This window comes from Aquarana catesbeiana, linkage group LG02 (genome assembly GCF_042186555.1).
Source record: "Aquarana catesbeiana isolate 2022-GZ linkage group LG02, ASM4218655v1, whole genome shotgun sequence".
In the NCBI taxonomy this organism is placed as follows: Eukaryota; Metazoa; Chordata; class Amphibia; order Anura; family Ranidae; genus Aquarana; species Aquarana catesbeiana.
Genome location: NC_133325.1, coordinates 358349940 through 358884939, shown reverse-complemented (window position 1 = coordinate 358884939; position 535000 = coordinate 358349940). Strand labels below are relative to the sequence as shown.

At 43.0% G+C, this 535000-nt stretch overlaps 4 protein-coding genes and 1 long non-coding RNA gene across 11 annotated transcripts in view; 3 read left to right on the top strand and 2 right to left on the bottom strand.

Moving 5' to 3' along the window:
- The window catches only part of EIF4H (eukaryotic translation initiation factor 4H), a 65206-nt gene extending 52931 nt beyond the window's left edge, over nt 1-12275 (top strand). For both annotated transcript variants that reach the window (XM_073615042.1, XM_073615041.1), the window contains 2 exons: nt 4738-4893; nt 9752-12275. In XM_073615042.1, the coding sequence (XP_073471143.1) occupies nt 4738-4893; nt 9752-9891 (296 nt within the window). In that variant the 3' untranslated portion in view covers nt 9892-12275. The remainder of the gene's footprint in view (nt 1-4737; nt 4894-9751) is intronic.
- A 137448-nt stretch (nt 12276-149723) lies between these two features.
- On the bottom strand, nt 149724-180654 carry RFC2 (replication factor C subunit 2). The gene is made up of 11 exons (XM_073615040.1): nt 180293-180654; nt 178149-178218; nt 173226-173267; nt 169709-169815; nt 159782-159883; nt 159484-159584; nt 159223-159380; nt 158857-158922; nt 158695-158775; nt 155859-155972; nt 149724-149917 (listed from the first exon to the last, which is right to left on the bottom strand). Exons 1-11 carry the CDS (start codon nt 180391-180393, stop codon nt 149810-149812), a joined length of 1050 nt encoding a protein of 349 aa, XP_073471141.1. The 5' UTR covers nt 180394-180654; the 3' UTR covers nt 149724-149809.
- Nucleotides 180655-234565: 53911 nt separating this feature from the next.
- On the top strand, nt 234566-446134 carry CLIP2 (CAP-Gly domain containing linker protein 2). Of its 2 annotated transcripts, XM_073615038.1 has the most exons (17): nt 234566-235225; nt 305999-306222; nt 342226-342764; nt 368017-368141; nt 383106-383319; nt 386415-386612; nt 390030-390133; nt 394308-394368; nt 398091-398195; nt 400712-401656; nt 404885-404942; nt 416024-416107; nt 417728-417884; nt 420331-420490; nt 433351-433536; nt 440103-440165; nt 445135-446134. In XM_073615038.1, the coding sequence occupies exons 2-17, from the start codon at nt 306111-306113 to the stop codon at nt 445144-445146; spliced, it is 3123 nt and encodes a 1040-aa protein (XP_073471139.1). In that variant the 5' UTR covers nt 234566-235225; nt 305999-306110; the 3' UTR covers nt 445147-446134. The 2 variants fall into 2 exon arrangements, with proteins under 2 accessions (XP_073471139.1, XP_073471140.1); XM_073615039.1 differs by lacking the exon at nt 398091-398195.
- A 22050-nt stretch (nt 446135-468184) lies between these two features.
- Nucleotides 468185-496504, bottom strand: LOC141129916 (uncharacterized). The gene is made up of 3 exons (XR_012241906.1): nt 496383-496504; nt 478802-478895; nt 468185-468333 (listed from the first exon to the last, which is right to left on the bottom strand). It is a non-coding gene; the product is annotated as an uncharacterized lncRNA (long non-coding RNA).
- Nucleotides 496505-519200: 22696 nt separating this feature from the next.
- Nucleotides 519201-535000, top strand: part of GTF2IRD1 (GTF2I repeat domain containing 1) — a 161609-nt gene continuing 145809 nt past the window's right edge. For 2 of the 5 annotated variants that reach the window (XM_073615034.1, XM_073615033.1), the window contains exon 1: nt 520158-520592. In XM_073615034.1, the coding sequence (XP_073471135.1) occupies nt 520569-520592 (24 nt within the window). In that variant the 5' untranslated portion in view covers nt 520158-520568. Of the gene's footprint in view, nt 519674-520155; nt 520593-535000 lie in introns of those variants that run through there. The other 3 variants (XM_073615035.1, XM_073615036.1, XM_073615032.1) reach the window with 3 other exon arrangements.

Below are 535000 nucleotides of genomic sequence, written 5' to 3'. Positions count from 1 at the left end.
AAAGCATTCCTTTTTTTTCTTTGGCAATTTCAGCCAGCTGTTGCAGCAATTGGTATTTGCCAGTCTGTAAAGGATCAAGTCAAATGGCTGTATAGGCCTAACCAGGAGGATGATCTGCCTTAAAGTAGGACAGATATTCCTCGAGTGCTGTTGCTGCTTTAAAGGGTTCAGTACAGCAGGTTTCTCGTCTGACTCTCTTGTCTGTACATATGTGCAGACTTTTATGGCTTAAGAACTGGCCAGCCGGGCTTCGTTGTAAAAAGTTATTGCCAGGTTTCCCGTTTCATGGGGAACGTTTATTCGGTGATCACTTGGACAAGTGTATCCAAAAGATTTCCTGTGAAGAAAAGCACCAAATGTCCCTCGTTTAAAAATCCAGGGACTGCTTCCTCAAATGTCTTAGTGTCGGGACGGTTCCGCTACCAACAGGGTGCTAGGGCCAGGGGCAAGGCCAGGGCCAGAAAAGGCCCTGGGTTCAAAATTCTTCTAAGCCCAGCACCAAGCCCTCCTTTTGAGGGGACGCCCCCACTCCATCAGATGGGGGGGAGGGCTGCTGCACTTTGCAGACATTTGGAAAACAGCAATTCAGGATGAGTGGGTTGCCTCGATTATATCTCGTGGTTACAAGCTGGAGTTACTGGGGGGGTTTGCCCCCTCAGGTTTCTAAGATCCAGCGTTCCCTCGGACCCTCCAAAAAGAGAAACTTATTGCTTCAGTCACTACATCATCTAGTGCATCAAGGAGTGCTTGTACAGGTTGCGGTATCTGAAAGGGGCACAGGGTTTTACTCAAACCTGTTTATGGTTCAGAAACCAAACGGGGACAAAAGGCTCATTTTGGACCTAAGGTCCCTGAACAAGTATCTATTGATACAATCCTTTCAGATGGAGTCTGTCCGCTCAGTAGTAACCTCACTCCAGAGGGGAGACTTTTTAGCCTCCATCGATATAAAGGACACGTACTTACACGTACCTATCTTTTAGCCTCATCAGGTTCTTACGTTTTGCAGTAGAGGAACGTCATTTTCAATTTGTGGCTCTACCCTTCAGGCTTGCTACAGCTCCCCGGGTGTTCACAAAGGTCCTAGCACCAGTACTGGGTCTTTTAAGGGCCCAAGGGATCCTGGTGCTTGGGTACCTGGATGACCTCCTGCTCAGAGATCACTCAGTACAGGCACTAGAACAGAGCATAATATACACAGTGAAGTATTTGAAAAGCTTAGGCTTGATCATAAATACCGAAAAGTCAGCCTTGAGATCAGCTCAAAGTCTAAAATATATAGGTCTGATTCTAAACATGGTCCAAGCAAGAGTTTTCTTGCCACCCGTAAGGATCTGTGCCCTGAAGGATCCGGTGCGTCAGATAAGGGGCACCAGACAACCCTCCATTCAGCTCTGTATGAGTCTTCTAGGGAGTATGGTATCCTTTGAGGCAGTGCCCTATGCCCAGTTCCCTTCCAGGCCCTTACAACAAGAAATCTTGTTGGCTTGGAACAGAGGAAGAAAAGCCCTGGATTATCCAATGTGCTTATTTCCTCAGGCATACTTAAAGGGGTTGTAAAGGTAAAAGTTTTTTCACCTTAATGCATTCTATGCATTAAGGTGAAAAAACTTTTGACAATACCGCCGCCCCCAGCCCCCCCGTTTTACTTACCTGACGCCTCGAATCTTCGCTGCTCGTTCTCGTCATCTTCATTGCAGCTCAGCCTGGTCGCTGATTGGCTGCAGTGGATGGATTGAAAGCAGCGCAGCCATTGGCTCGCGCTGCTGTCAATCACATCCGATGACGCGGTGCGCCGGGGGGCGGGGCCGAGTGATACAGCGAGCGGCTATAGCCGCCGGCTGTATCACGGGAGCACGCCCGCAAGCACTCACCACCATGCGAGGGAGCTCGCATTAAGGTGGTTAATGCTTGCGGGGAGGAGCTGAAACAGCCGCCGAGGGACCCCAGAAGACCAGGTTCGGGGCCACTCTGTGCAGAACGAGCTGCACAGTGAAGGTAAGTATAACATGTTTGTTATTTAAAAAAAAAAAAAAATCTTACCTTTACAACCCCTTTAAGATTAAAATGATGGTTGCAGGATCAGAACCTGCGAAAGGGAAAATACTTTCTCCCAGTAACTTGGAGAGTACTGACTACAGATGCCAGTCTCGCAGGCTGGGGAGCGACCCTAGACTGGCTCACAGCTCAGGGGAAATGGTTGGGGACAGAGCAGACCCTGCCCATCAACGTCCTAGAATTACGGGCAGTACATCTGGCCCTATGAACCTGGACAGTGGAGCTTCAGGACTGCCCCATCAGGGTTCAGTCTGACAATGCTACGGCATTGGCCTACATAAACAACCAGGGCGGTACCAGGAGTCGTTCAGCTCTGAAGGAGGTGAACTACATACTAGCCTGGGGAGAGGGACATGTGCCAATAATATTGGTAGTCTATATCCTGGGAGTAGAGAACTGGAAGGCAGATTATCTCAGCCGCCAGCAGATCTGCCCGGGGGAATGGTCCCTACACCCAGAGGTGTTCCAGGAAATTTGCCAACGTTGGGGATGGCCAGAGGTCGACCTACTGGCATTCAGGTTCAGCAACAAGCTACAGCAGTTTGTGTCTCGAACAAGAGATCCTCTGGCAGTTGGAGCAGATGCTCTGATAGTTCCATGGAGCCAGTACTCCTTGGTTTATGCTTTCCCTCTGATCCCTCTCCTTCCACATTTGTTACGCAGGATTCGGAGAGGGGGTGATTCCCTTCATTCTGGTGGCACCAGCTGGTTCCCGGAGATTTTGAGACTGACAATAGACGGGCCATGTACGCTTCCACGTCGCTCCAATCTACTGTCTCAAGGTCCTATATTCCACCCAATTTTAAATTTGACAGCATGGCTATTGAAGCCAGGGTGTTAGAGGACCGTGGCATCTCGTGGTGTCTACTCTAGTGAATGCTAGAAAAGCTATCACTAGGAAGATTTATCATAAAGTCTGGAAGACTTGTATTGCTTGGTGTGAAGCCAGAAAATGGCATCCTCGAAATATGTGATTGGGAGAATTCTCTTTTCTACAGTCAGCTGTAGAAATCAAATTGGCTTGGAGTACAATCAGAGGTCAAGTTTTGGGCCTATCAGTATTCTTCCAAAGGCCTTTAGCCTCCCATTCTCTGATCCAAACCTTTTATGCAAGGGGCAACTCGCTTGCTTCCCCCCATTAGGTCACCTATATGTCCTTGGGACTTTAACTAACTGGGTGCTGTGTTGCAGAAACAACCATTTGAACCTGTTAAAGAAAATTCCATTAGACTTGCTGTCACGCAAGCTAGCCTTCCTGATGGCTATCACCTCGGCTAGAAGGGTGTCGGAGTTGGCAGCCCTTTCATGCAGGGAACCATACTTGATCCTTCACCATGACAGTCCTGTTACGACCTGTTCCATCCTTTTTGCCAAAAGTGGTCTTGGCCTTTAATTTAAATCAGGACATTATTTTGCCTTCTTTTTTCTCTCCGACTTGTTCGGCGGAAGAGAGACAACTGCATTCCTTGGACGTTGTCCATGCAGTCAAGGTTTATTTGTCTAGATCTGCGATGATCCAAAAGGACCCAAGAAGGGGCAGGCAGCTTCTATTACTAATTGGGTCCGTCAATTGGTCATTCAGGCCTACGGAAACGTAAAGCTCCTCCCTTTTTAGGGTGCGAGCTCGTTCTACCAGGGGCGTAGAAACTTCCTGGGCTTTTCGCCATCAGATATCTGTGGCTCAAATTTGTAAGGCTGCTACCTGGTCTTCAGTGCATAGGTTCACAAAATTTTTTCAAGTGGATGTTCGAGCAGCCGAGGATTCGACTTTCGGCCGCACTGTACTGCGGCCTGCCAAATAAGTTCTGATGGCTATTTGGCAGGGTGTCTCCCTCCCCTCAAGGCTATTGCTCTGGGACGTCCCAGCAGGTAATGAATATTAGCCTGACTCTTCGTCCCATGATGTATGAAAAAGAAAATACGATTTTTACATCATACTTGTAAAATCCTTTTCTTTTAGTACATCATGGGACACAGAGATCCCTCCCCTCTCTTTTAAGGATTTAATGCTTGCTACAAAACTGAAGTACTTCCTGTATGGGAGGGGTTATATAGGGGATCACTTCACTTCCTGTCTGAAGACCTTTTGGTCTACCAGTATCCATTCACCTAATGATGGAGTATAACCCAGCCGATAATGAATATTAGCCTGACTCTGTGTCCCATGATGTACTCAAAAGGATTTTACATGTGAGTATGACGTAAAAATCCTATTTTATTTTTTTTTTAACCCTGAAACTGCATTTTTTTTTTTTTTTTTTTTTTTTTTTTTGTCCTCCTCCTAGACTTCAACGTTAAACTGGTGGTGGTATCTACCTGTTTTTTGTTTTATCGTCCCTACTACCTTGAGGTTATGTTTAGTGCATTTTGAACCATTCTTTGATGAAAGCTTGCTAGTTTTCAGCTTGGGTTTTTCCTTTTTTTTTTTTTTTTTTTTTTTTCTCTTTTTTTGTACTTGCTGTCATTACTGATTGTAGAAAATAATACAACATGCCTTTATTCTGGAAATGTGAATAGAAAAGTCTTGTATGTTTTTTGAAAAGCTAATCTTACTGAGGTTTTATTTTTCTCTGAGAGCAGTAGCTTAGTATGTATTCTACAAGCTGGTGTCCACATTGACTTTTGAAGCTTCAACAAGCTAGAATTGACTTCTTTCGTGTGTTCTTATTTTTGGTTTAGGCTTTAAGGATGATGACTTTTTAGGAGGCAGAGGTAGAGGAGGTCGCGGTGGGCCTGGTGACAGACGAGGGCCTCCACCTGCAGCTGCTGGCCGTTACAGAGATGCACCACCACCACCACGTGGTGGTTCCATGGACTTCAGAGAACCTACAGAAGGTTGGAAAGATATCTCTATTTTAACAACTGTGTGTTGCTAATAAGAGGCCCATTTTATAAAGCAACAAACAATATGGTCTTACTGCTTTTTGTTTTTTAAGTAAGCAAAGCAGCTGCAAAGCCCCATTTAAATTGATGAAACGAAAAACGAAGCTGGCAAAAGAGCCCAGTTAATGAACTGTTGGTCACGTGACCAGTCTCTTTTTACTGATCACAAATTATCTGCTGTGTTGCAAAGAGAATACTCTTGACAGGCACCACAGACTCCTCACTGCATCCTGCGTTTTATGGATTGTACAGAACATATGCATGAGTGAAAAACTTATCTGCTGCATTGTGCAGAGAATACTCTGATACCATGGCCTGTATTTTATGATTAAAAATGCAGTGCACGTTGTGGATTTAACACTGTGTTGTCCAGTAGATTGCAGTATCTGCTCTGTCATGAGTAAGAATGATTCAATACTGTTTATGAACATTTTGTGGAAAACTTCCACCTCCAAATGCATCTGTGTTATTCTAGAAGAAATTTTAACCCTGCACTGATCCTTTATCCAGATTGATGCCACAATACAGTAGCTTGTAACGGAGGTTCATGGCTGCTGTTCACATTGGGCAATAAAAAGGGCTACAGTAGGTATAGAAAAGAATTGCCCCCCTAAAATATTCACATTTTGTTGCTTTGCAGCCTGAAATAAAGATACACCGTTTTTTGTTTTATCCAGCTGTATTTACTTATAACATCCAAGTGAGAGGCATAACACCAACATGTCAGAAAAAAAAGAAAATAAATTCAAAAACTGAGTCACTGTGTTTGGAAAAGTATCGCCCCCTCCTTAAAATGACGTTAAACCTAGGTTCACATTGGTACGATTTGGCATGCCAAATCGGCAGCTATTGCCGGCAATGGCACCGTCCTGATTCACTACTTTTGGCGACTTTGGGGCCATTTTTGTATAGACGTCTGTGCAGGAAACCACCGCACAGGTGTCTGTCAAATCATCGCTGAAGTAGGAAATGCTGGGTTAGAAATCTATTTCTAACCCTAAACCAAAGTTAAACTCAAACAGGTGTAGCTAATTACCGTCACAAAGGCTCACAAAGCTATTTGCTTTTTAGTGGTGGTCATTTTGATTAGCTCAGCATGAAGAGCTTTCCTGAAGCATTTCAATCCCTGGTAGTGCAGCTGAAGTAAACCACTACCTATGGGTGGCAAGGCACTGTCAACAAATATGTCAAAGGCTTTATCAATGCTTAGAAGCACAGTGAAGTCTATTAAGAAGTTGAAGGTATTTGGTACAACACAGACCCTCTCTGGATCAGGACGTCGCTCCAAACTGAATGAAAGAGCCAGGAGGAAATTGTTCAGAAAGGCTACCAAGAGGCCTACAGCAATTCTGAAGCAGTTGCAGGAATTTGACAGTGGTCATTGTGTGCACGTGACAACAATATTACAAATTCTCCACAAATGTCACTTGTATGGGAGGGTTGCAAGAAAAAAGCCCCTCCTCAAGAAAGGCCACATCCAGTCACAACTGAGCTTTGCCAAAATGCATCTTGAAGATTCTGAGGCCACACGGAAAAAGGTGTTCTGGTCAAATGAGCCTAAAATTTCATTTTTTTTTTTTTGCCTTAACACAAAGCGATATGTCTAGTGGAAATCCAATACAGCTTACCAGCCAAATAACACCATTCCTACAGTAAAGCATGGAGGTGGTAATATCCTGTGATGGGGTGTTTCTCTACAGCAGGGCCTGGAGCACTTGTCAGGATAGAAGGAAAAAATTGATGGGGCAAAATACTGTCAAATTCTTGGGGAAAGTATGCTGCCCTCTGCCAGAAAGTTGTCAATGGGAAGGTTTACCTTCCAACATGACAATGACCTAAAGTACACACAGCAAAAATGATCACACAGTGGTTGAAGGAGAAAAAGGGGAATGTCCTTGCATGGCTTAGTCAGAGCCCAGACTTAAACACTATTGGAAAAATGTGAAATTACTTGAAGACTGCGGTCCACAAACTGTCACCATCAAATATAGCTGAACTTGAGCAGTTCTGCAAAGTGGGCAAATATCGCAAAGTCTAGATGTGAAAATTTAGTAGACATATTCCAACAGACTAAAGGCTGTAATTTATAGCAATAGCTGGTCCAAGAAAATATTGACACAAGGGGGTAATCTTTTCCAAATCAGTGATTCAGTTTTTGAATGGTTATATTTTTTTCTGAAATGGTGTTATATCTTTAACTTGGATGTTATAAGTTGCACTGAGTAAAGATAGCTGGATAAAACAAAAACTGTCTGTCTTCATTTCAGACTGCAAAGGAACAAAATTATTTTAAAAGTGTTGTGAGGGGGTTCTTTTCGATGACACAGTGTATATCTTGTCTTGGTAACCCATTCACTGAAGAATCTCAACCTGAAATTAATTCTTTTGGGAAAGCTGTAAGGCTGTCCAAACATATTTTGTGGGATGATGCACAAATTGTTTTTGCACTCTCCAGTTTTAGTAAATCTGGTGCATCTCTACATAGAAACCAGTTGGCTTTCAGTAGTGTGTTTTTTTTTTTTTTTTTTTTTTTTTTTTTTTTTTTTTTTTTGTCAAAGCTTAGTTGAAAAAGGTGAAGTTAGAAGCGGATTGGCTACCATGCACAACTGCACCTGATTTTGCACACTTCCGTCTTTTAGTAAACCAACCCGTGTGCTAATGGACTCCTTTTTTTCTAATTCCCTATAATGTCACTAGTATACAGTGCATCTGGAAAGTATTCACAGCGCTTCACTTTTTACACATTTTGCTATGTTACAGCCTTTTTCCAAAATGGATTAAATTCATTATTTTCCTCAGAATTCTACAAACCATTTCCCATAATGACAACCTGAAAGTAGTTTGAAATCTTTGCAAATTTATTAAAAATAAAAAAACGAAACCATCACATGTTCATAAGTATTCACAGCCTTTGCCATGACACTCAAAATTGAGCTCAGGTGCATCCTGCCACTGATCATCCTTTGTTTCTACGACTTAATTGGAGTCCACCTGTGGTGCATGTCAGAGCACAAATCAAGCCATGAAGTCCAAGGATTTGTATGTAGACCTCCGAGACAGGATTGTTTGGAGGCACAGATCTGGGGAAGGGTACAGAAAAATGTCTGCAGCATTGACGGTCCCAATGAGCACAGTGGCCTCCATTACCTGTAAATGGAAGAAGCTTGGAACCACCGGGATTCTTCCTAGAGCGGGCCGATCGGGCCAAACTGAGCAATCGAGGGGAAAAGGGCCTTAGTCAGGAAGGTGACCAAGAACCTGATGGCCATTCTGACAGAGCTCCAGCATTTCTTTGTGGAGAGGGGAGAAACTTCCAGAAGGACAACCATCTCTGCAGCACTCCACCAATCAGGCCTATATGGTAGAGTGGCCAGATGGAAGCCACTCTCTGTAAAAGGCACATGACGGTCTGCCGAAGGGCTCTCAGACCATTAGAAACCAAAGTCTCTGGTCTGATGAAATCTTGAACTCCTTGGCCTGAATGGCAAGCGTCATGTCTGGGGAGGAACCCGGGCACCGCTCATCACCTAGCCAATACCAATCCTACTGTGAAGTATGGTGATGGCAGCATCATGCTGTGGGGATGTTTTTCAGTGGCAGGAACTGGGAGACTAGTCAGGATCGAGAATCAGAAAGATTAATGCAGAAATGTAGAGACATCCTTGATGAAAACCAGCTCCAGAGCGCTCTGGACTTCAGACTGGGGCGAAGGTTCATCTTCCAACAGGACAACGACCCTAAGCACACAGCTAAGATAACAAAGGAGTGGCTACTGGACAACTCTGTGAATGTCCTTGAGTGGCCCAGACTTGAACCCAATTGAACATCTCTGGAGAGATCTGAAAATTGCTGCTGTGTACCGAAGCTCCCCATCCAATCTGATGGAGCTTGAGAGGTCCTGCAAAGAAGAATGGGAGGAACTGCCCAAAAATAGGTGTGCTAAGCTTGTAGCATAATACTCAAAAAGACTTGAGGCTATTTTTGGTGCCAAAGGTGCTTCAACAAAGTATTGAGTAAAGGCTGTAAATACTTATGTACATGGAATTTTTATTGTTGTGTGTTTTTTTTTTTTTAATAAATTTGCACGTTGTCATTATGGGGTTTTGTTTGTAGGATTTTGAGGAAAATGATGAATTTAATCCATTTTGGAATTTCGCTGTAACGTAACAAAATGTGGAAAAAGTGAAGCGTTGTAAATACTTTCCGGATGCACTGTATGACATGTCCCTCTTTTTATATTTGAGAATCTATTGGTCATTTTGCTATTTAAGAATTAAGCGGGGGGAATACTTTATTAGAAATACTATACTTAATAGCTGAACTGTCGTCGGGTACAGCTAATTATCTCAACTCTGTTTTACAGATTTCTACCAAAGGGCATGTGTCTATTTTAAAATGGATACTGGGTAATCTGTAACTGTTTTAAGGCTGGGTTCACTTTTTCACATGCGGCTCATTGCAGGGGTCCAGTGCATCCCTGTTCACTGTTTCAGGTCTGATTTCAGCCCGAATTTTTGGCTGAATTCGGACCTGAAACGGACCAAAAGACGGAACCACAGCGGAGATATGTGAACCAGCTCCATAGAGAGCCGGTCAGAATCTCCTGCTATTGCAAATTGGATGCAGAGAGCTTGCATCCAATTTGCAATGGTGTGAACCCAGCCTTAAGTATATGACACTGAGATTAGTCTATCGTCCAGTGCTGCTAAAAGGTAGGCAAATGTATTTACCCTATAGATGAGAATACCCTTTACCTTAAGGTTGTGCAATTGAGCTGTGTAAACTGCTATGACCTGTTTTCTTCTCACAGAAGAGAGAGCACAGAGGCCACGACTTCAACTTAAACCAAGGACGGTTGCAACTCCGCTCAATCAAGTAGCCAATCCAAACTCTGCAATCTTTGGTGGAGCCAAACCCAGAGATCTGGGTTCAGCAAAGGAAAAAGAATGAGCTTGAAGGTTGGGAGGGACAGAGGAGAGAGCGTAAGCTGGTCACTCTGGATCATCAACCCCGCAGTTACCATTCCTGCCTCCTGACATTCACTCCTCATTTCCCTTGTGTCTGAAACTGAACACTGAGCTTGTGAATGCATGTCAGCTGTTTAACAAGTGGTTTTTAGTACATTCTCTGCTTTTCTGTATCTAGTACCTGCATTGTGCTGTTTCCACCTCCTATTCCTCTTTACTATCTGCAGGATGCTGTCCTGCAGGGAAGGATTCCTCTGAAAAATGAAATTCATTTTGGACTTGATGAATTGCAGTTTATTCAGTATATTTTCCTTTTCTGTCTAATTTGGGGGCACATGTGGTGTTATACCAACACTTGAATTTGCTGCCCCTGAATTACTTAGTGCTTTGCTTCACTTCTAACCTGCATGTTTTGTTCTGTATTGCCAAGACTCTGTGAAATGGTAGAACCTGGCATGTTTATGTGCCACGGATTAAAGAGCCCGCCACCTGGTATCTTTTAAACTTTACATGGCTACATTTTTTGGCTTTAAGCCTTTACTACGAACACCTCCCTATTACTCTGTACACAGTGTACTATACACTTTTCCATGTGGAGAAGATTTGTCTAAATATCCTTTTTATTTTTATTTAACTTGATAAATAGAATTTACCTATATATGGCTTAACCTATCACATGTGTCTAACTTACTCTGAAATGTGTCTCACCATTAAGTAGACACTGTGATGTATTGTGCAAAATATGTATAAAATAAGAAAAGGCGATTTGTGGATTGGGTAAGAGTTATGAAAGGGAACTCTCACTAAAAATTTTCATAGGAAATATTTTATGTTGCTGCTGCTGCTTAAGACTTTCTAACATACAGAAATAAAGTTATATATATATATTTTTTTTTTTTTTTTTTTTTTTTTTTTTTTTTAAATAGTTCTTCAAATGCTAAATTGATTTAAGCCTTAAGTATCTTACTTTTTTTTTTTTTTTTTTTTTTTTTTTTTTATAAATTTTTGTCCCTTTTCCACTGAAAGACATGCAGCACATTTTCAGGTCTGCACCTCCTTTGATTCATTTTTTGGTGTCTGCATTGTGTCAGATCTACTTAAGCATTTGTGCTATCTCTGTTTGGACAACCTCCATAGCATTATGCACTCTACCTTTGATGCTTGAGCACTTGTTTGTACAAGCGTTAAGGTGGACAAAAACTCAGTAAAACATGCCAAATTTACTGCTCCTCTCTTGTTGCTTTGTACCCACAACAGCCAGAAACACCCTAGTAATACTTACCTAGTGACAGGACTAGACTCCCTCTGTGTAGCAGGCTTCTGCTGCTTCCTGATCCTGTTTGGTTTACTTGTGACCAGGAATGGGATCCTACTCCTTTTTGAGGATGCAGTGCTACACAGAGGAAGGGTCTTGCTGGCTGCTTTTGTAAAGGGCAGCAAAAGGAATAGGGAAGGTTTTGTTTTAATGGGTTTAGGTCTGCTTTAAAATGGGGCATACAGCATGTGTTTGTAGTGCCTGCCAAGTATCCTGACTTCAGGGTCAGCTCAGGTATGTAAACGCTCAAATAATCCTTTGCTTTACACCGTGTCATGCTGCGATGAACGTTGCCTGCAATGCCTGGCCTGTATGGCTATGCAGGCCCAATGGCTTTCATCCTTCCAATGCTGTGGAGCGTTTAAAGGCCAGGTGACACCCTATGAAGGTGTGTTAGCTTCTGCTTTTAGTGCCTATGTGAGCAAGGCCTAAAAGTTTCTTACCAAATTTGTTCGTTTTTTTTTTTTTTTTTTCCATTTTGTTTGGTTATATGAAGTGTTTTGGCAGCTTATTTGTACCCTCCTCCTGGCCCTAAAAGTTAGCTTGTTAATATGAATTTAGAAATTGTGGCAGAGCTTAAGGTTAGCATATTTTAAATATATAGACTCTCTTCACTGCCACTGGCAGCTGGAACAGTGACTTGCAGGTCACTGATAGTAAGAGTTGAAACCAGTATTAAAATAAAGGCAATTAACATTTTACCTCCAGCGTCTCAGCAAACCTGTTCTCTTTACTCTTGTTTCTTTTCTTCCATACATGCTCAGTGCTAATAAGAACCATTTGTCTAACACTAGTATATAAAATAAGACATGCTTTGTTTGGTATTCTAAAGACCAGAACCATCCCCTCCGATTTAATCTAGGTTTATTTCAGTCTGCTGTGTGGGAAAGCTTAAGACAGAACAAACAGTTAACTTCACAACTGGTCTATACATTTGACATTTTTAAATGACAATTCCAAACACTCTACACATTCTGCTTCATGACAGAAAGTACATAAATGGACATGGTATTTTGTGGAAGATCTTTTAAATAAAAGAAAACCTTAATGAAGTAGTCTGCTTTTACATTTGTCTCTTACAATGCCTATGCTCCTTGCATTGCTGTGATTAATTTGATGCGACAGAACACTCTTGATGATTAAATGTGTTTTCATTAGAGAAGACCTATAGTGAGAGGTGTGTGTGTGTGTGTGTGTGTGTGTGTGTGTATATGTGTAGATATAGAGAGAGAGCGAGCCATTGCTGACCTTATGAAATGTTAGCTGCCTGTCATAATTTCTGGCCCAGCCATCCCAATGTTCTTATCCCCAAAAAGTTTGAAAATTCATGTTTCTGTCTGAGTTTTAAAAAAAATTCTGCTTGCATCACTTCCTGTAGGTCAGCCCCCAGCATTCTTTCTGTTTTTGCATCACAGAAAAGGGTGTATGATAGGGCATGTAATATCAGTGTGGACCACACAGCCCTCATTTACTGTACCACCACCTGCTTTTTCCATTAAGGTGACCATACACGTTACAATTATAATTGTACAAGCTCCATTCGATCTACCATGTAGTGCAAGGGCCTGCCTGATATGATACCACATCTTCACATAGTGTGAACTCACATTCCAGTACACAAGTGGTGTGTGTTGTGTGTTTTTTTTGTTTGTTTTTTTGCCATTTTGGGTTGTTTCTGCTCGTCACACTCATAGGACAGCCTATCCACATGAATGGGCTGCCCTATGCGCAACGATGGCAGAACTTTGAGTGGAGCGTGGTGCATTTTTACAATGCTTTTTGGTGTGTTTGCAGCAGGTTTCTGAAATGTACGGCAAAGCATGCATTTTTTTGTGTGGTTTGCCATCCATTTGGAAATGCACAGATGTGCAAGGAGCTTCATGACTCTTGCGTATATACACCAGTTTCACTTTCAGGCTCCATTCACACCTAGTATAGTGAAAGCACATGGTTTTTGCCGTGACACGCATAGGGCAGCCCATTGATTTCATTGGGTTGTCCTACGAAAAGCCAGGCAAATGCACGTGTGGAGGGATGCTGTGCAAACAATTGGGTGTGTGCTAATGAGGTCAGCTGGTGAACACTTTCCTGTGTCTTACTGGTTTCTCTGTCCCAAATCTACATACCAGGATGAACTTGAGGTAAGGCCTTGTTCTAAAACTTGGAGCTTTTATTTTTCTGCAACAGAGGTACATTAATGGTATAGTGATTCATAGGGGAGCTGGAATTAAGAAAAAAAAAAGGTGAACTTAGCCTTTGAAGCAGTAATAAACTTCTGCTGAGTGAGGGGACTGTTATCCTAATGTACAGTTTTGAACAGCAAACTTGCACCCTGCAGCGGTTGCAGGTCCTTGCTCCACTCTAGCTAGTGCTACCATCTCCTCCTGCCACTTCTGTGTCCCACAATGTTCCTCTTAGGCCAGTGTACAAAGGAAAAGCAAAACTGCAAGAATTGCAGTCTATTTTGCTATAGAACTCTAGCTCCATGCGGTTTTTACAGTAGAATTTTAATTGCTTTAATTTGAGTCATAAGTTTGGGAAGTATTGAAACTGTTGATCAGCATGACAGTTGGGTATCTGGCATTTTCAGGTGGAGAGATCAGCTACAGTGTTTTTTTTTTTTTTTTTTCTTTTTCTTTTTTTCTTCTTCTTCTTCTTCACATTCATATTTGCAGTGTTGGAATATTATCTGTTGACCTTTTAAAATGTGTGTGTGTGTGTGTATATATATATATATATATATATATATATATATATATATATATATATATATATATATATATATATATAAATAAATGTAATAGTTTGGTTTTTTTTTTAATTTTATTTTTTGCAATAGGATTGAAATGCCAATGCTGCTTTAGCATTTAGTTTACATTTCTACAACTCTAATACAATGTGATGTTGCTGTACAAGATGTTGCCCACATATTTTCAGGCAAAAATTGTGTTCCGTGCTATAGGAAGTTTATAGTAGTGTCCAGTTTATTCTCTGTTTGTAAGCAACAAACTTTACTTAAAAGTTTAGATGTGGTAGTGCCAATTCTGTCAATCCAAGTAATTGGATTTATGAGCTAAGAACAAAAGATGTCTGACTATGATGATATGCTAAAGGGTAGAGTAACATTTGTGATTTCAGTACTTCAATCTTCTAAAATTTGGTATTGATTAATTGCTAAGTGCAACGACTAAGATGAAACCCATGGCTTTCTATATTGGAAGTATCTTGTAATGATTAAACTTGCATAACTTCTCCAATTGTGTCCAACCAACCACAAATAAGTCAATCAAGCTGCTTCTAGCAATTTTGGTATTTGACTAGTAAAAATATCCAATGTAGTCCTAATACTAACCTAAATTAACCTAAATCATAGCCACATCATTTGGAATACCTTTTTAGAGGGACCACTGCTCCTAAATTAATTAAAATTTAGGCTGGGTTCACACATGTGAGGTGCAAATTGACGCTCTGTTTTCACAGCTAATTGACAAAGTAGTTCAGCATTTTATGTCAGGTTTACATCAGGATCAGGTCAGGATTTTATCCTGTTCACAATGGAATGCATCTGCAAATCAGATGCATTCCCATAGAAGATAATGTGCTTGCAATGCCCAGAAAATGCACACTTTTTTGGGCAATGCGGAGTGCGAATGCAACGCACATATGTGAACCAGCCTCATTCAAATGAATGCATTTTAAAATGTCATGCGAATTGGATGCGGTGTAATCCGGACCTTAAAAGAGAAGTTAATTTAAAAAAAAAAATCATACTTGCCTAGGTGGATGCAGCATCAGTCTGCCGCCAGCTCTAAGACTGAGACCCGAATGATCAAAGACCAATGATCACTCGGTTCTCAGTGCTCTGAGTAGAGGGCTGGTAACCATCAGTCACCAGCTCTCTGCTCTGCCACTGAGGCTGAGCCAGGTACCGATCCAGTCTTCCGGGTGGATCCCGGCCATCTTCCCCAGCCTGGATCTGCTTTGTAATATCAGCCGACTGTCTGCTGAAAACAAGGCACAGGAGTACAGAACAGATCCACAGACAGCCAAACAAGCTTTGGCTATACTTCTTTTAAAGTGGTATTCAACCCAAAAGCAAACCTTTATTATACCACCACTTAATCCTTAGATTTTTTTTTTTTTTAGGTGTTCTTTTCTTTTTCACATGGTGATCTGGCCAGTAAGTCGGTTTTTCAACAGAGCAAGCTTCCCTGTAGATGTAGCTGTTTTGGGGTTGAGACAAACTGTTTAACACTGATAGGGGGGTGCTTACGTAATTAAATAAAAAGTTGACCACTGTAAAACCTTTTATACCAAAAGGAACTAAAAACCTTTGTAACTGCTTAAACAGTGTGAACTGGGGTATGGCTTTGGTTTTAGTGCTTCTAAATCTGCTAGTCCATCTAACACTACTTCTCTGTAGATTAACAATGCTGTTGTCCAAATGTGCCGCCTCTGTGCTTCTTCAGCCAGAGTGTCAAAAGAAAGGTTTGGTCGGCAGGACTTTGAATGAGGCCAATCACTATGTAGAGTAAGCATGTGGTATATAAAACACAGTATTGCTTATATGGGTTCCGACAAAAAAAAGGGGGGAGTTTTTTGGGGACTTCGAATGAGAGATGTATACCAAAAAGCAGTCTTGGCAAAGAACATTTTATTACACCTTGTAAGATCATGTACAGCATACTGCATGACACAGAATCGCATAAACACAGGGCATGCTAAAAACCACATAAATATTGAAGCCATGGTGCTTGGCATATCATGGGGTAAACATGAGTCCTGCACAACATGGGCCACTGGAAGGGCTGGCTGGTGTTGGAAAATCTAGAGTAAAAAAATATTTAAAAAAAAACAAAATCATCTGTATGGACATCATGCATCTATGTAGGCCCGATGCGTTTTGTTGGGGTGTACCAACTCTTCAGGGGCAAATACAATAGTGATCTATAAAGAAACCTAACCTTGTGGTATAATATTTTAGCTGAATAATAGAAATAAGTAATGGGTGTTGCACAGGATGGACATCCCTATAAGTACTCACGTCAACTGCATAGATGTGAACAAAGGACCAGAGCTGTTAGAAATGTCTGGCATGGGAGCTGATGTAGAGATGTGGACAAGCAGGGAGCACTGTGGATTCCCCAAGGCAAATGTAGGTGACAGCGAGCCAACACTTCTTATACTCCTATATTCTCTTGCTTCTCGTGTGTGTGTGTGTGTGTGTATATATGTATATATGTGTGTGTGTGTATGTATATGTGTGTATATATATATATAATTTTTTTTTTTTTATTATTTCAACCCACCATATCTTGTTCCTAGTACCCTGTTCCACACGGTAGGGTTTGTTTAGTGTACGCATGGATTTTTGGCTGTTTGCTTGTCTGTCCCCTGGGAGTTGCGATGCCATTTTGGCGCCCCTCCCTCTCCCACCTATTCCCTTCCTCCCCATTTGTGGTGGATGGAGGTGGTGGTTTCAGGGAGTCCTCCCCACTGCATCGGCGCCACGTTACCACTTTGTGTGTGCGACACCTTTTGATGTCGCACCGCATGAGCAGGTTTTTCTTTCCATCGAGGCTGACATTGGAGTGGTACCTGAGCCTGTATGGGTGGATTTTTTTGCTCTGGCACAGATGCCTCCCATTTCTTGCCATGCCCACGTGACGCTGGGTGGGACACGCTGTATCAGCCGGGAGCATTTTAAATTCACCACAGTTGGTGTCTGTGTCTCTTTGGCAACACCTTTTATGCACGCATTCACTTGTGCTTTTTGTTCTGAAGGTTCATGTGAACAAACAAGGTAAATCACCATAGGTTTCATCTATACTGTTAGCACTTTGTTCATCTTTCTCTCTGGTTCCTTTACTATTTCACCCAGAATAGATTTTCTTTTCTATCTTCCACTTTCATACACGGTGGTTTTTTGAGTATCTGTTCTTTCATCTATGCTCAGTTCTTTCCTTCATCTGACCTGGTGTATGGGCTTTTCACACTTCTCATCAATAATATTATACATTCAATATATACTACTGCAGGGCTCAAAATTTCAAGTCCTGAGTTACTAGCCGGGCCTTAAAGCGGAGGTCCACTCTAAAAAGCATTTATACATTAAAATTTTCTTTGAAATAAATTAAACATAGGAAAAAAAATTTTTTTAAAAAACTTTACAGAAACCCCTGTTGCTAGGCAGTCTTCCTAATCTGTCTCTTCCTAGTCCGCGGAGCTGTTCCATTACTTCCTCCTCTTCGGCAAGCTCCCCCGCTGTCTTCTGGGACCTGTTTGTGTCCCAGAAGATGACGCGGCCATTCATAAAGCGCTACGTGACTCGTGCATGCGCAGTAGGAAACAGGCAGTGAAGCCGCAAGGCTCCACTGCTGGTTTCCCTTAGTTGCAATGGCGGCGCCGGCACCCGATCCGATGGACGGATAGGCCTGGGGGGGGCGACATCGTGGGCTCGCTGGACAGGTAAGTGTCCTTAATAAAAGTCAGAAGCTACAGTGTTTGTAGTTGCTGACTTTAAAAAACCTACAAAAAAAAAACAGCTGGAACACCGCTTTAAGGGTTACTCGCCACCAGTTGCCCCACCCAACCCCTACCATGCCCTGCCCCCTAAACACGCCCCCATAAATGATCTCCTGAAAATAACACTTAAATGTTTTATGCAGAATTCGGTTACAAAAATAAATATTAACAACTTTATCAGTGCAGCCCCACCTGTGCCCAATGCCGCGTGACCTGTTCCAATACAGCTTGGCCTGACTTGTGCCCCATGCAGCCTCACCTGTGTCCAATACAGCCTGGTCTGCCTGTGCCCAATGCAGGATGACCTGTGCAGAGGAAGAGGCAAGGCGTCCACATTAGCAGAGAGCTGGATTGCCCGCTGTAATTGTTTTCATTTGAATTTCCTGTCTTCCCGGGGCTCATCGTCGCATAGTCCCACCTATTGGCGAAGTCACACATCCCGCATTGGACTGGCGTTCCGTCTATCAAAGGCGCTGGGCCAAGAGGTGAAACGCTGTGACGAGCCCCGGGAACACGGGAAGTTCTAATGAAAGCTAGTACATCGGGCACACTCTGCTGATCCAGACAGCCCGCCTCTTCCTCTCTTCTCTTCCCCTGGCTGGGAGACCATGCTGGCAGTGCTCGTCCCCCCACTCTAAGGCAGCCCCACGCTCGGCAACAGCCATTTTTCTTTTGTTCATTGACACACAGCACTTCCAATCTTGACCTTTAGGGTTATATCACCACCTTCAGGAGTAGGACTAGGCAGAAACAAAAAAACAAGCACCGCACCACCTAGGGGCGGTCCTTACTGGTAGTAACCCCCACTCTGCTACAGGCAGCTCAGTTTTTCTCTGCCTAGTCTAGAAGGGCCTGGCTCCCTGCTGGAACCTATGGTTCTTTGGGTTTTATTTTATTTCTTAAGTTTTCCTGAGATGCATCTGCAATCAACTGCTGGGCTGGGTGACAGGCTGGATATCATAGATCCTGGTAGTCTCCCCACCCTGGCCACTGAGCGCACACAAACCTGAGCTAGACACCTCGCAGCAACACATATGACCAGGCATCTGACGTCTGGGTCACAGTGTCGCCGTGGCCGACAGCCACTCCATTGAGGCGGGAGGTGAATCTGTCTGGGGAGTGTGACCCTCAATCCCTTTTGGATGGGTAAGTATGTAATCCAACGGCCCAGGCACAGTTGGAGCAGCTGGATACTCCCTGGTGTGGTTCGTTCTGAGGAATTTTCAGCCTCTCCCCAAAACTCCCACCCCCCGGTTGCGCTGCCGATCTACCTGACCTTGGTGGGGTCCCCTTGGGCGTTCTCTGTGTGTTATGGGTGCGGGAGTGGCTGGCATCTGCCTCCATGTGTAACAGCCGCCGCATTTTCCCGTAGTCTGGGAATTTCTGGCACTCATGCTCTGCGGAGGCGCGGCCGTCGGCCATTTTCTTGTAGGCTCGTGGGGAGTTTTCTGCTGGCTCTCTAGCACTAGACTGCACTTGAAGCCAGGCAAGAGCGCGGATCTCCTCGTGGCTTGTCCCATCTGCCGGAGGATGGACAGCACAGCATTGCTACATGGAGGTCAAGGTGGTGAGTCCTTCTGGGGTCCCCCCAGTCTGCAGCAGTTAGGGGGGTGGTCTACCCTGTGTGTGTCTCTCTCTCTCTCGTGGGCGTTCGGTCCCTGGTAGTGTCCGGCGAGTGTGGGACACCATGGTGCCCCCCCAGCCACTCCCTTGACGGCAGCTGGCCCTTCAGGTGCTGCAGTGCCCCTGGGTGCTTTGTCGGCAGTCCTAGAATCTTTCATCTCCTGGGTTGAAGTGGTGTGCTGGCGTAAGGTGGGTAAAAAACACACCCTTCCCCCTCCATCTTCGGGGGAGGACTCTGATCCTGACTCGGGGCCCCAATGTAGCAGGCGGCCCCTGCCTGGATGGCTCGGATGATGTGGCCCCTGATCCTGCGGACAGTGAGGAGGAATCATCTGTGTCCTTTGCGGCGCATGAGAAATCGCTGGTGGGTGCACTCATTACAGCGGTGCTCGATACTTTGAAAATTGAGGAGCCGGCAGGGGCGTCTGCAGAAGCATCGGCCCCCTTTAGGTCTCATAAGCCGGTCCGCACTGCTAAGGTGTTTCCTTACCTGTCTTATTTTGATAGGTTTATTTATAAGGATTGGGAATGCCCGCAGCGGTCCTTTTCAATTCCAAGGCGTTTTTCGGCACGTTACCCTTTTGAGGAGAGTCTGTTGAAGAAATGGGCTTCCCCTCTGGTCGTTGATCCTCAGTGTCCAGGTTAAATAAGGCGACCATGATTCTGGTGGAGGGGTCCTCCTTCTTTCAAGGTCCCTGCTGACAGAAAGGCCGAGGCGGTCGCTCGGTCTATGTTTACGATGACGGGGGCCGGCTCTTCGTCCGGTGCTAGCCACGGCTCTGGTGTCGCAGACACTTACTGAATAAGCTAAGCTATTACACCACGAGTTGGGTAATGAACAAGCATCTCCAGTCTGTGTGGTACTGGCAGACCATTTAGTGCAGGGGCTCAAGTATGTTTGTGATGCGGCCATGGACACGGCCCCGTTACTTTATAAAGTCTTTGTGTCGGCCGTGTTTCTTTCCTGGCTGCTTTGGCTCAAGTGCTGGTCGGAGAACCAAACGTCTAAGAAGGCTCTGGCGGATTTGCCTTTCCAGGGTGGGAGGCTATTTGGAGCCTCTCTGGACAACATTATAAAGGACATTACTGGGGGATAAAGTACTTTTCTCCCACAGTCCAAAAAAGCAAAAAGCCCCGTCGTAGGCAGGGCCCCACTTTTTTTTTCCGTTCACAAACATCTTTTTCGTCTGCCCGCTTCTGCGGGCAAGCGTTCCCAGCCCACCAAGGCTCCTGCGGATGGGCAAAAGCGTCCTTGGCTTTGCAAGCCAAACAAGCCCGCGGACAAGTCCTCTTCCGCATGAAGGTTTACCCCCACCTGACTTGCAGGTGGGGGGGTTGCCTTTGGTGGTTTGCGGACCAGTGGACTTCTCCTCTTTCCGACCAGTGGATCCGCAAACTAATTTTGTCTGGTTACAAAATCGTTTCTTTCCTGTCCACCAGACAGGTTTTTTTCCCTCCAATCCTCATCCTCTCCCATCTCGTTGGCAGGCCTTGTTTGGGGCGGTGCAGGACTTGCTTCTTCGGGGGGGGGTGATAGTTCCTGTACCAGTTTCAGAAAGGTTTTGGAGGTTCTACTCCAATCTGTTCATAGTTGCAAATAAGGAAGGGGTTCGTTTGATCCTGGATCTCAAGGCCCTCAATTGTTTTGTGAAAGTTTGGAGGTTCAGGATGGAGTACATTTGTTCTGTGGTGGCCGCGCTTCATCGGGGGGATTTCCTGGCCTCCCTGGACATCAAGAACACATACTTGCATGTCCCCATCTGCGTCAGTCACCAGTGCTTCCTGCCCTTTGCGGTCGTGGATGCACACCATCAATTTGTGGCACTTCCCTTTGGCCTGGCTTCGGCGTCATGGGTCTTCACCAAGGTGCTGTCGCTGGTTCTGGCGTTGCTGAGACAGTGGGGGATCACGGTCGTAGGCTACATGGACGATCTCCTCCCTGAGAGCTGCGTCAGCCTCAGAACTGAGAGACCATGTGGCGATCACCATGCAGGCCTTACAAGAGTTCGGCTGGGTGTTGAATCTCCAGAAGTCCATGTTGCATCCAGCCCAATGCCTGAAATACTTGGGGTTGAGTCTAGACTACACGGGTGAAAGTTTTTTTTTTTTTTTTTTCTTCTGCCAATCAAACTGCAGACCCTTCACTCCGCGGTGTGGTTGCTGCTTTCCCGCAAGTGGTCGTCTCTACGTTTTTTGCATACAGGTTCTGGGCCTCATGGTATCCACCTTCGGCAGTTCCGTATACCCAGTTTCACACTTGCCGAGGGAGATCTTGTGCAAATGGGACAAATCCCTGGCATCTCTGGATTGTCAGATCCATGTGGGCCATCTGACCATGGCCTCGCTTCTTTAGTGGGTATGGTCCGGGAAGTAGTTTTCTCCCTCTCCATTGGACGGACAGACACGACAGATGCCAGCCTGACCGGCTGGGGGGCTTCTGGGCCCAGGGCTACTGAACATCGGAGGAATCTTGTCTATTGATCAAAGTTCTGGAGTTGCGTGCGATCAGGTTATGCCACTTCATTTGGATGCAACTGCTGCGCGATCGTCCAATCAGGATCCAGTTGAACAATGCCACGGAGGTGGCTTACGTCAACCAACGGGGGGGGCGTCATGGGAGCGAGGTCTCATATTCTGCAGTGGGCAGAACTTCACGTCCTGGCTCTCTTAGCCGTCTAAATTCTGGCCGTTAAACTGGTGGACTACCTCAGCTGGCAGTTGCTGGGTAAGGGGGGAGTGGTCGCTGCATCCAGAAGTGTTCGTCTCAGTTGCCTGCAAAATGCGAGTGGAAAATTTGAGGGCTGTACTACTGATCTCAATCCACAGAAGTGTTGGCTCACTCTCACCTACATTTGAACATTGACCTTGGGGAATCCACAGTGCTCCCTGCTTGTCCACTTGTCTCTACCTCAGCTCCCATGCCAGACACTTCTAACAGCTCTGGTCCTCTGTTCACATCTATGCAGTTGACGTGAGTATTTATAGGGGCGTCCATCCTGTCCCTTACACCCATTACTTATTTCTATTATTCAGCTAAAATATTATACCATATAGTTATGTTTCTTTATATATCACCATTGTATTCGCCCCTGAAGAGTTGGTACACCCCAACGAAATGCATCAAGCCTATATAGATGCATGATGTCCATACATATGATTTTATGTTTTTTTATATTGTTTTACTCTAGATTTTCCGACACTATCCAGCCCTTCCAGTGGCCCATGTTGTGCAGGACTCGTCTTTACCCCATAACATGCCATGCACCATGGCCTCAATATTTATATTTGGTTTTTAGCATGCACTGCGTTTATGCAATTCTGTGTATGCTTCCTTTTTTTTTTTGTGTCATTCAGTATGCTGTACATGATCTTACAAGGTGTAATGAAATGTACTTTGCTAAGACTGCTTTTTGGTATACATCTCTCATTCAAAGTCCCCAAAAAACTCCCCCCTTTTTTGTCGGAACCCATGTAAGCAATACTGTGTTTTATATCTCACATGCTTACTCTACATAGTGATTGGCCTCATTCAAAGTCCCGCTGACCAAACCTTCTTCTTGTTTAAATTTGGGATGGATGCCAATTGCTTATGGTGCCTTGGACCACATCATTCTCTCTCACTTCAGCCAGAGTGTAGGCACTCTAATACAGGAAATGTGTTGCTAGTCAGATCACAGGTGAAGAAAAACGAATGCAGACACCACGGCTAATGACTGGTAAGCTGCAATACTTTTTTTTTTTTTTGGGTTTAATACTGGTTTAATATGTTATACTTTCTCTGAAGACTGCAAGACAAAACAATAGGTACCAAACCACTGGAAGTCTGAACATATAGAATAATTGTGCCTTTTCCCATGTTTTATCTATTTAACCACTTTTGTGCCAATTTACATTTTTCAGCAGTAAATTGGTGGCCCTTTACCTAGTGCTGTTTGAGTGGCATTGCATAAATAGCTCTCCAGTGGCTGAGCACCATGCGATTGCTGTGATTAATCATTACAGGGCCCGGGTATTATTTACAGTGTTCATCCTTCCCCTTCCTGAGAGTGATCAGTACTTATGAATGGACAAAGCATGTGGCTGCAGCTACATAGGGATATTTAATTTTTTTTTTTTTTTACCCTTTCCTTTCTACCCCTCCCCTCCTACACATACTATCTCCAATTCTGTCCCTAGTGACCCCTTATCCTGCCCATCTGAATATTAAACCATTACTCCCATCCTGCCACTGTATGTGACCAGTACATTAATTTCCCCCTTCCTCTGTGTATGACCAAACTCTGTGTTTAACCTCAGTATTGGCATGTTGCTTTAGTTCCAAGAAATGACCACCTTTAGTTTATACTGCCACCCCCCTACCCCCCCCCCCCCAAAAAAAAAAAGATGCAATTTGTGCTATTTCTATTTTAACAAAAGTAAGGAGAATTTTTTATTTTTCTTTTCTTTTTTTATAGTAAAAAAAATGTTTTTTTAAATACCACCAAATGATAGTTCTGTTAATAAAAAAAATATATATATAATTATTTAATTTTGGCACAGTGTTGCATGACTGATTATCTGTCACTCAAATTATCACAGCCCCGAAAATGTGAAATGTGGCCTGCTAACAAAGGGGTTTTACAGGCTGGTTACAGATCATACTGCGAGTATGAAAAATATTTGTTGAGCTACCAAAAATGCACACAGCTTGTGGTGGGCTAAGGCTGGCAATACAATTTTTTTCTTATTCAATTCTCTTTAGATTTACCGTCAACTATGTAGTACAAGGGCCTGCCTGATTGCATACAAATTAAAAGTGTTTAGGTGTGACCTTATATTTATATGGTTTTGGTAAATCTAAATTTCCAAATAGACAAACTCCAAAATGTTTCTCATAGGTGAACAGAACAATTTTCAGTTAATGTATACTGTTTTCATACAAACAAAAATTAGATCTGAAAGACTGCACATGCTCAGAAACAATAAACAAGTACCATCCTCAGTTTCAACTTGCTATACTTTGAGGAAAACCAGATGGATGCTCACCCGCTTTTATTATAGTGTGTACTCTGCTTTACCCAGAATCGTTCTGGGGCTAAACAGGGGGTCATGCAAATACTTAAAAAAGATAGTGATTAGTCTGACTATCTACAGTCTACACTAAAACACTCAGCCCTTCTGTTGCAAGAGCTTCTCCATTGCCTAAATTCAGTATAATTTAAGCTGAGCAGAAGAGTTGGAGCCAAAGTGAACCCTCTTAATGTATTAATGTAATGCGGCCAGGCTGCTTTTACAACAATAAATGTTTCTTTTTCACTTTTTTTTTTTTTTAAATCCCCAAATTGTTGCATTAGGCATAGTTCACACTAGTGTGATTCCTATAAAAGAAGAAAGGAAGAACAATGGGACTTTAAATGAGGCGATGACCTGGCAAGGTTCGGTGCCTCCATCCCTGTCTAACTGAGAACAGCAGAGAGGGGAATGGGACTGAAAGTATATGTCAATAGTATAATACATAATGGTAATCATGATTCAATGTAAATAGGGTAGATGATCCATTACAATTCATATACATACATACATACAAGTATATACATACATACACAATGGCAAAAGAAATCATAGTACAACTTTTGGTAAAATCTAGTATGCATGATGGATTAACACGGCATATAGCAGCTCTGTGTTTCGTAGATTGATCTACTCTTCAGTGTGGGCAGCCAGAAACCCCACAAGGACAACATCCAGGGAGGACAAATTGCCAAGAAGTAGAAATAGTCGTGTGTGTCACCATGGATGTTAAAAACAAAGAGGGTGTAATGGAAATTTGTACGTTCTGTAAATGTATTCTATTTTGTATGTATTGCACACCGCCCTCACTGCGCACACAGCACTAATAATGTTTTCAGTACATGTTTGCATTCTTTCAAGTCCTGATTAGAATTAGCCTGCCTATGTAACGCCCCTTGTTACCATAAACGTACAATTGTAAAATTAATGTGATACCTACGTAATCATGTGTATAAAAACCTTCAATTGCGTCATAATAAAGCAGAACAGTTATTTGGAAAGATGCTGAGCGTATCTTTTGTGTCTGTTCGCTACTGCAGTAGTTCTTTTTAATTTGGAACCACTAATCAATATGAGGATAGGAGTTACCTATCATCAATTTAACCGAGTCAGCATGGCGAGCCAGCCAGGAGGGGTTTCCAGGTGACCTTGAGTATCCGAAATGAGGAGCTTGAGACGATCAGGGAATTTCTGATAATTAGCCGGCTGAGGTAAGCCTTTTGCTTACATTTGAGTTATCAGACTTCCTTGATCGGTAAGGCATTTTCAGGGCAAAGGGTACCTATTTTACTCCCCTTAATCGAACTATAATGATTGGTGGTTATATGTTATGTTGTCCCTGTCTATTGTCCATCGGAGTGTTATAGATAAGAAAGGGAAGAATAGTGCTATTCACAGGTATATGTAGTACATCTGCTAGATAAAGTAGTTTAGAGGCAAGAGGGTATAGGCACATGTAGAGAAGACAGGCCAGTCATTATGGGCATTGAATTAAGTAAGGGAATGAAGGGTAAGAGACCCTCAAAAATGCCCAGCGCAAGAGGAACGCTATATATGAACCAAAGGTGCAGTTCTGCCTATACTGAGCCCCTAGATTAACGGTTAAAGTGGACAGGGATCCACAATGGGTAACTGGGTTACCAAAGTCTACAGGGACTAAGAATCATGCAGATTAAACAGCTAGAGAAACGGCTATCTATGTGAGCAGGATGGATCAAGGGTGACATTAACACTAGACAGAAAGGGACATTTTCATGTTAAGTTGTGGGATGAATTTGGGGTCAGGCACTACAACTATTATGCCCCGTACACACGGTCGGATTTTCCGACGGAAAATGTGCGATCGGAACGTGTTGTCGGAAATTCCGACCGTGTGTGGGCTCCATCAGACTTTTTCCATCGGATTTTCCGACACACAAAGTTTGAGAGCAGGCTATAAAATTTTCCGACAGCAAAATCCGTTGTCGGAATTTCCGATCGTGTGTACTCAAATCCGAAGCACAAAGTGCCACACATGCTCAGAATAAATAAAGAGATGAAAGCTATTGGCTACTGCCTCGTTTATAGTCCCGACGTACGTGTTTTACGTCACCACGTTCAGAATGATCGGATTTTCCGACAACTTTGTGTGACCGTGTGTATGCAGGACAAGTTTGAGCCAACATCCGTCAGAAAAAATCCTAGGATTTTGTTGTCCGAATGTCCGATCAATGTCTGACCTTGTGTACGGGCATAGGAGTCAGAAACAGAGAAATGAGAGGTAAAACAGAATACTTTATATGTTGTCAGAGAGGGAAGATGGGATGAGCACTGTGGCTGCCCGTCTGATCATAGAAGCTAGATATAAAAGATATCTGAACAAAATAAGGAAAGCAGAATTTAGGCAGGGAAATATTACAGAGTTAAAAGAAAGTGAGAGAATGATATGCATGTGTTGTGTACAAATGGGAAACATGTAAGCGATTTTAGAGAGATATTGGTGTATGTGTGTGCGAATGCTGAGACCTTTAGTTCTATTGCTTGTGTGTGTCATGTACGCAGATGTGACCCCCTCCTTTGTGCTCTCATGAAAGTATGTGGCTGAGATGAGAGGTCAGTGATAAGCTAGGACACCATGCCAATTCCAGTTTTTTAGACAAAACATTTATAACAAAATGCCGGGTTAACGAATCTAATGGCAAACAATGTGATCACAATTATTTTTTGAATCTGTTTTCCAGACATGGTAAAATGAAGGTTACATTTAACCATGTATTACACAAATTGAATATCCTTTGATAGTGGAAACAGTGCATTTAAAAAAGGGAAATTAAGTAATAACGAGTATTCATTTCTAATATGAGTTTAACAATTTTATTAATAATATAGATATATTGAAACTGGTTTAGACAACCTTTGGTTGGAAATGAAATCCAGGTTATTGGGGAAATTTGTAAAAATGAGATTAGTTTAGATTAAGATAACAAATTTGTAATTTTACATTTATTCAATAAGCCCTTATTGAGAGAAAAAAGATTAAGATGAGGTTGTTATTTGGAATACAGCTGCCATAATATTTAACAATGCCAAGATGGATGGGATACATAAAGTTTTTCTACAAAAATGAAATCTTAAGGTTTTTTTTTTTTAATAATAACTTGATGTGCGGTCCATGATGTGAGAGTAATAATAAATACAATTTAAATAAACAGACCCATCACATCAAGTCCACACACCCTGTTAGGATCGATGACACCTGCAGCCAGTTGTTTTATAGTTTTTGATGCTTTCTGGTTCATCATACAGATTGGTCCTTTTGTTTTTTATTTATTTTTATTTTTGAAATCCAAAGCAGAATGTGTGGATTGTGAAATGATGTGCCCCTTTTCCTTGTAAGTGCCGTGGTATAAGCAGAAGAATATTTTGGATTTATTGGCATCTCTGCATGACCGCAGGGTATTGTTATCATTTATTATAATATTGCCAGGAAAAAGCTTTTGAAACATGAAACTGGAGTTCTTACACAAACAACATGATAGAAAACAAGCCATTGTAATATATTTATGCAAGCTGGACCCAGTAATGAAGGGTTCATCCCGATATATCAGAGCTGCAGCTTTTATGCAAAGGTGCTATTAGACAAAGTTAGATATTGTTTTGGTCAAACATTTAATTTTTAATGGTCCGACATTCTGTGCAGCAAATATACAGCTAACTAAATGTTTGTCTAATGAAAGGTTTAAAATATGAGTTTATGTACAAATCGAACAATGAAAAATGAGTACATTTGAATCCAGCTACCTTATTGCCTCTATTGGAGGAGGCTGGAGACAAAGGAAGACACGTGTTAAATTAATGACGTAGGAATCAACTGCTGTGAGCCCAGTGCAGGACACACTCCCTGAAGACCCAGATATTAAATTTTTTGTAGATTTGAGCATGCAGTTTATCACCCAGAAGGATACTCTGTATTCAAAGTCATTGGATCCTTTTTTCCCCAGCTCAAGAAGCAGAGCTCCATGTTTTAGCAAAGCCTGTGAACTTTAAAAAGAATGTATATATTCGAATGTATATTTATATAGATAGTCGAGATATAGAGAGCTTTTGGTTCCATTTAAAGGGCCAGAAGTTTGTTTTTACTTCGGCAGGTAAACCAATAAAGCATGCCAAGTTAATTTGGCTGTTTTTCAGCCTTCCAGGTTCTTGCTGAGGTAGCCATATTAACTTTCACACATGGAAACAGACCAGTTGACTAAGGATGCTGCGTTTACAGCCCCGGACACTTGATGGGTCTGTGCAACTCACAGATTCCACCCTAGTTCTGGCCCAGTATAGCTGGGATTAATAATTCAACTTTAAGGACCCCAAAAAGAGAAGAACAAGTGGTCCACAGGGGGCAACTTCTTATGAAACGGGACTTTGGAAAAGGTGATCATTTATGTCTGCCAGTCACTCTTTTCCCTCCAGCTTGACACATGGACCGTGTCATCAGTCACAAGCAGTTATGGCTGCCTTAGTAGATGAGCGTTGGATAGAGCCAGGGTTCACCACAGTTGTTTTTTTATAACATACCACTTCTTGTTTTACCTGTTACCAATGGTGTTACCAAAAGCTGAACATCCCTTCCAGAGATTACAAAAAGATATATCCAGATGCCCAAGTCAGGATCTTACAAGTATGCATTTTGTCTGTATGGACATGTTTTTTGGATGTCCAGTGGCAAATTCTACTGCAAAGGCCACAGTAAAAAGTGTTATCAGAAGAAGATTGTAAATATAGAGTGCAGAAAGTACAAAGAGTAACAGAGGAAATCATTTTTATAGGAGAGTCCTTACTAGAAGTTTTGAGGTTTTATTTTTATACCCCCTACTGTCTACAATGTAGCGGACAAAGTAGAGTAAGAAACTAGAAAACTTTTGCCTGAATGTTTTCTTCTATTTTATCAATCTAAGGGGGATGTTGGACTCTCTCCCTATGGGATTTAGTTTGGGAGTGTGTTACTCACTTTCTTATATTGTCTCAGCAGCTGAAGTCCTCCATTTGGATCTCACAGAGAATGTTGCTGATCTTTTAAGGTTTTTGACAAACTCATTTATGTGTTTTCTCCCCAATTTCAGATCCTAAAAGTTTGGAAGAAACTAAAACTAAAGCCAGGTGACTTGTGGATTGTTAAGAGACATTTATATACAAGGAAATGTTTGGAGACTCAATACAGCATCTATTTCATGTACAGTTTTTGCAAAACTTGAAGGAAAAGTCACCTGGATCCACACCAGACACTGCAAAAATGACTAAATTAAAGAAATTTCTGTGTTTGATTTGTTTCCCTCTTGTGATCACAGTCTAGGGTACTTTTTGATTCAATTACTTTAAATATATATATATATATAGTCTACATAAAATGGAAGACGTACAAAAGACAAATATAACTTCAACATGGCTGAACTACTTTTCAAATCTATAGATAGATGTGTGTGTGTGTGTGTGTGTGTGTGTGTATAGATATATGTATAGATATATATATATATATATATATATATATATATATATATATATATATATATATATATATATTATTAAAAGTAGTTCAGCCATGTTGAAGTCATATTTGTCTTTTGTACGTCTTCCATTTTATGTAGAATTGCTGATAAGTCAGAATGCCAACAATTCAGCTAGAAGGCCATTCTGGCCACAGGAGTGTACAGCCATTACTCTGTAAATATGTCTTTTCAATCATTTGTTTTTCAGAATGAAAAGTCATTTTGTAATGAAAAAGTTGCTTGGCTATTATTTTCTCCACAATGGAGTTTTTTGCCTCTTTGGCCAGGACTACCTCCACCTAAGCATGTGGAGGTTCCAGGTTAAAGGTGATAGCAGGTATGGTTAGTGATCAAAATATTGATCAAAAGAGGGGAGACTGTAATTGAAATGTGTACGTTCTGTAAATAATTGTATTCTATTTTGTATGTATTGCACACTGCCCTCACTGTGCACACAGCACTAATGTTTTCAGTACGTTTACATTCTTTCGAGTCCTGATTAGAATTAGCCTGCCTATGTAATGCCCCTTGTTACCATAAACATACAATTACCTACGTAATCATGTGTATAAAAACTTTCAATTGCATCATAAAAAAGCAGAACAGTTATTTGGAAAGATGCTGAGCGTATCTTTTGTGTCTGTTCCCCACTGAAGTAGTTATTATTAATTTGGAACCACTAATCAATAGGAGGATAGGAGTTGCCTATCATCAATTTAACCGAGTCAAGGGCTTCTTTAAAAAAAAGAGGGAGCTTCTCAGAACATAATATGGATATAAAATTAGAATACATATTATGTTCCGAGAAGCCCCCTCATTTGATGTTTTTAGCATCCATGGTCACACACGACTATTTCTACTTCTTGGCAATTTTTTGTCCCTGGATGTTGTCCTTTGTGGGGTTTCAGGCTGCCCACACCATCTCAGCTCCTGGAAGCGATGCCCTTAGTGGGTTTCCGATCTTCACTGCATTATATAACATCTCCTCATTATATAACTACAATTGTAAGCACTTTCAGAGAGGAGTGTTTATGGGCTAATTTTTATAGTATTTTAATTTTTATAATTTATTTTCCTTTTGAAGGGTCAGATCTTAGAGAAATTCTTTTTTATCATATTACATTTCATATTACATCCACGTGCATGCTCCTGAAGAGTGGATCAAGCTACGAAACGCATAGAGCTGCTATAGGCCATGTCAATCCATCATGTGTACCAGATTTTCCCAAAATTTGTACTATGTGATTATTATTTGCAACTATGTGACTATGTAACTATGTGATTCCTTTTGCCATTTTATGTGTGTATGTGTGTATATATATATATATATATATATATATATATATATGTGTGTGTGTGTGTGTGTGTGTGTGTGTGTGTGTGTGTGTGTGTGTGTGTATATATATGTATATATATATATATATATATATATATATATATAATACAGGGCTTTTTTTCCTCAGAGAATAGGTGCAGGAACTCAACCATGCCTGTCACACACACACATACCTGCCAAATGGCATCAAATATTAGCTCTTCCCTCTGCATACAGCCCCCTCCCTCCACTGCCCTCATTTTCTCCCCCATCTACCATCTGTCATATGTCTTACCTTTGTTGCAATATTAAGCTGAAACACCTATCCGGCTGTAGTACCTCCCAGCATATTATACTATACTACAGTCACTTGCAAGGGAGATCATTCAGTAGGAGCATCAACAACTGGTCACCAAGGAAAAAAAAAGGAGACCACAGAGGGTGCAGCCTACCACGTACCCTCTCCTGCCCATGACTGCACTGTGCCCTGGGCACCTGATATAAGCTACCACTTGTAAACGCAGAAGCCCTGTGTATATGTGTGTGTATGTATATATGTATGTGTATATATATGTGTGTATGTGTGTGTGTGTGTGTATATATATATATATATATATATATATATATATATATATATAAAAATTGTAATGGATCATCTACCATATTTACATTGAATCATGACTACCATTATGTATTATACTATTGACATATACAATTAAATTCATCTTTTATACCTACGTGCTTCATTTAAAGTCCCATTCCTAGTGTGATTCTTGATGCGACTGGCACACAGGCTCGCATGACAATGAAAATTGCATGGGCATAGAGGATGTGATTTCCATTGTCATGTGATTCTGTGTGACACAAGTCACATGGGAGATCGCAGTAGTAACTATGAACCAGGCCTGAGGTTTAAAAAAAAAAAAAAACACTGTTCTGGCAGTGCTAAGGATAGCCTCACTGCTGTTCTTGGACAAAAGCAGCAGGTCTCTGACATGCCTCCTGAACACTGCTCTAGTCAATAGTCTGCATTAGTCCTCTGAGCAAATGTTAATAAAACTACCTATACATAGTTTGAATTTTATCAGATTCCTCGTGAAATTTTTTTTTTTTTATTATCTTTTTTAATATTATTTATTTATTTATTTTTATTTAGTGGTATGCTGAAAGGGTTAATCCTTTGTCTAGTGGGGTCCCTTTTAACCTCTCAGACCTCGGATCGATATATTATGCATTTTAGATATATCTGGAATCAGTTTCCCGAGAATGAAGAAATGACACTCACACGATGTTACATTCTAGAAACTGATTGTATTGATTTGCCAAGAGGCGTTTTTTATAGCAACTTAAAAATCACATGGTATATTCATAGTTAAAAACATGCGCAGTAGATATTAAGGCAATTACAGCTGATCAAGACAAACAATCTTTGTTCTCTGTCTCTCAGGCTGTTGAATACAAAGGAATGTGAGAGACAGTGTGAAAGTGTAGTTAAGAAGTATGTGAGAACAGTTCATTAAGAAGAATCTCATGCTGATCTAGACTTCTGCAAAGCTGAAGAGGTATTCTAACTGTACATACTATTTAAGATAGCTGACAGAACAAAATGGAGGCTTAGCATAACCTTTCAACCCCCCCTCTTAAGTCATGAATATGACTTTCTACAGATCCACAGCCTCTTGAAATCTATGGTTCTTTCTACGTTTGGTGTATTCATTTACATAAAGCTGCAGATATTGTGTATATGCGTGAGAAGGTTGGTCTGGTGTAGTACATTTGCTAATACAAAGCAAAGTAAGCTTGAAAATCAGGTAGCCTATCAATCCTAACAATAATACTACGATAATCATACTCACTATGTCTTTTAACCATGAAAACATTCCACCTAAACTAGAAAAGGGGTTCCATCCATAATTACCTATGTCCCTTGCTTGTTTAATTAATTAATTTACCTGTGTTCGGTGTTGATTAATAACGTCATAGTAGTCTGGGATTTCCAGGCTGATATTGTGAATCCATGTACAACATTCATAATCTTGGGTCATTTCACATAAACCTGTAAGAGCTGCACTCATGCTTTCAATAGCTAATTCGTGTAACTCTAGTTGTCATCTAATTGCTTTGAGATCGACATTGAGTAGTTCTATATCTTGGGAGTTTTTTTTCCATAACATCATTTATTAGACTAGTGTAGTTATTTAATTTCTCCATCATGGTTATGCCCCATTCTGTCCAGGATGGAAACCATGTCCATATCTTATCCAAGGCAGAAAACATAGGTGGGTTTTCTCTCGTGTATTTATAAGTTAACCTAGAGTGGGTGGTCAGCCACCAATTGTGCAAGTTCTCCCACTTAAAAAGATGAGAGAGGCTTGTAATTGTCATCATAGGTATACCTCAACTATGAGGGACAAAATGTGGAAATAAATCCAGACAATCACATTGTCTGATTTTTGAAAGAATTTATTTGCAAATTATGGTGGAAAATAAGTATTTGGTCACCTACAAACAAGCAAGATTTCTGGCTCTCACAGACCTGTATCTTCTTCTTTAAGAGGCTCCTCTGTCCTCCATCTGGCACCTGTTTGAACTTGTTATCAGTATAAAAGACACCTGTCCACAACCTCAAACAGTCACACTCCAAACTCCACTATGGTAAAAACCAAAGAGCTGTCGAAGGACACCAGAAACAAAATTGTAGACCTGCACCAGCCTGGGTAGACTGAATCTGCAATAGGCAAGCAGCTTGGTGTGAAGAAATCAACTGTGGGAGCAATAATTAGAAAATGGAAGACATACAAGACCACTGATAATCTCCCTCAATCTGGGGCTCCATGCAAGATCTCACCCCGTTGAATCAAAATGATCACAAGAATGGTGAGCAAAAATCCCAGAACCACACGGGGGACCTAGTGAATAACCTGCAGAGAGCTGGTACCAACGTAACAAAGGCTACCATCAGTAACGCACTACGCCGCCAGGGACTCAGATTCTGCAGTGGCAGACGTGTCCCCCTGCTTAAGCCAGTACATGTCCGGGCCCACCTGAGGTTTGCTAGAGAGCATTTGGATGATCCAGAAGAGGATTGGGAGAATGTCATAGGTCAGATGAAACCAAAGTAGAATTGTTTGGTAGAAACACAACTCGTCGTGTTTGGAGGAGAATGCTGAGTTACAACCAAAAAACACCATAGCTGCTGTAAAGCATGGGGGTGGCAACATCATGCTTTGGGGCTGTTTCTCTGCAAAGGGAACAGGACGACTGATCCATGTACCTGAAGGAATGAATGGGACCATGTATCGTGAGATTTTGAGTGCAAACCTCCTCCCATCAGCAAGAGCATTGAAGATGAAACGTGGCTGGGTCTTTCACCATGACAATGATCCCAAACACACCACCCGGGCAACGAAGGAGTGGCTTCGTAAGAAGCATTTCAAGGTCCTGGAGTGGCCTAGCCAGTCTCCAGATCTCAACCCCATAGAAAACCTTTGGAGGGAGTTGAAAGTCCCTGTTGCCCAGCGATAGCCCCAAAACATCACTGCTCTAGAGGAGATCTGTATGGAGGAATGGGCCAACATACCAGCAACAGTGTGTGACAACCTTGTGAAGACTTACAGAAAACGTTTGACCTCTGTCATTGCCAACAAAGGATATTTAACAAAGTATTGAGATGAACTTTTGATATTGACCAAATACTTATTTTCCACCATAATTTGCAAATAAATTCTTTCAAAAATCAGACAATGTGATTGTCTGAATTTGTTTCCACATTTTGTCTCTCATAGTTGAGGTACAACTATGATGACAATTACACGCCTCTCATCTTTTTAAGTGGGAGAACTTGCACAATTGGTGGCTGACTAAATACTTTTTTGCCCCACTGTATGTACTGGACTTGAAGTAACTTGTATGTGATGCTCCTGAGTCTGGCCTAGGGCTGACATGACTGGTACTAACTCTGGTAAATAACATCATCCTTTCACTCCTGCGGGGATCCATGGGTAACACATTTTACCACAGCATATGTATGTATTGTTTCCCAATGAAAAACTTCTTAGAGAACTATGTTGGGGCTCAGCTCCAGCCTCAAGTGAAGCACTAACAAGTTTACCCACAAGTATCCCAGAGGTTGTATTCTTGTATGTAGTAAGTTTACTAATGGTGTTGTTAAGGGATTGATTTTTGTAACTACACAACTGCCCTGTATGTGTAAAATTACTAGTGCGGATGGGAATACCCTTTGAAATGTTAAATACTGCCTTGCAGCACATTCCTACTCTTTTGGACGTATTGCCTAACTGAACACACCACTCGGGTTCATGTGTCATTCCTAAAGTGTAAAACATAATACTCTGATTGCGGTATCCTTCTGAGACATACTTAAGACTAGAGTATTTTTCAATAATGACTTGAGGTTTAGAGGAACAGCTAAAAGTGGGATCTTAGCAGTTTCTGGGTGCAACTTACTACAAATCCAGCATTTTTCATATCCTGACTTTCTAGCATAAGTATATTTAAATTTTAACAGTAACATTTTTCCAGAAAAACACGTTTCTTTGATCAATTCATTAGAGACATCTCTTTTACTGTGATCTCTGGGGTGAAAGTCAGTACGGTTGGTGTGTACTTCGCTTTTACCACATATGAGTTTCAAGGTTCCTAAGTCATCAGGATGATAGATACAGTTAGTTATTATCCACACTGGGACAAAGATCAATAGTAGAAATGAGTGACATCACTGTCCTTTATTTCTTTGCTTGTCTTTTGAGGACTTAAAACTGCTTCGCCTCTTTTCAGCCTTTCTTCAATTCCTGGGCTTAGATCAACCTTCTTTATCCTGCTGGCATGGATCCAGATAGGACTTTCCTCGGTAAGGATGGCGGTCCTGGTGACAGCTACCACTTTGGTCAATGGTCCGAATGGAACCTCTTGTGGCTTTCGACCTTTCTGAAGCCTCTGGACCACAACTTGATCACTGACCTGAAACAGGTGGGTTGGTACCTGTGAAGAAGGAGAGGTGCGAGCTACTCTTCTTTCAACAATTATCAAGAGTTTCAATCAGTTTTTTTTTACATATTCCTTCTGTAACTGTTCCAACTCACCTTCTTCCACCATCAAAGGAGGATTAGCCCACGGTATGGGGAATGGCCTACCCATGAGTACCTCAAAGGGGGAATAACCCATCACACTGTGAGGGGTCATTCTGATTTCAGCTAATACAGCTGGGAGAACTTTTCTCCATTTGCCAAAATTCCCACCCGTAGCTTTCCTTATCCTGTCTTTAATTGTTCTATTCATTCTTTCTACAATCCCTGAACTCTGTGGATGGCAGGGGAGGTGAAATTTCCAGTCTATTTTTAGTACTTTTACAATATCTTGGCAGATTTTAGCTGTGAAGGCTGGGTCATTGTCTGAATTTATTTGTAATGAACATCCCCATCTAGGAATAATTTCCTGTGTGAGGATCTTCACTACAGTTTGTGCGTTTTTATTGTTGGTGACAAAGATTTCTAGCCAGCGTGACATCATGTCCACTATGACCAAAAGGTATTGTTGTTTCTTTCCTTCTTTGGGCATATGTGTAAAGTCTATCTGTAAATGGGTAAACGGCGTTGGGTACGCAAGATGTTCATGCTTTGATTTCTTTTGGTTTGTTGGATTGTTCCCAATGCAAGTGACGCATCTCCGTAAAAAAGCTTTGACTAGATTAGGTAGTCCTGCAATGAAAAAATCTGCATCTAGGAGTTCACATGTGGCCTGCCAGCCCCTGTGACCCAGTCCATGATATTGCGCAATGAACAGGGGGGCGCTAGCAACAGAAATACACGGTCTCCCCTCTTGGCAGATTAATCCTGTTTTCGGATCCTTTTGCACCATTCCATCACAGTACTATTGCGCAATATCATTAGGGGTGGCAAAAGCCTGCAGTTCCGTGAGCCAATGTGTCTCTTTCAGGGAACATGGCTGAGGTGTTAGCATGGGCATTTGAATGTCTGCCTTTTGTGTAGATGCAGCTTCTTTGGCAATTCTGTCAGCTAGTGCATTCCCTTTGGCTATATCAGTCATTTGACCTGTATGTGCCTTACAGTGCATGATAGCTAGTTTTGAAGGCAACTGAATTGCATCTGGTAATGCTGTGCCTAGGTCAGAGTGTGAGATGCTCTTTCCATCTGCTGCCACATATCCTCTGCGAAGCCATATTACACCATTACCTCTTTTCCTGCAAAAAAGCTGGCATGCACGGGTTAATGCTATCAATTCAGCAGCCTGTGCAGACTGATAGGGTATTGGATTGGCCTCAAGGACAGTATCTGACAGTTGGACCACAGCATATCCCGCGTGATAGACATTATCACTCGGTCTGCTGCAAGAGCCATCAACAAACACTGTTTGTGCAGTAGGGATTGGTAGTGAAAGCATATCTGCTCTAAGTGAAGTGTCCTGATGTATTGATTGTGTACAGTCATGAGGTGGTGGTAAGTATTCCTGTTCTCCTTTAAAGCGGGTTCCACCCAAATTTTGAACAATATCTGTATGTATTCTCTTCCTTCCCTAGATGCTGACATGCCGTTTAAAAAAATTTAAATCGCCGTAATTACCTTTTATTTTTCTATACTTCTTTGCACTTCCTGGTTCTCCTCCCGTGGGAGTAGGCGTGTTTCTAGCCTCTCCCAGACTCCTGGGAGCTAGTCTCAGGCTTCCCAGGATGCCACTGAGCATGTGCGGGAACGAGCGGTGAATGCTGGGAGCACAGCATTCACCACATCCAGGAAATAAATGCTTGTGGGCTTCAAATGCCCACAATGAAGATGGAAACCGCCTGCAGTGAATAATATAAGTTATTCTTTCCGACGAAATCTGACATAGGCGGACATATTACACACAATATGTGAGTATGTAATGCTGAGAAGAAAAGTTTGTGAATGAACTCAAAAAAAAAAAAAAAACGATAGATAGGTGGACCCCAGCTTTAAGACCTAATAAGGCATTCAAAATTGGAGCTGGGCCAGAATGTATGTTTGAACTTTCTATTTTCAGGTTTGGTTTGGACAGGAAGATGACTTCATACCCGCTCAATCTTTGTGCTGACATATGCTGAGTATGTAAAGTTTTGAGGAGTGTGGTGACATTGTGTGTAGTATGTAAGGTAATGTCATGACCCATGGTAAAAGGTGTTGCCATCTCTACAACCATTGCACAAGAAGCTAGCGCTCAGAGAAACACGGGCATGCCTTGCACCTGTACTAGAACCACCTTTGAGAAAAAAGCTACAGGGCGCAGTCTCCCACCATGTTCCTGGGCCAGTACTCCTGCCATGGTTCTGCAATTTTCCCTGGCAAACAAGTGAAACATTTTGCCATATTCAGGGAGGCTCGGGCTGGTAACCATTGCACATTCCAACATGGCAAAAGCATTTAACATTTCATCAGACCATTTTACAATATAGACATTTCAAAGAGGGTTGCTTGACTCAGTATATTGTCATAGAAAGAACAGTCAGGTATCCATTGGCGGCAGTAACCAATAATTCCAAGAAAGGTAAGCATGTCTTTCTTGGTAAGTGGGCGGGGCAGACCCACTAGAGCGGCAGCTCTTTTGTGACTGACTTTCCTAACTCCCGGAGACAGCACAAACCCTAGGTACTCAACCTCCTATTTACACCATTGTAACTTTTTCTTAGACACTTTGTGACCACATACATGTAACCATTTCAATAAGGATAGGCTATCAGCTCGGCAGTCCTCCTCTGAAGAACTACAAAGCAAAAGATCATCAACATATTGCAACAGTACAGAAGCATGAGGGGCAGTCCAAGGCCTGAAGGTGGCTTAGAGTACTGTAGAATACTGTAGAATAGACCACAGGTGAGTCTATGTAACACTGGGGCATTCTACACCAGGTAAACTGGCGATTGTGTTGGTCAATCGACACAGTAAAAGCAAAGAGTGGCCGTGTCTCCTCGTCTACAGGGACGGAGAAAAAAGCATTGTTTAAATCAATCACAGTAAAACACTTGGCTGTTGCTGGAATGGAAGACAGAAGTGATGAAACATCAGGTACAATGGATGCTATTGGGAATATGAGGTCATATATGGCCCTCAAGTCCTGTACAAACCTGAAGGAGCCATCCGTCTTTTTTACAGGGTTAACAGGTGTGTTGTAGGGAGAAATAATTTCTTCCAGGATCCCATCCTGCAGAAACCTTTTCACCATTGGCACTATGCCATCCATATTTTCCTTAGGGAGTGGATATTGTTTGTGACAGATAGGAAATGCACATTCTTTGAGAGTGGCTTTGTATGGTGTGCATGAAATAAGTCCTACATCCAGATCTGTTGTAGACCAGACCTAGGGGTCTATATCTTCAAATTCTTCTTCACTACTTTGTTGTGACAGCATCAATAAACCTGGTTGACATCTACTATAGTGATTTTATCTGAGGAAATGTCTAGACCTCCTTCTGAGTTGGTTCTAATTGTGATTCCTAGTGGCCCAAACAAGTCTCTTCCCATCAAATTTACAGGGCACCTTGGTATTATCCTAAAAGAGTGTGTGCATATGGTGTAACCTTCATCATCCTCTATTGGTAGGGGTGGGGTCCTATATGTTTTTGTCAGTATCCCATTAAATCCCAAAGAGGGTTCTGCTGGTTCCCATTTGCCTTTGAAATGATCTTCACAAATAGTACTCCTAGTAGCCACGCTATCAACGAGATAGGGAAGGGGTCTCCCATTTACTGAAATAACAACCATTGGACTGTCAGTGAAATCATTTGAGACAAAAGGAAAAGCTGGGACACTACCCTCCGGGCCCCATCATTGTTGTTGATTTCCCCATTTGATTGGAAATGTTGGACCTTGTTGGATGGATACCTGTGGTTGTTGTGTCTATTTAGGGGCACAGCTGGAGTCGGGGTCGCGAGTCTGAGGAGAGGTGGGGTGAGGACACTGACTCACCCAGTGATCCTCGGCACCGCAGTTGAAACATCCAATGTTTCTAGGGTCACTCATCCCTCTTCCATTTCTGCCTCTAAACCTGCCTCTACCTCTTCTTCTAAAGTTTCCCCTCATATTTCCTTGGAAATGTGTGGAGATAGGTGATGGCTTTGGTATATCAAAACAACCTGCTGCATCTTTCTTTGAAAAAGCTTTGCCAAAGTCAGTTCTAGAAACGGTTGACCAGTAATCATTTGTTTGACTGGGACCACTAAATGGGGTTTGAGATTACTCAGGATATTCATATAACCTCCGAGGACATTACTCACCAAATATGCCCTGTGGTTTTTGAAACAAAATAGCAGTCCACATATACACTCGGCACAATTCATCCAGCGTGATACTTTTAAAGCAGTTATACAATTATACACAGTTTACACAATACATCGATCATCAGTCTCATGTTCTGTCCCAAACAGAACTAAAAACTCTAGAGTACTCTATAAATTCTCTTAAGGTCACCAAAACGTTTCAAAGGTCACCATAACCTTTTCAAGTGTCCCCAAAACACAATTTATATGACCGGTCAACTTTTACTTATGAGAGGTTCTATAACCCAACAGCAAATGCAATCTCTATGGGGTGGAAGCCACACAAAGATCCCAGCAAGTCAATTTCACTGAATAAGAATAAGATTAACTTACCGAATCCGCTTAAAGTAGCCTTCCATCGCGGACAAGCTCCAAGTGCTGAAAGGGTTAATCGTGTGTCTAGGGGGGTCCCTTTTAACCTCTCAGACCTCAGATCGATTAATTATGCATTTCAGATATATCTAGAATCAGTTTCCCTAGAGAGAAGAAATAACACTCACACGATGTTACATTCTAGAAACTGTATTGATTTGCCAGGAGGCGATTCTTATAGCAAATTAAAAATCACACGGAATATTCATAGTTAAAAACATGCGCAGTAGATATTAAGGCAATTACAGCTGATCAAGACAAACAGTCCTTGTTCTCTGTTTCTCAGGCTGTTGAATACAAAGGAATGTAAGAGACAGTGTGAAAGTGTAGATAAAAGTATGTGAGAACAGTTTATTTAGAAGAATCTCATGCTGATATAGACTTCTGCAACGCTGAAGAGGTATTCTAACTGTACATACTATTTAAGATAGCTGACTGAACAAAATGGAGGCTTAGCATAACCTTTCAGTATGCGACATACACAATGAAAAGATAGCTTCACAGGATAAGTTGTCAATACAAAATAACATGTAGGTGACAGTATCTGGATGCATCCCACCCACGATAGGGTCGCATCAGGTAATTACCAGAGGATAAATCCATGAATAATCGGGCAGTCCTGGTACCTATGAAACAGAAGTCTAACTTTCCTCCTAGGCAGGTTACATACTCGCCCACACTGCCATGGGGAGGGATCCCTATGCTCTTGGAGAACAATTATTTGGACATGGGGGAAGTTTAATGTGAGATGTCCCTTTAGCATCAAGACATACCAGATTTTTGAGTTATAATAGAAAAGAGGAGGACAGATAGAAAAAGGGGGAGAGAGAGTAAAGAAAAGAAAAGAAAAAAAGGGGGGTGATAGGGGAGAGGAAAGTTCCACCTAGGGGGTAAGGAGCATCTGTTTTCATCAAGCAATGTGGGTGTCAGGTTTAAAGCTGAAACCCTTGACACTCATTAAAGCTAAGCTATGTATAGTGGAGGTATTCGACTGAGAAGTGGAAAAGGTCCCAGTAAAACCAACTTGTCTTATGTTCCTCAGATTTATTCCGAATGGTAGCAGTCAGATCTTCCGTCTGTTCAATATCATTAACCCTTGCGATCCATTGGGCTACTGTAGGGGCAGACTTTTGTTTCCATCTGCTTGGTATACACACCCGAGCAACATTGAAAAGGTGTTTGAGAAGAGGTTTGTGATAATAATTTCTTGACATGGGAGTAAGGTTAAGTAGGACTGCAGCAGGGTCATTAGATAGGGAAATGTCCGTAAATTTGTTGATGAGTCGAAGGACTGGTTGCCGAAAGGTTTGGAGCTTGGGGCATTCCCAAAAAATATGGAGAATAGTGCCTGGGTGTTGCTCACAGCACCAACACCATTCAGACTGATTGGGAAATAATTTAGCCAAAAGTGATGGGGTGCGGTACCGTGTGGTTAATTTGTAGGAAATTTCCTGATATTTACTACAAAGCGATGACTTAAATAAATGTGGTTTGCAAGTCTTTTTTCCACTTTGCCAAGAAAGGAGGGTCAGTGGTGGCGTGAAGGTCCAACAAAATTTTGTATAATGTAGAAAGGGATCTTCGAATCGGGTTGTCAATCAGAGTTCTTCAAATGGGTGGAGCTGCCAGTGGAAGAGTGCATGTTTGGACATGGAACTAAGGAAATGAGAGAGCTGTATAGCTCTACATAGGTCTAGTGCAACAGGTGTTTGACCCATTACTATGGTCTTAGTAGGGGCCCAGCCTGTGGGCCGTAGAAAGTGGGAGGCACGTAAGAGGAGTAGTGTCCAGGTTGTAAAGCTTAGAGTAAAAATCTCAAAAAGTATCTGCCAAGTCAGGTGAGGCATGGATCTTAGACCCAGAAGGGGTTAGTAGAGCAGGGATGTACGATTGAGTGCGTTTTACTCTCAAGGCGTTGGCCAACAAATGGCCGCATTTATCGCCGTACTCGTAGAAGGAGTGATGGGCCTTAAGTAAGACATGCTTAGCCTCATACATGGAATGATTGTCTCCCTAAGCCGGACCACCTCTGCTTCAATTGTACGGTCAGGTCTGTCTTTATGTTGCCTTTCCAGGGTATAGAGTTTTGTTAGGTCAGATAAAGTTTTGTAAGGTCAGATAAAGTTTTGGCTCGGCGTTGTTTAACTGCATGGCCATGTTTTATGAGGATCCCTCTAATGTAGCTTTTGTGAGCAGACCACACAGAAAGAGGGTTAGATATGGAGCCAACATTATTAGCAAATAATGAATTGAGTTCTCTAAGGATCTCTGCTGTTGTTTCAGAGTCTAAGAAGTGTCTCATTGAGGCGCCAAGTTGGTGTCTTAGGGGAAGGGTGTGGGAGAGTAAGTTCCAGGAAAACTGGAGCATGATCAGAAATCGTTATCTGACCGATATCCTCCTTAGAGGCTAAGTTAATCGCAGAATGTTTTAGTTAAAAAAAAATCGATTCTAGAGTAGGAGCTATGGGTGGGAGAGTAGAAGGAGTAGCCTCGTTCTTGTGGGTGGAAAATTCTCCAGATGTCAACCAGTTGATGATCATGCAACAGGTCTTTCAGGTGAAGCCGTGCACATCGCGTTAGGGAGGACGAGTGCACGGAGGAATCCTTGGAGGGTTCTAGGGTGAAGTTAGTCACCCCCCAAGATGAGAGTGCCTTCAAGGAAAGACTCCAGTGTGGTTAAAAACGCCTCCAGAACTGGAAGTTGGTTAGTGTTGGGAAGGTAGAAGTTCGTAAGGGTAAATGTATGAGAATCGAGTTTGCCCTTTAAGAGCAGGAACCTACCCTCCTGATCTCGGTATTCATTGAGGAATTGCCAATGAAGGGAGTTGGATATAAGAATACTTGCCCCCTTAGATTTAGAAGATGTGGATGGGCTATGATAGGCCACCGGGAAATGCTTATTAGTAACTATGGGGACCCTGTCTGCCCTGAAATGAGTCTTTTGGAGGAAAGCGATATGTACCCTATGTCTCCAAATTTCGGCTAGACATGTTTCTCAGGGGAATTCAACCCTTTAACATTCCAGGAAAGGACTTTAATAGCCCTATTAAGTCCAGGAAAGGACTTTAATAGCCATATCTTCATGACGTCTACATATACCTACTTCCTAGGTGGGGGGGGGAGAAAAAAAAAGAAAGGGGGGGTAGAGGGAAGGAGATGGTAGTTGCGAATAGGGTGATAAATAGAAGGGGAGAGAAAGACTGAGCAGAGAGAGATATCAGAAAGGTAAGGGAAAGATAGGTATGGGGTCTATCAAAAAGAGGAATTACTCAGGGGAGAACTACTGCCACCAGGGCAGGTTATCCCTAATGTGGGAGGAGGTAGGACACAGTTAGACATAGAGCCCCCACCTTTGGGACCCCCGCAACTGTGCTAACACTTTTCTGGTGTACCGGTATAAACATAGAAGGCAAAACAGTCGTGTCAGATAAAAATTTGGAAATCCAGACAAAAAACAAAACAAAACATGACTACATGAAAAACCACACAAATTTAATTCTGGAGAGCTGACATCGGCGAACCTTTGAGATGCTAAACTCAGGTCAAATGGACAAGGAGCTCCCGAAAGTTAAATCAAAGAGCCTCCTGGTGTGCTTTATGATCTCCATGGAATGTGCAGCAGATACCGCAACTACAATAGCTCAGTGGGGGCTTAGTAAGCCTTCAAAAAGCCTTTGATATTAGTAGCTAGGCCCAAGTTAAAGAGAGACTTGTCTGTCTCACAGTGGCAAGTCAGGGAATATCCCAGAAAATGGGTCTCACCTGTCAGAGGTCTGGATAGCTAATGAGCGCACATGAGAAGTTAGGGAACTGTCTAAAGATAGAGGCATCATAAGAAAAAAAAAGAAAATTAACCCAACAGACACCGTCTCTCATCAGCAGTCCACTGCAGTCCCGTTATCCCCATCAGTTTCTGGTCAGGGGGCGTAACTCGTCCTCTCTAACCATACTACTAAGGTGCAAGGTCTCCAGGTCCTCCACTTGGTCTGTGATGGCTGGTCCCGCCCCAATCACGAATAGCCCCTCTGCTAAAGTAAAAAAGAGGTGGATCAGAGAGAGCAGGACCAGACAGCCCCTCCACACATTGCAAAGGACCATTCCCCAAGACTCAACAGTGAGCATAACAAACATGCCCTATTGCATATAAAAGCATATTTTACCGTTTGGAATAAAAAAAATTAAAAAAAGGAGGGGGGAGAACAGTGATAGTCACATTGTATATGCAGGTAGACCTGCCGTAGTGCTGGTTCGAGTTCACTGGTAAGCTGGAGCAGGCTGTTCAAGGCTCTTCCGGGTTACTTGTACAAGCCCTGAGGTAGGCCCTGCCAAAAACATCATTGGAGGCAGAGGAGCCTCTCCGGATCAAGTAATGGAGGGAAAAGGGGATTTCCATGTAGAACGGGAGAGATCAGTTGTCAGTATCATTTATCTTCATATACTATCACGGGACCGGTCCAGGTGAGCCTGAGATAGGCCTCTTTCGGAGTGACGGTTGTTCCAGTTTCTCTGTGGTCTGCCATCAGGGGGCCGACGCTGCGGGTCCTGTGGCATGGTTATCAAGAGCCAATTGGGCACAGGGACCGGATCCATCTCTGCAAATGTAAAGAGGAAGAATGTTGCAGTGGGAAGGTATTATGACCTTTACGGACAATGAGGTGAAAAGGGTGTCCCCATTTGTAAGTGTGACCTTTCTCTCCAAGACCATCTAGGAGTGGTTTAAGTGTCCGCCACATCATCAGAGTTCTCCTTGAGATGTCTGGGAAGAGGTGGATAGCTGCACCATCAAACTCTAATGCCGCGTACACATGATCGGATTTTCTGACAACAAAACCGTGGATTTTTTTTCCAAAGATGTTGGCTCAAACTTGTCTTGCATACACATGGTCACACAAATGTTGTCAGAAATTCCGAACGTCAAGAACGCGGTGCTGTACAAGACGTACGACGAGCCGAGAAAAAGGAAGTTCAATAGCCAGTGCGGCTCCTGCTGCTTTATTCCGAGCATGCGTGAGCTTTTGTGCGACGTACTTGTGTACACGACTTTCCGACAACAAGTGAAGTTGTTGGAAAATTTGAGAACCTGCTCTCAAACATTTTGTGGCTGGAAATTCCGACAGCAAATGTTCGATGGAGCATACACACGAACTGACTTTCCGACAACAAGCTCAAATCGAACATTTCCCGTCGGAAAGTCCGACCGTGTGTACGCGGCATAAGACTCCTACATGTCAAACCTTCCATAGGATTTCCTCCTTAAGGTTAAAGGAGTGTAGGCAGCAGAACACGTCTCTGGGTCTGTCAGACATGTTAGATTGTGGGCCCAGTGTCCTGTGAACTCTGCCAATAATGACTTTCGTATCCTGCGGGCAGTCCAGGTAGCAGTTAAAAATGGAGGTTACAGTCGAGCGGAGCTCTGATTGTGGAACGGACTCAGGGACACCCCTTAGGCATATATTCTGTCGGCGACTGTGGTTTTCTAGGTCATCCAAGAGTAACTGCAGCTGAATGAATTGGTCAGTAAGCTCGGTATGAGAGGATTGCATGGTTTCAATGGACGGGACATCACTCCCTGTTACTCTTCCACCACTGATAATACTTCATATTCCCATCGCACATATTCCTGGATGGGCTCACGAATATGGGTGCTGCAGCAACAACCAGCTGGATGCTGGTTCAAGTCACAATAAAGATATTTGCCAGCACACAATGGAACGGCGTAGATAGTGTCCAAACGTGTAATTTATTGCATGATGACAACACAAGGAGAGTGCAATGTTTCGGAGTCACGCAGGACCCCTTCGTCAGGCGTCACGCCTAACGAAGGGGTCCTGCGTGACTCCGAAATGTTGCACTCTCCTTGTGTTGTTATCATGCAATAAATTACACGTTTGGACGCTATCTACGCCGTTCCATGGTGTGCTGGCAAATATCTTCATTATTCATTCTTCCACCACTGAGACAGGGGAGTCCAGTACAGAGACTTCCTGCTTAATGTTCTGTATCTCACCCCTCATGGCTATCTTCATTCTAGTAGCAAGTGTCTCAAAGTCAGCTGTAGTGGGGAGCTGCTGTAGTAGTGTCCATAACTTTTGTGCAGGATCAGCGCTAAATGGAAGCTCCATCTGTTGAGATCACGTGGTGGGGTTACTCGCTGTGCCCTGTGGTAGTAGGTACGATCCATACCCGTCTACGTCTTAAGCTGAGTTGTAGCGTAGCTCAGTATGGGAGGATGAGGCTGAGGGAGAGACCCATTCTGGACTGAAGAGATCTTCCTCTGATCCTGCCAGGGATCTAGGGTGGCATGGTATAATCGCCCCCCTGCTGCAGGGAAGTTTCAGGAGCAGCCACATCTCCCTCAGTCTCCTCAGCTGAATGGGGTTCTGGTGCCATCTTGAAGATCGCCAGGGTGGATGCAGCTCACTTTTGCAGCTTTAGGAAGTGATTCAGGCCGCGGTCGGTATGGGTGGATTGGACGTCTGAGGTACTGGTTTGTACCAGTAATGTGCAGTAGGATGTCAGTGGTAGGTTGTGAGGGAGCCGCTGGCCAGGAGCTCTGAGACAGAGCGTCTTTACGCCACCATGCCGAGACCATGCCCGATCCTGGTGAAAATTTGAGCTGCTGGTGCCCTGCCAACACCACCCAGCTCGAAGAAAGTCTATTTAAAGATCTACTGAGACAGATGGAAAATCACCAGCCAAACAGTGACTGCATCCTATCAGATGCAGTCACAGTTGAGGTATTCAGACAGCCAAGGGTGCTGTGGCTGTCTGAATACAATAGCCAACAGTGCAGGTTCCTTCATCCACACTGTTCAATGGAGGAAGCTATTCATTTTCTCTTGTTCAGCCAGTGGGCTGAAGAGAGAAATTTAACAATGTATGGTCAGCTTTAGAGAAGTGTTCAGCAAGGTATGTTGGACTGTAGGTGAGCCTTGCTGCACCACAAAGCTGCTAAAAAAAAAATAAGAAAGACATATTTATTACTGTAGAATGTGCTACAGTAATTAAAGATGGATCAGTTGAGTGATAACAGAGTATATGAAACACAGACAGGAGATGTCAATGTATCAGGGAGGTAAACAGAAAGGTGGCGCTCGTACAACACCCAGAGAGATGTATTCAGATTGATCAAAGGCATTCAAAGGCCTGTCCACTGATACATTGTACTGTATGTGTAATAGTATATTGTTGAACACTGGAGTATGACAAAAAGTGTATAAACACCCCTGCTGGTAAGTGTCCACCAGTGACAACTGACTGGCCTCAGCATTCCCCCTATGCATAAGGCCCCTTCTTACATGACCTTCCTGATCAGATCCATCTGTTAGTTTATTTTTTTAGAAGGATCTGAACATAAGCACAATGTTTGTATATGGGCAGGCAGATGCAAGGCCAGAATAAGGCAGTACAGCCAGTCCTCCCAGACCCGGCCCTATCAATTCAAAAAGGGGGCCTGGGCACCTGCCGAGCTGGAGGGCTGGCTGTACTTCCTTATTGCTGACATTTGTGTCTCCTATGGACCCCACTGCAGTGCCACTGGCTTCTCCTCCTCTTTCTCCCTCTGGCTGCACTGCAGTGAGATGGGTTATAGGATCTGCAACACCTTCCTGCTGGCTTCCCTCCTCTCTCACCAGCTGCTGTGGGCACACAAGGGAATTGTTTAAGGATGAAGGAGAGGGGATGGTAAATATGTCATGTTTACAGGCCCCTTCCTTTCCTGAAGGAACACAGTGAGTGATCAGTATAGATCACTCCTGTGTCCATTTATCACTGAAGCATAGTAAACTGCGGATAGTACCCAGGGAGGTTCAGGAAGCAGGTCTATTGGATCACTAACACAGATCCCAGTGGGAGCTAGAGCATAGATTCCCCAGGGCGTGGAGTCTAAGAGCCAGCAGTTGTTCACCAGAGCCTCTAGCGGTGAGGATGGACTGCGCTGCAGTCTGGCTCCAGGTCGCGGCCCCTAGGGTCTCACAGCTCACATTTACAGTAGACTACAGGAGAAGGAAACAGCAGGCTGGAACAACAAGGATAGTAAATGGATAAGGCAGAGGTTTGGGTGACTAGCAGACAGGAACATCAGAGTACACGCCAAAGGTTCAGGGTCACAGGCAAACAGGGATAGTCAGGGACACGCCAAAAGGTCAGGGTCACGAGCAGACAGGAATAGTCGAGAACACGCCAAGGTCAATAACAGAGACAAACGAAGAGCACACGGCAAGCAGGAAACAAGAAGCCAAACACACAATGAATACACATTGGTTGATCAGCACCGCTGGCTTGCAGTGCACAGGTTAATAGAGGGTTCCCTGACAGGGCCTGGGGTGGAGCCATGCTTAAAGGAGAGGTTATCAAAACAGCCAGGTGAGAGTGGCTGGCCTCTTAGTCTGAACACATGAAGAGAGGTAAGGAGACAGAGACAGATTACTGCATAACCATGACACACATCCAGTAATTCACTTGTATTCCCTGCCTGTCTGTCAGGCTAAAAGACTTCATGAAGGCTGACAATGCATTGCAGGGCTCATACGGGCATACCCCGCTTTAAGTACACTCACTTTACGTACTCTCGCAAGTATGGCATACCCGCGAGTGTACGTAAAGTGGCTCCCAAGTACAGACATCCCCCGCATCGCACAGGCACAGTATGGCCAGGAAGAGGCGGAGCTGCTGCCTGGAGTTGTTGCCAGTAGAGAGGCCGCAAGTGAAGAAGCAGTGTTCCTGCCAGCCAGCCCAGAGTTGCTGCCTAAATGTAAGTGGATTACTGTACAGTACTAAAAAACTTCACTCTCTGACCCCCCTCACTACAGCCCAGGCCCTCCACTATAGGCCCTGATACCCCTACTACAGCCCCTGACCCTACTTCTACATTGCCTCCACCATGTTGTAAAGTGATAATATATGGCTCATAGCTGAATGTTACTGAAGGTTCCTTAAAGGTGTATCCTTTGGTAAGATTACAGACTGGTAAGTGTTACAGGACTGGTTTGAAGTTGGATGTCATACAAAGTCCATTAAAGTGGTTGTAAACTTCATTTGTGAAATATACCCTAAGCACATCTATCTGCAGTGTTTACCTATCTCTCTCCAAAGCTCTAAGTGCCGTGTCTTTCTGCTGCTCCATTCTTCTGTTATCAGCATGAGAACTTCTGACAAGTTTTCCAACACACGAGATAACAGCAGCTGAAAATTTGTGTCAGGGAGGGAGCTTAGAGGTAGATTAGCAGGGAGCTTGTCCAGAGGCGGCTCTAGGCTTTATGAGGCCTTGTCATGGTTATGCAATAAAGTTTAAACTATGGAAAATGACTGCGCTATCCCAAAAGTGCAATAAATAAGTAAAGAAAAACAGCTGCAACTAAAAAAGTGAGACACAACCATTTGGAAAACAATAAAACAGAAAAATAGCTGCGCTGCAAAAAAAAAAAAAAAAATGTATATATGTAAAAGTGATCACCTTATTGAATATATCATCCAAATGTGATAGGTTTACCGTGAGATAACATCAAAAGTCCTCTTGGTTCCAATGAATTATCAGTGGAACTAATGAACATAAATAGTCCAATCATAAAGTGCATACAGTGAAAAGTTCATATGAATAAAATGATTCTATTGCTGAGGAAAAGATGACCATTATCCAAGAGTGTGTGTGACATGCAACATGATCTTCCGGGAAATAGTGAAGACAGAAAGTTTCCTCCACCTGTAAATACACTGTCCCTTACCGACTCCTTTGATCTCTTATCAGGAGATCATACGGGCGGATGGCTGTCTACCCCAGCCTCAGGTGTAAACTGTAAAGCAGGTCCCACAAGAGCCTCCCCGTCAGGAATCTTCAGTCTTTAGTCTTTCTGTCTTCACTATTTCCCGGAAGATCATGTTGCATGTCACACACACTCTTGGATGATGGTTATCTTTTCCTCAGCAATAGAATCATTTTATTCATATGAACTTTTCACTGTATGTACTTTATGATTGGACTATTTATGTTCATTAGTTCCACTGATAATTCATTGGAACCAAGAGGACTTTTGATGTTATCCAGGGCTGGACTGGGACAAAAATTTAGCCCTGGACTTCCTCATGACCGGCCCACTTTAATTTTGAGTGTCCCCAACAGCATCCCCCTTACATCAGAGTGTCCCCAACAGCGTCCCCCTTACATCAGAGTGTCCCCAACAGCGTCCCCCTTACATCAGAGTGTCCCCAAGAGCATCCCCCTTACATCAGAGTGTCCCCAACAGCGTCCCCCTTACATCAGAGTGTCCCCAACAGCGTCCCCCTTACATCAGAGTGTCCCCAACAGCATCCCCCTTACATCAGAGTGTCCCCAACAGCGTCCCCCTTACATCATAGTGTCCCCAACAGCGTCCCCCTTACATCAGAGTGTCCCCAACAGCGCCCCCCTTACATCAGAGTGTCCCCAACAGCGTCCCCCTTACATCAGAGTGTCCCCAACAGTATCCCCCTTACGTCATAGTGTCCCCAACAGCGTCCCCCTTACATCACAGTGTCCCCAACAGCGTCCCCCTTACATCACAGTGTCCCCAACAGCATCCCCTTACATCAGAATGTCCCCAACAGCATCCCCCTTACATCAGAGTTATCCCAACAGCATCCCCCTTACATCAGAGTGTCCCCAACAGCAACCCCTTACATCAGAGTGTCCCCAACAGCGTCCCCCTTACATCAGAGTGTCATCAACAGCGTCCCCCTTACATCAGAGTGTCTCCAACAGTGTCTCCCTTACATCAGAGTGTCCCCAACAGCCTCCCCCTTACATCGTAGTGTCCCCAACAGCGTCCCCCTTACATCAGAGTTTCCCCAACAGCGTCCCCCTTACATCAGAGTGTCCCCAACAGCGGCCCCCTTACATCAGAGTGTCCCCAACAGCGACCCCTTACATCAGAGTGTCCCCAACAGCGTCCCCCTTACATCAGAGTGTCCCCAAAAGCATCCCCCTTACATCAGAGTGTCCCCAACAGCACCCCCCTTACATCAGAGTGTCCCCAACAGCGTCCCCCTTACATCAGAATGTCCCCAACAGCATCCCCCTTACGTCATAGTGTCCCCAACAGCATCCCCCTTACGTCATAGTGTCCCCAACAGCATCCCCCTTACATCAGAGTGTCCCCAACAGCGTCCCCCTTACATCAAAGTGTCCCCAATAGCATCCCCCTTACATCAGAGTGTCCCCAACAGCGACCCCTTACATCAGAGTGTCCCCAACAGCGTCCCCCTTACATCAGAGTGTCATCAACAGCGTCCCCCTTACATCAGAGTGTCATCAACAGCGTCCCCCTTACATCAGAGTGTCCCCAACAGCGTCCCCCTTACATCAGTGTCATCAACAGCATCCCCCTTACATCAGAGTGTCCCCAACAGCATCCCCCTTACATCATAGCGTCCCCCTTACATCAGAGTGTCCCCAAAAGCATCCCCCTTACATCAGAGTGTCCCCAACAGCACCCCCCTTACATCAGAGTGTCCCCAACAGCGTCCCCCTTACATCAGAATGTCCCCAACAGCATCCCCCTTACGTCATAGTGTCCCCAACAGCATCCCCCTTACGTCATAGTGTCCCCAACAGCATCCCCCTTACATCAGAGTGTCCCCAACAGCGTCCCCCTTACATCAAAGTGTCCCCAATAGCATCCCCCTTACATCAGAGTGTCCCCAACAGCGACCCCTTACATCAGAGTGTCATCAACAGCGTCCCCCTTACATCAGAGTGTCATCAACAGCGTCCCCCTTACATCAGAGTGTCCCCAACAGCGTCCCCCTTACATCAGAGTGTCATCAACAGCATCCCCCTTACATCAGAGTGTCCCCAACAGCATCCCCCTTACATCATAGCGTCCCCCTTACATCAGAGTGTCCCCATCAGCGTCCCCCTTACATCAGAGTGTCCCAACAGCATCCCCCTTACATCATAGTGTCCCCAACAATGTCCCCCTTACATCATAATGTCCCCAACAGCGTCCCCCTTACATCAGAGTGTCATCAACAGCGTCCCCCTTACATCAGAGTGTCCCCAACAGCGTCCCCCTTACATCAGAGTGTCCCCAACAGCGTCCCCCTTACATCAGAGTGTCCCCAACAGCATCCCCCTTACATCAGAGTGTCATCAACAGCATCCCCCTTACATCAGAGTGTCCCCAACAGCATCCCCCTTACATCATAGCGTCCCCCTTACATCAGAGTGTCCCCATCAGCGTCCCCCTTACATCAGAGTGTCCCAACAGCATCCCCCTTACATCATAGTGTCCCCAACAATGTCCCCCTTACATCATAGTGTCCCCAACAGCGTCCCCCTTACATCAGAGTGTCCCCAACAGCGTCCCCCTTACATCAGAGTGTCCCCAACAGTGTCCCCCTTACATCAGAGTGTCCCCAACAGCATCCCCCTTACATCATAGTGTCCCCAACAGCGTCCCCCTTACATCAGAGTGTCCCAATCAGCAGCCCACTTAATATCAGGGTCCCCATCAGAGAGTCCCCACCAGCAGCTCCCTTCACATCAGTGTGTCCTCATCAGAAGCCCTTCACATCAGTGTGTCCCCATCAGAAGCCCTTCACATCAGAGTGTCCTCCCCCTCCCACATGTACTCACAGTTTTGAAGGCAGCTTCTCGTTCCTCTCTCCAGTCATGTGATAACAAGTGATAAGGGGAGAGAGGAAGGAAAGTCTGACGTTGGTCTATCTCCCCCTGCAGGCTGGAGGGAGCATAACGCCTAATGCTCTCTCCAGCATATGACGGAAGCTGCTCCTCCCGACAGGAGTGAAATTGCGATCATTCACTGTCAGAGAGGAGCGGCTCCAGGACTGCACCTGACTGGCCCACTGAGCCATCGGCCCACCGGGAATCTCCCGGTAGTCCCGATGGCCAGTACATGCCTGATGTTATCTCACGGTGAACCTATCACATTTGGATGATAAATTCAATAAGGTGATCACTTTTACATATATACATTTTTTTTTTTTTTTTTTTGCAGCGCAGCTATTTTTCTGTTTTAATGCAATAAAGTTTGTCTGTCAGCTTACCTATCACCATGTGTTCATCTCTAGAGACCAGCCGACTCTCACCTGACTGCTTTTATAATCTCTCCTCTAGCATGCCTCTAGCATGGCTCCACCCCAGCACCCTATCAGAGAACTCTATATTAGCCTGTGCACTGCAGGCCAGCCCTGCTGATCAACCTTTGTGTGTTTGGCTTCCTGTTTCCTGCTTGCCGTGTGCTCTACGTTTGTTTTCTGTTGCCAACCTTGGCGTGTTCTCAGCTATTTCTGTCTGCTTGTGACCCTGACCTTTTGGCATGTCCCCGACTGTTCCTGTTTGCCTGTGACCCTGAACCTTTGGCGTGTCTCTGTTGTCTTCGTCTGCTTGTGGCCCCGACCTTGGCTTATTCCCTTACTATCCCTATCCTCCTGTTGCCTACTGTGGGCGTGAGCTAGGGGACCCTGGGGGTCACGACCTGGAGCCAGTTGCAGCCCAGTCCATCCTCACCACTAGAGGCTCTGGTGAACACCTGCTGGCTTTTAGACTCCACGCCCTTGGGAATCTTACGCTCTAACCCTGGTGGGATCTGTGTTGGTGTTCCAGCAGCCCTGCCTTCCTTACCACCCTGACTCCCATCCGCAGCAGTTAGCCATAGGGTCCACTACCTTGCGGTGCACCCCTGATCCCAACGGTGTGCATCTGTCACCTAGCCTCAGGTGACCTGACAGACCTTAGGCGAAAACTTACACATGAGGCCCCAATCACGCTCATAATGGGGAAAAAAAAATTCAAGCAATAAAAATGGCTGCAAAAAGATGCATGGATCTAGCACACAGTTCATCAGCACCATTTCCAGGGCACCCTAATCACCCACCAGACATATGCAGCCAATAAAACATCTGGGACCCAGCAAGATGGCAACCCCTCTAAGAATTTGCTGTGTCTTGGGAGAATGGGGAGGGGGGCAAAAAGAATTGGAATGGAGAGCAGGGGGGTGCTGGAAAGCACTGAGGGAAAAGCCATGGAGCACAAGGAGGGGCTGGAGAGCAGGAGGGGCGGAGCCAGGGAGCACAAGGAGAGGGCCTGAGAGCATGGAATGCAAAAGAAGTTAGATAGAAGGAGCGGTGGGAAAACTGCACATAGTGGAATTGATTTTTCCATATTCCTCCATGCAGCCGCAGATCACTTCTCCTCCTCTCGATCCTGCAGACATTCAGCGGCTGCAGGAGGAATATGGAAAGATCAATTCCACTATGTGCAGTTTCCCCACTGCTCCTCCTATTCAGGCACACAGGGAGGCTGCACGGGCACTCACGTTCTCTCCAGTCGGCCAGGCAGCATAAGGACATTGGAGGCGGATATCCTTCCTCTTCACAGTCATGGGGCAGCTCAGTTGGATAGTTTCAGTGACCCCCCTCGGCCCCAACTACTGAACTGAATAGGAGGCAGGTGCGGAGAGGTCGGGTGAGCGGCGCAGGCTGAAGGAGCTGCTCAGCTGCGGGTCCCACATGGACATGTCGCTCGCAAGCCTTGTAGAGATGACACCTGGAGCCGGGTGCTGTCATCCAGCTGCTGCTGCCACCTAGAGGCCTCTACTGTCCCGCTCCCCGCACCTGCTGCCACTGGACCGGGACGCTCCGTGATGAGGCGGTGACATCAGTGATTGATCACAGGCAAATTAGGAGGCCGCAAGGCCCTTGTGAGTGCAAGGCCTTAGACCACCGCCTAATTTGCCTAATTAAAGATCCGCCTCTGAGCTTGTCTATTCAGGCTATAGCTCTGCAAGTTCCTTTGTGGAGGGGGGTGCCTTTCCTCTAATCAGCTCTCACACAGTGTAAGCCCAGAGTCCACACCCTCTACTGACTGAGGAAACAAGATTTCTAACAAAATGTGCACTTTCCAAAGAGTGTAGAAAGGGAAGGACAGCAGATATACATGTAAAACTTATGTAGGGAGATTTGTTTCATCCCTGTGTATCATTTGAGGTTGTTCACTTCACTGGGTATATGTGAGGGCTTACATCCACTTTAAGAGGTCTTATCATGGATATGCAAATGTCCAGACCACATGTGGACAATTTTACCCGTGTGGCCAACACTGTAATAGTTTCTTTAGGCTATGGTTGTTTAATATACCCAGCTGAGGGTGATATAATGGGCCATTACATGTGGTTAGTAACCTGTAAAGTCCATAAGGGTTTCCCATATAGGATCAGTCCTTATATATCCAGCTTGGAATGAGAGTGAAATAATGGCTTATATAATGAGTAACAGATACAACTGGAATACTCCCAGGGAGACATGTCCTTGTCATCACATATAGTACTCTTGTAGTTTATAGCAAGGCATCTACTGATCTCCCTTTTATTGGCAAGTGAATCACATAGGAAAACTTCAACTGTGTAATATGTGGTTTGTTATAGCTCAGTGTGGGAGCCATCAGTAAAATTTGAAGAGACACAAAAAGCCATTTAACACTCAAGTAAAGGAAATGTACTTAGCCATCCATGTGGATCTTGAAGAGTCCAAGCTGTGTTTGTAGCAATAGAGGCATATAAGTCCATATCCAAAGAGAATATCAGTCTCTTAAAGGAATGGAGGAAGTAGGGGAGGAGGTATCCAGGAGGCTCGCTGCATGGAACCAAGCTGGAATCCTGACAGGTTTTGCCAGCCATGCCAGCTGCTTCAGAGGCAACCCTCCATTTTTTTTAATCCCCTGAGGCTTGTTAATTGGCTATGCAAAAGGAATGGGTTGTCTTAACATAATGTATGTCAAAGCATGAAAAATGCATGGTGCATTTTGTGTTATTGCACAAGGAGGGGTGTGAATGGGCCCAAAATGTTTGTGTGTGTTTCTTTTTAAAAGTCTTTTCTGGAGAATTTTCTCCCACACAGAGATGTTTCTTATTTATGTAAAGGTGGTACGAGCAGGACAGCGAGTATTGAGTATTAGTTCTTTAAATAGGTTGTACTACATAAAATATCCAAGAGTCTAAGTGAACCTCCTGCCATGCTGGGCATTTGAAGCGGGGTTCCACCCAAATTTTGAACAATATCTGTATGTATTCTCTTCCTTGCCTAGATGCTGACATGCCATTTAAAAAAAATTAAATCGCCGTAATTACCTTTTATTTTTCTATTCTTCTTTGCACTTCCTGGTTCTCCTCCCGTGGGAGTAGGCGTGTTTCTAGCCTCTCCCAGACTCCTGGGAGCTAGTCTCAGGCTTCCCAGGATGCCACTGAGCATGTGCGGGAACGAGCGGTGAATGCTGGGAGCACAGCATTCACCACATCCAAGAAATAAATGCTTGTGGGCTTCAAATGCCCACAATGAAGATGGAAACTGCCTGCAGTGAATAATATAAGTTATTCTTTCCGACGAAATCTGACACAGGCGGACATATTACACACAATATGTGAGTATGTAATGCTGAGAAGAAAAGTTTGTGAATGAACTCAAAAAAAAAAAAACCGATAGATAGGTGGACCCCCGCTTTAAGTCATTTTATAACATTCAGTAAAAGAGCTTTTAACCAAGCCCTTCCTAACTGCTGGGAGTAGCTGCATGCATTGTGCAGCAATTCATCCTAAATGTTCGCAGCAGAAAAGCTGAAATGTCAACCATACTCTCAGCAGCTCATTGTGCTTTCCCCTCCCAGCAGTGACTCAGCAGTCATCCAGCCTTCCAGTCTTTAATGTGGGACAAAACTATAGAAACACTACATGATTTGCAGGTGTGAAAGTGATGACATGTTTCGCATTGAAAGTGGAAGCGATGTATGGGAGGGTAGGCGGCAATAACTCCAAACATATAAAGAACACTAGACACACCAAACTGGATCTATAACGGCCGCAGCCTTGTTTATTGATTTTCACAAACATAAACAATTAACAATTCACCATAACTTTTTTAATCAATAAAAACTGTAAACAAAGTCAGCCAAAATCAGTGGAGCACTCTTTAAATATCCCTCTGGCGACTGGCAAAGACCCCTCTCGGCCTCCTGCATAAATATGTGTCCTGAGAATTTCTGGAATGTTCTGGGGAGTCAGGTGACCTTAAATTACCTATCTTAGAGGACCCTCAGAACTTCCAGAACATTCTCAATCAGCTGACCTTTTTTGACCTATCACAAAAAAACCCCAATGAAATCAATCAATGGGAGGCTTGAAACTCCTACCGCCACCATCACATGAGGGAAAGGGGGGCCTTCAAACAGGCTAACCCCCTTTCCTCATATTCTTTTGCTTCTGCTGTGTGATGAGACACCTAGCTAACAGGTGGGAATCCTCACTTTCGCCATTCACTACGTGCACTGCGAGTAATACAGAGTCTTGTCAGAGCTTACTGAGTTTCAAGGAGGGCAAATTGTTGGTGCCTGCTCAGCTGCTGCCTCCGTGACTGAAGTTGACAATTTATTTGCAGTGTTGTGAGGTACAATATCAAAGGTCATGACAGCACATATATGTAGCACTAACTCACGGTGGAGCTGCTGGTTTAAAGCGGGCTGTTAGCGTCACCTTTGTTACCTCAATTTCACCAGAACCGGGTCTAGGGTCCCGTTGATTTTAATACCAGACAGTGTAGACACCAAACACTTGAGTATCTTTTCCAATGCATTAATAAAGGGTAACTGAATGAAGTAGCAGGAAAGAGGTAGAAGAAGAGATGCAGGGAAGTTCAAATACCTTTTCTTGATGTAGTATTATGAATTGGAATCTTGTAGATGAATGTACTCCCGGTGCAACCGGTACGCAGCATGAACAAAAGTCTCTGCCACAGACTTGAATGGAATAGAAACCCGTACGATCCTCTGCCACAGGATGTAATGGTTTACAATGGATAGCAAACACAGCACTAGAACCTTTAAGCCGACCCGGCAGTACTATGCGGTAGGTTAACTTTAGGATGCGTCCTCCAACTGAGTCACCAGGCCCCTCTCCAGACCAGCACTCTGCATGATCCTTCCATGACGGGTCCTCCCCTGGGATATTCTCAGTTGTCCAGCTTCTTCCCGTAGGACAGACAGCACAGGACCATTACCTCGCCGCTGTGGAAGGCCCCAGACAGGCTTCTGGGCCCACCCACATGCTGCAGCAACGTGGTCCTCCCAGTCGGAGGACCATGCGGTAGTACTCCTAACACATACCTGTCGGCCAGGAGGGCCAGCAGGTGGAACGAAACAGACCCTAGAACATGGCGTCTGTCCCATAAATACCCTCTCCCAGAATGCAACTCGGAGGACCACCTCCACCAAGTTATCTCCGGGACAGAAGAGCATCCATACGCTTCAGCGTGTTGCCTTTCTAACACTGACCCATGGCGACAATGACACCCACAGGCACAGTGTGAAACTACATGCAACACAGCCAAACTGGAACAGAGGCTAAATCTGACTATATATAAAACAGATAACCCATTAAATTTACCTATAAGCGGTAGATGAAAATCTACCAGCGCTACATATAGTTTCCTGGACAACGTCGTCTGATAAGCATAAGCACAATCGACATGGTCAACTGACCGAAGAGACAAAAGGACATTGAGCAGGATTGTGACCTGGAATATTTGTCAATTTCCAGGAGAATTCAGGCCATCTTGGATGTCAAAGACAGTCCAACATATTAGGTAACAATTTTATTCTTTTACCTGGTGTTTCCATATTTTTGTCCAACCCCTTATATAGCAGGTGAAGGGTGGGGGTAACTAAGCTGTTGAGAGAATGACTTGAACAACTTCAGTTGAAAAGAATATGTAAATACCTGAATGTCCATAGCCGCTCCTGCCCCTGGCTGCTTCCTGTGGGTGAAGTGGGGACACTACTCCCACCCCCGCCCCAGGCTGCTCCTGGCGGGTCAATCGGAGATTCTTTCCGGTTCCCAAAACCCATCATTGGAGAAAAAAATACACATGTGCCCAGCAACTGAGCAAGTATAGTGTGTGCACAGGTTCCTTCTGCTGTCACACTCTGCCCTGCTGTCACACTCTGCCCTGCTGTCACACTCTCCCCTGCTGTCCCACTGCCCAGTTGCCTTCCTCCTGTCATAATTCCAGGTGCCACTCCACTATTACAAAGCACAGGTGTTAGTTAAGTGTCATATTGCCCAGGTACCCCAGGTCCCCCTCTCCTATCACACTAGGTCCAGGTCCCCCTCACCTATCACACTTTCAGCTCCCCCTGCCTGATCACACTTCCAGGTCCCCTTTTCCAGGCACACTTCAAGGTCCCCTTTTCCTATTACATTTCCAGGTCCCCCCCTCCTTTCACACTTTCAGGTCTCCCTTTTTCAATCACACTTCCAGGTCCCTTTTTCCTATTACACTTTTACGCCCCCCTCTCCTATCACACTTCCAAGTCCTCCTCACCTATTACACATCCAGGTGCCCCTCACCTATCACACTTCCAGGTGCCCCTCACCTATCACACTTCCAGGTGCCCCTCACCTATTACACTTCCATGTTCCCCTCACCTATCACACTTCCAGGTGCCCCTCACCTATCACACTTCCAGGTGCCCCTCACCTATCACACTTCCAGGTGCCCCTCACCTATCACACTTCCAGGTCCCCCTCACCTATCACACTTCCAGGTTCCCCCCACCTATCACACTTCCAGGTCCCCCTCACCTATCACACTTCCAAGTGTCCATCACCTATTACACTTCCAGGTCCCCTCATCTATCACACTTCCAGGTCCACGTCATCTATCACACTTCCAGATTCCCTTTTCTAATTACACTTCCATGGTCCCCTCTTCTATCACACTTCCAGGTCCTCCTCACATATCACACTTCCAGGTCCCCCTCACTTATCACACTTCCAGGCCCCTCTCTCCTATCACACTTCCAGGTCCCCCTTACCTTACCTATCACACTTCCATGTCCCCCTCACCTATCACACTTCCAGGTCCACTTCTCCTATCACACTTCCATGTTCCCCTCTCCTATCACACTGCCAGGTCCCCCTCACCTTACCCATCACACATCCAGATCCCCCTCTCCTATCACACTTTCAGGTCCTCCTCACCTATCAAACTTTCTGGTCCCCCTCTCCTACCACACTTTCAGGTCCCCTTCTCCTATCACACTTCCAGGTTCCCCTCACCTATCATACATTCAGGTCTTCCTCTCCTATCATACTTTCAGGTCCCTCACCTTTCACACTTCCAGGTCCCCCTCACCTATCATACTTTCAGGTCCCCATCACCTATCATACTTCCAGGCCCCTCTCTCTTATTCCACTTCCAGGTCCCCCTCTTCTATCACACTTCCAGGCCCCCCTCACCTATCATACTTTCAGGTCCCCCTCACCTATCATATTTTCAGGTCCCCCTCTCCTATCACATTTCCAGGTCCCCCACTTCTATCACACTTCCAGGCCCCCCTCACCTATCATACTTTCAGGTCCCCCTCACCTATCACACTTCCAGGCCCTCCTCACCTATCACCTCCTCTCCTATAAATGCCAATAAAAATGTTATTATAACAGTCAAATCTACCACTATGGGTCATAATTTTAAAAACTGTAATGTGAAAAGAGGGGACTCCTGATGTGAAAGGGTGTTCTCATGTGAAAGGAACTCATAATATGAAAAGGGGACTTCTGGTGTGATGGGGGAACGCTGATATAAAGGGGGACTAAGTATACTTTATATTGGAAAAAAAGTGTTCCTGAGCCACTAACTGTATCTGAGTGTATATGGCAGGATTTTTTTAATGTAGGTTTATATAAGTTAGTTTATAACCTATAGCACAGTAGTCTGTGTACAGTGTATTCCATATGTGGGCTTAAACTAAAACCACGCTCTTTTAAGCCATACCAATATTCTGCGTATTTTAGCCACACCCATTTTCACTGCGGTACGCTTTTCTTCATGCCTAAGTATCCCTCGTTCTCAAGTTCCAAAGTTGGTTGGTATGAATAATGTCTATGAGGTTTCATGATCTTGCTTACCTTTATGTCTGTCTTTATTCACCAAGAAACAGTGTTAATGGTAGAGAAAAGCAAACTTATAGCGGAAACTGTCCCAACCACAAACCCAGCTAAAAGCTGATAGTAAGCACAATTATAAGCATACAAAATGTCTGCTACATATCTACTAGAATATGATACAAAAATAACAAAGGCATAGTAATCTAAAAAGAAACAGAATATACAACCGATCACAGGAACTGGGATAAAGAGATTGGGGATTTACAAACCTGCTCCCCCCACAGCATACAACGTTTACTCATTTTTGAATTCCAGTTATTGCAGTACTATGTAGACAAGGATGATTTTGGTGTTATACAACAATAATCTTACTTTTAAGAATTTCTCATTGCGTAATGGAAAATGTAGGGCATACTAACATTACAATACACAGAATTCTGTTCCATCTTAACCACAGCTACCCCCTTCTAACACCTATGCTAGCTAACCTGTGTAAGAAAGATGTATCGTATATACTTACCTATTTTTTTTTTTTCCAAAAAAAGCTTTATTTAGCAAAAATAAGATTGCGGTATAACAAAGTTATGTATGATACAATCACAAATAGCAAGCACTTTATATCTCATTACAAAGTTGTGGAGATCATGTCTTGAATCTAGTTGTACAGTTTCTATTGATAATTCTTAAACATTATGTGTGAGTATCTCAACTCACTTTAAGATTATAACACTGTATAGTAGACAAAAACAAAAATAAGGAAAGGTAAAGAGGGGGGGAGATATGTGAGAGAAAGGGATGAGAAGAGTGTATGAGAGAGGCGTAGTTTCATTCTATGTTGCTCGTGGCTACTTAGGCTATTTCATCTCAGTCTGGCGTTTTAGATAGTATGATCTACAGGAAAAATAATCATTCAATCAATCTGCGTTGCAGTAAAGTCTTTGGAGTATTTGAATATGAACCAGGCTCTCCATAAATTATGAAATTTATCTGTCCTTTCAGTGGACATGGCTACTGTTTCTTCCATTCTGTATATTGAATCTACCTCTAGGAGCCACTCTTCTAGCGTGGGTGAGTGTGTTGTTTTCCAGTGTCTAGGTATTATGGTTTTTGCTGCGTTCAACATATGTCTTACCATTGACTTTTTGTATCTACTTAGCGAGTAGTTTGAGATGTGTAACAAGCAGCATTCAGGTGAGAGAGCTATGCCAGTTTCAGTTATTGCTTGTATCTTTGCACAAACGGAGTCCCAAAATGCCCGTATTGATGGGCAATACCACCATATGTGCAGCATGTCCCCCTTTGCGGAGCCACATCTCCAGCAGTTCTCAGATGTCTCCGGGAACCATGAGTGTAGTCTGGCCGGTGTGAAGTACCAATTTGTCAAGATTTTGTATGATGTTTCTTGATTACTGGTGCTAATTGAGCATTTGTGAGCCAGAATACAAGCATTGTTCCATTGTGTGTCAGTGAAAGATTTTTGCAGCGCAGTCTCCCATTCTAGCCTATGTTTACTCTGATGGTTATCCTGACTAGGCCGTAGCCAGCTGTATATTAGAGAGGTGGCTTTGTGTACTTGTTCTCCTGCTAAACAAATTTTTTCGAAGCATGTTTGTTCTCTCAAGAATTTTTCTTTGTTCGCGGGGCAGAGAATGTAGTCATGTAGTTGTCTGTATTGCCAGTGAGTAAAGTGTTTGGCCTGTAATTCCATCTGTAGTTTGGTAAAAGTTTTTAGTTTGCCAGTTTCAAGGCAATGGGCTACTGTCAGTGGTGTTTGGTCATCTCTATGAGGGAAAGATTTTGTCGTGTGTCCTAAGGCAAACTCTCTGTTCTTAACCAGTGGGGTTAGAGGGCCTGGGGAGGACGCAAGGTTGTAAAGCTGTGAGACTATCTGAAAGATTTTTAAAGTTGGCCCTATTGTGGGGTGTTCTCCTACTTCAGTTGTACGGGCGTCTTTGTTCACCCATGGCAAAAACCTTAGTGGTGTCTCTGTGTTTAAGCTTTCTAGGTTGACCCATGCCTTGGAACGGGCGTGACAATTCCAGTCCAGAATGCGGGTCAAATGCGTCGCATAGTAGTAGAGCTTAAAATGTGGTAAATTAATACCTCCCTCAGCTTTCATCTTCATCAACGTTTGCATACTAATACGCGGTTTCTTCCCTGCCCAGATGAAATCTCTAAGAGTTGCCTGTAGTGAGAGGAAGAACTGTTTAGGTATTAGGATGGGAAGTGTGTGGAACAGATATAGGGCTCTGGGAAGGACCGTCATTTTTATTGCCGCCGCTCTTCCAAACCATGAAAATGGTTTAGAATTCCATTGTTGGAGATCCTGTTGTAGGGTGCTTAAAAATGGGAGGAAATTTTGGGTATAAATGTCTTTTAAATCAGGAGTGAGCCATATCCCCAGGTATTTTATTTTAGAATTTACCCATTTGAAGGGGCAGTTTGATTTGGTGACCTCTAATTGTTGTGGCGTTAAAGAAATATTAAGGGCTTCAGATTTTTCGTAGTTAATTTTAAAGTTGGATATGTATCTAAATAAACGGAGTTCTTTTATCAGGTTGGGGATCGACGTGTGTGGTTGTGTGATCACAAACAGCAGGTCGTCTGCATATGCCGTAATTTTATAGCAAGTTTTACCCATATTCAAGCCTTTGATAGATGCGTTTCCTTTAATCGTACGTATATAGGGTTCTAGGGTTAGGATAAATAAAATTGGAGATAGGGGGCATCCCTGCCTTGTGCCATTTTGGATTTTTACTGGTTCTGATAGTGATCCGTTGATTTTTATCCTAGCCGTCGAGTTTTGATACAGCGCCGAGATCCATTGTAGTATATTTGTCTTGAGACCCACATGCTCGCAGACTGCGAACATGTAATCCCATTCCACTCTATCGAAGGCCTTCTCCGCGTCCGTAGACAGGAGAAGGCCCTCTGTGTTAGTCTTTCTAAGTGAATGGATGAGATTTAGAGCAGTTATAACATTATCACGAGTCTCTCTTCCTTGCATGAACCCTGCTTGTTCAGGTCCCACAATATCCTGCAATACGTTACTAATTCTAGTGGCTATAATCTTGGATAAGAGTTTCATGTCTAAGTTGAGTAACGAAATTGGTCTGTAGCTCGAACAGAGATTGGGGTCCTTGCCAGGTTTGGGGATAACTGTTATGTGTGCTGTATTGAATGAGGGTGGCAAGTTTTGAGTTGATGAGAGAGAGTTTAAAGCCTTTAATAAGGGCTTTGTCAGAAGGTGGGCGAAGGTCTTATAATAAATAGCTGTGTAACCGTCCGGGCCTGGGCTTTTCCCTGTTTTTAAAGATTTGATCGCTTGCATGAGCTCCACTTGCTCTATTGGCTTGTCTATTTCCAAGGCATCTAGCTCAGTAATTTTTGGAATACCACTTTGGGTTAAGTATCGTGCTATAATCTGTTTTCTCGAGCCCTCCATTGCCTCAGGTCTGTGTGAAGCTGGGAGGTTATAGAGCTTTGAGTAGAACTCATGGAACTCTGCCGCGATCCTATCTGTGTCATGCAATAGTTTATCTTCTTTATTCTTTATGCTCGTGATAGTAGTGGTAGATCGTATATCTCTTAGGGCCCTTGCCAGGAACTTGCCACTTTTATTACCATGTTCATAGAAAAAGCCTCTTCGAAAAAATAAAATTCGTTTGGCCTGTAACTCTAATTTTTCTTGGACCTCCTTCCGTGCTATTAAAAGCTCATTGGCCGTGCTCACTGCCAATGATCTTTTATGCTGGGTTTCCAATTTTTGTACTTTGTCTAGTGCGGCTTTTAATTCTTTTGCTTTGTTTTTTTTTTTAATTGAAGCTAGACTAATGAGTTTGCCTCTTAATACACATTTATGTGCCTCCCAGATCATGATATGTGGTACCTCTTCTGTTGAGTTTTCTTTAAAATATGTTTTTATGGCCTCCGTCACTGGTTCTAAAGTTACAGGGTCTGTAAGCAGCGTTGAGTTTAGTCTCCAGCCGCCTTGGCTTTTAGGGGCAGTATGAAGTAGCAAGGTTATGGATGTTGGAGCGTGATCTGATATTGTCCTTGTTCCTATATGTGCTTCCTGCAGTAAACTCAGATCTCTTTGTGTTATAAACACAAAGTCTATACGGGAGTATTTGTTATGTAGTGGGGAAAAATAGGTAAAGTCTCTGTCATGGGGGTGTGCTATGCGCCACGTGTCTTTTAGATTTAGTTTATTGAGTAGAACTCTAATCTTTTTGAGAGCACGGTATGTTAGGGATGATTTGCCGTTGGAGGTATCCTGGAGAGGTTCCAGTGGAACATTGAAATCCCCTCCCAGTATTATACATCCAGAGGCAAACTCCGTGAGCACGTCTATCATTTTTTGGCAGAAATTAACATGGGCTGAGTTCGGAAAATAAACATTAGCCAGCGTGACTGGTCTCTTCCCAATTGAGCCCTTAAGAAGAAGGAACCGGCCCCCAGGGTCCGCTAATTGTTGAGAAAGTTCAAAACCTGCGTTTTTCCCAATTAAAATGGAGACGCCTTTTGTTCTGGACTCTGAGTTTGCTGCGTGATAGGCCTTAGTAAAGTACCTGTCAGTTAGTTTAGGTATGGCATTTGCTTTGAAGTGGGTCTCCTGGAAAAAAACAAAGGCCGGCTTCTTCTTCCCCAGGAGCCTCATCAGTTGTGTGCGTTTTTGTGGGGTATTAAGCCCTCTTACGTTATGCGATATTATTGTAGGGCTTTTGCCCATTGTGGAGTAGACCATGGTAGCAAAAATCAGCTTAAATGGTACGATACGCTAGAGTTGTTCAATCACATATAAGAAAATAAATAAAGTAAATAAATAAAAGAAGAGTCTTCTAAGTCAAAATCGTATGAATTGTAGAAAACAATTAGGAAGTAAAAAAGAAAAAAGAGGGGCTAGGAAGAAGAAGAGGAAAGGGAGGGGGGATGAAAGAAGAAATTGGATCTCACTCTCGACAGAAGGAGAGTGGAATCAGTTTTAGTGTTAATTAACCTCTAAGTAAACCCCTAGAGTGATGTGTTCAGATTGGGGCCTGAGCAGGCGCACCGGCGAGACCCCACCTGGGTAGGGTGTCACCAATATGCCCACCTTTGGCTCCCACTGTGGGGGAGGTGGAGGGTACGTCCCGAGTAGTATCTACAGAATTTGTCGTAGACTGCTTTAAAATTTTAGTGAGAATATGTCACTCAATTTAGACAACTCCTCCTCCCTCGGACTCCTATAATATTTCTAAAGAAAAATCTTAACTTGAAAAACGACAACCGACATCTTTAAGAGATGTTAAATCTTAACTGAGAACATCTTCCGTCCAATAGATAAGTTTCAGGCAAAAAAAATAAAAAATTATTATGAAAAACGCCTATATTGCCTCGACCAGCAGTTTATGGGAATCCTCCCCTGTCGTCTATGTCACAGTTTCCTTGATGACCAAGAAGACCTTGGCGGAGCCGTGGATGGAAGGCCACAGCCTGTTTGCAAGTATGACAGCCGGCTATGGGCTGCCCTCAGGACAAATTATGACCAAATAGAACATTGCTGCTGGCACTCTCACTTATCCCAAAGGGACCTTTAACGAGAACAAAATCAAAAATGCAAGGTCTGTAAAACAAAAACAGGGAGAAACATAAAATGGAAGTGTAAGGACTAAACCTTCTCCAAATCCCCAACAACTGTGAAAAAATCTTGATTGTAGGTCTTAAAACACCCCATCTATCAGTCAGGGACCGACGTTTCTTATAATTTCCTTCTTCATTCCGGGTCAGATTCAGTCAGTAGAGCCCTTGCCACGTTAGCATGTTTTTTAGTAGAGCTGGGGCCTGGTGTGTTGTGCTTCTGGAACTTCCCTTTCTTGTAGGGTGGTTTGACCGGCGTTGATTGGGGTGAAGGATGTGCCTCTTGTGTAGTTGGGGGTGTGCAGAATTCTCCATACCATTCCGGTAAATCCATGAGTGGTATCTGTAGGTCCTTACAGAAATCTGGTAGTTCCATAGGTGTGCGTAGAAACAGTTGTTTGCCTTGGAAGGTAGCATTTAGGGCAAATGGAAACTTCCATCTGTAAGGAATGCCTTGTTTGCGCAATACCTCCAGCAGAGGGCGTAGAGCTCTTCTGTTATTAAGAGTGATTGGAGATAAGTCTTGATAGATGGAGATTTCGGTATCATTGAAGGTGATATGTTCATTACGCCTGGCTTTGGCCATAATGTCCTCTTTCAGTTTAAAGTTGGGTAAACAGCATATTATGTCCCGTGGAGGTGCGGTGTCCGCCGGTCTGGGTCTCAGGGCTCTATGTGCTCTATCAAAGTCAATAGGAGTATCTGTTTGGCGCTCTAGTAGTTCATTGAACACATATTGCAGGGCGGAGGTGATGTTGCCCGGTTCAACCGATTCGGGGACCCCTCGCACCCGAATGTTGTGCCTTCTCCCCCTGTTGTCGAGATCTTCCAGCTGACGATTCATTTCAATGAGTCGCGCTGTGTGGGAGTTAGCGATTTTGTCTAGGCGTGTAATCGCCTTATCTCTCCTTTGGCCCGCCATCTCCACCCCCTCCATTTTCCCTGATAGTGATAACACATCTGCTTTAAGTTCCGTTATGGCAGAGAATAGTGTACCTTTAATGTCTGCAGCGATTTTCCTCATGGCAGTGAGTGTGAGAGGTAGCTCCGGTGTCAGGGTGTCTCCTACCTCATCCTCGTCAGCGTACTGTGAGTCCTCACTGAACTCCTCTTCCCCACGAGGCTGCGCCATCTTGGACTGGGCCTTGTTTCTCCGGGGCTGAGTTTTAAAGATGTCTGGGATGTTTCTCGAGCCGGACAGAGTGGCCGAGCGGCGGGGGTGGTTGCTGGAGTTGTGGCGTGTTAGTCTGCTCATCTTCGCTGCTATCGTCGGTGTCGTAGATGCTATAGGAGCCGAGGGCTGAGCGGAGCTCCACTAGTCTGCTGCCTTCCTCATCGCGCGCCAAGCCACGCCCCTACTTACCTATTTTTTTAGCTAGCTCTGGTCCAGTCATGTGATCCCGCTGCCCTGTGTCAGCCTGCGCGGCTGCAGGGGAGAGGAGCTAGCACCAAGAACAGATTGAAGCCTATGGGTGACATCACTGTTTCAGGCTTTACTATCCGTTGTTGGAGATCTCATTGTACACAGGGGGAGCAAGTGATGTTGCTATTGATGGACAGAAGTAGCCAGTGTAAACACGAAAACAAACAGGGTGCTGAAATCATATTTTCTAAGAGTCTCTGAAATCATAGGCACTGGGAACCAAGAGCTGAGAATCCAAATACATACAGGAGGTGATTTACGAAACAGGAGTGAAAAATTTGGTGCAACTCTGGAAAGAAACCAGTCAGCTTCCAGGTTTTATTGTCAAAGCTTAACTTAATAAGATGAAGTTAGAAACTGATTGTCTACTATGCACAGCTACACCAGATTTTGCACTCTCCGGTTATAGTAAATCAGTCCCATAGTTTTTTTTGTTTTTTTATAATCTTTATTTTTCAAGTTTTACAACACAGAATGACTTACAGCGGGATAACATCCAACAAGTAGACAGGGGAAAAGGGAGGGAGAAGGGGAAGGGAAGGGGAGAAGAGGGAGAAAAAAATAAAATAAAAGGGGAAGGGGGGAAGGGGGAGTTACAATAGGGATCATGTTATCCGGTCAGGGTGTAATCAGTAATTATGTGCATCGGGAGGCATGCTCTCATCCATCAGCTACAAAAGCACCCTTCCTGTCCTGGACAGTCGATCCCTATGGACAGGCCTCACCCCTCCATTCGGGGGGAGGTAGAGTGTCTGTATGCTTTTAGGCCCATAAACAGTGTGGACAAGGCTCCCGCTACGCATTTGACACCAGTGTACCCGAAAAAAAAAAAAACTGGCGCAGTCAGTAACCTGTTGAATGTCCAGAGGGTTTAAAAATGGAGGTGAAAAGTACACTGAGATTGTAACACAACCTTTAACACTTAACAACCATAACAAGGCAAATAGGTAGAAAAGGAAAGGGAGTATGAATAGAAAAGGAGTGAGTAAAGAATGGTAAGCCAAAGAAGGAGTGGAGAGTAAATGGAACTGGTCTCACCGGATATATTGAGGTATTTGGTCCGCTTTAAACAGACCTTGAAGAGGCTGAGGGATGGTTCGCCTGGACACGATTCCCAAAGGAAGGATCTGCTAGGGTAAGTAGAGCTACATCTAAACTAGATGATACTATCGTTGTGTCATGTACGTGGGCTTTCCATGCTGACCATGTTAGGTCAAATCTTGCACGAGTGTTCCTGCACGTGGCAAGCCAACTTTCTGCCTCCATGATCTCCCCCACCTTCCCCAACCAGTCAGTCTCGTTTGGGATATATGAGCTCTTCCAGTGTATAGGAATCAAGCGTTTTGCTGCATTGAGGAGGTGGGGGAGAACGCTTTGTTTATAACGAGACAAGGGCATGGGAGGGACGTGGAGTAAAAAGTGTTTTGGCAAAGCCGGGATTTCTATGCCCATACAGTCTGAGATGTGTTTAGCAACCATATCCCAGAACGGTGTCAGCTTTGGGCACTCCCACCAAATATGGAGGAACGTGCCTTTCATTCCACATCCCCTCCAGCACCCGTCAGAAGCTGAAGGAAAAATTCTAGCCAGGGTAGTTGGTACCCTGTACCATTTCGATAGAATTTTATAATTATTTTCCTGGGTTTTTGAGTCTATCGAGCTCGTGTTGGTTAGGCGGTATAGGTGATAGAGCTGTTCCTCTGTGAATTCAAATTGGAGGTCTCTTTCCCATTCTTTGATAAACTGGTTTTTGGGGCTTGGTGTTGCTGTCTCCAATAGTCCATATAGTGCCGAGATCATGTGAGGTATAGGTTCTGTGGACATCCACATATTTTCGAACTCTGTCAGAGTGGTTCTGATCGGTGCCTGTCTGGTACATTTGGCTATAAAAGTCTCTAGCTGGCGGTGTCTCCAGAAGTCAAAGGAAAAGCTGCCATATCGTTCTCGTAAGGTGGAAAGTGAGGTCAGTGAGCCCCCCTCTATAAATTTAGCCAAACTAACAGTTCCGTCCCTCGTCCATGTTTTAAGTGAGGATTTCTGTTCCCCCGGAGGAAACCACGGGTATCTGCTGAGTGGAGCCAGTGGAGACGTCCGCGGCACCAGGCGTGCGTTCACTCCATCCCATATTTTCAGGGAGTGCAGTGTCAGTGGGGAGACCCAATCAGAAAGCCCCCTGTCCCCAAAGGGGACCCAGGGCGCATACGACAGGTCCCGTCCCGCCATCTCCAAGGGAACCCACAGCTTAAGAGTGGCATGGAACTTCCAGTTCAGAATGCATTGTAGGGCAATCGCCTGGTAGTACTGGCCTATGTTGGGTATGCCCAGTCCCCCCTTTAATTTAGATCTTTGTAGTGTCACCATAGCAAGACGTGGCTTCTTACCGCCCCACACAAACTTAATAAATAGGCTACGCAAATCTGTGAAAAAGCGTTTTGGTAATTGAATTGGTATCATTTGCAAGAGGAAAAGAATACGAGGCAATATGGTCATTTTTAGGATATTCGTCCGGCCCACCCATGTGAAAAGGGCCTTGTCCTATGCTGATAAATCGTGGGAGATCTGTTTGAACAAGGGAATATAATTACAGGAGTACAATGATTCTAGTTTATCTGTAAGCTGTATGCCTAAATATTTCATAGAAGGTGTGGACCACTTGAAAGGGAAAGATCCCTTTAGGAAATTAGTTAGGGAGGGGGGGCGGTAATTGGCAAAATTTCCGACTTTGAGTAGTTTATCCTGAAGTTAGAAACCTCTCCATACTCCGTTAGTTCTTTCATCAGGTTCGGCAACGAGGCTAAGGGGTCCACAACATGGAATAATATGTCATCCGCATAGGCGGAGAGTTTGTGCTCATGAGAGCCCGCCTGTACTCCCCTAATATCTGGATTATCTCTGACCCTCTGCAGCAGTGGTTCAAGAACCAGTGCAAACAGAAGGGGGAAAGCGGGCACCCCTGTCTCGTGCCATTCCGGATGGTAAATGCTGTAGAGAGAGTGCCGTTTACCTTGACCTGGGCGGTGGGGGACGCGTATAGAGTTGAGATCCAATGTAGCATATGCGGGCCCAAGCCAGTGTTCTGAAGCACAGCTTGCAGAAAGCCCCAGTCCACGCGATCGAACGCCTTCTCAGCATCTGTGGACAAAATCAAGTATGGAGGCGTCCGATCGCGTGTACGTGCCCAGTGGACAAGCTGGAGAGCCCTATTAGAATGATCCCTGGCCTCCCTTCCCACTATAAAGCCCGTCTGGTCCGCATAGACCAATTCAGGCAGCAGGTGTTTAAGACGATTAGTAAGTATCTTAGAAAATTTTTTTAGGTCTGTGTTCAGCAGGGAGATTGGACGGTAACTCTGTGGCTGGGAGGGGTCCTTCCCCTCTTTTGGGAGTACTGTGATGTGCGCCAGAGAAGTCTCCTTTGGGAGGCTTCCTTGGATTGCTAAAGAGTTTAGGAGAGTGCAAAGAGGACCCTGCAATGTGTCGAAAAATTTGAGGTAATATGCCCTGGTGAGACCGTCAGGTCCAGGGCTTTTGCCTGTGGGTAGAGACTTTATTGTGGACAATAATTCCTGTGTAGTGAATGGGCGTTCTAGTTCCGTTGCTTGTTCTACCTATATTGTAGGGAGCTTAACCTTAGAGAGATAGTCTGCTATCTTAGATTTTTTAAGGGCTATATCTGTCGGAGAGGAGGCAGAGTCCAAATCATACAGAGTCGCATAGTAGTCTCGGAACATAGACGCTATTTTTGAGGTGTGGTGTGTCGGCGCTCCCGTAGGGGAATGCAATTTATGAACATGTGCCAAGAGCCTCTTTTTACGGAGAGCCTGAGCCAATAGCCTTCCACACTTGTTGCCGTGCTCGTAATAAATGTAAGCCATTTAGCGTAGTTTGCGGTTTATTTGGCGGTCTAGCAATTTTGAGAAAAGCTGTCTTAGCTCGCTTAAGCGTCGGGCCTGACGTTTGTTTATGACTAATCTCAGCTTGTTGTAATGCCTGTAGTACTCTCCGGAAGTCCGCCTGCCTCTCCTTTTTAAGTTTAGTTCCTAAGGCGATAAAAGTGCCATGGACCACTGCCTTATGTCCCTCCAGCGCTCACCTCCCCATTAGCATTTTCTGCGAAATAATGGGCCAGAGTCTCCTGCACCCCTGCTGCCACTCCTAAGTCATCTAACAAGTTCTCGTTCAGTCTCCAGGTCCTTGTGTGAGCTAAGGCTTTAGTTAGTGAGAATGTAAGTGTCACTTGTGCGTGGTCGGATATCGTGATCTGCTCTATAGTCATCCCTAGTAAGAAGTCCAGAGTTCCCTGGTCCACCAGTAGCAAGCCTATTCTAGTGTAAACTTTGTGGACACTCGAATAGTAGCTATAATCTCTTTCGGAGGCATGCATAGCTCTCCAGCAGTTCATCAATGTGTGGCTCTGGAGAGTCTTCCGGAAGTGTCTTAAAAAGGAGTGGGAATGAGTAGATCTGTTCGCTGAGGTATCTATCTCCGGATCCGGGCTAATATTGAAGTCCCCTCCCAAAATTAGTCTGCCCTCCCTGAAATCTGCCAACCTTGAGAGGGTTTGGTCCACGAACGTAAGCTGTTGTACATTAGGGGCATATAATGTGGCGAATGTGTATGTTTGTCCCATCATGGTGCCCTTTAGGAACACATAGCATCCCTGTGAGTCTACTCTGTGACCAAGGGTTGAAATAAGCAATTTTTATGTATGGCTATGGGCACCCCCTTGGATTTTGGTTTTGGGGAGTTGCTCAGATACCATTGTGAAAATATGTGGGTGGGTAATTTAGGTAGGGAGGAGTCAGTGAAATGGGTCTCTTGTAAAAAGAGCACCTGAGCTCCAAGTCTTTTCACTTCTAACCACAACCTATTTCTTTTGTTGGGGGAGCACATGCCACATACATTGTATGACACTACCTTAATTGTAGCCATGATGCGTTAGAGAGGGTTGTCCAGGCGACCATCCCCGTTGCAGGTAGTCTGGTGAGAGCTCCGCTTTCTGGGAAAAAGAAGCAAGGCAGGAAACAGAGAGACAAAGAAAGGGGGGATAAGAAAGAAGAGAAGAAAGTTAGCAAGACACAAAATAAACAAAACATCGTACAGTGCAATTCCACTCGTGCCTCATAGGCCTCAGGTGGATTTACCCTAAGTTTTTCGCCCGACTCATATACCACCCCTAATATAGGGGAAGCACGTGAGTATGGCAAAACGCCCATATCCGGGCTAACACCCAATACGGGTAAAACTAAGTGGCAGTCGTGATCGGACATAGGAAGCCAGGAAACTCCCGCTCCCCACAAAAGCAAAATCGGTAGTTGTCCGGTGGATCTGTGCTAGGCCAGTCCCCAAAAACAGAAAAAAACCCATGTGTCCGATGAAGCACAGCAACAATATTGTCCTGTAATAACTTCAATGGTTATTTGCCCCTCTGTGAGTGTGGCCCTGGAGAAAGTGACTAAATGAGAAGAAAAATAAAATAAAAAGGGCAAAGCAGTAGGGAAAAAAGAAAATTAGTCAATGTTCCAGGGCAGAGGCTATCACAGAGGTGCATCTGAGAAATAAGGGTAAGCTTGCAGGCCTTTCAGTCCACCGCGAGGGACTCCTGTCTCGCAGTTGCAGAAGAGGAGCGTTTGCGGTTCTGAGGGTTCCGGTTGTTGCAGGTCTGTTGCCAGGGTTGGGGTGCCGGTGCTGTTTGAATATCCGTGGTGATTCTCCAATCTGGGAAATCCACAGGCTCCAGATTTAGTTGCGACAAAAAACATGGGAGATCATCTTTGGTGCGCAGACTGGCAGTTTTTCTGTCTCTTCCTGCATGAAGACTAAAAGGGAATCCCCATCTATAGGTGATGCCAGCCCTGCGAAGGGACTCCAGTAGGGGTTGCAATGCTCTGCGCTGCATCAGTGTGCGTCGGGACAAGTCCTGGTAGAAAAACAAGCGGGCTCCATCAAAGTCGAAGTAAGGACGTTTGCGCATAAGCTGCATTATTCTGTCTTTGACTGTGTATCTGTGCAGCTTGCAGATTATATCACGTGGATTTTCTGCATCTTGGGAGGGGGGTCAGAGGGCCCTGTGTGCCCTGTCAATCTCCACAGCTTAATTTGGGGAGAGGCCTAAAATTTCCTTAAATATGCCTTGCAGTGTAGGAATAATATCCTTGGCTCCGGTCGCCTCTGGCAACCCTCTTATGCGTATGTTAGACCTGCGACTACGGTTCTCATAATCATCAAGTTGTGAGATTAAAGTCTCTATTCGTTGGTCTTGTGCTGCACACTTGTCCCTGAGCTGGGTGATGGCTGGCAGGGCTTCCTCTACGGTCTGTTCCAGGGTTTCTAGCCTGTTGCCTATTTGGGTAGTGTCTGCTTGTAATTGTTCTATGTCCTGTTTAAAGGCTTTTTCAACCCTGATGGCAAAATGTTCCAGGTCTTCCCTGGTAGGGAGAGACCATATGTGCTGCTTTAGGTCCCTGTCCCCCATGAGCTCAGAGGTATCCGTTCCCTGGTCTAAGGAGGCTGAAGAACCCAGGGATTCAGGGGGAGCGGTGTCTCTTACCAGCTGTGGAGACTTGACAGGAGACCTAGCAGGCTGTGGCTGTGTACTGAGTCCCGCTGCAGCGTCCATCCCTCGGCCCTTCCCGGCTGCCATTTTATGTGCTCCGCCACGTGGCTGTCCTCCGCTGCTGAAATAAGCTCCTATGGAGCCGGTCCCTTGCTGTGCGGGTCTCCTGTTTCTGGAGGAGGCTTTCCAGTGCTGGGACATCCCAGTGGGGTCCGTGTGGGGTCCAGAAATCCGCCGGATCAGGCTATTTGTAGTGCTGTATGTGAGGAGCAGTGAAGATCTGCTTCCTCACTCGGGGATGTCCAAGCCACGCCCCAGTCCCTTAGTGTTTTGAAAACAGAAAACAAAAACTCCTGCGCACAAGTGGATCACCATATAGAGATGCGTCAACACAGGCCTTGCTGCCCTCAAGGACGGGAAACCCTAGTGCAAACCGAGACAAAAGAAAAATAGGGGCGCACCAGCCTAGTGTATTAACTTTTATAAAAGGATTTATTTAAAAATGATTAAAAGAAACAACTCACAAGCAATGGATGGAAGAGGCACAACACGAAGTGTACCGACAGCCAGCATGCGACTATAGGATGAGCGATGCCTTCCAAAAATCGTAGAGAAATGCATACATATCACAACAGCTTACGCGTTTCGAAGGGAAAATCCCTTCTTCATCAGAGCTATGCAAAGATACCTCCTTCAGCAGTCACTCCTTATAAATGCCTGAGTGTCACCATGAAACGAGGGTGGGATATAAAGCTCCTCCCCTCAGGGGATCCCTCCCTCCTAAGTTCTCCAATTGGTGAACACAACATGGTTTGTGTAGTAGATGGTAATAATAGTAGTAGTAATAGTACATATAGAGAGATATCTGTGTACACGTACACATGCATATGCATACACAAGGACATATACACAAACAGCATAGGAAAAAAAAAAAAAAAACCCTATTTCATACTGAGCATGTGCACAGATACACACACACCCCAAGAGGCAAGCTGAACCATTCGGGGTGAAACAACGCGTGCTGTGCACATAATATGCGACGGATGGCAAGAGCGGAAATATACAGGTCATGGCGAGCAGTGATAGGCATAGTGGGTGGGACCTCCCACTTCACAGATGCACCCATCTCATCACACAAATAAATAAATAAATAAATAAAACATGAGCTATGAATGATGAAAGATAAAAAGTATATATATGTATAAAAAAGACATCCTTGATGTAGATGCCAAAGATAAGGAAGAGTAAATACCTGAATTACTTTCCTGTGGGTCCGTACAAGTTGAGCCCCTCTGTAGCAAGTGACGAGGCCGGTAGCAGTGTGGCTGTAACTCAATGGAGCACACGCTGGTGTGCTTGCGTTCCAATCTGATGGAGGGGGGCGGGATCTACATCGCCCCTTCCGCATCTCGTACAGCTTGCCCACAATGCAAGCGGCGAGAGGCAGCATGATGACGCGTGACCGGGGGCGGGGCCAACATACAAAGGCCGTCTTGCTCTCAATACGAGCAGCACGAGATAGCCTGATGACAGATAACTTGGGGCGGGACCAACATGTAGGGGCCGACTCGCTCTCAATACGAGCAGCAAGAGTCGGCCTGGTGACAGGTGACTAAGGGGCGGGACCGGCATATAGGGGCCGTCTGCTCACTATAGTCAATCAGCTGTCCATCTGCGCTAGCAGCAGTCTTGAACTGCCAGCCAAAGACAGCCCCAACTGCAGAACAGGACAGAAAGCTCACACCAGAAAATGCACATGTATATATATGTAAAATATATGTGTAAAAACCAAGTGGTGGACAGATTATACCAGTGATATAAAATCATTGGTCAACGATTGCTACTAATATAAATGTACATGATAAAAATAAAAATAAAAATAAAAAATGAAATAATATAATTGGTCTGTTGGATAAAAAGGGATTCAATGGCTAAAACAGTAATCGATATGTGTTCAATACTAAAATGAAATTGATGGCCGCCATCTGGCTGTCAGCGCACAAAACGCACCACATCTAAAGTTATATGTACGCATATACGTGCCCACAAACTAGCACGCCTTGACTCAACCCTAGGTCAGCAAAAAAAAAAAAACATATACACACAAAGCCAAACCCACTAGGAGTATACTACATTAGAGATCATGCTGAAGGAGATATACAATGCTGCAACATACTGCGACTGGAGGGCTGGTGTCTGAAACCTGATGATCGCAAATTGCTAGAACCACCTAAAACACATTGTATTACAATAAAAGAGAGATAAAAGTGGTCCCTCTCCAGTCGCTATGTGCAATGAATAATTGTGAAAGCTAACAAATACACTAGCAAAACAATACATATTTCACAAATCATGGATGGTGTCACAACTACAATATATTGATAATGGTCATAAATGGCCAACTATTGTCTAAAATTGAGTAGACTGAATGGAATAGGAATAGGTTCAGCTTGCCTCTTGGGGTGTGTGTGTATCTGTGCACATGCTCAGTATGAAATAGGGTTTTTTTTTTTTTTTTTTTCCTATGCTGTTTGTGTATATGTCCTTGTGTATGCATATGCATGTGTACGTGTACACAGATATCTCTCTATATGTACTATTACTACTACTATTATTACCATCTACTACACAAACCATGTTGTGTTCACCAATTGGAGAACTTAGGAGGGAGGGATCCCCTGAGGGGAGGAGCTTTATATCCCACCCTCGTTTCATGGTGACACTCAGGCATTTATAAGGAGTGACTGCTGAAGGAGGTACCTTTGCATAGCTCTGATGAAGAAGGGATTTTCCCTTCGAAACGCGTAAGCTGTTGTGATATGTATGCATTTCTCTACGATTTTTGGAAGGCATCGCTCATCCTATAGTCGCATGCTGGCTGTCGGTACACTTCGTGTTGTGCCTCTTCCATCCATTGCTTGTGAGTTGTTTCTTTTAATCATTTTTAAATAAATCCTTTTATAAAAGTTAATACACTAGGCTGATGCGCCCCTGTTTTTCTTTTGTCTCCATAGTGTTTTGAGCATGCCAAACAAACATCCAAGAGTCCAAGGTATGTAATAATAAAACTGATTTATAGAAAAAAATAAAACAATTGTGTTTCTGGGGCTTGGGAGTTATGAATGTGTCATTTGAGGCAACACTGGCTTAACCTGCCCTTTTGAAATTTTTCCAAGCAGTAAACCACATGGCAGATCTAATTGGTATCTGCTTACTTGAATTTTTTTCTGGTGCGAATCAATTTTTTTCATTAAAAATCGTGGACTCTTGGTCATTTGTCTGACACTCTAATTGCACTGTATGTGAGAGGTAGCTAGTGTGATTGTCTTGGTGGTCAGGAAAAAACAGTGGTACTGCCTTTGGTGGGCAAAACAGCTGATGGTACTGATCTTGGTGGTAAAAAAATAGATAGTGTTCATGGTAGACATAAAAAGCCACTGGTGCTAAATACAACTTTATTATGGTTGCATTATGCTTGTAATGACCCTTACACACAAGCGGAATTTCGCTCAAGCTTGGCTTGCATACACACAGTCACACAAAAGTTCTCTGAACTTTCGACCGTCAAGAACGCGGTGACGTACAACACTATAACGAGCCGAGAAAATGAAGTTCAATGCTTCCGAGCATGTGTCGAATTGTTTCCGAGTATGCATGGTTTTTTGCGCGTCGGAATTGCATACAGACAAACAGAATTTCCGTCAAGAACTTCTTCCGTCGGAAAAATAGAGAACCAGCTCTCGATCTTTTGCTGGCGGAAATTCAGACAGAAAAAGTTGTATGGAGCATACACACGGTCGGAATATCCGACCAAAAGCTCCCATCACACTTTTTTGACGGAAATTCTGACAGTGTGTATGCAGCATTAGGCTCACAAAACCACTTATACTTAAGCAGAGTGGTAAACATTTTAATCGCATGCTTTTAAACTCATTCCAAAAAGATCAAAGCTATTGTTGATGGTTGGCAAAAAGAGTCAGTAGTACTTCCTTGTTGGACGGGGCAGCTGGTGGTGATAACGCTCTTGGTGGACAAGGAGTTTCTGCCCCTGTTTGAAAGTGAGAATTGGTGTTTTTGCTTTGTTGCATATAGGCGTTGCTGGTGGTTCTGCTTCTTAGGTTCTACTTTCACCTCAACATATCACTGACATCTTCCAGTGTAAGATAATATTTAATACCCCAAAATAACATATTTGTCTTACAGGGTTCTCTGGAAATACATCAAATCCTACATTGTAACAGAGGTAGACTGTGTGCAATATTTGTATAACATGCAGTCCTTGGCTACAGAAAATATTACTGGTACATTGTACATCTACCTTTTGGTTTGTTTTATTATTTATATACTTCCCTATAAATTCAGAGTAACACTTATACATTATTTTATGACATATTCAGCACTAAAAAGACTTTCTGCATCATTTTAACAATTTTCAAAAAATCACCATCTGCAAAAGATGATTGTTTATACTCACTTTGCCCACTACTTGTTCCTTAAATCTTCTCTCTATTGGGGAGCTATGACGATGACCTCCGGCAGAATTTTCACATTTAATACACTTACAGGTTTGTTGGATGTTTGGTCCCCTGCTGCATTGTATGATTCTCCTGCTGGCCTCTACAAATCGCTTTAAGATGTTAAAGGGATACATCATTGGTTAACCAAATGTCCTTTCATACTTCATCTAAAAAACAGTTTTTATTAAACTTTTATATTATTTTCTGCACAGAGAAAATGCAAAAAAAAACATAAACAGGTCTTACCTTTTAAACTCACAAAAATATCAGCTGTCAAATCGGCTTTTTTGAGTCATAGGCGTAATGTCCACTTGCAGGCAGGATGTGGCTCACTGTCAGAAGTACAGGAAACTTGGGGCTTAACTTTTTTCTACTAGATCAGCCACCAAACCTACATTCACGATGGGACATCATTAAAAAAAAACCTGCATAAAAGCAAGTAAGTAGTAATATATTAATACTGTTTGTAGCAGTTATTGTATAATGTGTATAATTTTATAGTGTAGTATTAAAATAGGATAAAGTTTTAAAATAATTTTCTAGTATAATGATTATACACCTACTTTGTAGTAATAGCAAAGTGTTAGAAACTAGTCGATGCAGAAAGTTTGGAGTTATACCCTTTATTGGTCAAATTATGCAAGTTTTTAAAACACATCGGGTTTCTTCATCAGGTATTTGTATATTTCCTAACCTTTCAAAAGCTTATGTCTTACAAACATAGTTAAAAAAGATGAGCCTTCAATGTTAAACTAAACATTGACCTAAGGACTTCTAATTATCCTGCTGTTCATTCATGTTTCATAGAACATAAAATTAAATTACAAAAGAAACAGCTAGTGTAATTTTTAAAAACTGTGATAAATCCACCTGTAATTTTACCGAGGTAAGGGGGTCCTTCTCCACACTACAATGACCACCATTTTTCCATTGATCACAAATGTAGAGATGCTGCAATTAATTTAACACTGTGTGAGATTCTTTTCCGAACATTATTTTTTGTTTCATTTCATGATTACTACTGAAAATAGATTTGTCATAGACATTATAAAAAAATGCCTTAGATGCCTCATTATAAAATATCTACTGTGACTCTCACGCTGAAGTTGACCCAGGCTGACTGTCTGGCTCTCTCTCAATTCTTTGCTACCCTTCTACCCTTTTTTACTCCATCCCTCTTTTTCCCTACCTATTTACTGTCAAGGTAAGATTGAATTATTCATGTGTCAGTAGAGGGACCTAAGCCATATTTTGTTATGACTTTTGAAAACTTACAAAAAAATACATTTAAACTAAAAAAATTATCCTCATCGGGTGTCAAATATCCTAAGTATGCCACTATGTTTATGCTTTTATTTACACCAGTGGTGAGTTGTGGATGTAATCATTTCTAGCAGACATTCCCTTGGATTTGACAATTATTTTAATTAGTTCCTTGGCTGTAAAGAGATTGAGGCTAATTTTACTTTATCAATGATGTTTATTAAGATTTTCAAAGACAAGAAGGAAATACAATTAACATTGCATGTTAGCGACATATAGATTCTATGCCACTGATCCTCTCCCACACAAAATACATTAACGATATAACCAAATGGTTAGCAAGAGGTTACTACTGATATATTACTGCAATATAACAAAACCAGAAGATAAGGTAATTTTCAAATTGCAAATTTTATGATTAATGCAATACAACTCTAACCGTCATCCCATTTAGCAATTATGATAATCTGGCGAAAACGGGAGGTACTGCACCAGAAAATAGATTTGAGCCAAGTATCATGGCTCTACTAGTATACGCTTCAGCATACATAACCTCCTAATTAAGGAAGAGCAATCCCATATATCAAATAGAAAGATCTGACGCCCCCCTAAAACTAATAGGGATGTTCTGCAGTGTAGAGAATAGACAGAAAGATCTGAAGACAAGAAAGAAAAAGGAAGTAAGATAGATTATCTGCATACCCACACTCCTCCAGGGAATGGCCTAAGCCAAACCAGCTCGGAAATCACATGCAATATAATTGATCCAGGGGAGCCAGACTTTCTCAAACAGTCTTACCTTATCATTCAAATTGGCTAAAAGGCATTCAGTCATCATAATCCAAGAGGGTTTAATTGAGGCAAATTTTAGGATATTTGTTTATATACTCTCTTTATAATTCCCACATGGGAAATGCAAGTGACCATTTCAGATACATGATCTTCATGGAGTCAAAACATCACCATTTTATTTTTATTGTGCTTCTTTTAATTTAGTTCACATCTTTATTTATTTATTTTTTCTTAACTACAGATTTAGGGCTTGTTTAGACATCTATTGGTATCTCTAGCCATCTCCCATAACATTGTAGGAAGAACTGAATAAGGGACAGATGGTAGACAGAAGTAGAGGATAGTGGAACAGCATAAGGAGCAGTTTCCTAAGCAATAATGTATTTTGTCTTCTCAAGGATCCCACCATAGACACTAGAAATCTTAAGAAGACGCATTATGGACAAAAAATTTACATAATTTAGTGTTCTTTGCTAATATTCTGCAAATCTCTAACTTGTTTTTAATACCACCCAATTTGATAAGGGGAGACCAGGCTGCGGATGGCCATGGAAAAAGTCCTTAAGACTACGTATCAAGTGCCACTAACATTTTTACATGAGTGTGCAACTAACAGACAATCTAAAGGGTGAAAAGAATAAGGTTGTTGGAAAATTGAGTAACATATTGATCACCGTTGCATAAACAGAGATTAACCTTTTACGCATTATGTACCTCCTGCAGCATTCATGGAATATTAAAATGTGCACTGGGGATAAAAGGATTTCCAGAGGGATAGGCTAGGTCTTTTTTTTTATATGTTCAGCTCCATTATAATCATAAGGGGTTCCTATGCATATTAGCTTTAGGTAGTTTTCATTTAAAGCTGAACTCCAAGCAAGTAATTTAATACACAGCTGACCTCTTTTACCTACCAAATGATTTGTTTCTTTGTCCATTTAGTCTTATGATTTACACAACCCTGGCAGGCAGCACAGCCAGGTTGGTGTCCTCAATTTTTTTTCTTTCACTAATGTTTTATTGAGGTTGCAAACTGGTACATATTTTTTTTTCTTTATCAAGTTTTTTCTATTAATTTTAAGGCATATATGTACAAAATACAGTACAGTACAACACAAAAAACAATCATTTGCAGTACAACCAGGGAACTTTCGGAAGTTGTGTTCTGCCCCAAAAATCTGCCACGTAGTAATGCATTTGTGGGCACTTGCTATTGACATGTCATGCCAGAGAGGGGCCTGTATCAACTATAGCCCCAGGTCTCAACGTGTACAAGACCAGCAGGATCTCAAGAACTAGTGCCGTAATAACAGAAGGTGTGATTCAAAGATTAAAGATATGAGATGGAAGGGACCCTTGTACAGATAACAGGAGTGGGTCTAGTAATGATGAGCCAGAGTATTACGAAACTGGTTCCAGGAGAATATAAATGAGAGTAGTAATCAGACTTGATTCGCTGTGTCAGAGTTCTCCGTCCAGGTAGACCAGACTTTTTCAAATTTAGTGAGGCAGTCTCAACTATTGTAAGCGGCCTTGTACAATGGTAGAGCGGAATTTATCAAAGACTTCCACTTGCACAGGTACATATTTTAATGTACAGATATAAGAAGTGCAGGGAGGAAAGTTAAATTATGGTGTGAAGATCTGCTTTAATTTCCCTTTCGGCTTGAAGCATTGGAAGACTAAAATAGTTGAAATAATGGTTTAAGGAGGCAGAAACATACCAAATTACTTACAGTGCACAGACAAGATGATCTGATTATCATAAACATCGAAATTCCTCTAACAAATACTGCTTGCTGTCTCATTACCATTGCTTAAAACAATACTGATTACAGTTGCTTCTTTAGAGATGAAACCATTTTCTGCTGAATATTTCATTAGTATTAGGCTTTTTTTTTTTTTTAATTGGGTAATTTTTTATTAAACATTTTTTGACAATACAAAGACAAATATACAACCATAAAAAATATCAGAGAAATATCTGATATCAAAACAAAGCAGAACAAAGCACTTCACAAATTCAATAAATGCGTCATTCAAACCATAAGATGTTTGTGTATAAGAACTGACTCACAGGCAGTAGAGTACCTGTAGGATATAAAGGCAACAGTGATATTACGTATTGCCTACACAAGCAAATAGTTAGGTTTTGCACTTTAGTAAAATAACTTCACCCCTGTGACTTTGACTGTCATCCACACCATAGAATTAGGCTTTATATAAATTATAAACATTTTGGGGGGATTTATTAAAGCTGGAGAGTGCAAAATGTGGTGCAGCACTGCATAGAAACCAATCAGCTTCCATGTTTTTTTGCCAAAAGTTAATTGAACAAGAATCAACAGTAAATCAACCCCTGTATGACATCAAAGTGTGGCATAACGTGTCTTCCTAAGAGCTTGTTCACATTATCTCTGTTGATCTGCATTGCATGATGCAGGCTCAATGCAAGGGCACATAGAAAAAAATTGTTTTTTATGTGCCCCATCCATACCACAATGGTGCGTAAAGATACAAATTTTTTTACACAATGTTATGTCGTATGTCACTGCACTGCAACTTGTTGCAATGTGTGCCTTTCATTTCACTAAATAAAGCACTACCCTTCTCTGCCCCCACACAATAGACGAGTCAAGGGGGCCCAAAAAACAAGCAGTCCACATTATCCTATATTCCTTTCTAAATACTGACATATCCTAGCAGCAATCTTTTGATGCTTTGTTACTTCCTACTGCATCCTACAGGACATTGCAGATAGAAATGTGCACTCCTATAGTAATAAGCTTATTTCCTATGGTTCAAGTGGTTCAAAGAAACATTACTCCAGAAATCAATTCCATCGGGAGCTTAGTCTCTCAGGTAGTGGTGCAGTTTAGTTTCAAGGTATCTTCTATAAAAATAAATTCACATTGAACTAAATTATGGACTTATACTTTGATTTTATTATTATTATTATTATTATTATGATACATGATTTATATAGCGCCGACAGTTTACGCGGCGCTTTACAACATTAGGGCAGACAGTACAAGTACAATACAATTCAATACAGGAGGAATCAGAGGGCCCTGCTTGTTAGAGCTTACAATCTTCAATGTTCAAGATAAATAAATATTTGGCCCTGTTCTAATTTGTAGCTCACACATTGCTTTTTTCCATATATATAGTGGCCTTTTATATTTTTAAAATACAAATCCAGTTACTATGTGATGCACGAGCCTCATAAATTGACCAAAGACTTATTTATCTTTCCTAAGTCAGCCAAACCCTTCTTCATTTGTGTATCATGTTCTCCTCCTCCCAGTCACTGAAACTCACAGTGGGTAGGACTAGTAGTGGCTAGGTGCTGATTGACAAGCGACAGAATTATGACAGTGACAATGCTCATAGCCACACCCCCTGCAACATGTTTTCACTCCCACTGTAATGCAAGCCAGCACAGCTTACAAAAATAGTGGGACCATTGCTTTAAATTCAGGAGCATGCAGCATTGTTGTCACATCATCACAGAAAGCTGCATTAGGTGGACTCCACTGGCAGGTTTAACGGCTATTTGTGTGGCTTTGTAGGGGAACAAAGAGAAAACTGTAAGTGTGGGTGCACATATATTTAATTGCTGCAGCACATTTTATTTTTTTTATGGAAGGCCAAAGTTTTACTTACTGTCCTTTTTGCACAACCCAAAATGAACATGTATACAGTATATATAATCCATGTCTGTTCAGGCTCCCAAAACGTGCTAAAGGCTAAAAATTAATATGGACATAGATGTCTTGGTGTTTTGCTTGATGACAAAGACTCTAATATTATATGGGAGATTGTGAAACAATCCAAAACTATTTTGCACACGTGGGGTGGAACTGTGGACATAGCCTATCTTGATTTTGCAAAGCATTTGATAAAGTTCACATAATGATCTTAAGTGATACAAGTGATAAGTTGCACAAGCTAGGACTTAACCCTGTGGTGGTTCAGTGGATTTGCAGTTGGCTAAAGGATAGATACCAGAGTGTGGTGGTAAACGGGGTGCATTTGGATAGAGGCTAGTCGCTAGTGGTGTACCACAAGGCTCTGTATTGGAGCTTGTGCTAGTTCATCTATATGTATGTGATATAACTAAAAGGGTTGGTGGGTAGGGTATATCTTTTTGTTGATGACACAAAGGTGTGTAATAGGGTTGATATCCCTGGAGGTGTCTTTAACATGGAACATGATTTGGCATTGTTGGGAGATAGGTCAAAGCAGTGGAAACAGCAGATTAGCATTGCTACATGTGTAAGAATGTACTTAGGGAAAAAGAATCCCTTAATAGAGTACAATATTGGTTGTACGGTGTTGGCTAGCACTATAGAGGAAAAAGATTTGAGTATACTTATATTCAGATGATTGCAAACAGTGTGGCCAAGCAGTGGGAAAAGCAAATAGCACTCAGGGTTGTATCATTAGAGGGATCACCACAAGGAAGAAGGAGGTCCCGGTTCCCCTATATATAGATCTTTAGTTAGAATGTAGTGTCCAGTTCTGGAGACCTCATTTACAAAAAGATATTGATAGGATAGAACAAGTCCAGAGATGGGCAACAAAAATGGTGAAAGGTCTGGGGGATAAAGCATATCAGGAGAGGCTTCAGCAACTTATTATGTACAGTTTGGAGGAAAGAAGCGAAAGGGGAGACATGACTGAAACCTTAAATACATCAAGGGGATGAATAAGGTTTAGGTTGGCAGTATTTTCAATATGAAGCTAAAATCAAGAACACCAGGACATGACCTCAAACTAGCAGGAGAAAAGTTCAAAGCTAATTTTAGAAAGTATTATTTTACCAAAAGATTAGTTAATGTTATATATATATATATATATATATATATATATATATATATATATATACACTGTATTTATTGGCGTATAACACTCACTTTTTCACCATGAAAATCGGTTGCAAATAGCGCGTGCGTGTTATACGCCAATACTACAATTTCGGCTGCCTCGGAGGCAACGGGGGGGACGGGGGGGGGGGGGGGGGCCTGGGGACGAGTGCTGTCAGATTACATACAGTGAGAATCTTCTGTTTACTTGGCGGCCTCTGTAATAGGAAGTCAATAGATGGCAATGGCGAGGCTGCTGCATTGATGGCAATGGCGAGGCTGCTGCATTGATGTGGACTAATAAGGCTCTATTGATGGCACTTGTGAGGCTGCAGGCGGGCATTGATCAGGCTGCATTGATGGTAATGGTGAGGCTGCAGATGGGCACTGACCCTTATTTTGCTTCAAAGTTCCTTATTTAAAATTTTTAAAAAGTTTTTTTCCTGAAACTTCCCTCTTAAAATGAATGTGCGTGTTATACGCCTGTGCGTGTTATATGCCGATAAATACGGTATATATATATATATATATATATATATATATATATATATATATATATATATATATATACACATATAACAACAATGAAAGCCGTGTTGCAATTTTACTCCCTTACTCCCTAATGCAGTGGGTTGGATAGTGCAGTGGGTTGGATAGGTAAATTAATGGGCTGGTGAGTATGTTGGCAAGTAGATAGTAGAGTGGTTTTAAACTCATTGAGAGTATAGGTAACATTTCAATATATTTCTAAGCATACTAGTGAACTGTTCAGCTTTCCAGTATTACTTCTGAGAGCAGGTAACGAGACCAGGTGTCAAAAAAAATTTGTAGTGTGTAGGTCTTTGTTTCTCAGGGTGCCAGTTCTGTCAATTAGTAAGAGCCTAAGTAGCATTGTTTTCAGATCTTCTGATTTTTTTTAAAGTATTTTCTTACAATTTGTTTTTCTACTTAGGGTCAGGATTCCCTTAGATCAGGGAAGACCTTATCTAACCTCCATGCACCTGTGCAGCAATAGATCATGTATAATCTGTTGCTGATCTTTTGCTTTAGTAGTAGGCAGGGCAAAGTTGATCCAGAAACTAGATGCCATTTTAAAAGGAATGCCGGGACAAATATGCTTTAAATCAGCTCCGTTTTGAAATGGCACCATCAAATGATTAATGCTAAACTGAAGTCCCACACTTTTTTGTCTTATAGTGCCATATGTTTTTTATTTTGAGCTTTTGTTAGGGCCTATTCACATCACTGTGTTAGAAAATGCACAATTGTTTTCTTAAACATGTATATTGTGTTTTTGGCGTGCTTTTAATGCATTTTTACATGTTTTTTTTCAATTCCTGTTAAGGGTGGTGTCTGTGTTTGTTGGAAATAAGAACGTGTGACTTGAAAACTAATGAAACTGACTTGACTTGAAAACTTGGAACTAATTTCATGGGTGAATGTGCCCATGTGCATGAAGCCTTATAGTTTCCCTATAGTTATCATTTAATATGTTAAAAAAATATATAACTTAATTTTATTTCATGTCCAGTACAGGCAATCAACATTTGCTTTTTATTAAGATCCATATCATTATTCTTTTTCAGGAACAGTGCACAGGAGACAATGTCCAGAGGTGAAATCTGGCTTGTCGTAGCCATTGTCATAATGCTCATAAGTCTGGTGGCCTTGGGCATCTGCTGTCGGTTTTACATCAAAAGTCTGTATATAAATTTAGTGTATTTATTTATTATTAATTATTAATCATTATCTCCTAACCAACATTGCTTATGAGAACCAACTGCTGTTAAGTGTTGATAGCCATGTGACTACATAAGGTTATTTTTTAACTTAGTCAGCAAAGCAGTGTAAAGTGCAGTAATACACAGAAAACAACCAGACTGCTGTTTGGAAGCTAAACAGTGGGGACCTTGAGTGGAGAGTGTGAACAAGTTTTGCTTGTGACTACTTTTGACTGCTGGTGAACATATTCCAGAGGGTAGTTTTGGTGGCATTATTGGTAGGTTGACTAAAGCACATAAACCCAAGGTAAGTATAGTAACAAGTCCTAGTTGCAATCTCGGAACACCCAATAAGGGGATAGAAGGTGACTGGTCTAAACTACGTGGCATGTTCACCAATGCCAGGAGCCTGGCGGAAAAGATGGGTGAACTAGAGCTACTGTTGTATGAGGAAGATTTGGATTTTGTGGGAATTTCAGAGACCTGGTTCAACAGTTCTCATTATTGGCTGGCAACCATTCAAGGGTATACCCTTTATCGCAGGGATGGAGAGGGTAAAAAAGGGGGAGGGATATACCTATATATCAAGAATAATGTACAAGTGAATGTGAGAGATGACATCACTAAGGGAGCTAGGGAGGAGGTGGAATCCTTATGGGTAGAGCTCCAAAGGGATGAAGCTAAGGGGAAAATAATAATGGGAGTATGCTATAGGCCCTTTAACCTGAGGGAGGAGGGGGAGAAGGATCTCCTATCACAAGTTGGATTAACAGCAAGGATGGGAAGTGTTATCATAATGGGGGAGTTTAATTATCCAGACATAGACTGGGCAGAGGGACCCACGCATTCATCTAAAGCTCGCCAGTTCCTAAATGTCTTGAAAGACAATTTCTTGGTTCAGATGGTAGCCGCACCAACTAGAAATAAAGTGTTAGTGGATCTACTGATTACCAACAATACAGACCTGATCACGGATGTGGAAATACGGGCAATTTAGGAAACAGCGATCACAGGTCAATTGGCTTCAGTATAAATCACACAAATAGGAAACATAGGGGGAATAGAAAAACACTGAATTTCAAAAGAGCCAACTTCCCTAAACTACGAACCTTGCTATGAATTGGGATAAAATCTTAGGAACAAAGAACACGGAGGAGAGATGGGCTTGCTTTAAGAGTATATTAAACAAGGGCATTAGCCAATGCATTCCTTTGGATAATAAATTTAAAAGAGCGGACAAAAGTCCTGGATGGCTTAACTCCAATGTAAAAATGCATATAAAAGCAAAGGAGAAGGCCTTTAAAAAATACAAGGTCGAGAGATCATCATCAGCATTCAGACTTTATAAAGAATGCAACAAGAAATGTAAGGGTGCAATTTGGGCGGCTAAGATTGAACACGAAAGACACATAGCGAAGGAGAGCCAAAAAAATCCCAAGAAATTCTTTAAGTATGTAAACAGTAAAAAAGGGAGAACAGACCATATTGGCCCCATAAAGACTGAGGAAGGACATCTGGTTACAAAGGATGGGGAGATGGCGAAGGTATTGAATTTATTCTTCTCCTCAGTCTTCACAAGGGAATCGGGGGGGCTTCAGTAACCAAAACTGCAGTGTTTATCCTTATTACACATCACAGGAAGCACCTCCATGGTTAACAGAGGACAGAATTAAAATTAGACTTGGGAAGCTTAACATTAATAAATCACCGGGACCAGATGGCTTGCATCCGAGGGTACTTAGGGAACTCAGTCAACTAATTGCCAGACCATTGTTCCAAATTTTTACTGACAGTCTACTGACTGGAATGGTACCAGTTGATTGGAGAAAAGCCAATGTAGCACCAATATTTAAAAAGGGCCCAAAATACATCCTTGGGAATTACCGATCAGTTAGCCTAACATCAATAATATGCAAGCTCTTGGAGGGGATCATAAGGGACTATATACAAGATTTTAGTAATGAGAACGGTATCATTAGCAGTAATTGGCATGGATTCATGAAGAACCGTTCTTGCCAAACCAATCTATTAACCTTCTATGAGGAGGTGAGTTGCCATCTAGATAAAGGAAAGCCCGTAGACGTGGTGTATTTGGATTTTACAAAAGCATTTGGCACAGTTCCCCATAAACGTTTACTGTACAAAATAAGTTACGTTGGCATGGACCATAGGGTGAGTACATGGATTGAAAACTGGCTACAAGGGCGAGTTCAGAGGGTGGTGATAAATGGGGAGTATTCAGAATGGTCAGGGGTGGGTAGTGGGGTCCCTCAGGGTTCTGTGCTGAGACCAATCCTATTTATTTTGTTTATAAACGACCTGGAGGATGGGGTAAACAGTGCCCACAAGCTATAGTAGAATTCTAATGTTTGACTAGTAATAATTATAATTATTATTATTATTACTAAACAATAAAACAATGGACCCCCTAATGGTGGACTTTTAAGGCACTTGGAGAAAATATTACAAAATATTAATAACAAAGTAATTTACTAAATTTCAACATTAAAAACAGTAGTAATATACCAAATACTATACAGAATGCATAACAGACATTTTTACATGTATGTACACAGTTTCAGAAGTATTCTTGCACCCCATTATTATTATCACTAGTTAAACAGCATTAGAATTCTTCTATAGCCTATGGGCAGAGCATTCGACCATAAATGTCCGCTTGCAGCGATCGTATGTTTTTAGCTGCTTCATCTAATCTTCATGTCTCTATAATCTTTTCTCTCTATGTCGAATAATCTTGGGCTAATAGAGTTAGGTTAGGCACATTCATCCGCAGGTTCAATAGCCACAGATCGCTATTGTCACTGTCATTTCAAATCTTCTATCTATCTATATCGAACTGTTGTTGCAACTATACGAAAATATAATAGATATGAAAATAAAGCATTTTTTTTATTCTGGATCTTTCAGATTTCAGATTCTGTGCGTTCGTTATCATTTGTTAAAACGAACACGAAAATCCCAGAAATTCGAACAAAAATGCATTCGGACGAAAGCGAATGCACGTGTCTAGTATATACCTTTATCAGCTAAAAGTACATTGTTTGTGGAATAAAAGTATATATTTAGCCCAGGCAGGCCAATAGGTTTAAATAGCTGGAAACGGCTCAACGAGCCTGGCCACAGATACCACGTTCACCCTGTTCTGATGAACCGGCGACCATGGACACAAATGTCTGGAGGTGGCGTCTTCTCCTGTTTGCGGGAGACGGCAAAAAGCCCTCCAAATCTCCCATTTTCTGCTGGGCCATAGTCTGTGGGTAGGAGGCCAGCTCACAGCCCCCTCCAAAACACATAGTGACAGTGGGTTCTGTCACACAGCCCACTTCAACTTATTTAGTATTTCAGGTCCAGTGTGTCTACTAACACAGGCATTTTTGCTGATTTTTACCATGGAATGATCTAGTCCTTCAATTGTAATTACTATTTACATTTCTTAACATTTGCAAGAGAATAAATCATTGAAAAAAAGAAAGTTACCCAAAGACATTAATGTGTCTGCTTATTAAGCAGCAGTAAATCACCACTGATAGGATCGCAGACATTGTCAGAGTAAGCAGTTCTCCTCTGAATGTCGATATATGTAGCAGTGTAGATCACTTCTCTTAAAGTGGATGTAAACCCTTATGCCCTGTACACACGACCAGTTTTGCTGTCGGAATAAACTCTGAAGGTTTTTCCGACGGAATTCCGAGGGAATTCCGCTCAAGCTGTCTTGCATACACACGGTCACAACAAATTCCGACCATTCAGAAGCGGTGACATACAACACATACGACGGGACAACACGTACGACGTCTCGTACTTGCTTCAGAGCATGCATCATTTTTGGTATGTCAGAACAGCATACAGACAAGCAGTTTTCCCAATAGGAATTTGTTCCATCGGAAAAATATAGAACATGTTCTCTATCTAAGTCTGTCTGAATTTTCAACGTAAAAAGTCAGATGGGGCATACACACGGTTGGAATATACGATGAAGAGCTCCCATCGGACAAGGTCGGAATTTGTACGGGGCATTAGACCCCTTTCACACTGAGGCGCTTTTCAGGGGCTTTCACACTAAAAAAGTGCCTGAAAAGCTCACGAAAACCTATTTTCATTAAAATCAATAAATGCTTTACACTGGGGCATTGCGCTGGCAGGGCAGTGAAAAAAACGCCCCTCTCCATTGAAATAAATTAAAAGCGCTTCAAAAGTGCTTGAAAAGCTCTTCAAAAGCACCTGAAAAGCTCTTCAAAGTGCTCAGTGTTTTACTGGCAGTTTACAAGCGCCTCAGTGCGAAAAGGGCTTTACAAATACCCAGTGAAGTGACTGGCCTCAGGTGATACACAGAGATGAAACGAATCCTCCTACATAAGTTGTACTTGCAGCCATCTGTCCTCTACACCAGTTCAAAGTGCTGAATTAATAAGCTTGCCTGAGAGTTCAGAAAAAACAGGGTTGAGTGTTGAAATTACACACTGCAGAGCTCACTGATGAGAGCTCTGAGAGCTGATTGGAGGGAAGAGACACCCCCCCCCTCATACAGCTCACAGGAACAGAGCTGAGGCTGTCACTCTACCGGAGATCCCTCCCTTTCACCATTTTCCTCTTGGTGTCAGGAAAACATGTTAGACGTGACTCATGCTTACAGCAGCGGAACAAAGCAGCAGAAACGACACTTAGTGCTCTTTAATTGAGACACTATAGAGGGATATGCTTTGTCCATATTTCAGTAACATGAATGAAAAAGTGAAAGTAAAACAACATTCACCCTATAAAAAAAAAGTCCTAATAAAAATAAAATATTAATGTTAAAGCCCCCACATTCACAATTAACAAACACCCACAATAACCATATGACATTCTAATTATTAATATTTAAACAGTATTCAGGCATGTGCTTTTTTTATTATTAATGGTGTATAGTGAAATGGTTGAACCTAGAAACACAGAAAAGTGACGTCAGAAAAAAGACTGAGTAGTCAATCGAGTCTGCCCATTTTCATTTTTTTTGTTTTTTTGTTTTGTTTTTATTGGTTTGCTTTTTTTCAATTTTTTTCGTTAACTTTTTTGTCTGAGTATAGATCTGTTTGTCCCAAGTATGTTTGAAGCCATTTACTGTTGACTGTGTAGCACTACCTTTGCTGGTAGTTTATTCCAAGCATCAACTACCCTTTCAGTAAAATATTTGATTTTGGTTTTATATAGAAAAAACTGCCCCCCTGAACCTTATTCACCCCTTGATGTATTTGAAGTTTTCAATCATGTCTCCCTCTTCCCTTCTTTCATCCAGACTGTACATAATCAGTTCCTGAAGTCGCTCTCTATATGTTTTATGCCCTACACCTTTCATCATTTTTGTTACCTGTCTCTGGACTCGTTCTCTCTTATCAATCTCTTTTTGTAAGTGAGGTCTCCAGAACTGGACATAGTATTCTGAATGAGGTCTCACTAAAGATCTATATAGGGAATCAGAACCTCCTTTCTCCTGCTGGTGATCTCTCTAGTGATGAATCCTAGTATTCTATTTGCTTTTCCCACTGCCTGGTCACACTGTTTGCTTATTTTGCAATCATCTGAAATAAGTACCCCCAAATCTTTTTCTGCTATAGTGCTTGCTGACATTGTACCCCCAATGTTGCACTCTCTTTTTCCTAGGAGCAGTCTCCACTGCTTTGACCAATCTTCCAGCAATGCCAAATCATGTTCCATGTTAGACACCTCCAGGGATATCAAACCTATTACACGCCTTTGTGTCATGAGCAAAAATACATACCGTATATACTCGAGTATAAGTTGAGATTTTCAGCCCTTTTTTTAGGCTGAAAGTGCCCCCCTCGACTTATACTCGAGTCACCGCTGTCTGCCTACATGATCAGCGTGTCATGCAGACAGATGGAGGCCAGCGTGTGATAATACCATTCAGCGGCCATTCCACTGTTCAAAAGCCGCGCCTCCTCCTCGTCTGTGATAGACAGAACACTCCATTTCCCAGCAATCAGTGTACAGCCTATCACGGACATTCTCTCATCCTCGTCCGTGGTATGAGAATGAGAGAATGTCCGTGATAGGCTGACCGCTGACTGCTAAGAAATGGGAGTGTTCTGCCTATCACAGACGAGGAGGAGGCGTGGCTTTTGAACAGTGGAATGGCCGTCGAATGGTATTATCACACGCTGATCGATGGATGCAGAGTGGCACACGGAGGATGCAGATCCCCACACGGAGGCTGCATAGGGACACAGGGACACATGCACAGGACACAGGGACACATGCACAGGACACAGGTAGGATGCACAAGACACAGGTAGGCTGCACAGGACACATGCACAGGACACAGGTAGGCTGCACAAGACACAGGTAGGCTGCACAGGACACATGCACAGGACACAGGTAGGCTGCACAGGACACAGGTAGGCTGCACAGGACACATGCACAGGACACAGGTAGGCTGCAAAGGACACAGGGACACATGCACAGGACACAGGTAGGCTGCACAGGACACAGGGAGGCATGCAGCTGCAGATGGGCATTGTAGACCCTCTTTTCCACTTACAGTAGCTGCTGCATTTCTCACCCTCGTCTTATACTCGAGTCAATACGTTTTTCCCAGTTTTTTGTGGTAAATTAGGGGCCTCGACTTATATTCGGATTGACCTATACTCGAGTATATATGGTACTTTGCCCAACAAACCTCTAGTCATATCTCTTACACTTACATTTTTAAATGTAAATAACAAACATATTATACTTACATGAACTGTGAAGTGGATTTGCACAGAGCAGCCTAGATCGACCTCTTCTCGGGTGTCTCTTCTGTGCTTCTGCCCCCCTCCCCCTTTCTGTTAAGTGCCCCCACAGCACAAGTAGCTTGCTATGGGGGCACTTGAGCTGAGTCACAGCTCCCTGTGTCCATTCAGGCACGGCACTGCGACCCGGCCTGCCCCCTCTCTCTTCTGATTGGCAGACTGAGTTTGATTAACAGCAGCGGGAGCCAATAGCACCGCTGCTGTGTTCAGCCAATCAGGAAGGAGAGTCTCAGACAGCCAAGACGCTCTTGGACATCGCTGGATAGAGATGGGGCTCAGGTAAGTATTAGGGGGTGCAAGGGTCGCTGCTGCACACAGAAGGCTTTTTATCTTAATGCATAGAATGCATTAAGATAAAAAACCTTCTGACTTTACAACCTCTTTAAGTCCTAGTTTGTACAACTTTTGTATTAGATCATTATGTGGAACTGTATCAAATTATTATTATAAATGCCTTGCTGAAATCAAGATATGCTATGTCCGGAGCATCACCTTGGTCCAAAACATTGGTAATATAGTCTAAAAAAATCAGCTTATCTATCATGCAGCTTTACACCATTGTGAAAATTTAAAAATAAATTAAAGTATAAAAATAAGAATATTGAATAATATACCTCCTTATAATAGAAATGGTATAGTCCATGAGATAGAACCATATCTTCTGGTTTAAAAAAAAAAAAAGAAGTAATTAAATGTAGCAGAGTCCCAAGCCCCTTTAGGCCTAATGGTGACCTCCAGTGTCAGGGACCGCTGACATCCTTCTGCGTAGAGTGGGTTACAAGGCATGGTGGATGTAATGCAAAATGAAAAGGATTGACGCCAGACACTTTTTGAATGCAAAAAGAGATTTATTGTCTCTTGAACAGAACTGTGGGAGAGAGATTTAGGGCCAGGACACCCTTAGGTAGATGCAATGTGAATTGACAGACTCCAAGACTTCTATAGGCAGACAGCTATACAGGTGAAGGCCTCCAGCCGGACACCACATCCCTTATAGGTAGGATGCTGTCTCCAATGGCAACAATCTTGTAGAAGTTACTAACTGTAATTGTATTCAACTATTTGCAACACAAGCAGTTCTCAGCTTACCCCACACTCACTGTGGGTCTTCACTCAATGAGCTCCCAGTCTCTCTCACTAGACTTCAGATCCAATAGCTACTGGATCCCCTGAGCTCTTCCACTGTTAGCACTCAGTATCTTCCTCAAGTGTCATCCCTGGCTTGGCACTCAGATACTCTTCAAGTGTCACCCCTGCTGACACACTAGGCCCCTGGCTTGGCACTCACTGATGCTCCGCAAGCGTCACCTCTGCTGTCCCGCTGGGTCCCTGACTTGGCACTTGCTATAGTTTTCCCACTTCTTCACCGTCCCCAGTCATGCTCTGGGCATGACACACGTCCACCCAGACAGCCATCCAAATGGCACCGAACCCCGATCACCTGACTCCGCCCAAATAAGTAGGCTCTCCCAGCAGGCCAAAGGACCCAAGAAAATCCCTGCCCATTGGCTGAGACACCCTATTCATTCATAATCTGTCCTTGCTATGCCCTTGTCTTACCTAATGTCACCAGCTACAATACCACCTGGTGACAGAAAAGTGCAACAATTCCAGAATTAGGGGGAAATCAATGAATCTCCTAACAGTTGACCAAGGCAACTATGGCCTGGCAGCTAAATTTAATAGCAACCCTGCCTAAACTTCAGGGTACTGCATAAAAAAATATATATATCACCATATAATTAAATATAGTTTTTAACTTAATGAATTCATGAAATCATTAAAGTGATATTAAAGGCTTCCTTTTTAAAAAAATAACAAACATGTCATACTCACCTGCTCTGTGCAATGGTTTTGCACAGAGCAGCTCAGATCCTCCTCTTCTCAGGTCCCACGCCGGCGCTCTTCGCCCTCCCTCTGGCCGAGTGCCCCTAGAGCAAGCAGCTTGCAATAGGGGCATTCTGGCTGGCTTGTTCCCTAGCCACTGGGCTCAGCCCTACCCTCTCTCTCTCCTCATTGGCTCACTGGCCAATAACTTCCGCTGCTGTCTCAGCCAATGAAGTCTCCAGAGAGCTGCTGCTTTTGTGCACGTTGCTGGATCGAGAGGGGGCTCAGGTAAGTATTACGGGGGGCAAGGGGGTTGCTGCACAGAGAAGATTTTTTTACCTTCATGCATTGAATACATGAAGGTAAAAAAAAAACTTGAGCCTTTATAACCACTTTAAATATCAATATATATAAAACATCATATCATATGGCCCTCACACAGGTGTACACAGTAGTATGCCTGTGTGAACAAGGCTGTATATTTATATATGAATATATATGTTTAGATATCTATATAGTGTGTATATGTCATATATATATATATATATATACACACACACACACAATATATATATATATATATATATATATATATATATATATATGTATTCTAAGTTTCTAACCTGGCCAATGAGGTGCTGAGATCGTACTGTCATAAACTGTTTCTGTTACTGTGAATGACGGCTTCTCTGTGTGCTGAGCTATTTACCGGAGAACATTTTCTCCACTAATTATCTCAGTTACATAAGCCGCTAATGATTTGAGATGATCTGCGATCATCAAGATGGATCTAGGATGGCAACAACATTCCACTTCACTGGAGAAAAAGGCCTGAATGGAATTTATTGGGTAATAGATGATGGACTCCATTAATTTAGAGGGGTGCCATGAACTTGAGCAAACATGTAAGCCCATTACATTGGAATGGGCATGTTCACAAATGAACTAGCAGAAAAAAAAACCACTCAGATTAGTTTTAAAAAAGAAGCATAAGTCTAGAAGCTACTGTATATGTAGAGAAAGGTGGGTTGATTTACTAAAAGCAAATGGACTGTTGCACTTTGCAAGGGAATTTTCTCAGTGAATGAGGTGAAGCTCTGCTGATTTTTTTTTTTCTTGTATGTAGTTGGATATTCCTTGAAAAATTAAATATGGGTATAGCATGTAACATGTTACAAAAGGTGAACCTATCCTTTAAAAAGTCAAACACTGCCAGGTAACTAGTAATTTCAGAAGGAGGTACCTCTGTACAGTCATGACAGGTGTATTTCAAGACATCAACACACTTTGAAAAAATTGTTCACATTGAGTTTCTCTCTTTCACATGTATATTTAAAAACATGAAGCATCCTTTTTTGTACTCAGGTGATATAAATGGTCCGTGGCTCTAAAGTGGGAAGCTTTATATTGTTTCAGTCCAAAAACAGCATCTGATGATATCTTAATGTAAAGGAAATAAAAATGATAACATTATGTAAAAAATATATAAGTCCATGCTGAGATATGTCATTGATTTTATTTATTTTTACACAGAAAATTGGATTTGTAAGAATGGAAGTACCGTCATGTAAGTTTCGTATTCCATTGTCAGAATTGTGCTACTTTAAAGCAGAGTTTGCTTCCTCTGCATGTAAAGGTCACTGTGGGCAAGATATAGCACTCAGCTTGCAGCCCAGCTCAGGAAATAGGTCTGTTGAAGGCCACATGTTTCCTGTCAATATTTGGCTCTCTCGTCATTGACTGGAGGAGAGGGCCCCCAGAATTTCTGTGCCTCCAGTACCTATAGCAGAAGAAACCTGCACTGTGAACAATATGTAGGCTGTCATTGCTGACCCCCACTAACATTGCTGCAGCCAGCCTTGGTATTTTATGAGTTATACACAGAACAAGAAAGTAAAGTCAGAATGAAGTAAAAATTCTTGATCTGGATGCGCTTTCTGGGCTAGTTCTGCACAAATGTTGGAATCCAGACAATAAACACAGCAAAGGCCAATTCACTAGTAATTATTGCATGCAATATTTGTGATATATTATATGCAATAAAATAATCCATCAAAGTGAAAGATTGCATTCAAGGTAAATATCACAAATTCAGTAAATACCGCAAAAAATGATACTCTGCAATGTTATGTTACACTTCAGATGCACGCTTGGCTTTTTTGACACCGGAACTGAATTTGTTTCAATATTCCTGATTAAAAAAAGAAAAATGACTGCAAAAAATTAAGAGTCAATTCACTAAAAAAACACATTGGTTATTTATCTCATGGTATAAGCGGTCAATATTTTAATATTGTACACAATAACAATGAGGTGAATTTTGAACTGGTCAGTAAGTTTAAAGAAGACAATGTATCAGTGTGAAAATGTTATGCCCTTAGTACGGGAATGTAAATAAGGCCTCGTTCACATAGGGAGATTACACTCGTTTTACCAACAAGGGGATGCACAGGTTTTTCATGCATCCCCGTGCCAGCAGGCTCATAGCTATCTATTGGGATGCATCTATTGGGACAAAGCCACTGCTCCCAATGTGACATTTGTGCAGGTGCAGGTGCGGGTGAACGGTGTTGAACGCATCCAGTGTGAGTTCAGGGATTGAAACCCACATGCACCCGCACTAATATTATATTGGGACACAGCAGCTGCGTCCATGTAGCCGATGTGTCCCAAAAGACATGAATGGGAATGCCCATACTTGGATGCGGGCAAAACCTGTGCATCCCTGTGCTGGTAAAACACGGTCCTGTGAGGGGCACACATGTAATTGCCCCATGTGAAAAGGGCCGAAATTTTACATTGCACCAGAGGGGGATCATTCTGTGTATAGAAGGCACGCTAAGAATGTTTTTGTGATTTCACAATGTTTTCAGTGTCTTCATCCACAGAACAATCTTCCTCTGGTGCAATGTTGGCCTGTGAAAATTATTTTTGACAAAACAACTTAAAAAATAACACATAATATGGTGCTAAATATTGCAAAACATAAATATTTTTAGTGTAATGACTACTTTTGAGATACAGTGGAGCAAAAAAGTATTTAGTCAGCCACCAATTGTGCAAGTTCTCCCACTTAAAAAGATGAGAGAGGCCTGTAATTGTCATCATAGGTATACCTCAACTATGAGAGACAAAATGTGGAAACAAATCCAGACAATCACATTGTCTGATTTTTGAAAGAATTTATTTGCAAATTATGGTGGAAAATAAGTATTTGGTCAATATCAAAAGTTCATCTCAATACTTTCTTATATATCCTTTGTTGGCAATGACAGAGTTCAAATGTTTTCTGTAAGTCTTTACAAGGTTGTCACACACTGTTACAATACAAAAAATAGTGCAGCGCTATAAATCTCAATCCATATTTAAAATGTCCGTAAATGAACAATAAGTATCAACGATGGTGCAGGGTGTTTCATACAAATCCACAGTGCTCTTAAATCCGTGCTCCCCCTCTTGTCAGTCAAACCGCTCACCTTGTTAAAGGGACCCCTGAACTAACAGGAAGGTCTCATAAGCGTTCACCACTCAATTGGTGGTCAGGGTAATAACTTGGCTGAAAAGCAGGAATCTCTTCCTTAATAGGGATCAACACTTTTCTTTTGTTATTCAGAAGAAATCCCTTTGTGTTAAATCACACACATAGGTTGGACTTGATGAACTTGTGTCTTTTTTCGACCTCACCTACTATGTAACTATGTAACTATAAGTTATAGTTACATAGTTACATAGTAACAAAAGAAAAGTGTTGATCCCTATTAAGGAAGAGGTTCCTGCTTTTCAGCCAAGTTATTACCCTGACCACCAATTGAGTGGTGAACGCTTATGAGACCTTCCTGTTAGTTCAGGGGTCCCTTTAACAAGGTGAGCGGTTTGACTGACAAGAGGGGGAGCACGGATTTAAGAGCACTGTGGATTTGTATGAAACACCCTGCACCATCGTTGATACTTATTGTTCATTTATGGACATTTTAAATATGGATTGAGATTTATAGCGCTGCACTATTTTTTGTATTGTACCACGTGAAAGGATTTATATATTTGCCTTTAGTGTTCAGCAGCTTTGCTTTGTTTTGAGGGTTTTTGCGCTGACTGTTTGTTTCTTTGAATGTCACACACTGTTGCTGGTATGTTGGCCCATTCCTCCATGCAGATCTCCTCTAGAGCAGTGATATTTTGGGGCTGTCGCTGGGCAACACGGACTTTCAACTCCCTCCAAAGGTTTTCTATGGGGTTGAGATCTGGAGACTGGCTAGGCCGCTCCAGGACCTTGAAATTCTTCTTACGAAGCCACTCCTTTGTTGCCCAGGCGGTGTGTTTTGGATCATTGTCATGCTGAAAGACCCAGCCACGTTTCATCTTCAATGCCCTTGCTGATGGGAGGAGGTTTGCACTCAAAATCTCACGATACATGGCCCCATTCATTCTTTCATGTACACGGATCAGTCGTCCTGTTCCCTTTGCAGAGAAACAGCCCCAATGCATGATGTTGCCACCCCCATGCTTCACAGTAGGTATGGTGTTCTTTGGTTGCAACTCAGCATTCTCTCCCCTCCAAACACGATGAGTTTCGACGATGTTTCTATCAAACAGTTCTACTTTGGTTTCATCTGACCATATGACATTCTCCCAATCCTCATCTGGATCATCCAAATGCTCTCTAGCAAACCTCAGATGGGCCCGGACATGTACTGGCTTAAGCAGGGGGACATGTCTGGCACTGCAGGATCTGAGTCCCTTGCGGTGTAGTGTGTTACTAATGGTAGCCTTTGTTACGTTGGTCCCAGCTCTCTGCAGGTCATTCACTAGGTCCCCCCATGTGGTTCTGGGATTTTTGCTCACCGTTCTTGTGATCATTTTGACCCCACAAGGTGAGATCTTGCGTGGAGCCCCAGATCGAGGGAGATTATCAGTGGTCTTTATGTCTTCCATTTTCTAATTATTGCTCCCACAGTTGATTTCTTCACACCATGCTGCTTGCCTATTGCAGATTCAGTCTTCCCAGCCTGGTACAGGTCTACAATTTTGTTTCTGGTGTCCTTCGACAACTCTTTGGTCTTCACCATAGTGGAGTTTGGAGTGTGACTGTTTGAGGTTGTGGACAGGTATCTTTTATACTGATAACAAGTTCAAATAGGTGCCATTAATATAGGTAATGAGTGGAGGACAGAGGATCCTCCTAAAGAAGAAGATACAGGTCTGTGAGAGCCAGAAATCTTGCTTGTTTGTAGGTGACCAAATACTTATTTTCCACCATAATTTGCAAATAAATTCTTTCAAAAATCAGACAATGTGATTGTCTGGATTTGTTTCCACATTTTGTCTCTCATAGTTGAGGTATACCTATGATGACAATTACAGGCCTCTCTCTCATCTTTTTGAGTGGGAGAACTTGCACAATTGGTGACTGACTAAATACTTTTATGCCCCACTGTAAATACAGTTTGAGGTATTTTACCACTTGCCGTCCACCCACCGTCAAATGACAGTGGAGCAGTGCGGCTCTCATTCAGGGACGACGTCATATGAGGGTGCCCAGTTTAGCCGCGACCCCGATGTCGGCAAAAAGCCGTGGCTCTTTGCCCAGGTGAACAGTTGTGTTCAATCACAGCCGATCACATTTAAACAAGGAAGTGCCATTTATTGGCTCTCCTCACCTCACACTGACAGAGTGTGAGGTGAGGAGAGCCAATCAGCAGCATTTCCTCACAGGGAAGATGTGTAAAGGTAATCAGGGCACTGATCATCAGTGTTCTGATTACAATGAAGCCCCAGCAGAGCCCATTAGTGATGCCACTCTGTGCCCATCAGTGACACCTGCTGTCTGTGCCCATCAGTGAGGCCAATCTGTGCCCATCAGTTATGCCAATCAGTGCTGCCTTTCAGGGCCCATCAGAGCTGCCCATCAGTGCCACCTATCAGTGCTGCATATTAGTGCCTCCTCATCAGTGCCACCCCATCAGTGCCCTTCAGTGCCGCCTCATCAATTGCCCATCAGTGCCACCCTATCAGTGCCCTTCAGTGCCGCCTCATCAATGCCCATCAGTGGCATCACATCAATGCCCAGTGTAGCCTCATCAGCGCACATCAGTGAAGGAGAAAAATTACTTATTTACAAAATTTTCTGACAGAAACGAAGAAAAACTGTTTTTTTCTAAATTTTTGGTATTTTTTTTAGCAAAAGATAAAAATCCCAGCAGTGATTAAATACCACCAAAAGAAAGCTCTATTTGTGTGAAAGAAAATATAAAAAATGAAATTGGGCCACATAATTGTCATTCAAGGTGCAACAATGCTGAAAGCTGAAAAATGGCCTGGGCAGGATGGGGGTAAAGTGCCTTGTATTGAAGTAGTTAAGGCAAAAATCCATGTGGTTTTTACCTCATAGTGAACTGATCCCACAGCCTGGTTACCGATTTTCAGAAGTCAGCAATGGAAGTCTGTACTGTATGTGTCTCTCAGTATAGGTGTTCTATACATCCCTGTTGTTCATAGCATTATCCAGTGTACTGAATCTTTTGGAAATAACTATTATATAAATAACAATCAGATCTTAAAAGTGGACCCTACTGGACTTTACAGTCTCAAAGGGAATATTATGCTTTTTTACAGGTATGAAAATCCAGAAATGATACATTCAGGTATGTTATATTTGTGTGTATGTAGCATTAATCCCCACAAAAGCCACTTACCTTGTCCAAGGTTCTTCTCCCAGATATGTGCCAGAGAAGCCAGGCAAACAGCAACATTCACTACTCTGGCTCAGTAAACAGTCTAGGGTTTGCTTTTTTACATTTTTTTACATATTTAATTGGATGGGACTTAAGCCGGCCATGGATGGTTCGAATCTCGGTTGCTTCAGCAGGAACCAGGCCGAGATTCAAACCACGTATGGGCAGGCTGAAGGTACCCAAGTTAATCAATCTATCAACTTGGGTACAACCAGCCTGCCAAATTTTACATGTCATTATCGCTAGCGGCTGTTATAGCCACTAGCAATAATCATTGTGCTCTTCTGGTGGGCTTCCTATTGTAACTAAAACAGTAATAGAGGGGAAATCTTTCAATGGGGACACTAGTTCTGGTGACCCTGGTGAAACACCAGGATCCCCTCACTTTGGAGGGATTTCCTCTCACTTCCTGTTTTGGATATGGGATATGAAGTAAAAGGAAATCTCCCCAATGGCACACAGATGGCAGAAAAAAAAAATGGACCAGGGTTATATCCCTTTCGTATGCTATCTAAAATAAAAAAAATGTTTTGCCTTTAGCGCTACTTTAACACATAAGCCAACCATACATTATACAATTTTCTTTCCTTCCCCCATCAACACAGTCAGTGTTGATAGGGAAAGGCTTCCTAATGTGTTATTGTATTCTGACAGCGGGAGGTTTCCCAGCCGTCACAATACAATGATCTGCCAACAGCCATAGCCGCTGATAGTGATCACATTCAAAAACCCCACAGGCTGGTTATACTGAAGTTGATCAGTAGATCGACATCAGTACAACCAACCTGCCCATAGATGGATTGAAATTCAGTAGGAGCCGCCCGGATTTTGATCCGTCTATGGCCGGCCGTACAGTAATACTAAGTACATGACTAAGTACATATAAAAGGTACAAGATGTCCTGGCTCCTGTACTCTAAAAAGTATGTGTATTAGTGTTAAAGTGGTTTTATACCCCTTTTTTACATTTTTACCTACAGGTAAGGCTATAAAAAGACTTACCTATAGGTACAATGAATATCTCCTAAACCTACACAGTTTAGGAGATATTCACCCTGCATGCAGCCGCTGTTGTCAGCGGCGCATGCGCAGTGAAGGTCCGGCGTATCGTGCTGGACCTTGCCGGAACTGAGGACTCCCGCGCGCATGCACGGGAGTGACATCATCATGACTTTGGCCACTCACAGCGCCGCGAAACCGGAAGAAATGCTGAGGGAAAAATGTCAGCTCCCTCGGCGTTGACCGTGATGCGATGCGGGGACCTCATTCTAAGGTAAGTATTTCATAATGAGCTAGTATGCGGTGCATACTAGCTCATTATGCCTTTGCCTTACAGGTTTTTTTTTTTCGTTGGTTTACAGGTATACAACCGCTTTAGAGGAACACTCTAATCAGATATGATCTTTTTTCATTTACACTCAGGTGACAAAGTCTTCCAGAAGAAAAGATCAAATGTTCATCTTCTGCACTTAGCTAACCGTCTAGTTACAGTCCTTTAGCCTTTAGCTGCCAGAATTGTATCTAATCTGCTATCCAGGAACTTGGTTTAGAAGGAATACCCCATAAGTCATGTTATGCGGACTGCTGCTGCTTTCTTCCTTTAGTACAGTAGGGAAAGGCTAGAACCTCTGTAAGATTTTTATTTCTGCCTGTGTTCCTTTTGCCTTGACAAGACATACACTTTAATTCCTGAGCCAGATTCAATAGACATCCTCTGTATCTAAATTGGAACATACACGTTCAGAAAAATCACTTGATTCTCCCATCCATGCTAAGAAAAATGAATCTGCAGTGCCGGCCATTGTATTCTGATAGCTGGCAACTACAGCTACAAGAATACCAGAACAGTGACCGCATCTAATTGAATTCAGGTACTTTTTGGCTGAGAATTTTCAAAAATCAACTTATGTCAAGCCAGGTAGTGCTGTCAGGGCAACCCACAGAATGAATTTAGATAAATTCAACAGGAATCAGACAAAATTCAATCCGCGCATGGTCAGCTCCAGAGAAGCTGGTAATACAAGATGCTGCTTTCTTTGCCATAAGCAAAAAGACTGCCAAATCTGAATGCATTCAATGATAAAAAAAATTACCAGTTCAAAGACCAATTTTACATATCACCTGGAGTTGCTGTTTAGCACCTGTACCATCATGACAGGTGTATTTTTAAGACATTAGCACACTTTGAAGAGATTGTTAATGTTGAGTTGCTCTTTCACATGTATATTTAAAAAAATGAAGTATCCTTCATGTACTCAGTTGATATTTAAATGGTTTATGGTGCTAAAGTGGGAATCTTTACATTGTGTCAGTCCAAAGCCTGACTGTCCTTGGCCCACCACTTTTATTAATTGAATTTCAGGTCTATCAATCATAAAGGCTTAGCATCATGTGTGGGCTTTACCTAGGGTGGCCTTTATACATAACAGTCTGCTAGAAACACCTACTCCTCCAGCTGAAAATTTGATATGGTCTACCGCTTATGGCTTTGAAGCAGACACTGGAAACTGCCTACTTCTACTGTCACATTCAGTGCAGGAGTATCCATTACTTCTTCTCCAGTGTTTCACATGTCTATCAATGTATCTGAGTCGTGTGCTCCATCCAGTGCAAAAACTGATCTCTTTAAACTAGTATACGTCAGGGTAAAATAAAAAAAAATCAGCTCCTAATTTTTTTTTTTTTTGCGGAATGCCCTTTTGTGTAACAAATTTTCAAAGCTTGCTGTCAACTCTGTCTCGTTGTCTGTTGCTTAAAGTGGTTGTAAAGTCATATGTATTAATTACTCTGATCCTCTCTGTGTTAGGTCCTTGTTCAGTACAGTGTGTGTGTTTTCCTAAAATTATAATGCTAAATACCTTCTTTGCAGAGCCCTGCTGTCCTGTCATGAGACTTCCCTCTGCTTCCCTTCCTGAGTGAGTATAGTGGGATGGGTTGAGATTTCCTTCTGGTGAATGCAAGCTAGCAGAGTGAGGTCACGTGTTAGCACAGCATGGCTCTGCAAAGAAGGTATTTAGCATTATAATTTTGGGAAAACGCACACACTGTACTGAACAGGGACCTAAAACAGAGAGGATCAAAATAATGAATACATTTCTTTACTTTGCACTGCAGCAGCTGCATAGAATAGAATTACACAGGCTGGAGAGGGGAGGGGCAGGGAAGAGATTGTCTCTCACGCAGACTACTAAAGAGACAGGAAAAGAGGGACGGGGAGGGGGGAGATGCAGAGACGCTGAGGAGATACAGTAGCTAGATGGCAGAGGCAGGTAAACTGATCACGCTTTCAGCAGCCATGATAAACGTGGTCAGTTTACAGAGGGGAAGACAGGTACAGGCAGGATCAGCCAGGTATTGTACAACACGGAAAGGGACAATTGACATAGCAAAAGCACTGTGTTATATCTTGTGCCATAAAAGGACAGGAACATGTTTTTTTTTTTTTTTTTTTAGGGTTACAACCCTTTGACTACTAAATACCAAACATTCTTATTATCTCCATAGCATAGGCACTAACTGTTCTGTAGTGCAAGATGAGAACTGGGAGGGCTGATTAACACAGGAAGTGTGCAAAGGACACAAGACAGTTCTGCATTTCTGACACCATCAATAGATTTTTTTTTTTGCACATATCAAACTGTTATCACAAAATGCGTTCAATGGTTGTTTACCAGACCAGAAGGGAGTGAATAAGAGAAGTTCATTGTTAGGATTTACATACACTATAAGACTTGCTGGTCCTACGGCTGCCAAGCAAGGCCAAACTACATTAATTCGTAAAGCAAATAATATGTAACAGAATATGAACAACTTATAAACAATGTTCAAGAATCTAAGTTTGTAGGTAGAGGAACTATTAAATATATTACAGTCCACACTGAAATATATTGCTAGCAATCTCACTAAAGTGAACAATTGCCAAGAGTACCGTTTACTAAAGCTGGCCATGGATAGATTGAAATTTGGACGGTTCAGCAGGGACTGGCATCATTTCAATCAGTTTGTGGCTGCCTCTGCTCGTTAGATCAGTTTCTGTCTGACTGACAAGTTGGAAAACTTTTTTTGATCAGTGGCTGCAGTCACTGATCAGTGTATTCTGACAACTCCAGATACGCTGCCAGAACACAATGTTCCAGTGGTTTAGGCTTGAATGAATAGTATATTATTTTATGTTTCAAAATATGAAAAGTCGTCTAATATAAGCTACCTATGTGTCTGTGTTACCAGTGATCTGATTTTACTGTTTATCTGATTTTAGCTAGAGAAATAGTAAAAACAAGTGAAGATCAAATAAAGTAAGTACATATACATTTACCCAGTGACAAAAAAAAATATTTTCTAAACAAACAATTCAATCTATGGGCTAGTTACATGTTATAGTGGCACTTTTGAAAACTGAATACATGTAATTAGCTTTACCGAACACTGATGTTGAGCTGCTAGACACAACAGTTGGTAGAAAGTATGACAGCATAGACTGCAATGACAAAATAATCTCTTTACTAATTAGAAAACCATTTGTTAGCAGTTAGCTCTTTGTAACACTACAAAATTAAAGTGCTGCTAATTAGATAATTGTCATCAAGTAGTGAAATATCTTATTAGCAAAGAGACTTAATTGGCCATGTAGTCCTAGTGGTGGTCATACATGATGTAACAATCTTATTGAATGACCATAGAATCAGATAATATGATTGGATCTACAGATTATCGAAAAGAAATATACCGTTTTATCATCTGATTTAGAGCAAAACCAATGGACTGACTCAAAATTATTCTGACCCCAGATAGCAAGCAACTGTGCTGCAAGTCTGAAAATGACTTGCTAAGCTATTGCTAGACTTGCCAGGCTTCACAAGTTTGTTGCACAATTGTTGTTTGTTGCACAATTGTAGCAAGTCAGCATTGCATGACTCCAGATCAACATTCTTTGCAAACATTCTGCAAGTCTGCTGCAAGTTCTGGCTCAGTTATGTTGTGCAATAGTCATCCCATCACAGGGGTCACTGTGGCTGCATTTTCATGCTGTAGACTTGCAGAGCTCTTGCTGTAGACTCACCACTGCAACATTGCAACTGTGGCGTCACCCATAGAGTTGCTATGGGGCTTCCATTGTCCTCCGTCTCCTCTGCACCCACCTACACAGAGAAGCCACGGCTGACAGCTAAGTGTGGGATCCGGTCAGAGCAGGTCAGATCCACTTCCAAAAAGTTATGTATACTCGTTTTCTATTTACAGGGATAGAGAGGTTAGTGTTAAGCCTCGTACACACGATCGGATTTTCCACAGACAAAACCGCGGACTTTTGTCCGAAGGGCGTTGGCCCCAAACTTGTCTTGCATACAAATGGCACACAATTGTCGGCCAACAAACACGAACATAGTGACGTAGTATGTGGTTTTTCAGCTCCTTAGCGCCACCCTTTGGGCTCCTTCTGCTAATTTCGTGTTAGTAGAAGTTTGGTGAGTGTTGATTCATGCTTTTCATTTTGCGCTTTTCATTTTGCGCTTCTCAGTTACTTTCTGAATGGCTGTTCGTCAACCAGCCATGTTGCGGAATCGGAGGAGATAACGTGTTATTTATTATTGGCCTTGGAGTTATTGCTTTGACCCAAGTCCAGTCCAGAAACGGGAGGAGGAGGATTTCTTGGACCAAAAATTGGTTGCTTTATTATTCGTGACCAATTATGTCATATGCCTTTACTGCGGGAGATCCAGGAGAATAATCCAGATGATTTTCTGAAGTATCTCCGGATGATGGACCCCTGCTTTCACCAACTCTTGGCATTATTGGCCCCTATATTAGGAAGCAGGACACATGCATGAGGCTTTTATTTTATTTTTTGGTTGAATAATTATTTGATTTGGTATATTTTCTATATTTTTGGATGCATAGAATACACTTTTTGGTTAAGTTCTATTGGCAGATAGTATGTCTAGTTTTATTTGTTTTCTTGTTTTATTGCACAATAACAAATTGTGTAGAATAATACTTGGCTATGTATTTTACTTCAAATAACAGTTTGGGAGTAGGCAGTTACATTTAAAAAAATACAATGTAAAATTAACAAGGGACACCAACATAGTTGTATCTTTGATCTTAAAAACTATGGGATAATGGTGTTGTGGTAACTTACACTAAAAAAATAATAATATTATTATTCTTAATAGCACTAGAAAAAAAAGCCTTTGAAAATTTGTTTGCAATAACTCCATCAGTATCACCAGCAAAGCAGCTTCATTATTATCCCATTAAAGAAGAAGAGAATGTGCGCTGCATTTGGAGAATGTGATATCTCCATTACGAACACTAGTTTACAAGGCCGACCGCTTCCAGCTCGTCCTTGCTTCCGAGCATGTGTGTTTGTACTTTGGACTTTTGTCCGATGGACTTGTGTACACACCCTCGGAAAATCTGACAACAGACATTTTTCCGCTGAAATCTTTAAAGCCTGCCTTCCAACATTTGTCCGTGAAAAATCCGACAACAATTGTCCGATGGAGTGTACAGGCGGTCGGATTTTCCACCAACAGCCTGTCATCACACAATTCCCGTCGGAAAATCCGATCGTGTGTACGAGGCTTTAGATCCCTGGTGTCTATAGATGCAGGGATTTTAGATTTAACTCTGCCACAAATTTGTGTCAAGTTATCCTTGCTATCTGGGACTGGTCTGGATGTAAAATTTGATCGTAGGAACCTAGATCATTTCATATGATTGTTAAGTATGTGCCGTATTGAATGATCTTTTAGATTTTCTGGTCATACTTATGATCGGACAGAAAAATCTATTGAAAATACGATGATATATAACATCATTCTGCATATGGCCACCATTAGTTTAGAGAACAGGATTGAATTATTAGCATGAGATGTACTGTCTGTTTCATTATTTTTGCATAACCACAACATGAGAGATGTCAACAGCCCATCTGAGCATCTGATGACAATCATGTAAGCAGCACAGACAGTATCTAGACACACCACAAGAGGAGGGCAGAGCTATAACATGGAAGCAGGGAGGGGGCTGTGCATGTTATTAAGCATTAAAAAAAAAGATTTTTCTGTGATTTTTACCTGCATTGTTTTAGTGGGTGTCAGATTCTCTTTAACCAACAGTGCCCTTCAGCTGTCATTCAATAAACAGAAAAGAGGTAGGGGGCACAATAACTCCCATATTAGGTATCTACAGGATAATTGTCTGCCAGCTTATTATTTGATTTCATTTATTGCATCTGTTAATCTGAACTCTTTTGATTTACAGAAATGACATACTACCCATTAATACTAACTGTAAGTATGATGCAAAACACTGGAATTCAGAGAGTGAGTGTATTTCCACCATATGCATTTTTTTCAGGATACTGTAGAAATTGGCATCATGATAGTCACAGGGCCAATATCATCTGACTATATATTAATTGACTAAGGTAGCAATAACATGATATATAATCAAGAGTCTCTGCTAAATACTGCGAGATAGCAGAAGTATGTATAATAGCTTTTTTTTTTTTTTTTAGAGACCGGTGAATTGTAGTTGCCCCTGTGACTGGAGCCCAGATTTACCAGGGCGTAATTTAATATGCCAATTTAACATGAAGGCTTTCTTTCTTTATCATGGTCAGAGCTACAAAAAAAGATGTAAATATTTTAAGTCCGATAAATACGAAATATTGCATGTAAATATTATGCATTCATTTATCTGACCAACAAGAGTAGCTTTAGACCCCTTCTCACATTTTGGTCAGTATTCTTGGCTTAATACAAAGCAGTGCAGCGCTTAGAAAGAACAGATAAATATACTGAATGTGAGGCAAAGTCCAAAAATATATCCTAATCTGAAGAAATAAATGATTGTCCACAAGTAGAGAGGAAACTCTTCAGACGGTAAGGAAAGGTGCAGTGATAAGATAAACTTGACATTCATGTATCAACACCACTGTGTTCCACCACCAGAAGTCTAGGCCGCTCATCTTATTGAGTAGACCCTCCGCGCTAACAGATAGGTCACTCATGCAGTCCCTTCCACAGGGTAATCACAGAGATGAAAAGGCTGGTCACATATGTTGTCCATTTTGTCCATGGGTAAGGACTTCCTCAGCGAATCTCGCTGAGGAAGTCTTTACCCACGGACGTTACGCGTGCGAGGAGCTCCGTGATGTCAGTACAGCCACCTATCTGTTTTTTTTATCTCTACATGTCATATACTCCTGCACTGGGATTCAGTGCTGTCTATGTGAGTAAAGTCTTTTATTTAATAAAGTTGTCAATTTTATCATATGGAGAGCACTATGTTCTGTCACTTTGTTTTAACATGACTTATACCTGCCGATGAGATTGTCATTTGGATACTGCAAGTCTTGGGGGACAACATATGTGACCAGCCTTTTCATCTCTGTGATTACCCTGTGGAAGGGACTGCATGAGTGACCTATCTGTTAGCGCAGAGGGTCTACTCAATAAGATGAGCGGCCTAGACTTCTGGTGGTGGAACACAGTGGTGTTGATACACGAATGTCACGTTTATCTTATCACTGCACCTTTCCTTACCGTCTGAAGAATTTCCTCTCTACTTGTGAACAATCATTTATTTCTTCGGATTAGGATATATTTTGGGACTTTGCCTCACATTCAATATATTTATCTGTTCTTTCTAAGCGCTGCACTGCTTTGTATTAATTTTTATTTAAGGATTTTATATTGCCCTTCAGTGTTTAGCTGCTGCGTTTTCAATTTCATTTTTGGTTTTGTGCTGTCTGTTTTTCCTTTTTTAGTATTCTTGGCTTCCATGCTCAAAAAAAGAAAATCGCTATAAAATGGTTTATTCAAGAAAATATAAATTCTAAACAACTGAGAAATAAAATATAATTATAACAGAACAAACTGAGTAAAAAGGCAAAATTAGATCATGCTGGTATCAGAAACAAAATAAACAAAATACTAGATAAAAAAACACGCGCACAGAAAGAGAAACTAAAATAAAAGCACCAACATCCAATAGTCAGGTACAGAAGATAGCAAGGGACGTGCTTAATGCAAACTTTACAGCATTTACAAATGCGTCTTCAGAGAAATTCAGAGACATAGTGGCACCAGTGAGAGAACTATGGCAGGAAGATCTTGCTGTTGCTTTTTCCAAGACACATAGGAAGCCAGGGGCTGACTCTGCTAACCAGGCTTTACATATGTCTAAAAAGTATTTTTGCATGGATTGAACTTTTAATGGCCAAAAGAGCTGGCCATTTACGAAGAGTTCTAGCTACACATGTATACAAATTTATCTGACTATACTGGATTACTCGATGTATGAAGAGCACAGAAAAGGCTGTAAAAACAATGAATATGTTCAGAAGTGGTGGTCAACTGGAAAATTATAGAAGGTTTCAAGTGTGGCCCCTGACACTTTCAAAGGGCCACACAATAGCAGTGCATTTTCTCACCTCCATGCCTAAAGGAATTTCGGTCTGCTGCTTTTTTTTGCAGTGTTTTTTGCAATGTATACTAAAGTTGAAGTACAAAAACCCCAGCATTGGTGTCAGCGGAGGCAATGACACCCAGCATTGGTATTAGTGGACTCAACAATAAACCTCAGCATTGGTGTCAATGGACACAATAATAACCCCAAGCACTGATATCAGTAAATGTAATAATAACCCCCACCATTGGTGTCAGTGGATGCAATGATAACCCCCAGCATTGGTGTCAGTGGATGCAATAATAACCCCTGGCATTGGTGTCAGTGGATGCAATAATAACTCCTGGCATTGGTGTCAGTGGACACAATAATAACCCCTGGCATTGGTTTCAGTGGACGCAATAATAACCCCTGGCATTGGTGTCAGTGACTGCAATAATGAACCCCCAGCATTGGTGTCAGTGGACACAATAATAACCCCAAGCACTGATATCAGTAGATGCAATAATAGCCCTCAGCATTGGTGTCAGTGGACACAATAATACCCCCTGCCATTGGTGTCAGTGGATACAATAATAATCCCTGGCATGGGTGTCAGTGACTGCAATAATAACACCCCTTGCATTGGTGTCAGTGAACGCAATAATGACCCCTGGCATTAGTGTCAGTGGACATAATAATAATCCCTGGCATGGGTGTCAGTGACTGCAATAATAACCCCCCTTGCATTGGTGTCAGTGAACGCAATAATGACCCCCAGCATTGGTGTCAATGGACACAATAATAACCCCAAGCACTAATATCAGTAGATGCAATAATAACCCCCACCATTGGTGTCAGTGGATGCAATGATAACCCCCAGCATTGGTGTCAGTGGATGCAGTAATAACCCCTGGCATTGGTGTCAGTGGATGCAATCATAACCTCTGGCATTGGTGTCAGTGGATACAATAATAACCCCTGGCATTGGTTTCAGTGGACACAATAATAACCCCTGGCATTGGTGTCAGTGACTGCAATAATGACCCCCCAGCATTGGTGTCAGTGGACACAATAATAACCCCAAGCACTGATATCAGTAGATGCAATAATAGCCCCCAGCATTGGTTTCAGTGGACACAATAATAACCCCTGGCATTGATGTCAGTGGACACAATAATAATTCCTTGGCGTGGGTGTCAGTGACTGCAATAATAACCCCCTTGCATTGGTGTCAGTGAATGCAATAATGACCCCTGGCATTGGTGTCAGTGGACACAATAACAATCCCTGGCATGGGTGTCAGTGACTGCAATAATAACCCCCCTTGCATTGGTGTCAGTGAACGCAATAATGACCCCTGGCATTGGTGTCAGTGGACACAATAATAAACCCCAGCTTTTATGTCAGTACCATAAACATTAACAGACATTGGAGGTCAGTGGCAGTGAAAGTTAACCCTCATCTCTCCCCTGCATTTGGGGTCAGTGGCAGTGAAATGTAACCCCACCCACCCTGCATTGATGGTTAGTGGCAGTGAAAGGTAACCCCCTCACATTGGTGGTCATAAGAGTGGAAGTTAACCCCCCATCCCTCCCCCGCATGGGGGAGGGATGGAAAACCAAAAAATAATTAAAGTAAATATGTTGCTGCTCATGCACCCTTTACACTTGGGAATGTGGCTATTACATGTGGGGTAACAGAGGGGGTTCCAAGCAGTTAGCTGCAGGCAGCACCCCCACTGAAAGCAATGGGAGGCTGACAGCCTTTGCAGCTAATCATGGCCAAATGCATGTAATCATTCATGCAGCAAATAATATGAACTGCCCTGGACACTGACTATAATCAGTACAGTCAACATATTTAATCAATAATGGCCCCATTTGCAAATGTGAATGGAGCTTTACCCATAATAAAGCAGCAGTGGCAACGTTTGACATCAATTTAAATCTAGCAAAAAGGGGAAAGATGCATATGGGCTAGGCAATATACAGTATAAAGTAATACAAAAGTTCCCCAGTACATTTTGCATGTAGCCAGCAAAAAAGAAATCTTAATTATAAATGGAGAGACACAAGAAAGATACATATAACATTAGTGGTTTATAAACAATACCAGGTTATTTTAATTGACAGAACCGTATACAACCATGTTTCATTTCTAAAATCAGATAAACGTTGCGTATGGTTTACAACAAAAACCTTTTTAACAAAGAAATTGTCAAACCGAAAGTGAGCCTGCGTCAATGTTGTACATGAATTCTACAGATTTTATTTTATTCGGTTTTACAGATTTTATGTACTATACACTTTCTAAAGCTTAGGTTTATATCAACTTTAACTAGGCATATTAGCCCTTTCTATTTGTTTTGTTGCACATATGGATCTCAACTATTTACCTGCATTGCCTTTTTAGGTAACACAGAACCCAACTATGTAAATGACAGAAGTAAGTAGATATTAAATAATTGTGAATGTTATGTTTTCTAACATTTAAGTATCATGGAACTTTAGTGGACTCTTATGTGACGAGGCATCAAGATACTTATTACATTACAAGTATCAAATCTTAGGTCCCTTCAGAATTTTATTATCCTGATCCCAGACCTTCTAATTGTACCGGTTTACCCAGTTCCAGGCATGTCCTGGAATTAACCAATTAACAATCTGTATCAGCACAACTGTCTCCCAGAAGGACCTTACCAGTCACTCAATCTCTCCCCAAGCAGTCTTGTCCTATCTGCTAGCTACTTTGTTCTCTCCCTGGACCCAATACCAACTTCCCCTTGCACAACACTCCCAGGAGCTCATATTCTTTCTTTTTCTTCCTGCAGCTGGTCCTGCTTTTCCCCACTGATCTCATAGCACTGTTGCTCAACTTATACCACCCAAGCTCCCCACTGAACACCAACTTCAAGACTCTCCCACCTACACCACCTTCTCAAAATCTCACAACGTTCCACTTCACTCTCCTTACATAACCATTTCTCCAGCTCCTCCTCCAACACCCTCTTTCATATTCTCACCCAAGCACAGAACAATAGGACAGTGTACAGTTCTTTTAGGAAAAAAAACAAAAGAGAGAGGGTGCACCAGCCTAGCTCATTATCCCAATAAACATTTATTTGTAAAATAAGCAAGTATCTACTTTCAAACATAAAAACAGACAAAGCTCATCAAAGTAGTCAAGTTTTTTGGACCTTTCCATGTGTCCCTGAGGCTTAGGAGGACATCTCCTGGATCCAACTGGCTTATGTGTTTCAAGAGTAATACTCTCTTCCTCAGAGCCAAACCCTTTTAGTATTACCCTCATAATGTGTTATCTACTTACAAACACAAAGAACAGACAAAGCTCATCAAAGTAGTCAAGTTTTTCAGACGGTTCCGTGTGCTCCTGAGGCTTGGAAGGACATTTCCTGGATCCAACTGGCTGGGGAAGAGGGTATTACCCTTGAATTGTGTAAGCCAGTTGGATCCAGGAGATGTCCTCCCAAGCCTCAGGAGCACACAAAGCCGTCCGAACAACTTGACTACTTTGATTAGCTTTGTCTTTATTTATGCTTGTAAGTAGATACTTGCTTATTTTTATAAATAAATGGTTATTGGGATAAAGCGCTATGCTTGTGCGCCTTTCTCTTTTGTGTTTTCCAGCATTTTGTTGGGACTCTCCTGAGAGGCCTGGAAGGTGTGGAGCTCTTACTTCTACAGCCAAGAATTGGATGTGTAGAAAGATTTTGTGCTACACCACCACACTTGTGACCAGGAGGTGTACTGCTTACATAGTTGTACAGTTGATTTTGGATTGATATATATTTTGTGCACAGAATATATAATGATTTTTTTATTCCCAGGGTTCAGCTCAGATTCCAGTAGATGTTATATGTAAGTCAAACTTATTCTACATTTAATTTAAACAAATGTATATTTCTTCTACAATGTATTTGCCTATTTACAAGTGACACTCTACATAATTAATTAATTAATTAATTAATTAGTACTCTTTCCAAGGCTGCCATACTAATTGGAAATTTTCAGAAACATATTTTATTATTTGGATGATTCTTTGGTTTACATAAATATTGGAGAGCCTGGTACAGTATATATCATAGTAATCAGCAGGTCTGGTTTATCCCACTGTTTCACAATTGCCTACTTAGCTGCTGCAATGACAAACTGAAAAAGATTAGGTGAATATTGAATAATGCAGACCACAGGGTAACAATTGTTTTCCTCAGTGTTATTAGGAAGCTTCCAATCTCTTTCCATTATGTGGCTGATACCAGACAGTCCCTAGAAATATGCTTATAAATGCCAACCTACGGACAATTCCTGGTCTGGTCTGGTGAGTGGGAAGGGAAGCTGTTATTCAGTCTGGCAGAGGTATAATACTTATGACTTAAGAGCTTATAGGAGCCTTCCTAATATAGTTTATAGTCAAAGTTTTGTTCAAAGTCACCCCGAAGGGATGGGACTTAGCTCCTCTTTCCATCTATTGGTATAACTAGGAAAGCCAGAGCTTAAAAGATTTTGCATAGGTGTATAGTGTGCTACAGGCATACTATAATACAGTATATGGATTCACATAGCTGTAGGGGAGAATCAGGGGTTTCACCAGAATGGGGCGATATAAAATTTTCCAATGGATTAATCTAAACAGTTCCTCCCTGAACTCCCCTCTGTTATATTATATTTGAAAAAAAGGCACCACTTACTACTCTACCAAAGGTCTCTAATGTAACAGATCGGTTGGAGGCATCACCATTGGTCATTTCAATATGAGAGCTGAAACTCTGGGTTGGGAAACAGAGAACCTACCCAAATATGGTTTTATGCTGAGTGAAAGCTGACACATCCCAAGAGAATGTAGAGACAAAAACAGATTGGTAACATTTTCCAAGCAATTAGAAAAGAATGAAGACTTTCAAAAGCTATTTCAAATGTGTCTCAAGCCAAACTTTTTTTCCATTTTCGATAGAGTAGGGTCCCATTGGGAAGATTTTCCTTCATGTCCTGTCTTCTAGACCCAACAAGAGAGGAAAATGCCTGTGCATGTTGGAAGAATTCCCCTTTATTTTTTGTTAAAATGTTGGATTTTTCCTTACTTTTAGTACCAGTGACAATGGCCCTTCACAACAAATAGAGTCAGGTAATCTCTCTAATGAGGAAATAAACAGTAATAACATTCTAACAACGTTTCTTAGGCCGGCCATACATGGTTCGAATCTCCGTCGGTATACATGGTTACGAATTTCGGCCGGTGTAGCAGGAACCGGCGGAGATTCAAACCGTTAATGGGCAGGCTGAATGTGCCAAGTTGATCGACAGATTCTCTTACGATTATTGCTAGCGGCTGCTGTAGCCGCTAGCTAGCGATAATCACTGTCTTCTCCCAGGGCGGTCGGCTCTCCCCCTCACTGGAAGCAGACAATTGCTAGACAGGAGGGATTTCCCTGTCAGCACTATCTGTGTTGATGGGGGAATCATGTGAAAATTGCGCCGTGTATGGCCAGCCTTAGCGTACGCTATTCAAAACCAATATGACAAGTTTTGGCTTTAGATACACTATAGGCAGCTTGAAAATGCAAACACAAAAAGAGTAAATCTCCCAAAGTGAGAGGAAATCCCCTTCTTAGGCAATTGTCCCTAAAACCGGTGTCTCCATTTGGATGATTTTTCTTTACCTCCTATCATTTTGGATTTCTCCACTCTCTTTAACAGTGACAATGGTCAGTACAAATAGAGGGGTGAATTTCTTGAATTGGGACACAGACACCATTAAAAACTGCACAGGGGGTCTAAATATTTCTCTCTCCAGAAATTTGAAGAAAAAATGTTTTGCTTAGAGGTACACTTTAAAGCATTTAAGTAATCTATGCTGCCTCTATAAATTTATGAGCAAGGGATAGTAAAGGGGCAGCAAGAGATGGGGGAAGGAATGATATTTAAAAATACTGCATATATATTTTTTCTTTAGTATAACAAAGCAATGCAAATAAATTAAACAATTTAACTTTTAAAACAGTAAATAGTAATTATTTTAAATGAACATTTCATATTTAGATTTCCAGCCACCAGGTGGAGCTCTAGTCTTTTTACAGGCTGAACATGGTTGCTCTGGTGATTAAAGTTTGTTTGCAGAGCTCAAAAGCTGTGTGTGTCTGTGTACTCACACAGGCATACATATAAGGAAAAGGAATAATGGGAGGAGGGACTCATAGCAGAACCCTCAATGACTGGACAAATATTGTCCGGTACCTCATCCTGAAAAATAATATGCACAAAAACCCCTAACTACTAATTTGGAAGGACTATAATGGTACCAATGGAGTAAAAATGTATAAAAAGTATTTATTTATATAAGTTAAAATTTATGATTACAAGATAATTGTACACATATACCACAAACATGACATCAAAAAGCAGTATGATGCTTTTCTTAGTGTTGTTTCTCTTCGACTCTACTGCAGTAGGGGATGAGGGACTTGCTTAAGCTTCCAACTTGCAGTTGCGTTTCACGGGGCATAGCCCGCTTCTTCAGGAAAAGTGTATCACAGTTAAACACTAAAATAAGAAATTTTATAGATATCAATTACAATCACAATATATCAATAGGTATAATGGCACAATAATGTATTGCCGCATACCTCAAAATTGTATATAAAGACAACTTAATGGAGTCATAATATATGGCCTTCATATGGTCAGCCGCTGCCACCTTCTGGTCGCATGGAATAGTCTGCATACAGCTCTTTGGGGAGACCAAGCTCCTAGTATCATTTGATATGAGTATCTAGAAAAAGGAATATCATATGGAAATCATAGTAACCAACATGAAACAACCCCATAAATAAGAACACATATCACTGTGTGTGAGAAAAGGCAAAAGGACTTATACTGCCTTTAATTACTAGCAGTATCAGGGAAAAACCCCACCCTCCTTAGCATGCCTTCACACACAGTATAAAAAATATCCCAAATTGGAATATATATGTGGAAATCCTAAAAATAGAACACTCACCCAGAATTCTTAATGTTCAGTGTGATGGCCACATGTAAGATGGAATATATTATACGAAATGTGGTATAAGATGGCATAAGAATGGTCCCTTATGACAGCATCAAGAGTCTCCTCAGCACCCTCACATCATGAGAGGATCTATATAGGGCGGGGAGGGCGGATCCCATCTTGTGGCATGCTTAGCCTCCAATTAGTGTCTTCAGGTGGGCAGAATCAAAAATCACCGCCATTGCGTCAGAAAAGACGCACCGCGCGCGTGCGGATAGCATGTTATAGATAGTGGACTGCGCTGCGGTCCCTGCGTCATACCCCCTACAGAAAATCACAGGCTGCAGAGGCATAACATCTCCTAGCCCCCCTGCTGACCAATCATCAGCTTGTGAGGACAGGAAGACAGCTTGAAAGCCACCTCCCGCCCAAGAGACACAGACAGTGCTGTCAATCAATAGGAACGGGCGAACCAAAAGGCAGGAACTGTGGGGCAAAGAAAATGAGAAGCCAGTCATAAGCCATGTAAACATGCAAGCAGACTGGCTCATCATGCTGGCCAAATGGAACTCCACATAACAACCTGCCTAAGATGAATTCATCTTAATCAATCACCTAGCCATATTAGTGAATTTAGGAGAAAGATGAACAAAAATAAATAAATACAAATAAAAATATTTTTTAGCAAAAACATTATCAAATGAAAATATAAGAGCTTTCATTGTATGATACAGAACCATCCAGTTCCACCAGGGGGCAGCAGCTGGCTGTTTACATATATTTGACCATATACACATGTTAATAACATAACAATTCAGCCATAGACATAACTAACAAGGACATAACAAGTACACGTTTACCACCAATTGATCCCTCTTAACCCCCCCCCTAAAAAAGACAAAGAGCCCCAAAGATCCTTTTTTGTATACAAAGCATGCATACATGAGACCCAAAGGAATTCATAACTAAGCCCCACCTCCCAAGATAGACTAAACTGCAAGTATATTTGTACATGTGCAGACAGCAGGGGGTCAGATAGGCAGAAGATAGGGATGGGCTACTAAAGTCTTATAGGAAAGGTTTGTAACTTATAGCATCATTTAAGCCTGGTGGCTGTGTTGCCGCCAAATGATGAATTCATCTTGCTTCGCTTTGTAAGATTAGGCAATCCCAGTTGCCTCCTCGTATGTCCGTGTGAATTCTTTCAAGGGCAAAAAACTTGACACTATGGGGATTCTTATTATGTTTCCATGTCTCCCAATAGGGGACATGATGTAACCCCCCTTAATGGCAGATACATGGTCATATATACGTTTCCAGAAAAAGTGTTTTGTCTTTCCGACATAATAGTTACATAGTAGGTGAGGTTGAAAAAAGACACAAGTCCATCAAGTCCAACCTATGTGTGATTATGTGTCAGTATTACATTGTATATTCCTGTATGTTGCGGTCATTCAGGTGCTTATCTAATAGTTTCTTGAAGCTATCGATGCTCCCCGCTGAGACCACCGCCTGTGGAAGAGAATCCCACATCCTTGCCGCTCTTACAGTAAAGAACCCTCTACGTAGTTTAAGGGTAAACCTCTTTTCTTCTAATTTTAATGAGTGGCTATGAGTCTTGTTAAACTCTCTTCTGTGAAAAAGTTTTATCCCTATTGTGGAGTCACCAGTACGGTATTTGTATATTGAAATCATATCCCTCTCAAGCGTCTCTTCTCCAGAGAGAATAAGTTCAGTGCTCGCAACCTTTCCTCATAACTAAGATCCCCCAGACCCTTTTTAGCTTTGTTGCCCTTCTTTGTACTCGCTCCATTTCCGGTACATCCTTCCTGAGGACTGGTGCCCAGAACTGGACAGCATACTCTAGGTGCGGCCAGACCAGAGTCTTGTAGAACAGGAGAATTATCGTTTTATCTCTGGAGTTGATCCCCTTTTTAATGTATGCCAATTGCATGTCATTGCTGAGCCTATCATCTACTAGGACCTCCAGGTCCTTTTCCATCCTAGATTCCCCCAGAGGTTCTCCCCCAGTGTATAGATTGCATTCATATTTTTGCCATCCAAATGCATTATTTTACATTTTTCTACATTGAACCTCATTTGCCATGTAATTGCCCACCCCATTAATTTGTTCAGATCTTTTTGCAAGGTTTCCACATCCTGCGGAGAAGTTATTGCCCTGCTTAGCTTAGTATCGTCTGCAAATACAGAGATTGAACTGTTTATCCCATCCTCCAGGTCATTTATGAACAAATTAAATAGGATTGGTCCCAGCGCAGAACCCTGGGGGACCCCACTACCCACCCCTGACCATCACGAGTACTCCCCATTTATCACCACCCTCTGAACTCACCCTTGTAGCCAGTTTTCAATCCATGTACTCACCCTATGGTCCATGCCAACGGACCTTATTTTGTACAGTAAACGTTTATGGGGAACTGTGTCAAATGCTTTTGCAAAATCCAGATACACCACGTCTACGGGCCTTCCTTTAGCTGGCAACTCACCTCCTCATAGAAGGTTAGTAGATTGGTTTGGCAAGAACGATTCTTCATGAATCCATGCTGATTACTGCTAATGATACCGTTCTCATTACTAAAATCTTGTATATAGTCCCTTATCATCCCCTCCAAGAGTTTACATACTATTGATGTTAGGCTAACTGGTCTGTAATTCCCAGGGATGTATTTTGGGCCCTTTTTAAATATTGATGCTACATTGGCTTTTCTCCAATCAGCTGGTACCATTCCAGTCAGTAGACTGTCTGTAAAAATTAGGAACAACGGTCTGGCAATCACTTGACTGAGTTCCTTAAGTACCATTGGATGCAAGCCATCTGGTCCCGGTGATTTATTAATGTTAACTTTCTCAAGTCTAATTTTAATTCTGTCCTCTGTTAACCATGGTGGTGCTTCCTGTGATGTGTCATGAGGATAAACACTGCCGTTTTGGTTACTGAAGCCCCCCGATTGCCTCATGAAGACTGAGGAGAAGAATAAATTCAATACCTTCGCTATCTCCCCATCCTTTGTAACCAGATGTCCTCCCTCATTCTTTATGGGGCCAATATGGTCTGTCCTCCCTTTTTTACTGTTTTGTTGACAATTTGTCTGATAATTTGTAAAGTGCTTGGCTTGATGGATTTCACTGTTTGGTAATGTGTGTGTCTTTCCAGGCCACAAAAACTGACAGTGTGATAGACTCACCTGGGGCAGAGGCTTTTGGAGGGGACTGAATGCTAGCCTCTTGCCTACTGATTATAGGCCCTGGATTTTAAGGGAACACTACTCTTTGTGAGGTGTATGCCTGGGGACCCTTGTAGTATTCGGACAGAAGCAGTACCCGAATCTACACATGCCGGTCGGACGGAGAGACTTGGTCGGCTGCAATACAGAGCGTCTGGAGGGGTAAGAATCGTCTATGGATTGAGTTTGCATTACGTTATCTTACCCCCCACATTTAAATCCTCCAGCTGTATAGCGCTATTCGGCGCGGAAGCCCTGTTGTAGTGTCCTTTACGGGCATCAGCTCTGAGGAGGGGACTGCATACACTTTACGTTTGCTGCTCCGGGTGTTGAAGACCATATACCCACACCATACCAGTGTTTGGATTTCAGATGTATGATGGGGTTATGAACTGCTGTGCAATCTACTCTGCTTTTGTCCATATATCCCATCTATGCCCAGTAGAGACACGGGTGTTCATATTTATCAGGCTATCTTCACTAATATATGAATACCCGTCAATCTGCCTGCACCCCTTCTGGTGGATACCACCTTGCCCAGCACATCGTTAGACTTATTATATTGATCAGTACCCTGGGGTGGGGGTGGGGGAGGGGTAGGTTGACCCACCACCGTCTATTTTTAACACAACGTTGATCATTTTATATTTTATTATCAATGGTCCCTTGATACTGTGGAGGAAAGGACCCCACCTGTGTGGACTTGATCCACAGAAGTGGGATCCCTAATTTTTATTTTGTTGCATATGTTTCAATAAAGTTTTTTGTATAAATCTTGATCTAAATACGTGGTAGCTTTTCCCTTTGTTGGCATTCTTGGGACCACTCCGGCCCCTATTTTCCTTTTTATTTGCATCTCCTGTTTACTGCTACTTGGGAGGAAGCCCGTCATATTGACGAATCGTATAGATCCAACCCTACACGTTTCACATGAGTTGATTCAACTTTAGGGGTGGTCTTTTAGCTATTTTTTCTACACTCCATATCTCTGAGTCACCTAGTATCCGGAGTCCGTCACATTTGGTTGGCAGCGGTGGGATGCTCCCTTGTGCCTGGAACATCCAAACCACCAATGGACCTAATATCAGGATAGCAGACGTCAGTCACCCCAGCAGAGATATGGACCTGGAATCAGAGTTCCCAGGGCTGCTGTGGATTGTCCTTTCAGCATACACCAGGACTGTGTCTGAGGATGGATACCTGGAGCTCAGGCAGCAGATTCTGGTAGGGCTCTGGATTGGAACCCTCCAGGCTGCTGGTATACACCAGGGCAAGTGTTTTCCAACCCCAGAGCAATGGGCCAGTGCCCAATGGTCTTTGCGGATGGCATTCCTGGGAGAGCAGCCCCAGGAGCAATGGGTGACTGAGTTCTAAGGGTCTTTCACCCATTGTTATTTGTGCTAATTAACTGTGCTATTGTGTGAAGGAGCCTGTGTTGATAGTTATGATAATGTGTATTGTAGTTAGTGAGCTAGGAGACGACAAGGCTGACCTGAAAGGCCATATCTCTGAGTCACCTAGTCTGGTTAAATGACTAGTTATTTAGCTCATGGTAATTTCCCCGGTGAGTCTATCACATGCAGTATGGACAGCCGCCACATTTGTGGCTTCCTGGATATTTACATTTGCTATCTTCCTTATAGAAATGGCTTTGGACCAATTGGTCCCTTATCGAGTTATTCCTACGATATACAATCTCAGCCTTGTCCCTAATGCAACTAGCTACCTGAGGGTCAGCTTTCAATAGATACCAGTATTTTTCAATAATGTGTTTAATCTGATATTGTTGTCTGGAATATTTAATGATTAATTTAGTTCCCCCAGTTTTGTCATCATTGCTGTGTTTAGCAGTTTGAAAAACTAATCCCTCTCTGCCCCTGTCATTGGCTTTCTTTTTTTCAAGACCTTTTTAGAATATCCTCAGGCTATTAGTCTATCTCTTAGTTCATTGGCTTTGAGCTGGAAATCCTCCTGTGATGAACAGTTGCGCGTGAGGCGCAAATACTGTCCATAAGGAATGGATTTAACCAGACTTGTTGGATGTCCACTGTTGACATCCACAGTGAACATCCACTGTTGAATGTCCACTGTTCACTCTTAAAATAGTGTTACCAGCTGTAGGTTTTCAAAAAAAGGGTTGTCCCCAGTGTCATATCTGATATTGATGGGGGCTGATGAGGCTGCATTTGATGAGCCCTTCATTAAAAAGGTGCAGTATACATGGGCAGGGCAAAGGGGGTGGAGTCAGGGGTGAAGCCGGGGGGGCGGGGGCGGCAAAATGAGGTTTCGCCTAGGGTAAATGACAAATTGAAATAATTTGTATTTAATGTTTGAATAAAGGCACTGAGTAGTTCCCTCGAACCATCCCAGTGTATGAGGATATCATCTATGTACCTGTGCCATGATAGAAAATTGCACAGGTACATAAAGAGAGCCTCATCACTCATGACTTGGCGCTCCCATCCACCCAGGTACAGGTTAGGGTACGATGGGGCACAGGAGGTCCCCATCGCCATTCCCTGCACCTGGAGGTAGTGGGAGTCACCAAACAGAAAAATTTTTTTATGCATTATAAACTCAAGAAGCGCAACAATGAAGTCACCATAATAACAAACGAGTGATCTTGTGCAGTAGTAAATTATCAACAACAAAAATCTAATATAAATGTGCAAAATTGTTGTACTAAATCAAGTCCCAAAAATGTCTAATCCACATAGTTCTTCATGCTAGAGGTGTCTCTAATATATATTCATTTTGTGCCTTCACACAACTGTTATGTGCTCTCAGAACTCTCACTTTAAACCAGTGAATATCCAGCCTCAAAATATAAAGGAATATCCAGCCTTCGAAATATATCACTCCGGGATCCTCTTACTGGTATAATCACGCCTTCCTGAAACCCATAGGGTAAACCAGCATCTGGACTCCAAAACGCCAGACTTTAAACTGCTACCAAATCTCTATAGGCTCCAGTTGAAATAGGTCCTCCGGAAGTGAAGTGAGAAGGCGCTCAAACACTGTGTTTTTATTCCTATGCACTTTTAAAGCTTATTTTATGTAAGAGTCCATTTATTTACAATAAATATCCCTTTATTCTAATTTACTACACTATGGAGGGCATTTTTTCTATTTCTTTTTGATTCCTATTTCAACTGCCCCACACCAAACTATCCTTTTGCCTTTTCTCACACACAGTGATATGTGTTCTTATTTATGGGGTTGTTTCATATTGGTTACTTTGATTTCCATATGATATACCTTTTCTAGATACTCATATCAAATGATACTAAGAGCTTGGTCTCCCCAAAGAGCTGTATGCAGACTATTCCATGCGACCAGAAGGTGGCAACAGCTGACCATAAGAAGAGCATCTTACTGCTTTTTGATGTCATGTTTATGGTATATGTGTTTCTTGTTCTCATTCATTTTAACTTGCATACATAAATACTTTTGATACTTTTTTACTCCATTGGTACCGTTATAGTCCTTCCAAATTAGTAGTTTGGGTTTTTTCTGCGCATACACATAACTAAATGAGTCTAAAGATTTGTTCAACCTTTTCTTCCCTCCTTACCCATTCTCCTAAATTTGGACTAGAATTTCAAGCAAAGAGAGGGAGACATGTATAGTAGTTGAGGGGGACATGTATAGTAGTTGTGTTTAAATTTACATGCATCCCTCTGAAGTTTTAGCCGGACTGATAGGGGTTGTAAACCCTCATTGTTTTTCACCTTAATGCATATGCATTAAGGTGAAAAACCTACTGTGATGCAGCTGCCCCCCCAGAGCCCCCCTTTTACTTACCTGAACCTGGTCTTTCCAGCGACGAGGACGAGCACACCAGCTCCAGCCGGTGTCTCAGGTCCTGACTGGAAATATTGATAGCAGCGCAGCCATTGACTGCCGCTGCTGTCAATCAAATCCAATGACATGGGAGCTGGGAGGTGGGGCCAAGTCCTGCTGTCTGTGTCAATAGACGCAGCAGCGGAACACGGGAGTGTGCATGCAGGAGTGCCCCGAGGGAGATCGGCTCTCCAACGGGGCACTCGACAACAGGAGGAGCCAGGAGCGCCGCTGAGGGACCCCAGAAGAGGAGGATTGGGGCCCCTTTGTGAAAAAACAACTGCACAGAGGAGGTAAGTATGACATGTTTGTTTTTTGTTTTTTTTAAAACATGAACCTTTAGTTATCCTTTAAGAGAGCTCCAAGGAATGCAGCTACTGCTGTGTTGTCTCTTTAGCTAACCCATAGTGCTCTGGGAATTATTTGTTATACATTAAATGTTTATTTGCGCAAAACAAACAAAAACATACAATACATATACAGTGCCTTGAAAAAGTCCTCATCTCCCTTGTAATTTTCCACATTTTGTCACGTTACAACCAGAAACGTAAATGTATTTTATTGGAATTTTATGTAATAGACCAACACAAAGTGGCACATAATTGTGAAGTGGAAGGAAAATGATAAATGATTTTTGAAATTTTTTACAAATAACCATCTGAAAAGTGTGGCATGCATTTGTATTCAGACCCCTTTACTCTGATATCCCTAACTTAAATCTAGTGGAACCAATTGCCTTCAGAAGTCACCTAATTAGTAAATAGAGTCCACCTGTGTGTAATTTAATCTCAGTATAAATACAGCTGTTCTGTGAAGCCCTCAGAGGTTTGTTAGAGAACCTTGGTGAACAAACAGCATCATGAAGGCCAAGGAACACACCAGACAGGTCAGGGATAAAGTTTTGGAGAAGTTTAAAGCAGGGTTACGTTATAAAAAAATATCCCAAGCTTTGAACAGCTCACGGAGCAATGTTCAATCCATCATCTGAAAATGGAAAGAGTATGGCACAACTGCAAACCTACCATAACATGGCCGTCCACCTAAACTGACAGGCCGGGCAGGAGAGCATTAATCAGAGAAACAGCCAAGAGGCCCATGGTAACTCTGGAGGAGCTGCAGAGATCCATAGCTCAGGTGGGAGAATCTGTCCACAGGACAACTAATAGTCATGAACTCCACAAATCTGGCCTTTATGGAAGAGCGGCAAGAAGAAAGCCATTGGGGGACACTGCAAATATGTGAAGGAAGGTGCTCTGGTCAGATGGGACCAAAATTGAACTTTTTGGCCTAAAGGCAAAACGCTATGTGTGACAGAAAACTAACACTGCACATCACCCTGAACACACCATCCCCACTCTGAAACATGGTGGTGGCAGCATCATGTTGTGGGGATGCTTTACTTCAGCAGGGACAGGGAAGCTGGTCAGAATTGATGGGAAGATGGATGGAGCCAAATACAGGGCAATCTTAAAAGAAAACCTGTTAGAGTCTGCAAAAGACTTAAGACTGGGGTGGAGGTTCATCTTCCAGCAGGACAACGACCCTAAATATACAGCCAGAGCTACAATGGAATGGTGTAGATCAAAGCATATTCATGTGTTAGAATGGCCCAGTCAAAGTCCAGACCTAAATCCAATTGAGAATCTGTGGCAAGACTTGAAAATTGCTGTTCAGACGCTCTCTATCCAATCTGACAAAGCTTGAGCTATTTTGCAAAGAAGAATGGGCAAAAATTTCACTCTCTAGATGTGCAAAGCTAGTAGAGACATATCCAAAAAGACTTGCTGCTGTAATTGCAGTGAAAGGTGGTTCTACAAAGTTTTGACTCAGGGGGGCTGAATACAAATGCACGCCACACATTTTCACATATTTATTTATAAAAAAATTTGAAAACCATTTATCATTTTCCTTCCACTTCACAATTATGTGCCACTTTGTGTTGGTCTATCACATAAAATCCCAATAAAATACATTCACAATTTTGGTTATAACATGACAAAATATGGAAAATTTCAAGGGGTATGAATACTTTTTTGAAGGCGCTGTAATAAAAAAAAATCACATTAAACACAAACAAAAAAAATAACCAAAATCCAGTATATGGTTTTTTTCTCTTCGTACAAAATCTTAACTTTGCTAAAAAGACATTCATTACAGGATGCACCAATCATGACAATGTGACAAGGCTTTATGCGCTTATTAGAGGGAGAACAGCAGAAATTTTCTAACTGAAACTCCATATGGCCATGTTTGAATACAGCAGACAGGCAGTCACTCCTCTGAGTTATTCAGTTGTGTGTAAATTTCAGCATGAGCTTTTGAAACATGTATTACTGGCAAAACAGCTAAACCCAGACTGGCAAGCATAAAAAGGAGCCTAAATCTTCACCAGCTAGCTGGAAATGTGGAATGGAAAAGAGTTGGGACTTAAAATGAGGTGTGTACACACAGATTTATGCAGCGAAACATAACCTATGTATGAATCCATTGACCCATATTACAAAGGTGAATGCTCATGAAAGACAATCTTTATTAAAATCTGTCAACAATGGTAACCACATTAAACATGATTGAAACATTAACTGAAGTCAGCCTCTACAGAAATGATACAGCAAAAAATACATATAAGAATCAGAGCAAGAGCATTAATATACATAATGTAAGTATTAAAAACAACGGGTTGCAGCACAATATGCTCTACGCGTTTCGTGAACCATCACTTCTTCAGGAGCAGGCGCAATCCATCTAATCTATAAAAAGTATGCAGGTATGCGTAAATAACACTGTATCTAAATGATCATGAATTAGAAATTTTAGCCCAAATATAGGCAAAGGTAAAAGGTTAATTGGAATTACTCACAAAAACGGCTACCATCGTCAGTGCCGGACACCGATAGCCAGGGAACACCCCATAGTTGTCCACTGCGGGAACTGAGGGGGCCCATACCAATGCACGATGGGTTGCAATAGACTACAACAGGGAGGAGACACATCCGTATGGAGAACACCAGTGGTCAATTGACCATCCAGGGTGATTCTATAGGAAAAATATAATAATTTATATGTAGGCAATGTATATAAATTCACAAATTTGAAATAGTTGTAAATGTTAATATATTATTTTAATAATTAATTAAACCTATATGTAAATAAGCTAATAATATAGTATCAACCCAGGAGGGGGATAATGAGTGGTGTATATAATAAAGTAATAGTGTGGTGTGCTAATATACATGTAATAAAGTAAAGTAATACTTCCCATACCATGCTAGCTGGAGATGTAACTTTAAAATACTCATAGGGGTGCAATCATTTCAGTGAACTATAGTTGTCAAGCTCAGCACTTTTTTTTTTCTTTTTAGTGTCCCTATAGCATCCGATTACTACAATTTTGGTAAGAAACTTTTTTGTAACTGTAAAGCAATTACACAACATAAAATAACATGTTATGCTTACTGTGTTATTTATCGGTCTAGGATTGGAATTTGCATTTGGAGTTTTTAGCGGTCAGCCTTTGTTTGTATGTGCAAACCATAACTATGTAAAGTGCACAGGAATTGTCTCATAGCAGTGCCTTGTGAAAGCTATATAGTTAGGTCCATATATATTTGGACACAGGAACAATTTTCATACTTTTGGCTCTGTATGCCACCAGAATAAAATTTAAATGAAACAATCCAAATTAATTTGAAGTGCAGACTTTCAGCTTTAATTTAAGGGGTTGAACATAAATATCAAGTACAAATTTTAGGAACTGCAACCATTTTCATACACAGTCCCCCCAAATCTAATTTGGCTTTTCTATTCTTCAGGCTTATGAATGGTTTGCACCTTGTGGTAAACCCTCTGTATTTGTTCTTGTGAAGTCTTCTCTTGATTGTAGACTTTGACAATGATACGCCCACCTCCTAGAGAGTGTCCTTCACTTGTCTGGATGTTGTGAATGAGTTTTTCTTTACCATAGAGAGGATCCTGCGATAATTCACCATTGTTGTCTTCCGTAGACGTCCAGGCCTTTTTTTGTTGCTGAGCTCACCAATGCGTTCTTCTTTCCTCCGAATGTAATAAAACTGTTGATTTGGCCACTCCTAATGTTGCTTCTATCTCAGATGGATTTGTTTCGTTCTTGAAGCCTGTTTCATTTGCATGGACAGCTCCTTTGAACGCATGATGTAATTTCACAGCAATAGATTCCAAATGCAACTACCACACTTAAGCCTCGTACACACAATCGGATTTTCATCAGGGAATTGTGTGATGACAGACTGACTAAAATCCGACTGTTAGTACGCTCCATCAGACAATTGTTCAACTTTCCGCCAACAAATGTTGGATGGCAGGCTAGTAAATTTTCGGCGAACAATGGTCTGTTGTCAGATTTTCCTATTGTGTGTACACAAGTCCGTCACACAAAAGTCCAAAGTACAAACACGCATGCTCGGAATCAGTGCTCACTAAACACGACATTAGCGGAAGATGCCCAAAGGGTGGTGCTCAAGAGCTGAAATTCCACGTAGTACGTCACTACGTTCATGTTTGTTGGCCGACAGTTGTGTACTGTTTATATGCAAGACAAGTTCCTGGCACACGCCCTTCGGACAAAAGTCTGACGCTTTGTTGGCCAACAATCTGATCGTGTGTACGAGGCTTTAGAATCAACTACAGACCTTTTACCTGCTTAATTGATGAAGAAATAACGAAGGAGTAGCCCACACCTGGCCATGAAACAGCTTTTGATTTAATTGCTATTCTTAAGATTAATTCCCAATCCTTTCCTCTGATTTGGATGTACATACCCTCTGTGAGGTACCTGGTAGTGAGCCTGACTGGTAGAAGGAGACCTCTCTTAAGCGCTGGTTCAGGAGCCGCTGGAAGTGGGAACAGTGGTCTCCTGAGCACAGTGGGTAGGAGGGCCTGATGCAGGTTCCAGCAGAAGCAGACACCGGAATTGGGAGGATGTTCTGCAGGGATGGCTGAGCTGTGGATGCAGGTAACTGGTGCAGGCTGGTAGGTTGGCTGGCAGCCGGATATGAAGACAGTAGCTGGAAGCAAACAGGCAGGCTGGAAGCAGCGTTAAAGGCACAGGCAAGCAAGGTCAGACAGTCCGTATTTGGCAGGAGATCAGGCAGGGTATAAGCAGGAGGGATGATCCAAGATTGGTCAGACAGGCAGGAGTTCGGCAACAGGTAGCAGAGTAAACAAGGTCAGACAAGCCGGGTCGGATGGGAGACAGGAGAGTAGTCAAACGTAGCCGGGTCAAAAGTAGTAACAAGCAGGCAGATACTGGAACTTTCAGGTGCAGAGCTGCAGACGAACAGCAGCTAACATGAGCACCTGTCACCTTCTTAAAGGCCTCTTGGCGCCAAACGGCGCTAGCGCGAACGGGCGCGCGCACGGGCACGCGCGCGCACCCGCGAACGCGCGAACGCGCGTACAGGCATCCGCGGGAGCGCACCGGCGCCCCCTGGTGGGGATTTTGGCTGAATTCGCTGGAAAACACTCCTTGTGGACCTACGTGCACGCAGGTTCACCCGACGACTGCTGACATGCCCCTGACATTGCCCCCCCCCAACGGGCAGCCTCCGGATGCCCAGATACACCTTTTTTTCAGGATGGGTAGAAAAGTATGCATGAATTAAACGTTTGGCATGAATATTACAGTCAGGTTCCCACGAGTTATTTTCCGGACCATACCCTTTCCACTTAATTAAAAACTGTACCTGCCCAGACCTCTTTCTGCAGTCAAGGATGGATTCCACTTCATACTCTTCATTGCCGTCCACCAGAACTGGTTCGGGGACCCTGGTACCCCTATCAGGAAAAGGATCATCTACAGCCGGCTTTAAGAGTGAAACGTGAAATACAGGGTGTATCTTAAGTGAATCAGGTAAGCATAATTCATACGATACTTCATTAATTTTCCTTTTCACAGGGAAAGGTCCAATAAATTTTGGAGCAAGCTTCTTGGAAGGACATGACAATCTGATATTATTAGTAGACAGCCATACCTTGTCGCCAAGCTGAAGGTTTAAATCTCCCCTTCTTTTCTCATCAAAGAACCGCTTATTATCCGCTTGCGCTTTGGATATCGCTTCCTGCAAGATCCGGTTATTATGACTGAAGAACTGTACAGTGTCCTGGACTGCTGGAACCGAAGATTCTGAAAGAAAATCTGGTAAAAAAGATGCATGAAACCCATAATTAGCAAAGAAAGGAGATTGACCTGTGGCAGAATGACTGGCAAACTCTGCAAGTGGCAGCAAGGATACCCAATCATCTTGTACAAAAGATGTAAAACATCTAATGTACTGCTCCAAAGTTTGATTTGTCCGTTCAGTTTGCCCATTAGTTTGGGGATGGTATGCTGAGGACAGAGCTAGTTCAATCTTCAAATTTTCACAAAGGGCTCTCCAGAAGCGTGAGGTAAACTGCACCCCCCTATCAGACACTATATTTGCGGGAATCCCATGTAACCTAACGATTTCCTTAATAAACACACGGGCCGTCTCAACAGCAGAGGGTGTTCCTTTTAGGGGCACAAAGTGGGCCATTTTGGATAGCCGGTCGACGACCACAAAGATCGCCGAACACCCCTCAGAATATGGCAGTTCGACTATAAAGTCCATAGCTATCATCCTCCAGGGCCTATCTGGTATGGGCAATGGTCTTAGTAGTCCCCACGCTCTGTTCCTGGGGGTTTTGTTCTGGATGCAGACAGAGCAGGAGTTGACATATTTCTTGCAAAATTCCTTTAAGTTAGGCCACCAAAACGTGCGCTGCACCAGCTCAAGGGTCTTACGGACCCCGAAATGTCCTGCAAGTGGATGGTCATGCAAAAGTGTCAGCACCTTGACTCTGACGTTTTCTGGTACGAAGATTTGACTTCCCCTCCATAATAGTCCATCTCGAGATGTTAAGGAAGACTCCTGGAGACTTGAAGGTTCTGGGGATGCTTCTCTAATCATGGATAGCAAATCTGTCTGAAGGAGAAGAAAACTGTTTGCCGGCAAAATAGTGTCAGGGACAGAAGAGTCCTTGGGATTATCAAACATGCGTGACAGTGCGTCTGGTTTTATATTCTTGGAACCCGGCCGGTAGGTGATGTGGAAGCAAAACCGTGTAAAGAATAGAGCCCAACGGGCTTGTCTGGGTCTCAGTCTTTTAGCAGATCTTAGATACTCCAGATTTTTGTGGTCTGTATAAATCAGTACTGGGTGGACTGCACCTTCAAGCAAGTATCTCCATTCTTCCAAGGCCGTCTTGATGGCAAGTAACTCCCGATCCCCCACATCGTAGTTCCGCTCAGCCGGCGAAAGTTTCCTAGAGAAGAACCCAACAGGATGCATCAGGTCTTTGTTGCCCTGACGTTGGGAAATGATAGCACCCACAGCTACTTCGGAGGCATCAACCTCTAGAATAAATGGCAAAGATGGGTCTGGATGGCTGAGAATCGGAGCTGACGTGAAACGCCTCTTTAATTCCTCAAAGGCCTCCTGGGCTTCCTGGTTCCAGTGGAAACGAATATTCTGCTTGGTTAGCTGTGTAATGGGGGAGATGATGGCAGAGAACCCCCTGATAAACTTTCTGTAAAAGTTCGCAAATCCAACGAAGCGTTGAATGCCTTTCTTGTCCATGGGTGCTGGCCATTCTAACACAGCAGACACTTTCCGAGGATCCATTTTAATACCGGTCGGGGAGATGACTAGCCCCAGAAACTGAATCTCTTCTTGTTCAAATTCGCACTTTTCTGCTTTGGCGTACAATCTGTGCAAGCGGAGTCGGGCTAAAACTTTACGGACATGTTCCCTGTGTTGTTCAAGGGAACTGGAGAAGATAAGGATATCGTCCAAGTAGACAATTAAAAAGATGTCCAGGAAATCTTTAAACACATCGTTGACCAGATGTTGAAATGTGGCAGGAGCATTGCAAAGGCCAAAGGGCATGACCAAATATTCGTAGTGCCCGAAACGGGTCCGGAAAGCCGTCTTCCATTCATCCCCGGCCCGAATGCGGACCAGATTGTAGGCCCCTCTCAGATCCAATTTGGTAAAGATAATGGCGGTCCGTAATTTTTGAAACAGTTCTGGTATTAGGGGCAACGGATAGCGGTTCTTGACCGTAATCTTGTTCAATTCCCGATAGTCCACACAAGGGCGGAGCGTAAGATCTTTCTTAGAGACAAAAAATATTCCCGCCCCAGCTGGTGAAGTGGACTGTCGAATGAAGCCTTTTTCTAGATTTTCATTGATGTAAACCTTAAGCGCCTCTTGTTCCTTCTCGGATAGTGGAAAGATGCGCCCAAAAGGGATCTCAGCTCCAGGAAGCAATTCAATTGGACAGTCATAGGGGCGATGGGGTGGCAGAGAATCTGCTCCCTTCTTGCTGAATACATCTGCAAAGTCTTGGTAGACCTCTGGTACGTTTTGAAGCAGATCTGGGTCAGAGTCCATACATAGTAGGGTGGTAGCAGGATTAACAGGTTCAGGTAGGCAATGTCTTTGACAATAGGGTGACTGGAACTTGATCTCGCCCGTGGCCCAATTGACAAGAGGATTGTGGGCTTGAAGCCAGGGCATACCCAAAATGATTGGGAAAAGAGGTGATGAGATAACGTCCAAGATTAAGATCTCTTGATGCTGGGATGAACAGATAGCAGACAGAGGAAGGGTCTCTTGAGAAACTTGCCCGGATTTTATATGGGACCCATCGGCCAGAAAGATTGAAAGTCTATGTGTTTTATCTTTTAAAGGAAGATCTTGCTGGGTAGCAAAAGTGGAGTCAACGAAACAGCTACATGCCCCGGAATCAACAATGGCGTTGACTTGAATTGTTCTTCCCTGAAGCTGTAATGAGAGAGGGAGAACAAGTTGAGTGGCATTGGCTGTTAAAGCAGACAAACTGGTTGGAGCTGAAGAAAAACACTTACGGATCTTCACTGGGCAGTTGTTCACGTAGTGGCCCGTTCCGCCACAATAGAGGCAAAGGTTCAGTTGGCGCCTGCGTGCCCGTTCTTCAGGGGTCAGAGTAGTACGCATAAGTCCAAGTTGCATGGGTTCAGAGGCGTCAGTTGCTTGATTGGCTGGGTTTGGCCCGGCAGAAGGTGGATACCGGGAGGCAGGCAGCGGGGCTCTGGCAGTCATCCACATAGGCCGATTTTGTTGGGCAGATCGTTCAGACCGGCGCTCACGAAGGCGTCGGTCAATTTGGATAGTGATGGCAATGAGCTCTTCTAAGGTGTCAGGCATTCCTACTCGGGCAAGCTCGTCCTTAAGACCCTCAGATAACCCCATGCGGAACTGGTGGCGTAGGGCTGCGTTATTCCACTGAGTATCCGCGCTCCAGCGTAGAAAGTCCATGACATAGTCCTCGGCCGGTCTACGGCCTTGCTGGAGCGCGATCAAGGCTGCCTCATCGGTGGCAGCCCGCTGAGGGTCCTCATAGAGCTGGGCCATGGCTTCAAAAAAGGCAGGTAGGGTCTGGACCTGTATGGCGTTGGATTCAAGTAAGCGATGGGCCCAGGTCTGGGGTTCCCCCTGTAGAAGGGATACCACAAACCCCACTTTGGTGGCTTCCAAAGAAAAAGTCCGTGGCTGTAATCCAAAGTAAAGTTGACAAGCGCTGCGGAAGGCCACAAACTTAGTTCGGTCACCGGAAAACTTGTCAGGAACAGGTACTCTTGGTTCTGGTGGAAGCATGACCACTGAGGGTGGTGCTGCGGCCTGTACTGGAACAGCTGCGGGTGCAGAGGCCACACCACCGGAACCACTGAGGTTTAACACTTGCCCTTCCAGTCTGTTATAACTGTCTTGTAGAGTCTTTACTGCTTGGGTGAGGGCCGCCAAGTGTGTACAGATCTCCTGAATAGGAGAGGTCTCTCCTGCAGGCTCAGTCATGGCTGTTCGTACTGTGAGGTACCTGGTAGTGAGCCTGACTGGTAGAAGGAGACCTCTCTTAAGCGCTGGTTCAGGAGCCGCTGGAAGTGGGAACAGTGGTCTCCTGAGCACAGTGGGTAGGAGGGCCTGATGCAGGTTCCAGCAGAAGCAGACACCGGAATTGGGAGGATGTTCCGCAGGGATGGCTGAGCTGTGGATGCAGGTAACTGGTGCAGGCTGGTAGGTTGGCTGGCAGCCGGATATGAAGACAGTAGCTGGAAGCAAACAGGCAGGCTGGAAGCAGCGTTAAAGGCACAGGCAAGCAAGGTCAGACAGTCCGTATTTGGCAGGAGATCAGGCAGGGTATAAGCAGGAGGGATGATCCAAGATTGGTCAGACAGGCAGGAGTTCGGCAACAGGTAGCAGAGTAAACAAGGTCAGACAAGCCGGGTCGGATGGGAGACAGGAGAGTAGTCAAACGTAGCCGGGTCAAAAGTAGTAACAAGCAGGCAGATACTGGAACTTTCAGGTGCAGAGCTGCAGACGAACAGCAGCTAACATGAGCACCTGTCACCTTCTTAAAGGCCCCTTGGCGCCAAACGGCGCTAGCGCGAACGAGCGCGCGCACGGGCGCGCGCGCGCACCCGCGAACGCGCGAACGCGCGTACAGGCATCCGCGGGAGCGCACCGGCGCCCCCTGGTGGGGATTTTGGCTGAATTCGCTGGAAAACACTCCTTGTGGACCTACGTGCACGCAGGTTCACCCGACGACTGCTGACATGCCCCTGACACCCTCAAATTAAACCTGAGAGTGTGCACTTTGTGCCCATATCCAATTTATAACTATAGCTTGAATATGTTTGGTAAATACCTGAAAAAAACAAAAATTGTTGCTGTGTCCAAATTTATATGTACAGTATCTCACAAGAGTGAGTACACCCCTCACATTTGTGTAAATATTTTATTATATATTTTCACGTGACAACACTGAAGAAATGACACTTTGCTACAATGAAAATTAGTGAGTGTACAGCTTGTATAACAGTGTAAATTTGCTGTCTCCTCAAAATAACTCAACACACGGCCATTAAGGACTAAACCGCTGGCAACAAAAGTGAGTACACCCCTAAGTGAAAATGTCAAAATTGGGCCCAAAGTGTCAATATTTTGTGTGGCCACCATTATTTTCCAGCACTGCCTTAAACCCTCTTGGGCATGGAGTTCACCTGAGCTTCACAGGTTGCCACTGGAGTCCTCTTCCACTCCTCCATGACGACATCACAGAGCTGGTGGATGTTAGAGACCTTACGCTCTTCCACCTTCCATTTGAGGATGCCCCACAGATGTTCAATAGGGTTTAGGTCTGGACACATCCTTGGCCAGTTCATCACCTTTACCCTCAGCTTCTTTAGCAAGACAGTGGTCATCTTGGAGGTGTGTTTGGGGTCGTTATTATATTGGAATACTGCCCTGCGACCCAGTCTCCAAAGGAAGGGGATCATGCTCTGCTTCAGTATGTCACAGTACATGTTGGCATTCATGGTTCCCTCAATAAACTGTAGCTCCCCAGTGCCAGCAGCACTCATGCAGCCCCAGACCATGACACTCCCACCACCATGCTTGACTGTAGGCAAGACACACTTGTCTTTGTACTCCTCACCTGGTTGCCGCCACACACACTTGACACCATCTGAACCAAATACGTTTATCTTGGTCTCATCAGACCACAGGACATGGTTCCAGTAATCCATGTCCTTACGCTACTTGTCTTTAGCAAACTGTTTGCGCCCTTTCTTGTGCATCATCTTTAGAAGAGGCTTCCTTCTTGGACAACAGCCATGTAGACTAATTGAATGCAGTGTGAGGCGTATGGTCTGTGCACTGACAGGCTGACCCCCCCACCCCTTCAACCTCTGCAGCAATGCTGACAGCAGTCATACATCTCTTTCCCAAAGACAACCTCTGGATATGACGCTGAGCACATGCACTCAACCCCTTTGGTCGACCATGGCGAGGTCTGTTCTGAGTGGAATCTGTAATGTTAAACCGCTGTATGGTCTTGGCCGCCGTGCTGCAGCTCAGTTTCAGGGTCTCCACAATCTTTTTATAGCCTAGGCCATCTTTATGTAGAGCAACAATTCTTTTTTTCAGATCCTTGGAGAGTTCTTTGCCATGAGGTGCCATGTTGAAATTCCAGTGACTGGTATGAGAGTGAGAGCGATAACATCAAATTTAACACACCTGCTACCTTGTAACACTAACGAGTCACATGACACCAGGGAGGGAAAATGTCAAATTGGGCCCAATTTGGACATTTTCACTTAGGGGTGTACTCACTTTTGTTGCCAGCAGTTTAAACATTAATGGCTGTGTGTTGAGTTATTTTGAGGAGACAGCAAATTTACACTGTTATACAAGCTGTACACTCATTACTTTTCATTGTAGCAAAGTGTCATTTCTTCAGTGTTGTCACATGAAAATATATAATAAAATATTTACACAAATGTGAGGGGTGTACTCACTTTTGTGAGATACTGTATATGTAAATTATGTGCATAGAAAGGGCACAGAGGACCAAACCTGTTGCAAAGCAGAATGAGTTGTAGGATGATAGACCAAATGTCCTGTTACATGGCTATTGTGTATGCTATGTACAATCCTGCAAAGCAATGAACTACAGGTATAACTTGAGGCACCCAGCCCTCTATACTGTTTTTTGTTGAGTTTTTAGCACTGTGCATTCTATTTTTAAATGCATAATGGTAATCAGATTACTAAAATTACTGAACTGTTCAGGTACATCTAGATTTGCTAATGCAACCAAAGTCAAAATACTGTAATTGTCCAAATAATACTTCACTGGCTTAAATCATTTAATAAGGCATTCCCCCTTCAAACATATCCAAACCCCAAAACATAAATGTATTATCTTGCAGATTACAACGTCTTAGATGAGGTGCCTGCCTTTGTTTTCTTTTTTTTATTGTTTTTCCTATATTTTAACCTGTTAATGCAGTGGAGTGGTCCTGAAGTCTTCTAGGACCTGTCACATGTCCCAGAAGACTTTGGGAAGGAGAACTTCCACTTCTGATCGTCTAAGGCGACTGGAACGGAAGTGGGAGCAAGTACCTGTCCCCCCCCCCCCCCCAAAAGCTCAGTTTTACAAACAGGAGCCTGAAAGGAGGCCTTAAAGCATAATTGCCACTTCAAGCAGATGTTCAGGAGTCAGACATGTTTACAAGATTCCAACTGCCAGTTTCGGGATACTTTTATTATCAAGACTTATAATTTATTTATGAATTATTAACATTATGCTGAATTTCTAAAGCCTTTCATTGACTTCTCTCATAGATTTCAACACAACACCTACATATGGAAATGTCTTTAATTCAAAAAATCAGTGTGCTGAAGCAGGTAAGAATCAGCTATGTAAATATTGATTCTGTGTGAAAAATATATACTGTATAAAATGTAAACACTTTCAATATACCATGTATGTCACTGTAGCATATGTTAAAAAAAAAAACTATTAAAAAAAATAGGATTTTTATACTGACATTTTTTGAGGGAAACAGGAAGTCTTTAACCTTTTTTGTTATACTGCCCTATTACAGGAAAACTATACACTGGCAAAAAAAAAACCTGTAGGCTAGCCCATGATAACTCCTCACACTACCAAATTGCTCCAGTCTTGTAGCAAAGCAGTACCAAGAACATCATAATAAAACACAGAGGGGTGGGACCTGTGTTCCTCATTGGATTTCAAGAAAACAAATGCTAACTGGTGTAAGAAAACAACAGAGAAAAGAGCAGTTGGAGGGTCCTTACGCCTGAATCTGGCAACAAACGAGGCTGCAACCTCCACCTGATAAAACTTAGAGAATGTGTCAATAAAAGACTAGTTGGCATCCTTGCAAATTTGGAAATCAGTTGCTTGATGTTAAAAAAAAAAAAACCTAAGAAGCACACACAGAACTAGTGGGGTGCACCTAGACAGAAAAAAAGTGGAAACCAATCCTTGAGACCCAAACTTGGATGATGGTCTGCCTGAGCCACCTGGAGATGGGAGGGGGGGGTTGGGGGGTGTAACGAAGCCAGTGCACCCTTATAGGGCTCATCCAGGATCGCAAAATGAGAATGCCTTTCCAAAGGAAGCAGTGGCTGGGAGAAACTAATACAGTCCATACCACCTCCAGACAATGGAGGGAGAATTCCTTTTGGCAAACTGGAACTAGACAAAGTAGTATGAAAGATTAATTTCCAGGTCGAGGTGAAAGGCAGAAACTAACTTAGACAGGAATGAAGTCATGGGTCTCAACACAACCGTGTCCCTATGCAGAACCAAAAGGGGTCCTTGCAAGATAAAGTCTCCAGACCAGACACTCATAGAGGTGATGGCTACAAGAAAAAACACCTTGTGGGTAAGTGCAGAAAGAACCAAATCTTGATCCCATGAAGTTATAGGGGAACAGATGGGGGAGCTAAATAAAAGGTATTAGAGAGTGAGAGGCCAACAGTCTTTGAAACAGAATAAAAAGATGACTAAAAAGGAAAAAAAAAACATACCTTTTGATAGCACTGAGAGCCAGATGCTGTTCTAGACCTACTGTAGGCATGGAAAGTAGAGAATTCTTTTCACTTAAAAAACTCCTGGGGCAGAAGCCCCAAGACTCACACCAAGCAAGCCTTCTGATGGTAGACCTTTGAAAAGTAGACTTCCTAGCTTATAGCTTCATATAAAAATCACAGGTGCAAAAATGTCCCTGTTCTCCAGAACCTAAGTTTCAATACCCATGCCAATAAAGCAAGTGATAAGAAAAAAAGAGAGCGCACCAGCCTAGTGCATTATTCTAAGGTAAATTTATTAGTAAAAACAAGATAAAAATCTACAAAGAAAAAAGGGGGGGACTTTTGGACTTTTTAGGCACAACTACACAAATCAGTTATAGATAAAAAATCTTACTTTATTATTATGAAGAAACACATATAACAAAAAAAGGGTGACAATATTAAAAACACAACATATGTATATGTTCAGATAATTGCTATACAACACCTTCTAGAGTATGTAGTTTTTCGGACGTCTGAAGGATTACTCCAAAATATACAGGTAAAAGCCAGTAAATTAGAATATTTTGAAAAACTTGATTTATTTCAGTAATTGCATTCAAAAGGTGTAACTTGTACATTATATTTATTCATTGCACACAGACTGATGCATTCAAATGTTTATTTCATTTAATTTTGATGATTTGAAGTGGCAACAAATGAAAATCCAAAATTCCGTGTGTCACAAAATTAGAATATTACTTAAGGCTAATACAAAAAAGGGATTTTTTAGAAATGTTGGCCAACTGAAAAGTATGAAAATGAAAAATATGAGCATGTACAATACTCAATACTTGGTTGGAGCTCCTTTTGCCTCAATTACTGCATTAATGCGGCGTGGCATGGAGTCGATGAGTTTCTGGCACTGCTCAGGTGTTATGAGAGCCCAGGTTGCTCTGATAGTGGCCTTCAACTCTTCTGCGTTGTTGGGTCTGGCATTCTGCATCTTCCTTTTCACAATACCCCACAGATTTTCTATGGGGCTAAGGTCAGGGGAGTTGGCTGGCCAATTTAGAACAGAAATACCATGGTCCGTAAACCAGGCACGGGTAGATTTTGCGCTGTGTGCAGGCGCCAAGTCCTGTTGGAACCTGAAATCTCCACCTCCATAGAGCAGGTCAGCAGCAGGAAGCATGAAGTGCTCTAAAACTTGCTGGTAGACGGCTGCGTTGACCCTGGATCTCAGGAAACAGAGTGGACCGACACCAGCAGATGACATGGCACCCCAAACCATCACTGATGGTGGAAACTTTACACTAGACTTCAGGCAACGTGGATCCTGTGCCTCTCCTGTCTTCCTCCAGACTCTGGGACCTCGATTTCCAAAGGAAATGCAAAATTTGCTTTCGTCAGAAAACATGACTTTGGACCACTCAGCAGCAGTCCAGCTCTTTTTTTCCTTAGCCCAGGTGAGACGGTTTTCGCGCTGTTTCTTGGTCAACAGTGGCTTGACACGAGGTATGCGGCAGTTGAAACCCATGTCTTTCAAGCGTCTCTTGGTGGTGGATCTTGAAGCACTGACTCCAGCAGCTGTCCGCTCCTTGTGAATCTCCCCCACATTTTTGAATGGGTTTTTTTTCACAATCTTGACTAGGGCGCGGTGATCCCTATCGCTTGTACACTTTTTCTGACCACAGTTTTTCCTTCCCTTTGCCTCTCTATTAATGTGTTTGGACACAGAGCTCTGAGAACAGCCAGCCTCTTCAGCAATAACCTTTTGTGTCTTTCCCTCCTTGTGCAATGTGTCGATGGTCGCCTTTTGGACAGCTGTCAAATCTGAAGTCTTCCCCATGTTTGTGTAGGCTTCAGAACTGGACTGAGAGACCATTTAAAGCCCTTTGCAGGTGTTTTGAGTTAATCAGCTGATTAGTTTGTGGCACCAGGTGTCTTCAAAATTTAACCCTTACACAATATTCTAATTTTGTGACACACGGAATTTTGGATTTTCATTTGTTGCCACTTCAAATCATCAAAATTAAATGAAATAAACATTTGAAAGCATCAGTCTGTGTGCAATGAATAAATATAATGTACAAGTTACACCTTTTGAATGCAATTACTGAAATAAATCAAGTTTTTCAAAATATTCTAATTTACTGGCTTTTACCTGTAGATCAGTCCAAAGAAGTGCTTAAATAGCAAATCCGGTTTTGGTTTTGGTCTGATAAATGCACGCATCCCTGGGGGTCAGCGTTGACCCCCAGGGATGCGTGCATTTATCAGACCAAAACCAATCCGGGGGCCCGGGGGCTCCGGCCCCTTCCCCGGCCGCGAGCAGCGAATAATTAGAACATACGAGCTGATTGCGGATTTGCTATTTAAGCACTTCTTTGGACTGATCTATATTTTGGAGTAATCCTTCAGACGTCCGAAAAACTACATACTCTAGATGGTGTTGTATAGCAATTATCTGAACATATACATATGTTGTGTTTTTAATATTGTCACCCTTTTTTTGTTATATGTGTTTCTTCATAATAATAAAGTAAGATTTTTTATCTATAACTGATTTGTGTAGTTGTGCCTAAAAAGTCCAAAAGTCCCCCCCTTTTTTCTTTGTAGATGAAATTGCTAGGACGTGGCACAGTGCTATTTCACGTGTATCCACGGTACCACTCTGTGTGACGATACACCCTCGCTTTTTCAAAAGATAAAAATCTACTCACAAAAGGTAGGAAGAAAAAAAAAAAAAAAAAAATCGCACTATATACAGTAACAAAGCGATTGGTCCACTGGTAGCGGTCTGCAGGTCCTAGGAAGAGGACCTGGAGACCTCTACCAGTGGACCAATCGCTTTCTTACTGTATATAGTGCGATTTTTTCTTCCTACCTTTGTGAGTAGATTTTTTTTGTTTTTACTAATAAATTTACCTTAGGATAATGCACTAGGCTGGTGCGCTCTCTTTTTTTCTTATCATTTACTACTAGGATAATCCCATCCTGGAGAGCAGCAAGGCCGAAATCCATTGTCCTTTCTTAACCTTTGGGATCATCTAGCTTACACACCTGTGCGCAAGAGTATTTGCTTCTGCAATAAAGCAAGTGACCTGGAAGCAGCATGAAAAATTGGTCCGTGGGACAGAAGATCTTGATTACCCCGTAGTACCAACGAAGTGCCACAAGGAGTCTTACAAGGTAAGTGCCTCACATCTGTCCGGGCTAGTGTAGAACAATGAGGATGATTGGAAGCCCCTGGAACTGTTCTACCATGGGTAGTGGCCAATACATTGATCAAGTAGATATCAAATAGCTTGATGGAGATCTGCTCATCTCTGCTGTGAAACAGGAAGGCTAAAGGTGAGAAACTGAGGAAGGGCCAGGGAGTGAAACTCCAGTTTATAGCCCCAGGATACCACCACCTGCACCCAAAGCTGTCCAATAATCCTCATTGGTTAGTAAACACCCCCCCCCCCCCCTCTGGAAAAAGTGTTGCTGCACCTTCATACAGAGGAAGTTTATCTGAGGACTTGACAGGATTTCAGTGCCAGACCTTGTAATGGACAAGGAGTCAGGCTTGGGGGGGGGGTCTGGACAAGTGGATTGAGGGGGGTAGAGAAACAAAGGGGACATTTATCAAAAAACGAGAAGGGAGAAGATTTTGCAGTCTTTTTCTTAGACTTCTTTCATTGAGAAAGATGGGTGCTCTTGCCACCAGTAGCATCCTTGATGATTCTGTCAAGAGCTGTCCCTCAAGACCATGCAGATGAAACATACTGTATTTTACACAAGGATTACACATTTCAGCATGTTAGCCAAAGTGTAGGATGCATATGAACAGCTATGAGACAAAATGTGAGAAGAGAGGCTTCTAGCAAACCATCACAAATTAAAAAAAAAAAAATTGCTACAGCCATCTGCTTCATAAGTTCTAAAAGCAAGAGATCAATGTTTTTTTTTTTTTTTTTTATTGGTTGAACTGGATGGACTTGTGTCTTTTTTCAACCTAACTATGTTAGTAGCAGTCAGGTCCCTTTAAGGGATTTAGACCAGATATGGTTTGAGCAAAGTAGGTTGGGCTCCTAAAGACAGGTGCCTCCTCTACTGGAATAGTAAGCCCCCTGTTAAGGTGGGGCGCTACCAGATTTACAGTGAGAATAAACCATGTCTCCACAAAATCCTTGCTAAGCAGATATAAGGTGTATAGGTGTTTAGGAGGAGCAAATAGCTTGTCAGGAGGTTTCCAATCTCCATAGGGAAACAGTTGGAAAAGTGGGTGCAAAGGAAAAGTCTTTGCAGCTGTAGCAATTTTAAACAACACAAGGCTGGAAACAGCACTGGTAGAAGCAACAGGCTGATCCAATAATTTCAGAGTGGTGCGTACTGCATCAATAAGGGCCCAAACTGTCTACTTTAGGAGACAGCTACTCCTCAGTTGCAAACTGATCAGTCAAGGATTTGAACAATTCAGAATCAGAGAGTATCTGTGCTGGATGGTAATGAATCTCAGCTGAGAGGTCCCAGCCACACCCAGTGGAGCCAAGGATGGAACAGATTTTCAGAGGATAACAATCTCAAACTGCAGATGTTGGCATTGTTAGAAGGTGTGCTATAAGCAACTCCAGAACAGTTAGTAGAATGTAAGCTGGGGACACCCTGCACAGCAGGACCATCAGACACCTTGCGTTTAGAATCAGACATGTTGTGACTGTGTGGTGGTATAGCAGCGCATGGACTCAGGGCAGGGCCTCAAGTACTCACAAAACCCAGACAGCTGGTAGCAGGTGCGGGTCAGATGGCCAGGGGTGAGCAAAGTCATTGCAGGCAGGCAGCAGGAATGGATCAAAGATCCACATGGCTATTCATGCAGAAGCACGGAGATGCTACCTTGATGTATGGTGGGAAAGAGAACATACAGTGCATGCTCATCACTCCAACCAATGGATTGAATCAGCGTTAAGTTTCACTCCTTCCATGGCAAAAACAGCTATAATGAGAAATAAAAGGTGTCCAGTGACCTATATAACTGCAGTAGCTCCTTGTGCCTAGCCTGACTGGAGTCTTCAGAGAAATGGCAAGTGCTGAGGCAATGTCATTGGCTCTGGACTTGGAAATCACTCGGCAGCTAAACTTTACCAGAACAAGGTCTTATGTGGAACTCCATGGCCAAAGATCACTTCCAGACTGTCCAAATACATCCGTCAAGTGCAGCAGGCCTGGATGGGCTACTCCTAAAGCCAGGCTGAGATCAATTGCACTGGAAAGCTGCAATCAAAGAGATGAATCTTCGACAGCAGCGTAGATAAGAGTCTTGGTTAAAGAAAAAAAAAAGACACTAAAAAAAAAAAAAAATAGTCCTGACATCGCAGAGCTGCAGAAAAAGATGTCCATCCTCCTAGAACCTTAATTAGATGGGTTATCCTGGGATGGCCTACAGTTTGTTTGCCAGTGTCCACTCTTACTGTATATGGCAGCATAACACAAAGCTCAAAAGGTTCCCTCAACACTGAAAAAAAATTATATATACACACGTTTGCTGATCTACATGCTAAAGGCTTTGCCTGTGTATTCAACCAACCTCATGACAGCTCTACTAGTCCTCGACTAACCTTTACTGGTGCCTGGATCACCTACCTGCTGTCTGGACAAAGGTGATAATACTGGTTTACGGTTTTCAGCTTAACGCTAGAAAGAGCGACATGCTGCATTGCTGAACCAGGAAAAAGGAGTTTCACCTGCCTGGCTTTGCAGTGTAGTAATCACAAAACTGGCTGTAAAGAACTGAAAATCCTTTGGCAGGTAAAACATACTGTATATTTAAACTTAATACTTCCTTTTGGCTTGAAAATCTTCATAGAGTTGGTAATAAAGTTTACTAACTAAAAAAAAACCTACTGAAGGTAAATGTAACATGGGCCTCTTTTAACAATCTTGCTAAATCCAATTACATTTGTTCCCTTAAGACTATGAAACAGTTGAATATCAGAATATCTGGATTGGCCCTGTGGACATAAATTAAACAAACAGGTATGTTATTTGTACTCTACACTACACTTATAAGCCAGACTTTATTAATACATTGCAAGAAACTGTAGTTGGGGAAAGAGTTATGATAGTGCATTTGGATGTGGAAGCCTTGTATGATAATATATCACATGATCTGGGAGTGTAAACACTCTAATCTTGAGACAAAGTCATATTCCTGTACACATGGTGTTTGTGTTGGACTTATTACAGTTTATAATGGAGCATAAATTTCTTTCCCTTCCAAGGTGCCATCTATAGTCAGGTAGAAGGGACTCTAATGGACACAGCTTGTGCATCAACTTATAAAAACAACCTTCTAGTGCAGTGATGGCGAACCTTGGCACCCCATTTCCCATGATGCTCATGCACGCTGCAGTGTAGTTGAGCCTCATGGGAAATGTAGTTCCAAAACATCTGGGGTGCCAAGGTTCGCCATCACTGTTCTAGTGTATATTGAGAAAACCCTATAGTTATTTCCATAAGATATGGAAAAATATAGCCCACATTATATTGTAGTCCTGCTTCATAGATGAAGCTTTCATTTCATGGGATGGAAAGGGAGCTGGATTTATGGAGTTGGTGACAGAATTGAAGAACAACTCCATTTGCATGTATTTTACAAGTGAGTGTGAATTCCTCCTATTGCCTATGATGCGCTCACAAACAGTGTTCAGAGGATGCTGCAGCTTTCCTGAGCTCCATTTGACCATTTAAGTCAATTAAAGGAATCTTTCAAAAATGTAATGTGTGGTATGAATAGGCCATTAAGGTTGGCCAACAATTGGCTCTTAAGTCTACCAATCAGTGAGCCTGGACAAAACACATTTTAAAAAGCATGTTTGTCACAAATATACAGTCACTAATTAGAGCTGATATGACAAAACTGGGTTTTTATATGGTTTAAAAATGTCCCATGAAAGTCTAGGGCTTGTTTTTTTTTTCATAATTACATGACTCATTGTTTGGTTTGGACTTAAACAGTCTTTTTCTGTATTTATAGATTGTAGCGGAAAAAGATGATCTTCTGAGAAGAATGAAGTTGGATTTTCTTACACTCAAAATTATTTTGAGCTTTTATTTATGTATTACTACAGATAGAGTATTGTTTGATGTTAAAAATAAATACATACATAAAAAAAATGGCTTATTAATAAATCTCAAGCTTAGTGCAGCAGGTGGAAAATAAGAAAAAATGTGTTTGCTCACAGCCTACAGACTCTTGTTACATATGCACATTTGTTATAATAGATTTCTTGTAAATTCTACTCTAAATGTATGGGATATGACTAAGGCATAAATAATGCATTTTTTTTTTCGTTCAAACACCACAAGAGGGATTCAAACAGCGGGAAGAGTTCCCCACCATTAATTTTAATCAAAATAGGTTTTCGTGAACTTTGAAGTTTTTTTGTGTGAAAGGGGACTTATTACTGACAGCTTTGGAAGCAGCTCACCTCTCACTCGGACATGAGAGGGAAGGACTGGCTTCAAACGAACAACGTTTACACATGCGTTTACCACGATGACATGCTCCAGCCATTCCGATGGGCGTGGTTTTGTCTGCGTTCTGAGCTTGCTCAATCACATATGTCAGTGTGCACAATGGCTACCCGAAGGTCATTTCTGTATTTTTATTTACAAACTCCATTGCAGAAATAAAAAATGTCCATCACTCATTAAACATACAGCTGCAGTAAAGGGAGTAAACCGCAATAAAATGACAAAACCCAGGTACACCAGAACATATGGCACAAATGTAAATACCTAGCAGTAAGTGTAAACAGAAAAAAAAACAAAATGCACACCTTTAGACCTCAATAGATATCCTTTATCAATAAGACATATAAAAAAAATTACAGGGAAATTTTTATCACATAACAGTAGTACATCCATTAGCTTGCGGAAACTGCAGTCTTCTGACACAGACGTGCAAGGAGTCCAGCCATTTGTAGAAGAGAATTTACACCCTCTGTAACTTTCATGTGTGTGTAGCCAATTTCCTGCAATAAATAAAAGCTGTCAATGCTCTCACAGAAAATCAGTAGCTGCAAACAGGATGCAGCGTCAGGATACCAAAAAAAAAAAAAAAAAAAAAAAAAAAAAAAAAAAAAAAAAAAAAAAAAAACACACACACACACACACACACACACACACACACACACACACACACACACAGTTAAAATAAAAACCACGCAATGGTTTATGATTCAGTACTTTAGTAAACAAACTTTCATCTAATATGTAGAATTGCTTTGAAGAAATCTGCTTCATAATCCACTGACCCAGAAAAAAAGCATGCACATAACTGACCTCACTCATTTTTTTTATTGTCAGCAACTCCCAAATGTTATTAAACCCTAAAATTTTATTATAGCAACCAGCATACTGCTTCACTTGAATCATTGCTGCAGGGTTCACCCTTTTAGGGAGGCTCCACCGCATTGCAGGTTCCTAGGGAACCACTCTTGCATACATGCCTCTGGCCAATTGTCCCTGCACTGTGCATGTCTGCACAAAATACACAGCCCGAAGCCTAAAGAGAAAAGCAAATCATGCCACCCTTCCCCCTCTCCAAGCTAACCGATTGGCAGCAGCTGAAGACTGCAGTCCTTTGTGACTGGCCCCAGGTGACATGGTTATTGCATGCCTTCTCCAACAAGTTTGGGAAAGCGGTGCTAAAGAAGCATGACACAGCAGTTTTGACACAAAATATCAATACATTTACTGGGGAATGCAAATTTTCATCAAAATGTATCAAAGTGTTTAATACTACCTTAAAATATGGTAAACACGGAAATCTAGCCAACGAGCATTTTCATAAGGAGTCCAATAATGGTAACTTTTTAGTATTGGTCAAAATTTAAAGAAAAGCTTGCCGCTCCCACTTCAGAATTCTGTATCATTTTTTTTTTTAATCTGACCAACAAAAACTAACAAAATCATGTAATGTAATGGTGCAACGTGAGGGTCGACTGAAATAGGTAATCATGCTACAAAGCTTCAGCTCATTTAAAAAAAGACCCTTCTTCAGCGACGCTGATCCTGCACGGTTAACAGGTTCCATATCATAATGTCTGGTAAACACTCCAGCCTCAGTACCGCCTCCATAACTACCATCTGAGGCAGCATTTCACTGACCTTATGTAGTAAAAGGGTGCGGGGTGCAAATGTGAGATGATTAAACCCTACATGAATACCATCCCGAAAAAGCATGTACAGAAATAGAAGCAAGATTGGGTGGGACTTTGCATGCATCATGTAGGGTTTTTAAAGAACATGGACAAAGCAAGGAGATTTAAAAAGAAAATACACAAAATTTTATGTAACATATATACATGAAATGAGTTAAAACATTGAAAAAACAAACTTTAAAAGCACAGTTACAGTGTAACTTATCCAGGGTGTAATCCTGGCTGAGGAATCCGAAAAGTCAGCCTATGCATTTTGCGGGATGACCTGCTTCATCAGGGCCTCGGATTATAGGATCATTTTTATATAAAATTTAGACACTGGGATAATGCATATATATTATTGACAACAGCATTGTTTTTGCATATTAGCCGATTTACAAATTGCCAGATTATGATCCAATAAATCTATCAAAAGTTTTATACACTGACAAAACATGGGAAAAGGAGGAAGAGGGTTGTCCTAAAAAGCATATTGCATATATAACCCATATAATGAGGGTATAGATTTCAACCACCCACAAAACAAGAAATTATATTATCACACTGTAGATAACTAAGTCTATGGAGGTTTAGCCTGGGGAGCCCATGGGGATTAGCTGCACATCTCACTGGCTAGAGAGGTGTTCCCAGAAGTTAATGGTAACTTGTGTGATCGGGATTGAGCCAATTAATATAACTAAAGAGAAAGGCTAAGTATTAGGGAATGCATATAGGAAAGAGGGGGAGGAAAGGAAAACAAAAACGAAAAAGGAGAACAAAAAGGGAGAGGTGGAAGGGTGAGGGTGGAGGTGGGGTAGGGGGAGAAAGAAGTGAAGAGGGAGAGAAGGCAATTGGAGAGGAAAAGAAAAAAAGGAGGGGTGAAGGAAAGAAGGGGAAAGGAGGGGGAAACAAAGAGGAAAAAAAAAAAAAAAAAAAAAAAAAAAAAAAAAAAAAAGGTGGGACTGGGAGGGGAGGAAGTCGAAAGGGGAAGGAAAATACTCACCTTAGAGTAAAAAAAAAAAACAAAAAAAAAAAACAAAAAAAAACCCACACACACCACTACATGAATTCTCATTCAAATTACTCCCAATCTCTAACCAGAGTGGGATTGGGGAGATTAGCAACGTCATACATCATAAACATATATTTCTTTGTAACTAAGACTATTTTTATTTACACAGGTAATCTTGACCTGCCGTGTAAATGTGCTGCGACATCTCTGGGTTTAGGAGTATATAAAGTGAGAAAGTCGCTAGCTATATTTGGGCTCTGCCTCCTAAGAAATAACTGTTTTCAATACAAATCTGTCCAACTTTATAAACCACTCTATGTCAGTTTACATTTTTATGCCATTGATCTATTTTGCTTTTCTCATTTTCTTGTAAGTTCACAATATCTTTGACCTTTGTTCCAACTTCGATGGTTATGGCCTGCCTGTGTTTGCATGGAGGTGTTTTGGCTATTGCCATCATTCCCCCTCCTTCCCTGTAACCTCACAGAGGCGATACCTCGGCTGATATTCCCTCTCCATCCAAACTGGAGGTGACGCGGCTTCCGGTACCTGTCTACCAGGTGGAATGCAGAGCACCCGTGACGCAGCTTTGGTACGCGTCACTGCCGAAGCCGTGCTGAATTTGGGTTCCTCCTCTCAACCTCCATCATGGCGTCGGGATTATCCGCCGCACCTGTGATCTGGCGGTGAACAGCACCTGGAAGTGGACCCTTGGCATTGGGGGGGGGGGGGGTGCACTGCTCTTAGGAAACCACACCCCATATCTGGCGCCTCAATGAGGAGATGAGCCCGCTCCCACCCCTCCAGATCCTTAAGGCCACGCCGGACCTTCGATCCAGGGGTCGGCCTCAGGGATTTGCCCACCCCTCCTGGATAGAGAGATTATATATAGATAGATAGAACACACACACACGTTTATGGTAGACATAGTGTAGGTGACCATCCACACTGAGGTGTAGACAGGCTGTTTGTCCAGAAGCACCGGGACCCATGTAAGCAATTATGTGTATATTGCTGCAATGCTCTGTGCCTCTGCACGATTATTACATTTCATGTGGTGTTCACCAATGCTTGCAATCTTATTTCTGTTTTCTCTAATGACACTATCATTTTATCTTCTGATGGGTCCATTATTGATTCTAGAGGTCGACCGATATATTGGCCGATATTTGGCGTTTACTTAATCGGCATCGGCTGATTGTGCTGATAAAAAAAGGCCGATTATAACTTCAGCATGTCTTGCAAATGACTTCTGTAATAGAAGTCAATGCAAGTTGCCTGAAGTTTTCTTCTCTCCTCCTCTGGGCAGCCTGCCAAATCTGATAAGAAGATACATTGTATCTCTTCAGGTTCTTTTATCAATGAGCTGAACTCAGTGTGGAGGAGTTCTCAGTTTAACCATTTAAAGACTAAATCTTTTCTGACACTTGTTGCTTACAGGTAAAAATCCTGTATTTTCTGCTAGAAAATCACTTAGAACCCCCAAACATCATATATATTTTTTTTAGCAGAGACCCTAGGGAATAAAATAGCAGTTTTTGCAATATTTTATGTCACACGGTATTTGCAAAGCGGTCTTCCAAATTCAATTTTTTTTTTTTTTTTAAATACACTAATGAAAAAAAAAAAAAAAAAACTAAGCAGTAAAGTTAGCCCATTTTTTTTTGTCCAAAAGTTTTTGATTACCTGTTTTTGTGTATTTAATATTTAAGAGACAGTTTTTTTTTGTTATCTAAATTATACATACAAGCGAACTGATTGGAGGTTTGTTTTGTTTAATAAATGTAAGAAATTTTCTGCATCACTTATTACTTAGGGCCCTTTCACACTAGGGCGGTTTGCAGGCGCTATTAATAGCACCTGCAAACCGACCCGAAAGGGCCGCTGCTGTCTCTCCAGTGTGAAAGTCCTCGGGGCTTTCATACTGGAGCGGTGCGCTAGCAGGACGGGAAAAAAAAGTCCTGCTAGCAGCATCTTCGGAGTGGTGAAGGAGCTGAGTATATACCGCTCCTTCACCGCTCCTGCCCACTGAAATCAATGGGACAGCGCGGTTATACCGCCAGCAAAGCGCCTCTGCAGAGCCGCTTTTTAACCCTTTCTCGGCCGCTAGCGGGGGTAAAACCGCCCCGCTAGCGGCCGAATACCGACGGTAAAGTGCCGCTTACAATAGCGGCGCTTTACCGCCGCCGCCACCCCAGTGTGAAAGGGCCCTTAAGGTTGCTTGCACACTGGAGCGGGCATGCGTTGATGGTAAAATGCTGCTAGTTTTAGCGGCGCTTTACCGTCATTTTAGCGGCGCTATTCGGCTGCTAGCCGGGTGCTTATAACCCAGCTAGCGGCCGAGGAAGGGGTTAAATGCGCCCCTAAAGCGCCGCTGCCGAAACGCTTTGCAGGCACTTTGACAGCGGTGCGCATTCATTTCAATGGGCAGGAGTGGTGGAGCAGCGGTATACACCGCTCCAAAGTCCAAATATATCGGCATCATATATCGGCCATCGGGATTTCTAAATATCGGCATCGGCCTGAGAAAAACCCATATCGGTCGACCTCTAATTGATTCCCATACAGACTTAAAAAAGGCTCCATTTAAGTGACCTCATCCATCTCCCCAGTCCCACTCTGGTTATTTGCATGATTATTCATGTCTTTTCTCTAAGGTGAGTAGTTTCCTTTCCCCTCCTCAGACCCCCCCCATTCCCTTCCCTGTGTTCACAAACTCCCCCACCTCCACCCTCACACCTCTGCTTTTGTTTTCCCTTCCTTCCTCCCCCTCTTTCCTACACGCATTCCCTAATACTTAGCCTCTCTTTAGATATAATTAGCTCAATCCCAATCACACAAGTTACCATTAACTTCTGACAACACCTCTCTAGCCAGTGAGGCACGCAGCTATTCCGCAGGCTAAACCTCCATCGAGTTGGTTATCAACATCTTAAACTATATACACACACACACACATTATATTCTTGTTTCGTGGGTGGTTGAACTCTATACCCTCATTATATGGGTTATATATGCAATATGCTTTTTAGGACAACCCTCTCTTTCGCCATGTTTTGTCGCAGTGTATAAAAGGGGTCTCATTATGCTCTTATGCTTTTGATAGATTTATTGGATCATAATCTAAATTAATATCACTGGTAATTTGTAAATCAGCTAATATGCAAAAACAATGCTGTTGTCAAGAATATATTTTTATGCATCATTGCAGTGTATACATATATAAAAATGATCCTATAATCTGAGACCCTGATGAAGCAGGTCATCCAGCAAAAACGTGTAGGCCGACTTTTCAGATTCCTCAGCCAGGATAACACCCTGGATAATTTACACTGCAACAGTGCTTTTAATTCTCTCTCTCTCTCTCAAAAAACCCTACATGATACATGCAAAGTCCCACCCAATCTTGCTTCTATTTCTGTAAATTTCACTGACCTTAGTATCAATAACTCAAGATGAAGGGGTATTTTACCTTTAATGACTGCTACAATTAATCCTGGAAATGAGATACATACAAACTTAAGTAGGACTACCTTATGCCTAGAAAAGATTATATGAATTTTACTGTTATGGAGGCAACCACTGGCATCATTCTTTTCCAGATAATCCTTCTTCTTTGTCTTAGCATCCCTTTGGTGCTGTCAAGATAAAAGCATCTCACACTTGTTTTTTGTGCCCCTAACATGCAGAATTAGGCTTGTGTTTTCTTCCTCAACAAAAAGATTAGAAAGATTACCTAATAGCACCAGTTAAATTTACCTTGATAAATTCCAGCTTGAGATATTCGGGCATCTGGAAAGTCTTGCACACACGAAAGATAATGCTGATGATGTCTTCTGGGGAGTAACCTAGTTTCCATAGATGAGCCACTATCTGCAATAATTGAAACATTTAAATCACAAAAGAATATAATATACTATACACACACCTAATCTCACAAGAGTACACCCCTCACATATTTGTAAATATTTTATTATATCTTCATGTGATAAAACTGAAGGAATGACACTTTGCTACAATGTAAAGTAATGAGTGTACAGCTTGTATAACAGTGTAAATTTCCTGACCCCTCAAAATAACTCACACAGCCATTGATGTCTAAACCACTGGCAACAAAAGAGTCCCTTCGGAGACTGGCCCGCAGGGCAGCATTTCAACATAATGACCCCAACCACACCTCTAAGACAACCTTTGCCTTGCTAAAGAAGCTGAGGATAAAAGGTGATGGACTGGCCAAGCATGTCTCCAGACTTAAACCCTATTGAGCATCTGTGGGACATCCTCAAATGGAAGGTGGAGGAGCGCAAGGTCTCTAACATCCTCCAGCTCAGTGATGTCGTCATAGAGGAGTGGAAGAGGACTCCAGTGGCAACCTGTGAAGCTCTGGTGAACTCCATGCCCGAGGGGGTTGAGGCCGTGCTGGAAAATAATGGTGGCCACACAAAATATTGACACTTTGGGCCCAATTTGAACATTTTCACTTAGGGGTGTACTCACTTTTGTGAGTATAGATAGAAGAAAAAAAAAAAAAAAAGGAAGAACACACCACACACGTGGAAGGAAAGAAGATTGCTTGATTAGTATTGCAGGTTTATAGTCTGCGGCACTAATTGTTCAGGAAGAGGTTGTACACATCAACTTGTGTACAATCAGGGTGCCCATACTGGTCCCTGAAGAATTTCAATCCATGTATGGTCGGCTTAAGGCTAGGGAAAGCTAAAAATATACCTCTCCATTACAAAATCCTATTAGGCTATCAATGCTGATTGGTTACTTGAGAATGACCAATAATATACTAAATCAATAAAAAAACCTAATTGTGCATTTTCATGAATTTTCCTTAACACGAACACACACATCAAAAAAGACTTTCCAAATTCTACAACCAATCAGTGTAAAAATGACACACACACACACACACACACACACACACACATAATTAGTCTGGGGTTAAAAGTAAAATTTCAGTCCTTGCAGATGACATCAAGCTATGCAGTGGAATAACTGCCTAAATTTGGCTACACATTATACAATTTTCTTGTTCAATTTTAGATTTACCAACTATGTATTGCAAGGGCCTGCCTGATTAAATACAATTTGAAAGTGTTTAGATGTGACCTCATATTATATGGTTTTGTTAAATCTAAAAGGAAGACGGTAGAAGAAAATTAATCATACACAAGTGTTACTAGAAGAAACCTGAAAAACTATTAGCAGCGCTCTGTCTGAACAGGCGTTGTGCATGCACACAACTCCCGATGGCATCTTGTATTTACATAAAGTCCACCAAAACATAAGTGGAAAACAGTCTTCAAGGCTCGGTTCAAATTGGGGCGGCTTCAAAGTCTTCCAATTCTGAAGCTGCCCCATACAGCGCAACTTCAGCGCGACTTCTTTAATAGCAGGCTGCTCCGAAGTCACCCCCAAGTAGTGCAGGAACTTTCTCCTAATTCAGAACGACTTAAGTCGCTCCGATTAGAACGGTTCCATTGCACTAAATGGAGCGCGACTTGTCAGGCGGCCAAGTCGTCTGACAAGTTGCCCCATTGTGAAGTGAGAATAAATGAGTGACATCGGTGGGATGATACTCCAAAGCTCCCTAAAACCAATCACCAACACCATGCGTGTCCCACTCCCTTTAGCTTCAACGCTCACCTGAAAGCAGTAAATACAAACATTTGTTTGCAGTGTTTCTCCAAGATTCCAACAGGGGTTGGTAGGTCACCCTCCCGGGCAGCATTAAGCGCTGTTAATCTTCAGAGTTTCTACTGCATCCCAACCAGCACTGTGCAGTTAACCCTGTATGCGTAACACTGTCTTACAAGGCTAATAAAACATCCCAGTGTGTCTCCTTCTGAGCTTCTGCTGCATCCCAACCAGCACTGTGCAATTAACCCCGGATTCAGGATCTTGAAAAAGAGGCATTTGGAAATACATAACACTGGAATGTGGCTATACACAATCACTTCTACAAAAGAATAACTAGCTGCAAATTTTTAAAGCTTTAGGTACAACCACTTAAACCCCATACTGTCACCAGAGCAGTGCAGTCCCCATAGTGACACTGTACTGCTTTGGGAGGTGATCAGCAGTTTTTAAACTATGATTGCTTATTTCAGTGATCATCACTGAAATAAGCAATCATTTTTACATTGTGAATGGCATCCATTCATGTACCATTGTGATAGCGGTGATTGGACACAGCCATCACATGGTACAGGCCCGTTATTGGCCTTGTGATCATTGTCACCAATCACAATAGTACACAATGGCTATGATTGACAAGCCATGGTTTACAACTTACATCTGATCACTAGGATTGGTAACAGCAATCATAAGGTACAAGTGCCATGCATAGCTGCCCAGTACAACGATCTGTGTTGTACCAGACACAGCAGGTCACAGACCACACACACGAGGCGCACAAGTGGGAGGACATCATGCGACATCCACCCAGGATAACGGAGCATCCGCCCAACCATATTACTTAACCACTGCCCTCCCAGCCTGTTGTAGTAACTTTTTTTGTGCATGTATAGCACCACCTAATGTCCTCAACTGGTTAAGTAAAATAACACATTTCTAGAATACAAACCTTGTATGCTTCATCAATGTTTGCATTCACACAGTGCTGTAACATTTCTTTCACCAACAGTGGATGTGGTTCATCACAAACCTAAAAGATAAAATACATTTTAGAGGCAGGTGGCTACAGTACCTAGCACAAACTGACAGTACTGAACAAAAGAACACTTGCCTTAAACACATTTGTACTGTTCACATACCCAAAGCCAGCATGTGTAGATTGCACATTATTTAAAGCCTGGAAGGAAAGAAAAACAGCAAGTATTGTCAAAAGCAAAAGGGTGCATTTCCAAATATTAAAACAAAATAGACTGGCATGAACCTTTAGTAAAAAGGAAAAAATATTAGAGAAATGCCCCAATGCACCTAAAGCAGCTCAAAGAAACTAGTATTCCCCCCACCAAGCAAATTCTACCAGACTACGCAAATCGTTCTTCCTTCGCTCCGATAATGAAGCTCAATTGCACAAAAACAAAGTGAGAACGATTGAGAGAAATATCAATAATTGATCACCACATTTTCAAAGTCCAGCAACTACCTGTCTCATATCTCCTTGTGCTGTAAACACAATTGCTTCAAGACCATCATCTGTGCACTGAACCTTCTCCTTCTCTACGATGATCATTAGCCTTGCAAGAACCTGCGAATCGGTAAGCTTTGTATAGCGAAGCACAGCACATCGAGATTGAATGGGTTCTGGGAAAGACATAAATAAAAATAAATAAATAGAAAAATCAGGAGTCCTTGAACCGGGGGGATTGCAACTAGCCACTGAATGCAGGAAACAGATTGGACTTGCCTATAATTTTATCCGATGCATTGCAAGCCAAAGCAAATCGTGTTGTCTTGGAATAGATCTCCATAGTTCTTCTTAAAGCTTGTTGTGCTCCATCTGTCATGCTACAGAATATGAAAATACAACATTAAAAATTACACTTGAATTCCCACTAGTGAGACTGACAATAGCCTGCACTAACATCACTTCAAAACCTCAAAACCAGCTTACCCAGCAGTGAAATGACAAAATTGTGACATATGAAAATAAGGAATAAAAAAAGTTTAAGATGGCATTTCAAAAAAAAAAAAAAAGTACTCACCTGTCTGCTTCATCCAGTATTATGATCTTATGCCGACCTTTCGGAAGTGTAACCTTTTGCTGTGCAAACATTTTGATCTTGTTTCTCACCACATCAATGCCTCTAAGACAAACATAAATCATAATAATAATAATAATAATAACAATAATAATAATAATAGTATTAATAAATATCTTGCCTGCAAACATGCATTTTTATTCAATGGATTCCACGTGGACATTAAACTGGTATTCTAAACAAACCCACATAAGCTTATTGCTTAAAGCTGAACTCATACCTTACCCTAAGTATTGCACGATTGTGCAGACTCCTCTCCTAAAATTAAGAGAAATAAAATTCTCTAGTCTGATGAAACCAAGATTGAACTCTTTGGCCTGAATGGCAAGTGTCCAGTCTGGAGGAAACCAGGCACCGCTCATCACCTGGCCAATACCATCCCTACAGTGAAACATGGTGGTGGCAGCATCATGCTGTGGGGATGTTTTTCAGCAGCAGAAACTGGGAGACTAGTCAAGATCGAGGGAAAGAAGACAGCATCAATGTACAGAGACATTGATGAAAACTGGCTCCAGAGGGCTCTGGACCTCAGACTGGGGTGAAGGTTTATCTTTCAACAGGACTTCAACCCTAAGCACACACCCAAGATAAGAAAAGGAATGGCTATGGCACAACTCTAAATGTCCTTGAGTGTCCCAGCCAGAGCCCAGACTTGAACCCGTTTGAACATCTCTGGAGAGATCTGAAAATGGCTGTGCACCAATGCTCCCCAACCAACCTGATGAAGCTTGAGGTCCTGCAAAGAAGAATGGGAGGAACTGACAAAAATAGGTGTTCCAAGCTTGTAGCATCATACACAAAAAGACTTGAGGCTGTATATGGTGCTTCAACAAAGTATTGAGCAAAGGCTGTGATGAATACTTAAGTACATGGGATTTTTTCATTAATTTGCAAAGATTTCAAACAAACTTCTTTCACGTTGTCATTATGGGGTATTGTTTGTAGAATTTTGTGGAAAAATAATGATATTAATCAATTTTGGAATAAGGCTATAACATAACAAAATGTGGAAAAAGGTGAAGCGCTGTGAATATTTTCCAGATGCACTGTATTTATTCCTTTGCTCTTATAGACACTTTGTTTATAAAAAAAACGTTGCATGAATGTTATATGCAGTCATGCAAGCTGAATGAAATGTCACTGCAATTTTTCTGAGATGAATGCCTGTGTTGTCAGCTCCATCTAGCGGCCATAATGCAGTAGAATTTTCTGAAATGCCTCAATGAGAAAGCTATACTCTAGATCAGGGATATGCAATTGGCGGACCTCCAGCTGTTGCAAAACTACAAGTCCCATCATGCCTCTGCTTCTGGGTGTCATGCTTGTGGCTGTCAGGGTCTTGCTATGCCTCATGGGACTTGTAGTTCTGCAACAGCTGGAGGTCCGCTAATTGCATATCCCTGCGCTAGATGTAGCTGACAATACTGACTTTAACCACTTCAGCCCCAGAAGGATTTACCCCCTTAATGACCAGGCTTTTTTTGCGACACAGCATTGCGCCGCTTTAACTGACAATTGCGCAGTCGTGCGATGTTGTACCCAAAGAAAATTGATGTCCTTTTTTCCCCACAAATAGAGCTTTTTTTTGGTGGCATTTGATCACCTCTGTGGTTTTTTTTTTTGTTTATAGCGCAAAAAATAAAAAAGCGACAATTTTGAAAAAAAAGTAAACCAATTTATTCATCAGTTTAGGCCAATATGTATTCTTCTACATATTTTTGGTATATATATGTTATAGTGTCTACAAAATAAGGGCAATTTAGGGACTTTACATTTTCATTTATTTATTTTTTTTTTTTTTTTTTTTTTAGGGACTGCGACATTGCGGCAGACAAATCTGACCCCAAGTGACACTTTTTGGGGTCCAGCGACACCAATACAGTGGCAGGGAAGGGGTTAACACTAGGGGCGATCAAAGGGTTAACTGCATTGATTCGGTGTGTGTTCTAACTGTGTGGGGGATGGGCTCACTGGGACACAGATCACTGTTCCTGATCAGTAGAAACAGCCGATCTGTGTTGTCTGTCAGAACAGGGATCAGTCTCGTTTACATAGGCAGATACCCGTTCTGCCTCTGTGGAGTCTGCTGGACCCCCGCACACGCACCCCTGGCGTGCAGTGGGCGTGCACGCCCACCCACAGTATCTCATGCACAAAACGACGTACAGGTAGATTGTGTCGCACAGCTGGGCCACCCTGCCACAGTATCTGTGCAGTCCGGAAGTGGTTAAAGCGGCGTTCCACTCAAAAAAGTCTGTCTCCTGCCCCCCTCCGGTGGCACAAGTTCGCAAGTGTCCAAATATTAAAAGTCAGTAGCTGCTGACTTAATTTTTCGCGGGGGGGCTGGACCTCCTCTTTAAACGCCTAAAACAATTCCCATGACATTTCATTCCGCTTGCACAAATGCTTCTGAAATTTATGCAACACATGTTTAACCACCTCACGCCCGCCGGCCATCAAATTACGGCGCGGCTTTTGTTTTGGGAGGCTGTCATATGACGTCCACCCAGAACGACGCGTGCATCGCGGCGATCGGTGGTGCAGTGTCTCAGGTAGACACACCACTACACCGATCTCAGTAAAGAGCCTCTGACGGATCACTGATCACCATTTGAACAGGAAGAGCTGTTGATTGGCTTTTCCTCACTCATGTCTGACAGACGCGAGTAGAGGAGAGCCGATCAGCTACTCTGACGGGGGGTCTGTGCTGATTGTTTACCAGCGCAGCCCCCCCTCGGATGCCCACCCAGGACCGCCAGGAATTGGCACCACCCTGGACCACCAGGTATGCCACCCTAGACCACCAGGGAAATGCCAGTGCCCAGGCAGCTGCCAATCAGTGCCCATCCCCAATGCCTGCCAGTGCTGCATATCAGTGCCACCCATAAGTATCCATCAGTGCAGCATTTCAGTGCCACCCATGAGTGCCCATCAGTGCCGACGAAAACTAACTTATTTACAAAATTTTATAACAGAAACAAAAAGAATAACTTTTTTTTTTCAAAATTTTAGGTCTTTATTTGTTTAGCAAAAAAAAAAAAAAAAAAAAAAAAAAGCAGAGGTGATCAATACCACTAAAAGAAAGCCATTTGTGGGAACAAAATGATAAAAATTCTGTTTGGGTACAGTGTACCATGACTACGCAATTGTCATTTAAACAGAGACAGCGCTGAAAGCTGAAAATTGGCTTGGGCAGGAAGGGGGTTAAGTGCCTGGTATTGAGGTGGTTAGACACCTTTATCTACAGTATATTTTTCCTTGTCAAAAGAAGTTTATTGAGTATACAATGTTATAAAGATACATAAAGTAAGTTTACAAGGATCTATAAAGTAAGCTCATTGTTTTACAGTAGGGTTTATATAGGTAAATATCATGAAATTTCAAATATTAAACATTGGGTTCACGTAAACCTAAATTAAAGATATATATCATTTCCTTAGTTACTATTGTAGGTATTTAAATGATTTATACCTACTATACATATTGTTTACAAGTAGAGTGTATATAGGTCAAATAAATTCTGATAATGAGCTTTAATCGTAAGGTGGAGAAAAGGAAAGAGAAAGAAGAAAAAGGGTTGAAAGGTAGAGGTATGGTCCACAAGGTTGTCCCGCTCATCAGTTTATTATTCTTTTTAGTTCTCTTTGAAGCCTTAGAATGGGTGTCTCTGTAAGTCATTTAATCTGTTACCATGGCAACAGGACAGAGTCATTGAAGTTTGACAGGAACTGTTGTTTTATCCAAGGATGCCAAAGTTTTTCAAATTTTGGAATTTGATTTTGATCGATGGCTACCACCTTAGCATGGGACATTGTATTATTCATTCTGTGAATTGATTCTGCTAGTACCAATGTAGGAGATTTCCATGCCTTGGCCACTGTTTGTTTTGCAGCCGTTATTAGTTGGATCATAAGTTTGAATTGAGAGAGTGTTAACCATTCCGGTTTTAGATTAAGTAAAGTTAAATATGGATCTGGTTGTATTATTTTTTTAAATATTTTAGATGCAATCACGAAGACTTCCTTCCAGAAGGTTTGGATTACTGGGCACGTCCACCATATGTGTAAATATGTGCCTATTTCTGGGCATCCTCGAAAACAAAGAGCTGAGGTATTAGGTGAATATTTTGCCACTCTAGCGGGTACAAGATACCAGCGAGTTAGGACTTTATAATTTGTCTCCAGTGCTAAGATGTTGGGTGAAGATGACTTAGATGTGAGCCATATGTTAGACCAGTCCGTGTCTTCTAAAGTTCGTCCCAGGTCCTCCTCCCACCTCTGAACGTAAGAGGGTCTATTAAGATTTGCTACTCCATATAATTGATTATAAAGTGATGAAATTGTACCTTTAGCAAATGGATCTTTTGTACAGATTGATTCAAAAATGGATAATTGGGATAATGGTGTATCCCCCTTTAGGAATGGTGTATAGAAATTTTTGATTTGGAGATATCTAAATATCTCAGAGTTTGGTAGATCATATTTTTCTCTAAGCGATGGGAATGAAAGGAATGATTTAGATGCTATGAAGTCATTTAGTGTCTGAATGCCTGATGTTGTCCAAGCTTTAAAAGAATTTGGGTAGATCCATGCCGGATAAAAGGCCGGATTTCTGATAAAAGAAAGGAGAGGATTGTGTGGAGATTGTAACTGATATTTGGTTTTTAGTTTATCCCAGAGAGATAAGAAATGTTTAGTTATGGGATTATGAATTTTAAAGCAGTCTTTAGGATCAAGCCATAATAAATTTGATATTAATAGAGGGTCATTTTCTGAAGCCTCTATAAATACCCATAATGGGATTTCCTGTTTTGCATGGTATTTGGACAGACTGGCCAAATGTGCTGCTCTGTAGTAGTTAGTAAAATTAGGGTATCCCAGGCCTCCTTTATTTTTGGGAAGATGTAGTGTGTGTATAGGTATACGTGGTTTAGAAGAGCCCCATATAAACGAAGTTGCTCTTTTTTGTACTATTCTCAAAAAATAGGAAGGAATTGGAATAGGGAGGACTCTGAATAGATAAAGCAATTTGGGTAGAATAGTCATTTTGATTGCATTAATCTTCCCTATCCAGGATAAAGGAAGTTGCGACCATTGTTTTATTAGATTTGTGATCTGTCTTAATACAGGAGGAAAATTGGTTGAGAATAAGTCAGAATGAGATGCTGTTAAATGAATTCCAAGATATGGGATTGATTTTTCTGCCCATGTGAATGGGAGTGCAGCCCTAGCCGGGATCAATTCCATGTTTGTGAGTGAAATATTAAGCACTAGGTATTTCTTAGGATTAATCATAAGGCCGGATAGGGCTGCAAACCCATCAAGAGCTGGTATTAAGTTAGGACCAGAGACCTGTGGTGATGATAGGAAAAGTAATATATCGTCTGCAAATATACATAATTTGTGTGTAATACCTCCTACTTCAATGCCAGTTATAGTTTGGTTTGTTCTGATGTATTGGGCCATGGGTTCGAGTATAAGGGCAAATAATAAGGGAGATAATGGGCAACCCTGTCGGGTACCTCTTTCGATATTAAAGGCTTCAGATTTGTATCCAGCATATTTTATATAGGCTTTGGGTTTATTATATAATGCTTTGATCCATGTTAAAAAGTGGGGTCCAAAACCCCATTTTTGTAATGAATATTGCATATATTGCCAGGATACTGTGTCAAATGCCCTCTTAATATCGAGAGATAGAAAACATAAAGGGATTTTCCGTTTTTTAGCAATATGTGCCAATAACACTGCCCTGCGTATATTATCGCCTGCCTGTCTATTTGGCATGAAGCCTACTTGATCTCTATGTATTAATTTTCCTATAATGCTATTGAGGCGTTTTGCTATTATTTTTGCTAATAATTTAATATCGAGGTTTAACAGAGAGATAGGCCGATAATTCACACAGGAAGTATCATCAGAAAGGGGTTTTGGGATCATACAAACAATTGCCATTAGTGTTTCTTGCCGAAAAGAATGTCCATCTAGAAGTTTGTTAAAAGTTTCAGTGAGAATGGGAGAGAGTATTTCTGAGAATGTTTTATAGTATAAAGCCGAGTAGCCGTCTGGGCCTGGTCTTTTGTTAAGTTTTAGGTCTTTTATGGCGTTAGCAACTTCATCTATAGTTATAGGCTCATCCAAACTGCTTTTTTGATTCTGAGATAACTCAGGTAAGGTTATTTTTGAGAAGAAGGATTCAGCCTCTGTAGGATTAAATTCATTGTTTGTCTTGTATAAAGTTGCGAGATGTGAGTGAAATTTATGGACTATTTTAACTGGATTACAAGTGTAAACATTTTTTGATAATTTCAAACGTATTGGTTTGAAAGATTTGTTAGTTGAATTTAATGCCCGAGCCAAATATGTACCTGGTTTGTTTGTATTCATGTAGAAATTGTGTTTGGAGCGTTTGAGGGATTTATCAACTGACTCAGTGAGAAATAGATCGTATTCTAATCTAGATTTTTCCAGATGAGATTTTGTACTCTGAGATGGATTATCTTGAAATGATATGTAGGCTGCATTAAAATTGAGTTCTAGTTTTTTTGCTAGATTTTTGCGTTCCCGTTTAAATAGTGCCATTTGTCTTTGTATTGTACCACGCAAGACAGGCTTATGAGCTTCCCACAGTGTTATTGGGGAGATGTCTGTTGTATTATTAATTGATATGTATTCCTTTAAAGCTTGTTCAATGGCCATCTGATGTAGTGGGTGTTTGAGCATTATGTCCGGTAAGTACCACGTTGGGTCATGCGCTTTTGGTATGGCTGAGGCTATAGTAGTGTATACTGCATTATGGTCAGACCATGGAATCGGAATTATATCTGATGCAATAATTTCTGGTATCATTCCTATTGTTAGAAAAATATGATCTATTCTGGTGAAGGTTTGATGAGGGTGCGAGAAATAAGTGAATTTCTTTTTCATTGGGTTACTTTCTCTCCATGAATCTACCAGATTGTATTTGGAAAGAAGTTGAGAAAAAGGTAATCTAGAGGTTATTTTGGATGGTGTAAAAGGTGATTTATCTAGAAATGGGAGGAGGACCTGGTTCGAATCTCCACACATTATCACTGTTCCTATTTTGTGTGTATTAATCACTTGTAATATATGTGAGAGGAATGGTGTAGGTTGTTTGTTAGGAGCGTAGTAGGAAATCACCGTGATTGCTGTATCCATTATATAACCCATGAGTATCAGGTATCTACCTTCTGGGTCTTTAATTTCTGATGATAAGGTGAATGGTGTGGATCGGTGAAATGCAATTAGAGTTCCCCTTTGCTTGGTACAGGCAGAAGCCGTGTAAATTTGTTGATAAAAAGGAGAAATATATTTTGGAGTAGAATCTTTGGTGAAGTGTGTTTCTTGGAGGCATACTATGTGAGCCTTCTTGTTATGGAAAGTACGGAAGGCTTTGGTCCTTTTTTGAGGGACATTTATTCCCTGAACATTCAGGGAAAGTATATTCAGTGGTGCCATGGCAATAGATCAAATAGTTTTGACTTACTTTTTGTTATGCAGAGCTGACTGCGCAGATCAACCTGTGTGGACTGAAGAGATGAATAGATAGAAAAGAAACCAGTGAATTCTGGAGTAAAGAGTAAACAAAAAACATATGAGATTAGATGATACATTGTATAAATTATTTTTTGCAAGTAATCACAATTTACCCGTGAAAGAGAATAAATATCTCTCTCAGGGGAATAAGTGCCTTCGTCACACTCCCACATAATATGGTTGGGAGAATGAGGAGGGCTAATGGGGGTACACGGATCTTCCGCTTACAGGAGAGAAGTGCTATGTCAAAAGACATCAAAATGATGTTTCATTAATTGGAGTGCAGAATATAATTTTTGTTGAAATTATTTATTCCAGGGTGGTTGTATATGGTTAGTCTTGCCCTAGGCTAAATAATTCAGTTAAAAAGGTACTGTTAATAACTTTGGTATTGATGAAGATAGTTTGAATTATTTTGGGATTTTAACCCTTTTAGAGTAAACAATTACATATTTTATTCATATGTAACTGTTTAGATATGTTAACTCATAAAATTGAGGTTGTATTGCTTCAGATTAGAATAAACAAAAACATAATTCTAGGAACTAGTTAGGTAATAATATATTTGTTCTAAGAAAAGAAAGAAAAAGCTTCCATTACTTCTGGATTATTGAACATATTTGTCCTAAAAAGTAATAAATCTATTGTTATTACCTGATAATATATAACTGAACAAGAATTTCCTTATTTCACTTATATATTCTAAGGCTATATGAATCAGAAGTAATAAGAAATATAACTGGAATGTAACATGATCCCACACAGTGTGTGACTATCAGAATGCAGTTACATTCAGTTATAAATATAGGTTTTTTATAGAGAACCATCTCTTAGTATAATAAATGAAGAGATATCAGGAATTAGGATGTCAGTCCATTGAATCTTCTTGGTCCATGGATGATGTGGCATAACGGCCTCTTTTGTGAGAATGATGATTCCCACTTTGTTCTGAAATTTTCTGGGTGCTGCCTGAAGGTGAAGATGATGCCATTCTTCTGCGTGTGGGAGTGTTGCTGCTTGTGGGTTCTGTCAGATTTAATTTTAAAAGGGTTTGTTGTAGTTCATCTGCTGATCTGCTTCTGTAAATTGTACCTTGGTAGTTAAATCTGACTGAAAAGGGGAAGCCCCATTGATACATAATGTTGTGGCGTTGCAGTTCCATTAGTTGGGGTTTCATGGATCGTCTTTTAGTAATAGTAAGTTGGGATAGGTCAGCAAAAATTTGATAATTGTGTCCTTGAAAATTAAGTTCCTTTTTTTCTCTTGCAGCAATTAGTATTTGTTCTTTCGTTCTGTAATAATGAAATTTTGTGATTATATCACGTGGGGGTCCATCTTTCTTTTTGGCTGTGAGGGCTCTGTGTACTCTGTCCAGTTCTAAACGTTCAATAGGGATATCTGGCTTTAGTTCTTGTAATAGAGCAGTAATAGTAGATTGCAGGTCTGTCACAGTTTCAGGTATTCCCCTTATGCGCAAGTTTGAACGTCTGGCTCTATTTTCGTAATCTTGGAGCTTAGTTTGAAGTATTAAATTCTCTTTTTTTAATTGTTCCAATTCTGTTATATTTTCTTGGGTTGTAATTTCAATTTCATCCATTTTTATTTCTAAGGCTGCGGTGCGGTTTCCCAGCTCTCTTATTTCTTTGGTTAGGCTTTTTGTTATTTGGTCTGAGGTTTGTTTTAAAGCCTTATGAAGCATCTTTTCAAATTATAATAATATTACTGGGGATACTGAGGAGGCTTGTGGAGAAGTTTGTGAGAGGATTTGTTCTGTATCTGACTCAAATGGAGAGTCTTGCTGTGACATTTTCTGTCTGTGAGAGCGCCCTGATGCTGTATCTTGTGAGGTGACTGGAGCTGCTTCAGCTGCAGTGAGTGCCTGTGAGCTCTTTGTGAGGTGATTTTTATTTCTGCCACGGTTTCCTCCCAGTACCATATTTCCTGCCCAAACTTTCACAGTTTGTTCCCTGGGGCAAAAAGGTTCAAATGGATACCTTTTGAGCCTGCAGGCTCCGCTTTGTCCTTCTCTTCTCAGCGGTGTGGAGCTCTAACAATGCATGTCTGCTCCGCTAGGCTCCGCCTCCTGCCCCCTACAGTATATTTTTCAATGACATTCATCACGTCATTGAAGACTTGGCTTCTGATTTGTGCACTTTGTACATTTTAATAATTCTATAGGATTGTTAAAACACTTCACAATACTGCAAGATTTTCATTGGGGTTGGAGAAAATGGCCACAATCCCCTATAGTTCTTAGGCTGAATATTGCACATTGTAGTTTTCATTCTAACACCTTTTTACAAAACCAACTTACCGATCATTTGAAGCATTCAGTTCTAGGACAGCATCCTTGAGTGCTGGACCCAAAAGGGCACGAGCCAAGCACAAAATACTTGTGGTTTTACCAGTTCCAGGTGGACCCTGCAAGTGCAGGAATACTTAGTTATTCTAACCTTTTTAGGGTAAAGTTACTTATAAAACATACATTATTACCACGGATGTTTACATAATACCAGGGTGCTTCACTATATTCACCAGTAGTAACCAATTAGCCAGGTAAAGGCTATGTAAACCCTGACATTGAACTTTTCCTATTTGCCCATTGGAGAAAAAAAAAATACAAATAAAACCTGCTGAACCGGCCAGAAATTGGAGGGGGTTGTTAACTTCCTGTAGTAAGCAGAAAACACTGTGCCCCAGTTGCATTAAAACCCAAAGCAGCTTTATCAGCCCTGCTTACATTAATCCTGAACATTTCCCTTCTATGTTATAAAGATGGAGGGGGGGTCTGTAATTCAAGCACTTCCTGTCCTAGGATGACAATGCTGCATTGAGCACAGTGAGGGAGTGGTGTCATACTAATACAGGAAATATGTTATTGGCAAGAACCTCAAGTAAAAAAGGCAGTCTGAAAAAAGGAAAACAAATGCAGCTGCCATATCTAAAAAAAAAAAAAACAAAAACTGCTAAGCTACAATATGCAAATGACTATCTCAGACTAATTGTATTTCCTTACTTTCTCGTTGTTTCCCCATCATTGGCTCTTAAACGTCAAACCTTCAGCATTAAATTGTTAGCCTACATGGTGCAATACCCTATTATTGCTATGCATGATGAATTTCATTGCACAAAGCCTGTACAGATTTACAATGATCCTTGCTTCAGAGGAGCTCATATGGTCTACCATGGTCACACAAATACACCCTAGCGCATCAACCAACCTGCTAATGTCTTTTTGGATTGGTTGTAATTTACAGAGGATTTGAAGGAGGACGCATACACAATCATGGGTGGGGTACTCATGGGAAATGAACACCAACACATTATCAACTGCATTGCTATTCTAAAAATAAATTTTGAGTTGGGCAGATTCACGCCACAGTACTAAAAGACTGGAAATAAAGGATGACAATGGTTGGGTTCCCACTGGTGCACTGTGGTTTGGGTGCAGCGCATTTGTATCCACACTTTTAGGTGCATTCCCATTGACTTCTATTAGACCATGCATTTTCTGAAAGTGCATCAAAGCGGCAGCATGCAGGACTTTAATGCGCCTTCATGAAAACACACTGCCTAATAGAAGTCAACAGGAGTGCACCTAAAAATCACGCTGCACTCAAACTGCAGTGTGTGAGTATGAACCAGGCCAAAAGGTTTATAAAAAGCACAAACGGTCTGCTTTAATACTGTATGTACAACAAAAACTAACCACATGCAGACTTCAGATATTTATTTTTACCAGTTAAACCAACCACATTCCATAATAAAAGTGGAATCCTCCAAAACAGGGACTTAAAAGGGGTTGTAAGGGTAGAAGGTTCTCATCTTAATACATTCTATGCATCAAGATAAAAAAACCTGTGTGCGCAGCAGCCCCCCCTAATACTTACCTGAGCCCCATCTCTATCCACAAGTCCCTCGGCTGTCTGGGACTCTCCCTCCTGATTGGCTGAGACGCAGCAGAGGTGCCATTGGCTTCTGCGGCTGTCAAAGTCAGTTATCCAAGCAGGAGAGAAGGGGCAAGGCCGAACCACAGCTCCCTGTCTGAATGGACACGCGGCGCTGCAGCTCGACTCGGGTGCCCCCATAGCAAGCTGCTGGCTAAGGGGCACTCGACAGAAGGGAGGGGCCAGGAGCAGCTAAGAGGGACCCGAGAAGAAGAGGATCTGGGCTGCTCTGCAAAATCTACTGCACAGGGCAGGCAAGTGTACACATTTGTTATTTACAATTACTTTAGGTAGAGATGCCAGGAAATACTGGCATGGAAAATAGCACATTCTAGGACACATGCTAGGACAGATACACTCTTGCATGAAAACCCTGTGCAACTGCCCAACTTCAGCCTCAGAAGGTAGCAAAGATAGTGCACACAGTCTCATTCAGCGGCACCTTATTTAAATAAGTGGACAATATTAGCAAGCCTGCCCAGTTGATGCATCTGGCTACAGACACTGGGGAGCCATAGAAAATAACGTCAGTCTCAGCTAGCGCAAGGCAGACAGCTGTTATTTCCTTTGACTATGTACCCCGTTACATTTCACTTACCAATAGTGAGCAGCATGGTTGCTGGCCTCTTAGAAAACGTGCATATACAAATTAATTTCTGGCGCAGAATCCTTTTTAAGCTGCATGCATTAAAAGAAGGACAAAGCTTTTTTTTAACCTTACTTCTTGTGGGTCACAGGAGTACAGTTACGTTTGCACTCCTGTGACCCAGAGTGAGCTTATAGTGGACCATCACCCAACATCAGCCTTTATGGCAGAACTTGCTCTAGGCTCTGGAAAGATTCTACTATACTTTTGGGATCCACCCAGCTGCCCAATTAACAGCTGGCTCTGGTTCTCAGCACACGGAGAGCTGAAGCCAGCTGCACCCACCCCCTCTTCAGCTGGAGGAGCAGAGCAGAGAGCAGTGACAAACACTGCTCTCCAAGCGGACTGAAAACTTAGTGATCAGCGGTCACATGATCACTCAGTTCTTGGGCGTATTGCTGATATGGGACTGATGCTGCAGCACAGAGGTAAATATGTCAGTTTGTTTTTATATACCCTAAACTTACTTTAGCCCTCATTCACATTGAAGCGATTGGTCATGCCATTTCACAGGTCAAATCACATGACAAGTCGCAGTATATTGCACCATTCCAAGCGTTGCGGCACTGCACCCATTTGCAAAATTATTTCACTACTTTTGCAGATTTTGCCTCACAGATATCGTCGAACCCGAAGTCACACTGAAATGCGGCTTTGAAATCGTGCGATTTTAGATGGAATCACACAATTTCAAAGCTGTGTTCAATGTGAACGAGGGCTTAAAAGCGGCATTCCGACAAATTTTGTATTTTTTTTTTTTTTAAAGTCAGCAGCTACAAATACTGCAGCTGCTGACTTTTAAAATATGGACACTCACCTGTCCAGGGCGCCTGCAATGTCCTCACCTGTAGCCGATCTGTCTCTCGGGTGGAGGTGCCGCCATCTTAGGTAAGGGAATCAGGAAGTGAAGCCTTGCGGCTTCACAGCCTGGTTCCCTACTGCGCATGTCGCGCTGCGTGTCCTCACTGGTCCCTGCTGTCTTCTGGGACCCGTGTGTCTCCCAGAAGACAGCGGAGGGGATGGAGGGGGGGCCAGACATGGCGTAGATCACCGCGTAGCCTGCGGCGATCTATGCCTGGAAGTGGGAGCAAATACCTGGATTAGACATGTATCTGCTCCCCCCTCCAAGGTGCCAAATGTGACACCAGAGGGGGGGAGGAATCCGATCAGCGGAAGTTCCATTTTTGGGTGGAACTCAGCTTTAATGTTTATAGTATATATCTGACAAACATACTTACTGCAATTATGATATTTGGAACGTTTCCCTCTCTTGCGAACACCTAAAATAAATAAAATTAAGTAATCATCAGTTTTTCTACCATATAAAAACTAAATGATTAAAAACATCCAATATCAGTAATTTGTTTTCTCTGAAAAATTAAACGGTGTTTAGTGTAAACCAAACGAAAAATACAGGAAGTAGAGCTGCACGTTTCTGGATAAAATAGGATTCACGATTTTTGTGGCGTAACATCTCACATGATACAAAAAATAAATAAATATTAGGCTAACTTTAGTTTTGTTTTTTTTCCCCAAAAATTGGTTCTGAAAGGTCGCTGCACAAATACAGTGACATAAAATATAAAAATATATATATAATTTTCTCTGAGACCCTAGAGAATAAAATGCCTGTCGTTGCAATATTTTATGTCACTGTATTTGTGCAGCGACCTTTCAGAACCAATTTTTGGGGAAAAAATACACTTCAATGAATAAAAAAAACAAAATAAAATAAATAAAAACCCGTAAAGTTAGCCTTTTTTTTTTTTTTGTATCATGTGAGATGTTACGTCACAAAAATCGTGATTCCTATTTTATCCAGAAATGTGCAGCTCTACTTCCTGTATTTTTCCTTGGCGCTATATAAATCGACAACACTGAAGAAATGACACTTTGCTACAATGTAAAGTAGTGAGTGTACAGCTTGTATAACAGTGTAAATTTGCTGTCACCTCAAAATAACTCGACACACAGCCATTAATGTCAAAACCACTGGCAAAAAAAAAAAAAAAAGTAAACCCTCAAGTGAGAATGTCCAAATTGGTCCCAAAGTGTCAATATTGTGTGTGGCCACCATTATTTTCCAGCACTGTCTTAACTCTCTTGGGCATGGAGTTCACCAGAGCTTCACAGGTTGCCACTGGAGTCCTCTTCTACTCCTCCATGATGACATCATGAAGCTGGTGGATGTTAGAGACCTTGCGCTCCTCCACCTTCCGTTTGAGGATGCCCCACAGATGCTCAATAGCATTTAGGTCTGGAGACATGCTTGGCCAGTCCATCACCTTTACCTTCTTTAGCAAAGCGGTGGTCATCTTTGAGGTGTTTGGGGTTGGAATACTGCCCTGCTGCCCAGTCTCCGAAGGGAGGGGTGCATGCTCTGCTTCAGTATGTCACAGTACATGTTGGCATTCATGGTTCCCTCTATGAACTGTAGCTCCCCAGTGCCGGCAGCACTCATGCAGCCCCAGATCATGACACACCCACCACCATGCTTGACTGTAGGCAAGACACACTTGTCTTTGTACTCCTCACCTGGTTGCTGCCATCTGAACCAAATAAGTTTATCTTGGTCTTAGACCACAGGACATGGTTCCAGTAATCCATTAGTCTGCTTGTCTTCAGCAAACTGTGTGCAGGCTTTCTTGTGCATCATCTTTAAAAGAGGCTTCCTTCTGTGACAACAGCCATGCAGACCAATTTGATGCAGTGTGCATCTTATGGTCGGTGCACTGACAGGCTAACTCCCCATCCCTTCAACCTCTGCAGCAATGCTGGCAGCATTCATACGTATATTTCCCAAAGACAAAGCGATAATACCAACATTTAAACACACCTGAGTCACATGACCCCGGGGAGGGAAAATGGCTAATTGGGCCCAATTTGGACATTTTTACTTAGGGGTGTACTCCCTTTTGTTGCCAGCGGTTTAGACATTAATGGCTGTGTGTTATTTTGAGGGGACAGCAAATTTACACTGTTATACAAGCTGTACACGCACTACTTTACATTGTAGCAAAGTGTCATTTATCACATGTGTTGTCACATGAAAAGATATATTAAAATATTTACAAAAATGTGAGGGGTGTACTCCCTTTTGCGAGATACTGTAATATTATATATTTGGGGGTTCTAAGTAATTTTCTAGCAAAAAATACTTATTTTAACTTGTAAGCAACAAGTGTCAGAAAAAGGCTTAGGCATGAAAGGGTTAAAGTAACCTCATTTACAGACAAAGTTCATCCCTTTGATCTAAAACAGTGGTCTCCAAACAGTGGCACTTTGCTTGCCTTTATCTGGCCCCTGGAGCACTATTCCTCCTACTGATATAAGAAAATATTCTGCCAACTGACATCAACGGGGCGCCATTTCTCCAACTGACATCAACAATGTGTACTATTCCTCCCAATGATAGCAACGATGGGGCACTATTCCTCCCTATAATGCCAAATGCGGCAATGTTTATTCCCACTGATCCCAGGAAAATTTCCACTCCTACTGACCACAGTCCGGCCCCCCCTAAAGTCTGAAGGACAATAAACTGGTCTTTTGTTTAGAAAGTTTGGAGACCCCTGATCTAAAAAGAACCAAAATGATACATTGTTTATTGATAAACATTTGCTGCAGGCTCTTTTTTTTTTTGACAGCTGTGAGCGAGCTGAAAACGGCTCTGCAGTGTATGAATCATGGAAATTACGGATCAAGATCGCGAGGGGGGGTTGAATCGAGATCGCAATTTTTTAACAAATAATCGTGCAGCTCTAATATGAAGGTAACAGCAGCACTCACCGATACCTGAATACCCAATATCCACATTAAACATAAGCAAACAATGTGTTGTGCAGTTATAAATTCAACTTGCTTGGTTGCCAACATGAAAACTCAGTGCAGAAAAACAAAAAAAATATACTTTTTTTATTATACAATATTATGTTAAAGTCCATAAAAAATTAAGTGCATAAATGCAACAAATTGCGATGTAAAATTTTATATTTAAAAAAAAATAATGCAGTGTAGCAGTTTTAAACTTAAATTATAAAATAGGACAAAATACACAGACAAGGAATATAGTCGCAGCATTAAAAAAAACAAAAAAAAAAACAAAAACAAGCCACTTCTGTCCGTGCGAACCAGCATGACAATATCATCGAGACGCTCCGCCCTAATGCATTTAGTTCCAAAGAAGGTCTTTAGAGGGAAGCCGTTCTTTGCAACGAAATGTATTAGGGCGGAGCATCGCTTTGACGTCATTATGCCGGTTCACACGGGCAGTGGTGGCTTGATTTTTTGGCTTGTTTTTTTAATGCTGTGGCTATATTCCTTGTTAGTGAGTATTTTCTCCCGTTTTAAAGTTAATGTATTATTTATTATAAAAGTGCTACACTTTGGGGTTGATTTACTAGAGGTAAATAGTCTGTGCACTGCAAGTGCAGTTGCTCTAGTTCTGAGGGGAAGATGCAAGGAAAAAAAATAAATAAAAATAGCATTTTTGCATGATAGAAATCAGCAGAGCTTCCCCGCAGATTTAGAGCAACTTTCAGTGCTCTAAATCTGAGCCTTTAATAAATCAACCTCCTTGTGGATTCTCCCTCTTCCTTCCTGCACAGATCATCCCGAGTTTGAATACTCACCTGCAAGCAATTCAAGAGCCTTATATCCATCTGTGATCATTTTTGGATAACACAAGAGAGAAAGCCATCCATCTGTGAGCAGTCCCAGCCATAGACCAATTGCTTCTGATGTTTATGAGAGTTGCTCCTAGAGTGTTGGTTGGTCATGAGCAGTACAAGCAGAGAACCATCCATCTATGGGCAGATTAAGCTAGATCAGACCCCAAAACATGAGATTTAATATAACTTTTGGGTAAGCCAATTGGTGTAGTGGTATCCAGGAGCACTGGATTGGTGGACGTGGTGCAAAGGATACACTTCACAGTGGACTTTTTACTTTATCTTTTTTATTATTATACAACAGAAGTTGCTGTATTTATGCACTTAAACGTTTATTGAGTTTATAACAGTACAACACATTGTTAAATTGTGTTTTTTCTGCACTGAGTTTTCATGTTAAAAACCAAACAAGTTGTACTGGCAGTAATTTATTTTTTGCCTCTGGGGCCCCAAGATACAGCACCTTATCTGACAGCTGCCACACACTGCTTGATTTTCAGCTCGCAGGCTAAATGAGAGTATCAATCGATTACCCCATCATACTAACAGCATAGATGGAGGAATCTCCACTTCCAAACTCCTGTTTTCCGGTGTCAGGCAGTCACTGCCTGACACCCCCCCCCCCCCAGTGGCACTCTCAAACAGTCACTATCTCCGATTGGCTGGAGTCACAGACTGATTCAGCAGGCATCAGTTGAAACCGGAGCCATCTATTTGGGGGGGCGCGGCTTCAGTGTTGCTGAGGATGCTCCACCCACTGGTTCAGCATTGGTACGGATTATTAAATTGCTCAGCTTGTGATATTAATATTACGAAAATGAATAAAATGATGGGCTAAAAGCCTGAATGACATCTGAAAATTTCAAACAGTGAATGGAAATAAAAAAAAAAAAAAAGGTAAAAATAAAATTTTTCATACAAAGTGACAATATTGATAACAACACAAATAATAGTGTCAATCTGTATATAATACACATAAGAAGTGACAATATTGATGACAACACTAACAATGCTGCAACAGAAACTTCCGTGTGTATATAATTCATGTCTATATGTTTAGAGTTGTGAGACTTACGTTTTTCCACATTAGAACTTCTTGCTGGTAAGTCTCACAACTCTAAACATATAGACTCGAATTATATACACACGGAAGTTTCTGTTGCAGCATTGTTAGTGTTGTCATCAATATTGTCACTTCTTATGTGTATTATATACAGATTGACACTATTATTTGTGTTACCAATATTGTCGTCACTTTGTATGAAAAATTTTATTTTTACATTTTTTTTATTTCCATTCACTGAAATTTTCAGATGTCATTCGGGATTATAGTCCATCATTTTATAGCACTACACTTTTCATTTTTTCTTTGCCATTTATCTAATTTGGTGTGTTAGCTGCTTGGAACTGGGGGTAGCGCAAAATTATTTGCTACATTTTCTGATATTAACATTGAAAAAAAAATTTTAAAAAGTAAATGAAAAGAATTACCTCAAGTCGACTAACAGTTTCTTCATTACCGATGATTTCATTGAGCTTTATTGGTCTGTATTTCTCTACCCTACATAAAACAAAGTAGTCAAAAATCATGCGTGATAGAACAAGACAGTTTAAATCAAGACCAAGTTTAAATCAACTAAATACTTTCTAGGTGTATCAAAACTAAAGGTTTGCAGCCTGAGTAGAAAAAGCTGTCTCCTGCCAGCATACCACAGAGGGGGACCCATGTTCACTGTATTCAAACAGTGATCTCTCTGCAGAGGTCTACCACACCTTCTACTGCAGCCTTTCATGTAATATTAGGGTTCCTCTGAGGGGTTCCTTGAGCAATTTCTGCCTCTCAGATATGTAACCACTGACACTAATGACTTTTAGCTGTCTGTAAGGACATTTTCCCCCACTAAGTACAAATGTAAGGAGCATTCTTCCCTTGGACCATTATGCTAATGTAGTGTGAGATGCAGATATAGTAATTATAAGCATGGGATCCCTGCCACTGGAAAGTTATTTTAGAGGTTCCTCAATTTTAAAAAGTTTGGGTAAGGCTACTCTACTGAGTCAGAAAAAAGTTTATCAAATAAGGAAAGCTCATGCATCCTGCTGATTGGAGGACTCTACCAATGACAGCTGGATGTGTGGGGGACCTTAGCAGGATGCTGGCAGAGGACTGATTTTTTTTTTTGCAAGCTCCAGGTTGTGGGTGGTCCCTCACATATAATGCAGGGCTATTGGCTGATGTGATTATGTGATACTGTGGCACAGAGCACCTTAGAAAAGTGGCTTTGGGGGAGCAGCCACAGACTGATGTAGTGTACTCTTGTAAGGTATACCTTATTCCTCATCTCCTAGACTTTACAGAGGGCACTACTGCAAGGGTGGGCGTTTTTTTTTTTTTTTTTTTTCATACCTGGAGCTGGAAGAGTTTAAACAAAAGTTTACGGTTTGTTATGAATTGGTAAAAAAAAAAAAAAAAAAAAAAAAAGGGAAGGAGGAAGAACACCCATAGCCTGGCTTTGATGGCCACTTATACTCGCCTTTATTTTCATTCCCCAGTCACCAGGAGTGAAGAGGAAACCACAATATTTCTGGGTATGGGGTACGATGAGGATACCCAACCCATGTTCTTCTAAGTGACAGCAGGGGTGATGGAACATAAAAATCGTGACATTCTCCCACCTACTAAATCGTGTGGTTTGTCCTGCGCGGGGGGGCACTGCAAGAGGAATGCCCAGACCTACAGGTCGGGGGGGCACTGTGAAGGGTACGTCCAAACCTACGGTGGGGTTGCACCGAGTCAAGAACGCTCAACCTACGGTGGGGGGGGGCGCACCGTGACGAGAACGCCCGACCTACGGTGGGGGGGCTCACCGCGACGAGAGCGCCCGAGAGAACGCCCGACCTACGGTGGGGGGGCTCACCGCGACGAGAACGCACGACCTACAGTGAGGGGGGCAGGGTTTGGCACCGTGACTAGAACGCTGACCTACGGTGGGGGGGGCACCGTGACAACACAATGCAAGGATGCACTCCACTGGGACAATTGATATAAAGGGAAACCTTGATGGAGGCGATTTATGTAAGGGGGTACTCTGGTGTAGGGGGAGGGGCTTTGATGGGGATCCTGATGGAAGGAGGGGCTCTGACTAGGACACAGTGGGCTAGGTTTAATTATCCTGATCTAATGACAACCTATTTTCCGATCACTCCTGTACCACCTGTCAGATGTCACAACTGGTGATACAGAAGTGTGCTGGGTGATCAGGGAATACCAGCTCCCTGCATCTCTATTACACTATGTAACAGACTGTCAGTGACCCACACACACACACACTGCTCACATTATGCCCCCTGATTTATTTTACTGTACCCCTAGATCAGACATTGATTGCGATGTGTGTGGGGTATGATCAGAATGGAGCACACGTACAGTTAGTGCCATCAGCACATTGTAGTCCACACAAGGTGGGCACCTCCATAGACCTGGCATGGCATGTAAACAATACAGAAGGCAGAGCTCTGCAGGCTTCAATGCCAACACACATGTGTTATTAGTGTGAGTGTATACAAAGTTTTCCTAAAGGCGGCCTGCACTTCCTATACTATGACACTTCCTATACTATGACACACGTACTCACCATGGCAGCTCATAGGTCCCGGCAGGCCCCTTACTCCCCGAAGCCTGCTGCTCTTTATTCCCCTGCTCCCCGCTCGGGACATCCTCCATTTCCACCTCCATCTTTATTTCCCGCCGGCGCCACACTTGTCGGTCCGAACTACGTTATGAGGACGTCACTATGCCGCGCCTCCTCAGCTCACCCCGGCCCGGCGAGGGCTTGTAATGGAGGAGCCGTGCACAGGCTGCCGGTTATTATTGTCCTTCTCTCATTCCATGTGTGTATTCATATAGGTGATGTACATTATTGTGCACTGGGAGCACATGGCGTGCCGACGTTACAGCCGAGAAAACACTAGAGGGCGCAAGAGAGGCGTGATAGAACTGGAACACATATGGCTTCGTTGTGAAAGTGCAAAGAAGAGAGTATTCCTCCAGAGGGCGCTGTGCGAAGCTTGATTGAGGGATGCAAGATGGCACTACTGACCTCTTCAGTCAAGTGCTTGTAAAGGCTGAAAGTTGTTTTTACCTTTATATATAGCTCCCAAATGTCCCTAATTTGGAACAATGTCCCTCTGTCCCTCATTTTGGTCTGATCTGTATAGTTGTATATAAAATGCACTTTTTATCTTTCGAAAAGTGTTTCCCAGTGCTAAACCTTTCATCCAATTTCTAAATTGCTGCATTTGTAAATGTTAAAATCCAATATAAAGGAATAGTAGTGGTAAAAAAAAAAGCCCTTGTCACACTCAGATATGCTTTGACGGACGACCAAAACCGGCAACGGAAGCCATGGAGTCTCAACGAGAGCCTTCTGCAAGACCCAGAGGTGTTGGCAGATGTGACAAAGGAAATAGGTCACTTCTTCCAAACCAATGACACTGCAGACAGCGATATGGGAGTGATATGGGAAACCCACAAGGCGGTAGTATGCGGTATACTCATTAAACATGGATCGAGAATCAAAAGACAAAGAACGGCCCAACTTACCTCTCTACTCTCCAAACTGCAACAATTAGAGACTAAACACAAACAGACTCAGACTGGACCATTAGAAAGTGAGTTAGACATCACACGCAAACAGATCACAGACCTTCTCCACATTAAAGCGAAAGCCGCACTCCAAATTTGCCGCAAAAAGGTATATGAATCAGGGAATAAATGTGGCAGGTTCTTGGCTCAGACATTGCGTACACAAAGAGCTGCTTCATACATACAGACTGCCACCCTACCCCAACAAATTTCCCAAGCGTTTAAATCATACTATGCATCGCTATATAATCTGCCCACGCCTCCACCCCCCCTTGAGCAAATAACAGAATACATAACATCCTCCCTTATGCCGGCCTTACCGACCGAAGCACGCAAACAGTTAGAAGACCCCATCACCCTCCTAGAACTACAGGCAGCAATAGGTAACACCAAGCCTGGGAAAGCCCCCGGACCAGATGGCCTAACTACACAATATTACAAGACCCTGCTTCCTTCATTAGGTACACAAATGGTTAAACTTTTCAACAATCTCAGTAAGGCAGGCAAACTACACGACTCAACTCCACTAGCCCATATATCAGTGATCCTCAAAGAGGGTAAAGACCCGACACAGTGTGGGAGCTATCGCCCAATATCTCTTCTCAACACCGATCTAAAAATATTCACGAAAATAATAGCCACCAGACTACAACAACACCTGACCCAACTGATACACCTGGACCAAGTTGGCTTTGTGCCCACCAGGGAAGCCCGAGACAATACCATTAAGGTACTAAATCTACTATACTCAGCCAACCTTCGGAAACTTCCAAGTGTCTTCGTAGGCACGGACGCAGAAAAAGCGTTTGACCGGGTAAACTGGGATCTTATGCTCGCTACCCTGAGACATATAGGTTTGGGAGACAATATGACAAACTGGATCAAAGCGGTGTATTCAAATCCAACTGCTAGGGTCAGAGCCAACGGGGTACTATCGGACTCTTTCCAGATTAGAAATGAGACGAGACAGGGCTGCCCACTCTCACCTTTACTTTTTTCCCTATCCCTAGAACCCTTCTTATGCCATATAAGATTGAATCCGGACATCACCGGCATTGAGATAGACGGTACCCCACATAAGGTTTCGGCATATGCCGATGATCTGATGTTCTCACTCACAAATCCTACCATATCCATACCAAATCTACTACGAGAATTTGCAAACTATGGAGAACTTTCTAATCTAAAAATTAACCTTTCTAAATCGGAGGCAATGGGTGTCGGGATACCCCAACCACAACTTAAACACCTCCAATCGAGTTTCAATCTAAAATGGACCAACACGGCACTGAAATATTTAGGCACGTCTATTCCACAAAACTTCTCTAAACTATATGAACTTAATTTCCCGCCCCTCCTAAAAAAAGTCAAAGCACTACTAAGTCAATGGCACATGGGACTCCACTCGTGGCTGGGCCGCCCGTAATATCCTAAAAATGACCATCCTTCCCAAATTTCTGTATCTCATGCAGGCCCTACCTATTCAGATACCTGCAATCTATTTTAAGCAAGTGCAATCAGTCTTCACAGAATTCATTTGGGCCCGAAAACGACCTAGACTCGCTAAAAAACTTCTCATCCTCCCTAAACCTTACGGTGGCCTGGCACTGCCGGATATCCGCACCTATTACTACGCAATTCACTTGGGTAGACTAGTGGACTGGTGCCGACACCACAAGACTGGTGTTATACTGCATTACCAGTGGGTATCAAACGACATCCTCTAATTGGCACCACTTCCAAAATCAGCGCTCTTCTCCCATCTCAGGCATCTCTCTCTACCCAAAACTCCCCACTATGCCCTATACTGGGTAACCCTCAATTTGCCCCTGGCTTCAGTGATGGGGTCTTTCGGGGTTTAAGTGGAGCGGGCCTGTTCCAGGCGTCGCATTTCAGCTCCGGAGGACAATGGAAGTCGATCACAGAGCTCACTGACCACACGGGGCCGTTCCGCTTGGACTTCCTGAGATCACATCAATTGACCCACTTTCTCCATACTATGGAACCTCCGATTGAAAATCACCAACCACTCACGACACTGGAGGAACTCTGCACTGACAACGGAGTACTATCACATACTCTCTCATTGACATACAAACTCCTAATTACACCTAACTACAGATTTAGCCCCTCCGGGACTTCTCAAGTGGGAAAGGGACCTGGACCGCCAGTTTGACATTGCTACAAGGAAACAAATACTCAGATTCACACACAAATCCTCCATATGCGCTAAAACTCAAGAAACCAATTACAAAATCATATCCGTTGGTACAGAACCCCGGTAGTCCTACACAAGTTATTTCCGTCAACATCTGACCAATGTTGGCGATGTCAATCAGATAAGGGAACCCTACTACACATCTTCTGGACTTGTCCCAAACTAACACATTTCTGGCAAACAATCAGAGAGACGGTTCAAAGATTTACAGAACGTACAATACCAGATGACCCAGCATTTTTCCTTCTACACGCGTCAAACATACCTGAACGAACATACAAAAAATCTGTGATCCAACACTTATTGGATGCAGCCAAAGCCTGCATTCCACTAAACTGGAAATCCCCACACCCTCCCTCGATTGAACTATGGTTCACAAAGGTGGAGGAAATCAGAAAAATGGAGGATCTCATCCTCACGGCTCAGAATAGACAGGAGACATTCTCCAAAACATGGCAACTGTGGAACATGTTCTTATACTCAGATGAAGGCCAATCACTGAGAGGAATTATTCCCTCATCTCAACCAAATACAACCACAGCCTGACTTGACAAGTTGCCTGCTGGATATTATAACACAAGCTAGGCGGGAACTAGTACCACTCCATACAAGTGGGGATCCCCCCCCTCTACTCCCCCTCTACCCCACCCCCCTCTCCATCTTATTCCCTCTTTCTCTTCTTCTAACACCTTGATATCTTTTATCTCTTTCAACTTCCAAAAATAACAAAAAGAGGTGGAATTGGTCCCAAGAGGCTACCTGACATCACAACTATGCCTTGCAGGGTTACAAGTAACTCTGCCTCCACAAGGTTAGAAACAGAGACAACAAGATATGCACTAAACAACAATGCTCTATGGGTTTCAACAGGAAATAAAGAACCCACCTTCTATACACGACACAATTGCTAGATTAAAATGGTTGTTTGTAGTCATGTTACAAGATGCATACCTGTTGATATATGTTATTTTTATGTGTAGCATAGTTCATTTGTGGTCCATGTGGACCTTTTTCACTACATAAATAAACAATTAAAAAAAAAAAAAAAAAAAGCCCTTGTGGATTTAATGAACCTTTTTTTTGGTTAATTCTCCTTTAACCACTTGACCACTGGGCACTTAAACCCCCTTCCTAACCAGACCTTTCAGCTTTCGGTGCTCTCACATTTTGAATGACAATTACTCAGTCATGCAACACTGTACCCATATGAAATTTTTGTCCTTTTTTCACACAAATAGAGCTTTCTTTTGTTGGTATTTAATCACCGCTGGGTTCTTTTTTTTTTTGGGCTATAAAAGAAAAAAAGACTGAAAATTCAGTAAAAAAAATAAAATTTTCTTTGTTTCTGTTATAAAATTTAGCAAATTAGTAATTTTTCTTCATAAATTTTGGCCACAATTTATACCGATACATATCTTTGGTAAAAATAAGTACAAATCGGTGTATATTATTTGGTCTTTGTGAAAGTTATAGAGTCCACAAGCTATGGTGCCAATATCTGAAAATTGATCACACCTGAAGTACTGACGGCCTATCTAATTTCTTGAGACCCTAAGACCCCATTCACACAGGGACGACTTGTCAGGCGACCTAGTCGCCTGACAAGTCGCCTCCCGTTCTGTACTATGGAGCCGTTCTAAGGGGAGCGACGCAAGTCGCTCCGACTTAGAAAAAGGTTCCTGTACGACTTCGGGGGCGACTTGGGGCGACTTGCATAGACTTCTATGCAGAAGTCGTTTTGCAAGTCGCCCGGGCATTCGTTTGCAGGTCGCCTCGCTGAGGCGACCTGCAAGTCGTGTTGCCCCTGTGTGAATGGGGGATAACAAGCCAGGAAAGTACAAATACAAATACCCCCCAAATGACCCCTTTTTGGAAAGAGGACATTCCAAGATATTTAGAAAGAGGCATGGTGAGTTTTTTGAGGCATTTTTTCCCACAGTTCTTTGCAAAATCAAGATTTTTTTTTTTCTTAACAAAATTGTTATATTAGCAGGTTATTTCTCACACACAGCATATGCATACCACAAATTACACCCCAAAATACACATTCTGCTATTACTCCTGAGTGCGGCGATACCACATGTGTGAGACTTTTACACAGCGTGGCCACATACAGAGGCCCAACATGCAGGGGAGCACCTTCAGGCGTCCTGGAGCACCCAGGCCAATTCTGACATTTCTCTCCTACATGTAAAAATCATTGAGCCAACTTTGTTTTTTTTAGCAAAGACCCTAGAGAATACAATGGCAGTTGTTGCAACTTTTTATTTCGCATGGTATTTGCGCAGCAATTTTTTGAACGCTTTTTTTTGGAAAAAAAAAACAGTTTTGTGCTTTAAAAAAAAACAAAACAGTAAAGTTGGCTCAATGTTTTTGCATAATGTGAAAGATGAAGTTACACCAAGTAAATAGATACCTAACATGTCACCCTTCAAAATTGCACACGCCAAACTTCACTACTTAAAAATCCTCATAGGCGACGCTTTAACATTTTTTACTGGTTACATGTTTTGAGTTACAGAGGAGGTCTAGGGCCAGAATTATTGCTCTCGCTCTAACGTTCGCACCGATACCTGCATGCGAGCACACGGACAGGGGCGCTTTAAAAAAATTTTTTCTTTTTATTGTTCATTTTACTTTATTTATTTTAGTTTGACACTTTTTTCCCAAAAAAAAAAATTTTGATCACTTTTATTCCTATTACAAGGAATGTAAACATCCCTTGTAATAGGAATATGGCATGACAGGTCTTCTTTACAGTGAGATATAGGGTCAATAAGACCCCACATCTCACCTCTAGGCTGGGAAGCTTGAAATTAAAAAAAAAAAAGAAAAAAAAAAAACGATCCTGGCTTCGATCGTAGCGGTGAGTCGGTAGAAGCGCCAGAGGGCGCCGGGAGGGGGGGACGTACCCTCTCGCCTCCCATAAGAACGATCAAGCAGTGGAACAGCCGCTATGATCATTCTTATGGTGTAGGGAATCGCCGGCTGAAAAAGCTGATATCTGAATGATGCCTGTAGCTGCACCCATCATTCAGATATCCCTGCACAAAATCAAGGACGTCGTATGACGGCCGGCGGGCAGGAAGTGGTTAAAACACATTTTTTTTAACACAAAGTTGTCCATTTATATAATATTTCTAACACATAGCATGTACATACCAAAAATGACACCCCAAAATAGATTCTCCTACTCATACCACATGTGTGAGACTTCCTCATCCTGGCCACATACAGAGGCCGAGTACAGCCGAGTATGGCAGAGTATAGCCAAGTATGAATGAGCATGGCTGCGCTTGGCTGGGTATGGCTGTGCATGGCTGGGTATGGCTGAGTATGGCAGGGTATCGCCAAGTATGACTGGGTATGGCTGGGTATTGCAGAGTATGACTGGGTATGACTGGGTATTGCAGGGTAGTGCAGGGTATTGCAGAGTATTGGGGGGTGTTGCAGAGTATTGCGGGGTGTTGCAGAGTATTGCGGGGTGTTGCAGAGTATTGCGGGGTATTGCAGAGTATTGTGGGATATTGCAGAGTATTGTGGGATATTGCTGAGTATTGCAGGGTATTATAGTATGGAGGGATGGCTGAGCATAGATGGATGGGTGGCTGGATGTGACTGTATTTGTCACAGAGCAGCGTTGTGGGCACTACAGATGCAGCCCACAATGCTGCTACCATCCGATCCCTCCCCCTCTCCTCCCCCTCTGTACCGATCGGTACACAGAGGGGAGGGAGGAACGACATGACGCCGATTTGTTTACATGTGATCGCTCCGTCATTAGACGGAGCGATCACATGGTAAACGGCCGAGATCAGCGGCCGTTTACCGTGATCCGTGATGCGCCGGGTCCTCTGGACCCAGCGGTCACGGATGTTCTCGGGTGCGTGCCCCAGGGGGCGCGCGAGAGCGGGATTCTGGGAGGACGTCCATGGACGCCCTCCCAGGATAAGCCGACCGCGCTGTAGCCGTCTTTCGGCTATGGCCCGGTTGGCATGTGGTTAAGGGGTGTGGCAGGGGGTGTGTCCTATGCCTACATACTTTTGTTAGTAGGTGTCCCTCATTCCCATCTCAAAAAGTTGGGAGCTATGTTTATATATTCTCTGCATGAAGGTAAAAAACCTTCAGTGTGCAGCTTCCTTAATACTTACCTCAGATTGATCCCGATCCAGTGATGTGCACAAGAGCCAGTCACAGCCAGTGAGGAGGGGGCGGGACTGAGCCATGCTCTGTGTGTCCCACATGGGAGCGAGTACGCATGAGTGCCCCCATAGCAAACGGCAGATGGCAAGGGGGACCCGAGAAGAGGAGGATCCATGCTGCTCTGTATAAAACCATTCCACAGAGCAGGTAAGTATGACATGTTGCTGGGAGCAGAGTTGGGGGATAGGATATAATGAGGGCACACACAATATAAAGTAACTCAAAGACAACGGACTCCGGTATACTTTTTTAGACAATGGGGTTTATTTACTAAAGGCAAATCCACTTTGCACAAGTGCACTTGGAAGTGCAGTCGTTGTAGATCTGAGCGGGACATGCAATGAAAATAAAAAACAGCATTTTTGCTTGTACATGATTGGATGATAAAATCAGCAGAGCTTCCCCTCATTTCAGATCTTCCCCTCAGATCTAAAGCGACCTGCAATGCAAAGTGGATTTGCCTTTAGTAAATCAACCCCAATGTCGCTTTATTTTACATGGACTGTTGCCTTTTATACAGATTGCGGTGATCGTTGTTGCGGTGTGTCAGTCTGACACACTGCAACTACGATCCCGGTAAAGGGTCTTTGACGGAGACGCTTTACCACGTGATCAGCTGTGTCCAATCACGGCTGATCACTATGTAAACTGGAAGAGCCGGTAATCGGCTTTTCCTCACTCGCATCTCTCAGACACGAGTAGAGGAGAGCCGATCGGCTGCTCCTCTGATGGGGGGGTCTGTGCTGATCGATTATCAGCGCAGCCCCCCCCCCCCCGAGGATGCCCACACTGGACCACCAGGGATGCCACTAGGACCACCAGAGATGTCACCACCAGCTATGCCACCCTAGACCACCAGGGATGCCAATCAGTGCCCACAATGGATGCCAATCAGTGCCCACAATGGGCATCACTGATTGGCAGGCATTATTGTTTGGCACTGATTGGCATCCATCAGTACCATACATAACAGTACATCAGTACCACCTATCAGTGCCCATCCATGCCGCCTATCAGTGCCCATCCGTGCCGCATATCAGTGCCGCATATTAGTGCCCATCATCAATGCCACCATATCAGTGCCACCTCATCGGTGCCCATCAGTGCAGCCCCATCAGTGCCCATCAGTGAAGGAGAAAACTTACTTATTAACAAAATTTTGTAACTGAAAAAACTTTTTTTTTTTCAAAATTTTCGTTCTTTTTTTATTTGTTGAGCAGAAAATAAAAATCCCAGAGGTGATCAAATACCACCAAAAGAAAGCTCTATTTGTGGGAACAAAATCATAAAAATTTAGTTTGGGTACATTGTTACATAACCGCGCAATTGTCATTCAAAGTGCGACAGTGCTGAAAGCTGAAAATTGGTCTAGGCAGGAAGGTGTATAAGTGCCCAGTATTGAAGTGGTTAAATTTGTCATTTTTATTTACTTTCACTTCTAATGAGAACAGCAAACGGGAACAAAAGAGCCAGTGAATCTTCCTAAAGGGGGCACACGCAGTAATAGAACCTGACATGTTTTAATCCCTCTCCACTCTATCCGAAACTAAAAAAAAAAAAAAAGTTTTGCATTTAGTTACACTTTGTGGGCTCATTTACACAAGCAGCAGACCTTGCAGCCCCTCTGAAAAGGGATCTGTGGTGGATCACTTTTCAAAGGGCATTTGCCAGCCAGCTTAAGCCTTGTGAAGCCTGTGCCACCATGCTGCAACCCCACACGTTGCACTGGGTTACAGGGCAGTTGTGGCAGGACCTTATTCACTTAAATAGGTCACGTTCAGCTGTAGTAATGCCTTCTGATTGCGACAGCAGGTATAACGTTTGCTGCAGCTGAGAAGCAAAGCATCATGACTGCGGTATGTGTACAACCCCCTCTGGCCACTGTTAGGCTGTTAAGGGGAGCAGTTAGGGGCAAAAAAAAACTCAGCTCAACCACCATTTTTACTGCCTCCAGTCCACAAGTGTAAATTAGCCCTTAGGGTTCTTACACATAGAGAGACATAACTAGAACCTTCTGGGCCCCAGTGCAAGAAACCATGAAGTGCCACCTATCAGTGCTCATCAATGCTGCCCATCAGTGCTACTTATCAGTGTTCATCAATGCTGCCTATCAGTACTCATCAATGTCCATCAGTGCTGCCTATCAGTGCTCATTAATGCTACCTATCAATGCCCACTGGTGCTCATCAATTCCACCTATCAGTGCTCATCAATGTCCATCAGTGCTGCCTATTAGTGCTCATAAATGCTGCCTATCAATGCCCATCAGTGCTTATCAATTTCACCTATCAGTGCTGCCTATCAGTGCCACCTATCAGTGCTTATCAATGTCGCCCATGAGTGTCGTCTATCAGCGCTGTCTATCAGTGTCACTTATCAGTGCTCATCAATGCCGCCTATCAATGCTCATCAATGCCGCCTATCAATGCTCATCAATGAAGCTTATCAGCGCCATCAGGGACACACTTAATCCAAAAAGATCCCTATAGGCCCCACAAGGTAAACCCCAAAGCAGGAGAAGGCAGGTATCCTACCAATCCCCTTACAGGGCAAATGGTGCTGGGAAGGGAGGGCACTTTTTACAATCAAGGACAGGCCCCTACCCTGTCTTTAGGGACATAATCAATATTGTGGTTAGGGCCCCCCCAGGATTCAATCAGGGGCAAGTCCCTCCAGGACATGTCCAGGATCATCGTGCGAATGGTCGGGGACAGGGCCCACCTTCCTACCGTAACTTTGGTCAATCCAATAATAAAGGATATGGGTATGGTACCATGTATGGTCAGGGATCGAATCGTCCTGATCCACCATATCAATTTGGAGGAGATAATGATTATGAATACAATGTTAACACGCATAACAGTTTTTTCCCTTGCGGGATAGAGAGAGCCCTGGGCTCACTGTGATCAATTTTGCATCCAATCATGGGATGGGTAATTGTCTTCCTAATGCATCTCATGAACCTTATAATGAGAAACAGGCCATATGAGATCTGACTCGGGCAATCAAGGGTGCCAGAATTGGGGTTTTCCCAGACCCAACCAAGGTGTCAAGAGACTGGTTGAACAAAGAGAGGAACTAGAGGGGGAGGCGGGTACAATCAAAAAAGAAAAAAGACAAACAGTTGTAGTTGGTGTGGGAATTTTCAGTCTGAGCACTACTGCGTTGACGGACCCGGAGAAATTTGTGCTAGATAAGGGACTTAAATTTACACTACCTAGAAAGCTGAATAAATTTCAGCCTTACATGGATGTGCATAAATTTGTACATAAGCCTAATATTAAACGTTACCTGATCACCAATCCAATTAAAGAAAACAGATTGGTGTCCACTGAATTTCTTGACTCTGGTCTTTCTAATGTCTCACTTTTTAGTCCCCCAGGGGCTTTGGCCCCCTCGCTTAACTGCTTCCGGACCAGGTTGGCTCCCCTGCGCGAAACCACGTAGCTGTACATTGGCTAGCAGGCTGCACGCCAGGGGTGCCGATGCTCATGGCCAACGGTCGTGATGACCACCGGCCACAAGTGATCGTGACCAGGAGAGACAGAACAGGGACGAGTGTGTGTAAACTCACACTTCCCTGTTCTGACAGGAGTGACAGATCGTGTGTTCCTATTAGCTAGGAACCACGATCTGTCACTTCCTGTAGTTAGTCCCTCCCCCTTCAGTTAGAATTACCTCCCAGGGAACATAGCTAACCCCTTCACCGCCCCCTAGTGTTAACCCCTTCACTGCCAGTGACATTTTTACAGTAATCAATGCATTTTTAATTGCACTGATCACTGTATTAATGCCAATGGTTCCAAAAATGTGTCAAAATGGTCTGATGTGTCCGCCATAATGTCACAGTCACGATAAAAATCGCAGATCGCTGCCATTACTAGTAAAAAAAAAATAATAATAAAAATGCTATAAATATATCCCCTATTTTGTAGACGCTATAACTTTTGTGCAAACCAATCAATATACGCTTATTGCGATTTTTTTTTTTTACCAAAAATATGTAGAAGAATACATATTGGCCTAAACTGAGAAAAAATGTGCTTTTTTTAAAAAAAAAATGAGGATATTTATTATAGCAAAAAGTACAACATATTGTGTTTTTTTTCAAAATTTCGCTCTTTTTTTGTTTATAGCGCAAAAAATAAAAACCGCAGAGGCGATCAAACATCACCAAAAGAAAGCTCTATTTGTGGGAAAAAAAGGATGCAAATTTTGTTTGGGTACAACGTCGCATGACCGCGCAATTGTCAGTTAAAGAGACGCAGTGCTGAATCGCAAAAAATGCATTGGTCAGGAAGGGGGTAAATTCTTCCAGGGCTGAAGTGGTTAAAATGTTTTGGGGTGTGGTACTTAGGGATTTGGATCAGATGCAAATTAAGAATGTTAGAATAAATAAGGATTTGGAAGCTGGCCTTGATTCCCTGTGTAATAACAAGAATTTGGTTATAAGACCAGTGTACAAAGGAGGGGGAATTGTAGTGTTGGATAGGAAAGACTATATGACTGAAATGCACAGGATTGTGGGGGATCGTGATTCCTACACCCCATTGGCATCTGATCCCAAGGCTAACTATCAGAGAGAGCTTGAAAGAATTATCACTAGAGGTTTTATACGGGGCACTTTAAAAAAGAAAGAAAAACTTTTTCTGGTCCCTAAAGCACCACGTACCCCGATTATCTATTATCTGCCAAAGATACACAAGAATCCCACCTGCCCCCCCGGGCCATCCAATAGTCAGTGGTATTGACTCTGTTACATCCCGGGTAGGCAGGTACATTGATTTTTATCTACAGCCGTTGGTTCAAATGATGCCTTCCCACATTAAAGATTCCCGACATGTAATTAATTTACTGTCCAGATACACCCCAAGAGAAGGGATGTGGCTTGTGACAGCAGATGTCACCTCACTATATACAGTTATACCACATGATCAGGGTTTGTTTGCTGTGAAATATTACTTGGAGCGTGACACTGGTTTGTCCTCTGAACAGGTTTCCTTTATTATGGAACTACTTGAGTTTGCAGCTTCACATAATTATTTCTGGTTCAACTAATATTTTCGCCAGGATGGCGAGGTAGCAATGGGGGCTAAGTATGCCCCTAGCCTTGCAAACCTTTTTATGGCTCTTTGGAAGGAGGATGTCATCTATGCCCAACAGAGACCCCTATTAGTCTTGTGGGCAAGGTTAATAGATGACATCATCCTCCTGTGGGATGGCAGTGGTCCCGATTTAGCTCAATTTATGTAATATCAAAACTAGAGGGATATTTTTTAACTTGGAGGCCAGTCGGTCTGAGATCAATTTTTTGGATCTTAAAATTCCTGTTAAGAGAAACAGGTTTGTTACCTCCACATATTTTAAGACAACAGATAGAAACTTGTATATCCCTGTTGATAGTTGTCATTATAATTCATGGCATAGATCAGTTCCTAAGAGCCAATATATGCGACTTGGGCGTAACTGTACTGAGCCGGAGGAATTTTTGGTGCAGGTTGATACTTTAACTAAGAGATTAGTTGAAAAGGGCTATGCCATCGGATCACTCTTGATCAAGTTGCACAAATGCATAGGGAGGATATTTTAAAAGAGAAGTCCTTACAGGAGAATAGAGTTTCTTCCCCGATAGTTCTGTTTATTACCAACTTTTCTGTGCAACATAAAAGCATCAAATGGCTGATTTCCAAGCATTGGCACATTTTGGGTAACAATCGGGTGTTAAACACCGTTCTGCCCACCAAACCTCAAGTGGTGTATAAGGGTGCCCCCTCTCTCAGGGATAGAGTAGCTCCCAACATTTTTAATCCCCCTACAACAAATAAAATTGTTTTTTTCCAGAACCTCACAGGTTTCTATCAGTGTAGAAGGCGTCGAGTGTGTTCTCTGAGTGGTTGTGTGCATAGGAGAACTAAATGATTTGTCCCTACTAGTACTTCAGTGGAGTTTGAGATTAAGCCATTTATCACATGTTCGACAGTATGGGTAGCTTACTTGTCACTAGTCAGCACGCCGCCTGTGCCCCAGGACAATCTCAGCTTGTAACGAAACGCATCGGGAGGAGGGACATGCTGACGACACCACATTGCTATGATCCCAGAAGGACCGGGTGGTCTATGTAAGCCGGCCGTTTTTTTACCAATGTTTTTTATTCTACTCCTTATTTTAAGTGCAATATCATTTTTATTATTAAAGATATAGTTGGTTTTTACATTATGACAAGCTTTTTCTTTTTGGGTTACTCTGGCTACCCTGGCATTTATGCCCACTGACTACGGAGCTGATCCCTAGTCCATATGAGAGTTTAAGGAAATCTGCTTGGCCTTACCCCGTTTGGAATGAGTTCTGTCTGTGAGCTGACATCAAATTCTCCCTCAAGGACCTGGCTAGGTATTAGCTGCAAGCTTTCCTAAGCTTGCCGTCTGGTAAGCGCATTGTTTATGTGGTGGAGGTGCATGTTTTTGTTATGGTGTACAAACTATCTACCTCACTGTCACAAGGAATTTGAAGGGACATACTTTTATCCACTTTTTTGCCTTGATGGACTGATTATAAGGACTAACAATTCACACTGTGTCTCACTATATTTTAATCAACATCTTAATTTTTTAAGATTAAAAAAAAACAAAAACCTGGAAGCTGATTGGTTTCTATGCAGAGCTGCACCAGATTTTGCATGCTCCAGTCTTAGTAAATCTCCCCCATAGAGCCTAAAAGCTGAAAGCAATCTAAAATTGAAAAAAAAACAGAATACTTTCTATCTTTACTTGTTCTGAGTCAATGACTAAGGAATTATTGCTTATTATTATTACTTGAAGTGGCTGTAAAGGCAGAAGGAGAATGCATTCAGATAAAAAGCCTTTTTTGTGCAGCAGCCCCCCTCAGCCACCCTATTACTTACCTGAGCCCCATCTAGATCCAGCGATGTTGCATGAAAGTTTCAGCTCCCTGGGACTCTTCCTCATCATTGGCTGAGACAGCAAAGGGGCGCCATTGGCTCCTGCTGCTGTCAATCAAAGTCACTGAGTTGATGATTTGAGAAAGGCGGCGGGGTGGGGCCGCGGGTTTGTGTCTGAATGAACACACAGATCAGTGGCTCGGCTCAGGTGTCCCCATAGCAAGCTGCTTGCTGTAGGGGTACTTAACAGGAGGGAGGGGCCGGGAGAACAGAGAAGAGGAGGATATGGGCTGCTCTGTGCAAAACCATTGCACAGAGCAACCAGATAAGTATAACATGTTTGCTATTTTTAACGAAACAAACCCCCAATACTTTAGTATCACATTAATGCTGAATTCTAGGTAGGCAATTTTTGCATAGTTACGCTGACCCAGCTTGCCTGTGGGATTTCTGTGGAAGCTGGAAAACACTGTAGAAGGCACCACTACAATGACCTCCAATGGCTTCTGTGTCCTGTGGTGAGTATTTGCCCTGCTAGTTACTGAACACGGGAGGTTGCGTTCTTGGTATGGGTGAAGTTCAGAGAGTGCTTTGCATTTACTCAATAAATGCAAATTGTTCTCTGATTGGACAAGGTAGAGTTCCTGATGTCACTGCCTCGTCCAGAAAACACTGCATTTATTGAGGAAATGCAAAGTGTCATCCAAATGGCGCCTGTGTCGAGTGAATGACCTCCTGTGTTCACAATGCAGCAGGGTGGCCGCTTGGCACAGGACTTGGGAGCAGGTAGAGATCACTGGAGTAGTGGTGCTTACTACAGTTTTTTCTAGCTTCCACCGAGATCCCACAGGTATGGCACATACATACCTAAACTGGTCCAAGCTGGGTCAACATAACTATGCAAAAATTGCCATATCTGGAATTCAAGGAGCGAGCCTGCTTGGGTGCCCCCATAGCAAGCTGTGGGGATACTTGGCAGGAGGGTGCAGCCAGAGGCTCCAACGGTGGACCCGAGAAGAAGAGGATCGGGGCTGCTCCGTGCAAAGCCACTGCACAGAGCAGGTAAGTATAGCTAGTTTGTTATTTATAAAATGAAAACTTGCCTTTAATATCACTTTAAGTTTTGGCTTTAATAATTTCTAAGTCAGGGATTCAGGAATTTTTGAAGCCAAAACATAAAAAGACAGCCAGGCAATAGGCAATTTTACAATGAATTCAGCAATGACCGCTAATATTTCTCTTTCCGGGGGGTTTCTTTTAAGCATCTTTAAAAAAAATGGTACTCAGAACCAAATAATGACATTCCAGTGTGCTTTTAAAACACAAGCAAAAAATTGGCATAGTTATCACAAATGCCAAAGCTAGTAAGTGAGCTCTAGTCGTATTACCACCCCAAACCCATGGGAAATGTGCATTTCCTGTTTTCCAGTATTCTCCGAGCTCTTGAATAAAATATTTGCTGTTTTGCTACAGCCAGAGAAGCAACCATTACCAGCTGGTGAACCCTGGACTTACTAATGTTGTGGTTGACATCTCCTCCCTCTTTAATATCCTAAAGCTGGGCTGCTATGGAAACATTTTGTAGCTCTGGACAATGTCAGAAGCATGAATGAATGACTCTTTCTTTGTATAACACTTTACTCCAGAGGGGGCTGTAACGTTTCCGCAATTAATTTTTGAAAGCATTTATTTCCCAGTTAAATTGCTACAAAGGTTACTCTCATATTTTTCACTATTCTAGAGCTTGGTATATTTCATTATGTTAATGTAGTGGCGTTTTCACAGGCAATGGGATTTTAATTATTTGGTGATCAACTTTATCCAAAATGTTTTTCTTTTCTTTTTTTTTATCTCTGTCATGTTATGTATGCTGGGCCACTGTGTAGGATTTTCCTTACCTTTTCCTACTGATGATGATTGTCGCTGGGAGAAGAGATATTTCTCCACTGGTCCCCATAGACATTTTATTCCATCATTACTTTATCCAAACCTAAACGTAAATGCTACACTTTAATCCAGGAGTCTTCAAACTACGGCCCTCCAGTTGTTCAGGAACTACAATTCCCATCATGCCTAGTCATGTCTGTGAATGTCAAAGTTTTACAATGCCTCCTGGGACGTGTAGTTCTGCAACAGCTGGAGGGCCGTAGTTTGAGGATCCCTGCTTTAATCAGTCAATTAGTGAAATTATGAGTTTTCTTAAATTACTGAATATATACATTGACACAGGAGCAATTAAATAATGTCCATTTTTACTTCCAAAAGGTTCTGCTGCTCCTGCTTTACATTCCCTTTACAGATATGGCATGGCAGTAATCATCTAGGAAATATCAAATTGGTATATCGTATGTCTGGTTTTAGCTACAGGTGTCATATATTTCTAAAGCAAAAACAAAATAATTGTCGAGGTAAAGTTGTCCTTAATCATTCTCATAAACATCTCTGGGAATACTTTTAATTGCACTGGCAATAGATCACATTTACTATGATTGGACCAAATTTTAATCAACAAGACTAGACTATGTACAACATTGTAGATGGCTGCTTTTTTTTTTTTTTTGCAAATTCAAACCAATTCAACCAATATGAGCATCTTTCGCAATGGGTAACTAGTGTATGGATGAACTCCCATAGAATTATGTGCAGTTACAAATACTGGAAAGAGTCATTAACAGTCACATGGGTTTCCTTTTTAGATAAGAATAATTCTAACACTACACACAAGCTCTAACCAAAAATCTCCTCTACACAACATTATTGGTAAGAGATCTATCGATTTCCTGACATCACCAATGCATATAAACGCTAGGGTCCAAGGATTTCATAAGAATCCTTGTGCCTTTCATCACACGATAAGAGCAATGTTCCAAAACGACCATATGCCTAAACCTTGGAGAAAAGTCACAGGGGTTCTAATGACTCAGAAACTGAAAAGAAAAAAAACTTAAAGCAACCTTGCCCATGCCAAAGTCATTTCTGATTGACAATGTGGGTAATGGAAAATTCATGCTATAAATATCAGGACTCACAGATCCTCCTTAAAGGCGAATTCTACCGAGGGTGGGTTGATGTACTCCAACTTACAGTATTTGTGTACTTTATATCTTCTCAGCTTAACTATATTTTCGATTGGTTGCACTTGACCTCCCCCAACCCTTCTACTAATCTTGTGTCAGCTCCCTGGGACATTCCCCTGGGTCTCAAGGATGATATTCATCACACTAATGTCTCACACTGTAAGAAATGCTCTGCAGTGGACATTTATTTCTTGGCCTGGCTTACAGCAGAGAGCATTCATTATTCATACACCACACCTCTTACCCCCTTGTGACACAACCACAGATTCAAAGAACTATACAGTCACTCTGATTCTACTTGGTGGCTAAATAGAGGTATTATTTATATAGATCAACTTTTTGACAAGGTGAAAAATCACGCTGACAACAAATTGTTCTTCAAATATCTTCTACTGTGAGATGGAATTGGAGCTTAGTTCAGTTCTCTAACTGTGAAATTTTCAACATCCCCACTGGAAGATGTAATTGATGGCTCTGGCCACACCAAACTGACCACTAACTTTTATAAATGTTTACAAGCCAAGGATTATGATCCATTTGACACCTCCTAATGGAAATGGCTACAGTATATACCAGATCTCGTGGAGAATGGCTGGAATGAGGTTACTGATACCTGGTTCCATGATGTAATCAGTACTGTGGACAGGCTTACACCATTTAAATTCATTCATTGGGGTAAATTTACTAAAACTGGAGAGTGCAAAATCTGGTGCAGATCTGCATAAAAAAACAATCAGCTTCCAGTTTGTTTTGTCAAAGCTTAATTGAACAATCTGAAGTTAGAAGTGGATTGGCTACCATGCACTGCTAAGCTACTTCATATGGGACTTGGTACAACTCTTTGTCCTAGGTGTGGGGATACTCCAGAAAATTCATTACACATGTTTGTGACCTGGTCATGGCTAACCCCCTTTTGGAACAATTTTATTTGCTATAGTCCAAAACTCATTTTAGCTTCCAGGCCTTGAAAAACCCTGAAGTTTGTCTCTTGGGCATCCTTAGCATGTTTGTTGCATGTATTTATTGGCGCACTATGTGCCGATTCATTTTTTTTTTTAAGCCAGGAAGACTGTTCTTCTAAATAGGAAAATTGCTGCTCCTCCTACTTTACAAGGAAAAAGGGGAAAAAACTGCGCTAAGGTAAATTGGGATAATGTACCTAAACACAATCGTGCTGGTGATTGATAAATCTTAATTAAGAAAAGCAGCGATTCTTCTGCACAACAAAATACAGTTTTGGATATGGAAAAATAATAGAGTCACACTAAGACATTAACAAAATGGTGTGTACATTAATCCATAATATTGCCAATGAACCATGTGCATGTACCATGTATCTTAAAACAAATGAGCAAGTTATAACATGACACCAAAACTAAAAACAATATGAAAATAAATAAGGAAGAGCGCCTACATTAGAAAAATTGATTTACCAAATAAAAGTACCATCATCCCATTTCCCCGTACCCCCACCTTCTATTCCCTACCCAAGACTCATAAAGATGTGCATTTCCCTCCGGGAAGACCTATAGTGTCGGGGATAGGCTCTTTAACAGACAACGCGAGCAAATTCGTTGACGCTTTTCTAATGCCCCATGTCCGCAGCCTCCCGTCCTATATCAGAGACACCACCGACCTGTTGCAACACCTTGAGGGAATCCAGATCCCTCCGGACGCCCTGCTCGTGGCTGTTGATATTGAGGCCCTATACTCCAGTATCCCCCACGAGCAGGGCGTACGGACGGCTGGATCCTTCTTAGCTGAACAAGATACAACGACCTGGCCTCTGAACCAGTTCGTACTGACACTACTGTATTTCATTTTGACCAAGAATTATTTTACCTTTAATGATCAATTATTTTTACAAATACAGGGTATTGCAATGGGGACGTCTTGCGCCCCAGCATATGCAAACTTATACCTAGGCGGCTGGGAGTGACATATCCATGCTCATGACCAATACACGGAGTTTCTAAACGATATCCTTCTATGGTATCGTTTTATTGATGACCTATTCATGGTATGGTCGGGTCCTAGGGACAAACTTTTACAATTTCTATGTCAACTTGACAACAACGACCTAAATCTCAAATTTACTTTCAAAATCGAGACTGAGCAAATCCCCTTCCTAGATCTACTAATTATCAAACAACCGGATGGGACTTTAGGCACTGACCTCTACAGAAAACCCACTGCTGGGAATACTTTGTTGTTCGCCATGAGTGCTCACCCAAACTCCCTGGTACAGAGCATACCCTATGCCCAATACCTACGACTACGCAGGAATTGTACACACGACAGCGACTTTAAACGCCAGGCCAAAGCATTGCGCGAACGCCTTTTACGACGAGGTTACTCCTCTACCAATTTGCGCAAAGCGTATAATAAGTCCTTGTCACGTTCACGGACTTCTCTCCTTTTCAAAGATAGGAAACCGTCTCCCCCCACAGAAACCGTAAGATTCATTACTACCTATTCTGCACACCATAACGTACTTCGTAACATTCTAGCCAAACATTGGCATCTCTTGGCTGAACATCACACACTGACTAAATACATCAGACACACACCGGAAGTGGTCTTCCGTAGAGCTCGATCACTACGTGATCAACTAACTGCCAGCCATTATAATCCCATTAAACCTGTGAGGAGTGGCCCCAACCGCACATTTCAATGTGGGGAATGTCCCCGGTGCCCTTGGGTCCACGAAAGCAGAACTGTGGTCCTACCCAATGGGGAAATTCTGGTTCCACGGACTTTTGCCAACTGCGGTACAAAGGGGGTTATTTATCTCATGAACTGTGTATGCAAAGCCTTCTATGTGGGCAAAACTATTCGGGAACTTAGACAGAGAATCGGTGACCACCTCTACGACTCAGAAAACGGCAAATTGACTACTATCGGCCGACACATCAGCCTATACCATAGATTCGATAACTCTGTGGCCAAATTTCTGGTACTAGAGGTGGTTCAACCCAGTCCCAGGGGTGGCGATTGGGATCGCTCGATACTCCAAAGGGAATCCCTTTGGATCGAGCGACTCAACGCCACCATCCCTCCCGGCTTAAACGAGTCAGTGTCCTATAGGGCCTTCTTATGAGGCCTTGTCCTACACCTCCTTCCCCCTCCTTCTCCCCCCCCTCCCTCCCTTTTCTTTCCCTTCCTTCCTCTCCCCTCCTTACCTTTCCCCTCCCCCCTTCTTCCCCTCCCCCCCCTTTTCCTTCCCTCCCTTCCCCCATCACCCTATCATTGTCCTCCCTCCCCCCTCCCTCCCCCACCTACCCTCCTCTCTCCCCCCTTTCCCCCCCCTCCCCTCCTCTGTTCTCCCCTTCCCCTCCCCCCCTCCCTTTCTCTCTTTTCCTTCCCCCCTCCCTTCCTCCCGCCCCCTTTTTTTCCCCTGTGTTCTGTCACCATTGGGCTCTATTATCAGTTATATGGCCTCTTCTGCCTAAGGTTTACCCTTAAATGCTGTGGGTGGTTGATACCCCTATGTTTATATATAGAATCAATGTATTGTCTTTTCTTTATTTCATCATGTTTTATAATGTTGTTATTTGTATTGCTGTTAAAGGACAGGCTCTCTCCCCCCGCTATCAGACTCTGTTGGTTTGTGTTCCGCCTCGATCCTTCTCCGTGCGGCGGACACATGCTCGCCCTGGCAGCCTTTGGGCTGCTTGCGTCTCCATGTCTGGGAATTCGATTTCCTTTGACAGGAGCGCGCGCTTGCGCAGTAGCACATATTATGCACCTGCGCAGTGCGGGCGAACAGACCCGGTGACGTCAGGGACCGCCTCTGCCACGCTGTCCCTGACTTCCGGGTTGGGGTGCTCTTATAGCGGCCGGACACGGCCGCTATGCGAGCCTACAGCCTCCCGATGCCGCGCTAGTTGAAGATCATCATTTTGGGTAAGTCTCGCTCTCCCCCCCTGTTCCTAGTCAGGCTCTCCTTTTGTATCCTTATTTTCAAATCCATACCAAGTTTACTTAATACAGCCTCTCCATGCAACGCCACCTGCAGCGTTAATGTATGCTTGTCTATTGCTACCTTAAAATCCTGTCTCCCTTATTAAGGACCAATACCCCCTAATCTGATACTGCTCTGTGTCCATCACCAATCTACATTATCTATATTTTGGTAAACTTTAACCCCAGTTTGTTACCTTTACTGCTCCCCCTTGTTTGTGGGCAAACCCCCTTTTACATTGTGGATTGTAACTTTGATAAACTTTGATTGCAGTTGCTGCGGTGACTTCTTTCTTCTGCACACATCAATGGTTCCAGCTCTGGGGGGCTCTCATTGCTAACTTAACAGCGTTTGGCCTTTTCAACCTTTTCACTATATGATCCTTTATTATGTTGTCCTCATTTATTTCAACTCATGCGCCTTTCAACTGATTAATGCTTTAGGGGTAAGTGTCAGCTCTAAATACCTGTGTGCAGCCTCTCTCAATTCTGACCTGTTTTCCACACAGACGGAAGTATTGGGTTTCGCTTCTTCACTGACCCTCACAGTCCCCCTCCTTCTCCCCCTGCCCTTTCCTTTCCCTTTCCCCTCCCCCCCTCCCCATTCCCTCCTCCCCCTGCCTTCCCCCCCCCCTTCCCCCCCCCACTCATATCCTCTTCCCCATTCCCTTGTAATCCCCCCTCCATCACTATCTTATATATAAAATCCTTTTTATTTTCTCCTGCACACTGGTTCTTAAATCTCAGAGCTGTATCACTGGTACCCCTATACTTCACTTCTCTCTTACCTCCTGGTCTAGTGACCTATATAAATCAATTATTCAAAAATTTTATTCACCAGAGGCTGTTTGCTATCCCCTGTGTTCGCCGCAGGGGGAATTATATGGGGCCCTACATACCCACAGAGAATTCCTGAACGGGTGAGCTTGTCCTTATTGTATTTAATTTGTATGTAATTGTTTAATGCATTATTTAATGATCTTGCTGCAACCATAAATTTTCCATGTATCTGTGGATTTGTTTGTATTCATTACATTTTTTCTATGCTGCATTATAGACTTTACTCTCCTGAGGAAGCGGTGAATACCGCGAAACCGGTCGAGAATCCAAGCTATATATGTACCCTCTGTTATTATTGGGTGTAATCCGTATGGTTGTATATATTGCCTTTGCTTTGAACTACAACTGTATGTGACATTGTAATAATTTTTAATATTGTTTCTTATTAAAATTCAATTTTTTTTTATCATACCACTATTTCCCTCTTTTCCTTCTCTTACTAAATACTCAACTACGTTCAGTACCGTAATAGTCCCCCCTTGCTTCTCCTTGTGTGGGGGGTTGGGATATCGGCCGACAGAAGCAGCCAACTGCGGCTGTTCCTTACCCCCTGCCTCTCTTTGTAATATGAAAATCAATAAATGGTGATAAAATAAAAAATATAAAAATATATATTGCGTATAGTGATATGTCCAAAACCTTGAAATGGCCACACACCCGTGAACCAATAAATATTAGTGAAATACAAAAATTATTGGAAAAGTCCATCCAAATATGAACTATATGCAGTCTTCAATAACGTGAAAAATCTTGTGCTCAATCCACCACCAATGATAGAGATTAGCCGCTTACCAGAACCCCATGACCCCCCACTACAGAGGATCAGGGGAAGCCTGTAATGCCCTGTACACACGGTCGGACATTGATCGGACATACCAGGCAGACACTATCTGCCTGGTCCTGACATTCTGAGCGCCCTTGACATACGTTTCATCCATATTAACCTTACGTAGTAACCCTCATCTTGTTCAGTTAAGCTTTAGGGTGGGTTCACACTGGTACGACACGACAGTCGTACGACTGTGGATCTGACTTTGCCCTGCAACTTGAAGTCTGACTTCCATCCGACTTCAATGAACAAGATCCGACTTTGATCCCGTCAATACCAGGCCCTTTGACTCTGGTGTGAATCTTGAGGGGAAACTCAACACCAAAATAAAAAAAAAAAAAACAGCATAGGATTCCCCCTCCAAGACCATACCAGGGTCTGGTATGGATTTTAAGGGGAACACCCACACCAAAATCCATACCAGACCTTTATCTGAGCACGCAGCCTGACAGGTCAGGAAAGGGGGTGGGAATGAGCAAGCGCCCCCCCTCTGGGCCATACCAGGCCACATGCCCTCAACATGGGGGGGGTGCTTTGGGGCAGGGGGACCCTGCGCTCCCCACCCCAAAGCACCTGTTGATGTGGACAAGGACATGTTGATGGGGACAAGGGACTCTTCCCGACAACCCTGGCCAGTGGTTGTCAGGGTCTGTGGGAGGGGGGCTTATCAGAATCTGGAAGCCCCCTTTAACAAGAGGGCCCCCAGATCCCAGCCCCCCACCCTATGTGAAAAAGTATGGGGTACAGGGCAGTCTTTAATATTGATTGGACCCTGGGCAAACATTTTCTTGGACCCCCCCAGCCCCCAGAATCCAATTTCGCTCTCCACCTGGTCTGAGGAATACAATAAATGTCAGATAGACTCAAAATCAGTTTACTGGTTGCAGAGGTTACAGCACAACATTTCTGCTCAACCTTTAGCTGGTTGCTAAAGGTTACTGCACATCCTTACCACTTACCCATTAATTACTAGAGATTACTGCACATCTTTAACGCTCACCCATCGGTTGCTAGAGGTTATGAATATCCTTGCTGCTCGCTGATTGGTTGCTAGAGGCTCCTGCACATCATTACTGCTTACCCATTGGTTGCTAGAGGTTATTGCACATCCTTACCGATCCCTCTCACTCATTGGTTGCTAGAGGTTACTGCACATCATTACCACAACCTGATTGCTTGCTAGAGGTTACTGCACAATATTATTGCTCACCTATTGGTTGCTAGAGGTTACTGCAAATCCTTACTGCTCCCACTTACTGATTGGTTGCTAGAGGTTACTGCACACCAGTACCACTCACTGATTGGTTCCTAGAGGTTAATGCACCGCATTACTTCTCACCCATTGGTTGCTAGAGGTTACTGCACATCATTACAACTCACTGATTGGTTGTTAGTGGTTACAGCACAACATTATTGCTCACACATTGGTTGCTAGAGGTTACGGAAAATCCTTACTGTTCCTGCTCATTTATTGGTTGCTAGAGGTTACTTCATACCATTACCACTCACTGATTGGTTCCTAGAGGTTAATGCACAGCATTACCGCCCACCCATTGGTTGCTAGAGGTTACTGCACATAATTACTGCTCACCCATATGTTGCTAGAGGTTAGTGCACATCATTACCGCTCACTGATTGGTTGCTAGAGGTTACTACACATAATTACCAATCACGGATTGGTTGCTGGAGATTACTGCACATCATTACTGTTAACAGATTGATTGCTAGAGGTTACTGCATGTTATTACTGCTCACTGATTAATTACTAGATTAGATTTTGCTACAAACTCACACAGCAGTCCCCTTGCCAGAGTAGAAGTGTTGTCTTGCATTGCAGCAAAATTTAACATGTGGCAGAAAAGATAGGGTTAATGAAGCCGACCAGTATTACATTCAAAACAGTACTGTCAATGAGCATAGCAAGCAGAGAGGCAGAGATAAGTGACTTTAGCAGCTAAAGAAGTTAAAGTTCAACTCAGTAGAGCAAACTCATTCAGATTGCTAATCACAAAACATACCAGCTGTCTGCTTGTTCATGCCAACCAGTTTATGTACAGACATTCCTAGTAATGTTAATAGCAAGCAAATCTCAGCTCAGCCAAGCACATTGTAACTTTAGCACCACCAGCTTTCCTTATCTTTGCTGCTTTAGGAATGTCATTATCTCCTCTATGCAATCCTCCCTCACCCCTCTATTCTCTGCCACTGCTTCTCAGAGTGTCTCTCCACCCGTCCAGCTCCGCTATCGGTTATAAACACCTCACATCATTACTTCCCTTTCCCTTCAGCTACAGCTGCACTATGTGCCAGGGAGTGATTGTTGGAATGTCAGGCCCCACAAAAAAGACAGGGCCCAGGGGAGCTTCCCCATTTGCCCCTCCTTAAAGACGGCTCTGACTATTGTATACCTTATACTTTGCAAAAATAAATAAACAGAATTTATAAAAAAGAAAAAACTGAAAAGAAAAAAATTGAAGCTTTAACCTCCCTGGCAGTATGATTATGTCAGATTTTTGATGCTGAAAGCGGTACATTGTTTTGCATGGAAATTTGGCGTTTTTTATTGTAGGCCTGTAATTCTTAGTAATAACTCACTTAAATCTATCCAAACAAGAGTCTAGTAGACATCCCGGGTATGATAAAGTTTGAAACATGAGATCATAAATTATAATATAATACATAACTATAAATATTATAACAAATAATAATAATAAAATGTATTCAATAATGTAATCAAATCAAAAACACAGAAATTTGCTCAGTTGCCGAATTGTAGCTGTCATTACTTTCAGTGTTTGATGACGAATTTCCCCACAAATCCCTATCATTTAATTCTGCAAGTGATTCTAATTTATTATCGCTCTTTTCTAGCTGGTCTAAAACCGCTTTTGGCAGAAAGGGACACTTTTTGGTTGCTATGGACAATCTCCAGTTTACAGGCAGAAAGAACAGTATATATAATATAAAACTGCAGGCAGGGCATTGGACAAAGCATTAGGGAAAAAAGGGATGTGAAATAATTTGATACAGTAATTTAATCTGTAAGATTACAGTGTACTGTATGTGTTATGTGTTTTTCACTTTTTGAATTTGCCGCCGGGCTCGGTCCCCGTGCATCGTAACGCTTGCAGGGAACGGAGCTCGGCACTGTGATAAATCGAGCAGAGGACACAACCCGCACACACAGCGGGAGGACATCGCAGGTAAGTAACTTTGCCTGGATCCTGCGATGCAATTCCGAGTGTGACTCGGGGTTACCGCTTTAGATAATGAAAATTCACCCCGAGCCACACTCGGGATTACCGCTAGGGAGGTTAAATAAACCCGTGCTTGTATCACAGCCAGGAAAATGTGAAGGTGTACAGCAGGCACCATAATTCACATCATAGAATGACATCATTTCTGTCCTTCTCGGTGTGCATTAGTAGCCCCATGAAAAACCTGAAACTCCATGCATTGGAAGAGAAAGTACAATTCTCCCTGCCTCCCAAGATGTAGAGAAGATTCAGCCTGATTAGCCTATCAAGCCAGTGTCAGGTTACAGCACTGTCACAGGGTGCAAATATCACAAATACTGTATATTATGAGAGGTTCCTGGGCAGTACTGGAGAAGTGGTCAAGATACAGTGTTGCATGTTACGGTCCCTGCTTTACAGCATCATTTCACCACTTGTTACTTTACTATCTGATATACTAGTACCGTCTCATTTTAAAGTGGAGTTCCACCCAAAAGTGGAACTTCCGCTCATTGTACCCCCCCTCCCCCCCCCCCCGGTGCCACATTTTGCACCTTTCGAGCGGGAGTGGGGGCAGCATACCTGTCTTTCACAGGTATGCTTTCCTCACTTCCGGCAGCCTCAGCCACGGTATTGACGTCACGGCTCCCACCTCCTCCCTCTGTCGCCGGGCCAGTAGGAAAGGAGCGGAGCCTCGTGCATGCGCAGTAGGGTTCCCGGCATGAAGCCGAAAGGCTACACTGTGGGTTCCCTTGCTCGCAATGGAGGCGGCATGCACCCGACAGCTGATGGAAACATCAGCTGTGGTGCCGACATCGCTGGACTCCAGGACAGGTAAGTGTCCGATTATTAAAAGTCAGCAGCTGCAGTATGTGCAGCTGCAGGGTTTTCATTTTTGCAGCGATGGGAGGACCTCCGCTTTAAGGATGTTCAAAAAGGATTATGTTCTATGCTAATACTAACAGCATATACCACCCTTGCATTTTACTAAGTCTGTTATACCCTGCCAAGCAAACATGTCTACATAAAAATGACAATTATACTAGCTCCTTGGAATGATACATTTATGTATTGACTAATAAATTGGCATAGTACATTAGCTATGTATCGATTGTGAACAAAGTATTGCTTATTTATCAGATCGTAAGTTCACTTAAGAGAAAGGACTAATGAAATCTTGTAAAATGGAGTTAAAATATTACTAAAGCCAAAATGTTTTATACTAATTTTGGATATACTAGAGGAAGGTTAAAACCACTGTCAGTTTGTAGACCTAACAGGAAGTGAAAAGACATTGTTCTGAGGGAAATCTCTTGGACAGTTGTCACAGGAATAAATATCCCAATTGGTATATTTGCCCTTTACTTTGGTGGTAGCTCTTAATTTTATTCCTGGTAATGCTGGTGATCAGCACAATTAGAGAGAGTGAATCTTCCTAACAGGGACACTAACAAACCAAAAACTGACTGTGGTTCTAAACCCCAACCACTCTATCCAAATCTATATATAAAAAAGGTTTCTTTATACTTCATTATTAAAGGAAAAAGGAATCAGTTCTTCTGAGGCAACTGGATTATACTGCAACATACAGGTGGATTTGGACACTGGCAAACAAAAAAGCCATTGGATAGTCAGATATAGCCCCTCCCACTTCCAGCATGCTTCCGTTTTTTTGCTAATATCTTAGGAGGGTTGACATCTTTACAGCGAAAAGTTTACACTGTGTATTACCCATTTAATTTTTTTCTCAAAATCTTTTTCTTCAATCAAAGCCTCATCTTTATGCTGCTTAGCTAGGCTCTCTATGCAGCTATCTGGATTGGCATTTCCTCAGCAATGTCCTATAGGCTGGACCAAAGATTGTTGAACCTGTCTGGAATGTTATCTTTGAGCACTGGGTTCTGCCTGTGGTGCTTCCCAGACCTTTGGGTACTACGCTAGTTAGCCGCAGGGTTCTTTCCGAGCCGTGGCACAGCTTCTGGTGTGACCCAGTCTCTGAAGACTCTTAAAAAGTACACCATATCGGCTGAGCACTAAGAGTTACTACATTATTTGGTAACTCTAAATGCCAACATTACTCCCCTGTTCTGTGGGATTCTGCGGAAAAAGTTTTTATGCTGAGGAAATCAATGCTTCATCATTAGCTTGTGGCACGCATCGACTCCCTGCATTTTCAGCATGAGGTAGCTTCTTCCCACCGTTGCTCCTACTTGCAAAGTACAGAAAGTTTCACACCTAGGTACTTTGTCCTTTCTGCCACTTATGCCCTGTACACACGGTCGGATTTTCCGACGGAAAATGCGTGATAGGACCTTGTTGTTGGAAATTCCGACTGTGCGATAGCTCTATCACACATTTTCCATCAGAATTTCTGACACACAAAGTTTGAGAGCTTGCTATAAAATTCCTATCGTGTGTACACAAATCCGACGCACAAAGTGCCACGCACGCTCAGAATAAATTAAGAGACAAAAGCTATTGGCTACTGCCCCGTTTATAGTCCCCACGTACGTGTTTTACGTCACCGCGTTTAGAGCGATCGGATTTTCCGCAACTTTGTGTGACCGTGTGTATGCAAGACAAGTTTGAGCCAACATCCGTCGGAAAAAATCAATGGATTTTGTTGTCAGAATGTCCGATCAATGTCCGACCGTGTGTACAGGGCATTACAGTGACCTGGTCACCTCTGGCCGTTGAACCTCTCCTGCTTTAAGCAGCTAGTTGTGAATAATCAAGGTTATTACCTGGTGTCCCCTATTAGGTTGTTAAGCAAAGCAGTACAGCAGTACACAGATCTGAAGTGCAAGGGGAGCAGCCCTGCTATATCAAGTATCTTTAGCACACAGTCCACTAACAGTTCAGTGTCCCTTCCAGGGCCGGTACTAGGGGTGGGCGGGAGGGGCAGCTGCCCTGGGCGGTATGATTTGGTGTGGGAGGAGGGCGCAGTTTGCCAAGTACAGCCCTGCCCAGTACAGAATATGCTGCCGAATGTAACACAGAAGACAGAGAGCGGCTTTGTCCCTGTTTCGTAGCACTACACCCGCCCCCTGCCTGCACAGGGCACTGTACTATTCACTGAGCAACAGGAGAGTGGAGCAGGCAGGCACATCAGGTTGGGAAGGCATCGGTTATCAGTGCTTTTCTGATTGATTCTAGATGCACAACTTTCCTGCTCCTCTCCTTGCCCGAACAGCGGCTTCTCTCCCCCCTCTCCAGTCATCTCTATCTCTCCTGCTTTATCTTTCACAGTGTCCCAATGTCTGTGGGAGATCACAACCTCTGCCCCCACCTAGGCTCCTGTTTTTATCTGTCCCTGCTCTGAACGATCTCGGAGCCCATTCCTCCTCTGTGTAGTGCCCCCTCCTCCTGTGCCCTTCCCCTCGGGTCTCCTCCTCTCTGCTGCATGGCCAAACTGAGTGTTCTCTGTCTCTCAGCTGACAGGTATCTTTCGGGCTTTGTATCAGTGTTAATTGCTGTGGCGACAACTGTTCTTTTTAGTAAGGGTCCATTCACAAGAGGTGCAAACATGCATCTCCCATGCAGGGCTGACTTTTATCAGTTACATAGGTGTTGTGCACATCCCCGTGTCAGCACCCCATTCATATCTACTGGGACATGAGGCTGCATGGACACAGCAACTGTATCCTAATATGACATACAGGTGCGGGTCCCAGTAGAAGTGAATAGGACACTGGCACAGGGATGCACACAATGCCCCTACATCCCTGTCCTCATAAAAAAGAGAGCCCTGCATAGGAAACACACGTCTGCAGCACATGTGAATGGGCCCTAAAGAACTCATCTACATGGAGACTAATGCCGTGTACACACGGGTGGACTCTTCGGCATCAAAGGTCCGACGGTCTTTCCGACGGACTTTTGACAGATTTCCGACGGACTTTCGAACGAACGGACTAGCCTACACACGATCACACCAAAGTCCAACGGATTCGTACGTGATGACTAAAATAAGGAAGTTGATAGCCAGTAGCCAATAGCTGCCCTAGCGTCGGTTTTCGTCCGTCGGACTAGCATACAGACGAGCGGATTTTTCGACCGGACTCGAGTCCGTTTGAAAGATTTGAAATATGTTCCACTGAAAAAGTCCGCTGCACACGCGGTCGGATTCGTCCCACCGGATCAGTCCGGTCGAAATGTCCGCCCGTGTGTACACGGCATTAGTGCGCTCCCCAACACCCCAGGTATAAGAAAACAGGGATTTTACACAGGAGCTAATAAAGCTGGCCATAGATGGATGGAAATTTGACTGGTCCAGCAATGACCAAATACGTTTCAATCCATCTATGGCTATTTCCTGCTAAAGGTGAAGTCAATTTTTAATGATCAAATTCTCTCAAACCAGCAAAAATGTTTCATTGATCTGCAGCGCTGACATAGATTCCCTCATCCACCTTAGTTGTGTGGACGGGGGGATCTGCTCAGTTTTTTTTGATCAGACATGGACTAAAAAAAAAAACGGATCCAGCCTACAGCTTACCATACATTATACAATCTGATTGTACAATATCTTTTGGATCTACCACCAACTACTGTATGTAGTACAAAGTCCTGCCTGATTGGATACTACTTAAATTAATTGTTTAGGTTTGTCTATATGTTACAAAGTTTTGGTAAATCTAAAGGGGATTGTGCAGAGATTGTACAATCAGATTGTATAGCGTATGCTCACCTACAGCATTGTGTTCTAATAATGACAATTGTTTTCCCTGTTATCTTTATTCTCATCTTTGCAGATTTGTTTGCCCAGAAACTTTGTCTTTGAGTCCATTAAACATCCTGACACATTGTCTAAAGCTGGGTACACGCTGGGGTTGCGCCAATACCTGTTTTGTACTGGCAATTAGGAGTGCCGATACTTGTGCTTAAGTACTCGCTGATACCAGGTACTGATACCTTTGTGGTGAGATTTGAGCCCATACAAAAAGAATGGGCTCATATCATACAGTAAAGAATCGCATGTGATTTGAACAGGAATACGATGCGATTCCTGTCCGAATCACATGCAGTTTCCCGCATCTCTTCTGTGTGAACCCAGGCTGAAGTCACTATGACAAGGCTGGGTTCATACAGGAGCTGTGTGGGAAACCGCATCGTATTTCTGTTCAAGTTGCATGCAGTTCTTTACAGTGCGATTTGAGCCATTCATTTTGTATGAGCTCAAATCACACTGCAAAATATTGGTTTTAGGTATTGGAGCACTCATCCAAATGCTTAGTATCGGCACCGATACCGGTATCAGTGCAACCCTAGTACACAGGCTAAACAGATCCCTGCATCCCCTCAAACAAGGTAGATGGAGGAATACCCCCTCCGTGCTATTGTACTTTGACAGCAGGACTCCTCCACTGTCAGAATACAATGATCAGCGCTGCAGCCAGCAAATTGAAGGAGGTTTTCAAGCAGGACCAAGATCAGCTTCAGCTTGTTCTAGAGCACCATTTACAATCTTCACAAATCACCTTTGGGCAGCCAGGTTATTCATTATTGGCCGCGAACCAAGTCGTCATCAAAGCAATCTAATTGAATGTGTGCTTTGTGATCATTGTGATGACCAATCACAAATGTAAATAGTAATACTGGCACACTCCGCAACCATCACATATGTTTATGTGTGCGGCAAATGCTTCTACTACGTCCGCCCCCTGCTCTGCGTGGGGGGGGGGGGCGCATTTTGGCATCCTCGCCCTGGGCACTGAAGTACCTTGTCCCGCCATTGGTCCCTTCCATGGGAACTGATACAGATATCCTGGATTGTTATTCCCTGCTTGAATCAACACACTCTTTGGAGGTTCCCTTAGCTCTGTCAGGTGTAGCCTCCTCCTCCTCTGCCTTATCCATGGATGAGTTTTCTGCAGCTATACTAGATTTTTATGAGCCAACGTGAAACTGTGATTGCGGACACTGAACACAGAGGCTGTATGTATACTTCTGCACTTTTTTTCCAGACTCTTTTTTGGATATCTTTTTTTAGTCAGCTGACCTAGCTCTCAGGCTTAAAGATTCCATATCAGCTTTTACTAATGCCATGCGAGCCACCTTTTGGATGAAAAAGCCAGTTACTTCTATTAGTGATGTTACCAGTCTGGGATCCCTAAAGACTATCAAAACTTTTCTGGTACATTCCTTATTTAGCATTTTCTGTACAGAGACTGGAATATTCCTCCCAAGGTCATTTACTCCTCTCCCAATGTATACTCCCTCCTAACACTTTTTAGATCAAAATCTATTAGATGGGTATATCCAGCGAATTCCCACCTCCATAAAATACTGACAGCACCTTATGAAGATGATTCATTGTTTAAGGGTCTTACTGACAAAAGTTTGGAAGCCCTTTTCAAATCCTTGTTTTTTGATAGCAGGACCTACTATATACCCTGCATACAATGATGTCTGTCTGTCAAACCTTAAGGGGAATGGAAGCTTATGTCAAAAGATTAAGCTATGGTCTTTACTGACTTTTTTTTTCTCAAAGAAGTTTATTAAGGAAAAGGGGAAATACAAACAAGTCATAGATTCCAATTCCAGATAATATCGTTTTACAATCAATATAGGCATCAATCACTTTACACCAGTACATGACATGTCACAATTTTAATATACAACCATCACTCTGCCCTGCGGGGCCAGCTATGCTTCCCACTAACAGATAGCAGTACATTTCATGTGCCTATAGCAGAATATTTAGAGTAATAATCTGTCCAGTACCAGATCCACTGGAGAGAGTCCCGGGGTATCCAACCAGGGTGACCACAATGTATCGAATTTACCAGGGCGTCCTCTGTGGTGGAAGATAAACTTCTCCAACCGTAAAGTGCCTCCCATTCGAGCGATCCATTCTTTCAACGTGGGAGGTTTAACTGCCTTCCAACGTCTAAGAAAGAGCACACGAGCCTGGAAAAGGGTCGGTTTAGCGTTATCCTCAATTGGGAGGTCATCCAAGATGCCCAATATGCATGGCTTGGGGTCTGTTGATATGTTAACTAAAAAAGACCTTGTTAATAGTGTTCAGAACCCCAGTATAGGTGTAGCTTGGGACAGTGCCATAACACATGGATCAAGTTCCCATGGTCCCTAGCACATCTAGGGCAGTCGGAGTCTGTTCGCACTCCCATTCTAAATAGCCTTGCGGGCATAAAATGCACCCGCAGGACAATGTATAACGTTGGCGTTGTGCCACATTGAGGGATGACATCCAAACAGCCTGTAAGATCTCCTCCCACTGGTCCTCCTCAAATGAGCCCATATCATTCTCCCACTTGCTCGCTGCTCTTAAAGGAAATCCATCCAGGAACACAGATAGTAGCATTGAATAACAACTAGAAATAAAGCCCTTAAAATAGGTCACTTCCTCCATATAATGAAATATGGGGGTTGGGGATATTGTCTACACACGCTAGACTGAGCCCTGACAGCATTTTGCAGCTGCATATAATAAAATACATTGTTTGCTGGAGTCAAAATCACTTCTGCAAATCAGAAAAAGAGCTCAATTTACCATCTGCAAAAATGTGCTTCAGGTGCATGACTCCATGTTTCTTCCACCGTGCCCCACATGCCAATGATTGCAGTTCAGCAAAATATCCATTGTCACAAATTAGACTATACCTAGTAAAGCCATTAACAGCCTGTAAATGTCTGACCTTGTTCTACACTTTTTGCATCAGGACATACAGTTGTGCTCATAAGTTTACATACCCTGGCAGAATTTATGATTTATTGCCCATTTTTCAGAGATTTTGAATGATAACACAAAAACATATTTTTCACTCATGGTTAGTGTCTGGCTGAAGCTAATTGTTATCAATCAACTGTGTTTACTCTTTTTTAAATCATAATGGCAACAGAAACTACTCAAATGACCCTGATCAAAAGTTTACATACCCTGGAATGTTTGGCCTTGGTACAGACACAGAAGGTGGCACACACAGGTTAAAATGGCAATTAAAGGTTAATTTCCCACATTTGTGTTTTTTAAATCATAATTAGCGTCTGTGTATAAATAGTCAATGAGTTTGTTAGCTCTCACATGGATGCAGTAAGCAGGCTAGACACTGAACCATGAGGAGAAAGAAAAGAACAAAAGACCTGCGTAACAAGGTAATTAAACTTTACAAGGATGGAAAAGGATATAAAAAGATATCCAAAGCCTTGAGTATGCCAGTCAGTATTATTCAATCACTTAATAAGAAGTGGAAAATTTGGGTTTCGCTTGAAACCAAGCCAAGGTCAGGTAGATCGAGAAAGATTTCTAACTAATTGTGATTTAAAAAGCCACAAATGTGGGAAATTAACCTTTAAATGTCATTTTAACCTGTGTGTGCCACCTTCAGTGTCTGTACCAAGGCCAAACATTCCAGGGTATGTAAACTTTTGATCAGGGTCATAGTTTCTGTTGTCATTATGATTTAAAAAGAGTAAACACAGTTGACTGATAATAAATGGCTTCAGCCAAACACTAACCATGAGTGAAATAAATGTGTTATCATTCATATTCTTTGAAAAATGGCCAAGAAATTATAAATTCTGCCAGGGTATGTAAACTTATAAGCACAACTGTGCGTAGGGAACCGTTTATTGGATTTTGCATAGACCAAGGCCTCCAGTCCCTCTGCCACGTCGTTAACCCCTGTTACATAACACATAAGGGCCTTGATGGGATCTACATCAGAATGTCCCTCTGCCTCCGCCTGTGGCAAAGACATGGTTCGGGCAATATGGTGCAATTAGGCCACTAGATAATAAAGCCATGGATGGAAGAAAGATATTGAGAGGGGGTTAGAACAGTTAGAAATAAAGAAAAATATAGTGATTAGATCAGCCGTCAAGGGGGGATTGGTTATTCGTAACAAAAAGGATTATTTGGATGAACTAAATAGATTCGTGGAGGATAGAGAAACCTATGAGGACATAAAAGGGGAATCCCACTAATAAATTGAAAGCTAAACTGAAAAGATAAATTAAAGGGGCACACATGGAGGGTATATTAAACAAAAAGGAAGCAAGATACCTCCTACCAGATGCACCCAAAGTTCCAGTAATTTATCAGTTGCCAAAAGTACACAAGAATCCGCTTAGACCCCCAGGCTGACAGTAAGTGTGGTAGACTTCTTCTCCAGGCTGGGGGAATATCTGGATTGTTTTTTACAACCTCTTACCCAGAAACATCCAGCCTACCTAAAGATAGTAAGGATCTCATGGAATTGTTGAAACCCATGTCAGTTGGTGAGGATTATATCCTAGCCAGTGTGGATGTAAATTCACTTTATACCAATACCCAACAGCACCACGGCTTGGAAGCAGTCAAATAGGCTTTAGGAAAGAAAAAGATTAAATGTAAACAGAAGGAGTTTCTATTACAGGCTTTAGATTTAGTAATGAGCATAGGGGTGTTATGTAAAATATAAAGGAGTTGTGGCATAAAAATCATTTTTATCAAATTTACTTTCCCTATCAGGGACAATTTCAGTCTTGACCAAACTTTAACTCTATCCTGAATGAGCCCAACAGAGGTGACAGATTGAGTGAAATATAGTCTCGTGGCTCAGTGGTTATATAGACTCCCAGATATTTAAAGCTCAGTCACCGGCACATTATGTAGCGTAGGTCCCTGGCTGCCAGAGGCTGCATCTAGCAGCATGATCGAGGATTTGGTCCAATTAATCACTAAGTCAGAATATACACCAAAGTTCCTGATAACTGACATTGCTGTCTTCAGGGAGTCAGCAGTGTCTCCCAAAAGCAGCATAGTGTCGTCAACCTATAGCAGAAGTTTTTCGTGAAGCCCCCATAGTTAAATCCACAGATAGAGGAATTAGACTGGATCAGGGCAGCCATGGGCTCGGTGGCCACAGTGAAGTGTAAAGGGGGTCATGGGCATCCCTGGTGGGAACCTCTGCGTTGATGAATTGGTAAAGAGATATGGCCCGCTTCTCTTATAATTGCCTGTAGTGATGTGTTGCATTTGTTACAATATGATTTTTTATATTAATCAGACATAAGATACATGGAACATAACATTACACAATAGTGCTTGGTCATAGAGATACTGTCAGGTTTTGGCTTGAGTAGACAATGGGGACATTGTATTGTTGTATTCAGTTGACAGTTTTCAACAGGCTATTGTCTCTATAACTACAGTACACAAGTGAGAGACTTACTTGTTTGAGGTTCTTTCAGCTCTCAAACTGAAAGAATGACTGTTAGATTACTGTCAGGTGTTGGCTTGAGTAGACAATGGGTACGTAGATACCATGTTTGTATTCAAATGACAGTTTTCAATTGTCCATTGTTCCTACAGCTACAGTAAACAGGTATGTTTTCTGTTGTTTGGTAACTATGGTAAACAGCCTGACACATAAAAGGGGTGAGTAGAGACTGGGACACACATCATCATGCTTTGTAAGATCAGAAGCCACTCATGATAGAAGAAAGGTGCCTAATGCTCCAGGAGAATTGTTGCCAATGGAGATCACGTACATGCAGTAACAGAAGATAAGTAACCTTTAAGTGTATTTGTACTGGTATAGACCATAGGCTAGGCTGTTCATTTGCTAGACATTTTGCTTGTTATAGATATCTGTCAGTCTTGTATTGTATTCCTAATATTGTAATAGTTTTGTATGTACAATATCTGTGTATAGTAAAAGCACATTTACACACTGCAGAAATCTCAGCTTCCTTGCTTATACCACAGAGTAACCTTGCTAGATAGACGCAAGCAAAACATTTGGGGGCTCATCCGGGATCTGTGCTATAATTCAATTGAAGCAGACCTGTTTTTCTGTAGTGTGTTGTGTAGCTTGTGCTCGGTAAAATGCTGCATAAGCTGTTTAAGAAAAGCAATACTGCAGAGGGTTCTGGTGGCCAGAAGGAAGTGTGTAGCTTACCTATCTGGGCCAGAGACAATGAGTGGGAGCCCCTTGCTAAAGAATTTGTGAAGTATGCTTCTCCCTTGAACCTGACTTGGGGTGATAAAGTCTCAGATCATTTTGTAGATTTTAGCCTTAAGGGGTTGGATTTAAGTAAAAAAAAAAGAGGACAGTGTCCACAGTGGGCTGGTATTTTCTTCATGCTATTTACACCAAATCACATAGAAGGGAGAAGGCAGAGGCAGAAGTTCAGGTAATAAAAGACCAGCTAGCAGTTGCTTCAGAGTGTGTACATTCAACTGCTAGTAGGGCTGATGATTTGCAAGAGAGGTGTGCAGCCCTCATGACCAAATCAATTAATGCCTTAAGGAAAAGGAAGGGCCATAAACCTGTTAGTAAAGCCAGGGTACATGCCATTGTCAAATCCCAAAATTGGGATTGTGAGGATCTGCTCTCCTCAAATGATAGTGAGGATGAGGAGATAGAGTTTAATATTTCACATGATGATCTGCTAGTGCGAAAGAAAAAGTATGCCAGGCCTCTCATTACTAAGCATAGGAAACGGCAACATGATAGAGAGGATATGGCAGATGGGGAGGTGCATTATCACAACCCCAGAGATGTTGAATTTGAAGAACCATGGGAGTTTACACAAACTGAACTCCATGAGCTGGCAAAACAATACAAACAAAGGTCTGGGGAGCCCCTATTGAGTTGACTCCTACTCTTATGGGATGAAGGGGCGGACAGTGTTGTTTTGTCAGGTAAGGAAGCAGTGGCTATGGGAGTATTAACCCATGATCCACAATTGCGTCAGGCAATGCGAAAAGCCTGAGAGTTTAGCATGAATTTTTCACTGTTAGACCTCGTGAGAGATGGAATAGTCCGCGTATACGCTAGTCCTACTGACCTGGAAAATACCTACACCTGGAGATCAATAGGAAAGGGTATTTCCAGGTTACATGAGATGGGTTGTATAACCGGATTAAATACGTTTTCAGAATGGATGGGTCCAGATATGGAACCCTTTACGTCGTCTGCTCTGCGCTCTAAGCTGATGAAGTCTGCGCCATTTAATCTCAGGGCTCCATTATTGTCCTTGTTGGTAGGCCTGGGATTAAACAGCAAGATTCATGAAGCCACTACCCTTTTAAGCCACTTGGGGGAGCTAGAGGAGACTAAAACAAAACCTGTCAGGGCAGTAGATAAGGTCAAGGCCAGACAGGAAGAATACAAGCAGAAAAGAACAGAGAAGAAAGGGAATGGGGTAGAGAAGACAGGAGGTGAAGAGAAAACCAGGCTAGTTATTTCTAGGAAAGAAATGTGGGTGGACCTATTAAAGGCAGGAGTACCTAAAGATGAGATAGATGGGATTTTTGCTGCAGAAATGCTGAAGAGGTGGAAACATTTAGTAGGGAAAACCTTCAGGGTTAGAAACGCTACTCTTAGTGAAGATAACATCAGCCTGAACTTAGAAAAAACAGAACAGACCCCTCCTGTTAGCCCCAAACTAATTCCCAAACCTGAACATGAACCCAAATCCCTTTATCCTGGGGAGGAGTTAGAGAGAATCAGAAAAGGGGGTTGGGAGGTTCCTTATCCTTTTTGAAGGGAAGGTGAGTCTCCTGTAATAGCAGTGACAGCAGGAGACAGACGCCCATATGCACCTGTCACTGTATGGTGGGGAAAGTCATCTTCTCCTACACATGTAATGGTTTTAGTTGATAGCGGAGCTGAAGTTACACTTTTGAAAGGCAATCCTTCCCATCACAAAGTTGAATTGATGTATGTAGAAGGTTTGGGAGGGCAAACCACACCAGCAGTTAGGATACGGGTGACATTGGCTATTGGCAAGCGATCGGGATTTATGACAAATGTTTTGGTATCAGAGTTACCCGAAAATATTCTTGGGATGGATGTACTTCAAGGTCAGTCAATTCAGACTGAAAGAGGCACATTCACATTCGGGTATCCTGATAAAGCGTATCTGGTACGGGCGGTGAAGGCTGTGGTCAGAGGTCATGTGAAATGGACCCCGTCTACATTCCTCCACCAGAGAAGCCAGTCTGTCTCAAGCAGTACAGACTTCCTGAAGGCCACAAAGAAATTGGGGAGACCATTCAAGAATATTTGAGAATAGGTAACCTTAGACCTGCTGTAATTCCTTTCTCGTCTCCGGTGTTCCTAGTAAAGAAACCAGATGGGACATATAGAATGACTGTGGATTACAGAGGTCTAAACAAAATGGCACCTCCATTGAAGTCAGCTGTACCAGATATGATTTCAATTGTTGAGAAAATTGCTAAAGATGCAGGAGAATATCATGCTGTGATAGACCTGGCTAATGCTTTCTTTTTGATTTTAATAGACCCAGAGTGTCAAGACCAGTTTGCTATGGTGTGGGACGGCCGCCAGTACACTTTCACCATGCTTCCTGAAGACTAAGTTCATTCTCCAACGATTTGTCATGGACTGATTGCCCGAGATTTAAGTACCCTGAGTTTGAAAGTTGCTGTGTTCCAATACATTGATGACATCATGATCTCTGGAACAAAAGAAGATGTAACTGAAGCACTGCACCTGCTGATACATCACATGGAGAACAGAGGGTGGGCTATCGACAAAGACAAAGTCCGTAACTGGACAGCAGCAGCCCACAACCCAAGTACCGAAACAGTCCTGCAGGAGACCGGAATTGGAGGGTCCAGTCAGTATGCAGAGTTGAAAGCTGTAGTGGCGACTCTTCAGGAGGATCCTTCTTCCCATGTCACTGTCTACACTGACAGCTAAGTGGTTTTTAAAGGACTGACAACTTGGATGCCCACGTGGAAGTCCAATGAATGGATGATTCATGGAAAGGTGGTGTGGGGAGGCAAGGAAGTCTGGGACTATATCTGGAAGGAAGCTCACTCCCGCACCATAAAAGTAGGGCATGTTGATGCACATGTGCCCCTAGTCCCAGACTTTGAGAACTATAACAGAGTTGCAGATGAAATCGCCAAAGTGAAGGCAGTTGTGCCAATTGATCCTGTCTTGATTAACTTGTCCAACTGGGCCCACAAGCAATCTGGACATTTGGGGCAGAAAGCAACATATGAATGGGCACAGCAGAGAGGATTGCCTATATCCATGGACATGATAAAGACTGTAATAGGGAACTGTACAGTGTGTGGAGAAGTGCTACAATAGCCATTGCAAAAGTACTCCACCAGGTCGATTAAGAGAGAGGCCTGCAGAGATCTGGCAGATTGACTTCATCTGTCCCCTGCCCCGGGGAAACAATGGACTGAGAAATTGTTGCACTGCAGTGGACACCTATTCAGGACTTATGCTTGTTCATCCTTGCAAACATGCAGATCAAGCCGCAACGCTTCAACTGCTCCAGAAACTTGTTGTTGCTTATGGTTGTCCCAAACAAGTCCAAAGTGATAACGGCTAACATTTCACCGGATCAGCAGTACAGTAGTGGGCCAAAGATTCTGGAGTGTACTGGTTGTGCCACATTCCATACCATCCACAGGCAGCTGGTTTGATTGAAAGATACAACTGGCTATTGAAGGACCAGATACGCAAACTTACACCCACACATACACTAAGGGGGTGGGATCGGGTCCTCACACAGGCAGTTATGTTGTTAAATTCTAGGCCAGTAGCCAAAAGCACACCATATGAAAGGATGGTAGGGGCTGGGGCACAGATTACACAGCTGGAGTGCAGAGTTCAGTATTTATGTAAGGTTCCTGAAAGAACAGGGCTTAACAGATACCATGTTACTGCTTCCCATGACATAGAAACCAAGACTGACGTATCTGAAGCTGAAGCCTATCTAGGAATGAGAGGGAATCTGGCAGGAAGGTTTGAAGTTACATTTGCATTGGCAGATGAGCTTCAAGACAGTGGCTGGGACTCTGGTTAGTGGATACTTCTCAGCAAGAGTGGAAAGTAAGGCATAACATCAAACCTTCCAAAATAAACAGCACTGATCTTCTGGGAAATATCAGTATATTTCCTCTCCTCCCTATTGATTTTCTTTGGGAGGGTCAGAAGTGGGTACATGCAGGGGGCAAAGTGTTAGTCAGATATCCAGGCAAGAAGCCATCTAAAGGAGAGATTGTAGCTGAAGGGCCTGGATCTACTGTTTATTTATTAGAAGGAACAGATAATCCGCTTTGTTTTCCACTCCACATGCTCTCTCTGATTTGATCCATAGGACATGATGGAAAGAATGGCGGAAAATCGCAAGAGCTATGGAGAGCAAGGCCTTTGATGTATTACAAGGCTGGACTTGTTTCTAAAGAACTTTAGAATGGACTTTGTAATGAACTTTTAGTTTAGTAGGAAGTAGGAATGTTTAACATGAGTTTTCATAGTAATGAATTGATTTTCTGTATGGCGTCTGAAAGGAAAAAAAAATCTAGGGCGGAATGTGTTGCATTTGTTACAATATGATTTTTTTTATATTAATCAGACATAAGATACATGGGACATAACATTACACAATTGTGGTTGGTCATAGAGATACTGTCAGATTCTGGCTTGAGTAGACAATTAGTATGTTGTATTGTATTCAGTTGACAGTTTTCAACGGGTTTTTGTCTCTATAACTACAGTACACAAGTGAGAGACTTACTTGTTTGAGGTTCTTTTAGCTCTCAAACTGAAAGAATGACTGTTAGATTACTGTCAGGTGTTGGCTCGAGTAGACAATGGTTACGTAGATACCATTTTGTATGCAATTGACAGTTTTCAATTGTCCATTGTTTCTACAGCTACAGTAAACAGGTATGTTTTCTGTTGTTTGGTAACTATGGTAAACAGCCTGACACATAAAAGGGGTGAGTAGAGACTGGGACACACATCATCATGCTTTGTAAGATCAGAAGCCACTCATGATAGAAGAAAGGTGCCTGATGCTCCAGGAGAATCGTTGCCAATGGAGATCACACACATACAGTAACAGAAGATAAGTAACCTTTAAGTGTATTTGTACTGGTATAGACCATAAGCTGTTCATTTGTTAGGCATTTTGCTTGTTATAGATATCTGTCAGTCTTGTATTGTATTCCTAATATTGTAATAGTTTTATATGTACAGCATATTTGTATAGTAAAAGCACATTTACACACTGCAGCTTCTCAGCTTCCTTGCTTATACCACAGAGTAACCTTGCTAGACAGACGCAAGCAAAACAGATGAGCTGTACAACAGCTGTACCCAAGACAGAAATGTGTCCCCGGATCCAAACTTGCCCATGACCGCCCAGAGGTATTGCCACTCTATGCTGTCGAAAGGCCTTGTGGACATCCAATGACAACAGCGCCCTGTTGCCCATATTATCTGACTGAGATTGCAAGTTAAAGAAAAGTCTACGGAGATTGATGGCAGTAGATTTTTGAGGCATAAAGCCAGACTGATCCGAATGAATGATGGAGGATATGACCTTGTTGAGCCTTAAGGCCAGGACCTTCGCTAAGATTTTAATATCACTCTGTATATGAACCCGGATCCAGCAGTTCTTTGCCCGGTTTCAGTATAAGAACAATATTGGCCCTGGTCATAGATGCAGGCAGACACTGATAGTCCCTGGCTGAATTAAGTACCCTAACAGCCCTTTCACACTGGGGCATTGGGGGCATCAGCGGTAAAGCGACGCTATTTTTAGCAACGCTTTACCGTCGTTTTAGCGGTGCTTTTCCGCCACTTGTGGGGCACTTTTAACCCCCGCTAGTGGCCGAAAAGGGGGTAAAAGCACCCGCAAAGCACTGCTTTGCCGTCACTGTCCATTGAATTCAATTGATTTCAATAGCCTCAAAGAAGCTGCTTGCAGGACTTTTTTTTATGTCCTGCCAGCGCACGGCTCCAGTGTGAAAGCCCTAGGGCTTTCACGTTTGGAGTGACAGGAGAGGCGCCTTACCTGGCGGAGCACAACTTCCTTATCTTTGTAATTAAGGAGTCTGGCTAAGAGGGTGCAAGGCAGATGGCCTGGTGGAAGAGGCCTAGGTGGTACTCTATGTGCCCGCTCGACCGAGTACAGAGAGGTAATCATCTCCCTCCCAAAGACCTCAAGTAGCCAGTTTTCCACAAATTCAGTGGGGTCTGTACCCTCCATCTTCTCAGGGAGCCCCACAATGCGAACATCATTCTGTCTCAGACGGTTTTGAATTTCATCCGACTTAAGCTCCTTTGCTCTAGCAAGTCTCGCTGTGATCAGAGTGTCTCTTATGAGTAGGGTCAGCTTATCCTCTGTTGCTGATTCGACTATGCAGCAGTGGTGCGTTCTATAACTTTCTGTCATGGAAGATAAACCCCAGTTCCTCCTTCAGACCTCCAAACTGCTCCTGGAGAGTGTGCACAGAGGCTGTGCACTTATGCACCGCTCTGAGGATGTCTACCAAAGTGGGTTGTTCTGCCTCATCATCCCAATAATCTTCCTCCATGTCAGCGAGGAGCAGATCAGGAATGGCAGAGGGACCCTGTGAAAGCTGCTCCCCCTCTGGTTCTGCATGGAATATAGCTGAGGTAGCTGCCATATCTTCCTCGCATCTCTGCCCCATAGTCACAGACAGTTTTTGGGCATAGTATAACATGTCCCTGGGGGGGGTTCTCTCTCTGTTGCTTTAGGAGGTTTAGGAGGCTTACCCACTTCCTTCAGCTTGTCAGCTCCACATGAGCGCTGGGCGAGGGAGGCCACGGCGCCATGAGCCATGTTGGAAATCAGACTGTCCTCCGGTCTCCAAATGCGGATCTGCATGGTGTTTAATCTGTTCAGTGACAGAACTGGGTGTGCCAGAGGTGGGTACAGCAGGCTTTGGGACCGAAATCTGACGGTTTCACAGGCAGGGAGCAGGATCTAAGCAAGATCTATGGGGGAAGCTCTGTGAGACACGTCTTCTCACATGCCGCTCTTGGCCACACAACCCCTTTACTGACCCTTTAGTTGGAGAGCATTTGTAGGTTTTGCAAACAGCCTACATGATTGTGTTAAGGGACAGTGCCATAGAGTGGCTTACATAAATCATTAGGGTGGAACCAGAAGTCTGACTGCAGCAAGTGAGGCAGAATGAATTCTGGCCTGGGCAGAAGTCCAGGTTCCAGCCTTGTCTGCCATTCACATACCAGGCGTGGACAATTGGCAGGCAGACTACCACAGCCAGCAGGAACTGGACCTCTGAGGAATGGTCTTTTACAGCTAGATGTGTTCTGGAACTTGTGTCACATGTAGGAAATGCACTCTGTGGACCTTCTGGCTCCAGATTCAACCACAAAATGAACATCTAGTGTTTCCAGGTGCAGAGATCCTCTGGTGGAAGAAGGGTATAGTCTGGTAGCAATAACAGAGGATTTCCTCCTCAGAAACGTCCTCCCTATATTTTCCAATGGGTCAAGAACAAGAACAAGAACATTCCATTTATTCTTATAGCACCCAACTGGACAAGGGGATGTGATTTTCTGAACTGATCAAATTTCAGGCAGACAAAATCATAGGCCCTTTTTAAATTAACTATATTTCCTGTCCCAAGGATTGGTTTATCACCCTGCTTTACGGGCATAGGGTTTTTTAAGAATGGTAGGTGAAGACCAGGTCTTGAGAAATGGGGGGTCTCTCAAATTCGGTAATCCCAAACTATTAAAAACTAGGAAGTCTACCTCTTGCAAGGTCTACCATTGCACATGCAAGGTTTATTTCGCCTGGTGCAAGAAAAGTTTTCACCCTGGGAAATATTCTGTGGGTTGAATCTTGACATTTTAAGCAATCAAGTTTGGTAAATGTGGCCCTGACTACCATCAAAGGACAAATTTCGACCACTGCAACCTTTTTCCAAAAACCGCTAGCCTCTCAATAATTGGTTACGATTTATTATACAGAGTGCCTCTCTTGTAGCCCCTCCTGTTCAACCTCCTGTGACTAAGTGTGATTGGAATTTATGTCTATCGGCTCTTCAAAAAATGCCTTTTGAACCTATAAGGGAAACACGTCCAACCCTTTTGTGTTGTAATCTACCCCAAAGTACTGTTTTTCTTCAAGGCTGAGGCATGCTGGGATGCTTCGAGCGGAAGGGGTTATCAACAGCTTTTTTGTTTCCCAGTGTCCAAATCCTCCTGTAGGCAGCTGTATAACCCAAACGTCTCAGAAATAACTGAGTCCTGTGACCCATAATGAACTCCAGAAAACAGATTTTACAGTAAGTATAAAAATTCTGTTTTTGATGTTAGTTATACTTTATTGTTGTTACTTGTGTCTTATACTAAAGGAACAATGCTATCTACAATATTTATTGATAACTTAGGTGTACAAGTAGGTAGAACGCTGATTGAAAAATTGCACTGAGAAAATTATGAATGCTATTGCTGACGTTCTTTTAAAAATATTAGTTGTCTAGCTGACTTTGGTTTCAATGTTTCACTGCTGGAAGTAAGGTTCAAATGAAGACAACTTACATCATTCTCTCAGTACTGGGTTCCATGATTAGGAAAAAGTATGTCATTTATGAATAGGCTGAATATATGAAGAGCCAATGTGTGATTTAGAAATAGGAAAGTGAACGTTCATCTGACTTACTGAAATCAGTGAAGTTATGTTTACTATGAATACCCAGACATGTGCAAGGAAAATTAAAATCCACGTATTTGTTTCTACAATTGGTTAATTAAACTTAATGCAGTTCCACCTTATTCACTAAGCGGAGTAAATATTTATTAATAAACATTCACTTTGTGAAGTGAAAATTATCTACTTTTTTCATAAATCAACCTCAATAACTTGTGGTTGTAAAGCCTTTTCTTTTTTTTTTTTTATTAATTAAAATAAAAAATACGTTATACTTACCACTGCAGTCCCTTACCTCCTCTTCTGGAGTACTCCGCTGATACTCTCTGCTCCTATTTCTCTGCGTGTGCCCCCACAGGAAGCCATGGGCTAAGGGGGCATCCTTGTGGGCGTGCTCCTGAGCAATGCTCTGTCCATGGACACACAGAGCTTGGCTTGGCCATCCCCCTAGCATCCTCCCCTCACAGGATTTGACTGACAGCAGCAGGAGTCAATGGTTCCCATTGCTGCCTGAATCTCCAGGAAGTAAAGAGAGAAGACCTGCAGCTGGGCACAGTGCTGCATCAAGAGGGGACTCAGGTAAGTGTTTAGGGGGCTAAGGAGAACAGTTAGTGGGGAGTTTTTAAAAAAACATCTTTTCAAACCACTATTTATAATGGCTGGGTCTCTCTTGCTAATCACTAGTAATGAATATTTTGTGTCTATTATCTCTTAAAAGTGATTGTAAATACTTTTTTTTTTTCTTAACCACTTCAGCCCCGGAAGGTTTTACCCCCTTCATGACCAGGCCATTTTTTGCGATACAGCACTGCGTTATTTTAACTGACAATTGCGCGGTCATGCGACGCTGTGCCCAAATAAAATTGATGTCCTTTTTCCCCACAAATAGAGCTTTCTTTTGGTGGTATTTGATCACCTCTGCGGTTTTTATTTTTTTGCACTATACACAAAAAAAGAATGATAATTTTGACAAAAAAACAAACAATATTTTTTACTTTCTGCTATAATTTCTTCATCAATTTAGGCCAATATGTATTCTGCTACATATTTTTTGGTAAAAAAAATCAGAATAAGCGTAGGTGCTCAGTCTTTGGCTGTGGAACTTTGTGTAAGTGGAACTTGGTATAAGTGGGAGTTAAAAAACTAGAGTTATAGAGTGAATAAGTCTTGCTTGTTGATTGCTGGGTTTTGCTGGGGTGCATTTTTGGGGCTTTTCCTTTTAGTTTTTCATTTGCCTTTTTCTGTCACTTTTTAAATAGCTTTTTTTTCTTTTTTTTTTTTTTTTCCTCTGGTTCCTTCAGCCTATCAATTAAGGGGGGTGGTTAATTGCTCACAGGTGCCTATTTAACTGGGTGTAGAGCTCAGTCTGAGCGTGCTCAGTCTTTGGCTGTGGAACTTTGTGTAAGTGGAACTTGGTATAAGTGGGAGTTAAAAAACTAGAGTTTAAAACAGGAGGTTATAACAGGGGTCATAGTACCTGTGTAGTGTGAGTATCTGAGTGTTGTCTGAGTAGTGTGTGTGGATCGTTAGTACTTGTGTATTGTGTACTGTATACTTGAGTATTGCGAGTGCACGTAGGTCTGCGACTGTTCTGCGATTGCACGTAGGTCTGTGAGTACCTGTGTATTGTCCTGTTGTGTACCTGTGTATTGTCTTGAGTATTAGTGCCAGGAAGCTAGCTGTTAGGTAATTTGGACAGGGTAAAATCCCCAAATCCTCACTAAATTTAATAGGTACGATGCCCGGCGGGTGTGGAGAGGCGACTCTTTGTACATCTTGCCGCATGTATGCGTTCCTTGATCATCCGATCGAGGGTGAATACTGCTGTGCAAAATGTAAGCACATTTCCCTAGAAGCCCAGGTTCTGAATCTGGGGAAGCAACTGTCAGCACTGAGAAGTCCCTCCATACTAAAGGAGAGCCAGGAATGTACACGGCAGGTGCCGGCAGGGGCCAGCACAGAGGCGGGTGGAGACAAAGAGGCGCAGGCACTAGCAAAGAGTAGATAGGTGACAGTCAGGAGGGGTAGAGGGGGAAGTGCCAGAGAGGCCGATCCAGGACTGGAGCATCCCAATAAGTACGCTCCATTGAGTGTCATTGGTGAAACCAGTCAGGGACCAGCACTGCTGGAGATGAGGGACTCTCCTAGCTGCCAGGGGAAGAACTCCTCCAGTGAGAGTGGGGGGGCAGCAAAGAGAAAGGAAAGACAGATTCTGGTGGTAGGGGACTCAATTCTTAGAAGGACTGAGAGGGCAATCTGTAACCAAGACCTGAAGCGCCGAACAGTATGTTGTCTACCGGGCGCTCGGGTTCGGCACATCACGGATCTTGTGGACAGATTACTGGGAGGGGCTGGGGAAGACCCGGCTGTCATGGTGCACGTTGGCACCAATGACAAAGTCAGAGGCAGATGGAGTGTCCTAAAGAACGATTTTAGGGACTTAGGTGCTAAAATGAGGAAAAGGACCTCCAAGGTAGTATTCTCAGGAATACTACCGGTACATCGAGCCACACCAGAAAGGCAGAGGGAGATTAGGGAAGTAAACAAGTGGCTGAAGAGCTGGTGTAGTAAGGAGGGGTTTGGGTTCCTGGAGGACTGGGCCGACTTCTCAGTCGGTAACCGGTACTATAGAAGGGACGGACTGCACCTAAATGAGGAGGGTGCAGATCTGCTGGGAATGAAGATGGCCAAAAAGTTAGAGGGGTTTTTAAACTAGGCGATGGGGGGGAGGGTCCAGAGACAGTGATAGCCAGCGCGGATGATATTCCAGAGGGTAGTGTTGGGGGCATTAGTGGTAGGTTAACCAAAGCACAAAAACACAAGGTGAGTATAGTAGCAAGTCCTAGTTGCAATTTTGAAACACCCAATACGAGGACAATATGCGACCGGTCTAAACTATGTGGCATGTTCACCAATGCCAGGAGCATGGCAGACAAGATGGGTGAACTAGAGATACTGTTGTACAAGGAGGATTTGGATTTTGTGGGAATTTCAGAGACCTGGTTCAACAGCTCTCATGATTGGCTGGCAAACATTCAAGGGTATACCCTATACCGCAAGGATAGAGAGGGTAAAAAAGGGGGAGGGGTATGCCTATATATCAAGAATAATGTACAAGTGAATGTGAGAGATGACATCACTGAGGGAGCTAGAGAGGAGGTGGAATCCTTATGGGTAGAGCTCCAAAGGGATGAAGCTAAGGGGAAAATAATACTGGGAGTATGCTATAGGCCCCCTAACCTGAAGGAGGAAGTGGAGACTGATCTCCTATCACAAATTGGATTAGCAGCAAGGATGGGAAGTGTTATCATAATGGGGGATTTTATTTATCCAGACATAGACTGGGCGGAGGGAACCGCGCATTCATTTAAGGCTCGCCAGTTCCTTAATGTCTTGCAGGACAATTTTATGGGTCAGATGGTAGACGCACCAACTAGAAATAAAACATTACTGGATCTACTGATTACCAACAATACAGACCTGATCACAGATGTGGAAATACGGGGCAATTTAGGTAACAGCGATCACAGGTCAATTAGTTTCAGTATAAATCACACAAATAGGAAACATAAAGGGAATACAAAGACACTGAATTTCAAAAGAGCCAACTTCCCTAAACTACAAACCTTGCTAAAAGGCATAAATTGGGATAAAATATTAGGAACAAAGAATACGGAGGAGAGATGGGTTTGCTTTAAGAGCATATTAAATAAGGGCATTAGCCAATGTATCCCATTGGGTAATAAATTTAAAAGAGCGAACAAAAATCCTGGATGGCTTAACTCCAATGTAAAAATGCATATAAAAGCAAAGGAGAAGGCCTTCAAAAAATACAAGGTTGAGGGATCATCCTCAGCATTCAGACTTTATAAAGAATGCAATAAGAAATGTAAGGGTGCAATTAGGACGGCTAAGATAGAACATGAAAGACACATAGCGGAGGAGAGCAAAAAAAATTCCAAGAAATTCTTTAAGTATGTAAACAGTAAAAAAGGGAGGACAGACCATATTGGCCCCATATAGAACGAGGAAGGACATCTGGTTACAAAGGATGGGGAGATGGCAAAGGTATTGAATTTATTCTTCTCCTCAGTCTTCACGAGTGAATCGGGGGGCTTCAGTAACCAAAACTGCAGTGTTTATCCTCATGACACAACACAGGAAGCACCTCCATGGTTAACAGAGGACGGAATTAAAATTAGACTTGAGAAACTTAACATTAATAAATCACCGGGACCAGATGGCTTGCATCCGAGGGTACTTAGGGAACTCAGTCAGGTGATTGCCAGACCGTTGTTCCTAATTTTTACAGACAGTCTATTGACTGGAATGGTACCAGCTGATTGGAGAAAAGCCAATGTAGCACCAATATTTAAAAAGGGCCCAAAAAACATCCCTGGGAATTACAGACCAGTTAGCCTAACATCAATAGTATGTAAAATCTTGGAGGGGATGATAAGGGACTATATACAAGATATTAGTAATAAGAACGATATCATTAGCAGTAATCAGCATGGATTCATGAAGAATCGTTCTTGCCAAACCAATCTATTAACCTTCTATGAGGAGGTGAGTTGCCATCTAGATAAAGGAAGGCCCGTAGACGTGGTGTATCTGGATTTTGCAAAAGCATTTGACACAGTTCCCCATAAACGTTTACTGTACAAAATAGGGTCCGTTGGCATGGACCATAGGGTGAGTACCTGGATTGAAAACTGGCTACAAGGGCGTGTTCAGAGGGTGGTGATAAATGGGGAGTACTCAGAATGGTCAGGGGTGGGTAGTGGGGTTCCCCAGGGTTCTGTGCTGGGACCAATCCTATTTAATTTGTTTATAAACGATCTGGAGGATGGGATAAACAGTTCAATCTCTGTATTTGCAGACGATACTAAGCTAAGCAGGGCAATAACTTCTCCGCAGGATGTGGAAACCTTGCAAAAAGACCTGAACAAATTAATGGGGTGGGCGACTACATGGCAAATGAGGTTCAATGTAGAAAAATGTAAAATAATGCATTTGGGTGGCAAAAATATGAATGCAATCTATACACTGGGGGGAGAACCTCTGGGGGAATCTAGGATGGAAAAGGACCTGGGGGTCCTAGTAGATGATAGGCTCAGCAATGGCATGCAATGCCAAGCTGCTGCTAATAAGGCAAACATAATATTGGCATGTATTAAAAGGGGGATCAACTCCAGAGATAAAACGATAATTCTCCCGCTCTACAAGACTCTGGTCCGGCCGCACCTGGAGTATGCTGTCCAGTTCTGGGCACCAGTCCTCAGGAAGGATGTACTGGAAATGGAGCGAGTACAAAGAAGGGCAACAAAGCTAATAAAGGGTCTGGAGGATCTTAGTTATGAGGAAAGGTTGCGAGCGTTGAACTTATTCTCTCTGGAGAAGAGACGCTTGAGAGGGGATATGATTTAAATTTACAAATACTGTACTGGTGACCCCACAATAGGGATAAAACTTTTTCGCAGAAGAGAGTTTAATAAGACTCGGGGCCACTCATTACAATTAGAAGAAAAGAGGTTTAACCTTAAACTACGTAGAGGGTTCTTTACTATAAGAGCGGTAAGGATGTGGAATTCCCTTCCACAGGCGGTGGTCTCAGCGGGGAGCATTGATAGCTTCAAGAAACTATTAGATAATCACCTGAATGACCGCAACATACAGGGATATGTAAGGTAATACTGACACATAATCACACACATAGGTTGGACTTGATGGACGTGTGTCTTTTTTCAATCTCACCTACTATGTAACTATGTAACTATGTATATTGATTGGTTTGCGCAAAAGTTATAGCGTCTACAAACTATGGGATATTTTTATGGCATTTTTATTTTTTTTAATAGTAATGGCGGCGATCAGTTTTTAGTGGGACTGCAACATTGCGGCAGACAAATCAGACACCTAACTGATACTTTTGACACTTTTTTGGGAACCAGTGACATTATTTCAGTGATCAGTGCTAAAAATATGCACTGTAATACACCGTACACACGATCGGATTTTCCGACAACAAATGTTGGACTTAAGCTTGTTGGCGGAAAGTCCGGCTGTGTGTATGGTCCATCGAACATTTGTTATCGGACTTTCCGCCAACAAATGTTGACTAGCAGGTTCTCAAATTTTCCGCCAACAAAACTTTGTTGTCGGAATTTCTGATCGTGTGTACACAAGTCCGTGGCACAAAAGTTCACGCATTCTCGGAATCAAGGAGCCCCACTGGCTATTGAACTTCTTTTTTCTTGGCTTGTCGTACTTGTGCGTCACCACGTTTGTAATTGTTGGCCAACATTTGTGTGACCGTGTGTATGCAAGACAAGTTGGAGCCAACAACCTTCGAACAAAAATCCACGGTTTTGTTGTCAGAAAGTCCGATCGTGTGTACGGGGCATTACTGTACTAATGGCACTGGCAGGGAAGGGGTTAACATCAGGGGCGATCAAAGGGTTAGGTGTGTCCTTAGGCTTAGCAGGAACACGGATCTCTCTGTTTATACCTGACAGGACACCGATCTGCCTTGTTTACATCGGCAGACCGCCATCCTGTCTCTCCGGGGAGCGATCACGGCTGGCGGGTGGACATTGGGTCCGCCAGACCCACTGATTGGCTCCCCCTTTGGCCAATCAGCACAAGCACCCCAACTGGCTATTGCACGAAATGATGTACAGGTACGTATTTTCACGCAATAAAGCCGACGGTTGGCAAGTGGTTAAAGTAACAAACATATTATACTTACCTGCTCTGTGCAATGGTTTTGCACAGAACAACCCCGATCCCCCTCTTCTTGGATCCTGCGCTGGTGCTCCTGGCTCCTCCCCCTATCTATACGATACATAGAGCTCAGCTTGGCCCCACCCCCACACCCTCCTCATTGGCTGTGATTGACAGCAGTGGGAGCCAATGGCTCCCGCTGCTCTGTCTGAGCCAATGAGGAGTGAAAGAGCCTTTGCTCACAGGCACATCGCTTGATAGAGATTGGGCTCAGGTAAGTATAAGGGGAGCTATTGGGGGGAGCTGCATGTAGAAGGTTTTTTGTATCTTAGAGCCCTTTCACACTGACAGCGCGGGGGCATCGGCAGTAAAGCGCCGCTAAAACTAGCTGTGCTTTACCGTAGTTTTCGTTTTTTCCCCTACATCCATTCAAAGTGTAGAATTTACACATGATCTCTCAGCTCTAAAAAGCAGGGGGCAGAGAGATGAAGTTACATCAGTGAGGAGAGTTCTGACACCCCCCCCCCTCCCTTCACGCTTGAGATCCCTCCCCTGTCACCTTTTTTTCTTTTGGTATCAGGAAAACTTATTAGAAGTGACTTTTGCTTATTACATAGGAACAAGGCAGCAGACAGAAATTACACTAAAGCTGGATACACACTATACAATTTTCTGTAGATTTTTTCCTTCAGATTTACTAAAACCATATAATATGAGGTCAAACCTTAAGAGTTTCAATTTGTCTGCAATCAGGCAGTACATGGTTTTGGTAAATCTAAAGGAACAAAAGTAAATCTAAAGGAACAAAACAACAAAAGTTGTATAGTGTGTATGGGGTCTTCGTGCTCTAAAATGAGACAAGTACACACTACAGAGGGATATGCTTTGTTCGTATTTCATGCCTTAGGTTTACCACTTTAATGCAGAGAATGAATTAAGATAAAAAAAAACTTTCTGTCTTTACAACCACTTTAAGTTAGAACAATTGCTTTAAAGTAAAAATGTGCAAACAGGGAGAAATGTGAAAATTCTGGAACAAAACTCTGCTGGTGTATAGCCAGCTTCAGTAATGTGATAAGGTAAATACTGTTATGGTGCTGGAACATTATTGCAGTGATAAAACATTCCTTGCCATCAAAGCGCCTCTTTTGTACAGCAGATCTAAGGCCAGGGTGGATAAAAAATAAATGATTTAAAGAAAAAAAAAAAAATCAGATTTTTAAAATTGAAATCAGATTTATTTTATTTAAATCTGATTTTTTTGATTTTTATCAAATTTATTTACATTTTTTTTTTAATCATTTAAATGAACGGGTTGGAAATCACACTGGGGGGTACAGGAATCGCACAGGAACGCAGACTGCGTTTCTGGTGCAAACTGGCTCTAAAAAAATACAAAAAAAATCTCACTGTATAAATATTCTAATAAAGCGATATATTATTTTACTAGCTTATCGTACTATTTACTATTTATATTTTGCAGGCAAAGGCAGACAAGTGAGAATGTGTTTGATAACAAAGGATTTGTAAACATTCCTGCCTGTGATCAGTATTCCATAACACTGAGATTGGAGGAAATCTTTCCATGTTACAGAAAGCTTGCAGATCTTGGTGTGCTTGTCCTAGCAGATGGATAGTAATAGGGAAGTTGTATTGTAGAGCTATAAACAGACTGCAGATCTTTTCCCACCATCCTCCTAGACTGAGAAATGTTGGTGAAATCTGCCCTCCCTCCTGGTTCCAGAAAAAATGGCAGATCTAGGAAACAGAAGTCTGTATTCTACACTGCCATCTAAAAACAGCTGGATGTCCCCTCCTCCCTCCCTCTGCCTGCGATCTCCCCTCTGCTTCCTCTTTTGTTTCATCCATTGAGTGGAGCAGGCTGAGCCGCATCACACCACTCCATAGGGGAGTACACAGAGCTCAGCATAGAGCTCAGCACAGGAGAGTACACAGAGCTCAGCATAGGAGAGTACACAGAGCTCAGCACAGAGTACACAGAGCTCATCATAGGGGAGTACACAGAGCTCATCATAGGGGAGTACGCAGAGCTCATCATAGGGGAGTACATAGAGCTCATCATAGAGGAGTACACAGAGATCATCACAGGGAAGTACACAGAGCTCATCACAGGGAAGTACACAGAGCTCATCATAGGAGATCTCAGCACAGGACTCATCGAGGTACCATGGATCCATCTCTCCTCTACTGCCAGGATGTTACAATGACTGACACCATCTGATGGTCCCTGCACTGGATTGTCCTTCACCTCCTACCAGGAAGGACAAGGAGTGATCGGGGCTCTCAGGGAGCTGCCTCTGCTGTCACCACTGTCTGTGCCCACTCTGCTACCGTTTCCTCCCCCACCAACTTGTGTCCTTTGGCTGCAGGGAGTGGCTGGGAGCTCAGAGCCAGGGACACACTGCAGGGCTGGGCTGGGACCCGCTGCTGATACCCTGCCTACACTGGATGCTGCTGCTGCTGAAATGTCAGGAGGTAAGGTCCTCATGGCTTCATCATTCTGGGGTGATGGGGTGGTGAGATGCTGGAAGGGAGTTTCCCACAAACCTCACTGATGAAGATCTGCAACAAAGGAGCAACCGGCGTGCTATGGATGGATGGATGGGTGTGTGGGTGGACAGCTCCATGCTGCCTGTCATTTACATACTCTACAGCCACATGGTCACATCTCATTTATCCATCACATTCATCTCAGGTGTAGATCACATTTACATCCCTGGCTGGGTGCCCCAACCGGTGATTGTTTATTCCTTATACCTTCCATGCACTGGTAGCAATCCATACCATACCATACTATTTGTATTGTATGCTACACTATTGTATACCAGTGCAAGCTCCATGACATTGACCATCAACGCTGCTATATTCATGTACAAAGTCCTCCCTGCTGTCACCACATCTTTTTTATAAGGCATCAAAAGGTCTATCTATCTATCTATCTATCTATCTATCTATCTATCTATCTATCTATCTATCTATCTATCTATCTATCTATCTATCTATCTATCTGAGACACATCAGAGGCAAACTAGTGACACAATGACACACTAGGACACAGTGAGCTGCAATCATTTCATGGATAAGCAATCCATTTTTAGTCCTTTAAAATGTATGTGTATGTAGTAATGTGCATGACTCCACAAATGCAATATTCTTATTAGCTTCTTTTAGGCTTTCTCACTTACCTCAAATCTTGTGACAGTCAGTCTAGCGCTTTGGTGCAGGCATACATACAAACCATGTGTGCACTTTATTATCTTCCTAATAGTGCTTTGGATACACTTGATGCTTTGTTTTATTATTTGAATGAAGGAAAAAGGTTTGGGACTTTATATGAGGCCAAATACATGTGCCTCCATCCCCGACAATTGAGTTATATAGGAGCAAGGTTGGGACTTTATATTAAAATTGCATCACAGAATAATAATGTCTGATGGGTATATCATAGATTATTAACATACATTTTGCATAGCAACATAGATCCAGCATAATATGGTAAAATAAGGAAACTTTATTCCATAACATGGTACATAATAAATAGTAACATATTGGCATAGCAACATAATGGTTTTGCATTAATAACACCATAGAAACACCAGACTTGTTGTTTGCCTCCACAATAAAACATAATTTAGATTGGTAGAATCCAATAAAACATGATGTTAGTAAGAGTATTGGGATATAACAAGAGAGGAATCTAATAGCTCGACGTGTTTCGTGGCCGAAGTGCCACTCTTCAGGGGCAGATTCGGTATGGATGTCTATAAACATGTTAAAAAAAGAGCATTACTTAGAGTAATGTATATAGAAAAATACAAGAATAGATCCCCCTCTCATACTTACAAACTAACCATGAGACTGGGCGTAGGCAAGAGAATGCGAGGGCCGGCCGGGCAGATCATCAGCCCTAGAAGCTGAGGCGGTGATCCCCATGACACCGATGGAAATGACCAACAGGGAAGGCAGTCCATGGGGACACATCTCCCATGGATAATCAAAGGTGGTGTGAGCCATAAAGTTGTTTTATTATTTGTTTTTCATCCAACTGAAAATATTGGTAAAAATATTTCCAAAATCGAATATATCTATTATATAACATATATACAGTTTACTGTGTGTGTGTGTATATATGTGTGTATATATAATATATATATATATATATATATAATTACTGTATAGATAGAGTTGTTATAGTTTAAATGTTATCATAAATAATCTAAATATAAAAAATATGAAACGTCTAATACAGCTGACAAATGACACACCCATCTGTATGTTGCCATATATTATTTTATTCTACGGTGATATACAGGTTAATTTGCATCACTGGCAAAAAAAAAAAAAAAAAATATGTATTGCAGAAGTCATTGTTGCACTGCAGATGAAACCATTTACCGGAAAATGAAAATTATACAAAAAAAAATGTTGGCTAATATAATATTTATCTGAAACACTAGGAGTGTATTAACTATGAAGATGTTTGGAATTGATGTAACAGGAAATAACATGACCAGATGAAATAAACATATGACAGATATGTTTTATTTAAACAGAAAATTACTTGAGTTTAGAGCACTTGGGTTGGCAAAAGTACTGTCTGTAGCCGGCCAGGCCATTACCAGAATTAGGTAGAAGTTTATGCCAAGTGGACTAAAATTGCACTATCACTCTTGAAAGAAAGACATAAAACCTTTTTGTTGGACTGCCACTGCATTTAACTTTTTAAAGCCTAAAATGGTGGCGAACACAGTTCAGACGTTTGCAAATGCCTCTGTGATAAGTATATAAAATATAATTTCTCTCTGGTTGCTGCCATCATTTAGCAACAAACAAAGCGAAGGCAGTAACTTCTTGGAGACCCAAGACCCTTAAGGCCCAGCTCTAGTCCTGGACAGGGCTTGGACAGGTCCTTGAACAGGAGACAAGCGAATGTGTTTGAAAACCAGACATATCACAGAGCAGTGATTGTGACATTTTGTGATTCTCCATTAATATACACTGTATTGTCAAAAGTATTGTGATGCCTGCCTTTACAGGCACATGAACAAATAGCATCCACTTTAAGTTCCTCCACCCCAAACTCACTCATCCATGTCTTTATGGACCTTGCTTTGTGCACTGGTCCAAATCATTTGGTGGAGGGGGGATTATGGTGTGGGTTTTTTTTTTCGGGGTTGGGCTTGGCCCCTTAGTTCCATTGAAGGGAAATCTTAAGGCTTCAGCATACCAAGACATTTTGGACAATTTCATGCTCCCAACTTTGTGGGAACAGTTTGGGGATGGCCTCTTCTTGTTACAACATGACTTGGACATGGTCCATAAAGACATGAATGGGCAAGTTTGGGGTGGAGGAACTTGACTGGCCTGCACAGGGTCCTGACCTCACCCCTATAGAACACCTTTGAGATGAATTAGAGAGGAGACTGCAAGCCAGGCCTTCTTGTCCAACATCAGTGCCTGACCTCACCAACACGCTTCTGGAAGAATTGTCAAACATTCCCATAGACACACTCCTAAACCTCTTCCCAGAAGAGTTGAAGCTGTTATAGCTGCAAAGGGTGGGCCAACGCAATATTAAACCCTACGGATTAAGACTGGGATGCCATTAAAGTTCATGTGCGTGTATAGGCAGGTGTCCTAATACTTTTGACAATATACAGTAGTGTATGTATGGAGATTTTTCCAACCTTCATCCAATCCATGCAGCATACTTGATTGGATCCCTAAATTCCATGATTCTCTGCACATCAGACATATCTACATGTAAGTATTCCAGACAGTCAAAAAGTGATGAATAAGTAGTTTTCCCTGGATTATCCATATAAAAAGGAGGGAAGCAGTAAGTTGTCATACTTATTTTTCAGAAAGATGGCAGGGATTTAGCTAAAGGGTTTGTCCACCCAAAAGTGATATTTCACATTTTTAACACGCTGGAGAGTTTATCTCTGTGCCTGAGTTTTGGGTCTTTGCACACCATTTGTTGTCATTATGAGGACTTGGCACTTTCTCTACTGGATTTATTTTTTTGTTATGGGCAGTGCAACAGGAGGAACACCCAAAACTTCTAGGTGGACAGGAACAGAGTTGGGAGTTATGGCAGGAAATGGCACTGTTGCAGTATCCAAGCCATATAAGTAGCCAAGGGGACACCATCTATAGCTAAAATTAAATTTGTTACCCTTTTACAGTTAGTTGTTGTCTTTGTGTCTTTACTGTCACTACTGGGTGCTCATGACCTCCATGGTATGTCAGGATAGAGAGCATTGGGAGATCAGCAAGCATCTATTCAACCTTTGGTAGCATGAACCCAGAAGTTCAATGCTGTCAAACCTCAGTCACTCTGCTAAAAGCTGATCAGTCTTTGCTCCATCAGAATCAATAGAGTGTGGATGTGATAATTGGGGTCTAACAGACCCCTAATGTCTTCTTATCAGCTGCCTTTGTGATGGCAACTAAGTTAAATTAAACTTAAATATACTATAAAAAAAACTTAAATAAACTTAAAGGGGTTGTAAAGGTAAAAATTTTTTCACCTTAATGCATTCTATGCATTAAGGTGAAAAAACTTTTGACAGTACCGCCGCCCCCAGGCCCCCCGTTTTACTTACCTGACGCCTCGAATCTTCGCTGCTCGTCCTCGTCAGCTTCATTGCAGCTCAGCCTGGTCGCTGATTGGCTGCAGTGGATGGATTGAAAGCAGCGCAGCCATTGGCTCGCGCTGCTGTCAATCACATCCGATGACGCGGCGCGCCGGGGGGCGGGGCCGAGTGATACAGCGAGCGGCTATAGCCGCCGGCTGTATCACGGGAGCGCGCCCGCAAGCACTCACCACCGTGCGAGGGAGCTCGCATGAAGGTGGTAAATGCTTGCGGGGAGGAGCTGAAACAGCCGCCGAGGGACCCCAGAAGAGCAGGTTCGGGGCCACTCTGTGCAGAACGAGCTGCACAGTGAAGGTAAGTATAACATGTTTGTTATTTAAAAAAAAAAAAATAAATAACTTTACAACCCCTTTAAATATGCTATAAAAATACTGGAAAAGCCACCCAACATAACATACGTGTACTGTACATATGAATGTAAACACACACACCTGTTTCCCAGGCGTATGAAAAGTACCATACATATTAGGTATTGCCACATTTGCTGGAGTGAAACAATAATTCTAATACCATCTTTAACTGTTAACCATAAATGAATGACCTGTAAAGGCTTTAAAGCATTGCCAATGGACAGTTATGGGCAGGGGCATAACTAGAACCTTCAGGGCTCCGCTGACCTCCACGTCCGGGGCCCCCCTATGGTGGCGGAACACCAGGGTCAACACCATTGGCGGTACCTAGCTAATGCCCCAATAAGGTTTTTACCCATACTTCAGCTTTAATATTCTAGGCCAAATTATACAGTTTTAATGCTTTCATCAGAGAAACATTCTAATCTAGTGGAAGCAAGTGTCATCATTGATGCTGCTTAAAGGGGTTGTAAACCCTCGTGTTTTTTCACCTTAATACATCCTATGCATTAAGGTGAAAAAACACCTGGCAGTCACCAGCCCCCCAGCCCCCTGTTTTTGCTTACCCGAGCCCCTTCATCTGCTCAACGGGGACGCGCTGTCATTCTCTCCACGGGGTCCCGACTCTTGATTGGATAGATTGATAGCAGCGCAGCCATTAGCTCCCACTGCTGTCAATCAAATTCAATGACGCGGTTGCTGTGAGGCGGGGCCGAGTCCGGCATTTGTGTCTGTGGACTCGTGCAAATGTGGACTCGGGAGCGCGCCCGCAAGGCAACCCCCTCACTTCTCCTACGGGGTTATCTGATGCGGGGAGGAGCGGGGAGGGACCCCAGAAGAGGATGTTCGGGGCCACTCTGTGCAAAATGAGCTGCACAGTGGCGGTAAGTATGATATGTTTGTTATTTAAAAAAAATTAAAAAACGATCCTTTACAATCACGTTAAAGCATTTCAGACACATTTAATGTCAAGAATAAGCACTTCCAATATGTATTACCTGAATTTTCTACCATTCAAGAGAATGTAAAACACTTGGGTTTGTCATATTGATCCTGGTCCTTTATTGCCTAGAGAGTCACTGACTTGGAACGCAAAAAGGGAACTTTTCTGACCTCACTGGCTACATACAGGTCTGTTACTCACTAGGTGAAGTCTCCTCTTAAAGCCAGGATACTCATGACAGCGCTTGACTTTGCATCTTTACAGCCAAATCAGCAATGGCGGTTTTCATATTTTTATCTTCACAGGTAATCAGAGGAGTGGTAATTTGGCACAGTATGGGACGGATTTACTAAAACTGATGTACACAGCAGAAGCTGGTGCAGCTGTGCATGGTAGCCAATCAGCTTCTAACTTCAGCTTGTTCAATTAAGCTTTGACAAAAAAATAAAATAAATAGAAGCTGATTGGTTTCTATGCAGAGCTGCACCAGATTTTGCACTCTCCGGTTTTAGTAAATCAACCCCATAGTGTATGAGGATACAGTGAGAAAATTACAAGTGAATTAATGTGATCTTGTTTTGTGTACGTAGCCTCCCTGGTGGTATGATTATGTCAGATTTTTGAATCTCAAAGCGGTATATTGTTTTGCATAGAAATTTGGCGTTTTATATTGTAGCCCTGTAATTCTTAGTAAAAAAGCTTAAATCTGTCCAAACAAGAGTCTAGTAGACATCTCGGCTGTGATAAAGTTTGAAACACAAAATCATAAATTATAATATAATAAATAACTATATATAATTATAAAAATAATAATATAATAATAATAAAATTAATTTCCCCACAATTCACTATCGCTCAATTCTGCAAGTGTTCTAATTTATTTTCTGCGCTATGAACAAAAAAAGACCGACAATTTAAAAAAAAACAATATTTTTTACTTTTTGCTATAATAAATATCCAAAGAAAATAAAAATCGCAAAAAATGTCTTAATCAGTTTAGGCTAATATGTATTCTCCTACATATTTTTGGTAAAAAAATCACAATAAGCATATATTGATTGGTTTGGTATTTTTATTATTCATTTTTTTTTTTTTTTACTACTAATGGCGGTGATCAACGATTTTTATCGGGACTGCGACATTGCGGCAGATGGATCGCACACTTTTGACACTTTTTTGGGACCAGTGACATTATTACAGTGATCAGAGCTAAAAGAGCAACTGATCACTGTATAAATTACAATGGCAGGGAAAGAGTTAACACTAGGGAACGATCGAGGGGTAAAGTGTTCCCTAGGGAGGTGTTTCTAACTGTGAGGGGAGTGGACTGACTGGGAGTAGAGAGAGATCACTGTTCCTGATCTCTAGGATTTCTCTCTCTTCCCCTGTCAGAACGGGGATCTGTTTGTTTTTAATGACAGATTCCCATTCTGGCCCTCTAGAGCGATCGCGGGTGGCCGGCAGACATCGCGTCCAACAGCTTTGGCATTGGCTCCGGCGACGCGCCTGCTAGAGCCATTAAAGGGACCGTCATACTGGTATGGCGATTTGCTCAGCCGAGCCAACCTTCCGCAGTATAACTGCGGCGGCTGGTCGTCAAGCAGTTAAATATATACCTTAGTAGCCACTAAGGATATAAATCTACTTTGTGCTTACCAAATGTCTTAAGAAACCCAATAATTATCTAGTAAAAGTGGTATCATCGCTGTGCTGCTCATAGCCTATGCAGAGAGCAGAACTGTGAGAGGGACCCAACAAATATACCTACTAAAGGCTGCCTGCAGAAAAGTACAGGATTGGAAGGGGCGGATACAAGACCAGTCACTCTGCACAAGGAGAGGGAGCAGCACTAACAGGTCTTTATTACAGGAAGCTTTCTGTACAGAAGCAAAGTTTCACACTGGATTACTGTACAGATCTGGAAGTAATACGCTTTTTGATCATAAGCTGCAGCAGTACCTGCAGTGATGGTTTAAATTCCTTCACTATGACTGTGTTTATCATAGCAGCACTTGTGGGCCAATGTCTAGAGCAGCAGGGTTAGAAGTGGCATCACTATTATGGGGCGTACACACGGTCGGACTTTACGGCTACAAAAGTCCGACAGCCCGTCCGACAAACTTTCGAAGGACTTTTGGCAGGCTTGCAGTGGACTTTCTAACGAACGGACATGCCTACATATGATTAGACAAAAGTCCGACGGATTCGTACATGATGACGTACACCGGACTAAAATAAGGAAGTTGATAGCCAATAGCTGCCCTAGCGTGGGTTTTTGTCTGTCAGACTATCATACAGACGAGCGGATTTCTGGGTCCGGCGGAGTTACGACGTAAAGATTTGAAGCATGTTCCAAATCTAAAGTCCGTCAGATTTGCGACTGGAAAAGTCCGCTGAAGGTCCGGTGAAGCCCACACAGGATTGGATTGTCCGCCGGATTTGGTCCGTCGGCGTCCGTCTGACTTTTGTAGCCACAAAGTTCGACCGTGTGTACGCCCCATTAGACACCTTTGAGTAAATTCAGTAGAAGAAGCGTAAGACCTTTTTCACCCCCTTGCTGCCCCACCTTCAAGCGGACATAGCAGCCAGGTGGGGTCTGTACACAAGCCGTGCCCGCGATGCTTTTCTTCACAGCCACTGCAAATTTAACTCAGGTTGCCAAGTTTGACAGGTGGCACTGCATGTCAAACGCACCTATTAAAGGTCAATGGGACTGTGCCACAACCATGAGCCAAACACTTATGGGCCGTACACACATTAGGATTTTCCAACAACAAATGTTGGGTGTGAGCTTGTTGCCGGAAAGTCCAACTGTGTGTATGCTCCATAGAACATTTGTTGTCGTAATTTCCGCCAACAAATGTTTGAGAGCAGGTTCTCAAATCTTGTTGTCGGAAATTCCAAGCGTGTGTACATAATTCCGGCGCACAAATGTCCACGCATGCTCGGAATCAAGCAGAAGAGCCGCACTGGCTGTTGAACTTCATTTTTGTGACCGTGTGTATGCAAGACAAGTTTGAGCCAACATCCTTTGGAAAAAAATCCACGGTTTTGTTGTCGGAAAATCATATCATGTGTACATAGCCTAATGCCCTGTACACACGACGGGTTTTGCCGTTGGAATAAACTCTGAAGGTTTTTATGACGGAGTTCCGACGGAATTCTGCTCAAGCTGTCTTACATACACACGGTCACACCAAATTCCGATCGTTCGGAACGCGGTGACGTACAACACGTACGACAGGACTAGAAAACGGAAGTTCAATAGCCAGTAGCCAATAGCTTCCGTCTCGTACTTGCTTCAGAGCATGCGTCGTTTTTGGTGCGTCGGAACAGCATACAGACGATCGATTTTTCCGATAGTAATTTGTTCGGTCGGAAAAATCTAGAACATGTTCTCTATCTAAGTCCGTCTGAATTTTCGACAGAAAAAGTCCGATAGGGCATACACACAATATACGATGAAAAGCTCCCATCGGACTCTTTCTGTCTGAAATTCCACTCGTGTGTATGCGGCATAAGACATAAAACCATCTTCTTTTCCTTGTTTTATGGGCTATGCAGATGAAAAGTAAAGCTGCTTATGAAGCAGGCCACATGTAGTAGTGCATTCTAGTTCTAGTTTTTACGACAATAATCACACAACACAAGAGATGGAGCATGTATAAAAATACCACGTCATTATAGTGTGTCAATTATAGTGTGTGGGTTTATTCCAACCATCCCTATAGTTCTGCTCCTCTGCAGGAATGTGCGTGATCAAACATGGTTACTATTTTGCTTGGAACCTATACATGATTTTGAGATGACTTAGAAGACCTTGCCTTTCTGTGGGTTTATTGCAGCCATCCCTATAAAATATTGGTGACAGCTGATATAATTTTCGCCCAAACCACATAAAAAATTCTTGGATGTTTAGATCTAAGTGATAGATTGTTATTAGGACATGTGGCTTGTATTTGTATTGTTTTTGAGATACAAAGATAGACGTACAAAGATAGAAGCTGTGTTGTAATTTCAGCCATTTTGGATTAGTCGGAAGTGATTTTACAGTGCTTGTAAACAGCCAGCTCAGTGGAGCTAGAGAGAGCAGGCCAAATTGTTCATCTCCAATAAATGGTGTAATTGCTTCCTGTTTCATTGTGCGCTTTTCAACTGCCAAATGCAATCAGAGAAATTCAGCTTTTGTTTGGCGTAATGCTGTATTCACTTCTTTTATCAATGTTTGGTATACAGACTGTATTCTGTAGTGTTTTCTGTAAGACCAGGATAAATAAAGTTATTATATGGCGTTTTAGATCATACAGTACCCAGGGGAGGAAATACTGTGTGGTATGTGTTCCTCATCAGAACCAAGGCTTATGGATGCTTTAGTACTAATATGTTAAGTGCTCTTTGTGGAGTGCTTTCTTCAAGCATGTTTTGTGGCATGTGTCACACATAACACATGTGTTAAAACACGTATACAACTTCCTTTTTTTCCAGAATATTCTTTGAGTACTTCTTTTTAAGACTAAAACTGCTATTGCCCTGCTATTATTGTTATATTTCATACATTCTCATCAATGTTCATATCAGTACGCAAATGTAATCATTGTCTTTATGCTGCTTCAAATGTATGTAAGACCCAAACCTTTATTTATTTACATAGTTACATAGTAGGTGTGGTTGAAAAAAGACACAAATCCATCAAGTCCAACCTATATGTGTGATTATATGTCAGTATTATATTGTATATCCCTGCATGTTGCGGTCCTTCAGGTGCTTATCTAGTAGTTTTTTGAAACCATTGATGCCCCTCGCTGAGACCACCGCCTGTGGAAGGGAATTCCACATCCTTGCCACTATTACAGTAAAGAACCCTCTACGTGTCTTGTTAAACTCCCTTCAGCAAAAAAGTTTTATCCCTATTGTGGGGTCACCATTACGGCATTTTTAAATTGAAATCATATCCCCTCTCAAGCGTCTCTTCTCCAGAGAGAATAAGTTCAATGCTCGCAACCTTTCCTCAACTAATATCCTCCAAACCCTTTATTAGCTTAGTTGCCCTTCTTTGTACTCGCTCCATTTCCAGTACATCCTTCCTGAGGACTGGTGCCCAGAACTGGACAGCATACTCTAGGTGCGGCCGGACCAGAGTCTTGTAGAGCGGGAGAATTATCGTTTTATCTCTGGAGTTGATTCCCTTTTTAATGCATGGCAATATTCTGTTTGCTTTGTTAGCAGCAGCTTGGTATTGCATGCCATTGCTGAGCCTATCATCTACTAGGACACCCAAGTCCTTTTCCATCCTAGATTCCCCCAGAGGTTCTCCCCCCAGTGTATAGATTGCATTCATATTTTTGCCACCATTTTTCTACATTAAACCTCATTTGCCATGTAGTTGCCCACCCCGTTAATTTGTTCAGATCTTTTTGCAAGGTTTCCACATCCTGGAACATTGGGTGTTCTGAGATTGCAACTAGGACTTGTTATTATACTTACCTTGGGTTTATGTGCTTTTGTCAACCTACCACTAATGCCCCCAATACTACCCTCTGGAATATGTCCTGCGCTGACTATCTCTACCTCTGGGCCCTCTCCCCCATCATCTAGTTTAAAAACCCCTCTAACTTTTTGGCCATCTTTACTCTCAGCTGATCTGCACCCTCCTCATTTAGGTGCAGTCCGTCCCTTCTATAGTACTGGTTATTGACTGAGAAGTCTGCCCAATCCTCCAGGAACCCACTTTACTTTAGATTAGTATAGACATTGGAAAGGTTTGAACTCCTGTCAGGGGTTATTGTTGTTGGTGTCACTGCTGAAGAAATTCACCTTTAACCACTTGCCTACTGGGCACACTCACCCCCTTCCTGCCTAGGCCAATTTTCAGCTTTCAGCGCTGTCACACTATGAATGACAATTGCACGGCCATGCAACACTGTACCCAAATTACATTTTTATAATTTTTTTTCACACAAATAGAGCTTTCTTTTGGTGGTATTTTATCACTGCTGGGTTTTTTATTTTTTGTTAAAAAAACGAGACAGAAAATTTAGAAGAAAAAAAAATGTTGTCTAAGTTTCTGTCAGTAAATTTTGTGAATAAGTAATTTTTCTCCTTCAGTGATGTGCACTGATGAGGCTGCACTGATGGGCACTGATAGGCTGCATTGATGGGCACTAATGAGGCGGCACTTATGGGAACTGATGAGGCGGCACTGAAGGGCACTGATTAGGTTGCACTGATGAGGAGGCACGAATATGCAGCACTAATGGCCACTAATAGGTGGCACTGATATGCGGCACTGATGAGCACTGATAGGTGGCACTGATAGGCGGCCCTGGTGGGCAACAATAGGCGGCACAGATAGGTGGCACTGATGGGCGGCACTGACGAGCAGGCACTGATGGGTACTGAAAGGCAGCACTGACTGACGCCACTAATGGGCACTGATTGGTGTCACTGATGGGCACTGATTGGTGTCACTGATGGGCACTGCTGGGGCTGTACTGTAATCAGGGCACTGATGATCAGTGCCCTTATTACCTGTACATGTCTCCTCTGCGAGGAGATGCTGCTGATCCGCTCTCCTCACCTCACACTCTGTCAGTGTGAGCCAAGGAGAGATGATAAACGGCACTTCCTAGTTTACATGTGACCGGCTGTGATTGGACACAGCCAGTCACATGGGTTAAGAGCCGGGTCATCGCAGCAGTTCTGGGGCGCCGTCATATGATGTTGTCCCAGAACGAGAGTGCATGCCACCATTTTACTATATGGCGGGCGGGAAGTGGTTAAAGTATACATGAACCCTTACCTTGTTATACAACCCTTTCTGCTTCAAATGAAAATGCAAAACCTTTGTGTGTGTGTGTATATACTATATTATACACCGTATTTATCGGCGTATAACACGCGCTGGAGTATAACACGCACCCCAAGTTTAGGAGGGAATTTTAAGGGAAAAAAAATTTTAAGGAAAAAAACTTACATTTAAATGCCCATCAATGCAGCCTTATCAGTGTCATTTGCATCTTTGTCCAGTGTCATTTGCAGCCTTTCAGTGTCATTTGCAGCCTTGTTGTGTCATTTGCAGCCTTGTTGTGTCATCTGCACCCTTGTAGTGTCATCTGCAGCCTTGTAGTGTCATTTGCAGCCTTGTAGTGTCATTTGCAGCCTTGCCCAGTGACACTGCAGCCTTGTAGTGACACTGCAGTTTTTAAATATGGCGCCGCCGAGAGACACAGAGCCGGTCCTGTGTCTCTCGGCTGCTTTCGGCTCCTCTGTAGTCCTGTGGGCGGAGCCGAGCGCCACCGACATTGATACATAGCCGAGTGTACTCGGCTAGGACTGGGCGTGAATGTGAGCGGAGCTAGCCGAACCTAGCCGAGTGCACTCGGCTATGTATGAATGTCGGCGGTGCTCGCTCCGCCGCTCACAGTCAGCGGGGATCGGCGTATAACATGCACCCGCGATTTTCCCCTGATTTTAAAGGGAAAAAAGTGCGTGTTATACGCCGATAAATACGGTATATATACCGGTGTATATATATATATATATATATATATATATATATATATATATATATATATAAAAAAACTATAATACCTTTCTCTTTTTTTTTTTGTTATATATGTGATCACATGACCTTTGTTCTCAGCTGCATAAGGAACTTAGAGAGGTGGAAGTGGAGACTGCAGGGGGGCGGTGTTAGCAAGAGGCAGAGGAACAGCAGTACACGATCATCCCAGTGATTAGCTGCCCAGATATTAAAGGGCTGTAGTTTATGCCGCGACTATATTGTTTTTTTAACTAAAGCACTGCTATATGTGTGAGCTGTCATTAAAACTTAAACATAAAAATGTTTAAACAGAAAGCAGCATTTGCCCATTCGTAATCTGCCTTTCAGTGCTTTGCTTTTTTGATCTGTGACTGCTTCAGTCTCTGCGTGGGTGTATGATTTTTTTTTTAAGCTTCTATAAATATAGCTGTGTATTAATGTTTTTTTTTTGTGTTTTTTTGTGATTTGTCTGTACAACAGCGAATTAATTTTCTTTTATGCTATGAATATAAACCAGCAAAAAAAATTTGAGTAATTGTAATTGAATATTTTCAAGGTTTAATGTTTAAAGTGTGTTACCCAAACATTTCATATTCCTGATATGTGTATGTGTAATCATGTACTTATGTTAAAAAGTATCCTGTTTTCTTTGCATTTCTTCCTTTGTGTGAAATACAGTACCTGGGGATCATGCCGGTCCTTCTGTTTTCCTACTTCAAATTGACCACGCTAGGCATGGAAGCTCATTCATTCCAGTGTGGTCAGTTTTCTGGCTGTGCTGGGGCTCAGCCTGCCTTTCCTCCAATGATCAGACTTGTGCTGATGCCCCCCTGCACAGCCATTCACTGGGGAGATCAGTATACTGCTGTTTCTCTGCTTCTTGCTGACACGCTCCCCCTACAGTCTCCACCCCACCTCTTTAAGCCCCTTATGCAGCTGAGAACAGAGGTCATGTAATTAGTTATAAAACAGAAGAAAACAGTATATATATATATATATATATATATATATATATATATATATATATATATATATATAAATTATATACAGTATCTCACAAAAGTGAGTACACTATTTTATTATATCTTTTCATGTGACAACACTGAAGAAATGACGCTACAATGTAAAGTAGTGAGTGTACAGCTTGTATAACAGTGTACATTTTCTGTCCCCCCAAAATATCTCAACACATAGCTATTAATGTCTAAACCGCTGGCAACAAAAGTGAGTACACCCCTAAGTGAAAATTTCCAAATTGGGCCCAAAGTGTCAATATTTTGTGTGACCACCATTATTTTCCAGCACTGCCTTAACCCCCTTGGGCATGGAGTTCACCAGAGCTTCACAGGTTGCCACTGTCCTCTTCCACTGCTCCATGACGACATAATGGAGCTGGTGGATGTTAGAGACCTTACACTCCTCCACCTTCCGCCTCACAGATGCTCAATAGGGTTTAGGTCTGGAGACATGCTTGGCCAGTCCATCACATTTACTCTCAGCTTCTTTAGCAAGGCAGAGGTCGTCTCTGCTTCAGTATGTCACAGTACATGTTGGCATTCATGGTTCTCTCAATGAACTATAGCTCTCCAGTGCCAGCAGCACTCATGCAGCCCCAGACCATGACACTCTCACCACCATGCTTGACGTAGGCAAGACACACTTGTCTTTTTACTCCTCACCTGGTTGCCGCCACACACGCTTGACACCATCTAAACCAAATAAGTTTATCTTGGTCTGTACAGGACATGGTTCCAGTAATCCATGTCCTTGGTCTGCTTGTCTTCAGCAAGCTGTTTGCGGGCTTGGTTGACCATGGCGAGGCCTGTTCTGGGTGGAACCTGTCCTGTTAAACCGCTGTATGGTCTTGACCACCGTGCTGCAGCTCAGTTTCAGGGTCTTGGCAATCTTCTTATAGCCTAGGCCATCTTTATGTAGAGCAACAATTCCTTTTTTAAGATCCTCAGAGAGCCATGGTGAACTTCCAGTGACCAGTATGAGAGAGTGAGAGAGATAACACCAAATTTAACACACCTGCTCCCCTTTCACACCTGAGACCTTGTAACACTTAATGAGTCACATGACACCGGGGAGGAAAAATGGCTAATTGGGCCCAATCTGGACATTTTCACTTAGCAGTGTACTCACTTTTGTTACCAGCGGTTTACACATTAATGGCTGTGTGTTGAGTTATTTTGAGGGGACAGCAAATTTACACTGTTTTACAAGCTGTACACTCACTACTTTACATTGTAGCCCCCCCCCCCCCCCAAAAAAAGAAAGCATTGTAATATATATATATATATTTATGTATATATTTATTTATATATATGTATATAACTTGTAAAAAATAATTTTAAAAAATGTAAAAAAAAATTTAAATTAAAAACCTATCAGTGTCCATCAGTGCAGCATATTAGTGCCACTGTGACATTTAGAAAAAGTATTGATAATCAGTATCGGCGAGTAAAAAAGTAATCAGTCTTAAAAAAGTGGTAACGGTGCAACCCTAAAATGTATCATTGGGTGGATGGCGAGAAGAAAAGGGTAGTCCCATCTATAAAGGATATTTTTCTCATGTAATAAATTTGTGAGGGGACCTAGGGCACCAATCCAGATTCCTTCAGGACAGGTTAGGTAACACTGTGATGATGACATCACCAAAGTCCACTGTGCCCTTTTCCTGAGCCCTTTGCATGATTTTGTTCTTAAGCTCACAGCACACTGTCACCCTACACATGATACCTCTAAGGTTAGATGGGTCAGCATTGCAAGCACTAGAGGTTCTGTAAACTCTGTCTAGCTCAAAAGGATCAAAGTATGCGTTGCTCAGGGGAATATTGAAGATCGATTGAGCTGTATGGTTTTTGGTTATCTTGGCTTTTGGCCTCAGGTATGCCCAGAAATGTAATAATATTTTAGAAATTGTGATCCTTAGCATCATCTAAGTGTGTCCATATTGCCTGGATATACTGGTGGTGAACAGAGATTACCAAAGTGGGATGGTGGGCTCAGATAGCAGTAAGGGTGGTCTCAGCAATATCCAGGCTTTGATGTAAGCTTTGCAAGTCAGAGGTCAGTCATGTCCTGGGCATGTTTTATCTCTTAGCATGAGAACATACACTCAAGATCATGTTTAGTGGGGAACAGTGCAAAGTATTTTTTGAATGTTCCTTTATAAAACCTGAGCATCTAGTTCATCCTCTGATGCTGATGTATTGTGGTCTCCAAAGGATGCTTCATGGTTGGCAGTGAGAGGGGAGATCACGATCTCAAAGGACCTTTGAAGAAAAGTCTTGATTGCCTCCCTCAGATGGCCAAACGGGACCTGAATGGTTTTGGTTTACCTCCCTAGCACACAGTGATGCAGGATAGAACATCTGTAGGTGCTCTGGGGATGTTTTCAGGCTAGCGGTGTGAGATGTTCTGAAAGACATATCCGTGAAGACCTAGTGGTAGGTTTCTCCCCTGGTTTCAAGAATGTGAATGTGTCAATCATTCATTCTAATATTACACTGTAATAGTACATATTGCACTGCAGGACACCATTGCAAGCTGATTGGCCCTGTGGACCAGTTACATTTGCTTCTGTCTCAGATATTAAAGGGCTGTAGTTTATGACTCGACTATATTGTTTTTTAACTAAAGCACTGCTATATGTGTGAGCTGTCATTAAAACAAAAAAAATGTTTAAACAGAAAGCAGCATTTGCCCATTCGTAATGATAATCTGCCTTTCAGTGTTTGCTTTTTTGATCTGTGACTGCTTCAGTCTCTGCGTGGGTGTGTGATTTTTTTTTAAGCTTCTATAAATATAGCTGTGTATTAATGTTTTTTTTTGTGATTTGTCTGTACAACAGTGAATTGATTTTCCTTTATGCTATGAATATAAACCAGCAAAAAAAATTTGAGTAATTGTAATTTAATATTTTCAAGGTTTAATGTTTAAAGTGTGTTGTCACACCTCCCTCTTCTTTCCAGAGTTTGCTAGAAAGAGAGAAGAGGTGGAGCTGCCTGGGGTGTTTTAGGGAGCCCTGACCAATCCCCAACCTGGATTGGCAGGAAGCAGGGCTCCTTAAATACCCAGGGTCAGCCCACCTGGGGAGGAGTTGTCAGGTGGAAGAGCTGGGGTGTGGAGGCTGTCGGGGCCTTTGAGGAAGCTCCCCAGTCTGGGGGGGGGTGACTTTGGGCCTGGGCTCGGGTGCAGTTGGGATCACTTCCAAGATGGAGAGGTCGGAGAGAACATTGCTAAGAGACTCCAGGGAGGACAACTGGTCGCAGCCATGAAGGGCTGGTGAGTGAGACACAGTTAGGAGGACTGGGGAGGCATGCCTGAAAGGACTGGGAGCTTGTTGCAGTCTGAGATGGGTGCAGAACCAGAAGTGTGGACTGTTGTGGAAGGGGTAGTGGAAAGAGGCAGCTGCAGCCAGGAGGGCTGGCAGGGCCTGAAGAGGTCTAACTGGGATCAGTAGCCATAGATAGGGCGGCTAGCACAAGAACTTTTCTGCTACACCTGTGGGGCCCGTGGTCCCAGCCTGCAAAGGGCATTTGCCGAGGCCTGACTGAGTCAGTGTCAGGCCTAACCAACAAATAGTGCTAGCTGTCCCTGGGGAACCAAGTTAGGTGCTGGAGGTGATCAGAAGTAACAGTCTGCAGCAAGTGATGTGCTGGTGGAGTGAGGAGTGGAAGCTTCAAGTAAGTTGTGCAGGAGGAAGCTGAAGGAGTATGTACAGGGAGTGTACATAGTTGTCCCAAAACCAACTGCTATGTCTATCTATTCATGTTGGGCATCCCATATCTACTATCCCCATCCAAGTTATACCCCTGAATAAAACAAAAAAAAACAAAGTTCAATGACTGTTTATGTCTTGGAGTGCCTGAGAGTGAATGCAGGGCTGGGCAGGTTGACAGACACAGTTCCTAGCAGCCCCTGCGGGGGTACCACTACATTATAAATATTGATGTAGAAGAGTTATGAAGTGCTTATTTATCCTAGCTACAAGAGTATTTTTTTCTCTATATCATAATGTCACTGGTTGTGTACGTTACGAATATAATTCATCTCTATGTGTTGCTAGATGCTTATGTATTCCTTAGTTGACATTTCATGGGACATTGTTGCTTGAGTGGATTTAGAAATAATATAGTCGCTTGATCATATTTCTTCTGTCGTTTATCGCCCAATTTCACCAAAACCAGCGACTGGGGGTGATTGGAAATCTCTCCATTGGGGGCGCAAACAGCAAAAAGACACATTTTTGTCGAATGGGGAAACATTTGAATTGTTGTAATGTTTTTATTGCTGTCTGTTTCTTCCTGTTTATCCTTTTGATGCCAAGGGGAAGATTTACTAAAACGGGAGCAATCAGAATCTGGTGTCCGTTGTGCATGGTAGCCAATCAGCTTCTAACTTTAGCTTGGTAAATTAAAACAGAACTACAGGCATACCCCGCTTTATGTACTCACATTACGTACACTCGCGAGTATGGACACATTGGCGTCTATGGGAAATCTTTGTCAGCTTGACATGGCACTGCTCCCAATTTATGGTTGGTCAGCTTGCCTAGGTAATTAGGTATGCCTGTAACTGACTATTGCAATGCAGTACATGCATTGAGAAGTGAAAAAAGGTATTGCTTCACTTTAACCACTTGCCAACCGCCCTATAGCCAAATGACGGCTGCAGGGCGGCTGGATAACTCTGGGATCACGTCATATGACGTGATTCCAGAAAACTGCTCCCGCGCGTCCCCTGGGGGGGAACATCCGTGATCGCGGCCGTTTACCATGTGATCGCTCCGTCAAATGACGGAGCGATCACATGTAAACAAACCGGCGTCATGTCATGACGCCGGTTCCTCCCTCCCCTCTCTGTACCGATCGGTACAGAGGGGGAGAGATCGGATGGGAGCCGCGCTGTGGGCTGGATGTGTAGTGCCCACAGCGCAGCTCAGTGACATGTCCAGTCACATCCATCCATCCATGCTCAGCCATCCCCCCCCTATAACCCTGTGAAATACTCTGCAACCCTGTGCAATACTCTGCAACCCTGTGCAATACTCTGCAATGATCCTGTGCAACCCTGTGCAATACTCTGCAACCCTGTGAAATACTCTGCAACCCTGTGAAATACTCTGCAACCCTGTGCAATACTCTGCAACCCTGTGAAATACTCTGCAACCCTGTGAAATACTCTGCAATGATCCTGTGCAATACTCTGCAATGATCCTGTGCAATACTCTGCAACCCTGTGCAATACTCTGCAATGATCCTGTGCAACCCTGTGCAATAATCTGCAATGATCCTGTGCAACCCTGTGCACTACTCTGCAATGATCCTGTGCAACCCTGTGCAATACTCCGCCATACTCCGCCATACTCCGCCATACCCCGCCATGCTCCGCCATGCTCTGCCATGCCCCGCCATACTCCGCCATACCCCGCCATGCTCCGCCATGCTCTGCCATGCCCCGCCATACCCCGCCATACTCCGCCATACCCCGCCATACTCCGCCATGCCCCGCCATACCCCGCCATACCCCGCCATACTCCGCCATGCTCCGCCATGCCCCGCCATACTCCGCCATACCCCGCCATACCCAGCCATGCTCAGCCATACTCGGCCATGCTCGGCTGTACTCGGCCTCTGTATGTGGCCAGGCTGTGGAAGTCTCACACATGTGGTATCGCCGTACTCAGGAGGAGCAGGAGAATCTATTTTGGGGTGTCATTTTTGGTATGTCGTCATACGACGTCCTTGACTTTGTGCGGGGATATCTGAATGATGGGTGCAGCTACAGGCATCATTCAGATATCATCTTTTTCAGCCGGCGATTCCCTACACCATAAGAACGATCATAGCGGCTGTTCCACTGCTTGATCATTCTTACGGGAGGTGAGAGGGGACGCCCCCCCCCTCTCGCCGCCCTCAGGTGCTTCTACCGACTCACCGCTACAATCGAAGCCAGGATCATTTTTTAATTTTTTTTATTTCAGGCTTCCCAGCCTAGAGGTGAGATGTGGGGTCTTATTGACCCCGTATCTCACTGTAAAGAGGACCTGTCATGCCATATTCCTATTACAGGGGATGTTTACATTCCTTGTAATAGAAATAAAAGTGATCAAAAAATTTATTTTTTGGAAAAAAGCCTCAAACTAAAATAAATAACGTAAAATGAACAATAAAAAAAAAAAAAAAAAAAATTTCCCCGTGTCCCCGTGTGCTCGCAGTCAGAAGCGAACGCATACGTAAGTTGCGCCCACATATGAAAATGGTGTTCAAACCACACATGTGAGGTATTGCTGCGATCGGTAGAGCGAGAGCAATAATTTTGGCCCTAGACCTCCTCTGTAACTCACAACATGTAACCAGTAAAATTTTTTAAAGCGTCTCCTATGGGGATTTTTAAGTAGCGAAGTTTGGCGCCATTCCACGAGCATGTGCAATTTTGAAGGGTGACATGTTAGGTATCTATTTACTCGGCATAACTTCATTATTCACATTATGTAAAAACATTGGGCTAACTTTACTGTTTTGTTTTTTTTGAAAGCACAAAACTGTTTTTTTTTCAAACAAAACGAGTTCGAAAAATTGCTGCGCAAATACAGTGCAAGATAAAAAGTTGCAACGACCGCCATTGTATTCTCTAGGGTCTTTGCTAAAAAAAAATATATAGAATGTTTTGGGGTTCTATGTAATTTTCTAGCAAATAAATGATGATTTTTACATGTAGGAGAGAAATGTCAGAATTGGCCTGGGTGCTCCAGAACGCCTGGAGGTGCTCCCCTGCATGTTGGGCCTCTGTATGTGGCCACGCTGTGTAAAAGTATCACACATGTGGTATCGCCGTACTTGGGAGTAATAGCAGAATGTGTTTTGGGGTGTAATTTGTGGTATGCATATGCGGTGTGTGAGAAATAAACTGCTAATATGACAATTTTGTGAAAAAAAAAAAAGAAAAAAAAAATCTTGATTTTGCAAAGAATTGTGGGAAAAAATTACAACTTCAAAAAACTCATCATGCATCTTTCTAAATACCTTGGAATGTCTTCTTTCCAAAAAGGGGTCATTTGGGGGGTATTTGTACTTTTCTGGCATGTTAAGGTCTCAAGAAATGAGATAGACCGTCAGTACTTCAGGTGTGATCAATTTTCAGAGATTGGCACCATAGCTTGTGGACTCTATAACTTTCACAAAGACCAAATAATATCCACCGATTTGGGTTATTTTTATCAAAGATATGTAGCAGTATACATTTTGGCCAAAATATATGAAGAAAAAATTACTAATTTGCAAAATTTTTTAACAGAAACGAAGAAAAATGCATTTTTTTTTACAGAATTTTCGGTCTTTTTCCTTTTATAGCGCAAAAAATAAAGAACCCAGCGGTGATTAAATACCACCAAAAGAAAGCTCTATTTGTGTGAAAAAAAGGACAAAAAATTCATATGGGTACAGTGTTGCATGACTGAGTAATTGTCATTCAAAGTGTGAGAGCACCGAAAGCTGAAAATTGGTCTGGTTAGGAAGGGGGTTTAAGTGCCCAGTGGTCAAGTGGTTAAGTACATTTCAGTTTTACATACATGCTCTGGTCCCATTGTTTACTTAAAAGTGGGGTATGCCTGACACTGCATCTGAGCACCACAAACCAAAAACTCTATTTAATTAATTTTTAATACTCAAAGCAAACTCCTTCATCCATCCATGTCTTCATGCTTTATTTTGTTGATAAATCACTTTGAAGAACACCCCCCTAGCATTTCTGGCCGTGGCCATCTTGAATGAGGGCAGGAGGGTGTGCTTAGTGGAAAAAGGCCCTCCTTCGCCCCTGAAGACTCCTTAAATATTTGACATAATTTGCCTAGGCATGGAAACCAGAAAGTAACCGAAGAAATGTAAATATGTGAAATGATACCATAACAGTAGTGGCATATTGCATATATACAGTAATCTTTATTTTGGATCAAGTTTATTTTGATTCTATAGTATTATTTCAGGTTTTTGAGGAGGGAACTTGAAGCAACTAAATGTTACTGCTGGTCATGTTGGCCTAGTTGTACTGTATTTGTTTAGATCAAGAGAATACCATGGCTCATTTTGCACTAATCTGCCTTTTTCTTTGTGATAAGCACCCTGTAGTTGTGGCAGAGAAATATGTAAGTCCCCAAATGCAAATGTACACTGCCTGTAAACATCAAAGTATGGTCGGATGCACATGCATGACCTAGATGCCTGAAATTTTTTATGGGTCCATCTTCAGACATAAATGTCCAGGACATCCGAAAAGAAGGGAAGAAGATGCATTTTGACATCTCTGGTGCTGGAATATCTAGGGGGAAACAATAGTGATAAAATGAGATCTTCTGACATGTCTGATTGCCGATCCCTCATCCCTGCACACTGAAGTGTGCAGGTTTTTGTAGACATGAAATTATGCCCCAATCTGTCTTTGCAGGCTATCATCTGATATCTAGGACCACCTTTACATTTACTAAACAGAGGAAGAACTAAAAGAAATAGCATATCCTCTTGCCTTACATTCATGGCTGGCAAGTCGTTCCATAAAATATATCGGGGTTGATTTACTAAAACTAGAGAGTGCAAAATCTGGTGCAGATCTGCAGAGAAACCAATCAGCTTCCAGGTATGTTTGTCAAAGCCTAATTGAACAAGCTGAAGTTAGAAGCTGATTGGCTACCATTCACAGCTGCACCAGATTTTGCACTCTCCAGTAAACAACTCCACTGTGTACTAGCCTACATACAGGCCATTATAAATGATTAGATTTCTTGGATTTACAGAGTCAAAACCATAGCCCATGAAGAGGCAGTAGGATTGGGTGTGGGAAGAGCCCTGATCATTCCTAAAGCTGGCCTAACACTATTAGATTATTTTCAGCTGAATGACAAAACAAACAAATCAGTTCCTCCATCTGTACTATACAGTACAGGTGGACGAATCCCCGTGGGCCATTCTGACCATCGCCACCCGCAGGTGTCAGAATTCCCACCCGATTACATATAGTTACATAGTTAGTATGGTTGAAAAAAGACACAAGTCCATCTAGTTCAACCAATAAAAGGGGAAAAAAATACTTTAAAAATCCATAAATCCCATATACACAATCCTATACCCACAACTGATCCAGAGGAAGGCAAAAAACCCAGCAAACCATGAACCAATTTGCTCCAGCAGGGGAAAAAACACTTCCTGATCCCCCAAGAGGCAATCAAATATTCCCTGGATCAACGTTTACCTATTAGCATTTTTCATTGTTTTCGCCATCTTTGCCCCATTATAGAGATTTCTCTTCATTTCCTGTCCCATAGCCAAACTGGAAGTGAGAAGAAATCCCTGCAAATTAAGGGAATTCATTGGGGACCCCCAGGTCACCAGAACTAGTGTCCCCATTGGAAGATTTCCCCTCTATTACTTTTCTGGGGACAACCCAAAATGTGAAATGTTTTCTACTTTCAATGATATTGGTAAACAGGATAAATAGAGAGGGTGAATCTCCCTAATGGGGGCACAGACAGCAATAAAAACTGACACGGGGTTCTAATCCCTCTGCACTCTATCCAAAACTAAAGACAACGTTTTGTCTTTAGTTATTCTTTAAGTATCTTTCCAAAATGTATGTACAGGTACTTTATACAGTATATCCTGTTTCTCACTGGTTATTTGGCTTTGTTGCATAACATAAATAGAAGGATTTATATTAATTTTAAATTTCAAGGCATTATACACTTTCAAATGTTTTCATTGTTTTACCTAGGTATTAGAGTAGGCATATTCCTTGTGTCATTTGTTTTACCTTGTAATGATGGGCTTGCATGTTGTGGTTTGCCATTTGTAGTATCATGGCTGGCTGTGTCAGATCTAATTAATGGCTCTCACCTGCACAAACACTAGGCTGAAAGACCGAGGGATTGTGGGATACGTAGTTACTTCACAGGAAGTTTCAGTTCTCAGACTACAGACAGAGGTCATGCATAAATCTGTGCAGTTCTATGTGGCATGCCTCATATTTAAACACAAACAGGCTGGGAACAAATAAAATACTTGGAGCTCTATGTAAGCTCTGACTAGATGGGCTCAGAGCTTGCCCAAGGATATCTTTTGCTTCTGGTGGCCAAACAGAGCAGTGGTGGAGTAAAGGAACATGGAGTGTATGTATGCTGATGGGGAGGAAGGATGAAAACAAAATTGTTACTTTGCTCCACATGTGTAAAACACAGGTTTGCTTTAAATATTGGAATAAAAAATTAAAGTTATGCAGGGAACTATTTATATTGAACTCTCCTTCACTTATTTGTTGTTCGTTACCCCAACACTTCATATTCCTGATGTGCCTGCTGTACCATGTTCTTGTATAAAAAAAAAATATCCAGTTCTCTTTGTATTGCTACCTTTGTGTAAAATCCCTGGTGTTCCGGCTAGTCCTCTTGCTTTCCTATTAAAAACTGACACACTAAGCAGGAGAGCACAGCATTGTCAGTTCTCTAGCTATGCTGGGAACTCAGCCTGCTCTCCTCCAATGATCAGACTTGTCCTGACACGCCCCCGCTGCACAACCATTCACTGTGAATATCAGTGTGCTGCTGATTCTCCTCCCACCAGCTCTTATGCAGCTGAGAACAGAGGGAATGTGATTACTTATAAAAAAAAAGGGAAAAAAGGTATTTATAACGTTTTTATATATATATATATATATATACACAAAAATGTTTTGCCTTTCACTTCTATTTTAAACTTTTAAACAAGATGGCGCTCACTCGTCTCCATGAAACTGCTGGGCGGAAGCGACGTCAAAACGTCACTTCCGTCCACGCCTCTTAAAGGCATATTTTTTCAAATGTCATTTTTCTAAATGACTTTTTTTTTTTTTTTTTTATTGCATTTTAGTGTAAATATGAGATCTGAGGTCTTTTTGACCCCAGATCTCATATTTAAGAGGTCCTGCCATGCTTTTTTCTATTACAAGGGATGTTTACATTCCTTGTAATAGGAATAAAAGTGACACAATTTTATTTTTTTTTAAACAGTGTAAAAATTAATAAAATATTGTAAAATAAATAATAAAAATAAAAAAAAAAATTTTTAAAACCCCCCTGTCCCGACGAGCTCGCGCGCAGAAGCGAACGCATACGCGAGTAGCGCCCGCATATGAAAACGGTGGTCAAACCACACATGTGAGGTATCACAGCGACCGGTAGAGCGAGAGCAATAATTCTAGCCCTAGACCTCCTCTGTAGCGCAAAATATGCAACCTGTAGAATTTTTTAAACGTCGCTTATGGATATTTTTGAGGGTAAAAGTTTGACGCCATTCCACGAGCGGGCGCAATTTTCAAGCATGACATGTTGGGTATCAATTTACTTGGCGTAACATTATATTTCACAATATAAAAAAAAAATTGGGATAACTTTACTGTTGTTTTATTTTTTTATTCAAAAAAGTGAATTTTTTCCAAAAAAAGTGCGCTTATAAGACTGCTGCGCAAATACGGTGCAAAAAAAAGTATTGCAATGACCGCCATTGTATTCTCTAGGTGTTAGAAGAAAAACCATATATAATGTTTGGGGGTTCTAAGTAATTTTCTAGCAGAAAAACCTGTTTTAAACATGTAAACACCTAAAATCCAAAACGAGGCTGGTCCTTAAGTGGTTAATAATTTGTATATATGTAAGAATATTTATTTACATGTGTCTGCATTTTGATTTGGTATGAACTGTTTGGAAAAAGAACCAAGTACTAAGGCCTGGTTCAAACTGATGCGTTTTCAGATGCGACTTGGGTCGCACTGAATCACATGACAATGGAAATACCATTGTTTTTGTTGGTGCAATGCAGCGCCACTGCAAATCGACTTTTGTAAAGGGTTCTATGCTACTTTGGTGCGATTTACAGTGCGATATGGCCCCATAGGAATTGCAAACCACATCCAAATTGCAACCAAAGTCACATTAAAGTTGCACTATATAATCATACTGCAAATCACGTCAAAATCACATCACAGTAGTGTGAACCAAGCCTAAATGTTGTCATTAATGTCTAAGCCCCCAAAACAAAAATGTAATATATTGCAAATGATCTTTTCTTAAATGCGGAGGCTGAACTGGTTTCTTCTTTATTTTCACCTGGTGATCCTCCTGGCAGCAAGACCATGCACAAAAAGTTGTCTGTAAACTGTGCGTATGTAAGGTTTGTGCTAAAGTTTACATGCATACCCCATAAATTAATCCTATTGGATGCTGCTACTGTTCAAAGCCGACATGTAAATTTTAACAATCTGTAGCAGCGATCAAGGGGTTAAATGTGTTCCCTCAGTGTGTTCTAACTGTAGGGGGATGGGACTGCCTGCCTACTGATCGTTGTTCCTATATACTAGGAACACACGATCTGTCTCCTTTCCCCTGCCAGAACATGGATTTGTGTGTTTACACACACAGATCCTCGTTCTGGCTCTGTCATAAGCGATCACAGGTGCCCGGCGGACATAGCGCCCGCCGGCCATGCGCATCGGCTTTGGGGACACTCTGCGGACACCTTCTACATCCATTTAAAGAACCAACGTACCATGACCGCGATTCGCGCAGCCGTGCCAACCTGCCGCAGTATAACTGTGGCGGCTGGTCGGCAAGCAGTTAAAGAGGAACTGCAGTCTGCTCACATAATTTGTAATAAAAACATCTTTGCCATCCTGAAGCTTCCCTCCAACCACTTTGCATATTATTTTATATATACTGCGATTCTGTACTCACAAATATGCTGCAGAAATCTCCCTCTACTAAGTCTGGCTGCATCCATTTTAACTGTGGGCAGTTGAAGCTGCTGCCTGTTCACTTCCTGGATTTACAGACACCCAGAGGCACATCCCCCAGCTCTGCAGCTCTCATTGGCCCTCTTATGGCTCTTCCCCCCTCCCTTCCTGGCAAACTCTCACGGCAGTGAGAGAGAGAGAGCTGTGCATGATGTCATAAGCCTAGGCTAATGACCAGACAAGAAACAGGAAGTGGGCTGTATAAGGTATTTACTGGCAGAAAGAAAATGTTTTACTATCCAAAGTTAAAACAACAAGGGCAGAGGATTTAATAGATGGGAAGATGAAAAAATGACTGAAGTTCCACTTTAACTACCAGTACACTTCAAAGGCAATAGCAGAACAGGGCCCTATGCCATTTAAAAAGAAAAAAGATACACAGGCACAGTAAACAAATGGAAATGTTTGAACAGATTTCCAACATGCCTGCAAACATTGTTGTCCATTGTCAGCCTAATATCATGACATGGTTATAATTAATTGCCTTGTAATTATGTCATGATACTATTGTGTATACCTCCCAACCTTCTGACATGGTAAAGAGGGACACCTTTTAACACAGCATATTTAGGCAAAGGCCACAGCTGTCAATCACGCTGACCATTAAGAATTAAAATATACAGAATTATCATTTAAGTGTATCTTAACCTAAGAAGAAAGTGTTGAGATTGTTTAGATTTGGTGCTTGAATTGTCAATTTTTAGTATTTTTTCCTTTATTTTACCCTGGTGATCCTGCCAATCTGCCAATAAAACACTTCCTATCCTGGAGTGACAACACTCACTTACTGTTCTGTATTTTTAGGGGAACAGCTTTGTCGCCTTAGGACATTATGTTTGTTGGGGCTACAAAACACCACCTCCTCCCCTCTTTTCTAAAACACTGGAGGGGGGGTATGTAGTGATAACCAACTTCATGATAACATTATGTGAGAAGAAAGCCACACTCCCAGCCTGATGGAAGTGTAAGGCTGGGTTCACACTATTGCAAATTCCAATTTGCATAGCAGGAGATTGTGACCAGCTCTCTATGGAGCCGGTTCACACATCTCCGGAGCTGCTCCGTTGCGAATTACACAGGAGCCCCGTGCGTCTTTTGGTCTGTTTCAGCTGCGAATTCAGCCAAAAATTCGGGCTGAAATCGGACCTGAAACGGTGAATGTAGACGCACCGGAACTCCTGCTGTGAGCCGCTGCGTTCTCCAGTGTGAACCGAGCCTAAATGTCAATGTGAAACGGCCTTAGACAGCTCTCCTACATAAGCCACACCCCCTGATGAATTTCATCCCACCCCCCACATAGAGGTCCATGACTAAGCCCCGAGGATGGGACGAAATGCGACAGTGGGCGTTGCTCATGTAGGAGAGCTGTCTGAGACCGTTTCACATTGATATTTACACTTCAGTCTGGCTGGGAGTGTGGCTTTCTTCTCACATAAGGATCTATCTCTGCAAGCACCCCTATCTCTGAGGATCAGAGGGATCGATTCCCTCTTAGCTTTGAGCGGTGCTCCAAGTTTGTTTTCATGATAATATTGTTCGCGATAACATATTTTTTTTTACACTTAAGCTAGCCATGCATGGATTGAAATTCAGCCAGTTCAGCAGGCACCGGATGAATTTGGACTCATGTATGGGCAAGGAGGTTGTACAGAAGTTGATCTATTGAATGACTTTTATACAACTGCCATGTGGGATTTTCCACACTTAATCAGTGCTGCAGGCTTTAGGCAGACCATACACAGTTTGAACCTTCGAGATTCAAACCGTGCATGGGCAGGCTGAATGTGCCAAGTTGGTACAACTAGCATGCCAAGTTTTACCTGTGATTATTGCTAGCGACTGCTTTAGCTGCTAGCAATAATCACTGTCTTCTTCCAGTAGAGACGGCTTCCCAAGCCCTCCCTGGGAGAAGACAATGGCCCAGGAAGAGGGATTCCCACATCAACACTGTCTGTGTTAATGGGGAAATCGAGCAATTTTCCTTCCTGCAGGAAGGAAATTTGTTCCGCGTATAGCCGTCCTTACACTGATGAGTGTATTCTAACAGCAGGGAACAGCAGGGAATCTCCCCGCTATCAGAATACAATAGCTCGGCAGGGAGGATTCCTCCACCCACATCAAGTGTGTGGATGGGAGAATTGAGTTGTTTTTTTGCTTTTTTTTCATTCAACCCCATGGTTGAACAAAAAAACAGACTCATCTATGGGCTGCCTTATCAAACAGATATAACAAAACACTTTCAATGGTATATTTTAGAGGGCAAAAGGGAGGAAATGAGAGAAGTTAGTTGTAAGGGTTACACATTTTCTGCTTCTTCCCCTCTATATTCATACTTAAAGCTAACTAAATAATATGAATGATAGTTGGAAGTTTTTTTTTTTTTAAATCTTTCTTTTTATTTTTCGTAACAAACTCACAGACAATATAAACATACAACAGCACAGCCAACATCTGGCTGTTATCAGGGAAGGGACCCGTGCAGGGGTCACAAGGAAGCATTGCGGTACCAAGTACTGTTAGATTATGTACGAATTCCATAGTATACCAACATCAATGAGCTGGCCTGGCTCATGCTCCAAGGGTGGACCCATAGTGAAATAGGACTGATCTATTAGGTGTTCAAGGGAGGCTGTCAGATATTAGGAAGGTTTCCTAGTCTGCTGCTACGGTAGAGGGTTCTGCTAACCACTTATGCCGCGTACACACGAGCGGACTTTACGGCAGACTTGGTCCGGCGTACTTGATTTTGTCGGACAATTCGATCGTGTGTGGGCTACAGCGGACTTTGTTTTCTCAAAAGTTGGATGGACTTAGATTTGAAACATGTTTCAAATCTATGCAACGGACTCGAGTCCGGTCGAAAAGTCCGCTCGTCTGTATGCTAGTTCGACGGACAAAAAGCCACGCTAGGGCAGCTGTTGGCTACTGGCTATGAACTTCCTTATTTAAGTCTGGTCGTACGTCATCACGTACAAATTCGGCGGACTTTGATTGATTGTGTGTAGGCAAGTCCGTTCATTCAGGAAGTCCGTTGTAAAGTCCGTTGAAAAGTCCGCCGGGCAAAGTCTGCTGTAAAGTCCGCTCATGTGTACGCGGCATTAGTTCAGACTCTGTCATATTTTTTCGGATAGCCTCTAGGTATACAGGTGTCCTTGTATAGGGGCACCACATTGTTTACAAGTGTTTTCCATAGACATATAGAGGGAGGAGCCTTTCGCTTCCAGCATAGGATGATGGATTTCCTGGCTTAGAACAGCAAGAGACCTAACAAGATTCTCTCTGGGCACCAGTTCCTCCACCAGCCCCAGCAGGCATATTCTTGGGGATGGAACAGTAGAGATACTTAGTAGTTCATTCACCTCCATAAGGATTTGTGACCAAAAAAACGCAATTACCGGGCAGGACCAGAAAATGTGAATGTAGTCCCCGGGGGCACGGTCACAACGCCAGCACTCCGGGGAGAGAGAAGACATCATCTTGTACACCTGAGCAGGAGTGAGGTTTGCCCTATGGAAATCTTGTATTGAATGAGGCGATCTCTCAAGGAAATAAGTATCCTAAATGGGAAGTCCCACACGTCCTCCCAGTCCTTGGAGTCCAGCTCCGGAACATCCCAGCCCCATTGCTGATGGAGCCTGGTTAGATCAGAAGATTAGACTCAGAGGAGATGTGCGTATAGCATGGAGGTGGGTTTCTCTGTACAGTCAAAGCGCAAAATCCGCTCCAAGTCAGATTACACCAGCTGCCTCTTCCCTGATGGGAACTGAGCCCTGAAAGCATGGGACAACTGCAGATATCTGAATAAGTGTGAGGGCGAGACATTATGTGGAGACATTAAGTAATCAAAGGAGAAGATGGAGAGGTCTGAGGTAATGTCTGAGAGTATTTTAATACGGTACTTGGCCCATACCACTGGGTCCGGAATTTTGAAAAAGGGCTGTAGATTGGGATTGTTCCAAAGGGGGGCGTTTGGGGATACAGCAGTCAGAGGGTACTTTTCACAAGCCACTCCTTCCCTCCAGGCCCTAAGAGTGGTATGCATGGAGGGGGTCAGGTCGTATGGAGCCTTCGGACCTCGCAGAGGAAGATTCGACAAAGCCTCCACAGACCGTAACACTGCAGCCTCAGTGGCCAACGCCAAGTTGGATCTATCTGGAACAAGCCACCAAAATGCAGTGACTAATTGAGCTGCAATTAAATATTTGTGGCAGTCCGGGAAAGCCAGGCCCCCCTTCGCATTAAAGTGGTGTACTTGAAACGGGGAGGATGTGGGCCCCAAAGAAAGCAGGAGAAAATTTATTTAGTTGGGAAAAAAATGATTTGGGAATACTTTGAGGGGAATTACGGAACAAATATGTAAATTTTGGAAGAATTTTCATTTTGATGAGGTTAATACAACCCAGCAAGGACAGAGGAAGATTCTCCCATGCTTTCAGCTTGGCTCTGACTGAGGTGACTACTGGGGGAAAGTTCAATGGAATGAAGTCAGCTACATATCTTGAGATACATACCCCTAAATAGGTAAATTTGTCCACCCATTGTAGCTGAAGAGCAGCCAAAGCCTTTCTTTTAGCATCAGCATCAATGTCAAGCAATTGCGACTTTAACGAATTAACCCTAAGCCCCGTCACTTCCAAGAAGTCATCTAGGACCAACAATGCCCCTTGCAGAGATGAGCCAGTGTCATTTAGAAAAAGGAAAAGGTCATCAGCGTACAAGACCACTCCCTCCTCCAGCCAGGCCAGTCTTAATCCTTTAATGTGTGATGAGACACGTAATGCCTCAGCCACTGGTTCCATGGCAATGGCAAAAATGGAGAGAGAGGACAGCCCTGCCGTGTACCCCTGGAGAGATAGTTGAAAGGTTTAGTGTAATATAAACAGATTAAAATTTAAACAGTACATTTAATTTTGCAGATCTTTACGACTCTAGTCTCAGAGTACTTTCTTGGAGAACTAATGATGTTGTCCTGCAAGGACAGAAGTTCACTAGATGCAGTTAAAGCGGGGCTCCATCCAATAGGGTCACCCCCTCTCTGCTGCCACATTTGGCATCTTTTGGGGGCAGATACCTGTCAAACCAGTATCCGCTCCCACTTCCAGGTAAGATTGCCGCAATTGTTGTGCGGTGATCTACGAAATTTCCGGCCCCTCGTTCTCCCCTGCTGCTTTCTGGAGACACACAGGTCCCAGAGTACAGAAGGATCATTCAGAAGGCGCAGCGTGTACAGTAGGAAACAGGCTGTGAAGCTGCAAGGCTTCACCTCCTGTTTCCCTTAGTGAAGATGCCAGCGGCTGCACCCGGAGCCAATAAACGGATCAGCTTTGGGTACCGACATAGCGGGATCCCTGGACAGCTAAGTGTCCTTATAGTAAAAGCCAGCAGCTACAGTATTTGTAGCTGCTGACTTTTATTATTATTTTTTGTACATGTTGGAACTCATCTTCAAATTGGTTGTAAACTCTCAAAAAAAAAAACAACCTACAAAATAAAGGCATAATGAGCTAGTATGCATCACATACTAGCTCATTATGAAATACTTACCTTAGAATGAAGCTGTGGCAGCATTCCCCGTACACCGCTGTGACCGGTGACATGTCTCCCGAAGCTATTTCCGGGTTCACAGGCTTCGGTGCTGTGATTGGCCGGAGCCGCGATGACATCACTCCCACTCATGCGGCGGGAGCCGCCGGTCGCGGCACAGCTACTGAAGAAACAGCACAAGTGACCGTGCGCATGTGCTGATGACATTGGTGGGACTTTGAATGAGATGCATGACAGCATGCATCTCCATCCCTGGTTATATAGAATGGAAGGGTTTTGGAGCTTTACGTGAGGCATGAAGTCAAGGCTATCAAGCAATTAATATTGAAAAATATATTTTGTCATGGTTGTAGAAGAATTAAATATATTTTTTCTATATTAATTGCTTAATAGCCTTGACTTCATGCCTCACGTAAAGTCCCAAAACCCTTTCCCTCTATAGGCTTATTATAGGCTTACCTGAGGGTAAAAGTGGTAGTACAGGGTTTACAACCACTTTAAGGAAGTACTACCTTTGTGCCGTGTACACAATCACTGTACTAAGTCACCTCCTGTCTGTCTTGGTGTGTGTGTGTGTTTTTCTGTTTAAAGGATTAAATCTCTTTGCAACAAACACCTGTAAATACCTGTAAGTCCTTATCACAACCACATATACATTACAGGCCCTAAAGGCAGTCACATGTAGATATCTATACCACAGGTTCTACTGTACAGGAAAGTGTTAACAGTCTACTACTCAGTGCATCCCTTCTGCCATACCATGTTGCACTACCATGTAAATACACATAATAACATCCCTTAACCACTTACAGACTGGCCTATTTTTCAGACTCTGTGTTTACAAGTTAAAATCATTTATTTTGCTAGAAAAATACTTAGAACCCCCAAACAGTATCTATATTATTTTTCTAACACCCTAGAGAAAAGAATGGCAGTCGCTGCAATACTTTATGTCACACCGTATTTGCGCAGCGGTCTTACAAGCGCACTTTTTTGGGAAAAAATACACTTTTTTGACTTAAAAAATAAGACAACAGTAAAGTTAGCCCAATTTTTTTTTACATTGTGAAAGATAATGTTATGCCATGTAAATTGATACTCAACATGTCACGCTTCAAAATTGCACCGCTTGTGGAATGGCGATAAACTTTTACCCTTAAAAATCTCCATAGCGGCGTTTAAAAATTTCTACAGGTTACATGTTTAGAGTTGCAGAGGAGACTAGTACTAGAATTATTGCTCTTGCTCTAATGATCGCGGTGATACCTCACATGTGTGGTTTGAACACCGTTTTCATATGTGGGCACGACTTATGTATATGCTTGCTTCTGTGCATGAGCTCGGCGGGACGAGGCGCTTTAATTTTTTTAATTTATTTTACTTTTATTTTTAATTTTTACACTGTCCTTTTAAAACAAATGTTTGGGTCACTTTTATTCCTATTACAAGGAATGTAAACATCCCTTGTAATAGAAAAAAAGCATGACAGGACCTCTTAAATGTGAGATCTGGGATCAAAAAGACCTCAGATATCATATTTAAACTAAAATGAAAAAAAAAAAATTGGCGGAAGTGATGTTTGATTTCGCTTCCACCCTCCAATGTCAGGGAGCCGACTTTCCCTCATTTGGCATCCAGTCAGTGAGGGGGAAGGAGGTGATCATCTCTGCCGCTACCGACAGCTCCAGTAAGTGGCGGAAAGGACCAAATCACGGCGAATCCGCTGCTGAGACCACTTTTATCTTAAGAAGACTGCCAGGCATTTTTAAAAATACTGGGGTTATGGCAGTTAGCTGCTGCCATAACCCCGTTATTTAACATCAAAGTAGCGACGTATAACGACGGCGGGCAGTCCTTAAGTGGTTAAAGCAAGACTTCACTCTCCTAATCAACATTGACTATTTGTAATCCTTATGCTGCTAGCATTAGTAAATAGATAAGAAAATATATCATATTTACATGTTTTAGACTTTTTTTTTTACATTTCTTCAGTTACTTCCTGATTTCCAGACTTAGGCAAATTATGTCATATATCCCAGGTGTCTTCATGAGGGGAGTAAGGGTTTTCTCAGCTAAGCACACCCCCTGCCTGCATTTCTGAACTAAGGGCAGATGGATTCCATTAAGTAAATTCTATATGAATCATCTGCCCTTACCCAAGATGGCCAAAGCCAGAAATGCTAAGGGGCATTTTTCAAAAGGGATTTCTCAGCAAAATAAAGCATTGTGACATGAATGAATGGGTCTGTTTGCTTTGCATATTAAAAATGAATTAAATAGCATTTTTTGCTATTTAGTTCTGCTTTAATAGGTGTTCATTAACACTCCTTACCAAAATGTGCAAATCTGAGTGGGCTCTAAGCTGTGCTGTTCTTCAAGGGTCTCAGGGACTTGACCGCAGGTTAGCCGCGCTCCTATTGCATAACAAGGAGGTACAAGTGTTAATTAGATGAATATAGGGATTTCAGGACCTTCTCGTTTCGAAAGATAATTTTGCTTTTTAGTTAAACTGGAGTGCTTGAAATTCATATAATGCTGCAAGAGTGATATAATAAGACGGGATTACTAAAGGATTTGAGAATATTCACACAATAAAATATATGAAGATGCAATTTAATTATCCAATCATGTATGGATGGAATTGGCAACAGGGATTTTCATTGCACATGACTGGATAATTGAAGGGAATGTATTGTGTAACATTCTTAAATCCTTTAGTAAATCAGCCTCACTGCATTCAAGAAATACTTTCTTACCCCAATCAGGACACTAGTTAACACTAGTTAACATGAGCTATAAATACAATGTTAATTTTTTTCTGGAAGATTAGTGTATGTTCTTCCACTTAGATTTATTTGAATTATTATTACAGGAAAATTAGGGTATAAACTTTTTCAGTACTTTTTATTGCTTAATCAAGGAAGCAATTCCGTACATATATTTCTGTTAGAAACTAATTTTCGGCGCCTTATTTATGCCTGGAAAGAATGTTAAATCTTCACCCTATCACCCTTCACCCCAGACTCCTATATGAAGCTCCTATACAAATCCCAATTTTCTGAAAGGCAGTATTTGCAGTCTCAGGCACATCCCCCATGTAGCAATGCATAGCCTAGCAAAAGGTCGCCCAGGCATTAAACACTGTCACATCACGGGGAGGAGGGTGTGCCTATTCACCCAATATCGGGGAAGTTTATGCATTGCAGGGTACTTTGGTAGCTACTAGAGAAAGTTACTATGGATCCAGCAGTATTGTTTTGGTTTGGTTTTATCCACTATAGGCCAACACTAAAGTGACACTAAAAGTATGTATTATTAACTCAAAAATACCTTTTGTTGCTCTCAGACATCTCCAAATCTGCAAATCCTTTTTTTTTTTTTAAAGCTGCTGTGATCTGACTTCCTGTTAGCGGGTGGCTATGTTCATTCTCCATGGTCCCACTTTATGTAGGAATGTAGCCACCCTTATAGAGCAGTGCACATGACCACAACTAACCTGCACTGCTTGTTTCAATCAAACGGATTTGATGGGTAAAGGAGAGATATAGAAGCTCATGGAGGACATTACAAGGAGGCAGAAAAGCACAGTAAGAAACAATTAAATGAAAAATAGATTACAGGGCCATTACGTAGCGGATGTGTATTTTCGGAGAATAAGGATATTGTTTAGTGCCACCTTAATTGTAAGTATTTTTTTAAAATATTGGATGGAGTAGAGGAGAATTAAAACCCACATCTGTTTTTTACTGCTGTGTGAAGCTCTGTTAGAGGTATTTCCTCTCACTTATTGTCCCAATGACAAAGTTTTCATTAGAGAGGAAGTGAGGGAAAATCTGCAGTAGAGAGACACAGACATCAATAAAAAGCTGACAGAAGTTCTTTACTTTCTCCACTACACTAAAAAAAGAAAACCACTTTTTCAATAGCAACACAAAGGGAAATAAAAGCAGAAAATTGTATCAAATACTTACCATAATTTTCCTTTGCTTGTACCAACATGGCGGAATACTTCCACATATATACCACATGCTGCCATGGATTGAAGTCAGGAAAGGAAAATTATGGTATTTAATACAATTTTCCATTTTCCAGGTGCCAACTTGGCAGCATACGTAGGGTATAATTGTGGTAGTATTCTGCAACGGTGTTGCTATTGAGGATTTCCCATTACTTCCTTTCCAATAAAACCATCCAATATTTTATCAGGACAACAAGCGAGTAGAAATCTCTCTAATAGTCACCATACACACTTCAATACATTATGTTTTTTGTTTTTTTTACCAATCTCTAGCAATAGGAATGATGATTTGGCAACCTATCAATTGATTAGTATGCCACACACAGGGAAAAGGATTTCAATCAATAGATGTTATATGTAGCACTCTGGTGTTTAGGCAGGGTTGCTCCTAAACCTACCTGCCAGGTATAGCTGCCTTGGCTAATTGTTGAGGATCAATTGATCTCACTTTAAGTCTGTAAATGCTGCACTTTTCTCTTTTGCCGCTAATTGGCCGGGTACCCGGTGGCATTAGATATGAGAAGGGCACTGCAAGGTCAGATTATGGGTATATGGGGTATCCCAGCAAATGGGCAGGGGTTTTCTTAAATCCCTTGGCCTGCTGGGAGAACCTATTTGGATGGAATCTGGTGATCACTGTTCTGTGCCACCTGGACGGCTGTCTGGGTGGACGTGTGTTGTACTGCCCAGGCTGCTAGGTGGCTGCTAGGCTGTCTAAGGGCCTATCCAGAAGCAGGAGAGCAGCGCAGGGTTGGGATTGCGGCTTGCAGTCCAACCAGAAGTGTCAGTTCTGCCGGCCGGAGAACCTGTCCTGGTCGGAGGTAGATGGGAAGCTGTTGCCACTAAGGGACGAACCGCCTTATTACCAGGGACACAGTGAGTAACTGAAGCAAGTACCGGAGCAGTATTCTCACCAACCGGGGAAGGTGAAGAATTGGGAAACTTCAGTTGGTATCAAGCCAGGGACCCAGCCAGTGGAGCTGATGCTTGAAGAGCAGCCTTGTGTGCCAAGACAGGGACCGAGCAGGCCAGTGGGGTGAAGCTTGAGAAGTATCTTGAGTGCCAAGCTAGGGACCCAGCAGAGAGGCAGGGGTAACGCTTGAGGAAGATACTACCGTGAAGATTGGAGGAGCTCAAGGGATTCAGTGGCAGTGAATCATCTAGTCTAGTGAGAGACTGGGAGCTCAGTAGCCTGAAGAACTACAAGAAGTGATTGTAGTGAAAGCAAAGGAACTGTTTAACGCTTTGTGTTAAGAACTGTTAAAGACTATTGCCATAGGAGACAGCATTCCTACACATGCAGATGGGGCGTCTTGCTGGATGCCTTTCCCTGCATGACTGTCCTCCTGTTGAAGTCTTGGAGCCTGCCAATTGATCTTGCAACTACCTAAGGGTGTCCTGGCCCTATCCCTCTCTCCCAAAGTTCTGTTAAGAGAAATAAAATCTCTTTTGCATTCAAAAAGTGTCTGGCGCCCAATCAATCTACCTTTGCATTACACCCACTATGCCATACAACCCACCATATACATAAGGATGTCATCTATCTATGGCCCTGGAGGTTCTCATAAGATCGAAGAAGGCCTGGGTCCTTGCTACATGTACAATCAGAAGTTATAGATCACATCTCTGTTTCCACCAAGTAATTTCATAATGTGATCCATCCACATACGATCATATTCATGAACAAACTATCTAGATGCCTATTGATGTGAAACCATTGATAATATCCCACTCTGGTTGATCGAATCAGTTTCATCAAATCTGATCAAAATTTAATTCTAATTGACCAGAAGGGAAGTTCGATTGTTTGCAGATTCACTTATTTTGATTGATTGAAAAAAAAAAAGTTTTGGTTCAACATACACTTAAAGTGATTGTAAAGGCTCGTTCTTTTTTTCATATAAAAATAACAAACGCGTTATACTTACCTGCTCTGTTGCTGTGGATTTGCACAGAGCAGCCCAGATTCTCCTCTTCTTGGGTCCCTCTTCTGTGATCCTGACCCCTCCCTCCTGTTCAGTGCCCCCACAGCAAGCAGCTTACTATGGGGGCACAACGAGCTAAGTCACAGCTCTCTGAGTCCATTCAGACACGGAGCCCCGACCCGGCCCCGCCTCATCTCTCCCCTGATTGGCTAGCTGATTTTGATTGACAGCAGCGGGAGCCAATGGCACCGCTGCTCTGTCTCAGCCAATCAGGAAGGAGGCTAAGACATTTGTGAAACATCGCTGGACAGAGAGAGACCTCATGTAAGTGTTAGGGGGGCTGAGTGGGGCTGCTGCACACAGAAGGTTTTTATCTTAATGCATAGAATGCATTAGGATAAAAAACCTTCTGCCTTTACAACTCCTTTAAATTGTATGGTATTGTTTGAGCAGGCAACATGGAAGTATGACTAAAGACTTCTTTAGGTGATGGGAGATAGACCTTGGCCCTTTTATAGAGGGTCAGTGGGAGGAAGCTCTTTAAGCAGTGCCACTATGTTCTCTTAATGTGACCCAAAGGCTTATGCAATTGTACATACTTCATAGGGCACACTACACCCTGATTAGGCTGTGTAAAATGGGCCTCTTAACTGACCCTACTTGTAGTAAATGCTGCTAAGACCCCGGCGACCTAATTTATTTACTGCGGCCTGCCCCAAACTGCACATATACTGGGCAGGGGTAGTGAATACAGTCAATGCCGCTTTTCAAATCTCTATTCCACTCAACCCTAAACCATGCCTATTGGGCATACTAGATGACCTTGGTTACCAGCCCCCATCAGAGAAGCAGTGGCTAGAGCCCTTTTTTCAAGCTTGGAGAGTTATTTTACAGCATTGGAAATCACCTGATCCCCCCTCCCATGAAGAATGGTTTCAGTATATGGGAGAAACATTCAGGTTGGAGAAGTACATATAGCAACACAGAGGATGCCTTTGTAAATATGATAACCTTTGGGGCCCATGGCTGCACACCCCAAGGTTGAGCTGCTGGACCTTGTCATGGATAGGCTCCTGATGGGTTAACGTATATACCAATGGCTATTGAATTTATTTGAGTGGCTAGAAAACGAAAGTTACCTATGATGTATAATGTCTTTCATTTACTATGCTGCTGGTATGCTTTCTGTTATACTTGCTGGTCTCTCTTATGATTTTGCCCAGTCTACATCATTGCCTGCTATTGACTATGTACATGTAACTGTTGATTTTGGCCGTGAAGCTGATTTGCTCTTGAACTGCTGTATTTCTCATTTTCTTTTTCAATAAAGCCTTTCTTCATTTAAAAAAAAAGACTTCCTTAGGATTCTCCATAGATTTTTTTTATTGTTATATTGCTTTTATTATTAATTTATTAGTTTAGCTTTAATATTGTTTTTATTATTAATTTATTAATTTAGCTTTAATTTTAAAGAACAGTAAATCAGAATGACCCCTACATCATAACGATATTGAATGGGTCTACAAATATTTATATGAAAGTTCCCATATATAGATGCATTTATTAAATGATTACTTTTTCCGAAACTAGTATGTGTTAGCAATCCTCTGCTCAGTAAATTGCAGTATAGTATTACTAAACAGAAAAAACATGAAAGCAGCCTTCCTTCCTTGTGATCCTTTTGCTGTACAACATAATAAAACTTGTAATGCAGCTCATGTCATTCTCTGTGACCAGCACAAATGAATCCAAGCACATAAACAGGGTGCATTGATGTTTTGGCATGAGAGACGCTGTGTTCCAGTAAATTAGGCTCGGTACAAAACTGGCGCATTTCTAGAAGGTCTCATTTGTATTCAGCGTGGATGCATCTGCCAGTCACAGTCTGTAGAGATCATTCTCTGGTCACCCCACTATGCCACAAATTGAATGGCGTTAGGACTGTTATTGTTTAGCAGTCATTGAACAATATCAATGGTGCTGTTTAAAATACTTAGCAGAGACACTTAGCTAGTCATTCTGCAAAAAGATTCACTTGTGTCAAGACACCTTTGTCTGAATCTCAAACTGATGGATCATAATGTTTAAAACGAAACCCCAAGCAAATGGCAATACATCGGTTTTACCTGCTAAAGGATTTGTTTTTCTGTCCAGCCAGCTCTGAAATGTCCACAGCTCTGCTACAGTACAACCAAGCTGGTGACCTGGCCTTTCTCAATTGCAGTTATGCAATTCAATTTGGATACCTCCTTGCCAGCAGCCTGTAACTGGACAGTGAAGGAGCAGCAGAAGACTGATGAAGTCATATCTTCTTCTACCCAATGTTCTCTATGTGTTAGGTGCCCTGAAGCTCATCTTATTGTCTCCTAGTGCTGTCCTTTCTTCTCCCAGTCTGGGTGCTGCTGTGCAAGGAATGACAGGAGGTGACGCAATTCAAACAGCAGTATAATGCTAGTTCAGTGGTCTCCAAACTGTGGCCCTGGGGCCGGATGTGGCCCTTTGCTTGCCTTTATCTGGCCCTTGAGGCATTATTACTGCCACTGACACCAACAATAGAGCATACTTGCTGCCACTGACACCAACAATAGAGCATACTTGCTGCCACTGACACCAACAATAGAGCATACTTGCTGCCACTGACACCAACAATAGAGCATACTTCCTGCCACTGACACCAACAATAGAGCATACTTCCTGCCACTGACATCAACAATAGAGCATACTTCCTGCCACTGACACCAACAATAGAGCATACTTGCTGCCACTGACATCAACAATAGAGCATACTTCCTGCCACTGACACCAACAATAGAGCATACTTCCTGCCACTGACACCAACAATAGAGCATACTTGCTGCCACTGACACCAACAATAGAGCATACTTCCTGCCACTGACACCAACAATAGAGCATACTTCCTGCCACTGACAACAACAATAGAGCATACTTCCTGTCACTGACACCAACAATGGGTCATAATTAGAGGTCGACCGATATATCGGCCAGCCGATATATCAGCCGATATTTCGCGTTTTTTAATTAATTGGCATCGGCCGATTGTGCTGATAAAAAAGGCCAATTATAACTTCAGCGCGACTTGCAAATGACTTCTGTAATAGAAGTCAATGCAAGTTGCCTGAAGTTTTCCGTGGAGCGACTAGTTTCTCCTCTCTGGGCAGCCTGCCAAATCTGATAAAAGAACCAAGAAGAGATCCAATGTTTCTACTTATCAATGAACTGAATTCTGTGTGTAGGAGTTCTCAGTTTAACCATTTAAAGACTAAATCTTTTCTGACACTTGTTGCTTACAAGTAAAAATCCTGTATTTTCTGCTAGAAAATCACTTAGAACCCCCAAAAATTATATATATCTTTTTTTTGCAGAGACCCTAGGGAATAAAATAGCGATTGTTGCAATATTTTATGTCACGCGGTATTTGCACAGCGGTCTTTCAAATGCTATTATTTTGGAAAAAATACACTAATGAATTAAAAAAAAAAAACTAAAACAGTAAAGTTAGCCCATTTTTTTCATCCAAAAGTTTTGATGACCTGTTTTTGTGTATTTAATATTCAAGATATAGTTTTTTTAATCTAAATTATACATACTAGTGAACTAATTGGAGTTTGTTTTGTTTAATATGTTTAAATGTAAGAATTTTTCTGTATCACTTATTACTTATGGTTGCTTTCACACTGGTGCGGGCAGGCATTGACGGTAAAACGCTGCTAGTTTTAGTGGCGCTTTACCGGCATTTTAGTGGCACTATTTGGCTGCTAGCGGGGCGCTTATAACCCAGCTGGCGGCGATGAAATGCGCCCATGAAGCGTCGCTGCCGAATCGCTTTGCAGGCGCTTCGGCAGCGGTGCACATTCATTTCAATGGGCAGGAGTGGTGGAGGAGCTGTATACACCGCTCCAAAGATGCTGCTTGCAGGACTTTTTCTAAATATCGGCATCGGCCAGAGAAAAACCCATATCGGTCGACCTCTAGTCAATTAATTACTTCCACTGACAACAACAATGGGGCACTATTCCTCCCACTGACACCAACTATTTCTCCCCCTAATACCAAAGCTCAGGCATTGTTACTCCCACTGTGCACAGTCCAGCCCCCCTAAAGTCTGAAGGACAATAAACCGGCCCTCTCCTTAGAAAGTTTGGAGACCCCTGTGCTAGTTGAAAGTAAAATGCAATTATTATATATCTTGCATACCTGCATTAATTTGTGTTGTTTTTGTATCTGACTAGATATTAGTTTTAAGGCTGACTCTAGATCAAAATTTGTACACTGCTGCAAAACTTGCTTATACTCCTAATGCATGTCAGACACTGGGCACCACATACACAAGCACAGACGGAGACATCGTCTAATTGATTTAAAGGAGAAGTATGGCCAAAGTGCTTTTAGCCATACTTCTCTTGTATGTCACAGGAGTGCACTTTGTTCTGAACTCCTGTGACCCAGATTCTGATGTCACAGAGCCAGTTCAGGCTCTGCAGGAGTCCCAACAATAATGTAACAATAACAATAATCTGCCCAGATGCTTCAGTGGCAGCTGGTTCAGCCTCTCAGCGCACCACTGAGAGCCTAAGCCAGCTGCTCCCACCCACAGTCTAGTATGCCAGTGAGCGCTGGGGGGCAGAGCAAAGAATCGTGACTGACAGTCATCTCTCTGTGCTCACAGCGCAATCATCAGTCTTAGATCTCTCAGTTCTCAGTGGAGAAGCGATGGGGGGCAGCTGCAGCATCAGATCGATGCTGCCTACACATAGGTGAGTATGTAAGTTTATTACTGTATTTGCTTATCCTACACTTGTCTTTTATCAGACTTTCCAGTATACTGGCATACAAAGACTCATTTACTAAAGGTAAATATGCTGTTTACTTTACAAGGAAATATGTATTTTGCAAAGGAATTTTCCTTTGGCTCAGTGAATGAGGTGAAGCTCTGCTCACTTACACTATACTATTATGTGCAAAAATATATATATTTTTTATTTTCCTTGCATGTGTTTGGGTATTCTTTGTAATGTGTATTTCACTACATTCACCAAGCTAAGAGAAAAATTCCCTTGCAAAGTGAACTTTTGTAGAGTTGGAGATCATGCTGCGCTGACCCAATCAGTTGTGGGTCAATGGTTGGGTGATGGTGGAGGCGGATAGGAAGAGTTCTCTTCCAATGCTTTCTGCCCCACTACACCAGAAGAAGGTGATTAGCCCTTTATTGGGGGCCTGGGCTGCTGCTTTTGGGTACAGTCTTAAGGTCGTTTCCACATGTACTAGTAGAGGTAGAAAAGGAAGGAGCGCCCAATCTCCAATGCAATGCAAGTCGAGAGGTACATTTTAGGTTGTTTATTAAAAGTAGCAACAAATGGTCAACGCGTTTCCAGCTAAAAAGACTCCTCCTTCCGTAAGGCTGCTGCTGCCTGCTGATGGTGACTGGGAAAAAAAATCCCAAATGGTTGTGTCTGTGACACCAAAATCGGACTGCTCTGAGTTTGCTGTGTTTGCAGCAGCAGCATCGAAAAAATTCCATTGCAAAGTGAACAGCCTATTTGCCTTTAGTAAATCAACCCCATAGTATCTTAGTTCGGAGCTTTGCATCAGACTCCATAAACCATACACAGCCTATCCCTTAGCTAATATGGCACTCACATTGATCCCATAATTAATAAAAAGTAGATGTCCGTACAGTTATAATTTGGGCCAAACTGATGACCTAAGGGTACTGTAATTGAATTTATTTATTAATTAATTTTGATTCGAACCCTGAACTGCTCAGTCCAGCTCTGTTTAACCTCCCTGGCGGTATTCCCGAGTGTGGCTCGGGGTTAAAATTCAGTACCATTAGCGGTAACCCCGAGCCACACTCGGGATCGCATTGCAGGATCCTGGGGCGGCTTTACTTACCTTGTCCCTGGGATCCTGCGATGTCACCCGCAGTGTCCGAGGACTCCGTCCTCCTCCGAAGCCTCTCCGTGCCAGGCTCCGTTCCCTGCGAGCAGCGCGACGCACGGGGGCGGAGCCTGGCGGCAAATTAAAAAAAAAAGTAAAAATCATAACACATACAGTACTGTAATCTTACAGATTACAGTACTGTATGAAATGATTTCACATCCCTTTTGTCCCCAGTGCTTTGTCCAATGCCCTGCATGCAGTTTTACATGATATACACTGTTCTTTCTGCCTGGAAACTGGAGATTGTCCATAGCAACCAAAAAGTGTCCCTTTACGTCAAAAGTGGCTTTAGACCAGCTAGAAAACAGCGATAGTAAATTAGAACACTTGCAGAATTGAGCGATAGTGAATTGTGGGGAAATTTATTTTATTACTATTTTTTTTTTTTTTTTAATTATTTATTTTTATTTATTATATTATAATTTATGTTTTTGTGTTTCAAACTTTATCATACCCGGGATATCTACTAGACTCTGGTTTGGACAGATTTAAGTGTGTTATTGTTAAGATTTACAGACCTACAATATAAAATGCCAAATTTCCATGCAAAATAATTGTACCGCTTTCAGCACCTAAAATCCGAAATAATCATACCGCCAGGGAGGTTAAACCTTTGAAAGTTTGCAGTATATAAAACTGCAGTATACAGCTGCAGTCTATAAAATGTTCAATCTATAGTGTACATTGCCTACAAGAATATACACGGTGGTGATTACACAATAATGGTGCGTTTTCTGGCCTTCAGGAGAAACAGACAGAATGCTTTTTTATTAGACAAAGCATCCTGTGTCTAAGAAAAATATTTCATAGGATTGCACCAGATCCTTCAGCCGTACAAACATTGTGACTCATGCTGACAGTAAGCTAGCGTGGTTTGGGTTCTCTGACTTCCTGTTAGAGCTACCACTGCATTAATTACTTACATATGTCTCAGTGTTTATCCTACTAGCAAGAAATGACTGCGTTCCCATTGGTCTTCCCCATAGACAGCATGTGGTATTTGTAGGGTATGAAGCCCAAATGAATAAAGATGAAACTAGTATAAGATAAATCATTCTTTCCTGTTGGGAAAAATCCCATTTCAGCTGATTTACCCTTTTGTTTTATATAGCTATGAGGGTTTTCTGTGACACAGGAGGCTTGCAACATAGAATTTACAAGCATTGCAATCTGTTCCATCAGCAGAGCGGCATTATGAATTTGGTGTAGCAATGTGGGGTTTAGTTTTTTACTTTTATGGGCTTTGAGTGGTATCTGATTATTATACTGCAGATGTGAAATACAATGAAAGATATATACTCAGGGACAATAGCTTCACAAGAACCCAAATGAGGAAATGAAGAACAGAAATGAGTGAGCCCACCAAGTCATTGAGTGTTGTTTTGGAAGGGCCATTGAACTGATATTCTGGTAACTGGTATTCCTGCCATAGGTTCAGGTTTCTTTTAGAGGGGTCATACGTGGCCTGGGCACTAAATTGAAGGTGGCTGTTGCTACTATAGTTAGTAACCCGGATAGTTGGGAATATGACTATGAGTCTAGCACAAACTGCTACCCCAAGGCTACCCGAGGCCCTGTTCACACCTGAGTAACACTGCCACATCACGTTTTTGTGGTGCATTTTTGGAGCGGCACTATTAATTGTGAATGGGCCTCCCTCTGCTCCAAAACGTGCCATAGAAGCTGATGTGCCAAGTTTGGCACTGAGCCAGACTTGTTTGGCTTTGTGTGTTTTGCCATGATTATTACGTGTTTTGTCACACAACAAATGTGTCAAAACTGCATTGCGATTGGGGTGCCATTAAGAAATAATGGCTCTGCAATCACGTACTGTGTTTCGCTGTAATTTTGGAATCTCAGGCAGAATCATGCGATTCTGCCTGCAATTCCAAAACGCTCAGGTGTGAATGGGGCCTTAAAGCGGAAATCCAACCTTACCTTTTTTTCAAAAACTTGTAGCAGGTTATTTCCTGTATTAAAAGTGATTACTCTCAATTTCCTGCAAACTTGCATCTCAACATTAATATTAAGCTGCTATCTTAAAGTGGATGTAAAACTCACATAAACCCAGTGAAGTGAACAGCCTCAGATTATACACAGAGATGAAACACATCTTCCTACATAAGTTTTACATGTATATCTGCTGTCTTCAGCTGTATATATCCTTTAGGCCCCTTTCACACTGCCGCGATTTTGCCACAATTTCTGGGAATGCCTGTGTAAACTTAAGGTCTATGGACCTCAACTCGCATCAACATTGGACCAAAGTAGTACAGGGACTACTTTGAAGTCGGTGCAAATGGAAGTCGCACAGATATGAATGGTACTCATTGGAAATCATGGGGTAAGCCTTGTCATGCGAATTTGCAGGCCCAAGTCCCAGGGCAAGTCGCACAAGTGTGAAAGGGGCATTAGAAAGTGCTCTTCGTGTAAAGGCCCATACACACGATAGGACTTTTTGACAAAAAACATGCAAATTAGCTGTTTTAAGGCAACATCCTACCGTGTGTATGCTCCATCGGACAAACTTTTTCGGTTTTCATCGGACAAATGTTGGCTGTGCAAACAGACAAACTTTCTGGCAACAAAAGTCCTATGGTGCAAAATCCTATCGTGTGTACAAAAGTCCATCGGACTTTAGTCCAAAGTACAAACACGCATGCTCAGAACCAATGTAAAAGATCAGACAACAATACAGAAGTTGACCAAATGGTGGCGGTAAAGAGCTGAAAAACCACGTGATTTGGTGAAAGTTGGCTGAAAAAGTCCTGCCGTGTGTATGCTTAATTAATTTGTACAAAAATCCACAGGAAAGTTTGTACAAAGTCCGATCGTGTGTATGAGGCTTTACAGATTTTCTCTTCCTGGTTGGCACTGGGAGTGGATTATTGGCATACAGCCAAGACAGCTGATTGGAGGAAAGGCACACACCCCCTCTCCTCATTGGCAAAGGAAGGAAGGAATGTGCAGAGCTCTCCTGTGAGACGCAAGCTGACTGCTAATCTATTTATAGCATCCTCCAAGGACACAAACTTCAGGCTGCTGTCTCTGAGAACTTGTCAGAAGTTATCATGCTGATAACAGAGATACTGAGCAGGAGAAAGCTAGGGGACTCAGAGCTTTGGAGAGAGATAAGAAAACACTACAGATATATGTGCCCAGCTTAAATTTCATGAATCGGGTTTACATCCACTTTAAGCTATCTTCACTTCCTGTAAGCCATGTAAACAGCAGCAGTCATCAGCAATACCTTTTACTCCTGATCTGTACTGTCGTTACCCACATCCCACAGCTAATAGCTTTCTCAGCTATCAATCAATTAATTCCTTAGCATTATATGGAAGAACACATCCATGGGATATCTTTAGATGTAAATTCTCAATCAACTGATCGGCAGATTGTACAGCCTAAAGCTGGGTATACACATTCTGTATCTTTTCGTTCAACCATCAAGTTAAAAGAAAAAAGAACTGACAGATACCTGCATCAACACAAGTGATGTGAATGCAGGGATCTCTCCTGCTGAGCTATTGTATTCTGACAGCGGGACTCCCCTATTTCCCTGTCAAAATACACAGATCAGCGCTGACCAAATGCTGGTTCTCTGGCATGACTGTTCGTCAGAGGGCTGTTTCCACACAGTCAGAAAGCAATGATCACTTTTTTTAGTGATCATATGAAAAAAACCTGACAGGCTGGTTGTACTGAAGTTGATCGATGCACCTACGGGTTGCATTGCAGTGCGACCGAGGCACATAGAAAACAATTGTTTTGTATGTTCCCTAGTGATAACTGGTGTTTATCCAGGATGAAAAAACACCAGCCACAGCACCATGCGTGAATGAGCACTAAAAGGACAGAATTTTGTAGGCCACAATTGCTTACCTACCTCAGAAACTTCTAGATGCCTGGCAAAACTCTGACATGCAGCAAGCATGCAAAGTTTGAGTTCTGATTATAATTGCTGCCTACTTGTTCTGGCTTAGCAACTTAGAATCAAGCCAGTGGATCAGCATTTTGGAAGGATGCCAGCAATTGCAGTTTATGTATTTTTTTAAAACCAGGTTTCCTTAGGCCCTATGCACACTGGACTCTTCTAAATGCCTTTCTCCTGACAGGAGAAATGCAGCATCAAGGCGTGTGTAGGCACGTCAAGCTCTTCTTGGGCATTCATTGGCCAGAATATTACTTTTTTTTATTATTTAAATGAATGTACGCCCTTAGCACTTAAGTGTGTTTAGATTTGTTTACACGCATTTAGGTGCGCTGGGCATTTTTTTGCAGTCAAATGTTCCTCTTCTGAATGTGTTGGCCCTGTGAGGTTTTTCTGCATTTAAATACCTGTAAATGAGTAAATGAGTATGTGTGTATGTACACATAGGCTAACAGATAGGGCTGTTTGGAGTCAGAAAAAACCCCATCAAACACCCTTAAAAGTGGTGTTTTTAAAACCTAATGTGCATAAGGCCTTATAGTACATGCGTTATTCTGGGATTTTCAAAGTTTAATTTAACAGTGTCAATGTATACATTGGGTACTGTATATTTTTGGAAAGGGGGTGCCTGGGGCTGCTCCAAACATGCCCCCCGGCACTATGAGAGTCGAGGACTATCTGGGTACCCAAGGATTAGGCCAAAGTAAGACTAAAGCAACAATTTATGAAAAAAAAATACACGATTAACCACTTCAGCCCCGGAAGATTTGGCTTCTCATTGACCAGGCCATTTTTTTGCGATACGGCCCTGCGTCGCTTTAACTGACAATTACGCAGTCATGCGACGCTGTACCCAAACAAAATTGACGTCCTTTTTATACCACAAATAGAGCTTTCTTTTGGTAGTATTTGATTGCCTTTGTGGTTTTATTTTTTGTGCTATAAACAAAAGAAGAGCAACAATTTTGAAAAAAACGCAATATCTTTTACTTTTTGCTATAATAAATATCCCACATTTTTTATCAATTTTTTGGTAAAAAAAATCGCAATAAGCTTATATTGATTGGTTTGCGCAAAAGTTATAGCGTCTACAAAATAGGGGATAGGTTTATGGCATGTTTATTATTATTATTTTTTTTTACTAGTAATGGCGGTGATCTGCGATTTTTATCGGGACTGCAATATTACGGCGGACAGATCAGACATTTTTGACACATTTTTGGGACCATTGACAATTATACAGCGATCAGTGCTATAAAAACGCACTGATTACTGTATAAATGTCACTGGCAGGGAAGAGGTTAACACTAGGAGGCGATCAAGGGGTTAACTGTGTTCCCTCACTGTTTTCTAACTGTAGGGGGGATGGGACTGTCTAGGAGGAGAGAAAGATATATAGTATAAACACACGATCTGTCTCTACTCCCCTGAGAGAACCGGGATCTGTGTGTTTACACACACAGATCCTGGTTCTCGCTCTGTTACAAGCGATCGTGGGAGCCCACTGGGAGCCCGCATCGAGCCCGCTGGGCACTTGCATTGGCTCCTGGCACACGCTGCGGGCACACGCCCCTAGTGGCCAATAGGCGAAGCAACGTAAGGTAACAGTTTTGCCCAGCCGTGCCATTCTGCCACATTAAAACTGCGGCGGCTGGTCGGCAAGCGGTTAAAAATACTGTGTACATAAGTACATGAATACTTATTTATTACCATGCATAATTGGTAAAGATGGTTCACAGAGAACAAGTAAACCCCACAGGTGATGTGGGGAGTTGAGATGTATATCCTGATGTGATCCTCGTTGTATATTGTTATATAGTAACATTTGCCCATGGGTGGTGGTGCCAACAGTTTACAAGAACATAAAAAATGTACAGCAGAGATTGGGGGGTTGGTACTTGTATGTACATCATTCTGGTATCTCTCTAAAGTTTTCATTTGAACAGATCACCTCTGGTTCTAAAAGTATCTTGTGTTTTTTAGAAGGTGAGGTGAGTTTGTCCTAATCAAGTACTTGTCTGGATGAATCAAATTTTGGGCAGGCAATGTCCGGGATATGGCTTGTTTCGACAGTCTTTGTTTTTCCAGCACTGACCTTTTCACTGTATCACAGTCATGCAATTTGCAACAATTTCTGGAATCTGACACATAATGTTATATTTTGTATATATCTATTATTTCCATGGAAGGCACTGTGTATCCAACAATAGAATCAGTTTTTACAGGGTATGAGTTGCTCATAAGATTTAGCAAACTGGGTTTTAAAGCTGTAGTAAACCTTAGGAAAAAAATTAATAAAATTGGGCCCCTGTAGGATAATGACTTACCTTAAAATGAAGCCCTCCAGCGGCACGCTGTCATCGCTGACAGGGCTTTCATGTTAACCCGGTCTTCCTTTCCAGGTTCACAGGCTCTCCAGGAGTCACAGCCATGGCACAGCTCTTTCAATGTGCCCATGACATCACCAGCTTCTACTAAAGTAAATATCTCCTAAACGGTGCATGTTTAGGCAATATTTTACTGTACCTACAGGTTAGCCTTATTATAGGCTTAAAGGGGTTGTAAACCCTCGCCGTTTTTCACCTTAATGCATTCTATGCATTAGGGTGAAAAACATTTTTTAATGCAGCAGCGCCCCCTGACCCCCTCTTATACTTACCTGAGCATCGAAATTTGCGCGACGGGAACAAGCACACCAGGTCTGGCCGGTGTCTCGTGTCCTGATTGGATAGATTGATAGCAGCACAGCCATTGGCTCCCGCTGCTGTCAATCAGACCCAATGACGTGGGCGCCGGGGGCGGGGCTGAGTCTTACATTCGGCGGCTATGGACGCCGAATGATGGACTCAGGAGCACACCCGCACAGTAACCCCCGGGAGAGCGCTTCTCCTAGGGGGTCACCTAAAGTGGGGAGGAGCCACTAGAGCCACCGGGGGACCCCAGAAGACGAGGTTTGGGGCCACTCTGTGGAAAACAAGCTGCACAGTGGAGGTAAGTATTGATATGTTTGTTATTAAAAAAAAAAACAAAAAACGAACCCTTACAATCACTTTATATAAAAAGCGGACTTTACTACAAGTGAAATGGTTCTGCTGCTCATTGGGAGTTATTATTTATGTGAGTTTGTCTTTCCACTAGGGTGATAGGTTATAAATGACATATGCAGTACAAGAGTCTTGGCTGTGTTTTTTTGCCAAAATGTCCTCAGAATGTTGGTCAGCCTAGGGGAACACCCATTGTTTTGGATGATGTCAATATGTGAAAATGGCTGGTACGTATACAGTTTAAAATAACAAAGCAGGACAATGTTCCTCTTTCTAAAAGCATCTGCTAGTCATTGTTAGTATATTGTGTACTATCATATATCCAGATGATTGCTCTTGCATTTCAGGAAGATATTGAACACCTTTTGTTTAATGCACCTGTAATGTATTTAGCTGATATAAAGGTTTCATTTGTCACTAAATGAGAAGTATGGCCAAAGCTCTTTCGGCCCTACTTCTGCTGTGGGTCACAGAAGTGCACTTCGTTCTGCACACCTGTAACTCGTAACTCGTATTCAGCAGACAGATGTAACTCCGTTGGTCCAGGCTCTGGAGGGATGCTGACTTTATTATCTTTATGACTTGATTTTGGGGCCCACTCAGATGCTGAGCCATGCACTCCGCTGAGAGCCTGAGCCAGAAACTCCTGCTCCCTCCACATCTCCAGTGGCTCTCTGCTCGTCCCCTCCAGTGAGCGCTGGAGGGGACGAGCAGAAAGCCACTGACTGACAGACCAACTGACAAGTCTTTGATCACTCAGTTCTCCATTTTAGAGACAGCGGGGGACAGATGCAACATCCACCTAGGTGAGTATGCAAACATTTGCAATTTGTGTGCACTAGGACTAACTCTTGCTGACCATGTAATCCATATATGCTTAACCCCCATGCTGAGAGCGTGCTCACTGTTGCTACAGACAGATCCAGAGCTCTGTTTATAATGGGATGGGCACCTGATAATGTGACCACTGCAATAGCCAATCACCCAGTGCTAAGATCAAGCCAAAGGGTTGCCAGGAGGGGACGGGAAGGGGTTAATAATTTCTTAATATTATTAAGTTAATAACTAGACTTTTTTAAATGTATTACAGCAAAATTACAGTCTCTAAATGATAAGTGGCATGTTAGAAACCCTTTAAAGCTTAAAGTGGTTGTAAAGGCAGAAGGTTTTTTTATCTTACTGCATTCTTTGCAGTAAGATAAAAAACCCTCTGTGTGCAGCAGCCCCCCTCAGCTCCTCCCAGCCCCCAAATACTTTCCTGAGCCCTATCTCGATCCAGCGATGTTGCATGAGAGAGTCGGCTGTCTGGGACTCTCCCTTCTCATTGGCTGAGACAGCAGCGAAGTGCCATTGGCTCCCGCTGCTGTCAATCATAGTCAGTGAGCCAATGAGGAGAAAGATTGGGCGGGGCCAGGCAGGTTTTTTTTTTTTTTTTAAACAGCTGTGGTTTACTACCGCTTTAGGTTCCCCTTTAATGGAATTTGTTTTGAATGTCATACAAGAGCCAAGGGAATCTTGAACATTTTAATCTGAGGACCCAAATAAAATTCTTCCAGTACTGGAAAAAAAAAAGCCGTAAACATGTTTTTCCATTCGCATATAGTTCTTCTTTTTTTTCCGCATTTGTAAAGCATTAGAATGAAAATCTAACATACTGGCAATGAAACAATAATTATAATTTGAAACTGAATAGATTCCTGAGTGTCATTCCAATAGGACTGTAAAATGCCTAGAGCACCCCATGGCACGTCAAGGAGAAAAATAATGGTTAGAACACCTTGGCAAAAAATGAGTGTGGCCACAGTGTGCTAACAGTCAAAGCAGCTTGAAGCAGCATAGTTAACCAGAACCTAAGCCAACTTGTTTTATACACAGCACATCTGTGTCACGGTCCACCTGCACTAATATGCTTTGAAGCCAAATTCCGGGTGATTTACCATTGCAGTGCCCCCCCACCTACAATGCATGGTTTAAATGCTGCTTGAAATAAGTAAAAATACTTACCATTTTCCTTGATGCTTTGGCAGCCAGGTCTATCCTACACTGTCTGATGTTCCGTAATATGGATGGGCCATTGTTGTTCTCCCATACAGTGCCGGACTGCTGTCCTGCATTGTATGTGATGACATCAGCCAAGCAACAAATTGAAGCTGCCTCAAGGGACCAGTCGCACAGAAAAAAGAAGCCTGCGGGTGTAAGGAAAAAAGTATTTGTACTTAACTCTTTCCCCCATAGCCAAATGGGCATTTAACCCAGTACAGGGGGGACCACACTACATGGGTAAATTTAAAAGTAGTCCAGGGTGGGGCTTTAATTATCATGTCAAAAGAAAAGCCTTACATACACATTTAAACCTCCGCACAATAATTTTTAAAAGCTGAAACACTTTAATTAAATACTACACATTTTTATTACAACTGACAGAGAGCTCATACTTTGTCTACACTTCCACCCACCCTACAGTGTTTACATTTTGGGGCAACACTGTACAGCCCCATGCTGACTAGTGGAGTTTTAATGGCGGCTGACACCCAGGGACCCAACATATGCCCTAGGTGCTCAAGCTAATACAACACTACCACCTGGTGTACAGCTATAAAGTTTCACTCCAAAATGTAAACTTTGTAATGCAGATTTGGCAGTGACCCACAGTAAATGGGTCCAGACTGGCAAAAGTATGTCATCTGTGTCTGCTGCAGACAGAATAAAGAATTTTCCAAGTCTTCCCTTCCTCATCACTCTCAATTTCTGTCAAATTACAGAATGAACGCTGTTTACAGGTACAAGGATTTATATGGTCGTATCATCCCTAGGCTAACATTGCAGCTCAGACGTAGATGTTGACACTGGCAAAACAAAGATTGCTGGAAGTTAAATGCACTGTCCTATACCTGCAAATGTAACCCTTTGACATTATTTAACATAGAAATGTGGAAATCCAGGTCTCTCGCCATTTTATCCTGGAGGCAGGCTTTAAAAACACTCCCAAAAAGTTTTCCAAAATGTAAATATTATTATTATTCGGGATTTATATAGCATCAACAGTCTGTGCAACACTTTACAAAATTAAGGCAGACAGTACAGTTACAATACAATTCAAAGAGGAATCAGTGGGCCCTGGTCATTAGAGCTTACAATCTAAAAGTTAATGCTATGTCATTTAAAAAATCCTCGCAAACACATTAGCCATTAGGTATACCTTTAATATGCAAGAACATAGTACATTTCAAAATGTAACCAGTTCAAAAATATATAATTTATTAAAATAAATACATTTATGGCTAGGTGCAACATTATTGTTGTCTCTCTGATGGCATTATTTTTGGCCTATAAAATATTAACTTCCCTAAATCTTGTATAATTGTGTTTATTTATGTGGTGATTCTGCATAGGGAAATGCACACGTCTGCAAAGAAAAACACATAATTTATTTTCAAAAGAACACATTTGGGCCAGGGAAGAAATTCTAGCAGTGGAGATGAGGAATCCAGACTTTTGGCTTTTCAAGTGACACTCCAGGTGGAGAGCAGACATTTCTCTGTCAGATGTCTGTACGCAGCCAGCAGTCCTTTTGAAACTTTTCTTCTCAGTCTTTCTGTTCTGCTTTGCCGTATAGTTAAAGCGAAACTAAACTCTATTTAAAAAAAAATTCTATTCAAGTATGTATGTATTCTTAACTCAAAAAAGTCCCTTCTATTTCTCTCAGCCTCCTCCAAATCTCCAAATTCCTTTTTTGATGCTGTGATCTGACTTGCTGTTGGGGGTGGCTATGTTCCCTTTCCATGATCCCGCTGTATGCAGTAATGTAGCCACCCTCTCTTGCTCACTGCCAAGATGGTCTAGGAATTATAGAATTTGTAGTGTGGATGGAACTGGGCACACAACTACAACTAACATGTACTACTTGTTGCAGACAAATGGAGATGATATGGAAAAAGAGAGGGTCAGGAGTTCATGAAGGATGTCACAAGGAGGCTGAAAAATCTAGTAAAAAAACTATTTAATGAAAAGTAGTTTACAGGGCAGTAAAATAGACGTGAAAGGGCCCCTGGAAAAGACAGGCAGATATCTTGACTCCCTCTTGAAGGAAATGGTAACCTGCCCTAAATCATATGTCCAGGACACAAGAGACATTCTCGCCAGAGTATCTGACCTGACAATAGATTAGGAGGTGTGGCCGGGTGGAGTTGACGTAGAGTGTCTCTACACCTCGATCCCACATGCCTGGGGAATACAAGCTGCAAAGTTGTTCCTTGAAAGCCACTATCCTGAAAGTGGTCCCCAGAATAAATTCCTCACTGACTTACTAACCTTCGCCCTGGAAAATAACTTCTTTCAATTTCTGTACAAATACTACAAATAGATAGAGGGTACGTCCATTGGAGCCCCATGGGCTCTGACGTATGCATGCCTTCACCTGAGGCTTTGGGAGGATGAGGTCGTATACACCTCTCCGATGTACCATGGCCACGTACACACATGGCTAAGGTACATTGATGACGTGCTGGTGGTGGGAAGGGTGACAAACACCGGCTGAATTACAATCCATGTATGGCTGACTTAAGATTCTCAGCTTAACCTTATTTTGACACACATATTATGCTCCAAACATATGGCCTAACATATTTTAATAAAATCTGCAAAGCATTAATGAGAAAGCTTGGAACAAGGCAGGTTTCTGTACTATTTATGCTTGTTACAGTTGGTGGATTTGGTACGATACCAGCAAAAGACTTTAGCTTTACCACTGTGCACTAAAATCTGATTAAATTGTAGGTTGGGATCTAATAAATATACCTGCTTATGCTGTAGTACTGTACTTAGTAAAAACTCACAGAATCATTATTATATACCAGTCCTTAAAGACATTAGTCCAGATAATGATAACAATATAAACAGAAAATTCATTCAGGTAAAAAAAAACTTTTGTGTTGAGAACTACAGTACTTTAAGTATAATTGTGTTTACATGTTGTAATTGCTGTCTCCCGTCTCAAGTTTCGCATCTCCTAATCTTTCAAACTTGGGTTTGTGGTTATATTAGGTTTGTATTCCCCAAATGTATTGTTTTGTGTAAAGTTGCAGGGAAACATCGTGAAACAATCTATTACATTGCTTAGTGATGAAAAATAGCTGTGGTGGGTCACCTTGATAAATGTTAGTGAAGAGACTCAAAGTAGCTACACAGCAGAAGTCTATATTACTGGGCAAATAAATCAAACATGACACTTCTCTCTGCAGAGCCTCTTTCTGCTAAATCCCCTGCTTCCGACTCCAAAGAAGATATAGCAAAATCTTTTGAATAGTTTTTAAAGGGGAATTCCATGTTGCAAATGCTTGGTTTACAACTGAACACCGTGCAGAGTTGAAAAATGCCATTTAATCTAGGTATCTTTAGAAAAAATATGCCCATGGAACTTCAGCCACCTGACTGGTAGAAATAGGTAAGTGCTGTGAATTAATCTTTGTTACCTTCTAGTGAACCTGATTCTATTGGCCTACCTCTTCCCAGGTTGCTGCTGCCAGACTTATCCACCTTACCAACCCCTTTCTGCCAGTCCTTCCACTGGCTTCCCATTGCCCAACAAATAAAATTCAAAACATTAAAAATAACATACAAAGCCATTTACAACTCTGTCCCGAGCACCAATCTTGTCTCCAAATATCACCCAAACCGTCCTCTCTGCTCCTCCCAAGACCTCCTGCTCTCTGACTCCCTTGTCTCCCCCTCCCATGCTCATCTCCAGGACATCTCCAGAGCCTCTCCCATCCTCTGGAACTCCCTATCCCCAATCTGTCTGGCTATCTCCTTTATCTGTCCATTTTTAAGCAATCCCTGAAAACTCATCTCTTCAGGGAAGCCTACTCTGCCTTCAGCTAATAACTGAATCTTCTATTTCTCCCATCAGTTCATCCCTCACAGTTACAGTATTACCTTTTATCCCAACAGCCCCTATTAGATTGTAAGCTCCCAGGAGCAGGGCCTTCCTTACTCTGTTGTATTGAATTGTATTGTTACTGTATTGTCTCCCTTTATATTGTAAAGTGCTGTGCAAACTGTTGGCGCTATAATATTATATAATAATAATAGATGTAATCTCATCAATGCACAGCATACTTGCTTGATTTTATAGAATTTATTTTATTTTACTGACAGCAAGGAGGTATATGAATCTTAGCTTAGAACTGGTGACCTAGTCATGTTTACAATACAATCCCAATACAACTTCACTGTACAGTATTATCCGTTAACATAATCTTACATTGTATAGGAAAAAAATCTAAACTGTAAATATTCAGCATTGCAGGTCTGTTGGAAATACAAATGGATACCTATCCAGTATTAATCAGACTTACAATGTGTTTTTGTTACAAAGTTTAGGTGTATGAGAAAGAGAAGAACTTCTATATATTCTGGTCATAACAAAAGCTGAGTATACATGTAGATGTGAACTAGAAGTGTATAAGGTTCACAAGTAAGTGTCCCAAAGGTGCGGTAATCGAGAGGGACCAAGATTGGAAATTTGAGAGGGCAAGGGAAGTATCAAGTAGGGCATGAGGGATATGAGCGACCGGGGGAAAAGGGGGGGGGGCAGAAGTGAGTACTAGAGCACTGAGTATGAAGGGAACAAAAACAGGAAGAAGAGCAGCCAGAATCTCAGTTGCAGCTGGGGCTCATCACCACACCCCAATGTGGACTGAGGCCCACTTATCAGAAGGTACTGTAATTCGGGGCCAGTTGCACATCATACTTGTATTGTAGCACACTTACCTGTGGATATGCTCTCCCCATCCAAAAGAATTTTTTTTCTGTGGCGCATATTTATTTAATTTAAATCTCCTCCAACCATGCAAGGTTCAGAGCTTCCTGCCTCCACTCCATTGTCTCCACTTCCATGTTTTTCTTCTGGGCCCAATGTCTTCTCGCTTCACCCATTGGGCAGGCACTGATAAAATAAATACCGCACAAGATGCTGGAGTTACATTATTTCACCTCCCAACTCCATTCTCAATATGTTACAGAGGGGCCAGGACTGTACAGAGTACTGCCAGTGCCCCATAGTCAATGTGGCATGGGCCATTTGCTAGCAGACTGGTAAAAGATTTTTTTCTTCTTTGGCAGAAGAGGTTTATAAAAGTCTCTCCAGATGTTTAGTTCTGCTTCAAACTGCTGTCTGAAAAGAAATACAAATCCTTTGGAATTAAAAGTGTCTACATATACATATATACTGTATTTTAGCTGTGTTTTTGGATGTTTGCCTGCAGTTCAGCTGGAAGTGCAGAATGTGTCCATAGTACCACTTTATATTATATGTGCTGTAGGTTAATTGGTATATTAAAAATATGATCACTTGCATATCAGGAGCTCCATTTTGGTCAGATTTTTCTTTTCGGACATGTCTGTTGTGCTTCCAACCTTGTGTCTAGACATTATGAGTTTTCTGTCCTGTTCTCACCATCACAACCTTTTCTTCTGTCTACCCAAAAACTAGTCAAAGGGAAAAAGGTTTATTGGAAGGGACAAATCTCATAAGAAGGAGGTATTCCAAAAAACATTTTTGAAAGCAGAAAAAGTCACAATAGAAAAAAGAATGCTCAGTAGACAGGGTAAATCCTGAGACTTGGGATACTGGGATACTCAGAGATTCTGATTACAAGCCATATCAGAAAGATATAAATGGTTTTAGTGCTGGAGTGGGCCTATCTATGGCAAGTGAACAGTTGAATGATGCTAGAATTGTCACCCATACTTTCTATCTAAAAGATAAGTAGGAATTGGATTTTCCAAAGGGAAAGTAGAGATGGAATGATCCAACGATTAACCAAATATTCATTTGTTCCATTGCAGTGCCTAACTAAAAATATAAAGAGGCACTTTACTCTCTCAATCAACATTAACTATTTTTTTAATCCTTGTGCTGCTAGCCTTAGTAAATAGATAGGAAAATATATCATATTTACTTGCTTTAAACTTTTTTTTTTCAGTTCATTTCTTGTTACTTCCTGATTTCTGGCCTTGACAAATGATGTCACACTGTACATCCCAGGAGACTTCAGGAGGGGAGGAGGGTGGAGGGTTTTCTCAGCTGAACCCATCCTCCTGTCTGCCTGAGCTAAGACCAGATGGATTCCAGGAAATAAATGCTATATGAGTCATCTGCCCTTACTCAAGATGACCATGGAAAGAAACTCCACCTGGGGAGTGGGGGGAGCGGTGGAGTCAGATTCAAAGTGATTTCTCTGCAAAATAAAGCATGGGGACATGAATGAATGCGTAAGTTTGCTTTGAATGCTAAAGAAAAAAGAATGTATTGCATTTTTGGTTAGCGGTGCTCAGATGCAGTGTAGCAAAAAGGTTATTTGAATGAATGCTGAGCTAATGTGAGACACTTTTAGCAGTTCAAAGATTCTGAGAAGAAATTGAGCACTTGAACACACAGTTTTATCCTCCAATTGACCCTTGAAGTCATTTTTTTCATGTGACTTTTCCAATTTTATACTTGATGTTTCTTATTTTTGTTATTTAAAACAAGCAAATTTGTATATTTGTTGCTAGAGTACGAGTTGTTTTTCCATTATCCATAACTCTTGAGATAAGATCTTGACATTGTTTTCAGTGGATCGGACCCAACCCTGAGAGCTTCACTGAGAGAGAGGAACAGTAAAGGCCGGCTATTTTTCAGCACCACATAGCAAGAAGCAGTAAAGAATTTGGCTGCCCCGTGTACACATATAATGAATAATTATATATAGAAACAAAGTTTTAAAATTGCACAAACTAACAAGATAAATGAATAACTTTACTGTATATCATAGCTCCCAACTGTATTTGATTTGGAGAGACTGTCCCTCTTGTAGAACCAAATCCCTCTGCCCCTCTTTACTCCTTATTTGTCCCTCTTTTTGGTCGGATGCATAGACCTCTATAAAGTAATGTACTATTTAGTTACTAGAATTGTTATACTGCAGCAAGCCATACATCCAACCCATAAATGATTCAGTTTTGTTAGTAGTGGTGAACAAAACTCACTTGTGGGTTGAACCAATCATTTTTTTTGCCTATTCATTTGTCATTGTCCATGTAACTTGCATCACAGGGGTGTGTTCTTGGTCTATTCTACATATCTAGAGCCTAGTACACACCATGACAAAATTGTACGATTGGTAGGCCAATTTTCCATGAAGTTGTATATCATGATGTAACCAAAAACAATATTAATTACTTGCCCTCCGGAAGGTTTACCCTCCTTCATGACCAGGCCATTTTTGTGATACTGCACTGCGTTACTTTAGCTGACAATTGCGCGGTCGTGTGACACTGTACCAACATAAAATGTATCTCCTTTTTTTTCCACAAATTAAGCTTTTGATGGTATTTGATCACCTCTGCAGTTTTTATTTTTTGCGCTATAAACAAAAAAACTATATTTCTTACTTTCTGCTATAAAACACATCCAATAAAAAATGAAAAAAAAAAAAAAAATCAAATTTCTTCAAAAATTTAGACCAATATGTATTCTGCTACATCTTTTTGGTAAAAAAATCCCAATAAGCGTATATTGATTGATTTGCTCAAAAGTTATAGTGTCTACAAACTATGGGCTAGATTTATGGAATTTTTTTTTTTCTTACTAGTAATGGCGGCGATCAGTGACTTATAGCAGGACTGCGACATTGCGACTGACAAATCTGACACTAAGTGACACTTTTTGGGGACCAGTGACGCTATTACAGTGATCAGTGCTAAAAATATGCACTGTCACTGTATTAATGACACTAGCAGGGAAGGGGTTAACATCAGGGGCGATCATAGGGTTAAATGTGTGCCTAGGGAGTGCTTACTAACTGTGTGGGGTGTGCATGTACTGTGGAAAGGCAGAGATCTGTGTTCCTGCTTAGCAAAAACACAGGATCACAGCCTTCCCTTGTCACAGAACGGCAGTCTGCCTTGTTCTGCCTGTCTCCTAAACGATCGGCGGGTCCCGGCAGACATTGCGACCGCCGGACACGCTGATTGGCTCCTGCTGTATCCAATCACAGCGGGAGCGGGTCGCCAGCGACGTGCATGCGCTCCCCAGACCCGGAAGTTCAGAATCACGTACAGGTACGTGATCCTGCAGGGGAGCCGCTTTGCCGCTGTATATTTACTGTATATGGCAAGCGGTTAATTTGTATGAAAATTCTCGAACGACAAAGGCAAACATAGCTACGTACTAGCGTAGCAGAGGAAGTGATATGTATGCCACCCTTTCAGCCACGTCCACGAAATATGTTTAATTATTTCCATACAATTACTATACACATTGAACAAAAATTGGGTCTTGTGTTAACTTCCAATAAAAATGTTCTAGCTTGCACCTTTGTTTTTTTTGTTTTTTTTCCGTCCAAATGGTCGGAATCAGCTGTCGAAACACTACGCAGGGATATGCAATTAGCGGACCTCCAGCTGTTGCAAAACTACAAGTCCCATCATTCCTCTGCCTCTGGGTGTCATGCTTGTGGCTGTCAGTCTTGCTATGCCTCATGGGACTTGTAGTTCTGCAACAGCTGGAGGTCCGCTAATTGCATATCCCTGCATCACAGTATACTAACAAAGAGATAATCAACCAATCGTTCCTCTTATGGACATTTTCGTCTGATTTTCTTATCTTGTGTACTGGCCATTAGACTAAGGTGTCTTATATCACATATCTTATATCACATATCTTTTTTTTTATTCGTCATATGGTTAGCCCCGAAGCATAGAGAAAGACACATGGTTATAATAAGTACATTTTCTGGCAAAATGCAGTAACCTATGGCAACCTTTTAGAATAATCATTTGTATTTCTGACTGCTATACACTGCTGAGAGGTAAATGGGGCAGCTGCTATTGGTTATTTCATAGTACTGTCTCTAAAAATAAGCCAAAAAGACACACTAATAGCATGGCAGTCTGTTTAATTTCTTAAACCTTGTGAACTCATGCAGGTCACATTATTTCTTGATGCCTTCAGCATGAAAATTTAATCGGGGTTTTATCCTGATAGGCGGACTGAACTTGCTGACAAATGCTGAGTACAGGTATATAAAGTAATATGATTCATTTATGTTTGAATGGTGATATAGTAAGCCTCATTGCGCAGGATTTGAGGCTAAGCATTTTGCACTTGGCAGTCTCCCAGCTATTGGCCGGGAAGATATGGCAGTTATCCTTACTTTAAGAGCTAGATTATACATTTCCTGGCAGCCCCACATCCTCTGTGTCTGCTCCATCCAAACCCTTTTATTATGCAGCCATCAACTGGCTGCCACGTGTGATAAAACATTTGGAATTGATTGTATCAAAAATAAAAAGGGAGTCCTCATCTTTTTTTTGCTGAAGCCCAGACAACACATGCTGTACTGTCAGATTCTGTCAGTGCAGCAAGCTTGTGAAACCCTTCTGGAAGCATTGAATGGACCAGCAGTAATGTGATGATTACAGGAAGTGAGCATGCAAACACTGGATTCTGCTGCTGTGGAGTCTGCAGGTCAGATGGTGAGCTATTAAAGCTGAACGTCAGACAAATAGCTAAATAAATGAATAAAATTACATATCTAAAAACTGTTTTACCTCTGGCAAAAGATTTGTAATTCTGTCAGTTTGGTTTTGTTATCCAGCCACCCATGTCAGACAGTCCCTGGACATCTCTGAAAACTACACTGTAATTAAAGTGAAGTCTGCGGAAATGTATAAACTAATCTTGCAGTGAGGCTCCCCTGCACAGCAAGGGTTAAATGCTCCTTTTTGTCTATGGGAACATTAAAAAAGCAATTTTACTTATATTATCCTACATTGCTCCTGGCAGCACTGCGCTTTGAGTTGTGCAGGGACCAGTGGCGGCCTGTGGAAATTTTTTGGGGGGAGGGTGGCAAACCCCCCCCCCCCGTTGGTTGGTTGGCAGGTAGTACTTACCCCATCACCGACGACTTCCCCTGCTCTGCGGCGGCCTCCCGTTCTCCTGATCATCACGTCAACGGTGGCTTCCAATTCCTCCCTCCTCCTCAGCAGCCAATCTGGAATCTTCTCTTTACGGCCAATTAGAAAATGGATCTCACACCCACTTCTGATTGGCCGGATTGAGGATCAGTGTTTCACATACCTGGGTGGGCTCCAGACGCATTCTCTGCGACCCGAGACTACTCTATTTTGAAGCCTATTAGACCCTCTGGCTCTAATCAGGTGCTTAAAAAAAAACCCTGACCGCTGTAATTCATGCACTCGGTGCCCTGAAAGGGGCCGGACGCATGAATAGGGCTATTGCATTAATCTATGCATGAGTCTATCCATTATGTATATAGGGGGTGGCGAGGAGAGAGGGGGCGGCGGCCGGGCGCCCCTAATGGACGGGCCGCCACTGGCAGGGACACTTGATAGCCTCACTAACAGTATGCGACTTCTGGTCCTGCATTCTACATGACAACATCAGAGTTCGACCAATAATGCACAGAAGTAAACAGCTTTGGGGGACCAGCCAGGAAGAGCCTGAGGGAGCAGGGGATAGGATGAAACTGATCTTTAATGGTATCCAGGGCAAAAGCACGCATTTAACCCTTGCGGTGCAGGAGGGAGCCCTACTGCAAGGGTAGTTTTTAAATTTCCACAGAATTCAGCTTTAACATCTTACCACCAAGTAATGCATATGTGAAGCCACAAAGAGAGCAAGCTTTAAAGCCCACATGTATGCGCCCATGGATGGCCAAGGTTTATGTGCTGAGAGTGCGCTTACTGCATGCTCACAGTACAGTAGTGGGGAGCTGACGGGAGGGACATCTGATTATGTGGCCACTGTGACAGCCAATCAAACTATCAAACAGAATTCAGATACTCTTCGGCCCCTTCCACTTGTGGAAGGCTCCGTTGCTTATTGGGGGATCTGTCTGCTGATGCCCGCTGAGCAGGCAGGTTGGTCTCTGTGTGCTTCGCTTATGCAGAGCAGACACAGACACAGCCCGCTCTCATCTATGGGATGTCAGATGTAAACAGACTGCCTGTTCATTTACACCCAAATTCCATCCAATGTGATTCACTGGATGGATGGGAAACGGATCCCCATCCATCTGTTTTTAGCGGATAGGATCTGATGTCCGTTGACACCTGCCTCTTCATAGAGGAGACTGGAGGGTCCTGTCAGTTTTTCAGGCGGACCCAATCAGTCTGCTAGTGTGAAAGGAGCCTTACTAGCTCTGTAGAAAAATACATTTAAAATAGAACTCTAGACCTAAACTTATTTTTTTGTTTTTGACAGGGTGCAGAAGGGTCAGAAGCCTTGTTTTTTTATTACTTCTGTGTTCCAGCTATGGTCACTGGAACATAAAATGGGTGAAACACCTCTAATAGAAACACAGAGTGCAACAAAAGCACTTTTCTTAGTAGGCAGACCAATAGGAGCCTCTATCAGGTCTCCGACAATTCTCCACTGGGAGAGTCCCCTCACTTCATGTTTGGTCACTGGAAAATGGAGTGAGTGAAACATTTCTAATGGGAACACAAAATGCAACACAAGCTCTTTCTCTGGGAGAGGACCAGTTAGAGCCTCTATGACAGGGGTACGCTACCTCAACATTCCACCTGTGGTGAAACTACAAATTCCATCATGCCTCTGCCTCTAGGAGTCATGCCTGTGATTGTCAGGGTCTTGCAAGGTCTCATGGTCCTTGTAGTTTCACCATAGCTGGAGGGCCGAGGTTGCCTACCCCTGCTCTATGAGGTCAATGTCAATTTCTCCACTGGGACAGGAAGTCAGAATTCCCTCAGTGGGAGCACAAACAGCAATAAAACTTTAACAGAGGTTGCTGTCTATCTTAAATTTGAAAAAAAAATCTCTGGCATTTCATTTTTATTATGTTGTTATGGATGTACAAGTCAACTAAATGGTCACGTGCCTTAAATTGCAATTTACGTCTGTTTATGAAGTTACATTTTGTGAAAATGGTCACCCTTTTTTATATAGCAAAGGACTTAGTAACAGGCAGCCTAAAGCCAATGTTAAACAACAATAATATTGATATGTGTATTTCATATTCTTATAGCCTCATTCCACATATTCTGTAAAAAAAAAAAACAAATCCTGCCATAGATATATAAATATTCTAAAGAAAGAGTGTTATTTACAAATATTGCTGCTAAATGATGTTCCCCACACCATTTTCTTATTTATTTGTCGAGCCCCCCTAACAATCCATACCAGATCCCCATCTTGGGGAAGGTCTGGTATAGATGTTAAGTGGCATCTGGCTGCTTCACAAACAGAATTAAGTGGCTGGGATTCCCATCCATATCCATACTAGACCTTTATCCTAGATAAGAGTCTGGTATAGATTGTTATGAGTTTTCTGTATTTCCTGATCTGCGTGTTTGTTCTGGATCATTGACTCAGATAGTATTAAAATCACTGGGCCAGCATGCCAGTCATGTAACTGAATATTCTACTTTTAAAACTATAAAACATACTATAAAATTCATGCAGTAAGAGCAATTTTTAGAACATAAAACTAACCCTGTACAGTTTTACATGGCGAATATTGTCAAATTCTCAAAGTCCCAACAATCCTTCACCAAATTTGGATCTGAAAGCAATCACTAGCCTACACTTCAAGGCCTTATTCACACATGTGTTTAGGGGAAGACTATGAATTCCTTCAGGACACTCAGCAGGGTTTCAGCGAACAGCTGCATGCAGAAGCCCCATACAAAGTGATGAGAGGCTGCCAGCCCCCACAGTCATTCAAATGCAATCAGATATGTAGTGATTACCTGTGGATGATTGGCCCTTGACCCAAACAGTTTGCTTCAGGGCTGATCATCCATGCATACTCGCTGCACATCTGATTACAAGTGAATGGCTGCGGGCACTGTCAGCCTCTCATTGCTTTGTATGTGAGTCTACCGCATGAATTCCTAGTCTGCCTCTAAACACATGTTTTAGTAAGGCCTTAGGGCCAGTTTACACTAGGGTTTTGTGTGATTTGAGTGCAGCGCGTTTTTAGACATTCATTTAAATGGGCTGAAATTGCACTGCACCGCAACAAAAGTAGTGCATGCACTACTTTAAGGAGAACTATAGCCAAAGCTTCACTCCTGTGACCCGTTTGCAGCTAAATCCCGCTGTTGTCTGATGTCACTCAGCCGGTCCAGGCACGGGAAAGATCCCTACTGTAAAGATGCCTGAACCACAGCTGTCTCAGCCTCTCAGCATGCCACCAAGAGCCTGACTCAACCCCTCCCCAGCCCAGCGCTCTAGTGAGTAGTGGAGGGGCAGAGCAGAGAGCTGGTGACTGACAGTGTGGAGGGGAAAAACGAAGCAATCAGCATTGTTTGATCGCTTAGTTCTCAGTGTACAGCCAGCAGGGGACAGCTGCAGCTGGGATTGGTGCTGCAGCCATCTAGGTGAGTATGTTGTTTATTTTTGTTTGCTTTTCCCATACTTATCTTTTAAAAATGGCACTGCAACCAGATCACGTGATACTTCTGTACCATGTGATTCGGTGCAGGTAAACACACTGCGTTTGTGACCTGAATTTGGGGTGTTGTTAGCATTGCATTGACACTCGCTTGAGATCGCTAGTGCGGTGCTTTTTTGAAAGCGGTGCGGGAAATGCCCAAGGAATGCGGTTTGCCACACCGTGTTCTGGTGTGAATGGACCCTAAGTTGACATTTTTATTAAATAGCTCTTTGAACTGGGGTTTTAGAAGCATAGTCAGATAAGTTGTTTTAGTAAATGTATTTTATTTTTTGATAAACAAAGATTTTTTTTCGATAAACAAAGCTCTGTCCATATTTGGGCCAAAATAGTACCCTAAATAGTAACAAATACAGATTTCAGTATTACAGCTGCTATAAAGTTTAAATTAATATGACACAAGAGTAAAAGTATCACAGCGTTAAATTTCCCAACTTTTTTCAGCACACATGAACATCTGTTGTAGCGATTCCTATGGAATAGACCGGTATACAAGCATCCTGCTGACTTTCGTATAAAACACATGTGCAACTGCCCCGAGCTTCCGATCCCTTAAGGATAAACCATTTAAGAAGCTGTTTTATAAACACCTTTCTGTTGTGGAAGTTGTAAGGGTGCCTTGTCATGTTTGTGGTATTATTATACAGGATTTATATAGCGCCAACAGTTTACGCAGCACTTTACAATATAAAAGGGAGACAACACAGTGGTATCTATTCCATGTGCCGTATTAACTTCTATTATTATTATTATTATTTTATTATACAGGATTTATATAGCGCCAAGAGTTTACGCAGCGCTTTACAATATAAAAAGGGAGACAATACAGTTATAATACAATAAAATATAAGAGGATTGAGGGGGCCCTGCTCAGAAGAGCTTACAATCTAATAGGGTGGGGAAGGTGGCACAAAAGGTTGTAACTGTGGGGAATGAGCTGATGGAAGTGGTAAAATATTAGTTAGAGACGTGATAGGCTTTCCTGAAGAGATGAGTTTTCAGGGATCGCCTGAAGGTAGCAAGGTTTATAGCTGTAAAGGGTGGGCCAACTCAACATTGAACCCCACGGACCAAGACTGGGAAGCCATTGAAGTTAATGTGCATGTAAAGGCAGGCGTCCCAATACTTATGGTAATATAGTGTATCTTTACTATTACTCCCAGGAGACTGAGAATTGGTTTGTTTCTTTTGGGGCCATCCGGAAGAGAATGCTGGTATTTTTTATGGATTTAGCAAGTAAATCAGTCAGCTCAGGGATCTCCAAACTACGGCCCTCCAGCTGTTGCGGAACGACACGTCCCATGAGGCATTGTAAAACTCTGATATTCACAGACATGAATAGGCATGATGGGAATTGTAGTTCCTGAACAACTGGAGGGCCGTAGTCCTCTAACTTCTATTAGCATTCTAGCAAAATTAGGCAGTCACTTATCTCCATAGTATTACTTACATTGTGTTATTTTGCTTTCACATTGTCTGCATTCTTCAGCCTGTAAAAATAGCAGCCAAGCCATGAAAATCATTTACCTAGCTCCCGCCTCTGGCTTTCATTGGGATAAGGGCAGTGTTAGGCATTGCACTGGTTTTCCAAAGAAATCAAATGATCTTCAGTACTCCAAGGTCATGCACATGGCTTGGTATTATTCCTTCTTTGAAACCATTTCCATTTTTTACTCCAAAATTTAATAGGTCTCTTTCAATTAAAGTTTTAGGTCAAATTCAGGCATCTTTTTTTTATTAATTTAAATTTTATGTGAAAAAACGATTTATTCTCTGTTTCAGTCCATTTCCTAACAATGTACGGTAATTTACCACATAACAAATGCACAGGAGAAACTGACAAAGAACTAACTAAAACAAGAAAAGTAAAAAAAAAAGGTAAAAGAAACAAATGAACATTGACTACCGTGAACCCAGGGTCACTGAGTCATTAGGTCTTTCATTCGAGCTACAAACCTGCAAATATTCTGTAGAAGTTGTAAAAGTTCTACAAGCATCCCATATAATGCATTTCATAGTCTGTCAGTTAAATTGTGTTAAATCCTCCATTATATGATCTACTTATGTAACAAGACGTAATCGTTTTAGTACAGTAATTTCCAGTGTGAAGACACATTGTTCTTTGCCACGTTTATTAAATGAGGAATTAAACTCACAATTAGTAGAAAATCAAAAACACTGCTCCCAAATGCACACATCCAAACACCGGGTGCCTGCCCATGAGCGTGACCTTGCTTGATACACCAAACTCTCTAAGAACTGATAAGCAGCACTCTGATAATGTCACTGCAGTAAAAAAAAGCTTTATTGCTATATTTTGCTAACTGTAGATGCTGATCTGCCCTAACGCATTTCACCCAAACAACAGGTTTGATTGTAAAGACAAGCGAGGTGTCTAAAGCGAGAATTTTATACACTCAAATCTCCTCAATATTCGTACTTAGGTGAATACATTATTGCAAAACAGCATTTACAAGCATGTGTGTTGACAGCTACGATAGTGATATTATGATAGTTTTTACAGTATATATAAAATGCAGGCATCCAATATCCAGTCATTATATACTGTCTATACCAGGTCTATTCTTCTATAGGAGAAGCTCTGGTTTCTGAGTATATTTACATTACATTTACATTATGGCCCATACTGTGGGCTTTCTTGGTAGCCCAAGTCTATTGAACACATAGGTAGAGGATTTGAACATGACTACAAAAAAGAAAATAGGCCCTTTTATATGCAGATGTTGATTTTGCCTTTATGTAGAGTGAAAAGAAAGACCAATTAGTATTGAGACCTGGATCCTCCAGAGAGCGAACAGTTGTGAAAATCAGATTTGTTCTGCTTAGTTTGAATCTGTTTTATTTGTTGATATATATATATATATATATTTGTATCTCAATATAAATATATATATATCTCTCTCTCTATATATATATATATATATATATATATATATATCTCTCTCTCTCTCTCTCTATATATATATATATATATATATACCTCAATAATATATACAGTATATATATATATATATATATATATATATATATAGATATAGATATAGATATATATCTATTTATATATAGATATATATATATACTGTATAATTTCCTTGCTCGTACACAGTGCAAGCCAATTACAGCAGTCAGTCCTGTAGTTGAGCTCATATGCGCCACTGATTTGAAAAAATAGCAAAATATACACTTTTTTTAACATTACTACGTTCAGAGGCATAGTGGTTAGTGCATCTGCCTTGCAGCACTAAGGTCATCAGTTTGAATACCCAAAACAACACTACATGCACAGGGTTTGCATGTTCTCCCTGTACATGCATGGGCTTCCTCGCGGGGAACAGTTATTTCCCACACTCCAAGGACATGCTGGTAGGTTAATTGTTTCCCCTCTAAACTGGCTCTTGAATGTATGTGTGTATGCATAAGAGACAGGGACCTTGGAGTGTAAGCTCCTTGAAGGCGGCGACTGTGGATGTACAATATATGTAGAACATTGCATACATTTTTGGCGTGCTAAATTAAATAAATAATGTGTCTTCTTTTCTATAGAGATACAATTTATAATTATTATTATAAAGGATTTATATAGCGCCAACAGTTTACATAGCACTTTACAACTTGAGGGTAGACAGTACAAATACAATACACATTAATACAGTAGGAATCAGAGGGCCCTGCTCCTTAGAGCTTGCAATCTAAGAGAATTTTAGGGCTTGCGTATATATAGGTGTTTAGAATGTGCGTGACGGTGTCACTCGTAATATATACCAGTAAATACCTTTCCTGTCAACCTTATCAATTGAAAAAATATACATATATATATTTTTTTTTACCTTGATTTCTCCTTAGATGAGTTAGAAAAAATGACTTGTCACCTTAACTCTAATTTTGAAACAAACACAGTTATATGTATTTGCATATAAAATATATTTCTGAATAATACATGTTGAAATATCACAAGCACATCCATCTGTACTGTATAAACAATGTGATTTTTTTTTTGTTCTAGGTATTCAAGCATGAGAGGAAGCATCCAAACCACACAAGTCTAATGGTTAAACGTGAGAAGACTCTGACGGAGGAGGTGAATTTGCTGACAAGGTGAAGCAAGAGCCACAAATATGCTGAAGCCAAGTGGACTGAAAATCCCAGGGAGGGGAGCCAAGCATTCCAGCCCAGTGGGAAGATCTTCAGCCGGGTCTGGGGTTACTAGCAGTGCTGGTTCTAAAGAAAGTATGTATTTATTTATGGAAACAAACAAATACTTGGGGGGGCACACCCTAAAAAATGCATTAAAGATGGTGCAGAAATAAGAGCATACAAACAGAACAAAATATTACAGCGCACACATACAAAAATGACATTTACCTCCTGCAAGACTATTTAAAACATCTGAACATTTTCAAAAAATATGGGGATTTGGTTACACCACATAGCGTTTTAAATAGCCTTGCAGGAGTTAAATGTCATTTCTGTATGTGTGCGCTGTAATATTTTGTTCTGTTTATGGAAATACACACACTGTGCATCTAATTGAAATTAATATTTGGCATCATTAATAATGAAGTTTTGACATTTGACTGCTGAAAGATTGTTCACGGAACTATTTCACATATGTTAGAAATAGAGCTGGGAAGCCCACTACGGGGGCCTGCATTAAAGTCAACCTGTCGCTTTGCTCTGAATGGGCATTCATGGCAAAGCTGCCCAAAACTCAAATGTTAATACATCTGAATTGTTTACTATTCCAAGAAAAAAATGCTGCTTACATCAATAGAAACCTAGGACATTTGTCGTTTGATCTCTGTTCAAGGGGAACCCAGAAATTGGCTGATCCTTCTCTTCAGCACAGATCATGTGACCAAATGCCTAGGCATTTTGAGTAGTTTTTACTCAAGAAAAGGTGTTTCAGCTCTTCTCTCACTTTTTTATCCATCCTAGTATAGTTTGAGTACAGGTCGACTTTAATTGAACCTAGCATGTAGACATGTGCACTGCCGAAAAATTTGTTTGTTTTTGTTTCATTCATTTTCGTTTTCATACATTTTTTTTGTAAATTCGAAAATTCGTCAATTCGAAAGTTCGGAATTCGTAAATTTAAAAATTCGTAAATTTAAAAATTCGTAAATTCGAAAATTCAAAAAATTTGTATTTTCGAAAATTCGGAATTCGTAAATTCGAAATTCAGAAAATTTGAAAATTCAGAAATTCGAAAATTCGGAAATTTGAAATTTCCTAAATTCGAAACTTCGGAATTTGTAAATTCGAACATTCGGAATTTTGAAAATTCAGAATTCGTAAATTCGTAAGTTCGAAAATTCGGAATTCGTAAATTAGAGAATTCAAAAATAATATAGGAAAATCCGAAAATTAGAAAGAACGAAAATCCAAAAATTCAACATAATAACTAACTAACTAATAATAACTAACTATTAAATTATAGGTATTGGAATTTCCTTTCAAATTTGGCTGTTAGTGAACGTAACGAGAACAAACGTATCTGTTACAAATTATCCGAAAAGAACGCTGCATCTAAACAAATGGAACAAAACTAAATAATAATAAATAATAATAATACATTTTTATTATTATTATTATTGTTATCTATTATTATTAATTTGTTACGTTCCATTCGTTTAGATATGGCATTCTTTATTATGGATAATTCGTAACTTCGGATAAATTCGTAAATACTAAATACTATTATTAATTAGTTATTATTTCAGATTTTCGCGTTTTCGCGTTTTTGAATTTTCAGATTTTTGTTCTTATTTTCTGATTTTCATTCATTTGAATTTTCGGATTTTCATTCTTATTTTTGGATTTCCGAATTTTCTAATTTCTGGATTTTTGTATTATCGAATTTCCGAATTTTCGGATTTTCCAAATTTCGAACTCCTGAATTTTTGAATTTCCGAAATTTAGAATTTTCGGATTTTCCAATTTTGAAAATTCCGAATTTCGAAATTTCTGAATTTTCGATTTTCTCAATTTTTGAATTTCTGAAATTTAGAATTTTCGAATTTTCAAATTTCCGAATATACGGAAAAATTTGGAAATTCCGATATTTACGAATTAACAAATTTGTTAAAAAACGAATTTGTAATTAAACGAATTGCATGTATGTCTACTAGCATGTGAATGCAAATCTTAATGAATCCATAAATTTTTAGAGATGGTTAAATGTACAGGCATGCTTCACCTGCTGCCTGCAACCTCCAGTTGTCTTCGCTTGTTCCATTGTTCATGTTTATGTCAATAGAGCGTGGGGGGGGGTGTGAGAGCAGTGTCGGCAGATTACCATTGCCCTTAACTCCCAAAGGAAACTTTAGGATCAGGATCTTTTGTCCAACTGATGTTTATCCAGGGAGTGGATTACCAATAGACATCTGCGTCACCCAATAGACTTTTAGACCCCTTTCACACTGAGTCGCCCCGGGCGTCAGCAGTTACCGTTGTTTTAGCGGCGCTATTCGGCTGCTAGCAGGGCGGCCAAAAAGGGGTTAAATCCACCCTCAAAACGCTGCTGCAGCTGCGCTTTTCCTGCCGGCAGTATAGCAGTGCTGCACCATTGTTTTGAATGGGGAGGAGCGGTGGAGGAGTGGTGTATTCACCGCTCCTACACCGCTGCAAAGAAGCTGCTGGCAGGACTTTTTGTGACGCCCTGCCAGCGCAGCACCCCAGTATGAAAGCACTCGGGCTTTTTACACTGGGTTTGCAGCTGAGGCTTTTTTCAGGTGCTTTACAGGCGCTATTTTTAGCGCTGTAGCCCCCGAAAAATGCCTCAGTGTGAAAGGGGTCTTAAGTAGGGATGAGCTTCGAGTTCGAGTCGAACTCATGTTCGACTCGAACATCGGCTGTTCGCAAGTTCGCCGAACAGCGAACAATTTGGGGTGTTCGCGGCAAATTCGAATGCCGCGGAACACCCTTTAAAAGTCTATGGGAGAAATCAAAAGTGCTAATTTTAAAGGCTAATATGCAAGTTATTGTCATAAAAAGTGTTTGGGGACCTGGGTCCTGCCCCAGGGGACATGGATCAATGCAAAAAAAAGTTTTAAAAACGGCAGTTTTTTCAGGAGCAGTGATTTTAATAATGCTTAAAGTCAATCAATAAAAGTGTAATATCCCTTTAAATTTCGTACCTGGGGGGTGTCTATAGTATGCCTGTAAAGGGGCGCATGTTTCCTGTGTTTAGAATAGTCTGACAGCAAAATGACATTTTGAAGGAAAAAACTCATTTAAAACTACCCACGGCTATTGCATTGCCGACAATACACATAGAAGTTCATTGATAAAAACGGCATGGGAATTCCCCAAAGGGGAACCCCGAACCAAAATTAAAAAAAAAAAATGACGTGGGAGTCCCCCTAAATTCCATACCAGGCCCTTCAGGTCTGATATGGATATTAAGGGGAACCCCGGCCAAAATAAAAAAAAAAAAATGACGTGGGGTTCCCCCTAAATTCCATACCAGACCCTTCAGGTCTGGTATGGATTTTAAGGGGAACCCCGCGCCAAAAAAAAAAAAAAAAACGGCGTGGGGTCCCCCCAAAAATCCATACCAGACCCTTATCCGAGCACGCAACCTGGCAGGCCGCAGGAAAAGAGGGGGGACGAGAGTGCGGCCCCCCCCCCTCCTGAACCGTACCAGGCCACATGCCCTCAACATTGGGAGGGTGCTTTGGGGTAGCCCCCCAAAACACCTTGTCCCCATGTTGATGAGGACAAGGGCCTCATCCCCACAACCCTGGCCGGTGGTTGTGGGGGTCTGCGGGCGGGGGGCTTATCGGAATCTGGAAGCCCCCTTTAACAAGGGGACCCCCAGATCCCGGCCCCCCCCCTGTGTGAAATGGTAAGGGGGTTCTTACCCCTACCATTTCACTAAAAAACTGTCAAAAATGTTAAAAATGACAAGAGACAGTTTTTGACAATTCCTTTATTTAAATGCTTCTTCTTTCTTCTATCTTCCTTCATCTTCTGGTTCTTCTGGTTCTTCTGGCTCTTCTGGTTCTTCCTCCGGCGTTCTCGTCCAGCATCTCCTCCGCGGCGTCTTCTATCTTCTTCTCCTCGGGCCGCTCCGCACCCATGGCATTGGGGGGAGGCTCCCGCTCTTCTCTTCTTCTTTTCTTCTCTTCTTCTCTTCTTCTCTTCTTCATTTTCTTCTCCGGGCCGCTCCGCAATCCATGCTGGCATGGAGGGAGGCTCCCGCTGTGTGACGGCGCTCCTCGTCTGACAGTTCTTAAATAACGGGGGGGGCGGGGCCACCCGGTGACCCCGCCCCCCTCTGACGCACGGTGACTTGACGGGACTTCCCTGTGACGTCACGGGGAATGCCACAGGGAAGTCCCGTCATGTCCCGTGCGTCAGAGGGGGGCGGGGTCACCGGGTGGCCCTGCCCCCCGTTATTTAAGAACTGTCAGACGAGGAGCGCCGTCACACAGCGGGAGCCTCCCTCCATGCCAGCATGGATTGCGGAGCAGCCCGGAGAAGAAAATGAAGAAGAGAAGAAAAGAAGAAGAGAAGAGCGGGAGCCTCCCCCCCATGCCATGGGTGCGGAGCGGCCCGAGGAGAAGAAGATAGAAGACGCCGCGGAGGAGATGCTGGACGAGAACGCCGGAGGAAGAACCAGAAGAGCCAGAAGAACCAGAAGATGAAGGAAGATAGAAGAAAGAAGAAGCATTTAAATAAAGGAATTGTCAAAAACTGTCTCTTGTCATTTTTAACATTTTTGACACTTTTTTCGTGAAATGGTAGGGGTACTTATGTACCCCCTTACCATTTCACACAGGGGGGGGGCCGGGATCTGGGGGTCACCTTGTTAAAGGGGGCTTCCAGATTCCTATAAGCCCCCCGCCCGCAGACCCCCACAACCACCGGCCAGGGTTGTGGGGATGAGGCCCTTGTCCTCATCAACATGGGGACAAGGTGTTTTGGGGGGCTACCCCAAAGCACCCTCCCAATGTTGAGGGCATGTGGCCTGGTACGGTTCAGGAGGGAGGGGGGGCCGCACTCTCGTCCCCCCTCTTTTCCTGCGGCCTGCCAGGTTGCGTGCTCGGATAAGGGTCTGGTATGGATTTTTGGGGGGACCCCACGCCGTTTTTTTTTTTTTTTTTTTGGCGCGGGGTTCCCCTTAAAATCCATACCAGACCTGAAGGGTCTGATATGGAATTTAGGGGGAACCCCACGTCATTTTTTTTTTTTTAATTTTGGCCGGGGTTCCCCTTAATATCCATACCAGACCTGAAGGGCCTGGTATGGAATTTAGGGGGACTCCCACGTCATTTTTTTTTTTAAATTTTGGTTCGGGGTTCCCCTTTGGGGAATTCCCATGCCGTTTTTATCAATGAACTTCTATGTGTATTGTCGGCAATGCAATAGCCGCGGGTAGTTTTAAATGAGTTTTTTCCTTCAAAATGTCATTTTGCTGTCAGACTGTTCTAAACACAGGAAACATGCGCCCCTTTACAGGCATATTATAGACACCCCCCAGGTACAAAATTTAAAGGGATATTACACTTTTATTGTTTGACTTTAAGCATTATTAAAATCACTGCTCCTGAAAAAAACGGCCGTTTTTAAAACTTTTTTTTGCATTGATCCATGTCCCCTGGGGCAGGACCCGGATCCCCAAACACTTTTTATGACAAAAACTTGCATATTAGCCTTTAAAATTAGCACTTTTGATTATTCATGTTCGTGTCCCATAGACTTTAACGGTGTTCGCGTGTTCGAACGAACTTTTTTCCTGTTCGCATGTTCTGGTGCGAACCGAACAGGGGGGTGTTCGGCTCATCCCTAGTCTTAAGCATTACCCATCATTGCATTTACCCAGCCCCGCCAAACATTAAGCAGTACCCAAAATTCTTATCATCACCCAGCTCTTTTCTCTTTTTTTAAATTTTTTTTTTTTTTTTTGTGGAATCGATCTTCTGAGCTAGAAAAAATGTTTACGCTGAGCATTTTATTGCAGGAAAACCAAGGTGGGAGCTCTTTTGGGATTTTTCTGGGTTTCAGTGACTCTGTACATCATTCAACACTCAGAGCTCTTTTCTGTAGTATATCCTAGATGCTGGGTACAGCACTTTGCATGTATCAGGATGAACTCAAAATATGTTTTCAGTACTTCCTTAACCAACTAAAGCCTCCTATACTTTACAGCCAAGGAAGCAGACATCTTAGCCTCCATTTGATCTGCAGTTGCCATGGTGCTGCAGTTGCCAGATGATCAGTTACGACACCAGCCATTTGATGGCATAACAGATCAGTTGAAGCCAAAAGTAAATGTGACAGTTATCTTTTCCATTATGGCATGCCTTGAAAGGGTTTAGTACCACTTTAATGACTGTGAAAAGCTTTTAAAAGTAGTTACATTAGTCAAAAAAATTTCAAAGACATTCGCATGTGTCACCACAACTCTCCTAGTCTACTAAAACTCTCTTAGAGCATAAGAGCTAAAGTAGAACTAAAAGCAAATCTTTTTTTTATTGTTGGATAGAGTGCAGAGGGATTAGAACACGTGTCAATTTTTATTGCTCTCTGTGCCTCCATTAAGGAGATTCACCCTCTCTATTTGTCCTATTTATCACAATCATTGAAAGTGAAAGTAAAAGAAAATCCCAAAGTTCTTCCAATGGGGACACTGGTTCTGGTGACCTGGGGGTCCCCAAGGGATTCTCTTAATTTGCAGCGATTTCATCTCACTTCGTGTTTTGCTATGGGACAGGAAGTTATTATTATTATTATACAGGATTTAAATAGCACCAACAGTTTACGCAGCACTTTACAATATTAAAAGGAGACAGTACAGTTACAATACAATAAATACAAGAGGGTTAAGAGGGCCCTGCTCATAAGAGCTTACAATCTAATAGGACAGGGCATGTGACAGTGGCGTCGATAGGGAGTGGCTTTTGGGGCTATAGCCCCGAATCTGGGCCCATAGCCCCGAGTCTCTGCAGGGGTCCCCAAGGGGAGGGCAGGCTCTCTGGGCACCCTGTTGTAAGTGGGGGGCTCTCTGGGGACCCTGATGCAAGGGGGAGGCTCTCTGGGGACCCTGCTTTAAGGGGGAGGCTCTCTGGGGACCCTAATGTAATGGGGGCTCTCTGGGAACCCTGATGTAAGTGGGGGGCTCTCTGGGAACCCTGATGCAAGGGGGAGGCTCTCTGGGGACTCTGATGTAAGAAGGAGGCTCTCTGGGGACCCTGATGTAAGGGGGCTCTCTGGGGACCCTGATGTAAGGGGGGGGTTTGGTGACCCTGATATAAGTGGGAGGCTCTCTGGGGTTATGTACTCACACACACATATATTACTGTATATACATGTGTATGCCCGCCCAAGCGTATGACTTTCTTTACTACGCTGCTATAGGCTCTAGCCCCAGATCTTTTGTAGACCTAGCAACGCCCCTGGCATGTGGTACAAAAGGTTATAACTGTGGGGGATGAGCTGATGGACAGGGCAGCCATCAGAAATTTTGGGGCCCCTTACACAGCTTTAGGCCTGGGCCCCCCGGGGCCTGAACACTAACATTCCCCATGGCCGTCCCACTGGCCGTCCCACTGAGTCCTTCGGTGTGGTGTGATACATGAATCAATCAATATAACAACTCTTGATTGACTAAAGCACATCCCCTTTATACCCATCCATGGCCAGCATCCTGGAGAGGGATGAGTGATGCTGGGCATGGATGGAGATACATTGTAGAGAGAGGGATGGGTGATGCTGGGTGGGGATGAAGATGATGGAGTTGCATTGTGAAAATGGATAAGGATGACTCTGGGTGGGGATGAGAGTTACACAGTGAAGAGGCTCTCCACAATGAAACTCATCTCCACCCAGAGTCATCCTCATCCATTTTCACAATGCAACTCCATCATGCCAGCTTGGCAGCCTCAGGTGTCCCATCCAAGGAGAAGGATATTATATATATATATATAAAGTACAGGGGGCAGTGGCGTCACTAGGGTTGATATCACCTGGTGCGGCAAAACATGGTGTCACCCCCCATATTTTCGGCATGGCAGTCCTGCATTGGAGCTCGTTGGCGCGCGTTACATTGGTCAATATGGCCTAGAGGATAGCAGGTTAGGCAATTCCTAATGGCTCAGTCCTCAGGAGCAGTAATGGATAATCAGTGGCGTTGCTATGGGGGTGCGGGGGGTGCGGTCCGCACCCGGGTGACACCCGCCAGAGGGGTGACACCAGGGGCCGAGATTAGGTGGGGGTGGGAGGGGCTCCAGTCTCAGGCGCAGTGTGCAGGCATCGAGGGGGGCACCAGTGGGCTGCTACAGTGTCGGCGATCACTAGCACGAAGCATTTGCCAACACGGGTGTCCCCGTGTCTCCAGTGCAGTGATTGCCGACACATTAGCAGCTGGTATCTGTCCCAGCCAGCTGCATGTTAGCAGTGTCAGAGCGCCGAGGGAAGTTTCCTGCAGGTTCCTCCTCTGCTTTTGTCCTGTCTTCTGACAGGAGGAGGAGCCTGGGAAGGAGATCTCCCGGTGCTGAGGTCCCAGTAACTGATAACTGGTAAGTCTGTGCTGGGGGCAGGGATCTGAGGATTTGTGCAATAAGAGGAAGAATTTATGCTGAGAGGGATTAAGAGTTTTTTTTAATGTGAAAATCTGGAGTGCCTTTGTATTGGGGTGGGAGATGTGCTTGTGAGGGGGATTGGCAGGGTGGGATTAAATAAGCTGATTTGTGCTGAGGGTGGCTTGGGTGGGGGAATAAGAGAATTTGTGCGAGAAGAGGGATTTAATACTGAAAGGGGTATATGGGGGTGGGGATTTGTGATCAGAGGGGAGATTTGGAGGGGGGGCTCATAAGACCATTTGTGTAAGAAGGAGGGGTTTGGGAGGGATTTATGCTAAATTTGGGATTTGTGCTGAGAAGGGGGGGGTGTGAGGGGGGAGTTGGGGGGATGATTTGTGCTGAGAGGGGGGATTTGGGAGGTAAAATAATTTTTATAAGAAGGAGAGGTTTGGGGGGATTTATACTGGGAAGAGGGTTATGGGGGCAGTTTGTGCTGAGAAGGGCTATTTGTGCTGAAAGGGGGTATATGAGGGTGATGACTTGTGCTGAGACGGGGGATTTGTGCTGAAAGGGGGTATGTGGGGGGTGAGGATTTTTGTTAAGGGGGGAATATTGGGGGGGATTTGTGATGAGAGGGGGGATGAGGGAAGGAAAAAGAGGAATTATGCTAGGAGGGGGTGAGGGGCACTCTGCACATAGTTCTTTAGATGATGGGGGGGTGACACTATGTTTTACCAAACCAGGTGACACCAACCCTAGTGACGCCACTGTGGATAATGTCCAACAGGCCCTCTTACCAGACCCAGCAAAACTGCAGCAGTGATCCTCTGGGTTTCCCAGGCCGACTCTGGTCAGTAGGGTAGCATGTCTGTACCATGGCAGTGGCTCAGTCTTTCTCCCTCTCTGGTGGTGGTGGGCAATGTGGCTCCCTCTCTGATGGCACGGGTAGAGCATGGCTCCCTCTCTGATGGCACGGGCACAGCATGGCTCCCTCTTTGATGGCACGGGTACAGCATGGCTCCCACTCTGATGGCAATGGTACAGCGTGGCTCCCTCTCTGATGGCACTGGCACAGCGTGGCTCCCTCTCTGATGGCAATAGTACAGCGTGGCTCCCTCTCTGATGGCATGGGAACAGCGTGGCTCCCTCTCTGATGGCATGGGCACAGCGTAGCTCCCTCTCTGATGGCAATGGTACAGCGTGGCTCCCTCTCTGATGGCACGGGCACAGCGTGGCTCCCTCTCTGATGGCATTGGTACAGTGTGGCTCCCTCTCTGAATGCAATGGTACAGCGTGGCTCCCTCTCTGATGGCATGGAAACAGCGTGGCTCCCTCTCTGATGGCAATGGTACAGCGTGGCTCCCTCTCTAATGGCACGAGCACAGCGTGGCTCCCTCTCTGATGGCATTGGTACACTGTGGCTCCCTCTCTCATGGCACGGGCACAGCTTGGCTTCCTCTCTGATGGCACGGGCACAGCGTGGCTCCCTCTTTGATGGCACGGGCACAGCATGGCTCCCTCTCTGATGGCACGGGCACAGCGTGGCTCCCTCTCTGATGGCACGGGCACAGCGTGGCTCCCTCTCTGGTAGCATGGGCACAGCGTGGCTCCCTCTCTGATGGCACGGGCACAGCGTGGCTCCCTCATTGATGGCAATGATATAACTTGGCTCCCTCTCTGGCTTCCCCCAGCACAGTCCTCTCTGTTTCCTGTAGTAATTACTCCCTCAGCTTCCTCCTGGGTTCCAGACTCTCTCTCTCCCCCAGCAGAGTGCATGCTGGGGGCTGAAGTCTGCTGCCTGTGCACAACAATGGGGCAATCAATCTTCTAGGACTACATGTCCCATGATGCTTCCCTAGACCCTAGCCTCTTCTGATTGGTTCTGCTGTGGGCAATGGGGAGGGAAACAGACCGGGTAACAAGCTAAGCAGCGAAGCAGGTGAGAGACGCTCTCTCTTCTCCACCGCTGACAGGAGAAAGGAGGGGGCGAGCGGGGGAGATACACTGACATCCCGCAGCTTGCCTCTCTCCTTTGTCACAGCGCTGCTTGTATTCAGTTGGCAGACTGAGCTGAGGAAAAGAGACGCTTTGCTGGTGGAAGGGGGGGGTTGCTGCTAGTGAAAGGTGGCGGTGGCTCTGACTACTAAGGTCCCTTCTACTTTCCTATAGCGAGGCCTCTCTATCCTTCTCTATAGCAGACGCCGCGCGGACCCAGCTGGAGCATGACAGTTTAATTTCATGTGTTGCTGAAGGAGGAGTGGGCCCGGCCGGCCGGGCCCCTTGGGACGCTGGGGCCCCTTACAGGAGTACTGCCTGTACCCCCCTGATGGCGTCCCTGCTGATGGAAGTGATAAAAGATTAGGCTTCCCTGAAGAGATGAGTTTTCAGGGATCGCTTAAAGGCAGCCAGAGTAGGAGATAGCCAGACAGATTGAGATAGATTCCAGAGGATGGGAGAGGCTCTGGAGATGTCCTGGAGACGAGCATGGGAAGTGAAGACAAGGGAGCTTGAGAGCAGGGGGTCTTGAGAGGAGCGGAGAGGACAGTTTGGGTGATATTTGGAGACAAGATTGGTGATGTAGCATGGTGCAGAGTTGTGAATGGTGATGGGAAATTTCTGCAATGGGACACAGATGGCAAAAAAAAAAGAAAATATAACATAAGTTATAACCCTCCCTTGCTCTATCCAAAATGAAAAAAAAATGGTGCCTGTAGTTTTTCTTTAAAGTAAGGAAATTGTATATTTTCCCCCATTATTTAACTTTACTTTGTCAGAGCCTGACACTTCAGTTTGAATTTTGGGGAATAGAGGTGACTGTGTATTGTGGACCTGTTAACTGCATGACAGCATATGCTGTCTTCAAACCCCTAATGCCGCGTACACACGATTGGACATTCCGACAACAAAATCCTGGATTTATTTCTGACGGATGTTGGCTGAAACTTGTCTTGCATACACACGGTCTCACAAATTCCGAATGTCAAGAACACGGTGACGTACAACACGTACGATGAGCCGAGAAATATGAAGTTCAATAGCCAGAGCGGCTCTTCTGCTTGATTCCGAGCATGCGTGGAATTTTGCGCGTTGGAATTGTGTACACGAGATCAGAATTTCCGACAACGGATTTTGTTGTCGGAAAATTTGAGAACCAGCTCTCAAATTTTTGCTGTCGGAAATTCCGACAACAAATGTTCGATGGAGCCTACACACGGTCGGAATTTCCGATGACAAGCTCACATCGAACATTTGTTGTCGGAAATTCCGACCGTGTGTACGCGGCATTAGAGTGGATAGCATTCAGTATGTGAGGTCAGGAACTTAGAAGGGCAGTCAGATTTTAGGGGTCCCCTGACATTCCAGCTGAAGTGTCAGACTTAAAGAAAGTAGAGCTAATCTCCAGTGTAAGACTGAATAAATAATAATAATCTGAATATCTTGCATAAGCCCAGTTTTGACACAAACCCAGGAAGGTCAGGAAAATGAATAAAATGTGCAGATACTTATGCTAGATGTCTGCTTTTAATGACTTCTGTCTACCATGCTTTCTACTAAGTAGCTTTTATTTATCTTAATAATTTATGTTAAGTGGCTCATGATTTCTGTTTAAAGAATTTTAAATCACATTAAATTAACCCATTCTATCCAAAATAACTGCAGTCAAGTGTGTGCAGTCTTAAATTGCTACGTGTACCTCTAGCCATTATCCAGAGAAGCAGGTGGCCTCAAATCTGGTCCTTCAATATGATGGTCAGCATAAATGATAGTAGTTTGGCACATGAGGTGGGAGGAACCCACAACTTAGCTTTCTCAAGATCAATGTATGGATTTTAGAATGCTTGGGATTTGGAGCTCCTAGGATACTCTGAAAGAAGTTGAAAATATTTCAGTTCTTGAAAAACTCTTGCTAGGCCTCATGTTATGGCTTACCCTAAGGCCTACTTATTTTGTTTTTGTGCTTCTTTTACTTGTGTTTGGCAGGAAACTTGTGCTTGGCACATCATAAATTATGGTTTCTCTCCACCGGTGCCCATAGCTATTACGAGATGCTAGCTAGCAAAACACACATAATGTGCAGTCATTTTATAGCTTTAGAAGGATTGCATAAGTCTGTGTTAATGGGCTTTTTTCTCATCAAAACTTTTCTTCCTATATTTGTCTATGGGATGAAAATAGCTGTAGGATAAATGCACCTGTCAATACATTAAGTAACATTTGCCTGTTGACACGGGCCCAAAGCCCAATATTACAGGCCTAAATGGATCCCTAGTGTCAGGGACCCACCAGCACCAGTCCAGGACACTTGCGTTCGCCTATGCGTCGGCGCGCTTCCATTCGGACACAGCTTCAAACTGCTGTGCATCAGCGCGGCGCTCGGGCGCGCGCGGGTGCACGGCGCGGGTGCGCGCGTGCACGCGCGCGGGCGCGCGCGCGTTCGCGTTAGCGCCGGTTTGGCGCCATCTTAGCACATAAAAGTTCCCCTGTTCCATGAGGACGTCGCTGCTTCGTCTCAGCTCTGTGAATCTGTTGACCCGTATCCTGATTGTCTGCTACCTGATCTTGACCCGGCTTGTTTTGACCATCCGACCTGCTCCTATCCCGATCCGGCTTGTCTGACTACTCTCCTGTCCGTATTTGCTACCGTTGCCGAACCCTGCCTGTTCACCGACTCTGCCTAGTCTGCCGTTATTACCTGTGCCAGCTACCTGCCGACCCGGACTGTCTGACTCTGCTTGTGCCTACTGTTCACTTGCTGTTGCACCTTCAGCTTCAGCATAGTTGCCAACATTGAAAAAAAAATATGTGGGACACTTTTTTTTGCTGTAGGCGGAGCCAATCAATAATTAGGAGGCGGGGCATTCGTTTGTAGGCGTGGCCTAGTAAAAAATAATAGTTGCGGCGCGCGAAGCGCGCTGCGGCGAAAAATGGGCGTGGCTTACGCGGAACGTGGGCGTGGCTTACGCGGAAAGTGGGCGTGGCTCAAGAGGGTATGGTTAGAGTCTGAGATGAATGGGGGAGGGAAAGGGGGAGAGGGAAAGGGGGAGAGGGAAAGGGGGAGAGGGAAAGGGGGAGAGGGAAAGGGGGAGAGGGAAAGGGGGAGAGGGAAAGGGGGAGAGGGAAAGGGGGAGAGAGGAATGACGGGACAGCAGCCCCAGGTCCTACACAACAATAGAAATATGTGTATTCTAGAAAGTTTAACAATCAGCAGATAAAGATACTCCAAACACCTGGTGTTAACGCTTCAATCATCCCGGCACCATGGTTGTTATGGTGTCAGGATGATTGAAGCGCATTATTTCTATTATTACATTGTAATATAAAATTAAATCATTCAACTCACCATAATGCAGAATCAGTGGGATCCCTGAGCGTGTCACTAGCCACGTCGCCTGCCACCAGCAGAGTCTGTCCTTGCATCAGGTGCCCCCGCCAGAGTCTGTCCTTGCATCAGGTGCCCCCGCCAGTGCAGCCCCCCCTCAGTTAGTGCAGCCCCCCCTCAGTGCAGCCCCCCCTCAGTGAAGCCCCCCCTCAGTTAATGCAGCCCCCCCCTCAGTTAATGCAGCCCCCCCTCAGTGCAGCCCCCCTTCAGTTAGTGCAGCCCACCCTCAGTGCAGCCCCACTCAGTTAGTGCAGCCTCCCCCCTTTAGTGCAGCCCCCCCAGTTAGTGCAGCCTCCCCTCAGTGCAGCCCCCCCCAGTTAGTACAGCCTCCCCCCTCAGTGCAGCCCCCCTCAGTGCAGCCCCCCCCCTCAGTTAGTGCAGCCCCCCCTCAGTTATTGCAGCCCCCCCTCAGTTAGTGCAGCCCCACTCACTGCAGCCCTCCCTCAGTTAGTGCAGCCCCCCTCACTGCAGCCCCCCCTCAGTTAGTGCAGCCCCCCCTCAGTTAGTGCAGCCCCCCCTCAGTTAGTGCAGCCTCCCCCCCTCAATGCAGCCCGGCCCCCGCTCAGTGGAGGAGCGGCCGGTGTTCTGCCGAGAAAGTTCCCCTCGGCAATGGCGGACCCCCTGTACTGCGCAGGCGCAGCGCTTGCGCAGTACGGGGCTGGGGAACTTTCAGGAAGACACGGCGCCGGCGCCGTGTCTTCTGCTCGCTTCAGTGGAGAGGGGAGGGGCCGTGCAGCCAAAGAAGCCGCTTCATTGGCTGCACGGATCGAGCCCCCTTCCCCTCTCCACTAGAGGCAGCTAGAGCGGCAGCGCCGGCCGCCATTTTGCTGGAGCCCGCTGCTCCAAAAAAAAAAAAAAAAAAAAAAAAAACCAACATTCCCGATTTTCCTTATGGAAAATCCCGATTCGGGACACTCTCCAATCGGGACGAGGGTCCCAAAATCGGGATTGTCCCGGGAAAATCGGGACTGTTGGCAACTATGCTTCAGCTTCAGTGATCTCTCCCTCCAGCGTGTCAAGCCTGTTGCCGCTCCAGTCTACTCTCACCTGCAACTCAGCCATCCAGTGTGTCAAGCCTGCTGCCGTTCCAGTCTCCTCTCACCTACAACCCAGTGAGTCAAGTTACTGCTACTCCAGTCTCCACTCACCTGCAGCTCGGCCATCCCAGGAGGGATCTCTGCCTCCACATCAGAGACTATACAGGCACTCCTACCCCACTGCGCTCAGGAGACCACTGTCCCCACTCCAGTGGCTCCTGAACCAGCGTTGTATGAGAGGTCTTCTCCTACAGTCAGGCTCTCCTACCAGGTACCTTACAGTACGAAGCAGCCATGACTGAGCCTGCAGGAGATACCTCTCCTTTGAAAGAAATATGCACCCACCTTGCGGCCCTCACTCAAGCCGTACAATCCCTTCAGGATAACTACAACAGATTGGAGGGACAAGTCCAGAACCTAGCAGGCCCTAACCCCTCGGCCTCCTCTTCAGCCACAACCCCAGCACAGACGGCTCCTGGACCTTCTGTTGTAATGCTTCCACCTGAACCAAAGGTTCCTACTCCTGATAGATTCTCTGGAGACCGGTCCAAGTTCCGGGCCTTTCGCAACGCCTGCAAGCTCTTCTTTGCGTTACAGCCCCGAACCTTTTCACTGGAGGCCACCAAAGTGGGGTTTGTGATCTCCCTCCTACAAGGAGAACCTCAGATCTGGGCTCATCGGCTACTTGAGGGGGACTCCGTCCTAACCCAGTCTTTATCCTCTTTCTTTGAAGCCATGGCACAAATTTATGAGGACCCTCAACAGACTGCAACAGCTGAATCAGCACTGCTCACGCTCCAGCAAGGTCGCAGACCTGCGGAAGATTATGTCATGAACTTTAGACGTTGGAGTGCAGACACTCAGTGGAATGACGCGGCCCTGCGTCATCAGTTCCGCTTAGGTCTGTCTGAAGGTTTAAAGGACGAACTTGCCCGAGTGGGTGTACCAGACACTCTTGAAGCATTAATTAATCTGACTATCCAAATTGACCGGCGAATCTGGGAACGTCGTTCTGAACGATCCACTTTACAATCCCGCCCGATGTGGATGACAGCCAGAGCACCACTCCCGGCAGCACGCTACTTACCCCCATCCAGCTCTAATCCAGCTAATGCTATGCCTGATCCTGTGGAGCCTATGCAATTGGGACTGATGCGTCCCGCCTTATCGCCTGAAGAACGGGCCCGGCGCCGGCAACTCAATCTGTGCCTCTACTGTGGTGGGACTGGGCACTATGTCCTGAACTGTCCAGTCAAATTAAGTAAGTGCCCATTCTCTGTGTATACCAGTCTTTCTGCTCTGTCTGCGAACTCTACCCACATTGCCATTCCTCTGTCTTTACAGCTGCAAGAAGGGACAATAACGACCAACGCCATCATTGATTCCGGAGCATGCAGCTGCTTTATTGACTCAACCTTTGCCAGCCAGCATAACATTCCATTACAAACCAAGACCCATGGACTCGCTGTGTTTCTAGCTGATGGTTCCCACATCAGATCGGGACAAGTAACCCAAGAAACCCTGCCTCTGCCTGCTTCTACTTCCTCCCTACACAAGGAACTGCTGGTTCTTGATGTCATCTCCTCCCCTATGTTTCCCATCATCCTGGGCATTCCTTGGCTGCAGGCCCACAACCCTTACATTCATTGGACATCTGGAGAAGTGAAATTCTCATCTTCTTACTGTCTTGAACACTGTGTAAAGGAAGATTCGGATTCTTCATCTACTCTACTTTGTCTAGACACCGACCAGAAACTCTGCCAGGTCATACCTAAACAATATCATGAATTCATCGATGTTTTTAGTAAAAAGGGGGCAGACTCTCTTCCACCTCATCGGCCCTACGATTGCCCCATTGATTTGCTGCCTGGATCCGAGATACCATTCGGACGCATTTTTCCTTTATCCGAGAAGGAACAGGAAGTACTAAAAACATATATAGATGAGAATCTGGCCAAAGGTTTTATACGTCACTCTACCTCTCCAGCTGGTGCCGGAATATTTTTTGTGACCAAAAAGGACAAGTCGCTCCGGCCGTGTATCGATTATCGTGAGCTAAACAAGATCACGGTCAAAAATCGGTATCCCCTACCCTTGATACCTGAACTTTTTCAAAAATTAAGGACTGCCGTCATCTTCACCAAGCTTGACCTAAGAGGGGCATATAATCTAGTCCGCATCCGGGCTGGACATGAGTGGAAGACAGCATTCCGAACCCGATTCGGGCATTATGAATACCGGGTCATGCCCTTTGGGCTCTGCAACGCCCCTGCAACTTTTCAACACCTGATTAACGACGTCCTCAGGGACTTTCTAGATGTGTTTGTAATTGCATACCTGGACGATATTTTGATTTTTTCGGAGTCCCGTGAATTGCATCAGGAACATGTCCGCAGGGTGTTGGGTCGTCTTCGCTTACACAGTCTGTACGCGAAAGCGGAGAAATGTGAGTTTGAACAACGGAGCATCCAATTCTTGGGGTTAATCATCTCCGCAACAGGCATCAAGATGGACCCACAAAAAGTGTCCGCTGTGCTGGACTGGCCGGTACCCTTGGACAAGAAAGGAGTTCAACGGTTTGTGGGGTTTGCAAACTTCTACAGGAAATTCATCAGGGGGTTCTCAGCCATAATTGCACCCATCACGCAGTTAACCAAACAAAATATCCGTTTTTCCTGGAACCAACTTGCCCAAGATGCCTTCGAAAATCTCAAGAAGCTGTTTACTTCAGCACCTATCCTCAGTCATCCTGAACCATCCCTACCGTTTATTTTAGAGGTTGATGCCTCCGAGATTGCGGTAGGTGCGATTCTTTCACAGCGCAAAGGTAGCAAAGAGATAATGCATCCTGTAGGGTTCTTCTCCCGTAAACTCTCCCCCGCGGAGAAGAATTATGACGTCGGTGACCGTGAACTTCTCGCTATAAAAGCTGCTCTAGAAGAATGGAGGTACCTGTTGGAAGGGGCTATGCATCCAGTACTAATTTATACTGACCATAAAAACCTAGAGTACTTACGATCTGCCAAACGTCTGAAGCCTCGACAAGCCCGCTGGGCTCTGTTTTTCTCACGTTTCTCCTTCCACATCACGTACCGTCCAGGCTCTAAAAATATCAAACCAGACGCATTATCACGTATGCATGACAATCCTAAGGACTTATCCACTCCGGACACCATATTACCCTCAAACAGTTTTTTACTGCTGCAAAAAGATTTACTTTCCCTGATTAAGGAAGCATCCTCTGAATCAGCCAGGCCTACGGGAATTTCTTTAGTAAGTAGAGATGGTCTGTTCTGGAAAGGAAGCCAAATTTTTGTTCCTGAAGACATTCGGGTCAGGGTTTTAACACTTCTCCACGACCACCCATTGGCAGGCCACTTTGGGGTCCGCAAGACCTTGGAACTAGTGCAGCGTACTTTCTGGTGGCCCAATCTGAAAGACTTTTGCGAAAAGTATGTTAGTTCCTGTCCCATCTGTATCCAGAATAAGTCGTCCAGGAATCGAGCTTGGGGTCTATTGAAACCATTGCCCGTACCCGACAGACCGTGGAAAATGATTTCTATGGACTTTATTGTGGAACTTCCATGTTCCGAAGGATGTTCAGCTATCTTTGTAGTTGTAGACCGTCTAACCAAAATGGCTCATTTTCTACCTTTAAGGGGAACCCCGTCTGCCTCCGAGACTGCTCGCATATTTATCAAGGAGATCATCAGACTTCATGGAGTACCGGCAAACATAGTTTCTGATAGAGGGGTTCAATTCACTTCACGTTTCTGGAGATCCCTGTGTGAAACCTTAAAGATTGAATTGGCTTTGTCCTCGGCATACCATCCTCAGACAAACGGTCAGACAGAGAGGACTAATCAGACCCTGGAACAATACATCAGATGCTTCACATCATTCACACAAGATGATTGGGTATCTCTTTTACCCTTAGCAGAATTTGCCTATAACAATGCCAAACATTCTGCCACCGGTCAATCTCCCTTTTACGCCAATTATGGCTTTCACCTAACCTTTCTACCTGATTTCCTTTCAGAGTCTTCGGTTCCAGCAGTACAAAGTACGGTGGAGTTCCTCAGTCACAACAGCCGGTTGCTACAGGAAACGGTATCCAAGGCTCAGGCTGATGGTAAGAGAATCTTCGACCGGAAAAGAAGGGGGGAGCTGAACTTGCAAATTGGCGACCAGGTATGGCTTTCTACTGTTAACATCAAATTAGCATGTCCTTCCAAGAAGTTGGCACCTAGATTCATGGGACCTTTTCCAGTCAGAAGAAAAATCAATGAGGTATCTTATGAGTTGACGTTACCTGATTCATTTAAAATTCATCCAGTATTCCATGTATCTCTGCTTAAACCTGCTGTACCTGATCCCTTTCCTGCTAGGGGCACAAGACCCCCTGAACCTGTTGTAGTTGATGGCAGTGAGGAATTTGAGGTCGAGGCTATCCTTGATTGTAGAAGAAGGCAAGGGCAAAACCAGTTCTTAATCAAGTGGAAGGGCTACGGCCCAGAAAGTAACTCATGGGAACCGGACAGTAATGTGCATGCCAGGCGTCTAGTGCGCGCTTATTTTTCTACTCATCCTGAGAAGAAGAGGTTGTTGGGCATCCGGAGGCTGCCCCTTGGGGGGGGCAATGTCAGGGACCCACCAGCACCAGTCCAGGACACTTGCGTTCGCCTATGCGTCGGCGCGCTTCCATTCGGACACAGCTTCAAACTGCTGTGCATCAGCGCGGCGCTCGGGCGCGCGCGGGTTCACGGCGCGCGCGCGTGCGCGCGTTCGCGTTAGCGCCGGTTTGGCGCCATCTTAGCACATAAAAGTTCCCCTGTTCCATGAGGACGTCGCTGCTTCGTCTCAGCTCTGTGAATCTGTTGACCCGTATCCTGATTGTCTGCTACCTGATCTTGACCCGGCTTGTTTTGACCATCCGACCTGCTCCTATCCCGATCCGGCTTGTCTGACTACTCTTCTGTCCGTATTTGCTACCGTTGCCGAACCCTGCCTGTTCACCGACTCTGCCTAGTCTGCCGTTATTACCTGTGCCAGCTACCTGCCGACCCGGACTGTCTGACTCTGCTTGTGCCTACTGTTCACTTGCTGTTGCACCTTCAGCTTCAGCTTCAGTGATCTCTCCCTCCAGCGTGTCAAGCCTGTTGCCGCTCCAGTCTACTCTCACCTGCAACTCAGCCATCCAGTGTGTCAAGCCTGCTGCCGTTCCAGTCTCCTCTCACCTACAACCCAGTGAGTCAAGTTACTGCTACTCCAGTCTCCACTCACCTGCAGCTCGGCCATCCCAGGAGGGATCTCTGCCTCCACATCAGAGACTATACAGGCACTCCTACCCCACTGCGCTCAGGAGACCACTGTCCCCACTCCAGTGGCTCCTGAACCAGCGTTGTATGAGAGGTCTTCTCCTACAGTCAGGCTCTCCTACCAGGTACCTTACACCTAGTGTAGAGAGATATGAGGAAACTTAGTGGAAAAGGTCTCCTTTACATATTCTTCCTTTCCTTATTGGGCCCTAGGCTCAGTCAGTGCCTATTGGAAATCTGATCCTGCATACCGGTATTGCCTTACTAACTCTATTTGCATACAAAGCTTGTTCATTTCAGATATGATATCCTTTGAAAAACCTTTTTCAATGTTATCAGTACACTCAACATACTGTGAAACCATGTTAAACACATTTTGTCTTCTATCATATTTGTCAGTTCAACACAGGAGCTGTTGCTCTTACAACTAAAGACATAGAAGATGGGCGTCTTCTAGCTTGAATAGTGCAATCCCAGCATGCCTCTCCATCTATCGGGGCTCTCTGTAATGGGGAAAAGCGGGTGGTGAACTCATGACAGTATTATGAGAGAGTTGGTAGCCTTCTACTCAGACTTATATCAATCTAGGCAGGCGTACTCTATCGAGTCTGTACAGGCCTTTTTACAGGAAATAGAGCTGCCTAGCCTTTCTAACGCACAGAGACAATTACTGGACTCCCCCCTAAACTTAGAAGAACTAATACTTGCGGTTAACTCCTTTCCCAACTTTAACCACTTAAAGCGGGGTTCCACCCAAATTTTGAACAATATTTGTATGTATTCTCTTCCTTGCCTAGATACTGACATGCCATTTAAAAAAATTTAAATCGCCGTAATTACCTTTTATTTTTCTATTCTTCTTTGCACTTCCTGGTTCTCCTCCCATGGGAGTAGGCGTGTTTCTAGCCTCTCCCAGACTCCTGGGAGCTAGTCTCAGGCTTCCCAGGATGCCACTGAGCATGTGCGGGAACGAGCGGTGAATGCTGGGAGCACAGCATTCACCACATCCAGGAAATAAATGCTTGTGGGCTTCAAATGCCCACAATGAAGATGGAAACCGCCTGCAGTGAATAATATAAGTTATTCTTTCCGACGAAATCTGACACAGGCGGACATATTACACACAATATGTGAGTATGTAATGCTGAGAAGAAAAGTTTGTGAATGAACTAAAAAAAAAAAAACGATAGATAGGTGGACCCCCGCTTTAAGGACCAAAATAATTTCCCCCTTAATGACCAGGCCATTTTTTGTGATACGGCACTGCGTCTCTTTAACTGAGAATTGCGCGGTCGTGCGACGCTGTACCCAAACAAAATTGACGTCCTTTTTTTCCCACAAATAGAGATTTCTTTTGGTGGTATTTGATCACCTCTGTGGTTTTTATTTTTTTGTGCTATAAACAGAAAAAGAGCGTCAATTTAAAAAAAACAAAAAAACAATTTTTTATACTATTTGCTATAATATCCCCCCAAAAAACGTAAAAAATAATTTTCTTCATCAGTTTATACCGATATATATTCTTCTACATATTTTTGGTAAAATAAAATCACAATAAGCGTATATCGATTGGTTTGCGCAAAAGTTATTGCGTCTAAAAAATAGGGAATTGAATTATGGAATTTTTATGGCATTTTTATTATTTTTTTTTTTACTAGTAATGTTGGCGAGCTGTGATTTTTAGCGGGACTGCAACATGTGTTAGACAGATCGGACACTTTTGACACATTTGTGGGACCATTGACATTTATACAGCGATCAGTGCTATAAAAATGCACTGATTACTGTGTAAATGTCACTGGTAGTCCTTCTGTTAAAAAAAAAAAAATGTCACTGGTTGGGAAGGGGTTGACACTAGGGGGCGAGCAAGGGGTTAAATGTGTTCCCTGCTAGGTGTTTCTAACTGTGTGGGGATGTGACTTAGTAGAGGAGGAACCAGATCGCTGTTCCTACTTAGTAGGAATGCCTGATTTGTCTCTCCTCTCCTGACAGAATGAGGATTTGTGTGTTTACACACACACATCCCCGTTCTGGCTCTAGTGCCCGTGATCGCGCGTGGCTGGTGGACATCGGCTCAGCAGGGGACACGCATCGTGTCCCCTGCTGAGCTGTTTAAAGGGCCGACGTACAGCTACGGCGATTCACGGGAACATGCCAACCTGCCACAGTATAGTGACTGCGGCTGGTCGGCAAGTGGTTAAAGCACCTGGAGATGATGGCCTTCCTATTGAAGTGTACACACAAAATGGGACGGCTATATTACCACCCCTGCTTAAGGTACTCGATGCAGCTAGAGAGCAACGCTGTCTTCCCTGCTCTATGACAAAGGCCAATATAGTACTGTTATTGAAGCCAGGTAAGGATCCGCTAGACCTGGGCTTATAGGCCTATTTCCCTTCTGCACAGTGACATAAAAATATTAGCTAAAGTACTGGCTCTACGATTAAATGAGGTGATTGCCTCCATCATTCGATCTGATCAATCTGGCTTTATGCCGCAAAAATCAACTGCACATACAGTGTCTAACAAAAGTGAGTACACCCCTCACATTTTTGTAAATATTTTATTACATCTTTTTATGTGACAACACTGAAGAAATGACACTTTGCTGTATACAATGTAAAGTAGTGAGTGTACAGCTTGTATAACAGTGTAAACTTGCTGTCCCCTCAAAATAACTCAACACACAGCCATTAATGTCTAAACTGCTGGCAACAAAAGTGAATACATGTCCAAAATATCCAAATTGGGCCCAAAGTGTCAATATTTTGTATGGTCACCATTATTTTCCAGCACTTCCTTAACCCTCTTGGGCATGGAGTTCACCAGAGCTTCATAGGTTGCCACTGGAGTCCTCTTCTCAGAAGGGAGGGGATCATGCTCTGCTTCAGTATGTCACAGTATATGTTGGCATTCATGGTTCCCTCAACGAACTGCAGCCCCAGACCATGACATTCCCACCACCATGCTTCACTGTAGGCAAAACATACTTGTCTTTGTACTCCTCACCTGGTTGTCGCCACACACGCTTGACACCATCTGAACCAAATAAGTTTATCTTGGTCTCATCAGACCACGGGACATTGTTCCAGTAATCCATGTCCTTAGTCAACTTGTCTTCAGCAAACTGTTTGCTGGCTTACTTGTGCATCATCTTTAGAGGAGGATCCTTCTTGGACGACAGCCATGCAGACCAATTTGCTGCAGTGTGCGGCGTATGGTCTGAGCACTGACAGGCTGACCCCCCACCCCTTCAACCTCTGCAGCAATGCTAGCAGCACTCATACATCTATTTCTCAAAGACAACCTCTGGATATGACTCTGAGAACGTTCACTCAACTTCTTTGGTTGACCATGGTGAGGCCTGTTCTGAGTGGAACCTGTCCTGTTTAACCGCTGTATGGTCTTGGCCACCGTGCTGCAACTCAGTTTCAGGGTCTTGGCAATCTTCTAAAAGCCTAAGCCATCTTTATGTAGAGTAACAATTCTTTTTTTCAGGTCCTCAGAGAGTTCTTTGCCATGAGGTGCCATATTGAACTTACAGTGACCAGTATGAGAGAGTGAGAGCGATAACACCAAATTTAACCCACCTGCTTCCCATTCACACCTGAGACCTTGTAACATTAACGAGTCACATGACATCGGGGAGGGAAAATGGCTAATTGGGCCCAATTTGGACATTTTCACTTAGGGGTGTACTCACTTTTGTTGCCAGTGGTTTAGACATTAATGGCTGTGTGTTGGGTTATTTTGAGGGGGCAGCAATTTTACACTGTTATACAAGCTGAACAAACACTACTTTACCTTGTAGCAAAGTGTCATTTCTTCAATGTTGTCACATGAAAATATATAATAAAATATTTACAAAAATGTGAGGGGTGTACTCACTTTTGTGTGATACCGTAATTTGCGTAGGTTGTTCATTAATCTCTAGGCCAGAGCAGACAACATTGTAGATAGGGCGCTGCTGTCCCTTGATGCCCACAAGGCATTTGATAGTGTTGAGTGGCAGTACATTTGGGCTACCATGCAGAAATTTGGATTCGGGGACACGTTTCTGGCATGGGTACAGTTGCTCTATAGCTCCCCCCGAAAAGCCATTAGAGAGGCGGGCCAGTTGTCGGAGCTCTTTTCTTTGTATAGGGGTACCAGACAGGGGTGTCCATTGTCCCCTCTCCTGTTTGCTATCACCATAGAACCAATGGCTGCCCTGATACGACCTGACGCATCAATTTGCGGTCTTAAATACCGTAACATGCAAGAAAAGATTATGCTCTACGCGGATGACACTATAGAGTGGGTTAGCAATGCCTAATCCATGGCGTTACTACATGGCAGCTCAGCTGCAGCATATTGCCTGTGCTATACAGACGGAGGGGGAGGACCAGGTAGACTCTACGACAGCTCTTCTGCATTATGTGACAAGGGTGACTAAGGGCCTAAAAGGGCTGGTATTTGCTAAATTTTGTCCTCATGCAGAAGGTCTGGAATAAGGCACAACAGTTGCAAAATTTACGCGGTTTTACTAGATATAGCCAGATATGGGGAAATGGGTACTATGCTGAATTGCAGTCAGTGCAGAGTGGGCCCAGATGGAAGTTGTGTAGAGTCACACGCCTGGCCCATATTTTTGTAAGTGGAACTTTATGCTCCTTTCCAGATTTACAGGCTAAATTTCACCTTTCGCAAACTATGTGGTTCCACTATTTGCAATTGCAACACGCTGTAAGGGCACAAGCAGGCGTAGATATATGGGAGTTATCTCTTTCCCCAATTTTCAACTACATGGTAGACAGCTCCCTTTTTAAAGGTTTCATCTCCAGGTGCTATTATATGTTGTTGACCATTTTTTTGAAGGTCTTTCCGTTCAGGGCCGCTGATAGATGGGAAAAAGATGTGGGTGGATTTGCTGAGGAACCGTGGGAGGAGGTCTTGCAGGTGGTACCAGCATGCTCTCTCGGTGTTTAACAATGCTAGACTCAGCTTTACATTACGCTAAAGGTTTATTTAACACCAGTGAGGCTATTTAAAATGGGACTAAGGGAGGACCCGTTGTGTACTAGATGCGCTAGAGATCATGGGGATCTAATACACTTTCTCTGGAGATGCCCAAAACTACACCTATACTGGTCCGGAGTGCTCAATACTATAAATAGTGTGTTCCAGGTAACCATTCCAACTGACCCTAAGCCCTGTATCTTGGGGATCCTGGCTGACCTCCCTATTGAAGATATTCCCAAACAAGCCATTGCTAGAGCTTTATTTCAGGCCCGTAAGTTAATACTTAGGCATTGGAAGGATGCAGAACCACCCTTGCTGAAGGAGTGGATTACACAAATGGGTGACCCTTTAAGATTAAAGAAATACATCTTCCAGCAGAGAGGTTGCACGGGCAAATTTCATAAACTGTGGTCCCCGTGGCTAGATACCCGGGACTTGCTTCTGTAGAACAAATTCTGAACCGCATTTTACTTTAAGGCGTTACTGTATGATGTAAATGCTAGCATCAAGACTAACCATGTACACTTAAGCTATTGCTAGAATATGATGTGGAGACCATGCTGCTTTTTCTGAGTGAGCGATGTGGTATATATACTTGGATTCAGTGTAATTCTTTTACATGTAATCATATTGTCCATGCTCTGGAACATCCATTGTGTTATTTTGTGTAAGTTTGACTGCCTTTCTTTTTATAAAAACCTTTTTTTGGATAAAAAAAAAGACATAGAAGCAGGGAGCAGGACCATCCTATCGCACGTGCACGGGGGAGGTGGGGGAGCTGCAGTTACACCCCCCCCCCGGTCAGCAGGGGGAATCACATATGTTTTGAGTGGGTGATCAGCGCAGTGGGTGGGCGAAATAAGTGGAATTAATCTTTTGTGACTCTTACTGCAGCAGATGAAAGCTGGCATATCCTTCTCCCCCCTGTCGGCATTCAGCTGCTGCCGGGTGAGTCACAAAAAATCCCACCTATTTTCCCCAACCACCGCACTGATCACCGTCAGATTCCCACTACTGCCTGGGCCCCCCTGTGTGCCCCTCCTCAGCGTTAACGGCTTTCCTCCTCTCCTCTCCACCTGGCAGCAGCTGCAGACACACACGGAAATCTTCAGGACGGAGCGTGGGGAAGGGGCCAGTAAATATGTCATTTACTAGCCTCTTCCTTTTCTAAGTGAACACAGTGAGTGATCAGTACCGATCACTCACTCTGTTCATTCATAACTGAAGCATAATAAACTGTTTACTATGCTTCAGTTTAAGAATGAACAGGAGCCTCTGTATCCTGTTAATTCATCTGCAATGTAGCTGAGGCTGCAGAAAGGAACGTGTTTCTTCAGTCCCTTTCTCTGTCTCAAAAGTAAGACTTCAGGGTTCTGTTTAGAGCCCCGATATCTCACCAAAGACTCACCAACAGCATTGTGAAATTTTTTAAAAACAATTATTAAATAAAATTAATTGAAAATTAAAATAAAAAAAAAAACACTATAAAGAATCAGACTTACATTTCTAATCAGTCTAAAAAGCCATGCCCAATATTTAGCATAATTTAGCCACATCCCATGTTTGCCATGATAGGTAGGGGCCCCAGTGCATTACTTTGCCCAGGGGCCCATAATACTGTTAAAGGGGCACATTACTTTTGGTATTTTATCTGCAATTATTTACAGTACATAGTTCATTTAATGACTGTTTGACAGAAGCATGAAAATTGTTCTTTTGTTCTTTTCAAGTTAAAGCATATAATGATTTTTCTATTTAGAGCTTTTAGAACAAAATTTGTAAAATAAATACAATTTCTATAAAATTTCTATCTCTGATTTACACCCAATGTGGTAATTTGTTGACCAATTTAGTGTCAATAATGCAAAATAAACAAGAAAAAAGATGAGTGCACCATAGTTTCCATTGTGAAAAAATAAAAAACTAAAATTGTATTTAAATAGCCAAATAGCTCAATGAGGCTAAATAAAAATTAGAACTCCAGTCAGTTATTCAAATTACTACTTAGTCCATTCATTTAATAATTTAAAAAATATTTGTATGTGTTAACAATGCTAAGATTAGGTGACAAAGGTTCGGCACATTCAGCCAATCAGGGATATGTTGTTTACTTTTGAACAGTGCTGTCAGTCTAACATGGTTAACGTGCTTACTGTATTGTACAGCAGACCAGAATGATCTACTCATTATTGTGCTGCTGTTTTTTTATTGTCTGATAAACAGGCTGTAAATGGGTTCTTGCCCAGCTTGTGCTGCTTAAAGGAAGCCTGTGCTGGGAGAAATAGAGAGCCTGACATTGCTGACCTCCTTCTGAACATGCAAGATTTCTGACTGTGTCTGGATTTAGTACTTTCTGAATCACTAACCTTTAAAAAGCATGCATGAAGTGAAGCTGGAAAAAAGACAAAAATCCTGATCTGCAAATGTACACCAAGTCAGTGAAATATAATACAATACAACGTTTTGGTCAACATAATATTCAGGAAACTAACATATGTAAAATAGAGTTCAGCAAAGGCATTCTGCTTATTTTCCTGGAGCTCACTTTTGGCAATGTTGGATGCCTGTGCCCCCCTCTGCACACAGGAGTTCCATTTCCTGACCCCTACTTCACTACTGTTTCCTATAGTAATGTAGAGGTCCTCAGATGGAATCACAGGGTGCAGCAAAGGATTAGGCATTCAACACACCTGTGAGTAGTTCTGATGTGGAGGTCTCCTGGATAGGGTGACAACGCAGTGTTGACTACTGTCCATGATGCTTTTTTATTTGCACTATTGACTACAAGTTTAAGTTTTTGTGTCCTTACCCCCTTCTTCTAAAGTCCAAGCATTACAAATACACCAAGTATTTTGGCTATACCTTAGTTTATCAGTCCAATTTTTGGTAGATGCTGAAGATTCAAACCTCCCTGGCAGCAGACCGAAGTCTAATTCCGCTTACACACGGGCGGACTTAGCAGACAAGCATTTGAATGAACACAAGCAGCACAGATCTGTTAGGGGACTGCCCTGCAAGCTCATTTGACCATACTAGAGATAGTTGGTCAGATAAATATGGTTAGTGTAAATCCAGGTGGGGCACAAAAAAGTACTGTGAAGTGGAGCACTTTTTCATGTCCATAAGGAGCATTGGCAGTTTACTATATCACAGGAGGTCAATAGAAGCACTGTCACTTTAACTGAATTTGTATTTTGAAGACTGGGACTTTTCATTATATTGAAGCTGTATTTTGAAGAGTGGGACTTTTCATTGTTTACAAAGTAATTTATTAATGTATTATATTTTATGTAAGATTTATTTGAATTGCAAATAGAGAGTTTTGTGACATGCTCAGTTTATTTAAAGGTTCATTGAATATTTGTGTTTCATTACACAGCAAGGTTGACACGTTTCAGCCCTTTACTGGGCCTTAGTTGTAACAACTAAGGCCCAGTAAAGGGTTGAAACGCATTAACCTTGCTGTGTAACGGATTCCCCTTTTGTCTTATTGGAATATTAATAAAGATTCTTTGGATTTTACTTGATATTGCATCGTGTTGCTGGACTTTCATCTTTCTACATAATTGGACAGTATGTAACGTAGTAGTCCTGGCACAGCCAATTCTCTTTATCCTACTATATGTATCTTTTATTGAGATCACATCGTTTCAATTTGAAGAACCTTAGATGTTTACAGAGGGACAGGTGTGTCACGACGTCTTGCTCATGCTTCCTTGCACCAGGCATTTCCACAATCTTACCTCTTACATGGTTACCATATGGCTATTTCACATTCCTAGTAATGTTTATGGAGCAAAGGGAATGATCAATGTCTTGTCTTAATGCAAGATATACAAACATATTGGACAATCTTGAAGTATAAAAACATTCCTAGATAGCATTTTCTTTTAATTTCAGTATTCCATCGTTTTTCTCTGTTACATGTTCCTACCCACCGAATAAAATGTGTCTTTCAAGGAAACCTTTTATATTCCATATATTTGAATGAATTTCTTTTAGTTCCCATGGCAACACTGCCACTAAAGCTGCTGGTAGCCTAGTACAATTTGTAAAACGTTTCTCTGTCTCTCATAGATTTCAAAGGTGTTCTCTTATATGATGAAACTCATAGTATGAACATATGATCTCATTGCAGATCAGTCTTAAAGGAAATATATGATCAACAACCATTTTTGTGCTAGAAAGCAGCTAGCATGGCCGGTCTGGTAACAGCGTGTCCCAAACTCTGCTTTCTGTCACAGTAAAAAGAGAACAAAGGCTCCTTCAAAGCCTTTCAGACCTGGTACGCCTCTCGAGAAAAACAGCTGCCTTCAATTTTTTTTTTCTTTTAGTAAGTAAGTTTTGTTGTGAAGAAAAAAATCAAAGCTGTTAAGGCTGAATTATGGAAGTCAAGATACTAAATATAGAAATCAATTACCAGTTAAAGATTTTAGATGTTTTATATTTTAACCATTTTAAAATTGTGCTCACTTGAGAAACCTGTAACATAATAAATACCAAAAGTACTACAAATAAATATATATAGTACTGTGTAAAAGTTTTAGACAGGTGTGAAAAAAATGCTGTAAATTAGGAATGCTTTCAAAAATATATATTTTAATTGTTCATCTTTATCAATTTACAAAATGCAAAGTGAGTGAACACAATCAAAATCAAATCAATATTTGGCGTGACTACCCTTTGACTTCAAACCAGCATCAATTGTTACACTTGCACACTTTGTACAAAGTTAGGCATTTTGTAGGATTAGATTCAGGACTATGATTAACCAATTATATCATGCAGGTGCTAATGATCATCAACTTCATATGTAGGTTGAAATGCTGTCATTAAAGGAAACAGTTGTGTGGGAGGCTTAAAACTGGGTGAGGAACAGCCAAACTCTGCTACTAAGGCGAGGTTGTGGAAGATAGTTTCATGTCACAGGTCATACACCATGGCAAAACTGAGCACAGCAACAAGACATCAGCAAGGTCTCTTCCAGGTAAAGATTTAAAAGCAGACTGGAGTTTCAAGATGTGCTCTTCAAGCTCTTTTAAAGAAGCGCAAAGAAACAGGCAATGTTGAGAACCGTAGATGCAGTGGTCAGCTAAGGAAACTTATTGCAGTAGATGAAAGACACATCATGCTTACTTCCCTTTGACTTTGGAAGATGTCTAGCATCAGCACAGAACTGGGGGGGGGGGGGGGGACCAGTGGGATCCATCCAAAGCTCTGAAAAGTCTCTAGGTTCTAGGACCCAGAACTTTTTAAAATCTAAGAAAACAAAAAGTTTGTTTTCTCCATAACAGACAGAATTCTGGGACCCCTCAAAATGTGTAGATAAGAAACCTAGGTGATGACATATATATCACTTGCAACCCTGCCAGCTAGTGTCATCTAGACAAGGAAATGTGCTATAAACATTAAATACTGAGTGTGCTTATGGAACGGGATACACAGAGTAGCACAGCAGATACTTTTTTTTCCTTCGGAGTCGGACACTGACTCTGAAAGAGAGACACTGAGTAGTCTGAGGGGAATTGGACAGAGGGACTATGTGTGTACATTTCATCTTGATCTATAGAGCTTTTTGTCTGCTTCTCAGCCAGTAAACATACTGTATATATATTTTCAAGGGGATGCAGTTATACCAGGATCATGGCTGCAGCTTTGGCCATGATCCTTGTTCTATTATTTACAGCCGGCAACCACCCAAAACTCTCCCACCGCCTTCAGGTCGGCTGCTTAAAGAGGTGATGGAAGAACATCTGTCCCCCCATCTCTTCTTTGACTGATGAAGCCCGAAGCGATGAGGATTTTGTCACTTCTGGTTTCATTGCTGTATTTTCCTGGTTGGTATGCCAGGGAAACAGCTGATCAAACAGATCTCTGTTTGACTGGCTGTCTTGAAAGACAGGGGAGGGAACAGGGTTCTAATAGAGCCCTGATCTCTCCATAAAGTGTACCTGTCACTGCCCAAAGCTATCACAAGGAATGTTGTTCACGCTTTGTGATAGCAAAAAGTAGAATGAAAAAAAAAATTAAATAAAAAAAAAATGTAAAAAATGTTTAAAGCACCCCTGTTCCCCCATGCCCATACACAAATGCAAACATGCATATAGGTCTGGCACGCATATGTAAACAGCGATTGCTCCACACATGTGAAGTTATGAACATCAGAGTGAGAGCAATAGTTCTAGTGCCAAAGCTCACATTTAACTCTAAACCGATAACATCAATTATGGCTAGTTGTAGGTACTGTAGTTTGTCGCCATTTCACAGGCATGCACAAATTTAAAACTTGACATGTTTCGTATCTATTTACTCGACAAAACATCATCTTTTTTTTTCAAAAAAGTTTTATTGGTAATAGAGTGGAACATACACGTATGTTGTGATACAGAAACATGTAGTACGGAATATGATGTCTAACATAACATTTCAAACAGCTGCAATTTTAAAACATTAAACAACTTGATGTGAGAGGGAGATGTATAGGGTAAGGATTAGCTCAAGTGCATCAGGAACTACTTAGCGTCTAGGCGTCTCAAGTTTTAAGAAAAAAGGCATTGGGGGAAAGTATCTAGGGGATTCACTTAAACCCGTATTCGGGTCATGTGGATTTATGTCTGTGTGTGTTTAAAAGGCTTAGGGGGTGAGTCACCAGTTGTATGTAAGTGGTCAGTGAGAGGGGCGTAATTTTGTTCAGCTGGGTTGGGGTGTCCTGTTAGGAGCTTGTCTAATGTAGGTAGTACTTATCTCGGTGAGGTAGCAGGTTTCTGTATGATGGTGAGTATTACTAGGTTCCTCAAGTAAGGGGAGCGGGGTAGGAGGTGGGTGTTAGGGGTGGGAAAGGGGGAGAGGGTGGGAGGGGGGATTAAGAAGGGAGAGGAGTAGGAAAGGGAAGGCTAGTGGGTGTAGCAGCGGTTTTAGAGGGGGTGGGTATGCATCTCTCTCTCCCTCCATTTGGGGTAGTAGGTAGGTTGTTGGCTCTTTGGAATTCTGACTGTTAGTGTGGAGAAGGTCTGGGAGTAAGCGTATTTGACGTTTATGTCCAGTTGTGAGGTTAATCGTAGGGCGTACTGGAATGAGTTGGTGCCGTTGGGCTGTCTGCAGTGATGTGGTTTCGGTATTCTTCTGTTGTTTGGAAGTGGGTCCAACAGGCTCATTTAGTTGAGAATTTGGAGGGTATGTCATGTACGATGCTGATGAAGCGCTCCATTTCAGCTACTTTGGTGATTCTGGCTAACCATTCTTTAATTGATGGGGTTTGTGTAGAACCCCAGTGGACAGGAATGCATTGTTTTGCGGCGTTTAGCATGTACATTGCTAGGGACTTAAAGTAGTTCCTGTGTGATAGTGTGGAATGGTGTAGGAGAAATTGTGCTGGGGAAAAATCTAGTTGGTATGCAGTTATTTTCGTGATGAGTTGGTGTACCTCAGTCCAGTAGGTTTGGATGGCAGGACAGCTCCACCATAAATGCAGGAGAGATCCCTTTTCAAGATGGCATCTCCAACATGTATCCGGGAGGTCCAGGTGGAATTTGTGGATAGGGGTTGGGGTGCGGTACCATCGGGCTTGAATTTTGTATCCGTTCTCTTATGTATGGTCAGATAAATTCGTTCCCAATCTTACGGAGAAAAAGATCTGGAAAGGTCGCCTTCCCAGGATGAGCAGGCTCGCCCTGTGTTAGAAGGGATATTTGAAAATAGGAGGGAGTGCATTGTGGAGATTAAATGGCGCTGGGGTGATTGCGTCGAGCAAAGGGTTTCAAAGGGTGTGAGGGGTCTGGGGACTTTGAACTTCCTCGCTAGCGTGTGGGTGTAGTGTGAGAGCAAGGTGAAAGTCCAGGGGGGGGTAGAGGGGTTCTCCCCCTTAGATGGGAGGTTTTCCCATGTTAGGGGTTTGCCTTGTGCAAAAAGTGGTGTGCTAGTATCTTGCTGTGCGGCCAGGTGTCTTTTAGATAGTTGCTGTGCATCCCGGGGGAGGAAGTCCGGGTTGAGGTGTAATGAGGTGAGTGGGCCTGGAGTTGAGGATAGAGGAGTATATTTGCAAGTTTCATAGAAACATCTAAGAGTTTGGCAAATTAATGGGTGGGTGCGGGTTTTCGGTTGCAACGTGTTTCGGGAGTAACCAGGGAAATGAGTGCAGGGGGGGGATGATGTGAAGGAGGCTTCGAGTTCGACCCAGTCTTTGATTTCGTCGTGGATGTTCCAATCCAGGATTCTGGTCAAGTGGCTGGCCCTGTAGTAATTTCTTAGGTCTGGCAGGCCTATCCCTCCTTTATTCTTAGGTAGAGAGAGGTGGGAGTAGCTGATTCTCGGTCTCCAGTTGGCCCAGAGGAATCTGGTACACAGGCTCTTGTAGGTCCGGAAGAAGGCTAGGAGGATGTGGGTCGGGGCTGCTTGTAAGATATATAGGAGGCGGGGCAGTGCATTCATTTTTAGGATGGCTGCTCTGCCAAACCCGGAAAAGGTGGGTTTGTTCCACCACTTGAGATCACTAGTAAGACTGTGTAGAATTGGTAGATAATTCTTGAGATAGAAGTGTTTGAGAGACCTGGGGAGTTGGATGCCAAGATATGTTATAGCGTCTTCCTTCCATTTGAAAGGGAAATTGTTTTGGCAATGGGTGACGATTTGGTTCGGGAGAGATATGTTCAGGGCGTGGGACTTGAAGTAATTGATCTTGAGGTTGGAAATTAATCTAAATTGCTGGAATTCTGAGAGGAGGTTTGGGAGTGATATATGTGGTTCTGTGAGGAAGAGAAGGATGTCATCTGCAAAAGCAGCAAGTTTGTATTCTTTGAGGGAAGTATGAACACCTCTAATATCTGGGGCTAAGGCTATGTAGGACTGGTTCTAGGGCAAGTATGAATAATAAGGGCGAGAGGGAGCAGCCCTGCCTCATTCCGTTGTGGATGGAGAAGGCGTCATCTTTTATATTTTACCAAAAAATTGGGTATTATATTGTGTTTGTGTGCACTAAAATTCATTGTGGTTGGTTTACTAAAACTGGAGAGTGCAAAACCTGCAGCAGCTGTGCATGGTAATCAAAGTAAATAAACCCCTTTGCTTATTTTTTCCTGAACATTTGTGTAAGATAAATGGCTGTGCAAATATTGTGCAATATAAAAAATTGCAACAACTACAGAATTTTTTCTCCAGGGCCTTTGCTTTAAAAAAATATACAGTGTTTGGGGGTTCTAAGTAAATTTCTAGCAAGATAAAAATGCTGATTTTAACATGTGTGTGAAAAATGTCAAAATTACCCTGGACAGAAAGTGATTAAGGCTTGGTTCACGCTTAAACCAGCTACAGATCGCACATGTGCATCCCTGTTCTCAGTTACAGGGATGAATCAGGGCTTAATCTCTGTCTGAATTCGACCCTGAAATGGAGCCAAAGACGCACAGCATTTCTGTGCAGTGTGCTCCGCAGCCGCCCCGGAGATATAAAGAGCCGGTCACATTCTCCTGCTATGCGAATTGGATGCAGGGAAACCCGCATCCAATTCGCATAGGTGTGAACCCAGCCTTATAGAGGTTCTATGAAGACAAAAAAAACACAGAAAAAGTAGCTGATACCTCCACCTACTGTACATGTGACAATATAAAATATGCTCTAATAGGCTTCAAAATAGGGTGGGCTCGGGGCGCAGAGAGTGCGCCCTGATCCCACCCAATTGTGTGATGATAGCGAATTCATTTTCGCTATTTTCACACTAACCTTCCTCCCCACCAATCAGGAGGCAGGGCGTCAGACCTGTTTCCTGATTGTCCAAAGTGCCAGGCCACCCTATTGGATGCCTGGCACTTAGGAAGAGGAGCAAACTCAGCTGAGGAGACACGCGCTGGAGCGGAGGTCGCCGCTGCTCTGGTGCACTCACTGCACTGAGAAGACCTGCTGCCTGGGGGTAAGTGCCAGGGGGGTCTTCCAGAGCCGCGCGGGGTGGGTTGGTGGTGCTGTCAGAGCCGTGAGCTCCCCCGACGGGGGGGGGTGTCGGTGGGCACAAGTGGCTGCATATACCGGGCACAAGTGGCTGCATATACTGGGCACAAGTGGCTGCATTTGATGGGCACAAGTGGCTGCATTTGATGGGCACAAGTGGCTGCATATGATGGGCACAAGTGGCTGCATTTGATGGGCACAAGTGGCTGCATTTGATGGGCACAAGTGGCTGCATTTGATGAGCACAAGTGACTGCAGTTGATGGGAACAATTGGCTGCATTTGATGGGCACAAGTGGCTGCATATGATGGGCACAAGTGGCTGCATATGATGGGCACAAGTGGCTGCATTTGTCGGGCACAAGTAGCTGCATTTGATGGGCACAAGTGGCTGCATATGATAGGCACAGTGGCTGCATATGATGGACACATGTGGCTGCATATGATGGGCACACGTGGCTGCATATGATGGGCACAATGGCTGCATATGATGGGCACAGTGTCTGCATATGATGGGCACAGTGGCTGCATTTGATGGGTACAATGGCTGCATTTGATGGGCACAGTGAGGCTGCAATTGATGGGCACAGTGAGGCTGCAATTGATGGGGGGGACTTCAGTATTTTTCAGTTTGTTTGCCCCCCCAAAAAAATTTTGAGTACCAGCCGCCACTGCCCTAAGGCCCCTTTCACATGGAGCGGACTCCACCAGGAGTCCGCCTGCTCAGAGGAGAATCTGTCCACTGATCCCCACTGAGCAGGTGGATGGTTTGTCTGCTGTCCTCTATAGGCGGTCGGATGTAAATGGCTGCCTGTCTGTTTACACCCAGAGGCCACCCAATCTGATCCGCTAGACGGATAGGGAACAGATCCCCATCTGTTTTTTTTTTAGAGAACAGGATCGGATGCTGGCAGGATCTATGGCAGAATAGGTGATTGGATCATTTTGGTGCCCAATATGGAATGGGTAATTATAATTAAAAAAAAAATATCAGGTAAATTTAGAATACTAAATGTTGACCTTGTGTCTTTACAGGCTCCCCTCTTCACAAACAGGGTTCTACTTCATCTGTTGGTGCAGAAAAGACTGGATCAAAAATCACTGAAGTGGGCGACGAGTTCCTAGGAGATTATGTGGTTGGTGAACGTGTGTGGGTCAATGGAGTTAAGCCTGGAGTAGTACAGTATTTAGGAGAAACCCAGTTTGCCCCAGGCCAGTGGGCAGGTGTGGTTCTTGATGACCCAGTAGGAAAGAATGATGGATCTGTAGGTGGAGTGCGCTACTTTGAATGTCAAGCACTGCAAGGGATATTTACAAGACCATCAAAATTGACTCGCCAGCTTGTGGCAGACGGTACAGGAAGTGATTCACATTCAGTGGAATCATTGACAACGCAAAATTTGTCTTTGCATTCTGGAACTGCCACACCACCCTTAACCACTCGAATTGTGCCACTACGAGAAAGTGTGTTAAACAGCACTATCAAAACAGGAAATGAGTCTGGATCCAACCTTTCCGACAGTGGGTCAGTGAAAAAGGGGGACAAGGATCTACGGCTTGGCGACCGCGTGCTGGTGAGTCTGTCAAACAGTTTCCTTGGAAGATTGATAATCTACACCTGTATATATGCCTTTGATTTTTGATGAACATTATTTACTGTGGTATTATTTCTTTGATTCTTCCAGTCATCCAAAGTTTTCTTTTTTTAACAGCTTTATGGAAATTGCATGTGAGTTCCATAATGAAGCCTGCAAGGTATAAAGGAAGACACTAAGGTTGATTTACTAAGGTAGTAAGTGTCCACTGAGCTGAATGAATGAATGAATGAGATGAAGCTGTGATCACCTAAATTCTTCAATCATGTACTAGCAAAAATATTTTTTTTCTTTGCACATGATTGGATATTTAAATTAGACACAGTCTCAACTTATTTTCTATCATTCTCTTTGCTGAGTGAACAACAATTACTCATTTATTAAATGCTCCCGTGGCTGTTCTACCTGTTCAGTGGTAGACAAATGTATTATGGAAGCCATCTTTTGGGTCATTTTAATTTTAGATTTTGTTTAAAAAAAAGTTTTGTCTGTTTTTATCTATCTATCTATCTATCTATCTATCTATCTATCTATCTATCTATCTATCTATCTATCTATCTATCTATCTATCTATCTATCTATCTATCTATCTATCTATCTATCTATCTATCTATCTTTCTATCTATCTATTCAACCTTTATGTTAAACGTGGACAATAAATATATGACAACGACTTGACAAAAAGAGCTATTCACATCAATATGGTTTGGCCATAGAAGTAAACATGTGGGTATGACTGGTTACTAATTGCTCCACGTTGTCTTAGGACCATTAAGTGTCTGAGCATGTTCTGCATAGGATTGGACCAGTACTATGTTACTGTAGCACACTGGCTTCTGGAATGCAGTTTTGTGTAGGGCATTTGTGCTGCTTATATCTTGTGACAATACCTTCTGTGAAAGACATTCATGAAAGGTACGCTATCATAACTCCCTTCCATAATTACAGTGTACTGCTAGTAAACATTGAAACATACCTCCCAACTTTTTGAGATGGGAACGAGGGACACCTATTAGCAGAACTAAGTGGGCATAGGCCACCCCCCCCCCCCTGCCACGCCCCTTTAAAGGAGAATTATACAAAAAAAAAACATTAGTTAAACCCACAAGAGCTTTTTTTTTTACAACTATTATTCCTTTATACTGGCTTTTGATATTTACAAATGCAGCAATTTAGAAATTGGATGAAAGCTTTAGCACTGAGAAACACTTTTTGAAAGATAAATAGTGCATTTTATATATAACTATATAGATCAGACCAAAATGAGGGACAAATGGGGGAAGAGGGACAGAGGGACATAAATAGTTCTAAATCAGGGATAGTCCCTTGAAATCAGGAACAGTTGGGAGCTATGATTGAAATATGCTTTCACCATATAAATACATGACCTGTATATTTTCTTTGTTGGAATTATCATTTAAAGTACAGAGATTACAAAGGAATATTAAACATGCATGAATATGTACACTGTCCATGTTCTTTTGTACTGTGTAAGTTAAAAAATAAAGTATGGGGGCAGCCATTGCTAGCCACCCTCAGAAAATGATAGTTACCGGGTATTGTCTGACTTCAAGGAAACCTGCACTGAGAGAAATGTAGAGGCTGCCACTGTTGACATTCTTCTGAAAATGCAAGTTATTTGGCTTTTCCGGGCCCATGTACTTTGAGACATTCACTTGAACAAGCATGCACATGAGGAAAGTCAGAATAAAGAAGGAATTCCTCCTATGTTTTCTTGGTCTAAAACACTGGCTTGAAAAGCACAGTAGCTATTGGATCAGCATCACAATGGAATACAGCAGTGGCCATCTTAATTAACTAAGGGTTTTCATTCTAAGGGGTTGATTTACTAAAGGCAAATAGACTCTGCAAGTGCAATTGCTCCAGAGCTTAGTAAATGAGGTGAAGCTTCTCTTTGCAAAGAATACCCAATCACATGCAAGGAAAATTTAAAAAACAGCATTTTTGCTTGCACATGATTGGATGATGGAAGTCAGCAGAACTTTTGCTTATTTACTAAGCTCTTGAGCAATTGCACTTGCAGAGTGCAACTGCACTTTGCAAAGTGCATGGTCTATTTGCCTTTAGTAAATCAACCCCTAAGTCTGCTTTCCAGACTTAAAATGACCATGCAGTAAATGATAGCTAATTAAACTCTTTCTGTATATATTTTTTAAGGCCAGAGACTCAGAAACTGTTGAAGTCAAAGCAGCTACATCACAGATAGTCACCTAGCATTTTCAGTAGGAGAGGTCAGTAGTGGTAGGCTACTCTTAAAGTGGCTGTAAAGGCAGGTTTTTTGTTGTAATTCATTCTATGCATTAAGATAAAAAAAAAACCTTCTGTGTGCAGCAGCCCCCCTCAGCCCCCCTAATACTTACCTGAGGCCCATCTAGATCCAGCGATGTTGTCTAGGACTCCCCACCTCATTGGCTGAAACAGCAGTGCAGCGCCATTGGCTCCCGCTGCTGTCAGTCAAAGTCAGTGAGCCAATGAGGAGAGAAATGGGGCGGGGCCGGGCCACAGCTCCGTGTTTGAATGGAAACACAGAGCAGTGGCTCGGCTCGGGTGCCCCCATAGCAAGTTGCTTGCTGTGGGAGTACTCAACAGGAGGCAGAGGCACCAAAAAGGGACTCAAGAAGAGGAGGATCCAGGCTGCTCTCTGCAAATCTACTGCAAAAAGCAGGTAAGTATAACATATTTGTTATTTTTAATGAAAAAAGTGAGCCTTTAGTATCACTTTAACTTGACATGTTGGTATAGATTTACTTCTGCTGACATGTTTTGCAGTGTGGGGAAATGTTGTTTACAACATCAGTGTTTTATGAAGCTTAAGTAGGGTACACACTATAAGAAAATGGGAAGAAAAATTCTATACGGGGCACGATCATTTGATTTTCATATAGTGTGTACACAACTTTCAACATTTGATTTAGACTTTCCAAACAATAATTGATATTAGACTCATTGACAGAAATACCAATAAAGCCTATGGCCAACATTATACAATTTTCTTATTCAATTTCCTTTAGATTTACCTTCAACTATGTAGTACAAGGCCTGCCTGATTGCATATAAATGGAAAGTGTTTAGGTTTGTCCTCATATTATATGGTTTTGGTAAATCTAAAGGAAAGTTGTACAAGAAAACTGTACAATGTATGGCGAGCCATAGCCCCCCCCCCCCCCCCCCAATTTTTTTGTAGGTTTGAATAGAGTTAGGAACAATGAAAATGATGAAAATGTTTATTTCTGTTTGTGAGCACAATGGGCAGATTTTCATTCACTTCTTGTGAATGTGACATTGGTACAAGTCCTGTGTTTTAGGCCTGAGCTTAAGTCTAAGCAGTGTTACTACAAGAAGTATTTTACTAGTGGACCTACCAATACTGTATCTTTCAGAATTACCTAATTACATTATGTTTTATTTCCACCTAGCAGTCCCGTCCCTGGGTAGTTACATTACGCCTTACAGTTATGTATGAGGGAGAGCAATGGTTGACAACCTAGACCAGTGATGGCAAACCTTTTTGAGCCTGAGTGCCCAAACTGGAACACAAAACTAACTTATTTATTTAAAAGTGCCAACATCCGTCTCCATGCAGCACATCTCCATGCAGCACATCGCCATTCAGCACATCTCCATGCAGCATATCTCCATGCAGAACATCTCCATGCAGCCCATTGCCATGAAGAACATCTTCATGCAGAACATCTCCATGCAGCACATCTCCATGCAGCACATTGCCATGCAGAACATCTCCATGCAGCACACTGCCATGCAGAACATCTCCATGCAGCCCATTGCCATGAAGAACATCTCCATGAAGAACATCTCCATGCAGAACATCTCCATGCAGCCCATTGCCATACAGAACGGCACACATCTGCTCCCCTCTCTGCAGCTCACCACCCCCTCCCCACTCTGCTGTGGGATAGTAGTGGTGCCACAAGTAATCATTATAGTGTAATTGCAAGCTACAGTAACAAAGATGTTTGTGAAGTTTCCCTGTAACAGAGACCTCTTAGAATTCCTGGGAGAAGTGTGTATTGTTACATCCCATCATGCTTGGTCTACCCGCCATAGCATAGAACACGGTCACGTGGCGTGGCTTATCCCTGCCAGCTCTGGCCTCATCTCTGGGCTTTCCCCCCAATGGAACGAAGCAGCTGCACTTAGGCAACCCCCGGGCAAACAAACACCCACTTCTCCTCCCACGCCAGTCGATTAGCTGTTCTTTTCTTAGCAGAGGGAGGTGATTGGCTGCCCTTCCTGCTGGTCCGTGAGGTGGTCCCGCAGCTCTTTCACCAAAGAATTGTGCGAGTCAAACTGCTGTGTGTAATCCAGAGGAGGCAGGGGGTGTGGGGACACTGAGCGCTTTGTTCTAGTGAAGTGTGAGGAGCCTTTGTGTTACCTGAAGATGCTCAGAAGACTATAGCTCATTTGCCCACAGAGAGGGTCTCTGCATGCCAGCTGTGGCACACGTGCCATAGGTTCGCCATCACTGCCCTAGGCTGATCTTTTGATACAAACAACAAACATGTCTGCATCTGTTCATCTCCATTACACGGAGGGCAGGACAATTGGTAGTATGCAGAATATAGCTAGGAAAGGAAATGCAGCCCACAGGAAGTGACAAAGATGCTACATTTCCGGCAAGAGCAACAGGCATTTTCTGTATTTGCTGAAAATGTTTTTGCTTGAAAAATAAAACCAATGCAGCCACCGCATTTAAGGACTGTAAGCTACAATGTATTACATTTTTGTTCTTGGGTTTAGTTATTCTTTAATACAGAATAATATGATAGGTTCTACTGTACTGAATTGTGATGGATCCGTTAGGCTTTATTGGTCTTCTTTAAACCATTTAAAAGCTGAATTGCAGCAATTCTAAAGATGGCGAAGCCAGTTAATGTCATTAATTTCCATAAATTATATTGCCAACATAACCTTATTAATGGAATAAAATGAGCTTTGAGTTTTAAGCTGCTTGAAGAGGGACCTGAGTACTAAACTCTAAAAATGTTCAAAGCTGGTCTTTGCTACAATAGGCAGCTTTTAGTGTCGTGGCAGTGCACTTGTTAGGTAATATCTCTTTGTTCACATACGACAAATGTTCCGAAAAATACTGGCAGTTCTAGTATAAAAATATTGAGCATGTTATGTAAAAGGATCAGTCCACTGAAAATGTATTTTATTAGATGCATGAGGGTTAAAACGCTTGAATAGTGAGATAGCAGGTGAGTTCCCAGATCTGCACAGCAGTGACTATTATGGGATGGACAGGACTGGCCATTGTGCAGACTGTTTAGCAGCACAAGGACCCTCTGGGACTAATTTATACTGAGTCAGGTGGTTGCTGGGACCTTGCATTGTCATAATTTTTCTTGATGCCCTAAACAATCTCCTGGTTTGTAATATCCAAGTGCTATCAGGAAGCAAGTACCTTCTTCAATTTCCTGTTTTCTATCTGAATGGCTCTAAGGCTTCATGTACACTGCTGCTGGTAAATGGACGTTTAGAAGCAGTTGGGCATTTTTTTCAACTGTTCCTGAACTCTCCTCTATGTTATCGTATCCGTACATGTACATAGGTTCCTTTAGGCTTCATGCACACGAGACGCCCGTGCAAACTCTGCCGAACACATGTTTTTAAAAGCTGAAACCGTTTTGCCGCATTTGCATGCCGTGTTTAGCGGCGTTTTACCGTGTTTGCGTCTAGAAGCGTTTAGTTAAGATAACAAAGAACCTCCCCAAGCACTTTTCTGCAGCAGAGAATGACATTTTGCAACCCGATTTCGGGGCCACTTGGTGCTAGGAACCCCAACTTTGGATATGTTGTAGTGCTAGTTCCACTGTGTTTGCATACCAGATTTGGGGTTCCTAACACTAAGTGCCCCCAAGATACGGGGCCCCCAATTTGGGTCGCAAAATGTCATTTTCTGCTGCAGTTTACCATCATATTTCTGTGTTTTCTGGATCAAAAAACAGGGTTCCTTTAAAAACACTTATAAATGCAAATGCGGCTAAACACAGTACCGCGTTTAGCTGCATTTGGCGTCTGAAACGTGGAAAACTTTTGCTTCTGAACCCATTTTTTTGCTTCTGGAAAAACGAGGTTAAGCGCAACTGCCTAAAAATGCCAAAAAACAAGACTGTGTACATGGACACATAGAATAACATTGAATGAGTTCAGGGGCAGTTGAAAAAAGTGTCCAACTGCCTCTGAACACGAGTTTAACAGCATCTCGTGTGCATGAGGCCTTATAGTCATTTCTAGGCAGTTCAGTTCAGAGGCCTTTTTTGGAAAGCAAAAAAATTAGTTCAGACACTGAGTTTAGAGGCATTTCAAGTGCCAAATGCTTCTAAATGAGGCTAAACATGGTAACTCGCGATTAGACGCGTTTCGTTTACAGGCTTTTTAATTTTTGGCTATTTTGAAAAAAAAATGAAAAATAGCTATTTTTTTTTTTTTCAAATGCTTCTAAACGCAAAATGCGGCTAAACGCGGCATGTACATGCGGCAAAACGGACGTTTTAAACGTGGGTTACTATCTGTCAAGTTAAATCATTCAGGAGAGGTTGTAAAAATGTCCTGGGTACATTAATCCTAATGCCGTGTACACGTGGGTGGAAAAATCCGCTCGTCTGTATTCTAGTCCGACCGACGAAAACCGACGCTAGGGCAGCTATTGGCTACTGGCTATCAACTTCCTTATTTTAGTCTAGTCGTACATCATCACGTACGAATCCGTCGGACTTTGGTGTGATCGTGTCTGTGCAAGTCTGTTCGTTCAAAAGTCTGTCGAAAGTCCGTCGGAAAGACACTTAAAGTGTGACCATTTCCTAATCTCAGTTGCATATTTGAACCATGTGAGAGTTTATGACAGATTATATTTGTGCACAACTATTTTAAAGGATGAAGCACATTAAGGCCAAAAGTAGAACCAAAATATCTGATGAGCACCTTGATAATTCATTGAGAATTGCTACTACATTCATTAAACCAGATATTGTTGCGTTAATCAAAAACAGTGTCAAATACCACACTAATTTTATGTTGACCTTTTTTACTTTTATAATAAAAAATATTATTAAAAAAAAAGTTTTATTACTCAGATAAGTACATTATCTATATCAGTGATGGTTAACTTGTGATCTGCCGGACTTTTTCTGCTCATCGGCTATCCTTATTGTTAGTGTATTTTATGTGTGGCCCAAGACAATTCCTCTTCTTCCAATGTGGCCCAGGAAGGTCAGAAGTTTGGACACCCTGATTTAGCTGAAAATTATGTAAGAAAGTACAACTGGAGAACAGTTGGAAGCACATTCATTTTCTTTCATCCCTAAACCACTGAGGGTCAAAGAGAAGGAGCGAAAGAGCAACTGTTTGACATAGTTCGCTTTTAAGCTCCATGCACACTGGGCTTAACAAAATACTCCAGTTCTCTTGGCAGAAGAAAACGCTCGTATAGAACATTTTTGTACACAGTTTAGAAGAGTTTAGCGTTTTTTCTGCCAGTAAGCTCCAGTCAGAAATGCAAACCAGAAGGTTTTTTTTTTCCTGCCTCTAAACACTGAGCTCAAAATATGCCTGTAATTGTCCTAATGTGCATGGACACATAGGATAACATTGAGCTGCTTCTACAGGCAAAACACAAAACTCCTGTAGAAACAGCGATTTTTAAGCTAGTGTGCATGGAGCCTTAAAGTATTACAATGTTGAATCTAAAATAAACAAAAGTGCGTACGGTAATTAAATGGGGGGGGGGGGACAAAATGTATCTTTGTTTACCAATTGTCCCACCATCCTTGTTGGATTTTAATTTTATCTTATGGAAAATGTGTACAAATGAGGTCAGAAACCCCAGACTCATGTGAACAGGAACATAAATGAGAACTCTGGCAGGGAGATCTTGCTTGTAAAGTACACTAGACATATAAAAAATCAGGAGCTAATGTGGACCATCTGGCTGAACTTAGGTGGCTGAACTGTCCTTTTAAAGTTATGCTTACATTTTAAATCCTCTCACACAGACACAGTGGGAGAGATTTACTAAAACTGGAGCACTCAGAATCTGGTGCAGCTGTGCATGGTAGCCAATCAGCTTCTAACTTCAATTTGTTCATGTAAAGTGATATTAAAGGTTATTAAAAAAAATACAAAATAAACGTGTTATACTTACCTGCTTTGTGCAGTGGTTTTGTACACAGCAGCCCGAAACCTCTTCTTCTTGGGTCCTCAGCTGGCGCTCCAGGCCCCCCCCCCCCCTCCTGCCTAGTGCCCCCACAGAAAGCAGCTTGTTATGGAGGCTTTCTGAGCCACTTCTCCGTGTCCATTCACACACAGAGCGTGGCTTGGTCCCACCCCCCGCTTTCCCCTCATGGCTCACTGGCTGTGATTGACAGTAGCAAGAGCAATGGCTACCACTGCTGTCCTCAGCCAATGAGAAGGGGGAGACCCAGGAGAGCTGAGACTCTTATGCACATCACTGGATCGAGATGGGGGCTCAGGTAAGTTTTGGGGGGGCTGGGGGGATCTGCTGCAACACAGAAGGTTTTTTAATCTTCACGTATAGATGTGTAGCGCTGCCCTCTTGAGGGTCGCAAGATAAATTAACATCCCCCCTTGTTGCCCTGACCCTGTGAGTCCTCTGACACCCTGGGTTCATATTTTTTTCCCTTTCCTCTTCAAATGACAACAATAAGAAGGAAATGTACAGAATTTATTAAATCAGCAAAATGTACCTAATGAGATGGAAGGAAAGAGAAGTCAAAAAGTCATCTCAAGTTTACTCTTTAAAATGTTATCTCACTCCGAAATGTTATTAATAACTGAATAACAATCACTTATGAGATTTAACATTCAGCAGTGAACACCTTAATCCCTGTGCTCAACTGAGCGTAAATAATGTCTATGTGAACAGGCTACAGTAGAGCAGAGGAATGGCTCTTATGAGTGTCAGACCCCTCACCACTGCTCCTTCACACGTCGTAAATGCAGAACAGTAAACAACAATTACAAGAATAGGAAGGTTTAATTCCGCTTTAGGAATGTTGCAGTCCAACATTCTCTTTCATAGAGTTCTTGGTGAATTATAACTCTATGAGCTTTAATGAAATAAATTCTTGAAGAGGGGGAGGGAGGTGAAAGTAGTCCTATTGTTGCTGTGTGGCAATCCGGGTGATTTTCAGCTAGCTCTTTGATGTTTGATGGCATGCAAAGAAACTATGGATGGTAAAGCAGAGTAACTGACCCAATAAGTTGAGAATAGAAAGCAAACATTCTTCCTGGGTAAATTAAACTGTAACTGGTTTTACAGTGATCACTGACTTAAAGATGTTACATTTTGCGGAACTACAAGCAACAGCAGAACAATGGAAAGCAAAAATGTCTGTATATAGTGTATATGATGTTTAATCTAGATCTTTGATACTAAAGTTGACAAGGAATGCAGGAGACAATGATGTCTATATACAGTGTCTATAAGACTGGGCTGTTGCCCGCTCACTACATGGGAACAAGAGATGATGATGATGGTGATGATGATGATGATGGCTATGAGGATGATGATGATGATCTCTCAGGAATGTGGGTCAAGGGATGACTTCCGGCCTCCACTGCACCGCACCACGGCTCACCGGAATCTGATACCAGCACAGGATGGATGGGATTGGAGCAGCCTCCAGGCTGCCGCTGAACAGCTAAAGGGAGCTGTCTGCAGCTGTCCCTCCAGGTATCTGCTGTATAATTCTGCAAAGCAGGCCACGACTCAGCTGCAGCTCACACTATAACAGATTCCCTGCATACAGATCCACGCTGGGTCCCAAGAGAGCATGCCAGGCCTCAATCCCTCCCTTTTATAGTCTCTCCCAGCGGTCTGCTCTTGTCAATCAGCCAGCTGATAGTTGTAGTTCCACATCACTCAGCCAGAGGACGAATCCCATCCGTATGGACTACATGTCCCAAAATGCTTTGCTCTGGCCTGTCTCTGATTAACCACTTCAGCCCCAGAAGAATTTGCCCCCTTAATGACCAGGGCATTTTTTGCGATACGGTACTGCGTCGCTTTAACTGACAATTGCACTGTTGTGCGACTCTGCACCCAAACAAAATTGGCGTCTTTTTTTTTCCCCACAAATAGAGCTTTCTTTTGGTGGTATTTGCTCACCTCTGCATTTTTTTTTTTTTTTTGCACTATAAACAAAAAAAGAGGGACGATTTTGAAAAAAAGAACAATTTTTGTTTACTTTCTGCTATAATGCATATGCAAAAAAAATATATAAAAAAACAAATTTATTCATCAGTTTAGGCCAATATACATTCTTCTACATATTTTTGGTAAAAAAAAAACGCAATAGGCGTATATTGATTGGTTTGCGCAAAAGTTATCATGTCTACAAATTACAGGGTCGATTTAGAGATATATTTTTATTGTTTTACTGGTAATGGCGGCGATCTGCGATTTTTAGCGGGACTGCGACATTGTGGCAGAGAAATCTGACCCCAAATTACACTTTGTGGGGACCAGTGACATTATTATATTGATCAGTGCTATAAAAATGCACTGATCAATGTAAAAATGACACTGGCAGGGAAGGGTTTAACACTAGGGGGGTGATCAAGGGGTTAAGCGTGTTCCCTCAGCGTGTTCTAACTGTAGGGGGGTTGGCTTACTGAAACATGACAGAGATCACTGCTCACGATCACTGGGAGCAGTAGATTTCTGTCATGTCACTAGGCAGAACGGGAAAATGCCTTGTTTACATAGGCAGCTCCCTGTTCTGCCTCTCCTCGCGCCCGCCCGCTATCCTGCTTTTACGGACTGACATACAGGTGTGTCAGTTTGCACAGGAGAGCCATTCTGCCAAGGTATATCGGTGTGAGCCGGTCGGCAAGTGGTTAAGAAGTTAACAGGTCAGCATCAACTCAACACTAGAGAGAAACAGCTCCCTCTGCAACAATGCCACACAGTGTCTCCTAATTGCAGGACTAGGTAGATATCCAGCTCCTGGCTATGAAGGTAAAAAACCTTGAGCCTTTACAAGAGGTTTTGGCCATAAATAATCTTTATGTTTTTATTAGTATTGATACGAGCATAAATTAATAATATTAACGCTGACAAAGACTTGTACCTACAGTATCTCACAAAAGTTAACACACCCCTCACATTTTTGTAAATATTTTATTATATCTTTCCATGTGACAACACTGAAGAAATGACACTTTGCTACAATGTAAAGTAGTGAGTGTACAGCTTGTATAACGGTGTAAATTTGCTGTCCCCTCAAAATAACTCAACACACAGCCACTAATGTCTAAACCACTGCAACAAAAGTGAGTACACCCCTAAGTGAAAATGTCCAAATCGGGCACAAGGTGTCAATATTTTGTGTGGCCACCATTATTTTCCAGCACTGTCTTCACCCTCTTTGGCATGGAGTTCACCAGAGCTTCACAGGTTGCCACTGGAGTCCTCTTTCACTCCTCCATGATGACATCACGGAGCTGGTGAATGTTAGAGACCTTGCGCTCCTCCACCTTCCGTTTGAGAATGCCCCACAGATGCTCAATAGGGTTTAGGTCTGGAGACATGCTTGGCCAGTCCATCACCTTTACCCTCAGCTTCTACAGCAGAGAAGTGGTCATCTTGGAGGTGTGTTTTGGATCGTTATCATGTTGGAATACTGTCCTGTGGCCCAGTCTCTGAAGGGAGGGGATCTTGCTCTGCTTCAGTATGTCACAGTACATGTTGGCATTAATGGTTCCCTCAATGAACTGTAGCTCCCCATTTCCGGCAGCACTCATGCAGCCTCAGACCATGACACTCCCACTCCATGCTTGACTGTAGGCAAGACACACTTGTCTTTGTACTCCTCACCTGGTTGCCGCCACACACGCTTGACACCATCTGAACAAAATAAGTTTATCTTGGTCTCATCAGACCACAGGACATGGTTCCAGTAATCCATGTCCTTAGTCTGCTTGTCTGCAGCAAACTTTTTGCGAGCTTTCTTGTGCATCATCTTCATCTTCAATCAGAGGGTTCCTTCTGAGGCGACAGCCATGCAGATCAATTTGATGCAGTGTGCAGCGTATGGTCTGAGCACTGACGGCTGACCCCCCACCCCTTCAACCTCTGGAGCAATACTGGCAGCAGTCATACGTCTATTTCCCAAAGACAACCTCTGGATAAATGTTGAGCACGTGCACTCAACTTCTTTGGTCGACCATGGCGAGGCCTGTTCTGAGTGGAACCTGTCCTGTTAAACCGCTGTATGGTCTTGGCCACCGTGCTGCAGCTCAGTTTCAGGGTCTTGGCAATCTTCTTGTAGCCTAGGCCATCTTTATGTAGAGCAACAATTCTTTTTTCAGATCCCTTAGAGAGTTCTTTGCCATGAGGTGCCATGTTGAACTTCCAGTGACCATTTTGAGAGAGTGAGAGCGATAACACCAAATGTAACACACCTGCTCCCCATTCACACCTGAGACCTTGGAACACTAATTAGTCAGATGACACTGGGGAGGGAAAATGGCTAATTGGGCCCAATTTGGACATTTTCACTTAGGGGTGTACTCACTTTTGTTGCCAGAGGTTTAGACATTAATGGCTGTGTGTTGATTTATTTTGAGGGGACAGCAAATTTACAGTGTTATACAAGCTGTACACTCACTACTTTACATTGTAGCAAAGTGTCATTTCTTCAGTGTTGTCACATGAAAAGATATAATAAAATATTTACAAAAATGTGAGGGATGTACTCACTTTTGTGAGATACTGAGATACTGTATGTTGTACATATTCAATCAAAGGTATAAATAAAACAATGTCTCTGCAATATAGCATACACAGAAGGAGTGTATTATTATTATTAATGGACAGCACACACTCTAAATCTTCTTTTTTTGCCAACCTCTGTGGCCATAGTTTAGTTTCTGTGTTCCGTTTTGACACCAACATTTTTTTATACTAATCTAAAAAATCTATTGATTTTCTTTCCTTTGTAGTAGTTGTATTATATCACTCAAATCTATGGTATCATTTCTATTAATCTCATGTGCTGCCACAAACACATTAACATCAGTCTTCCTTTTGACAGCTTGTGGAAGCAGAGATAAGATAGCAATGCAAACCTTATCACTTTCCATTGCTATGCTACTAGAATATCGTCTGATTTCTGATAAGATTCGGATATTTATTGTAATGGCTTATATAGAGACCTGAGTAATAAAATCAGATGGATTTAGAAGACATGAGGGAAGTAAACAGAACTAAAATCTAAAATATGAAAACCTTTAAAAATATTTATTGTAGAGATGTTTATTATGATTGTTAAAGCAAACCAGTCACGTATAACTAGTGAATATAGACTGTGTATGAATGCTCATCCACCCTACTACAGGAGCTACACTACAGGAGCCCCCTGAACCTTGTCTTAGACCTCTTGGTTTACAGGAAGCTGGAGCTTAAAGTGGAACTTTAGTCAGAAAATGAAGTCCTGCTAGATGACTTCAGGCTGCCCCTTTTGCAGGTATAGCTATGTAAAACATTAAAAATAAGTGCCTATGCTGTTTAAAATCCAGTAACACACTGGGGTTGATTTACTAAAGGCAAATAGACTGTGCACTTTGCAAAGTGCAGTTGCCTTCTCCAAGTGCAGTTGCTCCAGAGCTTAGTAAATGAGGTAAGGCTTCAGTTTGCAAAGAATACCCAATCACGTGCAAGCAGGGGCGGATCCAGAGTCTAGTCTCGGGAGGGGCACTGCCAGAAAATATATTTTTTTGGGGTACATTTATCGGGGAAATGGCTGGTGTTGGCGCTTCAATCATCACGGCACCATGGTTGTTATGGTGTCAGGATGATTGAAGCGCATTATTACCATAATTACATTGTTATAAAAAATTAAATAGTTTAACTCACCATAATGCAGAATCAGTGGGAGCCCCGAGTGTGTCACTTGCCACGTCACCTGTCACTAGATGCAGATTGTCACTTGCCACGTCGCCTGTCACCAGATGCAGATTGTCACTTGCCACGTCGCCTGCCACGTTGCAGATTGTCATTTGCCATGTCACTTGCCACGTCGCCTGCCACTGTGCGGATTGTCACTTGCCACGTCGCCTGCCACGTTGCGGATTGTCACTTGCCACGTCGCCTGTCACCAGATGCAGATTGTCACTTGCCACGTCGCCTGCCACGTTGCGGATTGTCACTTGCCACGTCGCCTGTCACCAGATGCAGATTTTCACTTGCCACGTTGCGGATTGTCACTTGCCATGTAACTTGCCACATAGCCTGCCACATGTTGCGGATTGTCACTTGCCACGTCACCTGTCACTTGCCACCTGCTAAGGTGGTCTCTTGTGTCCCAGAGACAGGCAGCAGAGAGATGATGTAATCTCTCTGCTGCCGCAGCTGCCTGCATGGAGGGGGGGAAGTTGAACTGCAGGGATGCAGGGCGGGCGACGAGAGATGATGTCATCTCTCTGCTCCCCCGCCCACCGGCTCCCTGATTGGTCAGCAGGCAGCAGACCGCCCACAAACACATTGAGCGGCGGCTCTCCCTCGCCTATGAAGCCGCCCGGCGGCTCCCTCACTCCCTCATTCACCGAGCCGCCCAGCGGCTCCTTCAGTCACCGAGCCGCCCAGCGGCTCTCTTAGTCACGGAGCCGCCCAGCGGCTCTCTCAGTCACGGAGCCGCCCAGCGGCTCCCCCAGTCACCGAGCCGCCTAGCGGCTCTCTCAGTCACGGAGCCGCCCAGCGGCTCCCTCAGTCACCGAGCCGCCCAGCGGCTCTCTTAGTCACGGAGCCGCCCAGCGGCTCTCTCAGTCACGGAGCCGCCCAGCGGCTCCCCCAGTCACCGAGCCGCCCAGCGGCTCTCTCAGTCACGGAGCCGCCCAGCGGCTCCTTCAGTCACCGAGCCGCCCAGCGGCTCTCTTAGTCACGGAGCCGCCCAGCGGCTCTCTCAGTCACGGAGCCGCCCAGCGGCTCTCTCAGTCACCGAGCCGCCCAGCGGCTCTCTCAGTCACGGAGCCGCCCAGCGGCTCCCTCAGTCACCGAGCCGCCCAGCGGCTCCCTCAGTCACCGAGCCGCCCAGCGGCTCTCTCAGTCACCGAGCCGCCCAGCGGCTCTCTCAGTCACCGAGCCACCCAGCGGCTCTCTCAGCCACGGAGCCGCCCAGCGGCTCTCTCAGTCACGGAGCCGCCCGGCGGCTCTCTCACACACCCTGCTCTCAGTCACCTGCATTTCTCGGAGGGGGTAATTGCCCCGTTGCCCCCCCCTGGATCCGCCCCTGCGTGCAAGGAAGATAAAAAAAAAAACTGCATATTTGCTTGCACATGATTGGATGATGGAAGTCAGCAGAGCTTCTTCTCATTTACTAAGCTCTGGAGCAACTGCTCTTGCAGAGTGCAACTGCACTTTGCAAAGTGCACAGTCTATTTGCCTTTAGTAAATTCACCTCACTGTCTCACCCTGCTCTGCACATGCTCAGTTGCGCTCCATTTTTAGACACTTTTAGGCACTGATGAATTTGTAGAGGCCGATCTGGTGACAGCCCTAAAGCGGAATTAAACCTTCCTATTCTTTACAGCCAATGAAGCTGTTTCTGTTTGATCCAAAACTGCCACAGTGCTGCACATGTGATCAGTTATGACACCAGACATTTGATGGTTTGACAGTTCGGTTAAGGACACAAGCAAATGTGACAGATAGGAATCCTGGCATTCCGGGAATGTTACTTTTTTGAAACTGTTAAATCGATGGGTTTTAGTTCTGCTTTATGAATTACATCAGCTCAGTGGCTCTGGGCTTCAGCAAAATGGCAGCCTCCAGCAAGAAGAAACAGGAGCACACACTAATTTTGTTAGCATAATTAGTAATGTGAAATGTATGTTCCTTGCTAAAGAACATTATTTTTTATCAAGCTGTTATAGGTAAAGGTCCACTTTAAGCACATCCCACTGCTTTATGTAACGCCACACAGTCACATCTCATTGACATCTGCACTGCATACTGGTATGTGGCAGGTGTGCCTAAGCAGCTTACTTTTCCTAGCCTTCTTGTTGAACAGTTGTGCTTTATTTACTATAGCATGTGAAATGCACTTCAATCACTCTATCACACATCTCCTAGTATTCTCTATTTAATTTGTCATATCTCTACCTCTTCTGTGGAATACTTGCTTACAAGGATAAACATTCCTTTTATTGTTAGTGTTTTTAGGATTTTCTAGCATTCCACAGTCAAGTGCATTTCTCTTTTCCATAATATCATAGCTGGCATGATGGGGGAGAGCAATGATATATTATTCCCCTGCCTTAATCATCATAAAGAAAATATGCATGACTAAAATAAGAAGCTGTTGTGCTTCCAAAGTATACATATAAAATATATATGTACCAGTATACAACAAAAGCTTTCTTCCAACTGCCTGGCTTTCTTTGGTATAGTAAAAAATAACATCCTTTAGTGCTCTTTGCAGTGTCTATAGGGTTAGGCTTACACATTAGAAGAACACATGGGGACAGAGTCTATGCTGAGCTGGCCATTATATTCAATAGGCCACATGTGTCAAATGCAAGGCCTGCATGCCTTTTAATGTGGCTCTCGCACCTCTCCTGCAGCTACAGCACTACTCTCATCTCCACCCCCACTTTGTGTTAGCAGTAGGCGGCAGAGAGGAGGACAGAACTCCTCCAACAGATCCTGCACTTATGTGTACAGCCACGGAGAGGCCCCCCCCAATCCCCTTAGCAGTCAGCAGCAGATGGAACAAAACTCCTCCTACAGTTCCTGCACCTCTCTGTGCAGACGCAGCACCCCCCCCCCCCCCGTCTCCGCCTCCCTGGTCTCAGCATTCAGCAGACTCCAGACCCTGCACTTTCTTCTTCCCAGCTCTGCCCCTAGCTTCTTTCCAGCAGCAGCAAAAGTGAAGGGGGGGGGGGGGGGTGCACTGTGATTTAAGGGATGGTGGGGGACTGTTGGCTTCTGATGGTGGGGGGCCTCTTGACATCTGATGTAAGAGGGGATGGGATGCTCTGGACATCTGCTTATAATTATTATGAGAATAATGCAATACTATGCCAGTTCAAAAGGAGGGTTGCACACCGCTGGTATCAGCCACAAAAAACTTTACTGGAGATCGCTCAGACAGTGTGAGTGTGGGTTTGGTGCCGGTCTGCACCTGCCCTTCAGGACTATAGGGAAACATTTTTTTCATTTTGGATAGAGTAAGTGAGGGTTATACCCCCTGTCAGTTTTTTTGCCATCTGTGTCCCATTGGGGAGATTTACCTTCACTTCTTGTCTCTCTGTCAAAACAGGAAGTGATAAAATATTAGCAAAATAAGGAAAATCCTTGGGGCCCCCCAGGTCAACATAATTGGTGTCCCTATTGGAAAATGTCCCCCTCTACTACTTTTTTGGGGACAACCCAAAATGTGGGGTTTCTTTTACTTCCACTTTCAATGATAATGGTAAACAGGACAAATAAAGAGGGAAAATCTCCCCAACAGGGGCATAGACCACAACATAAACTGACAGGGCTTCTAATCCCTCTTCACTCTATCCAAAAAAAAAAAGCATTTAGTTATACTTTAAGTCTTAGCCCTCATGCACACTGGCAATTAGAATAAATGAGCTGCAAAGCCACTACCAACGCCAGGAAAAAGTGGGTGTAAAAGCGTGCTTTTAGTAGCTTTTTGCATTGGTGTTAATGCCAGTTTAGCTACGCTAGCTTTTAGCAGTGTTTCTCTGCTTCTATTCAAAATCAATGGTTCCCTATGACAGCCCATTGATTTTAAATAGAAGTCACATCCAAGTCGGATCATGATGATCCAAATTGTGGTGCGACTTGTGCGCTGAGGGAACCCCTCACCAAAATAAAAAAAATGGTGTGGGGTCCCCCCCAAAATCCATACCAGACCCTTATACGAGCATGCTGCCTGGCAGGTCAGGAAAGGGGGGGACGAGCGAGCGCCACTCCCTATCCTGGACCATACCAGGCCACACGCTCTCAACATGGGGGGTGGGTGCTTTGGGGTCCTCTAAGCACTTTGTCCCCATGTAGATGGGGGCAAGGGCCTCTTCCCCACAACCCTGAGCGGTGGTTGTGGGGATCTGTGGGCAGGGGGCTTATCAGAATCTGGAAACCCCCTTTGAGGGGCCCCCAGATCCCAGCTCCCCTTCCTATGTGAATGAGTAAGGGGTCAAAAATAAATAAAAACAGTACACAGGTTTTTGACATAGTCCTTTATTAAAGCAGCTCCAATGTGTCTTCTCTCTCAGGTCTTATCCCCTCTCCGGTGATGTCTTCTCCCCTCTCTGGCTCTTCTCCCTCCTCCGGTGATGTCTTCTTCCCTCTATGATTCTCCTCCCTCCTCCGGTGATGTCTTCATGCCTCATGCATGCACAGTAGGGACCCGGCATGAAGCTACACTGCCAGGTTCCCTTACCCGCAATGGCGGTAGTAGCACCTGACAGCTGATGGAAACTGTAACAAAGCATCCCACACTGCGCTTGAGTGCTTTCGTCATATGCCGATTCCTTCCAGTCTGAATATAGATATCGGATAATCCAAACCGTTGACAACCAATAACTAGACAATACTCGTTTTGGTTGCTAAACATGAAACTGTTCATTGAAACACAAGTACACAGTGGTAACATTCGGGACAATCCCCCCCACCTTTGCATTCAGGGCAGGGTAAACTTCACCTCCTCCAGTAGCTTGACGCACAGGTATTCAACTATGCAATAGTAGACTGTCTTTGGGAGGGGCTGCTGGAGGAATTCTCCTCCCCTCTCACAGCTTATCCACATAGACATACATCCCATAATACTTTGCTCACAAGGCAGATACAAACAATAGAACAATGGAATACAGCCACACCCCAAACGACCCAGCAAACAGTCCACAACAGTATGAGACAATATACAATATATATATTTACAACATTCCAGTGTGGTTGTACAGTGAGTCCAATTAGTTCAGATCAGACCGGGGTTCTCGGTCACCCTGTGCCCGAATGGACACAGGGTGACATACACATAGGAGGGGCCATGGGAGCTGGACCAGGAGCTTCCAGTGCTCTCCAAGGCAAGCTGGGCTCCACAAGCCCCCCACCCAAAGTGACTCCCGTCACAGAAACATCAGCTGTGGTGCTGACATCGCTGGACTCCAGGACAGGTAAGTGTCCTATTATTTAAAGTCAGCAGCTGCAGTAAGTGTAGCTGCTGACTTTTAATTTTTGCAGGGGTGGGCAGACCTCCTCTTTAAGTGGTTCTAAAGCCTAAACATTTTTTTTTATCCTAATGCATTCCTTGCATTAAAGTAAAAAATGTTTAGGCATCAATTTTGGCCCCTTACCCCCCTATATACTCACCTGAGTCCTCATTTGATCCAGGTCTGTGCTTGTCTGCAGCTCTTCTCTCCCCTCAATTCCGTGTCTCACTGCCTTTGCTGGGGCACCGGGAGCCATTGGCTCCTACTTCTGTCAATCAAAGCCAGTGACGAAGGAGAGGGGAGCAGCTTCCCGAGAGGGCACTGGACAGAGAGGAGGAGCCAGGAGTGGTGGTGGGGGACCCATTGCACAGAGCAGGTAAGTATAGAGATGTTTGTAGTTTAATTGTAATGTAAAGTTGGCTGCATTTCTGGCAGGGTCAATGGGTACTTTTCAGTACTTGCAAAGAGACAAAACGTGGGCAAGTGTGGTTTGTATTGGAGAGATAAATTGAATGTGTTTATTTTATTTTGTCCAGACATATATTTAAGCTGCATGCACTTAAGAAACTCTGGGAGGCTCTTTAATTCATTACTGAATAATTAAGCTTACAAACCAGGCTGAAAAGACTCCAGTTTTCTAGTTTTTATTGTGTTCCACAATACGTAGGGGATGCAGCATTATGTAGAATGGACATCATGTTCTTCTTATTTATTTGTGCACCATAACCTAAGAAAACTGAGTATTTGCTTTAACAATTTATAGCATTTAGTAACACATTGGTGGACAGATGTATCTATGTAAAAGTTTCCACCATGGAATTTTTAAGTCAATGAGTACTTTGCAGTACTTACAAAGAGACAAAGCGTGGGCAAATGTGTCTGTATTGGAGAGATACATTGAATGTGTTTATTTTATTTTGTCCAGACATATATTTAAGCTGCATGCACTTAAGAAACTCTGAGAGGCTCTTTAATTCATTACTGAACAATTACGCTTACAAACCAGGCTGAAAAGACTCCAGTTTTCAAGTTTTTATTGTGTTCCACGGTACGAAGGGGATGCAGCATTATGAAGAATGGACATCATGTTCCTCTTATTTATATGTACATCATAACCTAAGAAAACTGAGTATTTGCTTTAACAATTTATAGCACTTAGTAGCACATTGGTGGACAGATGTATCTATGTAAAAGTTTCCACCATGGAATTTTCAAGTCAACTCTAATGTGACAACATTGCTCCAAAAAGAACATTTTAAACAGTCATAAAAATATTCCTACTCTCACACATTTGAGTTACAAGTTAAAGAGCAACTGGCTAGGATGCTTTACAACCACAGAACTGTTCTCTTATAAGGTTACGATGATTTATTTCTGAGAACTTCAGTTCAATCCAGCACAGACATTTGAAAAAACAAATGTCCTTATTAGCCTCAATTTAATACAACAAATTGTGATTACCATAAATCTGCTTACTCTATAGGGAATGTATAGTCATTCCATGTTTTTGAATGCAGAACTGGAGGTGTGCCTGTGTGTGTCTATCCAGGAAGTGAACAGGAAGTAGCTTCAGCTGTCCACAGTTAAAATGGTTGCAGCCAGACTGTCATGAATCTGCAGTAATGTTTCATGCCCTTTCTGCCTGCTTACCTCTGTTCTGTGTGTCAGCTTAAGGATTGTGCTCTCACACCTGCATTTTTAAGTAATCTTCTCTCAGCATGGCTCCACCCAAGCCTCTAACAGGAAACACTATTTAACACCGTGCACTGTAAACCAGCCTTGCCTGAGCAATAGTGTGTTTAGGCTCCCCTGTGTGTTTCTTGCTGTGTGTGCTACGTTTGATTCTGTGTGCCGGCTTTGGCTTGTTCTCCTGACTATCACTATCTGCTTGTTACCCCGACCTTTGGCGTTTCTTCCTGATCATCCATGTCTGCTTGTTGCCCCGACCTTTGGCGTGTTCTCCTGTCCATCCCTGTTTGCTTGTTACCCCGACCCTTAAGTAGTTGTTACCCCAAACCTTTAGTAGGTTAGTAGTATGTATGGCAGTTTGCAGAGGGCTGTAGTATGTAGGGCAGTGTACAGAGAGCTGTAGTATGTAGGGTAGTGTCTAGAGGTCAGTAGTATGTAGGCATCAGCAAGAGAAAGGACTGGGCATCAGCAGGGCAGTGGAGAGGGGTCAGTAAGTCAGGGGACTGGGATCAACAGGGCAGGAGATGGGGTCAGCAGGGCAGAGGCCAGGGGTCAGCAGGGTTAAGTGCCGGAGTCAGGAGCATGCATGGTACAGTACAGGGGGTCAGGAAAGCACAGGACACAGGGCAGGGTGTGAGGATGGCAAAGTACAGTAGGGTCAGCAGGGCACAGTAGGGGGGGGGGCTGCTGTGACATATCTACTTGTTCTTGTGCGCGGATCTCTGTTGACCCTCTATCTAGTCCATCCCACATGACACACACACTACAAATGCTTGGAATAGATGGAAGTGGAGGACCAGTGGGGATTGGCACAGTGCACTCACGCATATTGCATCCTTGCGCCACTCTATAGATGGGGAAGGTGCAATTTTGGCTGAGGTTTGTCAATGCCAGAGAAGGGAACGCAATCCACCCAGTGTCACCTGGTTAGATCGCATTTGTTGGGTGTTGCACACTGATGCACTTTACACACGTGGGAGAGTATCTGTGGGCAGTAATATCTTGATGAGCCCAATTTCTTTTAAGCCAACTACAGCTAAACTTAAACGGGCACAATCTCCGACGCCGGGAGCATTGCCAGCCCACTCAAACTGCAAACACAAGGAGGAGGCAGGCTCTGGGGTGTTCCTGCAGTCCCAGTCGAAAGCGCCTGACAGTATATTGGGTGAGTGAGAGGTAGTGGGAGGAGTTTCCTCCTGTTCTTGCAGCTAATCATGTGGGCACCCTCCCCCACACCCCTTTCCCTGCAACACTATGAATGTCCCTCCTGGTCGTTGTTTTGTTTTGTGTAAACATGCAGGCATGCGCAGGATGGCGGCACATGCAGCGATGTCAGAAGGACATGAGGCAGGGGCGATTACAGAACAGGCAGCCAGGTTTCTGTGTGCAGCGCTAATTTCCAGGACACAGCCTGGGGTGACAGATCCGTGACTGTCCTGGCCAATATGGGACAGTTGGTGTCACCCAGGTGCAGCTCACCCCCCCCCTCACCCCCATAGCGACGCCACTGCTCTGCATTGTAGCCAATCACCGTCTAACTTCAGCTTGTTCAATAAAACCTGGAAGCTGATTGGTTTCTATGCAGAACTGCACCAGATTTTGCACTCTCCGGTTTTAGTAAATCAACCCTAATAACTGTCAACTTTAGTAAAAGTCATAATGTCTCTTATGAGTGAAATCAGGGCTCTATTTAGATGTCATGATGCTCTCAGCACCCCTGAATGGTTATGTCCTTTTTTGCCATTTGGATCATGTGATTATTTTAATAAGAATCAATACTGCAATGTTTTATTGGAGACAGTATGCGGTTTGCTTTATATGCAGAAGAATGAATAAGGAAGTAGTTGTCTTTATTTGTAAATTCGGAGGCTTGGCGCTACCTTCCCTACTCTCCTGCACTAGGCTCTGTCCCACAAGGGCATTATGGTAAACGTAGCCATGAGTTAAATGAAAATGATTACTCTTGATAAGTTTTTCACTGATGATTCAGTTCATATACAGGAAAGGATTTGTGAAAACATAGGGTTTCATTGTTTTATTGAAACAGATTACAGTTTTTATATTTCTGTTGTGGGTTAAATGAATTTTGTTAGTTGGATAGGAACACTTTTCTTTGGTTATAAATCTCAGTCACAAGATTGGCCGAATAGAATTACAAATCCTTTGGCAGGTGAGTTGTCAGCTGAGTATTTAACTGCTTTACCTAGAATACAGCTTTAAAGTGACCCTGTCATGAAAAAAAAAAAAGTTTTTAAAATGCTCGTACCTGCAAAATAGGAGAGGGAGTATTTACCCTTTCCTGCTGCCTGTGCCACCAGAACACTGATCCATCCAGTAGAAACCTTCCTGTGAAGTCAACATGAAGTTCCCAGGTATTCAATCATTTTATTGTGGCACATGATAAGTACTGTTCAAGTAACATTAGGGCTAATGCACATGGGCGTATAAAACATTGTATTCTGATCTGTACGGCTCATTCATACGGGCAGTACAATGCTGTGTTTAGATGCGTATCTTCTGCATGAAAGGAAGGTTTATGTGGTCAGAACTAGAGCTTATTCACAAAGGGGAAAAAAACACAGCTTTAGAAGCATATTTTCTGCATCAAAGAAAGATCCTGCATAAAATACACACCCAAAAGTACTCACGTTTATTTGTGTATGTGAGTAAAATCTGAAGATCTATGCATGTAAAATCTGCAGCTGTGCCCTACTGCAGTATTTATGATCTTATTGATTACTATCGTGCTGCATTTAGTTGTGTATAAAACTATCTGTCCGTGTGAATGAGCTCTTATACGGATCTGAACACAGCTGTATTTTAGGCTTTGATCCCATGTGCTCAGCTGTATTCCTCTTTAGCATTGAGCTGCGTCAAGCTAAAGTAAAAAAATTGTTCTGTCCACTGTCTGATTTTAAAGTATCTTACAGTACGGTAGGCATGTTAATGTATGTACAAACATTTACACATATAAAACATACATGGACATTATCCTGATGAAAGAACCTGCTCACTTCAACTCACCAGTCTCCAGTACTGGGGAATGGAGCCCACCACTGTGGCCATATGCACTGTTGCCATTGCCTAGTGTCGCTCAACAGAACATCTGCCCCTTACATTTTCCCCTAGAATAAACTCAATGACTGAAGGCCTAGGTCATTCTGTGCCGATGCCACCATCACTGCCTAGTGAATGACTCATTCAGGGCCAAGAGGAGATGTAAACACTGGGTGGCACTAGGTGACACTAGGCTGTGGGCTAGTGGCCTTGGCTTTCAGTAATTCTGAATGAATTGCATTAACATCGATGGAAATCGGAATAACTGAGCTGGGGTAAAGCGAAAAAAACAGCATTGCTGGGCCAGACCTGGCAAGTTTCCAGGTATGCAGATTCTGCAGCAGCATGCTCACCAACATTGATAGCTGCCCATATACATTTCAATTCTATATGTATATATGCAGGTAAAAATGTTTTTATGTAGGAGCTTTCAGTTTTTTTTTCTTTTTGCACCTATGTGCAGTAGCCCTTAAAAGTGGAAAATAATGTTCTGAACACTGAATGAATGAAACAGTTTAAATAGATTGTCTTGTAACACTGAATGATAAATAGGTTAGATATACTATATTATACTATTTATGTATTTGTTCTGACCCGGGTAACTACATAACATCCGGATGTCCGCTTGCCCCCTTCTCAGTGTATCCTTACTGTGGAGGAGTGTGGGGTGTAGCAAGATGGTGGAGACGAAATGTCACTTCCGTTACACATTCAGATGAGTCGCCTAATCTGATGAAACACCGGCACCTCATCCCAAAGTGTCAGATATATTGGAAGAAGGTTGGGGTGGGATTATAACAGTGCCAACATATAATATTAGAAACAAGACGTAATTAAAACATCACATTTATTATAGACATGATTAAAATATACGATCAAGTAAATTCAATCATTGTACATCTCCATTTTGGTAGTCAAAGTGAAATTCTGCTTATATGGTGGCTAAAGATTCATGTGTTATCCCGACATGTGTCGCCAGTGTTGGCTTCATTAGGGAATTTAAGAACAACCGGAAAACATGTTTAATATAATTACGTCTTGTTTCTATTATTATATGTTGGCACCGTTAAGATCCTACCCCATCCTTCTTTCAATATACTATATTATACAATTTTTTTTTTTCCATTGTGATATCTTTGACAATAAGGGCTTGTAAACATGCATCACCAAATTTTATCTATCTCTTCCAGGATTAAATGTAGTGTATACAGTGACCATATTATGTTTTTCCTGGTTTACATGCATGTGTATTACCTTTCAGGTTGGTGGAACGAAGACGGGAGTCGTTCGCTATGTTGGAGAGACAGATTTTGCAAAGGGAGAATGGTGCGGAGTGGAACTGGATGAGCCATTGGGAAAGAATGATGGAGCTGTTGCTGGCACCAGGTATAAATAGTTATCTAACAGATTGCATTCTGGGTTTTATTATGTTACATTCAAGCTTTGTTTCAGGTCTCTCAATTTGCTTGAGCCTGATATACACTCTATTATATTAGCAGGGCTTGCTGAATTTCTCCTTTGAGCCCCTTGAACCTTAATGGCACCCCAGTCTTAGTCCGTAGGTTTCAATATTGAGTTGGCCCACCCTTTGCAGCTATAACAGCTTCAACTCTTCTGGGAAGGCTGATCACAAGGTTTAGGAGTGTGTCTATAGGAATGTTTAACCATTCTTCCAGAAGCGCATTTGTGAGGTCAGGCACTGATGTTGGACGAGAAGGCCTGGCTCACAGTTTCCAATGTAATTCACTCCAAAGGTATTCTATCGGGTTGTGCTCAGGACTGTTCCTCCACCCCAAACTCGCTCTTCCATGTCTTTATGGACCTTGCTTTGTGCACTGGTCCAAATCGTTTGGTGGAGGTGGGATTATGGTGTGGGGTTGTTTTTCATGGGTTGGACTTAACCCCTTAGTTACACTGAAGGGAACTCTTAAGGCGTCAGCATACCAAGACATTTTGGACAAGTTCATGCTCCCAACTTTGTGTGAACAGTTTGGAGATGGCCCCTTCCTGTTCCAACATGACTGTGACTGACCAGTGCACAAAGAAGGTCCATAAAGACATATATGAGTTAGTTTGGGGTGGAGGAACATTACTGGCCTGCACAGAGTCCTGACCTCAACCCAATAGAATGCCTTTGGGATGAATTAGAATGCAGACTGTGAGCCAGGCCTTCTCTCCAACATCAGTCCCTGACCTCACAAATGTGTTTTTGGAAGAATGGTCAAACATTCCCATAGACACCCTCATAAACCTTGTGGACAGTCTTCCCAGAAGAGTTGAAGCTGTTATGGGCCAACTTAGTATTGAACCCTATGGACCAAGACCGGGATGCCAGTAAAGTTCATGTGCGTGTAAAGGCAGGCAGCACAATACTTTTGGTAATATAGCGTATCGCTCTTTTTATATTTTCAAGGGGCCCAAAGGAGAAATCCAGCAAGAACTGCTAATATAAAAAGTGTCTCCCTAAAGAGAATTTGTCTTTGGGGGGGAAGGGAGGCAAACTGCTGAAGGTGCTAGCACATACCTGCAGCAACCTCCCAAATAAACCCCACTGCACTTTTTAGCAAAACACTGTTTTATCAGAGTCCATATGCTTTTAACAGTAACTAAGATACACAAGAATGAAAAAATCCTGTCTGTTTTTGTGGCTATCTGTCTTCCTCTGAATGCCATGGGTGTCACTTTATACTTTTTGTTTGTCACAAAATAAGTTTGGTGTCATAATAACACATATTATTTCATTTTTGCTTTAACAAATATTGATTTAGGATTTAATCACCTGTTTATTGATTTAGCGCTGCTTCCATACATTATTATAGTATTAGATATGTGACTGGATACTGTACAAGCCACATTTATAAAGTGAATATCTCCCTGTACATCAATTTATAGACACTGTTATGCCGTGTACACACAACCGGTTTTGCTGTCGGAATAAGCTCCGAAGGTTTCTCCTACAGAAATCCGACGGAATTCCATTCAAGCGGTCTTGCCTAAATACGGTCAACCCAAAGTCCGACCGTCCAGAACACGGTGATTTACAGCACGTACGACGGGACTAGAAAACGGAAGTTCAATAGCCAGTAGCCAATAGCTTCCGTCTCGTACTTGCTTCAGACCATGCGTCGTTTTAGGTCTGTCGGAACAGCATACAAATGAGCGGTTTTCCCAACAGGAATTGGTTCCGTCGGAAATATTTAGAACATGTTCTATTTCTAGGTCCGTCAGAATTTTCTAAAAAAAAAGTCAGATGAGGCATACACACGATCGGAATAGATGATGAAAAGCTTCCATCGGACTTTTTCTGTCGGACATTCCGCTCGTCTGTACGCGGCTTTAGTTGCTTAATTCTATGGAACTTGTTTTGCTAGAGCCTAGCCTGCTTTCTTAGGGGCTAAAAGACCAAGAGAAAACCATTGCACAAGAGTCAAATCGTATAATGCAATATGCAATTAGAATTTACTTATAAGGTCCCAATCTATATAAAGTCTAATGCCGCGTACACACGGTCGGACTTTTCGTCTACAAAAGTCCAACGGACGCCGACGGACTAAAGCTGGCTGGTAATCCGATCGTGTGTGGGCTTCTCCGGACTTTCAGCAGACTTTTTCAGCCTCAAATCCGACGGACTTTAGATTTGAAACATGCTTCAAATCTTTACGTCGTAACTACGACGGACCCCGAAATCCGCTCGTCTGTGTGCTAGTCCGACGGACAAAAACCCATGCTAGGGCAGCTATTGGCTACTGGCTATGAACTTCCTTATTTTAGTCCGGTGTACGTCATCACGTACGAATCCGTCGGACTTTTGTGTGGTCGTGTGTAGGCAAGTCCGTTCGTTAGAAAGTCTGCTGCAAGTCCGCCAAAAGTCCGCCGGAAGTCTGTCGGACAGGCTGTCGGACTTTTGTAGACGAAAAGTCCGACCGTGTGTACGCGGCATAAGATATTTTAGTTTGTCCATGCAGGTCGGCTGGACACAATCCTCTCTACTGAATGTTTTTATTAGAGTAATTTGTAGCAATTCATCTATAACACAAAGAAGGCTCAAAGTTCATGAATAATTGCTGGAGCGGCAAATAATGGCTGATGTGGAAATGCCAGCTATACAAGAATTTCATGGTCATACAGAAATGAGATATACACTCTTTTTCACTGTTCTCCGTCCTTCAAAACTTTCATACTTCAAACCTTTCATACCCAGTCTGTAAAGGAATTGAGGGAGTAACATTTTCATTCCCATCCAGGATTCTGATGATTTATGTAGCACTGTTAAGGCTATGGAATTTGTAGCAGTGTAAACATCATAAAGAATCTCACAATCATATTGCAGATCAGTAACGTCAAACAGTTTTATATGGGAAGTCTGCTGATGGTAAGGACCTGCAGCAACTAGTGATCTTTTATAGACAATGTGATAAAAGCTTGACAATTATTCTAGCATCCATTTGGTGCGTACAAACTACAATTAATGGTGTATTTTCTAGCTTCAAAGCGGCTGTTATAGATTTTACCAAAAAAAAAAGGAGAAAATTATTTTGTTATGGTGGTGCTTTAAGAACAGGGAGGCTAAGTGGGCAAAGATATCATCACTATGCTGTATTAACATAGAATTTAGTGGGTCTGTATCCAGGTCCTTACCATTTTGAGAAGCTTTAACTGTGACTGTAATCTTCACATTCCTTTGTTGCTACCAAGGTTTTGGGTCATGTAATTCTTGAACACTATTAAACTTGTATTGTAGGTAAAAGTTAAAGTGGAAGGCAAGTCAAAACCTAACTAAGGCCGGCCATAGACAGTTCGAATGTCAGCTGGTTCAGTAGGACCCGGCTGACATTCAAACCGTGTGTTGGCAGACTGAATTTACCCAAATTCATTAGTCGATCAACTTGGGTCCAACTAGCCTGCCGGATTCACTTGTGATTATCACTAGTGGCTGCTATAGCTACTAGCAATAATGAGTGTCTTCTCCCAACGGGGACAGATTAGTCTGCCCCCCACCCTGCAGCAGAGAATTAAGATCAGCAGGTGGGATTCCACCGCCAGCAGTGTTGATGGAGGAATCATGCAAATTTCTTTCCACGGGTCGCAGGAAAAATATTCACACCATCTGTGGCCTGCCTATGCTTAAATCTACTCCCTCCCCAATTCTAAGCCTATTCTATCTACCCTGTCAAAGGAAAGATATCTATACTTAACTATTCTGAAGTCACACCTGTCTGGTCACATGATCTCTCCAGCACCGTCTTCAGTGTAGAAAGCAGATCGCTGATAATGGCTACAGAGCCTGTGTGATGATGTCACCCATAGGCATCCATTGTCAGCCGTCCCTCCTCTACACTGAAGCCTGTGCTGGGACCCGATCATGTGACCAGACCTTAAAGCGGGGTTCCACTCAAATTTTTAACTTAATCTTACCCCCTTCAGTTAATTGCATAGATGTTCAATAATAATTACCTTTATATTGTACTTTATTGTGGCACTTCCTGTCTCTCCTCCCATGGGAGTAGGCTTGTTTATTGCCTTTCCCCGGCGCCACACTGTCTCCTGGGAGCGTAGTGTCAGGCTTCCCAAGATTCAGTGCGGGAACAATGATCATGCGTGTGAACAAGCTGTGAATGAACAGCATTCATCGCATCCAGGAAATCAATGCTTGTGGGCTTCACATGCCCACAAGCAAAATGGAAACAGCCAGCATCACATTTTTTAAGTTATTCTTCAGTACGAAAACAGACAGAGGTGGATATATTACACCCAAACTGTGAGTATTATTTTGGGATTAGCAAAGAGTCTCAATGACCTAAAAAAAAAAAAAAAAAAAAAAAAACATTGGTCGCCGGACTCCCGCTTTAAGTGACTTCAGAATAGATAAGTATAGGCATCTTTCCTATTAGAGGGTAGATAGAATAGACTTAGAATGATGGGAGTAGATTAAGCACTTAAGGACCAGGCCTATTATTATTATTATTATACAGGATTTATATAGTGCCGACAGTTTACGCAGCACTTTACAATATAAAAGGGAGACAATACAGTTATAATACAATAAGATACAGGAGGATTAAGAGGGCCCTGCTCAGAAGAGCTTACAATCTAATAGGGTGGGGCAGGTGATACAAAAGGTTGTAACTGTGGGGAATGAGCTGATGGAAGTGGTAAAAGATTAGTTAGAGACGTTATAGGCTTTCCTGAAGAGATGAGTTTTCAGGGATCGCCTGAAGGTAGCAAGAGAAGGGGATAGCCAGATAGATGGAGGTAGTGAGTTCCAGAGGATGGGAGAGGCTCTGGAGAAATCCTGGAGACGAGCATGGGAGGAGGAGACGAGAGAGCTTGAAAGTAGGAGGTCTTGAGAAGAGTGGAGAGGACGATTTGGGTGATATTTGGAGACAAGATTGGTGATGTAGCTTGGGGCAGAGTTTTTTCAAACTTGTTTACAAGTTAAAATCAGTTTTTTTTACTAGAAAATTACTTAGAACCCCCAAACATTATATATTTTTTTCAGACACCCTAGAGAATAAAGTGACAGTCGTTGCAATACTTTATGTCACACCGTGTTTGCGCAGCTGTCTTACAAACTCAATTTTTGTGGACAAAATACACTTTTTTAAATAAAAAAATAAGAAAACAGTAAAGTTAGCGCAATTTTTTTTTTTATATTGTGAAAGATAATGTTACGCCGAGTAAAGTGGTACCCAACATTGCATGCTTCAAAATTGTGCTCGTGGAACGGCAACAAACTTTGACCCTTAAAAATCTCCATAGACGATGTTTAAAAATGTCTACAGGTTACCAGTTTTGAGTTACAGAGGAGGTCTTTTGCTAGAATTATTGCTCTCACTCTAATGATTGTGGCGAAACCTCACATGTGTGGTTTAAACACCGTTTACATATGCATGCGTGACTTACGTATGTGTTCGCTTATGCGGGCGAGCACGGAGGGAAGGGATGCTTTAAATTTTATATTTTTTTTCTTATTTATTTTACTTTTTTATTTTTACACTGTCCCTTTAAAAAAAAAAATTTTGGATCACTTTTATTCCTATTACAAGGAATGTAAACATCCCTTGTAATAGAAAAAAAGCATGACAGGTCCTCTTTAATGTGAGATCTGGGGTCAAAAAGACCTCAGATCTCACATTTACACTTAAATACATTAAATTAAAAAAAAAAAAAAAAAAGTCTCTATAAGGCCGTTGGGCGGAAGTGACGTTTGACGTCACTTCCGTCATCCAATGTCATTGGGTTGAGTGGGGGCCATCATTCCCTCACTCGACACAGTGCCTCTGAGGGGAAAGGATCGGATCGTCTCCACCACTACCGACGGCTCCAGTAAGCAGCGGAGACAACTGTAACGCGGCGTGAGGGGGGGGTGGGCACCTCTGCCACCTCCGATAAAAATGATTTTGCGGCGAATCCGCCACTGAGATTACTACTGCCCGCCATTTCAGCAAATACCTGGGTAAACAACAGTATTCAACGCCGACGTATAACGATGGGGGGGGGGGGGGGCGGAAGTGGTTAAAATGAATGAAAGGTGGAGTAAATTTAAGCTTAGTTAGGTTTTGTCTTGCCTTTCACTTTAACTGCTTGCTGACCTAGATATGTGGCAGTAAGGCATCTCGGCTGTGCCAGATCACGTACCTATTACGTGATTGGACACCTCAAGGTAGGGGTGTTGATCACTGGGTGCTGGGCAATAGATCACCCCCCAGCACCCGGGCGATCGTCATGAATTTACACAGAACACAAGCAGAATACATTTTGGCCTAAAGTTCTCAAGAAATTAGATTTTTTTTCAAATTGTTTTTATTGCATATGTTTTATAGTAGAAAGTAAAATATATTGTTTTTTGTTTATAGCACAAAAAATAAAAAAGACAGTGCTTATCAAATACCACCAAAAGAAAGTACATACATTTTATTTGGGTACAGTGTCGCACGCCTGCGCAATTGTCAGATAAAGTAACGCAGTGCCGTATCACAAAAAATGGCCTGGTCATGAAGGGGGGGTAAATCTTTATTGTGCTGTTGCTCTCTATTTAGTACTGTTCCACACTCCATATCGTTTTAGAGCAGTTCAAACAAATTCTGATTACAATCTCCTTCAGATCTTCAGATCAACTATGTAGTGCAAAGATCTGCCTGATTTGATACGAAATGAATGGTTGGCTTAGGTGTGTCCTCATATTACCTAGATTTTCTAAATCTTGAAAAGGAGATTGTATAATCAGACTGTATAGAAAACTACCTTTGCAGTGGAACCCCCCTGCACTGCAAGGGTTAAATTCTTATTAACTCTGGGGGGTGAGAAATAAGATGTCATATTATTCTTCCTCCTCTGACTGGCAGGCTCTATAACTCTCCTTATCTCTGGGTTGTGGGCAGTCCTGCACCATCCTCACGTACAATGCAAGGCTATTGGGCCATTGGCCCTGCATTATACTTGATGACATCATTGTGTTTGATGACATCATTGTGTAACAGCCAGCTGGAGCATCTTAGAGAAGAAGCATTGGGGAACCGGTTGTAGAGATGGAGGAACCTGCCGAAGCAAGGAGTAGGCAAATATTATGCCTCATTCCTCTACCCCTAGAGTTAATGAGCATTAAATCCTTGCAGAGCAAGAGGGTCCCACTGCAAGTGTTTTTTTGCAATTTGCAAGTTGGGCTTTAAGGATGCTGTCGGTGTCATTATTATTTTTAAAAAGAGTTTGTAATCTAAAGCTGGCCGAAAAGTAATTGAAGGGCAATTCAATAAAGCAATTGCAATACTTTTCTGGAGTTATGGTTGTATTAAAATGTATTAAACCAGTCATGTGACAGTTTCCTTGTTATTTAAGATGCGTGTGACAAATTCAGAAAATGTTGGTGATAAGAAAAGTGGAGGTATTTCAATGTGGAGTGAATTGTGTTGCATGCGTAAGTACTATGTAGCAGAAAATTCTGTCGGAGGCAATTCTGCAACAGAATTACAGTTACATGAATCTAACTTAAAAAATAGCCAGTAAACAAAACACTATGGGGTGTATTTATCAAAACATTTGCATAGCAATTCACATAGCGGAAATTCCTGTGATATGTAGTGCCATCTAGTGGCCAAATGCATTATTTTGCATTTGAAATCAATGAAAAACATTCAACTAGCATATAAAACAAAACAAAAATTTTGTTTTTAATGCTCAGTGTCTAAGGAACGCTGGCTATATCTTTCATTTGGATTTATGCGGTGCCAAAATTGGCTGTGTGCCCTTCTATAATGACTATGGACAACATGTTGATTAGATGAATCTGTTGCAATGTTGCCTATTGTAGCACAAACAGGAGACAGATTTCTAACGTGTCTATGACACTCTTTATGAATTGCAGGGATTGAGAAGTATGTTTGTCTCACAAGGGGGGTGTATTTGTTTTTTAGTCATGGTGCTCTAGGATCCTATATGGAAAGTTACTTTAAATCCTAAAAATGATGGCCAGCATAACTTTAAACATGAGACCTGTATGGGATTTGTAGGCTGCTTTACAAATGGATTCAGTGGAGAAACACTGGGAAAACTGAAGTAATTAAAATTTAATACACAGTCTCTGTCTAAAACATATCTGACCTTATGAAATAATGATGACTGTCCTTTACACTTCAAAAATACTAACAATTTCCAGGGTGTTTTCTAGCATCCATTCCAGTGTTAATAGGGTATGCTAATTATTTGTTCCAACAACCCTTTTTAAATGTTTTTCCATACATTTTTATCTAGCCTTCAATCATTTCTCTCAGTTTAGCTCTGGCTTTATCTGCCGCTTTCCCACATTCTTCTTAAAGCCTTTGCACTTTAACCCAGCTGTCAGCACAGCGGGATTTGCTCTTCAGAATGTAACATTAAAAAAAAATACGGTTAAAACTGTAAAGAGGTATTTATATATTCATGTTATACATATTATTTGTCTAGCTTGTCATGTGCATTTCATGACAGTTTGTGGTCAAACACCTGCCGGGCCCCTGTTGGGGTCATCCAAAACTTTGGTGACCTCATCCACTTGTCTAATTGACATTCCTCAAGTTTGGAATGAGAACAAGGAATGGAACATTAGTGCGGAGCCAGCTGGCTAATTTTCATATACTTGGCCATTTTCAAGAGCATTAGCGGATCCAAAAAAGAGACAGAATGCAGATGATTTTGACATAAACCCAGAACAGCTGGGATATTATTTTTTTTTTAGAACCCAGAGTATGGTGTTTGTAAACACAGATTTCCAAAAAGCGCACTATCATTACAGTAGCCAGTGATGTATGCAGTGCAGGTGGCCTTTTCTTCAGGGGAAAGTCAGTGCTGTAACGGGCAGATGTGGAGACAACAGATGGTTTGACCTGTACTCTTGACCAAATATCCAGGACATCATGTAATTTAGGCTGACAGTTTAACACGTATGTTTTCATTTATGTGGAAATATTCCAGAGATTTTCTGTGTTGTAATGTTAGGTTTGTTGGATTTTAACCTTGAAGAGATTGTGAAGTCCTAATAGAATTCTGTGAGACATCTTGATTAATACTAGTAGTGAGGAGAATGATCAGTTCATAGTGCTTGATCAATAATAATTTGAATGTCAGATGGACAAGCAGCTATTTTAGAACATCCACTTTGATATGGATGGAGACATCTTCTAGTGGATTCCCCACACAGGTACAGAGGGTAGGTGTTCATCCTTGGATTGCAATCAAATTAGACATGGATCAGACTCTTTTTGTAGGGTAAACCTTCCTGGTTGTCTTGAGTTCAGGAACAGCAATACACAAATATTCTTATTTTTTCTGAAAAGGGATGGAAGTAGTTCTCTACTTTCTTTTTAAATAGTTATCTCAGTGAGGGGGTATGCTAATCCAACTTCAGTATTTCCAATGAGTTTGATCACCCCTGTTTACTTTTTAAAATGGGGAAATGGACTCATCTGTTATAAAGGGCGAGTGGAAATATTTGCTGTTAGTTTTGGGGCCAAACTACAATTTGACCCTTTTGTTCACAAATCAGTACTTAATTTCTTAGCAATTTACCGTTTCCAACGTATGTGTCCAAGAGTGGGCCACCTTTATATTTTTAGGGAGCTTGATCTCAGTGTGCCCAAAAAACAAACCTTTATATGTCTTTTATTCATATGCACTTGAAAATATAGTTTTGAGTATCTACTGCTAATCTAGATATCAGCTTTTGAAAGAGACTGTTCAACAAGGTAAGACATAGGATAACCTATGAGACCATGGGATGTCCCACTAATTAAGAAGATATGGGATAAGGATAGTTTGCCCAAGTTCCTGAACAATTGGCTCCTACGTGATGCCTTTGTGTTCTAAAAAATGTGATACCTTTTTATCTCCCTGTATGCCAATTGCCTTAAACAAATTGGCATTTTATTATAAAAAAAAACAAAAAACGCAACACTGCTGGTGAAGTTAAAATCCTATAAAGATCACCATGTTAATGGACAGTTTTATAACTGCTGTTTGTTACATGGTATGATTACAGCATATACAAATCTGTATCATTTGCTTGATGTTAACATTGTTACATGCCTACATAACTTTTTCAGTGCTTATTATGCTCATGTACAACATGTACAGATATGCCTGTATAGCACATTTTTTTCACAGCGAAGATGATTTTGAAGTGTGTGCCCACAGATCAATAGGGTTTTGAAAGTGGAAAAACACTCTGTTACCTACAGTATATGAAATGGAGCATCACTGTGCTCCAAAGTGAACTGTAAAGGTAACCACACTAATGCAACCAGGAGAATATTAAACAATACAAATAATTTACAATGGACCCAGTCAGAAGTATAGAATGTCCTTACAACATATGCGTAGAAAGCCATGAACAGTATAGGAGAGCCAGTCATTGATACAAAACAAATCTGACTGGGTAACTCTATGAAGACTTTGAAAATTGTCCATTTCATAAATACATGCAGTGCTTCTAAAGGTGTCCCCTGGATGAATGGTGCAATATCTTGTGCCCGAGTGGAGATGCTTCTATTGGTTGGTGACAGTGACATTGGTGTCAGTCATGAGACATTATTCAGTGTGACAACTAGTAATAGATTATATATGGTGACATTACTCAATGGTATAATTGGTGACAGATTATTTAAAAAAATGACATTAGTCACTGTGACAATCAGTAGAAAATTCTGTACAATGACATCAATCACTATGACAATTGCTGATATATACAGTGACATCAGTTAATGGCAGATTATACACAGTAAGATCAGTCAGTGTAATAGTTGGTTACAGATTATATATGTATTTTATCTATATTATTATAAATTGGTGTGACAGTTGGTGACATAATATATATTGTGACAGTTGGTGAAATATTCAAATTATGGCAAAAAAACCTGAAGAAGGGATCTAAGTTGTCCAATAAGTATTCATCAATAACTTACATTAGCCAAACTTTCTGCATTAATTGCTGGCAGATTATATACAATGACATAAGTCAGTGTGATAGGTGGTATGACCAATTATATACAGTGCATCCCGAAAGTATTCACAGCACTTCACTTTTTCCACATTTTGTTATGTTACAGCCTTATTCCAAAATGGATTAAATTCATTACTTTCCTCAAAATTCTACAAGCAAAACCCCATAATGACAACGTGAAAGAAGTTTGTTTGAAATATTTGCAAATTTATTAAGAATAAAAAATGAAAAAAATCACATGTACATATAATGTCCAATCAACTGAATTTACCACAGGTGGACTCCAATCAAGTTGTAGAAACATCTCAAGGATGATCAGTGGAAACCGGATGCACCTGAGCTCAATTTTAAATGTCATGGCAAAGGCTGTGAATACTTATGTACATGTGATTTTTTTTTTAATATATTTGCAAAGATTTCAAACAAACCTCTTCACCTTGTCATTGTTTGTAGAATTATTTTTTTTCATTTCACAAGTTTTTATTCTGTGCGCCAGTAAGGATAAAACAAATCCAGCATTGAAACACGGTATAGTAAGAATAGGCTATTACACAAACCAATCAAAAAGTAGCATCGTATGTTAGGAACACAGCGAATAGTATGGTATCAACATGTTAACAAAGCAACTACATTAGATTGACTTAAACTGCAATAGTGTAAAACTTGTTTGTAGAATTTTGAGGAAAATAATGAATTTAATCCATTTTGGAATAAGGCTGTAACATAGCAAAATGTGGAAAAAGTGAAGCGCTGTAAATACTTTCCGGATGCACTGTACAGTGATTTTAGTTGGTATAACAGTCAATTAGAGATTTGTATGGCAAGCAGATGGAGTCATGGAGGCATAGAGAGCAACAGGGCCGCTGATAAACTAGTACAACCGTGCCCGGTGTCCTTGGCTCAGAAGGGGGGGCACGGGCAATCTGAACAGAGTGCATAATAAAACAAATTTAAAAAGTCTTTCACCAACTAGTCATCCCAAGCTACCCACCCCCTCCCCCCGCTCCGCTCCACCTAACTTATCTGGGTGGTTTTTTCCACCTTCTGGGTCCCTCCGCATGTTATTCTTGGCTCAAGTCTCAGCCTGCATATTGCAGGGCTGTCTTAATGAGTGGGCACACCTGGGCACTGCCCAGGGGCCCCAGCTGCATGGGGGGCCCCTGCACTTTCCCCAATGCAACTGGTCCTTGAGTCCATGCTGCCCCAAAATTGGGGGCCTCATGATGGCACTGAGAGTGATGGATACACAGGGGAGGCAGACTGCCAGCGGTGTGCCGTGCTGTGCAGAACGATGCCTATTATTTCACAGCTAGCAGGGAGGGGCAGGGCCTGAGCGCCAGGGATACTCTGACCCCACCCCATGCAGCTTGAATGCTCGGGATTCGAAGGCAGTGGGGTAGGAGCTGGAGTGGGAGCTGCTGAGTCGGCAGCACTGAAAGCCCACCTGCGGAAGTAGCATTGTGGATGGTGTCATGGTGAGCCCAGTTTGCACCGAAGGGCTTGGAATGCCCAGTGGGATGCTCCCTCCTCCGCCCTCCTTCTGCCTGCTTGATTGGTATTATAGGTGAGTCCAGTGCTGGAGGTGGGCACATAGCCAAAAGTTTACATGCACTGTATCTCCACTGGAAAAGGGGGTACTACATGGATGGAATAATGGTGCTGGGGGATATCAAGGGTGTATGGGGGAAAACAATGCTGAGGGGGGATCTGGGGTGTATAGGGGGTAGCAATGCTTGGGGTATCTTGGGTGGCTATAGTGCTAGAGGTATCAGGGATGTAGAGAGGCCACAGTGTAGGGAGTGTCAGGGATGTAGTGGGGTCACAATACAAGGGGTATCTTATGGTATATGGTAACAGTGCTGGGAGGAATATCTAGGCTGTAGAGTGGTCAGAGTTCTGGGGGGGGGGGATATCTGGGATGTTGAGGGGTCAGAGTGCTAGGGGGATATCTGGGGTGTAGAAGGGTCAGAGTGCTGGGGGGATATCTGGGGTGTAGAAGGGTCAGAGTGCTGGGGGGGATATTTGGGGTGTAGCGGGGTCAGAGTGCTGGGGAGGCATCAATCTAGCAGATGTATTATATGCACAGGACAGGTTTTTTACTGTGAATGATTGTTCATGTAGTTAATGCAGAGCTCCACCCAAAAGGGGAAGCTCCGCTTGTCTGCCTCCTACCTACTTGATGTCTGTTTACCTGCGCTGTCTCCATTGTAGGGGCCCCAGAGCATTACTTTGCCCAGGGGCCCATGATGCTATTAAGACGGCCCTGGTGGCAGAAGAAGCAGCTCAGCTGACATTTGTCCTGGTAGCAGCAGGAACGAAGAGGAAGTGGTTTGTGGGGCTGCCAGTGCCTAACACAGGTGTGTGCTTGCTTGGGGGTGATTCAGACAAGATCTGCTACATGGATGGTACTCTTGCCTCTGCAGGTAGCACATGCACATTATGGCATTGGCAGCATGGATGGCATTCTTGTCTCTGCAGGTAGCACATGCGCATTATGGCATTGGCAGCATTTCACTTTCACTGTTTCAAGGCGGGGGCAGTGGTGGGGCTGAAGAAGGGGCTAGGGGCAGGACCAGGGGTGGGGCTGAAGGGGTAGGCTGTACGGGGCCCCATGATTTCTATCAGAGGCCCTGGTGAGCAAAATCAGGAACAGAACACAGTGCAGACAATGTGGACAGTGTGGACACAGGGCAGTGTAGAGAGAACTATAGCAGATGCTGCCATTGGGGACAGAGGGAAAACTCCCACCTACCCTACAAATGATGGTCACCATTTCTCCCACTGACACCATATGTGGGGTACTATTCTTCCCTTTGACACCAACAATGGGGTGCTATTCTTTCCTTTGACACCAACAAGGGGGCACTTTTCCTCCCACTGATACCAATGATAGGGCACCATTCCTCCTACTTATACCAACAAGAGGGCATTATTCCTCCCACCGTAAGCAATGATGGGGCACTATTCCTCCCACTGATGCCAACAATGGGGCACTAATCCTTTTACTTAAACCAGTGATAGGGGAACTATTTATTTCAACAGTACTAATAATGGGACACTATTCCCACTGATACCAACAATGGGGCACTATTCCTCCTACTAAAACTAAAATGATGGGGTGTTGTTTACTCCCACTGATGACAGGGCATTTTCTACTCCCACTGGCCACAGCCTGGCCCTCTAAAACCTGAAAGTCATTAAACTGTCTTTATGTTTAGAAAGCTTGGAGACCGCTGCTATAAAGGATGCTGTTCTTGCATATCATGTTTTTTGAAAAATGCACAGTTCTGAGAGATTTGAAGAACAGATAAGGAGCAGTATTACAGGAGTGATATAGTTTAAGGCCTTGTTCACACAGGGCATTTTAATTTGTGTCTTGTGCAGGGCCGCATGCAACACCTGTGCACCCCCATGCTGGTATAGACAAATTAGTATTTCCTAATTTACGCCTAGTTTACACCACTCCGGTGCTTTCATGTGCATTTAAAAACATTACAGCATGCTACATTTATTTGCACTTAAATGTACCAGAACACATATGAATGCACCTCAGCTCAGTAAAAAAACAAAAAAACAAAAAAAAAAACAGTATAAAAATAGAAGTCAATAGTGCCTTAAAATACACCTCAAACAATGCAAATGCATTAAAAATGCATGTAAATGTGCATGTATTGTGGTGTAAACAAGCCCTTATATGAGCTATTCTGTATTGTTATGATCTTTATCTCAGTGTAATGCTATAGTACATACTGGTTTTGCTGCAGTTATTGACATCTGGAATTGAATAGATCGTAATAGTAACAGGGTTCATAATTGGCCAGCAATTTTCTGTTATCCACTCAATGAATATCAGCTGATTGTATTTATTTTGTTTACTACAGGTACTTTCAGTGTCCACCGAAGTATGGCCTGTTTGCTCCTATCCACAAAGTGATCCGCATTGGTTTTCCATCTACAAGTCCTGCTAAAGCTAAGAAAAGCAAAAGAATGGCAATGGGAGTGTCTGCATTGACTCACAGTCCCAGCAGCTCCTCCATCAGCTCAGTGAGCTCAGTGGCATCTTCTGTAGGAGGCAGACCCAGCAGGAGTGGCCTGGTAGGAGCAAATTTTTAAAAGAATTTTGAGGAACAAACACAGTTTATTCTAATAACATGCAATAGTTAATTTTATTAGGCTTTAAAATGTGTTTTATTCCTGTTTTCCATTGGCATAATGCATAAGGTATATTCAACAGCTCTGCCAAAGTAATGTGCAACAGTGTTGGCACTTTGGCATTGCACTTGGTTTTTGGAATGTTTGAGAGTACATGAAGTATTACTAAAGGTAAAATGTTCTTTTTTTTAAGTTTGTGATAAAGAGAACACCTGTCAGGTTTGTATTGCTGTATGTGCCCCCAATAGGGAGATTCACCCTCTCAATTTGTTCTGTTTATCATTAAGACTAGGGAGACCAGATGTCCCTGGTTTTCGGGGACAGTGTCCGGACGGAGGACACTGTCCCTGGACCAAGTCTGTCCCCGGTTTTGTCCCCGGATTGGATTTAAACGGGCCCAGGCAATTTCAAAGACAATCAGTGTAGAATTAAAAAAAAAAAATTCTGAATCACTCACCCCCGCTCTGCCGCTCCTACTAGCTTGGGGGGGGGGGGGTGTATTTTTTCCATCATCTGTGCCCCTTTCTGATGATCATGTACTGGTCAAAGCGGAGAGACTTTTTCTTCAGTTTCTGGCACATGCCCATTCTGCTCTCGCTTGCATGTTCTTCTGCCTTGGCTCAAGTCCCAGCCAGCCGCCTGCCTATCTCCTTGCCTTCCCCGGCAGAGTGATCTTCCTCCGCTCAAGTCCGCTCCCCACCCAGTAGTAGCTGAGGCCTGCAGAGTGTGACTTGGGAGTCTATGAGGCGGGCGGCGGCAGCGTCAGGCAGAGAGAGGCAGCTGAGCTCAGTTGACAGTATCCAGCAGCAGTAACAGAGGGGAAGCGGATCTGATGGGGCTGCCAGTGCCTTCAAGGCTTCAACACAGGTGTGCTTTGGGGGTGTCTGTGAATAGACTACATTGCACTTTGTCTGTCTCTCTGGCATAATGGATGGTATCATAATTCAGGCAGCAGGCACTCTATCATGGCTCTGTCTGGCAGTGCACTGTCACAGTGTGTCACATAACATGGCTGCTGGGTGCTGATTTTGTTAACTTATTGGTCATAATTTAACAAAATCAGCTCCCAGCAGCCATGTTATGTGACACACTGTGACAGAGCCAGCCAGAGCCATGATAGAGTGCCTGCTGCTTGTGAGTTATCATAATGCTGATGATCTTAACCAGTTACTTACCTCCCCATAGCAGATTTACTGCTACAGGGTGGTCACGCTGTGCAGGATATTTATATATACACTAGATCCTGCATTTCTGGGTATCGGAGCTGATCAGTGGGTCCGGTGGACTCTATGTCTGCCGGTACCTGCCGATCAATCTGTACACAGGCAGAACGCCAGTCTGCCTATGTAAACAAGGCAGATCACTGTTCTGTCAGTATGGAAGACAGTGATCCTGTGTTCCTGCAGAGCAGGGACAGGGATCTATGCCTTCTCTTAGTAAAAGCACCTCCCCCACAGTGAGAAAACACTTGTTAGGCGCACAGATATTAACCCCTCCCCAGCCAGTTTCATTAATACAGTGACAGTGCATATTTTTAGCACTGATCACTGTATTATGGGGCGTACACACGGTCGGACTTTTCTTCTACAAAAGTCCAACGGACGCCGACGGACTAAAGCTGGCTGGTAATCCGATCGTGTGTGGGCTTCTTCGGACTTTCAGCGGACTTTTTCAGCCTCAAATCCGACGGACTTTAGATTTGAAACATGCTTCAAATCTTTACGTCGTAACTACGACGGACCCCGAAATCCGCTCGTCTGTATGCTAGTCCGACGGACAAAAACCGACGCTAGGGCAGCTATTGGCTACTGGCTATCAACTTCCTTATTTTAGTCCGGTGTACGTCATCACGTACGAATCCGTCGGACTTTTGTGTGGTCGTGTGTAGGCAAGTCCGTTCGTTAGAAAGTCTGCCGCAAGTCCGCCGAAAGTCCGCCGGAAGTCTGTCGGACAGGCTGTCGGACTTTTGTAGATGAAAAGTCCGACCGTGTGTACGCGGCTTTAGTGTCACTGGTTTCCACAAAGTGACAAAAGTTTCACATAGTGTCTGATTTGTATGCCGCAATATCACAGTCCCACTATAAGTCGCTAATTGCCGCCATTAGTAGTAAAAAAAAAAGAAGACTGAAAGTGAAAGAAAAAATATACCACATTTTGGTTTGTCAGCAAGACAGGCATAGGGGAAATTTTGCAGTGGGGACACTAGTTGTTGTGACAGCCAGGCATTCGCTCACTTTGGCGGGATTTCCTTTTACTTCATGTTTTGTTGATGGGAAATCTCTCCAGTGGGACACAGATGGCAAAAAAAACTTACAGGGGTTTTAACCCTCCCTTACTCTATCCAAAAAGGAAACAATTGCCTTTAGTTCTACTTCTACTTAAGGAGTTTTTATGTGAAATTGTATTTGAGTAACAGAAGTACTATGTTTAACCTTGCCATAGCAATAAATGTGCAGATTTTGGTCCAGTTTCAGTGCCACCAGACCTCGATATAGTAATATATAAAGAGCAGTGGGTTGCATAATCTGCCACCTTTTTAGAACAATTTGGGTAATGCAATGTCTCCCCTTCACAGTGCCCAAGTTTTTAAGCCAGTTAAAAAGTTGCTTTTTGCTTGATTATTTTGTTAATTTTCATGATTTAAAATCCTCCAAAAGTAGCGTTAAGCCTTGTTTTAGGTGTTACAATGAGGTAGGTTGTCAAGTTTCAGAAAATAAAAGAACACACAGCTTATTGATTATACTTTTAAACCAGAAATGCTAGTTTTGAGAGGACTCATTTTATGTAGTATATGGTTATAATGACCAATGAAGTAGCAAGTTACAAAGTACAAACCACTGAGGTTTCTGTCAGTGCTCATCTAATTGTATATTTACCGCATATTCAGGTAACAAGGCTTTCAGTAACCTGTACCTCATATCTCGTTTAGAGCCATGTGTTTTTATGAATAGTAAACATCTGCGTCTTGGTATAAGGATAAAAAGAAAAAATGTATTCCCAGCATTATTGTAACCTGAAGCTAACGGATTTGCCCATAGCTCACAGAAACATCGTCACGCTACGCACGAAAAATCTCTGGTACAACTGCACTTCAAGAGGCTCTGAAGGAGAAGCAGCAACACATTGAGCAATTATTGGCTGAGAGAGACCTGGAACGAGCAGAGGTAGCTAAAGCCACCAGTCACATCTGTGAAGTAGAGAAAGAGCTTACACATTTGAAAACCCAACATGAAAAGGTAAACCAGTGACTATGTATTCACTCATATATTCACTTTATGTTATATGGATAGATATTGGGGTTTTAGTAGCATCTGCTGCTGAAGCATCTTTTTCATTTCCATCTTGCACTGGAGTGAGTTACTACTTTTGGAACGGGCATTAGATCACACACAAACATCAATACCTGTTGAAAGCAATATTATGGCACTAATTTCAATTACTACTAATTGCTAGGATTCCTATACTGCTCATAGATTGACTGCTACTTTACTGGATCATTAACTGAAACTTACTTGGATTTTGATACAGTTGCATAGATAGAAAGAAATATTAACTCATCGGCCATCATTAGCTCAATGTGGCCATAAGAATGTAAGACGGACCCATAGTGGTGGAGAAACTTAAAGCCTTGTCCTCCTCATCGTCATCTTGCAACCTCAGGGCCCCCAAGCTGTGCACGGCTACGTGGCCAAAATGCATCCAACCCCACAGTCCATGGGTGGCTTATCTGGCTTACTTGATATAACTGGAGACTCAAGAGCACATTATCTCCAGTCTCTCCCACTTACTTTACAGAACAGCAGCGGAATCCCCCTTGCTCTGCCTCTTGCCTGTAGGGCCACTGGGTGAAGCACCAGTCACCAACCCAAACTATATTACAGACCTTCCAGGGCATGTTAAGCCTTTCATGCCAGATTAGACATAAAACTCAGCTCAGCCAATAACACAGCGGTTCTCAACCTGTGGGTCGTGACCCCTTCGGCAGTCGAATGCCGATTTTCATGGGGTCGCCGAATCTCGGGCTGTTCCTGGAGCATGTGCCACTCTCCCAGCCTTTTCGTGGCCGCCCAGGAGGGCTGCCCCTGGAGCCTGTGGCTGCCCATTCAGTTCATGGCATGCCTGGGGGGCAGAGACTAGAGGCAGTTGACTGGTGAGGAATGTGAAGGGGGGGGGGGATGGAAGAGAACTTATCTCCTGATTTCGGCTTAAGTGTCACTGCTGTGAGACACCATGGAGCCAGAGACACAGTGAGTAACAATGCCTGTGATTATAGGAGTCCCCACTACAGTTCTCAGTTCAGCAGATGACTTTGACTAAGAGCACCTAAGTTGGCTGATCAGAGTTGGCTCCCCCCAGCACTGCCACTGATCCCGCATCCCCCCCACCAGCACTGCCACTCTACCCCCCCAACAAGGAGCAAGAGAAGGGAAAAAAAAGAGAATACATGGAAGAGAGAGGAAAAGATTGGAAAGAACACAGAAAAAGGTATAGAAAGAGTTAGAGAAAGAACAAGAAAGACGGATAGAGAGAGAGAAATGGGGAGAAAAAAACAAGAAATTAGGATAGAGAGGGATTGAAGGATAAGAAAGGAGAACAAAGAGAAAGAGTGGTACATTCAAAAATGTACCAGAAATGGTTTTAATACTGTACAAGTGGAAGCGACTCAGGAAGCACTAAATGTCCGTGGGTTAGGGGTGCAAATTACTTGTCTTGCCTTAGGTGCTGACAACCTACGCTCCGAAAATAATTTTACTTTTAGGGGTCCCCACAACTTGAAAAATTTTATCAAGGGGTCACGGCACTAGTATGCTGAGAACCACTGCAATAACAGAAGGTCAAGTCTGGAAACTTGCTTTTCTGAATGTTTTACTTAACAGCTGTTCCTTTACAAAATCCAGCTAGTGGCGTAACACTTATTTATATAGTAATACACCTGCATAGAGGGGTTGAGTGCCAGTATTCTGCAAAGCTGCCCTCACAATATCACCCTGAGGTATATTTCACAGGCCCAAGCTGTGAGAAATCATGTGGCTACCTTGCCCTTCCTCAGAGCTAGGAAGGGGATGCGCCCCCGAAACGCGTTAGCTGTACCCCGTGTTCTGTGCATGTCCATGCACTGTGTTTATGGCCTTTTGTTAGTTGCATTTTGTGAGTATATATAAAAATTTCTTATTATTAAATTATCTTTGGTAATGCACTAGATGTGCTCGCCTTCCATTTTTGTTTTTCTTATTTTAGTTCCAATGCAGTCATCAGGACACAAAGTGACAAAATATCTCTCTAAAGGAACACAGATAGGAATAAAGGGTTGTTGTTTTTTTTTTTTATCAGTAGAGTTGCAGTCATCAGGACAGGAAGTGACAGAATATCCCTCTAAAGCAAGGGTAGGCAACCTTGGCCCTCCAGCTGTTTTGAAACTACTTCCATGAGACATTTCAAGACCCTGACAATCACAGGCATGGCTCCTAGAGGCAGAGGCATGATGGGATTTGTAGTTTCATCACAGCTGGAGTGCTGAGGTTGCCTACCCTTGCTCTAAAGGAAGGCAGATAGGAAAAAAGGTTGTTTTTTATTAATATAGTTGGGAACGGGTAGAAGTTTAATTTAGCACCCATTTGAAGTGAGCTATCAGCTACAATGCTACTTACTACATACAGCAGTTTGAAAAATGTATATTGGAAACCTGGTTTTGGTGTCCATTTATATGCACTCATGTATATACCAATTGTGCAAATTTTTTTTTTGTTAATTTTCTGCACAGCTGATTTCAGCACAAAAGGTCCCATAATGTCTGTAAGAAGATAATAATTTCATGGTAACTTCTCCTGTACTTTTCACCTATTCATAGTGGGATTTTTTGCATTAAACCTTAATTAATCTAAGCACTATGATGATAAGATACCTTTCAAAGAATACTATATCTAATATAAGTTTTTAAAGCATTTTATGGGAAGGCAAGATATGTGCAGCTATGATCTTCCTAAAAAGAAACATTAACCTTAAAGTGTTTATAAAAATACTACTAATTCTCATATGATGGATATAGTAAACTGCATGCCGGAGGCTTAATGCTTTGCCAGTGCTACAAATAAGCCTTTTATTAGAGAAAGGCATGCAAGCATATCACAGCGATCGTCTAATACAGATAACCGCTAATACAGTTTCTGTTTTATGCAGTCACGCATGAATCTAAGAAGGGAAACATTGCCTGGCTGTAGACATTGTCCATTTAAATATGCCTCAGACTTATGAAAAGATTAGTTACTCAAGACAACACATTGGTAGAGAATGGTGGCTAAGCTCTGTAGACGATAGTAAAACTGAATCTGCTGTAAATGTCTGCAGGATATCATATTACTCCAGAAGCCCATTTACCATAAATATGGGTGACTTTTTTTTTTCTGGGAACTGCCCCAGCTGTTCCCTTTAACTTATACTAAATTTAACAGGTTATATTACGTGTTACTAATAATTTGAAAACTGAAAGCATTTCAATTATTTCCGTTTTGATGCTAATATTAAAGGTCAATATATATCTTTTATATTTATTTACTATAACAAACAATTTGTATTGGCATTTGATTGTTTTGGTATGTACAGTAGAGTGGGTACAATATAGCTTTCTTTGTGCTAATAGCTTTTTTCTGTGCCAGTATATTACAGAGGCCGAGGGAAATCTACAGAGGGCTCGTTCTATGGTAGAAACAACACAGAAAGAGAAAATTGAGCTGCTTAACCAACTAGAAGAGGAAAAAAGGTAAAACATTAGAAAAATATTTGTATTAAAAATGAACATTTTTTTTACATGTGATATTCAAAATACAGACAGTGAGCAAATAGATGAATTAAACAAAAATCTGAATTTTCTAGCCAATAAGTTAAACAATACGTGCACCATTGTGCTGGAGTTTCATCAGATTAGGTGACCTGTCAGAATGTGTAATTGAAGTGATGTTTCGTCGCCGCCATCTTGCTACACCCTGCACTTCTCTACAGTAAGGATACACTGAGAAGGGGGAAAGCGGACATCTTGTTACACCCACCGGAGTTTTGCATTTTACGCTTATTTTTAACAGTAAATGAGTTTATATAGTGAAATACAGTGCTTAGAACTCTGTCTGAATGTTTAAATGTTTCATTTTAAAAGCACTGATCTTCTGTCAGATTAGCAAACCTGTGAGATCAGCAGGCTTGCTGCTGCTTTTAAAATTTAACATCTAACCAGTCAGACGGAGTTCTAACTACTGTATTTTACTATATAAACTCACTGTACTGTTAAAAATAAGTATAAAATGCAAAACTCCGGTCAGTGTAACAAGATGTCCGCTTTCCCCCTTCTTACTGTATCCTTACTGTGGAGGAGTCTGGGGTGTAGCAAGATGGCGGCGACGGGACGTTACTTACGTTACACATTCTGACGGGTCACCGAATCTGACAAAACACTAGGATTTAAATGTTTTGATTCCCACCATACTTGGTTGATTTGGTCTCTTATAGACAGAAACACATAATTACAGTCCAGTAATATGCTGTGTATACTGACAAACTAAACAGGCATGCTAAGTAGCCTTTAAGCCTCATACACACGATGAGAAAACCGGACAAAGAATTCCGCTTTCAATGCGATCGTACCATAATCTTGTCCTTAGTACACAGCTGTCATCCAAAATTTTCCAAAGGGACCAGATCATATGACCAGGGACCTGATTGTACGATTTTAATTTAATCAGTACAGTTTTCGTCTGAAAATACAATATAAATACATTACAGCACTTCCAAAAAATGTTTCTGTTGTATGAGAATTTTTTAACTTTAGTAACCTATGCGATATGGAGACTAGAATGCAAAAAAAAAACGGATGATCATTCATCCAATAATCTCATCGTGTGTACTAGGCTTTAGACACAAATCTTATGTGTCTTTGGCAAGCTTTTAATGTCATGCATGTCCAAAGGGGTGCAGCAGTGACTTCTTTTATTTACCTCTGTGCCAGATCTTGCCAATGTTTGAAGATTCTGGGCCCCTGATGCCAGCTGTCAGAGGAGAGGAAAATAAAGGGAAAATGTTATATCTTCAAATATGCTTCATTTGCCTGGACAAGAAATATGCTGATAAATTTTAAAGTTTACCAGTTCTGCACAGGTCAACTCCATACAAACAGTACATTAGACAGATGAAGCACATATGTAACATGTATATTGCCTGTAAAAGAATTTGAAGAAAAATGAAATACTTGTGAGATCTACAGACCAATGCAATGCTATATAGCAGCAAGCTTGAGAAGCGTAACAGCACTTTTCAAAACAGTACTCTTGGAGACTTAGCACCTTTGCCTGGCTCTTGTCTGCTCATTGGTTATATTATTATTATTATATTAGTGACACTTTTTCTTTTTTTAGACATATGTAAACCTATTTTTTAATTAGTGCAACATATTCATTTATTCATATGTAAACTTCTCTCATCACCCATCAAAACAGAGCAGACACTGCCAATAACTAACCTTACTTTAAAGTGGAAGTCCAGTCAAAAATGAAATTTTTTTAGTTATATATGTAAAATATCTTTATATTTGACATTATTCATTTACTGTATAGCTGATTGCCAAGCTTAAAAAGTCAAATCAAAGCCAGACAATCAGCTTCTTCCTGTTCTTCAGGGACAACCTTACTTCCTTATTTCTGAATTCTGCATGGGGGTCTCTCAATTCCTGAAAACGTTGTCCTTCTCTTCTACATGCCCCACCCCCATCCCTCCTCTCCTTTTTAGACAGACATGCCTAGACCTGCCCAACCCCACCCCTCCTCTCCTTTTTAGACAGACATGCCTAGACCTGCCCAGCCCCGCCCCATCCCTCCTCTCCTTTTTAGACAGATATGCCTAGACCTGCCCAGCCCCGCCCCATCCCTCCTCTCCTTTTTAGACAGACATGCCTAGACCTGCCCAGCCCCACCCCTCCTCTCCTTTTTAGACAGACATGCCTAGACCTGCCCAGCCCCGCCCCATCCCTCCTCTCCTTTTTAGACAGATATGCCTAGACCTGCCCAGCCCCGCCCCATCCCTCCTCTCCTTTTTAGACAGACATGCCTAGACCTGCCCAGCCCCACCCTTCCTCTCCTTTTTAGACAGACATGCCTAGACCTGCCCAGCCCCGCCCCATCCCTCCTCTCCTTATTAGACAGACATGCCTAGACCTGCAAAGCCCCACCCCATCCCTCCTCTCCTTCTCAGATCTCCTGTCTTCACAAGCGCGTTTTGGCCAGCAGTTTCTCCTGAGAGAGAGAGAGGGGGGAGGGCAGGCTTTGGAAGTATGGTCTGTTTGTAAGAAAATAATATAAATTACAATGCAACATGCTGCAGATTTTCTACAGTGTACAAACACATGGTTGTTTGTGCATGGTACTGTGATGGCACTGTGTGCATGGTGTGGCACACGCCCAGGTGAGGGAGCTACATGTGAGTAATGAGTTTAAGGCTCCGTTTCCACTAGTATGACTTGTCATGTGACTTTGGACACATACAGTTGCATGACAAGTCACGTTTCCATCTATGCGACTTTGAAAAAGTGCCTGCACTACTTTGATGCAACTTTTGATGCAACTTTGATTCAGAGTGTAAAGTTGGATCAAAACTGCACTCAAAGTCGCACAGCCTTGGAGTCGCACTAGTGGAAACGTAGCCTAAGGCTAGAGTGTGAATTTGGAGTGTGACTTTGATCCAACTTTACACTCTCTGGATCAAAGTCGCATCAAAGCATTGCAGGTACCTTTTCAAAGTTGCTTATTTTTTAAGTCGCATAGATGGGAATGGGTGCCATTGAAATCAATGGGCTGTGACTTGTCATGCGACTTTGTGCCCAAAGTCGCATGACAATTCATACTAGTGGAGCCTAGTCTACGTTTCCACTATTGCAACCACAAAGTTGCACGATTTAGAGTGCGACTTTGATGTGACTTTGTGCAGCTTTTATCCAACTTTACACTCTGGATCAAAGTTGCATCAAAAGTTGCTTAAAAGCATTGCAGGTACCTTTTCAAAGTTGCTGATTTTCAAAGGTGCATAGATGGGAATGGGTACCATTAAAATCAATGGGCTGTGACTTCTCATGCGACTTTGGACACATAGTATCATGACAAGTCACGTTTCCACTATTGCACCCACAAAGTTGCACGATTTATAGTGCAACTTTGAGTGTAGCTTTGATCCAACTTTACACTCTCTGGATCAAAGATGCATCAAAAGTCGCATCAAAGCATTGCAGGTACCTTTTCAAAAGTTGCTGATTATCAAAGTTGCATAGATGGGAACGGGTGCCCCCCCCCCCCGTGTCCAGCTCCCTTCCTCTGTGCACAGCTATACTGTATATGTGCACTGCACGCCCCCCCCCCCCCCCGTTAGGATGGGGCTTTTTATTTCTTCATTTTCTCATGAATTAGGATGTACAATGAGAGAACACTGGGTGGGAACCCATGATCAGCTCCTCCCATCCTGTATACGCCCACTGGCTACACAGGAACAGTGTCCCTCCCAGGAAGTGATGTCACTAGCTTTCAGGAACCACACCCACTGGCTGACTTTAGTCTCAGAAGGAAGTAGAATTAAAGTCATGTGACGGCACTGGATACCGCAAAATAAAGGTAGAAAAACTGAGATTGTTTTAATTTTGAGGCATAAGGCTGAATTTAGCTCACATTAATGATTGCAAGGGAGAAATGTAAGTGTTAGGATGGACTTCCACTTTAACTTTCAACTACCATGCGGCTGCTCAATATAAACATTTTAGGTGATTACAGTGGATGACTTGAAAAATATAGGTACAAATTATTGAATCAAACTGATTTTTGTATGGTTGCTTCAAGTTCTTAAGGAAATAGTCCAAGAATGAATGATCTATCAGTCTTTTAAATAATAAATCTGTTATCCTGTTATAGGAAAGTAGAAGACCTCCAGTTCAGAGTGGAAGAGGAGTCCATTACAAAAGGAGATCTTGAGGTATCCGATTCCTTTATTTAGCTAGATATTTCATTTGGAAAATCTGTTATGACGGTAGTCGTGTACCAAGAAAAGCTTTATTACCATAGCTTTCCACACAACCCGTAGACTTGATTTTATCTTCTGTACTCTACATAAACCGATTAAAGCACTTGACTGGTTGCTCTGAGGAACATCACTATTTTCCCGAGTGCTGGCATAGGAAAGTGTGACCAAGTTCCAGCAGACATATTAAAGAAAACGTGACTAGTAATGGTGGAAGGTGTAATAACCCGGTCTGGGCAGTTGTAACAGGAGACCTAATGGGCATGCCAAGGATATCTTGGTTCTCAGTGGAAAGCAGGCACAAAAAGAAAAGCATCTGTGATGCCATTAGCAAATAGATTTATATCATTTATGGGGGAAATAATTTGGTTGCTGTGGGAAATACAGTGGTTTTCCCAATCATGGACCTTGTCCACATTTTTTACAAGGTATTATTGTCAATACAGTATGACAGGTATTGCTGCATATCACAGGTATCCTCTTTAAAATAGATTCCAGCAGATACTTTAATATAAACGTTAAACTTCTTGCTTACTTGAACCACTAGATTTATTGAACTTTACTTTAAAAGAATGCTAACAGCAAAAATCAGGATAGCCATGAAGGGCCACGTGTTTTACTGAAAGCGTCAGGTTGTGAGAAATCTGTCCTAAACCGTCAGAGCACTGGGACCTGTTCTACCTGATTTGGTCACCATGTTGACATGGCAAAGATAGTACAAGGTTCATTCCCTATAGAGCAGGGAATGATTGGAGTTTGGTTTTAAAGATCTTTATGTGTGATAATGAATACTTCTGGCACTTGTTATTTTTGTCTGGATTACCCAAAGTCCGGTATCAAAAGCAATTCTCCAGCTCATTGTATCACATGTGACAACTGGACTGTGTAAGGCCACTTTTAAACTACAACTAAAGTCTGCTATTTGACAGTCTATATTGGTCCCAAATGCAGGTACCGCGTGATAGTCAAGCCTTATACAGTAAACAGAAAACGTCTTTTCCTGAATGAGCCAAATCCTCTTCATTTATGTCTCACATTCTCCCCCTACCAGGCACTGCAGATCACAGTGGGAGGCAGTGCTGTCTATCCAGAAAGCAGTGGGTAGGATTTAATGAGCCAGGTGATGATTGACAAGTTACAGGGTTGTGAATCAGCAGGGACAGTTCTGATAGCCACTTCCCTTGCAACATCTTTTCATCCCACTGCAGTGCAACCAGGCTCATCCTACATGAGAGTGACAAATCTCATCAGGAGCAGTGCAGTATTGTTGCCATATCTTCACAGGAAGTGCCAATAGGTGGACCTCTCTGACAGGCTCAACAGGCATTTATTGGACTTTGCAGGGGACTAAGAACACTACAACTTCTAAACTTGAGTTTAGGAGCTTTTGGCATTTTTTTGCCAAGCTCCTAAACTCAACTCCATAAAAGCCTATGGGGGTTATTTACTAAAGGAAAATCCACTTTGCAATGCAAGTGCACTTGAAAGTGCACTTGGAAGTAAAATTGCTGTAGATCCGAGGGGATCATGCAAGGAAAATAAAAAACAGCATTTTAGCTTGCACATGATTGGATGATAAAATCAGCAGAGCTTCCACTCATTTCAGATCTACCCCTTAGATTTAGAGTGACTGCACTTTCAAGTGCACTTGCAGTGCAAAGTGGATTTGCCTTTCATAAATAACCCCCATGTGTCCATTTTCGCATATGCTTTGACAAGAGTTTAGAAGCAGCTGCGGTTAGAGAAGGTTCAACCTCCCTCTCCTGAATGCAGAAGAATCGCGTTCAGGATACTAACGTTTTGACCGTGGTAAAGTGACAACATTCTTCCATCCATTCAAATGGGGTGGATGGAAGAACCCCCCCCCCCCCCGCTTGGATATTATATTCTGACAGTGGCTCCTGCTTTTGTCAGCATACACTAATCACCCACTGATCAAGGGGAGTTTCTCAAACTTCGCTTTTTGACAGAAGCCAATTAAATGATTGACTTTTGTTGAGACGGGACTGGCACACACACCGAACAAGATTCGATCAATGCATAGCCAGTTTAAGGAAAACTGTAAGTGCTAGCTGTAGTACAACTTTACATTTATACTCATGGAAAATATTGAACTGTATAGACAGGTACTGTACTATGCAAATTCAAATTGTGCTTCATATTAAAACACACGGGTATTTTTGTCTGATCTTGAAGAAAAACAATAATATGTTCACTCTGTGACTGTTTCCTGTGCAGACTTTTTATTAAAGAAAAAGATTGCACGGAGACTGATATCAGTGTTATGCTCTTGAAGCTTTCTTATCAGAGCATTAGTAGAACTTATAAATATCGTGTCCCAGCCAAGACGCACAGGCACACTGGCTCTCTGTCACAATGTCCCTATTCTTTTGCAGTTCATCCTCCCAGATGGCCCCTTCCATTGACATTCACTCAAATAGAAACACATTGTGGAATGACATTCAAGTGCCTTTGTGGGGAAAACTTCCAGGCTCTGCAATCATATTGTGTATAAAAACGAAGAAGATAGATAATGTGTTCAATCGCCTTTTTTTGTTGTATTGATTCAGAAATCCTTTATTAGAAATATGACATTTGACAAATGGTCTAAATCTAGAAAAGTTTTATCTTTATTATTATCAAAAAATGCTCCTATGGCAGCTTCTGCAGAGCTGTATACTGATACTAATCATTGATTAAAAGGCATTTCCGAGTTTGCTATTTTTGTATTTTGGCAGCATGACTCAACACCAGTGGTGTATTTAGGTTTTGTGCTGCCCTAGGCCCGACTAAATGCGTGCACCCCCTAATTTAAATATGACCCACACGAATTACGTATTATCCGAACTAACGAATGCCGCATCTAAATGTATGAAACGTAAATAATTAATAATAATAACTGATAATAATAATTAAAACAATTTATTATTATTATTATTTATTATTATTAATTTGTTATGTTCTATTCGTTATTTTGAATGATTCGTAACTTCGGATAAATTTGTATTTGCTGTGTTCACTAACAGCCAAATTTGAAAGAAAATTCCAAGCGCTATAATTAGCTTAGCTAATTAGTTATTATTTCGGATTTTCGTTCTTTTTTCTGATTTTTGAATTTCCGAATTAGAATTTTGGGATTTTTGAATTTCGGATTTCAGAATTTCCGAATTTTCAGATTTCAAATTTCCGAATTTTCGGATTTCCAATTTCGATAATAACGAATGACCCGAAAAAAACAAAAAGGAAACAAATGAAACAAAAATGAACACATTTTTTGGCAGTGCACATGTCTACAAGACATTCTTTTTTACTTACGCAATACTTAGATGTTGAGGTTTATTTGATCCAAAAAACAGCATATAAAATCAAATTGTTTTTTCACCCAGGTTCAGTTGTCATTTCCAAACATGTATAAATGGTCTCTTGACCTGCTGTAGTTAATTGAAGCCTTCTTCTACTTACTGTTTTGCTATTGGCCGTCTCAACTGTGTTGTGTACGTTTTCTGGCATTCGGGGCAACCAGTCACTAAATTGGAGCAAACTTGTTCCCCCATGTAAACATTTCTCTTTCAGCAACCATTCCAGCCTGAAGACAATATTTTTCTGATATAAATGTTGGATAATATTGCAACCTTTTTTCTCCTGCTATCTCTCTTTTTCCTATCCCCTGGGTGCAGACACAGACGCAGTTGGAGCATGCCCGAATTCGGGAGCTCGAGCAGAACCTGCTGTTTGAGAAGGCAAAAACTGCAAAGCTTCTCAAAGAATTTGAGGACCAGAGGGTATAGTAAAATGAAATCAGTGACCCCTACCTAGACTGCAGTGTGCTTTCCAGCTTCATTTACACCTCCGGCCCTGACCTTTTTGCTTTTAGTCATTTCTGCCCATTATGGCTTTAACAGTTTTATTTTTGCATCCACGTTTCTGTGCACACCCAAATAAATTATTATTTGCCAACTGTTTTTTTTTTCCAGACTTAAAGCAGTAGAACTTTAAATGCACAAGCCAAACCTGTGTGGATTTTATAAAAATGGTCTCTTTACACAAAAAACAAAGCCTGTTAAAGAATTATGATGGAAGTTTTCTCAGGCAAATGAACATACATTGAGAATGTGTTATGATATACATTACATAACAGACAGCTGTAATCTCATGATAATATGAAGAGATAATGGTATACAGTGCTACTGCTTTAAGTATGCTACTCAGCACATGGAATCATTGGCTTTCAGTTAAGCACATGAGCATTTTTATAGCAAACATCATTGTCTCATTTACTTATTTATAGTGACTCACAAGTAAAAGTTTTAAACATTCATTAAAAATGATTCAGTTACCTCACCAATGCTATGACCAGATGGACTTTTTGAAATGTTTTCATGTAACATACTAGCATTACATTCTGTAAGTCAACTAAACTCAGTGACTTTGCTGTGCTTATTAAAATAAAAAATGATGTGAAATGCATGTACAGTAAGCTTACAGTAAATTTAATTAATCACAAGGTTAACACGTGTTGAAGGTAAGAAGCCAGACGGGCTTATATGGCACATTTAAGTGCAATAGATCTCATTTGTCCATAACTTTCTCACATGAACAGAAAAAAATTACCCTCACTGCAGATAATTATCTCCAATAATTTTATGGTTCTCCATATGGCCATCACATTATCGTTTATTTTGTTCAGTGTACAGGCTAAATGTATGCATCAGAGCAACATATGCAGATCTATATGGCCAAATGTTTCAAAAGTTTGGAACACTCAAGCTGGCCATTCATTTTTTTAAAAACTGACCACCCAAGTTAAAAGAATGTAATAGTTTTGGAAAATGTACCCCAGTTTTTTGGCATCTCAAATGTAAGAGTTTGACTTTCGAAGAAGCTGAAAATTTATTGTGCCACACTTTAATTTTCTCTAAAATAGCATTTAGAAGCAGTTTGAACTACTAACATCAGAAGCGTATGGCAAAAAAAAATCAAAATCCAAACCTACTAGGATACTTTAAATGATATGCTCCACGTGTTTATAGCAGCCTGACTTGGGCTCCCTGACCAGACTTTACAACAGGACCAATACAGGTCAATGCATATAGGCTTCAGGTTTTTATTTAAGGCATTAGGAATTTCTTTAACCTTAATGTCGAAGTCTTAAAGAGGAAATTGTACTTTTGTACATTACATGAATAAATGGATCTATTAGATGGACATTTAAATGACATGGGGCATGAAATGCTCTAGAATCGAAATACTGAAACTTTAATGCCGCGTACACACGAGAGGAATGTCCGAAAATTCTGACAGACCTAGAAAGAGAACATGTTCTAAATTTTTCCGACGGAACCAATACCTATTGGGAAAACCGCTCGTCTGTATGCTGTTCCGACTACTAAAAACTATGCATGCTCTGAAGCAAGTACGAGACGGAAGCTATTGGCTACCGGCTATTGAACTTCCGTTTTCTAGTCCTGTCACGTCCACCGCGTTCTGGGCGGTCAGAATTTGGTGTGACCATGTGTATGCAAGACAGCTTGAGCGGAATTCTGTCGGAACTCAGTCGGAAAAACCTTCAGAGTTTACTCCGACAGGAAAACCGGTCGTGTGTACAGGGCATAAGGGTCAGTCCACTTAAAACTAGCATTTCGATTATTGACACTGATGGACTCAATAATGCACCTCCAGGCATTTGCTATAAACCAGGAAGGGTATGAGATCACCTCATTATGGCAGCAGGATGTAGCTCAGAAGTCAGGTGCAGCAACCTTTCAACTAGGTTCCCCAAGACGAATAAAAAGCTGTTGGTCTATTCAGCTTGGTGACATGATCTAACCAAAACAATATGTCAGGGTTTGGTTACTTTCCTTTAAATAATATCAGAGATTGTTAATCCAAGCATCAAACTCTGTAAAGATGAAAAAAAGCACACTTATATGGCAAATTAACACCTTGAGTTATGTCTTGTCCAGCACACGATTAACATTACATAAGAGCAATACCAGTTGGTTGTTGACAATTTACTAATACTAACAGAGAGCATCTAACACACAACCATATGTCATTCCCAATTTGGTTTTTATACCAGGGCATATAAGAAGATCTGAAGTTTTTTTGCTGAAAGTTAGCCTGTACTGAGTAATGGATAAATACAGAATAAAATATGTCAATGTTGCATATGACTAAAGCATTATGCCCTGGTGTTAAATAATTCACTAAAATAGATAACAATACTATCATTGTTTAACTGTCTGATTACTTGAACTGATAATGTAACATTCATATGTGCTTTTTATCCTTTATACAGCTAACAACAGTAGCAGAGCAAACCAGAATTCAACAGCTGGAAGAGGAACTGAACCTTCGTCGCAATGAGATTGAAGATCTCCAAAACTGTTTAATGAACTCTAGTCAGTCAGAGACACCTGAACATAATATTGGACTGCAAACCGAGGCGTTGCGGCTACGGGATCAGCTCCTGTCTGCTAGTAAAGAGCATCATAAAGAGAGTAGCCAACAGAGAGACAAGTATGAGAAGAACATGAAAAGATATCAACAAGAGATTGAGAAATTTAAGGCCTCAAATGAGAAATATGTGCAGGAAATTGGGGAGCTGAAAAAAAAACTGGAACAGGCCACAAAGGAAAACATAGGCATGATGGACGGTTGGAAATCTAAATTGGACAGCTTAGTTTCTGATCATCAGAAATCATTGGAGGACCTAAAAGGTTCTCTGGTTACCAGCCCAGACTCACAACACAAAGAAATAGTGGAGCTTAAAGCCAGCCATGAAAGCCTTAAAATGGAACATCAACTGGAACTTGAAAACCTGAAAGCTAAAAATGAGATAGAAATTGCAGTTCATGTCAAGGAAAGGGAGACTTTGAAAATCAAACTCCAAGAGGTTAAAGATGAAATAGAGGAAGTAAATAACAACTGGAGATCACAATTAGAATCAAAAACCAATCAGCACCTCAAAGAGCTCCAAGACATTAAAGACAAATACCGAGAGGCAGAACAGCGAGTATGTGGGCTAGAGAAGCTTCATGCTGAGTACAGTGATCAGACACAAGCCATAGCCTTCCTTAAGGAGCAGATCGCTGCTGCTGAAAAGAAAATGCAGGACTATGACATGCTTCAGAAAGCAGACACAAGACACAAGCAAGAGATTCAACGACTACAGGAAAAAATACTTGTTCTAGAAAACAAACTACAGTCAATGGAGGCTATTCATTCTTCACAAAATGCTAATGTAGGATATATTTGTTACTTTTATCACTTCTGGATATGTTTGACAATTTGACAATTTTTTAGACAGTTACCATTGTAAACAACTAGAGACATGCATGACACAAAAATGCTTTTTTTACAGTTCACAAATTAGCCTAGTAAGTGGAAAATTATTTTTACAAATAATAATTAGTCTTTTAGAAAAGTTTTGTAGTGTGTGTATAGGCGGGATTTTCGAGGGACGACTTACATCAATATTAATAAAATACAAATCATTTTATTAGCAAAGTTTTAAAAAGTGTTCACAATTTCTAAAAGCATAATGCAGGCCAGTCATATACAAAACCTTTTCTCCCACTTTCCAGTAGATATAAATACAGTTGTAGTAAAAATTAATCTTAGTGACAAATTTATCTTTCTTTATCCATAGAAAGGATATGCCCTTGTCAAAAGTTGAACCCCTTTCTAGGATAAAATCCACTTCTTCAGGAGCCGACGGGAACAGAATTGGCAAATCTACACAAAACACAAATTATCAATAAACAGACATCACATCCATTATCCAATAAGACGATAATGTGTACAATCTTTTATCACATAGTCAAAAAAGCACCACTGTGATTACCTGGAACCCTCCAGAGTGAGGTATGAAAACAAAATTCCCACCAGCAGGCCCAGCAAACAGAACACAAAATGGGGGCCAGTGACTACCCCTTGAATGGCAGACCACATCGGGAGGCATTCATATTGGCTTATATTAGTATGCTGAACTTCAGCACATATAAGTGTCACTCATGTCTATAAAATATGCACCATAACCTTAACCAGTATAAATATCAGGCCTCTACATCTCCAGGTGGATATATGGCTATCTACATGTCTATCTATATCTACCGTATATGCACGCAAAAAAACTTTTGTGTAAGGTTCTATTATGTCAAGGGTGTGGCACATTATAGCCAGCTTTTTGGATCCTTATAATTAATCTTGAAAAATAAAACAAACAAAATGAAAATAAAACTATTTGACAACAGTAATATACTCAAAGGGCCTTATATTTCAAAATGTCTGAAGGGATATTTGTCATAATAAAAGCAATCATATACATTCAGAATCTATTTACATCTCTCTGTGTGCATTGACATGCATTGTGTTAAGGCATCCAATTCACTTTAAATAGGTAGTTAACCACTTGACCTCTGGAAGATTCACCTTCCTTTATAACCATACCATTTTTGTGATGCGGCACAGCCTTACTTTAACTGACAATTGTGCGACACTGTACCCGAATAAAATGTTTGTCCTTTTTTTCCCACAAATAGAGCTTTCTTTTGGTGGTATTTGATCACCTCTGCGGTTTTTATTTTTTGCGCTATAAACAAAAAAAGAGCAACAATTTTGAAAAAAAAACTATATTTTTACTTTCTGCTATACAACATATCTAATAAAAATATGTAAAAAATCAAATTTCTTCATCAGTTTAGGCCAATATGTATTCTGTTACATATTTTTGGTAAAAAAAAAAATCCCAATAAGCATATATTGATTGATTTGTGCAACAGTTATAGAGTCTACAAATTATGGGATATTTTTATTTATTTTTTTAATAGTAATGGCGGCGATCAGTGACTTATAGTGGAACTGCGATATTGTGGCGGACAAATCGGACAGGGCAGGGAAGGGGTTAATATAGAGGGGCGCTCAAAGGGTTAACTGTGTACCTAGGTTGTGCTTACTTACTGTGGGGGAGGTGCTTTGACTAGGGGAGAGCAAAGATCTGTATCTGTTCAATGACTGCTGCAAAAATCTTTTAGGAATGCCTGAAAATATGTGTATAATCTATCGTCTGAAGTAGTTCTTAGGGAAATAATTTTTAGTTGGGAGAGTTTGCAGCTTCTGTTTTAACAAGAATAAACTGATACTGGACCTTTTTGACATCTGACAAAAAGATCTGTTTATGTACAGCTGAGCTAATAAAATGAATACAAAATAATAGGTATCCAGGGCAAATAACAAACAAATTGCTGGCAGTGAGTTTGAGTTAGGAAATTAAGCAAATAGAACAGTATAAATGATCCTGTCACCTACTGTGACCCATCAGATGTTATAGCTCAGATAAAGCAAACAATATCATTGGTTTTGGTGATAGCCCTACTTTTTCTCCATATTTGTTTACTTTTATTGATTTATAGAAGGGGTATTGAATTAAAATTTATGGAGGGGCGGTCCTTAATGTTTTCTTCCAGCAGAGGTGTGAATCTCATGTTTGTGTTATGACTTAGATAGGATATAGGTAGTCATTGGGGGTTATTTACTAAAAGTGGCAAAATCTGGTGCAGCTCTGCATAGAAACCAATCACCTTCCAGGTTTTATTGCCAAAGCTTAATTGAACAAGCTAAAGTTAGAAGCTGATTGGCTACCATGCACAGCTGTACCAGATTCTGAGTGCACTAGTATTGTGCATTCCATAGCATTTCAATAATATTTATTGTCAATTTTCAGTATGATCGTTTATATCAGTGCCCTCTTACATCAGGTGATCCCATCAATGTGTTCCTTTACATTGGGTGCCCCCATCAGTGTACCCCCTTAGATTAAGTGTCCCCATCAGAGGACCCCAGTACCTTTTTCTGCCAGACAAGCAAAGTGTGAGAGCCAGGGGGTGGAGCAGGCTACAGGTCTGGACAGAGAAAGCTCCACTTCTGCCTTCCAGTGATGATGGGGGAGGGCCTCATGTGAAGTCATTGTTAGGTGGTCCTAACAACCAATCACTGTAGAGGAGGGGGGGGCCTGAGCTGGGGACTGGCTGGCTGACGGTCCATATAAAACTGTTACACTCTCCAGGTCTGGACTGTTGACCACCATTTAGTGAAACCAGATTTATAGTATTATTTAGGTGCAAATGATTTAGCAGCATATTGTATCATTAATCCAGATGCTGACGGGAACAGCAAAAACACATACTACTTTAGCTGTAGCGAGAACTGCTGAATCTTCAAGCACTCTTATTGGGGGCAAATTCCCTCTATTGTTTAAAAGTGTTTTGTTACTCTGTTTCCATCACTCAGATCTATGATTTTGTGAAAATACGCAAATAGTATTTGTTGAGTGAACCCATTTTGTACTCAGTAGCTTCAGGTATTAACTGAACAAAAGCTGACGATATCATGAATCATTAAAGCAATCAGGAAGATGTTACGCAGCCATTCTGACTTTGAAATTTATTCTCTTATATATTTTCTCTTGCAGATGATTGAAACAAATGAAATGTCTGAGGAAAAAATAAAAATGAAAAAGACAATGGAAGGTATAGACTTCAATATTGGTGTTTATCTGACTATAAATCTAAATTCTATCGTTGAATGACTTTGCAGTACTGGAGGACTGTACTATTTCCTTGTTTTCACAAAACTGTCCCTAAGTATTATTCAAAGCTGAATTCCATGCAGATTTATATATATGCCATGTAACCCAGCTGTGCATCAATTCTGAATCCTTTATTGTATCTTAAAAATTCAGATATTGTAACTACTTCACTAATCTATGAATCAGCCTCCTGTAATCTTCTGAGCAGGACACAGACTGGGTTAGGAAAGGGGTACCACTATAGAAGGAGGAAAGTGCGGTCACTAACTAGCTATGTTGTCTGACAAGGGAGGCTAGGATCATAAGACTGGCTATACAGAATTATTGATGCTTTTGGGAGGTAAAAGCCAGGGCTGCTGATAAAAATCACGGGGCTCCGTAAAGCTTACCTTACAGGGCCTCCCTCCTCTGAAAATATTAAATTATATTTTTGCTAAAATGCAACAGCAGTGATGCTGTGTTTTGCAGCCACAGAAGAAATTATACTGCCGTTGAACAGGACCCATTCAAGTGAATAGTGGCATGGAGGCAATATCTGCACCCCCACAGTGAGCGATCGGTATCGATCGCTCAATGTGTTCATTCAGGATGGCGAGCCCCCACCCCCGCCCTTCATCCTGAAATAATCCTCCTGTGTGCCCTCAGCAGCTGCCAGCTGGAAAGAAGTGGAACTGGCAGCACTGCGAGGAAAGGAGCACACAGGGGTCTCAGACAGCAGGGAGCGCAGATACTAGAACCAATCCCCCTGCAGCACAGATGGAGGGTGAAAAGAGAAGTTGAAGCCGGAAGCACTGCAAAAGAGTCACAAGTGTCAGCAATAAGGCAGTTCTGCCAGCCCTTCTGCTTGGCAGGTACCCAGGCCCCCTTTTTGAACGGATGAGGCCTGTGCCCAGTACAGGAGGATTGGCTGTACTGCCTTATCAGTGTCCCTGGTAAAAGCCATTTCAGCTGTGTGCTTAATAGCTTTTCTGAAGCTCCCAGCTTAAAGTTTATGACCTGCTAAAAAAACAATCCGACCATGTGTGGGCTTCATCGGACCTTCAGCTGACTTTTTCTGTCGAAAATCAGACGGACTTTAGATTCAAATCTTTCCGACGGACTCGAGTCCGGTCGAAAAATCCCTTCATCTGTATGCTAGTAAGATGGGCAAAAAAGGACGCAAGGGCAGCTGTGGCTACTGGCTATGAACTTCCTTATTCTAGTCCCTTCGTACGTCATCACGTTCAAACCAACGGACTTTTGACCGGACTTTAGTCCGTTCGTGTGTGGGCACGTCCGGTTGTTCGAAAGTCCGTCGGAAAGACCGTCGGACCTTTGATGCTGAAAAGTCCGCTTATGTGTACGCATACGTTTGAAAAGAGAGAAGAGAAAATTCCCAACAGCAACACAGACAGAAATAAAAGTGGGGCTTTTAGTAGGCGAATGTTTTGTATTGCTGTTTGTGTCCCTGCTGCAGATTTTCCCCCACTTACTGCTTGGTGAAAACTCCCTAACAAAGCCCTGCGTAGTAGGAAAAAACTGACAGAGGTTTCTCCTTCTCAAAGAATGATAGATGATGTGTGTGTGTGTGTGTGATTGAGGGTCTTTTTGAGTACGTTTGTAAAAGCAAAGGCAGAGAAGAGAGTATAATCTTTTGTCATGCTAGTGCAGTATCCAGTATATTCTGGACATTAGCATATTATGATCATCCAAACCCATTTATTTTGGATAGACCAAAAACATCACAAGAATAAGATGTTGGAATCATAGTACATCCAAAAATCTACCAGCAGACACACGTAATAAAATTCAGAAACCCTGGTCTAGAATGCCAAAAACTCCCTCCTCCCCTTGGCACAGCTGTGATAGCGTGACGGCTCAGCTTTTTAGCAGATCTTGTTATTACCAGGCTGTGCAATCTTTGTATAGTATTAGAGTACAATCCACTACCGCAAAAATCTGCATCTGTGGATTTGGTGTGTAAACTATGACAGATACAAAATTTGAGCCATGTGTTAAAGCAAATGAAAATACCAATCCACATATGATGCATTTTTTATGCATAATATTTTTATTTTATTTGTATGATCCACTAAAAGCCATGTAAAATATTTTTCCAAAATTTCTCAAGGGATCACAACTCATACAAGTACAGTATCTTGTTATTCATATTCCTTTCATTTAGTAATTTTTCCATAATGTAGACATAAAAAGAATGATTAATGTAAAGCAAAGCATTCAATAGATAATAATAAATAAATAATTTATAACCTGAAATGATGACCTGAAATAATCCTGATTTCTCTTGCTGAGTTCATTCATCATCCTTGCAGTGCAATATGTCAGCAGCTGGAGATGCCTTAGGGGTAAAACATGGAGGTCAAGGTCACAGACTGAGAAAGTCTTATTTTCTCTGCCTTACATACACACCCAGAACATGTGTCACTTCTGTAATCTGGAAAGGTTCTTAACCCTTATGTAACATTGTGCATTTGAAAAGCTAGAATGGAAGTGGAAAATGAATCTAGACTAAGTATCCTGGATGAAATAATCCCTACACACCATAGTGAGATAAATTGTAAGGACCATAATGCGTTATCCTTGTAAAGTCTTTACTCTTAAGTGGGATGCACAATGCATCAGTTTACCACCTGGATAACTATGATTGATTTTGCGCTGCCTCTTTGCCAGATTACCTACCAAAGCAAGAAATACCTACCAAAGCAGGAAATGCTATCACAATTGCCCAGCATATCTGGCTACCATGGATTTTTTTAGCATGTAACAAATAAATATAACAAACGTTTGATATATTAAATTGCAATTAAATATGTAAGTGTGAGTATGTAAAGATTGGAACGAACTAGGAAAATTATTTTCCCTATATTGAGAGCGTTGAACAAAAAGAACAGCAAATCCACCAGCTATACTTTGACTAACATGAGCTGGAAGGTTACAGCACCAAATAGATCTACACTTTAATATACATTTACATTCATATTTAGGGGCCAGGTATACCAACACACATATCAAAAAAATGGTTACAGCATTTCTAAATCACCCAAGTGCGCTGTCATTTGGCCATGCTGTAGCAAGTAACATATCAAACAAAATTCACAGCATTCCTTAATGGGTCGATTGTGAATTTTTTGACAAGATACAGTAATTTGGCCAGATTTTAAAGAAAGTTATGGCCCAGCCTAGGTTATGTCTAGTGTATGTTTTATCTATCAGCCTAAGTAGATATTCAGATATGCTACTACAGGGGTCTGCAGGAGAAACAATTTGGGCAGTATGGCCCTTTTATACTGAGTAAATGATCCATCATGATGGATTAGGTTTATCAGATTTCTCCCCAGGTATGTCATTAAAAAACAAACAAAACACTAGCTGAAAGACTCTAGTGTTGCCCGTAGTGTTGTTCATATATTGTAGTGTCTGTTGTCAAAACTGCAAGAACAGGACCATATGACGTGAAGGAGTTTGGGACACTATATAACACAGCAAGAAACCTGCCAGTTGGGAAGTGGGAATTTGAGAGGAATATTGAAGGCCCGATAGGCCATATGGATCAATTTGAATTGAATTTCCTTCCAAATTCTCCAAACATCACTTGTCTCTGACAGTACCAGACTTGCTGTATACTGTTCTGAGCCTCTTCTGGTGTTTGTTGGGTCAATATGGCCCACTTAAAAATATTATTTGTATAAGGGACATGGTAAGTTGACTGTTCCTCTAAAGAGTGTGGTGTATGAAGGATGAAGATTTTTTCTGAAACGGTGTAGAGAACTGTGTGTTTGGTGTAGTTCCTCTGGTTGTCATGGTGTTATATGAGATATGAGCAAATGTAAAATTTGTTCATGTTGTAGATATTGACCTAGGAAAATGTGGTAGATCTGTTATATATGCTGGAATGGAAAATATGTGCTTTGTGGGGACAAGAGGTCCTAAAGCATCTGAATCATGGATATACCTTTGTCATGCCAGTTCGATGATTTGGGAGTTTGCCAATTGGGGAAAAATCAGGGATTTGTCAAGGGGAAATTGTTCCCAAAATCTTCAGGCATTTCCTTATCTATCTTGATGTAATTGTGTTTCTCAGAAGAAATATATGTTTTATAGATAGAGGTGCCTTTCTTCATTTGCTATGTAGAACTCCAGACAGGGATCACGGAGAGACAATATGCATCACAAACTGGTTGGTGTAGTATGAGGTGTTATTAAGCCTGTCTCCTATATATCTCAAAATACTTGCCAGATTATGTACCATCACTGAGGTTGTAGTAAAATTATGTAATGCATGCCTGCTGTCATTAATTTATAGTATGAAAATATAGTGCAGCGCTAAACCTACATGCAGAAAAATATATAAACTAATATGTACTTCTATATATGTGCCATATAGTGACAAACATCAAAAATGCAGTGACATGCTGTGAATGGACAAAATAACGTCTCTAAAAGATGTGACACACTCAAAAGTCAATAAACAGTGAGAAAAGTGGAGGTCTTCTCCAAAGCGAGGGGGGTATCAGTGTCTTGGAGAGACTAAGGACACTCGAGTAGGAGGCGACCACAGGTTGCAATAACACTCCGATCTTCAAGAAGAAAAGGTGGGTACTCTTACCGGATCCATGGGACGCATCTGCCGTATAGCAGTGCGTCTGTAAGGCAAAGGGGGTGGTTATCAAGGATATTCAACCAGGTGATGTCTTCCGGGTCTCGACCACCAATGGGGGGGTGGTTGTCTTGGACAGGCAGTGGATCTCCAATACACCCGATCTCCGGTTCCGGAACAAATCGATCAGAAGCAAATGGTTCTTGGTGGGCCCATGGAGGAAAAGAAAAAGGAACTCCACATAGTGTAGATCAAAATGATCTTCTGATCGATTTGTTCTGGAACCGGAGATCGGGTGTATTGGAGATCCACCGCCTGTCCAAGACAACCACCCCCCCATTGGTGGTCGAGACCCGGAAGACATCATCTGGTTGGATATCCTTGATAACCACCCCCTTTGCCTTACAGACGCACTGCTATACGGCAGATGCGTCCCATGGATCCAGTAAGAGTACCCACCTTTTCTTCTTGAAGATTGGAGTGTTATTGCAACCTGTGATTGCCTCCTACTCGAGTGTCCTTAGTCTCTCCAAGACACTGATACCCCCCTCGCTTTGGAGAAGACCTCCACTTTTCTCACTGTTTATTGACTTTTGAGTGTGTCACATCTTTTAGAGACATTATTTTGTCCATTCACAGCATGTCACTGCATTTTTGATGTTTGTCACTATATGGCACATATATAGAGGTACATATTAGTTTATATATTTTTCTGCATGTAGGTTTAGCGCTGCACTATATTTTCATACTATTTGGGAACTTGGTTTGTTGTGTGCTAGAAGCTGTAGTTGTTTTTAGTTACAGTTTGTATTACTGGATAGCGCAGCATTTTCTTTTATATTGCGTCATTAATTTATAGTCTAATTACTATAGCCCCGTAAACTCTGTCTGGGCCCAACTACAGTCTAAATAAAGTTTTTGACGGAATGGGGAATGGTTGGAGCTACTGTCAGCATTTTACTGCCATCGCTGCCTTTATAGGAAAGACTTGTTTTCAATTCCTGTCAGGACAAGAAGTGATGAGAAATCCCTCAATCTGGGAGCCCAGACAAAAACAGAAGCCTTTTTTTAAGTAAAGTGAGGAAGAGCTATAACCTTTAACAATGTTTTTACTGCTCTCCATGCCTTTTTGTCTGTATGATGTCTGCATCCCCAAATTCTTGTATGGGTGCCAGAGGAACAGGAAGTGAGGGAGGATCTCCCTAGTGGAGGTCACATATAGAAACAGAACGCCTGTCAGGACAAGAAGTGATGAGAAATCCCTCAATCTGGGAGCCCAGACAAAAACAGAAGCACGTTTTTAGTAAAGTGAGGAAGAGCTATAACCTTTAACAATGTTTTTACCGCTCTCCATGTCTTTCAGTCTGTATGGTGTCTGCATCCCCAAATTCTTGTATGGGTGTCAGAGAAACAGGAAGTGAGGGAGGATCTCCCTAGTGGAGGTCACATATAGAAACAAAAGCCTGACAGAAATTTCAACCCTGTCCATATTCTTTTCAGTTCTGCCCATGGTGGTTCCTGGGCTCTCCTGTTTCTCTGGTAAACGGTCAGGATCCCTTTACACGGGAGAGGTCTGTTCCCTCCATCTCATGAAGTTGGAAGCGACAATGATTTCATCATTTCTGGTATCAGAGCTGTCACTCCTTGGCTGTTAGCAGGAAGGAAGGAAGAGCTAATCAAGCATGCTTTGGTGGACAGAGGAGACAATGGGGGTCACAGTACCTGTCACCTGCCCAAAGCTTTTACATGTTAGCACCCGTGTGATAGGAAGAATGTTAAATTAAAAAAAAAAAAAAACATTTTAAAAAGTATAACAAATGCATATTATATTGTGTTTGTGTGCACTAAAATCCATTTTAGTGTATTGTTTATTGAAAATCTGTAGTTGATAGCCAGCTGTGCAAATATCATAAAAATTGCAGCTGCCTCCATTTAATTCTACAGGACCTCTGCTTTCAGAAAATCCTAAGAATACCCCAAATGTAGGTCACAAATGCAGTGTGTTTGCCTGCATTGGATCACATGCTACAGAAGTACTAATCAATCCAGTTGCAGTGCGTTTTTAAAGTAGTGTATGCACTACACAAATTAATTTAAATGGATTGCCTGAAAACACACTGCACTCAAATTGCTCATGAATGCGAGCAGGTTACTGGGTCATTCCTGGTGTGAACTGGTCCTCACAGTAACACAGTGCAGAAAGACAGATCTAGGATTCTTAATCTGGAAATATCATATACAGCTTCAGGGAGAGTTACACCATTGCTAACATATTTTTGTGGACTGTTCTGATTTATAAGCCTTGTAAACTGAAATGGATATTTAATTTAAATGCACACAGGAAATCATGCATTCATCAGTTTCAAGCCAGATTCCCCCCATTTAGTTTTCCTTCTTGTATACGAAGTAACTTGATTCTCATCCACTATAGTGAAGGTCAGTAGCTCCTTGTAATGGGCACAAAGTCAATATGCAATCGAAGACATCCCATGTGAGACGTACGCCAGCCATTGCTTACCCATTCTTGTCAGAGTAGACTGTACTTGACCTCTAAACTGTAGCAAATTGTTCTTATATTCAGATTTTGTATGCCCTTTATATTTTTCCTATTGAATATAAATGCACTGACTTAGTGTACTGTGTATAAGAAGTCACTAAAGCAGTGCAAATGCTATATGCATAAATAGAACAACTCACAAGGGAATGATCTGCTTTTGCATGCAAATTTGACATAACTATTCTAAGTCCAGCTAAACTCCTGACAGGAGTTTTAGGCCTTCCCGATGCTATCCAAAACTAAAAAGAAACTTTTGGATATAGACATGTTAATCCATCGCCACTGGTGTAACATATATATATACAGTGTTGTAGTAGTGTGCCTTCTTCCAAGCAGGGCCGCTGATAAGCCAGTACAACCGGCCCTGTTGTAAAGGGCCCGGCGTACTGAGCTCTGCATGGGGGGCCCGGGCAGCCTCACGGACAGTCAGTGCAGAATTTAAAAAAAAAATGGCTTTTAAACTCACAACCCCGCTCAGCCGCTACCTCTAGCTTGGGGGGGGGGGTGTATTTTTGCTATTTCCTGGGCCCCTCTCTGATAATCTGATAATCTAATCATTCCACATCTGCTATACATGTTCCTGCAGCTGCCCATTTTCGCTCCCTGGCAGAGTGATCTTCCTTCACTCAGCTCCCCACTTACTAGTCGGACTCGGACTGAGAGAAATAGAGAGAGCGAGAGGCTGTGAGGCAGGCTGTGGCAGGCAGCTGACAGCGTCCAGGAGCATATACTGCATATACTGCACTGTACATTGGTATATTGTCACCTACTATTACCCAAAGTCAGCAGGTTCTCTGTCACAGTGTGTCACATGACATGGCTGTTGGGTGCTGATTTTGTTAACTTATTGGTCAGAAGTTAACAAGGTCAGCACCCAACAGCCATGTCCTGTAACACACTGTGCAACAATAGTAAGAAGAGCCGGCAAGACTGTAATCCTTGAAGTGTCATTCATTGGTGCATCAGAGTGACAATAAAACAATAATACTTACGCGTTTCAGCAATAGCCTTAGTCGTAGCGACTAGCACCTGTGAGTGGACCTGGTGTACGGATTGGGTTGTCCCTGCAGAGAGTGCTGTTACCTTTTTCTGTAACTCACTGTGACAGAGCCAGCCATGATAGAGCACCTGCACCTGCCTGTATGTTATAATGCTGATGATCTTACCTGCCCGTGTTGCTGTGTTATAGGGCTTCTTTCACAGGGAGTGGAATCCACTTGTTCACCGGGGGGATCTGTTCGCTGATCTCCTGCTGAGCGGAGCGGGCATTTGATAGGACTGTGTCCACTCAGTGTAAGCTGACACGGACACAGCCCTCTGTGCTCTAAGGGCAGCTGGTGTAAACAAACTGGGTGTCTGTTTACACCCGGCTGCCCTCCAATCCAATCCGCTAAACAGAGGGGAATGGATCCCCTTCCGTTTTGTTTAGCGAATTGGATTGGAGGTAGGCGGGTGTAAATGGACACAAGTCTGTTTAGATCCATCACTCTATAGTAGTGAATGGACGGTCAGATCAGGTCTGCCTGAAAAATGGACAGGCGGACCTGATCAGACCTGTTGTGTGAACCCACCCCCAACGTCTTCCCTTTAACCGCTACAGCGGGATTTTGTCAGCAGGTCCTGGCCAATGATTTATGGCTGAGACATGCTGATCAGCTGTAGCCAATCACAGCACAAAGTCCTGCATTTACAAACACAGGGCTCTGTACACAGATCAGCAATCTGGCTATGTCTTCTCCCAACAGCCAGATTTGTTGGTAAAAGCAGCACATATTACACACGTGACATGACACTTGTTAGACACACAGTTAACCCCTTCATTGCCCCTTGATATTAACCCAGCCAGTGCCATTAATATAGTGCACACTATACAGTATTTTAGCTGATCACTGTATTAATGTCACTTTTGGTGTCAGTTAAGCCAGCCATAAGTGGTTAGAATCTTGCCCAGTTTAGCAGGGACCAGCTAAGATTTGAACCATCAAGGGGCAGGCGGATTGTACCCAAGTAATACATCGATTTGGGTACAACCTACCTGTCCAATTTCTACATGCGATTATTGTTTAAGGCGTGGTCTGGGGAGGGGCAGGGGTGGAGGGTGGGGCTGAAGGAGGCCCCGTCAGGTAGGCTGTAGGGGGCCCCGCATCCAAACTCGCAAAATGAGCAGGATTCAAGCATCTGCAGTGTGCAGCACTGCATTTGGCCAGAGGTGCGGGGGGGGCCAGTGACACTCGGAGCTGTTCGGTGCCGCTCGGATGCACTCGGAAACACTCAGAAATACTCAGAAACGCTCAGAAATACTCTGTTTCTGAGCGTTTCCAAGTGCATCCGAGTATTTCCAAGTCTCTCCAGCACACACACCCCCCCTACCTCTGGCCTCATGCGGTACTGCATACAATAGAAGTCAATGTGGAACGAATTATCTTTGTTTCCATTGACTTCTATGGGGAAACTCGCTTTTATATGCGAGTGCTTTGGGTTACAGGCATTCTCGTAGGGTAAGGTTCCACTGTGCATTGTTTTTTTTTCTCCTAGTCAAAGAAGAAAAATGTAAAAAAAAAAATCTGTATGCAAAAAAAAAAAATGTAACCATAATAAAGCTAAAATAGCTAGACCAGAGCTTGATCTAAGTGCTTGTTACCCCAGCATTTCATATTCCTAATATGTGTCTGCTGTGCCATGTACTTGTGTGAATAAGTATTCTTTTCTCTTTGAATTGCTTCCTTTGTGTGAAATCCCTGGTGTTCCTGCCAATCCCTCTGCTTTCCTAATACAAACTTACCACACAAAGCGGGAGAACACACTGTGGTAAGTTCTCTAGCTGTGCTGGGAACTCAGCCTGCTCTCCTCCAATGATCGGACTTCTCCTCCACACCCCCAGCTCTTATGCAACTGAGAACAGGGGGAATGTAATCACTTATAAAAAAAAAAAGGGAAGCGAGGGTATTTATGATTTCCTTTTTATATCTATACACAAGTGTTTTGCCTTTCATTTCAATTTGAAACTGAATGGGTTGTTTTACAAGGTGATCGTTTGCAATCACTTTAATGTCAGGGACAGGATCAAGAGACAATGTCAGGGTCAAATGTCAAAGGTCAAAGGTCAGTATATTTTAGTTAGGATAAAAATAACAAAAATCAAAATGTGCATTATTGTTTTTTCACCCTACCATGGGCACAAAGAACAAATAATGTACACATCTATGGTAACGTCACAAAGGAGTAGGAGAATGCATTTCATGGTTTATTTACTGGTGGGTCATGGTACTGACAAGACATATACAGCTAGCTTTTAAAAAATCTGATATTTTGGGCCAGTTTTCCTTTGATAATAAAAAGTTAGGCAATATCTATTAACATTTACCACCAAATGAGGCCGGATTTATTCTAAAAACAAAATATGATTTACCTTAATAAACTAAGTAAGTGCAACGATATGTACATTTTTACTAACATATGCTGAAGTTGCATTGTTGCACAGTTGAAAACCGTGCATGAACATTTAAACTAGTTTTACCTTAAGCCTCGGTTCACACCAGAGGCGGCACGACTTGCAGGTCGCCTCACCGAGGCGACCTGCACACGACTGCTGGGGCGACTTGCAAAACGACTTCTGTATAGAAGTCTATGCAAGTCGCCCCAAGTCGCCCCCAAAGTCGTACAGGAACCTTTTTCTAAGTCGGAGCGACTTGCGTCGCTCCGATTAGAACGGTTCCATTGTACTGAACGGGACGCTACTTGTCAGGCGACCTAGGTCGCCTGACAAGTCGTCCCAGTGTGAACCGAGGCTAAGGAGACTGAAACTGTTAATATTTCTTCATCTTTTCTTTCAAATTTGCTTATTTTCTCTCTCTTACTTTTTATATAGACTTACAGCTGAAACTTAACAAACGAGACAAAGAAGTATCCTCCATGTCTGCACATATCGAAACACTTAGGGCTCAAATTAATGGTATGTTTGGCTATTGATATTTTTGTGGCAAAAAAAAATGTTTAAATACAAGAGTTGTGTATTTTTACTTGAATCTGGGTGTGCTTTATGCATTTCTTCCAGATCTGCGCAGTAATTCAGTGACTTTGCCTTTGTGCAGTAGGTTCCTGTAATAAAGACCAGTCACTGTGGTGCTCTTTCCTTGTGACTGGTCTTGTCTTCACCCCCTCTTGTAGTTTTCTATAGCCCGAAACAGGTGGACTTGTTGGGTCCTTCCCACAGCACTGCTCTCTGCACGGGCTATGTACAGCGTGATTATGTCACCACCACATTAACAAGGTTATAACTTGGTTTGAAAACGCACACAAAGTGGATTTATATTCTTTGTGGCTATTGAGGATTATATATAAGTGAAAGTTTTTGTGACCAGAGTTCAGTTTTAAATTACCATGGATGTTTTGCTAGCAGGAGGCACTTTGTTCTATTTAGCTTTGTATGCATATGCAGATTTGACTTTTTAGGATATAGTATAGTTGTATTCACTAGCATACTATGCATCACTACATCAAAACATATGGATGCAAATTACACATTGCTAACAAAAAAAATGGAAAAAATACTTGGCAGGGGAGAAGGAAATATCCCATCTCAAAGAAGCTTGAATGCTTAGCTATGATTATACTTTCTAATAACTAGTGCGGAAATAAGCAAAATTTGAATTCTATGATTTGGCCTAAAGCGTACCACAACTACAGGCAATTAAATTGTACAGTGTTTTTCAACTTTTTACCTTCCAACCTGCCTGAGGGACAGGCTTCTACGCCTGTACTCTTGGTATAAAAACAGAGATATCCAAACTTTATTCTCATGCTTGAAAAGGCTCGCGGTAACGCCAACTTGGAATAGGTGTCCTTGCTAAGACTGTCCATAGATTGGGATGAAACTTATGCCTGGTACACACATTTAGTTTTGTTTTTCATTCAACCCAGTGTGCTGAACGAAGAAAACGGAAAGATAGCTGTACTAACACATGCAATGTTAGTGCAGTGATTTCTCCCGCTGTGCCCTTGTGTTTTGACAGGGAGATCCCCCCCCAGAACACAGTAATCAGCACTCACAGCCATAGACCGGCTTCTGTCATGGTCTAAAAGTCAGCTGGTTCCACGATATTCGGACCATGTGTACCCACCTTCCTCCATCCACACAAAGAAGGTGGATCCCCTCTGCCTGCACATTGTATTCTGACCGTGGCACCAGCCACAGTCAGAATACACTAATTGGTAACTGCAGGTAATTATTGTTGGAAAATTTTCTGATATGTGCAGGCCACACACTGGTCGATATTCAGCCAGTCCCTGCTGGTATATGGACAGCTTAGCTTGCTTGCCTAGGAACAATGGGTATAGTATACCAATTTGCACAACAGACAGTGACACCACAAGTGTAATTCATGTATTAATTCCTTTGTACATGGTTACGTTTTTAAAGTGAAACCTGTGTTCACTTTAAAAACGTAACCAAGTACAAAGAGTTAACAAATGAACATTCTTTACTATTTAGTAAATTAAACTCAATGCCTTTAAGATAATATTGCAGAAATATTATTATATTTATAATAGCTGTAATTACTGTGATCAACAGCACTTGAGAGTAAATGTAAATCAGGAGACAAGAAGGTGGATTCATTAGTGAAGGACAATAAGAAGCTAGAAGTGGAACTAGAAGCTTTTTCTAGGAAATCTCATGACGCATCAGGCCAGTTTGTCTTGATCAGCCAAGACTTGCTAAAAAAAGAAAGGTAAGTGACAATAAATGAATCAGCAGTTCATGAGATCCTAAAATGTATGCATACCCAAAACCTCTCTTTTCAGTTTTGTGTTAAGTGGGGAAGAGTTATAAGTTATTTTGCTGTCTGTGTCTCACTGGGCAGATTCACCCCTCTATTTGTCCTGTTGACTACAGTCACTAAAATAGAAAATGCCTTTTTTTTTTTCTTTTTTTTTAATCTGGAAAAAGATCAACAAACCATACAGGGAAAAAAAAAACATTCCAGAGATTCCATTCATAAGGAAATGCAATGTCAAAGAATGATCACAAAACCTAATACTGAGATTGACACGTATAGCGGTAAAGATTTCGCCTCACGTGAACTATAACATTATGAACAGTAGCAGCTTTATTTGTGCCCATAAACTTAGCTGTAACCCAAAACAGCTAGTAAGTACTTTTGATAGCCTTGGACCTTATTTTAAATCAGTATTTCATATTTAAAGCGGGATTCCGGCCAGCTAAAAACATTTTTTAAAGTCAGCAGCTACAAACACTATAGCTGCTGACTTTAAATAAGTAGACTTACCTGTCCTGGGTGCCCGCGATGTCGGCCGGCCGAGGCCGACCCATCCCTCGGCTCTTGGTCCCAGCACCGCCATCCTAGGTAAGGGAAACAGGCAGTGGAGCCTTGCGGCTTCACTGCCAGTTTCCTACTGCGCACGCGCGAGCGACGCGACGATCTGTGAATGGCCCCGTGGTTTTCTGGGGATACACACAGTTCCCAGAAGGCAACAGGGCCGCTCAGCTAGGAGCAGAACATGCCGCGGAATAGGAACAGGCAGATTAGGAAGACTGCCTAGCAACAAGGGTTCAGGTAAGTTTAACATTTTTTTTTTTTCAAATGTTTTTTTTTTTTATTTTTTTAGGATTTTTGTGCAATTGTTTTTCAGGGTGGCCCTCCACTTTAAGTGTGGTGCCCATTTTATCACCCCACATCTGCATTGTTGGTACAGTCTGGGAGATTCATTGCATTAGGATAAGCTTACGGCCTGAAACAGAGCCCTACCAGCTGCCTCTTGAAGAAATGCATCCTGCACTATATCCTTCAAGATGCCCAGGAGGCAAGGCTTAGGATCCAAAGAAAAATCTATAGAAAAAACATGCCTGGTACTTTTTCATAGAATACCAGGCTTACTCTGAATGGATGACGTGAAGAGGTAGGAGGGGTGACTCCACAATCTCCACATCATCCAATCAGAGATTGCCTGTTATTAAATGAAAAAAAAATACAAGAAATTCTGTTAATGGTGACGGTGTCAAGTGAGTGACCCCCTGTGGTTGCTATGCAGAGGGAAAGATGCTCAACACTGGAACCAAAAGACTGATGCTGTCACTGTACTAGCATCAACTACTACAGTGATTTTCAGTTTCAACAGAGATCACTCAGTTATGAGATATGCATTCTTACATTGTAGCTATGCAATAAAATTCCTACCTAAACTTAATCTTTAAATTGCATGTTCCATTTTGAGCTGTTTTCATATTGAGACAAGATTTCTCAGTATGAAAAATGTAAGCATCTGGTGGGTGACTAAGGTAAACTAAAACCATAATGATATACAAACCATGACATGTGGAACTTTTTTCCTAATTTTTTCTTTTATTCCAGCTTATTTCTACTTATATTCTGTGAAACCTGTCATCAGGCTGTGACTTAGGAGCTTGCACAGGTTTAGTCTTATGAGCTTATACTATACTATACTGTACTGTACTATACTATACTATACTATACTATACTATACTGTTTGTAGTTGTTAAGGTCACTTCTTTTACTCTTAATGCAGTTTAGAGACCGTTTGGATATTTTGGAAACTTTTTCAACGTGTCCCCAAATTATTTAAAAATAGTCAGCAATTTCTGCTATCTCTGCATGTCTACAGTAAAAGGGTTAACATGCATTTCTAATTTTCTAAGACTTAACTAATCATTATACCTTTGGAGAGAATCAGCATCCAATCATATGTTTTGCTTATTATTATGGCCATTGATATCATAAAAAACACATGCTTCCAATATTCTTAATAATGAAGCATACCCCAACTATATTCTGCCACTGACGTTTGCAAAAACAGTGGGCATACTATCTCATGGTGCAGTTTTGCTCATAAACCCCAAACATCTGTGAAAAAACCTCCAGACATTTAGGATATTTCCTGCCATTTTTGATAGATTATATACAATTTGGGAAACGCTGGTTTAATTAAAAAAAATATAGACATCTACATATTTAACAATTACAGATTTTGCGATATATATTATATCATACTATATCATACCTCGTCCTTTATATATATTTTACTACATTGAAAATGCATTTACACAATATTGTATATGCTTTATTAATTCCAGGTAAGACTAAAATAAGTAAATTATTGCACTTTTTTCACTTTATCTTATTTCCTATCGTACTGTAGAAGTCTAAATGAACTGAGAGCTTTATTACTTGAAGCCACTCGGCACTCACCAGGACCTGAGAAGGACCTAAGTCGGGAGGTCCATAAAGCAGATTGGAGATCAAAAGAGCAAAAATTAAAAGAAGAAATCAATGTACTTAGAGAAAAATTAACAGCTTTCGTGAGTATTAAAAACTTTCTAATAGTTGCATCCACCAATTTTTGATTTATTTACATTAATTCACAATTTCTGATAGTACTTATTTATTTAATTTGCACATGTGTGCATTTCTGTTTTCTTTTTATCTTTTTGCAGTTATGATTGCTTTAAACTGAATTTTGAATGAAATACATTTTTTGCATTCTACCATCTGTGTCTCTTGAAAATAATATAAAAAAATTCCAGAGTGTTTAGTCATTTCCTTGTCAATTCAATAAAAAATGAGTTGAAAGCAACTGAACAATGTCTACACAAATAAACAGTTCATTGCTCTAACCTGAAGATCAAAATAAGTGGTTTGTTTCGGGTTAAAATGTGGACAACATAAAAATGGAAAATTATATCAATACTTACTGTCATTTTCCTTTCCTGGTGCCTATCCATGGTAGCATACTCCTGATAGAGCTTTGGATCTGACTCCTCCCTCAGGACCAGTGAATAGTATAAAAGAAATGACAAGTAGGCCCCCAGCATTCTCAGCGAATATCTAATACTGAGGGTAGGAGTGTATATTGCTATGGATCAGCACCAGGAAAGATAAATTAGGGTAAGTATTGATACAATTTTCCATTTTCCTGGTGTCTTCACAGGAGCATACCTCTGATAAATAACACTAACACGGGTGGGATTATGCTGAATAAAACATTTTAATTAGACAACTTAAGTGCAGAATGTACTGTCTTCCTTTCAAACTTTACAGTTGTTAAGGCACCTGGGTCTACATGGTAGTACTTGAGGAAGATGTGTTCAGACGACCAGGTGGCTGCCCTGCATATAGCCTCTATAGAAACGTTAGCCCGAGCTGCCCAAGATGGGGCCACTGATCTCATGGAGTGAGCCTTCACTACTGAAGAAAGATCCATTCCCTTCACATGTACATTTTTTGAATGGGCTTCACAATCAAAGATGTAAGCGTTCTAGATGAAGCTTCCTTTCCCCTATTTTTGCCCCAGGGAATAGCGCACAGTCTTTATTATGATCTGAAAGATGCTGTGGTTTCTAGGTAGGACTAAAGCACTCTGGCAATGTCCACCTCTTGTACAGAGTCTGTGTGCGGATCAGGAAAAGTTGGTAAGGCCCAAGAATCGGAGAGTTGCCATAAAGATGCTATATTATCGACAAAGCCCTCCACGGGGAGCAATTGAACTCTGTCTGGGAAAAAGGAAATAACTGCCTAATCCGCACTTAAGGCCTGCAAATCTGAAGCCCTTCTGCCCAAAGTTCTAGCTATCAGGAAAGCTGTCTTGAGGGTTAGGTTCCATAATGAAAATTGCACAACAGATGCAAAGAATGGCTCTGATAAAACTTGTTGAACTAACAAAGATCCCAATAGAGAAAAGGTGGGCAAAGCTTCATTACAACAAAGTTCACCTTTGGTAACATTTTAAATGTTACACCCATATTTAGGGTGTAATATGTAACATGTTATCAAAGAGCACCTGCCTGCGCCCCTCTGACCCCCCCTCTGCCCGCACTCACTGTCACAATTTAAAAAGAGCATAGCTGTGCGGGGCTCTGCCTTCACGGCTGCGTCATTTATTTACAGTGCCTGTGAATGAATGAACTACAACTACTGTCTGCAACTGCGGCAAACAGCTTGTAGTTCTCAATAAACCACGAGGGCCCATTGATCTTCCTGCTCTCCAGTAACTGTCTTCCCATACAGGAGGTTCGGGCAGACAGCTATACCGAGATTCTGCAGGATCTTAATTCAATCTTATTTTATTGAGAAAGGAAAAATGTACAGTATACAGTTATGTCATACAAAAACACAAAAAATAGAAATAGACATCATTGCGATACTGGTAACATATCATCTCATGTTTTAAACAATTTGTGAGCGTTTATTGATTTAGTTTGATGTTTAAGCCTGCGTAGCTATACCATCTAAGCTGATTAAAGTGCAGGTGAGCACCACTATCCACTCAACGAGTGGCGTCCACCTATTGCAAACAAGCTAGGGCTATTGTTGCTGTGCTAAATGTATTTTCTCTGATGGGGAAGCTCAATGTGTGTCACATTATTGGTCTGATGAGATTAGAGAGTATGATTTAGGTGTAGCGCTGTAACATATAAGGGAAGAAAGGGAAAAAGAAGAGTAAGAATAGAGGGGACAAGGGAGTAAGGAATACAGATATTAAGAGAAAGACATTCCACTCTGGTCACACAGTTGCATTGGTGGAGTCCTCTGTAGCCCATGGAATAAATTCCACAGAATAGCAGAAGATAGACCACGAGGTCCAGGTCTTGGAAAATTGTTCCTCCTTACCTGTTTCCTGCGACAACATCCGTTCCAGTCTATTAATTTGGTCCACTTCAATTGCCCAATCCCCCAGGGAAGGCATGCTTGTCGACTTCCAATGTCTGGGCAGAATCGTTCTAGCTGCCGCCAGAAAGTGACGCAGAACGTCTTTTTTGACCGATTTAAGCGGGCCAGGGAGCATAGATAGCAAGGCTACCTCAGGAGAGGATGCAACCGAGGTCGCCATGAGTCTGCAGTACAAGTCGAGGATCTTTTGCCAGAACCTCCGCACAGGGGGGCACTCCCACCAAATGTGGAGTAAGGTTCCCTTTGATGACAAACAACGCCAGCAGGTATCCGGGAGCGCCGGGTTTATCCAGCGTAATGTCGAGGGGCATCTATACCAACGGGTCAGTAATTTGAATCCCTTTTCTTGCGATTTGGAGGCTAAGGATATTTTATGAGTCAGAATGAAGCACTTTTTCCAATCTACAGGTGAGATGGGGTGACCCAAATCTTCCCTCCAGGCCTGTGTGTATGGGGGGAGGTCAGGATTATAGACCATATGTATGAGAGAGTATAGTTGAGAGACCACATGCGTAGGAGGGTCAATCTGGAGCAGCATGTTCTCCAAGTCTGATGTGTCAGTAAGTACATCAGGCAAGGATGGGAAGGTTCGAATAAAAGATAGCACCTGTTGCCTCTGCAGCCAGTGCGTCAAAGTACTGGAAGGTGGGCCGGAGGGAACGTCTTGAATCAGAGAAGAATCTGAACGCAGGACTTGGGCAAGTCGTCTGTGGTCCTTCTTGCACCAAGGGCCAAAACTCTCTACTTGTAGGGCCGGTGGAAAAGCCGGAGTTCCAAACAGTGGAGTCATGGGTCCTTTCAGAGGAGATAGGGTCTTGGAGGAATTCATTCAGGTCCAAATTTGTATAGTTTGTTGGATGAGGTCGCTCAGGGGTAATCCCCCTTTTAGGAATTCAGTAGGCGTCCACGGTAGTGCGCGGAGATCTATTGAATTGAGATGGCTCTCTATTTGTACCCATAATTTGGTGGAGGAATGATGGAACCAGTTAACTATACGTGTTAGTACTGCTGCTCTATAGTATATAGAGGCATCTGGAGCTCCAGCTCCACCAGGGATCTTGGGGATCGATAGCGTCTCATAGCGTATCCGAGGACGAGCCCCCCCCCAGATAAAGGAGGAGAACAGTTGGCGGAGTTTCTTAAAGAACCAGGAGGGTATTGAAATAGGAATTGTCTGGAACAAATAAAGAAACCGAGGGAGGACGTCCATTTTTAGAGCATTCACCCTCCCTAGCCACGATGGGCGTTTTTTCGTGTAGTTTGATAGATCAGTCTTGGTTCTAAGCAGAAGGGGAGCATAGTTCAAAGAGAACAATTGTGACCTTTCTGTGGGTATTTGGATTCCGAGGTAACGGATGGAAGTGGAGCCTGTTTTAAAGGGAAACTTAATGGAGACTTGGCGGAGGGCCTCCTGGGATAAAGAAATGTTCAGGATTTCTGACTTAGTATGATTCACTTTGAAATTGCTCAGCTTCCCAAACCTCATGAATTCCTGCATAATATGTGTTAAAGATAGATGGGGTTGGGTTACGAACATTAGTAGGTCATCCGCAAAGAGAGCCAGTTTGGAATGAATAGGGCCTATCGATACACCCGAGATGTTAGGGTTATTGCGCAAGGCAATTGCCAGGTGTTCCATGACAAGGACATAGAAAAGGGGAGATAAAGGACAGCCTTGTCGTGTCCCGTTATGGATGGAAAATGAAGGTGATAATGAGCCGTTCACCCGTATTCTAGCAGAAGGAGAGGAGTATAGGGACATAATTCGGGATAGCATTTTGGGGCCCAGACCTATCTGTTTCAAAGACATCTGGAGGAATTGCCAGTCAACCCGGTCAAATGCCTTTTCCGCATCGACCGTCAAAAGACATAGAGGGACATCATGGGTGCGTGCATAGTCGGTAAGAAGCAGAGTTTTCAGGGTGTTATCCCTTGCCTCGCGACCACTTACAAAACCTACCTGGTCCAGGTGTATGAGGCGGGGGAGAAGCGGCTTCAATCTAGTGGCTAAAATTTTGGCATATATTTTCAAGTCCACTCCAATTAACGATATGGGCCTATAATTAGCGCACAAAGTAGGGTCCTTATCTGGTTTTGGGATAATGGTAATGTGGGCTTCAAGCGTTTGTGGAGGAAACGCCAAGCCTTCCGATATGGAATTGAATACCCTAGTCCTTTACTGGACGGGGTGGTCGCTATCGCCCCCAAGACCTCATCCGCTGTAATTACCTGTTCTAGTTCTTCTACAGTATCGCCGTCCAGTGTAGGGAGCTCCGTCTCCTCAATATAAGACTGTCTATCGGTGTCAGGTGTAAGGGTGGGGCTAGAAGAGACGCCGGGCGAAAGATTGTATAGTGTTTGGTAGAAATCTCAGAATGTTTGTGATATCTTGGAGAGCTCACTGAGCATTTCTCCAGAGGGGGCCCGAATCTGGGGTATAAATGTGGAAGACGTGTTTGGGTGAAGGGTGCGAGCTAACGGTCTACCGCATTTATCTTGGAATCGGTACTGATGTAATGCAAGTCTGTCCGCATAGATACGAGCCGAAGCCTCATATAAGTCCTTGAGTTGGGATCGAGCCGTTGAGACCTCTGTAAGAGTCCCTACCGTTGGAGCTCGTTTATGTTGGGTCTCAAGGTCTCGAAGCTTTTGCATTGCTGAGGTTATTGCGGCTGAGCGAACCTTTTTCAAGCGGGTCCCCATCTGAATAAAGATTCCTCGCAGGACAGCTTTAAGTGCCTCCCATTGTATGGGTAGCGAGGTAGGGTCCGATGCATGATCTATTAAAAAATTAGAAATGGTTTCTGAGACCTTTTGGGAACAGTCAGAGTTTGTGAGAATGGAATCATTCAGCCTCCACGTCCACTCCCTCACCGGTGTGGAGGGAATCATTAGTGTCAGATATATAGGCGAGTGGTCAGACCAGACCATTGAGTCTATCTCGCATTCAGGTGACCAATCCAAACAGCTGTGGTCAAGAAGAAAATAGTCTATACGACTATAAGAGTGATGGACCTGTGAGAAGTGTGTATAGTTGCGATTTTTGGGGAACAGAACCCGCCAAATGTCGATTAGACGTAAATTGTATATAGCCCGTTTAAATGCCCTTAACTTAGTAAAGGAGATGGATGAGCAAGAGGTTGATGAGTCTAAGAGTGGATCCAGGGGGGCGTTAAAATCCCCGCCTATGATTATTTTACCCTCTGCAAATTCCGACAAGATCCTCATGTACCGCAGAGCAGACGATATTTGGTTAGTATTTGGTAGGTAGAGGTTGGCAATAGTGAATTTCGTGCCCCATAAGGAGAATTTTACGAACACATACCTTCCCTGGGGGTCCGAGACCTGGTCTATCAGGTCAATCGGAAGCGTTTTGTGGAAGGCAACAGAAACGCCTTTGGTTTTCTGAGACGGGTTTGTACTGTGAAACCATCTGTTAAAGTACCTGTTGGAGCAGGAAGGGGTGGAGTTCGTGTGGAAATGAGTTTCCTGTAACAGTAACACATTGACCTGTTGTTTATGCATTTGGTAGAGGATTTGCCCTCTCTTAGATGCTATATTGAGGCCATTTACATTGTAGGAGCAAAATTTCAGGCGAGGGTGAGATAGTACTGTGTGGGCCATAGTGGAATGAGAAAAAGAGAATCAGCTTAGAGACAACAGAGGGAGGAAGAGGGATGGGAGGGGGGGGGAATTATAAGGTGGCAAAAATATACCAGGACAGAACTAGGTAGGGGGGACACCTAAATAAGGAGCCTAACAAATCTAAGGGGTCCACGAAAACGGGACACCACGTGAAAAATCACGTACAAAGGCACTATCCGTGCCCGGCCTATTGAGGGTGGGAGGTCGAAGTGGAGAGTCTGAGCCGTGAGCCCAGTAGCATGACAGGCATATGTAGCTTATTTGAGGCACATCAGTGTAACAAAACATTTAAACAGCAGAACACACATCAGATCGTCTGTGAAGGAGGGTGGCGGTCCGCGTGGGCAAATGACTCCGCACAAGCCCACCCTCCCTCCCTCACAGAGGAGACAACAATCCGTGAAATAACATCATGGGTAGGGGGAAGTAAACATTTTCAACATATGCTATCCATAGACCCCAACAGGGGCCCCGGAAACAAATCTGTGTAATAGTACTGAAGTCAGTAACAATGTGTAATAACGTTTTAAGGTGAGACTAAGCGGTGTATGAGAAAACGTATACGGAGAGCTAGAGGTGTCCATGTGGACAATGGCAAGAGACCGTGGACCCATCCAGTCCATCTATCGGCCCCTCTACCTGTATCCAGGTGGAACATCTCCACTAAATACCTAAATATAAGGCCAGTGTGGTAAAATATGTTCGAAGCTCAATAATAGCATAACCAAATCAAACATCAGAAATTTGCAGTCCTTTAGCCTCTCCCGAACCCCAGCCAGGTATAATACACTAGCGAAGGGCAGGGAGAAGGCCTGTCAATGTATTGCTCCCTCTATCCTGAGACATTGGGGTACGGAGCAGGTCATCTTGTCTCCTATCCTAACATATCTTGCTGAAATCAGGTGGAACAAAGGAGGAAAAATGTAAAATGGGAAAAACAAAAAAAAAAAAACCCCAAAAATTCTGTAAAGGGGTAGTGGGGATTCCAAACCTCAACCTGATCAGGAGACAAGAGATGAGCAGCGCACTGAGAGGGTGCTAGTCATGTGGGGAACGTTGAAATGGCTTCATGTAACGTCTTAGAGGTACCTTAAGCTTCTGGGGAGGTTGCCCGACGTATTCTGGGGCCTATAGAATGTGATCTGGACCTCGGTTGCCTGCGTCGTTGTGGGAGAGGGTCCCGTATTTGCACCCTAATGCGGTCATCCGGCGGGTCCAGCCAGTTCGGTACCTCAATTGGGTCTTGTTCCAGAAAGCTGAAAAAGGCTGGGAGTTGATCCGGGTCGGATAGGATAAATTTGTGCTCAGTTCTGGTCACCTTAATACTGAAGGGGTGTCCCCCCAAGTTGCTCCGGCTTGACGTATCAGATCTAGTAGTGGGCGGACCATTCGGCGCATGTGGAGAGAGTTGCGAGAGAGGTCTGGGTATAAATGGATAGCAGAACCATCAAAGTCCAAACGCCATGCCTTGCGCATAAGTTCTTCTTTAAGGGTGTAATAATGAACCCTGCAGAGGACATCGCGTGGGCGGTCACTTTGTTCTCTCCTCGGTCCCCCCACTCTGTGCACCCGGTCTAGTTCAATGGGAGATGAAACCTCTCTGCCCAGGATGTTGAGGATGGCAATGACAGAAGGTTTTAGGTCTGTACCCGCTGTGGCCTCCGGTATGCTCTGTAACCGTATATTATTCCTGCGGCTCCTATTTTCTACATCTTCTATGCGCAGTTGATGTTGTCGTATACGGTGCAAGTGCTCCCTGGAGGCCTGCTCAAGGGACGTGATGCGGGCTGCATGATCAGATTGAATGTCAGTTAGGGCAGACACTGCGGTCTTATTAGTCGAGACCTGCTGTTGGAGGGCCTGGAGGTCTTTGTGGAGTGAGGTCTCCATTTTGATCGCCTAGGACTCAAACTCCGCTCTGAAAGCCGCCAGAAGGGTCGAGGCTTCGGATCTATTCGATCCTCCTGAAGCTTGAGGGGCCACATCTCTAGGACCCGTGTCCGAAAGAGGGGCAGCATGGGTCTCAGACCTGGACGCCACATCTAATAGGTCCGAGTGCAGGACGGGAGGGTCATCCAAATCCTCGCTGCTGTCTGTCGCCGGCTGAGTGGGAGGGGGAGGCTTGCCCTTCCCCGGGTTTCGAGCGGACGCCATCTTGTCTTTGGGAGTGCGGGAATCAGACTGAGATGTGCGGAGCAGGTATCGTTGGATTGTGCCCTGTTGCAGGTCCATGGACTCAGTAGATCGAGCACTGTGTGTGGACATGCTTTTCAAAGATGTGCGATGACTGAAGAATAGCCTGTCAGCTACGGGCAGTTGCGGAGCTCAGTAGCTCATTGCTTAGCCATATATGGTCTGTTCTGCTTCTCTGCAAAGTTGTATGGATGGGGACCACTGGTGGGCACCGACCCCGCTGGGCTTCTCTTGTGGCTGTGCAGGAAGCAGTCCAGGCTCAGAGAGGTAAGAATACCAGGAGCGTATGTAGATACCGCAGCTTGGGCGGAGCAAGATGGCTGCCACTCGTGTTCAGGGCCGTGGTGACAGTTCGTGTACTTATGGGGGTAGATGCTTGCTACTGTCCCCGTCTAGGGCCACAGTCTGTCAGATCAGGGTGCCCCCAGGGGGTGGGTGAGGCTAAGATTAGGCCCAGAGGAGACAGGGGGCTGCCGGGGTGTAGCAAGATGGCCGCCGCATTCAGTCTCTGGAGCTAGGGTAGTACCGTGAGTACATGCTGGGGTGAATGTTCACTAAATATCACCGTCAGGGGTCTCAATTGGCCAGGCCAAGGTATTCCTGGGGGTGGCGGGGGTTCAGATTGGGCCCAAGAGAGATGGATAGGCCGCCGGGTGTAGCAAAATGGCCGCCGTCACTTACCAGGTCCCTCTGGCAGGGCTCCTAGAGCGGTACGGAGGGGATCACAGGCCCCCAGTAGCAGGCTGAATGTCCCCAATGAATGTGCAGGAGGCAGGGCATGCGTAGCGGCCAGAGACAGGGCCGGCATGGCCTCTGGGTGAAGCAAGATGGCCGCCGTTCCCCATGAGTAGGCCGAAGCCGCGGCCTTTCCTAGTAGTCGGCCCGGAGCTCCGCGATCGTCGCGTATGCCGCGATCTCGGTCCCAAAAAGCTCCCTTTTTGTCTGTGTGACTATCTGAGGCTCAAGCAGGGTCAGCACTGGTCCGTGGGTGAGTATATCTCCAGGTGTGCTCTATGCCTGGAGGAGCTCACCCCAGGCACGTCTGCTCAGCTCTCCGTTTGGCCACGCCCCCCTGCAGGATCTTGACATTGCACCCACGATTTGCTGATCGCGGGTGCAATGCTCTGCAGGCTCCAGAAAACAAATAAATGCACCTTTTTTTACCTGAAAAAATATGTGCATTTATTATATTTCTAAAAGGTGAACTTAGCCTTTAGGTTTGAGAGAATTCAAACTGAGGCCTAGGTCCAGCCCTGTTTGGAGGAACTCTAAAAGGTGGGAGATCGAAGGGGAGATAGGGTCATCCCTTTCCCAGCAGCAAAAGCAGCACATTATCCCCATATTTTTGCATATGAGCTCTTTGTAAGTTTCCTTGCTTTTAGGAGATTTAAGATGACTCTCAGTGAGCAGCCTAAGGACTCAAATCTCCACTTTCCAAGAGTTAATAGATTTGGAAAGAGGACAATCGGTATTGGCAAGCAGATGTTGAGCTGGATAGCCAGAGGAACCATGGTCTTCTTGGGCAGTATGGCAGAACAGCTATGACTGACAGTCTCTCTCGCAGGTCTTGTGAGGAATTTCAAGATAAGCGGCAAGGGAGGGAAGGCATAGGCCAGACTGCCATTCCAGGGGCATGGGAGAGCATCTGTTTCCCTCACCAGGTGATGGGGAAAGCATGAAATAAACCTTGTTAGCTTCGTACTGATTGCTGAAGCAAATAGATCTATCTGAGAAAGGCCCCAGGGATCCACAATCTGATTGGGGACCATTCGATGTAGTCCAGAAAATCTGATGCAGGGATCATTCAATTCAAAATCCAATACAACCTGTCTGCTTCAATGTTCAGATGCCTCGGAAGATAAACTGCCTACACATCCTTCAAATTTCTCTCTGCCCACAGCATGATGGGCTCAACTTTCCTCAATATGGAGCTGCTGTGCATGCCTCCCTCTCCCTGAAGGAATACTGAGTCGTTTTTGATGTGAGGAGCCAATTGGGCCAGTGCTAAAAAAAGCTGTATGAATTTCCAATACACTGGTTACGGTTCTAAGACTTATGATGAGACTTATGATTCTAAGACTTATGAGACTCAGACACTGAAATGTTGATAGGTAAGCACACAACATCGCTCTGTGCATCTTTGTTGTTATCTCTGCCACCCTCTGGAGTGTTAGGGACACTGCTCTTCTTGCTGTGTTGAACATCGCCCCCAGGTACGTCCTAGGATGAGTAGAGACAGCTGGCTCTTTACATGGTTGATTAGCCACCCGAACTTTGTGTATTCATAAGGATGTCCCTGAGATTCTGGGCCTGAGAACGTGCAAGGAGGAAAATATTTTTGAGGTAATGAAATACCCAGAGATCCCTCTCCCACAGAGTAGCTATGATGGTTATGTTTACTTCCTGATGAAGCCACGTCGGTAGTGGCATAATGCGTGGAGGCGGAGCCAGGTGATGTTTAGACTAGGACCAATTCGCATGTCCTCGGATCTCATCTCATGTGAGCGCCTGCAAAAGCAGTTATACATGCTGTTTTTTCATTTATTAAATATAGCAGCTATTATGGCGATTGGCAAGTTATTTTATAAATAAAGGATCAAACTACACTACATGCACCCATTTTTCTTTCCTATATATATGAAGTTCTTGTTGGAGATAGGGCCATCCAAGGATATTGTTTTCATGTAAAGAGGAGCCAAACTGCTGATTTAAACCAGAGGATTATCACACCATTGATGCGGTTCTTATAAGTCTAATTGGCCTGTACTTATTTTTGGGTCCACTTACAAGGTCAGTGAGCACTCTAGCAGGTGGAGGACCACTTGTTTGGCAGTGGAGCACTTAATGTATGAGGGTGAAGAGCCGTCAACACTTGCACTCATTTCTTTTGTTTTTTTTATTTTTGGACTTGGATTTGGAATTGCTGGTTTCGGTGGAGCACTTAATCTATGAGGGTTAAGAGCCTTCCTTGTATGCACAGTGTGCTAATAAAAATGATTTATTGGACTTATATTTTTAAGATCTGATTGTCACATGCACTGTATTGATTCACGTGGGATTGTATTATATTATTTATATGGGCATTACTTGATGCTGATATTTACATTTAAATTATTACGCACCCTATTTAGTTTATTATCAGGTTGCTTTAGCAGCGCAAGCACACTTATATTTTAAAGATGGTTAAGAGCACCTTCCTGAAGACCCTGGGAGCAGTGCACAGATCAAATGGGAGGCTCTGAAATGAAAGATGGATTTGCCTCACTGCCCCACTGCAGACCTCAGATATTCCTGAAAAGGGAATTGCATAGATAGGCGTCCTGGAGGTCTATTGACAACATCCGATCTCCCAGGTGCACTGTCTGTATAATTGCTTGTGACGACTCCATCTTGAAGCCCTCTAGGTGAATGAAGTGGTTTAATCCCTTTAAATCTATAATGGGGTACTATTATCCCATTTTTTTACACCAAAAATAGGGTGGAGTAAGAGCCTGATAAATCTCCTGAGTACCGAGATAAAGGCAGCTGGTTCCTAAAGTGAGACTATGGACTAAAATCAGGGCCTTTGCCTTTAGGGGACATCTTGGGATGTTTGTGGGAGTGAAGCAGTTTTGGGGGGCCCGGACACGTGAAAGTCCAAAAGTGACTGAATCTGATCGTTGACACCACGCAGGGGTCTTGACAGTGATTCGCCCAGACAGATGAGAAGTGCCTCAACCTGGCTTCCGACTGTAAGTGTCTGGGCGAGCAAATTCTCAAAAAGATTTTCTGAATCTTGGTGAGCAGAAAGAGCATTTTGCATATGTGTCTTCAAAAATGTCACCTGAGTGCTCCCCCATGTTCTCGAGGAATCCTTCGCTTGACTTGAAATCTCTGGCCCTGGATTGCTGGAACTGACTAGAAAATGGTTTGACATGCCTCAGTCTCCAATTTCTCCCTCTTTTTTCCCTTTATTTTCACTTGTATTCCTGCCAGTAAAACTTCCAATCATTGGGGGACAATGCTTGCAGACTGCACTGTATCTATGGAAGAATAGTGGTGTCTCCCTAGCAAATGACTACAGTACACCCCCTATTCTCTTCTCCATAATGTAGGAAAGAGGTGTCTTTTAGTTGACAGAGAGAGCTGGGAACAATGTTAAATGCTATAGCGCTGCACAAACTTTTGGCGCTATATACAGTAAGTCTTGTATAATAATAATAATGAATAATAAGTAGCACAGCATAGATTTCTGGAGAGATCAACAAGTACAGTATCTTCTTGCACCTATTGCACAGTTATAATAGATATGCAACACCCCTGTTTTTCTTTTGTACCATTCTTTATTAATTATCCCCTTCATTTTTACTTTTGTCACAGATGCATTTAGAACACACATCCTAATATTTATTTTACTTGTTTTCTGTTTCTTCCATCTAATAGTTATTTTTACTGTTAATCCACAGGATTTATAGAGAAGTAACAGAAAAGCTTCTGGAATATCCAAATACTTGTTTATTGTGCATTTGATCACAGTACATTGGGCAGCATCAACTAAAAATACCAGTACAATTCTAACTGTAGAATACATGACTTATTTGATGTTTCAATGCTTGTACATCACATGTGCATTTATGACCAATTTCTAAATTAAACTTTTTTTTCTGTTTATTAGGAGAAAGAGAAATCAGGAACGGATCAGAGGAGATACTCATTAATAGACCCATCCACAGAGTCAGAAGTTCTGAGGTTGCAGCACCGTTTGGTTAGCACAGAAGATGCACTTCGAATAGCTCTAGACCAGGGTCATCAAGTGGAGAAACTAATGGAGGCCATGAGAAGCAGCGCTGAAAAGTCTCAGGTATAGTTTCTAAATAACTGTTCTCTTATGTCACCACCAGGACTGGGACTGGAGGGCGGGGCGATGCGATAGGTAGGGCAGCAGTACTGGGCAGAGTGTCTCTGTATGTAGAGGGTGAGGGGGAGGCAGCATCCCATAGAGTACATTTAACCCTGCTGAGAGCATGGCCTCACCCCTTCCATCCTTTACTAATCTGCCCTGCTGCCTGGAGGTTGCCCTACCTAACAGGAGATTCCCAAGCAGAGGGGCAGTGATTTCACAAGTGGTGAGGTCCATTGTCTGCATTTAACTGTCAGACAGGCAGAATCGGCACTATAGTGCTAATATCATAGATCCCAATGCATAAGATGTTCAGGGGCACTCACATCAAGGAAGGGGGAACACACTTTGACATCTTCGCCCTGGGGACTAGATGGCCTTGTCCTGGCACTGGTCACCACATTCATCTTCTTGTCTCAGCATAGTAGCACATGCTCTGCTTAACAGGCTATCCTATAATCCTGTGATTATGTGAAAGCAGAAGTTAGTCATTACAATGACACAAAAATATATGATTCCCTTTAGAATGCCAAAAGGGAGAACTTTGCATCTCTTTTTCTAAAACAAATATCACCTTTAAAGCAAACCATCCTTGATCTGCGCAATGTTATATCTGGAGATAAATATGGTCTTTGTGGGAGTAAGAAATCGCTCCCTTACCTTTATGCAGAACCCTTTTTTTCCAGCACTGTAGGCACTGTTATCTTGTTGCCTAATGGGAAGACAGTGGATAAAGACTATCAGTTTATTTTGCATAATCAAAAATCTCACACATGCACAAAGAGAAATTCCCTTCACAGTAGTCACATGTTTACTGTTTATAAACTTGTGTGGCATGTTCATAGTGGTTTTTGAGTAATGGCAAGGAAAGAGAAGGAGAAATTTTGCTTTCAATCATCCTTCCATATTATTTTGGGTCAAATTACTAAAGGAGTAAAGCATATTTAATTTGCAAGGTGAATTTTCATTTAGCTTAATACATAAGGTGAAGTTGTGCTGACTTTAGTCATCCAATCACGTTTTAGCAAAAATGGGTATTCTTTGCAAAGGTAATTTTCACTTCCCTTCATTCACTAAGTGAAAATTTAATTTGCAAAGTGAACATGCTCTGCCCTTTTACTAAATCAATTGCATTCTTAGTGAAATTTCGAGTCCAAGCACAGGACAGAAAGAGGCCAAGATGGGATAGACAACTGCATCAGTAGAACGGATAGAATGACTAGGGCAAAAGAAAAGTAAATGGCTCAAACTCTCTGCAGAAAGTCAACGTTTACATGACTATACATGGTGCTGTATCTCAGGACAAATTTTTCTCAAGCAAAGCGGCCACTTTTTACTTTAGTTAATTGTACTTTTTAAAATTGGTAGTGTTACAGATTCACTTTAACTAGATGTAACATCAACAAAGAGAAATGAAAAAATACAATTGCTAAATAATATTCTTATATTTATGGATACATACTGTACATAGGCATGCGCAGAGGGTGCCCTAATCACTATGGTCAGTGCAGATTCCACCTACTGCCTGGGCTTACCACCCCCCCCCCCCCCCTGCATCGCAGATCTGCTGGCTTCCCTCCTTGGTTGCTGCAGGGGATATTTCAAGATGGAGAGCGGGGAAAGGGGTTAGTAAATATGCGATTTACCAGCCCCTTCCTTTTCTAAATGAACACAGTGAATACACTTGCTCACTGTGTCCATTCATACCTGTAGCATAGTAAACTGTATTTACTATGCTTCAGTTTGTGAAAGAACAGGAAGCCACTCAGCACAGAGCACTTCCCACTCATTCACTGCCCTGTGCAGCTGAGGCTGCAGAGAAAGGTGTTTGAGCTCTGGGGTGCACACCCTAATGCAATAGGCTGCACATACTTATGGATACATAAATGTATTCATCATCATCATAGTTGCCAACAGTCCCGATTTTCCCGGGACAATCCCGATTTTGGGACCCTTGTCCCGATTTAATTTTGTCCCGGGTGTTTTCCCGAATTTTTGGGGTTTGTCCCGAGAAAATCGTGAGTGTTTTTGTAAAAAACGGCAACGGCTCCACAAAAATGGCCGCCGTTGCCTCCACGAGTCAGTCACAATGTTCCCCTTGTGTTCAGTGCAGGGGAGAGGGGCAGCCAATCCGCTTCTCTCTTCAGTGTACAAATAGAAAATTCTATCGTACACTGAAGCCTATTGGTTGGAGGGATTGGCAACCCCTCCCCGCTCTACACTGCACACAAGGAAGACATGATCAGCCTCCACTGCCATCACCCTTCCCCCCCCCTGTGTCCAACGGAGCTCAGGGAATAGTGGGAGTGACGGGAGGGAAGAAGGGAGGCTTTCATCTGGCTGTTCAGGAGTTGTCTGACACTGTGAGTAGTGGCCTGTCAGTGTAGTGGGGGAGAAGAGAGATAGGGGGAGGGGGTGTACTCAGTGTATGGGAGGCTTGGAGCTTTCCCTGCAGTACACTTCTCAAAGGCTGAGGTCCAGCATGGATGGACTGGGGCTCCGCTGGTTGGGGACATTGATGGTCCTGGCTCCCCTCTTGCACACCATGTCACCACCATACCTGCACCCCCCTCCCCCATGTCACCGCCATACCTGCACCCCCCTCTCCCCCCCGTGTCACCACCATACCTGATTCCCCCTCCCCCCTGTGTCACCAACATACCTGCACCCCCCTCTCCCCCCCGTGTCACCACCATACCTGATTCCCCCTCCCCCCTGTGTCACCAACATACCTGCACCCCCCTCTCCCCCCCGTGTCACCACCATACCTGATTCCCCCTCCCCCCTGTGTCACCAACATACCTGCACCCCCCCCTCCCCCCTGTGTTACCACCATACCTGATTCCCCCCTCCCCCCTGTGTCACCAACATACCTGCACCCCCCTCTCCCCCCCTGTGTCACCACCATATCTGATTCCCCCCTCCCCCCTGTGTCACCAACATACCTGCACCCCCCTCTCCCCCCTGTGTCACCACCATACCTGATTCCCCCCTCTCCCCCCCTGTGTCACCAACATACCTGCACCCCCCCCTCCCCCCTGTGTCACCACCGTACCTGATTCCCCCCTCCCCCCTGTGTCATCAACATACCTGCACCCCCCTCTCCCCCCTGTGTCACCACCATACCTGATTCCCCCCTCCCCCCTGTGTCACCAACATACCTGCACCCCCCTCTCCCCCCTGTGTCACCACCATACCTGATTCCCCCCTCCCCCCTGTGTCACCAACATACCTGCACCCCCCTCTCCCCCCCTGTGTCACCACCATACCTGCACCCCCCTCTCCCCCCTGTATCAGCACCATACCTGATTCCCCCCCTCCCCCCTGTGTCACCACCATACCTGATTCCCCCCTCCCCCCTGTGTCACCAACATACCTGCACCCCCCCCTCCCCCCTGTGTCACCACCATACCTGCACCCCCCTCTCCCCCCCGTGTCACCACCATACCTGATTCCCCCCTCCCCCCTGTGTCACCAACATACCTGCACCCCCCTCTCCCCCCTGTGTCACCACCATACCTGATTCCTCCCTCCCCCCTGTGTCATCAACATACCTGCACCCCCCTCTCCCCCCTGTGTCACCACCATACCTGATTCCCCCCTCCCCCCTGTGTCACCACCATACCTGCACCCCCCTCTCCCCCCTGTGTCACCACCATACCTGATTCCCCCCTCCCCCCTGTGTCACCAACATACCTGCACCCCCCTCTCCCCCCCTGTGTCACCACCATACCTGCACCCCCCTCTCCCCCCTGTGTCACCACCATACCTGATTCCCCCCCTCCCCCCTGTGTCACCAACATACCTGCACCCCCCCTCCCCCCTGTGTCACCACCATACCTGATTCCCCCCTCCCCCCTGTGTCACCAACATACCTGCACCCCCCTCTCCCCCCTGTGTCACCACCATACCTGATTCCCCCCTCCCCCCTGTGTCACCAACATACCTGCACCCCCCTCTCCCCCCCTGTGTCACCACCATACCTGCACCCCCCTCTCCCCCCCTGTGTCACCACCATACCTGATTCCCCCCCTCCCCCCTGTGTCACCAACATACCTGCACCCCCCTCTCCCCCCTGTGTCACCACCATACCTGATTCCCCCCCTCCCCCCTGTGTCACCAACATACCTGCACCCCCCTCTCCCCCCCTGTGTCACCACCATACCTGCACCCCCCTCTCCCCCCTGTGTCACCACCATACCTGAATCTCCCCCTCCCCCCTGTGTCACCAACATACCTGCACCCCCCTCTCCCCCCTGTGTCACCACCGTACCTGATTCCCCCCTCCCCCCTGTGTCATCAACATACCTGCACCCCCCTCTCCCCCCTGTGTCACCACCATACCTGATTCCCCCCCTCCCCCCTGTGTCACCAACATACCTGCACCCCCCTCTCCCCCCCCGTGTCACCACCATACCTGATTCCCCCCTCCCCCCTGTGTCACCAACATACCTGCACCCCCCTCTCCCCCCTGTGTCACCACCATACCTGATTCCCCCCCTCCCCCCTGTGTCACCAACATACCTGCACCCCCCTCTCCCCCCCGTGTCACCACCATACCTGATTCCCCCCTCCCCCCTGTGTCACCAACATACCTGCACCCCCCTCTCCCCCCTGTGTCACCACCATACCTGATTCCTCCCTCCCCCCTGTGTCATCAACATACCTGCACCCCCCTCTCCCCCCCTGTGTCACCACAATACCTGATTCCCCCCCTCCCCCCTGTGTCACCAACATACCTGCACCCCCCTCTCCCCCCTGTGTCACCACCATACCTGATTCCCCCCCTCCCCCCTGTGTCACCAACATACCTGCACCCCCCTCTCCCCCCTGTGTCACCACCATACCTGATTCCCCCCCTCCCCCCTGTGTCACCAACATACCTGCACCCCCCTCTCCCCCCCGTGTCACCACCATACCTGATTCCCCCCTCCCCCCTGTGTCACCAACATACCTGCACCCCCTTCTCCCCCCTCTGCTGGGGGCACCTTATGTAAGGACAGACTCTGCTGGGGGAACCTGATGGCATCTGGTGGCAGGCGACGTGGCAGGTGACACGCTCAGGGGTCCCACTGATTCTGCATTATGGTGAGTTGAATGATTTCATTATTTATATTACAATGTAATAATAGTAATAATGCGCTTCAATCATCCTGACACCATAACAACCATGGTGCCGGGATGATTGAAGCGCTAACACCAGGTGTTTGGAGTATCTTTATCTGCTGATTGTTAAACTCTGGAATACACATTGCTATTATGGTGTAGGGTCTGGGTCTGCTTTCCCTCCATCCCTCTACCCCCCTTTCCCTCTGCATCCCTCATTCACCTCAGACTCTAACCACACCCCATTTAGCCACGCCCATGTAAGCCACGCCCACTATTTCACGTAAACCACGCCCATTTTTTTGCGCGGCGCGCGAAGCGCGCCGCATTTTTCCTTTTTTATATGCCACGCCTACTAACGCATGCCCCGCCCCCTAATTATAGGCTGACTCCGCCTACAGCCAAAAAAAGTGTCCCTAATTTTTTTTTCCCAATGTTGGCAACTATGCATCATCAACAAGGTACAATTCTGTAGTAGGAATGTAATATCCCTTGTTCAATTTATTAGATTGCTCTTAGGATTATTGCACCTGCTCGTAAGGGCTCCATAACCTCTTTTCTTTCTTACTTTGCCTATTATTAGTCAATATGACATCAGTTAACAAACCATTTTGCATTTGTTTTTCCCCTTTATAAACACTGTATATAGCTGGTAGCTAAGGAGCAGGCCGCTCACAGCTGAATGTAAAAAAAAGAATTGCCGTAAAAAAAGAGAAAATTGGGGGAAAGAATGGTGTGGGGTCCCTAGATCCCGCATCTCCCCCCCATGTGAATTGGTATGGGGTACATAGTAACCCCACCCATTCACCAAAAATGTATAAAACTGAATAAAGACAGGGCCAGTTTTTGACAATTCCTTTATTAAAAAATAAAAAAACAATGTTCCCCTAATGTAGATCCATCGTCAATCACAACGACAACGCGACCGCCAGACACAAAAAAAAAAAAAAGCTCCGCTCGCCACGAACGCTCCCGCAGACTGATTGTCCCGCCATGTGACATTTCTTAAATAGCTATGGGGCAGGCCCCTCGGGCAACATCATTGCCTTAGTAATTACCACAGCCGTTTCATCTGAGGGAAATCGTGAAAACATGACCTGTCGGTGCGCCTTGAGGACTGGAATTGAGAAACATTGCAATAGGAAACCATGTTAAATGGACTGTAGTGTGTTTCTGAAAAACGAAAAACGCACAAAAAAGTGAATAGGTGGGAACGTAGGGTAAAGGTAAAGGTGTACTTCCCAACTGACCCTGGGTCTTAAACATTTTAGCACACAGCATATAAAAGGGAGTGCCCACCAGATGGACCTTCTGTCAAGGCTGCTAGATCGTAATACCAAACCCTCACAGGGTTTGCAGGTGTAAAACTTTGATAACTACACTGAATTATATCTGATTTTATGCATACTTTTTTCTCACAGATGACTGGAAACTCAGGGTCTGCCAATGGTATCCATCAGCAGGATAAAGCACATAAACAGGAGGTACGTTGTACTGGAATGTAAGGGACTTTCAAATTCATATTTGAGGAAGATATGATGCTCACTTCACCCCAGTGAAATAATGCTACAGGATTATTCTACAGTGCAATTATGTTGTATAGCGGTTATGTCCTAATAATACTACATAGATATTGGTTTAGGCTGTGGACACAGAACAGTGACCTCACAGTTAGAGTACTTTCACACTGGGGCATTGGGGGCGTCGGCGGTAAAGCGCCGTTATTTTTAGCGGCACTTAACTCTCATTTTAGCAGCGCTTTTCGGCTGCTAGCAGGGTGCTTTTAACCCCTGCTAGTGGCTGAAAAAGGGTTAAAAGCACTCGCAAAGCGCTGCTTTGCCGGCGCTGCCCATTGATTTCAATGGGCAGTGTTGCTTTAGGAGTGGTGTATACACTGCCCCTAAAGGGCCTCAAAGATGCTGTTTGCGGGACTTTTTTTAGCATCCTGCCAGCGCACCGCTCCAGTGTGAAAGCACTCAGGCTTTCACATTGGAGTGACAGGAAAGGCTCTTTACAGGCGCTATGCAGGTGCTATTTTTAGCACTGTATTGCCTGTAAAGCGCCTCAGTGTGAAAGTAGCCTAAATGTAAATAAGTTGAGACAAACCCTCACTGTGTAATATGCTTTGTACACTGTGCAGTGGCATCATCTGCTTGTAACGGAGGATTAAATTCTCCATACTTACTTCCCCTCCAGCGACGTAGCAAATGCAAGCTCTCTCCTCGGTGCCATCATCTTTGCCCCAGTCTTCTTCTGTGGCTTCCATCTTGATTGGCCAGCACAGGAGGATGTAACTTCCTGCATATGCACTATGAATAATATACAGTATAACAGCACCAAGGAATGCTGACAGTATACATTAAGTCCGACATGTGCCCCTCAATTTATTTAGTTTAATAGTTTTAAGTTGTAAGTAGTTTTAGGAAGTAGTTTTAAGAAGATTGCTGACAGGTAGAAAAAGAGCTCTTTATTGCAGAAGAGACAGTGGGGTTAATTTACTAAAGGCAAATAGGCTGTTCGTTTTTTAATGGACGTTGCAATTTGCAAAGGAATTGGACCCAAAGCTTACTGAATGTGGTGACATTTCTGTTTTGGGTTGACTCACAGTGAATCCTAGCCAACCTTTTACAGACTTCAAAGCTCTAAAAGATGAAAAACAAGATACAGAGATACAAGACCAGTAGGAGTTACATACAGTTGTGCTCATAAGTTTACATACCCGGCAGAATTTATGATTTCTTGGCTATTTTTCTGAGAATATGAATGATAACACAAAAACTTTTCTTTCACTCATGGTTAGTGTTTGGCTGAAGACATTTATTATCAATCAACTGTGTTTATTCTTTTTAAATCATAATGGCAACAGAAACTACCCAAATGACCCTGATCAAAAGTTTACATACCCTGGTGATTTTGGCCTGATAACATGCACACAAGTTGACACAAAGGGGTTTGAATGTCTATTAAAGGTAACCATCCTCACCTGTGATCTGTTTGCTTGTAATTAGTGTGTGTGTATAAAAGGTCAATGAGTTTCTGGACTCCTGACAGACCCTTGCATCTTTCATCCAGTGCTGCACTGATGTTTCTGGATTCTGAGTCATGAGGAAAGCAAAAAAAAAGTCAAAGGATCTGCAGGAAAAGATAGTTGAACTGTAGAAAATAGGAAAGGGATATAAAAAGATATCAAAGAATTAAGAATGCCAGTCAGCAGTGTTCAAACTCTAATCAAGAAGTGGAAAATGAGGGGTTCTGTTGAAACCAAACCACAGTCAGGAAGACCAACTAAAGTTTCAGCCACAACTGCCAGGAAAATTGTTCGGGATGCAAAGAAAAAGACACAAATTACTTCAGGTGAAATACAGGACTCTTTGAAAACATGTGATGTGGCTGTTTCAAGATGCACAATAAGGAGGCACTTGAAGAAAGATGGTCTGCATGGTCGAGTCACCAGAAGAAAGGCATTACTACACAAATGCCACAAAGTTTCGTGCTTACAATACGCTAAACAGCACAGAAACAAGCCTCAAACCTTCAGGCACAAAGTAATTTGGAGTGATGGGACCATAATTGAGCTTTTTGGCCACAACCATAAACCAGTCAACAAGACCTATGATGAAAGATACACCATTCCTACTGTGAAACACAGAGGTCGATCGCTGATGTTTTGGGGATGTGTGAGCTACAAAGGCACAGGAAACTTGGTCAGAATTGATGGCAAGATGAATGCAGTATGTTATCAAAAATACTGGTGGAACATTTGCATTCATCAGCCAGGAAGCTGCACATGGGACGTACTTGGACATTCCAACATGACAATGATCCAATATCATTGAGCCGCTCTGGGGAGATCTCAAACGTGCAGTTCATGCAAGACAGCCCAAGAATTTACAGGAACTGGAGGCTTTTTGACAAAAAGAATGGGCAGCTTTACCATCTGAGAAGATAAAGAGCCTCATCCACAAATACCACAAAAGACTTCAAGCTATCATTGATGTTAAAGGGGGCAATACACGATATTAAGACCTGGGGTATGTAAACTTTTGATCAGGGTCATTTGGGTAGTTTCTGTTGTGCTTATGATTTAAAAAGAGTAAACACAGTTGATTGATAATAAATGGCTGCAGCCAAACACTAACCGTGAGTGAAAGAAAAGTTTTTGTGTTATCATTCATATTCTCTGAAAAATGGCCAAGAAATCATAAATTCTGCCAGGGTATGTAAACTTATGAGCATTACTGTAACTGCAGCAGAGAATGACCAGGTCTCCTGCCCTGCCAGACAAAGCTGTGTGTCAGATCTATGTAAATCTCAGGATATGAAGGATAGAAGTACAAACCTCTTGGTAGACAAATCAGTTCCATTCTATTTTGTTTACCTGTGTATTTAGCTGTTAGTCTTTAAAGTATAACTAAAGGCAAAACTTTTTTTAGTTTTGGAAAGGGTGGAGAGGGATTACAATGCTTGTCAGTTATTATTACTGTCTGTGCCCCTGTCAACCAGTTCCCGACCGGCTCACGTAGATTTACTCCGGCACAATGGCTCTCCTGGGCAAAATACCGTATATATACGGGTCTCCCTTTAAGAGCCGACAGAGGGCACGCACGCCCGCGTTCACGAGCGCCAGCATGGGGATTTGTGTGTGTAAAACACAGCAATCCCTGTGCTGTCAGAGGAGAGGAGACATGTTGTTTGTTCCTAGTAAGTGGGAACACACAGTTAACCCCTTGATCGCCCCTTAGTGTTAACCCCTTCCCTGCCAGTGACATTTACACAGTAATTTGTGCATATTTATAGCACTGATCGCTGTATAAATGTCAGTGGTCCCAAAAAATGTGTCAAAAGTGTCCAATCTGTTCATCGCAATGTCGTAGTACTGCTAAAAATCGCAGATCACTGCCATTACTATTAAAAAAAATTTTTAAATGCCATAAAAATGCCATAAATCTTTCCCATAGTTTGTAGACACTAAAACTATTGCGCAAACCAATCAATATACACATATTGCGATTTTTTTTTACCAAAAATATGTAGAAGAATATATATTGGCCTAAACTGATGAAGAAATGTGTTTTTTAAACACATTTTTTGGATATTCATTATAGCAAAAAGTAAAAAATATTGTTTTTTTTTCAAAATTGTCTTTTTTTGTTTATAGCGCAAAAAATAAAAACCGCAGAGGTGATCAAACACCACCAAAAGAAAGCTCTATTTGTGAGAAAAAAAGAACACAAATTTCATAATTTGATTTGGGTACAGCGTTGCACGATCGCACAATTGTCAGTTAAAGCAACGCAGTGCCAAATTGTAAAAAGTGCTCTGGTCAGGAAGATGGTAAAATCTTCCGGGGCTGAAGTGGTTAAGGAGATTCACACTCTCTATTTGTCCTGTTTACCATTATCACTGAATGTGAAAGTAAAAGAAAATTCAAAATGGGTTTTCCCCAGAAAAGTAACAGAGGGGAAATTGGAAATCTTCCAATGTGGGCAATAGTTCTGGTGACCTAGTGGTCCCCGAGAGATTGCTTCAATTTGCAGGGATTTCCTCCCACTTCCTGTTTTGGCTATAGGACAGGAAGGGAAATCTAATTAGGATAAAGAGGGCAAAAATAAATCTTTCACAGGTTATAATCCTCCCTTACTGTATCCAAAATGCAAAAAAAAACAAGTTTGCATATAGTTCTACTTCAGCTCAAAAGAGAGATCTTGATGTAGGGGAACAATTAAGAAAACTAGGGTTGTGGAATCATCCTTGAAAATCACAAACTATTGCCAAATTTAAAAATATCTTCTGCATTTCCCTATATCTCCAGCTACCACCACCAGCAATATATTGCAGGGGCAGTTTCTTTATAAAAAAACAAAAAACAAATACGTATTAAAGACTAGAATCCCCTGCCCTGGTAGGCTTACACTTGCAGACCCCCGGTCACCTACTGAGCCCTTAAACTTCATTCACATTGCAGCAAACAAGTTCTTGCTTAAATCTGATGTGATATGGGTCATTCAATTGACAGGATTCTCAGCTACCTCATCTTGTGACTCTACACTGAGCATGGGGTGCGAGGTGCCACAGATACTATATTTGGCCAGCAGCCAATGCTGGTCTACTGTATGCAATTTTGACAGAAAAATTGTATAAATTAAATGAAAACTATGAAAAGATCCGGTTTGTGATATTTAGCATTTCAGATTCCCCTTCTGGATTTCTTTGCTTGCCATTACATACACAGGCACACGATATCTCCCTTCTGCAATGCAGTTCAAGATTTTGATGACTATTAAGGTAACCCTATTGCATTGTCAGCGTTATTACTTATGATAACGATCACAAGGGCAAGGCTTAATGCATCCTAGTCTAACAATGATCATAAAGGATTTTGGATTTTATAGTGCTTGCCATATGTACACTTTACTACTTCTAAAGACTTATCTACATCTTTTTCTGTTGCAGGAAAACCATTGATATCCACAGCAGAGTATACCATTCTTCTCAGTATGAAAAAGATGCTTTCTATATTGGGACGGGCATATCAGAAGGACTTTGTATGCATTTTTCATGTGTGAATAAAAGTAGACAGTGTTCATTTTTACAGTTAGATTCCACAAGGACAATCATTAGAAGTTCACAAGCACCATTTGCAAAAAGTTGGCTGGGAGTCCAGGAACCATTTCTCCTCGTACAGAAACGCGGATTGGCCTTTCAACTTTCTGAAAAAAACCTTTAGTTGGCCAGTGCTAAAGTTACACTACCACCAAAATGATTTTGATTGTTGATAGATGATATTCTATAAACTGTATTGGAACGCTAATAGATTTGCAATTGAAGCACTAATAATTTCTCTATCTTCGAACTGACTATAACCAATAAAGTGTTGCAGAGGATGAATGTGATAAACACAACAAGGTTATATTCACTCAGTACATATGTATTTGTCCTCTTCACCTTAGTGGGAGTTCAGCTATGCTCCTATGCCACTGGAAGTATACTCTGGAATGGCACCGCTTTAAAACAAGGGCAGTAATTCATGATCATGCATAATGTCATAGTGCAAATCAATGTTAACGTAATAAGCAGGTACATGCATTTCATTTTTTTTTTTACTGTTAGATTCTTATTTTATTGTTATGATGGCCATCGTTGAATTATAATCTACAAAATGCTCCCTACTGTATGGTAAAGTCAAGTTAATTCCTAAGCATCTGGATGAATATGTGCAATTAACTCAGTTGTACTCTAATGGACTTCTGCCTAATAGTACTAAATATGGCTGAATATACATTGAAAGACTGTAAGGTACTTTGTGTTATTTTTTTTTTAACATTGTATGTTATGGTATGAAAAAAAAATACTTTTGACCAAGAAAATTTTATGTTAGATAAACTTAAGGGTTTAAAACATGAACATGTAAGATATGCCTTTTTAAATAAATGTAATTCCTTATTTATCTTAACACAGCAAGAGGTGTGTTATCTTACATTAACTGTGATTGTGAAAGATCCTATTATGTTCTTCTTTAATTAAGGGACTAGTGACACCCTTTTATTTAGACAATGTAAAGATTGGCATTTAATATTTGTCAGAAAGCAGTTATATTGATTGTATTGGAACCATGTGGTAAATGGATGTCACTGCCAAGATCATTTACCCTATTATTGGGAACACTCAGAGTGACTTCTTTATGGTGAACACAAGTACACTGTCCACACAAATATCTTTTGTTGCATTATAGTATCCCCTAATATGAACATTGAAGTCAATCTTCCTGCAATGACACGGGAATCCATTTTGTGTGTGCTAATCTTGGCGTCACAAAACAGAGAACTAATTGTCAATCTAGAACAGAGGAAATGCCATTTATGGGTAGCCTCACTAGAAGTACACGTCAACCATAAATGGTATTCTCAAGCTATTCATCCTGCTAGCATCTAATGCACTAACCAAAATTAACCACTAGATGTCATATGACCCATTCTAGATAATAATTTCCTGATTGGGTGGTTATATGTAAAGCGCTGCGTAAACTGTTGGCGCTATATAAATCCTGTATGATAGTAATAATATATGTAATTAATGTAAGAAGTATAATATGTTCAAGAAAGCAACTATTTAAGAACATGATACTAAAACATAAACATCAAAATAGTCACCAGTGATAACCTTCATTTTGAACTAAATGGGAGAATTAAAAAAAAAAATCATTATCACCAAATTTTAATAAAGTCAAAGTGGGACCATTTTTTTTTTTTTTAAAGTTTGGCCCCTTGGAGGGATGCTAGGCAAGATATTGCTACCGAAAAGCATGGTAAGCCCCCACAGTCCTCCAATGAAAATCCTTTGCTTATTTTAGATGTAGTTTGGTGTTACTTAAAGTGTTTTAGACCAGCCTTTCTCAACCAGGGTACCCTGGGGTGCCTTCAAGCTTTTTCAGGGGTGTCTTGACAAAATGCGTAAGAGAATTGCCCAAAAATTGTATACAAGCCAGTGGGCGGATCAAGTCAGCCTATTAGTTACATAAAGTCCTTCCGCCGCCAGTGTTCTAACAATCAATGACATTATCGGTTGATAAGGAGGATGTTGGGTACTTGCACAGCATCCTTGTTTGCCTCTCCCCTGCCCCACTTCTTCAGCACCAGGGTCACATTGGCTGAGTGAGGGAGAGAAACTAAGGAAGAAGAGAACCATTGAAATACTAATCAGTACCAATGTACAAAGGTGTGTTTGCTTTGGAAGAAAAATCTCCTTTAGCATTGGGCTTCCTACGTGTGTGGTTGCTGCTGCGTTATGTAAAGCTATTAGTTTGGTTTTTCAAATTTAGAATGGGGTGCCTTGAGAATTTTAAAGGGTGCCTTGACTGAAAAAGGGTTGAAAAACACTGTTTTAGACAATTGGGATGAAAATAGCATTTTTAAAAATATAAAGAGAGCAACAGTTTTTGTCTGTTTTACCATTTTTTTGTATTTTTTAACAAATAAGAGTAAAATACAAATAAAAACAAGAAAAACAGCAAAAACATTTTTTGTTTTAATTTGCTCTTTGACCCTTTTTCCCTATTGTCTAAACATAATCTGCAAAAACAACTATATAACAAATAACATAAAAAAATAAAATAAAAAAAAATCACAGGGAAAAACAAAGCTAATTTAAACTATGCCTTTTTTGGGGTTTTTTACTTGGTGGTGTTTTTTAACAGTTTTTAACTGTTCTGTAGGTCTATTTACGGTCTTGCTGTTCTGAAGGACATTGGACCTTGGTTAGCCAAAGCATGAATATTAAAAAATGAACCCTGTCAGCACCTTGCCCAACCTTTCCCGAGTGGCTGGCCATTAGTCTTAGTTGCTGCGTTGTTGGGGGGGGCGTGTGGTTCTGAAATACAAAAACACCTGGGTTAAAGAGGAAGTAAACTTCCTTTCCTGACTTTTACCTATAGGTAAGCCTATATCTCCGTTTAGGAGATATTTAATTAAATGCAGCCAGTGACTTCACTGGCTCATGCACTCTGAAGGAACGGTCACCCGTGCCGTTCCTTCTGAGCCCTGTGCCATGAACCGTGGCTCCCGGGGGCATGCGCAGGAGTGATGTCATTGCGGCAAGTCACAGAGCCAGAGCCTGCGAACCCGGAAGCAAGACGGGTGAAGATTGGAGCTGCTGCAGTGCTGACATCGCTGGAACAAGCTGGAACAAGCTGGAACAGCTTCGTTTTAAGGTAAGTTTCACATAATGTGCTAGTATGCGATGCATACTAGCACATTTTGCCTTTACTTTGCAGGGGAAAAAAAAAGGCTAGCGGTATACAACCACTTTAAAGTGGAACTAAAGTCTTCATACTTTGCGCATGCACAACTCAGTTTACCGTGTCGGAGGAGACGGTAAGCAGGCAGGTAGGGGCATTTTATTGCAGAAGATGTAGTGCTGATTTCTGGCTGCTTCTTTACAGCAGTTTCATGTCTATATGTTGCATTTCAGAGAGGGCTGCATGATTTCTCTCAGGTTTCCTGATGGTGACAACAGTGAAACATGCCTGCATAAAGTAAAAGTGTAATGTTAAAGCAGCCAATTTCAATCTTCTTTAGAAGCCCATATGACATGGTGACAACGCAGAGACATAATTGAGACACAGGAACTTGTATTGTCATGCTATAACAGGAAATGCCTAAACAAAGACCATGCATTTTCTAATGACTGTTACAGAAGTTTTGAAAATGACTGTTGAAATTACATTAGTGTTTTTTGTTTTTTTTTATTCCGTCTTTATTGATGGCTATAAAATGGTACATAGGATTGAACAAGAACATGGTCGACCATAGCCAAAAACATTACTCATAAAAGCCATGACTATCGTGTCAATGTTACAACAGATCAACATATACAAACAGATGAAGGAATAGACCTACAGAATGTAAAACTGATCAAAATGAAAGAAAATAAAAAGGGGAAAAAAATGGCAAACCAAGGCTTCCACTGCAGCAACATAGCGGGTAAATCTGCCCCATAGGACTAATAAGGCATGCCTGATGTCAGTGTTCAATCTAGTCTAGGTGAAGCAAATAATCTAGACTTGTCCTATAATGAGCACATAAAACGCATGAGGATAGTGGAGAAATACGAATTAGCTTCTGGGGATAACTCAAGTCCAAGTATAGCAATAGCACTGTAATAAAAAAGTCCCGTATAGCCGCACTCCAATGCAATCACCTTTATTGGTATAAAAGACAGCCCATAAAGCACATATAGACACAAGTGACAGCTTTAACAAACACATTTCACACCCTTACTGGTGCTTAGTCAAAGCAAAAATAACAGGCTCGAACACGGATATATATAAGATAAATTACTAAACATGACAACTTAAACATTGTCGTGTGTAGCCAATAGAACACATATGGAGGTGGTTACAGCAATTAGAGTAGTTAGGGTAATCGAGTTAACTCATACAATGCAAAAACTCACTGTTCACTTATTGTTGTGAAAAAAAACCTTTAACCAATTTAAATGGAAAATAAAAATAAAAAACATATAAAAACAAAATCAAAATTAGTAGCCATATATATGGAAAATGTTCATATTGTTGCAGATATGTTGAAATAGAGGTATTCAAACGACCGATGAACATGTCCTACAAATATACATACAGTAACTCACAAAAGTGAGTACACCCCTCACATTTTTGTAAATATTTTATTATATCTTTTCATGTGACAACACTGAAGAAATGACACTTTGCTACAATGTAAAGTAGTGAGTGTACAGCTTGTATAATAATTTGCTGTCCCCTCAAAATAACTCAACACACAGCCATTAATGTCTAAACCGCTGGCAACAAAAGTGAGTACAGATTGGGCCCAAAGTGTCAATATTTTGTGTGGCCACCATTATTTTCAAGCACTGCCTTAACCCTCTTGGGCATGGGGTTCACCAGAGCTTTACAGGTTGCAACTGGAGTCCTCTTCTACTCCTTCATGACTACATCATGGAGCTGGTGGATGTTAGAGTCCTTGCACTCCTCCACCTTTCGTTTGAGGATGCCCCACAGATGCTCAATAGGGCTTAGGTCTGGATACATGCTTGGTCAGTCCATCACCTTTACCCTCAGCTTCTTTAGCAAGGCAGTGGTCGTCTTGGAGGTGTGTTTGGGTTTGTTATCATGTTGGAATACTGCCCTGTGCCCAGTCTCCGAAGGGAGGGGATCATGCTCTGCTTTAGTATGTCACAGTACATGTTGGCATTCATGGTTCCTTCAATGAACTGTAGCTCCCCAGTGCCAGCAGCACTCATGCAGCCCCAGACCATGACACTCCCACTACTATGCTTGACTGTAGGCAAGACACACTTGTCTTTGTACTCCTCACCTGGTTGCCACTACACATGCTTGACACCATCTAAGCCAAATAAGTTTATCTTGATCTCATCAGAACACAGGACATGGTTCCAGTAATCCATGTCCTTAGTCTGTTTGTCTACTGCAAACTGTTTGCAGGTTTTCTTTTGCATCATCTTTAGAAGATGCTTCCTTCTGGGATGACAGCCATGCAGACCAATTTGGTGCAGTGTGCGGCGTATGGTCTGAGCACTGACAGGCTGACCCCCCCTTTCAACCTCTGCAGCAATGCTGGCAGCACTCGCACATCTATTTCCCAAAGACAACCTCTGGATATAATGCTGAGCATGTGCACTCAACTTCTTTGGTCGACCATGGTGAGGCCTGTTCTGAGTGGAACGTGTCCTGTTAAACCGCTGTATGGTCTTGGCCACCGTGCTGCAGCTCAGTTTCAGGGTCTTGGTAATTTTTCTTCTTTATGTAGAGCAACAATTCTTTTTTTCAGATCCTCAGAGAGTTCTTTGCCATGAGGTGCCATGTTGAACTTCCAGTGACAAGTATGAGAGAGTGAGAGCGATAACACCAAATTTAACACACCTGCTCCCCATTCACACCTGAGACCTTGTAACACTAACGAGTCACATGACACCGGGGAGGGAAAATGGCTAATTGGGCCCAATTTGGACATTTTCACTTAGGGGTGTACTCACTTTTGTTGCCAGCGGTTTAGACATTAATGGCTGTGTGTTGAGTTATTTTGCGGGGACAGCAAATTTACAGCTATACAAGCTGTGCACTCACTACTTTACATTGTAGCTAAGTGTAATTTCTTCAGTGCTGTCACATGAAAAGATATAATAAAATATTTACAAAAATGTGAGGGGTATACTCACTTTTGTGAGATACTGTACATATATGAAATTACAAACCTCAGAAGTATGCATACAGTGCTGTGAAAAAGTATTTGCTCCCTTCCTTCATTGATTTAGGGAAAAAAGCTGTTCAAAGATGCCTGGCCCTATGTGAAAAAGTAATTGCCCCCTCCCATGCTGAATCATGAACTGTGATTAACCACAATTTTTTGGAAAGCTGAGTTAAATTTCACTTGCCAGAACCAGGCCTGATTACTCCCAGACCTGTTAAATCAAGAAATCACATAAATAGAAGCTGTCTGACAAAGTGAAGCACGCTAACAGGTCACAAAAAGTCACACTTAATGCCACAAGCTAAAAAAAATCAAGAACAGATTAGAAACAAAGTAATGTACATGTATCGGTCTAGGAAGGGTTTCAAAGCCATTTCTAAGGCTTTGGAACTCCAGTGAACCACGGGGAGAGGCATTATCCACAAATGGAGATATCTTGGAACACTGGTGAACCTTCCCAGGAGTGGCCAGCCTACAAAAATTACTCCATGACGATGACTCATCCAGGAGGTCATGAAAGAACCCAGAACAACATCTAAAGAACTGCAGGCCTCACTTGCCTCAGGTAAGATCAGTGTTCATGATTCAATAAGAAAGAGACTGGGAAAAAATGGCATCCATGGGAGAGTTCCAAGGCCAAAGCCACTGCTGACCAAAAAGAACACAAAGGCTCATCTCACATTTACCAAAAAACATCTTGATTATCCCCAAGACTTTTAGGAAAATATTCTATGGACTGTGAACTTTTTGTGAACTTTTTGGACAGTGTGTGTCCCGTTACATCTGGTATAAAACTAATACAGCATTTCATAAAAAGAACATCATACCTACAGTCATATATGGTGGTGGTAGTGTGATGGTCTGGGGGTGCTTTGCAGCTTCAGGACCTGGACGACTTACCATAATTGATGAAACCAAGAATTCTGAGCTCTACCAGAAAACCTAAAGGAGAATGTCCGGCCATCAGTTCTTTAGGTTTTGAAGTGGCCTAGTCAAAGCCCAGACTTAAATCCAATTGAGATGCTGTATCATGACCTTACACAGGCCGTTCATGCTGGAAAACCCTACAATGTGTCTGAATTAAAACAATTCTGCAAAGTAGACTGGGCCAAAATTGCTCTGCAACAATGTGAAACACTCATTGCCAGTTACCGCAAATGCTTGATTGCAGTTGTTGTCGCCAAGGGTGGCACAACCAGTTATTAGGTTTAGGGGGCAATTACTTTTTCACATAAAGCCAGCAGGTCTGGACAGCTTTTTTGCCTTAATAAATGAAACCATCATTTAAAAACTGCATTTTGTATTTACTCGGGTTATCTTTGTGTAATAATAACATTTGTTTGATGATCTGAGTCATTTAAGTGTGAAAAATATGCAAAAAAATAAAAAAATCAGAAAGGGGGCAAATACTTTTTCACAGCATTGTATATCTGAAGACATCGGAAAAACGCAGAGACTCCAGACATATACCTAAATGAAAGATCCTCACATATCTTAACCTAAATGACTTCTCTGGCAAATATGCAACAAAAATAAGGCAAAAAAGGACTCGGTCAGAACTATAACCTTACAGAAGGATGATGATATCATATAAACATAGAAAAACAAATATAGAGAAACATTATATATAACCAAATACATAACATTCAAAATACAAGATGCAAATCACATAATACGGTCGTGAAAGTCAAACTTCATAATGCCTGACCGCTTGACTATGTGTTCTTATAGATTAACTATTGTTATTTATAATTTCTAAACTTTATTTAAAAGTACATACAGGAGAAAAAAAGTTTGAATAGGCTATTATTCTCACTCATAATAATGTGAAACGACCCATTCAAAGTTGAGGCCTGCCGGATTGGTATTTAAGCTAAAAATCCAAAATACTTCTTTTTTGCATAACATCCTAAACCTGTCTCCACCACTGAGTAACAAAATCTTTTCAACACCTTGTATAACTAAACTCATACTCAGCCGTACTCAGCCATACCCAGCCATACTCAGCCGTACTCAGCCGTACTTAACCGTACCGGGCCGTACTCAGGCATACTCATTCATCCCCTCCATACTCAGCCATCCCCAACCACGGCTCATCCATCCCCATAAACGGCTCATCCATGCCACTACAGTGCCTCACAAAAGTGTAATAGGTAGTCAAATTAGATTTGACATGTATGCCCCTAGAACACCTGATGGTGAAAAAGAAAAAGAAATCTTGATTTTGGAAAGAATTGTGGTAAAACAATTACAACTTCAAAAAACTCACCATGCCTCTTACTAAATACCTTGGAATGTCTACTTTCCAAAAAGGGGTCATTTGGGGGGTATTTGTACTTTCCTGGCTTGTTAGGGTCTCAAGAAATGAGATAGGCCGTCAGTGCATCAGGTGTGATCAATTTTCAGAGATTGGCACCATAGCTTGTGGACTCTATAACTTTCAGAAAGAACAAATAATGTACAGCAATTTGGGTTATTTTTACCAAAGATATATAGCAGTATAAATTTTGGCCAAAATTTATGAAGAAAAATTACTAATTTGCAAAGTTTTATAAAAGAAACAAAGAAAAATGCATTTTTTTAACAGAATTTTTGGTCTTTTTTCTTTTATAGCGCAAAAAATAATAAACCCAGTGGTGATTAAATAACACCAAAAGAAAGCTCTATTTGTGTGATAAAAAGGACAAAAATTCCATATAGGTACAGTGTTGCATGACTGAGTAATTGTCATTCAAACTGTGAGAGCACCGAAAGCTGAAAATTGGTCTGGTTAGGAAGGGGGTTTAAGTGCCCAGTGGTCAAGTGGTTAAAAGGAAAAGGTGGGATGGGCAAAAAGGAGTGAGGAGGAAAGAGGGTTCAGGGGAGGAGAGTAGGAAAGAGAGGGGGGAGTGGTGGGACAGGAAACCAGGGGATCGCCTTCCAGAGATCAGGCACCGTCATCCATCCAAAGACAGAGAAGCAACTAACAGGTGGCTTGACCAGCAACTGGCTTAGATTCAGCCACAGTCTGCAAAACATCTGTGCAGGTGAAATATCTCCAGGGTCTCCAACGCTCCCTGAAAGCTTCCTCAGTATTGTTTAGGGTGGCAGTTCCTCCATGTGTAAGATATCATTGAATTTAGCATACCACAGGCTGTGTCTTCCTCCAGAGTGAAGGGAAGCAAACTTTAGCTGCATTCACCAGATGTATAGTGAGTGATTTTTTTGTATTTCTGGAAGGGTCTCCCCATCAGGTGCACACCAGAGGATTCCGACTTAGGTCCACCGATGTCAGACTTTTAATGGTATCCGTCACATCCTCCTAAAAAGACCCTAAAAGGGGACACTGCCAGAAGATATGGGACATCGTACCCACTGCTTGGTTACAACGCCAGCAGCTGTCCGTAACACTGTCATCCATTTTGTGGAGCACACAGTACTATCTTGAGAGGATTTTTACTGTTAGTGTTAGTGTTTATTAGTGTTTTAAAGATTTTCTGATATTTTAGCAATGGGGTTTGTGTATCCTTTAATTCCCCAAGAGTGGAATTCACTGGATCAAAATGTTTCTATTAGCCTTTAGTAATTACTGTATAACTTAATAATAGTTTCATTATCAGATGCAAGGACATCATCATTTTTTTTGATTCTCTTATTGTTTTTGCCACTGTCACCTATTGCTGTAGACCATTACCCATAAAGAGCCCCCTCTGGAAGAGATGTTTTTTCTTCAATATGGAGCTCATGTTATTTTGCTGTTTGCACAGTCCTTGGAATAAAAATGTTGATTTGTGAAACCTAATACTGGCCTTGGAAATAGTTAAACACAGGAGGCTATAACACCACTATGAGTTATCTCTAGTAAATGATGGGAACATTTCCATCTGCTGGCTGGATAGAGGAATATAATATAATATTAATATAATATAATATAATATAATATAATATAATATAATATAATATAATATAATGTCATTTTTCCCTGACTAAGGAAATTAAAATTTTATTTTTTAGTCCTATCATTAAGAAATTCACCTTCCCCCAAACTGAATATACCCAGTTTTTTACTCATTCACTGTTAGTAAGGTTTTTGTTTTAACTTCTCTCTTCCTTTCAGAATGTGATGCTTAGAGCTGAATATATTTTAGATGCAACCTTACACATCAATTATTAAAGTAATGGACACAGAGAGCTGTGACTCAGCTTGGGTGACCCCACAGCAAACTGCTTTCTGTGAGGGCACTCGAAAGGACAGGGGCCAGGTCCAGGAGCAGCAAAGAAAGACCCGAGAAGAGGAGGATTCAGGCTGCTCAGTGCAAAACTAACTGCACAGAGGAGGTAAGTATAACATGTTTGTTATTTTTACTTTTTTGAACAAGACTTTACAATCACTTTAACCACTTGCAAACCGCAATACGTATTTATACATTGCGGTTTGCAAGTGGTTTATAGGGATTATGGCTGAAGATATCAGTCATAAACCCTGTACCATTTTTTTCAACAGCCAGTCTGCTTTCTCATGAAACCAGTCTGAGCAGTTGTAAGACCGCTGCGCACATACGGTGTGACAGAAAGTATTGCAATGACCGCCATTTTATTCTCTAGGGTGTTAGAGAAAAATATATATGTAATGTTTGGGGGTTCTAAGTAAGTTGTTGCAATACTTTCTGTCACACAGTATTTGCGCAGCTGTCTTACAAGCGCACTTTTTAAAAAAAATAAGACAGCAGTAAAGTTAGACCATTTTTTTATATTGTGAAAGATAATGTTATGCTGATTAAATTGATACCCAACATGTCACGCTTCAAAATTGCGCCCGCTTGTGTAATGGCGACAAACTTTTACCCTTAAAAATCTCCATAGGCGATGTTTAAAAATTTCTACAGGTTACCAGTTTTGAGTTACAGAGGGGGTCTAGGGCTAGAATTATTGCTCTCGCTGTAACGATTGCGGCGATACCTCACATGTGTAGCTTGAACAACCGTGGGGTCGACACATACCAAATTTTTTAATTAAAATGGAGAAGAGGAGGGTAAAGAGAAAGAGAGGGGGAGGAAAAAAAAGAAGGGGGGATGGTTATGTGGGAAGGGAAAGGGAAAAATTCCATCAAGGGGGCGAGGAGCGTCTGTTCCCATCAAGCAGTGCGAGCGTCAGGTTTAAAGTTGGAGCTTCTGACACTCATTAAAGGGACAGTGGTACTGGCTTTATATCGAATTAGGACACATCTCGGGAGCTTATGTGACCATACACCAAGCTCCCTGCTTGGTTGGAAAGCCAGTATCATGGGACCTTTGCAAAGAGTGGTAAGAAAATAATGATGAGGTGTAAATCCCAGAGCCTTTACCCCCAATTTTCCTTTCCAAGTTGTTCCAACCTGTATTTAAATTCATACAGATGCGGTGCAGGTGCCTTTACTGCCTAGCCTGTAAATCAGGGGTCTCCAAACTCTCTAAACAAAGGGCCAGTATTTTATCCTTCAGACTTTAGTGGGGCCAGACTGTGGTCAGCGGGATTGGAATATTTTCTGGCTTCAATGGGACTGCATTGACACTACAGCGTTTTGAATCGCGGGCATATTTGCCGCAGATCTACCCGCGATTTGACAGTGCTGAGGTGTGAATGACAAAACGGGGGACTCGCATTCTAGATGCCATTCATTTGAATGACACCTCAAATAGCGGTGCGGGCCTGCCGCGATTGTCGCATGATAAATCGTGCTCCAATTGCGGCAGACCGCATCGTGGGACACATGTCGCACAAAAATAGTTAAGGAGCTACTTTTGGGCAAAATGAGTCCCGTGAGGCAGGTTGCCACGATTGCACCGAGATTTGTGGTGTCATTCAAATGAATAGCATCTCGAATGCGAGTCCCGCATGTGTCATTCACACCTCAGCGCTGTCAAATTCCTGGGCAGATTCGCGGCAAATCTGCCAGAGAGTCAAAGCGCTGTAGTGTGAATGCAGCCTGAGAGTAAACATTGCCACGTTTGGTATTAGGGGGAGGAATAGTGCCCCATTGTTGGTGCCAGTGGGAGAAATGGTTTCCCATTGTTGTCAGTTGGCAAAATAGTCTTGTATTGGTGGGAAGAGAAGTGCCCCGAAGGCTGGATAAAGGTAAAGCAAAGGGCCACCATTTCATCCATTTTTCCTGCTGAGCTGTCTGGGCCAAAAGCAAATTCCTGATTTGTGTTCATAATTTAGTGAATAAATTCATACTATAATCATAAGCTGCAAATTGGGTTGCACAAAAAATAAGAAATATGAAAAAAGACTCAGCAATCATATTATAAGAGTGTGTGTGTATGTACGCATACACTATAAATATACACTGCTCAAAAAAAATAAAGGAACACTTTTTAGAGTATACAAAATAAAAAGACAATCCTGTGAGCCACCAATTCCTAGATGCTAAAACATAAATAAAATACCTAAAGCTGCTAGCGTTACACACGTCATATATATATCGTGCAAAAACAATTATAAATATATATACGCTGCGCTAAAAGGTATGTCTAATGCCGTGTACACACGAGCGGAATGTCCGACAGAAAAAGTCCGACGGGAGCTTTTCGTCGTATATTCCGATCGTGTGTATGCCCCATCGGACTTTTTACGTCGAAAATTCTGACGGACCTAGAAAGAGAACATGTTCTAGATTTTTCCGACGGAACCAATTCCTATCGGGAAAACCGCTCGTCTGTATGCTTTTCCGACGTACTAAAAACGATGCATGCTCTGAAACAAGTACGAGACAGAAGCTATTGGCTACTGGCTATTGAACTTCCATTTTCTAGTCCCGTCCTACGTGTTGTACGTCACCGCGTTCTGGACGGTCGGAATTTGGTGTGACCGTGTGTATGCAAGACAGCTTGAGCGGAATTCCGTCGGAACTCCGTCGGAAAAACCTTCAGTGTTTATACCTACGGGAAAACCGGTCGTGTATACAGGGCATAAAGGTGCACAGTGAATAATAATAATAATCAGTGTCACTACTGGTAGCATGAGGCGATACCTGGACTCTATAGAGGTTGCACAGGCATTCACACTGCTTCAGGATGGCACATTATTATTATTATTATTATTCAGGATTAATATAGCGCCAACAGGTAACGCAGCGCTTTACAATATAAAAGGGAGACAATACAGTTATAATACAATAAAATACAAGAGGATTAAGAGGGCCCTGCTCAGGAGAGCTTACAATCTAATAGGGTGGGGCAGGTGGTACAAAAGGATGTAACTGTGGGGAATGAACTGATGGAGGTGGTAAAAGATTAGTTAGAGACGTGATAGGCTTTCCTGAAGAGATGAGTTTTCAGGGATCGCCTGAAGGTAGCAAGAGCAGGGGATAGCCGGACAGGTGGAGGTAGCGAGTTCCAGAGGATGGGAGAGGCTCTAGAGAAATCCTGGAGACGAGCATGAGAGGAGGAGACGAGAGAGCTTGAGAGTAAGAGGTCTTGAGAAGAGCGGAGAGGACAATTTGGGTGATATTTGGAGACAAGATTGGTGATGTAGCTCGGGGCAGAGTTGTGAATGGCTTTGTATGTTGTGGTTAGTATTTTGAATTTAATTTGCTGGGTGATTGGGAGCCAGTGTAGGGATTGGAGTAGAGGGCTGGCAGACACTGAGCGGTTGGTAAGGTGGATAAGTCTGGCAGCAGCATTCATGATAGATTGAAGAGGGGATAGCCTATGGAGAGGTAAGCCAATGAGAAAGGAGTTGCAATAGTCAAGGTGAGAGATAACAAGGGAGTGAATGAGGAGCTTGGTGGTTTCATTCGTTAAAAAGGGGCGAATTTTAGAGATGTTATGGAGGTGAATTCTACAAACTTTTGACAACGATTCGATTTGAGGCTGAAATGACAAGTCAGAGTCTAGGATTACACCTAGTACCCTGGTGTGAGGGGAGGGACTGATGGTTGCATTGTTAATTTTGATGGAAAAGTCATGGAGGGGGGGCACGGGTGGGGGTGGGGAATATTAATAGCTCAGTTTTAGAGACATTTAGTTTAAGTAAGTGGTGCGACATCCATGCTAATATGTCAGTTAGTAGGTTAGTAATGCAAGAGGAGACTGAAGGAGTGAGGAGTAGACAGATAGATTTGGGTTTCATTGGCGTATAAGTGGTATTGGAAGCTGTGGGCGGTTACCAAGTGACCAAGGGAGGAGGTGTAGATAGAGAAGAGAAGGGGTCCAAGAACAGAGCCTTGGGGGACCCCCACAGAAAGGGGCAATGGAGAGGAGGAGACAGAGTTGTAGGTGACACTGAAGGAGCGCTGTGATAGATAGGCAGAGAACCAGGATAGAGCAGAATCTGGGAGGCCAAGGGATTGTAGTTTATTGAGAAGTAGCGGGTGGTCAACAGTATCAGAGGCCGCAGAGAGGTCAAGTAGTAGGAGTATGGAGTACTGGCTGCTGGTTTTAGCAGTTAGTAAATCGCTAGTGAGTTTTAGTAAGGCAGTTTCCATGGAGTGCTGCGAGCGAAAGCCAGACTGTAAGGGGTCAAGAAGGTTATTCCAATACATGCCATTGCCAGAAGGTTTGCTATGTCTCCTAGCCCAGTTTCAAGAGCATGGAGGAGTTTCCAGGAGACAGGCAGTTACTCTAGGAGAGCTGGACACAGTCGTAGAAGGTCCTTAACCCATCAGCAGCACCGGTATCTGCTCCTTTGTGCATAGAGGAACAGGATGAGCACTGCCAGAGTCCTACAAAATGACCTCTAGCAGGCCACTTGTGTGAATGTCTCTGACCAAACAATCAGAAACAGACTTCATGAGGGTGGCCTGAGGGCCCGACTTTAGGGTTGGCACCTCATCCCTTTAAACCTGAACACATATTAATTACACATGTTCTGTGGTTGATTAAGGTGGTAATTAAACTCATTGGTGCCTTACCTGCATTAAATTAGCCACAGAACCTGTGTAATTAATATGTGTTTGGGTTTAAAGGGATGAGGTGGCAACCCTACCCAATGTCCTCTAGTGGGCCCTGTGCTCACTGCCCGGCATCGTGGAGCTCAATTGGCATTTGCCATTGAACACCAGAATTGGCAGGTCCACCACTGGTGCTCTGTGCTTTTCACAGATGAGAGCAGGTTCACCCTGAGTCCATGTGACAGACATGAAAGGGTCTGCAGAAGCCGTGGAGAATGTTATGCTGCCTGCAACATCATTCAGCATGACTGGTTTGATGTTGGGTCAGTGATGGCCTGGGGAGACATATTCATGGAGGGACACACAGACCCCTACAAGCTAGACAATGGCACCCTGACTGCCATTAGGTATAGAAATGAAATTCTTGGACCCATTATCAGATCCTACGCTGTTGCAATGGGTCCAGGGTTCCTCCTGGTGCACGACAATGGCCAACCTCATGTGGTGAGAGTATACAGCCAGATCCTGGAGGATGAAGGAATTGATACCGTTGAATGGCCCCCATGCTTGCCTGAACTAAATCCAATAGAACACCTCTGGGACATTATGTTTCAGTTCATCCGATGACACCAGGTTGCATCTCAGTCTGTTCAGGAGCTCAGTGATGTTTTAGTCCAGATCTAGGAGGAAATACCCCAGGACACCATCCGTCTAATTCAGAGCTTGCCCCGAATTTGTACGTGGGGGCAATACAAACTACTGAGTACCATTGTGAGTTGCTGCAATTAAATTTCAGCAAAATGGACTAGCCTGCTCCATCATTTTTCTACTTTGATTTTCGGGGTGTCTTTGAATTTAGCCCTCGGTAGGTTGATAATTTTCATTTCCTTCAAATGATGTGGCATCCTTTAGTTCCTAACACATTACCCAGTCCATATCAGGGCCATCTTTAAAATTGATTGGACCCTGGGCAAACACTTTCTTGACCCCCCTACAAAAAATAGCAGTTTACTGAATCAGATCAGGCAGCGATCGCGATTGGTTGCCAGAGGTTACAGTGTTTCATTACCGCTCACTGACTGGCTGCTAGAGGTTACAGCACATATTGTGGCTCATTAATTATTAGCTAGATGTTACATGATGTCTGCTTGTATATTAGTTGCTAGAGATTACTGTATATCAATACTGCTCACTGATTGGTTGCTAGAGTTTACTGGACATCCTTACCACTCACTAATTGGTTGCTAGCAGTTACTGCACATTATTACTGCTCACTGATTGGTTGCTAGAGGTTACTGCATATCCTTACTGCTCAAATATTGGCTACACTGTTACAGCACATCATCTCCTCACTGCCTGAACACCAAGGACTGGGGAGATGAGGGGACCAATCAACAGACAGAAAACTCCTAGGGATCCTAGGACTCCTGGGATCAGTGGCAATGCTGAGGAGGGGGGGGGATCAGTGGAAATGCTGGGGGGTTGATGGGATCAGTGGCAGTGGTGGGGGGAGGGATTAGTTAGGAGGCATTACTGTGGCAAATTCTGAATAATGTAGGGCAAAGCTGGAAATCTTTGGCAAGTATATAGTGGGGGATTCTACACTGACCACCAATGTAATGGAGAATTTACAATGACCACCAATGTGAGGAGGGATTTACACTGACCACCAATGTGAGGGGGAATCTGCAATGACCACCGTGTAATGGGGGATTTTACGCCACCCACCAATATAAAGAGGGATTTCTACACTGACACCAATGTGATAGGAGCATTTACACCAACCACCAGTGTAAGGGGGAATTTATAATGACCTCCATGTAAAGGGGAATTACACCAACAACCTATGTCGAGGAGATTCGTACAGACCACTTATGTAAGGTGACACTTCTACATCGACCACCAATGTTAGGGGGGTTTACACTAACCACCAGTGTAAGGGCAATTCTACACCTACCACCAATGTAAAGGGAAATGTACACTGATCACCAATGTAATGAAGAATTTACACTGACAACCAATGTAATGGGGGATTTTACATCAACAACCAATAAAGGGGGATTTCTAAACTGGCCACCAATGTAAGGGAGAATTTGAAACTGAACACAAATGCAAGTTTGGATTTTTTTACTGATTACCAATATAAAGAGGAGTTTCTACACTGGCCACCAATGTAATGGGGATTTACATTGACCACTAATGTAATAGAAGTATTCACAGTAATCACCAATGTAAGGAGAGATTTACACTGATAACCAATGTAAGGGGGACCTTTACACTGGTCACTAGTGTAAATGAAAGGATTGTACACCAAGCCCCAATGTAATGAGAAGAGTTACACTGACCGCCAATGTAAGTGAGACATTTAGACTGCGTTCACATTTGTGTGTGTTGGGAACGCATGCAAAATCTCTTTCCTGACACATTCCTAAACCAATTTGCTTACTTTTGCAGAACAGGCTAATGTTAGGCTTAATGACCACAGTTGCAGGCAGGACTGCTCCATATCAGTATAGATATCCAGCATGATATTTTTCCCCATTGAGATCTGATGTGTTTTCAAAGTGTTCCTTTCATTTTTTGAGCAGTTTATATATTTGAAAATAATCTAATTTCTTTAGGCCCTAAAATGCCAGGACAGTACAAAAGCCCCCGAATGACTTGTTTTTGGAAAGTAGACTGTCTGAGGTATTTAGTAAGAGGCATGGCTGGTTTTTTGAAGTTGTGTTTTTTTCACAATGTTTTGGAAAATAAAGAAATGAAATACATTTTTTTTCACATCTTTTAAATACTGTCACCACTGCAGTACAGCATCATCATATTACTGGTATGGTGGTGATCAGGTATACTGACTGGTGACTTTTTTTTCTTTTTTTTAATTTTTCTTTCTTTTTTTACTATTATGTTTTTTTTACATCCTGTCGTCAGAGTAGCTCAGAGTCTCCATAGTGACATTGTACTACTCTGAGGGGTGATCATGGATGTTCTTTTACACTGTTATTGCTTATACAGTGAAGATCATTTATAAACAATAGTTTTAGCTGTCATGGAATGGGTTAGCTATTCATGAACAACTTGCTTTTGGTTGTGATCTGTGATTGGCTACAGCTAATCACATGGTACAGATAGCCAGGTACCATGTGATTGCTGTGGGCCAATCACAGATCACAACAGTAAGTAAGCTGTTCATGATTTGAAAGCCATTCATGACAGTTTTTTTACATTGTTATCATGTCACCGCTATAACAAACCACCGGACACAGCTTTCACAGGAGGGGTGAGCTGTGCGCCCCTAACCTGTTACCTGGAGCAGGCACAATGATGTACATGTACATGCCTGCACGTGCCACCCCACCACAGTATAATTACTGTGGCAGGTCTGCAAGAGGTTAAACATTACTAAAAATCGCTGCTCCCTGTCAAACTGAATTTTATTAATTTTTTTTCTGTGGTACGCGCTCATCAGGGCACTCCCCAGCATTGACAATGCCTTTGATATAAGATTAGAAAATGGTTGTTACAGTTTTTTGCTTCAATGGGGTTAGGATTCAGCAGCCATACTTTAGTAATGTTCACTAATCCTTGCTTGAACCAAACCCATGTACTGTATGTTTAGTTCATCACTACTCTTTACATCATAACTGCAACGTTTTTTCCACCTGTTCCTTTTCCTTGCCACAGCCTTCCATGAAGTCCCCTCTAATTCAGCTGTTGTTTTTTTCACTAGTTCATGGTTTCTAAAGGGTTGTCTGTTACTATTTGGGTACCTTGCCTTTAGTAGTAGTATAACCAAATCCATTGATATTCATATTTCCTGCAAAAGTCTGATCTTCTTTTTGCAACTGACATTTTACAAACTTCATAAAAATATTCAAACCATATGATGCTATGCCCCTCTTGAATTTATCTATTGGTCCCTGAGGTTGTCCACCATATTAAATGTGAATTTTGGGGTAAGGAAAGAAGAGGGATCCAGGTCTACCACAAAATCCCCTGGTGGCACAGAACCTACATTACCAGTGTCATTGTACAAAACCAAAGTTTATAAGAAGAACTTTAACTGACGGGACAAGATATACAGAAAATAAAGGATGCCATTACACATCTTACCCAGGATGACCTAATAGAGACCAGAACAACATGGAAATAAGATATGGAAAAAAACTGACTACGTTGGAACAATATTTGTTTAATTGTCATTACAGAAAAATCAGAGGAGGCTAACCCTGTGGACTTTATAGAATCCTGGCTTATCCAGACCTTGAGATACCTTGACCCCTTTCATTAAAGTGAAAAGAGCACAGATGGTGCCATTGCGTCCCCTTCCTCCTGGAAATCCTTCAGGACCATTTATGATCAAACTACTTAATTACAAGGACCGTGATATTATTCTGAGAACAGCAAGAGAGTTTTATTACCTCAACATTAATGGCTCTAAAGCATCAGCATTGCCTGACTTCTCTTCAGAAGTGAAAAAAGCATGCAAAATTTCAATGTTACACCCAGGTAGACAACAGTAAGTGACAATAGGTGAAATAATTGTTTTTGGACAGGCCTGAAAACGCTGCAGGACTGCTTGACCATGATAAAAAAAGCCCTTAACATTGTTAAGCCTGCAACTTACCAGTACCCTATAGCTCTTTTGGGGGCTCTAAATGCCCTTTATACATTACTTGATGCAGTACTTCACATTATGTTTTTTTTGCAACTTTTGTTTGAAATATGTTAAAAGTTACTTAGTATTTAATGTTACTTGGCTACCACTTTTGACCAGGCGTGCGGCATTTTAACCACATATTGTTTTCTGTACATAGGGGGCATTTTATTCCTTAAAAGGCTTGAAGGGGTATGGCCTCTGCAGTGGACTTATTTGTTTTGTTTTGTTTGAGAGCGATCTTCCATGCATCTAAATTCCATCCTACAATTATCTGTCAGCATGAGGTTAAAGCTGGGTACACAGTATACAGCTTTTATACAATTTTCTTCTACAACTGTCCTTTAGATTTACTAAAACCATATAATATGAGGTCAAACCTAAACACTTTCAATTTGTATGCAATCAGGCAGGCCCTTGCACTACCTAGCTGAAGGTAAATCTAAAGGAAATTGAACAACAAAAATTGTATAATGTGTATCCAGCTTAACTTAAATTAATATACATCCCATATCCTTAACAGATTTATTTTTAGACTTAAATGACTTCCCATCACGCATCGACACCACGTTCCCAGTTTCGTGCGTGTGACGTCGCTATGACGCCATCACGTCGACACTGTGCACCGCCCATCCAAGCGTCTATAAGAAGCGCCAGCTGCGGGGTGGCTTGGTTCGGCTCCGACAGATGTTATCCTTCTTTATGTAGCCGCCCACGTGGCGTTGGCGTTTACCTATTGGCGGCACTCTAACCTATATATATTCCCCCTAAATGGATACACATTCCCCGCTAAACACTTCCTACCGGTGGCCACTCAGGTGGCATTTTGGTGTTCTGGGAATCTCAGGTAATACTATGGCTCCTTTTGGCCTCCACTATTGCTGTTACACTCTTTCCTGTGGCACAGGCATATACATGCAACTCTATCTCTCCTGACTATATTCCCCCTGTTCAGTCATTACATTATCACTTATTTGTACAATTTTCACTGTTCCCTCTGTTTTTCCCCCAAAATTGCAACCGCTATACCTTTAGGTTTAGTCTGGTATTCACACATACTTATTCAACACTAACTATTCTACTTCATATCTATTTTATTCTACAGTCACTTTTAGTATTCTCATCCTTTTAGGACATGAAGATGTGATTTTCACTTTCAATATTTCCTCACAAAGTCGCCCTTTAGGTACCGCCTCAGCTCCCGGGGTTGTTTGACTTTTATCCCTGACAGGCTCACACCCTCGGTGCCCTCCACCCATCTACATAGGTTCTTTGTAAGTAATCTTTTATGGTTTTTAACCATTATTGCTACTTTAAGATTATATTATAACAATTTTCTCTACCTGCCCTGTGATCAGCCCCTGAGAATTTCCTTAAATATCTTTTATAGACAGTTACATTGCATCTGCTCCTGAAGATTGGAAAGATCCATGAAACGCGTAGAGCTCTTAGATGCTATTCACATTAACAACCCCTCTACACTTCTACCAGATTATGCCGTTTGGATTCCACCAACTGCTATTATATTACTGTGAAGACACACAACTTTAAAATTGAATTGTTTTTATCTCACCATTGCGATCCACATCGTGCTGCTATGTTGATGGGTCACCTTGTTATTTTGGATCATATTTATGGAACATTTATTCATATGTCATACTCTCTTACTCTGTCTACATGCAAGCTATTTGGTCACAAATGTAGTCCATTCACCAGACATTATTAATACTATGATGCAGTCATATGCAAATATTAGTCTGATGAATTCTTGCTATGGTACCATGATGACCATAATAGGCTGCTATGCCATTATGTTGTTTTATGATGTCTCAATAATATATATCTTACTATGAAATAAAGTTTCCTTGATTTATTATAATTTACTGTTTATACATTCATTACTATGCAATACGATGCGGTCACATTTATGGTGCAATTATTAGATATTCATATCATTACTATGTTGTGTCACCTTCCCAGCTATATGTCTCATTTAAAGTCCCAAAAAAAAACCCATCTCTCTGTTTTTAAATGCCATTCAGTCAAGCAGGGAAGATATATATTTTTTGTACTGTTGTCAACACTGTTCATTGTAACATTACCAATGTGTATGTTCTTTCACCCTACACACCTGATGATCTGAAATCTTTTATGCAATTTTGGGAAGATGAACCTGGTCTCATGACACTCATGATTGGAGATTTCCATTGTAATCTGAACTTGACACTAGATAAATTACCAACAGACCAGAACAACTTGGAGGTCATGTTTGATTGATGTATGAAGAGTTGAACAGCCCAGTGAGAGGCAATTTTCTTGTTTCTTCCGCATGCACGTGTCCCTCTGTAGCATAATTTTAGTACTGTGCATGACACATATACATTTTTGTCATATAGCTGTAAGTGTAAATAAGACCACACACACACTTGGTCTTTACACCCACCATAGGTGAACTTACCTCCAGACCCTTACGGAAGGTAACTTTATTCCCAGTGAATAGACCTATATCAGGCCTATGGTAATGGTTTATTTCTGTATATTAAAAGTTGTAAAACCAAATAAAAATATATCTGATAAAAAAAAAACTAAAAAACATTGTTCAATATTGAAAAAAAAATCCCTTTTCAACTTTTGTCTATAGATTAAATGGAAAAATAAAATAATTTATTAATATTGGCAAACAAATACCTAATTTGTTCTCAAATTGCAATGCATTTATTTACAGCTGTATTTGTTTTAGAAATAGTGACAAAGTTATCACGGAAAAAAAACAGTCCTTTAGTGGAAGAGTAAAAAATTTGAGGTTTGAGTGCTGAAGTGATTCAGCAAATTATTTTTTGTGTATCTGCTGCAATGTTTCTTACCTGGAGATCCTGCCAGTAAAGGCACTGCCTTCTGCAAGCGGACAACTCTTGCAGTTAAAACATAGGCAAGCACAGGTCTGATAGTTAGCCCAAAGGACTGCACATGGCAGGGTGAAAATACTGCTGTTAATTGAAAGGCAGCGACTAATGGCCCGTACACACGATCAGAAAATCGTACCAAAAAATACCGCTTTCACAGTGATCATACAATAATCTGATCATTAGTACGCAGTTTTTGAGAGCCGATTACAACAGTTCATCCAATATTATCGGATGGGACAAGCACGAACATTTTTCTAGCACAATTCCAGATTGTATGATTTTCATTTAATCAGTACAGTTGTTGTTCAAAAATACAATACAAATACACTAGAACACATTACATCACTTCCAAATTTTTATTCTGTCTTACGAGAATTTTCATCACTTTAGTTCATCACTTCATTTTCGACATGAGACTAGAATGCTAAAAAAACCCAAAAACGAACGATCATTCGTCTGATAATCTCATCGTGTGTACCAGGCATTAAGGTTGGCAGTCTGCAACAAAAAGTAAAATTACTGGGAGGATTTCTAAGTGAAAAGATTTGCATCAGATTCACTAAAATCTATTTGGCCAAAAAAACTGTAAACAGTGAGATATATTTTTCAATGTAGAACAGATGTGTGCAAGTACCTATACAATTAATTGGCAAATCTATTTACCACTAGATGTCACTGGCTCCTTTAGTCTGCACTAAATGAATTGCCAGTTTGACTGTAAACCAAGCCAAGACAACCAATAATAATATTTCTATTACTGTCTTCATTTAAATATGGTACACTAATATTATGCCGTACTATACAGTTTTAAAACTTTAATGAAACCTGTCTAATGTAAAAAAAAAATAGCATACTGTTTAAAAATGCACTTTTACCTCTATATCTTGAAATGGGTATACACCTAAATCCAATGCCTGTCACACGTAAGGAAATGTGTCTATTGTCAACTATCCCAGTTTAAATTCCCTTGTCCCTTGAAGTTTTAGTCCCATGCAGTGTCCTGATATCTCAGTGTGAACAGTTACTAATGCTGCTCAGCTCTGCCTCTTGCCATGTACAGATGACTCACCTGCAGACCCTGTGTTTACATGTAAATAATCTGCATTGATCATGTGACCGGACCCGAGCGCCCTCTGAATAGGTAAGTATAGACATCCTTCCTTCACTGTTGGGCTTAGAATAGGGTGGTGGCAGGTTTTAGTATAGTAAGTGTTTGAACTTGACTTCCATTTAAAGGTGATCTGTACACCAATTGTGTACATGGCCCTAGAAATGTCATTTACTTATAGTGTGATTGGGTCACTAGTTTTCTTACTGGTACCACCCATATTTTCTCATAATACTTAGTAAGCCTGCTGTAGAACTGATAACAGAGGAAATGTAGAATCTAATCTTTACATATTTTAAGGAAATATTTTTTAAGGTAATCCAAGTGTGCCAGGTTGGTATCAATGGGAAAGAGTCATACTTTTGTTTTCTTGGTTTTAAACAAAATAAAAAAACAATAAAATTTAGTTGCATTACTGAAACTTCCCCAATGCACGTATATTTCATATAATTGATTACACCATATAATTCCCTTTATTTCATTGTTGTTCTCCACAATGTTTAATGAGAGTAAAGCAAAACTTCAGTAAAAGTTATATAAACTAAAAAGCAGCTTTTGCTACAATATTCGTGTTCAGTCTACAGCTCTCCCCCACAGTAAATCATTTCTACTATTTAATGTTCTCAGTCTGATGTCCAGCAAAATTCAACCTACTTCCGCTAAGTCTGTGCTGTCTGTGACCTGCCTGTAATTGGACAGTGAAAGAAAAAGCCGCTCAGAGTTCAGCTGATCTCTCTGTCACTCTGCTTTCTAATCCTATCAACATGCTATTTGTCAGCATAATACAATTGATTGGCTTCTTATACTGCTACAATTGCCATGTTGTAAAGGAACTGCTACAGGCTGATGCCAGGTCAAATTCAGGGACTTACACAGCTTGTATTTAAAACACACACTTAAAGCGGAGTTCCACCCATTTAAAAGTTAGCAGCTACAAAAAAGTGTAGCTGATGACTTTTAATAAACAGACACTCACCTGTACCATGGTCCAGTGATGCAGGCACCCGAAGCCTTGCGCCTCTCCACCTCCTCTCCGCGGCACCGGCATTGTAACTGTGGGCGCCTGGCTGTGGCTTCACAGCCGGGCACGCACTGCGCATGCGCAAGCCACACTGCACCTTGTGAATGGCGGAGCAATCTTCTTGGACCTGTGACATCTCCCAGATGAATTGCAGGGAGGGAGGCGGGGGAGGTGAACTTCCTTCCGGCGCCACGGCGCCAGGAGAGTAAGTGGGAGCTGGGTGAGTGTCAAAACTGGGTACCCGCTCCCCCCCCCCCCCCAAACAATGACATGCCTAATGTGGCATGTCAGGGGGTCACCAGTACATAAAGCAGAAGTTCAATTTTTGGGTGGAACTCTGCTTTAATAATATATTATGGATTAAAGAGCTACATTCATATATGTCTTTTTTATTGACCTAGAGTTCCGCTTTATATTTTAGTGTAATTTAAAAAAAAATTTTTTGTAAACCACTAAGAATGACCAGTGATATGCAGTGATTTAATGGCAAAGTTCAGCAAAATTAAAAGCTAAGTTTCCAATCTTTATAAATAGGCCCCTCTGAGAAAGCCCTAATTATTTTATAACAGATTAAAAGACATATCCATCATCCCAACTACTGAGTCTTTGAAATGTAAATGAGAGCAAAATTATGCAAACATCAGGAACTTTCCATTGAATCTTAATAATGTGCCCCAATTATAACACAACGCAACAGTGAGAAAATGTACCTCTAACACAAACAACAATAAATGCACGATATGCAAATCAATACAATTAATTAAAAAGGAATAAAGATTAACTTAATCAATAACTACCTTTTGGCATCTACTTTATAACTAATTCATTGGGCCAGCAACTCTTTTTCATATAAATCAAATCTCTTTTAAAACTATTTTTGGAGAAAAACGGTTAAAATATATCCTTTACAGCACATACAGAAGAAAAAGATTACAATAGACATTAGATAGTCTTCAGTATCTGTATATGCATGTGTTTTAAGTATTAATATACTAAGTTAATTCTTTTTTTCTTCTTTAACTTAAGAAAATGCTATTTGCAAAATCAGTAGCAAAAGTCTCTTCTAAAAAAAGAAAATATAGGTGGTAATCCACGTATCACATTATATAAAGAATTGCTTATAGGGGCTCACTCAGACTAATCACAGTCTTTTTGCACCCACACAGCTGTCAAATTGGGATGAGCGGCTGTATCCATGCAGCCACTGTGTCCTAATGAACATAAATGGGCCACCTGTATGTAGCACTTGGCGGCTGAAGCCCCATAAATAAGGCTGTCATTCATGAACTATGGTTGTTTACACCCATCTGAATAAGGTCTAAATGAAATCACAGATTACTGTTTCTGTGCCATTCATTTGCTTATGTAACAAACTATACTGAACACAAGGTGGCACTGAAACATGTTGAAGTATAATGTTATGTTCTGTTTTAGTTAAGTGACATTCATCTTGACTTGTTCTGCAAGGTTGAAAATGTCCTGTACCTTACCAAGATCATTGCAATGAGTTTCAGGAAGATATCCCAACGTATTATATTCACAAACTAAATCAAATTAAATTAAATTAGAAGTAAAGCCGACTTTTATTTTTTAAGTCTTGGATAGCATAAAGGAGGCTTATAACCACATTTTTTTTGCCATCTTTGCCCCATTGGGGAGATTTACCTTTACTTCTTGTCCCAAAACCACACTGGTCTGGTAAAATCCTTGTCAGCAGGACAAAAAATGAGATGTAAATCACTCCAATGGAGCCCTGGAAAGAAGTAAAAACCCTTCCCACAATCAGTCTAAAACTAAGAAAATGTTTTGGCTAGATCTGTATTTTAATATGAATGTATATAATCCCAAAAACTAAACATCTCCATAGTCATTAAGTTTACCCTCACATGACTTGCTTTTGCAATGCATTGTTGCTCTTGTGTAATGACAACCAGAACCTGAAGAGGTTTGTTCTTATTGCACCTATGCATCATGCAAAGTTCTAAATCCTGATCTAAATCTTAGTCCTTTTTCATGTTCTTCCTTTTTTTTAACTTTATTGTGGATCTGCATACTCATGTCCTCTACTGTGCTTCAGATCCATCTCATAGTCCCCCCCCCCCCCCCCAGTACACTCATACTATCTTCTTCATTGCATACATGTATCCTCTCCTCCTCTGCACTCTTTATTCTCTGTCTCCACCCTTGTGCTGCAGATCTCATTTTCTTCCTCTACACATCCATCTTTTCTCCTCCATTATATGAATGTCTCCTCTCTTCCTCTGCACACTTGTCCTCTGACTCCACCCTGGTGCTGCAGATGAATGCCCATGTTCTTCCTTCATTAATCTCCTCTCCTCCTATTCATACTGACCCTCAGCCTCCAACCCTGTGCTGCAGATGCATCTCATACTTTTCCACTGTACACCTATTCTGTCTGCTCTATTACAAACATGGTGCACTGTTCTCTACTTCCAACCCCGTGTTGCAGAATAATCCCATCACATACTCTACACACCCATTTTATCACTTCCATTGCATACAGGTATCTTTTCTTCCCATGCACACTTGTCCTTTGCCTTCACCCTTGTGCTGCAGATTAATCCCATCTCACACTCTTCCTCTGTACATCTTGTGCGCATGCCCCGCGTGCATGCCGCGTGTGCGCCGCCGGTGTGCGCATGCGCCCCTGGTGTGCGCACCGTCGGTGTGCGTGTGCGCTGTTGCTGTGCGCATCGCAGATGCGCCGCGTGCACGGCTTGCGTCAGAGTACGTCGGATGTGCTGTGCGACCTACATGCCGCTGATCACGTGGGCGCGCGCGCACTAAGTGCACTGTTAAGTTAGGTTTTATAAGGATTGGAGCTCCTGACGTGCGCTGGGACAGCACAGAGCGATACTTGGGCACGTGAGTCTGGAAGTTTTTGGACACAATTGCGTCAGGTTGAACGCTGGTTACGGCTTGTGGGGAGTACTTTATTCCCTCGTATATGAGCAATGTCTTCCAGAAAACGAGGTACAGGGAGCAAGGCAAGCACAGGGGTAAGAGTACCTCCCTTAAGAACAGGAGAACAGCCCCATGCTGATGCAGCCTCAGTCTCCCCTGAAAGACCTGCGGCATCTGGCCTGGCTGAGCCATTGCATTTGTCAGGCATAGTGGCCACTACCAATATTCCTGCCTCCGCTTATGTTACAAAGGATAATTTGGCATCTGCCTTAGCGGGCCTTGAAGGCAAATAACACAGGGAGGGAAGAAGCGTAATAGATCTCCCTCCCCTGAGCCCGGGCCAAGTGACGAATCACTAGAGCACCAGGACTCTTATAGCCAGATGGGTCCAGGTGATCTGGAACCAGAATGGGCAGAGGATTTGGAGGAGGTGGCCATAAAAGACCTGGAGGAAGGAGAGGCTGAAGAATCCTCAGCTGAGGACTCCGGTTCAGAGGAGCCAATTTCAGCCTCCCATTCCCAAAAATTGTTTATCCAATCTCTGACTGAGATGGTATGAGTTGGGTTTAAGTTACCCCCTGTTCAGGAGTCTGGACTCTCCTGTTCTACTTTGGGATCCTTGCGACCTCAGCAAGGTTCCCAAGCATTCCCTTTGCATCCATTATTGGAGCAGGTGGTTTACGCAGACTGGGATCATCCTGACAGGATATACTTACCTCCAAAAAGGTTTTCTATCATATATCCTATGAAAAAGTTCAGGAAGAAATAGGATACACCTTTGGTGGACGCCGCCATTTCTTCAGTTAATAAGAGTTTAACCTGTCCAGTGGATAATGCCCAGGTATTTAAGGATCCGGCCGATAAAAAGCTAGAGTTCCTATTAAAAGCCTCTTTTGCGGTGGCTGGTGCAGCAGTTCAGCCAGCAGTTGCAGGTATTGGGATTTGCCAATCCCTAAAAGACCACTTTAAAGGGTTGATAAAAAAACCTACCTTGCCAGGAGGAACCTACCGAGGAATTGTCGGAGCCTCCTCATGCTTTATGTTTTGCAGTGGACGCATTGAAAGACTCAATCCAGCAGATGTCTCTTTTTGCGTTGCTGTCAATACATATGCGCAGGGTCTTGTGGCTAAAGAACTGGTCTGCTGAGATGCCATGCAAAAAGGCTACTCGCAGTTTTTCCATTCCATGGAGAACACTTGTTTGGCGAGGATCTGGATAAATATATCCAAAAGATCTCAGGAGGAAAGAGTGCCCTACTCCCTACTAAAAGGAGAAGTAAGCAATCCTCTTTTAAAATTCCCAATGCTCCAGGACCTAGTGCTTCTTCCCCCAAGCGGTATTGATGGCCTCAGCCGTCTGGGTTTAAAAGACCTCAGGGTCAGGGGAAGCCCTGGACCCAAAGGCCAGCCAAGTCCAACTCCAAGTCAAGCTTGTAAAGGGGCGCCCCCGCTCTCACGGGTGGGGGGGGCAGGCTTTGGCTGTTTTTGGATACCTGGGAAGAACTGGTCCAAGACAGATGGGTCAGTTCCACTGTAACACAGGGTTACAGAATAGAGTTCCGGGAAATTCCGCCAAACCGTTTTCAGTACTCAAGGGTCCCGTCGGATCCAGAGAAAAAGAAATGCCTGTTCCTAGCTTTGCAGCATCTGCAGAAGCAGGGGGTAATTGTCAAAGTTCCGCACGAAGAAATATTCAAGGAATTTTACTCAAACCTTTTTACCGTGCCGAAACCAAATGGGGAAGTAAGGCCCATTTTGGACCTCAAGGCATTCAACCTCTTTGTAAATGTCCGGTCCTTCCGTATGGAGTCGGCTCGTTCAATAATAAAATCTCTGAGAAAAGGAGATTATTTAGCGTCCATAGATATCAAGGACGTGTACCTTCTTGTATCGATCTTCGGTCCACATCAAAGGTTTCTGCGTTTCGCAGTAGAGGGCCGTCATTTTCAATTTGTGGCACTGCCATTCGGTCTGGCCAGGTTGCGGGGTCTTCCTGTCCGAGTCCAGTCTGACAACTCCACGGTAGTGGCATATATCAACCACGAGGGAGGTACCAGGAGCTGGGCAGCCCAAAGAGAAGTAAATCACATATTGACTTGGGCAGAAAAGCATGTGCCGTTTCTTTCGGCAGTGTTTATACTGGGGGTGGACAACTGGCAGGCAGACTTCCTAAGTCGCCAAAAATTGTTGCCAGGGGAATGGTCCCTGCATCCTGAGGTTTTTCTACAGATCTGCCAACACTGGGGGACCCCAGATGTGGATCTGCTGGCATCCAAGTTCAATACCAAACTGGACAGGATTGTATCCAGGACCAAGGATCCGCTTGCTGTCGGGACAGACGCATTAGTAGTTCCTTGGGATCGGTATTCTCTGATATACGATTTCCCTCCGATCCAAATTATGCTGCACTTACTACGCAGGATACAGGAGGAATGAAAGCCAGTCATCCTGGTGGCCCCAGCATGGCCCCGGAGATCTTGGTACACAGAGATTGTGAAGTTGGCTATGGAGGACCCATTGGTCCTTCCATGCCGTCCAGGCCTGTTGTCTCACAGACCCATAATCCATCCTTCTTTACGATTGCTGAATTTGATGGCTATTGAGACCAGAGTATTGAAAGACTGTGGTATTACGGGTTCAGTCTTGTCTACTCTGATAAATGCTAGAAAGTCAGTTTCTAGAACTATTTACTATAGAGTCTGGAAGTCATACATTTCCTGGTGTAAGTATACGATTGGGAGAGTTCTTGCCTCTCTTCAAACGGGAGTAGACTTGAAGATGGCTTTGGGGACAATTAAAGGACAGATTTCGGCCTTATCGTTTTTTTTTTCCAAAGACCGATTGCATCCCATTCTTTGTTACGAACCTTTGTCAAAGGAGTAGCGCACCTGAGGCCGCCGGTTAAACCGCCTTTATGCCCCTGGGACCAAAATTGGTACTGTCAGCCTTACAGAATCAACCGTTTTAACCTATTAGGCATATTGCTTTTGTCCTACTGGCTAGAACATAGGCTAGAAGGGTGTCAGAATTGGCCGCCCTTTCTTGCAAAGAACCTTTTTTGATTCTTCACAGAGTGGTCATGCGCCCTTGTCCGGATTTTTTACCAAAGGTGGTTTCCAATTTTCATTTGAATCAGGATATCATTTTACCTTCCTTTTTTCCAAACCCTAAAACTAGGGAGGAAAGGTCGCTTCACTCGCTTGATGTGGTGAGGGCGATAAAAGTTTACGTAAAGATGTCAGCTCCTTTTCAGAAAACTGTATACAACATGTACATGTGAGCGCTACATTCAACCAATATAGAACAGTTAGAACCCCCCAAAAATACATATATTGTTCCAATACAAAGAGAGGAATAATAATAATAAGAAATACAAATATAAAATTATGCTAATCAGCATAAATCTAAACTGCTGAAGTCCAAAATGAAACTAAACTGAATTAGTCCATAAGAGACAACTGTAGAAGGCAGCCCTGTAGATTAGGATGAAGCAATCCTCTAGGTACTGAAGGAAAAAAAAACAACAGTGGCGCCACTCTAAGTGCAGTATTAAAACCAAATTTAATATATCTTTAAAATCAAGTACTCACAAGGGTACAAGTTAACAGGCGTGCAAAGAGTAAGATAATCATGCCAGGTGTCCCAGATGAAGTATAGGATCACATCGTGTGGTGGCGTTCTGTTCTTCTGACAGGCTGCGCTGCTGAATGCTTGCTGTGTCCTGCCGCTGGAACGCACTGTGTACAATCCGGGGAGCAGGGTCACTTCCGGGTCTGTGCTGGGATAGGCGACGCGTTTGCGGAGCTACGCTCCTTCCTCAGGCCTAACGTGACCTGTGATTGGTCAAAGCATATGTAGTCTAAGGCGGGCCCTGATTGGAGGGGAAAGACATCTGTCAAACTCGGGCATGGAGCTGTGTACTGCCGCTGCGTGCTGTAGTGTCAGATAGGGAAGTGTATAAGATGTTGTGAGTGACAGTAACTGATATGCTTGAATGAAACATGAAAGACAGAGGAAAGGAAAGGATGATGTAAGGATATTAATGAACGTGCAAATGCAAGAGAGATGCTGAAAAATAAATAAAGAATAAAAAATAATAAAAATGACAATATTGAGAATAGGAATGCTGCTGACAATGGAAAAGATCGTCATTGAAAAAGTCAATACAATGAAATGTTTAATGGTTGAGAAAAAGATAAAAATAATAATAAAAATGAAAATAAAAATTGGAATCAAAATAGAATAAAAATCAAAATGAAAATAAAAATAAACAACATCTTATACACTTCCCTATCTGACACTACAGCACGTAGCGGCAGTACACAGCTCCATGCCCGAGTTTGACAGATGTCTTTCCCCTCCAATCAGGGCCAGCCGGATTGTACACAGTGCGTTCCAGCGGCAGGACACAGCAAGCATTCAGCAGCGCAGCCTGTCAGAAGAACAGAACGCCACCACACGATGTGATCCTATACTTCATCTGGGACACCTGGCATGATTATCTTACTCTTTGCACGCCTGTTAACTTGTACCCTTGTGAGTACTTGATTTTAAAGATATATTAAATTTGGTTTTAATACTGCACTTAGAGTGGCGCCACTGTTGTTTTTTTTTTTTTTTTTCAGAAAACTGAACGCCTTTTTTGTCCTACCGGAAGGTCCTAGGAAAGGACAGCCGGCAACAAGTTTAACAATATCTAGGTGGATTCGCCAGACTATTATCCAGGCGTATGGATTAAGGCGCAGGGTTCCACCTTGGGATTTAAAGCACACTCCACTATAGGGGTTAGTGCATCATGGGCAGTACGCCAACAGGTGTCTACGGCTCAGGTTTGCAAAGGGGCTGCTTGGTCTTCATTTCATACGTTCACCAGGTTTTACCAGGTGGATGTTAGATCTCAAAAAGAGACTGGTTTTGGCCACAGCGTGTTGCAGGCAGCTTTATAGTCTCAGACCCCGTTGGGGCTTAAGGATATTGTGTCCCCCCGCCCCCTCAGGAGCATTGCTTGAGGACATCCCAAATAGTCATTATTATGGTGCTCTGTGTCCCGTGATGTACGATAAAGAAAAATTGATTTTTAATACAGCTTACCTGTAAAATCCTTTTCTTGGAGTACATCACGGGACACAGAGGTCCCTCCCCTCGTTTCTGGGATCGTCATTGTTTGTACAAAACTGAGGCACTTCCTGTGTAGGAGGGGTTATATGGGAGGAACCGTCTTACTATTGGTTGCCAGTGTCCAATCACCTAAAGGTAGCGTATAACCCAAATAGTCATTATTATGGTGCTCTGTGTCCCGTGATGTACTCCAAGAAAAGGATTTTACAGGTAAGCTGTATTAAAAATCCATTTTTTCCTCTCTTCCTTTGCATACTTGTCCTCTGCCTCCATCACAGTGCTGCGGATTAATCCTGTCTCATACCTTTCCTATGCATACTCATCTTTTTTCCTCCATTATTTTCCTTTTTTTCTCTGCACACTTGTCCCCTGTCTCCAAAGTTGTGCTGTAGATGAATCCGATTGCATATTCTATCCCCTGCATACCCATCTTATCTCATCCATCACGTATATGTCCCCAGCACACTGATCCCCAACCCCCAACCCTATGCTGCAGATGCATTTTATATCATACTCCTCTCCTGCGCATCCATATCTACTCCTTACATACTGCATATGTCTACTCTTTTCTCCTGCATACTTCCCCTTATCTCCAACTCTGTGCTGCAGATGCTTATCATACTTGTCCCATGTATATCCATTATAACTTCTTCATTGCAAACATGGTGTACAGATGCCTTCTGCCTCCAACCCTATGCTGTAGATGAATCTCATCTCATACTTTCCCTGTACACTCATTTTATCTCCTCCATTGCATAAATGTTCCCTCTCTTCACACTTGTTCTCTCTCCTACCTGTAGCGCTACCCCGTTGAAGCCGTTGGATTGGATGGTCCTCTATTCTTTGCTTCAACCTTCTCAAGAACCTCAGTCCCGCTGACACATCAAGCTGAGTGTACAAACATACAATAACACAGGAATTCACTGGAAATTACACAATAGTAGTGCTTTATCAAAAGAAAACAGGCACCAAACCACGTAGTAAAGTCAAACATAATACAGTATATTGTCATCCAATATGGTTTATAACTTGGTAATCCATAAAATCGATTACCAATGGTAATACACAATTTAGCATACAAGGTTTTTAACAGTAGGCCTAGGCATAAGATGATATATGCATCCAGATCAGCAGAAACAGTAGCAATGGCACATTAATGCAGCAGTAAGCAGTAATAATGTTTAATCTACCAAGTGCTGAAACTATACTACCAGAGTGCATTTAGAAGGGTGGTAGCGGAGGGGGCAGGGGAACAAAGGGGGTTTGCAGATTATTAAGGGAGCGGCAGTCCTTTGAGGTGTTCTTCTGCCTGCTATCTTTGAGGCCCTTTAAGAGTGCTGGTGCACTTAACTACAATCCCAGTTAACCTACACAAAGTATAGGTACAGTATAGTCTCAGCACAGGTGCAAGGATTAAGCGTAGTCAATATAGCCAGAGTTTAGTAACCAGATCGGGTAGTCAGCCAATGCCAATGTCAGAGAGTAAGAGATCAACATGGTAGTACAGCAAGCAGGATCAGGAGCCAGAAGGGACATCAGCCAAGCAAGTCTTCAACAGGAACACAGGAGAAAGTCTCTGAGATGTGACCAAAGGCGAAGGCAGAGATGAAGTGAGCTGGACGGCTTTAAGTAGCCGAGTCACTGTGGAGAGAAAGGAGCTGGCAATTAGCTGACAGCTGAGCGGCCAGCTCAGAGAAGGAAGGGCTGAGCCCAGCCCTGACAGTACCCCCTCCTCAACGATCCCTCCCCCTCGGAGGACCACCGGGCTTGAGGGGAAAATGTCTATGGAAATCACGGAGGAGGACAAGGGCATGTACGTCCGAGGATGAGACCCAAGAGCGTGGACCCCAATGCACCAGGTACTGTATGCGCCCACGGAACCTACGGGAGTCAACAATGAATTGTAATTCATACCTCATGGTTCTCAACCTATATAGGGTGAGGACGTGGCACCGAGGTGGTAAAGCGGTTGCAGACCAAAGGTTTCAATAAGGAGACATGAAACACAATAGAGATGCGCATACTAGGAGGAAGGTCCAACGTGTAAGCCACTGGGTTAACCCTGCGAAGGATACGGAAAGGCCCAATAAACCGAGGGGCAAACTTCAAAGAAGTAATACAAAGTCGGAGGTTGTGAGACGACAGCCAGACTCTGTCCCCAACCTGGTAGGAAGGCGCAGGCAAGCGTCTGCGGCCAGCATGGAGTCTGTACCTATCGTTAGCGCATCGCAAAGTCTCCTGGACTTGTGCCCAAGTAGAACGAAGGCCACGGAGATGCTCCTCTAACGCAGGAATACTCTGCGGAACAAATGAGGCAGGCAACACGGAAGGTTGGAAACCATAGTTCGCCGTAAACGGGGACAAACGGGAAGCTGAATTCAAGGCACTATTGTGAGCAAACTCTGCCCACAGTAAGAGGTCTGACCAGTTGTTATGATGGTCAGAAATATAGCAACATAGTTATTTCTCCAAGGACTGATTGGCTCGTTCTGCAGCTCTATTAGACTGCTGGTGATTTGCAGAGGAGAAAGCAAGCTGAATACCCAACTGTGCACAAAAGGCTCGTCAGAACCGGGACACAAACTGACTACCTCTGTCTGAGACAATCACCTTGGGTAGCCCATGTAAGCAGAAGATCTCCAGAGCAAAAATAGAAGCCAGTTCCTTAGAAGTAGGCAACTTCTTGAGTGGAATACAATGCAACATTTCGAGAACCGGTCACCCACCATAAGGATAACTGTGTTGCTCTGGGAGTTGGGTAACTCCAGAATGAAATCCATAGACAGGTGGGTCCAGGTCCTCTCTCTATTGGGTATGGGTTGTAGGAGGCCCACTGGAAGGTGTTGTGGAGTCTTACTCTGAGCACACACGGAACAGGCAGTTATGAAGGCGGTTACATCAGCACGTAGACTAGGCCACCAGAATTGTTGAGAACTGGCCCAAAAGAGTTGATTCTTCCCAGGCTGGCCAGCAGCCTTGGGAGAATGGTAAGTCTGGAGCACAGCAGTATGGAGACTCTCTGGAACAAAGCAGCGGTCACAAGGTTCCTCAGGAGGAGCATCGACCTGAGCAGCAAGAATTTTGTCACCCAAAAGAGAAGTAAGACTGGTGCGAACCGTAGCCAGAATACGATCAGGAGGAATCACAGGAACCGGAACCGACTCCATCTCGGAAGTGGAGGAAAATTGTCGTGACACGGCGTCAGCCCTTACATTCTTAGTACCGGGTAAGAATGAGACAATGTAATTAAAACTTGACAACAAAAGAGCCAATCGCGCCCTCCTGGGAGAGAGGCGCTTAGCCTCAGACAAGAATGTGAGATTCTTATGGTCAGTAAGAATGAGAACCGGCACAGTGGTACCTTCGAGGAGATGTCTCTATTCTTTCAGGGCTAAAATGATCGGCAACAGCTCTCTGTCACCAATCTCCTAATTGCACTCTGACAATTTCTTGGAAAAGTAGTCACACGGATGCACAGCGCACTCAGAGTTAGGACGTTGAGACAGAAGGGCGCCAACTCCAGTCTCAGAAGCATCAACTTCTAGGATATCGAAAAAGAGGTCTCTGACAGGGAGTAGTACTAAGCAGAGGGTGTGCCACATCCCAAAAATCCAAAAAGACCAAAACATTCCCCTAGAGCGGGACTTTTGAGGCACTACCATCAATGATGCAATGTAAGTAAAAAATATATAATTTTATTACAAAATTCAAAAGTACAACAAAAAATATATACAAAAATACAAATCAAACACAAACAATATATACAATAGCATACATCAAAAAGCAAGGACATGTAATTTGGACACAACTGCATCACATTGAGAGGAAAACCAAAAGTGGAACTGTAATAAGTCTCACTGACATACATCAAAAAGCAAGGACATGTAATTTGGACACAACTGCATCACATTGAGAGGAAAACCAAAAGTGGAAATATAATAAGTCTCACTGAACCAGGTTCAGTGAGACTTATTACATTTCCACTTTTGGTTTTCCTCTCAATGTGATGCAGTTGTGTCCAAATTACATGTCCTTGCTTTTTGATGTATCCCATTGTATATATTGTTTGTGTTTGATTTGTATTTTTGTATATATTTTTTGTTGTACTTTTGAATTTTGTAATAAAATTATATATTTTTTACTTACATTGCATCATTTATGGTAGTGCCTCAAAAGTCCCACTCTAGGGGAATGTTTTGGTCTTTTTTAACTTCTAGGATATCTGGTCATATCAGTCAGGGGCTTGACCAGAGACGAGAAGTTACGAATAAACTTTTGATAATAGTTGGCAAAGCCAAGAAAAAGCTGCAGAGGACGTAAACCCACGGGTCGAGGCCACTGTAGGACCGCTGAAAGTTTCACTGGGTCCATCTAAAAACCAGCATTGGAAATGACATAGCCCAGGAATTTAACCTGTTCCCGATGGAACCCACACTTCTCCAGTTTACAATACAGATTGTTCTCTCTTAGTCTCTGAAGCACACAACAGACATCTGTGTGGTGGCTCTCCAGGGACTTGGAAAACATGAGGATATCATCGAGATAAACCACCACACATAACTGCAACAAATCTCGGAGGACATCGTTAATGAACTCCTGGAAAACTGCCAGAGCGTTACAAAGGCAAAAAGGCATTACGAGATACTCATAATGGCCTGATCTGGTATTAAACGCAGTTTTCCACTCGTCGCCCTCCTTAATCCTGACTAGACTGTATGCCCCTCTGAAATCAAGCTTCATGAAAAACGTTGCTCCGTTGAGGCGGTCAAATAACTCCGTAATTGACAGAATGGGATAGGAATTCTTAATCCTGAAATGATTGAGACCCCTATAATCGATACAAGGTCTCAGTTCACCACTCTTCTTCTTCACAAAAAAGAGACCAGCAGGAGACGAGGATTTGCGGATAAAACCTCGAGAAAGTGCGTCTGCAACATACTCCTCCATGGCCTTATCCTCCAAGACCAACAAAGGGTAAACCCGGCCACGAGGGGGTATGGCACCAGGTTGAAGGTCAATTGCGCAATCATACGACCGGTGTGGAGGCAAAGTACCGGCTTGACCTTTGTCAAAGACATCGCTAAAATCGCAGTACTCCTCCGGCAGGGAGGAGAGTGAAGAGGTGGACAGGACCTTGGCTACCTTCTGGAAGCATCTCTCACTGCACTGTGGCGACCAGGACAGAACCTGGAAATAACTTGGAATTGGATTATCTCATGGTGAAGGGCCCCTATGACCATGGACAACGGAACAGTCTCATGAATCACATTGGCAGGCTGTAGAGGTCTCCCGTCAAGAGCCTCAATGGCAAGTGGAGTGTCACGCAGCTGCAGTGGAATTGAGTGTTTCGATACAAAGGCAGCAACAATGAACAGGCCTGCAGCCCCAGAGTTGATTAGAGCCAGTATCTCGACGGATGACTCAGCCCAAGACAGGGTAACCGAAACCAGGGGCTTATCTTTCTGGGAAACTGGAGATGAAACAATGCCACCTAAGGTCTGTCCTTGACAGGACCTCAAGGTTCGGGCGCTCCCTGGACGGGTAGGGCAAGACTTCAAAAAGTTACCAGCCTGGCCACAATAAAGGCACAATCTCTCCCTCCTCCTAAGGGCTCTCTCATCCGCAGAGAGACGCGTGAAGCCCAAGTGCATGGGTTCATCTTCACTGACCGATTCGGTACCAGGAGGCATGGGAGGTGAGGGAGGCAAGGGTGGGACTGCAAAGCTCAGAGACAAATATACAGGAGGCTTGCGCCAGCGCTCCTTATAAGAGAGTCTTTCTGAGTCTGGAGTCAATGAGAATGGCAAATGTGATCAACCTCTTCAGCTCAGTGAGTATATCTTGGGCTGCTATCTCATCCTTGATGTTATCCGAATGACCATGAGAGAAGGCAGCCACGAGGGCCTCATTGTTCCAAGCAACCTCAGCTGCCAGAGTATGGAATTCAATGGCGTAATCGGTAACAGTTCTCGTACTCTGTTTGATGGACATGAGGCTCTTGACAGCAGAAGCAGAGTGTGCGGGAACGTCAAATACCCTTTTGAAGGAAGCCACAAATTCTGGGTAACTCAGGACCACGGGTTTGCCCAGGCCAAGGCTCTCTCAGAAAGCAAAGATATCACAAAACCTACTTTGCTTATGTCCATGGGAACCGCCTGGGGCAGCATCTCAAAGTATATCTCAACCTGGTTGAGAAACACTGCATTAAAATGGATCGCCCCCAAATCGCTGGAGAAGAGGAGCGGAACCAGACATGCCTCTTATAGCGGTAATACTTGAGGCGGGTTCCTGCACAGAGACTGGAGCAGCAGCAGAGATGGCCTGCAACACGGGTTGTACCGGAGCAGCCATAGTGGGAGATTCCAGGTGAGCCGTGCGACTCAGGAGCATTTGTAACACCAAGGCAAACTGATCCATGCGGTGATCCTGGTCATCCAATCTGGAAAAAATATTACCAACAAGTGGACTGACTGCATCTTCTGAATTCATGGCCTTCGCCTACTGTCAGAAACCATGAATCAGACCGAGACATAAGTACAGTTACTCACACTTGTTTAATAATAATAAAAAGGTAAACAGAGTAAGCGTAGTCAATACATAGCCAGAGTTCAGTAACCAGATCGGGTAGTCAGCCAATGTCGGAGAGTCAGAGATCAACGTGGTAGTACAGCAAGCAGGATCAGGAGCCAGAAGGGACATCAGCCGAGCAAGTCTTCAACAGAAACGCAGGAGAAAGTCTCTGAGATGTGACCAAAGGCGAAGGCAGAGATGAAGTGAGCTGGATGGCTTTAAGTAGCCACTAGTGACCAGCAGATCATCAACAGCTGAGTCACTGTGGAGAGAAAGGAGCTGGCAATTAGCTGACAGCTGAGCGGCCAGCTCATAGAAGGATCGGAACAATGCAGTAAAGGGTTGGTATAGGTGCAGTTTAAGTTTGGAATAGGTGCTGTATAGAATGCAGCGTGGATTCAGTAAAAAATGGGTACACTTGGTGGTCTGTTCTTAGTGGCCCAGTCCCTGCTAGCAGTATTGGCAATGGGTGAACAGCCCTCTCACCAGTCCCTATGATGCTGCGGTGACCTCTCACTATAGAAGGAGTGAGCCCCTTGGTTTCTCCCCTGAAAGCCTCCGGTGATCAGCTGTGTGAATGGATGTTCCAATCTCCCTCTGGCAGTGGTGCAGGTGCTGTGATGTGTGTGGTGCTGCACTGCCCCAGGTGTCCTCACTCCCAGTGTCAGGCTCAGATCTCAGCTGGTATGGTCTTCTGCTGGCAGGCGAATATCCAGACAGGGGTGTTCTCTCTCTCCAACTCCTTCAGTGCCAAGAGGAAAAATTTTTCTAGGCAGTTTATTAAAAATCATCTCTCGACAGCGGGAGGCGGGACAGTTCTGGATGGAGGGCGGAACTGCCGGAGGTTAACAAGCAGGTGATTGGCTGCTAGTATGAAGGGCGGTCTCAGCAACCAATCACCATCTTGCAACACCCGCCCTCCATCCGAGACATGCCGTGCCTCCCTCCGATCTTTGGTCTGTGCAAGGTAAGTGAGGGAGGGGGCGAAGTTACAGGGAGTGAGGACAATGATAAGGGAGAAAGTGTGTGCTGACTCGCTGAGGACATTAAAATGGAGTTGTTGAGGGCTGTGATGTGGTGGGCTGACAGGTGGGGGGGCTGAGCAGACTGTGATGTATTGATGTATGGGGAGATGTGGGGGAAATGTGGATATTACAGTGGGGAGATGTGGACATTACAGTGGGGGAGATGTGGATATTACAGTGGGGAGATGACGTGGATATTACAGTGGGGGGAGATGTGGACATTACAGTGGGGGGAGATGTGGATATTACAGTGGGGGAGATGTGAATATTACAGTGGGGGAGATGTGGATATTACAGTGGGGAGATGTGAATATTAAAGTGGGGAGATGGGGAGATGTGACTATTACAGTGGGGGAGATGTGAATATTACAGTGGGGAGATGGGGAGATGTGAATATTACAGTGGGGGAGATGTGAATATTAAAGTGGGGAGATGGGGGAAGATGTGGACATTACAGTGGGGGAGATGTGGACATTACAGTGGGGGAGATGTGGACATTACAGTGGGGGAAGATGTGGACATTACAGTGGGGGAGATGTGGACATTACAGTGGGGGGAGATGTGAATATTACATTGGGGGAGATGTGGATATTACAGTGGGGAGATGTGAATATTACAGTGGGGGAGATGTGAATATTACAGTGGGGGAGATGTGAATATTAAAGTGGGGAGATGGGGAGATGTGAATATTACAGTGGGGGAGATGTAAATATTAAAGTGGGGAGATGGGGAGATGTGAATATTACAGTGGGGGAGATGTGTATATTACAGTGGGGGAGATGTGAATATTAAAGTGGGGAGATGTGAATATTAAAGTGGGGAGATGTGAACATTAGAGTGGGGGAGATGTGGATATTACAGTGGGGGAGATGTGGGGAGATTTGGATGTGGATATTATAGTGGGGGAGATGTGGATATTACAGTTGGGAGATGTGGATATTACAGTGGGGAGATGTGGGGAGATATGAATATTAAAGTGGGGAGATGTGAATATTACAGTGGGGGAGATGTGGATATTACAGTGGGGGAGATTGTGGATATTACAGTGGGGGAGATGTGAATATTAAAGTGGGGAGATGTGAATATTACAGTGGGGGAGATGTGAATATTACAGTGGGAGAGATGTGGATATTACAGTGGGGGAGATGTGGATATTACAGTGGGGGGAGATGTGGATATTACAGTGGGGGAGATGTGGACATTGCAGTGGGGGAGATGTGAATATTACAGTGGGGAGATGTAGATATTACAGTGGGGGAGATGTGGCTATTACAGTGGGGAGATGTGGAAATTACAGTGGGGGGAGATGTGGATATTACAGTGGGGGGAGATGTGGACATTACAGTGGGGGAGATGTGAATATTACAGTGGGGGAGATGTGGATATTACAGTGAGGGAGATGTGGATATTACAGTGGGGGAGATGTGGATATTACAGTGAATATGAATAAGAACATGAATAATCAAAAGTGCTAATTTTAAAGGCTTATATGCAAGTTATTGTCATAAAAAGTGTTTGGGGACCTGAGTCCTGCCCCAGGGGACATGGATCAATGCAAAAAAAACTTTTAAAAACGGACGTTTTTTCAGGAGCAGTGATTTTAATAATGCTTAAAGTCAAACAATAAAAGTGTAATATTCCTTTAAATTTCGTAGCTGGGGGGTGTCTATAGTATGCCTGTAAAGGGGCGCATGTTTCCCGTGTTTAGAACAGTCTGACAGCAAAATGACATTTCAAAGGAAAAAAGCCATTTAAAACTACTCACGGCTATTGCATTGCCGGTCCAACAATACACATAGAAGTTCATTGATAAAAACGGCATGGGAATTCCCCACAGAGGAACCCCGAACCAAAATTAAAAAAAAAAAATTACGTGGGGGTCCCCCTAAATTCCATACCAGGCCCTTCAGGTCTGGTATGGATATTAAGGGGAACCCCGGCCAAAATTTTTAAAAAAAATGACGTGGGGGTCCCCCTAAATTCCATACCAGACCCTTCAGGTCTGGTATGGATTTTAAGGGGAACCCCGCACCAAAAAAAAAAAAAAAAAACGGCGTGGGGTCCCAACAAATCCATACCAGACCCTTATCCGAGCACGCAACCTGGCAGGCCGCAGGAAAAGAGGGGGGGACGAGAGAGCGCCCCCCCTCCTGAACCGTACCAGGCCACATGCCCTCAACATTGGGAGGGTAGCCCCCCAAAACACCTTGTCCCCATGTTGATGAGGACAAGGGCCTCATCCCCACAACCCTGGCCGGTGGTTGTGGGGGTCTGCGGGCGGGGGGCTTATCGGAATCTGGAAGCCCCCTTTAACAAGGGGACCCCCCTGTGTGAAATGGTAAGGGGGTACCCCTACCATTTCACTAAAAAACTGTAAAAAATGTTAAAAATGACAAGAGACAGTTTTCGACAATTCCTTTATTTAAATGCTTCTTCTTTCTTCTATCTTCCTTCATCTTCTTTTTCTGGTTCTTCTGGCTCTTCTGGTTCCTCCTCCGGTGTTCTCGTCCAGCATCTCCTCCGTGGCATCTTCTATCTTCTTCTCCTCGGGCTGCTCCGCACCCATGGCATGGGGGGAGGCTCCCGCTCTTCTCTTCATCTTCTTCTCTTCTTCATCTTCTTCTTCATCTTCTTCTCTGCTTCATCTTCTTCTCTTCTTCATTTTCTTCTCCGGGCCGCTCCGCATCCATGCTGGCATGGAGGGAGGCTCCCGCTGTGTGACGGCATCTCCTTGTCTGACGGTTCTTAAATAACGGGGGGGCGGGGCCACCCGGTGAACCCGCACCCTCTGACGCACGGTGACTTTACGGGACTTCCCTGTGACGTCACGGGGAATGCCACAGGGAAGTCCCGTCATGTCCCGTGTGTCAGAGGGGGCGGGGTCACCGGGTGGCCCCACCCCCCGTTGTTTAAGAACCGTCAGAAGAGGAGACGCCATCACACAGCGGGAGCCTCCCTCCATACCAGCATGGATGCGGAGTGGCCCGGAGAAGAAGGTGATGTGGAGAAGAAGAGAAGAAAAGAAGAAGATGAAGAAGAGAAGAAGATGAAGAGAAGAGTGGGAGCCTCCCCCCATGCCATGGGTGCAGAGCGGCCCGAGGAGAAGAAGATAGAAGACACCGCGGAGGAGATGCTGAACGAGAACGCCGGAGGAAGAACCAGAAGAGCCAGAAGAACCAGAAGAAGAAGAAGATGAAGGAAGATAGAAGAAAGAAGAAAGAAGAAGCATTTAAATAAAGGAATTTTCAAAAACTGTCTCTTGTCATTTTTAAAATTTTTGACAGTTTTTTAGTGAAATGGTAGGGGTACTTTTGTACCCCCTTACCATTTCACACGGGGGGGCTGAGATCTGGGGGTCTCCTTGTTAAAGGGGGCTTCCAGATTCCAATAAGCCCCTTGCCCGCAGACCCCCACAACCACCGGCCAGGGTTGTGGGGATGAGGCCCTTGTCCTCATCAACATGGGGATAAGGTGTTTTGGGGGGCTACCCCAAAGCACCCTCCCAATGTTGAGGGCATGTGGCCTGGTATGGTTCAGGAGGGGGGGCGCTCTCTCGTCCCCCCTCTTTTCCTGCGGCCTGCCAGGTTGCGTGCTCAGATAAGGGTCTGGTATGGATTTTTGGGGGAACCCCACGCCGTTTTTTTTTTTTTGGCACGGGGTTCCCCTTAAAATCCATACCAGACCTGAAGGGTCTGGTATGGAATTTAGGGGGGCCCCCACGTCATTTTTTTTTAAAATTTGGGCCAGGGTTCCCCTTAATATCCATACCAGACCTGAAGGGCCTGGTATGGAATTTAGGGGGACCCCCACGTCATTTTTTTTTTAAATTTTGGTTCGGGGTTCCCCTGTGGGGAATTCCCATGCCGTTTTTATCAATGAACTTCTATGTGTATTGTCGGACCGGCAATGCAATAGCCGTGAGTAGTTTTAAATGGCTTTTTTCCTTTGAAATGTCATTTTGCTGTCAGACTGTTCTAAGCACGGGAAACATGCGCCCCTTTACAGGCATACTATAGACACCCCCCAGCTACGAAATTTAAAGGAATATTACACTTTTATTGTTTGACTTTAAGCATTATTAAAATCACTGCTCCTGAAAAAACGGACGTTTTTAAAAGTTTTTTTGCATTGATCCATGTCCCCTGGGGCAGGACCCAGGTCCCCAAACACTTTTTATGACAATAACTTGCATATAAGCCTTTAAAATTAGCACTTTTGATTTCTCCCATAGACTTTTAAAGGGTGTTCCGCGGCATTCGAATTTGCCGCGAACACCCCAAATTGTTTGCTGTTCGGCGAACTTGCGAACAGCCAATGTTCGAGTCGAACATGAGTTCGACTCGAACTCGAAGCTCATCCCTACTGGTCATAGGAGAATGGTGCAGCATAACATCAGTATCTCAGAAGATGCAGAGAATAAAAGGCAATGCCTCCTTGTCCATATTGCTGTAGCCCAGCATATGGCTACATATCTTAAAACTTCTCCGCATATTTTTTCCTCTCTGACTCCTTCCCTAAAAAATATTCTCTATCTCTCTTCTCACCGAAAAATTGTCTTCTGATCTCTTCTAATAGACACGCCTTCCTCAGTTTTTGTCCTGTCCTTTTACTCGTCTTACCTTGTGCAAGGATACGTCCACTTTTGATGCAGCTATCTTAAAATAGTATTAAACCCTCAGCATTGTTAGTTTAACACATGGAGCACAATAAGATAAAGATTCCCCAGTAAACTATTTGTTAACCGATTAAAAAAAAAAAAAAACATTAAAATTGGTATCAGTGTCAGTGTGTTTTAGGTAGGATAGAAAAAAGCTGTGTACTATTATTTCTGGGCCGTGCTATGGGTACAAACAACAAATAACCTACACATATGTGTGTAGCACCCTGGTGTTTAGGCAGGGTTGCTAATAAATTTATTTTGTCAGGTATTAATCATCCTGGCTGATTGTTAGAAGATCCACTGGATTCCTCTCCAACTCTAGGTTGCTGTACCTTTTCTATTCTGTCACTAGGTGGCACTTGCTGGTGGCATTAGATTGACAAGGGTGTAACAAGGTCAGACTATGGATGGAGTGTCTCAGCCAATTGACAGGGGTTTCATTGGTCCCTTGGCCTGCTGGGCGAGCCTATTTATTTGGGTGGAGTCAGGTTATCGGGGTTCTGTGCCACTTGGACGGCTGTCTGGGTGCACGTGTGTTATTTCTCCCCGGGCTGCTAGGCCGGAAGCCTGAGGCCTATCCCGGGGATGCCTGGCTGCTAGGCTGTCTGAGGCCCATCCAGGAGCAAGAGAAGCAGCGTAGGGTTGGGACTGCAAATTGGAGTCCAACCGAGTTGTGAAGGTTCAGCCAGACAGGGAACCAGTTGTGGTGAAAGGTAGAGGAGACGCTGTCGCCACTAAGGGGCCATCCTACCGGAGACTACAGTGAGGAAGCTGGAGCCAGTACCAGAGCAGTCTTCTCACCAGCCGGGGACGGTGAAGGGGGAAAGCTTCAGCAGGTGCCCAGCCAGGGACCCAGCAGGACAGCAGGGGTGATGCTTGAGGCGCATCAAGTACCAAGCTAGGGACCCAGCAGGATAGTGGGGGTGACGCTTGAGGAGTATACAGTGGGATAGCTGTGGAAGAGCTCAGGAGATTCAGTGGTGATTGGATTAATTTGCTGTTGTAACACCTGGGTGGGCTCATGGCGCAATGCTCTGCACCACAAGCTCACCCTATTTTGAAGCCTATTAGAGCCTCTGGCTCTAATTGGGTGCTTCAAAAAACACCCCCGCCACTGTAATTCATGCGGCTGGCATCCCGAAAGGGTCCAGACACATGAATAGGGGCTGCGGTCGTGGATCATAGAGCATTAATTAGGATGTGGCGGCCGTGGATAGAGGGGGCGGTGTCCGGGCGCCCCTAATAGACAGGCCGCCACTGATAGGACACATAGGAAACAAATTGTTTTACTGTGGTAAAACGTCTTATTAGTCCAAAAGGTCTAATTGGCCCTAAATCAGTGCTGAAAATGCTTAAAAACTGTTGGTTTAACATCACTTTAACTTCAGATTTCATAAAACAAAAGTGTGGAAGAGTTCATCTGTAAAGTTAGCAGAACACACACAGACAAAATATATGACATTTTTTCAATTTAAACTGGCCTTGATACCGGGGATAGTAAATCAGATAAAAGTTATCAGTTGTAAACATTTTTATAGCACATATAACTGTTGTGTACCAACTGAGCTACAGCTTGTCACTAGTTCAATGCAATGCAGATGGCCTCATTCTTTTCCATCTGGATGCAAGTATACAGCCCCTGCAAAAATGTTTGATTGGCTCCATGGTCTTACTGACACATACAATCTGAAATATGGAACGAGATGGAATTCTTTACTCAGTACAAAGTATGTAGCTATGCAAAACAGTTTTGTATTATTTATTAGGATATATTATTTGAATATCATCTTAATTATTTTATAGAATTTAAATAGCGCCTATAGGGGGGGGCAGAACAATTACAACACAGTTCAATACAGAAGGGACGGGAGGGCCCTGCTTATGGAGCTTACAAGGATATGTGACATATCTGCATGAAATACTCCTATTCAAATCAGAACTTCAGTAAAAAAAAAAGTAATAGCTCAATAAAAGATGAAAAAAAAGATATTTGGCTAAAATACTCACTCACTCACTGACTTTTAATGAACAGACTCCCACAGTCCAGCAATGCGGCCGCCTGAAACCTTGGTTCTCTCCCCTGCCTCTCTTCTGCGCTGGTATCACTAGTGTGGGCACCCGGCTGTGACAGCTTGCGTCTTCACAGCCGGGAGCGCACTGCGCATGCGCAAGTCACGCTGCGCTGTCCTGAATGGCTAAGCAATCTTGTAGGACCTGTGACGTGTCCTAGAAGATTGCAGGGAGGGAGGGGGAGAGGAGGAGTTGTCTAGGCTGCGCTGGCAGGAGTGGGAGCTGGGTACCTGTCAAAACTAGGTACCCACCCACCCCCCCAAAAAAAATGACATGCCAAATGTGGCATGTCAGGGGGGTTAGGACTTCTTAAAGCGGAAGTGCCACTTTTAGGTGGAACTCCCCTTTAAGATGTTGTGTAAAGTCTACATAAAATACTACCTGTTGCCAATTAACCTAATTAGTTGCATAATGTCCTTCCAACTCTTCCTTGTTAATTCCATTTACTTTGCCAGCTTTTTGTTTTCGTGTCCCAACTGTTGCTGCCATCAACTTCAAAATGATCTTACTTTTTTCATAAAATGGTAAATATTCTCAGTTTAAACATTTGATATGTTTTTTAATTTCTATTGTGAATAAAATATGAGTTTACTGTATGATATTTGCAAATGATTGCATTCTGTGTCAATGTACTACCAGTGGGCAAATTTGATTATAAAATACAATAACCTTTTAACCACTTCAGCCCTAGAAGGATTTGCCCCCTTAATGACCAGGCCATTTTTTGCGATATGGCACTGTGTAACTTTAAATGACAATTGCGCGGTCGTGCGACGTTTTACCCAAACAAAATATATTTTTTCCACAATTAGAGCTTTCTTTCGGTGGCATTTGATCACCTCTGTGGTTTTTATTTTTTGCACTATAAACAAAGAGCCACAATTTAAAAAAAAAAAACAAAACATTTTTTTTAACTTTTTGCTATAATACATATCCAAAAAAAAATATAAAAAAAACAAATTTATTTAATCAGTTTAGGCCGATATATATTCTTCTACATTTTTTGGGTAAAAAAAAACGCAATAGGCATATATTGATTGGTTTGCACAAAAGTTATAGTGTCTACAAAATAGGGGATAGATTTATGGCATTTTTATTTTTTTAATTTTTTTTACTAGTAAATGGGGGCGATCTGCAATTTTTAGCGGGACTGCAACATTGCGGCGGACAGATCGGACACCTTTGACACTTTTTTGGGACCATTGACATTTATCCAGCACTCAGTGCTATAAATAGCCACTGGTTAACACCAGGAGGCGATCAAGGGGTTAAATGTGTTCCTTAGGTGTGTTCTAACTGTAGGGGGAGTGGGCTTACTGGAACATGAGAGAGATCATTGTTCCCGATCACTGGGAACAGTAGATCCCTGTCATGTCACCTGTCAGAACAGGGAATCGCCTTGTTTCTGCCTCTGTAATAGGCAATCGCGGGCCTCCCGACCCACGGGCATGCTCCAGCAGCGTGCAGTGGGCGCAAGCGCATGCCACCAGTGGCGCGCGCCGCCATTCTATCGCACCTGCACGAGCCGCCGTACAGCTACGGCGATTTGCGCAGGGGAGCCAACCCTTTTGCCATATAATGACTGCAGCTGGTCGGCAAGCAGTTAAAATATCCCAATATTTAGTTATTATCCTCTTCACAATGAATGCATATGAATTATACTTAAAAACAAAAGCCATAATAAAGTCACTGTCTGTATGTATGTATGAAAGTTTTATATGCAAGTAGTCTTCCTTGATAAAGATTGGTGTCCACCAATCGAAACAGGTCAGAATTAAGATGTAGGTGATGTCACCAGGTTAGGAGAAGCTTTTTTTTTGTTTTGTTTTTCCTCTTCCTTCAAGGTTCAGAATAGGTACGTATATACAGCTTTTATTTTACAGGGTAGATAGAATAATCGTAGAATGGGGGTGGTAGTAAATTTAGGCCTAGTTAGAATTTGAATGGAAATCCACTTTAACAGCTATATCAGCAAGCGGAGGGAGCTGCTGAGCAGAAAGAGTTCAATAGACTGAGTGAGGCAGCACTGCACTGTGGGAAGTGTAGTCCAGAGGAGAGTCACTCTACTGTAAAAGAGCTTTTAAACTGCATTTCTTAGACAGCGATTGCCAGGAAGAGGGGAAAGAGATGAATTTTCTCAGGTTGTATAGGACACAGCTTCCTCATGCCTTGAGGGAGTCCGGAAAGAGTGCAGATTGCTGTCTAGTTTGCACCACCACCGCTGAGCCTGTGCAGGATCCAAATGTTGAGTCCAGATGTACCGACAGCCAGAGTCATCTGGGTGAAAAGCAGGGAGTGGACTAATTGCTGTGTGTGACCTGATGGTGAGCTGCAATATCGTTGGGACTGGTGAGCTTCTGCTGTGGGGATTTACTATTTTCTGTTAGAGAGACTGAGCTCTTTAGGAACTGATCATACAGCCATCTAGTAGCCTTATTGCTGCCTGCAGACTTTGGGACTATTCTCGTGTACACAAACGGCACAACGGGCCCCAATGCTAGCCAGCTAAGGAGTTAGGACTAAATACTGTCCCTTTACAGCTGCTACACAGAGACTTTTACTTATTGCTTATTCTAAAAGGTACCTCTCAAGGGAAATTGCACCATATCCATGCGCCATTCTCCTAAACTGCATTCTAGACTAGTTATATTATTATTACTTACATTGCAGTTAATGCTTATATGCACTGTTTATTGCTGACTTTGCTGATTCATGTGTTAATTCCAGTCTAGTGGTACAGAACTTTTAGCATAGTGATTATTATACTGTCTAGCAGAGTCTGTCTGAACCTACCTTTTGTGTGTTCATTTTTGCTCAAACCCCCATTTATTCTAACCGGTATCAATATATTGAGTTCATTTACCACTAAACAATTTTGTGTCTATTTCCTGGTACTAACTCACAACCAAGTTTAAGGTATCTACACTTGCGTTGCTATAAATGCTGCAGTAACTTTCACTCAGCCAGGTGTTAGAGGGCTGAGGTTTTTCTTGGAGTCAAGGAGCAAAACAGAGAACTCAAATTACCAAGCGGTTCCTATGGGGATAGTACTACACTAAACATTCCCTGAATCAACTACATTTGGATAAATCAGGCAAACATTCTTTAAAGCCTATCTCTGGGGACAACAAAAATCCTCCCTTAAAAGAGAAGTATGCAATTTTTTTTTGTATGCTGCATCTGTCCCCCGCCGGCTCTAAGGCTAAGAACTGAGTGATCAAACACCGCTGATTGCTCGATACTCAGTGCTCCCTGAGCATAAAGCTGGTGACTGCCAGTCACCGACTCCCTGCTCTGTTACATATACACACAACCTCCCCACGCTCACTGAAACACTGGGCTGTGGAGGGGGAGGGAGCAGCCGGCTCAGGCTCTCAGCGGCTTGCTTAGAGGCTGAGCCGGGTACCGGTCCAGGCATGAGGGTGGATCCCAACCATATGGTCACGATTTTTCCCAAGCTTAGACTCTGGGACAGCTCTGTAACGTCAGCTGAAAATGCTGCTAAAAATGGGTCAGAGCAGTGAAAAACGATCTGCACTCCTGTGATCCACAGCAGAAGAACAACCAAACAAGCTTTCGCTGTACTTCTCCTTTGAATGCTCATTTATGTTTAGAGGACTGGGAATAGCAGTTTTACTTACGTAATCCTCCACTCCCTTGCAGACAGCACTCTCCTTTTTCTCTCCACACTTCAGCAGTGGATTGTGCCTCAGCGCTTTCAGGCAGGGTTATGGGCTCTGCATTATTCTTAATGATGTCAGAGGACCTGCGACCGCTGGAGCATAGGGGAGAAGAGGCTGTGGGAACCGGTCTTACAACCCAGTGGAGCTTGCAGGAGTGCAGGATGTGGGTAGGTCAAAGTGCTTTTTGCAGTCCTCTAGATCTAAATGAGCTTTTAATCCTTGAAGCGCAGGAGCAGTCCCACTGCAAAGAGGGAATTTTGTCTTTCCCACAATTTTGTGTTTCCCAGCTCTAATGTCTATAGTTATCTTAACTGCTTCCACATACATTTACTGCGGCAGGGCAGCCCGGGTAAGCAAAATCAAGTACCTGTACGTGTTTTCATGCATGCAGTTTAGGTATTGGACACAGCCAGCGGGAGCCAATCAACATGTCCGGCGGCCATGATGGCCGCCGCGACCCACCGATCATTCACAGGAGAGACGGAGAAGTGTTGTGCCGATGTAAACAAAGCACACCTCTGCTTTGTCAGGGAGGAAAAGATAGAGATCATGTTTCAGCTAAGCTGACTCAAGATCTCTCTTTTCCTCCAGTGAATCCACTCCCCCCACAGTTAGAAACACCTTCCAAGGAACACATTTATTCCTTTAATCACCCCTGGTGTTAACTCCTTCCCTGTCAGTGTCATTTATACAGGGATCAGTGCATTTTTTTAGCACCGATCGCTGTATTGGTGTCACTGGTCCCCAAAAAGTGTCACTTAAGGTCAGATTTGTCCGCCGCAATGTTGCAGTCCCACTAACAATCGCAGATCGCCGCCATTACCAGTAAAAACAATAAAAACTATTAAACCCTAAATCTATCCCCTATTTTGAAGATGCTATAACTTTTGCACAAACCAATCAATATACGCTTCTTGGGATAATTTTAACAAAAATATGTAGCAGAATACATATCGGCCTAAATTGATGAAGAAATTCGTTTTTTTACATTTTTTTGTTTGGATACGTATTATAGCAGCAAGTAAAAAATATTGTTTATTTTTCAAAATCACTCTTTTTTTGCTTATAGCTCAAAAAATAAAAAAACACAGAGGTGATCAAATACCACCAAAAGAAAGCTCTATTTGTGGGAAAAAAAGACATCAATTTTATTTGGATACAGCGTCGAACGACCGTGCAATTATCAGTTAAAGCGGGAGTCTCGCAAAATTTTTTTTTTAAAAGTCAGCAGCTGCAAATACTGCAGCTGCTGACTTTTAAAATAAGTACACTTACCTGTCCCGGGGTCCAGCGATGTCGGCACCCGAGACTGAAGCGTCCCTCAGTCCTCGGGTGCTGCCGCCGCCATTCTCAGTGAGGGAATCAGGAAGTGAAGCGTTGCGGCTTCACTTCCCGGTTCCCTACTGCGCATGCGCGAGTCGCGCTGCGCATTCTCAATGGTCCCCACTATCTCCTGGGACTTGTGTGTTTCCCAGGAGACAGCGAGGGAGTGCGGGAGGGGGCGTGACTCCCGCGGGAGTCTATTCCCGGAAGTGGGTGCAAATACGTGTATTATACAGGTATCTGCACCCCCCTCCCCCCTGAAAGGTACCAACTGTGGCACCGGAGGGGGGGAGGAATCTGATGAGCGGAAGTTCCACTTTTGGGTGGAACCCCGCTTTAAAGTAATGCAGTGCGGTATCGCAAAAAATGGCCTGGTCAGGAAGTGGGTAAAACCTTCCGGGGCTGAAGTGGTTAATGGAACATAACACTGAGTAATCAGACTCCCTGATCTTTTGTTCCAGATTACAGGAGACATTTAGGAGAGATTCCAGCAGTTTTCAGAAGAGACAGTTTTTCCCTCTGCACATTTCTTCCTCTGCTTCTCGCTTTCTCCTTGATGTTTATCAAGTTTCAGCACCCTGAAGCTGGGGATGCTCTGCTTTCACACAGACCGGAGGATAAGTAATAGCAGAGGATGGGAGAGATAGGAAACAGTTCCTTATCAGATTGCATGTGTAGTTTAAAAGAAAAACATTCTAGACAATCTGAAGCTTGAGATGAGCAGGATCACTGAGAAGTAGCTTTAGAAAATAAGAGTCCTTATAGAGAGGGCTTAGTAGATTAGTAGTAAAATGGTATGTTAAGGAATAATAAAAAAAAAAAAGAAAACATATTATTTACATCTCTGCAATACACGCACATTTCTTCATGTTTTATTCCTTTAAATACACCATAGAAAAAGTACAGACAATAACTGTTGATGTGTCAGAAATATAGTGTGCTCTTACCTTCATCTTTGACATCACAGTGCAGTGTACTTTTGTAGAGCACAAGGTGTCAGCCCTGCCCTGCCTCACTAGATGTCTCCATATCTCCCCCCATCCCTATTCCCAGTAGCAACTGTTTGTGCACAGTTAGAGAACACAGGAAAATATCTGCTCACAAGATTTTCATCAAAATCAACAGCACAGAAAACAGCCTCAGTTTTGGCCAACTCATGAGGCAGAGGGCACCAAAATGACCAACATTTGTCATAAATTGTTAAGTGTATTTGGGCAGAGTTTAGGGGTTTTCCAGATGGGGTCATAAACAGGTAGTGTTGGACCATGCCACCGAAGCCATCCTTTGGCAGGTCCTGAGGTAAAATATATAAAAAAAATAATATTATTTGCATGGTGTCAACAGTAAAAATAAAGTAATGCAGATTCATTTTTATTACTGTAGAATAGGCGTCTGGTAGGCCCTGAAAGAAAAATGGGCCCTGGGGCTTGTGTGTAATGTTAAAACATGATTGAGGGTTTGACTTTTCATTAAAGGGGTTTTGTAATCTAAAAGTCCATCACATCTTATAAAAACATGAAAAAAAAACATTGTATTTTCACCTTTACTGTTAACTTCAATGTAGTTCACCAAACCAGTGAAATATCACCAAAATCTCCTAATTTTTAAAACTCTCAATTTTGCTCATTCCTCCTCCTCACTAGCATATCAAAAATCAAGAAAAAAAGGAATAAATGAATGAATAACAATATAAAAAAAAAAAAAAAAATATATATATATATATATATATATATATATATATATATATATATATATATATATATATATATATATATATATATATATATATATATATATATATATATATATAAATCAGAAGCTGGGGCTGATTAAGTGAATGTTTATTAACCTGCAGTTTTCCTTTTATTATGTGTACATGAATTAAAAAAATATGTGACTTTGCCCCTGAGTTACACACAGCCACTTTCTTCTCACAATTACACAACTGCAACAAATTACATTTCTGAGGTCTCATGATTTGAAAGAGTTCCTGGATTATTACCCCTTTACAACACAGGAAATTCCATTTATTTTGTGGAATAACCAGTGTATTATATTCTGGAATAACTGGAAACAATTAACGTAAAACTAATTTGTTGTAGTTAGGCATCTATTTCATGTATTTACCATTTCTCTTTAAAAAGTGTGCTAAGGCAAATTTTATGTGAGATTTTATCATTTAAAAATAGCATTCCAGTGTTGTTCATTCCCATCCCAATATTATAATTTTTTTCCTTGCACAAACATAGCAGCATACTAAACATGTATGCTGCTAAATGTATACCGCCATGGACTGGTGTCAAGAAAGGAAAATTATGGTATTTGATGCATTTTTTTAAGATTTTGAGTACATTACAGGAAACAGGATGGTATTCATATATTTAGCTAATGCTGCTACCTGAAGAAGATATGAGCATTGGAAACCAAAGCTGTGAAGTCACCGACTCTAAATTATCGTGTACAGGCCCTACATGCTCAGCTTTGTTGGCAAGCAAAAGCTGGAGTGGACCCATAAACAACAGAGGGGTAGGACATTTGCCCTGTAATGTACCCCAAGAAAAAGTCCAATTTTCTTTTTTTATTTATTTTTTTATTTATTAAATTTTCTTAATCATAAATTATAGGACACCCAATGGTATTCAGAGACATGGGTATGCTTTCAAACAAAAAGCCGAAATGAAAAGCCCAAATGGCACAAATAGATCTACTTTCACACTGGGGCGGTGGGTGCGTTGGCGGTAAACCGGCGCTATTTTCAGCCGGCGGTATAGCAGCGCTGCCCCATTGATTTCAATGGGCAGGAGCAGTTTCCTTCACCGCTCCAAAGATGCTGTCTCTCCAATGTGAAAGCCCCTCAGGGCTTTCACATTGGAGAGACAGCAGCGGCTCTTTCAGGGTGCTTTGCAGGCGCTATTTTTAGCGCTGTATCGCTTGCAAAGCTGCCCAGTGTGAAAGGGGTTGAACAGTGTGCTTGGTACCTTGCCTTTAAAATGGAAATCAAGCCTATTTCTAACTAAGCTTAAATGTGCTCCCATCCCCATTCTAAACCCTATTCAATCTACTCTGTAACAGGAAGTGTATACTTACCAATTCTGAGAGCAATCCGTTCTGGTCACATGATCAGCTATAAGCGGCGGCTTCAGTGTAGAGGAGTGACAGCAAACAATAAATGCACGAGAAGGGCAACCAAACTGATAAGAGGCATGGAGGAGCTCAGCTATGAGGAAAGATTAGAGGAACTGAATTTATTCTCTCTTGAGTAGAGGAGATTAAAGGGGGATATGATCAACATGTAAAAATACATAAGTGGTCCATATAGTGATATTGGTGTTGAGCTATTCACTTTAAAGTTATCACAGAGGCCAAGGGGGCACTCTCTACGTCTAGAGGAAAAGAGAGTTCATCTCCAAATATGGAAAGGTTTCTTCACAGTAAGAGCTGTGAAAATGTGGAATAGACTCCCTCCAGAGGTGGTTCTGGCCAGCTCAGTAGATTGCTTTAAGAAAGGCCTGGATTCTTTCCTAAATGTACATAATATAACTGGGTACTAACATTTATAGGTAAAGTTGATCCAAGTAAAATCCGATTGCCTTTCTGGGATCAGGAAGGAATTTTTTCGCCTGTTGTAGCAAATTGGATCATGCTTTGCTGGGGTTTTTTGCCTTCCTCTGGATCAACTGTGAGTATAGGATTGTGTATATGGGATTATATGATATTTTTTATTTATTTATTTTTATGGTTGAACTAGATGGACTTTTTTTGTCTTTTTTCAACCTGATTAACTAACTATGTAACTATATATACCTATGGGTGATGTCAGCGCCCAGGCTCGCAGTCCTTGTTGGAGATCTCTCCTCTTCTGGGGCTGCTGGGGAGATCACATGACCGGACCAGATTACTCTCAGAATCAGGGCTCTCTAAATGCAACTCTGGAGAGTTAACTAAACCAGGTTGAGATCTGATAGAGTCACAGGAGAATGTACAGGGGGAACAGTGTTGCCAACCCCCCGAAGTGAAATTTACTGGCAGAATTTACAAACGGCGCCAATTTTTTACTGGCAAAAATTCATGACATTTACTGGCGGTTCCACATTTTTTACTGGCACTGCAAACAAGTGCCTACAATTACTGTTTTTAGTGCTAAACAGTGAAAATATCAATATTTGAACTATAAACACATAGCTAGTGCTATTGGCAATGTGTTTAAGTTTAACAAAAGTCAAAAAACATATTTCTCAATTTACATGAAGGTCAGGTTACTATAACCCGGCCAGCAGAGAGTTCCCCCTTACATCAGAGTGTGCAGGATGGTGACCAGAGACCACCTTTCGCAGAGTGAATACACTAAGGTAAGAGGGGTTACTAATATGGGGGGGGACCTTTATATCAGTGCCCCCTTTACATTATTGTATTCACTCCACCCTTACATTAGTGACCCCCCAGACTGGCCTGGCGGCGCTGTCACTGACCTCAGGTGCATCTCGCAGGGCTCAGTCAGACGGCTCCAGCTTGGCGGCTATTCTATAGTCTCCTCTCCACAGTCCACACATGTCTGTCTCTTTCCGTGACCCCCATCCCAGCGACGCTCCCACTCTTGACTCCTTTCTAGGATCCCTTCAGAGACTGCAGACATGATAAAAGACAAGAGATGGTCAGAGGCTGCGAACATGATACAGGAGGACAGAGGCTGCAGACATACTACAGGAGGTGGACAAAGGCTGCAGACATACTACAGGAGGTGGACAGAGGCTGTGGACATGATACAGGAGGTGGACAGAGGCTGCGGACATGATACAGGAGGTGGACAGAGGCTGCGGACATGATACAGGAAGTGGACAGAGGCTGCGGACATGATACAGGAGGTGGACAGAGGCTGCAGACATACTACAGGAGGTGGACAGAGGCTGCGGGCATACTACAGGAGGTGGAAAGAGACTCTGGGCATACTACAGGAGGTGGACAGTGGCTTCAGACATACTACAAAAGGTGGAAAGAGACTGCAGGCATACTACAGAAGGTGGAAAGAGACTGCGGGCATACTACAGGAGGTGGAAAGAGACTGCGGGCATACTACAGGAGGTGGAAAGAGACTGCGGGCATACTACAGGAGGTGGAAAGAGACTGCGGGCATACTACAGGAGGTGGAAAGAGACTGCGGACATACTGCAGGAGGTGGAAAGAGACTGCGGACATACTACAGGAGGTGGAAAGAGGCTGTGGACATACTGCAGGAGGTGGAAAGAGACTGCGGACATACTACAGGAGGTGGACAGAGGCTGTGGACATACTACAGGAGGTGGAAAGAGACTGCGGGCATACTACAGGAGGTGGACAGAGGCTGTGGACATGCTACAGGAGGTGGAAAGAGACTGCGGACATACTACAGGAGGTGGAAAGAGGCTGCGGACATGCTACAGGAGGTGGAAAGAGACTGCGGGCATACTACAGGAGGTGGACAGAAGCTGTGGACATACTACAGGAGGTGGAAAGAGACTGCGGACATACTATAGGAGGTGGAAAGAGGCTGCGGACATACTACAGGAGGTGGAAAAAGGCTGCGGACATACTACAGGAAGTGGACAGAGGCTGTGGACATACTACAGGAGGTGGAAAGAGGCTGCGGACATACTACAGGAGGTGGACAGAGGCTGTGGACATACTACAGGAGGTCTGCCCACCATCATATTACTCTCCACATCAACAGTGTGCTGTGTCCTCCTCCTGTACCCCTTTCACCTCTCCACAGGTCAGGGCAGTACAGTGCTGCCCTGACCTGTGGAGAGATGAAAGGGGCACAGGAGGAGGACACAGCACACTGATGAATCTGATGTGGACTGAAGAAGTAATATGATGGTGAATAGAGCACATCAGTCTCTGTCCCCTTCATATGCATGCAGCCAAGGCCCAGGGACAGAGACTGATGTGCTCTATTCACCATCATATTACTTCTCCCGGCTCCCAGTAATGTCCTACGGATATTATCCCCCTACAGCTGCTTCACTCAGTCTCCCCCGGTACCTCCAGTCCGCCTGTGACAAGGGTGCACCGGTGCAGGGCAGTCATGAGGACAGAGTCCTCAGTCGCCTGGCTGGCCGCCGTGGTCTCTCTCGTCTCTCAATGGAAAATTCGAAAATGGCGCCGGGCGGTGGCGCGGCACAATTACGTTACTGCGCATGCACCGCCCAGCCGAGCGCGTACAAGCTTTCCCGAGCCCGTGCATGCGCAGTTGCATGGTCGGCTCGCGGCCATCATTTTTACGGGCACTCGGTGCCCCTTAACAGGCTTTCACAGACTCCCCGAAAAAGGGGTCAAAATTACGGGCTGCCCATAAATCTACGGGTGGTGGGCAACACTGAGGGGGAACCATGTGAGGAACACCCTGTAAAAAGGCTTTCACTAAAGAGTGGGAAGCAAGCAGTCTTCGAGGGCTCATTCACACTATCTCTGTTGAGCTTTGTTGATCTGCATACAGTTGTGCTCATAAGTTTACATACCCTGGCAGAATTTATGATTTCTTGGCCATTTTTCAGAGAATATGAATGATAACACAAAAACTTTTCTTTCACTCATGGTTAGTGTTTGGCTGAAGCCATTTATTATCAATCAACTGTGTTTACTCTTTTTAAATCATAATCACAACGGGAACTACCCAAATGACCTTGATCAAAAGTTTACATACCCTAGTTCTTAATGCCGTGTATTGTCCCCTTTCACATCAATGACAGCTTGACGTCTTTTGTAGTATTTGTGGATGAGGCTCTTTATCTTCTCAGATGGTAAAGCTGCCCATTCCTCTTGGCAAAAAGCTTCCAGTTCCTGTAAATTCTTGGGCTGTCTTGCATGAACTGCACATTTGAGATCTCCCCAGAGTGGCTCAATGATATTGAGGTCAGGAGACTGAGATAGCAACTCCAGAACCTTCACTGTGGGCGCACGTGCGCCACCCCCCCCATCCATGCGCCTGGCCCCTTTCAGGACGCCGGATGCATGGATTCCTATGGCGGGGGGCGGGAGGGGGTGGTACTTTTTGAAGCACCTGATTAGAGCCAGAGGCTCTAATAGGCTTCAACATAGGGTGGGCTCGGGGCGCAGAGAATGCGCCATGATCCCACCCAATTGTATGATGATAGTGAATTAATTTTCACTATTTTCACACTAACCTTCCTCCCTGCCAATCAGGAGGCAGGGCGTCAGACCTGTTTCCTGATTGGCCAAAGCACCAGGCCACCCTATTGGATGCCTGGCGCTTAGGAAGAGGAGTAGAGGAGACATGTGCTGGTGCACTGAGAGGAGCTGCTGCCTGGCCGTAAGTGCCAGGGGGGTCTGCCAGAGCCGCACGCGGGGGGGTTGGGGGTGCTGCCAGAGCCGCGAGCTCCGCAAGTGGGGGGGGGGGTCGGTGGGCACAGTGGCTGCATATGATGGGCACAAGTGGCTGCATACATTAGGCACAAGTGGCTGCATTTGATGGACACAAATGGCTGCATATGATGGGCACAAGTGGCTGCATATGATGGGCACAAGTGGCTGCATATGATGGGCACAAGTGGCTGCATTTGACAGGCACAAGTGGCTGAATTTGATGGCACAAGTGGCTGCATTTGATGGGCAAAAGTGGCTGCATATGATGGGCACAAGTGGCTGCATATGATGGGCAAGTGACTGCATATACTGGGCACAAGTGACTGCATATACTGGGCACAAGTGGCTGCATTTGATGGGCACAAGTGACTGCATATGATGGGTACAAGTGGCTGCATTTGATGGGCACAGTGGCTGCATTTGATGGGCACAAGTGGCTGCATATGATGGGCAAAAGTGGCTGCCTTTGATAGGCACAAGTGGCTGCATATGATGGGCACATGTGGCTGCGTTTGGTGGGCATAGTGGCTGTGTTTGATGGGCACAATGGCTGCAGTGGATGGGCACAGTGGCTGCATTTGATGGGCACAAAGGCTGCATTTGATGGGCACAGTGAGGCTTCAATTGATGGGGGGGGGTTTCAGTATTTTTCTGTTTGCGCCCCCCAAAAAATTTGGAGCACCAGCCGCCACTGTGCTCTAGCCAATGACAAGTCGACTTGGCCTTGTGTTTTGGATCAGTGTCATGTTGGAATGTCCAAGTATGTCCCATGCGCATCTTCCTGGCTGATGAATGCAAATGTTTCTCCAGTATTTTTTGATAACATACTGCATTCATCTTGCCATCAGTTTTGACCAAATTTCCTGTGCCTTTGCAGCTCATACATCCCCAAAACATCTGCGATCCATCTCCATGTTTTACAGTAGGAATGGTGTACCTTTTATCATAGGCCTTGTTAACTCCTCTCCAAATGTAGTGTTTATGGTTGTGGCCAAAAAGCTAAATTTGATTTAAATGATTTAAAAAGAGTACAGTTGATTGATAATAACCGCTTACCTTGAGTAAAAGAAAGGTTTTTGTATTATCATTCATATTCTCTGAAAAATGGTCAAGAAATCATAAATTTTGCCAGGGTATGTAAACTTATGAGCACAACTGTAGATTAATGCAACTTCAGTGTAAGGTTCACACCACAATGCTGCATTGAGGTGAGTTGTGGTGTGTTGTGAAAAAATGCAGACATGCTGCATTTTTACACAGTGCAACATACTGCACAACATGTCATAGAATTGAATGAAGTGTCCTGGAGAAAAGCCAGGTTTCATGCCACAGAGTACTTTCTGGGATGGAAATGTCTTGCTTAGTACAAGAAATATGGATTCCAAGTGTGATGTAGACTTTGAGAGAGGTTAAATACCTAGCGTTCAACATTGTAGAAAAAACTGGAGTGAATAGACCACTATCCTTTAGGACCTGGATATCACCAGCAAGGTCATTAAAGACAGCAACTTGCTAAGCAGGGTGGCAAACCAGCTCTTGGGACAGAAGCCAAGGTGGAGGAGAGTCTGCCAGAAGTCTGCTGAGGGCCAAATACCACACCTGCCTGAGCCAGTTTGATGCAATAGGAATCACTGAAATACCCATGGAGTCACTAATGCATCTACTGTTAGTGCGAAGGGATCCATTGACCTGGAAATTACCCTTTCCAGTTTGTTTTTGAACCTGGAAGTCAGGAGGTCCACATCCAGTTTCCCTTATCTGCAATAGATGTCTTGAAACTTTTCTGGATGAACAGACCATTCTCGAGATTGATGACTAAAGAAGTCTGCTTACCAATTTTCCACACCTCAAATGCACATAGTGGACAGTGCTGGTATTTGCAGTTCAAAGCCAGAATCTGAACCACCTCTCTTCGAGCAGGGAGACTTTGGCCCCCTCCTGTGGTTCATGTAAGCCACCAATCCTAATCCTGATAATTGAATCGCTCTGAGCTGAAGAATATTGGTCTGGAACAAGCTTCCTCTAGTGTCCCTTGCATTGAGAGGGTCCAAGACTTCTCCCCATCCTGAGACACTAGTATCCGTTGTGAGAACCTGCCAGCGGAGAATCAAAAACTACTTCTTTGATCTTAGAGCTGGATTTGTGATCCTTGCAAGCAAGGGCATGCTGGATCTTGGGCGGCAGGTGAACGTACAGAGTTCATGCCTTCTTGTCCCACACAGCCTGAATGTTGAGTTGCAATGGCCTCCAAGGAGGCCTCCAATAAGGCCAAAACCCTCATGCAGAAACTTAGGGTTAGTTGGTTCATGGACTGAAGATAGAAGATATAGAAATTCTGAGCCTGAAAGAAGCTGTTGAGAATCTTCAGATCCATAATGGGACAAATTCCACCTTTGGGCTTTGGGACTGTATATAGGTTTGAGTAAAAATCATGAAACTATTCCTCTTCTGGGACCAAAGCCCTTAGGAAGAACTATTGAGAGAACAACTGCTCCAGAGTGTAATGGCGATCTGCCAGTCTTTGTGGGGAGATTGGCAGACTGGACAACAGGGAGTGGAGTGGGGGAAGAAATCAAAATTCTAGCTTGTAGCCGCTGATACCTACACTCTGGACCCAATAGTCTGGAATGTCCAGGATCCAGGTAGGGGTGTTCTTTCATTGTGAGGAGGACTTGGTTGCAGACTTGACAGATTTAAGAGTCCAGGACTTGCGGTGGAACTGGGTCCCAGGCTTCATCTTGGATTTTGGGGCCTGTGCGGAATAAAAGGAAATTTTTATTACTACAGAGTCAGAAACACCTTCTTTCCCATGACTTACTGGATAATTTTGTTCAGGGCTTTACCAAAGTGGCGTTCCCCCACTAAAGGCATACTAATCAGTTGTTTCTTTAACAGACTTTCGGCAGACCGGTTAGGTACGACTTTTTTATATGCGCAGAAAGGAGACTCATCCCGGAGATTAGGCAGATAGCATACACCAGGTCATCCTTGCAATAGATCAGGGCCACTGGCATGAGTTCCAGCTGTTAAAGGACAGAGGGAACCAGGTGAGTGGAACTCAGGGCCCTTGACATGTCCTTAGCCCAGACACCTAAGGTTTGGCATATGGTCATGTATGGCTGTATGTAAGGTTAAACAAGGGAAAAACAGTCTCTAGTCTTGTATTTACCAAATCCTTGAATTCTGGAACATGCCCAGTTAAAGTCTTGTAAAGACAGGAAATGGGATGGTCCACTTTAAGAAATTCTCGTCTATAGGGTATTGTTGAATAATGCAAGATGCTTAGGGGGAGCCAAAACTGTTTGGATTGGGCCAATCACTGCATAAAATATCCTGTAATATTGAATTAATAAGAAGTGATTTTTAGGCTGGGGTTTTTAACATGAACCCATTCAATATTTTTTTTTTTAAAGGAAAAAAAGTAAATACTATGATGCATTATAATAATGCAGCTAGCATTTAGTAGTAAATAATTGTGTTTGATCAATCACTGTATGAGTGAATTTTTATTGTGTGCATACAAGCTGTTATCAGTTAGCAACATAGGGCTGTTCATCAGGATAAAAAAATAACAAATAAGTCTCATCTTTACTTTTATACATCTGATAAGCTAAAAATTGCAGGTGGCGCTATACTCTCTAATTAAAAACATGTGGAAGTATGTATTATTGCGCTGCGTAAACTGTTGGCGCTATATAAATTGTGTATAATAATAATAATAGTAATAATTATTAGAGGTCGACCGATATATCGGCCGGCCGATATATCGGCCGATATTTGGCTTTTTTTACTTAATCGGCATCGGCCGATTGTGCTGATAAAAAAAGCCGATTATAACTTCAGCGGGACTTGCAAATGACTTCTGTAATAGAAGTTAATGCAAGTTTTCTGAAGGTTTCTTCTCTCCTCCTCTGGGCAGCCTGCCAAGTCAAGTGATAAGAAGATACATTTGTATCTCTTTCAGGTTCTTTTATCAATAGACTGAACTCCGTGTGTAGAAGTTCTCAGTTTAACCATTTAAAGACTAAATCTTTTTTGACATTTGTTGCTTACAAGTAAAAATTCTGTATTTTCTGCTAGAAAATCACTTAGAACCCCCAAACGTTATATATTTTTTTTTTAGCAGAGACCCTAGGGAATAAAATAGCGGTTGTTGCAATATTTTATGTCACACGGTATTTGCGCAGCGGTCTTTCAAACGCAATTTTTAAAAATAAAATACACTAATTAAAAATAAAAAAAAAAAAGCAGTAAAGTTAGCCCATTTTTTTTCGTCCAAAAGTTTTGGTTACCTGTTTTTGTGTATTTAATATTTAAGATATAGTTTTTTTTTTTTTTAAATCTAAATTATACATACAAGTGAACTGATTGGAGGTTTGTTTTGTTCAATAAATGTTTAAATGTAAAAAATTTTCTGTATCACTTATTACTTAAGGTTGCTTTCACACTGGAGCGGGCAGGCGTTGATGGTAAAACGCTGTTAGTTTTAGCGGCGCTTTACCGTCATTTTAGCGGCGCTATTCGGCTGCTAGCAGGGCGCTTATAACCCAGCTAGCGGCCGAGGAAGGGGTTAAATGAGCCCCTGAAGTGCTGCTGCCGAAACGCTTTGCAGCCGCTTCGGCAGCAGTGCGCATTCATTTCAATGGGCAGGAGTAGTGGAGGAGCGGTATACACCACTCCAAAGACATCCTGCCAGCGCATCGCCTCAGTGTGAAAGCACTCGGGATATCACACTGAGACTGTAGGGAAGCCGTTTTACAGGCACTTTACAGGCGCTATTTTTAGCCCAAAAGCGCCTAAAAAAACGCCCCAGTGTGAAAGGGGTCCAACTGTTAGATTTTATGAGATGAAGGGGGGGAAAAAAAGAAAAAAAAAAATCGGCCTAATATATCGGCCCAAAAAAATCGGCATCACATATCGGCCATCGGCCTCCGCGATTTCTAAATATCGGCATCGGCATCGGCCAGAGAAAAACCCATATCGGTCGACCTCTAATAATTATTGTTTAGAGGAGAAACCCTTAATTTATAGTTATAGAGCTTCTGCCAAGGAGGTGAGAAGGTCCAAATTGTTTTACTATTTGATATTACCTTGTTTAACACAAGGGAATATTTATGAAAGTCCCATAATATGAATAATATTTTATAATTATTTATAATTATATTATAATTATAAATAATTATATTTATATTAATTTATAGCTGTCGTGATATAAAAGTAGTGGTAAAATTACTTTTTTTTTTCTTCTCTTTAACTCCCTCCTGTGACAAACCTAACCAGGACAGGGGCTTTTGGATAAGAGTAGGGGCAAGCCTCTTACCCACTGACTATGGGCCCTGGCCTTTGGGGGAACACTGCTCTTTGGGAGGTGTGTGCCTGGGGGATGGTCTTGGAGTGGTCTTGTTTCTGATTCAGGTTTGTGTCTCCCAAGAACACACTGCTCCCTGGCTTAACTAACCCTAAACACAGGTACCCTCACTGACTTGCCAGGTCCCCTTCCACTGTCCAATATTGGACTATTGGACTGGTGTGGGACAGTCTGACAAGCTGAGCTGCACCTGGGCACAATGAGCAGACCTAACCAATAGATCCTGCTCCCTGGTAGGTAGAGAGCACTCTATGTTTTACCTGACCATCTTCCTGGTAAGCAGAAAGACTAAAACTATACTATCTTCTAGCACCTACCTAGGAAGGTGCTACATCCACCCCCCACTAAAACAAGCCATATCCTCATTGGCTTCGGGCATCCTCCCCTACAAAAATACCTGTACAAAATATACACAGAGTATCCCACAAACTTGGAATGGGGAAGTAACATATGTACAGGGCCATGGGGCATACCCCAAATGTGGCCAAATAGCACAATAAATAACGTAGAAAAATATAGACATCTGCTGTACATATATTAACATTATTTTTAAAGAGTATTTTTGCCAGGTGCACTATGTTAGTGCACCCCCCCACCAAACAAACTAATTGACGGGGAAATGGCTGAACACCCCTAACTAACTATGCTACATATAAAATTTTTACATATGTACAAAATATATACAAATAAATTGAGGACAACCTCAAGAATAAAGATTTCTTGCAGGCCTGCAAAGAAAAGAAAACACAAGTATATAGCATCATTCACCCAATATACTTACAGTGAGACTGTCTTCTCCTCAGATGCGACCTTCTCACTTTACCAATCCTATCACTAATTATCACATAGAGATTGCAGAAGTATCCTGTCCCCTAAGGGCAACTCTTGAGTCGTCGTCCTGTAGTATTCCTGTAATGGATAAAACAGAACAACATCCTAGTCTGAACCATCCTAGAAATCAAAGAACCATATAACTAGCAATAGACTGAGTCCCACTCAATTACCAGGGTACTGACTCTTGCCTATCCTAGTCAGACCCACAAGTTAGGATGAAGAGGTGCGGAGTCCGTCCACTGATGCCCACAGTGTCCCTTCCTCTGTGGCACCGAGGCAACACAACTTCTCCTGGCGGCCTGCTGTTATTGCTGGAGTCTGAGCAATAGCTGGCATACTTGTGAGTGTTTATAGAAACCCTTTAAAGGAGCCCGTTCTTTCTGGAACTCTCCTTCTCTGAAGAGACAATGAGCCACTACCTCCTTTTTTTTTTTCACAGGGTAGCAGCTCGCACAAATTACACTGGCCCACTGGCCCAAATGAATCTTTGCAAAGTATCCTTGCTAAATGAAGTATCTTCGCAAAGTGTCCTTTCTCTTTCTTTTCCGAATAGGACTTGAGCAAACACAATTGCCTTTGGCCCAAAGATCTTCACAAAGTGTCCTTGCAAAGTGTCTCTGGCAAAGTGTCTTCGCAAAGTGTTTGTGAACTAGGGGTTTACCCCTTCCAGATAGCAGCTCTTGGTTTTGACAGGGGAAATCCTCTGTGGCAAAAGGATTTTTCTCCCAGATGATGAAACATTGGCAGTTTCAATAGTTCCCTCCTTCAACTGCAAGGAAAGAAGGGAAGGGGGAACTTGGATAAATAGGGCCTTTAACCCTGTGAACAACAGGCCAACTGTGGCAATTTTTCGGGCTCAACAGATGAGTAAGCACTTAGCATAAGTGCGAAACGCGTTAGCTGATTGCCTGTACCTTCTGCCACAGTGTCCTGTATTCCATATGCTCCTGAGTTTACAATAAATGGTTTTTGAATTATATCTTCCTGGAGTGCGGCTGTCCTGATTTTTCTACCTACTTTCAACATGATTCAGCATTAGCCAGCACCTGGGGCTCTTCATTCTCGGAGACAACTCCTCAGTTTACACCTGGTGTGGATCCATACCAGTGCGGTGAGAACTTTCCTGATCAACAGAATCTGGCTTAGACTTGGCATACCTCAATAGTATTGATCTGGATGAGGGATCTGCACTATCTTGCCCTCAGGACTGACGATGCTGAGAGCCCAAGCCTGGCCTCTCCCATCTGGGCGATTGATCTCCACTCGCTCAATGCGTATCGACCGCCCCACATTCCAATTCTCCTTGATGGAGAGGAAGGTGTCCCATAGTGGTGATCTGGATGAGTTCTGCTGTGGCTTGGGGACATATAGGAAGTCCCAGATGGCTTTATCACACCAGGCATCCCTCTTGCTCTTAATCTCCTCCATGATCTACCTCAGGGCATATGGATAGTCATATCCATACTCCATGGCCACCTTCCTTTGAATAAGCCTTTGGAAACAGGAGAATCTGGGGAGTTTCTGCCTATTACCTCTCCCAGGTGGGGCATATGGGGTCTCCACTTTAGTGATCAGTCTCTTGTATGAGTCATTCTGTGCTCGGGCTTGAGCATAGGTGCGGGGTGGGGACAGATCTGGGACCTTTGTGGCGTAGGCCTTGCAGAATCCCTCAAACACCTCAAACGACTGCTGCTTCGGTTTCTTCACTGAGTGAACTGGGACTTGGGGAGTTTTTTCTTCCTTTAGTCCCCCAATCCCACTCAGCCTCTGCCTCCGATCCCCATTCACCGATTCCCTCTTCCAGGGACCCCATTCACCGATTCCCTCTTCCAGGGACACGGCATTAGAACCGTGGTGACCTCACATCAATGATCCCTGCCTCCTCCTCCTCCCCTGTATGCCGCAGGGTTGGGTTCTGCGATTCAGTCCACTCAGCAGGCTCTCCGCCAACAGATGCGATAGCATCCGCAGTCTGGCTCACTCCTGTACCCGCCATCTTGCTACTCCTCGCAAGTGTCTCCTCTGCAGCTACACCCAAAGGTGGAAGTGACATCGTAGCGCTCTTCCCCTTCTCTGATTGGCAACCCGCGAGCAGCAACTTCACCCACGGCCCCAGACTAGTTGACTCTCTGGCAGTGGCTCCTCCTGCTAGGCAGATCTCTTTGGCACGCTCTCTCCCATGTGGTACAGTAACTCCTTCACTGCTGCCATCACGCTGCTCAGCTTCCATGAATGGTACTGTAATGCAGGCTGTGTTCCCTGTCATGAACACACATTCATCTGCTGACACTTGAGCTCCGGCTGCATTTTCTTGCTCACATGCCAGCCCAATTCTCTCACTGCTGAGGAAACTGTCCCGCTGTTTTTAGCTGCATGGCAGACATTTCCCTTCACAGCACATGTACAGACACAACCCCTGACGTGCTGATCCCTGCGTCCCGGGTTACTGCCTTGAAAGCACACTTGTATTGATTACTGTGAAGCAAACATCACTACCCTCCACAGTGCAACACATCCTTCTTTAACTGACACTCCAGCACTTTACTTGAGAAGATATAGCATTTCTCTGGTACATATCCGGCCGTTGCCGGTAGCAACCACTGCTGTAGCTCAGAGAGACATCCTGGACGAGCCCTCAAATGTAGCACTGTCCCTGTAGGGCTTGCTGAGTGTTGACTTCATAGGCCTCTCTCTGGGTACCTGCAGCTGGGGGTTTCCACTTTGGAGCTAGGGGTTTTCACTTGTCCCACTCTTACTCCCGCTTGCTGGTTACTCAATGACCAGTCCGGGGTATTAGGGTTTTTTGTATTTTATTTTGGAACTTGGGTGAAGGAAGGGATTAGTGGGATACTCCAACTGAAACTATTCACAATGGATAAAGGAGAACTCTCACTTGGCCTCACCGGATTATTTGTGGAAGCAGTCACACTGCTTTAACCATACAGCCACATATATGGAGGAATTAAGTCTTCTTGCTCCCACTGCTCTCTAGCATCCCCTCTACTGACACCTGTCCACTGACTCTTCTATCTGAAGGGGTGGCCCTCACTTGACAGGCCCCAAAGACACAGAGCTGTACACACAGTAAGCAGAATCAGATCCTTCCTGGTGTCTCCCTTCCAGTAAGCTCTGCAGGACCTCTCGGTTCAGCTTCTCTCTCTCTCTAGGCCCTTTTGACGACCACCCAAGGCTGTACGACCACCTTTGTGGAGGAGAGGGCAGCCGCCCCCTCCCTCCTGGACTCTGCTCCCCGGCTCAACTAACCCTGAGCACATTTACCCTGGGCTTTTATACAGTATCCCAACATGCAACGCAGTACTTTTCCTCTGCCAATTGCCAGGACTGTAACAAAGCCGGTGCACTCACTTGCCAGGCCCCCTCCCACTGTCCAATATGCCTCCATATAGGACCAGTGTGGGACAGTCTGACAAGCTGAGCTGCACTTGGGTACAATGAGCAGACCTAACCAATAGATCCTGCTCCCTGGTAGGCAGAGAGCACTTTAAGTTTTACCTGACCATCTTCCTGGTAAGCAGAAAGATCAAAACTATACTCTCTTCTAGAACCTACCTAGGAGGGTGCTACATCTGTATTCTGACAGCAGAGAGTCTCTGCTGTCAGAATGCAATGTCTACATTCGCCTTGCTTGTGTGGATGGAGGAATCCATGTGTTCGATCAGCCCACTGGCTGATTGAAGAAAAAGAACAGTAATCTATGCGATATTAAAGCTCCATTTTTGTTTGCTTTAAAATAAAGAGATTATACTTACCTGCTTTGTGCAACCATATATTGTCTGCTCCTTCTTCTTGCAGTTGCCCCATAGCAAGCTGTGTCTGAGGGGGCACCCATGCTGGAGTACACCGGAGCAGGGCTATGTGCATTAATAGACACACACAAGATGGCTCAGCCATGTCCCCCCTGCTCCCTCCTTACAGGATTTGACTGACATCATCAGGAGACAATAGCTACCACTGCTTTCAGAGTCTCCTGTGAAAGAGGAAGAAAGAGTAGTGCTGCTGCAAAGGGTACAATGCTGGATCGGGAGATGACTCAGGTTAGTATTTAGGGATGGGGGGCAGCCAGAACAAGTAGTGGGACCTTTCTACCTCAATGCAAGGAATGCATTAAGGTAAAAAAAATGTTCTGACTTTAGAACCACCATGCTGCCTCCATGTCGGGCACAGCATTAGATCGAGATTGGGCCCAGGTAAGCATTTGTGGAGGGGGGGGGGGGATTTGAAAGGTTTTTTTACCTTAATGCAGAGAATGCATTGAGGTAAAAAATCTTTAGCATTTGGAACCCCTTTAAGTGTAAACCCACCTAAGCAATCCAGCCAGTTCTGGCACCTCCAACACTGACTGTAATGGCAAGAAGTGCTAGGGTGTCCTGAAGAGCCCCGTTGATGCTGGCTACTGGGGATCTATTATCCTTGGGGGGGATCTATTGTTGAGGGAGGGGTCTATAGTTGCTGGGTGGAGAATTGTTGCTGGGAGGGATCTACTGTTGAGGGAAGGGTCTATTGTTGCTCGCTGTTGCAGGGCTTATTAAAGTGGAACTAGGGGGTGAAAAATAATTGCAAACAAGTTATTTATTGCAGAAGAGGCATGCAATGCAATGCAATAAAATACACTTTCCTGCCCGTTCGCAATCCTCTTTGAAATGTATATGTGTGCATGGGCAGCTCCATTTACTTTTCTTGCCCAGTGCCAGCGTGACAAGATGAATGACCTCCGCACATGTGCCCAGCCAAGATGGCTGAAAACTGGTACCTGGGGAGAAGATGTTGGTGCCAGCGAGGGACCTTACAGGCGTTGGAGTTTGGGAGAGTAGGTGAGTATCTCTGAATTTAGTTCCACTTCTGGGTTGCTGGCTTCTGGGATCTATTGTTTTTGCCTAGGGTCTATTGTTTCTGGGATGGATCTATTGTTGCTGGGGGTGGTATTTTGTTGCAGGGGGTCTATTGTTCCTGGGGTTAGGATCTATGTTGCTGAAGAGTTTTTTTTATAGATGGGGTGAATATATTGTTGCTGGGAGATGATTTTGTTGCAGGGGGTCTATTGTTCCTGGGATGAGGACACAATAGAGAAAACACCACTGATTGGGGGGGGGGGGTTTGATGTGAAGGGGCAGAGGACACTGTTATGGGCAGGGTCACCCTCATAGCAGTGTCCTCTACCACCCTTTACATCACCCCCCCCTCCCCCCTGATCCCTGCATTTTGAGCACAACCCACTCCTTCACCCTGCATTCTGAGCGCTACACACTCCTAATCCTGCCAGACCTTGTAGATTTCCATGCACAGAGCCCTGTCAATCAGTGATGCGGCCGGGCGGAGTCGGAGTCCCGCTCAGCCACTTTTTTTTTAAAGCGATACTAAAAAGTATATATATTTTTTTCTTTAAAAATAACAAATATGTTATACTTACCTGTTCTGTAAAATGGTTTTGCACAGAGCAGCCCCGATCCTCCTCTTCTTGGTTTTTGGGTCCCTCTTCGGTGCTCCTGGCCCCTCCCTCCTATCGAGTGCCTCCACAGCAAGCAGCTTGCTATGGAGTCACCCGAGCTGAGCTACAGCTCCATGTGTCCATTCAGACATGGAACTCCGGTTCGGCCCCACTCTCTCTCTCTCCTGATTGCCTAACTGACTTTGCTCCGCTGCTGTGTCTCAGCCAAACAGCAGGGGGAGCTCCGGACAGCCGAGGTACTCCTGTACATCGCTGGATAGAGATGGGGCTCAGTTAAGTATTAGGGGGGCTGCTGCACACAGACTTTTTATCTTAATGCATAAAATGCATTAAGATAAAAAAAAAATTTCTGCCTTTACAACCCCTTTAAATTGTGACAGCTAGCGGGGAGGAAGAAGAACCCTGCTGTCACAGTGGGGATCGGGGAGGTGCTGGTCTATTCGTAACATGTTACACCTTGAATATAGGTGTAACATGTAACATGTTACGAAAGGTGAACTTATCCTTTAAACCACATTGCTAATTACATATTGTACTTGTTTGTAGACTTAAATTCTGAAATTTGTGTTGTACCTTTGGAAATGCTAGTAAAAACTTGGCTGTGCCAGTAAATGTTCAGTGTTGCGTCAGTAAATTTCAATCTGGTAGGTTGGCAACACTGCTGCACCAGATTGTGAGTGCTCCAGTTTTAGTAAATCTCCCCCGGTGTGTTGGAGACAAGGAGTGATTCTAAGTAACTTAAAGTGGACCTTCAGTCATTTTTTCAACTTTCCATCTATTACATCCTCTGCCCTTGTTGGTTTAACTTTGGATAATAAAACATTTTTTTTATGCTAGTAAATACCTTATACAGCCCACTTCCTCTTTCTAGTCTGGTCATTAACCTAGGCTTATGATATCATGCACAGCTTTCTCTCTCACTCTCGTGAGAGTTTGCCAGGAAGGGAGGGGGGATGAGTCATAAGAGGGCCAATGAGAGCTGCAGAGCTGAAGGTGTGCCTCTGTGTGTCTGTGTAAATCCAGGAAGTGAACAGGCAGCAGCTTCAGCTGCCCACAATTAAAATGGATGCAGCCAGACTCAGTGGAGGGAGATTTCTGCAGCATATTTGGCATTTACAGAATCACTGTATATATAAAAATAATATGCAAAGTGGTTGGAGGGAAGCTTCAGAATGGCAAAGATGTTTTTATTACAAATTCTGTAAGCAGACTGCAGTTTCTTTTTAACCTATTCAACAAGAAAAAAAGAGCCAAGCTTTCAACACTCAGGTGCTACGTGGTGTGAAATTGCATGTGATTCCCACTGCACTGCAGTGCAAACCACACGTGATGTCCGTGCGATGCAATTTCAGCCATACAGACATACCTCCCAACATTTTGAGATGGGAATGAGGGACACCTACTAACATATGTATGCAGGCATAGGACACGCCCCCTGCCACACCCCCTTAAAGGAAAATTAACCAAAAAAAAAAAGGTTAAAGGGGTGTTCCAGCTGTAAATTTTTACAAACACTGTAGCTGCTGACTTTTAATAAGGACACTTACCTGTCCAGGGCACCCGCAATGTCGCCCCCCCCCCCCAAGGCCGATCCGTCCCTCGTATCGTGTGTCGGCGCCACCATCCTCACTAAGCGAAACAGGCAGTGGAGCCTTGCCGCTTCACTGCCTGTTTCCTACTGCGCATGCGCGAGTCACCCCGGCGATTTGTGAATGGGCGGCTGTCTTCTATGACACACACAGGTCCCAGAAGACACCGCGCCCAAATTTCCCAGAAAACAACGCGAGGAGGAGAAGACTGAAGATCACCGCAGAATAGGGAGTGGCAGATTAGGACGATCAACAGGGCTGTTCTGGTAACTAAATTTTGTTTTTTTTCAAATGTTTTTTCATGTATTTAAAGGAGCATTTATATATATATATTTTTAGGGTGGACCTCCGCTTTAATTAAATCCACAAGGATTTTTTTTACCACTACTATTCCTTTATATTGGCTCTTAAAATGTACAAATGCAGCAGTTTAGAAATCAGATGAAAGGTTTAGCATTGGGAAACACTTTTTGAAAAATAAAAAGTACATTTAATATACAACTTTGAGAATCAGACAACCATGAGGATCAGACCAAAATGAGGGACAAATGAGGAGTAAAGAGGGACAGTTGGGAGCAATTTTTTGAGAATAATTGATATGTATTTGTATAATTGTTTTTTTGTTTTTTTTAAAAAAGAAAAAATGTATAAAAAGAGATTTAAAACAAAAAAGTGGGACATTGCTCGAAATCAGAGACAGTTGGGAGCTATGCATACAGATAGTATGGCTGAAATCGCATCACATTCGGACTAAACTAGCACTGGACCATTTTTTTTTTTTGGTCCGCACCAGAATCGGATGGCATGCAATCTGATTCATGTCCGAACTGTCAGTTCGCAGTGCGATGTGCGGGCTGAAATGGGGGTGTCATTAACATTGTATTGACACTCCCCGCAGTTCGCACGTGCAGTGTGAGTCGGGCGGATTCGCAGGGTTCCCGCATCGCACAAGTGTGAACCGAGCCTCAATTGAAAGCCACTTCCCTGTGTATTGTGGACTATAGATTGATTTTTTTTTCCTATCGGGAGGGATGGATCTGAAAAGCAAATCGCTGATTTCTAGCAGTGTGCATGGTGTGATAGGAATGACATAATCCAGAAAGTGAAAAGAAAGGAGATGAGTGTAGACATTGGAGGGGGGGGTGGAGTGCATGCAGTAATCTGTAATCCCTCCCAGTACAGGAAGATGTTGGTGTGTAGAAGTCATGCAGATGTGTGCAGTGAATGGTTGTAATCTTCATCCTGGGCTGTGTGCTGTGCCCACAATCTCATATCCACCTATCCCCTTTCTTGTCTCTGTCTTCTGCCTCCTTTCCTCTTTCCTCCTTCAAGCTGGTTTGTTAATCCTGTATGTAAATTACAGCCAATAGATGTTGTTGTTGAGCAGGGCTGGGATTAGAGACAGGGCGAATGGCTTTCAATCTTACTGGGATTATAGAACAAAGGGACTCCCTGCAATACACATAGCCAGGCACACAAAAAGACATTTGATTTTTTTTTTTTTTAGGGAGGGGGTGGGCACGGATCTCACCCCCCTCTGCAGACTAGGAGCCAAAGGGGGGGTTGTGATTGAAGAGCGATACACATCTATGTGCAGTGCGGAGAGATCGGGGAGAGATCGGTGCTGATCTGCGATTATTCCTTCCCTCCCTTCTATTCCTTACATCAACGATCTGCCAATCTGGGCTGCTGGGGGAGGATCTCATACACAAGTCCTGGTAAGATCACAACAACAACAACAAAAAAAAAACTTTGTGTATTTTGTATTTGTGTGCACACGTGACTGTGGCTGGGTGTCTGCTGCCTTGTCATGTCCCCCATGATCGCTCTATTTATATACACTACTAGAAAATAGTGATCGGAGCCATGAATGAGGTCACAATGTGGGTGTGTGTGGAGGGGGATTTCTTCCTCTCCATGGCTCTATTATATTCCATGGATCCTCAGATGATTTATAGTGGAGCAGTGCTGTCCCCTCCCACCCTGGACTGTCACTTTGTCCTGTCTCTGTTCTCCTGTCTTGTCTTCTTTTCATTTCCATATCTGGGACCTCACACTGCCCTTCTTTTATATATATATATATATATATATATATATATATAAAAAAGATCACAGCCAATCAGATCATACCTTCCATGACTTTACAGTAGTTGCAACAGTGGAATGTGGAATGTGATTGGTCGCTTTGGGTGACAGCGCTTTTTGGTTATGAATTGAATTGCCTGCTTCTTTCTTTTGAATGATCATGCTGGTTTACACTTCTTCCCACTCTGATGTGCATTGCATTGGCACTGGAGGGATTTTTTTTTTTTTTTTTGTTGCAGGTGGGAAGCATAAAGTTATACTTTACCAGGATTCTAATATTTACTTGTTGCTTTTTTCAATGAATGTATAGCGTGAAGCTGGGGTTTTACCCTTTCAATGTAATAGGTGGGATGCTGTAGCAGAGCAGATTGAATGAGGAATTGATCTCTAGGTGGAAGATGTAACTGGATGCTCTGGAGACATGGATGAGTGAAGTGCGGTATAATATGGGAATGTTTTGTAGCTGGCTCAAGCTGGGTTAGCTGTCTCGGCTCTGTAGACATTATACTCTGGGATCTGCACTGGTATATGGAGCAGGTGACATCCATTATGGTAAGAGTATGATCCCTATCTCATATCGCATGTATGTAGGAATTCTGTGTATTATATAGTCTGGTCTATTGTGTTCTTATGCCCAGTACACACGATCAGAAAATCGTATGAAAACTACAGATTTCGGAGCGATCGTACGATAATATGATCATTAGTACAGAGCTTTCGAGAAAAATACACATTTTGAAGAGATCGTTCAATAATCTGATCATTAGTACAGAGCTTTCGAGAAAAATACAGATTTTGAAGCGATCGTTCAATAATCTGATCGTTAGTACAGAGCGTTCGAGAAAAATACAGATTTTGAAGCGATCGTTCAATAATCTGATCGTTAGTACAGAGCTTTCGAGAGCCGATCAGGACAGTTCATCCGATATTATCTGATACGCAGGAACAAAAAAAATTCATTTAGATTTTTGTTTAATCGGTACAGCTGTCGTTCGAAAATGCAATACAAATTAATTACAACACATGACATCACTTCTGAATTTTTATTCTGTCATATGCAAATTTTCGTGACTTTAGTAAACTCATCAGATTCGATCTGAGATTAGCCTGCAAAAAAAAAAAAACGATCATTCGTCCGATAATCTCATCGTGTGCACAACACTCGCCATCTGAGGATCAGAAGTTTTTTATTTATTACTTTATTATAGCTACTGCACAAAAATATGACAGTTACTTTGATAAAGTGATTGTTTTTATTTTAATCCCACATCACCCACTGTGTGTTGATATAATAGAGAGCTGTCATTGCTGAGCTGTCATTTTTTTAATATGTTGTTAGATGTGTAACTGTATAGTGCTCTACGCTATTAATAAATCTAGAATAGAAATGGTAAATAGGGTAGACTGTTTTAAGGTATTCTGGCCATTGAAATGAATAAATGCTGAAGTGCTAAACGCATGGTGCTTTTAGATGCGTTTAGGCGTGTTTGTCATTTTTTTATGTCCAAAATCTCCTCTCTTGAATGCCATTCTTCGGCATTCAGGAGAGGAGCTTTGACTGCCTCTGCTGCTCCTAAACTCCTCTAAAAGCCTATGGGATTGATTTACTAAAGGCAAATAGACGGTGAACTTTCCAAAGTGCAGTTGCTCCAGATCTTAGTAAATGAGGTAAAGCTTTACTTTGCAAAGAGTACCCAATCAGATGCAAGAAAAATAAACAAACATCATTTTTGCCTGCACATGATTGGATGATAGGGGCTTAGGCAAAAAAATGTCTAAAGCCCCCAAAACGTCAGTTTAGGAGCAGCAGTGTGCATGAGACCTTATTTATCTGGAGCAACTGATCTTGCAGAGTGCAAAGTGCACAGTCTATTTGCCTTTAGTAAATCAACCCCTATGTGTACATGGACACATAGGGGTTGATATACTAAAGGCAAATAGACTGTGCACTTTGCAAAGTGCAGTTGCACTCTGCAAGATCAGTTGCTCCAGATCTTAGTAAATGAGGTAAAGTTTCACTTTGCAAAGAACACCCAATCACATACAAGGAAAATAAAAAAAAACAGCATTTTTCTTGCACATGATTGGATGATGGAAGTCAGCAGAGCTCTCCTTCATTTACTAAGCTCTGGAGCAATAACACTTGCAAATTGCAACTGTACTTTGCAAAGTGCACAGTCTATTTGCCTTTAGTAAATCAACCCCATAGACTTTTTATTGGGGTGCATTTAGGGGCTTAGGCAAAAAAAAAAATTCCAAAAGCCCCCAAAACATCAGTTTAGGAGTAGCAGTGTGTATAAGACCTTATAGTAAAGAACTACTGTATGTGCAAATTGTAGTAAACCATACCAACCAATCTCTTTCAGTGTTCTGACTATAGTGATCTCTGATTGCTCAGTCTGGCTGCATGTCATCATTCTAGTTTGAAGTTACTTATTCAATATTCACATTATAAATATTAATATTTGATGAAAATACAGTTGAATAAATGTAGAAGGAAACAATTATTTGTGGCATGACAGTTACAAATGACAGGGACACTACAGTCATACTGTCTTTTACATGTGTGATTGTGATTCTCGTTATGTGAATAATTTCTTATATGTACATGGGGTCAGCCACATTTGCTCATTACATATACAGGCGAGGGGACATCTTCTTGTCTATGCCCAGCTTTGTGCTAACTTAGCCTATCAACAGTCCTTAAAGGTAACCCGTCAAAATAGAAATATTGGGATCTACCATTGCTGACTTGGTGCATGCTTTGGTCTGTTATTCATACTGCACTGCTTAGTAAGCTACTGGCCTGGAACAGGTATCAGGTCAGGCATCCTGACATTTCTGGGGCTGCACCTTTCATCTTCCATGAAGACGCACCTTTTTTCAGAATTATGTAGGTAATTGGAGGTTTTGCATTTGTCTGAAATTTAGCTTTAAAGGCCAACTCCAGTTAAAACTGGAAAGGAATCCTTGAGATGCATACAAGAAGCTTAGACTCACATCTTTGGTTCCTTTTTTCAGCCAGGCTTCGCTGTAGATCAGGGGTCTCCAAACTTTCTAAACAAAAGGCCATTTTATTGTCCTTCAGACTTTAGAGGGGCCGGACTTTGGCCAGTGGGAATGGAAGTTTTCCTGTAATCAGTGGGCGTAAATAATGCCGCATTTGGTATTATTGGGAGGAATAGTGCCCTGTCGTTGGTACAGTGGGAGGAATAGAGTCCCGTCGTTGGTATCATTCGGAAAAAGAGTGCCCCATCTTTGGTATTATTGGGAGGAATAGTGCCCTGTCGTTGGTACAGTGGGAGGAATAGAGCCCCGTCGTTGGTATCATTCGGAAAAAGAGTGCTCCATCTTTGGTATTATTGGGAGGAATAGTGCCCTGTCCTTGGTATCATTGGGAGGAATAGTGCCCCGTCATTGGTATCAGTGGGAGGAATAGAGCCCCATTGTTGGTATCATTGGGAAGAATAGTGCTGGTATCATTGGGAAGAATAGTGCCCCATCGTTGGTATCATTGGAAGGAATAGTGCCCCATCATTGGCATCATTGGGGGGTATAGTGCCCCAACATTGGTATCATTGGGAGGAAGAGTGCCCCATCGTTGGTATAATTGAGAGGAATGATACTAACATTGGTATCATTGGGAGGAACAGTGCCCCACCATTGGTATCATTAGGAGGATCAGTGCCCCAACGTTGGTATCATTTGGAGGAACAGTGTCCCATCATTGGTATCATTGGGAGGAACAGTGCCCCACCATTGGTATCATTAGGAGGATCAGTGCCCCAACGTTGGTATCATTTGGAGGAACAGTGTCCCATCATTGGTATCATTGGGAGGAATAGTGCCCCATCGTTCATGTCAGTGGGAGAAATGGTGTCCCATTGTTGGTGTCAGTTGGCAGAATACTGTCTTGTAACAGTGGGAAGAATAGTGCCCTAAGTGCCACAGTTTGGAGATCACTGCTGTAGAGTGTCAGTACTTCCTCTGTTTTGGCAGTATTTCTGGGATCTAGGAAGACCTTTTTCTTACTTTGTGATACATAACTCCAGCCAGGGATTTTCTCTAGTATTAAAGTGACACTAAACAATATTCTTATTCTCTATTCCATACACAGCCAATACTCAATGGTCCGGTCATCTGTTTTTCATATAATAGTTTCCTCCTGTGTTTTTCTGCCTCCTCGTAACATCCTCCATCCCTCCCGCATTCCCCCCTCTCTTCCATTTGTTTGGACCAATCAGTGTATGTTTGTTGTGGTCATTTGCACTGCTCCATGCACACTACACATCTGATAGTCCATAGCAAGCAAGAAGAGGGTGGCTATGTTACTACATATAGTGGGACCATGGAGAACTAACGTAGTCACCCTCTAAGAGTTAGTCAGATCACCCTGCTGATCCCTGATCATGGTCCCCGCTGAACTGGCTGAGATTCGATCCGTCTATGACCAGCTTAACGCTACCTACAGGTAAACCATATTATAGGCATATCTGTAAACATAAATAATAAAGCGGACTTTACTACAGCTTTAAAGAAAACAAATGCGTGCAACAGTGTACTGTGTTAAGAAAAAAAGGTGAGATGTACTTTTATGTTATTTGTCTGAGTAAGCCCCTATGATGGCCATACGCTTCGATAAATAATGGTTTTGTTTTCTGATCGGTCACTCCCAATAGAAATAATCGATCTATGGTCCACCACCCAGTCGATCGATATGCCACACACAGGAACGTTATTGATAGCATCTCTGTTTCCACCATGCAAACTCATATTGATCAAAATATATCAGATTTGTGGCCAAAGCATCTCAGTGCTGTCAATCGATGCAACACGTTTGATATATCTCCACCATGGCCAACTGATTTAGTTTGATCGAATCTGATCTTAATAGAGTTTAAATTGATCGAAAGGAAAGTTATGCCTGATTTGATTGTTTGCCGATTAGATCATTTTCATCAAATCGCACATTGTTTGGATAAAGCATGTATGGCCACCACATCAGAGACCAAAAGCAATCACGCAAGCCCCAAATGTAAAGTTTGGAGGCTTTCAGTACACAGCATCCCTCCATTTTGCTTTATTGCAAGCCAGCAATGGTTGAATTTTTGACCGTTTTGGAAAATTACTGAAGCTACATTATTAACATAATTTTATAAATGTTCGTTTTTACTTGGAATTTCCCTTTAAAGGTTTAAATGAATTGTATAATTTTTGTTTTTGTTTTTATATATGTTATACATGCAGTAATCAGCGCATTGTAAATGATAACATATATAATATATATTTCTATAGACTTCCAGAGAAGCGGCATGGAAAACAGCTCATCCTGCTTAGGTTATAGCCTAAAAACAACAGGGTTGATTTACTAAAGGCAAATAGACTGCTCACTTTGCAAGGGAATTTTCCCCAGAGGTTAGTGAATGAGGTGAATCGTGTGTACGCAAAAATGTTGGGTTTTATTTTGCACGTAATTTATTTTGCACGTAATTGGGTCTTCCTTACAAAGTGAAATTTCACCATATTCACTAAGCTCTGGGGCAAATTCCCTTGAAAAATGAACAGCCTATTTTCTTTTAGTACATTAACCCCATTATGTAACAGTGTTCTTGTAACAGCTTCCCACAGAAGTTACTAAGTAAGGATGCTAACTACATAGGCTATTCAAATTTAACGTTGAGGTTTGCAGAAAAGTGGAATGTCAAACACTTTCAGAAAAATGATACATTTAATCTCATATGCCATACATGTATCAAATGTATAAGAGTTGTACAGTAAGTTAAAGGCATTCAAAGCAAGCAATATTTAAATAAGTAATATTTAAGTCTGATTCACTAAGACACTTTTTATAGTGTTGCATTTTAATGCATGGAGTCAGAATGTGATAAGATTAATAAAAATAATGCCTGTTCCCATCTCAGCATTGCAGTGCAGTTTGTTTTGAAAAATATGACATGCCCATTTTGTTCTGTGGTTTAGGCGCATTGGAAAGGCCTATAATTGTAGTGCATTAAAATGCATATAACATGCATTTTGATTTGTTGGCATCCTGTATTACCAAGCCCTGGTGATTGGCTGTTAACCCTATCCACTTCAAATTCTAAATTAAAAAACACATTGCAAACACATCAACATGCATCAAAATGCATGTCAGCACACAAAGTAAACACGTTGACATATGACAACACACTTGCCTAATGATATGAAAAAGTGACTCCTTGTACATGCATAGATCTAAATGGTGCTTAGGCTTTTAACCACTTCAGCCCCAGAAGATTTTACCCCCCTCCTGACCAGAGCATTTTTTGCGATTCAGCACTGCGTCGCTTTAACTGACAATTGCACGGTAGTAATAATTTGTACACGGGGGGGGTAGAGATTTACTAAAACTGGTGCACAGAGAATAAGAGAATCTGGTGCAGCTGTGCATAGTAACCAATCAGCTTCCAGGTTTTATTGGCAAAACTTAAAGTGTTACTAAACCCACGACAGTAAAATCAGTCTGTATATGCTGTAAAGTTTGCTTGTTATATTCATTGTGGAACCTAAAGTGTTAATCCTGCGCATTGTGTAAAAAAGGCTGTTTGATCCTGTCTTCTCTAATCCTCACCTTCTTCCACTGTCACCACGCCATCTCCTGATGGTACAGAGCCCTGGGCGCACTCTGCACATGCTCAGTTTGGTGTGTATTGCTATATACTTTTTTCTTGGGAGGGTGCATGTGATCAGCACAGGGCCAATCAGCATTGTCCAAACAGAGGGTCAGGGGTCCTGCAGCCTCATAGGACAGTCAGAGGATGAAATCTCCTCCTACAAACTGGGTTTAGTAATAGAACAAGCTGAATTTAGAAGTTGATTGGATACTTTGCACGGCTGCACCAGATTCTGTGTGCACCCCTTTTAGTAAAGCTTCCCCAAGGCATCTAGTGAATTAAAGTGGTTCTAAAGTCAAAAGTTTTTTTACCTGAATGCATTCTATGCATTTGCATGGCATCCTGCTGTTCCTGTTGTAGCTGGTACTGTGCATGTCTGTCAGTGCAGCCACAGATCTGAACCCATGATTAGCATTGACTGCTGTGCACATCACATGCGATGTCTGTGCTATGCAAATTCAGCCATACAGATTGTATGGCTGAATTTGCATCGCATTCAGTCCAAACTCGTGCAGGACCCTTTTTTTTTTGTCTGCTCCAGAATCGGATCGCATGGATCCGATTCCTTTCCAAATTGACAGTTCGCACTGCGATATACGAACCAATCTGGGGGTGTCATTAACTTTCTATTGACACTCGCAACAGTTCGCATAGGGCAGTGTGAACTGCCTGTGAGTTCTATGTGATGCGGGAACCGGCACTGGTTCCCTCATCGCATATGTGTGAACCAGCACTAAATCTCAGTATAGTGCAGCACAAATCTTTACATAACACAAGTCATACATATATCAAAATGTAAATACAAAACTAAAAACTAAATATACATAACAGTGTAGCAATATGTGTCTTCAATAGCCTCTCATTTAAAGCGGATCTTTACACATTTTCTAAAGTTCAGCTCAGTGGCTTCTAAATATAGCACAGAGTGCTCAATGGACCGTTTTTTACATTTTTTTTTGACCTACCTTCAGATATGTGGTCCGGCCTGTGTTTGGTTCCTGCGGCTGTGGGCGGGGATTTTGCGGGTATACGCATCATTTCCTTTGATCGCCGCACTGTCTCCTGGGATTTCGCGTCATTCATCCCAGGAGTCAGTGCGGACAGCCGCCGCGAATTCTCGCGTGATTTCAACAGACGTGACGTTGCTTATCTCCGTTGCCATCACAACGGGGCGGGACTTCCTATGACGCTGCCCGTTGTGATGGCAACCTGAGCTGTTGACGGCGCTCCGATATGTGTTTACTGCGCATGCTCGAGATCGGGGATAGAACGGGCGATGCATGCTGGTCGATCAGCAGTACCGTATCCCGGAAGAGGATGCCTGTGGGCTTCACATGCCCACAGGCAAGATGACCACCGCCAACATTAAAATGTATAACTTTTTTTTTAGGAGAAAACAGACAGCAGTAAGCAGTAAAAATGGAACAAGTAAGTTCTATATTTAAATATATTAATCATTGTCATTTTGCAAAAAAAAAATTTGGAGACAGTGAAACCCCACTTTAACAACCAATATCAGTATTCTGATATCACACCACTGTGTGTCCTGTAAGGCACCAGAATCCTGCTCACCTCCAGAATCAGACCCCACTACAGAGTCTAACTCGCCTTTACTCCACTCCTGTGAGCTTCTCACCACCTCCGGTAGTGCTGCAATTAGAGGTTTAAATCAGGTGTGAGCAGGCAACACTGTGCCCGGTGATCTTTGATTTCTCCCATGTTGTTCAGGTAGATCTCCACCTCTTCTTTAAGGTTGCCTACCCCTGAAATATGGTATCCCGATCAAGCTTTATTATTGGTCTTGTAATGTGAAAGGTGGTCTTAATGACCAATAGGTAGGTTTTAGGGGGCGGGGCATGACCAAGCTCGGCTTTTACAGAAAAATTTCAGATTTGCAATGTCTCTGGATCAGTTGATTGGTATCTTTTGCTTATGTATTTTTTTAATCAAATACTTATTTGAAAGTTTGTATACTGAAATGCCAAAATGACATTGGACAAGTGTGTTCCAAGATCATTAGCAAGTGTGTGCCAGGATCATTAATTAGCAAGTGTGTGCCAGGATCATTAGCAAGTGTGTTCCAGGATCATTAGCAAGTGTGTTCCAGGATCATTAGCAAGTGTGTGCCAGGATCATTAGCAAGTGTGTTCCAGGATCATTAGCAAGTGTGTTCCAGGATCATTAGCAAGTGTGTGCCAGGATCATTAGCAAGTGTGTTCCAGGATCATTAGCAAGTGTGTGCCAGGATCATTAGCAAGTGTGTGCCAGGATCATTAATTAGCAAGTGTGTGCCAGGATCATTAGCAAGTGTGTTCCAGGATCATTAGCAAGTGTGTTCCAGGATCATTAGCAAGTGTGTGTCAGGATTATTAGCAAGTGTGTTCCAGGATCATTAGCAAGTGTGTTCCAGGATCATTAGCAAGTGTGTTCCAGGATCATTAGCAAGTGTGTGCCAGGATCATTATGCGGGTGCGACATACGTATGCGTTCGCTTTTGCGCGCAAGTTCGGCGGGATGGGGCACTTTACAGTTTTCTTTTTTTAATTATTATTTATTTTACTTTTCATTTTTATTTTTTACGCTGTCCTTTTAAAAAAAAAATGGTGTCACTTTTATTCCTATTACAAAGAATGTAAACATCCGTTGTAATAAAAAAAAACATGACAGGACTTCTTAAATGTGAGATCTGGGGTCAAAAAGACCTCAGATCTCACATTTACACTTAAATGCAATAAAAAAAAAGAAAAAAAAAAACAATTAAATGTCTTTTTTTCTTTTTTAAAAAAAAAAATGATTTCCCCTTTAAGACCATTGAGCCGAAGTGACGTTTGACTTCGCTTCCGTCATCCAATGTTATAGAGCTGAGTGGGGGCCATCTTTCCCTTATTCGGCTCCAGGCCTGTCAGGGGAGAGGGCGTGATCGTCTCAGCGGCTACCGAAGGCTACCCTCAGAGACCACTTTTATCATAAAGAGGACCGCCCACCGTTTCTGAAAATACTGGGGTTATGGTAGCTAGGTATTTAGCGTCAAAGTACCGACGTACAGTTACGGCGGTTTGTGGTTACCATACACAGCTGCAGCAGATCTTCCACTCTCTGGTTTTAGTAAAGCAACCCCTGTGTCCCCAGCATATATCTGAAGAGTTTTAATGTTTTTATAGTTTGTTATAGATTGGATAAGGATTAGAAATTCTGTCAGGTCTTTGCTGCTGCACTTGGCATATGAAGGGAGCAATGTGCGCATCCCCAAAAGCTCAGTCCTATCTGTTATTAGACTTACACTGTATTACATTGTAGCTCTGGGGACACAGATTGACTGTATATCTTGTTGCATGTTTTAACATGAACAGAGGACCAATTGCATTCATCTGCAGTGGCCACTCTCCTTATGCTTGATGAGGTTTTCAATTAGCTTTATTAGGTAGTTATCACTGACAATGATCTTTATTGTAAGAAGTAGAGATGAGGTTGTAATTTCATCCCAGGTTTCTTGTGACCGCTCTCTACAAATACCCTGAAATAAATAAAGGCCACAGCAGGCAGAAAAGTACCAATGAATGGAGGCATAGTGCAGCTTGCAGTACCTTCACATTGAACATGTACTACCATTATGACTGGTGGTTAAAAGAGAAGTATGGGCTTCCTTTTTTTTGCTTACATCTATTCTATATGAGCTGCTGATATCTATAAATCTTTCCAGCCCTCCCAGAAGTTCCCCCATTCTGTTAAAATCGAGCTAAATACCAGTGAGAGGGGCTACAGACTTTCATACAGTGCAATACCGACAATGGTCTGCCTCTGGAGTCTGGATCCACCCACTTTCCTGTCATTTTGCTTGATGTCCTCTCTCTGCTCGCTCCCCAGACTTCACAGAGTGTAGCTGCGCCATCTTCCCTTCTCTCCCCTCCCTCCCCCCTCCCGTCCCTCTCCTCCCTCCCCCCCCTTACTTCTCTCTCCTCCTTCCCCCCTCCCTTCTCCTCTCTCCTCCCTCCCATCTCTCTCTTCTCCCTCCCTTCTCTCTCTTCTCCCTCCCCCTCTCTTCTCCCTCCCACCTCCCTTCTCTCTCCTCCCTCCCTTCTCTCTTCCACATCCCCCCCTTCTCTCTCCTCCCTCCCTCCCCCCTTCCTTCTCTCTCCTCCCTCCCTTCTCTCTCTTCTCCCTCCCTTCTCTCTCCTCCCTCCCTTCTCTTTCCACCTCCCCCCTTCTCTCTCCTCCCTCCCTCCCCCCCTCCCTTCTCTCTCCTCCATCCCCCTTACTTCTCTCTCCTCCTTCCCCCCTTACTTCTCTCTCCTCCTTCCCCCCTCCCTTCTCTCTCTTCTCCCTCCCCCCTCTCTTCTCCCTCCCACCTCCCTTCTCTCTCCTCCCTCCCTTCTCTCTTCACCTCCCTCCTTCTCTCTCCTCCCTCCCTCCCCCCTTCCTTCTCTCTCCTCCTCCCTTCTCTCTCTTCTCCCTCCCCCCTCTCTTCTCCCTCCCACCTCCCTTCTCTCTCCTCCCTCCCTTCTCTCTTCCACCTCCCCCCTTCTCTCTCTCCTCCCTCCCTCCCCCCTCCCTTCTCTTTCTTCTCCCTCCCCCCTCTCTTCTCCCTCCCACCTCCCTTCTCTCTCCTCCTTCCCTTCTCTCTCCTCCCTCCCTTCTCTCTCTTCTCCCTCCCCCTTCTCTTCTCCCTCCCATCTCCCTTCTCTCTCCTCCCTCCCTTCTCTCTTCCACCTCCCCCCTTCTCTCTCCTCCCTCCCTCCTCCCTCCCTTCTCTCTCTTCTCCCTCCCCCCTCTTTTCTCCCTCCCCCCTCCCTTCTCTCTCCTCCCTCCCTCCCCCCTCCCTTCTCTCTCCACCCTCCCTCCCCCCTCCCTTCTCTCTTCCACCTCCCCCCTTCTCTCTCCTCCCTCCCTCCCCCCTCCCTTCTCTCTCCTCCCTTCTCTCTCCTCTCTTCCCCTCCCTTCTCTCTCCTCCTTCCCTTCTCTCTCTTCTCCCTCCCACTTCCCTCTCTCTCCTCCCTCCCTCCCTTCTCCCTCCCCCCTCCCTTCTCTCTCCTCCTCCCTTCTCTCTTCCACCTCCCCCTCCCTTCTCTCCCCCCCCTCCCTTCTCTCTCCCCCCTCCCTTCCATCTCCCCCCTCCCTTCTCTCTCCCCCCTTCCTTCTCTCTTCCACCTCCCCCCTCCCTTCTCTCTCCCTTCTCTCTCCTCCCTTCTCTCTCCTCCCTCCCCCTTCCCTTCTCTCTCCTCCCTCCCTTCTCTCTCTTCTCCCTCCCACTTCCTTCTCTCTCCTCCCTCCCTCCCTTCTCTCTTCCACCTACCCACTCCCTTCTCTCTCCTCCCTCCCTTCTCTCTTCCACCTCCCCCCTCCCTTCTCTCTTCCACCTCCCCCCCTCCCTTCTCTCTCCTCCCTCCCCCCTCTCTCCTCCCTCCCTCCCCCCTCCCTTCTCTCTCCTCCCTCCCTCCCCCTCCCTTCTCTCTCCTCCCTTCTCTCTCCTCCCTCACTCCTCCCTCCCTTCTCTCTCTTCTCCCTCCCACTTCCCTTCTCTCTCCTCCCTCCCTCCCTTCTCTCTTCCACCTACCCCTCCCTTCTCTCTCCTCCCTCCCTTCTCTCTTCCACCTCCCCCCTCCCTTCTCTCTTCCACCTCCCCCCTCCATTCTCTCTCCTCCCTCCCTCCCTCCCCCCTCCCTTCTCTCTCCTCCCTTCTCTCTCCTCCCTCCCTCCCCCCTCCCTTCTCTCTCCTCCCTCCCCCCTCCTTCTCTCACCTCCCTCCCTTCTCTCTCTTCTCCCTCCCACCTCCCTTCTCTCTCCTCCTCCCTCCCTTCTCTCTCCACCTCCCCGTCCCTTCTCTCTCATCCCTCCGCCTCCCTCCCCCCCTCCCTTCTCTCTCCTCCCTCCCCCCTCCCTTCTCTCTCCTCCCTCCCCCCTCTCTTCTCCCCCCCCTCCCTTCTCTCTCTTCTCCCTCCCCCTCTCTTCTCCCTCCCCCCTCCCTTCTCTCTCCTCCCTCCCTCCCCCCCTCCCTTCTCTCTCCGACCCTCCCTCCCCCCTCCCTTCTCTCTTCCACCTCCCCCTTCTCTCTCCTCCCTCCCTCCCCCCTCCCTTCTCTCTCCTCCCTTCTCTCTCCTCTCTCTCCCCCTCCCTTCTCTCTCCTCCTTCCCTTCTCTCTCTTCTCCCTCCCACTTCCCTTCTCTCTCCTCCCTCCCTCCCTTCTCTCTTCCACCTACCCCCTCCCTTCTCTCTCCTCCCTCCCTTCTCTCTTCCACCTCCCCCCTCCCTTCTCTCTCCTCCCTCCCCCTCCCTTCTCTCTCCTCCCTTCTCTCTCCTCCCTCCCCCCTCCGTTCTCTCTCCTCCCTCCCCCCTCCCTTCTCTCGCCTCCCTCCCTTCTCTCTCTTCTCCCTCCCACCTCCCTTCTCTCTCCTCCCTTCTCTCTCTTCTCCCTCCCCCTCTCTTCTCCCTCCCACCTCCCTTCTCTCTCCTCCCTCCCTTCTCTCTCCTCTCCCTCCCACCTCCCTTCTCTCTCCTCCCTCCCACCTCCCTTCTCTCTCCTCCCTCCCTTCTCTCTTCCACCTCCCTCCCTTCTCTCTCTTCTCCCTCCCACTTCCCTTCTCTCTCCTCCCTCCCTTCTCTCTTCCACCTCCCCCCTCCCTTCTCTCTCCTCCCTCCCTTCTCTCTTCCACCTCCCCCTCCCTTCTCTCTCCCCCCTCCCTTCTCTCTCCCCCCTCCCTTCCATCTCCCCCCTCCCTTCTCTCTCCCCCCTTCCTTCTCTCTTCCACCTCCCCCCTCCCTTCTCTCTCCTCCCTTCTCTCTCCTCCCTTCTCTCTCCTCCCTCCCCCTTCCCTTCTCTCTCCTCCCTCCCTTCTCTCTCTTCTCCCTCCCACTTCCCTTCTCTCTCCTCCCTCCCTCCCTTCTCTCTTCCACCTACCCCCTCCCTTCTCTCTCCTCCCTCCCTTCTCTCTTCCACCTCCCCCCTCCCTTCTCTCTTCCACCTCCCCCCTCCCTTCTCTCTCCTCCCTCCCCCCTCTCTCCTCCCTCCCTCCCCCCTCCCTTCTCTCTCCTCCCTCCCTCCCCCTCCCCTCTCTCTCCTCCCTTCTCTCTCCTCCCTCACTCCTCCCTCCCTTCTCTCTCTTCTCCCTCCCACTTCCCTTCTCTCTCCTCCCTCCCTCCCTTCTCTCTTCCACCTACCCCCTCCCTTCTCTCTCCTCCCTCCCTTCTCTCTTCCACCTCCCTTCTCTCTTCCACCTCCCCCCTCCATTCTCTCTCCTCCCTCCCTCCCTCCCCCCTCCCTTCTCTCTCCTCCCTTCTCTCTCCTCCCTCCCTCCCCCCTCCCTTCTCTCTCCTCCCTCCCCCCTCCCTTCTCTCACCTCCCTCCCCCCTCCCTTCTCTCACCTCCCTCCCCCCTCCCTTCTCTCACCTCCCTCCCTTCTTTCTCTTCTCCCTCCCACCTCCCTTCTCTCTCCTCCCTCCTTCTCTCTTCCACCTCTCCCGTCCCTTCTCTCTCATCCCTCCGCCTCCCTTCTCTCTCCTCCCTCCCCCTCCCTTCTCTCTCCTCCCTCCACCCTCCCTTCTCTCTCCTCCCTCCCCGCTCCCTTCTCCCCCACAGCATGTTTCAATGGTTAGAAGAGTCGGCAGAGATAAGAGCACTTCAATCAGTGACTAAGGTAGGAGAAGTCACTGATAGTAATATGCAGAGGACCTTTACATACACAGCACCCCCCCTCCATTCTCTCTCCTCCCTCCCTCCCTCCCCCCTCCCTTCTCTCTCCTCCCTCCCTCCCCCCTCCTTCTCTCTCCTCCCTCCCCCCTCCCTTCTCTCACCTCCCTCCCTTCTTTCTCTTCTCCCTCCCCCCTCCCTTCTCTCTCTTCTCCCTCCCCCTCTCTTCTCCCTCCCCCCTCCCTTCTCTCTCCTCCCTCCCTCCCCCCTCCTTCTCTCTCCACCCTCCCCCCTCCCTTCTCTCTTCCACCTCCCCCTTCTCTCTCCTCCCTCCCTCCCCCCTCCCTTCTCTCTCCTCCCTTCTCTCTCCTCTCTCCCCCCTCCCTTCTCTCTCCTCCTTCCTTCTCTCTCTTCTCCCTCCCACTTCCCTTCTCTCTCCTCCCTCCCTCCCTTCTCTCTTCCACCTACCCCCTCCCTTCTCTCTCCTCCCTTCTCTCTTCCACCTCCCCCCCTCCCTTCTCTCTCCTCCCTCCCCTTCCCTTCTCTCTCCTCCCTTCTCTCTCCTCCCTCCCCCCTCCCTTCTCTCTCTCCCTCCCCCCTCCCTTCTCTCGCCTCCCTCCCTTCTCTCTCTTCTCCCTCCCACCTCCCTTCTCTCTCCTCCCTTCTCTCGATCTTCTCCCTCCCCC

Coding starts and splice junctions, on each gene's coding strand:
- RFC2 (XM_073615040.1), bottom strand. CDS start 180,393: ATGGAGGTGGAAATGGAGGATGTCCCGAGCGGGGAGCAGGGGAATAAA. Junction 173,268..178,148: donor AAACTGTTAGTCGACTTGAG/GTAATTCTTTTC, acceptor TATTTATTTTAG/GTGTTCGCAAGAGAGGGAAA. Junction 158,776..158,856: donor ACAGTACAAATGTGTTTAAG/GCAAGTGTTCTT, acceptor TTTATCTTTTAG/GTTTGTGATGAACCACATCC.
- CLIP2 (XM_073615038.1), top strand. CDS start 306,111: ATGCTGAAGCCAAGTGGACTGAAAATCCCAGGGAGGGGAGCCAAGCAT. Junction 416,108..417,727: donor ACTTAGGGCTCAAATTAATG/GTATGTTTGGCT, acceptor TGTGATCAACAG/CACTTGAGAGTAAATGTAAA. Junction 420,491..433,350: donor GAGAAAAATTAACAGCTTTC/GTGAGTATTAAA, acceptor TCTGTTTATTAG/GAGAAAGAGAAATCAGGAAC.